General features: G+C 44.4%; 2 protein-coding genes across 10 annotated transcripts; both read right to left on the bottom strand.

Moving 5' to 3' along the window:
- Positions 1-41539: 41539 nt before the first annotated feature.
- Positions 41540-155945, bottom strand: RAD18 (RAD18 E3 ubiquitin protein ligase). Of its 5 annotated transcripts, XM_057555444.1 has the most exons (14): positions 155805-155941; positions 151904-152065; positions 133427-133488; positions 132170-132240; positions 121692-122026; positions 117903-118002; positions 112951-113135; positions 101676-101752; positions 100309-100369; positions 80673-80807; positions 76056-76230; positions 53666-53728; positions 43048-43151; positions 41540-42902 (listed from the first exon to the last, which is right to left on the bottom strand). In XM_057555444.1, exons 2-13 carry the CDS (start codon positions 152037-152039, stop codon positions 43049-43051), a joined length of 1503 nt encoding a protein of 500 aa, XP_057411427.1. In that variant the 5' UTR covers positions 152040-152065; positions 155805-155941; the 3' UTR covers positions 41540-42902; position 43048. The 5 variants fall into 5 exon arrangements, with proteins under 5 accessions (XP_057411427.1, XP_007192558.2, XP_057411426.1 ...); XM_007192496.2 differs by lacking the exon at positions 41540-42902 and having other exon boundaries at positions 43007-43151; positions 151904-151985; positions 155805-155945; XM_057555443.1 differs by lacking the exon at positions 41540-42902 and having other exon boundaries at positions 43007-43151.
- Positions 155946-166647: 10702 nt separating this feature from the next.
- SRGAP3 (SLIT-ROBO Rho GTPase activating protein 3) lies at positions 166648-428379 on the bottom strand. 5 transcript variants are annotated; one of them, XM_057555522.1, is made up of 23 exons: positions 427598-428379; positions 308315-308507; positions 287895-288057; positions 264129-264191; positions 251265-251450; positions 246686-246814; positions 244970-245191; positions 243324-243425; positions 240915-241112; positions 236284-236368; positions 226143-226170; positions 223532-223618; positions 217126-217171; positions 215972-216032; positions 214177-214254; positions 204917-205051; positions 201499-201604; positions 201069-201296; positions 198143-198222; positions 179300-179480; positions 177963-178112; positions 175469-175796; positions 166648-171581 (listed from the first exon to the last, which is right to left on the bottom strand). In XM_057555522.1, the coding sequence occupies exons 1-23, from the start codon at positions 427662-427664 to the stop codon at positions 171168-171170; spliced, it is 3330 nt and encodes a 1109-aa protein (XP_057411505.1). In that variant the 5' UTR covers positions 427665-428379; the 3' UTR covers positions 166648-171167. The 5 variants fall into 5 exon arrangements, with proteins under 5 accessions (XP_057411505.1, XP_057411506.1, XP_057411507.1 ...); XM_057555523.1 differs by having other exon boundaries at positions 217141-217171; XM_057555524.1 differs by lacking the exons at positions 217126-217171; positions 223532-223618 and adding an exon at positions 221093-221195.
- Between the last annotated feature and the right edge of the window lie 49731 nt (positions 428380-478110).

The following is a 478110-nucleotide window of genomic DNA, read 5'->3' as shown; positions in this document are numbered from 1 at the left end:
GCTGAGGTGTTGGACCGTTCTACACCTCAGCAGAGGTTGTTTCACAGGTGTTCTTGTATGTACACCTCACCGAGCTGTACACTTCACAGTGATGCACCTTCCTGTATGTAAGTTATATCTCGACTGTAAAACAGTGAGTGGGCCGGACTCCCCTCCTCCAACCCCAGCTCCTTCCTGGTGAGTCCTGTGAGGTCGCGTGAGAACCAGCCGAGCGTCCACGGCAAGGATGGGCAGGGGTGGGGGGCGCCTCCCTGCTGCCATCCACAGAGAGAAGGGAAAGACAGTGGCTGCCAGTGCACTGGAGCGAGAACTAAAACACTCCAGACTTGATTCCTTAACTTCCACATCTAAGAAACTGAGATAATGTAATTTCCCTAATTACAAGAAGAAGGGAGTCAAAATACCACCTAGTTGCATTAGAACATGTCTGCAAAGTAATGCTCTTACCAGAGTGGCAACCAGATTAACCAGAAACATGACACCGAAAAAGATTTCATTTTCTATTTCTTGTGACTATTGCTACTTGATGAAGAACTGTTTTCCATATTATTAAGCAGGAGGAAGAGAAAGATTTTTTGCAAAATTTCTGAGGGGGATGTCTGGGAACTTTCAGGAATTATCTGATTTCACTTGGACATCATCACATTCCTTTCCTTGATGAGTGTGTGCCCTGGAGATGCCTGCCCCTGAGAACAACTGCTTTTAGGTCTAGAGTGAAGCAACAAGGAAAGACTTTTCTGAGGAAATCAGGGGGCAGTTGGAAGGAAGGGTAAAAGGAAGAAGAAAAGGGGTCAATGGTAAGAACAATACCCCCCTTTCAGTTACTTTCTGTGTGATGCTAAGGTTACCAGTATCCTCTCTTCCTTGGGTCCAGGGCCCTCCCCATGGGCTCTGGATACAAGAGATGTGAGAATGATGTAATGTCTACACACCCAGCGCTGCAAAAAGGAAACAACACCGTCTTAATCCAAATGACCAGCTAATGATCCAGCAATCCCACTCCTGGGCATATATCCAGACAAAACTACAATTCAAAAAGATACAGGGACTTCCCTGGTGGCACAATGGTTAAGAATCCGTCTGCCAATGCAGGGGACACGGGTTTGATCCCTGGCCTGGGAAGATCCCACATGCCGCGGAGCAACTAAAGCCTGTGCGCCACAACTACTGAGCCTGCGCTCTCGAGCTCGTGAGCCACAACTACTGAGCCCGCGTGCCACAACTACTGAAGCCCACGCACCTGGAGCTCATGCTCCGCAACAAGAGAAGCCACCGCAATGAGAAGCCCGCGCACCGCAATGAAGAGTAGCCCCCGCTCACTGCAACTAGGGAAAGCCCGCACACAGCAACGAAGACCCAACGCAACCAGAAATAAATTAATTAAAAATATATATATATGAAAAAAGATACATGCACCCGTATGTTCACAGCAGCACTATTCACAATAGCCAAGACATGGAAACAATCTAAACATCCATCAACAGATGAGTGGATAAAGAAGATGTGGTATATATATACAATGGAATATTATTCAGCCATAAAAAAGAAGAAAATAATGCCATTTGCAGCAACATGGATACAGCTAGAGATTATCATTCTAAGTCAGAAAGAGAAAGACAGATACCATATGGTATCACTTATATGCAGAATCTAAAATATGACACAAATGAACCCTTCTATGAAAGAGAAACACAGACATAGAGAACAGACTGGTGTTTGTCAAGGTGGTGGGGGAGACGTGGAGTGGGAGGCTGGGGTGAGCAGATGGAAGCTTTAATACATAGAACGGACAAACGACAGGTTCTCACTGTAAAGCACAAAGAACTATATTCAATAGCCTATGATAAACCACAGTGGAAAAGAGTATTTAAAAAAAGAATGTGTATATATATGCATTAACTGAATCACTCTGCTGTACAGCAGAAATTAACATGACATTGTAAATCAACTACACTTCAATTTAAAAAATATTATTTAAAAAAATTTTTGTAATTAAAAAAAAAAAAAAATGACCAGCTAGAACTGGTTACCAACCAGTAGTGTGATATATTCCACTAATTCTACTTTTTCAATAACTCACTGTTTAACGAATTGACACTTACTTTGGTCCCCCCAGATGTTCTGTTTTGTTTTGTTTTATTCAACGCAAAGATACCACTTTAACGCTCTTTAGCTGGCGAACGAAGAGCCCTGCCTCCACCTCGTTTCTTTGCCAGGGGAGGAAGGTAGCCCATGATGAGGTATGATGACCACCTGTCAGGAGCAAGAGGTTGTAAAGGTTCAGGAAATGCGAGTGACATCATCTGAGTGGTGAGGACATCTGTCTTCTGCAGATGGGGCCAAAGGCTCCACTCATCTCCCAACCCCAGACAGACGGGCTTCAGGGAGACTGAGTACCCTTGTGCCATGGGACAGGCATCCCAGAGGTTCCAAAGATCACCTGGCTGGCTCCATTTCCCGTAGTTTGTCTTATCGTACGCCAAGGACAGACTCACAGACGAGGTCCCAAGGAGAATGAAAAAAATCTAGTGTGACAAATGCCAAATGGCCTGTGGGGAAGCAGACGACCTGCGACCCCACCTTGAGCATCTTTGGATGGTGTTTTCAGAGCCCTGGGTCTCAGTTCAAGCCAGCTTTGCCCAGAGCCTGAGCTACTCCCATGATCTATGTTAGGAGGCAGCAGCTGTTGCATTGACTCTTCCATGTGAAGTCCCAGCCTTGCCTCGTGCTAGTTCCATGACACTGCGCAAGCGACAAAAATCACCGAGCCTCAGTTTTTTCATTTTTAAAGTGGTGGTAAGAATAACGCTGAGCTCAAATTGTTGGTGTATGGATTAAATCAGACAGCCGTACAAAAGACAGTGCTTAGAGAAGATAAAGAACCTTTCATGGATGGTGAGATTCGGGGAAGATTTCTGAAGTGGGGGATTGATCACCTGTGACACACTGTGAAAGCCCAGATGGACCTCCAGGAGATTTGGGCACCACCCTCTCATGACTCTAGACCATCAGTATCACAGAATCCATGGTATATGAACTCTGGAAGGACCCTTCCAGAAAACCCAGCCTAACTCACTCATTTATGGATGCATTCTCATCCATTAGAGAAAGGAAGTTATTCATTCATCAATGTTAAAACTCAGGACAGAGACCCTGACTTTTTTTTTTTTTTTTTTTTTAGGTCTTTGCATTCCCTGCCCTGCCCACTTCCCTTTAGCCCATGGCCTGGACAAAGTTTCACTCAATAAATGTTCACTGAATTTTGTTAACCCGTCCAATGACACAGAACTCAGTAGAGACAAAGCTCAGACTAGAATTCCATTTTTTCTGGCTTATAGAGAAGAGGGAACTGCAGTAGATAAGAGGAATCCAGACCTTGGTTCAAACCTCAGCTCTGCCCTGAAGTTGGGGACCTCAGGCAAGTTATTTAACTTCTTATCAGTAAAGCGGGGACCAGCACATCCACATCTCAGTGTTGTTTCAAGAATCAAAGGAGATACAGATATCAAGCACCGGGCTCTCTGTTACAAAAGACCAAATACTAACAATGACCCCGAGAAAAAATAAGTCAGTCAAAAATCTGGATATTTAGTTAACATCCCATAAAGTCTGTAGATATTTGGGAACAGCTAAGGAAACGGAATTTCCAAGTTTGCAATCATGTCCGTGTTTCACAGATGGTGTCCTGGGCTTACCCACATCTCCTCTCCCAGGGCAGTCACACCTGACACATCACCCAGCCTTCTGGGCCTCAGCCGCCCTCCCTGAGCTGTGAACACCACGCTGGCAATAGTGCTGGTCAGGACTCAGGAGATGGGGGTTCAGAAAAGCTCCACCATCTTGACAAATGACATGCCCCACTCCAAGCCTCCATTTCCTCATCTGTGAAACGCCAATAATAACGCCTTCCACATAGGGACACTGTGAAATAGACAGATAGAATGATGACTTTGGAAAGTATGCAGCACTTTAGCAGCAGGAGGGGGTTTTTTGTGTGTCAATCAAAATCGAGCTTTGGTCTAACTACAATACTGGCTGAAAGTTCTTGGGCATTTCTGCAAGTTAAAAACCTAACTTGGGTCTGAAGCAAAAAAAAAAAATTCTCATTAAAAAAAAATACTGAAGCTGTTTGTTTCCCCCACCCCCCACCCCCAATCCACTGTGGAAGCCATCACTAATCAAGCTGACATTTTCCCAAAGAGAAATGGCTCGGGTTATTGCCGGCAGGTTGAGATGAGAGAGGCTGGCCCACCCAATGGCGCTGTTAGGGGTAATGACAGCACACCTGGCGTTTCTAGAGCTCCTCTCAGCCTCCCGGGAACCACGGTGCTTTGGAAAGTCAATCACTCAGCAAGGCACAGAGAAGACAAACCAGTGAACAATTGGAATGAGAGAAAATTCTGAGTTCTAATGAACACTAGCAATCTGAAAACTGAACCTTGCTTGTTGGCTTGAAAAGATGGGTGGCTTGTGCCCGCCTGTCCTGTGTCAGAGGTGGCTCATCACCATGTCATTACATCAAGTAATTACCGCACTTTTCTCAGGCTCTGTGCGCAGCACTCATGTGGCTGCTCGGCTTACTGACTGCAAAACTCAACTCCCTCCACCTGATCTGGGTGCAACGGCACTGCCGGGGGTTGTCTTCTGCCCAGTGTCCTCTCGGGCCTGGCCTCGGTGTGGGCAGTGCCATTGGGAGCAGCCAGTTTGACTCTGCAGACAAACTGACAGCCACACTTGTTTTGTTAGCCTAAAAAAGAACCCACTGGCTGCTGAGCATTTATGAAATTTCCCAGTGATGTGTCCAACAAGCACCTTCGCTGCTAGCCCTGGGGCTCAAGAACAAAGTGAAGGATGCAGGGGGGTCAAAGTCGGGTGATGTTTGGTATTTGGGTTTGGGTGGGTTGCTGGTGTCGGGCCTGGAGGTAGGTTCAGGAATGGGGTGAGGGATGGCATGGGGTCCACAATGGTGTATTTGGGTAAAGGATGCAGTTAAGGGTGGGCTAAGGCTCAGAAGCGGGTGAGAGACAGATCAGGGCTGGGATGAAGGACAGGCAAGCGAGTTTCATCTCTGGGCACAGGTAGGGGAAGAGTCTGTGTGAGCACCAGCCTGAGGCGAGGGATTTGGGCGAGGGATGGTCAGGCCCCAGCGGAGGCTCAGAGATGGATGGTCTGAGCCTCAGGAAAGAATAGGGCAGACCTCAGTGATGGGGTGATGTCTGCTGTACGCATCACTTGATGTTCTTTTTTAAAAGCTGAAAGCTTGAGAGCTTATTTCTTAAGGTCAAGAAATGTGTCCTCAGCTGTTATCAAAACACTCCGCTCTTCAGATGGTCCAGAGTCGCCCAGTGCAAAACTGGGAAGTCATCTGTGTCGGGGCCCATTCCCTGCTCTTCTGGGAAGCTTGCCCCCCTTTCTGAAAGGGCCACCTGGCAAGTGTCCAGCAGCTCTCGATGGATTTCTCAGCTTTTAATAGAGTTTTTCATACTTACCTGATGGCTTTGGGGATTAATACAATAATGAATGTGAAAAGAACTTCCTAAGACTGTAAAATGGTATATTATCATTGACAACTCTGATCATCGTCTTAGCACCAGAGCGCGGACCCTGGAGAAGAGAGCAGTGGCCTCTGATTGGGGTACTTGAGGCTGGTGGGTGGAGCCTTCAGAGGCTGGCATCTGCCCCAGCTCCTCCGAGAGGAAGAACTCCACCCTCTGGATCTCAGAGTCCTCACCCAGGTATCAGCTCTAACAATCTGAGTCTCGGAATTTCTCAAAACCTCTGTGGGGAGAAGGAAGGGCAGAAGCAGCAAATGCCGCCGGGGAGGGGTTTACCTCACAGGACCAACAGTAACAGGACATTTGAGAAGCCTAGTTGGCTTTCTCTTCACCCCTTCTGCAGCCCTGGTTTCTACTTCAGCCATGCTTCTGGCACATAATGCGTTTTTTAAGTATCAGCGACAAATGCAGCTGGTTTCCTGGTGCTACCTGGGGCCTCCCTGGGCCCCAAGCAGGCGGACCCTTTTGGTGCCTCCTAGGCAGCCGTTCTCCTCCATCCTCATAAAACCTGAATTTGCTCAGCTCTCCACCGTCCTCCACACCACCCACGAACGACTCAGGCAAGAGGGGATTCATCTAACCCCTCGATGAGGATCCTATTCCCCTCCGGCCAGTGACTCTGAAGGAAAGGTTTCCTGGAGGATTCCTGGGGAAGAGGCTTCTCCCTCACAGGAGAGAGCCTTGGAAAGCAGCCCCTCTGCACAGGCGCAGCCCCTGCTGCCGGCAGCTGGCCTCCAACCAAGAGCAGAACCGGCCTTGGATGAAGCTGACACTGGGTGACAGAGTGGAGAGCTGGAAAAAGTCAGGGTCTTGAGGACACCGTTACGCTGCTGGGAGGGCAAAGACCGCCACAGCCCACGCTGCCCCTCCACCGCCTTGAACGTCATGACATGTAACTGAAACCTCCTGATGACAAATCGCTTCAGCCAGAAAGAGCCACACCTCGCAGGTGTGTCCCATGACGTGAGGACTGAAACCCTGGACACAGGCAGGAATAAAATCGTGTTGCTTGAGTTACGCAACGTCGGAGACAGGGCCCACAGCCTGGCCCAGCATCCCCGCCCCTGGGATGTTTCTTTCTAACAGGACCTGCGATGGCGTCTCCTGCTTCCAGCCTCCCTTTGCCACAGGCCATCTCTGCCCAGCTGGGTCTGTGCGTCCGGCGTTGTCGACAAAGGAAGCGGCCCAGGCGGAAGAATGACTTCTGTCACCACTTCTAGGCGGATGTGGGACAAACAGGGCCGATACTTCCTCTGCAACTTCAGGGGGATGGAAAGGAGGCCTGGGCTTCACGACTGTGGCCAGAGCTATGGCTGGGCGAGGCTGTCCCAAGAGGTTTTGCTGGGTGAGCTCAAGCGACTCACTTCTAAATAGTCACAACCCTTTGCTGGTAGAGCCTGGCCATGGGGGAAGATGCAGACAAGCAGGGTCTTTGGTGGAGACAGACCCCGCCTTTCCCTGGCCCTCCTGCTGCTCTTCCCTGCAGTCGGCAAAGAGAACTGCAGGGCAGCACAGTGGCAGCGACGGGTCTTCCAGAGCCAGATGTCTGTGGATCGGGATCACACCCCACCGTGAGCTGGCTTCATCTTTCTGAGCTTCAGGTCCCTCATCCATGAAATTGTGGCAACGGTGCCCACTTTGCAGGCCTAATGGGAGGATGAAATGCAACGATCCCAATCACTGAGGACACAGGAGGTACTCAATAAACAGTGGCCCTTGCTATGATGTTGATTATTATTATCTGCTCTGATTCTTGGAGACGGGAAGTTTTAAAAGCACAGAACATGGCAGGCAACCCCCAAGCATTTGGGTTGAACAAAGAGTAAGCGATGGCTTTCTGGAAGAATATCCAGGCCACATCGTCACCGCGCCCCGGGCACTGTGATTTGCCAACCGTCCGGTCTATGACTAAACACTTAAAAGAAAAGATGGCCCGGAGCTGGAAGCCAGTGAAGTGAGGCAGGGAAACCGCACAGCTGGGCAGAGAAGAGGGAACTCTGACAGTCGGGAATTGAGCGGCGATCAGCCATCTGCCTTTCCGGGGCTGTTAAACTCCCATGGAAAGTGCTGGTCATTTCATGACCACAGGTGGTCAGAGAGCACTGAGCTCCACCCCTCAGCATGGACTCCAGGATCCAGGGGCCCGGAGGGGAGGGGACTTGCCAAGGACACTTAGCGGGTTGGGGGCTATGCTGGCATTAGAGCCCAGGGCTCCGGACACCCGAGCCCACTGCTCTGATCCTTGAGGGAATCGTGACTAACGGTGTCGAGTTGGCTATGACAGATCCTATTTCTCTAGATTTATTTGTTTATTTGAACTAAAGTGTCCTTTCTGCAGTCATTGGACAGGACTGCGGAGGAGGTCCTGGGCTGTCCTCAGCCTCCCTTTTTCCAGCCTCCCCATCCCTCCTCCCTGCTCTCTGCTCTCACCAGACAGCAGGCCTCCCCAGCCGCCCCGTCTCAGCCCCCTCACCTTGTTGCCATCATGGGGTCCCCACAATCTGTCATCATTTGACAGACTGTTGACTTTCCATCTGCCCCACTGGATTATACACCCCCAAAAAGCAGGAACACTGGCTGACTTAGGACTATGGTTCCAGTGCCTAGAACAGTGCCTGGTACATAGTAGGTGCTCAATAAATATTTGTGCCAGGAACCGACCAACAAATTCACTTACACTGAGGTGACAGGGCCTCACCATGTTCCCTCCTGTGGTATAATATAAACTGTAAATCCGGATCCTTAGGGAAAGCAAGAGGGGACCGGGAGGAGGGAACTAGGAGGTGCCGAGCACTGTCTGAGGGCCGGGCACAGGTAATCAGTGCACGTTACCCATGACGATGACCATACATGGCAGATCCTCTTGACTGGTTAATGCTTAGCCCCAAGCAATGAGTCTCTATGGAAGAAATGCAGGCATGGGAGAAAGAAAAAAGATCTTTGGGTCTAAGAATGGAATCTTCCTGGTGCCCCTCCGAGCACACTCTGCAGGCTACCTTGCCAGTCCACAGAAGCAGCCTGCTTTGGACGCCATGACCAGGGAACTGTCACTGTCCAGGCAGGAGGTCTTCAAGACAGTGGAAGCTTTGTGCAACTTCCATTACAAATGTGCACATATGACTGAAAGACCCTTTTTAACCCTCCGAGAGAATTAAGCTGTTGCCTCCTAGGAGACGCTTTCATTTAGACAAAAGGGCTCTTAGGAACTTTAAGGACACTGTCCCATGGCTGCCTGAGAGGCCCAAAGTAGCTGCGAATAAATCTAAAGGAGGGTCATATCTCAAAAACAACTGTGGGTGTGACTTTTTTCAAATGGAATGAGCTCAAATCATACTCATAGTAAGCCCATGCGGTTTTTAAGGGAGCTGAACATGTGAAGGTGCTGCCAGCCTGGATTAAAAGGAGCTCGGATCTGAAATTGTTTAAACTGCAAAAGGGCCTCTAGGTCCCCAATTTTCAAAGACAGGAAGCAGACGGAGGGAGTTACCGAGTTGCAAATGCAGGTCATTTCTTCGGAAATGCAGGTCCCAGAGCGGAGACCCAAGAGCCAGAGAGAAAAACAGACTCAGGAGCCACTCCCAGGGGGCAGACCTAACCAAGGAATATTTCCTACTCTCAAGGGGGGAGACCCATGAACATGAGCCCAGCTGTATTTCGGCACTGCCATGACCAGTGACTGCTATGTGCTCCCTGTTCTTCCCCCTTTTGGATAAGCACATCCATTACGTTGACCCTTTGCCTGTCTCACCAATGCATGTTAGGTATGTGCACATCACACAAGTCATCTTCTTGGTTCATGGGTCTCCAAATTAAGAGGAGCCATATTCGTGGCATTTATTCACTGAAACCTGATAAAGATCATGGGATCCTGGACTTCAAGCTTGATGTCACAGTTTAATGAGAAGTTGTTAGGGTTCTGGGATGGGAGTGAACATATTTTTCAGGTGAGAGGAATGTGAACAACATTCAGAGGATGGATGGTCAAAGGATGCACTTTGGTAGAATGAAAAAATGGCCACAACCCTACATTTCTTCCTTTGTCTGTGCCCTTTGCAGTGTTACTTTGCAGCTCCTCTCATCAACAGACAGTCTATTTCCTCATCCTTGACTGGCTGGCATTGTGACATATTTTGACCATTTGCATCCTCTCTCTCTCTTAGAATCGACATCACCATGTGAACAAGCCCAGGTGAGCCTACTAGACAATAAGAGACATGGCCTAGTCAGCCTCTTTGTCCCAGCTGACAGCCAGACAACTGTCAGACAATGAGTGAGACAATCTTCAACCAGCTAGCCACCAGCTGACCCTGCAGCTGACCACAGATACCTGAGCTGAGCAAGTTCAGCTGAGGTCAACTGAGTCTGACCCAGATCAACAGAACTGCCCCGTTCTGCCCAGAACTATAAGCAGTAATAAGTGACTCCTGTTTTAAGCCACTAAGTTTGGCAATGGTTTGTTACATAGCAAAAGCTAACTGATATATTATTCTTCAGCTTTTCCCTTTCTGTTAGTCAACCTACATATTGAGTCTATTTCAATTATTAGGTTTTCCTTGTCTGGCATCTTCTTCATCACTGCCTGTCCCTGCTTCATGTTCCAACAGCCTTTCTTATTTCTTTGAGGACACATATGATGCTTATTTTTGTCTTGTTCTGTCTTATCCACTAATTCTACTTCCTTCAGATGAAACTTGGCAGGATGCAGTCAGACAGCGAGCATGGTTGAGATGGTCTGTGGCAAACGCAAACACACTAGAGAACAAAGAAAAGAGGCTGGTGCTTGGCATCCTAAATGACCAGTGCTGGAAGAGACCTAGACCAGCTTCCTTGATTTATAAGTGAGAAAACTGAGATGTAGAGAGGAGAAACAACTTGGATCAAGTTGGTGGTAGAGCCGAGTCTTGAATCTAGGTTTTCTCATCTCCAACTGATCTATTCTCAGTACCCTCTGCTACATCTCCAACTCCTAACATTTTGGAGTCTTTGATGGACTCTTTCTCACTTGGCTCATCCAGCCTTCTGAGCCCTGGACACCCTCCTAACATGCACCAACTGCTTTCCAATTTTATGACCTTCCTTGGGTTGCAGGCATCTCTTCATCCCTGAATCCACTAGTGCTTATTTAGCACAATGCCTGCCACACAGTAGGGGCTCTGCAATACTAAGTGAATGAATGAATGGATGGATGGATACGTGCATGAATGAGTGGACAGATGGCCTGGAGGTGCTGTTTAACTTACCAAATGTGAGTTTTCTGTTACCATGGTGAAAAATAAATTCAAGGCTCAAGACAGTGGCCTACATGTCCTGCTCACCTCCACAGGGCCCAGCCTGGCACTGAGTAAAGACCTATCAACAGCCAATACTCTGACACTGTTGCCCTTCCTTGGTTCAGTTTCTACTAGAGGGAAGGCATGCTCTTTATGGCTCGCTTTCCCCATCCTTCATTCCTGGCCAATTAAGCCCAGACTGTTGCAAAATAACTTTTTAAAAATTAATCTGAAGGAAAGGAGAAAATTCCTTTGCCCGCAGCCATCGGGCCTGGCCTGCTTCCCTGAGGGTGGGAGGGAAGCAAACCTCTCTCTGCAAAGGGGGACTGTGAAGAAGGACCAGCTACTCCTGGAAGTCTGATTGAAGCGTTCTAGTGACAGAACGTCCCAAGGAGAGCAAGAATTCATTCAGTCAGTGACGAGTGCTCTGAATCAGGCTCTGGGCTGGGAGCCAGAGGGACAAAGGGAATAATCAGATGTGCACCGTACACTTGAAAGCATCCAGGCTAGAAGGGGAACAAATACATGGAGACAAGAGACGATAAAATCGAAAATCTTAAAGGCTTTAGTAAAGTCTCACTCCATAACTCGGTCAACATTTTGTTAGCATTTACTATGTGCCAGCAGGCTGGGCATTAGCCATACAGAAGTGAATAACCTATGGCTGCCGTCCTCAAAGAGGCCAGTCGTCAACGGAAAAGCGAGGAGATGGGATTCCTTATGACACAGGGTGGGAAACTGTTAGGGAGGTTTGGGGAGGCCTTAAAAAATGGGTATGAATTTAGCACTTAGAAATGAGGCCATTTCAAATGCGATAGGAAGGAAATTCCTATGGTAACCTCAATTAACGTAGTAAGAACATTTGATAAAATTCATCCTTTCATGGTAAAAACAAAGACACTTTAACAACCTAGGAATAGAAGAGAACTTCCTTAACCTGATAAAGGGCTCCTGTAAGAACCTAAAGAGGACACCATAACTAACGCTGAAATATTGAGAACATTCCCGTTAAAATCAGGAGCAAGTTAAGGATGTCTACTAACACCTCTTCTATTCTACACTTTACTGGAAGTCCTATGCAGTACAAAAAGATTCAAAAAATAAAACTATATGGCATATAAAGGAGAAAACAACACTATTATTATTTACAGATGATATGACAAAGAACCCTCAGATAAACTATTAGAATTACTAAGATAATTTATTAAGGTTACTGGGTCTAAAATAGATAAAAGTGGACTTCCCTGGTGGGACAGTGGTTAAGAATCTGCCTGCCAATGCAGGGGACACGGGTTCGAGCCCTGGTCTGGGAAGATCCCACATGCCACGGAGCAACTGAGTCTGTGTGCCACAACTACTGAGCCTGTGCTCTAGAGCTTGCGAGCCACAACTACTGAAGCCCGCATGCCTAGAGCCCGTGCTCCACAACAAAAGAAGCACCGCAATGAGAAGACCGTGCACTGCAGTGAAGAGTAGCCCCTGCTCACCGCAACTAGAGAAAGCCCGTGCACAGCAACAAAGACCCAACACAACCAAAAATAAATAAATAAAATAAATAAATAAAAATAGGCAAATATGTGCATACCCACTTCATCTGTGAAGATATACAGATGGCAAATACACATATGAAAAGGTGTTCAAATTTATATGTCATTACAGAACTGCAAATGAAAATGAGATACCACTACCCACATATTAGAATGGCTAAGATCCAAAAACTGACAATATTAAATGCTGATGAGGATGTGAAGCAACAGGAAGTCTCACTCATTGCTGGTGGAATGAAAAATGGCCACTTTGGAAGACAGTTTGGTAGTTTCTTATAAAACTAAACAAAACTCTTACTATACAATCCAGCAATCGTGCTCCTTGGTATTTAACCAATTGTACGGAAAACTTATGTGCACACAAAAACCTGCACGTGGGTGTTTATAGCAGCTTTACAAACAACTGCCAAAATGTGGAAGCAACCAAGATGTTCTTCAATATGTGAATGGATAAACAAACTGGATATTTTGAATATTAATCCAAACAATGAAATATTATTCAGTGATAAAAAGAAATTAGCTACTAAGTCGCAAAAGGACATGGAGAGACCTTCAATACAGTGTTAAGTGAAAGAAGCCAGTCTGAAAAGTCTACATATTGTGTGATTCCAACTATATAACATTCTGGAAAAGGCAAAACTATAGACAGTGAAAAGATCAGTGGTTGTCAGAGGTACAGGGGAAGTAGGGAGAGATGAGTGTATGGTGCACAGAGTTTTTAGGGCAGTAAAACTATCTTGAATGATACTGTTACGGTGGACACATGACATGATGCATTTGCCAAAACCCAGAGAATTATACAACACATAGAGAGAACCTTAATATAAACTGTGGACTTAATGTTAATAATAATGTATTAATATTAGTGCATTAGTTACAATAAAATACCACACTAATGCAAGATGTTAATAACAGGGGAAACTCTTGTGTATGTGCATGTAAGTCTGAGGGGCAGAGGTAGCGTGTGGAAATTCTCTGGACTACCTGTTCAATATTTTTAAAAAATAAAAATGATTTTTAGGGGACTTTCCTGGTGGCACAGTGGTTGGGAATCTGCCTGCCAATGCAGGGGACATAGGTTCAAGCCCTGGTCTGGGAAGATCCCACATGCTGCAGAGCAACTAAGCCCAAGCACCACAACTACTGAGCCTGCACTCTAGAGCCCGCGAGCCACAACTACTGGAGCCCACGTATCTAGAGCCCATGCTCCACAACGAAGAGTAGCCCCCGCTCGCCGCAACTAGAAAGCCCATGTGCAGCAACGAAGACCCAAGACAGCCAAAAATAAATAAATTTTATAAATAAATAAGTAAATAAAATTAAAAAGCCCTCTGGGGACTTCCTTGGTGGTTCAGTGGTTAGGACTTCACCTTCCAATGCAGGAGGTGCAGGTTTGATGCCTGGCCAGGGAGCTAAGACCCCACATGCCTTGCAGCCCAAAAACCAAAACATAAAACATAAGCAATATTGTTACAAATTCAATAAAGACTTTAAAACTGGTCCACATAAAAAAAAATTATTTTTAAAAGGTGCTCAACCTCATTGGGCCTGACGGAAATGCAAATTAAGCTATAATAAAACCTAGAAATTGTCATACTGAGTGAAGTAAGTCAGAGAAAGACAAATATCATATGATATTGCTTATATGTGGAATCTAAAAAAACGATACAAATGAACTTATCTACAAAACAGAAACAGAGCCACAGATATAGAAAACAAACTTATGGTCACCAAGGGGGAAAAGGGGGGAGGGGTAAATTGGGAGATTGGGATTGACATATATACACTACTGTATATAAAATAGATAACTAATAAGAAACCTACAGTATAGCACAGGGAACTCTACTCAATATTCTGTAATGACCTGTAAGGTGAAAAGAATCTTAAAAAGAGTGGGTATATCTATAACTGATTCACTTTGCTGTACAGCAGAAACACAACAATGAAAATCAATGATATTCCAATCAAAATTAATTTTAAAAAGCTATAATAATATACCACTGGACACCTGACAGAAGGACTAATATTAAAAGGACACACTATCAGGGAAGCAGCTGCATAGCACAGGGAGATCAGCTCGGTGCTTTGTGACCACCTAGAGGGGTGGGATAGGGAGGGTGGGAGAGAGACACAAGAGGGAGGGGATATGGGGATATATGCATACGTATAGCTGATTCACTTTGTTATACAGCAGAAACTAACACACCATTGTAAAGCAATTATACTCCAATAAAGATGTTAAAAAAAAAAAAGACACAATATCAAATGATGGCCAAGATCCACTCACATGCTGAAACCTGAATCTCATACAAGTGCTGGTGGGAGTATAAATGTGTAAGCACGTTTTATAAAACAGATGAACATTAGCTAATGAAGATGAACACACCTGTACTTTATGACCCCACAATTCCATTCCTACACGTATAACCAATGTGTGCGCGGGAACGTCAGGAAGATAGACACAAGAGGAGTCACAGCAGCATTATTTATAGACGCCTCTCTGAGTCTAATATGCAAAATGAGAAAAACAACAACTCCCCCAAGATTGTTGTAAAGATTAAACGTCATCTATACGAAGCACTTAGTAGCCTCCTGGCACCTGGCATGTACCTGGTGGATGGAAGCCACTGTTTATTACTATTCAGAGGCTGCATTAATCAGGTTTTCAGTTGCAAAACCAAAAACACAAAAATCTACTCTGATTCGCTGAAGCAAAAGTAGGAATTTATTGATAAGATATTGTGCCATTCTCTGAATCTGTCACAAAAATGGAGAAGTAAGCTAAAAAAATAGGCAGAAACCAGGAGGGTCAGGAGGCCAAGACACAGCCCAGGTCAGGCCACCGGAGTAGCTGGGTTAGATCACTTCCTCCGGCACAGCTGCCACTAGAGACCAGCCATGACCTTAATTTGTCCACTCCCCCTGCATGAATTACTTCTCATGTGACCATTGTTTTTGTGCAACTACCTCAAGGTTCAAAGTTCAAGGTGGGGGCATCTGGTTTGCCAAGCCTAGGTCACACATGCCCGAGAGGCCAGGGGCTGAGGAAAAGGAATGTTTGGTCCCCTTGGTGCTCTAAGGAGACAGGGCTGTGACTACCACCAATGAAGGATGTCGCCAAGTAAGAAACAGCTTGGGATGCCGGTAGCCATAAAACATCACAGCCCATTGCAAGGGTCCAGTCCAAATCTATTCTCTCTTGATTGTACATCCCACTCGATTCCCTCGATCCTGTAGGGACAAAATGACAAATAACATCTGGAAACACGGTACTTGCCCTCAAGAGGATTGTGGTGTAGACCAGCGGTCCCCAACCTTTTTGGCACCAGGGACTGGTTTCATGGAAGACAATTTTTCCACGGACCGGGGGCGGGGGGTGGGGGGATGGTTTCGGGATGATTCAGGTGCATTACCTTTGTTGTGCACTTTATTTCTATTATTATTACATTGTAATACATAACGAAAAAATTACACAACTCACCATAATGCAGAATCAGTGGGAGCCCTGAACTTGTTTTCACTTGCCACTCACTGATAGGGTTTTGATATCAGTCTGCAAGCAACTGAATTATTATGGTCTCTGTGCAGTCAAACCTCTCTGCTAATGATAATCTGTATCTGCAGCCGCTCCCCAGCGCTAGCATCACCGCCTCAGCTCCACCTCAGATCATCAGGCATTAGATTCTCATAAGGAGCACGCAACCTAGATCCCTCGCATGTGCAGTTCACAGTAGGGTTCGTGCTCCCATGAGACTAACACCGCCGCTGATCTGACAGGAGGCAGCGCTCAGGCGGTGATGCAAGCGATGGGGAGCGGCTGTAAATACAGGTGAAGCTTTGCTCACTCACCCTCTGCTCACCTCCTGCTGTGTGGCCCAGTTCCCAACTGGTACTGGTCTGTGGCCTGGGGTTTGGGGACCCCTGGTCTAGACAGAGAAAGAGACACAGAAATTGCCTAACTCCTGCTTTGCAAAGTGGAGTGGTGGACCAGGGCTGCAAGTTGAGTCCAAGGAGTCAGCCAGGATAGCTAATGCACCCCAAGTCTCAAGTCAACCCAGAAGAACTAAATCTCAGCTAATCCATTGTTGGCTGTTGCTCTGCATTGGAAGGTATATCCAAGCCAAAGTCGTTCTGGAAGAGTTGAGATGCATCAATTTCAGATGAAAAACACCAAACGGGAAAGTACAAGAGCAAGGTAATAAATGCAAGAGGGAATTACAGGAACCAGAAGAAAGTGGAAACTAGTCAGAAACAAGCAAGAAAGGTCTAGAACAAGAAGACTGGTGGGCAGGTGCTCACAACTGGCTTTTATGATACAGTGGTCATTGAGGATTGGTGTGTCCACCAGCTTAAAGGAGCAGGGTCCAGACAAACATAAACAGCGTTTGGTACCTGTAACCATGTCCCTCTAATTGGCGTGTACACCTGATCCAAACTTGGCCAAACAGATTTTCTCTCCCAGGATCCACAAGTGAGACACCGATAGACAGGATCAAGAACCTCAACTAAGACCATACATGCATAACATATATTTTATATAAGAAGAATGGGATGGCATCTTGTTAGGTACTTGTCAGGATCACACCAACCTGAATCTCAGGAACCTGTCCTTCTGTCCAAGATGTGTGATAACAAAATCATTTCTTAAGATCCAAACAGCTAGATTTTTCTCAAAATGTGACACCTGTGGTAGACATGTCTGATACCAACAAACCAGTACATTTCCATGGTACTTTATGGTGTTTGGACCCTCTAGGCAGCCCTGCAAGGAACAGGAATTTTCCACTCCATTATAAAGAGGATGACCATGGGTTAAGGAAAAGGAAGTCACTTGCCCAAAGACACCAAGCAGAGCGTACGGTAGATTTTTTTAAATGGGAACAAGTCCTTCCCATCCCTGTATGCGTCCCCCTTTGCAATGCGACCACTGTTCCTTCCATTAGGGGGTGGAGTCTATCTCTTTCCACCCTTTGAATCTGGGCTTGGACATGTGACACACCAGGCAGAAGTCTGAAAGTGCCTGAGCACTGAAGCTTGTCCTCTCCTGCTGCTGGGAACACTGAGATTCCACAGGGAGGTGCCCACGCCAGCCTCCCGGACGATGAAAGACTGGGTAGAGAGAGCCAGCCATGCTAACCGGTGTCTGTTTTAAACTGAAGAGAGAAAGATAGTTTGTTCCTCACAGTTCTCAAGAAGAGGGGCATGCCAGGCCACCGGGGACCACATGGGGGATGTTCCAGGGTCGGGCAGAGGCAGCAGGAGGAAGGCACGGCCAGGAGCCTTTACTGTGGTTTCCCCTGGAAGGAACAGGTCAGGCACCATGCTTATTACTTAACATAAGGTGTTTCAATGAATCATCATCATAATCTTATGAGGTGCTTTATCATTATTTCCACTTTACAGATGAGGAAACCAAATCTTAGGTTAGATAACTTTCCCAAAGTCACATGGCTAGCACGTGGTGGAGCCAGGATTTGAAGCAGGGGTGTCTGGCTTTAGAGCTCAAAGTCCAGGGAAGCTGTTGGCCCTTGTCCCTCCCCGAGTAACTGGCTGATGACGAGTCCCACCAGCTGTGGCCGGGGCACCAGGAGGAAGCAGCACTCACACGCTGGCACAGACATGTGGAGAGGGGAGGCGCTGAGGAATTCCCTGGGGGCTTCTCATCTCAGCGGAAGCTCTCCCTTGGTCCTGATTCTGCCTTTCACAGCTCTTAACACCAGGCAGCACCCGCCGCCTCCAGCCCCTTGATGTCCCAGTGTAGGACCCACCCGGGAGGGAGGCAGGGGCAGGGCTGGCGGGGCGGGGCGGTCTGGGGAGCCGGAAGAAGCTCAGCCGTGCGTCACCGAGGGCTCAGCAAACACCCGCACTCCAGCCCCACTATTCCAGGCTGCCCACGTTGTTCCTTGGCGGGGTGGTGGGGGAAGGTGTATGAAAGACACTGACTAAAATCCTGAGGAAAAGGACTGAACATAGGCTGATGCTCTGAGCCCCCCACTGGCAACACACTGTCTGGGATCATCAGCGTGTCCCCTGGACTCGAGATGACCAACACCCGTGTCGCTCTCCACCCACTCCTGGGCAACTAATTATTTTAGTGACTTAGGCCAACCTGCACCTCAGGGACCTCCCCCCAGTGTGACTCAGGAGGGCTGGGAAGACCGCCTGGAGCTGTCTCCTCTGCATCTTGTTGGAGCAGGGAAACCCACCCAGCCTTGGGTTGAAGAGCGTTTCAAACTCTCCGAGCCCCCTGGGAAAAGAGGAGCCGCACCTTCCGCTTCCCCAGAGGCTTCCGAAGGTTCCAGGTTCACGAGACCCTCGTGGCACCAGGGTTTGTTCACGATGCCCCTGGGCCGCTAGAGATGCCCACCAGCCCCATTCACCATGGAGTCAGGTCCAAAACACTCCCTGAGCGTCTATGTACTAGCAACAGCTACGGCAACATGCACAGAAATTAATCTTTCCATCCCATTCTTCAAGGACCACAATTACTTCCTGGTGGGACAGGGGTGCCTGGTGGGCAACTCCTCGCACCTCACGATGCGACTGGACACTGCCACCTTCCATTCTGTCCACACTGCTTGTCGCCGGGACTCCCATCCCTGCAAACACTGGAAACCCAGACTTTGCAAAGACATGACATCATCTGAGGGAACACAGAGTGATCCGCTGACCCCTTCCACACGGGGTTGGAGAGACATCTGCGCGGCTTTGCTTCCCTCAAAATAAAACCGGCTGAGCCCCGAGCTCGCGGCAGCCCCCTGCTAGGCTCGGCGCAGTGCGGCTACCAGTGGGCGGCAGGCAGAGCACCAGGGCCTTTGATAACACAATGCAGGATAGGGGCCTGGGGGCCCAGGGGACAAGGAGGCGTTTGGGGTGGGGGAGAGGGAGGGAGGGAGAGAATGGGTGACTGTGGACAGGAGGCCAGAAGAGACTAAATATATCTTTTAACCCCTGCAAGGTTCTCTTCCCCATTGGTAAACAGGACCTAACCATAGCCGTGCCCTGCCTCCTTTAAGGATTATCAGGAGATCCTGGGTTTAGAACTGTTCTGCAAACTGTAAAGCTTGGAACAGATGCTGGATGTTACAGCCACAGCTCATCCTCATCCCCAGAGACGACTGGAGGGGCCCTTTCCCGTGGGCGCATCCCGTCCTCCCAGCACCCTGCGGAAACGCAGCAGATTCCAAATGATGCTCGCCGCTCATCCTGCTCCCTTTAGCTAACACCGTGCTGGTTACGTTCAGGTCTCCACAGGCTTCCGAAGGAGCAGTTACTATCTCAAAGGCAAGGTTCCCATGCCCAGCAAGGTCACTGAGGGAAAGAAGAATGCAACCCCGAAGGCAGGCAAAGCACTGCCAGCATTCAGAAACCTTAAAAACAATTCCATAAATGCTGTCCTGGGCTTCCCTCTGGGCCACAAGGCTTTCCATCAAATATGAACGAAGAGGAGCTTGACTCTATTACAAAATTAATAATGTAGGATGGTAGCTGCCAAAGCCATTCATAATCATAATTGCTTCTGCGTGCACTCTCTTGAAAGCTATTTCATGTTTGTCAAGAACTAGGAATGAAGTCTCTTCCTTAGATACTTATATGGTCAGGCACCAAACAGGGCTGTACTTTGCTGCACACATTAAGTGTGGTTCTGAAAATACGTGTGTTCAAAATCTAATAAACACACTTTTACTTTGCCGACAGACTCAGAAGAAAATGCATTCCTTAAAAAGAACAACCTCCCACTCTTTCACCCCATTTTTTAGTCTAGATTTTCACAGATGGCTGCCGAAAGCACTGGGATCATGTAAAATTTTGAATTAAAGGCAAATATACGATCTGTAGAGTCAACATATGATTTTTGCAGTTGCGAAGATACTGGAAAGGGTAAATGCGTGCAGTTTGAAGATAGGTCTAATTTTACCAAACTGCATCGTGGCCCTAAAAATTCTGCTCCTTAGATGTACAATTAGGGTTAATTCCAGGGTTCTAAGAGAAACGGGGGGCTTGCAAGCCTCCCTGCAGGAGAACAAGAGCGGAATGAACAGGAGCGTGAACCAGGAGCAGTTTCTTGTGAGCACAGGAGTCTCCAGCCTGGACTTTTAGAGCCACTTCTAAGAGATGATGACAGCTGAGATACATGGGCCTCTCTGGTGCTCCCTGAAACAGACTGTAGGTCACAGAAGAAAATCACGACTCCGTCCCAGCCCCAGGATCTGGAGTCAGGCCTGTCTGCGGTTTCAATCTCATGTGGCCTTGGGCAAGTTGCATCCTATCTTTGCGCCTCAGTCCCCCATCTGTCAAATGGGGCCAATACTATCTACAGAGTGCTAAGTTCCAGTGCAGTGCTGCAGGGGCAGAGCTGCAAAGTCACCAACCCTACACAGGAATACTTGTTTCCTTCCTGGCTGGGGGCCCAAGGAGTCATGGACTTGTGAGCTGCCCTGCTCACTGAGCCTGCCACTTCTCCCGTGCATCCTCTGACCCAGCAGTTCTCCAACGCTGGTGCATCTGAGAATCCCCTGGGGAGCTGATAAGAGCACACAGGCCCCCAGCACATGGGTATAGGAGACACTGTGTGTGGTCTGTGTGTGTTTAACCAAGTTCCCCAGGTGAGTCTGATACTGTCCAAAGGTAGAGAACACTGTCTAGATGCATTTAAAGCCCAGGACACCTTTCAGCAAGAAAAATTTTACAGAGACTATTATATAAGTGAGTTCAGTGGTTCTCTCACATGGCTGGACATTATACCCACCCAAGGAGATTTTACACTCCTGAGGCTGGAGACCCACACCTCAGAATCTGGTTAGAGGGACTTCCCTGGTGGCACAGTGGTTAAGAATCCGCCTGCCAGTGCAGGGCACACGGGTTCGAGCCCTGGTTTGGGAAGATCCCACATGCCGCGGAGCAACTAAGCCCGTGCGCTACAACTACTGAGCCTGTGCTCTAGACCCCGCGAGCCACAACTACTGAGCCCACGTGCCACATTTATTGAAGCCTGCGCACCTAGAGCCCGTGCTCCGCAACAAGAGAAGCCACCGCAATGAGAAGCCCACGCACCGCAACGAAGAGTAGCCCCCGCTCGCCGCAACTAGAGAAAGCCCGCGTGTGGCAGTGAAGACCCAACATAGCCAAAAATAAATAAATAAATAAAAATTTTTAAAAAACCCAGCAGCTGTTATTATAAAAAAAAAATCTGGTTAGATAGCCCGGGAGTGCAGCCCTGGAGCCGGGTTTTCACAGCTCCCGAGGTGTCCAAACGTGCAGCAAAGTTTGAGAAGCCCTGAGTTAGACCCAAGTGAAGCACTCAGTGGCCTCTCCTTGCCACCACCCAGTGCACCCTCTTCTCCACCCCAAGGCGTCACCACCAGACCCCAAGACCTCATGACGACGCGTGCAAACCAACTGCTTCCATGTGCAGCAGAGAAGCCCCGCCAAGCTGGTTTGACTCAGCACATCATTCAGCTCCGGCCGAGTAGGGCCGGCAGCTCAGAGGCAAGGACAGCAAGATTATCTTCTGTTCTGAGCAGTCTGCCCCCAGCACTGTCCCCTAAACCTCTAGCCTGGCTGTCATCTACCTGCCCCTCCAGCCCCCAGTGCAATACAGGCTGCAAGAGGGCAGGGCTTTTGTCTGTTTGCTCAGAACTGTACCCCTGGTATGGAGAACAGGACACAGCACTTAGTACATGCTCAACAGACATTAGCTGAATAAATGAACGAATGAGTGAATGTGACTGGGAATGGGTCATGGGCTTGCTGTACCCTTCCCAAGAACACGTGCATTTCTACGGGACATTCTGGAAAGACCAAAACCCCCAAAGGCCCCAAGAGATGGAACTCCAGGTATCTACCAGGTGGCTGGCCAGGAAGATTCCTTAGGGCTGGGAATCTCAAGAGAGCTCAATTCACCCCAGGAACGGGATATCCACAGGGACGTTACCTACACCATCTAGCTGGAGTGGGTCTAATCTATGGCTTCAAACTTTTCTGCAGAGCACTATGGCTTCCACCAAGGACTTGAAGGGTCTCCATGGAAACAGTGGGGTTGGATGGGCAGGACACCCCACTCTCAAAACATCAACCAAAAGCATTCCCTGATAACCTGTTTCACATATGCAGCTCCAGGTAAGTTTCCATTAAAAGAAAGGATGTTGGGGTTTTTTTGGTTTTGTTTCTGTTTTTAATGTTTGAAACAACCTTAGCTATATTGTTTAGCTAAACAAGTAAATCTTTATACTTTCTTTATCAAGACCAAGTGTGTGTCTTCAAGCGGGAGGGAAAGGGAGGAGCTGATGCCAAGGCACCATCCAGAGGGAAGCTTCTGTTTGCTGTTACCTGTGCCTGCAGTCCAAGAAGGAGAAGGGTCCAAGACCTCTCTCCAGATGCTCCAGATTCCTACATCCTCATCCTTTCCTGCTCCTGTCAATCCAGATACGAGGCTTTGGGAATGAGAAATGAGATGGCATCACTTCTCAGCTCAAACTGCCCGAAGATTGGTCATGAAAAATGTCAAGGACGACATGCCCACACTGCCTTGCAGATGAGGTCCAGGCCCACAGAGGTCTACCAGCCTGTAACACTTGTTTCCCCGCCATGGCGGCAATGGTGGGACCATATATCATGTGCTAAGAAAACTCTTACTTGAACTTCAAATATATGGATCCTGGGTAGTAGTGATAATAAGCAATACTTTCCAATTTTCTCCATTAGACGGTATGCTTGTTAAGAAGACATAAACTTACTTAGGTCTTTACTTCTAGAGCCTAACACATAGTAGGTGTCCCAGAAATCACTGTTGTTTCACTCTATTTCATATATGTCAATTAATAATCCAACAACTCTATGATAGAGATACTGCCATTGACTTTATTTTGTAGTTAAAGGAATTGAGAATCAAAGAGGGTAGATGAAGCCCCAAGTTATAATTAGCCTAAAATGGAACCAGAAACAGAATCAGAATCTTAACCCAAGTTTTCCTCATCTAAATCCCATACTTTTTTTTTTTTTTGGCCACACCCTGCAGCTTATAGGATCTTAGTTCCCTGACCAGGGATGGAACCCGTGCCCCCTGCAGTGGAAGCACGGAGTCCTAACCACTGGACTGCCAGGGAAGTCCCCCTAAATACTACAGTCTTGCAAATGCCTAAGGCTTATGGACAGAGTCTAAATGGAGCACGTCCAAAGGTTCAGTCCACTAGAGGAAGACAGGAGTCCAAGTCTGCAGGCCTCAGTCTCCAGCAAGAAGTCTTCATCTGAGAAGACCCAAGAGGACTATCTCCTATGGGCTCTTGGCCCTGAAGGCTGAAGCGCTTTCTAAGGCATCTTTTTTTTTTAATCTTTTATTTACTTTTTTACACATCAGGTACTTATTAGTTATCTACTTTATATATATTAGTGTATATATGTCAATCCCAACCTCCCAATTCATCCCACCACCACCACTCCCCAGCCCTGCATTCCCCCCTTGGTGTCCATACGTCTGGTCTCTACATCTGTGTCTGTTATTTCTGCACTGCAAACCTGTTCATCTGTACCATTTTTCTAGATTCCACATATATGCCTTAATATAAGACATTTGTTCTTTCTGACTTACTTCACTCTGTATGACAGTCCCTAGGTCCATCCACGTCTCTACAAATGACCCAGTTTCGATCCTTTATATGGCTGAGTAATATTCCATTGTATATATGTACCACATCTTCTTTATCCATTCGTCTGTTGATGGGCATTAAGGTTGCTTCCATGACCTGGCTATTGTAAATAGTGCTGCAGTGAACATTGGGGTGCATGTGTCTTTCTGTGTCCTTATGGTTTTCTCTGCGTATATGCCCAGTAGTGGGATTGCTGGGTCATATGGTAGTTCTATTTTTAGTTTTTTAAGGAACCTCCATACTGTTCTCCATAGTGGCTGTATCAATTGACATTCCCACCAACAGTGCAAGAGGGTTCCCTTTTCTCCACACCCTCTCCAGCATTTGTTGTTTGTAGATTTTCTGATGATGGCCATTCTGACCAGTGTGAGGTGATACCTCATTGTAGTTTTGATTTGCATTTCTCTAATAATTAGTGATGTTGAGCAGCTTTTCATGTGCCTCTTGGCCACCTGTATGTCTTCTTTGGAGAAATGTCTATTTAGGTCTTCTGCCCATTTTTTGATTGGGTTGTTTGTTTTTTTAATATTCAGCCACACAGGCTGTTTATATATTTTGGAGATTAAGCCTTTGTCCATTGATTCGTTTGCAAATATTTTCTCCCATTCTGAGGGTTGTCTTTTCGTCTTGTTTATAGTTTCCTTTGCTGTGCAAAAGCTTTTAAGTTTCATTAGGTCCCATTTGTTTATTTTTGTTTTTATTTACATTACCCTAGGAGGCGGGTCAAAAAAGATCTTGCTGTGGTTTATGTCATAGAGTGTTCTTCCTATGTTTTCCTCTAAGAGTTTTATAGTGTCCAGTCTTACATTTACGTCTTTAAACCATTTTGAGTTTATATTTTTGTGTATGGTGTTAGGGAGGGTTCTAATTTCATATTTTACATGTAGCTGTCCAGTTTTCCCAGTACCACTTATTGAAGAGACTGTCTTTTCTTCATTGTATATCCTTGCCTCCTTTGTCATAGATTAACTGACCACAGGTGTGTGGGTTTATCTCTGGGCTTTCTATCCTGTTCCATTGATCTATATTTCTCTTTTGGTGCCAGTACAATATTGTCTTGATTACTGTAGCTTTGTAGTATAGTCTGAAGTCAGGGAGTCTGACTCCTCCAGCTCCGTTTTTATCTCTCAAGACTGCTTTGGCTATTCAGGGTCTTTTGTGTCTCCATACAAATTTTAAGATTTTTTTGTTCTAGTTCTGTAAAAAATGCCATTGGTAATTTGATAGGGATTGCACTGAATCTGTAGATTGCTTTGGGTAGTATAGTCATTTTCATAATATTGATTCTTCCAATCCAAGAACATGGTGTATCTCTCCATCTGTTTGTGTCATCTTTGATTTCTTTCATCAGTGTCTTATAGTTTTCTGAGTACAGGTCTTTTACCTCCTTAGGTAGCTTTATTCCTAGGTATTTTATTCTTTTTGTTGCAATGGTGAATGGGACTGTTTCCTTAATTTCTCTTTCTGATCTTTCGTTGTTAGTGTACAGGAATGCAAGAGATTTCTGTGCATTAATTCTGTATCCTGCAACTTTACCAAATTCATTGATGAGCTCTAGTAGTTTTCTGGTAGTGTCTTTAGGATTATCTATGTATAGTATCATGTCATCTGCAAACAGTGACCATTTTACATCTTCTCTTCCAATCTGTATTCCTTTTATTTCTTTTTCTTCTCTGACTGCCATGGCTAGGAATTTCAAAACTATGTTGAATAATAGTGGTGAGAGTGGACATCCTTGTCTTATTCCTGATCTTAGAGGAAATGCTTTCAGTTTTTCGCCACTGAGACTGATGTTTGCTGTGGGTTTGTTGTATATGGCTTTTATTATGTTGAGGTAGGTTCCCTCTATGTCTAGGGCATCTTTAAGAGCCGGGCATCCTGCTGCCTCCTGCCCTATCTCCAGTTCTGAGTCACACTTGTCAGACTGTCCCCAGTGATCAGATCAGACTGGCTCTGTCGGCTGTCTGTGCCTTGACTCACCTGGGACAACAGAAAAGGAGAGAACTTGGCTGACCTGGTTTAGTCCCCAACCTTCCACACCAGTGACAAGCAGGACATTCACCATAAGACTCTGGGAAGTGCCCCAGAGTTTGGGGAAGGCATTAGGTGAGGTGAGAAATCGGCTGCCCAGGACACACTCCAGGTCTGAACACTCCAAATGCTTAACAATAGGTTCCTGATCATAGGTAACTATAGGCTCTATTAATATACAGGCCCTAGTAACAGAATAGGCTTCGGGGCTACACCCTAAAATAGGCTTTAACATTTACCAACGGGGGACAAAGGTTGATCTAATTGGGATATGGGATATGTTTCCTGCTACATTTGCAGGCATCACCTACAGATAAAATGACATCCAGTGGAAGGAAGGGACATCTCTTCCTGATGCTTCATTTTAGGAGCATGAAAGCTTTTCCTAGAAGCTCCGCAGAGACATCCCCTCATGTCCCTTCAAAGAACAGCAACACATGCAGGGACCTAAACCAATCTCTGGTAAGAGACATGGGAACACCACGATTGACTTTGACGAATCAGGATTTGTCCCTGAAGCTGGGGATGGACTCACTGATTCCTGAATCCTCCTTCCAGGAAGCGGGGAGGTGGGGGAGGGGGAGATGCACAAAGAAGCTAAAGAAGAGGAAGAGGAGGAGGAAAGGAAACGGTTCTGTAAACCACCACCAGTGTTTGTTATGAACTTAAATTATTCCACTACTTGCTGATCCTATTATGCAACCATTAAAATAATTATTAAAAACGATGGGGCAGCATGGTCATGTCTCATAATTTAATAAGATGAAAAAACCAGGAGACAAAAACATACGTGTACAAGGTGTGCAGCACACAAATGTGTCTGTATGTGGATAATACTGGAAATCACATGCCACAATGAAATTAATTCAGAGACACGTTAGATGGAGGGATTGAGACTGACTTCATTTTTCAATTTCCCAAACATCCTGTAATGTTAGAAAATGTTAATAATTGTAATAACGTGAATAATTAATAAAACAAAAAACAGCCTATCAGTTGAACATAGCTCTGATGGAGATATAGAAATCAAGCAGAGCGTGTGGATATTCTAGCCTAGGTCAGGCTCAGAGAGACTCTGAGAGCCACATGCTGCGTTGGGGGGAATAATTTCTCAAGGTGAGATTCTGAGCATCTGGGCATCTCTCTAAACAAAATTAAGTTTGTGTTTTGTTCCTACACCAGAGCATGTTGTTTAAAAAAAAAAAAAAAGCTTAATGAACTTAAACTACGTGTGAAGGGTATGTATGTTCTGGGTGGGCAGCTGGACATTAAAGATAGACTACTCAGTCCACCCAGAATTCGCTCTTGAAAGCACCAGAGGGAACTGGAAAAGACAGGTACTGATCCTCCGGAGCAACCAGGTCTGGGGCCTGCGTGCTACCCAGCAGGAGAGACAAACAGGGGTTTCAAAAACCAACACAGAATCTCAAGGGTCGAGGGCAGGCACTTTGCCTATAGGTGTTGATTCTCACTCGGGCAACTCTCTGTAGTGAGACCCCAGGGTGATGTGCAGCAGATTTTTACATATATATTAAGTTCAGCTGGTCTTAGAATATAAAGGGATTTGTCTAAAATGGAGGGGTCCCCAATTAGTTGCCCCCATATGGACCCAGGCTCAGGAAAGGCTGGAGTGACAGAAGATGGTTAGCTCACAACACTGGCAACAATAATCCGTTCTCAGGAGGCACAACCACACTCAGGAAAGCCCTGGACGTATGACGCCCCTCAGAGTGTCCTTTGTTTCGGGAAGGATGCTATCAGCGGCATGTAACAGACAGCCCCATCTCAAAATGCCAACGCTGAAGACAAACATTATTTAACACAAGGAGTCCAGAGCTGGGTGAGCAAACGCGGCTGCCCAACACCACGTTCAAGGATGAGGAGGATTCTCTCCATCTTCCTGTTCCACTACCTTCAGCCTGGGCTTTGCTCTCAGACCCACTCCCTTCCTGGTAGCAAGACGGTGGTCCCCAGTGCAGCGTGGCACGCAAACACAGTAACATCCAGAAGAAGAAAAGATGACCTTCCATTCCTGTGTGTCTCCTTCTGACAGTGAGGAAGCCTCTCCCAGAAGCCCCTGCCACACGCCTCTCACACCTCCGTGACCACAACTGCACCAAGGGCTCGAGCCCAAACCAATGACCGGCGAGGGGAGCCGCCGTCGCGAAGGGCAGGGCCACGTGAAGGGCGGATGCACCGGATGGAGGCGGAATTCCATTAGAAAGGGGGAGGGGGACGTCCTGGGTATGAACCAAGGCACCCGGGTACCCATGCTCTTGACATTGCCCCCGTCCTCTATAGCACAAACACCCTCTCTGACCTCTCCCACTGTCTCCTTTCCATGCGCCTGTTTTCCAGTCTAGCCACGCATCAGAAATTCTCCTCCTCGACTGGTCTTACCTGGAGAGCGTCACGGCTTCTGTGGAGCTGGCTGGAAACTGCTGCCTCAATCAGAACTCCTTCCTCTCCTGGGTCCCACATCATCGTCCTCATACTTGCCACTACCCACCTCCTATGTTAGTCAGCTAAGTGGCTTCTGTCTTCCGCAAACTAGACTTGAGCTTCCCGGGGACAGACATTACGTCCAGTTCAGGTCTCGGTGCCCACAGTGCCCAGCTCTCCACCGCGTGCTCTGCGTCTGTCCACCTGAATCCACTAGAGCTTTGCACCAAGTAGCTGAGATCCAAGTGCCCACCTAGTACATCCACGTCCCGCTCCTCAAGGCCAACGCCTACACTCCTAGTTAAAAACAAAGTTACCGTGAAGCGAGGCAGGAGGCTGCGCCCTGCACCTGCCTGCTGGTTTCCAGCACAGGGGGACGGGGTCTGCATCCTTGAGATGTTACAGAGCAGCACATGGAGGCACCCGGGCCACAGTGAGGGTCCCCTGAAGCTTCTCCCCCAGCCTCCAGCACAGAGAGGGACAGGGTCACCCCCAAAGCAACTATCTCAGAAACACACAGCGCATGCAGGAGATGTGCTAATTCCTTAGCAAAGACTTCATCTTATAAACTAAGTTCAAACCAGGTTGGTTACTGGTCATTCCTACGTGATGAGTGTTGCCCTGCCAGTGCTCAGGACTGCCAGACCCTTTGCTTCAGAATTCCTCTCTCTTCTTGCACACAACAGCCTGTGATGCAACGGAAGACAGAGCTCCTATCTCCCATCCCTGATTCTGAAGCTAAGGCCCGAAACTGCTGCATGGTCCTCCACATGGCAGGGGGGATCCTCTCAGCTGCCTGGGTGGCCTCACTCATCCCAAAGAACTCTAGCTGGCCAGTGTTATCCAAAGATAAGACAGCAGAGCCCGATACTCTAGTGATGGTGTGTAGCCAAAGCAGAAAAGAGGGGGACTTTCCCTTCCCCAGTTAGATGTTAAAGGAACCCACGGATACATTAATTGTCCAAGCAACTATTCCAAACTTCCCAGTTTGGAAAGAGCATCAGCTCTGAAGTCAGTTCAGAGGTACATTCAAAACCCAGGTCAGCCACTGATCAGTCTGCTGTGTGACCTCGAGCAGGTCAAATCACCTCTCTGAGCTTCAGTTCCCTCATCTCGAAAATGTCCATCATGATACTGATCTCATAGGCTCGTTGGGACAATTTCATTAAAAGAGAACGCATTCAAAGAACCCAGCATGGAACATGAGCTCAGTAAGTGGGAGCCATGACTCCTATTACCACTAAAAGCATTAAACCCTAAGCTGTTTTCCCACATGCTGCGCCCCGCTCCTGTACCAACCACACCAAGGTGAGTACAGAGGTCACAGAATGTCAGAGCTGAAACTGCTCTCAGATACCGACTTAGCTCCATGTTTCTAACTCCACTGGGAAGTCACTGGGAAGAATGACATCCTGCTGCCTGTGGGGTCAGCAGATGACGGAGCCCACTCCCAGAATGAAAAGCTCAACAGGCGCGACTACGCTAAAGGCACCAAGACGCTGGCTGCGTACCTGTACGAAGCGTCCCAGCTGAAGAACGGGGCTCCGCCCTCGTCCCGCCACCTCGCGCTCTTCCCGCAGCTCAGGAAAGCGGAAGCCCGTCTCTCTCCTTTCCCTCTCGTCAGATTCTCCAGGCCTCCAGGAGTGGATGCGAGCGCACCCACCTGTCTCAGGATGGAGTTACCTATCCCGGCAGCAATAAATGTTCAGTCCTGGGGGCCTGTAAACGACCCTGGGTGACAGCTGAGTTCTCGGTGGTGTCTCAAGAAAACAGCCAAGCCCTAAAAGCACAAGTTCTTCTGTAGAAAGTTCTGGTCGATGTCCACTGGGCTAAAGAAAGGCCTTGGTGCTTCCTGGTCCCACCTCTGCCCCTAGAGTCAGGGTCGCACCCACTTGGAACATTGAGTCGCGGGTACCTGGTGCCTCAAGGGCCACCCTTTCTGTCCCCTGCTGTCTCGGGCACATTCTGTCCTTTTCTCAAGACCTTAACCGTTATGGTGTCCCAGGTCTTCTCTTTATTACGATCCCTCAAAACCTAAACCTATTGGGAGGGTTACTGGGTCTCAATCTGAGTTGCTAAATAAAAAGTAAAAACTGAAAAAAAACCCCCCACAAAAAACCCTACCATCTCACAGGCCCAATCAGAGACCAATTAAATCAGGGGGCAGGGTGCGGGCACCTGCGTTTTCTTAGGCCAGTCTCCTCACTTTACAGGGGCGGAGAGGAAGCCCAGGAAGGTGAAGCGAGTGTCTGCTGATCTCTTCCAGTGTGACACTGCGGCATCAGCCCAGCGTTTCAGGTATCAGAATATCTTGGGGCCTCTGATTCTATCAGCCAAGGTCGAGGCCCCTTCCGGCCAACAGGTTTGACTGGCTTGTCTTCCGTACCCTCACCGAGCCCTCTTCTGTGCAGACAGGACAAGCCCTTAAAGGCTTTGTGTGATGGGCACAGATGGGCAAGGAGGACGGGCACATTCCAGGCGGTAGGAACGGAGGGGCTACTCACCGCTGCCCGAATGCTCAGAGCCTTCTCCTCACGTCCTGGCCCAGCTCCCTGACCTCCGGCGCAAGCTGCTCTCCCAGGGAGAAAGCACTTCTCCCTTCCCACTGGCTGTTTCCCACTCTGGGGCCTTGTCCCCTGCCTCAGCCCCAGCACGACTCGGAGGGCCCCCCCCCCCCATTAAACAATTCAAGGGCTATTCATCGAGCACCTATGGGCCAGGGACTCTCTTAGGAACGGAGTTACTACAGTGAGGGGGCCGAGCTGGTAGCTGCCAGCGCGCAAGCCGCGCGTCCCAAGTCCGCCCGTAACCCGTCACAGGAAGGGGCCACCCCTCGTCACCTCCTACCAGAGGCCCAACTACTTGCTAAGCAAGGGAGAGCCACTGGGGGGGCACACACGGGACAAACCAGAGCTGGTCTAGGGGAGCGCAGAGTTCAGGGGGTGCAGACTCTCAGAAGTACACACGTTTAGGGAGCGGTTCCTTTTTAGCTGAGAAAACACTGCTACAGAAGCGTGGCCTTCGCTGACTCCGAACCCTGACGTGAGCAGCGTGGGCGCCGGAGTGAAGCTGTTGCTGATTGGCTGTTAGGAGGCTCTGAAGTGAAGGTGTTGCTGATTGGCTGAATTCAGTCGGGACGCGTGCGCTTGGGTGTATGGCTGGTGGGGGAGGTATAGCTACCGTACTGCGAGGAACTATGGCCAGGGTCAGTCTGTTCTTTTTTTTCACTTTTTTACTTTTTAACCTTTTTTTTTTTTTTAAGTGAAGTATAGTTAATTTACAGTGTTATTCTTGTCTTGATGTTAGCATATGGGAACTCCCCCCATCCCCCCAGGTCCGCCTCTGGGTCCTTTCTCAGCCAAGTCTGGGTTCTGAAAGGGGGACACCCCAATACCTAAATTCAGGAAGCTCACGGTCGGCTTACGAATTCGGGGCACACTCCTAAAAAAGGAAGCAGTGCGCCCAGGCGTGGTGTTCATTCAGCAAACGATTAGGGTATGGACTCCAGCTGTATTTTACTCCATGTGGAAGCACTGGGGGCCACACAGAGCCCTGAACTCAAGACCAATAGGAGAAGGGTCAAGAGCAAAATACAAAAATAAAATAAAATAGGGCTTCGGAATTGAAGCATCTCTGAATGGAAAGCTGACAGGAACCTGAGAGAGCGTGTGCTCCAGCCTCCTCGTTTAAAGGGTAGGAAAACCTGATTCCCAGAGGACGTAACTAACACGCCCATGTTCATAAAGCACGTTAGTTGACCAAGTGGGACCCAGGTATCCTGACTCCTGGTCAACTTCTTTACTGAAACCTACTGCCCATGAACAAGGAGAAAGGAGCTGACTGCTCTCATGTAAGGTAATGGGGGAAAGCCTCATGGGGCAGGTGGGGCTGCACCTGGGCTTTGAGGGGAAGGGCATGACGAGCAAAGGCATGAGTACAGAACCCCCTTGCACCTGCTCATCCAGGCGCCCCATTTCCTCACACCAGCCCCACTGTTTTTCTCCTGCCTCTGCCCTGGTGCCTGGCTCCCTCTTGCTGGAGTGTTCACACCTGGAGCCCTGAATTCCAGAAGGCACATCAACCGGGATTTCTAAATTGCATTTGCAGGTCTGTCCCACGGGGGAAAGAGCGCGATGAGAGGACACCAGGGAGGTCCCCAGGTACTGGGCAGGCACCCAGGGCCTCCCCTCCTCCCCTTGCTCTGGAGCAGCTCTTCCACCATCCTCTACAGATGCTCACGTGGGGCGAGCAGCAACAGTTCACTTGCTGGCAGCAGCAGCCGCAGGCTGGGAGAGGCCTGCGACCTGAGAGAGGTTATGGAGGCAAAGCCTGTCCTTGATGCTCACAGACACCCTCTGCCCGTTCATATCTGAGCGTGCCCCCTCCGTGCTCCGTGGCTCCTCCCAAAGCCCCAACCCCTCCCCCAAACCTGCTCTCTGATGTAGTCCTCCTTCCCTCTTGCAGAGGGACACATGTCCAGGTTCTGGAGATAAAGAAAAACATCAAGGTGGATCCTGTGCCCTCAAGTAAGCATGAACAAGTCAGAGAAAGAGATTTAATGAATATATATGAAAGCCGAACAACATGGTAGGTGCTGTGCTGGGCACTTCCATGTTTTATTTAACTCACAGTGCTGAGAGGTAGAGAGGGTTTGTGGTGGACAGAACCCTACGATGACCCCCCCAAATTCCCATCCCCTGGCTCTGGTGGCCATCGCCCCTCTGATGGGACTTCCCTTGCCAGTTCCTGCTGTCATCCTCTACTTTTCAGGGCTAACGCCCTGGCTACTTAGAGACAGAAGCTGGAAGAGCTGAGCAACAGGAACAAGCTGTGCTTTCGCATCTGGCAGGGACAGGGAGGTTCCCCAGGGAAGCTGAGAACAGCGGTCCTGGAAGTGAGCAAGGAGATGGCACCTGCTGGCCAGGGGTGGCAGGGGGGCGGGGAGGGGGCAGGAATCCGCACCCGCTCCAGCTCCTACCATGGGTGATGCCTTGGCCGCTGCACAACCCAATGCTCGCTGCTCACTTCAGACTGGCAGGAAGCAGACGAGGGAGACGTTCCTTCAAAATTATCAGCTCCCTGCAATTCCCTACTCCAGGCCTCCTCGACCTAGAAAAACAGACCAGCAGAGGACAGCGCCCCCATCTGGACTCACAGACTTTATCCAGCTCTTCAGGAAGCCATGGGAAGAGAAATGAACAGCGCAGAACAAGCAAGGCCATGTGCACTTTCAATCAGTCACTGGCTCCCGGAATGTTCTAGCAGGAAGGTTTTCTGAAGATCATTTTGCTGCTGAGAAGACTAAGGCCAGAGAAGGAAAATGATTTGCCCTGAATCACACAGGCGAGTTGTGGCAGAGCCTGGCTTACGGCCCAAGTCTCCTCTGCCTCCTGTAATCAAGCCTCTGTATTTCTTCCTTACCCACCCCACAACGTGTGTGTGCCTGTGTGCGTGTACACACACACAAACATATAATATACGTACATACAGACACATACACACTTATATAGGATTCTCAAAGAATGCATTCTAGAGACAATTTAGAAAATGTAGAAAACAAGAAGAAAATTGATATTCAGCCAAAGTACCAAAATTCAGAAATCATATGTTGGGGTATTTTATTTTCTCTATGCATACGCATAATACATGAAGAATATATATTGATATATGTTGAAGCATTGGAATTTACTATAGATATGGATTTGCAATCTCTTTTCTTTACTTGTTACATTAGCACGTTACATCTATAAATATCTTCCAAAACATTTAACAGCTTTAAAATACAACATCACATGCATGTACCACATTTATTTAACTATTTCCCTATGGATGATCTTGAGATTATTTTTATTATTTTACAATTTAAGTAACAAGGCAATTTGGACAACTTTCACTTCCAGCCAAAGAGGAGTAACAGGGATCAGATTTACTCTGCCACTTGAACAAAAAATTTTTTAAAACATTTTGAAAACATAGGGCACATGCAAAAAAAAGTTTGTAAAATCGCAATTTTCAAGAAGGTTGCCATTGGGTGATAAAGGAAAGTGATCCCTGAGAGATGGGAAAACACCAGGTGCGTGAGCCATTCAGCTGCCCCACGTAAGTGCCTTGGGAGAGTTTCCAGGGGGTGCAGGGAAGGGAGACCCCAGTGGAGCTTGATGAGCTCCCTGAGTTGAGTAGATGGAGCTGGGAATCCAGCGAGACCAGCTAGACAGAGACACAGAGAGGAGATTTCTGCAGAGAGCAAACCCTGGAGACCCGCAGAGGGTCTGTCCTAAGTCTTTAGGGGAATATTAATTAGCACGTGTGAGGAAACTACTGGAGGCTGGTAAAGAACTATTGGGAAGGATTCATGGCATCATTGCCTAGCATTCACATACAGCTGGACACAGCCTATTGTCACCAGACAGACTGGAAAAGTCACAATTCACAGGGCATTCAGTTGAGTAGTCAGGAAGGTCTTGCCTCAATAGGAGGAAAAAATTAGCCCTAGACTGAGCCTTTTCTGAGCCCACCAAAAATATCTTAAAAGCAAGAACCAAAAGAATCAAATTGTTTCCACATAACTCAACTGTGTCCCAGAACAATGGTCCAAATTATTTGGAAGAGAAACATTCAGCATCCAACAAAGTATGATTCTCAATGTCTGGCATCCAATAAAAAATTACCAAGCAGGCAAAGAATCAGGAAAACACAACCCATAATGTGGGAGTAAAGTAATTGATTAAAAGTGACCCAGGTCTAACACATATATTAGAATTAGCAGACAGGACATTAAAACAGTTATTCTATCAGGATTCCATGCGTCCAGATAATTAACTAAGTAGAGACACTGAAGATGTAAAAAGATCCAAATCAAACTTCTAGAGATGAAAACTACAGTGTTTGAGATGAAGAGTACAGTGGAGGTGATTAAAGGCAGATCAGACATTTCAGAAAATAAGATGAAATAACTTGAAGTGTAGCAACAGAAGGTATATAAAATGAAACACAGAAAAACAGAATTTTAAAAAATGAAAAGAGCATCAGTGAACTATGGGACAACTTAATGGCCTAATATAAATGTAACTGGAATGAATCCTCAAAGGAGAGGAATGAGAGGGGAGGACAGAAGAAAATAATGGTCAAAATTTTCTACATTTGATGAAAATGATAAACCCACAGATCCAAAGACCTCAATAAACCCCAACCACAAGAAACATGAAGAAAACATCACCAATGCATATTATTGTTATTAAATTGTTCAAATCTAATAAAAAAGAGAAAATCTTAAAAACAGCCAGAGAAAAAAGACATGTTACAAACAGAAAGAACAATGACAAGGATGACAGAAACTTTCTCACAGGAAACAAATCAAGTGACAAGAAAAAAAAAATGTCAACTCACAATTCTATACTTAACTAACATTTCTTTCAAAATCGAAGGTGAAATGAAGACATACAAAAGCTGAACAAAATTATCACCAGCAGAAGAAATGTTAAAGAAAGTCCTTCAAGTGAATGGAAAATAATACTAGATAGAAATGTGGATATACACAAAGGAATAATGAGCATGAAAAATGGTAACTACATAGATTAACAGACATGATTTTTTGCTTATTATATAAATCACTTTAAAAGATAATTTACAATCTAAACAACAATAACAATGTAGTACGGTGTTTACAACATATGCAAAAGTAAATTGTATAACAGCAATAATATAAAGGTGGGGGGGGGGATAAATGGAAGCATCAGAAGATTCTTATATTACACCTGAAGTAGTATAATACTTGAAAGTAGGCTGTGATAAAAATGACTACCATAAACCCTAATTCAACCACTAAAATAACAAAATAAGGAGCTACAGGTAATAAATCACCAAAGGAGATAAAATGGAATAAAAAATAATTAATCCAAATAAAGAAGAAAAAGAGGAAAAAAAGGAATAAAGAACAGATGGGACAAAATAGAAAACAATAGCACAATGACAGACTTAAACATGACCACACCAACAATCACATTAAATATAAAGGTTTTAAACACACCAATTAAAAGGCAGAAATTGCAACTGTCAGATTGGATAACAAAACAACACCAACTATATATGCTGTCTACAAGAAATGTACTTTAAATATAGAGGAACAAACAGAAACAGACTCGGGAATTCCCTGGTGGTCCAGTGGTTAGTTAGGGCTCTGTGCCCTCACTCCTGAGGGCCTGGGTTCGATCCCTGGTTGGGAAACTAAAATCCCACAAGCTGCATGGTGTGGCCAAACAAAACAAACAAACAAACAAAAAACCAAACAGACTCAAAGATACAGAGAACAAACTGGTGGTTACCAGTGAGGAGAGGGAAGGGAGGAGGGGCAAGACAAGGGCAGGAGATTAAGAGGTATAAACTACTATATATAAAATAGGGACTTCCCTGGTGGTGCAGTGGTTAAGAATCCACCTGCCAATGCAGGGGACATGGGTTCGAGCCCTGGTCCGGGAAGATCCCACATGCCGCAGAGCAACTAAGCCCATGCACCACAACTACTGAGCCTGCGCTCTAGAGCCCACAAGCCACAACTACTGAGCCCTCATGCCACAACTACTGAAGCCTGCGTGCCTAGAGCCTGTGCTCTGCAACGAGAAGCCACCGCAATGAGAAGCCTGTGCACTGCAACGAAGAGTAGCCCCCGCTCACCGCAACTAGAGAAAAGCCCATGCGCAGCAACGAAGACCCAACACAGCCAAAAAATAAATTAATTAAACAAAAAAAATTAAAACACAAAAGAAAACAAAACAAAAAAGCTACAAGGATATATCGTACAGCATAGGGAATATAGCGAATATTTTATAATAACTTTAAATGGAGTATAATCTATAAAAATATTGAATCATTATGTTGTATGCCTGAAATTAATATAATGTTATAAATCAACTATACTTCAATTAAAACAGTAAAAATAAATAAAAAATAAAATTAAAATATAATTTAAAAAAAGTAAAGGATGGAAAAATGCACTAGCCAAAAAAAAGCTGGAGGGGGTATTCTAATACCAGACAAGGTAGATTTAAGAGCAAAGAATATTACTACAGATAAAGAAGGTCTACCTTATGAAGAAAAAGAGGTGAATTCATCAAGAGGACATAACAATCCTAAATGGTTATGCCCCTATTAACAGAGGCTCAAAATACATGAAGCAAAAATGAAGAACTATAAGGAGAAATTGACAAATCCACAATTATATTAAGAAATTCCAGTAACTCTCTCAAAAACTGATAGAACAAGCAGACAGAAAATCAGCAAGGACAGAGTAGCCTTGAGCAACACTGTCAAACAACTTGATGTAATTGACATTTATCAAACACTCCACCCAACAACAGTAGAACACACATTCTTCTTTTTTTTAAAGCATTACTTTTTTTTTTTTAATTTATTTTTGGCTGCGTTGGGTCTTCGTTGCTGCACGCAGTCTTTCTCTGGTTGTGGCGAGCGGGGGCTACTCTTTGTTGAGGTGCACGGGCTTCTCATTGCGGTGGCTTCTCTTGTTGTGGAGCATGGGCTCTAGGCGTGTGGGCTGCAGTAGTTGTGGCACGAGGGCTCAGTAGTTGTGGCTCGTGGGCTCTAGAACGCAGGCTCAGTAGTTGTGGCGCGCAGGCTCTAGAGCGCAGGCTTAGTAGTTGTGGCGCATGGGCTTAAGTTGCTCCGCAGCATGTGGGATCTTCCTGGACCAAGGATCGAATCCACGTCTCCTGCATTGGCAGGCAGATTCTTAACCACTGCACCACCAGGGAAGTCCTGAACACATATTCTTTTCAAGTGCATATTGAACATCTACCAAGATAGACCATCTTCTAGGGCATTAAAAAAAAGTCTCAATACATGTAAAAGGGTTCAAGTCATAAAAGTTAAGGAATTAAATTAGAAATCAATAAAATAAAGCTCTATGAAAAATTATCAAGTATTTGGAAAGTAACATATTTATATGTAACTCATGTATCAAATAAGAAATCAAAAGGGAAATCAGAAAGTATTTTGAACTGAATGAAAATTAAAACAGAACATAAAAATTTGTGGAATGCAGTTAAAGCTGTACTTTGGGGAAATTTTGTAGCATTAAATGCCTGTCTTAGAAAAGAAGAAAGGACTCAAATCAATGACCTAAGTCTCTACCTTAAGAAAATATAAAAAGAACAATTAGATCCAAAGTAGGCAACAGAAAGGAAATAAAAGATAGAGTGGCAATCAATCAAATAGAAAACAGTGAAACATGAGAGAAATTCAATGAAACCAAGAGCTGTTTGCCTGAGACCAATAAAATTAATAAACTTCTAAACAGTCTGATGAGGGGGAAAAAAAAAAGAAAGAAAGAAAACACCAATTACCAATAACAGAAATGAGAAAGGTCAAAGAGGTTCTCATAAAAATTTGTACACAAAAGGGAAAATTATAAGCAACTTCTGTCTGTAAATCTGTCAATTTAAATGAAATGGATGGATTCCTTGAAAGACACAAACTACTAAAGTTTACTGAAGAAGAGACAGATAAACTGAATAGTCCTATATACGTTAAGCAATGAAATATATTGTTAAAAACCTACCCACAAAGAAAATTCCAGGCTCATATCGCTTCACTGGTGAATCCTGCTAAACACTTTAAGAATAAATAATACCAGTTCTACACAAACTTTTCCAGAAAACTGAAGGAGAAAATACTTCCCAGCTCATTCCATGAGGCCAGCATTATCCTAATACCAAAACCAGATAAAGACATCAAAAGAAATGAAAACTACAGACTAATATCCCTCCTAAATATAGATGCAAAAAATTCTAAACAAAATTTTGGTAAATTAAATCCAACAATATGTAAAAAGGTAACACATCATAACCAAGTGGGGTCTCTCCCACTTTTGTTTTAACATTTAAAAATCAATCTGTGGGACTTCCCCGTGGCACAGTGGTTAAGAATCCGTCTGCCAATGCAGGGGACACGGGTTCGATCCCTGGCCAGGAAGATCCCACATGCCGCGGAGCAACTAAGCCCATGTGCCACAACTACTGAGACTGCGCTCTAGAGCCTGCGAGCCACAACTACTGAGCCCTCATGTCACAACTACTGAAGCCCATGCACCTAGAGCCCTCCTCCGCAACAAGAGAAGCCACCACAATGAGAAGCCCGCGCACTGCAATGAAGAGTAGCCCCAGCATGCCGCAACTAGAAAAAGCCCGCACGCAGCAATGAAGACCGAACACAGTCAAAGTAATAAATAAATAAATTTTAAAAATTTAAAAACCAAACTGTGTAATTCACAATATTAATAAACTAAAAAAGAAAAACCATATGATCATCTCAATAAATACAGAAAAAGCATTTGACAAAATTCAATAACCATTTCTGATTTTTAAAAAATTCTCAGCAAATTAGGAGTAGAAGCAAATATTCCCAACGTAATTCAAAGCATTTATCTGGTAGACAGTTTATATCCAGAATAAAAGACATCCAGATTGGAAAGGAAGAAATACAAAAGTCTTTACATGATTACATGTTTACATGACTCTCTATTAGAGAAAATCGAATGGAATCTACAAAAAAGCTACCAAACTTATGAGTTTAGCAAGATTGCTCGATACACGATTAATATGCAAAAATCATTTCTATCTCTCTAACCTATCAATACACAATCAGAAGCTGAAAATTTTACAACTATACAATTAACTCTTACAATGCAATAATTTTTTAAAAACCCAATTTTAAAATGGGCAAAAAATCTGAATAGACATTTTTCCAGAGAAGACATAGAAATGGCCAAAAAGCACATGAAAAGATGCTCAACATCATTAGCTGTTAAGAAAATGCAAATCAAAACCACAATGAGATACCACTTCACACCCACTAGCATGCCCATAATAAAAAAGACAGATAATCACAAGTGTTAGAAAGGACATGGAGAAATTGGAAGACTAATAGAGTGCTAGTGGGCAAATTGTGCAGCCACTTTAGAAAACAGTTTAGCAGTTAAATATAAAATATTAAGCACAGAGTTACCATATGATCCAGAAATGCCATTCGTAGGTATATACCCAAGACAAATAAAAACATGTTCACACAAAAACTTGTATACAAATGCTTACAGGCACACCATTAACAATAGTGAGAATAAACTGAAACAACCCAAATATCCATCAGCTGATGAATGGATAAACAAAATGTGGTATATCCCATACAATGAAATACTATTCAGCAATAAAAAGAAATGAAGGACTGATAAATGCTACAACATGTATGACCTTGAATACATTAGGCTGAGTGAAAGAAGTCAGACCCCAAAGACCATGTACTGTATGATTCCATTGATATGAAACATACAGAATAAGGAAATATAGAAACAGAAAGTAGGTTAGTTGTTGCCTAGGGCTGGGAAGGATGGGAGAGTTGGGGGTGACGAATAAGGGGACCACAGGTAACAAAAGTATTCTAAAATTGATTATGGTGATGGTCTCTAAATATAATTGTAAGTCTTAAATGGGTGAATTGTATGTTGAGTGAACTATATCTCAATGAAGCTGTTAAAGAAACAAGCAAGCAAAGTTGGTGTGGTCTCCAAGGGGTAGGATTCCCAGGAATTTGTTCTGAGTCCTACATGGATCTACACGAAGCCATGGATGAGACCCAGTTGATGTTTCCTCCCCTTTCAACCTCTCCACCCCTCCCGTTCCCTCCGTTACAAGTCTCAGAAGCCTAGGTATTAGCTAGTAACTCACCACCCGAGCCCGCAGGAAGGTAGGCGGCAGCTTCAGGTCATCCTCAGCACAGTGCCTCAAAGGAACTTGCTGGCAGGCCCTCTCAGAGCAGGAGCCACTTCAGTTCGGCCACAAAGCAGGATTCTCAGAGGCTGGGCAAGGCAACCGCACACCTCTTCTTTCCCACAGGTCAGTGGCCTGGAGGGTGAGCCATGCTGGCTGCCAAGCCAGGATTACAGGGAAGGACGCCTGCTCCCACACCCCCGAATACAGCGGAGCGCGTCTGCCCCAGCCTGCCCCATGGCTGCCTGGGAGAGGGTGGGAGTGGGGCATCACAGGATGGAGGCGGGGGTGGAGTGTTGCCTCCAACATGCTGGGATCAGAGAGGGGAGCCCATGGCGCCTGCAAGAGTTGCAAAGGTGGCACACGAGAGAAGGTGTGGCGTTCTGACAACTTCTTGAAGCTGGAGCAGGCTGCCCCACTTACCTGCATGGCTGCCCGGAATCCCTTCCAGGCAAAAGCCTTGCCTCTTCGGTAGGCAGAGGAGAAATCGAGAAATGCCAGGCCATCTGGGAGCCAGTGGGAGAGCACCTGCCCCGGTGCTCCTTCCGAATTCTAGGTGCTGTTTTATACAGCAGGGTTCCAGCCACCTCCTCCTTCCAGGAGCTCAGCGGGAGCAGGGAAGGCTACCCTGAGGTGCTGGGACACTTGGCCCAGGGCAGGATCAGCTGAGGTGCTGGGACACTTGGCCCAGGGCAGGATCAGGCCCTCCACCCCCAAACCAACACCAGGGTCTTCCTGGACTCTGGTGAAGTGGCACTGCTGTCACCAGGACACAGGCAGCCCCACAGCTGCTGGCACTGGTGGCAGGGGACTGGCTCTGAAATGCCAAAGACAGGCATTAGGAACTCTGGAAGGAACTGGGAACTGGGGGACATTTTGCACAGAGAAAACAATTTCTGATCAACCCTTTCCAATGATTTGTGGCTTGTACTCAACCATTCACAGGAGACTGTTTTCAAGGACTTTATTTTAAATTGATATAGAGTCTATTCAGTTACAAAATTCATTTATTGCATTCTTTCCATTTAATAGCTGGGATTCAAAGTGTTAAAGATTTGATTTACCCAAGTGAAAAAAGACCAAGGAATCATTTGTAAGTGGCATTTCTGGAGAATATGCCTAATGTTTCAAAGTTAGTGTTTTGTGCCTTTAGGTTACAATACTAATATCCTATTCCAAGTAAAGTGTAAGACACAGGTCTAACTAACAACCACATGAAACTCGGGCAACAACCATCCTGAAACAGCTGTAACACGCGCACCGGCCTCCAGGCCTCACGTGCTCACACTCACGGAGGACTTGAGTTAGGACATCCTGCCTTTCCAGAAACACAGTGGCTCTGAATGCCTCAACTGCTCCTTGTGGTAGAGGGGTTAAAGGATCCTTTTCTGAAGTTGGCTTCTCCATGGAAGAGGAGAATGACTTAAGGACATTCTGAAATTTAGAAACAAAATCAAACAAAACCCTTTTGCCAAAAAGTCTCTTGTCGTCTGCAAAGCTGGTGAACATGTGGATGCCAGTATTTTTATTTTTTTTATTTTTATTTTTTATTTTTTGCCAGTATTTTTAGAGAGAGATGTTTTAGGGGCAGGAGGTAATTGACCAAGTGAGGATGCTTTGTAAGTTGTTTTTTTTTTCCCTGGAAAGGCAGAAAAGAATAAAAATCAGTTAAACATAATATTTAGAATGTAACATCTTCACTTGGGCATTTATGAATATGAAATCTACATGGCAACAAAAGTACCATCTTCTGATGACTGCACTGGGAAAGTCAACAAACCCACACTAATTCCTGTTCCGCTTATTTCTTGGCTCGAGCTCAGCACTTTCAGCTGACCTCGTGCGACGATTCTGTCTGGGGCTTATTTCTGTGTCTTGAAGATCGCATCTGAAAATGGAAAAAAGAAAACGGCAGCTTAGAAAATGATGATCCCTATTATTCCCCAGCAGTTTCTAGTTTACAAGCCCCTTCCAGTGTGTTTCTATGTGATCCTCCAAATAGCCTTCCACTCCACTGACAAGTCTGCTATGATAATTATTATGACTTTTATTATTATTTCCACTGCACAACTGAGAAAACGGTGACTTAGCAAAGATCACACATCATAAGTGACAGAGTTAGGAATTGAACTCCTTTCTTCTGAATCAGAATCGAGCAGCTTTACGCTTCTGCTTCAGAGGCAGAAAGCTGCAGAAAATGTGCTTCCATCCTAACAACAAGACGAAGCCAGAGAGTCGAACAAAATCATAACTTATCTGGATCCTGTCAGACAGCTGAGGTTGTAAGGGAACCAAGAAAACAAAATCCCCTCCCAAGAGAGAGGAGCCACACGCATCCTTTCACTTCGGGCAGAGCACCGGGGAAAGGGGTCGCTGCTGCACGAGCAGGTGGGAAGACGAAAGTTGACGTTTTCTGGATTCTGCAGCACAGCCTGGTGCTGCGGGCCCCCGACACCGGAGCCTCGGCAGCGCTCCTTGAGACACTGACAGAGGGCAGGACAGTGAAGAGGGCCCACGAGGGGCACAGGGGTAAAGCAGGGGATGGGGAGCGGCAGGGGTCAGGCCCTGACTGATTTCCCAGGTTTGTCAGTGGAGTAGAAGGCTGTTTGGAGGATTAAATGAAACCGCGTGGGAAGGCACTTATAAACTAGAAAATGCTGTCGAGAATAAGAAGAGATGATTTAAAGTATATGGGAGGGGCTTCCCTGGTGGTGCCGTGGTTAAGAATCTGCCTGCCAATGCAGGGGACACAGGTTTGAGCCCTGGTCCAGGAAGATCCCACATGCCGCAGAGCAACTAAGTCTGTGTGCCACAACTACTGAGACTGCACTCCAGAGCCCACGAGCCACAACTACTGAAGCCTGTACGCCTAGAGCCCATGCTCCGCAAGAAGAGAAGCCACTGCAATGAGAAGCCCGTGCACTGCAACGAAGAATAGCCCCCGCTCGCCGCAACCAGAGAAAGCCTGAGTGCAGCAACAAAGACCCAATGCAGCCAAAAATAAATAAATAAATAAAATAAAAATTAAAATAAATAGAGTATATGGGAAGATGTGCATAGGTTAAATGCAAATATTACACCATTTTATATATGGGACTTGCGTATCTATGGATTTTGGTACCTGCAGCGGTGGGGGGCAGGGCCCTGGAACCAACCCCGCATGGATTCTGAGGGATAACTGCAATCTCAATATTGAGTCTTTCTTACACCTGCTCAAATCTGTTGTTGAGCCTCTTAGTGAAATTTTCATTTCAGCTATTTTGTTTTTCAACTCCAGAATTTCTATTTTTAAAAAATTATTTCTATTTCTTTATTGGTATTCTCTATTTGGTGAGACACTGTTCTCATACGTCCCTTTAGTCCTTTGATCAGAGTCAAAACAGCTGATTTCACTGGTTGCTTCTCCCCCGCCCCGGTGTGTATAGGCCACAGTTTCTTGTTTCTTTGTTTATGTCTAATTTTTTGTTGAAAACTGGACATTTTTACCAATATACTGCGGCAACTATGGGAATTAGATTCTCCTCCTTCCTCAGCGTCTGTTCGTGATGGTGTCTGCTGCTGTTTGTTAAGTGACTTTCTGAGCGAATCCTGTAAATATACATTCTTTGTTGTGTGAGACCGCAGACGTGTCTGCTACATGAGCTTAGTGGTCAGCTAATGATTAGATATAACTTTCCCTAATCGCCTGGAAGCGATGTAACACAGAAGCCCTTGTCACAGTCAGTCTTTGCCAAGGGGCTCTGTGTGCTGGGGCGTGCATTCAGCACTTGGGGGACAACTCCACCTTAGCCTCTCCTTTCAGCTTGCATAGAGCCTCACAGCCAGCTCGAGGTGGGAGATGAGGACCCTCTCAGGGCTCTCCTGAGCACGCACAGAGCCCTAAGCATGCATGGGACCTTCCAGAGCCACCGTGATATATCAGAGCTGGTCAAAGCCCTGAAGGAAATCTTATTTTCCAGCTTTTCCTTTAAGTTTTTTGCTTAACATATTGTTTGCCCCAACTGTTATCTACCTCAAATGGCTATGAAGTTAATCAATTGTCTCTAATTGTTTTAAACAAACACCTCAGGGGAAAAAGAGGCTTTTCACACTGGGTGAGCTCCAAGTCAGGTAAAGTAAAGACAGTCTTGCAAGTGGGAGTCTTCCAGGAAACCACCAGACAGATGAAATAATAATTCTCTGGGAACGAGGCTGTGAAGGAGCTCCAACTCCGTTCTGCCTTTTCTGCAGGTTGCCAGGCTGCTGGTCCTCATCAAGACAGCAGACTACTGGCTCCCAAGGCCATTGTCAGGCTAGAGAGAGGGGGATGGGAACAGGGGAAGTCAAATCACCACAAAGCTCACTGTTCTAACTAAAATTCAGACATTTTTCTTGAAGTAATGCTCCTTGGATTGCTGCTGTCTTTGGTTAATTTTCAGTTTTGAAAAAGTTGATTCTGACAAGTTTTGTCAATTTTGTCACTGCTTTTACGGAATTTCCAGACGTCCTTATTTCATAACATCTACTGAATGTTTTCTCCTTTATCTTTTTAATTTTTTTCCCCCAGCTTTTAACTCATGGTCTTAATATCTCTAAAATTTCACAAGTCAAATTTCTCATCTTTTTTTTCCTAAATAAATACATTTATTTATTTATTTATTTTTGGCTGCGTTGGGTCTTCATTGCTGCGCACAGGCTTTCTCTAGGTGCGGCGAGCGGGGGCTACTCTTCGTTGTGGTGTGTGGGCTTCTCATTGCGGTGGCTCCTCTTTGTTGCGGAGCACGGACTCTAGGCGTGTGGGCTTCAGTAGTTGTGGCTCGTGGGCTCTAGAGCACAGGCTCAGTAGTTGTGGCGCATGGGCTTAGTTGCTCCGCAGCATGTGGGATCTTCCCGGACCAGGGCTTGAACCTGTGTCCCCTGCATTGGCAAGCGGATTCTTAACCACTGCACCACCAGGGAAGTCCCAAATTTCTCATCTTAATATTTTATTGCCATTTATTTATTTGGCTTCTGGGTTTTTTTGTTTTTTTGTTTTTGTAATGGGATGTTCCCCCTTATATTTAACTTCTATAAAATTACTGTTTCTTTGCTCTCTAACCTTGTTTTTAATTTCCTTCTAAAATTTTAAGTAATGTGTTTCTCCCATATTTCCCCTCTTTGATTTGCCTTCACAATAGCTGGCAACAAACATGGCTACAGTGTTAGTGGAAGAAGCAGTCTCTACCATAAGCATGGGCTTGAAGTAGAGTCCCTAGCAAGCAAGGATCTCAAGGTTCTCCCAGAGTAATTCTCTAAAATACCTCATCCTCAAAGATGCAGGAATCCTAATAGGATAAGCCACCTCAAGATTTTTTTCTAAGCATGAAACACACTTATTTACTAGAATGAAGACACTTAATAACACACTTATTTACTAGAATGAAGACACTTAATAACATGGCCCAAACATAACAGGCTTTTAAATTCTTAGCCTCTGGAAGGTATAATCAATGGATTCTTGAGCAAACTTTGCCAACTTTATGCTGTTAGCCAACTGGGGATACTCCTGTGGAGGACCACGGTGAGAGGCATCAGGAAGCCCTGAATCTACTGAATACAGAAGCCATACCTGGGAGATGTGGCCATCTATTACCAGCTTGCTTCCAGTATACACTATCACCAGGATGATTTACCTTCCTCTTGGTAGAGTCATGGAAAGAACCTCTCAGTGTGAGGGCTCCCGCCACTTCCTGTTGATTACAGGGGGCCTGGGCAGAATAAGGGCCATTTAAACAGGGAAGAGGTTTCTGATTATTCTTTTTTTTTTTTTTTTTTTTGGAAACACAAGATTGGTTGTTTCCCTGCTGTGAGTACTTTCAATTTTTTAAGCACTGTATGGGGCAAAGGGCCCATCCAGAATACTAGTGCATAAGCTTGAAGAGGGACCAAAAACTGACAAGCATTACATGGAAGCAAAGTTACAGGCCAGTTTCTCAACATAACAACAAAACATCTTAAACAAAATATTAAGAAACCAAATCTAGCAACATATAAAAGAGTTAATACACCATCAACAAATTAGGTTTATTTCAAGAATGCAATCTTGATTTAACATGCGAAAAATCAATATAATTCACCACATTAACAAAATAAAGGAGAAGAATCACATATTCATCTTAATATATTCAATAGAAAATATTAAAAAACACTCGAAAATATTCAACATCCATTTATGTTAAAAACTAGGAATATAAGGTAAAAATATTGAATGCTTTCCCACTAAGATTGGGAATAAGAAAAGGATACCCTTATTACCACTTCTAGTTAACATCTAAGTAGCAGTCCTAACCTGTTCAATTAAGCATTAACAAAGACTTTAGAAAAGGTATTATATTGAGATGACATGGTTATAGATGTTGAAAAAAACCCCAACCCTATAGGGTATTAGAATTATTAAGTAAATTTATCAAAATTCGTGAATACAGGGTTAATGTAAAAATTTAATTTGCTTCATATATTAGCAACAAGCAATTAGAAAACAGTAAACAAACAACAAAAGAATACTATTTTAAATAACATAGTTACCAGAGGAATGCAAATTTAAATCACAATGAGACGCCACTGGACCCTATGAAGGAGAATGACTAAAATGAAAAAACTAAGAATGCCAAGCATTGATGAAGGACATGGAACTTCTGGACCGCCCACTGTTGATGGGAGTTTAAAATGGTATGAGCACTTTGGAAAAATGTTTGGCAGAAGCTACTGTATACATGCACATCCTAACACCCAGCTATACCACTCCTCAGTATATACTCAACAGAAACAAAAGAACATGCACCAATGGACAACTACAGTTACGTTGCTGACAACCTTATTCATGACAGCCAAAAACTCGAAAAAATGTATCTAGCAAAAGTAGTATGGGTAAATAAATGGTGACTTATTCATACAATGGAATATTACAGAGCAGAGGTGATCAAACTTTGGCTTGCAGCAGGATCACCTGAGGGTTTCTTAAAACACAGGTTGATGGGCCCCATCCCCAGAGTTTCTCATTCAGAAGGTCTGGTGTGGGGCTCAAGAACTTCCTTTTCTAATATATTCCCAGGTGATACAAGTGCTTCTGGTCAGGAAGCCACTGCTCTAGATAAAGCAGTGAAAAATAACAAACTACCGTGATATGCAACCATGGAAAAATCTCACACATGTAATGTTGTCTCCAAGAGTGCACACTATATGGTTCCATTTATATGAAGTTTACAACCAGGCAAAATTAACCCATGGTGATGGAAGTCAGAACTGTGCTTACCTCTGGGAGGAGGCATGAGAAGGCTCTTAGAATGCCAGGAATGTTCCAAGTCCACATCTGGGTGGTGACCTTGGTGGCCCCCCATGATCCACACCTCCTGCCTCTGTGCAATCCCCTTCCCTAGCGTCTGGGGCTGGCCCTGTGACTTACTTTAACCAACAGGATGTGGCCGAAGTGATACAGCACAAGTTTCAGGACTAAGTCTTAAGAAGGCTAAGAGATTTTTGTATTTGCACTCTTGGGAGCTGTATCAGTCTGGGTCCAGTCAGGACCATGATAACTTGAACAGAAAAGTTTAGTATAAAGAATTACTAACTGCAACAGAGGACTGGAGTAACGTGGGGTTGGCTAGTAAGAAGGAAAGAGAATCCTGAAGAATATATTACAGAAAGAGTAGAAATAAGGAATAGCTGCTCCTCAGGGTTGAGATGCAGCACCCCAGGAAGAGCCCTCTCCCCAGACAGATCCAGACACCTGCGTGGAGAGGGCAGGGCTGTGGCTAACTGAGTCAGAGCAATGAGCTGCTGGCCAGGGTACACTGTAGGACCAGGCACTGGGGAAGGCCTGCAACCAAGAGGCAAAACCCCTTCTTCTTGCAATGTCTCTCCAGTGCCCTCTACTGATAAAACTTAACATCAGGAGAGCCGGCAAAGGAAAAATATTTAAAGGGCCCAATTCAGTTTTCACAGAGCAGGCAAAAAGGATGAATTTGGAGCTGAGGCAATAAACTGATAACTGGCACAGGGGCCCTGAGCCTCCATATACAAAATCCCAGCTATCCTGCTGGAAAGACCACACGGAGAGACCATGCGGAGAAACCACATGGAGAAGAACAGGCTCCCAGACTACATGGAAAGACAGAGAAGTCCAGACACCTCAGCAGAACATCACCTCCAGCCGCCCTGCCAGTTGGCTACGTGCCACATAAATAACCACCAGCAGCCTGAGGCCAGCCCAGACTGAAGAATCATAAGCAAATGAAATGGCTGTGGCTTAAGCTCCTAAATTTCCGGGTGATTGATTACATGGCAATTAAAAACTAAACAGAAACTTTCTGTTCAATTTGTTTTGGTTATCTACTGCTACATTCTCATGAAACAGCACAATCCCTATTTGGTCATTATTCTAGATCTGGGCAGGGCTCAGAACAGACAGCTTAATTGGGTCTGGAGGGTCCACTGTGAGGAAGGCTCACTCACATGGTGGCAAGCTGGCGCTGGCTGTTGACTGGGAGCTCAGCTGGAGGGAGGGTGGGACCTCCGTTCTCCTCCAGCTGTCCTCTCTCCATGCCCGCGGTGGGCTTCTCACAGCAGAGGGGCTGGGTCCAAGAAGAAGCATCCTAAAAGTGAGTGTTTGGAAAGGACAAGCCCTACTGTGCAAACGCTTACCAAACTTCTTCTCACATCACGTGGTCAAACCCAGAATCAACGTGGGCCTCAGGAGTGTGAATACTGGTGGGGCGTGATTCACGGGGGCCACCAAAGTAACCCTAACCTCAGGGGTATTCAGTTGTAAAAATTCATCAAGCTGTACACTTAAGATGTGCATACATTAATAATAGTTATTAATAAGTAATAGTTAATAAAGTTCACTCCTCCAAAGAAAGACAGCCAAATGATTAATAGTCCTCCCTTAGAAAATGCGATGCGCTCATTAGCGCACTGCAAATGACTTCTCATGGGGTTAGGATGAAATGCAGATTATCAATAGAGAAAATGATTCTTCCTTTTCTGATTTTATAATACTAGAAAAAGCTATTTCCCAAAAAAAAGATTTTTAAGGCACTAAGAGATAAAGGGTTAAAAAAGATTTGTAAGTGGCAATCCTCATCCATTCACAGGTTCTTGAAGCCACGTAAGCCGTGTCACTAACAGCTAGAACCCACCAGGGAGTGTATTCAGATCCAGTGAATACTGACTGACATATTCAATCCCTCATACACCTACTGAGCGCCCGCCATGGGTCCCCCCAGGCACCGTGCGGGGCGTGGGGTACAATGAACATCTGCTCTAGGAAGCACGCCGGGTGGTACGCGCCCACTGCTGCGGGAGCAGGGGAGCAGCCAGGGGCCTCTGAGCAGAGCTGGGAAGGAAGGAATGACAACTCCCGTCCGAAGAAAGGGGGAAAGGCAACTCAAGCGGAAGCAACAGCAGGTACCAGGCAGCATGACTCTGAAGCAAATGTGAGTAGTTCAGCCAGGCTGCAACAAGGGGGGGCGGGGAGGGGAGGAAGGGCAGTGCAGGAGCCAGCAGGTAGGCTGGGGCCATGGCTGGAAGAGCCTTGGATGCTGGTGAGTCCCTGCAGGACTTTACCAGAGAGAACACAGTGTATTTTAGGTCTCATGGGCAGAATGAAGCGTACCGACTAGAGGCAGAGAGGCAGGTGGATGGCTGTGGTAGGAAGCCAGAGAGAAGAGCGAAGGGCCTGAGCAGGCCGTAGCACAGAGGGGCCAACAGAGACAGTTCAGGGGTCGTCCACAGCCCCGCCACTCAACGCGGGGCCCCAGAAGCAGCGTCAGCAACACCGGGGAGCGTGCTAAAATGTAAACTCCTGAGCCCCAGCCCAAATCTCCTGAATCCTGATCTCAGGATTGAGTGGAGCCCAATAATCCGTGTTTTAACAAGTCCTCCAAGTGATCTTGATGCAAATTTAAGTCTGAGGACCACTTATCTATAAGACTTCGCAATCACTGCAGGTGAGAGGTAAGGGAGAGTGAGAAGTTGAAGATGATTCTTAGGTTTCTGGCTGGAACAGTGGGGCAGACGGTGATACCACCATTCACTGAGGGAGGGGACAATGGAAGAGGAGCAGGTCAGGAGAGAAGGGACTCAGACCCTCCGAGGAGACATTCCCCCACATTTTATGGATAAGGAAGTTGAAATCTGGAAACGTGAAATGATTGACCTGGACCATTTTTCTTCCTATTTTCATTCTGTTCAATGTAAATATATCCTGTAGCTCAAAATGATAAGATGAACCAATATTCACAGATAGAAGAACCCAAGACCAGTCTGCAGAAAACAGGGTTTTGTTTTGGGTTTTTTTGCTGCTTATGAAAATACTGCTTTATATGGGGGCATTGTGTTGCTAATAGAACCTCTCAATCATTTACGGAATTAGGAGAACATGCTGGGACTGAAATAGTATGTTCTAGGACTAATATCTCAAATATGCCACTTGTGGTACCACAAAATGCCTATAAGCTTAAGATGGGTATTTGTAGAACTATCACATTTTGTTGAAAAGTAAAGCTGTGCAGCTTTTCCCTGATTCTGCTTCTAAAGCTACACCGTGGCATAAGCTGGTTTAAACTGCTCTACACTTGGCTGAAATCAGGAAGCCTGAATTCTTAGCCCAGAAACCACTAACTAGCTGTGGACCTCAACCTCATCAACTTACCTCTCTGGAGCTCAGCCTCCTTCTCTATAAAATGAAGGGACTAGACTAGATGAGCACTTACATCCTTCCAGCTTTAACATTTATTATCTGTGAGGATCAAGCGATGGGATTTGTTTTCTAAGTGATTTCTTATAATAATGACTTTAAGAGGTCATCATTGCCAAGAATGGGCTTGGACTCAGGAATTTTGGGCTACAGCTTGTCAGAGCCATTGACGTCAGGATTTAGTTTAGCATAAACAGGGGGATTCCTGGTACAAGAGGAAGTAGTTAGCTAACGAGTGGCCTCCTCTCCTAGAATGCAAAGTTCAATAATGCTTAGGTGAGACTAATGCAGCCACAATCTCAAACTTTCATAAAACGCTACTGTTTGAGCCACCAAATATCTCATTGGCCTAATAAACCTACTCATAATGCTTTCCCTGGATACACCACACTTTTCCATTCTCCCAGTGATTCAGCTATAATACTACAAAATGTCAGCACAGGAAACCTCATTCTTGGGAAAGACAATTTAGCTTAATGGTCCATAGAGCTGAATTTTGACATAGATTAAAATCTCAGCTCCATCACTTATCACTTATTGCTAAGTGACCTTGGATGGAGATTTACCTCTTTCAGCCTCAGAGAGGCTTTCAGAAAGGTGAAGATGTCAAGAACATCAAATGCTGCTAAGAAGTCAAAGGAGATGAAGTCTAAAAAGTTGTCCTTTGGACTTAGCCACATAGAGGTCTTCGATGACTTCAATGAAGGCTATTTCAGAAGAAGGATGGGGCTGGCTGAGGATGTTGATGAGTCAGTGGGAGATGAGGAATGGAAACTGCAAGTAGAGGCCACCTACTGAGAAAGGAAGGAGAGACACGAGAGCAGCTTCAGGATGAGACTGAGTGAGGCGGTAGTTAGTCAGTTGGTTTCAAGATGGGAGAGATTCGGGCTCGCTGAAAACCTAACGAGAGAGAGAGAGAGGACAAGAGAGGGAGAGATGCCTAAATGAGAGAAGAGAGAATGGGTAACATTCCTGACAAGAGGGTAGGAATGAGGTAGGAGAAACTAGACTCTATAATAAAGAGGCAGCCCTTTATTATAAAATGAAGAAATTATAAAAGAAGGGATAAAATATGTACAAACACAGGCAGATTTATACATTTGGTGTTGGAAAGATGAGGATTCCCATACAATGGCTTCTATTTTCTCTACAAAGGAAGAGAAAAGGTCTTCAGCTAGGCCGGAGCCACTGAACAGAGAAGGGTTCAAGTAATCCTTGTGAAGAACAAGACATAGAAATAATCACAGAAACAGTAGAAGTGCTAGGCAGTTTTGAGGACCCACTTGTGGTATGTGATCTTCATGAAATTTTAGTGGAACAAATCTGCCCAGTTGTACTACAGTCTTATGACTGGCAACATTTAGGAAAGGATTAAAAGTTTTCTAAAGAGTCTAAGCCACTGCTTAAGGCCCGACTGTTAATTCCTGACTATTAATTGCCCATTGGAACAATTTATCTTTAGAAAAACAACTTCTGACAAGTAACTGGAGTTATTACACTAAGATTCCATTTCTAAGCAGAAATACATAGAAACAAGTAGTGAACTGGAAATCTTTACCTTGATTTTTGTGAATTATTACTTGCTTAAGTCAGTAAGCACAAATATTCTTTGGTTTGAAAATCAACTGTATAGAATTATAATTTATCAGGTGAAAGTACATGCTTATTTCGTGATTATGAGAACTCACTTATGTGATGCTTCCCAGGCTTCCTCTTCTTCTAGGAGATCTCTTATGATGTCTGAACTGGAACTAAAAGGACACGTACATCAATATTGTCAGACAATAAAAAGACCATGGTTCCATTCATATAAAATTCTAGAAAATGCAAGCTAATCTCTAGTGACAGAGAGCAAACCAGCAGACCAGTGGTTACCTGCAGGGGGCAGGGGGTGGGCAAGGAGGGGCTACAAAGTGGCCCAAGGAAACTTTGGGAGTGATGGATAGGTCATCACCTTGACTGTGCCGACGACTTCACAGTACACATGTGACAAAGGTCATCAAATTGTGTGCTTTAAATATTTGCAGTTTATTATACATCAATTTCAATGAAGCTGTAAAAAAAAACTTAATTAATTAGCAATAATAAAGAAAAAAAATCCCTAAAGCTTAAATAAACGCCTCAGTAAAAAAACCTGGATTCAAATGGAATATAATCGTGAGCCTTTTCAATTTCCATTTATGGCAACCAAAGATCAAATCATGTTTTAAAAACTGCAGTTTAGTAATGAAATTCACAAGAGATATTAAGTTCCTAAGTGTCTGTTAGTCCCTCTGTAACCAAATAAAGTAAAATGTAATTAATTTGAACTGTGCTAATCCTGTAATTTGTTATAATGCAACTTAGCTTAAAGTGCTACGTAATCTTTGGCCTATCTGTGCAGGGCAGGGCGGGAGGCAGGGGAGCAGAGTAAATAAGGATAGAGAGGACAGGTATTACTTCTTTAAAAGAAAAATGTTTTAAGGCTTTTAGCATCTTGTTCTTACCCAACTAAATTCCTTATATGTGTGTGTGTGTATATATATATGTATTAGGAAAAAAAGCATTTCTTTAGACATCCAAGACACACAAGACACAGAATGTCATGGGCAGTGTATGGGACAACTCAAATAGTCGTCACAACCCCCAGGATAAAGAAGGCTCAAACAAAGGACTAACTCTCTCTCGGGCAAGAGACAACAGGTTTGGAAATGTTAGTGCCAATCTTATTTCTAGTGATATTCTAAGAGATAACAAAAGTTTAAAAATTATGAAGATTTAAAGTGTCAGTGAATCATTCTCAACCACTTCTGAAAAACTACTTTGAAGTAGTGTTTGCCTACAGCGCCTGAACAAAAAAAAAAAGGGGGCAACAGTCAATAAACACAGTTCTGTACCAAACATTTTACTCAAGGGATTTCCCCAATTCCCAAGACCCTCAAGGAGCTACACGCAGGGTGTCCCTGACTGTGGCTTGTGTGTACAATGGCCTATGTGTAAACGCTCCATTCGCATTGCAATGTAGTGACCCTCCAATAGAGCGAGCACAATTCAGGATGAGGTTCCTCAAAGGGTAGAAGCACGACTCCTCGTATTTGTGGATCGAGAAAACATGTAACAATAATGAAGTATTGTAAATTTAGTAATACTGTTAATTTATATTTTATCCATTAGAGAAGTGCATATATACATTTTAAAAATAGTAGTACACACACCTGTGAGACACTCTCGATTATGTCCATGGATAATTCTCGATATGCATATGCTTTTGCAGACCAGCTGCAATCATTCTTTCAGGTCCCTGGGACAGGAACCATTGACCTAACCTGTCAGAGTACCTAAGCATCTACTACTCTTTTACACTGAGGATGGCCCCCTGCTCAAATGCAAGTGTCCCTGAAAATAATAACACATTAATTTATCATCAGTCATTTTCACCTTAGTATATACAAGCCTATTATAAGCTTTCCCATTAAACAGCTAGCTAAATATAGTGTTCATTAGGAGAGGAGAGGAAAAAGCAGAAGACCCTTAAGGAGACACAAGGCAGATTTCACCAACTTCATTGTTTTCCTAAGAGACAGACCCACCTGGCCACTCGCTGGGGAGGGCTAGCATACACTGCCACCCTTATTCCCATAGAAGAGGTCTAAACCTTTCCGTTCACAAGATCCCAGCCTTTGTTAATCCTTACTTTGGTGGTAACTATACCAACTTTATCAAGAAAACTGAAGCTGTCTATGGGAGATTTTCATTTCCTTCTCTCTACGCCAACTGATACTGATACCATCACCCACTCTTCCTTACCTGAACGGAGCTAGGGCAGTGTCTCTCAACCTTTTTCCATGACTGCCCCCACTCCCCACACCTAAGAAGTCTTTTCAGAGCTTCTTTTTTTCCTAATTGCCCCGCAATGAAATTTTAATACCACAAATATAATGTATATCTGTTTACATACTGTGTGTGTGTATACATGCTTTACATGCGGAGTAAGATTTTCTTTTTAACCATCTAGCACCCCACCCCCAATTCCCACCCCTTGGGGGGGTGAAATCGCTCCTATTGAGAACTCATGAGCTAGGGGAATGGGAGAAAGTGGCAGTCATATAGCTCTAGGTCCTGGCAGGTATCACATCACTAGAGAAACCGTAAAGTCGGCTTCCTGCTGACACCCCCCAACACACACATACAATTTTTTTTTCAACAGGAAGGTTACAAAGCATCCCTACTATTCCAGCTAAGTAAGCAGGACGGCCAAGCCTGTCAAATAACCTATTAGTCTGTGATCAACTAACCTCCGGGCTTTCAAATCATCAGTACAAACCACTGATTTGTTGAAGGAAAATATTTGCGGATCATTAAGGACACAAACCTAAGAGGTTTTTGCTACACTATTTCAGTGAAAACAGATGGTAGAGGAGGTGTACAAAAGACACATCTCAGAAGTGGTCTGCAATCTCCTCTTCGTCTGCAATTTCAATACTACCAACCAGCACGATGCACAGTGCCTCGATTTCCTCAATTCTTATCACCTTTCCTTCTACTCCAGCTCAGTCGCTAACCTGGTGATAACCACATCACTAAACTGAATGACAGAAAGTTTGGGAGGCTTGACGTTTACCTAAAACGAAGTTTCAGCATATTTTGCTATGCCTGCTGCTCTAATTCTAGCCACCACTTAGAAAGTGTGAGTTGATGCTGACTAATACAATTAAAATAGCAGACAGAAATGTCCATTCTTTTTTAAGGTAATGTACTTACTATATTCTACTCAAAAGCCACATTCCTGAAATTAAACATACTGTTTCACAAATAGGATTTTACAAAGAGACTACTGGGCAAAACAGGCAGTGTTACTAAAATTATCACTCTCAGATCTCTTCCTTGTGTATTGCAGTAATTAGTAGTTTTGAAATCTTAATCATTTTAATATGCCTTGGAGATCAAAAATTCCTTTCACACACTTTCAAGACATCTAAACAATCCTCCACAGGAGAAAATAAATTACTCCCTCCAGTATACCCAGAGTCAGGGTACACACAAGCCTACACAGCTGTAGCTTTTAATTCTCAGACAAGAAATTTTTTCAGAGTAAACTTCAGATTCTCTACAATTTGGGTTTGAAACACTCCGGGAGACCATGATTCAAGAAGCCAGATGAATGTGGAGTCTGGAACTTGAACGTTAGAGCTCCCTGTGGGAGGGTGTTCAAATCGTGCTGTCTGATGTCACCATCCAGACCAGGATAGAGTGGATATTATTATACAAATTAAATACATGAGATAAAGATTTATAGGCAAAAAATATGAATCTTCAATTCTATGGAATTCCCTCTTCCTATACAGGAAGAGTCTAGTAGCTCTATTTGGAACACCCACACTTAATTTTTCGTACCATTTAGACTTCATTTTCAGCTCAAACTTTCAGAAGTGTAAGCTCAACTGCTTTCTTCTTTGTTTGCTGGCTGCTGGTTGGTCTTTGTCCAGTTGGTCTTCCTATAATATTTTACTCTTGTCATTCTCTGATCAAAAGTAGTGGCATAACATCTTACCAGGTGAAGGAAAACACTTTCTTTGCTTACTTCTCTTGCAGCCTTCTATTTCTACCGGTCAAGATTTTACTACCAAAGCTGAAAAGTGACATACCAAATTCCTCTGGCAAAGGGATGACTGCTCGTACTACCCAGAGGAAAAAAGTCACAGGTTTTAGTGTTGGACAAAGTCAAGGTTTCAGTCTTGTTTCTGTCATTTGGTGTACCCTGGGCAAGTTACTTAATCTTTCCAAGTCTCAATATCCTCACCTGAAAAGTCAGGATAATAAGACATATAGTTCAAAGGAATATTTTAAAGATTAATCAATATAATACATAGAATGTTTAGCATAGAGCTTGGCACACAGTAAGTGTTCAATAAATGCTGCATCCATTTTCATAAACCAGATTTGGGTCTGAATTACCCAAATAACTGCCTCAGCACCATGCTTCAATTTGCCCTAGGAGACCAGATCACTATGTGCTGTTTTAATCTTTAATCTTTGGTTTCTATGACACCAAGGTGCAAATTCATCAGAACTTTTTATTTATCCAGCATGGCAGGTACACAGCGTACTGTGGGGTAGGTAAAATGCAAACATCTGCTACAAAAATCCTACGGATTAAAGATTACTTACAAGTGGAATTTTTCTTTTATCTACTAGTTACTCTCCACCAATCCCCACCCCCCCAAATCTCCCCTCATAATTGTGGCATTAATTTGAGCATGGTTGAGTATATCCAACTTAAAAAAATACCTCTTTAAGGGCTGATCACTGGAGGACTGATGGACAGCATATAAGCCCACTAGACAATGGTACTTAAATAAATGCTACCAGCTCCATGAATCCTTCCTCAGACCCCTGTTTCAAATACTCTGTTCCGTAGGGTGAGCAACAGCTTATGTGCCAAGTATTTTAGCAGGTGGCTGACAATAATATTAGAATAGTAAACATCCTAGGTTGAAAAAAAATCACTCAATGACAAAACCAAAAATTACCATTTTGTTAGCAATTACTTCTACAAATCACTGTGATGACTAGTTTATATACACTAGCTTTAATTCATATAAGAACCCTAGGTTTTATCCCCAACTGACAGGTAGACAAAAACTCAGAGAAACTAAAGGGAAAAGAGGGATGTTTTCATGCTCTCCACTAGATCTAGAAAAAGATAAAATGAAGACAGCTCCAGATTCAGATATAAGAAAAATATAATAACAGAACGAACTTATTTATCAAGTAATATGTGGAAAATCCTTAATAAGAGATGAAATGTTCAATTTACAAAGAATTCACAATACATGATCACCTCATTTGCTTTTTAGAATCACCCAGAGAGGCTGGCAGGGCACAAACACTATCATCCTATTTTATCAATGAGGAAACTGAAGCCCAGGGAAATTAATTCAATAATCTACCATGTGCCAGGCACCCTGCTAGAGGCGCAAAGCCATGGCTGAGCTGATGAACAAAGACGGATGGCTAGGTACAGGGATCTGATGGATGCATATAAATTTCAAGGACTCGATGTCATAGCATCTTAGGGGAAGATACATTCCCCCAGAACAATGCCCCATTCATCCAAAGGACTGTAGATCCCAGGTACCACCCAGTTTAAGCTCTTTTGAAAATGCAAAAGATATGGCAACACGACTCCATGTTCCCACACTTTCTCTACAAGCTTTCAACAATCAAAATTCTCCATCTGAAACAAGATGAACCATTTAGCTTTCAGGGGTATTCTGAAGTCCAGAAATGTTCCCAGAAAAAAACAAAAAACAAAAACAGTCTGTAATAAAATACAAAACAGTAATGTGTATCAGTAGAAAAAGATTTTGTGGCAATTTTAAATTCATTCGATGACACATTCTTAACAGTTAAAAACCAAATGTAATGTGTTAACCTTCCAAAAACAATTAAGAAGATTTTTAAAAATAACAAAGCTATCATTGAATTACAGTAAGATACTTACACCTTAGGTTCAGTTACTTTGACAAGGTTTTCTTTAGATACTGTTTTCTCTTAATTTGACCAGAAACATAAACACCTAGTCATCAATTTTCTTAATAATTCCAGTGCCCCTAAATTACAAAACCCCGTTACTATATCTGTCTTACTTTACTGCTGCATTACGAACCTTCACGAACCAATTTATATAATATGACATTGACGAAGACGATGACGATTTCCAAAACTTTATTGTAAAGTACCTACTCTTTTTTTGGCTGAAGTAGATTCATATCTTTACATGGTTCAAAATCAAAATGACATGAGAAGACGGACACTGAGAGGTCTCACTTCCTCCTCTGTCCCCAGGCAATCCGTTCCCCTCTGACTCCAGCACATAATCACTTATTAGTTTGTTGTTTACTCTGCTGATGTTTCTTTATGCAAAACCAAACAAATAAAAGTATACTCATTTCCTCCCCTTTTAGAAAAGAAACAGAATGCTATCTATGCTGTTCTGAATTTTGGTCTTTTCACTTGCAAACGTATCCTGGAAATCTCTCCGTGTCAGCATGTAGAGATTTTCCTTTTTGAACAATCACATAGTATCTCATTGTGTGGATGTACCAGAGTTTAATCAACCAGCCCCCAAGGATGAATACTCAAAGTAGTTTCCAACCTTCTGTTATGATAAACAATGACTCGATGAATAACTCCAAGTATAGTCATTTGTACGGGTGCAGGTGTACCTATAGGACAAATTCATGAGAATACTGGGTAAAAGGCCAAACAGTACTTTTGGTTGGTCTCACCAGCTTCCTCTCCTTAGGGACTGTATTATGTAGCACTCCAACCAGTAATAAATGAGAGTGTGTGTCTCCTCATACCCTTACTGCAGAGTCTATTAACAAATGTTAAGATGCTTGCCAACCTAACGGGTGACAAATAGATGCAATTTGCATTTCTCTCTGGGCAAACCATCTGTTCAGGGCTTTTGCCCATTTTTCTTTTGAGTTTGTGGGTCCTTTCCTTCTCAGTCTCTAGGTGCTCAAAAAGAATATCAAATCTTGAATGTTTTAAAAAAGGTTCTATTAAACCTCTATACATGATAAGAAAATGTATTAGCATGTCTTCTTTCATAGTCAACAACATTTCTAAGTTATATCTGAAAGTTAAACACATTCGAAGTTTTTTCTTAGTTGATGAGAAAGAATTCCAAAGCAAGCATCTACTATATGGGCAATCCTCACTACCAGGTGATCCTACAAAACTTACCTGGCATGTTCTGTTTCCCATTCTCAAAGGCTCACCCCTCAAATTGCCTACCCGCCAGCCCACCCCAATCTCAGCTGATGAAACTGCCTTAACTATGTTAAGAAGATAAAAGCAGGGGAGTTCCCTGGTGGCCTAGTGCTTAGGATTCTGGGCTTTCACTGCCAAGGCCCGGGTTCAACCTCTGGTTGGGGAACTGAGATCCCGCAAGCCACGCAGCACGGCCAAAAATTTAAAAACAAAAAGACCAGCAGGAACTTGCTGCCCCTGCAACTGTGCCTATGTCCTGCCTCCCTTGCTGCTTCTACAGGTCAGTCAACCCCACTCCTAACAAAGGCCGACCCTTCCACCTGCTCCCACCTCGCTGCCTCCTCGGGACTTCACTCACGCAGCTGGCTCCCCACCCCTCATCAGTGTCCCCTTCTCGACTGCATATTCCCATCAAAGCCCTCCCGCAATCCCGTGTTCCTCCACGTACAGTCCTAATCTCCGCCACCCTTCACAGCAGAAGTTCCTGACAGCTGGTGGGAGTTGCTCCCTCCTTCGTCCCCTAAGGCTTCCCCTCAGCGCACACCGCTCAGTCTTCCAGGGAACGCTTCACTCGAAGCCACACCTGCTAAAACCTTCATGTTGCCCAAGTCCACAGTCCCTGCTCCCTAGTCAAACAAGTCTTGTCTCATTTGACTTCTCAGCTGTTTTCTTCTGTCAGCTTCCATGGTATCACAATGTCCTAGTTTTCTTCATCCACCACTGGTCTTATTCTTCCTGGATCTCCTTTGCTCAGTCTTTTCTAAATGCTTCTACTTTCTCAATGTTGGAGTGAGAGAGGGTTCAGTCCTATGTGCCTTTTTCTCCTTCTTAAAGCCAAAATTCATCCACAGGCTGAGCTTTTCCTATCCTACCACGTCCAAACCACCTGCACGTGCTGTCTATCCTACCTCCAAAATACATCCCCAATCCCACCCATTTCCGTCTTTACCATGATGGTCCTAATCTGCTCTACCATGACCCCTCGGATGGACTGGACCAAAGCCTACCTGGTCTCCCTGCTGCCACTCGCCTCACCTCTAACCCCCCGTTCACTCTTCACAGCATCTGGAGTCATCCTTTTAAACCATATAAACCAGACCATACTGTCACCAGATCAATATTGATAAGTCAGTTGGTCCCCAAGTTAATCTACAGATTGAATTTAATCTCATCCAAAATTCCAGTAGACCTTTTCTTTCTTTCTTAGCAACTGACAAGTTAATTTTAAAGTTTATATCGAGATGCAAAAGGACCCAGAATAGCCAAAACAATTTTTAAGCCCATGGCAGCACCTCTGGCCTCCAGCATCAATCATCTCTTTGATGGAAGTGTCTGACACACAAATGCTATCATTTTTTATATGGCAAGAAAAGGGTTAGGAAATACTGTATTCAACAGATAATCATACCTTTTAGGTCAATCACTTTAAATTCTTATAAAAAGTGAAGAAAAGTACTGTGTATTTTTTTTCAAGGAAGAGAAATAAAAGGACATTAGGTTAATTCCAAACACTGGAATCCTCTTGGCCCTCTGGAAAAAACTCAATTTCAAAGTACAATCAAACATTTGTGCTTATGTTTAACTTATAAACTTAAGGGAAAAAAAGAAGAAAAAGAAGACATCAACTCTGAGAGTCTAATGTAAGGGATAAATTTTTTTAATTAGCAAAATTTTCACCGCTACAACTAGATACTGAATCAAAATCTCAAGTTAAGTGGGCAGGGGGACAAAATCACGATGCTTCACTTTGTTCTGACTCAACTATTAGCAGCATAAATGACCAACACACAAAAAAAACCCCAAAACTAGAAGACAACGAGATCACAGTAACAGGTTACGATATTCAGCCTCGTAAGGAGGAACGAATTACAAGACCAGCAGCATCTCAAGGTGAAAATTTCCTCTACCACTGAAGAAGCTTCCATTCGAATACAAGTTCCCTGGACAACAAGAGGCAGGGTATGAAGCTCGTGATGGGAGCAGCATGTCTTCTGCACAGCCAGGTCAACTTCTATATCATCTGCCCAGCTGCCCATGCTGAGGACGCGTGTTCAACTGTACAGATGTGGGATGCCTGGCCAATACCAACCACCAAACCACAGAAACCCAGTATCAAGTCAAGGTTCAGGCCATAAAACTCTAGTCTTACAATCTGTTCAAGGAGGAGGAGAATTTTAAAACTACCTTATACTGCTGGGTTTTAGGCAGCGGTCACTGAACCGCCTTGTGACTCAGTTCCCACAAAAATGAGGCCTTAGACCAAATGATCTAGTGTATGAGAATTATCCCTCCAAAACTATATTGACTCCAAATTTTAATGTTGACACATATTTTTTAATTTTTGATTTGTACTATTATTACCCATACTCCAGTAACAAGATGTAAAAGGCTCTAACGAAATGTGCTTACTAGGGCAGGGGCAGCATAGTAAAGCACCTTACAGGCTTCCACAAGTGACTTCTGCAGAATTACCTAAAAAATAACAAGCCTCCACATTTGAGGCCCATCATATTTTAATGCTTGAATCTCTCTAAGATACAAGAACAATGGGTACTACTTACGTGGTAAAATCAATAGGAGTAAGCAAAATCAGCAATTTAATATGTACCCGTGTTCCAGAATGTGACTATTTGTGTGGGACTAAGAGAACAAAGAAGACGTGCAAATAAACACGGCATGTCCCTCTGACAGGACAACCATATAATCTACCACCTAAACCCAGACACTTGGGAGAGTGATACAGGGTACTACTAATAATGATGCCAAGAGAATAAGTGGGAACCAGCCGATCTCAGAGACACCAGAACATATGGTCATTCTATGTCTAACTGACATTTTAAATAACTCAGTTAAAATGCTGTTCTACTAACAAAGGAATCAATGGCACCCAAGATAAAAATTCTGACACAATTCATGTTATAATGGGGGAAAATCTGGGCTGAGAATTACTGGCTTCAATTCTATTCAGTGAATGACTTGAGATAAGTCACATCACCTCTCTAGGCCTCCATTTCCTTACCTGTGATATGAAGGTACTACATTTAGTGATTTCTCAAGGTACCTTTGAAATTGAAAATGTTTGTATTCTATCCTAATGTGCCTTCTTCCCAGGCTCTGAAGGTCTCCAAGGAGATCTCATAACATGTATTCCTCTGATTTAAAAGCAAAGATAGTATAAATTGAGAAGGCAGGAAAAAAGCTCTGACTTTAACTTTCAAGTTGACTATAACAAATGATGAACTTGAACAATTCACTGAAAATACAAAATTCCAACAGCATGATGTGGAAGTTACATATCATTTCTAATTCATCCAATTTCATTCACCAGAACAAAACTAAAGGATTCTGATTCTGACATTTTGTTTTAAACTAGAGAAACCTCTTAACTGCCTGCCTATGTTTGGGGGTCTGGGAGTGCTGATCCAAAATAACTATTGATCGTCTAACATTTAGAAGGAACTGGTAGTTCCTTCAAGGTCTCATACTTACTCTGCTCCAAGCATTCTGAAAAATACGTTCTCGCCTACTCTTTTTTTTTTTTTTTTAATGAAGAACTAAATTCTGAACCAGTCAAGATTGTATCTCAGTTTTATGAATCAAGCCAAATATACGCAGAAGCACATTGAAACAAGAATTCCTATATGGTTTACAAAATGTCTGAAAAACTAAAAAGGGAAATACATTTTTAAAAACTTCAACCTTACAAAAATAGCAAGTATTACCGTGTCATGCCAATCCAAACTCTCAACCCTACAGTCATCGTACCAAAACCTCCGGTGACAATCAGACACTGCTACAAGCTATGACAATGAAGGTATCATGTGACAAGTGTGGAACCTGGAAGGGACTGCCAATTTCAACAAGCATTTTAGATACACAAGTTAGCAACCACTGTGGAATTGTGAAACTCCCTCCTGATACAGAAAATTGAAGGGCGCAAAGTAATTTTACAGAGGATCTTTATATCATGGCAGTTCATGAATTTGGTGAAAACAAAGAAAAATATCTACCACCTAGGATTGACTCAGAATGCTGAAAAATCATGAATTTATTATAAAACAAAAACAAAAAAAGCTACTATAAAGAAGCCCATCAGATTACCCAGTGAAAATGCATTTAAAAAAAAAAAATCCCTAAAAGGTGTCAACATGAAGTATCTGAGATTAGAAGAAAACCTCATTATTTAACAGCAAATACCCTTTGCCGATGAGAACGGCAGAAAAGATAAAAACTATCTGTACTTTCACATTGTTCTGGGAGGATCACTACTCAAACCACTTTTACAAGTATATATTCACTAATAAACACACGGTAACTGAAGATGGTGAGGCCTATCGTAAACCGTGCGTGTTTTCTCTTTTGATGAAACGTAAAGGCTGGGTAAGCTACATCCTCTGAGGTGACATCAGTCTATAAAGTAAAAATATTAGCACAAGAAAGCAAAACTGATAAAACAAGTAAGACAACCGAGAGGAAAACAGAATTCTTCCTTCACGCTTCATTTATGGATTAAATTTTAACATAGTACAAAATAATGCACTTTATGGAATGCATTACACAGAGCTTTATTAATTTATATGACTAAATGTAATACATAATATTAAATGAAAGAAAAAAAAGAATTCAATAACTAAACTTACTACAACCTAGAAACTGTGCAATTTACCACTGAAGAAAATGTTTCGATGACTTTGGTTTTCCAATATTCAATACATTCTTTGAATATTTTCATGCCACTATGTCTCCTTATTTTGATGTTGTAATGTACTTTAAAAAAAGAAAAACTTTAATTTTAGAATAGTTTTATATTTACGGAGAAGTTGCAGAGATAGTACAGAAAGTTCCCATATGCCCCACACCCAGTTTCTTCTATTGTTAACATCCTACATTAGGTCTGATACATTAGTTACAACCAATGAAGCAATATTAATACATTATTATTACTAAGGTTCATATTTTATTTGTATTTCTTTAGCCTTCACTTAATGTCCTTTTTTGGTTCCAGGATCCCATTCAGGACACCACATTACATTTAGTAGTCGTATGTCCTTAGGTGCCCCCAGACAGTGTTGGTTTCTCAGACTTGCCTTGTTTTTGATGACCTTGACAGTTGAGGCATGCTGGTCAGGTTATTTTGCAGAATGACCCTCAACTGGAGTTTGTCTGATGTTTTTCGCACAGTCTGACTGAGGTTACTGAGTTTGGAGGAGGAAGACCACAGAGGTAATGTGCCATTTCCAGGGCATCACACCAAGAGCACACACGCCATCAGCATAACACTGCTGTTGATGTTGACCTTGATCTCTTGGCTGAGGTATGTCTGTCAGGTTTTTGTTTCCTCTTCTTCTCCCCTTCTTTTCCCTTTCCTTTCCTCTCGCCTTCCTTCCCCCCTTTTCTGTCTCTTTTTCTAGCATTTCCCTGCTTCCTGCCCCAGCCCTGGATTCAGCCATTTCGCCAAGAAGCACTGGTTCCTTCTTTTGGAAAATGTTATTAAACACCAAGATCAGGGCACTAGGTGTGCTCCTTGCAGCTGTGCTGCCCTTGCTTCTGGGCCCTGGCAGCTCACAGAAAAAGGAAACACATGTGTAAAATAACTAGCTCACTTACACACACAGATCTATAAATACTTCTGTATGTATCCACCTGACTCTATATTAAGCTAAACATGAGTTCATTTTAAGGTCTCCAATTCTAATCCACTACCACATGGATAGTTTTAGCCTTATTTGTCTGTAATCTCCCCTCCAACAGTCAGAAACCTGACTCCCATTTGCCATCCACTTAAGACAAAGACACACAAGTAACATGACAGAAAAAAAATATTATGCTAAGCTACGGACAAGCAGAGTTAGACAAAAGTCTTCTGAAATAAGTCAGGGAAAAACCCCAGCAAATACATATTAGAGAAATATTTAAGGTTCACACATCAGTGCAAATCAAAGAGTACAGAGAAGTATACTACAAAATACTTTCTAATTCTTGATCATGAAGAAGCAATTCTGTGTAAAAAACATTTAAAAAATAATTGCTATTAAATGTGCCAAATAAAAGGTTAGCTCTCTCCCCCCCTTTTTGTCCAAGGAGGATTCAAAGGCACACAATATCGTCACCTATTAATGAGGTACTTCTAAAGACTTTCCCCAGAAAGACCAGCGGGCTTCTTCTGCCACACCCTGGAGAGTCACGTCCGAAGCGGAGAGGACATCCACAGACACCACAAGGCCCATTAACACTGCTCTAACTGCCGCCGAGGAGAAACAAACCAGGATAATGAGGAAATATTCCCGACAATCAAAGAACTCCCAGTTCCGTGCTTGTGATTTTTCTAAGACCCAGAGATTTTTATTTAGTATGTTGGTGAACTTCAGTTTGATAAAAAAAGATTACTTCATACTCCAGTTCATTATCTATCACACAAGAGGAAAAAGTAAATTGTTTCTCATCAACAAACACATTTTCCTCCAGCAGTTTGTGGACCCATTTGTCTCAGAGCTTTCTAGATTATCTGTCCCTTTCTCTCCCTGGCATCTGCTCATCTACCACTTATTCAACAGCCCGCAAATACCCTTACGTCTCCCCTTCCTGGCAGCGACGGGCAAGTGAGCTTGGCAAACAGGGGCACAGAGGGGCAATGAGCTCTGGGACTCCCCCCACCCCTGCTCCTGCCTTCTCTTGGGCCCGAGATACAGACAGAAGTCTACAGTACCCCATTTGCATTAATAGAGTCTACAGAAAACCAAACCAGTTTCCTGTCTTCAGTTGTAATCATGGCCTGGGCAGACCCCACTGATGCCCTGTCCCTATCCCCTTGCCCTAATCCCTTCACATACTTGATCTCCAAACGTAAGCGCCTTTGCCTGCCATGCTAGAGCCAGCTCTGTCGCCAGCATGGAAGGCTGGAAGCAGTGGGGAGCAGCCCCCAACCAAACGACATACCCCTGCCCCTTGCCTTGGGTGGGACAACTCAGGTGTGTGTTTTAAACCAGCTTCCAGTTCCCAGGAGGGATAAACCCCAGTCGCTCACAGTGACGTCTGGTTTGATAATATGCCCCTTAAATGCTATCTTCCCTTTCCTGTCGCACTTGCCCACTCCCGACAGCATGGTTCTTTCACCTTCTAAATTAACCACTTCCACTCAAATCCTTGTCTCGGGGTCTGCTTCTCAGGAAGCCCAAACATTTCAAGCACTGCATGTTTACACTCTTTCAAGAATGTGAAGAGCGAGCCGGCTTGGCCATAAGCATTATCAGTCAGGCAAACTTGGGCTCTGAGGTCAACTAGACCTTGGCTCAAGTCCAGGTACTGCCATCTACCATGTGTACAACCCTAAGCTGCTTATGTGACTCCTTAGACCTTTCACTTCCACTTCTCTAAAATGGGCTTGCCTGTGGACTAAGCCATGTAACACAGAACACTGCTAGCACTCACATATTGTTGAGTCCAAAGACCTCCTACAAAACCCATCAGCTTTTCAATAGCAAGCATCAAGGGACACACCCCCAAGGACTCTGAGCTCCTCTCCTCAGAATCCTCATCTTGCTGTACTCACCAATTCTGAACTATTAGGTTTACCCAATCCTAACCAAGACCCGCACTGAAAGAACTGACTAAACCAAAATCGTAATCTCAACACACAAGTCAGCTTTGCCCCTCTGGCTGAGAGGCCACTTTGATGACAGAGGCAGTGTTTCCCATTCCCTTCAACAAGCAATAAACTCAGCGTGGTCTTATCCACAGGCTTATGGTGCCAGTACTCCACATTCCTCAGATGAGTGTCACAATGGCACTTTTTCTCTTACGATTTCCCCCATCATTCTCCAATTGACTCAGAATTTAAGAAAAGCTGAAATTTAACTACTCCTTAAATTTTCCAACAAATTGTAATCAAGATCTCTTCACATATTTTTGTTTTTTGCTCTCTTGCTCTTAAGAAGTTTGGACAGATAGCTCTTGGAAAAATGACTGAAAAGTGAGGAAAAGTTGTACCAAAATATATGAAATTCATGGCCCATAGTTAATACGCCTCTTTGTCAAAGTTTCCGGTGTTCTGTGCCTGTCTGTATTGGAATTCCTACACAAAGATGCTGCTACTGACCTAGCATCAGAGAAGAGGTAATGGTTTTGGCCAGGAAGTGTGAAAAGTTAAAATGTACTCATTCACACCTTACCTGACCCAGATTCTTTTATGACCAGCACTTGGCATCTCCAAGAAGGTTCACGCAGGTTACAGGTTACCAAGCAGTGAAATTAGGTGGTCTCTGTGATACTCTTCATTCCTACTGACATCAAAGTCCCTGCTTCATTAGCCCACACTCTCGAACACACCAAAGCTGAGGTAACCATGTTGGGTCGGTCCTGAACAGACTGACTGAAATAAATATGGTTTCAGCGGCTGAAAACAATACTCAGCATCCCATGTAGATCCCTGGCTACCACTTTTTTTAGCCAATAAATCGTAACTATAAATCTTTCTTTTAGAAAATCTGGTATAAACAAGCTTCTCTGATTATGGAAAATGACCCTTTCCAATAAATTTTTTTAATTTTAACAATTTCACACTTACAAAAACATGACTCTTAGACCCTTCACCCAGATTTTCCAATTGCTAACATTTTGCCACAGTTGCTTTCTCACTCTTTCTCTGTGTGTGTGTACACTCACACACATACACGTTATTTTTTTAAGCACTGAGAGTAAGTTTCAGCCATCATGTCCCTTTAACCCTTCAGCGTGCATTTCTCAAGAACAAGTACATTCACTTACACGACCATAATAAAATTTTCAAAATCAGGAAATTGAATACTGATATAATATTACCTAATCTATGACATTACTCAGTTTTTTCCAGGTACATAAAAAGTTTCTTTTTAACTTATATTGCCTAGAATTAAAGTGCATAAATATTTTTTTTAAATAATGATCTAAAGTTTCTTCCAAAGAATAGCATGACCACTATTCATCTCTACATGAAGATTAAAGCTTCCTCTCTAGGGTCATAATCAAAAGCATCTTTTCTTATAACTTAGCACTCAAAAAAAATGCAGTTTTTTCTGCTTGCCAAAACTCAGGGAACAAAAGCCCTCTCTTCTTAAGAAGAACAATAAGTGAATTTACAGAAATTTGGACAAGTCTCTTGAACTCCCGGGAGTCATCTAGGAGGTGTACAAAAATCTAAAATTCCTATCAATTTTTTTATCATCTGTCTTCAAATTGGCAAGAAAGAATCAATATAACATTAATAATTAAAACTCTAAAAGAGGTACTTATTTAAGAGTTAAGAATCAAATTAGCAACAAACAATTTCATCCTAGTAATTATTTGGATTAGATACACCTATTGGATCTTAAAGTAAGATTATTCTTAGCTGTCAATCTGGCATATTACATCAATTTAAATACTGCTCTAACACAAAGAAAACCAATAGTGTAATTCAATAAGATCTATAATCTGTATTACAGCATGACTACATGAATTAAAAAAACAACTCAATTTATTTTCACTCACATTAGACCTAAAGCAGCATGACTTGTCTCTTTAAAAGAGAAAAAAAGCATAAAAATTTACAAAATATTATGATTCTTGTGTATTAAAAATGTTCCTCTAAGTATCCATGTACCCATACTGCTGTCTTTAGAAGAATGTACATATGAAAGTGTTAACCCAAAGTTCTTTCTGGCTGATAAAATTTTACTGGACTCTTACTTTTTGTTTACCTAAATTTTCTATTTTTCACAATAAGCATGCATAACATCTAAATTAAAAATTGTTTTGAAAATCTAGGGCTTTACAGTGAAAGCAATAAAACTATCATAAAAAGAAAAAGTGAGAAAATTTTCATAAAAAATGAACGCTTCAATATACAAGGAATAAGCATAATTCTAGAAGGTTGATTCATGGTCTGCAATGGTCAAGTGGTAAAAGAACACAGATAATTTATCAACTATTACACTTGTCAAAAATAACAGGATTACAGAATGTTAGGGTTGGAAAAGATCTGAACAAAGTCACTGAGTGTCATGTCTCATCTCCCTTCCATGTGATGTCTGAATTATGGAAAATAAAAGTTGGACCAGACAAATAAAGACCACTAATCTCTGAAATGCTTTGATTCCACTAAAGGCATTTGGTTGTGATGGGTCCCTTTTCACTTTGAATTCTTGTCCTGATTTCTAAGGTGTTAATTAACCTAATCAACTGAGTATCTCTCTTGACCATTTAGATTTTAGAGTCACTAAATCGCACTGGCATTTACCAATGGATCACTATACTTTGTGACAGCCTTCTGCCAGGTTACCACCAACTTTATGAGTGTTATGACCGACTTTATTAGTTTCCAACTAGGTGGTAAAATTATGCTTGAAGTGAGTTAGGGACCTTATTCATATTCAGATACCACATTTCAAAAATCTAAGACAACATTAATGGTAAGAGGAACCATTATTTTTAACTTTTACATATCCAGAGTTCTTTTAAACCTATGTAGACATAGGTTTTTATCTTATACCACTGTTGTACATATATTTTCTAAAAAACTGAAATAAGTTGGTTAAAGTATTCCTAAAACGTATTCAGATTCGGAACCCTACTCTTCATCATGTTTTGACTCAACGTCTATGATGTCTGATTTTTCCCTCACAAAGTCATCCTCTGTACCACTGAAAGCACTGGAGATAAAAGCATTTCTCCAAATTACCTGACAATTGTCTCCAGGCATTTCATCTAAGGCACTGACACCCATTCTGCAAACTAAACTCATAATTTTGTTTTTCTCAATCACATAAACTGTGACTGGAAGATGAGCAGCTTCTGTTCACAGACAGCAAGAAATGTCTGACAAATTGATACTTGACACCCAAACAATAGTCTTTGCAACAGATGAATCAGTCAGGCTCACTGTTATTACTTTGAAATTTTTCCCATCTATTCCAAGGGATGTGACCATTTCTCCTGCCTTCAGTAGGTCATGTAACAAACAAGCAATCCTTTGCACATAGTTCACTAACAAGTCTTCAGATACTTGTGGGCATCTTTAGGTCTTGTAAATCACTTGACTGTTTTGCAAGAAAATACAGAATTGCAGTCATTCATCCAACAGTGAACACTACCTCGCTAACATCAAACTTTCACCCTGCTGTATTTTGTTACTTTCTTCGTACACAACTTTTTTCTCATTATTTTGTTGAAGACATTTTAAATGACAAACCAATGTAATGTTAACAATACATGTAACTCAACTGAAACTCACACACTGGCAAGTATATCACAACTACCACCTGGCTGGCAGCAACTGTAAAACACCATTGATCACTGTACCTATCACAATTTCAGACATTAAAATGTAAAACAGAAAATGTACACCTTAGAATCAAGAAATCCTTCACTTAATAATGGTTGTGTAGTAACCCAAGGCAGGAGATTTTTTTTAAAATGAGTGATAGACTCAATTCTTAAGGACTTTGATGAGTAATAATAGGAAGGACAAGGATAGTCAAATAACTATAATACAAGGCAAGATTTGATTTGGACAAACTGCTATGGAATTCAGAGACGCTGTTACAGGAATCCACAGAGGAAGTTAAAATTACTTCCTGCATAGTGGGAAGAATAAGAGAAGAGATCGGAGGAAGGGCTACGAAAAAGGGTCATCTGAGAGCAAACTTGACATGAGTGATGGAGCAAAGTCTCAGAGGAGGTGGATGAATTCATCTTAAGAAAGTATATGTCTTTAGAAATGTATTAAGAAATATATCTTTCTCTTACAATTAACAGGAAAGAAGTGGTCAGAAATTACAAGAAACCTTAAAATGGAAAGGAAGATCTGGAGACAGGTCAGATTAACTGCCTTGGTGAACTGGGAGACAAGGTGTTCATTCAAAGTGAGGAAACAGACACAGGCAACTGGGTTGGAAATGCAATAAGGAGTAAATTAGGTGGTGAGCACCTAGCTGAGGCTGAATTAAATGAATTTTCAATGGAACTAATTAGCCCAGGCTTACAACTTTCTAAAGTTCAGAACAGAAGTAGGAAAAAAAAAAAGATAAATTGTGGGATTTACTCTATGATATAATAGCTTAAGAATTAGAATGAAGGAATAGAGGACTATGAAAGCATTTCTGAAATATCCAGTCCTAGAGGCCCAAGTTTTGCAGTATTACTGAAGAAAACTCAATTGATTTGGTCTTTATAAAACCAGAATAATCATATATTTATCAAAGACTCTCACATCTATTATCTCATTTCATCTTCCCAATAGATCTGAGACAGAAGATATTTATACATGCTTTTCATAGCTATGGAAACGGACTTCAAAAGATTGACTCCCAAATCACCCAGCAGATCCTGACCCGAAGCCACTCAACTGTAAGCCTGTACTTCCCTGCTGCACCACAGCTGCTCCGCCTGCACACTTCCTCCTCCACAGTCCACTCCGGAGTCGGCCGCCCAGTGGTCCGCCCTGGTATCAAAGCAAACACCACTGCACTCCCACTCTCCCTTCAGCCTGAGTTTCTAGGTCTTATATAAGGAACAGACTCAACGTTTTAAATGTAAAAAACCTTAGACTGATAAAATGACAGGGCAAATTAAAAGGAGGGTATAAAAGGGTACTTAATTAAATCAAAATTTTAAAGTTTAACATATTTAATATTTACAATGTGTGTAACACTTCTTTATACTTGAGATATGAGTACCAGACACTGACCGATTTCTCAAGGCAAGCCACACAAATCCTCATATTCGGTCTCTAAAAGCTAAGCTTCCAAAGTGTGCAAACAAAGGCGATGATTTTTGTCCTTGTTAAAACTACAATTAGAAACAACCCAAACGTCTATCAACTAATAAATGAAAAAATAAAATGCATATCCATACAATGGAATATAATTTAGAAAGAAAAAGGAATATAGTACTGAAACATGATACAAAATGGATAAACCTTGCAGACAGTATACTAAGTAAAAGAAGCCAGTTACAAAAGACCACATATTGTATGATCCTGTTTATATGAAATGTCCAAAATAGGCAAATCAATAGAGACAGAGTAGATCAGTAGTTGCCGGGAGCTAGCAGAGTTGGGAGGAACTGTGGAGTGACTGCTAATGGGGATGAGGTTTCTTTTCCGAGTGATGAAAATGCTCTAAAATTGTGGTGATGGTGGTACAACTTTGGCAACACAGTAAAAACCATTGAATTGTCACCTAAAGGAGTGAATTGTATGGTACGTAAATTATACCTCAATAAAGCTGTTAAATATTCGCAATTAGCAGGTAGTTCCACTGGTCATGGGTGTATTGTGTGTGTGTGTGTGTGTGTGTGTGTGTGTAGACATATATACATGCATAACTAATTAAAGTGTGGAAGAATATAAGAGCCTACTTTAAAAGAAATTAAATGGTTTAATAACCCTCTCACAGTTCAGTGATAACAATAAGTCTGTCTGAGGCCAAGACCTCCAACAAACTCATCCTGTTTCCCACACTCTCACCACCAGATAAAAATACATCTGGCTGCCATGTGTCTCCCCTTTCATTTTCCTCCATTCCACCCTCCACTCCAAATCTATAAAAATGTCCCATTTCATCCTGGCATTCCAGAACATTCGGGCATCTCGTGACTATGCTTAAAAACTCACTCTTATTTCCCTGAACTCTGTTTCTCCTCCGTTTCTACCCTGTACTCCGATGAGTTTTGTGTTTAAAAACAAACACTACCCAATGAACTTACAGGAATGGCCTGATCCAGAGTAACTGTGCAGCAGAGCCACAGTCTTGGAGAAACTCAGGCTACCGTTATGTTCTGCCTTTACCCAACTCGGGATAAACCGTTTCTGATCTTGAAAATGTTCGGGGCAAAATGAGAAGATTTTCCCTTCCTAATACTTGATTCTCAATAACCTGAAGCTGTTTTCCAAGAACCCTAGGAAAGCAAAGGTCCTTGGGTATATTCTTCTCATAAAAAAATTTCTTCTTAATTTGATATTTTAGATTAGACATAATCTATCATTCTAGAGTACTGTGAACAATTTTTAAATGAACAAATACCAAAGATTAAATAACATGTTGCTGTTACCATTTAAAATTGGTACAATTCATTCAGAAGGCAACACCACCACCCACCAAGGTCAAAATGATGCTAAAGTTAAGGGAGTAATTCATTAGAAACAAAAGACTTCCTATAGGGAGAGCTCTACCACAGCTTTAGGTGTGTAAGTATAAAAAACACTGGGGAAGATGTAGAAATCCAATAGAAACTGAAAAGTTTGGTCAATTATGGTACAGGAACCCAACAGAACGCTGCAGCTACTAAAAAAAAGTTATAAAGATGAGGTAGAAACATGGGTAGCATTTATCATATAAAGTGAATCGCAAGAACACAAAATGGTGACTATAACACAACACTGTGTCATCTTTCAAAAACACATCATCTTCTTAAATTGTCTTTTAAAAAATTTGGAAAAATGACTCACCTCCAAATCTCTCATTATAAAAGGTTCCCCATCCATTCTATTTGCTCAATTAAATTTTTCTTTCTTTTGTCTTTCTGGCCATCTCTACTTTCTAGTATAGCCGTGTTTATCTCCTTCACTCATTCTCTTGATAAAAATTTCACTGCCAGTCATGCTCTCTTTTCTAACTCTAGGAGAAATATCTATATAAAGGCTACATTTGCAGCAACATGGATGGACCGAGAGACTGTCATACTGAGTGAAGTAAGTCAGACAGAGAAAGACAAATACCATATGATATTGCTTATATGTGGAATCTAAGAAAAGGGTACAAATGAACTTATCTACAAAACAGAAATAGAGTTACAGATGCAGAAAATAAACTTATGGTTACCACGGGGTAAGGGGGAGGGGGAAGGGATAAAGTTGGAAGACTGGGATTGACATATACACACTACTATATATAAAATAGATAACTAATAAGGACCTACTGTATAGCACAAAGAACTCTACCCAATACTCATAATGGCCTATATGGGAAAAGAACCTAAAAAAGAGTGGATATATGTGTAACAGATTCACTTTGCTGTACAGCAGAAACTAACACAACATTGTAAATCAACTATACTCCAGTAAAAATTAAAAATAATTTAAAAAAAAAAGCCTACAAAGCAGAAAGCAAAGTCCCCAGTGACTGCTGCACACACTCGCCACATCCTGCCCTGATGCCTTTGTGAACCTTACAAAGCAGCAGGAGACGACGCAAGGAGATGAGGACTGGCACCAGGCCTCAAAGCTACTTCTGGTTATTTCTGCTGCTCTCTTAGCATGCACAGAAAACAGAAATTTTAAATAATCAACTACTGCAAGTTTCTTACCTATTGCATGAATCTGACTCTGGTGAAGAAAGAGCTACCTCTTGAATATCAGTACAACTGGAAGAATCATCTGGTCTGTCAGGCTCTAGTTTCCCTGGGGAGTCCAGCTTTGACTGAGGGAAGTGGTTTGTTACTGAGGACATATCTGAGAATTTCATTTTATTATCTTCCTGTCCTAAAAAGGAAAAAAGAAATGAAAGAAAGAAAGAAAAAAAAAGAAACATTTAAGAGTATCTTAAAATTTACAACTTCTGTATATTTATTATTTCCACAACATTTAATATTGCTATTCGGTAAAATAGAAGTTTATGGAACACTGATTCCAAAACTCTAGTGACAGCCAGAGAATAAGAATTAGCACTACACTGGTGCTATCTGGTTATACTGTCCACCCAATGTATTTCCAGGTTAATTAATTCAAAAATAAAATGTTCTTTAAAACCAGGAGCAGGGAGAACCTTATAATTCTAGTGAGACTTTTATTTACAGTATTACTAAAGAATTCCTGAATATTTCACAGATCAGAGAATAGTGATAAACATAAGAAACATGACAAAAAAGGATTAAAGATTCAATTAATAAGAGAACAACAATATTTGTCACTGACTGCTGAATGGTAGTGAATTCATCTGGACATTTTTCTAAATCTGTTACATAGAATCTAATATTCACTGGGGAAGAGAAAAACTAATCAGACATAACCAATATATCTGTTTGATCCCACACATGTCACATTTCTACACATCCCTTGTCATATTCTCACTTTCCAAGGTCTCTTATTGCAGATAAAGATAAAGGCCCAGGAAAGCTGGGGGGATGCAGACACAGTGTTTGCAAGAATATGACATGCAGATGTGACCAAATATCTGTGAATATGAATGCAGAAAATCATCTCCGTGCAGGATTCTTCAGTGTCCAGGCCCCTCCCTCACGATGTGTTTCAGGGCTCTGCTGGGACTTCACTTGTGCTGGCTTTAAGATTCAGGGACCGAGTGAGTTCTTGACATGCTTGACACGTGCTACTGGGATAGAGCCCCCTTTCATGTGTTTGCTCACAGAGAAGCAGAGCTTTCACACATCACTCATGCACTTGTGGAGGCAAGTGACCTTTAACAAAGGACACCAACAAGAACTGTCAAGGTTTTGTTATAAAGATAAAGTTTATGGAAAAAGAATAAGACAGATTCTTCAAACAAACAAACAAACACCTTTCCAACTCCATATGGTCAAGATTTTTCCAGAAATAATTATAAGTTTTTGTTACACTCGCAAACAGCATACATCACACAAGAGTATAATTTCTAAAAATAAGCTCCTGATGTTGTCTGGCTTTCGCTAAGCCTGCTCATTACCAAAACAAAATCGTACCCTCTAATGTTTATCTGGGAAAGGGAAACAAGCAGTTAACTAAGAGGACCATCCAGGATCTCTAGGATATTCTCTTGTAAACAGACACCTAGGACCAGGTTGAGAGGAATCAATCACACAGTAAACCTGGTGAACCCAGGCAACTCTATCACTCCACTGGCTGGGAGAATGCAATCAAGCCGGCAAACCAGGGAGCAGGAATTCAACATAAAACTACCTTTTATTTTTGCACCTGATTTATATTCTTCTCTTACTTCTTCCCCTCTTATATAAGATTCTACAGGATAAATTCCCTCTTGCAGACAAATATCATTCAACAACTGTGGGCACTGAAAGTCAGTTATCCTTCATATCTGCCCATGGATCTCAGGACAGAACTCCAAATAAAGCCGAAAACATGAGGTCCCGACATTAAACCTCCCTAAAGAAACGTAACAAAAACAGATGAAGGTTTTACTTAACGGGACACATAACTTGTTCACTTATATTGGCACTTTAATGAGCAAGTTTACTCTAAAGAGCAAAAGTTACACTGGTTGTATGATGCTATACATAGCCCAACCTTTTGGTCTGTGCCAGTCTGTCTGCCTCTCTCTCACACTCCCCACCCCTCCCAGACACACGCGTTCATGCGCAGCTATCTACCAGCAGCACTCGGCTCTGAACCCCAGACAGAGCAATATTCATGTGCACATACACAAAGAATACACCACCCCTGACTACAAGCAATCAATCATTTTCAAAAGAGATTCAACCAATAAACAAAAATATTCTCTTAATCCGAGATATTAAACCAGATTTTCTCAGGAGCTCAACTACTTTCTGACAACGTCCTTTAACAACTGCATGAACAAATTTAACTTGTTCACAAAGACCATGAAGTATATACTTATACTCAGGCAGCAACCTACTACATGACACCAGGAGAAGTGAGGACAAAAATAAAGAATGCAATAGCACTGAAAGAATAAAACACTTAGAAATAAATCTAACCAAGGAGGTGAAAGACTTGCATGCTGAAAACTACAAAATATTGTTGAAAGTAATTTTAAAAAAGACAAAAATGAATGACAGACATCCGTGTTCATGGAACGGAAGACTTAATATTGTCAAGATGTCAACTAACCAAAGCAACTAATCAATGCAATCCCAATGGCACTTTTCGCAGAAACAGAAAAATCCATCGTAACATTCACATGGACTCCCAAGGGAACCAAATGGCCAAAACAACCTTGAAAAGGAAGAATAAAGTTGGAGGACTCATACCTTCCGACTCTGAAATTTGTTACAAAGCTATGGTAATTAAAACAGTATAGCACAGGCGTGAGGATAGACATACAGACCAATTAAATAGAACACAGAGTACAGAAATAAACCCTCACATACATGGTCAACTGATTTTCAACAAGGATGTCAAAAGCATTCAACAGGGAAAGGACAGTCTTTTTAACAAATGGTGCTCAGAAAACTGGATTATCTACATGCAAAAAGATGAAGATGGACCCTTACTTACACCACATACAAAAATTAACTCAAAGTGGACCATAGACCTAAACATAAGAGCTAAAACTATAAAACTCTTCGGAGAAAACACATAGGAAAATCTTCATGACATTGATTTTGCAACAACTTCATGGCTATAACAGCAAAAGCACAGGCAACAAAAGAAAAAATTGATAAACTGGTCTTCATCAAAATAAAGCACTCTATGCATCAAAAGATACTATCATGAAAAAAAAAATGATACTATCATGAAAACAAAAAGACGACCCAGAAAAAAGCTGAAAAATATTTGCAAATCATATATATAAGGGATTAATATTCAGAATATTTAAAGAACTCTCAAAACTCAACAACAAAAAAACAAACAAGCCAATTAAAAAATGGGCAAAAGACCTGAACAGACATTTCTCCAAAGAAGAAAAACAAATGGCCACTAACCATATAAAAAGATGCTCAACATCATTAGTCATTAGAAAAATACAAATCAAAAAACCACAATGAGACACAAATTCACATCTACCAAGACGGCTACAGTAAAAAAAAAAAAGGAAAATCACAAGTGTTGACATGCATATAAATTGGAATCCTCAAGCATTGCTGGTGGGAATGTAAAATGGTGCAGCCACTATGGAAAATAGTTTGGTGGTTTCTGAAAAGGTAAACAAAGAATTACTATGTGAACCAGAAATTCCATTGCTAGGTACATATCCAAAAGAATGGAAAGCAGAGACTTGAACAGATACATGAACACCAATGCACACAGCAGCATTATTCACAACTGCCAAAAGGTGAAAATAACCCATTACAGATGAATGGATAAACAAAATGTGGTATATAGATACAATGGAATATTATTCAGCCATAAAAAGTAATGAAATTTTGATATATGCTACAACATGGGGACCTTGAAAACACTATGTTTAATGAAATAAGCTGACACAGAAGGACAAATAATATATGATTCCACTTATATGAGGTACCTAGAATAAGCAAATTCATAGACACAGAAAGTAGACCAGAGATTACCAAGCGCTGGTGGGGAAAGTGGAAGAGTTATTATTCAATGGGTACAGAGTTTTCGCTGGAGATGACGAAAAAGTTTTGGGTGTAATAGTGGTGATGGTGACACAACACTGTGAACGTACTTAATGCCACTGAATTGTACATTTATGAATGGTTAAAATGATAAATATGTTTTGTATATTTTTATCACAATAAAGAAAAAATAATAAAGAATTTTCTTGTGCACTTTCCTCCATTATGATTGCTCTGTTCACTGGCCCAAATCCTGGCAACATAAATATAATATCAATCTCAAATTTTAAAATGGGTTGAAATTGGAATGTGCTGTGTATTAGCCTTAGATATTTTAGCAGAACATTCCATCCAAAGTTAATACCAGCGACCTATAATAAAAATAATTTATTCTCTTTGTAGGATACCTAAGGATCTGCAGCAATAAATCCTATACCTCAAGCTTAAACAACTAAAAAACTTCTGATTTCTCATTAATGGAAAGGAAGACAGATTTTAGAAACTGTGTCTTCAGGACATCTCCACAATCATTCTTCCCAGAATAATAAACCTAGTTTATTAATAAACATCCAACAACTGCTATATGTCTAAAAATACTTTTGCCCATTTCAAATACCAATTAAGTCCAAAGTAAATTCCTTTGGTTTTTTCGTTTTGATATTAAAAATTATAAAATTCCATATACTTCTGTTTTTAGTTAAAGTCTCTTACCCCCGCATACAGATAATAGCTTTTCTGTAGATTCATCTTCTTCTGTTACTTTTTTTTTTGACATTCCAACAGTTTTCTTATACCCTTTTCTGGCTTGATCCACCAGACGCTGAAATTCATTCTGATGTTTTATACCTGAAATTCAAAAGATCTTCTCAGTAAATCAAGGACTATAAAAGTTACATGTCTACAACCGATGGACTGAACATCAAGAATAACACAAGCTTGCTCAAGAACAACACCCTTTGGACACACTTACAACGAATCTAAAAGGCCTGGGGAGCTGAGGAAGCATTCTTTTATATCTTCCCCGTTCCTCAGATACAAACTTGAAACATGATATTCCTAGTTCGCAACTGTAGGTTTCTTCCCATATCCCACTCTTTTAAAAAGGCTTTTTGATAGAGCATGAAAGATGCTGTTTTCTTAAATATAACCAAAAGACACCATTCTAACTTCCAAGACACAACCGAGTACTAAGAGGAAGAACATTAACTGAGTATAAAAGCAGAGACTTCTAGGAAAGTTGGATAAAAACATAGGATATCTACTTTAATTCCCCCTTTTTCCTTCACATTTCTTGCCTGTTTCCTATCAGAACCCCTTTAATAATCTAAGATCCCCACCACCACCAATCTACCTTATCTTAGGATATTATAACTAACCAATCTTAATTTACTACTACTTTAACACCTCTGAAAATAATTTAAGCCTGACCTCCAGGTCACCATTATTAATGTACATTATTTACTCAATAAAGAGTAGCCGTTCGTCATTCGAGCATGGACTTGAACACATCTATTTGTGATTCTGAACCATGGTTCAAACAGCTGAGGCTGTACTTACTTATCTAGCAACCTTAAACACTTAAGTCATGGTCCAAAATGATGTTGTAAATCCTATAAAAATACATTTTAGAAAGATTCATACTGCAAGTAGTTAACACAAAGTTTTGAGACTGTTTTCCTCCAGTAACCATCATTTTCCCTGTAGTGCAATACCATGAATAACTGGGTTTAGGGGAAAATTTGTGCTTCAGTTGAAAACTATGCATTTTCTAGAGCCACCCTTCCAGGATTCCAGTCATCCACTGCCCTTGAGCTATGTTACAGTTCTGTAAATTGTAGATAACTGACCACAATGGAAAACAATTCTTGTCTATAGACAAGCAGAATCCTGTCTAGTGAAGTTGCGACTGACTTCCGTCCCCCTCTGGAAAAAGCCAGTTTTCCCTCCATTTGCATATTCATTTCAATATTCCTGATCTATACATGTGACTGTTCTTTGGACATTAGGGACAGAATGCTCCTAATTCTAACATATTTATGTGCATGGTATGTGTATGAAAACTCCCAGTGAAACTAATGTGTTGGGTTGCAAAGTGTCTGGTAAATTTTAAATAAGAGACTGGTTAAAATTTCAGCAAAATATAAGCTGCCCATAAAGATTACTAGAAAAAATGAGCTCTTCAGAAATAGGTGAGATCTCATGTAGAATACAAGCTAGGTGATTTCTTTTAAGCCCTATTTAACTCTATACATTTGAGAACAATTACTTTATACTTGCTTAGCTCCCCGGAATCAATGAGCTACCACCACCGCCATCCTTATGTAGCTTGTGTTAGGCAAGAGTAACACAGCACTATGGGGTCTACATAATTTAAGCAGATCAGCCTGGGCCATTCTGCTAGTAAGGCTTCTCCTGCTAGTAAGGCTCCTCCATTGTGTACTTATGGATTGTGGATTTAGAATGACTCAAGAAACTTGCTAAAGTAATCTCGTAACAGTTAAGGAGGCTTAATGACTTTATCTTCTGAAGTAATAAAATCCCAGGTTTAGAAGAGATTTTCTTTTTAAATCTAATTACTCCTACAGCTGGGCTGGAAACCAAAAAGTAAATGGCAACCACAGCTTTGGCTCTGGCCCAAGAAGTCCAATAACCCCTCAAAAAATGAACAATGCCAAGAGATTATCACTAATAAAATTGTTCCCACTCATTTCTCCACCTCATTTTAGGAGTTCTGCCATTTGGCAAGGAGAACTTTAGAGTTTAAAGTCTCAGTTCTGCTGGCTCAATGCCCTGAATTTACCTCTTAAAAGTTTTAAGCAGATCAGATAGTGGTAGGAGCTGACGAATAAGCCCACATTCAACCACCTCATACTCTTCAAGATTTTTAATACTTGAATCATACCACCTTTTCTGCCTCACCAAGTTGAAATACCATAATCTTTTCTAGTGCCAAGTCAAGCCCTTCATGTCCCAACCACCTTAACTGCTCTTTTTTTTAGAGCAGCTTTTACAGCCAGAGTATCTCTGGGTCTGCCCATGAACCCAGGGGTGCACCAAAACCAGGATCCCGAGTGGGACAGACTCAAGTCTCTAAAGCGATGTCACTGAGATACACACTCATCTACTTTAAATCACAGAATGAGTCTGAAGTCAGTGTCTCCCAAAGTAAAATCTCATGTCTTTTTTTCACCAACTACCTATGACACCCACGCAGCGAAACATGGATGAAGAACAGATTAACAGTAAAGGCTAACATCCACTCAGGATTTATTCATTTAACCTGAACTGACCAGCCTCACTTTAAATTCATCATCATAAGTCTCAAACTACTTCATCTGTGCACACATGATCTATCTTCCTGGCAGTTAGCATGAAACGGCTATCCTTGATGCAATTAAGGGCCAACTGCTAATTTATGCTCTGGATTCCATCACTAAGGCCTTCTCAGTGATATAGTATGTGCAATTATCCTTTCCTCTATCACCTATTTCCCCCTCTCTTTTGAATCTTTCCCACTGCATACAAATAAGCCTGGGACGGGACCGTGCTTTTGAAACAGAGTGTGCGTTGTGAAAACAACTTAGTAGATCCAGACTAGCATTTTTTTCTTAAAACAATAAAAAGAATAGGATAAAAAGTGCCAGAGTGCATTAAAAATGGAAAGAGGAAAACAACCAAGATGTCCTTCGTTAGGTTAATGGATAATAAACTGTGGTACATCCAGAGAGTGGAGTGTCATTCAGCTCTAAAAAGAAGTAAACTATTGGGACTTCCCTAGGGGCTAAGTGGTTAAGAATCCGCCTGCCAATGCAGGGGACACGGGTTTGAGCCCTGGTCCAGGAAGATTCCACATGCTGCGGAGCAACTAAGTCCGTGCACCACAACTACTGAGCCTGCGCTCTAGAGCCCGTGAGCCACAACTACTGAGCCCACGTGCCACAACTACTGAAGCCCGTGCGCCTAGAGCCCATGCTCCGCAACAAAAGAAGCCATCGCAGTGAGAAGCCCACGCACTGCAACGAAGAGTAGCCCCCGCTCACCACAACTAGAGAAAGCCCGCACACAGCAACAAAGACCCAACGCAGCCAAAAATAAATAAAATAAAATAAATAAATTTATAAAAAATAAATAAATAAAAATCTAGATGTGGACATATGCTTTCACTTCTGCTGGGTAAATAGCTAGGAGTAGAATTATTGGTAGGTAGGTTTATGTTTCAATTTATAACAGACTACAAACTGTTTATCTAAGTGGCTGTATCATTTTGCTTTCTCACCAGCAATGTATGAGAGTTCCATTAGCTCAACATCCTGGCCAACACTTGGGATTATCCTTTCTTTCTTTCTTTTTTGCCATTAAAATAACCATATCTTTTCATGCGGTTATTTGGTATTTGAGTATCTCCTTCTCTGAAGATCTGTTTAAATATCTGCGCTTTTAAAAAATACATCCTAGGACTTATTGAATTTTAAGAGTTCTTTATATAATACAGATACCAGCACTTTGTCAAATATAAATTTTACAATATTTTCTCACAATCTGTGACTTGCGTTTTCATTTTCGTATTTGTCTTTTTTTTTTTGGCCACACCATGCAGCATGTGGGATCTTAGTTTCCCTACCACGAATCTAACCCACACCCCCTGCAGTGGAAACATGGAGTCTTAACCACTGGACCGCCAGGGAAGTCCCTTCATATTTGTCTTCTGAAGTGTAAAAGCTTTTATTTTAATGAAATATAATTTATCACTTTTTTTTTCTTTTACGATTCATACTATTTGTGAAAGATGATCATGTCAACTGTGAACAAAAAGTCTTATTTCTTCCTTTCAAATCTGAATATTACTTCTCTTTCTTGCCTTATCACACTGGCAAGGACCCACGGTACAATGCTGAACAAAAGTGGTAAGAATAGACATCTCTACCCTGCTCCTAGTCAGAAGAGAAGCATTCAATATTTTACCATTAAATATGATGTTAGTTGTAGGTTTTTCAGATATCCTATACCAGCAAGGTCCCCAACCTTTTTGCACCAGGGACTGATTTCATGGAAGACAAGTTTTCCACAGACCGGGGTTGGGGGATGGTTCAGGCGGTAATGCGAGCAATGGGGAGCGGCAGATGAAGCTTCACTCGCTCGCCCGCCGCTCACCTCCTGCTGTGCGGCCCGGTTCCTAACAGGCCGTGGACTGGTACCGGTCCACGGCCCAGGGGTTGGGGATCCCTGCTATACCAGATTAAAGAAATTCTCATTTAGTGAGAGTTTTTAATTACTAATGGGTGTTCAACTTTGACAAATACTTATTCTGCATCTACTTATAAAATTATAGAGTGTTTTTTTTTCCAGTCTGTTAATACACTGAATTATATTGATTAATTTTCTAACATTAAACCAATCTTGCATTCTTAGGATAAATTCCACTTGGTTATAATGCATTATCCCTTTTATGTAATGCTGGATTTGATTTACTAAAATATTGTTAAGAATTTTTGCATCTATGTTCATGAGGAATATTGGTCAGAACTTTTTATTATACTACCCTTGTCTGGTTTTTACTTTCATGGAAACTTTAGCTTCATAAAATGAGGTAGGAAGTATTCCTTCCTTTTCGATTTTTTAGAAAAATTTTTGTAGAATTGGTATTATTTCCTTCCTTATGTGTTTCATAGAATTCACCAGTGATGCCATCTGGATCTGCAGTTTTCTTCCTGGGGATGCAAATTCAATTCATTTACTAGATATAGGGCTATTCAACCTTACCTATTTCTTCTTGAGTAAGGTTTGGTAATTTGTGTCTTTCAAGAAATTTGTCCATTTCATGTATGTTTCCACACTGACTGGCATGAAGTTATTAATAATATTCCCTTACTGTTCTTCTAATATCAATAGGATACTTAGTAATTCTCCCTCTTTTATTCCTGATATTGGCAATTTGTGATTTCTCTCTTTTTGTCCTAATCAGGCTTGCTAGAGGGTTCCCAATTTTGTTGACCTTTACAAACAGCTTGTGGTTTCATAGATTTTCTCTGCTATTTTTCTGTCTTCAATTTCACTGATTTCTGCTCTTCACTGTTACTTTCCATCTGCTTACTTAGGATGGAATTTGTCCTTCTTTTTCTAGTTTCTTAAGATGAAAGCACAGATAACAAATTTAAAACCTCTTCTCTTTTCTAATATAAGCTTTTAATGCTACACATTTCCCTCTAAGCATTGCTTTAGTTGCAACACACATTGCTATGATGTCCTTTCATTCAGTTCAATTTATTCCCTAATCTGCATTTACCTCAGCCAGAATATTTTTCAATTCAAGTATGTACGTCATCTAAGGAATTCCATTTGTTTTTTTGTTTTTGTTTTCGTTTTTTGGCCACACTGTGCAGCTTGTGGGATCTAGTTCCCCGACCAGGGATCAAACCTGGGTCAGTGAAAGCGAGGAGTCCTAACCACTGGACTGCCAGGGAATTCCCTTTTGGGTCTTTTTTTTATACTGTCCATTTCTCAACTCAGCAGGACCCTCCCTCATTCTTCCTTCTTCATATAAAGAACATATTTGTAAATGTTGTTTAAACATTTTTATCTACTAGTTTCATCATCTCTGTCATTGCTGGGTCTGGTTCTATTAATTGATTCTTCTCTTTTCTAGGATGTTATTTTTTTGCTTCTTTGAATTCCTGGTAATTTCAATAGGATATTGTTAATTTTATATTGTTGTACCTATTTAGTGATTATTTTGAGGTTCCGCCACCCAGGACCTTAAAGCTGCCTGCAAGCTGCTGGACCTGTAGAGCTCACCATGTTATTTGTTTCCTTTCTCCGGGGAAAACAGTCCTGTGCTACCTTTTTCCAATATCTGAAAATCCATTGATTTATATATTTCATCTGGTTTTCTAGCTTTTAAGGGAGAAAAGTAAATACAGTCTGTTATTCCATCTGGGCTAGGAGTAGAAATCGCCGTTTACTTTGATTTTTCTGTGCTGGGACAGTATTTTACCAAAATATGCCATTTATGATTTATGTTAATGTAATGAATTTATTGTTGTTTTTAAATAAGTTAATAAATATTTTTGAAATTTCTCGGTTTTAATTTTTCTTAGACCCATGTGTTATTTGGAAGTGTATTATTTAGTTTCCAAATATTGGTGATTTTCCAGAGGGCTTTGTTACTGATTTCTAATTTGATTTCATCTCATGGTAGAGAACAGACTTTGTGCACTGAATGAACTCACAAGGTGACCTTCTGCAGATCCCCGGGGTTCTCTCTCAGTGCAACTCTCTCCTCTCCGCACTCTGTCTTGCAAACTTCAGCTCCTTCAGTTTCTCTGGTCTTTCTTTCTCCTTAACTCAGAGCCCTCCAAGCTCTGCCTAGGATCTCCCTGCCTGACCCGGAGCCTACAAACTCTATATAATAAATATAGAGTTTAATAATAAATATAAATAAATATAGTATAATAATATATATAATATAAATATAATAATAATAAATATATATAAATATAAATAAATTTTATATATAATATAAATTAAATATAATAATTAAATATAATAAATTGATATAATAAATTTTTCCATCTCTCAGAGATTCCTGTCCTTTGTTACCTAATGTCTAACGTCTTGAAAACTATTTCATATGTTTTGTCCATTTACAGTGTTTGTTGTTTTTTTTTGCAGGGGGACGGGGGGGTTGTTGTATATCAGGTCCCAATTATTCTGTCTTGGCCAGAAGCAGAAGTCCTCCAAGCTTTAATCTGTAATATGATACATATCAACAACTGTAACCCACATAAACGAAAGCTCTTTGGTGCCCTAGACAAATTTTAAGAGTGTACACAGCTTGCGAGAGCACCAGAATCACAACTGGCTGCTGGACAATCATTGACAGGAAGACCCTGGACTTCACCAAGGAGGACACCCCACGTCCAAGGACAGAGGAGAAGCCACAGTGAGACGGTAGGAGGGGCTCAATCAGAGTAAAATCAAATCCCATAACTGCTGGGTGGGTGACTCACAGACTGGCGAACACTTATACCACAGAAGTCCACCCACTGGAGTGAAGGTTCTGAGCCCCACCTCAGGCTTCCCAACCTGGGGGTCCGGCAAAGGGAGGAGGAATTCCTAGAGAATCAGACTTTGAAGTCTAGTGGGAATTGATTGCAGGACTGTGACAGGACTGGGGGAAACAGAGACCCCACTCTTGGAGGGCACACACAAAGTAATGTGTGCATCGGGACCCAGGGGAAGGAGCAGTGACCCTGGCGGAGACTGAACCAGACGTACCTGCTGGTGTTGGGGGGTCTCCTGCAGAGGCGAGTGGTGGCTCTGTTTCACCGTGGGGATAAGGACACTGGCAGCAGAGGTCCTGGGAAGTTCTCCTTGGCGTGAGCCCTCCCAGAGTCTGCCATTAACCCCACCAAAGAGCACGGGTAGGCTCCAGTGTTGGGTTGCCTCAGGCAAAACAACCAACAGGGAGGGAACCCAGCCCCACCCATCAACAGTCAAGTGGATTAAGGTTTTACTGGGCTCTGATCGCCACAGCAACAGGGAGGGAACCCAGCCCCACCCATCAACAGTCAAGTGGATTAAGGTTTTACTGAGCTCTGACCGCCACAGCAACAGTCAGCTCTACCCACCACCAGAGCCTCCCATCAAGCCTCTTAGATAGCCTCAACCACCAGAGGGCAGACAACAGAAGCAAGAAAAACTACAATCCTGCAGCCTGTGGACCAAAAACCACAGTTACAGAAAGACAGAGAAGATGAAAAGGCAGAGGGCTATGTACCAGATGAAGGAACAAGAAAAAACCCCAGAAAAACAACTAAATGAAGTGGAGATAGGCAACCTTCCAGAAAAAGAATTCAGAATAATGATAGTGAAGATGATCCAGGACCTCGGAATAAGAATGGAGGCAAAGATTGAGAAGATGCAAGAAATGATTACCAAAGACCTAGAAGAATTAAAGAACAAACAAACAGAGATGACCAATACAATAACTGAAATGAAAACTACACTAGAAGGAATCAATAGCAGAATAACTGAGGCAGAAGAACGGATAAGTGACCTGGAAGACAGAATGGTGGAATTCACTGCTGCGGAACAGACTAAAGAAAAAAGAATAAAAAGAAATGAAGACAGCCTAAGAGACCTCTGGGACAACATTAAACGCAACAACATTCGCATTATAGGGGTCCCAGAAGGAGAAGAGAGAGAGAAAGGACCAGAGAAAATATTTGAAGAGATTATAATCGAAAACTTCCCTAACACGGGAAAGGAAATAGCCACCCAAGTCCAGGAAGCGCAGAGAGTCCCATACAGAATAAACCCAAGGAGAAACACGCCGAGACACATAGTAATCAAAGTGGCAAAAATTAAAGACAAAGAAAAACTATTGAAAGCAGCAAGGGAAAAACGACAAATAACATACAAGGGAACCCCCATAAGGTTAACAGCTGATTTCTCAGCAGAAACTCTGCAAGCCAGAAGGGAGTGGCATGAAATACTTAAAGTGATGAAAGGGAAGAACCTACAACCAAGATTACTCTACCCAGCAAGGATCTCATTTAGATTTGATGGAGAAATCAAAAGCTTTACAGACAAGCAAAAGCTAAGAGAATTCAGCACCACCAAACCAGCTCTACAACAAATGCTAAAGGAACTTCTCTAAGTGGGAAACACAAGAGAAGAAAAGGACCTACAAAAACAAACCCAAAACAATTAAGAAAATGGTCATAGGAACATACATATCGATAATTACCTTAAACGTGAATGGATTAAATGCCCCAACCAAAAGACATAGACTGGCTGAATGGATACAAAAACAAGACCCATATATATGCTGTCTACAAGAGACCCACTTCAGACCTAGGGACACATACAGACTGAAAGTGAGGGGATGGAAAAAGATATTCCATGCAAATGGAAATCAAAAGAAAGCTGGAGTAGCTATACTCATATCAGATAAAATAGACTTTAAAATAAAGAATGTTACAAGAGACAAGGAAGGACACTACATAATGATCCAGGGATCAATCCAAGAAGAAGATATAACAATTATAAATATATATGCACCCAACATAGGAGCACCTCAATACATAAGGCAACTGCTAACAGCTATAAAAGAGGAAATCGACAGTAACACAATAATAGTGGGGGACTTTAACACCTCACTTACACCAATGGACAGATCATCCAAAATGAAAATAAATAAGGAAACAGAAGCTTTAAATGACACAATAGACCAGATAGATTTAATTGATATATATAGGACATTCCATCCAAAAACGGCAGATTACACGTTCTTCTCAAGTGCACACGGAACATTCTCCAGGATAGATCACATCTTGGGTCACAAATCAAGCCTCAGTAAATTTAAGAAAATTGAAATCATATCAAGCATCTTTTCTGACCACAACGCTATGAGATTAGAAATGAATTACAGGGAAAAAAACGTAAAAAAGACAAACACATGGAGGCTAAACAATACGTTACTAAATAACCAAGAGATCACTGAAGAAATCAAACAGGAAATAAAAAAATACCTAGAGACAAATGACAATGAAAACACGACGACCCAAAACCTATGGGATGCAGCAAAAGCGGTTCTAAGAGGGAAGTTTATAGCTATACAAGCCTACCTAAAGAAACAAGAAAAATCTCAAGTAAACAATCTAACTTTACACCTAAAGAAACTAGAGAAAGAAGAACAAACAAAACCCAAAGTTAGCAGAAGGAAAGAAATCATAAAGATCAGAGCAGAAATAAATGAAATAGAAACAAAGAAAACAATAGCAAAGATCAATAAAACTAAAAGTTGGTTCTTTGAGAAGATAAACAAAATTGATAAGCCATTAGCCAGACTCATCAAGAAAAAGAGGGAGAGGACTCAAATCAATAAAATCAGAAATGAAAAAGGAGAAGTTACAACAGACACCGCAGAAATACAAAACATCCTAAGAGACTACTACAAGCAACTCTATGCCAATAAAATGGACAACCTGGAAGAAATGGACAAATTCTTAGAAAGGTATAACCTTCCAAGACTGAACCAGGAAGAAACAGAAAATATCAACAGACCAATCACAAGTAATGAAATTGAAACTGTGATTAAAAATCTTCCAACAAACAAAAGTCCAGGACCAGATGGCTTCACAGGTGAATTCTATCAAACATTTAGAGAAGAGCTAACACCCATCCTTCTCAAACTCTTCCAAAAAATTGCAGAGGAAGGAACTCTCCCAAACTCATTCTATGAGGCCACCATCACCCTGATACCAAAACCAGACAAAGACACTACAAAAAAAGAAAATTACAGACCAATATCACTGATGAATATAGATGCAAAAATCCTCAACAAAATACTAGCAAACAGAATCCAACAACACATTAAAAGGATCATACACCACGATCAAGTGGGATTTATCCCAGGGATGCAAGGATTCTTCAATATACGCAAATCAATCAATGTGATACACCATATTAACAAATTGAAGAATAAAAACCATATGATCATCTCAATAGATGCAGAAAAAGCTTTTGACAAAATTCAACACCCATTTATGATAAAAACTCTCCAGAAAGTGGGCATAGAGGGAACCTACCTCAACATAATAAAGGCCATATATGACAAACCCACAGCAAACATCATTCTCAATGGTGAAAAACTGAAAGCATTTCCTCTAAGATCAGGAACGAGACAAGGATGTCCACTCTCACCACTATTATTCAACATAGTTCTGGAAGTCCTAGCCACGGCAATCAGAGAAGAAAAAGAAATAAAAGGAATACAAATTGGAAAAGAAGAAGTAAAACTGTCACTGTTTGCGGATGACATGATACTATACATAGAGAATCCTAAAACTGCCACCAGAAAACTGCTAGAGCTAATTAATGAATATGGTAAAGTTGCAGGTTACAAAATTAATGCACAGAAATCTCTTGCATTCCTATACACTAATGATGAAAAATCTGAAAGAGAAATTATGGAAACACTCCCATTTACCATTGCAACAAAAAGAATAAAATACCTAGGAATAAACCTACCTAGGGAGACAAAAGAACTGTATGCAGAAAACTATAAGACACTGATGAAAGAAATTAAAGATGATACAAATAGATGGAGAGATATACCATGTTCTTGGATTGGAAGAATCAACATTGTGAAAATGAGTATACTACCCAAAGCAATCTACAGATTCAATGCAATCCCTATCAAATTACCAATGGCATTTTTTACGGAGCTAGAACAAATCATCTTAAAATTTGTATGGAGACACAAAAGACCCCGAATAGCCAAAGCAGTCTTGAGGCAAAAAAATGGAGCTGGAGGAATCAGACTCCCTGACTTCAGACTATACTACAAAGCTACAGTAATCAAGACAATATGGTACTGGCACAAAAACAGAAACATAGATCAATGGAACAAGATAGAAAGCCCAGAGATTAACCCACGCACCTATGGTCAACTAATCTATGACAAAGGAGGCAAAGATATACAATGGAGAAAAGACAGTCTCTTCAATAAGTGGTGCTGGGAAAACTGGACAGCCACATGTAAAAGAATGAAATTAGAATACTCCCTAACACCATACACAAAAATAAACTCAAAATGGATTAGAGACCTAAATATAAGACTGGACACTATAAAACTCTTAGAGGAAAACATAGGAAGAACACTCTTTGACATAAATCACAGCAAGATCTTTTTCGATCCACCTCCTAGAGTAATGGAAATAAAAACAAAAATAAACAAGTGGGACCTAATGAAACTTCAAAGCTTTTGCACAGCAAAGGAAACCATAAACAAGACGAAAAGACAACCCTCAGAATGGGAGAAAATATTTGCAAATGAATCAACGGACAAAGGATTAATCTCCAAAATATATAAACAGCTCATTCAGCTCAATATCAAAGAAACAAACACCCCAATCCAAAAATGGGCAGAAGACCTAAATAGACATTTCTCCAAAGAAGACATACAGACGGCCACGAAGCACATGAAAAGATGCTCAACATCACTAATTATTAGAGAAATGCAAATCAAAACTACAATGAGGTATCACCTCACACTGGTCAGAATGGCCATCACCTCACTCCTGTTAGAATGGGCATCATCAGAAAATCTACAAACAACAAATGCTGGAGAGGGTGTGGAGAAAAGGGAACCCTCTTGCACTGTTGGTGGGAATGTAAATTGATACAGCCACTATGGAGAACAATATGGAGGTTCCTTAAAAAACTAAAAATAGAATTACCATATGACCCAGCAATCCCACTACTGGGCATATACCCAGAGAAAACCGTAATTCAAAAAGACACGTGCACCCGAATGTTCATTGCAGCACTATTTACAATAGCCAGGTCATGGAAGCAACCTAAATGCCCATCAACAGACGAATGGATAAAGAAGTTGTGGTACATATATACGATGGAATATTATTCAGCCATAAAAAGGAACGAAATTGAGTCATTTGTTGAGAAGTGGATGGATCTAGAGACTGTCATACAGAGTGAAGTAAGTCAGAAAGAGAAAAACAAATATCGTATGTTAATGCATGTATGTGGAACGTAGAAAAATGGTACAGATGAGCCAGTTTGCAGGGCAGAAGTTGAGACACAGATGTAGAGAATGGACATATGGACACCAAGGGGGGAAAACTGCGATGAGGTGGGGATGGTGATGTGCTGAATTGGGCGATTGGGATTGACATGTATACACTGATGTGTATAAAACTGATGCCTAATAAGAACCTGCAGTATAAAAAAACAAACAAAACAACTAATACTAAACTTTCATTGGGTTATTTGTATGGAAATATGTTAATATAAATGTTTCAGACATTACATGAAATTTCTAAAAATCTTATATTTGTATTTGTATGGAAATATGTATGGAAATATGTTAATATAAATGTTTCAGACAGTACATGAAATTTCTAAAAATCTTATATTTGTATTTGTATGGAAATATGTATGGAAATATGTTAATATAAATGTTTCAGACATTACATGAAATTTCTAAAAATCTTATATTTGTATTTGTATGGAAATATGTATGGAAATATGTTAATATAAATGTTTCAGACATTACATGAAATTTCTAAAAATCTTATATTTGTATTTGTATGGAAATATGTATGGAAATATGTTAATATAAATGTTTCAGACATTACATGAAATTTCTAAAAATCTTATATTTGTATTTGTATGGAAATATGTATGGAAATATGTTAATATAAATGTTTCAGACATTACAGGAAACGTCTAAAAATCTTATATGTTCTGGTATAATGTTATAAGTAATAATCCTAGTTATTACTTTAAAATGTATATCTCAGAAATAACTAATTTTCTTGTCAACTGCATTATTATGAACTTTCATCAAATCTTTAACCATGGTCATTTTTAAGTCTTTTGTCATTTACAGACAGTTCTGGGTGTACTCTGATGATTTTGCAAATATGTTCCTATAAAAGAGTTTCATCTTCAAGAAATTCATTGAAAAGACTCTGACAAGTACAGGTTTCTGGTAACTGACTGTACTGCTGAACTGAATGAATAAGCATTTTCAGAACTCTAATGAAAAACTGATGAACTCATAAAAGTGCTAACAAAAGATCAAGATGAAAAAAAAGAAATTAATTACATGGGACTGAGTGAACTGATGAGGATGAGTATAATTTTTGTGACTTTCTGTCTGAATTAAAAAAAAAAAAATCCCACAAGGACTCAGAGGAAAAGAATATACAAATCAATTTTCACTGCAAAGTAAAGGAGCTGTTACAGTGGAGGATTACTGGACTGAATGTCAATGTTATGACATAGTATAAGTGTGTTTCATGTTTGGTAATTGCAATCATTGTTGCTTTTGTTGTGGTCATCCATGTACAATGCTTGGTGTCAGTCTATCTATCTCTTGTAAAAATAAAATACAGTGTGTGTGTGTGGAAAAAAAAAAAAAAAAAAAGAACACTGGAGCATTTTAGCAAATACTCCCTATCAGGTTAAGAATGTTCTCTTCTATTCCTAGCTCGTTTGATCTTGAATGCATGTTTCATTTTATTCACTGCTTTTTCTGCATTAATTCAGATGGTTATGTAATTTTCCTTTTTAGTCTATTACTATGGTAAATTATCTTAATTAATTATAAAATTAGCATCCTAGTATTGCTAGAATAAACTCTGTTTGGTCATAATAAAAAAAAAAAAAAAAAAAAAAAGAGTGTACACAGGCTTAGGGAACTGAGAATTGTTGCTCTAAACGTTGGGGTGCCCCAGGGCTTAGCCTTAGGCTCTGTTCCCCACAGTACTCTTTTCCCAGCTAATTGTATCTAAGTATATAATTTTAAAGCACATGTCCTTTTAGTTAGATAGATTCATCCATTCATGCCTAATTCTCTTTTCCACTTGGATATCCACTAGAAACCAAAACTTAACACAAACAAAATAGGAATTTTGATTCCATTTCCCCATCCACAATCCTCGCCCTGGTCTCCATCTCAGTAAATGGCATCATCACTTCTCCAGGTGCTTGAACCAAAAATGCAGGGGTCATTCTTGATTCCTCTTTCAGTCATCCCCCTATATTAAATTCATCAGCAAGTACTATTGGTTGCACTTTGCAAGTTTACCTTGATTGTGTATTTTACTTCTGCTACCGCTCTAGAAACGCCACATCTCTAATTTACTAAAATGGCCTCACTTCATTCAGGTCTCTTCTCAAACATCACATCACCTTCTTAAAGGAGCCCTTCTGGTCCAGCAGCTCCATCACTTTCTACCCCTACCTTAAGTCTCTTCATAGCACGTATCACTATCTGACACATCTTACTCGTTTGTTTACTGTCTGACTATTCCCAATAGAGTGTAAGCTCCACGTGGGCACAGACTTGGTCTGTTTCTTTAATGTTATATTCCCAATACCTAGAATACTGTCTGGGTGATCCATAAATACTGCCTGAGTGAAGAGACTTTAGGTTAGTTTTCTTACTATTTCTTGCCACCTTACAATTTATTCTCTATTCAGCAGATGCCATCTTTTTAGACATAGATAAAATCACATTACTTGTCTTTCTAAACTCTCCAATGACTTCCCACTGCAGGAAGAATAAAACCCAAGTACACTCTTACAAGGTCTTTCCTTCCGGGACCTGGCCCTACCTCCCTGTAACCACTCTTCCGCCTCGTTCACTACACTCTACTCACACCCACCGATGCTGTGTCTACCTCAGCGCCTCTGCCCCTGACGCTCCCTCTGCCTGCAATACTCTTCCTCCGGCTCTGTGAATGGCTGCCTTTATTTTCATTTCGATTTTTTTTTTACTTATGACTCTTCTCAAATGTCAACTCCTCAAGAAAAACCTTTTCTTGACTACATTATCTAATGCCCCCATAATTTCTATAAATTACTCTGCTTTATTTTCTTTATAGCATCTGCCACCTAAAATTGTTATAATCATCTGCTGATTTACTGTTATTTATCTGTCTGCTGTTAGAATATAAGCTCCATGATGAGAAATTTATGTATCTTGCTCACTGCTCTATACTCACTACCTAGAAGAACAGCTAGCACATAGTAGATGCTCAATAAACATTTACTGAATTAATGAACAGCCAAATAAAAAAACAAAGGAACATATTAAGCTAAAATGCCTTGCCTACTTAACAGGATTAAGCTGGTGTTCTCAGGAAAAGTTACAGGAGGTAATCCCAGAGTGTTCATTAGAGGTTTGTCTTTTTTTACTTGGCAGAGTATAAAACTATATTTTACCAAGGTGAAGAGCATGAAGATCCCCAAAATATGTCTGTCATGGCAGTTAGGCAAGTAGAGTAACTTCCTTCAGGCAAAGATTCCGCCTCTTACTGGAGCAATTCAGTCTTAATTAAGAAGACCTACCAAAAGCATTTGCAACCTGAAACCCGCAGGTAACTCAATAAACTCATTTGATTCAACTTTGTATCAAATACACTTTCTACAGATCTGCAACTAAGGCTCAAATTGATTTCACTGTTTCTCTCCTCTTCTAAAAGAGGGACTCGAGAAGATAAATCTATCCAAAAGACTGCTAAAGAAAATAAGAAAGCTATATCGTCACAAACTACCAAAGTAACTCATTCATAAAATTAAGCTTCTTTTAAGCAATATAACCCGAAACCAAAGCTTAGCGTACCCCCACCCCCACCCAAAAGAAGTTCCCAACATAAGGAGTTATTCACTCAGATTCAAAGCACGCTACAGTGCAAAGGGCTTCAAGTTGAGCACAGGGTGAATGTGGGCTTAATTTCCAGTCCTGCTTTTTCCTAGCTATGTGGGCAATTTATCTATGCCAAATAATAAATCAATAGTAAAAGTAATATTTCCAGCTATGTATGGACTCAAAAAGTATTCCTCCATATACCCTTTTTTTCCCCAGGGATTTCCCTGGAAAAATGTATTCCACCAAAACAAGGAAAAAGAAGAGGCAGATTTGGATCCTGAAATAAGTGAACCGACACAGGAGGGAGGAGAGAATACCCAGAAGGCTGGTGAAAGGAAATTCCAGGGTAGCTATGAAGGAGGCCCAAAGCGCAGTCACAGTAGCCTGGAAAAGGGCTGGGGGCTGCTTCAGGCAAGATGTTCTGGAGAAAATAGTGAGTTGATAAATAATCTATGAGCTTCAAAGTAATAGAAAGTGACTGACATTTCTCATAGAAAGTTTACAGATAAATTAATACCAGATAAATAGAAAACTAAGCAAATAAAATTACTAATTATAGGGAAAATAGAATGTTTTCCTAAAAGGAATTACAACTGTAAGGGAGGAAAAAATAATCTCCCTTCTAACCTTCTTAGTTCTTAGCTGGGGCTTTATAACAAAAGACACATTTACATGAGAAAAACAAACAGATGTTTATTAACATGTATACCTCATGTATATATGGAAGATACCCAGAGAAAAATAAGTAACTCTAAGCCACTTGGAGGTGACTTTGAACACTGGCTTAAATACCATCTTCAGCTGGATTAAAAAAAAAAAAGAAAGGTGTGTGGGAGGCCAGTTATGGGGAGATGGCCAGGAAAAACACAGTAAACAAGAGTGAAGTCCGCTATGCTGATTTAAGTCAGAGCCTTCTCCGTCAACAGGAAGACTAACTTACTCCTAGGGATAGAGAGGGGAGGAGGGACAGGCACCTTTGTAACTGCGTCCTACACTTGGGCAAAGAGCTTTCCTTTCTGCTGCTTCTCAATTGCCTTCTGCTCAAAGCAACACGTCACGGTGGCATATTCTCGGGTGGTGGCATACTCTGACACACCTCATAACCATAGTATTGTATGTTGCCTGGTTCAAACTGTATACAACGTCTCTAACTAATACTGACCTTATAAAAAATTATGACAATATTCAGAAATTGGGAGGGAGGAGAAGGTAAGAGTCAGGATGTACAAAAGAGCTAAATTTTCATTTTTCAAATTAGGACTTCAATCAATTGTTAACATGGAAAACTGAAACACTTCAAGAAATAGCAGAAAGAATAATCTTTTATAAACATGAAGGTAATTGCTAAAACAAAAGCCAAAAGGTTTGACCGTTGTTAATTCTAGGAAATGAAGATGGAGACAAGGAGGTGGCAAGGAGGCAGAGTTTTTAATAAGCCTTAGAGAAATGTGATTAAAAACCACATACATGGGCTTCCCTGGTGGCGCAGTGATTGAGAATCCGCCTGCCAATTCAGGGGACACGGGTTCGAGCCCTGGTCCGGGAAGATCCCACAAGCCGTGGAGCAACTAAGCCCGTGCACCACAACTACTGAGCCTGCACTCTAGAGCCCACGAGCCACAATTACTGAGCCCGTGCGCCACAACTACTGAAGCCCACGTGCCTACAGGCTGTGCTCCACAACAAGAGAAACTACCACAATGAGAAGGCCATGCACCACAAAGAAAAGTAGCCCCTGCTCTCCACAACTAGAGAAAGCCCGCGCGCAGCAACAAAGACGCAACGCAGCCAAAAAGTAAATTTAAAAAATTTAAAAAGTAAAAAACCCATGTACATTAAAACATTAATAAAAATGTTTAAAAAAAAGAAGAGCCATCAATGGTATATTTAGATCCTGACACTAAATCAAACTCTAACTACACTATAATGCTAATAATAAGCGCTTAAGCTTTAGGAAGTTCCCAAAAGGTTTCAAAAAAAAAAAAGTATATACCGAGGTTTATTTTAGAGCTAAGTGAATTAATTTAACATGTTGACCTATTTAGTAAAATTAAAGTTTGTATATATTTATCTATATATTTATATTTATCTATTGCCCACCCTATTTAAATGGTGGGCAATAGATATTTATATATTTTCTTGCCTATATCTAACCCATGTTTTCTTTAATGTAGCATAATTGTCAGATACCATCCTTTAGTGATTTAAATTATTTTTGTTCCATGCAAATTTTCTGGTTTCCTTATTGTTACAGGCCTTAGTTTTGCCACTTCAGTGATCATCTGATATTCTCTAGCTCCTGTATCAACAAAAATTACTTTGGCTTCCCAAAGGTTGATCAAAGAGGATGGATCACATCTGTTTATCTTTAGAGCGCCAGCGCTGTAACTTCTGTGGTTCAGCCTCTGGTCCGTGAATCCTCCAGGCTCCTTTCCCTACTCCGAGAAGGCTCGGGCCATCACAACTACATCTAGTGCCTGTGTACTTCACCCTCCCTCCGCACAAAGATCACGGCTGTATCTGCCCCTTCAAAGCTTAAGAAGTGAAAAAAGAAAACACAATTCTTTGGGCACGACTAAGGCATATCATGTGTGGAATATTCATTCAGCAAATATTAACTATCTGCTGTTTGCCAGGCACTTAAATTTAAATTTAAACTAAAAACCAACCAACCAGCCAAAGAATAAGCAGCTATCTAATTGACAAAACAGTAATGTGCTAGCACTGGGAAAGATACATATAAAGGTCATTTAAGGAAAATGAAGCGATAAAGTTGGGAAGCTGGTAATAATGAATAAAATGAAAACTATTTTCAGCATAAATATGCAAGCTACAGGGTTCTGAAATTCTTTACATAAATACTGTCACTGGCCTGAGGACAGGATGGCAAGTCAGGAATGTTTCCATTTTAATCCCATTTTCTTCTCACTTAGTGATAAGCTCAAAGTAGAATGTTAGTCACAAATCAAAGAGCACGCACATAGTTAACAAAAAAAGGTCACTGTCTTGAGTAAACACTCAACCAAAATTCAGTCTTTTAAGTAATATTAACAAGAAAGTTTGTATTAAACATTAATATAAAATTATATCTTAAAAAATTACTTAAGATGAGAAACTGTAACCCAAGTTCTTTGTAAACAAAGAAAACATCACATAACTTACGATATTTACTGTGAATTTCATCTATTTCCTTTTCTGTTTGGTCCTTTGTAAAAACCATTATCTAAAAAATCCAAAAATTCGTAATTAAAAATTACCAAAAATGACAAAAAATAGAAATTAGTACTATAAACTTTAAAATCTCAAATGTGGATGTTTAAAATAGAGGAAAATAATCTCTCATCTCTGTTTTATATAGACCTAGGAAGATTAACTCCTGTTTACTTCTCTTGAATATTGTAATTAACGTACATTTTACTCATTACTTTTTTCATCAGTAGAAAATGCAACACTGATTCCATTAGAATTTATGAAGTATTAAGACAACAATCAATTAAATTTCCTACTTTCAATATTTAATTTTCCACATTCATTACTACAATAGGTAACATAAAACTACAAGACTGAAGAGACAGCTAGCAGATCATTAACAAGGCAGATCTTCTTGTTTGTCTTCTACCTTTTCCAGCCTAACTTTTCCAAGTCTACCACAAAGGTATACAAAGAAAATGCAATAATACAAGACTTCATGTGTTAAATTTCTAATTCACTTTTTAAAATTTTAGACTTAAAAGATCTGAAATGTACTTACACGATTCATTATAGTCTCCATCTTATAGTTAGCACACAGGTAATAGTAAAGTCAATGAAAATCTCACTTTTTTCTACTATCTGATTATAAACTTACTTCCCTAAGGTCGTTGCTTTCCTTACAAACACATTACCGATGGTCTAGAAAAAAAGTCTACTTGGGAGAGCCCAAAACACTTCCTCCAGTGTCAAAGGACACAACGGCTATTTTCTTCTTTGGTATCCTTTCCTCAAGTTTTGGACCATCAAGCTAGAGGAAGGCAATAGTGAAGAAATTTAGGTCTCTGATTCCCTCAGTAAGCTCAATAAATGCTCAATCCTCATCAACTCTTAAAATTACTTAATTTCACCATCAGTATAACCATAGAAATGCAGAATGCCAGAGCTAAAAGGGGATCTTAGAGATTATATAGTTAAACCCCTGAGTTTTACAGATGAAGATCTTAAGGGCCACAGAGGTTAAATGTTAAAGAGCTTATTAAATGCAACCACCAGAGAAACGACAAATACCAAGGTTACCTGATGTACAGGCACATGCTTTTTTCCACAAAAATTAATTCATCAATAAACTCTACTTTGAATTGATCTTGTGCCAGAAGACTGCTAAATACGATAAAAATGCTAAAATGAGCTGCAAGGAAATCATAATACATTAAATGGAAATGTGTTCTAGTACATTTCCCACTGAACAGATTTAACACTGGTTTGCTTTAATTTGTAGGGTATTCGACTTTTCCTTCCTTCATTTCTACCGATACTGAAAAAGACCATCAACATACGCTTTCGTTGAGTTTACTAGCTTCAAGACGCATCCTAGTCTTCTCCATATTTTCAATTTCTTGAACTATTTCAGCAGCTGTTAAAATAAAGGCATAGAGCCAATATTAATTACATGGTGTTGCTCAATGCACCCTGGTTATATAAACTCTTAATACTGAAGCTGGACGATGGGTATATATGAACTCTCTGTCCTGTCTTTGTAATTTTTCTGTAAGTCTAAAGTCATTTCAAAATAAAAGGGTTAAAAAAAAATAACAGAGTTAAAACACTTAACTTTTACACATGCAATTACAGTTTAAAATATAACTGGAAGAGTACAGCAAAGTCATTTTGCTCTTTCCTTTGAGCATACAGGTATAAACAGGAATCCCAATGGAATATGAAAATTAATGTTAGTGTGAATTCTATTCTTAGGGGATATCCACTGAAACTCCAATGTACAAAATGTTACAACAGTCTACTTTTCAAGGAAAGACAAAGGTCTACGAATACAAGGGGGTAGATGGCCTTGACTCCAGAATTTTTGTCAGTAGGTGTAGTTACCAAACACATACATCAAAGAGATCTGAAATACACTCCATCTCATATATAAATACTTTTGAACGCAAATAGCATGAAATTCGCCAATGCTATCCTTCTGCGTACTAGGTCAACATATTAAGACTAAAATACACATACAGTATAGGGGGAAAAAACTACAATCCCTTACACACATTTATACATAAAAAGATACTATATCTAGAATTTGCCTCAAAATAATCCGTGGGGGGAAGGGATGTAAATGACAGACAACACGCCATTAGGCCTGAGTTGACAACTGTTTGAGTCAGATAACAGGGTAAATAGGGGAAATCACCATATTCTTCACCGTTAGAATTTAAATTCTATAGAACTTATAAATAATCTCTATTAAAAAGTTTTTTACAAAACTGACAGTCCTCGAGAGGATCATTTAAGAAGGCAATTACCTCAATTCAAAGTTTGTTTTTCAAGCACTGAGAGGTACCTCTTGCCTCCCTAATATCATAAAACCAGTAGAAACAATGTAAACAATCTCTCCCTCTGTGAATCATGGTATAACAGGTAAGCAAAGGGACCACTTGCATTCTACCTAATCCACTAACCCAAGTATCACTCAAGTTAGAGAACATCTGGCATACTCTCTTCTAAGGTATTAAGGAAACTGTACTAGGATTAGATGCAATTTAGGGGATTAAATCTTTCAGGGAGACTTCTGATTCTGTTTGTGATGTAAGGAGCTGGATACAGTGTCATTCTCACCCTAACAACGAGAAATGGCTGGATAACCTATAAAACTGTAACTTTACTCGAATCCAACAGAACTAAGGTCACAGGGAAACCACCTAGCCTGAAATCTAAGGAAAGTCAGGTGCCTTAGAGAAGAGAGGGGTCATGAGTACTGGCTGACATAAGAAAACAAGGATTATCCTACCGCTGGGTAAGAAGATTTCAGATAAACTTTTTTTTTTTTTTTGGCCGCACAGCAAGGCATACGAGATCTTAGTTCCCAGACCAGGGATCGAACCCGCACTCCCTGCAGTGGAAGCGGTCTTAACCACTGGACCGTCAGGAAAGTCCCTCAGGTAAACTTTTTGATGAATTGCAAAAGGCCAAGGGTGAACCACCATGAAAATATAAAAATCCTGGGAATCTTAGACACAGGGGGACTCACACCTATTCCAAGGTTTTCTACAGACCTTACTGGATACTCTCAACAACTACTGGGGGAAAGATGAGAAATTAGAAAAAGTATCCCTCTGGATACAGGCTTGGGAAAGAACAGCCCCCAATGCAGGAAGGACATGAAGCCCCATCAGATCTTTAACCCTTAGGAAACAAAAGCGTTAAGCCACTGAGGGAAGGTCAGCAAAACTGAAGTCCCCAGAGCACAGGTAAATGGAGAAAGTAAACAAGCAAAACCCTCTACTCTGGCAGAAGGGTCAGGAAACTGCCCTGGGCCCAGACCACCAGAGGACCCTTGCCACTTGGGGAGGCACAGGATCACTGAGAGAGACCCACCTGTGAGACCCAGAATCAAGGGCCTGCCTAAGATGGAGGCTAAGCTAGAATAACAGAGAACAACCTCATGTTCCCTACCACGGAGCCAGGACACTCCAAGTGACAGGTACCTGTAATTAGCCACTGGGAGAGAAGTGAGCATGGAAAGACTCCTTAAGGCACAGGTTCACAGGGTAAACCTAAGTGCGAGTGATACAGGCACATTTTAAAAACAAACAAACTTCTGGTAACTCAGGTACTGACCTAAAAAGCACAAGGGATATGAAAGTGGTGGGCAACCGAGGACAACCACAGCAACAACAAAATCCAAACCAATCAACCACACACAGTAAAGTCCTAGCAGAAGAAGAGACAAGTCCATTTTTTAGTCATTCATACTATTTACTTCAGCATTTAGAGTCTCACACATTAAGTCTGGTTTTCAACCAAAATTTACAAGATATATGAACAAGCAAGCAAACAAACAACAATAACAAAACCAAACTCAGATACCAGTTGCCCAGATGTTACAACTACCAGACATGGAATTTAAAATAACTACAGTTAATATGCTAAAACATCTAGTGGAAAAGATGAACAACATGCAGGAACAGATGGGACATTTCAGGAGAGAGATGAAATCATCAAGAAGAATAAAACAGAAATGTCAGAAATAAAAAAACATTAGCAGAGATAACTTGACCCAGTTAAGGAAAGAATCGGTGAACTTAAAAATGGGATCGATGGTATTACCCAAACAGAAACAGAGAAAAAGGGGGAAAAAAACCACACAAAAAAACAGAATAGAGCAACTAAGAGCTGTGAGACATATCAAAAGCCCTAACATACACGTAATAGAAATCCCAGAAGAAGAAAAAAGGGAGAGAAAATATTTGAAGACCTAATGGCCAGAATTTGCTAAATATAATGAAAGATGTCAAACCACAAATGCAAGAAGCTCAAAGAATATCAAGCAGAATAAATAACAAAAAAACATAACAAAACAAAAACATAACAATATACCTACACATAGACACACAAAGAAAATCTTGAAGCCAGTGAGAAAAAGGGGTATACCACACCAAGAAAAGTCATGTATCACGTCATACTGCTCATCAAAAACTATTCAATCCAGAAGACAACAGAATGAAGAATTTAAAGTGTTGGGGAAAAAACCTACCAACCCAGAATTCTATATCAAGGGCAATATTTTTCAAAAGTGAAAGAGAAATGAAGACTCTCTGAGACAAACAAAAACTGACAGAATGTATTACTAGCAGATCTGTACCAAAAAAAGTGTTAAAGGAATTTCTTCAAGCAAAAGAAATTTAAAACCAGAAATTCATCTCTGTAAGAAGAAGCAAAGTGTTAGAAATGGTAAAAATGAAGGTAATATGAAATATACTTTTCTTATTTTTAACTACTATAAAAGACAATTGTCTGTTTAAAGGAAAAACCATAGCAATGCATTGTGTTTACAGCATGACAACAACAGCACAAAGAATTAGGGACTGGGAGTAAACTGTTGTATAAGGTTCTTATACTACAAGCAAAGTGGTACATTATCTGAAGGTAGACTGTGACTAATTAAAGGTGTACACTGTAAACCCTAAGGCAAACACTAAAATTTTGAAAAAGAGGTACAATAATAAGTCAATAGTAGAAATGAAATATAATTTTTAAAATACTCAATTCATCCAAGATATTTAAAAAAAAAAAAGGATAGAAGGAACAAAAAAGCAGATGGAACAAACAAAACAACTAGCAAGATGTTAAGTTGAAAGCCAACTACATCAAATGTAAATGGTCTAAAGGCACTAGTAAGAGCCAGAGAATGCTGGATTAAGAAAGAAAAACCAAACAATATACTGTCAACAAAGAACCCATTTTAAATAAAAGATACAGATTCAAAACAGGTTCAAAACAAAGAATGGAAAGCGATGTATCCTGTAAATACCAATGAAAAGAAATCTGAAATAGCTATATTAATATGAGGCACGAGAGACTCCAGAGCAATGAATGTTATCAGGGACAAAGAGGGAAATTACAGAAAGGGGTCAAGTCACCAAGAAGACTTAACAATACTAATGTGTTTGCACCTAAAACAGAAATCAAAAATACATACATGAACAAGAACTTCTGTTTCCAAACAAGATGGCCTAGATTCATTTCTCTTCTCATTTTTCATAATCTTACCTGCAAAGTATAACTACAAACCCTGGATATAACAGACAAGGTTAAGAGAATTCTGAAAAGTGGAAGGAGGAAAATGGACTGGCTAAGGACCTCAGAATTTGAGGAACAATACTGTGGTAAGTTTCCCGGGTTTTCTTTTTATCTTCACAATATCCCAGACTCATCTCTGGTGAAGCCTGCAATCCAGAACCCCCAACACTCACAGAAGAAAGAAAATAAAAGTCCCAAGAAAAACCTATTCTAAGCAAAGGTCAGTGAAAGGGAGAGATCAGAAACCTTTCTGACAATATCCAACCTACTCCAGCTAAACACTGCTGATGCTCCCAGCCTGCCGCACAAACTTCTCCCTACACTTAGTTAATTTAAAGATCTGTAAAGTTAAAATACAGGTACTATATTTACTGAAAATATTCTGCATATAATCTGCAGTTCAAACCCATGTTGGTCAAGGGTCAACTGTATATCTCTTTTAAAGCAGTTTACATGATATATTTGTTATTAATTTCTCGTACTTAGAAGAGGAAACTAAATAACAACAATAAAAATTGGAAACAAAGGGCTTCCCTGGTGGCGCAGTGGTTAAGAATCTGCCTGCCAATGCAGGGGACATGGGTTCGAGCCCTGGCCCAGGAAGATCTCACATGCCACGGAGCAACTAAGCCCGTGTGCCACAACTACGGAGCCTGCGAGCCACAACTACTGACGCCTGTGCGCCTAGAGCCCATGCTCCACAACAAGAGAAGCCACTGCAATGAGAAGCCCACGCACCACAATGAAGAGTAGCCCCCGCTCACCACAACTAGAGAAAGCCTGCACGCAGCAACAAAAACCCAACACAGTCAAAAATAAAAACAAATAAATAAATAAATTTATTTTTTTTTAAATTGGAAACAAAGTGAAACAAATGAACTGTCACTGTATTATTTCAAATAACATAACCACAATAAAGGGAAAAAATAACTTATGAACACAGTATTTGACTATGTACCCTTAGTGCAGGTGAGGGGGAAGGGGAGAGGGAAGGCTGGGTAGAGAGAACTAAAAAAAAATCTGGAATTCTTTCTCTGGTTGCAGAGAGGTGTAGTAGTACAGATGAAGCAATTCTGAAACGATTTTAGATATATTACAGAACTGAACAAATTAGTAAACGTGCTGATGCTACTGAGAGGGAAGATTCTCCCTGTGGAAAAAGGGAAATACAAATATGAAATAGAGAACGGTAAAGAAGACCCCTGTGGGGCTGGATTGAAAGTAAAGGTATCGGTAGGTTCTCATGATTTCTAATACGTATAAGTGGATTTACATGCATACGTATACATGTAGTATACAGGCATACATGCATGTGTATGTATATACATATCCATGTATGCATATGTATATGTGTGTATATATTCCTGAGCTCCATCTGCTGAAAGAGTCTAGAAGCAAAGGTACCAGGTAGCAATGAGCATAGCTGGTAGCCTTATCTTGTTTTCCCCCCAAAAGAACCAAAGCTTCTCAGGGTAATGGCTGATTCCAGGGCTGGGACAGGGAATCACTACCTTGTTATGCTAGAAATAAGGAAATGGTAAAAAATTATAATGATAATAATGAAAGTATGGCATGAGGACCAAGGATCAGCATGGAGAAGCTCCCACTGGCCAAATCTAGAAACATAAACACCAAAATAATTCAGGATGGAAATAAGCTATAAATCTGTGAATCCATATTGATAATAGACAAATTAAATACAAGAAGGGAAGGCTCCTGTTTTCAGTACCATGGCAGGTGTCAACTGACAAATGTGGAAGGAAGGCTAAAATTAGAAAATCATCATTGTGCAACTACACAGAAAAGACCAGTTCAGCTAAAAATTACCAAAGAATGCTAAATACAGGCATGAGATTTTAATGAGGTATAGAATATTTAGATGGTATAAAAGTGTCTCTCTACAGATTTCTTACTAGGGGTAATGAGGAAACTACACAGTGAAGAAATTGACAAGGTGATCAAACCTGCCATCACAAATGAAGGGCACAAAGATGTCAAATACCTCTAGATGTGATATTCTGAGAAGGACAAAACATCACTTATATAGTATTCTGGCCACGAATGCACAACCTGAACATAATTAAAGGAAACATAGGACAAAGCCAAAATGAGGAACATTCTATTTGGGGGAAAAAACCCAACAACAACAAAGACTGTATTCTTTTAAAATGCCAATGTCAATGTCATAGAAGACAAAGAAAGGCGGAGGAATTGTTCCAGACTGAAAGAGACTGAGAGGATATTACAACTAAATTTAATAATGTGATCCAAAACTGGATCATGTACTGGAGGGGGAAAAAAAATCCATAAAGGCCATTACTGGGTCAACTGCTGAAACTGGAATAGAGATGACAGATTAAAGAACTATTTAACAAAGATAAATTTACTAAAGTTGATAACTGTACTGCAGCAATAAAAGAGAATATCTCTTTTCTTAGGAAATACACAATAAAGTATTTAGGAGACAAGATCATATGCCTTATTCTCAGATGGTTTAAGAAAAAAATATGTGTATATAATAAAGATGTACACACACACAAATACATATACATTAATAAAGAGAGAGAAACAGTAATTCATAAAGCAAATGGGGCAAAATGTTAACAGGTGAATCTGTGTAAAGGGTACATATGTGTTCTTTATGATAATGTTTCAACCTTCCCATAAGTTCAAAATTATTTCCAAATAAAGTTTTTTTTTTAAAGAATGCAAAGCTAAGACTTTTTCAGACAAATAAAAGTGGAAAGAACTTGTCTCAACACATGTGCACTACAAGAAGCATTAAATGAAGATTTTCAGACCAAAAGAAAATGACATCAGATGGAAACCTGGATCTAAGCAAAGAAATAAGAAATACTATAAATGGTGAATGCGTAGGCACATAAAGACTTTCCTTCTCAATTTTTAAAATGTCTTTAAAGGAAAATTGACAGTTTAAAGCAAAAATGGTAACAAAGTATTATGAGGTTTATAACACATAGAAGAAAAATCTATGACAATAAAACCACGATGGAAAGAGTAAGGTCCTTCTGTTAAACACATAGTACAATGATATCTGAAGGTAGACTGTGATAAGTTTAAGATGCACGTGGTAAACTCTAGAACAATTGCTAAAAGAAATTAAACAGAGGTACAGCTAATAAGCCAACAGCGGAGATAGAATAGAGAACTAAAAAATAATCTAAAAGAAAGCAAGAAAAGAAAGAAAAAAAACAAAGAATGGACAGGACAAAGATAACATAAAGAGCAAGATGGTAGACTTAAACCCCACCAAATAGATTAAATGAAAAAGTTTTAAATGCTACAATTTAATGGTATATCTTGTCAAATTAAGTTTAAAAAGCAAATCCAAACCACACAGGCTTACCAAAAAACACAGTTTAAATATAATGACACAATATGTTTAAAGAAAAAAGTGAAATAAGATTATTATTTATGGAATATTACCAGAGACTAAAACAAATATGTCATAATAATGAATAGGTTAATTCATCAAGAAGACATAACAATACTAAATGCACATACACCTAATTACTGAGATTCAAAATGTAAAGAAAAATGGAACATACTGAAAGGAAAAATAAAAAATCCACAAATACCCTGGGAGATTTCAATAATCCTCTCAGTACTGACAGAATCAGTAAACATAGCATAAGTAAGGATGTAGAAGACTTGAACATACTACCTAGCAACTTTACATAACTAACACTACAGATCACTGAACAAAAAAAACTAAAATTTTCAAGTGCTTAAGGAACACTCACCAAGGAAGACCTAATGCTGAGTTATAAAACAAGTCTCAATAAATGTAAAAGGTCCGAAATCATACAGAACTGCTTCAATGGAATCAAATTAGAAATGATTTAAAAAAAAGATATCTGGGAAATATTTGGGAATTGAAAACATTTCCAAATAACCCACGGGTAAAAGAAGAGATCACAACAAAAATTAGAAAATATTTTAACTGAGTGAAAAGGAAAATACCAGAGAAATGAAAGCACATGGCTACATAAAAATCTATAAGCCCATGTTTATAGGAGCTTTATCCAGAATAGCCAAAAATTGCAGACAAGCCCAGTTGCCTATTAGTAGTCATTTAGTCATCATTTCAGCCAAAATCTAGAACATTTCCTTCACCACCAGAAATTCTTCTGCCCCACTGCAGTAAATTCCCTCCCCCTTACCCTCAGGCCCTGGGACATACTGATCTCTTCTATGTCCCTATAGTTTCGCCTTTTCTAAAATGCTAAATAAACGGAGTTTTAAAATTATACAGTGTGTTGTCTTTTGTATCTGGCTTCTTTCATTTAGCACAATGCTTTTGAGATTTATCCATGTTGTTGCATTTATCAGTAGTTCATTTTTATTGCTAAGCAGTGTTCCACTGTATGGCTGTACCACGATTTGTATACCCATTCACCTATAAATAGACAATCTCAATAAACAACAAAGCTGGAGGAACTACATTACCAGACCGCAAGATCTATTACAAATTACTCATAAAGCAATTAAGACAGTGCACTACTGGCACAAAGATAAATAAATGACTCAATGGAACAAAACAATGTCCAGACCCACACATATACAGTAAGCTGATTCTCAACCAAGCTGTACCGACAATTCAATGTGTAAAGGATGGTTTTTCAATAAATGGTGCGACATCAATCAGCTATCCATATGGAAACAACAGAAGAATCTTGCCCCTTACCTCGCAACGTATGCTAAAATCAATTCCAGATAAACTGTAGATTGAAAGGTAGAAGCAAAAAGAATAATGTTCTTAGAAGAAAACATGATCTTACGGTAGGCAAAGACAAAAAAGTACTAACCGATGGAAAAATGCAATGAATTGGATATAAAATTTAAAACTTCTACCTCTCAAATGAAGCCATTAAGAGAGGGAAAAGATGAAATTAAAGGAGAAACATATACACACCCAGCAAGATGTGTATCCAGAAAAATTCACGTACCCCCACAAGTAAATCAGGAAACAACAGATCCACAGCACAGAAAAATCGGGCACAAGACTTACATGGGTATTTCACCAAAGAGAATATCCAGATGGCCAATAACAATATAAAAATATGCTGAACACTACAAGCCATTAGGGAAACAAAAATTAAAACCATAATGAGATTCAACTGTGGACCCACCAGAATGGCCAAAACGGAAAACTGACAATATTGATGTTGTTAAGGATGTGGAAAAACTGGAATTCTCATACCCTCCTGATGAGAGCATACATTGGCACTGAGTTTCTGCCTGTACCCATGAAAGCTGAATATCTGCAAAAATATAATTTGGGGGATAGGTATACGTATCCCCCAATCATGTGTGCCTACGAGCACCAAGAGACCTGCAAAAGGTTACTCATAGCAGCATTATTCTTAAAAGCCAAAGAGTGGAAAAATCCAAATGTCCATCAGCCACCGAATGGACAGTGTAATATATTTATATAATAGAATATACTACAGCAACAAAAATTTTTAAAAAATCACAACTATATTTTGCAAATATGTTCCTATAAAAGGGTTTCATCTTCAAGAAATTCATGGAAAAGACTCTGACAAGTACAGGTTTCTGGTAACTGACTGTACTGCTGAACTGAATGAATAAGCATTTTCAGAACTCTAATGAAAAACTGATGAACTCATAAAAGTGCTAACAAAAGATCAAGATGAAAAAAAAGAAATTAATTACATGGGACTGAGTGAACTGATGAGGATGAGTATAATTTTTGTGACTTTCTGTCTGAATTAAAAAAAAAAAATCCCACAAGGACTCAGAGGAAAAGAATATACAAATCAATTTTCACTGCAAAGTAAAGGAGCTGTTACAGTGGAGGATTGCTGGACTGAATGTCAATATTATGACATAGTATAAGTGTGTTTCATGTTTGGTAATTGCAATCATTGTTGCTTTTGTTGTGGTCATCCATGTACAATGCTTGGTGTCAGTCTATTTATCTCTTGTAAAAATAAAATACATTGTGTGTGTGTGAAAAACAAAAACAAAAACAAAAACAAAAAACAAAAACCAAAAACAAAACAAAAAAATCACAACTATACACAAAAATATGGATAAATCTTATAAACGTAATACTGTAAAAAATGAAATCAGACTCAGAAGAATGCATAAGCTACTTATTATTCCATTTATATAAAGACAAAATATAGGCAAAAATAGGCAAAATGAATATATGGTTTGAGAAGTCAAGAAGGTAGTCATCTGTGAGAATGAAGGTTGTAGTGATTGGGAGGGGGCTTCTGTGATGCTGGTAATGATCTGAGTAGTGGTTACAAAGGCACTTTCCCTTTGCTTTGTGATAATTCACCAAACAATATATTTACAATTTGTGTAAGTTTCTATTTGCATATTATACTTTAGTTTTTTTTAAATTAGGCAATTCCATCCATATGCTAATAACTGAAAGAACTCCAAAATTTGTGTGTGGTTAAATGGAAAGAACAAACTATTAAGTAGTATGCATGTAAAATTAACATTTTTATAACAATAATGATTAAAGATCCATTTTTGTGTATAACAATCTTAATAATCTAATGGTAACATTTATTCAATGCTGACTACTTGCTAAGGTACTATGCTAGGACTTTACATGCATTTTATCACTTATTCTGCTCAAAAACACTATGAAGTAGGTAGTATTATAACTCTTACTTTATGGGTGAGAACACCGAGGTCAAATATAGTAAGTAATTTGCCCATAGTCACCCAGTCATAAAGCTGCAAAACTAGGATTATAGGCCACGCTCTCTAGATCAACCTTCATATTCATGAGAAGCTGGCAGCAGTGGTTGCCTCTGAGAAGGGAAGGGGGACGGAGAGACGGGCTGAGAGAAAGGCTGGCTTATCACAGGACACTCTAGGTACCTTCGGAAGGAGTACATTTGCATATCTTACCTATTATCAAAAAAGTATTAACATTTTTTTCTGTGATTTATAACCACTAAGCCACAGAAAACTGCTTTATCCAGAGGATAAACGTAACTCATTGTTTAATTACTTTACCTGATTTAGGATGCAGAGCATCACACTGGGCATTGTACATGTGTACGAATTCTTGGTGCCTTTTAATGAGCTGTTGTTTATTTCCTCGAACAGATAAGCCATGCTGTTTTAGCTTTTTCTTTAAATCTCTATCTGAGAGCAAGTTATATACAGTTTTGGGCAGCGGCTTCCTCTTGTGAACAGAGCTGAAAAGGGAAAAAAAGAGATCACTGAGGTTTACTGTGAATTATCCAATGTTTTTCATGTAAAACAGTAATTTACCTTCTGACTCAGTACCAAGGCGACTGGGAAAATAGCAGAACCAATAAGACAAAAACAGGAAAGAGAAGAAGGATCAAATTTACAAATAAAGTTGACAGTCTTTTTCTGACAGTGATGCATCTGAAGTGGCAGTGGGACATTCAGATAGAGGGGTCTAGGTGGCAGCCAAAACTTAGAGAAAGTTAGGTCTCAGAGAGAGGCCTGGCCTAAAGATGCAGACCTGGGACTCATACAGAAGGCTTGTGGACTAAATGGTATGAGAAATTAGGGTCATACTTATGTGAACTTATTTACTTCTTCACCTCTTTAAAGCATGCTTTTCCTAAACTTTGCCCATGGTTTCCACACAAATCTCTATAAAGCCAGCTATCTCAGGTGATTAGAGTGCAAATGCTATCACGGGTCAGGCTATGGATTTAAGAATATCATCATCTACAGCTTCTTTAGAAAAATTTCTGATGCATAGCCAAAACTGCCCGCTTAGGCCTAAGGCAATCATTTTGCAAAAGCACTAGATGAAATAAAAGAAGACTTGTTGGGATGGTTAGCTTTACCCAACTCATTACACCAATGGAAAAAGAATTCAGAGAGTTGATGGGTAGATAGTATTCTTGTGGGATCATCTTCAAAAGAACACAACTGAAAACAACAGCAAGAAACACAGCACTGTTTTTTTTTTTCTCCAACTTCAATTAATTATATTAACAAATATATAAGGCATTAAGCAGTGTACTGGCAAAATCCCCACCTGGCTCTTCACTGTATTTACATAACGAATACAATGATAAGTACTAAGCTACAATTTTAAATATGACAAAGTTCTATCAAATGACTTTCTTATACTCCCTCCAAAACACCAATTAATAAACATTATTTCTTTAGATAGAATATGTAGAAGTCAAGCTACCTAAGGGTATCAATGACTTGAGACAACTACTTAAACAGGAAACTCACAGTGAATTTTAATCTATTTAATCTGATTAGAACCTGGTTCTCTAAGTACATCACCTGGCTCAACGCTATGGCAATAAGGTGCTTAATAAACGTGTATTCATGCTAGTCACTACAACTGCAATCATTTTTAAATGAAATATCAAAACTTCAGGTAAAAGTTAATAGGAACTCGAAAGTAATAGGTTTATCCAGAAAAACAAGATTCTACAAAAGACTTGCATGTAACCAGCTGGCACAAGGCGACGCTGCTCAAGCTTGAGTGCCTCTCAGAACCACCCGGAGGGCTTTTATCTAAAATGCAGTTCTCAGTCGCACGGCCACACCACCCACCAGTTCTGACTCAGCTCTTGAAGTGGAAACCGAAAATCTCTATTAACAAGGTTCCACGTGGAAATCTAATGCAAATGGACCAGAGACCACACTGAGAGAGAGAGTACAGTCGAATACAGAATGAAAACAACCAAACATTTCTCGATTACCCAACAGTACCATTCCCTGGCTAGGTTATTTCTTTTATGCTCTATCAATATGGTCTAAAAGCCAGAAGTAACTATATAACTGCAGAAAGACCTGTAAACCCTCAACAGATTACATTTTTCTGAAAATTGCTCTTCTTATAATGACAGACAGCCTATTGGACTCTACAACGCTGATAAGATTATGGCTAAATAAAATCACAGAAGGTAGCAAGAGCTGAAAAACCTTTTGTAGGAGTTTATACAAGAACACTGTGAGGGACAATTCAGTAAGTCTGTACCTAAAACATTTATTTTATTTTATTAAGGATAGATGATAAAACTTATGACTGTGAAATTCTAATGGAAAACTCTACTGTTCACTGGCATTTACAATGAAAAGCACCAGCAGAAATCAACAATTTCTGTCATGAATTTTAAAATACGAAGGCTGATAAATGTTTCCCAAAACATGAAAATGCTACTTACCTTTCTTCTATGATTTGGTGAAACAGTAATGCATTTAAGGGTCCTCAGAATCTGAGGACATCAAAAGGAAGAGTATTCTTTGAATCAACTCTGATATGAATCTACACAGAATGGGCTAAGGGCTGTCATCCATATTAAAGAAGTGGCCTGTTGGGGTGTTGTGGAGAAACTTTTTTAAATGTCAGAGATTCTTTTATGTGACCAGACCCCAGGACCAGATGTAACTAAAGAGAAAGGTGGTTCAATGTCTCCCTAAGTGTATCTTCACAAACACCAGCTTTGCAAGATGAGTTATAATGAGAAAAAGGTTTTAAGGTCAAATAAATTTAGGAATTACTGGATTAAACAAAATCCAATAATTATGTTTGACGAAGGAATTCTCAGAGCCTTCAATACACTAACTTACACAGTGACTCTTTCCCTAAGAGAGAGAGAAAGAGGGAGTGAATGCAGTGCTTCTAAATTGCGCTACAGAGTAATTGGCAGGATTATAGAATTCCACGGAGCCTGTTTGGAACCACTACTGGAATTTGAACTTAATTACACACGGAGGAGTACATCTTTGGATAAACTGACAGAGCTAAGTGTGTTAGAAGAAATACAATGGATGCATCTAGAGAAAGAGCAGTCCAAGCAAGATTATCAGTGCTGATTCCTTACTCTTCAAGGAGAAAATGCCCAGCTTCTATACTCCCAACTCACTCTTCAGGAAAAAACATTTCTAAAGAGAAAGGTAGGTCACTAGATCCTCACGGCTTATGAGAAATAATCCTCGTGATGATCCAGCTTTATTCCAAATCTCGACTAACTAGGCAACCTAAAAAACTAAACTTTATTCTCGTCAACAAACGTACCCACTAGGAGTGAGTACTGGGCACGCAGGACTGCACAGGCATCTGTCGCAGGGACCTGTGGAGGGATCCTGGGGCCTGAAGGCCACTGTGGATACGAGGCAGGGACGCAGAGGGAGGTCAGGGAGAGGAGCACAGTCCCCAAGCCCTCCACCTCCATTTTAATGGAACAGGGCCAATTTTCTCTGTTTTATATGTTATGATTCACTGTGCGTTTTCACTTAAAAAAAGGTTCTGCTCAGGGAAAGAAGTTAACTATCAAGCTAAAAACACGACAGTAAGAACTGTCAATTGGTACCCCCCACTGTAAATTAATAAAGTATCACTGTGCTTTATGTGTTAGCTTTTGTACCTTATAACACCCAGAGTTTGTCCCTAGGAACCTGCATTTACTCCAGACTTACTCATAAAATCACATGACACCATTTTAGCTATACTCACAAAAAAAACAATAAAATAGTCCAGTCTTATCAGCATGGTTTTTGGCACTCTTCCAAGTTCTACCAAACAGACCAAACGTTAAGAGCCAATCATTCTGTTCATTCCCACCTCCTGGATACGATTAATTTCTTCAATTTCCTCCCTCTCCTTTCCAGATCTCGGAATTATCACCTATTCTCTCCCTCTTCCATCCTGTTTCAGAAGAAGGGTTCCTTCTGCATGTCAAGGATAACTTCATTACTGGACTTTTGATCTCTTGTTCTTTATATCATCTGCTCTCTCCCTGGAGATAGCAGAAGGAAGGAGGCTAAAGGCTTATATAATTGCTATTTTAAAAAACAAAATCTTCCCTGATCTTGCTCCTTAATCCTTCCCCAAACTAACATCTCATCTCTCCTCTTCCCTTCATCACCAGACTCATCTAATTTGCGGCTTCTGCTTCCTTATTATCTTCATTATCACTGATTCTTTAACACCCTGCAGGTTAACTTTGACTACAATTTGATTCTTAACTTACAACTTACATGTGTAACAACAGTGGCCTAGTTTAATAAACTATTGTGATTTTGATGTATGAGGGGAGGCAGAATAGTGTGAGTTTAGGTGCAGATACTGGGTTGACAACTTAGTTATCTCACCTGGGTAGCTGGCAGGGACACACACACACACACACACACACACACACACACTCTCTCTCTCTCTCTCTCTCTCTCTCTCTCTCTCTCTCTCTTACATTTCAAACATACCCTTTTGAATCTGCCCCACAGACAAACTATACAACTGCAAGCTTCTACATATGCAATAACAGAGAAAATCACTGCCTTCAAAATGCAAGCCTACTGGTTGCATCCTTCCAGAACAAAAGGGTGTTAAGAGCAGAGAATTTGACTTTCATTCACCAGTGATTCACCACTGCTTTGTAGAATGCCTGGCACACAGTTATGTGCTTAATAAGTATTTGTTGAATGAATAAATGACTCCATATTTTCTAAAAAAACAAAAAAGACAAAAAAAAATACCCTTTTATACCTTTTTTCTTTTTAATTTTTACTGGAGTACAGTTGATTTACAATGTTGTGTTACTTTCTTTTGTACCTTTTACTGTCATGTGTATATAGTATGTCATATGTATATAGTAATTAACTATTCAGAATTTTTGTAAAAGCTAGATTTTACAAATTTAAACTTCTGAGCTTCCTAAGAACCAAAAAAAGATTTGATGTGTTCTATATTCAGAGTCTAACCTTGCTTTCTTGGGCCAAGGGCTTTATGGTAGTTCTAAAATTCTAAGAGAAGAAAACAAGTTTAAAAAGAACTGAATTCTAAATCACTAGTTTCTTGTTAAGTCAAATTTTATTAGCATATAATAAAGTTAATTATATTTGGCAAGGTGGGAGCTGAGGAAAGAACAAGGAGAGAGAATGGACAGTTGGCTCATATTTTATAAATCATAGGAGGCAAAAAGCTAAAGTAGCTCAACGGTTATGCTTAACTTTCTTACCTTCTGAGGCTTTCTATCTTCTCTTCACGTGATAAACAGCTGTCTAAGTGTTTATTAATGTGATTTTCTGGAATATGAACACCACAAACAGGACAATCCACTGTATTTTTCAAAAAGAGAAAGAGATTTTATTATTTGTGAAAAGAGCAAAAATTAATATAACCCAGCATCTTTCAGCAACTAAGATAAAAAAGAGAATCCAACTTTAACATGCACTTAGAAAAGCAGAAGAGAAAAAGGACACCTTAGGGCAGCAGGAGTAGAATAGACTGCTTACTGGGTAAGGGCTACATTGTGGAAAGTCACATAATTAGAATCCTGGGCCTAGAAGAAGAGACTGCAAAGAAGTTTGGAAATCTGTTTTTTAGAAAATGCTTTAGTTAAATCTTTTCTACCAAGGCGTGATGAAGCTATAAAACTAATATTAAGTTTTACCATCTTAGGACCCATTCATCTTTAGCACCGAAGCAATCTTAACCACCTGAGTAAGATATACCTGCCACAGGAGGAAGGTGAGGGGAGGGTATGTACAGCTAGGGGCATGTGGGATCTTAGTTCTCTGACCAGGGATTGAACCCAGACCCTCGGCAGTGACAGCACAGAGTCCTAACCACTGGACCGCCAGGGAAGTCCCAGCATTTTTTTTTTTAACTGAAGTAGAGTTGATTCGCAGTGTTGTATTAGTTTCTTGTGTACAACAAAGTGATTCACTTATACATATATATAGATACATATATCTATTATTTTTCATATTCTTCATTATGGTTTATTAAAGGATACTGAATATAGTTCCCCGTGCTATATAGTAGGACCTTGTCGTTTATCTATTTTATATATAGCAGTTTGTATCCTAATTTATCCCCCTCACACTCCCTTTCCCCTTTGGTAAACATAAGTTTATTTTCTAAGTCTGTGAGTCTGTTTCTGTTTCGTAGATATGTTCATTTGTGTCGTACTTTAGATTTCACATATAAGTGACATCATATGGTATTTGTCTTTCTCTTTCTGACTTGCTTTGCTTAGTATGATAATCTCTAGGTCTATGCATGTTGCTGCAAATGGCATTATTTCATTCTTTTTTATTGCTGAGTAATATTCCACTGTATATATGCACCACATCTTCTTTATCCATTCATCTGTCAATGAACATTTAGGCTGTTTCAATGTCTTGGCTATTGTAAATAGTGCTGCTATGAACATAGGGGTGCGTGTATCTTTTCGAATTATAGTTTTGTCTGGATATATGCCCAGGAGTGGGATTGCTGGATCATATGGTAACCCTACTTTTAGTTATTAAAGGAACCTCCATACTGTTTTCCTCAGTGGCTGCACCAATTTACATTTCTACCAACAATGTAGCAGTGTTCCCTCTTCTCCACACCCTCTCCAGCATTTCTTATTTGTAGACATTTTGATGGCCATCTGACCAGTGTGAGGTGGTACCTCATTGTAGTTTTGATTTGCATTTCACTAGTAATTAGCAATGTTGACCATCTTTTCATGTGCCTGTTGGCCATCTGTATGTCTTCTTTGGAGAAATGTCTGTTTAGGTCTTCTGTCCATTTTTTGATTGGGTTTTGTTTTTTCATTACTGAGCTACATGAGCTGTTCGTATACTTTGACATTAAGTCCTGGTCAGTCACATCATTTGCAAAAATTTTCTCCCATTCCATAGGTTGTCTTTTTGCTTTGTTTATGGTTTCCTTTGCTGTACAAAAGCTTTTAGGTTTGATTAGGCCTCATTTGTTTATTTTTGCTTTTATTTTATTTTGGGCCGCACCAGGCAGCTTGTGGGATCTTAGCTCCCCAACCAGGGATTGAACCCAGGCCCTCAGTAGTGGAAGCTCTGTGTCCCAACAATTGGACTGCCAGGAAATTCCCCTATTTTTGCTTTTATTTCTATTGCCTTGGGAGACTAACCTAAGAAAACACTGGTATGATTTATGTCAGAGAATGTTTTGCCTATGTTCTCTTCTAAAAGTTTCATGGTGTCATATCTTATAATTAAATCTTTAAGCCATTTTGAATTTATTTTTGTGTATGGTGTGAGGGTGTGTTCTAACTTCATTGATTTACATGCAGCTGTCTAGCTTTCCCAATACCACTTGCTGAAGACACTGTCTTTTCTCCATTTTATATTCCTGTTTCCTTTGTTGATGATTGAGACTGTCAGCATTTTTAAGCAATAAACCATTTTTTAATCAAGGTGTGTATACTGTTTTTGTAGACATAATGCTACGGCACACTTAACAGACTACAGTATAGTGTAAATATAACTTTTATATGCACTGGGAAACAAAAAAATTCATGACTCACTTTATTGTGATATTTGCTTTACTGCAGTGGTTTGGAACCAAACCCGCAATTTCTTTGAGGTATGCCTATACAAGTGTAGTGTTAAAAAGTGGAAACAATCATTCTGAAACTGTTTGATGGAGTTAAGGGACCTGTGGCAGTACCTCAGGTGCCCAGAGGCCACCATGGCTAACAGCCAGGGATGCAGGGGGCGCTCACGTGGAGGAGCACAATCCCCAGACCCTCCATATCCACTTTAACGGAGCAAGGCCGATTTTATCCACTTTGTATGTTATGGTTCACTGCAAGATTTCGCTTGGAAAAAAGGTTCTGCTACAGGGAAAATGTTATCAACTTAAAAACATATAATAAGAACTGGCAATTAATAAAAAAAATTGAAAAAGATAAGATATCCTAGGAAATGTAAGTAAAAAATTCACATAGCCATATGAAATTTAAACACTTGAGTACTAATAAACTAATTTCAACCTAAGTTTAGTAACCACTAACAGCCCTGCACTGTGTGTGGTATGGGCGTACCAAAAATATCTAAGACAGAGTTTCTACCTAAAAGGTGCTCTGAACTTCACTGGCAAGAAGACATGGAAACAAGAGGATAAACAAGCTGAGCTAGTCATCAAAAAGTTAAGCAAACTATACACAAAACAGTCCAGAAAACAAGTGCTGTAACACTTTAGTGATGTGAGAAACCAATACTATGTAACATAACCGAAGAATGGTTAGACCTGGATAGAGTCTGGAAAGGTGGAACAGGATTGGCAGACATCTTTAGCAAAGGGGCAGGCAGTAAAGATTTTAGGCTTTGGGGGCCAGATGGTCTCTGTCACAGCCAATAAACCATGGCACGGAGCATAAAAGCAGCCACAGACAACAGGTAAACAAATGGACATGGCTGTGTTCCAGTGAAGCCTGGTTTACAAAAACGGGTGACAAGCCAAATCTGGCCTGCAGGTTGTACTTTTCCAATCCCCGAGTGTTTTCAAGGAATAGTGGGGAGATCAGCTTGGCTATGGCAGAAGGATTTTGAGAGGGAGAGGTGAGAAATAAGGTCAGACAGCTAGGGGAGTGGTCAAACTATCTAAGGCTATAAATGTGACTCAGAACAGCCTGGAAGTGTTCAAGTGCTGATATCTTAAGATAAAATGAGCTCTTTAAGGTTAAACTGGAACTGATATAAAGGATGAGGGGGGAATGAAAAGCTGAAAAACAGAAAGGTACGCCATACGTGAAGTACGAACTAATTAAAACGGCTTCACTTTTCCAGCCATCAGCCTGAATTCCTATTCTATGAGGCAGAAAGAGAACACATCTGGAAGCACTGCCTACATCCATCTCCGAGGCTGTTACAAGATGAAAGCGGGTTTGCCCTTTCCCATTCCTTCCCCCTCAAAAATGCTGCTTATATATTATGTCATGTGGGATGAGAAGATTTCTCTTAAGTAAGAAAACAAACATGTGAAAATAATTTCCTACCTTTAGTAACTTGTTTCAAGGCCGATGTAGAGGGTGTCTCAGGAACACCAGCCTCTGAGAAACCTGGAGCTGATTTTTCTACGGAAGGTGTCCCTCTGGTCTTTGCAGAAGAACTCAGCTCTTTCTGAGGGCTGAATTCGCTTTCATTCTCTTTTATCAACAACTCTGACACAGAACCACCAGCTTCTCTAATCAAGAAATTCTCCATTAGCCTGCTTCCTTGCTTTAATGAATGTCTGAAGGCTACAGAAGTGTGCACTTTGGCAGCAAGGTTCTTTGATGAGGAGGAAGAAGAGATGGGTGGTGACTCTAAGGCAAACTGCAACAGATGATTCCTTGAAGCACAGAAAACATAACAGTTAATTAAGACATCAACTTCTGTATACATAATAACCTAACTGACATAAGCTGTGTTCTCAACACTTGTTTCTGTGAAATATAGAACTTACTCTATACTGACAACAAAACCAGTGTTTCTTCTAGACTAAAATACAAAGCAATAAATCTGATTTTAAAAGCAGTTCATCTGTCTATAAAAGATAATGGGAGGACTTCAGATTCTGGTCACAAAGAATAGCTCATATGAGACTTACTCTCCAACCATAAATAATTTTAAATCTAAACAGAACACATAAAACCGTCTGTAAGCATGGACTATAGTCAACATGGGTAGAAGGAACAGAGATTAGAGCTCTGGGCAAAGATCACTAGGACTGGAGGGACAGGGTGCTGGGCAGGGAGTAGCCACAGAACACCCTAAAAGTCTGCTGAAAAATGCTCATCAATTCCTGATCGTCTCCAGGGCTGGAGAAGCATAAGACGAAGCCATAGGAGGCCTGGCAGGAAGCAGATGCCGGGAAGCTGAGATTCTAAAGGTCAATGCTGGAAAGTTGTTAGAGTTTGAGCCCAGCCAAAGCTGAGAGATTTTGGTAAAGACCCTAGACGTTCAACTGAAACCCCACAAAGGCCACGGAAGGACCACACTCTAGAAATAGAAACAAAAGTGAAATAGACCAAATCTAACAAAAAACTAATTCAAACCTTGACAGAATGAAAGTGAAGAGCTAGCTAGTAATTTAACTGCATGTCAGAACAAAATTCAACATTTCTCAAAGGAAGGTAATTCACAGCCTCTATAACATTACATCCACAATGTTCAACAAACATTTAAAAATTACTAGACATGCAGAGAAATTAGCCACTAATCAAGAGATAAAATAGTCATTAGAAGCAGACCCAGAGGTGATCCGAGTGGCATTAGAAGAACTTCAAAAGAACCATGATGAATATGTTAAAGAAAAAAGAAGAAAATAGTAGACAAATGAATTTTAAAAATTGTATGCTGTAAGAGGGAATTAAAATCCATCCCAAAAAAGGATAAAACAAAGAAAATGAAACCTAGGCACATCATAATCAAACTGCTGAAAAATAAAAGAATAAAGAGAAAATCTTGTAAACAACCAGAGAAAAATAAGACACACTACCTCTAAGGCACAGTTCCCCAACCTTGGCACTATTGACACTGTGAGTCAAATAATTTTTTGTTGTAAGAGACTGTTCTGTGCCTTGTAGGAATGTCAATAGCATAACACCCCTGCCCCAGGTTGGGACAACCAAAACATAAACAGATATCACCAAATGTCCCCTGGGGGAAGAGGTAAAGAGAAAGCAAAATCACTCTCAGTTAAGAATCATGGCTCTAAGGAAATAACAGTAAGAAATATCATGGACTTGTCAACAAAATCTATGGAAGCAAGAAGATAATAGAATGATATCTTAAAAGTACAGGAGAGCTTTCCCAGTGGCACAGTGGTTAAGAATCCGCCTGCCAATGCAGGGGACACAGGTTCGAGCCCTGGTCCAGGAAGATCCCACATGCCGCGGAGCAACTAAGCCCATGCGCCACAACTACTGAGCCTGCGCTCTAGAGCCCACAAGCCACAACTACTGAAGCCTGTGCGCCTAGAGCCTGTGCTCTGCAGCAAGAGAAGCCACCGCAATGAGAAGCCCGCACACCACAACAAAGAGTAGCCCCCACTCACCACAACGAGAGAAAGCCCATGCGCAGCAACGAAGACCCAATGCAGCCAAAAATAAATAAATAAATAAATTTTTAAATTTATTAAAAAAAAGTACAGGAAAAAAAAAACACAGATGAATTCTATTCCCATTGAAAATATTCTTCCAAAATGAAAGCAAAATACATTCTCAAGCAAACAAAAGCTAAGAGAATTCCTCACCAACAGACAAGAATTACTACAAGAACTGTTCTTCAGCTTAAGGAAAATGATTGTAGATGGAAGCACAAAAAAATGTCAGCAAGGCTCGAGAAAAGGTGAATATGTGGTTAAATTCAAGAGTACTGACTTTCAAAAAGCACTAGCAATGGCTTGTGGAATTTATAACATACATGGAAGTAAAATAACATAGCAAAAAAGAGGCATTAAAATAATGCAAAAGTATTATAAAATTCTTGCATTGTTCACGACATGATAAAAGTACTAATTTATGGTTAGTACTATAATACGTTAAGGATGTATTTTGTAATTTGTTCAGTTAAGACTAAAAAGAGCAACACTAAGAAGTATAATGCAAAAACTTGAGATAAAATAATAAAAATAGTCAAAAAAAGGACAGGAAAGGAATAATTTTTTTAAAAAAGAACAAATGGGACTTCCCTGGTGGTGCAGTGGTTAGGAATCTGCCTGCCAATGCAGGGGCCACGGGTTCGAGCCCTGGTCTGGGAGGATCCCACATGCCACGTAGCAACTAAGCCCGTGTGCCATGACTACTGAGCCTGCGCTCTAGAGCCCGCGAGCCACAACTACTGAGCCTGTGTGCCACAACTACTGAAGCCCGTGCACCTAGAGCCCGTGGTCTGCAACAAGAGAAGTCACTGCAGTGAGAAGCACTCACACCTCAATGAAGAGCAGCCCCCGCTCACTGCAACTAGAGAAAGTCCATGCGCAGCAATGAAGACCCAAGGCAGCCAAAAATAAATTAATTAATTAATTTGAAAAAAAAAAGAACAAATGGACAAAGAGAAAACAGAGAGCAAGGTGGTAAACTGTAATCAATTAAATGTAATCGATACAGACTCCAGTTAAAACACAAAGCTTATCAGACTGGATTAAAAAATAAGATGCAACTGTATACTGTTTAGAAGAAAACACTTTAAATATAAAGACCCAGGAAGATTGGGAAAAAAAAGGATGGGAAAAGATGTACCATGCAAACACTAACCAAAAGAAAACTGATGTGGCAATATAGTGAGTCTTTTTAATAAATGGGGCTGGAGCAAATGAATATCTGCTGAGAAAAAAATGAATCCTGACGCTTACCTCCATCATACCTAAAAATTAACTTGAATAGGTTCATAGGCCTACCTATAAAAGCTAAAACCACAATTCTAAGAAAACATATGAAAAAATCTTTATGACCTGAGGTAGGCAAAGATTTCTTAGGCAGGATTTAAAAAAAGTTATAATCATTTTATAAAAAAGAGAAAGAGACACAGAAAGAGAGAGAGAAAGAAAGAAAAAGAGACAATAGACTGGACTTCAAAATTAAAATGTCTGTTCATCAAATGACACCCTTAGAAAATGAAAAGGCAAGCTACAGACAGGAAGGAAAATATATTTGACCAAAATACATAAAGAACCACTAATCAATAAGAAAAAGACAAACAATGCAATTTTTAAAAATTGGGTAAGAAACCAGGACACTTCACCAAAGATAAAGAGTCAATAAACACATGAAAAGGTACACTAGTCATCAGGAAATGTAAATTAAACCACCATGAGTTACCATTTCACACCCAATAGAATGCTTACAACTAAAAGGACTAACAGTACCAAATATTAACCAGGATGTGGAGCAACTGAAATTCACTGTGGTCCAATCCAACTGGAAAACCGTTTGCCAATTCCTTATAAATTTCAATATACATCTGCCCTATAAGCCTGCAATTCCATTCCTGGATATATACCCGAAGAATGAAAATAGATGCCTACACAAAGACTGCACACAAATGTTCAAAGGAGCTTTTACAATACTAGCCATAAATTGGAAACAATCCAAATTCATCAACAGATGTATAGATAAGCATATTGTGCATATTCATACAATGGATACTATTCAGCAGTAAAAAAGAAAATACCGACACAAGCAATAACGTAGGCAAATAACAGAAATAGTATGTGAAGCAAAAGAAAAGAATAAACGTATACTATATGATTCCACTTACATGAAGTTTAAGAACAATCTATGATGACAGAAACCCAAATGGTCTATGGGGGTGGGACTGACTAGAAGCAGAATAAAGAAGCCATGGTATGGAAATGTTCCATATCTTGACTATGATGGTAATGACACAGATGTATGATTATCAAAATTCAATGACCAAAATTCAAACTTACTGTATGTATTTCATTATATGTAAATTTTACCACAGTTTTAAAAAATCAAGAAATAGTAAAAATAAAAAGAGTGACAATAATTTTTAAAAATCTCACTGATATACTAATGAGAAAGGCTACAACTAGAAAGACCAGGAACAGCAACTGTTGGTGAGGCTAAGGAGCAACTGGAACTCTCATACTTCACGGTAGAAACGTGATTGTTTTAACCATTTGAAAACTAGCTTTAAAGATACCAGCAAATAAATGAACGCCTACTCTCTGACCTAGCAACTACACTTCTACATATATGCTGAAAGAAATACATGCCAAAAGATATGTACCAGAATGTTTACAGCAGTAGTATTCATAACAGACAAAAACCAGAAACAGCCCAAATGTCTATCAATATGGAAACAGGGAAAAAATAATCCATATACTATCATTTGAAATCAAAAGATTCAGAAAAAGACCAAACGCTTACCACAACGACATATTTTTTTATTGAATTTCCCTTTCTCTGTTGGCCTGAAGTCGATAAAACTACTCTATTAACACTCATACCACCTCGGGGTTAGTTACTTCACTGGGCAGGAAATAATACAAAAAGAAAAAAGCAGTAAGTATCTTATTCTGCTTTACAGTTTTACAGAAATCCACAAAAACTCTATTTACAACAAGATATCCTGCCTTATATCATATTTAATTGCCAGTCATAATCTGAATGCTTTGATCCTTTTAAATATGTCCTTAGACTAATGGGCATATCTACTATTTTCAACATTACTATTAAATATTTTTAAATGAATAATCAGGGTTGAGAGAGGGTGAGTAGATGTGTAGAAGATCAAGAACGTCCATAAGCTGATAAATGTTTAAGGAAGGTGATGTGTACCCGAGGGTTATTATACCATGTTCTCTATTTTTTATATATATTTGAACTTTTCCACAATAAAAAGCTTGAAAGTGAATAAATAAAAGCTACAGTGGGAGAAAGGTTAAAAAAAAAAATTCAGGATCTTCATCTTTGCGAGGAAAGAGAAATAAAGTAAAAGTAGAGAACCACAATCATTAAGTCTCTTTTTCTTCTAGGATGTGGATTCGGTACAAAGAAGGTTCTAAGAAAAGCTTTCATCTCATTATGACAAAGTAAAAGACATACTCTCCAACTAATGGATAAAACTATCACTGATAAATCACTTCCATGCTGCTAGACAAGTATACCTTTTCAGCTAAGTGTCTACCCTGGAGATAACTCCTTTTTGTTTTTATTCACAATTCAGATGAATTTTAGTCTTCCAATTTGATCTCTTACTTCAACACATGTCAATAAAGAACGTGGCAGACAGTTGCACCACAAGAATAAAATTATGCCCCATGCTAAAATTAAAATTCATTAACTTCTTCAGGTGCCTGCTAATCTCAGCAGTGGAAATATAATAGAGAACAAAATAGTTTCTGTCCTCATGAAGTTTACACTATAGTAAGGGAAGAGAGAATAGACACCCACAACAGATGTGAAAATTACTATGAAAAAAAAGGAAGCCGATGAAGCCGTGAATTAGGAGAGGATGAGCTTGATACTCTTTACAGGATGGTCACAGAAGACTTCACTGAGAAGATGCCTATGAAAAACACAGCCCAAGAAAGTAGAGGATTAAACTGTGTGGACATCTAGGGAAACACTTTCACTTAGAAATAACAGTAAGCACAGAGTCTCTAAGGTCAGAGTGTGATTAACATGTTTGAGAAACAGGGAGAAGGCCAGTGTGACTGGAGCTAATTGACCTGGGGGAGAGAAGTAGGCAAGGAAGTCAGGGAGCCTACTCTGCAGGGCCCAGAGGACTGCCATCGAGACAACTTGGGGTTCTGCTCCAAATGAGATAGGAAACCACATCTGAACAACATGCAGTATGACCTACTTTTTATTTTCAAGGATCGGTTTGGTTGCTGCCCTCAGAAGGACTGTAAGAGGACAAAAGCAGAGTTAAGAAGACCACTAAGAAGTAGTCACCATATCTGGGCTGACGCTGGCTTGAACAGGATAGTATTGGCATGGTGAGGGAAACTTGTCAGATTCTGGAAGGATAGCAAAGATAGAACCAATGGGATTTACTGATGGAATGACAGACTAAGTGTGAAAGAGAGGGGTCAAGGATGACCCCAAGGTTTTTTGGCCTTGAGGGAGAGAGGCGGGAGCTGCCATTTACTGAGATGAGGGAGACTGTGGGAGCAGCAGATTGGGAGTGGGGCCTGGGGGGCAGCAGAGGGAATCAGTTTAGTTCTGGTTTTAAGAGGTCCAAGCAGAGGTGTGAGATAAGCAGTTGGATATGTGACGCTGATGTCCTGGAGAGAGATCTAGCTGATATATAAATCTGGAAGCCATGAATGTACAGCTGGTATTTAAAACCATGAGACTGTTTACGGCAATGCACATACCTTAAAAATGAGCTGTGTGAAAATATTAATTCCAAAATTGATACTTAAATTGAATTGCTAATCTTTCCTTCACTTTCCATCACTCCTATATATTAAAGTGAGTTGGCATTATAACGCCTAACAGCATTCCTCACAGACATTCAAACTGGATGAATTATGGACTTTCAGAATAACTGTGACAAGAAAATCTTGCCCATTTGTTAACTATACAATAACTTTACCTCATCAGAATGTGGCTAAGAATCAAAAGTGAAAACAGGCCTCTGGGTAGACATGGGCAGTCATAAAATCCATGCAATCAAGTCCATGGACTTTGGCAACTAGTAAATGCCCCTGCAAATATTTGTTCTAATCTGGAAAATGCAAACGGCAGTCTAGGACCATTTGGTCAAACAGGCAGAGGCCCACCAAAGCACAAGGTCTCATTAGCTCCTTAGGGCACGCACATATGGATAATAGGGCAACACAATATAAATAGATAAAATATATAGATAGTAATGATAGGAACCTTTTGTTAGGTTCCTTTGTTCCAGATACAGTACTATACTATATATCTTTTAATATATTTTTTCATTTCTAATCCCTACAGCAATTCCTCAAAGTGTCAACAATATTATTCCCATTTTTCAGATGTGGAATAGAAGCCGAAAAGGATTAATATCTTGATCACACTCATATCAAAACTAGTAAGGTCAAGACTGTAACCTAATTCTGCCTGAACCCAAACCCAGTATGCTTTAAACTATACCATAAGGAAAGGTGAAATTATATTCTACATACTCTTGTGAGATGCTAAGGGAATTATCCATTATCATCTGTTTAAATTTTTATTTATTTATTTATTTATTTATTTATTGGCTGCATTGGGTCCTCGTTGCTGCACGCGGGCTTTCTCTAGTTGCAGCGAGAGGGGGCTACTCTTCGTTGTGGTGCGCAGGCTTCTCATTTCAGTGGCTCCTCCTGTTGCGGAACACGGGCTCCAGGTGCGTGGGCTTCAGTAGTTGTGGCACATGGGCTCAGTAGTTGTGGCTCGTGGGCTCTAGAGCACAGGCTCAGTAGTTGTGGCGCACGGGCTTAGTTGCTCTGCGGCATGTGGGATCTTCCTGGACCAGGGCTCGAACCTGTGTCCCCTGCACTGGCAGGCAGATTCTTAACCACCAGGGATGTCCCCGTTTAAATTTTTAAACTTGGAATAAGTACCTGTAGAAAAATTCATACTTTGATGGTGGATAAACCAAAGCAATAAATAATGCTCTATACTCTCAATTTGTAAAAAAATATAATATACATGTAGACTGGCTGCTATGCAAAAATACAAAAACAACATTTTCTTGCTTAGGTCAAGAATGATGTTCCAGGGACTTCCTTGGTGGCGCAGTGGTTAAGAATCCACCTGCCAATGCAGGGACACGGGTTCGAGCCCTGGTCCGGGAAGATCCCACATGCCACGGAGCAACTAAGCCCGTGTGCCACAACTACCGAGGCTGTGCTCTAGAGCCCGCACTGCGTGCCTAGAGCCCATGCTCTGCAACAAGAGATGCTACCACAGTAAGAAGCCCGCACACCGTAACGAAGAGTAGCCCCTGCTCACCGCAAGTAGAGAAAGCCCACGCACAGCAACGAAGACCCAATGCAGCCAAAAATAAATAAATAAATAAATAAATTCATTAAAAAAAAAAAGAATGATGTTCCACTTGGACAACAATAATCTAAATAAATTTTGTTCAATACAACAGTTTCTTAAGAACATTATTTTAAATAAAAATGAGTCAAGGGAAAAAAAAAACAAAAAACACTTGTTTCCTGAAAATAAAAGGCAAAAGTTAGAAGAAAATGTAAGATCCGCATGTCAGCCTTGTGCCTGAAAACCTCTGGAATTATTTCCAATACTCTTTTGTTATTCAGTTTAGGATATTAAATTTTTAAAAATCATAATATCATAAAATGGCAATGACAGATGGGAAGCACAGGAAGAAATAAAATCAATAAACAATATAAATAACTTACATTTTACTCATAAAATTAAACTTCCTCCCTCACTGATCTTAAACCAAATTTCGAACAAGTAATGAAACTGATTACGTTGAATTTCATCCCTACTAATTTTGCAAATGAAGTACCACAGCACTTTAGATATGACAAATGTCCAAGAAATGTTCCCCATAAAGCAATTCCAAGAAGGCAAACAGAGGGAGAAACAAATGATAAAATCCGTCCCAAATCTACAAAGAATGCTTCCTACCCCGTCACACCCACTACAAAGAATATTTAAATAGCCTATTTCTTTGGGGAGGGAGAAGAGAAGGAGAGAGCGCAATCATTCCAAGGCCTCCCTTTAAGTTACCAAAGGGTCTATGAACCCAAAGATGCTGATCATTTATCTTCAACAAACAGATGCTGTTCTTCGTAACACTCCCTTTTTCCTAGCAGGGAGGCTGTTATGCTTTCAATACCAGCTGAGGAAAAAATAAGCCATGAGATACAATTTTACTGCCTCAGAGAAAAGCAAACAGCCGATCAATTCCTTTCTAAATACATGTCTGCATCTTTTCTTATCGACTTCAATATCTAACTGGTGAAGGACTTTAAAATAAGAAAAGCAATCACTTTAATTATGAGCACCAGAGAATCTCAGAGCGTCTTAATCTAGGAAAGTATACCACCTTCTTATGACTCTGCCTAGGGAAATAACCAACCCGCTGAGTTCTAAAATGCCTTATTAGGTGAGTTCAGAGTACTAAATCTGAGCATTTTTAGTATGCAAAACAATGAAAAAATGTGCAATTCTACTGGAAGAAATCTCTTTACATTTTTAGAAGTAATGTAATGAACCTCCAAGAATGTCCCAACAAACTTGGAATTCATGTACTTAAGTATGTGAGCACCTAACTGTTAACTAAACACAATATGTTCCTAATAAAAACTCCTGCTTGGCTTGCATGATTAAAACTAAAAATAATTCAAGATATTGTCTGATAAAACATGCCTTTTTAAATCCCTCTGGGTGAGCACTGACTACCACCATCATACATTTGACAGTTAAGAAGTAAAGCTACACTTTATAAAGCACCAGCAATTACGCATTTCATGTTACACATCATTTTATACATGCTGAGCAAATCGGATTAAGAATTAATGGATTAATATATGACACAGAAACCATTATACATATATGTGTGTACACATACACATGCATATGCTACCCAGCTCTGTCCACTGAGAGGGTTTAGAAGCAATGGCACCCCAGTAACAATGAGCATACCCAGCTCCAGATCCGGATTTCTAAATGCCATTCTCCAGTAAAAGGAACCAGGGCTCCTTGGGAAAATGGTTGATTCTAACGCTGGGGCAGGGAAAATAAAAGATAAAGCTGAAGTATTTCTGAAATACTTGAAAGTAAGTGCCCAAATCTACATTTTAACTCTTGTTTTTCATAACAGGAGACTTTCTGTTAAGTAAAGGAAGAAAATCCTGTTATGATTAGATTGTCCATATGTGATTAATGACTGTTGTTGCATCCCTTCTTTTACCCCCAAATATGCAGCCCTGCATTCCCTAATCCCGAAAAGTGCACAGAGTAAAGGGGCAGACACATATAAAAGGCAAAAGCAGTTAGGGATTAGTCACAAAAGTAAATCATACCGTGCAAAATTCAAGCTTTTTACCAGTTCATCTAATACGCGGTTATTTTTCAGGTCCGGCTCTGTGACTGCCTAGAAAAGAAAAACAACAGATAGAAAAAGGTCAGAAACAATAATTAACTCGTCATAATCTTGTTTTTGAAAACGTGTGTCTCATCCTCCTGAGATTCCCCATCCCACTAAGTCTTCCAGGAAAACCTCAAAATAAAGTTCATTCATCTCATACTAATACGGAATTTTAAAACAGTGAATCATTATCTGCTGACTGGAAGTCTGATTAAAAACTCTCCAAAGCATCTGGTAAAAACATATGTACTCTGTACTAAGATAAAACCTAATATGAGCAAGAATCCTTCTTCAAAATGCCAGCACTCAGCTTTCCCAAAAATTTCTCCTGAAAAGCAGAACAGAGATGCTCTTTTAAAGTAATAACACGGGAGCCTTAGGTGCTCAAAGAGACTTTAAAAACAAGATTGGTGTTCAAGAACGCAAGAGGAAAACAATAAACCCAGTAGCTATCTAGCGTAAGTGGCATACACTTTATCTCTGTGATGATACCGTCTTGATGACAGCAGCATCCCTAGTTGGAAAGAGCTTAGACTTGGGAGCCAAACAAGTTCAGTGACATCCTGACACCATGTACCTACCAGAGGCACCAAACTAGAACCCAAACCCTTTAATTAGCCCCAGTGTCCTTTCTATCAGACCTTACTATCTCTTTTTCTTCTTTCTTTATTCCTACTTATGTTTACCTTCCCTTTTTACATACCTTTTCACCTATTTCCACTACATAAAATGCTTCATAAACTTTAACAAATTTCTTGTTTTCCCTGAAGGTCTGGTTTGGGAAAGAGGTAAGGGGCCAGTTAAGCTGAATCTCTGCCTTTTTCACAAATACTTAAACATCAATCTTTTGCAAATAAATGATCCTACCATCAGATTTTCTACCCAAGTTGAGAAATTATAAAAAGTGAGGAGCCATAAAAACACAGTTCATAAGATTTAAAGTGTGCTATGTCCTGATCTTAAAATTAGTTTTTTCTTCCTAAAATACATTTAGGTTATCAGAAATCTTTATGAAAAGTTGAACAAAGCCCAGTTGTCCATATACGTATTTTATAAGTCCTTTCTGAAATGGTCTTTGATATAGCTTAATTCAATAATTATACATCTTCCCATGGGCTTTTGTGTATACATGAAGCAGAAATATCTGCACCAATCAGTTAGTTTAAAGAAAAAAAAGAAAAGAAAAACTCACCACACAGCAAGTTGGACATTGTGTTTTATAGGACAGAAATTTTCTTATACAAAGAGAACAGTCTGCAAAAACACAAATGCAACGTAATAAATTACTTAAGCTGTATAAGACTATTGGATTCTGACTTCTAACAAAACCTGACTTAAACCCTAGAATATTTCCATCATCTAAGGTATATCATTATAATCTCAAAATTCTAGTACCTCTACTCTATCTCTACACATTTGCAAATACGATTAAATAGCATTTTTAGAGAAGGGAAACATATCAAATAATAATAATTATGAGTCCCTAGCATATCACAACTCTATAAGCAACATGTATCACTCTCTGTATCTTCCATCTGTAAAACGAAGAAAACATACATGTAAGACCTAGGATGAATTTGTATAAACATGTCAGATATCTCCACTGCCTAACATTCTAAAATATAAATTTAGAAATAAGATCTATACATGTGTTAAGAAACAATATATACCCAGATTATCAAATTAGGGATTTCTACATCTTAACTTCGTAAATGATATCCTTCATCCCACACTTTACAAATACTTTTGTGGCAGGCACTAAAGAAAGAGGGAAGATTCTTGACCTCAAGGAGTTAAAAAAGCGTGAGACAATTACAGTACAATTCAGCGTATTAAGGACAATGTATTAAGTCTTAACAATTTAAGTGGGAATTGGCATGAACTAATTCTTCACACCCAAGGCAGCATAAAATGACCTCCCAAAATGTGACTAATACAATTGTACCTTACTGGTACCATTTGCTATTGGCACAAATTCACCTTAGTGAAGGGGCCTCATTAAAGGATTCAGTTTAGTTAAGGAGAAGGAGACAGTATGATTTCAGGTACAGACATCCTGGAAGTGAACAAGTCATGCCAGCCTCAGTAAGAGCACCCAGGAACAATGAAACACATTATGAAAAAGAAAAATCAGGCAACGAGTGAAGTTCTTTGGGGAAGCAAAGACAAATAAACGAGGACTTCCAGTTTGGCATGTAAGGAGCTTGGAAGTCATCACTCCATCTAATAACACGTAAAAAGGTGAACAAACTAAAAAATCAATAATTCTTCTTAGATCCATCAGAGAAGTGACCTTATGAGGCAAACTGCTGCCTCCAAAACTGAAGAGACAGACAGGATGAATACAAAGAAATACAACTTACCAGAGCAGAAACTTCCATGGGAACCAGAGAAAGAGGTTCTGCTGGAACCAGTGTTGGCATAGGAAAATCTGAACTGTAATTCACAAATTGCTGGAAGCTCAGTGTGGACAAGTCTGAGAGTTAAAAACTCAATGGGGACCCAGACACTGGGGAGGGGAGGCCTGACAGTTATGTGAGTTTTTGCTCCAAGGGTTCTACCAGGTTCTCAAAGTGACTATCAGAAAAAAAATTCCCTAGTTCTTCTGCAGGGAGAGGAGGAAAAGTAAATCATTTTGAAATACACGAGAGCACTGTGTTCTTCTTAACAAGGCCTAACCTCAAGAGAAACAGTTTTACTGGAGCCTATTCTATTGGGCTCTTACCAGAGCCCAGCTAACCTGGGGGATGGGAAATAACCAACTCCAGCTACCTCTAGCCATCCTGTCCCACCTAAGGGGGTAAAAAATTGAGAACCACTTGTGAAGTTCACAGTCCAGGGCACAGGCTCACTAAGAAACAGACCTAATTGTAGGAATATAGAATGCTACCCAGCCCCCCCCCCAATCTCATGACACATTACTACAGCCCTGTTTACTACACTTGCTTTTACCCAGTACATCATGTCCCACTATTAGGAAAAAATTATAAGGCATACTAAAAGGCAAAAAACACAGTTTGAAGAAACTGCAGGCATCATTAGCATAGTTAGATATGGCAGGAATGTTGGAATTATCAGACCAGAAACTTAAAACAACTATGATTAAGATGCTAAGGGCTCTACTGGACAAAGCAGACAACATGCAAGAAGAAATGGGTAACGTATAAAAAGAGGTGAAAATTCTAAGGAAGAATCAAAAAAAAGAAATGCTACAGACGAGAAACTGTAGAAGAATGTCTTTCATGTGCTCATTAGTAGACAGGACACAGCTGAGGGGAAAAAAAATCACTGCACTTGAGGATATCGCAATAAAATCTTCCAAAACGGTAAAGCAAAAAGAAAAGAGACTGGAAAAAAAAACACCCACAGAACAATATTCAAGAACATTTTGTAGCAGGACAACTATAAAAGGTGTAACATACACATAATAACAATACCAGAAAGAGAAGAAAAAGAGAAAGAAAGCAAGAAATATTTGAAGCATTAATGACTGAGAATTTCCCTCAGATTGTCAGACACTAAACCACAGATCCAAGCAGCCAAAAGAACACCAAGCAGGAAAAATGCCAAGAAACCCACAACTTGGTATATCACATTCAAACTGTGGAAAATCAAAACTAAAGAAAAAATCTTGGAAAAAGCCAGAGGGGAAAAAACACGTTACTTACAGATGAGCAAAGATAAGAATTAAATCTGATTTCTCAGAAACCATGCAAGCAGGAGAGAAAAAACCCATCAACCTAGAATTTTATATTCTGCAAAATGATCCCTCAAAAGTGAAAGAGAAATAAAGACTTTCTCAGACAAACAATAAATAAGGAAATGTGCTCCCACTAGACTGACATTGCCAGAAATGTTAAAAAAAGAAGTTCTTCAGAGAAAAGAGAAATAATATAAGCCAGACACTTGGATCCACATACAGAAAAGAAGAGCAATTCCAGAAGGAATAATTACAGGTAAAATTAAAACTTTTTTTTCTTATTCTTAATTGATATAACAGATAATAGTTTGTTCAAAATAATACTAGCAGCAAATGAGATTATTTATGCTTATGTAAATATACATATACTTATGTGTAAGTAAAATGAATGATAGCAATGATACAAAGGACTGGAGGGAGGAATTAGGTGTCTTAGCTCTGCCTGCCGTAAAAAATACCACAGAATGCTTGCTTAAACAACAGAAACTTCTTTTCTCACAGTTCTGGAAGCTAGAAGTTCAAGATCAAGGCGCCAGTATCATAGGTTTGTGGTGAGGACTCTCTTCCTGGCTCATAAACAGCTGCCTACTCACTGTGTCCTGTTATGGCCAGAGAAGAAAGAACAAGCTTTCTACAGCTCTTCTATTTTTTTTATTTTTCTACATCTCTCCTTATGAGGGCACTAATCCCACTATCAGGGGCATCTCCCAAAGGCACCACCTCCAAATACCATCAAACTGGGGCTGAGGGCTTATGAATTCTGGGGGCAGGGGGACACTTCAGGCCATAGCATTTCACCCCTTACCCCCCAAATCCATGTCCTTCTCACATGCAAAACACATTCTCCCCATCCCACCAATCCCAAAAGTCGTAATTCATCCCAACATCAACCCTAAAGTCTGAAATCCAAACTCTCATCTAAATATCACCTAAATCAGATGCGGATGAGACCTGAAATTCATCCTGATTCATCCTGAGGCAAAATTCCTCTCTAGACTCATTCTCTTGACTATCAATGTTATTCTCTCCACAGTATATAAAGTCTCCTGAGTGATACTGTAAGTCAAGAATTCCCAAACCTGGCTGCTCATCTGAGTCACTTGGGGAGATTATTGTTGGCTTTAGTTTAGTTGCCAGGCTCTATCCCCGTTCATACCAATTCAATGGATTTTGATCAGTAAATCACATCCGTAATATGTGATTCTGATTGAACAACAATTATTTTTTTTAATTAATATGTTTTTTACTAGGTTGAACCATATGAAACTTTTGGTAAGTCAAAAAAGGACAAATATTGGCAATTTCATTTGATTTAACATAACATTGTGTACTTACTGTGCACTCTGTTTTAAGCACGTTAGCTGTATTAACACTTTCAATCCATACAGCAACCTTGAGGTCGGTACTATTAGTCCCATTTTACAAGAAGGAAAATGCAGCATACAGCTTAACCAACTTGCCCAAGATCATGGAATTAATAGGTGGCAAAGGCACGTACCATAGCCCGAGTTTTAACATATTTCTAAGTAATTATTTAAAATATTTATAATTTGCTTATAAGATGCACTTATTATATATACCTATGTAATACCAATATGTACTTAATTAACAGGATCACTTGTATCAGAGTATGTAAAGTGAGGCTACTGCTTTCTCTTCTGCATAATCTTATACGTGTTTTCTTTCTAAACACGGAGAACCAGACACTAGTCCAAAGCAGATCAAGCCCTTGGCTTAATGTCAACCTACAGTCTACTACCAAATATGTACTGGTGAACTGCAGACCAGCATAATTTATTCTCTAGTGAGCAACCATGATATTTCAATCAAAGTAGAGCAGTTGAAGAACTTTGAACCGTGTAGTCCTAGCTGGCTTTATTTAAATCACCTGTGAAGTTTGTTTTTCCACCCAAAAGCCCAACTATGAGCCATGTGTATAGGGTCGGGGAGGGAAGAATAAAACAATGAAATAAAGGGTAGTTTCAAAGAAACAAGCAAGCCTGGGGAAGGAGGTATTTCTAATCTCAAACAGGATGCAACCATCTGCTGGCTTTCATATATCAGAAGAGCATAGCCTCCTGACTGTAAAAATCAAGTTTCTAAAACTTAAGCCAATCCATTTTGCATGTGATCTTAAGTATTTTATGAGAAAACAAACCATCTCAAAAATAGTTCTAAAGTGTCCAATTAAAAAAAGAAAATCCAGTTCCAAGTTTGAAAGGTATAGGAGATGCTTTCAAAGGATCCTTTCAAAGCTCAGAAAGCTGGCCTCTGCCTCCAAGTTCAGTGTTAAGTGACCAGTTAGCTGATAAGAGAATAACATCCCTCCAACTAACAACCAGCACTCCAGCATCTCCATAAGGGCAGTTCTGCATAACTATATGTCCCTTCTGTATGTGTAACTATCTCTTTTCTCCCGTCTTGCTTCACAGTGCTGCCTCATAAGAATGGTAAGAATAACACTGACTATTTGCCTAAAAGAATCTTACATTGCCTCTTAATTTAGAAAAAGTCAGTAAATGGAACATTTCACATTTCACTTTTTTTTTTTTAGTAAAATTAAATTGCTTTTTTTTCTTTTGGCTGTGTTGGGTCTGTGTTGCTGTGCATGGGCTTTCTCTAGTTGCAGGCAGCAGGGGCTACTCTTCATTGCAGTGCACGGGCTTCTCATTGCAGTGGCTTCTCTAGCTGTGGAGCACGGGCTCTAGGCGTGTAGGCTCAGTAGTTGTGGCACACGGGCTTAGCTGCTCCACAGCATGTGGGATCTTCCCAGACCAGCGCTCGAACCCATGTCCCCTGCATTGGCAGGCGGATTCTTAACCACTGCGCTACCAGGGAAGCCGTAAACTGCTTTTTATTACAACACAAGCCTCAATTAATTTTGTGAGTCAAAAATCCACAAAAGAAAAAGAAAAATGACGGCTGGTCCATCTTTAAAATAGTGGTAATTTAACAGTGCCTAAAAGCCAATGATTTCACCTAGCAGTAAATATTTTGAGCATCTTCCATTATCAAGTCAGAAAAACTGCAAGTGCAAAGTAAACTGGCACTTAAGCAGATCAATCTATTAGTGAGAACATTCTCACTTAATGGTGTTTTATGGACTGGAGTAAGTCCAGGCCCCCTCCCCCAAAATGTACTCTTTAATAGCATGAATTTGGATCAATTTAACTGTTCTGCATTCTGCCACTGCACCCCACTCAAACCTTAATAGCAGGAGATATGCAAATGCAGTATTCATTACTTACACCCAAAAAGTTAACATAGGAAAACCAAATAAAGGAATTTAAAATGACAAATCCTGAAATGTTTAAGGAAAGGAACAGCAAAGTGGCTAGGATTCTGGGTCACCAATTCTAGTCAATCCAGGATGACAGCAGAACATGATAGCTAAGTCTGGCTTCTACTAAGCTCTGGGGGCTTTTGTGTCATTAAAACAATTACAGACCCAGAGCAACTTTTAGTCTTGAGGGAACCTGTGACAACTGATGATTAGTAGAAAACGCCTATTGAATCATGACAGGTAGAGTATGAAAAATAAGTGCTCATAAAATAAATTATCATTATTGGAATATTCTCCACTGAATTCCTCTTAGATAAAGAATGACATCAGTGACAACTGTATGTGACAAAGAAACATGAAAAAAGAAAGAATGGAAGTAAAGGTTAATTTTTCAGCTGAGTTCACTGAATTCATAAAAAGTCAAGTCTTTCTTCCCTAAAATGACATAATTAAAATATATAGAGTAGACTTCCATCTCTGTCCATGAGAAAGCAACCAATATCCAGAATTACCCTCCTTCTGTAAACAACTAAAATACTAGGGGAAAATATAAAACAACTCTTTCTATTTTCAGACTTTGGACCACTGTGCAGGGAGGAAAGCCAAAAGCCCATCAGTCTTGCTACCTGAAGAAACAAAGATCAGAGTTCAGGGCAATCCAGGTAGCTAGAATTTGTAGGGCAGAGTACCAGAAAGAAAGATGCTACATACAGAAAGACCTCCAGAAATATGAATACAAATCCATTCGATTCTATGACTGAATGCAAATCTGCACATACACGGGCGTGAAAATCCATAAGGCCAAATAAAGATCAACTTCCAGGGAAACAACAATAACTGGAGAGGTAACAAAGCACCAAGGGTTCATGAAATTTCTAGCAGGCAGTTTGGAGGAACCTCACTAAACGCATGGGCATTGAGTAGAAACCCCAGAACGTCATACCTTAGTATATGAATAAATTAGCCATAGAGAGTGGGTGATGTCAGCAAGATGGCAAGAACAGGAAGCCAGACCCTGCTTTTCCCATGGAAACACAAATCAACAACAATACATAAACCAATTCCCTTTGTGAGAAATCCAGATACTAGTTAAGATGCTCCTATACCCCAAGGCAAGCACAAAACCAGCCACATCAAAGCCAGTAGAAAATTTGTGGCCCTCACTTGCCAGAGTTCCTACCCCTGGCTCAGCACCACATAATCAGAAAGACACTCCCAACTCCGGGGGAGGGAGCAAGAGAAGACTGAAACACATATGAAATGTTCAGACTTTTCACGCGGCTGCCCCAGGGACTGGTTTCCATCTTGCCTGAATCTAATCACTGACAAGAAAGGGGACCAGGTTGGAGTCGCTGAGGACAAAGGTGACGGTTTGCACGAGTAGTCACTCATTCACCACTACCCCTCCCCTGGGAGTGAGCAGGAGAAATTCCCACCTCTCAGCTTCTCTTGGGGAAGAACGTGCATCCAACGTTCCAGCTGTTCAGGGGGCTGCCCAAGGGACTTGTGTCTACCTCACCCAACTCACAGTACTGAAGAGACTTGTCATACTCTAGATGCCTGGAGACTAACGAGAACAAAAAAGAGCTGCGACACTGCTCCAGAGGACCCACGGTACAGATGGAGGCCAATATAACTCAGTGGCTTCTCATTTGGAGAGAAAGAGAAGAGAGAAGGATGCAACCAGTATTTCAGCTTTCCAAGGGGCTGCCCAAGGGACTGCTTCTACCTTGCCTGGCTCGGAGTTCTGATGGGACCTGGCATACTCTAGTGCCCGGGGGCCACTAGGAACAAAAAAGAGCTGGGCAGTTTGCTGCAATTCCAGAGGCTCTGCAGTACCACAGATACAAGAAGCAGCAAAAGATTACACAGTAATGAAAAAAGAAACCAGCAAAACATCTCTAATTATACTCATAAGTCTAGAGAAGATCCAACCACAGAAAAGGTTTAAGGGATCCCCAGAATCTCTAGCTGGGCTGGCTGGTGAGTTAGTGCAGGAACATCTGGCTTTCCCTATATGAAGCTTGTCTGTAAATCCTGTGCAAGGTGACTGTTTTTTCAAATGCATGGATCCCAACAGAGCAACAAGGCATACAAAGAAACAGGAAAATATGGCCAATTTCCAGAAACTAATCCTAAAAAAACAGATGTGTATGAATTACCTGACAAAAAATTTTAAATAGCCATCATAAAGATGCTCAATGAACTAAGGAAAATGATGCATGAACAAAACGAAAGTATCAACGCAGACATAAAATACAAAAGAGAACCAAACAGAAATTCTGGAGATGAAGAATATAATACAGGTTTCCCCCACCATCTGAAAGTTGACTGTTCCTGTGAAAACTCTCGTAAGCCGAAATGGCATAAAGTGAAAAAGTGAAGATGCACAAAATAAAGCGAGATGAAACACACATACTCACAGACACAGTTCAAAGCTATGATGGCTTGATGCTGCGATGCTGAGTGTAGTTGCCAGGGATGCCACTCTCGCCGTTCAGGGTGCGCACCGCTTCTATTACCGTTCACTTCAACAAAAATACTGAAGGCTATTTTCACCTTTTGCCTTTCTTTGTAAAAGTGAAAATCCTCTTCAGATTTCTTTTGGTTAGGGGAAATTGGTCCTAATGTAGGTCTTTCATATAAGGGAAGTGTTATAAAGCAAACTTTTGAAAAGCAGGGGATGCTTGTAACTGAAATGAAAAACTTACCAGAAGAGCTCAGCAGTGGACTTGATCAAGCAGAAGAAAGAATCAATGCACTTAAAGACAAGTCATCTGAAATTATTCATTCATAGGCACAAAAAGGAAAAAGAAAGAAGAAGCCTAAGGGACTTATAGGACACCATAAAAAAGCACCCAAACACACAAAGCAAACACCAACAGAACTAGAGAAACAGAGAGCAAAACAATAATAGTAGAAGGTTTCAATGCCTCAACTTTCAATGATGGATAGGACAGAAGATCAATAAGGAAACAGAGGATTTAAACAATACTATAAACCCAAGGCATCTAATAGACATATACAGAACATCAGCAGAGCACACATTCTTTTCAAGTGCATACAGACCATTGTCCAGGAGAGATTACATGTTGAGTCACAAAATAATCACATCAAGTATCTTTTCTGACCATAACAGAATGAAACCAGAAATCAATAGCAGAAGAAAAAAAAGGAAAATTCACAAACATGTGGAAATTAACACACTCCTGAACAGGCAATGGGTCAAAAAAGAAATGAAAAGGGAAATCAGAAAATGTTTAAAAAAATGAAAACACAACACACCAAAACTTAAGGGATGCAGCAAAAGCACCACTAAGAGGGAGGTTTATAGAAGTAAATGAGTACATTAAGAACAAGAAAAAAAATCTCAAATAAAAACCTAACTTTATATATCAAGGAACTAGAAAAAGAACAAACTAAGCCCAAAGTTACTGAAAGAAAGGAAATAGTAAAGATTAGAGTAGAAATAAACAAAAGAGAATAGGAAAAAAAAAATCAATGGAATTAAGAGTTGGTTCCTGAAAAGACTGACAAAACTGACAAACCCTTGACCAGACTAAGAAAAAAAGAGAGAAGACTCAAGTAAATAAAATCAGAAATGAAAGAGGAGACATTAAAACTGATGCCACAGAAATAAAAAGAGTTAAAAGAGACTAGTGTGAACAATATATACCAACAAGTTGAACGTACCAAGACTGATTCATGAAGAAATAGAAAATACGAACTGACCTAAAACTAGTGCATAGACTGAACCAGTAATCAAAAATCTCCCAACAAAGAAAAGCCCACAACCAGATGGCTTCACCACAGAATTCTACCAAACATTAAAAGAATTAACACCAATCTTTCTCAAACATTTCATAAAAATTGAGAAGGAAACACTTCCAAACTTATTTTATGAGGCAAGCATTATTCTGATACCAAAGACATTACAAGAAAACTACAGACCAATATCCCTGATGAAAAATCATCAACAAATATTAGCAAACTGAATTCAACCACACATTAAAAGCATCATCACCATGACCCAGTGGGATTCATTCCTGGGATGCAAGGATAGGTTGACATACAAAAATCAATGTGCTACACCACTAACAGAACAAGGATAAAAATCATATGATCATCTCACAATAGATGTCGAAAAAGGATCTGACAAAATTCAACCCCTTACATGATAAAAAAAAACTCAACAAAATTAGAAGGAAATTACCTCAACATAATAAAAGCCATTATGAAAAGCACACAGCTAATATCATACCCGATGATTTCCATTAAGATCAGAAGCATGGCAACAATGCCCACTCTTGCCACTTCTATTCAACACAGTATTTGAAGTCCTACCTAGAGCAATTAAACGTTAAAAAGAAATAAAGAACATCCAAATCAGAAAGGAAGAAGTAAAATTATCTCAGTTCACAGATGACATAATCTTATATGTAGAAAATTCGAAAGACACCACAAGAAAAATTGTTAGAACTAATAAATGAATTCAGCAAAGTTGATGGATACGAAATCAAAATGCACAATTCAGTTTCACTTCTAAAACTAGCAATCCAGAAAAGGTATTAAGAAAACAATCGCATTTACAATAGCATCACAAAGAATAACATAATTAGGAATAAACTTAACCAAGGCGGCAAAAGACAAGTACACTGAAAACTATAAAACACTGCTGAAGGAAACTGCAGAAGACACTTCCATGTTCATTGACTGGATAACTTAACATTGTTAAAATGCTCATACTAACAAAAGCAATCCATAGATTCAGTGCAATCCTTATCAAAATACCAATGGTATTTTTTGCAGAAACAGGTAAGTCACTTCTAAAGTTCATATGGAACCACAAAGGACCTTGAATAGCCAAAATAATGTGAAAGGCAAAGCCAGAGGTCTCACATTTCCAGACTTCAAAACATATTACAAATCTACAGTAATCAAAATAATATGGTATTAGCATAAAGACAGGAATGTACACCAATGGAATAGAATAGAGAACCCAGAAATAAACCCACACATAGGCAGTCAAATGGTCCTTGAAAAGGGTGCCAGGAGTACACAATGGGGAAAGGACAGTCTCTTCAACAAATGGTGTTGGGAAAACTGGATTTCCACTGCAAAAGAATACAGACTTGAAACTATAAAGCTGCCTGGAGAAAATAAAGGGAAAAAGCCTCATAACATTAGTCTTAGGAATGATTTCCTGGATATGATACCAAAAGCACAGGCAATAAAAGCAAAAACAGACAAGTGGGACTTGATCAAACTAAAAAGCTTCTGCAATCAATAGAATAAAAGGACAACTTATGAAACATAAGAAAATATTTGCTAACCATATACCTGATGAGTTAATATCCAAAAATATCAAAACATACAACAAACGCCTGTAACTCAATAACAAAAAAACATGTAACCTGATTAAAACTGGGCAAAGAACTTGAAAAGGCATTTCTCCAAAGACATGCCAAATGTCTTTGGCAAAGACATTTGCCAAAGACAAATGGCAAACAGGTATATGAAAAGATCGTCGCCATCACTAATCATCCAGGAAATGCAAATCAAAACCATAACGACATCATCTTTTAGGACAGCCACTATCAAAAAAAGAAAAAGAAGAAAAGAAAATAACAAGCGTTGGTGATGGCGTGGAGAAATTAGAACCTTTGTGCACTGCTGATGGGAATCTAAAATGGTGCAGTCACTATGGAAAAAAGTATGGAGGCATTTCAAAAAATTAAAAATACAGTTACCATATGATCCAACAACCCACTTCTGGGTATTCATCAAAAAGAACTGAAAACATAATTTCAAAGAGATATTTGCACTCCTGTGTTCACAGCAGCATTATTCACAAGAGCCAAAAGGAGGGAGCAACCCAAGTGTCCACCAGTGGATGAACAGATTAAAAAAAAATGTGCTCTAGACATAAAATGGAATATTATTCAGCCTTAAAAAAGAAGGAAATTCTGTCATATGCCACAAAATGGATGAACCTCGAAGATATTAAGCTAGGTGAAATAAGCCAATCACAGAAGGACAAATATTGCATGATTATATTTATATGCGGTATCTAAATGAACTCATAGAAGCAGAAAACAGAATGGTTGTTGCCAGGGCCAGGGGTAGGGAGAAAAGGGTAAATGCTGTGCAATGGGTATAGAATTTTAGTCATGCAAGATGAAAAAGTTCTAAAGACATGCTGTACAACAATGCACATGTAGTTAACAATACTATACTATACATTTACCAACTTGTTAATGGAGAAGGTTTTATGCTATGTGTTTCTCACCCTCCCCCCACTATAGTCCTATAAAAAAGGTTACTCTAGATTTATCATGACAAAGCTTAGAAACAAAACTTGACAGAACCAATCTGATCCACAAGTAACTTAACTGCCTTCCACAACAAAACCCAACACTCCAATAAAGTATAAAACAAAATCTAAACACTCAAAAATGTGAAAACTACAATGGAAAGCATCCAATCAAAAATTACCAGAAATGCAAAGAAGCAAAAAAAAATGTGCTCTATAACCAGAGGTGTGTGTTGGGTGGGGGGGGGGGGGGATGGAATCGATCAATAGACAGTTTTAGAAACAACAGAGATAATGGATTAGCAGACAGTGAGGTTAAACTAGCTATTAGAATATGTTCAATATATTCAAGGATTAAAATAGACACAAACACAAACCTAATGAGGAAAGAAATGGAAGATACTAAAAAAGTAAAATTTCTAGAGAGGAACAATACAATATCTAAAATGAAAATTTCACTGGATGAGACTAACAGTTGATGAGATAGTGCAGAATAAAAGATCAATAAACTTGAAATCATAACAATATAAATTATCCAAAATTAAGCACAAAAAGGATGGGGGTGGGGAGATTACCAAAAAGGAAAAGAAAAAAAAAACAGAGCCTCAATGTCTGTAGATTAACATAAAGCAGTGGAATAAAGTTAATAAAGGTCTAAAAAAGTGTAATCTGAATTGGAGCTCGGGTGTGGAGGTGGGTATGTAAACAGAAAAATACTCAAAGAAAAAGTGTTAAATTTTTTCCAAATATAAACCCATAAACTGAAGCAGTTCAATGAACCACAAGCAGTACAAACATAAAGTAAGTCACACTAAAGCACATTACAAATTTCTAAAATCTGGTAATAAAGAGAAAATCTGAAAAGCAGTCAGAAGAAAAAAGGCACATTATATACAGAAAGCTGTAACAAAAAAAACCTAACACACCTGGTTTCATCTGAAACTAGTCAAGTCAGAAAATTGTAGAATTTTTGAATTGTAGAATTGACATTCAGAAAGGAGAAAAATTTAAATTTGAACTGCATGCCCACTGAAAACACCTTTCAAAAAGCAATGAAATTTTTTCAGGGAAACAAAAGCTGAGAGAATTCTTTAGCAGCATACTGGTGCTACAAGAAATGCAACAGAGAAAATATAAATGACATAAGAAGAAAATGTTGATGTATACAAAGGAGAGTATAAGAAATGATAAATGTGTCTAAATATAAAAGACTACTTTGTCATTTTTTTTTTTTTTTACTTTGTCATTTTTAAATTTGTTTTAAAAGATAATGAGCTGTCTAAGGCAAATACAGGGACTTCCTTGGTGGTGCAGTGGTTAAGAATCCGCCTGCCAATGCAGGGGACAAAGGTTTGAGCCCTGATCCAGGAAGATTCCACATGCCGCAGAGCAACTAAGCCCATGCGCCACAACTACTGAGCCTGAGCTCTACAGCCCGCAAGCCAGAACTACTGGGCCCATGTGCCACAACTACTGAAGCCTGCGCACCTAGAGCCTGTGTTCTGCAACAAAGAGAAGCCACCGCAATGAGAAGCCCACACACCGCAACAAAGAGTAGCCCCTACTCGCTGCAACTAGAGAAAGCCCGCGCTCAGCAACGAAGATCCAACGCAGCCAAAAGTAAATAAATAAATAAGTAAATTTACAGAAAGTAAATAAATAAAGCAAACATAATAACAATGTATTGTCTGTGGTATATGTGCACATCATAAAAGGAAAGACAACAACAGGATGACAGAAGGGGGGGAACAGAAGTACACAGTTGTATACCCATGGCATTTTCACAGAAATAGAACAAACAATCCTAAAATTTATATGGAATCATAAAGACCCCAAGTAGCCGAAGCAGTCTTAAGAAAAAAGACCAAAGCTGGTTGTATCACGCTCCCTGACCTCAGAGTATACTACAATGCTACAGTAATCAAAACAGCATGGTACTGGCACAAAAACAGACACATAGATCAGTGGAACAGAAAAGAGAGACCAGAAATAAACCCATGCACTTATCATCAATTAATCTATGATAAAGAAGGCAAAAATATATAATGGGGAAAAGACATTATCTTCAAAAAAAGTGGTGCTGGAAAAACTGGATAGTTACATGTATAAGAATGAAATTAGAGGGCAGAGTCAAGATGGTGGTGTGGGAAGACACAGAGTTAGCATCTCCCCACAACTAGGGCACCCGCCAGCCGCTAGTGGGGGACTCTGATGCCCAAGGAGATGGGAGGAACCCCAAAGTGAATGGGTAGGACACAGGGGGACCGAGGGAGAAGGAGAAGTGGAGGCCAGACAGGATCAGCACCCCTGGGGCAAGGAAGATCAGGAGAGGCAGGCGGGAGGGGCCCTCCGGGAGGAGCGGGAGAGGAGCGGAGGGCGACTGCCCCACCCACTCAGGCCCGGGGAGCCTGCTGAGCTCCCAGGCCGATCCCCTGCCCTCCAAACCCTCCTCCAGGCCACGTGGGTCCTTGGGGGCATAGGAGGGAGACCAGGGAGATCAGGAGAGGCAGGTGGGAGGGGCCCTCGCAGACCAGAGGAGCAGGAGAGGAAAGGAGAGGAGGGCTTTTGTCCTGCCCACTTGAGCCCAGGAAGCCTGCCGGGCTCCCAGGTGAGATCCCCTGCCCTCTGAAACCAGAGGTGGGGGGCACACTGGGCCCCTTCTGTTCCTTGAGCCTAAGCCCCACCCCCCAAGGCCCCCAGGGCCTTTTCCAGCCCTGTGGGTCCTGAGCATTGGCCCCGTCCACCACCCAAAGCTCATCCTTGCTTAGACCCCACCCTCCACAGCCAAGGCCTCCCCCGCACTTTTTTCCCCCTCCTCCTCTTTTTTACTGTTATGGTACTACTGTGCATTCTGGTTGTTGATTCATCTAAATTTTTATTTTTATATTCTTCCTAACAGATCTGTTAGTTTCCTAGTCTAATTTTATTTTTTACTTTGTTATCATTGTTTTTGTTTGTTTGTTTGTTTGTTTTGCACCCAGGCAGCCTGCAGGATCTTGGTTCACAAGTCTGGGGTTGGGCCGAAGCTCCTGCAGTGGGAGCTCCGAGTCCGAACCACTGGACTAACAGAGAACCTCAGACCGAGGGAATATTCATCGGAGTGAGGTCTCACAGAGTTCCTCCTCTCAGCACCAAGACCCAGCTCTACCCAATAGCCTACAAACCCCAGTGTTAGAAGCCTCAGGCCAAACAACCAGTAAAACAGGAACACAATCCCACTCATTAAAAAAAAAACAAATGAGATGGCAAAAAAAATATGTCACAGATGAAGGATCAAGGTAAAGATCTACAAGACCAAATAAATGAAGAGGAAACAGGCAATGTGCCTGAAAAAGAATTCAGAGTAATGATAGTAAGGATGATCCAGAATCTCGGAAATAGAATGGAGGCACGGATCGAGAAAATACAAGAAATGTTTAAGAAAGATCTAGAAGAACTAAAGAACAAACAGAGATGAACAACACAATAACTGAAATGAAACATACACTAGAAGGAATCAATAACAGAATAACCGAGGCAGAAGAACAAATAAGTGAGCTAGAAGACAAAATGGTGGAAATAGCTGCCGAGAAGCAGAAAAAAGAAAAAAAGAATGAAAAGAACTGAAGACAATCTCAGAGACCTATGGGACAACACTAAACACACCAACATTCGAATTATAGGGATCCCAGAAGAAGAGAAAAAGAAAGGGTCTGAGAAAATATCTGAAAAGATTATAGTTGAAAACTTCCCTAACATGGGAAAGTCCCAGAAGCACAGAGAGTCCCATACAGGATAAACCTAGGAAAAACACACCAAGACAAATATTAATCAAACTAACAAAAATTAAATTCAAAGAAAAAAATATTAAAAGCAGCACAGGGGGGCTTCCCTGGTGGTGCAGTGGTTGAGAATCTGCCTGCCAACACAGGGGACACGGGTTCGAGCCCTGGTCTGGGAAGATCCCACATGCCGTGGAGCAACTGGGCCCGTGAGCCACAACTACTGAGCCTGCGTGTCTGGAGCCTGTGCTCCGCAACGGGAGAGGCCACGACAGTGAGAGGCCCGCGCACTGCGATGAAGAGTGGCCCCCGCTCACCGCAAATGGAGAAAGCCCTCGCACAGAAACGAAGACCCAAACACAGCCAAAAATAAATAAATAAATAAATAAGTTTATTAAAAAAAAACAAAAAACTATAGTCAAGCTTCAAGGACTTGTGGTCAGGCTGCAGGGGTCAGCCAATCCTCTTTGCAAGTCTCCCAAAAGTGACTTCTACAGTTTTTGTTTTTAAAAATCCCTCACTCTCTTTACCCCCTACGCCCAAAGGTACTTTAGGTTACAGCCAAAGGCTGCATATCCCGTTTGCAAACCTTGCAAACAATAAAGCTGTCCTTTTACTTTAAGATAATACTGACTATTTTCTGGGATTTATTTCTAATTTAGGACAACATTCTTACATTGAAGACAACACTGTTAAGATGTCATAGGGACTCCCCTGGTGGTACAGTGGTAAAGAATCCGCCTTACAATGCAGGGGACGCAGGTTTGATCCCTGGTCAGGGAACTAAGATCCCACATGCCGCAGGGTAACTAAGCCCGCGTGCCACAACTACTGAGCTCACATGCCTCAACTAGAGCCTGAGTGCCACACACTACAGAGCCCACGCATCCTGGACCTGCACCCCACAACTACAGAGCCCATGTGCCCTGAAGCCTGTGCTCCACAACTAGAGAGAGAAAACCCGCACACCACAACTAGAGAGAAGCCCGCATGCCGCAACGAAAGATCCCACGTGCCTCAACAAAGATCCCGCGTGCTGCAACTAAAACCCGACGCAGCCAAAAATAAATAAAAAATAAATAAATAATAAATAAATCTAAAAAAAAAAAAGAAGTCATATATCCTCAGCTGGATCTCTAGATTTAGTGCAATCCCAAGGAACATCCCAGCAGGCTTTTTTTGGTAGAAATTGACAACCTGATTCTAAAATTTATATTGAAATGCATATAAAATGCAAAGATCCTAAAAGAACCAAAACAATCTTGATAAAGAAAAACAACGTTGGAGTAGTTACAGTACTTGACTTGAAGACTTACTAGAAGGCTACAGTAATTAAGACAGTGTAGTACTGGCACAAGGATAGGCATAAAAATCAATGAAATAGAAGAGGATCCAGAAACAGACCCACATATAATTCCCTGGGGCCACACTGACTGATAATGGGGAGAACTCTATCAAGTGATAGAAATGTTTAATATCTTAATTGTAGTCATTACATGGTATAAACATTTGTTGAAACTCGTTGACACTTGTACATTTTACTGCGCACTTAAAATGGATGCCTTTTACTACATATAAATCATACCTAAATAAAGGTGATTTTAACACATATTTAGAAACAATCCCCAAAACTTATCTTGGTTCCTAATATGAATCTAGCCTAGAAGGAAACTAAGATTTATTAAGGTCCTATAACGTGCCAGACACTGGACTCTGTACATTTAATTCTCACAACCATCTCCTAAGGCAGAAACTACTCACCAGGGTTTCACATCTGAAGAAATGTTGAGCATTTGCAATCTCACCCACCTAATAAGTGGGGAGCTAAGAGTCAAGCCCAAGTTTATCTCTAATGCCCACGTTGCTACCACCACCATCCTCTTATTATGTCTTCCCAATGGAAACTTTTTCACCAAAGCTACTACTATCCACTAACACCATTTTTTAAGCCTAACTTATTTTTTAACTTTCCAAGGCAAATCAACTCGAAAATAGAGAATAAGAACGATCATAAGCCTAGATAACCCATAAACTGATGGCTAGATCCAGAACAATGACAAGTGCACCCCATGCACTAAATACGTCCAACTACAGTATAAAAAATATGTACATACTAGACTCATGAAGAGAAGTACAAGCACATTTCAATATATGAGTCTTCCCACCATCACACAGCAAGTTAAGTGATAAAACTGTCTGTAATGCTCTTCAGTTGTAGAACTCTCCCAGTGGAATTTTTAAACTTTAAAATTCTATGCCAAGGACTACTTAGTTGAACCACCTATCTCTTATCCTGCTAAAAATGAAAAATCTGAAATTTAACATCCAAAAGTGCTGGGCAAATAATATATAGTGATCAAAATCTTTATTCCTGTAAATGTTACAAAAGGCATAAAAGTATCCAAGAGGGAGGTGGTAGAAAACATAGGAGCCTTGTAAAAAATATTCAATATTTAAGAGGGAGGTCATGGAAAAGACCTTGCTAAAACTTCAAGATAGAGGAGCTAAAGGTGAGAAATAAATAATAAATGTGTACTTATCTTTGATGTTAAAATAATACATTATATAAAAAAACCACATTTTTGTAACTCAGAGAAACAATAAATACTTACAGTTATGTGAACACTGAGGAATCATCATTGCAATGTTGAAATATTCAAAGCAAATTCCACAGCGCAGCAAATCATCTATTGTCTGAAATGCACAAATACATACACACCTATCAGAAAGCCACCAAGACTGGAACATCTGCCACAGAACTCCTTCTCCATCCCCTAAAAAAATAATTTAATAATACTTCTTTGTCAAATATTCAAACTCAAAAGCTAAGTCCACATAAACTGCAGGGGAGAGAAAACCTCCCCCATATGACTTATTCAAATCTTAGGTTACGGAGAACACTTCAGAAAGATGAAGCTGACACTACAGATTCCCACTCCATGTTGCCAGCCCTTCACAAAAGGGCTACTCTATTTCTCTTCTACTTGTCATGTATTTCCAGTTCCTCCTCCAAGCCTCCTCCTCTTCAGACCCCATTCCCTGGCCCACTGCAACTGCTGGGTGAAAGGTACCGGCAGGCATTCACCACACAGGGTAAGAACCAGATCAGAGAATATTAAAGAGAAACACTAGAAATTATCTAGTTAAAACCCTTACTTCACAAATGAGTAAACTTGTACCCAGAGCAGGCTCACAGCACATGAGGCAAGCCAGGACAAAACTTCCGGTCTACTGGCCGTCAGTCCAGTGCTTGCTGCTCGGTACTGTACGGTACTACACGGTGGAGCCAGATGAGGAAGCCCTGGAAAGAGCTGGAGCCAGTGACAGCAGAAGGAGGGGAAGAGGCAGGCAACCTGCAAAGTCAGATAGGTGTGCATCTATCTGGAATGAAACCCAAACAGAAAAGCATCTCTCGCAACCTAAAATCTTCTAAATCATTTAAAATGTTATTTCTTTTTATAAATTCATTTATTTTATTTATTTATTATTTTTGGCTGCATTGGGTCTCCGTTGCTGCATGCAGGCTTTCTCTAGTTGCGGCGAGCGGGGGCTACTCTTTGTTGCGGTGCGCGGGCTTCTCATTGTGGTGGCCTCTCGTTGCGGAGCACAGGCTCTAGGCAAGCAGGCTTCAGTAGTTGTGGCACGTGGTCTTCAGTAGTTGTGGCATGCGGGCTCTAGAGCGCAAGCTCAGTAGTTGTGGCACACGGGCCTAGTTGCTCCGCGGCATGTGGGATCTTCCCCAACCAGGGTTCGAACCCGTGTCCCCTGCATTGGCAGGCGGACTCTTAACCACTGCGCCACCAGGGAAGCCCTAAAATGTTATTTCATTCAAAAGAATACTGAGCAGATATTTAAGAGGAAAAAAAGAGAGAGAGAGAGAGAGAGAGAGAGAGAGAGAGAGAGAGAGTGAGAGCGTGCTCTCTTATGTACTGATACGGAAAGACTGCCAAGAAAAGTGAAAAAAGGAAGTAAGGTACAGGCAGTACACACAGTCTGTGACCTTTTGTTAAAAAGGGAGGAGGGAATAAGAATATAAATCTGAATGCAAATCTGAACACAAGAATGTAACAAATAATGGTCAAAGGGGTCAGGAAACTGGACAGATGAGGGACAAGTTTGGAGGAAGACTTTTACTTTTTATTTCACGTACTTTTTGAACCATCTGAGTATATGACCTAATTTTTAAAAATGCAAACAAACAAAAAGACTAATGTCTCTAATAGTTCACATATGAAATACTGTTGCCATTAAAGAAAACATGCTTTCAAAGAATAATTAATGTATGGAAAAATGTTCATGTTTTAATGCAAACAAAAAAAAATCAGAGAACAAACCTACAACAATAATACATAATAACAGAACTATGTAGTTTAATCTCCTTAACGATCTTAGGAGGTCTATAGCATCTATATGCCAATTTTTTAGATGAAGCCTATAGAGCTTATAAGGGGTTGTATCAAATCTGAGAGGTTGACTCCAAGGTGATCCCAAATTTTAAATGCATATACACATTGTGGGTATGTGTGTGCATGATCCACATGAGAAAAACTGAAGAACAATAGGAGAAAATGTTAAACAGTGGGTCTCTCTAGATGGTAGGATGCTAGGTAACTTTCATTTCCTCCTTTATCTTACTGTAAATTTTAATTTTTTTCTACTATATACACATTCTACATTTATAATCTGTCAGAAACAAATTTTTGTTACAGTAGAACCAGGGAAATAAACATTCAAATGCCCAAATCTTCCATTACTTTGGATGGTAGGCTACCACTGACACAGAAAGCTACAGGACTGTGTTGAAAATCAATCAAAAGCAGAGGCAGGACCAGAAGCCAAAGCCCTGGCACCTGGTCTATTTGCTTTCTTCTCTATCACCATCCCCTCCTGGAGGAGGAGTGGTTCTGACAGATGTGCTGAGCAAGATCTGTGGAAGTGATACCGCATCCGATGAGCTATAACATTCTTGCACAGATTTTCAGTCCACTGGATGCCCTAGGATTTCCTCAACTTAGAGAAAGTGGAATGGGGAAGCTTTCACTTCCCTTATCCAATTCATAATCTTCATGACAACAAATAAAAACAGGGGGAGAAATACTTAACACATGTTCAGCATTAATAATAATAATAAAGATATATTAATTTAATGCTTACTACTTTCTAGATACCTTCAATCAATTAGCAAATAATTTCTGAGCACCCACTATGTGCCAGGCATTGTGTTAGGTACAGTGAATAAGCCAGACAGGATCCCTATCCACACACATCAACTCATTTAACCAACCTTATAAACTATTTCTGTCTCCAGTTTATAGTTGAGGCAACTCAGGCTCAGAGAGGTTAAGTAACTGAATCAAGGTCACACAGTTAAATAGAAGGCAGAGACTAAATTTAACCCAGAACCATTGGAACTCAAATCGATGCTCTTCTCCATTGCACACTGGAGCCAAAGCTACCACAACTGCAAAACCACGGCTTTCCCAGATCCTTCAATGTCCGCTCTTCCATGGGGAGATCTTCAGTCACCAAGCCCTGTAGATGACACTGATGATGGCAAGTAGAACAAGGCCTTATACTTACTTTAACCTCCCCCAAGTCCCTTCACTTAATCCTCAAAGTCACCTTAGGAGTCAGTGGGGCAGATACCATAATCCCTAGTTTACAAAACTGAGCAACAGAAGGAGAACGTGATTTTGCTCAGTCACAAACGGAACTAATCACATAACAAGGAGAAAAACCAAGCAACTGATTCTTAGCTAGTACAGAACGGTGTATTTGCTCTTGACCAAACACAGTAGGAATCCAGGACTCACCACTACCGTCCATGGAAACAGGAATGCATTGTCAAAAACAAAGTAGCCACAGAAATCAATGTTATTTGAGTGAAAGACTTGAATAAAATGAAAGGCTAGTGCTAAACGTGAGTCCTGATTTCTTTGTTTAAAAGAGAGGATGCACAACTATCAAGAGTTAGGACACGTTAGGGAGGAATTAGGGCAAAGTAGCACTAGGTTTCTTGAGGGTAATTAGAAGAAATGAATGAGAATGTAAAGGAGACTGCCCGCTTTGCTAGGTGATTAAATAAATGTTTTCTGATGCAAGGTCCACTCCAAACCGTGTCCGGTGTCACTGTGGGAGATTATTCACTAACGTACTGGGAGAGTTTACATAATGCTTGGCACGCAGTAAGCTCTAAGAAAGGATTAGGTGTCGCTGTCGTTTCCACCGTTTAGAGTGTTTCTCTCCATATCATTGTGGTTGTTGTGACTGAACGGCAGAATACCCCGTCCCATACGACAGCCAACCTAGGCTCACCATAAGGGGCCGAGGCCTGTCCCCGGTAATTCCCAGGAGAGGAAGAAACTGAGGCCCAGATCTACGCGGTGGCAAGTAGCAGAGCAGAGCCGGGTATCCTGGCCCAGCTCGGCGCCGGCGCCTCGTCCTTTCTCCTCCTCAAGGCGGGGCTGGCCTCCCGCGGACGCCGTACGCCCACGACCTCCCCGAAGCACTCACCTTCATGACTGCCAGGCCCGGAGGCCACCGGGGCTCGACTAGGGAGTCCATGGCCTCCCCTAAAGAGGGTGGAGGGGCCGACTGGTCTCCCACGCTCCACTGCCACTCGAAATTCCCCGCGCTACAGAGCTACGTCAGCAGTCGACTACGCGCCCGACGCGTGTGCGGAGCATGCTGGGAGTTGTAGGACGTGGCCGAAGCGCAACCGAAGATGCTCTCTTTGCGCACGCGCCAGGCTTCCACTATGCCTCCGTGCGCAGATGTGTGGTTAAAAAATCCACTTGCGGGTTTTGTACTGTACCCGTAATAAGTGAATGCCTGTTGAATGTTAGGAAGAGACAGCCTAAAATCAAACCAAATCCAGGCCTTGCCAAACCTTTCAAGGTCTGGGCTCCTGCCTCTTCCTTCCGGTCGCCCTCCCTGATTGCTATAATGCGCTGTCTCTGCTCAGAGCCGGGGTTTTCACAACCATTATTTCATCTCACCCCATCGCAATACTGAGAGGTAAATATCATTATTGGTTTACACAAGAGAAAGCTTCGGCTCAAAAAAGTGAATAGAGTTTCTCTGAGTCACGCAATGTCTTTGACCAGACTACAAATAGGGCCTCTGGCCTTAAAATAGGAGCTCTTTTTATCAAATAGGCTGGTTAATTTAATTTAATCATCTTAACTTTGGCGTGTAGCCTTCCAGATATTTCCTGTGCAGATACATAGATAGTTTTTTTTGCCCACAAATGTTGATATACTAAATGCATACCTCTGTCAACTTGAGGTTTTCTGTTGGTTTACTTACATACCTCCTGAGACCTCTCCATGTTAATACATATAGATTTACTTCGTTCCTTTTAATAGCTACATAGTCCATAATACAGATGTGCCACAATTTACTTATGTACACCCATACTGAGGACCATCTAGGTTGTTTCCAGTTTTTCATTATTGCAAACAGTTGCAATGAACACACTATCTATATAAATCTCGGCACACTTGAGCCAGAATAGTTGGGGGATGATTTCCTATAAATGGAACTGCTAGGTGAATTTTTGTGCTCTTTAAACACTGTGATAGCTAGCACTATGTGATTTTCCAAAAGAGCTGTACCGATACATTTATACTCTCACCAAGTGAGTACGAGTGCCCGTTACCCAGATGTGAAGCGCTGACCATTGCACCACTCAGTCTGTCTGCTCAACTCAGCACTCATCGATAGGCTGCCTGATGTGGGCCTCCTTCACATCAGGTCTCATGGGCAGCAAGTCAGCATACAGCAAGTCAGTTACTCAGGGAAGACAGCTGCAGCTTGCCACTGCTTCCCCCTGTGGTCCATGTATTCATTCCTTCATAATTTTTTTTAAGTGCTTACCATTGGCCAGTCAGAGCTTCCCTGTGAAGTAGGCAGAAGTGAGGCTGCTATTGCCATTTCACAGATGAAGACAAGGAGGCTCAGAGAGGTTAAGGCTTCACTCCTTTGGGCTCTCTTCATAAGGAACTCTGGCCCCTGAGTCAGAGATATATTAAATTGATTTTTCCCAGCCTGTGCCCAAAGACTCACTGGGCAATAATGATATTAACAGCATTTGAACAAGGGACTTTAATATCCATCACAATAATAGCTGACATTTATTAGGCATTTTGTATGCAAAGCACTGTTCTAGATGTTTTTACATATGTTGACTTATTTCAGACTCACTCCAACCAAATGAGGAAAGAGAAATAAATAGATAACTGGCATAGTGCGTTCTGCTAGTAAGTGGAAGAGGAAGGATTTGACTTGGGCAGTCTGGCTTGAGTCCATATTAAGCACTACAGAATATTCTCCTAGGACCCCATCATGAGAATTATTCCCATTTTATAGATGTAGGAACTGAGTCTCAGAGAGGCAAAAGGACTCATTCAAGATCACACAGCTTGTCAGTGGCAAAGTCCGGCGTTGAATCTAGATCTTTTAACCCCAAACCAGAAGGGATCACCCATTGACATTTTATGGAGAAATAACTGAGCAGACAAAGCCGCAGGGCAGAGGCCTAAGGATCCCAGGATGCTGGACCTAGTGGGGCTCCAACAGGAAGGTGGGGAGTGGCAGGTTAGGGGAGGCAGTGGGTTTGTATCAGCCAATTAGAAAGGGGCATGTAAATGAACTCCAGGCTGCGCTGTATGCATTGGATCCAGGCTGTGCTGGATGTATTGCCTAGTCCTGGATGCAGGGAGATGGGGTAGGCTTGGGAAGACAAAGGAAATGAGACCAAGACCAGATCCCAAGCCTGAGTGCACCAGTAATTGTTCTTTTATGGTACTAGTTGGCTACAAGGTTTAAGGTGGCAAAGCGCTGGAGAGGTGAGAGAAGGATAGAGAGGAGATGAGAAAAGAGAAAAGGAATGGGGAAGGAAGGGGAGAGGGAGAGAAGACAGGGAAAGAAATGCACGCTTCCTATTCAACTATGAAGACAGATTTGGAAGCAGGCATCACTTGTTGGCCCTGGGGTCCAAATCCATCTCCCCATCTCTGGAGAGCCTCCAGGGCAGCACCCAGTACCATTCATCTCTGACTTCCTGCCACCAGCTGCTTGGTGGGACTGAATGAATGAGTGAATCTCCGGAATAAGCCCACATACCCATAAATCTCCTCCCTGGCCAAGCAGTTCCCTTCCTGCCCTCTTCAATAGTACCCACTCAAGCCCACCTCTGGGCCAGGGAAGGGAAGTCCACACAAGGGCACAAGCAGGTTCTGAAAGCCACTTTGAGCTCAGGACAAAGCATCTGCCTTGCCCTCCCCATAGTATTTATCCACCCGCGGGAGACAATCTCCTCTAACAAGCTGCTGGTTCCACAGACATTCTCCTTCTGTTAGATCAATAAAGAGATTGCACTTCCTTACTCAGGAGTAAAAACAAAGTGTTCCGTACAGAAAAAGCAAGCCAGTGCTCAGTAGAATCTCTTGTTGCACTAGTGCAAAGAGAGGATCCAGGATAGCGTGGCCAGATAAAATACAGGATGCCAGGCAATTTTGAATTTCAGATCAACAGCAAACAGTTTTTTAATATACGTATATCCTAAATATTGCACATGACATACTTAAAGAATTATTCACTGTGTATCTTAAGTTCAAATTTAACTGAGCATCTTGTATTTTATTTGCCAAATCTGACAACCCTAATCAGGAGAGTGTGGGGCCTGCTGAGTGTGGGGCCTGGTCTGGCTGTACCTTCAGGGGACCCAGGCCCCCGAGTTCCTTGCTGGGGTCTCTCGTAATCACACTCCTCTTTGTCCTCCATTCTTCCTCCAGGACCCAGCCTCATTCTAGGCATGGGAGGGGAATATTGAAGGAGCTCAGGCTTTATCCCTTCTTTCTTCCCTCTCTCCCTCCCTCTTTTCCTCCCTCCATTCTAACAAATGTTTATTGAGCTGGTACCCACCTCTTCCAGGTGCTGGAATTCAGAGGTGAACAAGAATCATGGTCCCTGCTCTCAGGAGCTGACACCTTGGCAGAGGATGGGGCCAGGACAGAAACAAGGGAGAATGTAAGAAAAGGAGTAGATAAGCTCATTTAATAAAATGGGAAGTGATGTGAAAACAAGAGAGGATGGTGTGGTAGAGAGTGGGGAGACGCTATAAACTGGCTGATCTGGGAAGCTCTCTCTGAGAAGATGACATTTGTGCTAGGATCCAACTGATAAGATAGAGGCAGCCATGTAAAGACCGGGGCTGTGGAGAGTTCCAGGCCTTGAGAAAAGAGTTTGGGTTTTAATCCATGTTAACTTGGACAAATTATTTAACCTCTCTGTGCCTCAGTTTTCTCACCTGTAAAATGGGGTGATAATAGTAGTATTTGCCTTATAGGGATGTTGTGAGAATTAAATAAGTTATTGTAATTTAAGTGCCTAGAGCAGCACCTGGCACCTAATAAGCAAATGTCGTGTGAGTGTCAGATGCCAGCATTGTTATGTTGCTATAACCCCCACGGGGAGCTCTTGGAGGGTTTTAGGCAGGGAAGTGACATGATCTGATTTACATTTTCAAAATATTTACATTTTTAAAAGATTTAAAATCGTTCACACTTTCATCTACATTTCATTTCTAGCTGCTGGGTGATGAAAGGATTTTAGTGGGAAAAGTGTAGATGTACCCGTCAGGGGCTGTGACAGGGCTGGACCAGGTGGCAGCAGTTGGAGGAGGTGAAGGTGCTTTGGGCTCCGTGCTTACTGGGGACTCTATCCCTATGACCAGGCCACCCTCTAACTCCTCCTAGATGTAGACCCTGCCTTGTTCTCACCAGTCACTCCCACCCTGGAGACCCAGCCCCAGGGCCAGCACGTGAACAAACCCTAAGAATCCTCCTGCATGATGAGGGACAGTGGCCAAGTCATCATGGAGTCACCTGCAAGACATGTGGGTGAGGCCATTCCAGACCATCCAACCCCAGCCAAGCCACCTGCTTACCGCAAAGAGCAGCCCAGCCAGCCCTGCCCATAAAACTGCTCAATATATCCACAGGATCGTGGTAAATAAAAAATGTCTATTGTCTTAAGCCACTAAGTTTGGGGGTGGTTTGTTACACAGCAATGGCTAACTGCTATAGTGAGCAAAAACCAAAGTGACCCTCCCCAGGAGTCTTTTGCCTGCCTGGAGCCTGGTTTGGGAGACCCCAGGTACAGCCCCAGTCCTATTGGTCCCTCCTCTTTCCAGAGCCATCTCCTCCTGCTCTCTTTGATCCCGATACTTATCTGTACTCTGCTTCCAATCTGGTGCTGGATTTTACAGGTGCCAGAGCAAGACAATTCTTTTATGCAACAATTCCTGTCTCCGCAGGCTCCAAGCCATTCCTCCTATAAGGAGGCAGCCCTCTAGCTGGAACTAATTCAGGGGTATGTAGTTGAGTCCTGCACCAGAAAATCTTCACCATCTGTCATGATGTCTGGAAACACCCCGCCCCCTATTCAAGCTCCAATTCTTCGGTTCTTAAAGGCTGTTTAGATTCCCAGAGCCCCCTTGGGAGCGTTGAGTGCCCTCTGGGGGTGGTAAAGCAGGTTGCCCCTCTCATGTTATAGCACAAATACACCACATGGCAATTACTTCAGCTCCCCGACTAGACCAGCTGTGCCCCAGCCCCAGCTGTGAGTGCAGGGGGGGCCCAACAAATGCTCACTGGGTGGATCACCTGGCCCGGGGGCTCTGGGGCCCTGGGATACAGGGAGTGCCTGGGGCTAAGGGAGAAAAGCGAGGGACCACTGAAAGGAGGCAGGGTGGGAATCATGCAGGACAGAATTCTCTTTGGTGACTAGGGGAACAAGATTTAGAGTCACACAGACTTCAGTTTGCATCTATGCTCTTCCACTGACCCGGTGATCTTGGATGAGTCACTCACCTTTCAGATCCTCAGTTTCCTCTTTTGTAGGATAAGAATAACAATGCCTATCTCAGAGGGTTGTTAGAATAACTTTGTTTTTTAAATCTTGGGAAGCACCTACCAAGGTGTCTGACACGTAGTGAGTGGCTGGTTATAGCAGTAGGAGTAATAGTTATAATTATTACTAATACCTATTGTTAACCAGAGGCCAGAGAGGTTAACAGTACCAGCTCTGAAGTCAGACTGCCTGAGTTCAAATCTCAGCCCCACCACTTACTAGTGCACAGATTGGGGTCCCTAAATACTGTCCCCATGAAGAGGAATCAGGGCTCCTTGGAGACATGGCTGATTTTAGGTCTGGGGCAGAGTAGGTGCAAGAGGAGCCTGGAAAATCTTATTGTGCCCAAATGAGGGAGTTGCCCAAAACTAATGGAGCCATCTTGAAGCTGCCCCTGCAGACTTCAGCCACAGAAAGAATACTGATTGCAACGGATTGGAATGCAATGAATATTTGAAAATCCAGGAATTTAAAATGAGTCTCAGCAGAAGAAAAGAAAGCCCTCATTTGCTTCCATTGGAGGTTGTGATTGTATTGGCTTCTTACTCTGAAGGTTGATAGATAAGGAGGAAGAATTAAGCGTTTATTCTTCTCCTCCAGAATGAACTGTATTTTAGGGAAATACTAGCCCCTGTTGACGAGAATTTTAGCTGACAAATATAGAAGAAATTAAATTAGAAAATCACTGTAAGACCATTGGGTGGGAGGTTCTTGAGGGACAGGATACTTAGGTTCCAAATGATCAGGCCACGGTGGGAGGCTGAGGGTGAACCCACCTGAACCCACTGACCCATGTCATCAGTCCTGAAAGGGGGCACCAAACAGCACACACCCCCTGATGTGACATGATGTGGAGTACTCACCCGCCAGGAAGCATTCCTGCCTGAAATGGTGAAACTGAACCTAATCAAACATTTAGATCCAATTCCCAGCTTACAAGACTGAATCAGATAAACTCAGTTCTCCTGTGTAGGGAACGCCCAGCTGCTCCCTCATGCGTCTCTCTTCCCGTGAGTCTCCATCACTAGCCACATGGGACACTTGGCACGCTTCTGGTCCCCAAATGCGTGGTTTTTCCCCACAACAAGCAATTCTCTGCGACCCACCTGGGTGTCCTACAACTGAACTCAGTTCTGACACTGACTACCCAGAGATGGTGTCAGACCCCACAGGTCAAGGGCTCAGTCTCACAGGCCTGCCTCCCCGACCCCCTTCAAATGCCAATCAGAAACTCATGTTATCACCTGGCTTCTGAGCAACAGCTGTAGATCAGAAGTTCTAATGACCCCTCCTTGAGTTCGATTAATTTGCTAAAGTGGCTCACAGAACTCAGGGAAACACACTTACCAGTTTATTGAAGGATATGACAAAGGACTCAGATGGACGGTCAGACGAAGAGACACACAGGGTGAGGTTTGGGAGCATGCCGGGCACAGGAGCTTCTGTCCTGGTGGAGTTGGGGTGCATCACCCTCCCAGTGTGGATGCATTTGTCCCCCTGGAAGATCTCTGAACCCCCTACTTTGGGAGTTTATGGAGGCTCCCTCAAGTAGGCATGATCAATTATGAACCTTATTTTCAGCCCCTCTCCCCTCTCTGGAGAAGGCTGAGGCGGGCTGAAAATTCCAAGCTTCTAATGATGGCTTGGTTTTTCTGGTGACCAGACCCCATTCAGGAGTCATCCAGGAGCCCACCCAGAGTCCTCTCGTTAGAACAAAAGATGCTCCTAGTGATCTTTTCACTTAGGAAATTACAAGGGCTTTAGGGGCTCTGTGCCAGGAACTGGGGCAGAGACCAGTGCACATATTTTCTATTACCTCACAAACATACACAGAGGACAGCCGCAGGGAATTGACAGCTCATGGGAGCAATCAAATCCAGACCATGGGGCATTCTACCAGAAAGCAAACCAGAGTTCTTCCCAAGTCATGACCAGAGGTTATTTTTGTTTTAAAATAAAAAAGACTTGAGATGTAACCCCACTATACCCTTGTTGGGCTCCTGATTTGAGCAAACCAAACTTTAAAAGACGTTTTGGGGAACAATCATTAAAACTTGAGTATGAATTAGGTATTAAATTATTCTGAGAAATTATTGTTAATTTTATTAGTTGTAAACATGTGATTGTCATTAGGTAGAAAAATGTCATTTTTAGAGATGATGCTGATGTATCTCAGGGTAAAATATGATGTTGGTGATTTATTTGAAATTTTAAAAATATAAAGCAAACTTGGAAAATTTTAAATAATTGTTAAATCTAGATGATAGACATAATAGGTTATACTATCCTCTGTATTCTCGAAGTTTGAAATTTTTCACAGTAAAAATTAGAGACCACAGATCCCACCTGCCATTTTACAAACAGCCACATGATGGCAGTAGAGTATCGGGCTGGACGTGAGCCCAAGCTTTGAGGAAGAAATGCAGAAGAGCAATCACCCCGTGCATTCCTTATGCATTTTTTTTTTTAATCTTATCCTTGCATTTAATCGACCTTTCACTAAAGTGCCTGTGTTGGGCCTATAGGGGACAAAGAGTCAAATTCAGCCCTATCCCTGCCCTCCTGCAGCCACTTTGTCTAAGTAGTGTCTGTATATCTGGGGGGCAGGAAGGAGCTGTCACCAGGAGTCTTGGTGGGTCCGAGCAGTCATGGGTGTCTATATGTTTGCCATCAGTGGAATGGAGACCTAGGCCAGGCATGTTGAAAACAAAGAAATTAATATGGGGGCAGGGATGGGGGGCAGGGGGGAAGCCAGCCACCTATGTTTTGAGTTGACCTCTTCCACAGGTATTCAAGTTTCCCACTTATCAACTGTGTGATCTTCGGAAAGTTACTCTACTTCTCTGAACCTGATGGGGCTCAATAATGGTTCATACTTTATAGTCTCTCTGTTGGAAGAGAATGAGATAGTCCATGTAAGTTGCTTAGAACAGTGCCTGGCTCACAGTAGATGCTCAATACAGATGTACTTATATACCTATATGTTCCCATTTGGGGTTCTGGGACAGAAGCAGGCAGTGAGCTAGCTGATTTACACAAAGGCCCCAAGGCCCATGGGGGAAAACAACAAATTTAGCTTTGGGACTGGGGCACTGGAATTAGGGCTCTCCAGAAGGCAAGATCATCATTATAGCAGCTACATTTACTGAGGGTTTTCGCTGCGCCAGGCACTGTCCCAAGCACGTTCTATGTACTAACTTATCTACTTCTCACGACAAGCCTCCGAGGCAGGCACTATTACTGTCCCTGCTTTAGAGGTGACAAAACTGAGGGGCAGAACTGCAGAAAATTTTCCTGAGCCTTCTCTGCTGGTAAGGAGGGGAGGCCAGGATTCCAACCCAGGCAGTCTGACCTTGCAGTCCTCATCCACATCCACGAGGGTGGCTGTACTCCTCTTAGGCAATGGGTGCTGTGGGAAGACAAAGCACTTACCTAGAGATGGGGGCAGGGGTCATAGGAGGGGACCAGAGCAGGTATGGAATCCTGGGCTTAAAGCCCCTGCACATCACCTTCCTCATGTGTCAAATAGGGATGCTAACAGAATTTACCCCTGTGGATGGTCTTAAGGTTTCAGTGAGGTGAAGTATGTGAAGTACTCTGCCCTGCGTTCTTGGAAGAACATCCAGCATGTGCTTGATGAATATTAGTTTTATTATTGTTAAGTTAACCTGGAGTCCAGGGATAAGTGCAAAGTTGGAGTATATCTGCATGAGCATTTTTCTAGCCTATCAGTTAGCTATTGCTGCGTAACTAACCACTCTACAACTCAGTGACCGTTTAGTATTTATCATGGTCTACAGCACAAGGACAGTCCCCAGGATCTCCTTTGGGCAACTATTCTTTCCTGATAGAAGGTGTGGGTGGGGTTGACACCACCCTTGACACCAGGGGTTGTTTAGACCCTCTGGCTGCTTCAGGGATGACCTGCAGCCTAATTCTGACCGAGGTGAATCAAACTTACGACTTTCCTTGTGTTGAAGCTGAGGAGGTGCAGGCAGGGGGAGCTTCCGCAGCCATCGGGCAATTGCAAGATATCAGAGAGCCCTGTGAGCATAAAGTTAACAGGCGGAGCTGAGTAGAGCCAGCCTGAGAAGAGGGGACTGAGGCTGGGAGACCACGCCACGCTCAGACCATCCGTGCTTGGAGCCCGTCCTAGCCTGGAGTTCCCAGCTATGTGAGCCAGTAAATTCTCTTTCCTTAAGGCTATGTGGGTTGGACAGCTTGTCCCTCGCAGAGTCCTAAACAGATATGCCCAGAAGTGGGCAGTCCAGCAATAGACTGCTTTGGGGCTGGCAAAGCCGTCAGGCAGCTAAAATGTGTCCTTTGTGCCTCTGCGGGTCGGAGATGCTGTCCTTTTCATTGTTGCCTTCATGAGTCAAAGTTGATTTCAGGATTCTGGAGTGATCGTCTTGTGCAATTAGACTGCAAGCAACTTGAGGGTAGGAACTGGGTCTCATCCATCTGTTTCCCCAGCAGCCAATTTGGGGCAAGGTTGCACCGCATTGGAGCCTGGAATTAGCGAAAGGCCGCCACTGAGTGGTGAGAGGCTATGGGGGGACTGATGGATTCCCTGAGGCTGGCAGAAGACCTTGTTCTCTTCTGCAAAGGCCCCTGTGTGAAGATCCACCAGAGGGCTCACTGGAAAGGAAAGGCCCGGAGTATTCCTTGACTATGGCCCGCAGGGAGCTACCTTCATCCTGGGATCCTGCCGCCAGTCCCACTGTGATGAGCTTGCTTGAGGGCAGGCAGGACAATGCACGTGTAAACAGCACGGCTGCGGGGTCAGATGGATTGGGCTCACATTCGGGCTCCTTCACCTCCTAGCCTGACCCTGGACAAGTTGCTTAGCCTCTCAGAGCCTCCGTTTCCTCTTCTGCAGAATGGGGTTTAAGAAGAGTACTTACCTTCAATAGCTGTTTTGAGAATTTGATGAGAAATGCATGCTTAATCTAGTGCCTGGGACAGAAATAAGCGATCAACAAACACTTCACACATGCACACACACACACACAGTTCCAAGGGGCTGTATCACACGTGTGTAGACAACAGATGCTAAAATGCTGCATATGCAGTCACACTGGCAATAGTACCCTGTGGCCTCCACTGATTTGTCATAAGCTCAGGAAGGCCTCTCCTCAGACGACAGCTCCCCCTCCCCCTTGCCTTTGCTCTGACAGTCCTGGTTCTCGCTTTCCCGGCAGGCACCCCACACTTACCTCCTTCAATTAGCTCTGCAGCGGACGTGGTCCTCTTTGGAAACTTGGCCTTCACCGTGTTCAATCTGAGCTAAAGGACATTTCAGGGATGCTTCCCGGGGGAAGCACACTGACCGTGGACTGGAGGGTAGGAACACCCCCCTGGGGCCTCCCCATCCCCGACGGGCGACCTCACCCTTCCAAAAAGCCACCGGAGCACGTTTGAGAAAAGTTAAGCTGTTTTATTTCACAGGATAGCTCCACGTCAAACCAGCAGGCACCATCAGAATACGCAACAGAGGATCCAGCCAGACGCTCTACAGCACGGGCGCTGGGTTGTAAGGTAGAGAAATGATGTCCGGGAGAGGGCGACACTTATCACCACATGGGGACAGGCAACCAGCAATTTCCTAGGGTGGTTTCGGTTTGATTTTCCTGACAGTTTGGGGAGGAAGGAAACCAAAGGAAACGAAATAGACCAGCCACTCTGAAGCAATCAGAACCAAACCTATTGCCAAACCGTGTAAACAGTCACACTGCCGGGGACTAGAGCCTGAGCAGAAACTCTGGCCAGAAGCTACTTCCATTCGAGGAAAGCAAAATGCACTCTGGCTGTTCTGGTTCAAGGTTGTCGTTTGCCTGGGACAGTTCACATAGAAAGGAGGTGTCGGCAAGGGGCAGTCCCAGAGGATGAGACGGTGGGACCCTGGCAGATCAACCTCAGAGAGGCAAGGAGGACGCAGACCTGGCAGCAAAGCCCCTGTCCTCAGCTCCCCCAGCAGCTTTGGGTATGTGGGGAATTCTCCACAAGGCTGCTCAGAGGAGCGGGGACCCCAGAGAACCGGGGAAGTTGCCATGAAACATCACCATTAGCTCTGCACAGCAGAAAATCATCTTAGCAACACCTCGGCTCACCCGCTTCCTGCCTTTACCTCCAGGCCTCCCTCCCTGAACCCAGCAGCCCCTAACCCCCACGGTTGTGAGCCAGCCGTCCTTCTTTCTGGGTTTCTCAGGAGGATGAGGCATTTTTTGCTCTAGTATGAAAAGTTAGGGACAGAGAGACTGAGAGGAAGAACCATCACATTAGGTCTCATGGTTTGCCATCAGCCGCGTACGTGCGCTGAGCGCCAGGTAATGACCAGGTCCCAGGAAGTCCTCTGCATCCGTGCCTCCTGAATGAGAAAGAAATCCCCCTGACAAGGCACTCCGAGTGCCTCCAACAGGGAAGCAAGCCCCACGCCAGGCCCTTCCCTGTGCTGGCCCCCTGTGGGTACCACCAGCCAGTTCTGGAGTGTTTGTTTATAAGGCAGATCGCTGAGCTGCTAGTTCCACCGGCAGCCAAGGGGTGACTCCACTTGCCTGCACCTCTTCCCACTTGGATTTCTTCACGGAATAGGAACCTTGCGTCCCTCGGGAATGCGTTTCTCTCCTGCCCCTGGGCCCAGTGACCTCAGAGAAAAGACTCCCAAGTCTAATTCCCAAGCTGACAATTCCTTCCAGTTGTGCGCTCTGTCTGGGGTTCAAAAGGCGCTTCAAGGTGAGAAATCGTTAGCACTGAAAACAAGGGAAGGCAAGAATTTTTCACAGAATCCCACAGCTCAGAGCAGCTCTTTAAGAGGAAAGGGTACTAAAGGGAGAGAGTGAGAGAGGGGTAGGAAGCACGGCTCATTCTCCGTTTTATCCAAGAAAGGTCCTTAGCGGCCGGAGGCTGGGCCCCTGGCCCAGGAAACTAGACCAGGAATGAATTGTCTTTGGTCAGTTTAAAATGAACATCTTGCTGGTTCATTCCTAAAAGAGACTGAACACGAGTAACACATAAAGACAAAAGGCTTGACCTCAGAAAGTTGAAGGTTAAGAAACTGTTCTGTGAAGAAAAAAAAAAAAAAAAAATTGCCCGTTATCAATGAACTCATCAGTACAGCTTTCAGTAATCATGATGGACAAGCAGGTAAACACCACTTCCTCTTGTACAACTGGTTATACTGAGGACTACTAACTAGGTTACTACGTTTTCCCCCACGCTCACTGTACAGTTAGGTTTCTGGTACTTGTTTTTTACATTGATCTATCTACTAGGTGCAAAGATTTGGTGAGTGGCATTGGCTGTGATTTCATTGTAGCCTTTTTAAAAATTACAGTTTCACATTTTAACAGTTACTTTCCAGCATTTAAGCAAATACAGCAATATATAGCGGACTAACACAGGCAGGAGTCAGGAAGAGAATGCCAATGCTCGTGACAGTGGGCGGGCCTGGATGCGCGTGGAGGCGGCCTGAGACATGCAGAGCGCCAGATGGGTGGGGCAGGGGGAAGTCTTTTTCCACGTGGTTCTGCATCAAGGCTCAAATTTGGAGCTGGATGAGTGGGGTGTGAGCTTCCCTAAATGTGAACTCACCAGCCATTTCCCAATGGAAGAATAGGTGCCTAAAGAAAATGGCAAAGGCTCTGCCCTCAGGTAATTCAGTGAAAGGCAGGCCTATTTTCAACAAGGAAAGATGAAGTTAGTCATTTCAGAGGAAAATCCACATGATCTGACTGGAGTTATGTATTTCAGGCAACAGATCTGTCAACTCAGATTTTCACTTTTCATCTGGTAGTCATGGCAGACAATGTGATACTTTGCACAGGAGGCCACTGCATTTAAGGTCTGGGAGTCTCTCTGGGGTAGAAATGAGAAGTCTCTTATCCTGCTGAACATCACAGCATCCTTGCAAATAAATGACTTTAGGAGCTGGACCCAGCCCCACTCTCAGCCATCTATTAAATCTTGGACAAGTCACAGCCATCCTAAGGCCTTGTTTCCTCTCCTAACCTGTAATATGGGGGTATCTTTATGTGCTAAAAAGACAGAGGGCTCCTAGCTCGTTCTGAGGCTCTTTCATTTCCGGGAGTTATAGGCAAAACAAGGAAGGTCAAGTTTGTCACTGGCCTCTCCCTGGCATTCTCTTTTTGTGCCCTTTCTTATTCTTTCCTCCACTGTGTGCTCTCAAGGCTAGTGCTTCAGGCAAGGCAGAGTGGCTCACCACCCCTATACACCTAGGTAAAGTGGCTTCATAGGTCCCCCTGTCTGGGGACCAGAGGAGAGGGCGAAACTTAATCCAATGGGCTGAAATGGTAATGATGGAATGTCAAGAGGTGATGTACCTGCAGGACCGTGCTTCATGGCGCTTATGAAGCTGGTAGGAAAATTCCACTGCCCACTTCTCAAATGCCATTAGGAGGTTTCAAAAGGAAGGCGCTGGATGGTTTTCACCTTAGTGATGACCGTGAAAAGAGCAATCGTGTTGGCACAATGCTTTCTAGGTTGCACGGCTTGCTCGCGTACATTTTTATGGAGCAGGAAACTGAGGTTCAGTGAGGTGAGTGACACGCCCCCCAAACCCAACCCCATATTTTCAATTGAGTTAAATGTGCTGGAGGAGGTGGGCAAAAGGGAAGGTAAAGGGGAGAGGGCAGCTATTTCATTGCATAAAGTCCACCAAAGCGTTCTCTAGGACAGCAAGTGCCAAGGACGCCCTCCCTGGCCCTGGTCTGAGGTGGGCACTTACGGCCCCGGGTGCTTCATGCAAGAGGCCACCAGCCAGAGCGCGTCACGGCCTGATTTCAAATTAAAATGATGGGAGTCAAAGTCTCCTTGCCTGTTTAGTTCCAGATTTTGACACAGTATAATTAGTAGAAAGAGGAAAAGACAAAATTAAATATTTTGAAAATGGTATAAGTTAAACCTCTATAGTTACCACAGATTTATTCCTACAGCGTTTCTAGGTTTTGAAGTGTTCCACACCACTGTGTTTGGTTTTTTTTTTCCTTTTTCCCAACCACACATAATACTGCGCTACGATGGGGCTCAGGCTCTCACCATCCCCTCTTCTACGGACGAACACAGGCCGCTGCGGTCAGGGCTCTTCTCGCCAACGTCCTCCATGCCTTTGGGGTGCAGTTGGTCTTGGCCTCCGTGTGGAAAGGCAGGGTCTCTGGGGTGGACAGGGAGGGGGCTCTGTGAAGGGTTCCCCACCTCTGGGAGCAGCCTGCCCGGGGTACTGCCTGCCCCACCCTTCCTTCAGGGGCAGACTGTTCTGGAAGGCCACAACTTCTGGAGACAGTGGGAGACTGGTTTTGTTTTTCTGCAGGTTAGTGGTATATTGCTTCATTCGCAGTTACTGTGGGCCTTTAAATTCTCCCAGAAAAGTCCCTGCAAATCCCACCAAATAACTCAGCGGGAGGTGTTTGGTGGCATGGGTCTGAGGTAAATCTAAGTTTCATAAAAAGAAAAAGGAGATCCTATATACATTTCATATGTGTGTCCAGATCTAGTATATGTATATAGATGCATAAATATATATATATATACACACTCCTACAGACACATACGTACATATATACGTGTACATATGCACATACACATACATACACACGTATGGATGAATGTAGAGAGAATGTCGAGAGAATAACTTTCCAGTGACGATACGCGGGTGAAGCCATTTAACATTTGCCACGATCTTGGGAAAGGCTCTGGCTGGGGCGGCTGCTCCTCACCGCTTGGCCGTCTGTGTGCGCACGGGAGGGAGGCCTGTGGATTCACGTGGCTGAAGGCGAGCTGTGGCTCGGGCCTGGGCCTCAGCCCCACACAGACCCGCTCCCAGGCTGACCTTCCGGGCCCTGCCCGACAAGGCCAGGAGCACCGGGAGGACGTGGGAGTCACAGAGGCCACCCTCGGCCACGGCGGCCCACGGCGGGCCGGGGCGGTGCCCGCCCCCCCCGCAGGTCACATGGTGCCTGACTTGTCGGCCGAGCTGTTGGGGAACATCTTCTCGGTGGGCGTCACGGCCGGGCTGCCCACGCCCGAGCTGCTGCTGCTGCTGGACCGGTGCTGGACCACGGGCCGCACCGGCCGCATGGGGGGCGGGCGCAGCTGGGCGCCGGCCAGGCGGGCGGACAGGGCTGGCTTGAAGGTGGTCATCATCTCGGTGGACGAGCTGCTGCTGCGACGCATGGCGGCGTCGGGGTCGCGGATTACGATGGTGTGCAGGGGGCTGGCCGGCTCCGAGCTGATGGGGCCTGGCGGATTCTTCAGGGGCTCCAGGGTGTCCAGCACCACATCTGGCGCCTGCTTGACTGTGTTCTGCCTCTCCAGTTCCCGCAGCTCGTGCAGAGCTGTGCTCATGGTCTTCTCGATGTCCTGGGGACAGGGAGAGCGCTCGTCAGCACAGAGTCTGGAGGCCTGGGATCTAATCCTTCTGGGGCTGCCACCCAGCCTGTAGGCTTCTTAGGGATGCTTCCCCACAAATCTCATGGAAGGGATGGAGATTCGATCCCAGGGAGTCTTATAACCGTAAGGAAAATCAGTGTGAGTATCGCAGACCTAGTGGAGGCAGGCTCTGCAGTCAGACAGACCTGGGTTCAAATCCTATCTCTGTGACTTCCCTGCTGTGTGACTGTGGGCAAGCTACCTTACCTCTCTGAGTCTCAGAATCCTCATTTGTAGATTACAGACACGTATAATACTGACCTCAAGGGGTTGATGAGTGTATTTAATGATACGGTCCCTGCGAAGAGCATGGCATGGCACCTGGTACCTAGTGAGTATTTCCAAATAATGACAATAACAATGGCAATAATAGCTAATACCGAGCACCAATTCAAGCCTCTTCCCCTAACAATTCATTTAATCCTCTCACTTACCTGGTAGGAACTACCATTACACTCACAATGGAAATGGAAGCTCAGACTGGTTAAGTAACTTGTCCAAGGTCACACAGCTACTTAGCAGCATAGTAGTTCCGGCTCCAGCGTTCATGCCCCTAACTATTATTATTAAAAAATCTCTCTCTCCTTTGTCCATAGGAAATTTGTGTGGAGGTTGTATATCAGAATGTTTGCAATGCTCACCCCAGGATGATAGGACTGTTACTTTCTTCTCTGTATTATAATCAGAAAAAAAATTTTTTAATGGAAAATTTAAAAAGCAACAAAAATCTTCATCTGCCTACACAATTCCCAGGGATATTGTGATATTTAAGAGCTCATCAGTATGAGAGCACTTTGAATGACACAGAGAGAGATTCTGGCAGCCCAGAGGGCCAACCTGGGGCTCAGCATTCCAGGAGTGGGCACTGGAGCTGGACGGCAGCATTTAACCCAGGAGACCTGGGCCTGGATGCAGAGCCCAGGTTTGGGAGGGAAAAAGGTTCCTCTGCTACCGCTGCTGGGCAACCTCGGGCAAGTCTCAGTGGCTCTGCACCACACTCGGTCCAGGTGCTGAAAGCCCCCGGCTGGCCATGAAGACGGGATGAGACAGTGGACGTGATGACGCTTTGTGAACTGCTGGATGGTGGTTTTCACACTCCCTTCAGCCAGAGTCCTCGGCTCCCGTGGGGTTTCCCAGGGATGCCTCCACACAGAGGCAGGGGGAGCTGCTCAGGCTGAGCTGGGCCACCGAGAGGACAAGGAGGGACAGTGCTTAGAACCGCTGCTGGAAGGTGCTGGCCCACCTCAGGCTCCGGGATGACTACTGAGACACACTAGCTTTTCTGCCTTGGCGCAACTCTGGGAAAACTGAAAGTCTGGTCAGACTGATGGGGCTGGTGCCCGCAGGTGTCCTGCCGGCCCCTTCCCCATCCAAGTCTTCTTTCACCTCCTCTCCTGCCCTGTCCTCAGGGGGCTCCTGCCCGCTGGGCCTCCACGACAGGCTCCAATCTGGCCTCCATCAGGGTCCCAGCCTATCATTTTGCTTTGTGAAGAGACTACTGATGATTAGCTAATGGCTAATATTAGCATTTATGCTTCCCCAGGACATTTTATCCTTTGCCCATAACACTGTCTACTTTAAAGAAGATGCTGTTTGTGCCTTTATCTACAAGGAATAGCTGTGGGGCTGTGACGGGGGTCCCGCCTGACAGGAGAGAAGGCAGTCCTGTCCCCACCTTTGCTACATCCCAACCCTGCAGTGATCAAGCCCGCCTTCCACGTCCCAGTCTGCTTAAAGTCCCCTACTGACATCACTACTCTGTCTGCTCTACTCCAGCAGGAGCCAAAAGGCAAAACTAATAAATAAAATATAATTATCGCCCCTCCACCACCATCCCCACCACCACCACTCCACCCTCGCAGAGTGTGAGCCAGGAAGACAGTGAGCTCAGAGAAAGATCAGCTGGGGGGTTTAGGCGTGAGCCTTGCGTTAGTCTGAGAGGTGATGCCGTGATCTCAGAGTGGAGCTGCAGAGAGGCGCTGGGGAGCACGGACAGCGGGGGAAAATGATCCCTTTTCACCTCCTCCCAAACGAGACCTTCCCACCTTGGATGGTGGTGCTGCCAGATCCCCAAACTGCCTCTTTTACTGGGCTCCAATCTAAATCCTAAAAGACATTTTGAGACCAGAGGATTTCAGGTAACTCCACCTACTACTACATAGCTGCCCTCCGCAGCCTGCAATGTCAAGTGCTCATGAGAGCCAATGCTGAGCAGGCTGGAGGCCGTCCAGGGTCCCCTTGGCTATTTACATACCGTTTCCCATGCTTTGCTATTGAATGGCAGCTATCAAATTAGAGTGTGTAGATATGTCTGCAAACGGAAAATGCGAGCGGCATGCCCCAAGTGTATTCTTTAGGCCGCTCTTGCAAAATGCTCTGTGACTAAAGGTCAAAGAAGTCTGGGAGATGGGTGTGCCCTGCTCTCTTTCTTGAAGATTCACAATGCACATCAACATATTTAATAATTCTTGTTGCAGACAACCCATTCAACTTTGTCAGACCAGCATTCCCCAAACTTTCTTGACCATAGAACACCTTTTTCCCCTCCATTAATACCCCATGGAACTAGTCTGCTGTGAGACCTACTTTGGAGACAGTGGCGTAGACTGCATTTGATTCTCCGTGTAAAGGGCTCTGGGCCAGGCCTCAGGTGGCCTGAGTTTCCAGGTGATGGTGGATGCTAGGGCAATGCTTCCCAAGAGAATGGCCTCCAACAATGGAGGGACCAGCAGGCTGCCTGGCGGCTCTGCTGGACCCATGCCAAGGTGCTGATACCTGGGGAGTGGGCATTGGGACCTGGGGCCAAACTAGATCCTACGAGGAGTTTCACTTGCTGGGCTGATATCCCTGAGAACCTTTCCTGGCCTCCTCTAGAACACAGCCCCCAAGCTCTCAGCTTTCCCTTCCCCTTGTGAACAGGGATTCAAGGCCACTCTTCACAAGAGAATCTTAACGGACCCGAAGGTTCTAATTGTCTCTCTTTTCTAAACTGGGAGAAAACACTGGGAAGGGGATACATAATGGGCACCCTGCCAAGTTCCAGAGGGAAAAATGGAAACTTCTGAACTATGATAAAACTATCAAAAACACAGGAAAGTAGCTATGCAAATTATTAAACAATTTAAACAAACTGTTTCATAACAATTTCTTAAATGAATTTGTTTGGTTTGTTTGGCAAGTGTAAAAAATCACACAGGTTTCTCATCCAAATTTTTAAAAAGTTATTTAAAAAAACGCAAAACTCTAAGCACTCTTGAAACGCAGAGTCCCCTCCTTCAAGACTCCTGACCCAGCTGCCATTTCACAGCTGTGTGTGTTACTGGTTGGCATCTCTCTCTTCTCTAAACCATAAGCTCCATGTGGGCAGGGCCTGGATCCATTTTAGGTCAATTATACTCTCAGCGCCAGCCAGTGATTGCCACACAACAGATGCTCAATCAGTATTTGTCAATAAATGAATGAATGACAAATGAATGAATGAATGAAAAGATGAACGAATGAAAACGTGAAGAGCACAATCTTGCCATCTCATGGAGACGTCTGCCATTACCACATCCCCGCATCCGGGAATCCCACCTCCGGCCCTGGAGACACGGCCCTTGGGTCTTCACAGGAGCCCTAGCCGCCAGCTGCACCCATCCAGCTTCCGCTCCCCCAGGGGGGCCGGCAGTCGGACGGGGAGCCAGCTCATTATCTACCTCACGCCTGGCTTAGCCTGAGCCTGGCCTGAAGGGCGAAGGGGCTCCCCGTCTGCAGACGCCCACCCCCTGCCCCTCTGGGTGTCGGCTGGCGCAGCCTGCCTTCCCGCCGGCCCTTACTTCTGCCAGGGCCTCGGCCTCCAGGGACTTGTGGTCCCCCAAGCTGCTGTGCCTGGTGGAGCCGCACGTCGACCGGATGCAGTGCCCTTCGGAGAGCGCCTTCTTGTCGGGGTAGTTGATGCTGCCGGCGCTCCCGAACGTCGCCATCCTCCGCTTCTCGGGGCTCTCGATCCGCCCCCGGGAGAGGGGGATTTTGTGGGGGCTGCTGGGGCAGGCGGCGGCCCGGGGTGGCGTGTCTATGCTGGGGCCCAGGCCCCGGGGCGGGCTGTGTGTGTCTCCCCCGCTTCGGCGCCTGGGGATGGCTGCTCCATCAGATCGTAACCGCACTCTGCAAAGGAGCCAGGGGGCGGGGGCATGGGGCAGACGTCAACCCTGGCCAGTGTCACACGGGTCAGCCAACCCCCAGGCCACGCGCTACACACTAGTCTAGGGAGTGGGTATAGTAAAGCCTCGTTCAGCCAGGAAAGGCACTGTCTGAGCATGTGACTCAGGCCAGCGGGTTTCACTTGCACACACGAAGGAGTCGGGGGCGTTCCAAGCTCCAGCCGGTGGTGGTGCCAATTACACAGTGAATCTCGTCTGCACGTTAGGTCAGGGCCAGGAGGATTTCAACCTGGGAACACTTCGCTCCCGGTTAGGTGGGCTCATTGTATGTTCTTAAGCGGTTTAGAGGTCTCTCTCCATGATTCCAAAGGGCCTGACTGGTCTGAGGCATTGAGGCTTGACTATACCAAAGAGTTACCAGCTCCCTGCAAGCTCCCTGCAAGATGGCCCTGGTTTCCGTGGGGCAGCACAGACAACAAGCCTGGTGAAAACAGTGTGGGCTGGGGCTCAAGACACTGGGTTCTAGGCTCAGGAGGCCCCCCTGGGAACTGACCACAGCCCAGTGTTGTCACCAAAGGGCTGTTCCTGTGAGGCTTTTCCAGACCTTGGACAACTAGTCATTAAGAGTAAAATGTGCATCACTGGAACACCCTTCGTGCACTTGGATACCTTTCACCCCTCAGGGAGGCTGTGGTGGAGTGAAAAGGGGACTAGAGTGTCTGTCAGGAAGGCGAATTCTTGTCCTGTCTCTGTCACAGACTTTCCAGTGACCTCTTTCAGACCCACTTTATTAATCTGTTAAATGGGCATAATATTCCTTGCCCACCTTCTGAGGGAGGTTCAGTGGGTGGGAAAGCACTTTGAAGAGGTTCTACCCACAGGAGATTTTGCTGTGCCCTATGGAGGTCACCGAAGACTCAAAGGCACTGGTGAGGGCAGGGAAGGCTGGAAGTGGCAAGGGGGCGGGGAAGAGGGGCAGAGTGCGGGAATGGATTGTGACGGGGACCAAGCTCAGTGTGGTCAGCAGCGCTTTAGACCCTGTGCCACCAGCCAAGCTAAGCACTGCCTGTGGGCACCCCAACAGGACCAAAGCATTGGTGTTCGAGAGGAAGAGTACTGGGAAAGAAAGAACGAGAAGAAGGTAGATGAGAGAGGACAGAGGGAGAGGGAAATTGAGGCAGGAGAAGATACGGCCCCCCTGGAAGTCAAGGGACCATGACTCTGTCATCTACCTACCCCAATCGTCCATCTCCCCTGATTCTATCACTTATCAGCACCCTGAACCGAACGGAATACCCTGAAAAGAAGCACTGGGACTTTTGCTGAAATAAATTCATAAACATATGTTCCTATTGTGGCTGATTTCTCTGGCTTTATCTGCAAGTACCCCAAGTGTGGGTTGATCCCATGACCTCTCCACCAGAAAAACAAAGAATATGACATTTTGAGAATTCGATTAAGAAAGCAGTGACACACTGCCAGCTCTCCTTTTCAACGTCACATCTTGTGGGGAAGAAGGGGCCACGACAGCCTCCCTCTCTCCCTCCTCCTCTTTTCCTTATTGTATTTTTTTTGTTTAAACAACCACGTGCTTTGGTCTCTACCTGTAGAGGGAGTGAGGAGCCCAGCTCCTTACCTGGCAGAAAGATCATGTGACAGCCCTGCCCACACGCAGGAGTGAAGAAATTGGCAAATCTGCTCCCACCAAATATGTGGGTGGAGCCGAGTGTCAATTTCCCCCCACAAAGTGGGTGTGAGACTTCTGTTTCTGCAGTGCACTTCAGGGACTAAGTGAGCTTTACATTTTTAAATATAACAACTTAGGTGTTCAACAGAAGGTGGGGAGGAGGTGTAAGAACTAGAGAGAGAGAGGAAAAATACTTGCCAATTTGCAAGTCTCTCTTTCCCATTTATTATTTTAAATAAAAAGCATTGGTTGCCAATATATGTCTTTCCTCCTCTTTCTCCACCTCTGCCCCAAGCTAGATCACTTTCTACCTGACATTCTAGGCCAGTTCCAGCCAGCCCACCAGGTGTGCCCCATGTCATATCTTGTGGGGAAGAAGGGGCCACGACAGCCTCCCTCTCTCCCTCCTGTGCCCTTGCTTCTCCCCAGTCAGACACAAACCAGCACTGTACTAGCCGCAAAGAATGAATCCGCGTTTCCTACCGGCCCATCACCCCCCCAAAGCCGTAATCCGAGATGTGCTCCGTGGGGGACTGGAGGTCGTTTTTGGAGGAGGCCTTGTCGTCCAGCAGTGGCCCACTGCTGGCCTCGCTGTCGGCCTTTTGGCTCAGGCTGTCCGAGAAGGCATCGTCCCTGGGGAGAAGGACAGACGTGAATTGGGAGGGCTTTGCTCCAGAGAACCGAGATGTGCTGAGACCTGAGGGGCTGGATCCACACACACCTCGTGGTTGAGCCGCTGCTGCTTCTCCAGCAGGAGGCCCTCTGTGGCACCGCCCACGCCTACCTTCCCCTCCCCTCATCTAGGCTCTTCTCTCCCAGCTGCTCGAGGCTGGGACAAGCTAAAGGGGAGGGTGTGTTGGAGAAATGGGGGAGGGGGCCTGCAAGCTGAGCCCTGGGCGATAAGCAGCAGTTTGGGGGCCCAGCGAGGGAGGAGGAAGGCATCTCCATCCCTCCCAGCACCCGGGGCTTTGAACAGGTGTGAGGGGCCTGGAGCTTGTTGGGGTGCCCTGCCCGCCTCCCCACCATGCCCTCTCCCTGCCCTCAGAGGCCTGGGGACGTCAGAGGGCTGCTTTGGATCCTCTTGTTGTTTGCCGAGCTCTGGACTTTTCTCTGTCTCCAGACCGTCCCCTCTGCCATCAAGACGTATGCCTTTGGCCCCCTCCCCCTGAGGCCCAGCTTGGTGGCTGCTTCCTTGGTAAATCAGTTCCACCTGAGGCAGACTGGAGCTCAGAGGGAGTGTGTGCAAGAAGCTTCAAAGGCTTTCAAAGAATGGAAGATGTAGACTTTCTGGGCATTATGGTGGGGCTAGGTATTTGGGATGTAGGGCTTTTCTTTAATGCCTAAAATTCTTTTTTAAAAAAGTACCCTCTTAGCTGGAAATGAGGGGATGATTGTTTCTGCCCATCTCCTGAGACAGCCACCTCGGGGTAGAGAATGGTGGGCTATTAAGAGGGGAGTGGGATGGCCACTGGCTACAGGGAAGGCCCAGGAGGGTGGAGGTATATGGCAAGATCCACTGGACACTGAGAACCATAGTGGGTGCTAAATGCCCTGGAGGCTGTCAGGTGGGCTGGGATGGCGAGCCAAGGGCACCAAACATTGTCCCTGTGGACTCTGAAGGATGACAATTTGCTTATTTGTTAAGTGGGTCACCATTCAAAGGGAGGTTAGACATAATCCATTCTTACGGAAGACCAAGTGTGTCATACCAGGGAGAGCAAATTGCTGGCATACGATCCAGTACTCCCATTCCTGTGCCCATTCCAGACATCACTAATCAATCATGGCATTCTTCACAGAAGATCCCAAGTCCCACTCACATGTCCTGTACAACTATGTACTGATGTGGGATAAGCCCATCCACGCCGTTGTGACGACCCTCCCACCAGTCCTCGGAGGCGCGGTGGTACAGTAGTAGTGAGGCTCCCTTCTTGAAGGACAGCTCACGCGGGGACCGCCCCACGTAGTCAAACTTGGCGATGGCCTCGATCTGCTCCACTTCTAGAAGGAAAGCAAGGGGAAGAGCATCTATGAGGTCAGCAGAAGAGCAGCCCAGGAGCCTCGCTCAGATGGCCCTGGCTTCTGTGGGGCAGCACAGAAAACAAGCTTGGTGAAAAGAGCGTGGGCCGGGGCTCAGGACACTGGGTTCTAGGCTCAGATCCACTCTCCATGCTGTGATCTCAGGCAGGCCATCTAACTTCCCCAAATGGAAAATGGGGCTGAAATACTACATCCTTACCTTCCACTGCCCCCCTTGTTCTCCACTTTTTAACACCTATTAAAACAATCTTATAAGAAATTTCTTTTTCTTCTATCCCTTAATGCCAGCTCTGTTTCCATTTTTCCATAAACCCTTTCCCTCTTTGTTCACTTATAATACTACAAGTGGTTCCTACCTTTTGGGAAGTCAAACTGATGTTGTATACAGATTCCCTTCCATGCAAAATATTGTACACAATTTTTAAGGGTTCCGAGAAGCTTCTCTTCAGAGCTCATTGTTGTGGACTGAATTCTGTCTTCCCTCAAATCCACATGTTGCAGCCCTAACTTCCAATGTAATGGTATTTGGAGATGAGGTGTTTAGGAAGTAATTAAGCTTAAGTGAGGTCATAAGGGTGGGGCCCTAATCTGATAGAACTGGTGTTCCTCTGAGAAGAGGAAGAGATGTCGGAGATCTCTCTTTCTGTCTCTTCACATGCACAGTGGAAAGGCCTTGTGAGGACACAGTGAGAAGGCAGCTGTCTACAAGCCAGGAAGAGAGACAACAGCAGAACCCAACCCTAATGGCACCTTGATCTTGGACTTCTAGCCCCCTGAACTGTGAGGAAATATATTTCTGTTGTTTAAGCCCCTCAGTCTGTGGTATTCTATGATGGCAGACTGAGCTGACTGACACACTCATCCATGAACTTAATTTGGGGAGCGGGAGAATTCTTATGGGGGCTATAGATCAAGCATATCTCTTTGCACACACACATTTACCCATAAAAGCTTTATTCTTCTCTGGTCAGTGACAGGCCCTGCCTGAGTTAAGCAATGAGAACACAGCTCTTGCCCTTGAGACACTTCTACTGCCCAGCTCTGTCACCTCTTGTTTGTGTGACCTCAGGCAGGTTACATAATTTCTGTACATCCCAGTTGCCTTTAGGAGGATTAAACGATAATCCATGAAAGAAGACAAAAAGATGGCCAACAGGTGCATGAAAAGATGCTCAACATCATTAATCATCAGGAAAATGCAAATCAAAAATCAAAACCACGAGATATCACCTCATACCTGTTAGAATGGCTGTTATGAGAAAGACAAGAAACAACAGGAGTTGGTGAGGATGTGGAGGAAAGGAAACCCTTGTGCACTGCTGGTGGGAAATAAATTGGTGCAGCCCCTACAGGAAACAGTATGGAGTTTCCTCCAAAAATTAAAAATAGAACTACCATGTGATCCAGCAATTCCACTTCTGGGTATTTATCCACAGGAAATGAAAACACTTAACTTGAAAGGATACCTGCACCCCCAAATTCACTGCAGCACTATTTACAATAGCCAAGACATGGAAGCAACCAAAATGTCCATCGACAGATGAATGGATAAAGAAGATTGGTGTATATAAACAATGGAAAATTATTCAGCCATAAAAAAAGAAGGAAATCCTGCCATTTGCAACACCATGAATGGACCTTGAAGGCGTTATGCTAAGTAAACTAAGTCAGACAGAAGAAGACAAATAGTGTATGATCTCACTTGTATGTGGAATCTGAAATCCAAAACAAACCAAACTCATTGATACAGAGAACAGACTGGTGGTTGCCAGAGGTGGTGGTGGACGAAATGGGTGAAGGGAGTCAAAAGGTACAAACTCCCAGTGATAAGTAAATCATAGGATGTAATATACAGCACGGTGACTGTAAATTGTGCTATATATTTGAAACTTACTAAGAGAGTAGGTCTTAAAAGTTCTCATCATAAGAAAAAAAAAGTAACTATGTGTGGTGATGAATGTTAAACCTGACTTATTGTGGTGATCATTTCATAATATGTACATACATCGAATCATTATGGTATACACCTGATACTAATGAACTGTTATATATCAATTATATCTAAAAAAAGAAAGACACGAGACTTCAATACATTAAAAAAAAAGAGAGATGCGTGAAAGTGCTCAGCACAGCACAGACGTACAATACGTTAGGTATTCAGGTGATAGTGGCTCTTGTGATTATGATTATAATTACTAATGGCTTTAGCTTATGGGGTGGGTCTAGACAAAGAAATCTGAGCTGCAGAGAATTTAAGTGTTTTGCTCAAGACTATGCAGCTAGTGATCTTTGGGAAGGAGACTTTTGGGGGAGGAGGACAGTTAGGCCTATGATTTATTTAACCTGTGTTATAGCTTGTACCCTGAGAGGTGAAAATGGGTAGAAAACAGTAGAAAATGGGTCATGTATAAGTGTTAATGTGTCTGTATTTTAAAGCGAGCACAAAGATGTTTAATATTATAAAGAGAATACATATATATATATATATATATATATATATATATATATATATATATACCTATATAGATAGACAGATCTATTAAATTCTAATAAACAAAAGAGTAACAAAGGTGGCCCCTGCTCTCTCTATCCTGCAGACACCTTCCCTGTGCTGAGCATCCATGGGACTGTCTCTTCTCCTGTCCTCGTGGATTATCTTGATTCTGTCCACGCAGCCTGTCCACCTGTCCATCATGGAGTTTTACACAGGTAAAAATTGGCAAAGCCACGATACCTGGCTTTGCCTCTTTTTACCTGTGTGACCTTGAACAACTTAGTTCTCTTTTCTAAGCCTCCGTTTCCTCATCTGTAAAATGGGAATGATAATAATAGTACCTACCTTATAGGGCTGTCATAGGATTAAACAAGTTATTACACATGAAGTGCTTGTAACGGTGCCTGGCACACAATTAGCTTCATATGAGAGTTAGTTGTTGTTACCAGAGCTAATGACTCCTAAGGGCCATGAGTAGCATGGAAATCATCTCTCCCTGTTAATCCCCAACCCACGCATGCACACTAGGACTCCTCTCTGTGAGCAGGTGGCTCAAGAAGACTGGGCCAGTGCCCCCATGAGATGCAGTGGCCTCTTGGTGGACCCAGCCCTCAGTGCCTGGGACAGCCTTCTGCAGACAGCAGGCCTCTGACAGTTAAGTCAGCATTCCCCAGCTGGCTCCCTGACAAATGTCTTTACATGCTGTTCTGACATAGTTGATGCAAAATGACAGCCCAGATAAATGGGTCAAATGAACTCAGATCTGGACTCAGAGTCACCTTCTCAGTAAAATGGAGACATCTCCATACGTCTTTCTGCTGCATCTTTGAATCTCATGCCAGTCATGCGTTAGCACCCCCTGGTGACCTGTGTGTTTGCCTAGCTACAGAGACAGAAAGGCCGGAGGGTTCTGCAAGCCCATGAGCTGAACCCCACGGTCTGCGTGCTCTCGGGTTTGACCCCAAGGGCTTCCTCTGATCCCACCCCCCGTAATGCTGAAGGAGCCGACCCGGGCAGAAGCTTGCTCATTTCCAGAGGCTCCAGCAGTCACTGGTGGTGGTCTGTAGTGGCGGGTGGAGGGGCGAGGAAAAGTGGAAAATGTTAAGGGGGAGAAAAGAAGAAAAGCTGAGGAGCAGAGCTGAGCTGCAAGCTGAGAGAGAGCTCGTGTGTTTGCAGATGTCACTATGTAATCGTGTGGGGTAGAAACAGTCATAATAGCTACCATTTATTAGGAAGTCTATTATTTGGGTTTTTCACACCTAAAATAGAACGTGTGATTCTCCCTCTTACCACTCTCCCACACACCCCTCCCCAAACTTACTTCATTCCCTCATCTTCCCCATCTTAGGAAACAGAGCCACCATCTGCCCTGCTCAGGCCGAAGCCCTGCTCTTGGGCAATGCATATCTAATCCATCAGCAGCTCCTTCAAATTTTCCCCTGAATCTGACCAGCCTCACCACCTCCACTGCCACCCCCCTGGTCCAGACCACCACTGTCCCTCTACCTGGCCTCCTTGCTTTCATTCTTGCTTGCATTTCTCCCCACAGCAGCCAGAGGGATCTTTTAAAGTCATAAATTAGATCATGAAACTCTCTTGTTCAAATCCCTCTGAAGGCTTCCCATTGTGTTTAGAACAAAACACAAATGTCTCCTTACAACTTATGAGGCCCTCCATGCTCTGGGCCATGGAGACCTCGGTGGCCTTGTCTCTGACTACTCTCTCCTTCCCTCAGTCTGCTCCAGCCTCACTAGTCTTCCTGATGTTTCTCCGCCAACATTGCATTATGATATTTTTCAAACACAAAGTAAAGTTAAAAGACTTTTATGGTGAATATTCATATACCTACCACCTAGATGCTACTATTAACGTTTTACTATACTAACATTAGCATATATCTATCTGTCCATCCCTCTATTTATCCATCCATCCATCTAATTTTTAAAAAATATTTATTTATTTATTTATGGCTGTGTTGGGTCTTCGTTTCTGTGCGAGGGCTTTCTCCAGTTGCGGCGAGCGGGGGCCACTCTTCATCATGGTGCGCGGGCCTCTCACTGTCGCAGCCTCTCCCGTTGCGGAGCACAGGCTCCAGACGTGCAGGCTCAGTTAATTGTGGCGCACGGGCTTAGTTGCTCCGTGGCATGTGGGATCTTCCCAGACCAGGGCTTGAACCCGTGTCCCCTGCATTGGCAGGCAGATTCTTAACCACTGCGCCACCAGGGAAGCCCCATCCATCTAATTTTTTAATGAATTTTAAAGTAAGTTGCAGACATCAGTACACTTTACCCCTAAAAACTACAGTATAAATATTCACAGAGCCTTCTTAATGCTTTTAAAACATGCCAAGTATTCCTGCCACAGGGCCTTTGCACTTGTTATTGCCTCTCCTTGGGATATTTTCTTCCCAGACATTTGCACTCATTCACATTTCACAAATATTTACTGATCACTGTGTGCCATTTTCTCATTTCTTTCAGATCTGTACCCAAATGCCAATGCCTCAGCAAGACCTTTCCTGGCCACCCTTCACTAACTACAAAAGCACCAACTTCAGATCACTCTTGCTTTATTCTTCTTCATAGATCAGATCAAAACCTGAACTTGTGTGTGTGTGTGTGTCTGTGTGTGTCTGTGTGTGCACAAATGTGTAGTTTCCAAATTTGTTCACTGCTGATCTTTCCTACTAAAATGTGAGCTCCATTAGACAGGGATTTTATTTTATTTCCTGCTATTTTCCCACTTCTACAACAGTCCCTGGGATGAGTAGGCACTCAATACATACTTGTTACTTGCATGAACAAATTAAGCTTTTACCATGTGCCAAGGGTTCTACTTATGTTATCACATGTAAGTGATATCCTCACAACAGTATCTGCACACTATCCTCGTTTTACAGGTGAGGAAACTGAGGTTGAGGTGAAATGATCTGTCACACAAGGGGAGAGTCACATAAGTAGAGAGTGATGAGCTGAGATCTAAGCCCAGGTCCCAGATATCATTAATAGAGCCTTCTTGATGTTTTTAAAACACAATATGCTTATTCCTGCTACAGGGCCTTTACACGGACACAGTGTAAATATGAATATACATATATACCATACTGTATGACTGGCATTCAATTTGACTCCTGCTTATGGAGAGGCTGGTTAGGCCAGGTAGGTGCCCCACGGGCCCTACAGGGAGTGAAGAAATACAGAGGCCATTCCTGAACTAAAGAAGGGGGTTGAAGGCTGTCCCCGTAGAGGCCCGGCTGGAGTCACACTTTAGAAAAGTCACTCCAGGAGCAGAGCAGTTGCAGAGTTGGAAAAGGACTGGAGGGGAGAGGCTGGAGGCAGGAGCAGTTCAGCGGTGGTTACAAGAGTCCAGGGCCTGACGTGGAGATGAAAAGACAGACTGGAGCTTTGCTTTCATTTCAGAAGCTGAAGACTGGAGATTTTGCAAATCCCATACTCGTTACCCTTCTCTACTTACCACCCAAGAGGAAGCGCAAATGCCCCTCTCTAATGATGCCACAACAGAGGACCCTTTTAGGTCACGGGAGAGCAGACGGCTCTGTCCCTCTCAAACCACCTCACTGCCCCCGTCCACCCCCCACCCCCACACACTGTCTCTGCTCTTTTAAGAGAGAACCCTAATCTCATTAGGACCATTTATCAGAGGCCAGGGTCACCGTGTTAAAGGGTAGGAACGTGGCTGTGCCCTCTCTTCTCTCTCATCTTCCCTGCAACCAAAGTAATGAAATCACCTGGGGCCTGTCCACAGGGTCCTTCTTTTCTCCTCTGTTCACTCATGACCTTGGGTTCTTTCATTGCCTCTGGCTGCAGCACCAACTAGTATTAAGACTTTGATCTTATTTAAGAGGATAGGAGAGTGATCAACCTGGCAGGACAGTGTGGGGAGATCTGCTGATCTACCCTTCAGTGAAACTTGTGAAAAATGCAAAAACAAGCAAACAAACAACCACTGAAAGCCTCTGGAAATGGTCCTACAGGCAAACAACAAATGAAGAAACATCTATTCAAGAAAATCTATGAAAATTCAGTAAGAAAAGTGAGAGTCTGTACAATTTGAACTAAGACTACTCCCTCCCTCCACCAGCACCCCCAAGCTCAGGGAGGCAGACTCCACTTCAGACTCCTGTACCCGAATATAGGGCTTCTTCTCCCACCAAGCTTCCAGCAGGAGGGCTTCCTTCCCAGGAGGAGCAGGACATCAGTGTTTCTCCGCCTGCCCCCAGCTACCTGTTGCTGAGGCTAAGTCCCAGGTGAGTATGGTAGAGAGGTGAGGGCTCCTCATTCCACCCAACCTGCACTTACACAATAGAAGTTCTGCCTTGGGCATAGCACCAGTGAGAATATTCGGGCCCTGATCACCCTTACCCCACCTCATGAGGTGATGGTTCCTTGTGAGAAGAGGCAAGCTGAGAGGGCCTCAGGGTGCTGCCTTCCTCTCCACAAAGCACTCAGCTCCTAGAATGGGGAGGTCACTCAGAAGCTTGTCATTGTCCTCACCCCCAGCTCCAGACCTCTACCTCAGAGATTTTGCCTGGGGGAAGAAGTAGGCTGTAAAACAGCTGCTAATCTCCTCCCAAAGGAATTGACTTCATTTGCAACAGAGCTTGGAGAAGTTCAGGCCTAAGGGTGCTCTCAAGAACAGTGGAGACTGTGGTGAAAGGCAACTGGGGGCAGGTTCACAGATTTAATGTAGATACAGCCCAGATTGTAGGCCAACTATTTTGGAAGAGATAACCAGAGAATAAGACAGCTGAGAGGAGCCCTCTTAGGGTCAAAACAAATACCAAACAATGACCTCAGAAACTGTTCCTTCAAAGGAGACAGAGTTTGATTGGATTGGTTTGTAGAAAAATTTATGATTGAGGACACTGTTAATATTTACAATAGCCAGGACATGGAAGCAACCTAAGTGTCCATCGACAGATGAATGGATAAAGAAGATGTGGCACATATATACAATGGAATATCACTCAGCCATAAAAAGAAACAAAATTGAGTTATTTGTAGTGAGGTGGATGGACACAGAGTCTGTCATATAGAGTGAAGTAAGTCAGTAAGAGAAAAACAAGTACCATATGTTAACACATATATATGGAATCTAAAAAAAAAAAAAATGGTCATGAAGAACCTAGGGGCAAGATGGGAATAAAGACACAGACCTACTAGAGAATGGACTTGAGGACACAGGGAGGGGGAAGGGTAAGCTGGGACAAAGTGAGACAGTGGCATGGATATATACACACTATCAAATGTAAAATAGATAGCTAGTGGGAAGCAGCTGCATAGCACAGGGAGATCAGCTGAGTGCTTTGTGACCACCTAGAGGGGTGGGATAGGGAGGGTGGGAGGGAGACGCAAGAGGGAGGAGATATGGGGATATATGTATACATATAGCTGATTCACTTTGTTATACAGCAGAAACTAACACACAATTGTAAAGCAATTATACTCCAATAAAGATGTTAAAAAAGAAAAAGAATAGAGCAAAACATGCAGTAATTAATGGAGTTTAACAGCTGGATGTAGTCAGAGAAAGAGAACCCTACCAAAACCACTGTCATCCCAGGTGACTGTGGGCATATGCAAAGCTGTTCCTCTCTGGGAAGTAACATCAGGCTTAACACTGTATGTATGGGGGAAGGGAGGAAGGGGAGCACAGATGTCACTGAAACAGTCCAGTCAGTTGTTAAACAAACACAGAAGCAAATAACAAATAAGCCTCACAGGGTAGGGACCAGTACCCAGAGTTGCTACAATATTTTATCTAAAATGTCCAGTTTCCAAGCAAAAATAATTAGAAGACATGCAGAAAAACAAAAAGTATATAAAAAAAAAAAGTATGATGTAAACACTGGGAGGAAAGAAAAAGCAGACAACAGAAAATGCCTGTGAGAATGACCAGATATCAAATTTAACAAATTTCAAAGTAGCTGTTACAAATATGTTCACAGCTAAAGGAAACTGATTAAAGAAGTAAAGTATGAGGACAATGTAGAATCAAATAGAGAATATCAATAAAGAGATACAAATTATAAATTAAAAACATTCTGGAATTAAAAAATACAGCAACTGAAGTTAAACATTTACTAGAGGGGCTCAAGAGTAGATTTGAAATGGCTACAGAATTAGCAAACTTGAAGACAGATTGATAGAAATAATGATGAAAGCTGAAGAACCAAGAGACAAAAGAAGGAAAAAAAATGAACAAAGCCATAGAGAAATGTGGGATACCATTAAGTGTGTCAACATATGTGTAACAGGAGTAGTAGAAGAAGAAAAGAGAAAAACGAACAGAAAAAATATTTGAAGAAATAATGGCTGAAAACTTCCCATATTTATTGAAAAAACAATAACCTACACATCTAGGAAGCTGAACAAATCCCAAGTAGGACAAATGCAAGAAGATCTACATATAGACACATCATAGTAATAACGCTGAAAGTCAGAGACATGGAGACAATTTTGAAAGCATTAAGAGAAAAATAATTTATCACTTACAAGGAACCCAAACAAGATTAACATCTGACTTTTCAGCAGAAACAATGGAGGTCAGAAGACAGTGGGATGCCACATTCAGAGTGCTCCAAAAAATAACTGCCAACCAAGAATCTTAAATCTAGAAAAGCTATCTTTCAAAAGTGAGGCAAAATAAGGATATCTTCAGATTAAAAAAAAAAAAACCCAAAATGTGTTATCTAGCAAATCTACCTTATAAGAAACACTAAAGGAAGTTTTTTCAGGCTGAAAGCAAGTAACCCTTATAGTAATTTGAATCCACAGAAAAAACAGAGAGCACTAATAAAGATAATCATGTAATCATAAAAGAGTATAAATGCATATCTTTTCTCTTTTCTTCTCTTAATTTATTTTAAAAGCAAGTTTAAAAAATATGTGTATAATATATGTATATAATGTATTGCTGGGCCTATAACATATGGAAATGTAATATATGTATAATATGTTTTCAATTAGAGAACAAAGGAGGTGAGAGCAAAGCTGTACTGGGCTAAGGAAATGGCTACAGATGGTAAAAAAATAATTATAACAATGTGCTGCTGCATTTATAAAATTAACAGATGTAATATGTATACCAATAATACCACAAAAATACAGAAAGGGGAATAGAACTATATATGGTAATATTTTCACATATTACTGGAATTAAGCTAGTATAAATCTGAAGTTCATTCTCAGAGTTAGGACATATATATGGTAGACCCTAGAGCAACCACTAAAAAATAACTCAAAAATATAGTTAAATACAGTTTAAAAATCATTTAAAAATTAAAATACTACATTAGAAAATACTTAATGCAAAAGAAAGTAGTAAAGAAGAAATAAAGGAACAAAAAACCATGACACATAGAAAACAAAAAAGGAAAATGTCAGGCAAAAATCCAACTTTGTCAATAATAACATTAAATGTGAATGGATTAAACAATCCAATTAAAATGCAGAGACTGTCAGACTAGATAAAATAACAGGATCCAACTATATGATGTCTATAGGAGACATCTTTAGATTCAAAGATACAATTAGAGCGAAAGTAAAACGATGGGGAAACTATATTATGCAAACTACAACCACAAGAAATCTAGAGTGGCTATCCTAATATCAGACTACACAGGCTTTAACACAAAAAAATTACTAGAAATAAAGAGGTACATTTTATAATGACAAAAGGTTCAATCCATTAGGAAGATACAACAATGATAAATATAATGCATCTAATAATAGAGCAGCAAAATACATGAAGCAAATAATGTCAGAAATGAAGGGAAAAACAGATAATTCAAAAAAATAATAATTGGAGACCTCAACACCCTACTTCCAATAAGGAATAGAACAACTAGACACAAGAGCAACAAAGAAACAGAAAATCTAACATTATAAACCAAGTACACCTAACATACATCTATAGAATGCACCACCCAACAACAAGAGAATATACATTCTTCTCAAGTGCACATGGAACATTCCTTAGGCTATGCCATATTCTGGGCCATAAAGCAAACTTCAGGTAATTTAAAAGAATATAAATAATACAAAGTATTTTCTCCAATCACAATAGAATGAAACTACTGATTTCTCAATAGTAGGAAACTCAAAATTATGAAGAATTGAACAACGTCCTCCTAAATAACCAATGGTCAAAGAAAAGATCAAAAGGGACATCAGAAAATACTTTGAGATGAATGAAAATGAAGACACAACATACCAAAATGTATGAGATGCAGCTAAAGCAGTGTTTAGAAATTTATAGCTGTAAACGCCTGTATTAAGAAAAAGTAGAGCTCAAGTCAATAGCTTAAACTTCCACTGTAAGTCACTGGAAAAAGGAAGAGCAAAATATACCTAAAGCAAGGAAGGAAAGAATAAAGACTAGAGTAGAAATTAATGAAATAGAGAATAGATAAATTATAGAGAAGTTCAATTAAACCAAAGCCTGGTTCTTTAAAAAGATCAAATTGACAAACCTTTAGCTACAATGACCAAGAAAAAAAGAGAAGACTCAAATCACTAGAATCAGAAATGAAAAAGGGACATTATGACCAACTTTACAGAAAGAAAAAAGGATTATAAAGCAATACTGTGAACATCTGTATGCCAGTAAACTGAGTAAGTTAGATGAAATGAACAAATTCCTACAAAGACACAAACTACTGAAACTAACTTAAGAAAAAATAGGAAATCTGAATAGACCTATAACAAATAAAGAGATTGAATCCGTTTAAAAAAAACAAGACCAAACTACCCACCCGCAAAGAAATGCCTAGGCCCAGACAGTTTTGCTGCTAAATTAGACCAAACATTTAAAGAATTAATAACTATTCTTCACAAACTCTTTCAAAAACTAGAAGAGGAGGAAACGCTTCCCAACTCATTTTATGAGGTCAGTATTAACCTTGTACCCAAATCAGACAAAGACATCGCAAGAAAACTATAGACCAATATCTCATGAATATGTGTGCAAAAATCTTCAACAAAATACTAGAAAACTGAATCCAGCAACATATAAAAAGAATTTTGTGCCACACCCAAGTGGAATTTATCCAAGGAATGCAAAATTGGTTTAACATCCCCCCCATCAATTAATGTAATATATCAATCAATAGAATAAAAAAACAAAAAAATCACAACATCATCTCAGTAGGTGAAGAAAAAGCATTTGGCAAAAGCCAACATGATAAAAACACTCAGCAAACCAGGAACAGAAGGGATCTTCTTCAACCTGATAAATGGCATCTATGACAAACCTACAACTAACATCATACTTAACAGTGAAATACTGGATGTTTTCCCCCTCAGGTCAGGTGCACGGCAAGGATGTCCATTCTCATCTCTTGTAATCAACACTGTACTGGTGGTTCTAGCCAGGGCAATTGGGCAAAGAAAAGAAATAAAAAGCACCCAGATTGGAAAAGAAGAAGTAAAACTATGTCTATTCACAGATGCTATGATCTTGTATGTAGAAAATCATAAGGAACTCACTAAAAACTATTTGAATGAATGAACAAGTTCGGCAAGGTTGCAGGCTACAAGAACAATATATTACAAGGTTGCAGGCTACAAGAACAATATATTAAAATCAATTGTATTTCTATACACTTGTAATGAACAATTCAACATGAAATTAAGTATACAATTCCATCTACATTAGCATCAAAAAGAATAAAATACCGAGGAATAAATTTAACAAAAGAAGTGCAAAACTCATATTCTGAAAACTACAAATTATTGTTGAAAGAAATTAAATAAGATATAAAAAATTCGAAAACATCCTATGTTCATGGATCAGAGACATAGCACTTAAGATGACAATGCTCCCAAATTGGTGTACAAATCCAACGCAATCACCATCAGAACCCCAGCTGACTTCATTGTAGAAACTGATAAGCTGATTCTAAAATTCATATGGAATTGCAAAGAACACAGTATAGCCAAAAAAATCTTGAAAAAGAACAAAGTTAAAGGACTCAACACTTACCAATTTTGAAACACACTACAAAGCAACAGTAATCAAGACAATATTGTACTGGCACAAGGATACACATACAGATAAGTGGAATAGAATTGAGAGTCCAGAAATCTATGGCCAGATGATTTTTTACAAGGGGGCCAAGATCATTCAATGGGGTAAAGGATAATATTTTCAATTTATGATGCTGGGACTGCATAGCTATACAGAAAGGAATGATCACACCATATACAAAAATTAACTCAAAATGAATCAAAATGGATTACCTAAGCACAAAACCTAAAACTATAAAACTCTTAGATGAAAAGAAAGGGTAAATCTTCATAAACTTGAATACGGCAAAGGATTCTTAGATATAACACCAAAAACATGACCAACAAAACAAAAAGTTGATGAATTGGATTTTATCGAAGTTAAAAACTTTGGCGCTTCAAAGGACACCATCAAGAAAGCGAAAAGACAACCCACAGAATATGTGTGCAAATCATATATCTGATAAGGGACTTATATCTAGAATATAGAAAGAGCTCTTACAACTCAATAATAAAAACACAAATAACCAAAGTTTTAACTGGGCAAAGGATCTGAAGAGACATTTCTCCAGCGAAGTTATACAAATGACCAATAAGCACAGGAAAAGATGCTCAGCATCACTAGTCATGAGAGAAATGCAAATCAAGGCCTCAACGAGATACCACAGCACACCCACTAAGATGGTTATAATCAAAGAGTCAGATAATAACAAGTATTGACAAGGATGTGGAGAAATTGGAACCCCCATACACTGCTAGTAGTAATATAAAATGGTACAGTCACTTTGGAAAGCACTCTGGCAGTTCCTTAAATGATTAAACATAGAGCTACTGTATGACCCAGCAATTCCACTCCTAGGTATGTAACCAAGAGAAGTGAAAACATATGGCTGCACAAAAGTTGTATACAAATGTTTACAGCAGCAATATTCATAATAGCCAAAAAGTGGAAACAACCCAAATGACTATCAACTGACAAATGGATAAACAAAACATGGTCTGTCCACACAATGGGATAGTATTCAGCCATAGAAAGGAATGAATTCCAGATTCATGCTACAACAGGAATGAACCTTGAAAACATCATGCTAAGTGAAAGAAGCCATATACAAATGGCACATATGGCATGATTTCATTATATGAAATGTCTGGAATAGATAAACACATAGAGACAGAAAGTAGATTAGTGGTTGCTTAGGGTTGGGGAGAAATGTGGGAGGAGGGAAAGGAGAGTACGGGATGAGAGCTAAGGCCATGGGGGTCCTTTCGATGGTGATGAAAATGTTCAAAAATTGACTGTTGTGATGATTGCACGTATCTGTGAATATATTAAACACCACTGAATTGTACACTTTAAATGGGTGAACTGTATGGTATGTGAATTATATCTCGTTAAAATGGTTAAAATAAAAGAGGCAGTGAGATTCCTACCCAGGTTTCAGGCCTAAGCACGAGGTGCTGGTCAGTTTACCATCCCTGCACTAGCGGTGAGGAAATAATGACGTGACCACTGTTCTCGTTTTTCTATTGTCTTTATTTCTTACAGGGCAGGGTGGCCATCATTGAGGCAGAACTGGGCTTTCACGTGTAAACTGACTGAAATACCATTTTAATACCCTCAAAACCTTGCCTAATACATACAATATGGATGAATCTCTAAACATTATGCCGAGTGGAAGAAGACAGAGCAGAAAGACTCTCTTCACAATTCTATTTATATGAAGTTCTAGAACAGGCAACACTAATCTCTGGTGGAAAAAAATCACATCAGTGGTTGCTTCTTGGGCTTTGGGGGCAGGGACTGAGTGGGAAAGGGCATGAAGGAACATTCTGGGGTATTGGAAATATTCTGTATCTTGAGAGGGGTTTGAGTTATACAATTTTTTTGCATTTATAAAAACTCATGGAATGAAACACTTAAAATTTACGCATTTCAGTGTTGCAATTTTACTTTAAAAAAAGAACCATGAACAATACTGGCCCTTTTTAATGATTTGCTTGCTGAAGTGTCTGGGGGAGACATTCAGTGATGACTGAAACTTACTTTGAAGTGTGTTAAAAATAAGATGGAGGGACTTCCCTGGTGGCGCAGTGGTTAGGAATCCGCCTGCCAATGCAGGGGACACGGGTTCGAGCCCTAGTTCAGGAGGATCCCACATGCTGCGGAGCAGCTAAGCCCGTGTGCCACAACTACTGAGCCTGCGCTCTAGACCCCGTGCGCCACAACAAGAGAAGCCACCGCAATGAGAAGCCCGCGCACCGCAACGAAGAGTAGCCCCCGCTCACGGCAACTAGAGAAAGCCCGTGCGTAGCAATGAAGACCCAGTGCAGCCAAAAATAAGTAAATCAATCAATTAATTAATTAATTTAAAACAAAATAAGATGGATTGACGGATGGGTAGACAGATACATGAAAAAGCAAATAAAGCAAAATGTTATCAACTGTAGAAACTAAGTGGTAGTTATACGGGTGTTCACTGTACAATTATCTTCAACTTTTCGGTGTGTTTGAAATTTTTTTATTAAAGAAGATACTGGAAACCAATATTTTAGATACAAGTAAAAATCTTACCCTGATTTCTAGTCAATGCCTAGAACAATCTGATGAAAACTGTGGACCTCTTCTCAGAGGCACACGTTCCTATAGAAATAAAATTTTGCCTGTAATGGGCCTCCTAGAGCCCATTTATGGATACCTGATGTGTGCAAAGAGTTAATGGTTTAATGGCTTTCTAGATGTAGATGATGTGCAAGGAGTCAAGGGCAATTTGGCAAATTTGGGGAAAATATCAATGAAAGGATGATGGTGCACATTTTAACTATATGAGCACGTTTCTGTTACCAGTTTCAGTGGTTTCTTTGTCTGGCAGTCTGCTTCCTCATTTAGCATTGTATTAATAAAGTTGCTACTGACTGGCTGCCTTAATGTTTTCATTGTTTACTTCCGACAATCAAGGGTTCTTAGCCTAACCATCATTTCTTCATAAGTCTTGGAGACAGGAAGAGCAAGCACAAATGGATTTTCCACACTCACACCCATGATGTGTTACAGACTCAAGACAGGGCAGCGGGCGTCAGTTAGGTGCAGAATCTGCTGAGACAGCAAAGGCAGGAGACTCTCAAACAACTAACTTGTTCCTCCAATTCGGTCACTCACTGGGTGACCCATCGAATACAAGGACATGGAGTTGTGGTGTTATGGCCGATTTGACCTTTGAAGGGCTGGGCTCCATTCATACAGGGTATTTTCAAGAGAAACGAAGATACCAACGGATCCCCTACATGAAATGTCTTAGAGGAAAGCAGGTAAGAAATCAGGCAGTTAGGCTGCCAATAAATAGTTACATCAATAAAATTCTTTGGACTCGGATTCTTTATCAGGATCAGAAAAGATTTACACTGGATACAGAGTCAATTAATGCTTCCTAGCCACCTAGTGGTCCCAAGCACTGTGCTAAGCTCTTTCATGTATGTCACCTCATTTTAACCTAGACCACAATTCTCTTGCTGCTGTCATTCCCATTTTACAGATAAGGAGACCAAGGCCAGAGGTTATGTGGCTTATCAAAGATCACATGGCCATAAAGTTCTCGAGTCCAGTGCCCCCTTGACCATTCCTGTAGCTCAACATTTCTATGACTGTTTCAGCTGGAGTTGGCATGAATGTAAACATTTGAAAATGCAATTAGTTTTTCTCCAGAGAACGTCCATGACTCAGCACCCACACCAACACACAGGTTACAGTGAGAGCCTTCCCTGAACTGGCTCTCCCGGGGAGGACCACTGTCCTTCCAGGACAATTCTTCCTACCTTTGTCATTCTCAGAAACCAGCAGCATGACAAAGAACAATAGGGGCAGGATCTCCTGGAGAAGCAGACGCGAGGCTCTGATCTATCCCCTTCCAGGGACCTGTGTGCCTCTGCTCTGAGGGGTCGAGGCAGCATGTTCTGGGGGTTTTCTTGGCGGGGGTGAAGCCTGCCAGGTGTGTCCTGTGGCAGCAAGCCCTGTGCTCTCTGGCCTTCCCCCTCCTCAGTCCTGATGCCCACAGCACCTTCCAGCCCCCAGTGAGGAGCTGTGGAGAAACACAGCAGCTGCAGGGTGACTGACAGCGACCTCAGCCCCCCAAAGTGGGTCCCCCAGGAAGGCTGCAAGGCTCCTCAGGGGTCACCTGACCCGCTTCCTCACAGACGTGTCTGCCTCCACCAGCAGCCCCCACAGGTCTTAATGCTGAAAAATCATCTATCTTGTTGGACAAGAGGTGTTTTCCACCAGTGGAAGAAGAGAGACTGAGAGCAAGATCTAGAACAAGAGCTGCGCGCGCACACACACACACACACGCACACACGGGAATAAACAAGCAACAGATGGAGAGAACGAGAAGGGGGGCTGTTAAAAGTGATAGAGGAAGAGGGTGGACTGGAGGTGGTAGGAAAAGAGAGGAAAGGAAGGAAAGAGAAAAGCAAACCACTGCAAACAAGCAGAAGGTGGTAGCCTTCATATCTCAGAACAAAGGCTCTGCAGGACACTCTCCTCAGCTCAGGATGACTTCAGCCTCTGAGGATTCTGGCAGAGCTGAACACTGTGCCTAGATGTGCTTTCCTGCCCTGGGACCCAGGTCCGACCCATCAGCTCCCTCTCGGGCCACAGTGACTGGTTCTCGCCTGGGTGCGTGACTCAAGGCAATGCAGTGAGACTTCATCCCAGCAGCTTTCTTGGAACCATTTTGAAAAGGAAGCTCTTTTCCACTGGGACTTTGGGTAAAAGGATGAGGAAAGCCTGGAGTTGCCAGAGACCACCACACAGGGAGATCCTACCTGAGGAGGAAGCCAACACAGAGGGAAGCAGAACAGCAAGGTGGAGACACATTCCTGACAAGCTCTACTAAGCTCCTGGATCCAGCTGTGCCTGAAGCCATGCCTACCCTGGGACTTTCAAGTATATGATCTGAATCCCTTTTAGGCTTAAGTCAGTTTGAGTTGGGGGTTCTGTGGCTGGAAACTGAAATAGTCCCACTAGAATATGGAAACCCACCTATTAGTCTCGCCTCTTATGCCAACTCCAAGAAACCTCACCTGAGGGCATACCCAGCTCTCCTGACAAAAACGGTGGCCAACAGGGTCTGGGACTGTCCCACAAGACAAACACAAAGGCCAATAAGAGAACTGCTGAATAATGATTTTTTAAAAGTGAGACTATCACAGGGAGAAAGGAGGGCTGTGCTCAGTCAACATAGGGAGGTTTTGTGACTCTCAGGCCCTCGGCACCTGTACTTGCATGGGCCCCTTCCTCCATTAAAAGAAACGTCAAAAATTATATCTTACAACTGCATTGTACAGAGATGAATATAATCCAGGCTCATATTCTCTTTTTTCTTATTATTAAAAAAAAATTAAAACATTTTCATGGGCTCTGAAAGCATCGTGGGCCCTGGGCACTGTGCCTGATCTGCCTAATGGAAATGCTGGCCCCAGGTCCGTATTATCCAGACTGCTTGTCTACACTGTCCAGGCTCTCTAGAGACAAACCTGATTTTATTTCCTTGTCTAGAGGGGTGGAAGGTCTGAGGAGTCCCACAGAGCCCAGGCTGGCCTTTCTCTCTCTACCTGCTCACACTTCCTTGGGTCACCACCGTTTGGCCTCACCTTCGGGGTACCCACTGCACTGGGTCACCCCTGTAGCCTGGCATTGCCACTCTGCATGGTGGGGAGCTGCTCTCGACCTGCCAGGTGACAAGACCAGGAGCGCCTTGATGACCCATGTCTGGTTCATTGATGTGCCCCAGGTCCCAGCTCAGGCCGGGTGCAGAACAGACCCCCAGCAGGGGAGGGACAGAGGACAAAGCCTGCTTCCTACTTAGGAAACTCTCGTCACTTAGGATTTGCACTCAGGCCAGGCAGGACACAGAAGGGAAGGAGGCAAGCCGTGTGGGGATGCAGTGGACTGGAGGTCTTTCTGGGTCGCTGTCTGCTCCAGAGGATGACGTGCTGACTTGCAAAGCTGGGTGGGTGGGGTTTATGTGGGTCGGCCCAGCAGGTGGGCAGGCATGAGTCAGCAGGAGAGGCCCCAGGGGAGTTCCTCGCCCTGATTCCCCCTCACTCACCTTCATCACTGGTGTGAGGCTCGGTGCCATTGTCGTGGTCAACTTCGTCGATGGTCCCCGGCTCGCTGTGTGGGCTGTCACTGCAAGGAAACATGGGGAGGGGACTCCTGGGGGGCTTTGTACCTCACGCTGCCCTCAGCCTCCCACAAGCGCTGGCCTAGCCCACCTCTGTGCCTTGACCCAGATCAGGCCAGGCCCACTTCATCCCATTTTTTTCATCTGACCACCCACAGACCTTCCTAACAGAAAACCACACCCGGCCCCCTCACCCATTGGGAAGATTCCCTGAATACCATCCCCCAACTGACCCCAGCCCTGAAATTTGCTGGGCTGTCTTCTTGGTAAAGGCTGTCAATGCCTAAGTGTTCTGTAAGATCTAGAAGGCAGTAAAACACCGACGTTCTTCCTCAGAAGGACCTCAGGCCAGAGCAGAAGGAACTCTGGAAGTACTGAGAGTCATCCGTCTGGCTTGGCTCCCTGCCTGTCTTACAGCAGAGGTGACAAGCTCAGCGAGGTGGGTGAAGCTCCCAAGGAGTGGGTTCCTCGGGGCTGCCTCATGGTGCTGCGTGCAAAATCCACATCAGCCCAGGTGGCGAGCAGGCTGGCAACCACGATGGGCTTAGGGGTAGAGTGAGTCCAGGACCATCAAATTCTGTCATTAATGCACTGGGATAATTTCATCAGCTGCTGCCCCCTCACTGGATTGTAAGCTTCTTGAGGCCAGGGTTCATTCACATAGTCAGCCAATCAGTTTGTTTTTACTCAAACCATTGATTGAGTCTTAATCTATGCCAGGCATGGTGCTAGGTAAGAGGGATGCATTGATGGGTAACGTGGACACAAACCCTGCCCTCAAGGGCTGAGAAACAGAAGTGCTACAAGTTGAAATGTGTTATATAGGCACAAATGAACAGAGACAAGAACAGGAGAGGGGACCTACATAGGGTGTCAAGGAAGGCTTCTTGGAGGTGACATTTACAATACCATTTAAAGGAATATGGACTTTATTATGAAAAATTCTCCTGGATAAGTTCCAGACTCTGCACAATGGCTTAAGACCTTTCATAACCTGGCTCCTGCTGGCCTGTGGGGCCTCCTCCCTCACCATTCTCTCATCACATGCAACACTGCAGGCATACAGAACGCTTTTCATTTTATTGCATGCTCCAGGCCTAGCACATTCTTTGCCTGCTCTCACCTGGCTGACCCAGTTCATCCTTCAGGTCTCAGTCAAGTCACCGTGTTTCCTCCAGGAAGACTTTCCTGACATCCCTACATTGGCTCCAGGGCCCCTACTCCTAGAACTGCCTGTTTCCTCCTCCCTGTCTCAGGGGTTACTCTTGGTCACGTTACACCCCTGCCCCTCAGCCCAGGGCCTGGCCCAGGACAGATGCTCAGTAACCATTTGGTGAATGAATGAATGTTGTCCACTGTTATGAGATCCTCAACCAAATCCTCCTTTTTGGCTTTGAAAACTCCTCCAAAATTACCATGTAATAAATAGTTTTCCTTTCTCATGGAGCACAAATGGGATTAAGAAAAGTGTGGTTATTGTATGTAGTGCTTTGGTAAGTATGCTAAGATCTGTACGTGCCTTCCCAGAGCACTAATTATATATATTGCAGCAAGAAAAGAAAACTGGTAATGGCTACAAAAGCGATAAAGTTGAAAAGCTTCTCTTTGTCTAAAAAGTGTGGTTGCCGGTTGTAGGATTTCTGTTACAGATCAGGGACAGACTGGCTCCAGGTGCCTCAGATGAGATTACAGAGCCGTGGCCCGGTGTTTCTATGCAGAGAAGTGTTGCAGAGAAACAAGGAGGCTGGAACGTTTCCCTTCTTTGAAGCCGCTGCCCAAATATGCCCACAGAACTAAAGCGAGGCAAGAGTCCAGGAACGCTCTGACAATCAAAAGACTAACTCCCCTGTAGGCATCTGGCTGAAAGCGGTGTGGGTAATACCTAAACATACAGCTGTGTGTTGTCCTGGATTGGGAAGAAAGAAAGAGTAGGAACCCTTTGGTTTTTGTCAGTTGGTGTTCTGAATTTTCTGTCTTAACAGAAATGTCCTATTTTCACCGTATTTTAAGGTCTTAGCCTGGGGAAGGTAGTCAGCCCTGAGTTTGATAAGATTCTAAAATATTTCTCCCAAGACCCAGTGTAGCACCAGGTACACAGAGGTGCCCAACTACCACTTGTTGGCCTGGCGTGGAGCTCTCAAAGAAAGTGAACAAACTTTGCCAGGAAAAGAGAACTCTATGTGGTAGGGGACAAGGGTGGGAAGTGTCATTCTCAGTTTAAGAGGCTGAGGTGGGGATTATCCACGCCCCTGCTGCCTGAGATGGGCTTGCAGCTCACCTGGCCAATGACAGCATTACATACATCTCCTAATCGATGTGATTAGTTCACCAGACCCAAGCCTCAGGAGGAGACATAATTCTTGGGCTTGTGTTAAAACATTTGGGAAGGAGAAGCTCTTTTTCCACTGGGGATGGCGAGAGAACAGGCTCTAAACTGGAGTTACCAGATGCCTCTTTGAAACTACCAAGGCAGAGGCTGCCTGAGAATGAAGCCAATGTAGAAGAAAGCAGCCAGGGGCTGGGAATTGCAGGACTGAGTCCTGATGATAATAGTTGAACCCCTGGATCCAGCTATACCTAAAGCCATGATCCCAGACTTTATTTAGTTAAAACTAAATTCCCAATTGGCTTAAGCCAGTTTGAGTTGTATTTCTGTCCCTTATAAACCAAGACAGTCTTGACTGATGCACCTATCCCTCGTATAAGGCTGGTGCGAAGCTCAAATGAGAAAATATATATGGGAGTACAGACTAAAAAGCAGTAAGAAAATCAAAGCGTTTCTTACTGTTCTGGTTCAACAGTAACAACAACAACGATGATAGTAATAATATTAAGAAGAATGGAATCTTACCAATATTCTTCCCCTCCAGCCATGCATTTTTCGTACACAGGTCCCTCTAGCTCCCGGGGGCTGGGAAAGATGGCTTCATGATGGATGATGATGGTCTTGATGACTTCGTTGACGTGTGCCTGGCAGGACACAGGGTCCTGCCCATCAGGGATGTGCATGAGGGTGGGCCCGAAGCAGATGGCCAGGTTGTAGGGATCCATCATGTTCTCATCACTATACTGCGAGAGGCTACGAGAAAGGAGTACCCACAAGTCACCAGGGAAAGGTGAATCCTCCCCCGTGGTTTCTTTCTCTTGGGGGCTCTACTCAAGTTCAGGAGGGTCCCATGTTCTAGGAACAGTTGTACCTACAAACCTCAGGACACCCCCTCCCAAAGGAGGCCAGGGCTGAGTCAAAGAGGAGGGCCCCCCGCCTTGGCTGGGCAACTCACTGGTTGAGGAAAGCGAAGAGGTATCTCATGACCACGATGACCACGCGGGGAAGGGTGATGAGGATTTGTTGGATCTGGTGCACCCTCTCAGCTGGGTTCTCCAGTTCTGTAACATAAGGGGACTTTTCAGGGCGCCTTTCATCATCAGAGAGCCAAGTAGCTGACATCTGTGAGTCCCACCTGTGAGATCAGCCCATGTGGTTCAGGGGGAGGCATGTTTTTTGTTTTGTTTTAATTAATTAATTAATTTATTTATTTTTGGCTGCATTGGGTTTTCGTTGCTGCATGCAGGCTTTCTCTAGTTGTGGCGAGCAGGGGCTACTCTTTGTTGTGGTCTGCGGGCTTCTCATTGCAGTGGCTTCTCTTGTTGCAGAGCATGGGCTCTAGGCGCAAGGGCTTCAGTAGTTGTGGCTCGCGGGCTCTAGAGCGCAGGCTCGGTAGTTGTGGTGCACGGGCTTAGTTGCTCCGTGGCATGCGGGATCTTCCCGGACCAGGGATCGAACCGTGTCCCCTGCATCGGCAGGCAGATTCTTAACCACTGTGCCACCAGGGAAGCCCAGGGGGAGGCAGTTTTACTCTCAGTTCCAGGGATGGAAATGTGACCCTGGCCTGGCCAATCAGAGCATCAAATTCCCCTAGCCACAGGGCTGGGCCCAGGGAGGGGTCCATGGCCTAATCAGAACAAATCAGGGTTGATCCTTGGGACTCAGCTGGAGAAACCTAGAGAGAAGTTCCCTCTTGAAACTGGGTAGAGGAGCAGCTGAGGGCTCCCAGGAAAGAAGATGGTGTCCGGGAGTGAAGTCACCACATAGCTGGAGGGGACAGATTCCTGAAGATGTCGTGTGAGGTCTGAGTCCAGCTGGGCCTAAACTTTTCAGATATATGAGCCAATACATTCCCTTTTACGGGTTAAGTCAGTGTAAGCTGAGTTTCTGTCATCTGCAACCTATGAGTCCTGAGGAACACAGGCAGGGACCAGGTTTTATTAGACTCTTTAAAAACACCAGCTATAGCACAGGCCTGGCACAGAGTAGGTGCTCAGGAAATGAACACTGAATAAATAACCACCTCTTGAGCTGTATATTGGTCAAAGAGCCTGGTGATTCTTGGGCTCTTGTCTCTGACCCCCGTTTTCAGGTCAACCTTAGAGATACAGACATTTAATCAGTCAGGCCAGGGTTGGGGGCAGCAAATTGGGCTTGGTAAGGAGAAAAAAGTGCTTTGTGGGCTTTTCTCTGTAGAGAGAGAAAGCTCAGGCTAAGAGTGAGCTACCAAAGCTCCAATGATTATCTGCAGGGCTGATGCATAAACTCATATCAGTTTCTTTTTCAGAGAAAAACGTGTTTTTCTCACTCAGCCCCTCCTCTCTCCAGCCTCCACATCCTGTCAGCATGTTCCTTTTAAAAGACAACTTCCACCTTTCTCGTCTGTATCCAAGGCCCTTCATGATGGAGCTTCAACCACCCTTGCCTGCTTCATCTCCCAGCTGCCGCCCCTTCGCCAAGTATCTGAAGATGATTAAGAGCCATGCTTCTCAGAAGAAGTGGGCGTGCACCTCTGGGGCACTTACAAATATGTGGGGCATTCTCTGGGGTTGTTGCAGTGACTGGAGGGTGCCACTGGCATTTGGGATCCAGGGGCCAAGGTGCTAAAGGTCCTGAATGTGTGGGACACACAACAAGGCACTGCTCTACCCAAAATGCCAGTAGTGCCCCGCAGAAAAACTGTGCCAGGCCACCGTAGCCACCTCCCACCCCTCCACCCAATCACACAAAGGCTCTCCTGCTCCAGGCCTTTGCACACACTGGTGATCTCTCTTCTCCACCTGGCATGCTCCAGCCAACCTTCAAGGTCTGGTGCCTCACCAAGGCCTCCACACAGAGTGGAAGGCTCTGGCACACATATCGAGTCCACTGCCCCCCATACAGGCCCCTCCATGTCCTCGGCTTCAGTCACAGTGCCCTAGACCACCTCCACTACTGTTTATTAATACTGTTGTCTTAAATACACTTCTTTAAAAAAGGAGACTTTACCTCACTCTGTAAAGGAGAAACCAGGATCACTTGCTATAATTAGAAGGTAACATAAAAAGAGATACAATGAAAGCAAAACAATGCTACCAAATTATAGGTAGACATTGTTTTATACAAAAGTTTCTGAGACTGAGGCCCTGCTCTCTCTGTTTAGCAGGGAGAATGACTTGTACGTTGGGGGCAGAGCGGGTGTCACTCCTTGATGTAACCAAGGCTTTGGGAGGGAACTGAGGAGGGACTTTTCCTCTCACACTGTGATTCAAGGTACACAATGCCATGACCTTGTACCAGGGGCCGAACACCTTGTCCGCTCAGGAACTGGGCTATTGGAGCTTCTGGAAATATTGGCTGAGCAGGTGACACGGGGCTCAGACAGGGATGGGCCTCTGTGGCCTGGGATTTCTGAGAGGTGGTCTGGAGCCTGAAGTGGATCAGGAAAGATGAGCAGGAAGTAGTGGAGGGCAGAAGAGTGGAGGAAGAGCCTTTCACACAAGACAAATAAGAGGGTTCAAGCCTCCTTAGGCTCTTGTCACCTCCTGGGCACTTCCGTGGCTGCAAATGTCCCTCAGAACATTGTGAGAAGCATCCCTAGTGAAACGGGGTGTGGGGCAACTTTTCTGTAACGCAAAGAGTTTATTAAAAAAAAAAAAAGAGTTTATTCCAAAATACTAACATTCTAATGTTCTAAAATTAGAAGTTTATTTTAAAAAATATTCCCAAAAGGTTGCCGTGGATTTTGGCATCTTACAGTCAAGGTGCCTTTACTGCAGCCCCTAGATTGGGCTCCTGCCTTTATCCACAGAAATACTAGTCAAGAAGGACTTTCATGGCTAGTGATGTCAGAGGAAGCCCCCAATCAACTTATTTTCATCATTTCCCTGTTTGCCATGTTGCTGACCTGACTCCCAAACCTTCCATGGCTCCTTGTAACCCAAGGGGAAAAGCTCTGGAATCCTTGCAAGGCATTCAAGGTCTTCCCTTTCTTGCTCCATCTGACCCTTCCAGCATCTTACACCATGTACTGGCTGGGACACCCTCCTGCTGGTCCCATTGATCTGTGTGTCCCCAAGCCTTCCCAGGATCCCTGAGTCCACTCCTCCCCGAAGACTCTACTCACATCATTCTCCCTCAGCTGTGATCCGAGAAACCAAGGCTCCCTCTGCCTCTTCTCTTCTGAGCTCCTCCTACACCCAGAGGTGTACCAGGCCCATGGGTCCTTCTATTGTAAACCATCTTGTTATTTCCACAGCTAGGTTTTAAGTTCCATGAGGACAAGAGTCATATGGCTTCTTTCAAGGCACCCCTCCCCTGCAGCAATGAGCCTGGATTGCAGCTTCAATAAAGACTGGTCAAGAAACTGATCATTCCACCTGGGAAATACTTACTAATAGTAGATATCAAATCTTGAAACCTTTCCTTAGGAAAGAGTGGGTTTTCCAGTCCTCGGAAATACAGTTTTAGAACGCCAGCGACTGAATTGATATCTCGTTCATTTTGATCATCCACAAGCGGGTCTTCACCTAAGGGGAAACAGGAGATGACGATTCAGCTCGGTAAGGGGGCAGGGTGTGTGCAGGTGGCGGCAGAGGTAACCTGGCCCAGCCTGAACTGAAGGACAGATGTGACAGCCTCCGCCACACGGCATGCTGAGAGTGCCCCCTGCAGCGGATTCTGAAACTGCTCCAATCTATAAGAACGCTGTAGAATTAAAGCAATGAACATCCGTCACCCTACTACACTTACACTCATCTTGCCATATTTGCTCTCCCTCCCTTTCTCTACTTATATTTAGTACTGCTCAATTATTTGAGAGTGTTTTGTAGACATGACAACATATCACTGCTAAATACTTCAACACATTCTTCCTAAGCATAAGGGTATTCCCCTACGTAACCGTGTATTGCACCTAAGAAAATTAACAAGAGTTCCAAAACACCGTCTCACAGACTTTACTCAAACATTCCCCATTGTCCCATGTCTTTCATAGAATTTTTCAAAAGCTAAGATCTAATCAGTGTTCACACAATTCATTCAGTTGTTATGCTTCTTTAGTCTTTTGAATGCAAAATAGACCCCAACATTTTTTATTGTTAGTTTTTCATAATATTGACATTTTTTGAAGAGTCCAGGCCAACTGCCTTATAGAATGCCTCACATTCAGGATTTGTCTGATTGCTTCCTCGTGATTAGAGTCAGGTTAAATATTGTGGGCAAGAATACTATGTGGGGGGCTTCCCTGGTGGCGCAGTGGTTGAGAATCTGCCTGCCAATGCAGGGGACACGGGTTCGAGCCCTGGTCTGGGAAGATCCCACATGCCGCAGAGCAACTAGGCCCGTGAGCCACAATTACTGAGCCTGCATGTCTGGAGCCTGTGCTATGCAACAAGAGAGGCCGCGATAGTGAAAGGCCCGCGCACCGCGATGAAGAGTGGCCCCCACTCGCTGCAACTGGAGAAAGCCCTCGCACAGAAACGAAGACCCAACACAGCCATAAATAATAAATAAATAAATAAATAAATAAATAAATAAAACTCTTAAAAAAGAATGATATCATAATATATACATTTAAAAAAAAAAAGAATACTATGTGGGTAATACTTGATCACTGGGTTAAGGTGGTGGCCTCCGGATCCCTACACTGTAAAGGTATATTTTCTCCTTTGTAATAACAAGTGTAAAATATAAAATATTTTTGTAAACAATAAGTGATCTATGTGCATGTCATCATGCTTAACATATTTTACCCAGTGCTTTGAGCATCCAATGATAACTTTTGCCCAAATCAATTATTACCCTGTGGTTCTAACAAAATGGTGATTTTCTGATTCTGTCATTCCATCTACAATTATTAGGTGGCATTCTTCCCTAAAGAAGAGCTTTCTCCGTGTTCCTTCCACCCTCCTTTTTTTTTTTAAACATATTATGGGCTTGTTTTTATAATTTTTAATTCATTGCTACTGTCTTCAGCAATCTAAGTGTTATAACCCACTACATCACTATTCATTGGGATGCTCAGATTGTCCCCAAATTTGGCTAGGGGGAGTCCTTCCTTATGTCCTTTGATGTGACCTCTATTGAGCGCTTCCTTGCTTTCTGGCATAAAAGATGTCCCTGAATCACCTGGTACTTTCCTTGACCTAGACCTGGAATAAAAAACTTCTCTAAGGAGCTTTGTTTGCTTTTTGTAGGGCATGGTATTTAGAAACCAAGATCTAGGTTCTAGGTGTGCTCATTGCTACAGGAGTGTCATAAAGAACGTCTAGGTTCTTTCAGTGCATAGAGCTAGAATATACATATATATATATTTTTTGACAAGTTCACACTGATATTTCTAATTCATGTTTAAGATATAATGTTTTCTTTACCTTCATTTATTTTGTATTTGCATTTCATTTTTCTTACAGTGAAAATCTTGTTCTGAATAATATTTATAATTGATATTTTAATGTGTCTGCCTTATCCTACAATATACATAAAATAGTTTCAGATTTTTAATAGCAATATCACCACTAACAATAAACCTACTACATAAAAATTAAGGTTTATTCACAGGGCTTTTTTTGTTTTTTAGGCCCTCAGAATGTATCCCACTAAAGACATATGATCAGAAGACAGAAAGTAGATTAGTGGTTGTCTAGGGATGGGGGCTGGGGTGTAAGGGGTACAGGGAATGACTACAAATGGGTACAGGGTTCCTTTTAGGGATGATGAGAATTTTCTGAAATTAGATTATGGTGATGATGTACAAATCTATAAATACACTAGAAACTACTAAAATATACACTTCAAAAAATGGATGAGCCTTATGGTATGTAATTCAATAGAGCTGTTAAAAAACTGTATGACCAGAGCACATGTTGAAAAGTTACTCTCTGTATGGTTGTCAGACTGATATACAGCGTATTTGTTTCTATTTATATTCAATTTTAGGGATTTAATTTTTTTAGACATCCTTTTTTTAAAAAAATATGCAAATTTGAAAATATAAAGCATCCACATGGTCCAGGAGTCATAACCAGATAAAAAGTTGCTTGCAGAGAAGCCCTATTCCTCTCCTTCTCTCCCTACACCTTACATTTAACCATTTTCATTGGTCTCTGGTTTGTCCTGTTAATCTTTTTTTCTGCAAAAATAAGCAAATACACATATACAATTTTTTTACGGTCCCTCATTTCTTACACAAAATGGAAGTAGCACACTCTGCTACTACATATACCTGTTTCTTCTCTTAACAGTAAATCCTAGAAATCCCTCCTTGTCAGTTCATAGAGATCTTCCTCATTTTTTTTTTTTAATGGCTACAAACTACTCTATTTCATGGATAGACCATAATGTAGTCAACCAGTCTCCTATGGATTGACATTCTCATCTTTTGCTGTTACGAATACTGCCACAACAAATAACCTTGTACCTGTGCTTCTTATTCATAGAGGTGTGTCTCTGTGGTAGGTTCCTAGAAGTGGGATTGCTGGGTCAAAGGGCAAACAAATGTGTAGTTTCATCAGATAAAGCCAAATTCTCCTCCAGTGGGGCTGCACCATTTTCTCCTCCTACCAGCAACATAGGAGAAGGCTGCTTTTCCATAGCCCTGCCCATGGAATGTCTTTTAAAGTTTTGCCAATTGCACTGGGGAAAATATCTCAGGAGAGCAGCACTTTTCAGTTTAATGGGGGTTGCTGAGCTAGTTCACCACCAGGAGTTTCCATGGGGGACGTGAAAGGAAGCAGGCAGCAATCTGACACCTCCGTGAAGGTGCTGAGAGAGGTCTGCTCAGTGGGCTCCTCCTCCTCCTCCTCCCAGAACAGCCCAGAGCAATCTAAGTCTGGCAAGCAATGAAGAGCAGAACTGCAAATTCATACTTGGATCTCTATACTCTGCCTCTGTGGGAAGAGAAAGTGTGTCACTGCCAGGGCCTCTCCTGGCCCCAACATGCTTTAGTGCGAATTAGAGAAAGACACTCCCCCCACCTCCTGAACCAGGGCTTGTGGCTTCCAGGGCATGAGCCAGAGTTCAGCACACTCCTGTCATCGTGGCTGAGTACTCTTGTGCAGTGCCCAGCCTGAACGACTGTGTGTGGCGGCCCAGGCACTGTGTTCCATAGGTCAACCTCTCAGACGTTCCCATAGGAGGAGATGAAAATGCTTCCCCCACAGGGGTTGAATATAAATGTCCCCAGCACTTCATGGCTGCTCTTTACTGGTACTGGCCACTCTCCAGATTCTGCTCCCTCAGATCACTGTCTCCAGAAAAGGACTCATCTGGGACCCACCAGCCTGCACTAAATCGATCTCTCTCTCACACACACACACACACACACACACACACACACACACACACACACACACACACACACACACACACACACACACACACACACAGGCATAATGACTGATTGCTTAGAATGAGTTCCTCTAGGATTACCTTTTTTTCTCTAAATCAGTTTTTTCTTTAAATTTAAGCTTCAGTTTTGAGTCACTTAGTTGGCTGTTGCATCAAATGATTCTTTGGTTTTACAGGTTGCCTCCCAGTGATGCCAGATGGGATCAGCACAGCCCCAGTTGCCAGCTGCTAATGCCTATAAAATACCATCTTCCCCAAAGGAGAATCATTTAAGAGTTCTTTGGACTTCATCTTCAAAAGTAGCCAAAGAATTCAAGTGACAGGTTATCCCAGAAAATCTTTTGCAGTTAGTGAACTTAAGGTATAAGTAAGAACATTCAGAATACCACACACACAGTTTAGGTGATCTTGGTATAGTGGTGGGACAGCAGTGATTATAAAATGAAAGTAATTAACATGTACATGCTCTGCTGGGGGAGACTAAAGCGAAACAGGTGCTCAGCCTAGAAAAACATTTCTCAGTGGATTTCCTATGAAGTCAATGTGTCTTGGGTTTAACTTTGAAACAAATTTAAAAATTTAAAAACTGGAAAAAAAAAAAAGAAAATGCTTCCCCCACAAGACTTTCTCATGAGGAGGGAAGAGAGAAAACATAAAATATATATATATATATATATTGCCTATACTGATATAGCACTTTTCAAGTGAGAAGCACACTGGCACATGTGATCTCTCTTAATCCTCACAGCAGCACAGCACGGCACCAAGTGGGCATGGTCCCAGCACCACCCCTCTCACCTGCAAGAAAGCTGAGGCCCCAACAAATGAAACAACTTGCTCATGTAGTCAAAAACAGACACCAGCAGCTCCCAGGTCTCGTAATGCCTGGGAGATATTCCTTCTTCTACCTGTGGTTTTCAATTCTATCTGCTGCCTGTCTGCCTGCATGCCTATCTATCTATCTATCTATCCATCATCTTCCTTCCTTCCTTCCCTCCCTCTCTCCCTCCTTCCTTTACAGTAGAATCTCAACTTTTTTGTTTTTCAAGAAAAGTGTTCCCATGGATGAGCAAAGCTGCCTTAGTTGAATTTAGAGAAAGGTGCAAGCCCTACCTTCTCAGCTTCCCTCTTTATCCCAGGAGCAGCCCTTGAAGCCCCTCTGAAGGACCGTAAGAGTTTGAAAACTCTGCGCTGTATTAAGCTGTTCCCCTAGTGCACCACACGTTACTCTTGTGGTCTCATGATCACATAAAGCACATAAAATAGAAGCACAAGGATTTTATTTCGTCCATATAAGCTCTCCTTGTTAAGTATGGTTAACTTATTGACCACACACACACACACACACACACACACACACCATCCATTCTTGCTCTTCCTCCCACAAGGCACTTCGTCCATAAAAGGAGCCATCCAAACAGTCCTTCCTCCTAGCCCAGGCCTTTGGCTCTCTGCAAGGGTAGCCAATTTGGGCTCCAGAAATGAATGGAATTCCAGAGTTCAAGATGAGCAGGATGGTGTATGTGAATGATGGCTTCCTCCAGGAGGAGAATTAGAGCTAAAATTCCAGGCCAGTCCAAGAGAAAGCTAGTTCCCACTTTTCTAGCTAGTTTCCCGGGGAGGGAGGCAGAATTATTACCAAACAGCCCTGCCTGCAGCCTGCTCCCAGCCAGGTCGCCGCAGCATTGCCTAAGGGCTGAAGGCAGGCTGCACCCAGGGCAGAGTGAACACACGGTGGGTGTGTGCTCACAGCTCTAGGGGAACGTGCTGCTGGATGGGGGCATGGCAGGAAGCCCGCAGGTCGTCTCTCCAGGGCAGGTCTCTGCGGCCAGGATCCTCCCAGCTCCATCCCGAGGCTCTGCAACGTGACAACCCCTCCCTGTGTCTCCCGCTCACACCCCTCTTCCTGGGGTAGGAAACAGATCTGAGAAGGGCCACATCCAGAGTCTAGAATGTGTCAGATCCTACATGCCATAATTTCAGCCCCAAATCCAAACCCTATGTTGATTTGAGCACAGTGAAAGGACCTTTGACTCCCTTTCCAGCCGCCCTTCCACATGAGGCGAGAACGCAGGCAGCTCTCTCACCTTCTACATACCAAGAGGACAGGGGATTGGTTTGTGGGGAAAACAGAGAGGCAAAAAACTAGCCTGGGAGACAACAGCAAACCACAGCTCTCTCCACAGCACAGCTGCTGATTCCTGCTTTTCCATGATGTTTTCTCCTTTATTTTGCCAGAAGATTACAGAAAGATCTCAAAACTTGAGTGCTGAGTTTGAGATTTATTGACAGCAAAATATAATAATAAAAATCATAATCCCAACTAAAACCCTGGTTGACTCATGTCAGAAGAGAAAGAAAGTGGGTTTAGGAATAATAAGCCAAAAATGGATTTCCAACATGTAATTTTTCAGAAGCTTAAGGAAAAGAGGTCTGTGCTCCTTTCAATAGCCTTCTTCAAGGAGCGTAGGCAAGAGCTTCGCCCAAAGAGAGAAAGAAAGGGGCCAAGGAGGAAAAGACCCATGTCTGTTTGAACAAGTGGCAAAGGACAGGCACCCTGCAGGGATTAGAGGGTTTAAAGTTTTAAAAATAAAAGGAAGAAAGGAAAAACACACAATGTACTGGTTTGGAGAGAAAGTCCCATCACAAGTTAGAGCAGGTGGGCCGCAAGGAGTGGGCTCGGGCCGCTCGCTGCCAGGGGCTGCGGAGAACACAGCGGCGAGCCAGGGAGAGGGAAGCTGGTTTCAGGAGAGTGGGGAGGAGGTGCCCAGAGGGTCAGCCAGGTCAGGAACCCAAACCCAGGGCCGGTGGGTGGTGAATGTCAAGAAACAGAAAGTAATGCATGTGAAATCTGGGTACCAGCCGGCCCGGAGAAGCCAGAAAGGGTTTTTCTAAAAGAGACATCCCAGGAACTATTCTTTTAGAATAAGCCGTGCTCCCGTGTAGGCTCGGGTGGAGCAGAAGGACGAAGCGGGCAAGGGAATGAGATTCATCCCGGAACGGGGGTGAGAGGGAGAGGCGCCAACTGCACACGTGAGGCAAAGAAAAAGCAGAAAACAATTTTTGCAGCTGAGGTTTGGGTCAGGTGATCTCTTCGCTCCAAGGAGCAGAGAACTCTAATTTGCACAAATACCCTTCCAAGGCACCTGAGCAAGTAACAGAAGGTGCTGACCTTAGAAATCACGTTCGGGAAGGAAAGGAAGCAGCGCTGCTGGGGTGGGGATTGGGTCTGGCTGCCTGGTACGGCAAGGTACTTACTTACAAGACACTGGCAAGTAAGAAAACACAAGGGGGAGCGGTCACCGGGCTGGAGGCACCAGGCAGTTTACTCATGACATACAAGGAATCCTCTCTGATGGGATAAGCCCGGGAGGATGGAACCAGCAAAGGGTCCAGACCACGGCTCTGCTCACTTACAGTGAACACAGGGCAGCAGGGGTGTTAAGGAGTTGGGGGAAATAAAGAAGCCAAACCCTGGCTGGGCTGTCTGTCGTTGCCAAGAGAAGCTCAGGGAAATGATGAATGACACTTCTATCAGGGATGCTGAGGGGAGGATACCTCTTGCTTTGTGGGCTTTGCACATGCTGTTCCCTTGGTCTGGAATGCCCTCTCCCTGCTTCCCCTGACTCTTACTCTTCAAGCCTCAGCTTAGGCATTTCCTCTTCCAGGAAGCCTTTCGAGGCTTTGCTATTCCTCCCCCTTCCACCCAAGCTGGGCTAAGGGCTCCCATGTTACCCAGCGCTTACTCCATCCTTGCGCTGACCGTGCTGTTTACTAAACCGGTTCTCTGCTAGCAGTGACTTGTCTGTTGTTCCTATCATATTGCCAGGCCCTAGTCCATTACCCAGTGCAGTGCAGGGCTCAATGCAGGCTTGTTGAGTGGATGAATAAATGCGTGAGTAGGAGCTTAGAGCAGGGCAATTCTGGGGCTCCCTGGTTCTAAGTACCCAAGATCCTGGAGTGGACTCCAAACCCTAAGCTCCCCAGGACCCTCCTCATGTGCCACTGAGAGCCACATCCAGCCCAATCCTGCTCTCCACACCCGGTTCCAAGCCAGAGTGCCTAGCGCTGCAAAGCTCTGTGCTGGGGGCTATGGTGGTGACTGCCTGGGGCTGACAGACTGCTTCCTCTACCCTGGAGCTAGATCTCAGGACGGAAGCGGGAGGATAGGGTGACGGTGAGTCTGCTCAGGAGGCAGCCCCTCCAGGGGAAGCCTGGCAGTAAGTCGGGAGAATTCTAGGGCTGGAGCCCCGGGGAGAGGCTTGCTCAGAGCACAACCAACAAGGACAAACCATACACCTTCCAAGGCTATTAGGAGGATTACATAGAAGAATGGGTAAGAAAGTGCTTTGTAAATTGGGATGTGATGTATTGCGGGGAAGTGGGTTTGGGATCGGGGTCCTCAGGCCAAACTTAGTACCTAACTACTCAGAGAAAAATGTAGTAAATCAGAGCTGAGGAGTAACTACGGAGATGGGATGCTTCCAAACGCTGTGAAACTAGAGGTGGAGATATTGCTTAGGATGCCCCACACTGGCTCTTCTTTCCTCCCTGGGATGGGCTTTGTTCAACAACCAGAGAGCGTGATGCTGGAAAATATTTCCTTGAACGGAAATGCACGGACTCTCAGTTTCACTGTAGCAGCAAGATATGTACTAGTATAAAAAGACAGAGGTTTAAGAAGAATTGAGCTCCTCCTGACCCTAGTAAGTCCTTACTTTGCTTGGACACTGCCACTGGCCATCTGTTCCCATCAGGGATCCCGAGGCCAAGGGAGGCTCAACCAAATAAGCCACATTCTGCTGGCCACTTCATTTCTGATAAGCTTTTATACCAAAGTGGGAACTAGGTAACCTCCCCGAGGGTGGGGGAGTATAGCTTTGCCAAAAACACTGCATAAAAAAGAATTAGGCAATTCTAAGCCACTCCATGTTATCTAGCTTCTTCCAACTTTTCTAAAACACAGCAGCCTTTACAGATTTGCACAATGATTCCAAGGCCCTCTTTCCCAGCAACCACTGTAGAGCCCACCAGAGAAAGTCACCCATGTGTGCTGGTAAATGTTCAACAGCTAGCTCTTTGGCGGGGAAAAGAAAAAGATCAAAGGTCTTAGTGTTTGCCAGTTTCTGTGGTGTAAATACTCCCACCTTGGCTGATTTCGAGCTACCAAGGTGAAGTCGCTGAAGGTGAAGTTGGGAAGAGATGTTGATACAAGCTGCCCCAGCACCACTGGCTCTAAGACATGCGTTAACACCCATCCTGGCTTCCTCTGGACACAAGCTGGAGATGATCACTCCACACCTACCTCTCTCAAAGGAATTTTTGATATCATTGACTTCAACCTGGGATCCTGGCACTCTGAAGATCCCTTGCTGCTGGAGTCCTAAAAGAAATAAACAAAAAAAGAAAGAGAAAATGCCTTGAGCTCATCAGACCACTGGGAACACGAAGACTCTCCCCACTGCTTGCCTCTTTCTCCCGCCATCCTTTGTAACAGAGTCATTCCCAGTGACCGTCTCCTGGCAGAAGCCCAAAAGGAGCCTTTGCGATGAACTTCAGCTGGTCCAAATACTCAGTCACATTCTGCTTCATATGTCTAGGGTCTCTTGTTTGGCTTGAAGGAAACAAGATGTTTATATCAACACTGGACCAGTGAATGACTTCCACTCTAACCCACAGGCTAGCTCAATCAAATAACTGGGTAGTGAATGCTGCCTAGTGCGTTCATCAGTTGCACTGGTCCCAAGTAGCTTGGCCTGAGTTTACAAATGCCGTCGGAGTTTAACAGCCACAGAGATTTTGAATGAGAATGATTAATGCCACTCCCTCAACCATTCCCTCGCCCATCACAGACATTGTCTTCCTTCAAGAAAATCTAGAGTCTAGAGTGCATGCTGGCTTGGGATCAAGGAGTTTGGGGGACGTTAACTTATTGAAGAAGGACAATCTCATTTTTTATGTGTTTCTACAAGGCCATAAAAAAGAGGAGACCTTGATACCTGACACAGCAGTAACAACAAAACAGCAACCTATTAGATTGAAGGAATTAGAGGGCTTCCCTCATCTGAAAAGGGAATTAAGACTGGGATCCTTTCCCTGAGATTCAGTTTTTCTGTATGAAACAACTCTCCACTTTATAATTCAGGAAAGTGTTTACCCTTAAAGGCAGGCTTTAGTTAAAGTTTGGTTTGTACATATAGTATGTGCTCAATAAACGTTGTTCATATTTCTTTCGTTAACCAATGCTGAATTTCTACCACCTGTGTCTCTTACCCCATCCTCTTGGCTCATTCCTGTCCAGTCACGCTGGCCTTCTTTCCCATATTAGGCCTTGACACTCGCCATTCTCTCCACCTGGACTGCATGGCTGGCTTCTTCTACTCAAATATCACCCCCTCGGAGACGGCTCTCCTTACAACCTTAGCCAAAGCAGGCCTGCCCCCCTCCAGCCATTCTCTATCCCCTTTAATTAGTTCCTTGGCATTATCACTATCTGAAATTATATTATTTGTCTCTCTGCTTGTTCATTCCCTTGCCCTTCTAATTGGTCATGTAAGCTACCTAGGGCCAGCATCCTACCTGTCTGGTTCGTGGCTATGCTGCCATTGTCAAAAACAGTGCCTGCTATGCACTCTGGAAATATATTTTTGGAGGAATGAATAAATGAATAGATGGAGGCACAATTTAAGTGCTGGGGACACCATGTAGCAAATCCCAGACACTCTATTTCCTCCATGGAGCTTACCACAGTCTAGCAGGATTAACTGATCAGTTGACCAACCTCATTCAGCGCTCAAAGTGCAGAGCTCTGGGCTCGGGTGGGAGCAAAAAAGGAACTAATACAGTTCTCCCATGTGCCCTCCCTGCTCCTCGGTTCTCCTAGTTCCTGGGTCTTCTCACCACCACTTTCAGTTCCGCTGACACACAAGGCTCAATAGACAGCACTCCAGACAGCAGCTGTTCTATGGAACGTTTTCCCTCTCAGAAGCAGAGCAGCAACGGGAAATCTTCCCAGATGAATTTGAATCTCATTTCTTATGAGAGCAGCCTAGCACCTGTTCTGGAAAGAGCTGAAAACACTGCCCTGAGATCAAGCTTACCGTATAAATTGATGTATCTGATGCAGCTCTCGACGACCAGTGGTATAGCTTGTCCTGAATCCTTAAGAAAAAAAGTTGTGAGTTGTATTGGACTTGGCAACCACCACAGGAGAGAAGACACTGCAAACACAGATTATGAACTCAAGCCAGAATATTAGTACCATTGGATTAGTAGGAAAACAAGCAAGGAACCACTAATTCTAAAGTCTCCACAAACAGTTAAAATAGAAAGTCTTCTGTGATTGCAGAAAAGCCATAGCTGTGATCATTTTAAAGAAATGCTCTGTCTTCCTGCTCAGCTGGGAAGGAATCAGGGCTCAGGAGGCCTGATAGGCACATCAGGGAAGGCGAGGGAGCCCACCGGCTGGAGGGGCTGGAATCCGCCCTCGAAGACTTCTCTGCCTCCCGCTGCCCTCAGCCCCATCTCAACTCTCTTCTCCCAGCGCTCAGGGCAGGATCAAGGCCTCTGCCTAGTACTGTAGGACCTGCTGCCAGAATTAAGAAGGACACACCATGGGGGAAGCAAGGCTGGCCCCAGGGGTCATTTTGAGCTCGGAGAAGGGAAGACCAATTCTACTCACAACGTAACAACCTAAACATCTAGACAGATATTTGTTTAAACACATTACAAGGAAAAGTTCTAGAAACAGCTAACGTCAGCCACTGACCACTGAGTGGCAACCTTAGTCAGAAAGGCTGAATAAGATGCAGTTCTAAATACACGCATCTGGGGTGTGAATGTATTTTCAATTATATTTTCCTAGACTGGCCCACGGCCCCAGAGAGCTGGGCAAGGGATAATTTTCTTTCGGATCCCATGATTGGTTGACCTCTCTGCTATTTCAGGCCACTTACAGAGCATAAAATTTTTTAAAAACTCTCTTTGAAAAGGGGCCAAATTAAGCACTAGCCTCCTCAGAAGGTGAGGAAGCAATGAGGCATATGTAATATGCTCATGTAAAGGGACAGAGAAAAAACCATGAATTTGGATGCTTTCGTGGCTCCTCCACACCCCACCTGCAAATTCTTTCCTTGATTAACTACAGTCACAGAGAGGATAATAAAGTGGACTCATTGGCAACAGGCAAGGCGGGCCCTGTGCTACAAGTCAGGGCTAAAGACAGGTTCCACCCAGTTAAATGGGGCTGACGGACCTTTCCAGTAAATACCTGGTTCCTGGTTCGAGCATTTCTTCTTCCTCTGATAACAAAAAATAAACAGGCAGCAGAGCAGAAGAAAAAGAGAAGATTACGCAGAAGTAATAAGACCAGTTAGAGCAAGCAGCTCCTTCAGAGTCCGGGAACGCCGAAATGCAATGGCAGCCAGCAGAGGTCCGGGGAGACGGCAGGCGACCTGTGGGCCCAGTGGAGCTCTGGACCTGCCCGGCCAGCCTTCCAGGGTGGCTGCCTCGGACGCCAGGGGGCAAAGGGGCCTCTTTCAGTCCTTGTCAAAGGGCAGGAACGGTGTGTACTGAACACTTGCTTCACCCCAAGTCTAGCTTCTCCTCAACACGGGGGCTGTTTATTCACCAACGGTGAGAGCCCACCTAAGACCCCTTAAGGTTAGCCCAGCCACCCACAGAAAAGGAGGGACACACGCCCTCAGGTGTCTACTGTGACACTGTCCCTGCAAGTCAGCTCAGGAAACCTCACTCTCAGCTCTTAGTTAACCAAGACCGTGTTTATCAGGTGCCCTCTGGATAGGACCAAACAGGATTCCATCTGGTTCCAAATTCCACACAGCTGCCCGTGCTTTCCTACCAAACACCTGGGGCAGCTTGTCCCAGGTACCCACTTGGCTTTGCTTTTATTCTGCCCACGGACCCTCACCCTGGCACTGAAAAAGCCTCAGGGAACCCAAAAGCTGACAAAGCCTGGAGGGAGGGAGGGCGGTGGAGTCAGAGAGGCTTCGTGATCGTGCGGGCAGAACCGGAGACTTTCCTTTCACTGAAGTCGCCCATTTGCAGGGGAGCACAGCCTCTTCTTCCTTCCCACACGTGCAGTGGGTCAGGCTCTGGGGTGCGTGCTGTGTCTCCTCCCGACTGAGAAACGGGAGGATGTGCGCCTGCTTGCTGGTGTCAGCCGTCCAGCCCCTGGCATCTCAGCAACTAGAATTTTCCTATGTCGACTAAGCCTACCTGAACCTAGGACAGCAGTGCCAGGTGATCAGACGGGGCCCCATGGGCACTCTCCGGAAAGCCCAGGCAGCACTAACAGCTAACATTTCCATGGTGTTTACTCTGCGCCAGGCAGAGCTCTAGAACCTGGCAGGTGTTACTCATCTGATCCTCGTCACACACTCAGAAGGTGGGTAATAATCATCCTCATTTTACTGAAACAAGGTAAGGACTCCCCCTGCCCCATCCCGAAGGTAGACCTCCTGGGCCTCAAAATTTATCATAATAAATTGGGCTTCCTTCTGTCCGAGAGAAGGGGGGAAAAAAATCAAGGATTTTGAAAAGAATCCATTCAGGTAAGGTCCTAGAAATTTATAAAAGTAACTCCAACTACATTTATCCGTCATTCTTGGGGATGATGCTTCCTTGTCCCTCTAAACCCTCATAATCATGGAGTTTCTGTGATGTTATTTTATTGAAAAGCCTTTCAGAGCTTTAGAATTTCAGAGCTGGGGATTCTTAGTTCACGCTGAATCTTCTTCCAGATAGCATGGGAATCATAAGAGGAAAATAAATTCCATTCCCAAAGGCTGAAGGACTGGATGCATCACACTGCCTTTTCATTTTCTGAGAGTTAACAATCCTTGAGGTTGGGGTCCCGCCGCTGCAGTGTGTCCCCACAGGGAGCTTAGAGTGGGCGCGCAGAAGAGCTGGCGGAATTGCACTGATGATGTGAGGTACAAGCACACGTGACTATAAAGAAATGCATTCGCTCAACAAACATACTTTTTTCAGTCAAACGGTCCCCTGAGGAGGCTGTGCTCTTATTCCAGCAACATGCTGCTGCCCAGTGCTCTGGGGTGTCCCTCTCTGGGGGCTCTTTTCAGAGCCAGTCCCCTAGTGTCCACTACGGCCTATGCCTCCTGCCATGTCGTGGCTCCAGTGGCTACAAAGCCGGGCTCTGATTGGCGCTGCTTTTCATTCCAAAGACCGGGGTGTCTGTTCTCAGACAAAGTTTTGGCACCGCTGACAAAGGTCCTGCTGCAGGCTCTCGGAAGACTCACCAGCTGCAGCAACGGCTATATATTTAGAATAAGGATGTGGCTTCCTGGTGACTACCTCCAAGGGGCAGACACTCCCGCGGTTGATGCATGACACTCGATCGTCATGCATTTTATGTAGGAGCTCTCCATTCAGAGACTGTTTCACTAAACAGAACACCTAACTTGCAAATGCCATCAGGTAAGAGCTCCTTCCAAGCGTCCTGACAGAGCACCTGTTTCCAAAGAGCTGAGCATATTCTGAAAGGTGTCTGTGTCTCTGGGCCTTTGCTCATTCTGTTCCTCCTCTCAGGGGCTCCTCCGTCCTCCCCTCTACCGTGCTCCGACCCGTCCTTCGAAGCCACCCAGGCCCCAGTGCTCACAGTTCTTCCTGCTCTGAGCTCTCACAGACCTTATTTCCATGGGGAATCAGTCACCAAGTGCTCATCCTGAATCATCTTCCACGTTCAGCTTTCTGTCAGAAACCTCCTGAGCAACATGATAAGCTCCTTGAGGGCAGAGAGAGTAGCAAATGGGCCTCAGTACCCTCTCAGCTCTGGAGTATGGCTTTTTCGAGAAGAAAGTCGTGTTGGAGCGAGGAGGGAGGATGAAGAAAGGGCTCTTGAGCCAGCCCCTCTTCCCATGACCTTCTGGATGGCAAACTGCTCACTCGGGTCCCCTCCAAACAGCACCCCTTCCCTGATGCACGCAGGAGCGCCCCTCCTTTTGGGGTCCTCCACACCTCCCTCCTCTGAGGCATCCTAGAGCGGCTGCTGCTGTTTCCCACCCCCGGGCAGTCCCAACCTGTGCCCTCCTTTTCCCCTTTCCCTTCCCCCACCGTCCCCCAGAACTCAGCTTACAGGCAGAGGGACCCAGGCTGGTCCTGCCTACCCCCTCCCATGCCTGAGGCCAACCCTCCCTGCCCGGCAAGTCCTGTGCGTGCCCTACATGAGGCCAGAGGATAGAGAGCCAGAGCGGGGGCAGCCTCAGCACTCCCAAAGTGTCGGCAGGGCCCGAGAACCTGTGCTTTTCTCCTGACTCTTATTTTCTGCAAAGGGTCTTCGTTAGATGGGGGCAGGCTTCCGATAACTGTCAGGGACCTTCCGCTGTTCCCCTAAGTAATGTTCAGAATGCATCTCCCCTTCCTCAAGTGTGTCCCCCACGTGCTGCCCTTTTCAACTCCATCACCATCTTAACTTGCCTTGAGCTGTTCTATCTGGAATGGCTTGATCCTGCACCCTTTGCAGCCAAGAAGCAAGAAGAGAAACTCACTGAGGTGAAAAGCTTTCTTTTTAGTTTAAGGTGTAAAGGATTAACCTGGAATTCTAAAGGGATTACCTCAGCTCTTTTCTCTTCTCCCAAACTGCCTAACAAGAAACAAAATTAGGTGGAAGGGTTGTCTCTCGTACAAATTGTATGTGTTGTGTTCCCTTGCTGGTATATTCTCAACTTTAAAAAATCACTTGTATAAAAACACTGTTACTCACAGGGCTTTTCTTTGTGTTGTTTCCAACCTGTCTCCTCCTGGGAGACGTGAGTGTGACTCAAGGCGAGGGGGTTTCTCTAACTGTCCCTCAGGCTGGTCAGGACTGCAGTTCCTGAAGCAGTGAAGTGGGGCTGGCAGGGACCACTGTCCGGCACGGATTCAGCGCCACCTGGATTTTACTGGGTCCCAGCACGATTGCAACCCTCCCCCAGGGCTGAGAATCAAGGGAAAGCACTTAGGAGCAACTGGTCAGAGGCAAAAGCAGCTCTGATTAGAAGCCCTCACTGAAGCTAAGAGCAGGCTGCCGGGAGGACCAGCTTGCCACGAGGCCTGGCCGAGGGCCCGGATTGAAAGTTCCAGTCCGTCAGTCGTTGGTAGGTCGGTAGGTTGGGGCAGGGCTGTTGGCCGGGGGAGGAGGTGGAGAAAGGCTGCCATTACATTGGGTGCATTCGCGGACTCCGTGGCTCCCCAGCAAGTACCTTAATGAACGCTTCCATACAGCCGTTAAATAGCTTATGGCTACACACTGAGAGAGGCCTAGGTCTCCTCATTTTCTGTGGTTTAGGGGGAAGACAGGGGGGCCTAGGGGAAAACGGAACAAAAGAAATCAAGAAAGCAACCAAGGTAAACATACAACTGGGAAAGACGCTCTTATGACCCACGACTGGAGGAGAACACAAAATGCAAATGGAAGGCCTGAACCCCCAGCGCATTGGTGTCCAATGCTCCATCTGAAGGCCTCTGGATGTTTAAGCGGGTCTTAATTTACCCACGGTGTCAGGCAGGAGTAACACAAATGTATTCTAAATCACAGGAGGGCACAGCACGTGTCCAGGAAACCATTGAAACTCCAATCAGGGCTGTCATCCCGCAAAGCTGACCAGATGGAGGGGGAATCAGGGGAGAGATGTAATCTGTAGCCCAAGAAAGCAAGAGACTTTCAAAGATGATTGGAAGGGTTAATTTTCATTATTTTGGCTTAAATGCATCACCAAGTCTCAACTCCCACTGTACCAGGGCACTGATCTTCCTAATGCCTCCTGGCATTTCAAATGCACTTGACTAATCTTTATTCCGTTGATCTAAGAGCCAGGCAATTATTATTCTTATTTTAGAGATGAAGAAATTGATGCCAGGAGGGAGGCTGCAGCTTCTTTGGGGTCCCCAGGGGACCCAGGATGATGATTATCTCCTGTCCTTTAGTCAAGTACACTTTCAGTTACAGTGTTTTCAAATCCATTATCACACTTAACATCAGCTCAACCTTGCGCGTGTGGTCCCATTTTACAGAGGCCTAAACTGAGGCCTAGACGGGGGAGGTGGCAGAGCTAGGCCCCAAACCCAGGCCTCTTTGGCTCCAATCCCAAGGTTTTTCCCAAAGGGTCTGTCATGGAGCCTTAGGGCACTTTCTCATTTCCAGCCAAAGACTCATCCATCCCATTAACCCTTGCCAGCGGAGGACCCGTGGGGTCAGGTTGAAAGTGTCTTGCTTGACTTTAGGATCTCCGTTCCCTGTGCTCCATCTCGGCCACAGGGAGGGGCGATCATACCACAGTTCACCAGCAACAGCGAAACAGCCACAAACACTGGACCAGTTTCCAGAGTTGCTCACATGCATATACCTGTGTTGGCTTATTTGCTCATCTTTCACCACCCAAGTTGGCCTGACTCAATGCTGCCAGCCTTCTAGGGCAAAGGGCTTTCTGAGGTTAGGAGGAGGGTCCCTAACCAAGAGACACAGTTCATTTGCAACTGGCTTCATTCATAATTTGAGAGGTACCAAGTGGAGACCAAGCCTGACACAGATAATGTCCATGCGTGATGAACACAGACCTGGGCCCACAAGCCTTGACTGATTTCTGTGAATGGGCAAGAAATCGTATGTGCCGTGGAGCCAGTCAAGGAGATAAGACTCATGCTGCCTTGCTCACTGGCCTCGTGGTGCCTGTCTCCCTCAGCAGGCCCGCCATCTAGGGAACTCGGATCAACTTCTAGGTGTCTGAATACTGAGCAAATGCTGCTAGCTCCAGGACATGCATGGGCAAAGACACAGTGGAATCCAAATCTCATGCCACCCAAACACTGGAACTAAAATAACAGGACAGACCAAAATTTTGCAAAGAAACAACAGGCAAGATTATTTTGAGCTCGTCTTGGATCTACGTCAATTTGGTTAGCTAAGTCCATGTCATTTCTTTTTCATAAGTTACTTATTTTTTGAGGATGTGGGTATGTGAGAGTGATATTTCTTACAACAGATCTGCTTTTGAATTTCCAAATGCCAAAAGAGAGTGCCAAAAATGTGACAGGGCCATAGGTTTTACGTATCATAACTGGAGGGTAGCAGCTGCACCACCTTGTTTCCATGGTGATTTGGGTTTCTGTTTTTGGACGTTCTCACATCATTTCCTTATCTCACACTGCATGATACCCTCACGACAACCCTGTGAGACAGGCAAAAACTATTAAACCTACTTTAAACATAAGGCAAACGAGCCCATGAGAGATTAAGAAACTTGCCCAAGGTCACGGGAATAGAATTCAGCTCTTCCTACTCCAGGTTCCGGTGTGATTATGGAAATTGGGAAATTGATTTTATCACAGAACATTCAGCAATAACATTAAATCATCTATTAAACTCTCATGGTCAGCAAGAGTACAGACTCTTAATGCAGGTGTTGGACACCCAATACCAAAAATATCTAGGGTGCCTTTAAAATTTATATCCTAAAATAAGTCCTAAGGATTTTTTTTTCCTTTAAGTTCCATAATTTCTGCCCAATCCAGAAAGCGAAGGACTGTTAGAACCGCATCAGGATTTCTTTCTTTCGTGTGGTGCTCTGTGCAGTGAGCGGAATCTCTGACAAGGAAACGTAGCTATCCCAACTTTGCATGACATCAAACTGATACCGACTTACTGAAGTGCTGGGTGGGGCACAAAGTGGGGAGCAGGGGGGCAGCTCAGCCAAGGAAAGTGGGGCAGCCTAAGCCTTCCATCTCTTCTGCTGCTCAGTTGCAGAGCAAAAGGAAAGAGAGAGAGAGAGAAAGAGGCAGGGAAAACAGGAACAGAGAAAGCCACGGAGAGGAAGAAAGAGAAACCAGAGACCAATGTCCCCTTTCTGCCTTTCAACCAAGATAAAAATTAACACGCGTTAGTAACACAGGAATTGGCCTCAAAATTATTCTGTGACCAGAAGGATGGTTATTTCCCTAGACAACCCAACAGACGTGGGTGTCGACATCCAAAATGGCGGCAATATTGTAGTTCAATGGTGGTCAGGCTCTTGGAAGCTGTGCGTGGGTGTGCATGGGGTTGCATCTGTTTGGACAAGAAATCTCAAGTGATTTCACTGCTAATCCAGACTTGGAGCGAGTCAACCTAGGTTAGGGAAGCCAGTCAATGGTTTGAATAACCATATCAAACCTTACATTTGCATCTGGCTTTGCCATTTACCATACGTCTTTCAAGTGCATTATTGCATCTGGTCAGCCTAATTACAGGGTTATTATGAATTGGGGCTATTCTAAGATAACGTTCTAAAGTATGAGAAAAAAATATACAATGTGTTGCAGCCCATGTGCAAAAATTGGTCTGTCTATACAAGGCCAGCAACAACTTGGCTGAGGGGACCTGCTCAAATAATCACCCAAAACGACACTGACCTTGGACAGGAAACTATGGCAGATAAAGAGGGCCACAGTATAGAAATAGCTCACCCAGGGCATTTAAGATAAATTTTAAAAACACTTCCAAGTTAGCAGTGCACTCCACAGTAAGTTAAAAATGATTTTTGGAAGTAAGAGGAAGCTTTTACTTTACTAAGAGAGTTGCCTTTGACCTTGGCCAAGGGCCAAAGTGCAGATGGCTGGATTTGCAGCTTAGTGCAGTGTATCTAAGTGGGAGGTCTGTAATCCTAGCTTGGATTTCCCAGGCCCTAGGTCAAAGAGGGTGTGGAAGACAGCATCTCAGAGGGCTTTATTTAAAAAAAAAACAAACAAAACCTCTCAACTTTTCTCTAAGGAAGACCCTGGGACCTTGCTAAGGGTTTGATTACAGATCTCTCCTACAATCTGCTGGAACCATCTTCTCCCACATGAGTTCTAGGAACTAGGAGGAAGTGAGGGATGGCTCAATTCATCCCCCATCTGTTTCATTATTTGCAGACTTTGGTGTAAAATGTGGCTTCTGTTGTTTTAGGACTATGACAACACTCTTGCAATAGGTAAGTAAATAAATAAATAAATAAATAAATAGGAGTTTGTTTCTAAAAGGTTCTTAGAAAGTAACCCTGCACATCTGCTGACCCATGTGCTGGGAGGGCCTCGCCTGGTATCATGAATCATCCCAATGTCCGGGGACTGCCGGGGCCTAGAGGAACAGCTGCACGGGCTAAGCTTCTGGAGAGCCCTCAGTCTTCCCCCACCCTGGGCCAGCAAACTGAAAACCCCAGAGCTTTCCAAGCCTTTTCCCAGCCAACTCCCTTCCAGATGAGGCGGGAGTTAAGGGTTCATCCTCCCTCTTGCCAAGTAGGACAGCTTTCCAGGATTCTGGGCCACTGGGAAGAACTTGTGGGAAAAGGATGTCTTTGGGTCACTGGGCCCAGAATGAGGCAGAAGTAGCTCTCAATGGCCACATGATGGAAAAGTGCAGGCTTCTGGGCCACCAGCTCAATTCAACTTGGGCAGTGGGACAGGCGTTGCTGGGAACACGGAAATGGATGGGCTCTAAGGAACCCGGGCAGCGACAGGGCTGCTTATGGACCTAAACTCGCCGCAGGTAGAGGAAAGGTCCAGTCCTGAAGCCAGCCTCTCAGCTACCAGCTGCTGAGTGAAAGTGTTCACTGGTTCTGGTCTGCTCAGGGAAAAGCCCAGAGGATAACGTTGAGCGAGCTGGAGAGAAAGCAGAAGCTGCCCACTATTACTTCCCCCACCAGGGGCTCTGCCATCAGGCCATCCCAGTGCTGCGAGGTCCAAAGCCAGGGCAGGCAGTAGCGAGCGTCTGCGCGCGCTCGCGTGGATATGCGCATGCGTAGGCCCGGTGGTGTGCGGTTCCAGCCAAACCCGGAGCCTTGGCAAACTGGGACCCAGGGCTGGGCCCCACGCCTCGGCGGTTTGCTCAGCAGCCATAGAACGGATGGGGAGACAGGTGGGCAGCTACCCCACAGCCTCTGGCTTCTCCTGGTTGCCCTCGGCCGCTCTGCAATATATATTACCTTCCCGTCCTCCCACCAGATGGATAGCAACGAGGGACGACACCCACTTCCCACAGCAGCTCTGAAAGGCCCCCTCCCCATCACCAGTCTAACGCTGGAACCAGCAGAGCAGCCAAAAGACCTTTGCCTTCCCTCTCAGCACAGCCACACCCCCGTGGGGACACGGGCGAGGCGCTGTCCCCTCTAAGACTCCTCCGCTGCCCTGAGCTCCAGCACTGTCTCGCCACCTCCCCGCCTGTCCTGCTCCTCCCCCTCCCCCCTCCTCCCACTGCCCACTCAGGCAGCAGGTGAAGGAAACAAGATGCACCGCTCTTACCTGGTTGTACCGCATTCTGCTCTCTCCCCTGGAAAGAAAAGTGTACATTGATTTAATTGTTGGTTTTGTTTTCATTTTTGTTGGTTTATTTTATTTTTGAGCGGAGAACATTCATCTTTTTCTAAAAACAAGAAACAACACCTTAACTTAATTATTTGTGAAATGGGAAATCTTATTATGCCTAAGGTATGTTCTGTTACCAAGAACTGAGTCTTATTAAATCCTCAATGCCTCCTATTTGTAGGGCCATGTTCACATATATTTCATTTGTTATTGTTCCTACACAGTTTTTTTTTTCAGCGGTTCTCAAACTACAACCTGCTGACCACTGGCATCAGAATCTTCTGGAACTCTTGTCAAAAATGCAGAGTTTTTGGCTCTTTCCTGGATAAGGACCCAGGAATCTGCACTTTGACAAGCACTCCCGGTACTCTCTTCTATGCATACCCCAGCTCGAGAGCTCATGCACTGCTTTATGTCCACAAAGGTTTACTGAGCACCTGTCATGCCTGGCACTGAAGGGTATCAGCCATAAGACACCTTCTGTTGTTACTCAACCCCCCAAGCACCCACCCCCAGCCCTCCTGCCTTCATCCTCAGCTGAAGACCTTCTCGCTTCCTTCACTGGAAAACAAAATCAATAAGACAGGGTCTCTGGGTACCACCATGAGACCTACCCACCTACCTGCGCCTGCCCACTCCCCTGCTACCTCCTTTTCCCAGTGCTCTGGAGGAAGCATCCTGCTTCTGCTAAAACCCAGACCCCGTGCTGCAGGTCCCATGCCCTTGGCCCTTTTCAGGGGCTTTGCTTCTGCAAGTGTCTCCCCTCTCTCTAGCATCGCCAGTCTCCTCTCTTCTGGATCATTTCCATCAGCGTATCAACACGTACACTGGATATATCCAACCTGCCTTTTAAGCCTCCCCTTGACCCCATTTCTCCTCTAACTCAATCTCCATTTCTCAGCTCTCCTTTCCAGCAAAACTTCCTGAAGGAGCTCTGTTTGGAGTCCCTGTCGCTTCCTCCTCTTGCCTTACTGCAGCTGGCTTTTGTCCTCACCACTCCACGGAGACTGCTCTGTGCGGCTGAACCCAATGTCTCCTCTGCTCTTACCTGACTGCTCAGCACTCAGCACTGCCTACCTCAGTTAATCACTCCCTTCTTCTTATAAAGCTTTTTCCTCTTGATTTTCGTGACTCTGTACACTTTCCAGGTGTCCTTCCTGCCCTACAGGCTGTTCCTCAGTTTCTCTTGTTGTCTCCTCATCTGTCCACACTCTAACCTCTAAATATTGGAATGCCCCCAGGATGCAAACTGGGTCTCCTACCCACCCTCTCTAGGTGATCTCAAATGCTTGCTGAGACTTCCTAACTTAATCTCCAGATCTTACATTTCCCTGGAATTACAGACTCATATCCACTGCCCTCTTTTTTAATTATTGAGGTATAATTTACATATAAAATTCACACATTTAAAATGTATAATTCAGTGATTTTTAGTAAATATTCAAAGTTGTGCAACCATCACCACAACTCAATTTTAGAACATTTCCATCACATTGAAAAGATCCTTTGTGCTGATCTATAGTCACTCCCTCTTCCCATCTCCAGCCTATGGCAACCACTCATCCACCCTCTGTCTCTATAGATCTGCTTATTCTGGATATTTCATAAAAATAGAATCATACAATATGTGGTCTTTTGCATTTGGCTTCTTTCACCGAGCATAATGCTTTTGAGGTTCATCCACAGCATGATTCAGTACTTCATTATTTTTATGGTGCAGTAGAGAACCTCTAAGCCAGTGCTGTCCCATGGAAATATAATGCAAGCCACAATTTCTAGTAGCCACATATAAAAAGTAAAGAGAAACATGAAAGATTAATTTTAATGACACATTGTATTTAATCTATCAAAAATATTTCAATATGTATCAATATAAAAATTAATAAGATATATATATATTACTAACTCTTTGAAATCTGGTGCTCGTTTTACACATCTCAATTCAGACTAGCCACGATTCAAGTGTTCAATAGCCGCATGTGGCTTGTGGCCACCATATTGGACAGAACAGCTCCAGACCCTAGAATCCCATCTAGCATTCACATGAAGGGACTTTATTAAAAAAAAAAGAACAGAGCATTTATGTTTCTCTATTGTTTCAGAAAACAATGCTGAATGGGGAGAAAAATGAGGGGAGGAAGAGAGTTAGAGAAGTCCGAGAATAAAACTTGGAGCGAATCAGCACACAATTCCTTAATTCCTGACCAAAGCCACAAGCAGTTACAAGAGTGACTGCAGCTGGCTGAACTGAAGCCAAAGCAGGAAAGGAGAAAAGTTAGGTAAAACAGGAAAATTTGCTCTGCTTAATTTGATTGTGTGTCTGGGGTCTGGGGCAAATTCCTACCAGACATCAATTTGAGCTAAATTTTCACGTAGATCTAAGACCCTGAGTTGAAGCTGATGGCAGCCCACTCGTGAAAGCATCAGCCAGTGGCTTGGGTTGACTATAAAGCACATCATTTCCCTTAGGGCTGTAGTCAGCTGTGCAACTCTGACTGACAAAGGGGACCTAGGAAGAGGTTCCTGCTCTACCTCCTCTTGGTTCCAGAATTGCCCACTCCCCTACATACTCACTGTGGTCCAGGCACAGTGCCCTTCGTTTAGTCCTACCTCACCACATCCCTTCCTGCCTTCACACAGGCTATTCCCTCTGCCCCAAACACTCTCTCCCCAGTTTTTCACGTGGCTGATGCCTTCCCATCCTTCAGTCTCAGCTTAAACATCACCTCCCCTCGGAGGCCTCTCTGATCACACAACCTAAAGCAGGTGCCCCAATGCTCCGCAACCCCATACACAACTATTCTCTATCTCAGCCCCAATTTTCTATTCGAGGACACTCACAGTTATAATTCTTTACTTAATGGTTTGTTTTCTGTTTGAGGTCTCTCTTCCCCATGAGGGCAGGAACCTTGTTCGTCTTGTATATACTGTGTCCCCATGGATGGATGGACAGATGAATGGATGGCCAGGGGGGAAGAAAGGGGTAGGTAGGACTCAAAGGATCTGGGTCCTGGAGTGGAATATGTCAGAACACACTCAAGACAGACCTTCCTCTGGCAACGAATCGAATTTATTCTCCTTCAGCTTTGACTCACATTCCAGATCTCAAGAACCTCTTTACCAGAAACATCTTTTGGAATATGGTGTTTCAACTTCTAACAAATAACAGAAATCAAAAATGTTCTGCCCTTTACCACCTGAGACCTCTTGGGATTTTAAAAACATATTTTATAGTTGGTGGCTCAGTCATTTTCTAGAAGGTCAGACTGTCCTGGTCCCAGTGGACATTTTGCTCTGTAATGGGCTATTAAATCTTGGCCTGAAAAGGTTATGTCTCATCCCTTTTATAGACAATGCACCATTCACCCTAGAGGGGCTATAGAGTAAGTTGAAAGAAAACTCACCCATATCTTAAGTGTAAACCCTGGAGCTTACTGACTACCCAGGACAATAAAGAGGTCAGAAATCTAAGACTCAGAGATGATAAACTAAGAATCCTCTGGCCAATAAAATGACATAGCAACAGCCAAGGGCACATAAGGGCGTGCACTCTTGTTCCCAAGATGTGGCAGTGACATTTGTAACAAGGAATGACAATTTGCAGGGCACCTAGAAGCATTTTGACTTGTGTGTCATGTTCAAAAATTCACTTCTAAGTGAGGGTGACCCAAAAGACCTAGTTTCCTCCAACTTGTGGTTTCTTTGAGGCGTGCTGTCAAAAGAGTACTTGAGAGAAACTGAGGCACTAGACATGATATTTCATTTCATTTTAAAAAAAAGCTTTGTATCTTTTTAGTAAAAATATTCCACTTGGCCCCATATTTCTCACCTGTTTTCAAAATGACCAGATTATCCCCCCAATATAAAATAGCTCTCAGGTGACATAAAAAGGCCATTGATGCAGGTGTCACCCTACCCTAGCCCCACTCTTAGAAGAGCTTTCTACTGAATGGAAGAGTTAACATGTCCAGGTAGAGGGGAATCATCTGAAGACGCTCAGAAGAGTGAATTAGAAGATTCTGAGCTTTCTTTGGCCCGCTCAATTTTTCATGCCCCAACTTTGCCCAATGGGCAAGATCTTTTTTTTAAAATTTATTTATTTATGGCTGTGTTGGGTTTTCGTTTCTGTGCGAGGGCTTTCTCTAGTTGCGGCAAGTGGGGGCCACTCTTCATCACGGTGCGCAGGCCTCTCATTATCGCGGCCTCTCTTGTTGCGGAGCACAGGCTCCAGACGCGCAGGCTCAGTAATTGTGGCTCACGGGCCTAGTTGCTCCGCGGCATGTGGGATCTTCCCAGACCAGGGCTCGAACCCGTGTCCCCTGCATTGGCAGGCAGATTCTCAACCACTGCGCCACGAGGGAAGCCCCATGGGCAAGATCTTTATCAAACTAAGTCAGCGCAAATTCTCCCCTTTCCCCTAATGCCCTTAGAATCCACATATACCTTTCTTGTACAGGGGAGACACAAAAATGACTGAAGATTTGGTTTCAGCTTCAGTTTTTTCAGTAATTCAGTAATTTACTAACTTCAGTTAATAATAATGTATCAATATTCATTAATTGTGACAAATATACCATTTTCGTGTAAAATGAAGATATTAATAATAGGGGAAATTGGATGTGGAGTATATGGGAACTGTACTATCTTATCTTTGCAACGTTTCTATAAATATAAAACTATTCTAAAACAAAGTTTATTAAAATTAAAAAAACTATGGAGAACAGTATGGAGGTTCCTTAAAAAACTAAAAATAGAACTACCATATGACCCAGCAATCCCACTACTGGGCATATACCCTGAGAAAACCATAATTCAAAAAGAGTCATGTACCACAATGTTCATTGCAGCTCTATTTACAGTAGCCAGGACATGGAAGTAACCTTAGAGTCTACTGACAGATGAATGGATAAAGAAAATGTGGCACATATATACAATGGAATATTACTCAGCCATGAATAGAAATGAAATTTGAGTTATTTGTAGTGAGGTGGATGGACCTAGAGTCTGTCATACAGAGTGAAGTAAGTCAGAAAGAGAAAAAGAAATACCATATGCTGACACACATATATGGAATCTAAAAAAAAAGATGGTTCCGATGAACCTAGGGGCAGAACAGGAATAAAGACACAGACGTAGAGAATGGACTTAAGGATATGGGGAGGGGGAAGGGTAAGCTGGGACAAAGTGAGAGGGTGGCATGGACATATATACACTACCAAACGTAAAATAGATAGCTAGTGGGAAGCAGCCACATAGCACAGGGAGATCAGCTCAGTGCCCTGTGACCACCTAGAGGGGTGAGATAAGGAGGGTGGGAGGGAGATGCAAGAGGGAGGGGATATGGGGATATACGTATGCATATAGCTGATTCACTGTGTTATACAGTAGAAACTAACACAACTAACACAAGCAATTATACTCCAGTAAGGATGTTAAAAAAAAAAAAAAACAACTTCCCCAGAATTGACCAGTCTAACAAGACCCATCCCAGTTATCAAAAGAAGCACAGTGGGCTTTCCTCACAGCTGGCTTATGAGAAAACAGGACTATGGAAATTCTTCTAGATGGCTCTTTCTTAGCCTCCATTATACTTCTGAAGCTGCATTTTCAGTTTTTTGTTGCTCTTCAGCTCAAAAGTCAGAAGAAGGACTCATAAATCACATCTCAAAGCAAGGCGCAGCTGAAGGCTAAATAAACTTGGAAGACCAAATGGGTCAGGAGTTACGCCAACCAAAACTAATTATTATTATTATTTCATTAAGGCCATTCAGGCAAGGGCAGGAATAAAAGGTTGCATGTGAGAGCACTCATGGAGGAGCTGGAGAGAAGCACTTCCTCGTCTGGGATCTTATTTTTGAAAAGAACATCTTTTTTTTTTTTTTTTATAAATTTATTTATTTATTTATTTTAGCTGTGTTGGGTCTTCATTTCTGTGCGAGGGCTTTTTCTAGTTGCGGCAAGCGGGGGCCACTCTTCACTGCGGTGCGCGGGCCTCTCACTATCGCGGCCTCTCCCGTTGCGGAGCACAGGCTCCAGACGCGCAGGCTCAGTAGTTGTGGCTCACGGGCCCAGTTGCTCCCCGGCATGTGGGATCTTCCCAGACCAGGGCTCGAACCCGTGTCCCCTGCATTGGCAGGCAGATTCTCAACCACTGCGCCACCAGGGAAGCCCCTAAAAGAACATCTTGTTTTCTAAATCCAGAGTATCTGATTTTGAAAATACAAGTAGCCAGCAACTCACATGGACCCACCTTTTGCTACGACTCCTGAGCAGCAGCCCCCAATCCCATGACCATAAAAACTGATTCTGCGAGCTGAGGAAGCTGCCCCCGTCACACACACACCCAAGCTCCTCTCTAGGACTTTCTGTCTCTCCCCTTTCCCTCTATTCTTGCTGTTCTTGTTCCTCCGTGTTACCCACACTCCTCCATGGCCCCACTCGCCTGGTCCAATACTGAAATGTCAGGATGGGCAGAATGTAGAGGGGCGGGACGGGGGAAATGAAGGAAAAGCTCATTGCAACTCCTTCTCCCCAACTCTTCCTCTCCATCAATGAGTTTTGACAAATGTAAACATGTCTAACCACCACCCAAAGCAGGATATAGAACATTTCCATCACCTCCAAGAGCTCCCCAGCTCTCACCCCCTAGAACACACAAAACTAGTCTATGGCAATAGAAATCAGATCAGTGGCGCCTTGAGGTGGAGGATAGGGGCGGCTGACCGCAAAGAGGCACAAGCAAACTTCTGGGTGGTGGTGACAGGTGGATGTATGCGTTTGTCAAAACTGATTTCTACACATAAAATGGGTGCATTTTATGGTATATCCATTATATGTCAACAAAGTTGATTGAAAAAATTCCATTGGTATTAGTTTTAAAGTCCTGGCTATTCCTTCAAGCCCTAGTTATTCAGCTTCCTTGAAGCCTTTCCAGCTCTCCGGGGCCCACAACGAAACCTCCCTCTCTGGACTCACAACCCTCAGAGTCTGTACTGTTCACCTGGCAATTCAGTCAGTATTTCTGTGGGATAGTGTTATCGCTGTTTAATTTTTTATGAATTCATGTGTTGTCTCCCAGCTAGACTGTAAGTGCCTTGGGGTTGAGAAATGGTTTCATTTTTCACCAGTTCTTCTAAAGCATGGGGCTCACAAATGCCAAGCGCCTGCAGAGCCTGGCAGCCCCCTTGATAGCTGCTGAGTGGACAGGAATTAGGGACTTGTGTAGCCAGGACACAGCCACTAGAATGTGCACCCACAGGGAGAAGAGAGCGAGCCAGGGAAGGCAAGGACGTGTTGTGGACAGCGAACTCCCACCGGCAGTGACCACCAGCCCCACAGCCCAGCACAACTCTCGTCCTGTCACACTCCTTCCCCAGAACACTCCTGGGAGCTCTCTAGGCTGCTTCAAGCTGTCATCTCGGGATCTACTGGCATCATCATCTTAGAAATTCCCTTCATCTCTCTTGTACTGGCCCCCTGTTTCCCAGACCCCATTTTTTCTTTCCTTTCAGTGGAGCACATCCTTCGGCCAACAGCCCTCTCTAAACAGAACACAAGACTATCTCTGAGGTTGCCTAGCAGCTTCAGAAGCCCCAGGTCAGCTCCTCCCCTCAAAGCTGAGCCTCATACCTGGCTCCAGGGCCACCAGGACTTGCTATAAACCATCTGTGAACTAAAAATGCCGCCTGCCATATCAGTAAACAAGGGATGTTGCAGGCATCAGCCACTACAGCCACTCCCGACGGAGAGCCCTGCGGGAGCTTGGGATGGAAACATAATGCCCAGGGACTTCCCTGGTGGTCCAGTGGTCGAGAATCCACTTTCCAATGCAGGGGACAGATTCAGCCCCCGGTTGGGGAACTAAGATCCCACATGCCACAGGACAACTAAGCCAGAGTGCCACAACTACTGAGGCTGTGCGCGCTCTAGAGCCCGCATGCCATAACTAGAGAGAAGCCGGCGTGCCGCAACAAAGAGCCCGCGTGCTGCAATGAAAGATCCCACATGCCGCAACAAAGATCCTGCGTGCCGCAACTACGACCCGATGTAGCCTAAATAAATAAATAAATAAATGAAATATAATGCCCACCAGTGAATCATCAGATACTGCAGCCACCCGCCCCCGCCCCCGCCCCACAACAAATGGTGCACCCTGAGTTAACTCAGGATGAGAAAAGACAGGATACTGGCTCCAGAGAGCTGAGGTGCATATCAAAGGAATGACTGCACTGAGCCCAGACTCTTGCATCTTCCCATATATAGAAAAGTGCCAAATTCCTTAACGTGAGATGTCTGGTCTTCCTTTATTAACAGCAATCTTTAGATGTTCCGACTACCTGGTCTTTGTTGCAAAAACTCCTATATAGCCTGGCTCCCCACCTTGCCTCTTTGGAACAGTGTCTCAGAGTTATCTGAGATGCTGTGGCCTGGGCTTAAGTCCTCAATTTTGTCCACTGAATAAAATATAACTCTCAGCTCTTAGGGTGTGCATTTTTGTTTTCAGTTGACACATCCTTGACCTTGGATGGTTTCTAGTTCATGTTCTGGTGACCTTTCCATTCAACGTTCATTCAGTGGCTTCTGAGTGCCTGATATGAGCCAGGCACTGTTCTAGACACTAGATAAAGTGGTGGACAAGATAAGCAAGGAAGTCCCTACTCTGGTTGAAGATATGATGCTCTTGGGGGTGGGGGTGTGACCAATGTCAATAAGCAGGTGAACAAATAGTATATAGGATGATTTCACATGGTGATGAGTGAGATGAGGAATATCAAACAGAGAGAGTGTTGGGACAGAGGTGCTGATTCCTTGAGGTTGGGTGGCAGGAGGGTCTCAGGAGGAAGTGACATCTGTGCTGACAGCTGAAGGGAGCTGATAGGGAGCCATCCACACAGAGACATGGGGTAAGGGCATTGCAGGCAGTGGGAACAGCAGATGCAAAGGCCCTGAAGCAGGAATAAGTTGGATGAGCTTTTTTTTTTTATTTTTTTAACATCTTTATTGGAGTATAATTGCTTTACAATGGTGTGTTAGTTTCTGCTTTATAACAAAGTGAATCAGCTATACATATACATATATCCCCGTATCTCCTCCCTCTTGCGTCTCCCTCCCTCCCACCCCTCTAGGTGGTCACAAAGCACTGAGCTGATCTCCCTGTGCTATGTGGCTGCTTCCCACTAGCTATCTATTTTACGTTTGGTAGTGTATATATGTCCATGCCGCTCTCTCACTTTGTCCCAGCTTACCCTTCCCCCTCCCCGTGTCCTCAAGTCCATTCTCTAGTAGGTCTGTGTCTTTATTCCCGTCTTGCCCCTAGGTTCTTCATGACCACTTTTTTTTTTTTTAGATTCCATATATATGTGTTAGCATATGGTATTTGTTTTTCTCTTTCTGACTTACTTCACCCTGTATGACAGACTCTAGGTCCATCCACCTCACTACAAATAACTCAATTTCATTTCTTAGGTGAGCTTTGATGTGCAGAAAGGAGCTCAGTGCCGCTGGAGTACAGTAGGGAAGTGGAGGATGGGTAGATGAGGTCAGGGAGGCAGGCAGACAGAGGTCAAGTGACCTTGGGCCTCGTGTGCCATGGGAGCAGTTGGGATTTTATCCCACCCATCGTTGGAAGCCTTTGGGTAGCTTTAAGTCTAGCCCCCAGGTCTCCCAAGGACCAAACTCTGCTTTACACACATGCATTCTCCTTCTTGGACCTCGAATCCTCGCCAGGCACTCCAATAGTATTCCTGGCAAACAGAATCTGCTAAAAAGCAACACTGCAGACGCCTGTTCCCTGAATCCCACCCCCTACCTATTGGGGACCCTCATCACTTTATCTGGGACCCTCCTCCGCAACCCAAACTAAGACTTGTGTTTGCCCCATAGTTTCTGCAGCCAGACTGGACCCCCCAGCATCTGTACCAGAGCTATTTTCCCAGACTGCTCACCCTGGTAGGTGGCTCCAGGACCAGGCCTCATTCCACCAAGTGCCCGGGATCTCCATGTGAAACAGCTCAAGGGGCGACAACACAACCCAGCGGGGAAGACAGCCCCCCTTGCCGGCCTCGGCCACCTGACTCACCTTCGCCCAGAGTCTGCTTGAGTAAGTCATGCTTGGCCTGTAGCTTAGTGATGAGGTTACTGCCGTTCACATATTCTTTAAATTTCTGTAAGACACAAGGCACAAGGACATTACCGATCGCAGGGCCAAGTCCTGCCATTTCTGCCTCCATAATGGGCCTCCAGGGCGGGAGGCCACCCTCAAGGCCCCAGGCACGGGGAAAGGGGTTTCTGCGTCAGCTCCATCAGATCCCCAGCTCTGCAAAGCGTGGCTGTCCAGTCCTATGAGGCATGTCAGGTCAGTTTGGGAACACAGAGAAAGCTCGGGGGATGGGCGCAGTGAAAGGTGCTTCTGTCAGGTGAGGACTGCAGGAGCCCGGGCAGTGGGCTTCTTTAGCCATCAGAGTTCCTCCGTGCTTCTGGGCCAAGAGCATGCAGCCGAGACAAGAGAGTGTTATCAGATCTGTCAGAGGGGAGCCTCAGAACATGTCTCATTTTATCTGGCTGCACTCTGAAGGAGGAAGGGCACTACAGGCCCCTGGAGACGTTCCTATTAAACTAACCCGAACTGCATTTGGGGATATGATTTTCTTCTTTTTACAGATGAGAAAGGTGAGGCTGGCACAAGAAATGATTTGCCCTGGGACCCCAGGCTGCCTCTAGTTCTGGGGCCTGGCGAAGCACAATGCGCTTGGAAGCCGTGCCAGGAACGGGACACCCAGAACAGAAACACATCTACCTGCCCCCAGTTCAGCCTGGCCTCAGCCATGCCTCTACACAACTACCAGCTTCCCTCAGCCCTGCCCACCCCACGTCGCCCAATCACAGGCCGGGAGCCCTCTCTGCTGGACCATGAGCCACTGTAGGCACCGTCCATGCAGGTTCCTTTCTGGATCCTTGGTGCCTACAGCTGTGCCAGGCATATAGTAGGTGCTGAGAAATTCAGCTGAATCTCTGACCTGGTGGGACTGACATAGCAGAGTAGGAGAGAGACAATAAACTAACAAAAACATAAGTAAAATACACAATTGGTCAATGGTGGTGAACGCTAGGGATGGAAACAAGGCAGGAATGAGGAACTGGGAGTGAGGGCAGACCTCACTGCAAAGTTGCCATTTCAGCCCCGGCCTGAAGGAGGTGAGGAAGGGAGCCATGTGGGTGCACATGGGAGGGGAAGGGTCTAAGCAGAGGGGAACGCAGTTACAAAGGCCCTGAGAATGAAGGCAAAGGGACGGATGTGATTGCCCCAAATCTGCCAGCTAGTTTCTCACCAAAAAATCCATTCTATTCCCCAGCCAGAAGGCTCAGAAAGGGTGCAGAGGAGCAAAGAAGTGCGCTTCGGCAGCTCAGGACATCTGGAACGTCACCATCTTCCCGCTGAAGACAGGTATGGGGAAAGGCCCACGGGGAGGGGGCTGACATGTGCCCGGATAAGACTGAGGTCACCGCACCCTAGCCCACCCTGCTGGGTTTCTGGGGCTTGTGGCGTCCTGTCTCCTTGGCCGTGGTCCTTCTTAGCTCCTAGGGCCTTGTCCCGTGGTTGCTAAGAGTCACTCCCCCTTGTATCTGTAGACGGTTTTCAAACATGTACATTTGGTCCTCACTGCAATCTCAGATGGCAAATGGTGGAAGCATCACCATTCCCATTCTCCCCAGAAGGAAAAAGAGCTCAGAGCTGCGGCCACTCAGTGTGCGATATTGGCCGGATTTCTGAACATTTCTGGGCCTCATGCCCTCCTCAAGGTAAAATGAGTAGACTCATGGTGCTTCTCCAAGTGTGGTACAGGGACCAGCGGCCTCCTACCCAGCTGGGGAGAGTGTCCACATGCAGATTCCTGCCCTAGAAGACTGTGAGTCTAACCCGAGGAGGGCACCACAGAGGCCCAGACGTGCTCACATTTCCAGGGTGCCACCTCAGGGAGGGTGGTAGTCTGGGAACCTACGTTTTCAACAAGCTTCCTACATGATTCAAAAGCACACTTCGGTTTGATAACTATTCACCTAGAGGCTCTCTCTGGATGCTTCCAATAATATAGCCCTCTGATTTTATCGCCCTGTGTTTAAGAATTCACCATAAAAAGCAGAGCTGTGGTATAAGTAGGTATTCTCTCCATCCTGCCTCACTGTCCCAAGCCAGGTGAAGCTCCAATCCCAAACTTGTAACTCAGGCTTTGGTGGGTTAGTGCAAATTACACCTGGTTAGTGCAAATTACACACTGGGGCTTGGGGATCCAGCTACTTCTTCCAAGCTTCACCCAGGCTTCACGTGTGACCCATGAAGGAAAGAATGCCATTGAATCGTATTAATGTTTGCTTTAAAAGGAGTGTTATGTCCTTAAAATACCTAAATAATGTCACAACATCACGTCATGAGGTGTACTAGCCAACCAGATTGATAACTTGAATATTCAGATCAAAATATAACATCCATGACCCCCATCATGGATGCTGTCTTTTAATTTCAAGCAGGCTGAACCCCCTTCTTTGCTTCTGCTGCCTAAGTGACAATACTCATCCACACTCCTCACTTATCTTTGTAACCCATAAATTCTCTACAAACACAGTAGGCCCCTCGTGGAAGTGGTGAGCCCCCGAAACTGTCATGGGCTGATTCACATAGTATTCACATAGTATGTGCTAAATAAATACTTGAATGAATGAATGAGTGAATCGGTTCTTTCTTGAAAACAACAAAGTCAAAGAGTGTTGATGAAGGAAATGCAGTAGGCGTCAACCGTTGGTTTTTGACAGGGATTTGACGAGGCCCAGCATGAAATGGAGTTGGATGTTAGAATTGGGTGGATTTGTGACTGGTTAAATGACCACAATCTAAAAGTGCTGATTAATGGATCAATATGAGCCTAGTGGCATGTTTTGAATAACTCTGTCTTTGGCCTGGGCCCTGAAGTACCAATTAGTTTTTTTTTATTGACAAACTTTAAGGTACAGAAGCCACGCTTACTGAATCTGCAGACACAAGGTCTGAAGACACAGCATATGTAATGAGCAGCCGGATCAAGATCGTGACAGTCTGGAACCATGAGCTGAACCCATCAAGAGGAAATCTAAGCGGTAATAAACATCAGACCCACCCAAGACATCACCTACACATCCCATAGGAGGAGGGTGGCCTCGTCTAATGGCAGTACGGTGGGAATAGAGATTTAACTGATACTAGGTTAAGAAAAAAAAAAAAAGAATATGATCTTAGGACATATGGAAAGAGAAGCATAGCTCCTAATGTGGAAGGAGGTGAAAGTTTAGCCCTGCTCTGTGCTGGTCACTCCGCTGCTGGGAATCTTACTTTAGAAGAAGCACCGACAAGTGGAACACGTTCCGGAGAGTGTCGATAGGATGCTGAGGGCACTCAAAACAAAAGCTTAAGAGGCTGGATTGAAAGAAGTAGATATGGGGCTTCCCTGGTGGCGCAGTGGTTGAGAATCTGCCTGCTAATGCAGGGGACACGGGTTCGAGCCCTGGTCTGGGAAGATCCCACATGCCACGGAGCAGCTGGGCCCGTGAGCCACAACTACTGAGCCTGCGCGTCTGGAGCCTGTGCCCCGCAACGGGAGGGGCCGCAATAGTGAAAGGCCCGCGCACCGCGATGAAGAGCGGTCCCCACACCGCGATGAAGAGTGGCCCCCACTTGCCGCAACTAGAGAAAAGCCCTCGCACGAACCGAAGACCCAACACAGCCAAAAATAAATAAATAAATAAATAAAGTAGCTATAAAGGGTGGGGAGAAAATTTAAAAAAAAAAAAAAAAAAAAAAAAAAAAGAAAGAAGTAGATATGTTTAGCCTGGAGAAATAAAAACCCAGCTCCCTGCAACCTTGCCAGACTGTCAAGTAGAATTAGCCTCTCTCTGGGTTGCCCCAGAGAACAGAATTAAGATCAATGACCAGAAATCCTAGTGAGGAAGATTTTTGAAGATAACAGAGATACAGGAAAACATCATAATATCTATAGCCAGCCACAAGCCAAACAAAAGGGTTGTTTGGGGAAGGAGGGAGCTTTTTAATCTGGGGTTGCTCAAGCAGAATCTGAATGACTTTTGGGCAGGGATAGGGTTGAACAGGATCAAACATCAGATGGAAGATGTAAGGTCCCTTCTAACCCCATTCCACGTTCACTAAATACATGTTGAAATAAAGCCCCGATGCCTCTCATCCCTGTTCCCCCTTGGCCAAGTGAAATGTAAGTAATCTGGGATTTTACATGAAGGGCTGGCAACTCACCAGCAATTTGCAAAGATCACTCAGGGTGTTGTTTGCAGAGTCCATGCCCAAATTTGACACAACTTGACATGACAACCATACACTAAACTTGAGGGTTGTGACTTGAGGCGTGCACCTGGCTCTGTTAGCTCTTTTTCCTCTCACGCTACTGAACACAACTCTCTCTGTATTTTTTCTAGAACAGGAAAATCACAATAACTGTCAATCCAAGATCAAGGCCGGTGCTACCCACTGGTAGCTCACTTTCTGCATTTCACAAAGCCATGCCAGGCAATTTAATCTGAAAAGCATGCTGGAAGAACTGTAGGTCTAACTGACCCACGTGGTTGCTCTGGCTCCCAGTAGTTTGGGCTGCTCCCCAAAATCCCTGCCGGGGGGGTGGCAGACAGAGGATCCTGGGCCAGGGCGCCACTTACTGTAAAATAAAACATTTCTGTCTCCTGCTGGTTGGCTCTCCTCTTGGCGATGTTGATCTTGCTCATGTAGGTCTCGGAGGCGGCTGACTTCACAGATTCCGTGGACCGGCTGTGTTGGAAGGCGTCGGAGACGTCGAAGTCCTCCACAGTCAGCATGTCCTGCAAGGTCTGCATGGTGGCGTCCAGGGTTTTTCTAACCTGGGGAAACACAAAAATCCTTCAGGTTGACAGAAATCCTTCAGCCTCAGAATGCCTTTGACACCTCAAAGCCCTTTCCCAGCTGTTCCTTTATTTCTTCCACATAAAGCATCAGGAGGCAGGCAGGACAAAGATGCTCATTCCCGTTACAGTGATGTGGAAAGTAAGGCCAGAGGCTGGCTGGGGGGAGAAGCCAGGTGGCCTAATCTAAAGTCATGTCATGGGACTGCTTCTGCTGGAGACAACGTCGGAGAATGTTGTGACCAACAAGGAACTTGGGTTTTGAGGTTTGTGTCTCTTTATGGTTATACAACCCCAAACTAGCTCCTCCTGGGAGGCAGGTCCCTGAGGAGGAGCAACGCTAGAAACGCTCCCCGTTTCCTTCATCCAGAGAAGGGAGGGGACACAGCCTGGATAAGGGCAGCACTGTCCTCAGTGAGTGAACTCCCCCGCTGTCGGCCACTGAGTCCACGCAAGCCTAACTATGAAAAAACAGCCTCGAGGAAGAGAGACCCAAGACACACGCAGTGTGCTCGGTCCTCCAGGACTCCGACTCCTCTCCCAGGACCGAGTGGGACCCCGGAGGCTCCACATGCAAGGCCCGGCCTCCCCACAGCCCTTCACTGAACTGTGCCTAAAGGGTGTACCGGAACTTGGACGGAGGGTCGTTCCAAACACAGTCCTGGGAGAACTGCGTCCACATTCGCTGCACAGTGATTGCTGCTCAAAGTCTCTCTTGTCACTCAGATCTCAACTTAAAAGTCGCCTCCTGGTGACATCAGGCCTCCCCCCGCCCACCCCTGACCACCATCCTTAACTTAGTGTCTGATATTCTGTGTACGTATTCATTTATGGGTTCATTCGCTTTTGTGTTTTACCACCTGTGTTTTCTCACTAGAACATAAACTCCGTGAGAGGAGGTACTATATTGTCTCATCCACTCACTTAACTCTGCACAATGTTTAGCGCATAGTATGTGCTAAATAAATACTTGAATGAATAAATGAGTGAATCGGTTCTTTCTAACATAGCCTCACAGAAGCTCCGGTTGAAAACTGAGCACTTCCATGGCCATGAACAGCCTACCCTGAGGAGCATGGGCTTCACCCTCCTTTCCGTGGCCCCAATTTCCAATTTAAATTCCATTAACATTATTATCCATATACAGTATATACCGTTCCATGTAAACAATTTAAAATGCTTCAGGGGAAGATGTAGGGCATAAATAAAGAAAGAAAACACTCTGGCCGTATCCTCTCTCTTCTCAGGTTTGAGAAACAAATATATAATTTGTTTCCACATAACCTCCCCACAGGGACTGCTTTGATTCGTTCATCCTTAGCTACACTCTGGCTCACGTTGGTCCTGGCTACGTCCTTTTTGGAGACACAAAGCAACCTGTCCTCTCTGCCTAGAACAGCCCTCTTGAGGTCTGAAGACAGGGACCACGGCTCCCCACCTCCAGCTTCAACTGCACTTCTCAAGGATGGACCTGCCCATGATCTCGGGTGACGCTCCCATGTCCTGGTGTCCTCCAGTTGGGCGATGTCCTCCCTGGGTGGGGGCATCCCGGCTGGAGCAGGAGGTCTCCCATGTGGCCTCATCAGTGCACATCAGAATGGAGTCACTCCAGCTGGTACTTCCATTTGTGCCCACCTGGCGGAAGTCCTGAGCCACCAGCTGCAAGGCAGGTGTGCTGGCCACGGTGAGACAGAAGCTCCCTGGAGCTCAGAATCTATGACATGTTTAGTGTGCCCTGGGTTATTTCTTTGTGTAATTTAAAATACCTACTATATTTCTGACGATAAAAATAACATAAGCTCACTGCAGAAAACAGAGAAAAGCACAGAGAAGAAAACAGAAATCACCTATACTCCTGCAACCCAGACAAAACCACTATCAACATTCCAAGTATTTCCTTCCAGTCTTTTTTTCTATGCCCGTGAATATGCACAGAAACGTGCACACATACTTCAGTTTACCCTGGTTAGGACAGTACTGAACATAGAGTTCTACTTCCTCTTTGCTTTTCTTTAACATCTTGTGAGCATTCCCCATGCCATCAAAGATTCTTAGTGTAGGTGGTTTTGACAGTTGTGCATCTTACAGATGAACCCTGATTTCTTATGTGTTCCATGGCAAGAGTGGACTCCGCAGGACCAGTCAGGCCTTTGTAAAGAAATCCCTCACAGGGCGGAGGGGCTCACTCACCTCCTCGTTCTCGATCTTGAGAGTGGCCAGTCTGGACTGCAGCTGGTGGTACCGCATGAGCAGTTCCGTCTGGACGGGCTGCTGAGCACTGACCTGGCACACCTGCAGAAATGACAGCCACCGCCTGCGGTTGACCCGGGCCCTCACCACCTGCGCGTAGCTGGGGCCTGTCTATCATTAACATCCCCATTGACAGCTGCGGAAACAGGCCTGGAAAGGTTAAGTGACCAGCCCAAGGTCACACAGCTTGTACCGAGCGACACCAAAGCCAGCCGGGAGCTAGGGGCCACCCTCTCACGCTCTCGGTTGTGGTCTACATTTGTGCAGCACGTGACGGTTTCCTACTCAGAGCTTGGACATAATCTCATTAAGTGAGACTAATTGGTTAATTTCCAGGCAGGAAGCTGTGGTAAGGAAGCAACTGCCTAAGAGAAGCCAGTGAAAAGAACAAAGGATGGAAACAGTCAGCGGAGTGGCCCAGCAGGAAGATGCTCGAGAGAGAGGCAGGCATGGGGCAGCGGCCCTCTCACAGGGGCCGCTGAGAGAGGAGGGGAGAAGAGAGGAAGATGAGAGAGCGATACTGTTCGCCTACACCCATTCCCACCAGGGCTCTCACTACCTGTGGGCCTGGCTGCCTGGCGTAACTTGGCTGAGCTCATAAGGGACAGCAGGCCTCTGTTCTTTACCACTACCTGGGCAACCCAACCCTGCAGTCACCAGATGATGAGCCAAAGGGCTGGACATGAGGGCACAGGGATGGGGCAGGAGCTGTGGGGAAGCCCGGCAGAAGGCATCTCTTGCAAATGAAGAAAGTGGGCAGAGCCATTGGAGGGTCCAGCAAATGCCATCGTTAAAGGCGCCTCCTGGTCCCTCCCTGCTAAGCAGGTGCAGCGACAGCCCAGCTGAGCTCCCACTGGGATCCAGAGGCTGGCTGGGTCCCCCTGACTCTCGTGTGCCTGGGTGGAGGGAACAGGGCCACTAGGAGAAAGTTCTGGGCACATGTCCCTGTGGTAGAGATGGTGGAGACGGGGAGGCAGATATGACACCTGGTGGCTGTCTCCGTTGGTTCCAGGGACTGGGGCCTGAACCCTGGAGAGAGGGAGGAATGACATGGAAAAGCTCAAGGAGCTATTTTCATAAGAAGTTGTGTGAAACTCAGGTAACTAGTGTGCTGCTTAGGGGCTAGTGAAGAGTGCCTTCTCCCATTTTTTTTTCCAGAACATAATGAGGATGTCAGCAGCGCAAGCCCTGAAGAAAACTGGGTTGGCTGGTACTCCAAGGGCTCACGGCACTGGAGCACAGGTCCGAGTGGCTCTGCTGAGGCCCCGTCTTCGGTGATTCGAGGCCATCCATCCGAGGGGAGAACGTGAGACGACTGTCTGTGTGCAGATGTGGGACTCCCTTGGGGTCTTCTAGACATAGCTGCGAGGGATTTCATGGGAAGCTAAGGTCTCACAATTCTGCAGGTGGGGGTCTTGAGCCACCAAGATTAGGGTATTAGTGGTAAACTCCTCAGCTGGGGAAGCCCATGCACCAAGAACTTGACCCCAGGCCTCTCAGCGACGTTCTCCTCCCACCGATGCTCTGGGAGCCCATGGGAGATAGACGGAAGCAACCTCAAACATGGGCTCCTGGGAGAAGCCTACCTCGTCCCCCATGTGGGGCTGGAACTCAAACTTGAGGGGGGGACAGAAGACCTGGTTGCACATGTCCATGACTGTGTGCTTGTCACTTCGGGAATCCAGGTTGTCCACCGCGTTCTCGATGACGTCCAGCCCCTCGTGGCGAGAGGTCTCCAGGTTGTACTCGGCTGAGAGGTAGGTCCGGAAGGTGCGGGCCAGGCTGGCGTGAAAGCCCAAATCACAGCACTTGGAGAGAAGCACACACAGAAGGTGCAGGTGAGGGTGGAGACATGGGGGTGGGGCCGTCACAGTGACTTACAATTACCTCCTATTCCAGGGTCAAACCTTTCATGCTGGAGGCCCTCATGCACGTTGAAATCTTACCACACAAGTCACGGCAAAGCCCTCGGAGAGAGCAGGGGACTGCGATCTGGGCAATGGCAATGCTCCTCGCGGCTCCCCAAACTCACTGCCTTCTTTCTCATCTCCAGGCCTTCACACACGCATTCCCTCTGCCCGAAGACTCTTCCTCTCTCCTCCTGCCTAAATACTCTTCCTTTGGTTTCAGTTTAGAGGTCACTTCCTCCAGGAAGCCTTCCTTGATGTTCTCCCCACTCAGAGTTCATACCAGGTGTCCCTCATCCAGGTGTCCACAACTCCCTCCACCTCTCTCACGGTAACACCCACTGCTTGGCATTGCGTTTGCCTTTAATGTATCAGGGTTATGCAGGCTGAGCTCCATGAGGACAGACCCACTGGCTCTTATCCACTGTTGTACCTCAAGACCTAGAGCTGGTAGGCACTCAATAAAAATTTGGTAAACAAAAAGATGAAAGGGTTGTGTGAAAAAGAAAGCTGAAAGGTCGGAAAGAGGAGGGGTCTGGCCTCCGGGCATTTGGACGGCAGGGCCAGGCAGCTCCCTCTCCTGGGGGTGGTGATAATGGCGATAATGGGTCCCCTCTGCAGCCAAGGGAAGAGCGGTGACCCTCTGACTTCCTGATGGGATACACCAAGGCCAGAGGAAAAGGACGCACCCACCCTCAAGGAAGCCTGACCGAGCATCTGCTGGGCCGGATCCCTGTCTGCATGAAGACATGCGAAGCAGCCCCAGCTCCGTCACAGATGACGCAGGAGCCTCCCGGAAGGCGCCACTCACAGAATTCTTTCCCGAAGCCTCATTGTCCTGCCAGTGTGTCCTGCACAGCTGGCGCTCAGGAGTCAGTGTTCCATTTTCCTCTTGCTTAAACTGCCTGATTTCTCCCAACATAACATCCCCAAGTAAAGCTGACCTGTGTAATTTTGTCTCAGTCATTATTTTCTTCCGTATGTGCGTGTGTGTCTAGTGCACTGGACCCAGGGGTGTTAAACAGATAAGCATCTTTACCACCCTGGGAAGTTCCCCAGGGCATGAACTGTGTATGATCACCCCTGTACCCCCAAACCCAGTAAAAGACCTGGTGTAGAGGAGGGCGCTTGGAAAGTGCACGCTGAATTACAACCACCCAGCCCAAGTGTGCAAGGGCCGCCAGAGGCCCACTCCCACCCATGGAGGTAGAAGCCACAAGGTGATACTCCTCTCCCAGGCCCCAAAGGTTCCCTGTGCTTCCCCTCCATCAGGGCTCCAGGGGCCATTGGCCGCCCCACATGTCAGCTAAGGACAAGGGCCAGCCCTCCCTCAGCTGATGACTCACACCAGGCGGTGCAGGACCCTGTTCAATCCCAGACCCCCCAGGAGCTCACGTCGATGAGGTCGGAGACATCGTGGATGTAGTATTTGCTTATAGCTGCGTTGGTGGCCGCCAGATTCAGCAAGTAGTCGTTCCGGGCCTTGGTGCATTTCAGCTTGTTCTCAGAATACTTTGCCTGCCTCTGGAGGAAGGAAAGAGTGGATGTGAGAGCAGAGCCACTGATGGGAGGGATTTGAGATTTTCTTTACGGTCACTGCCTGCGATCAGCTCCCCGCACGGCCCTGGAAAGCCTTACTCCATGGGCCAGGTGAGTAAGATCTGGACCCTGTACTCAAAAAGCTCACTTGACACTGCACATGTGCAGCCATCGTCAGCACTGTCGGGTAAGCAGTGGCCTTTTCCGGGGGTCTGCCAGAGCGGAGTGTAACTAAGACCTCCGGAGGCCCCTACTCAACACCCCCAGAGGCTGCCCAAACCCGGACGACGGCCTGCGAAGCCCTCCTGACCTGGCTCTTCCTCCACGTTCCTGTCATCCCCTCCTCTGCACGTCCTTTAAGAGGCCAAGTTCATTCCTGCCTCTAGACTCAGACCCATTCCCTCCGGCTGGCAGGCCATCCTTCCAGGTCCCTGCGTGGCCTGCTCCTCCACGTCATTCAGGTCCTTAGCCACGGTCACACAGTCGCATGGGCCTCTGACCACACAACCTTGTCTAAAATGTGTCCCCGGCATCTTGACCACCCCCTCCCCACATTCTGTCCTGCTCTATTTTTCCCATTCATTTAATCTTTGTTCAATTTTTAGTGATTATTTTCATTTTTATTTAATTTTTAAAAAACTTTTTTTAGAGCAGTTTTAGCTTCACAGCAAAATTGAGAGGAAGGTGCTGAGATTTCGTGCACACACCCCTACTCCCATACACACACTGCGTCCCCCAATATCAACACCCCGGGGCACCAAGTGGTACATTTGTTACAATTGATGGACCTATACTAACACATTGTAGTCACCCAGAGTCCACAGTTTACCTTAGGGTTCAGTCTTGGTGTTGTACATTCTGTGAATTTGAACAAATGTATAGTGACATGTATCCATCATTATAGTATTAGAGCAGTTTCCCTGCCCTGAAAATCCTCTGTGCTCCACCTGTTCATCCCTGTCTCCCACCAAACCGCTGTAACCACTGACCTTTTTACTGTTCCATAGTTCTGCCTTTTCTAGAATGTCATATAGTTGGAATCGTACAGTATGTAGCCTTTCCAGATTGGTTTCTTTCACTTTGTAACATGCATTTAAGGTTCCTCCGTGTCTTTTCATGGCTTGACAGCTCATTTCTTTTTAGTGCTGAACAACATTCCATTGTCTGGATGGACCACAGTTACTTAGCCACTCACCTACTGAAGGACATCTTGGTTGCTCAATTTTTTTCATAAGTACTTTTCACCACCCCAAATTATATTTTTTACCTCTTTGATTACTTGCTGATTTTCAGGGTCCCCTGCTAGAAAGTAAGCTCTGTGAAGTCAGGGACTTAATGGTCCCTGTTCATGACTGAGCCTACAGGACCCAGAACAGTCCCTGCGTGGGCAACATGAAGTGATTGTCACTGGCTGTCTGGATGTGCGTGGTGGGGAGAGGCGGGGTGGGCAGCCAGAGGTGCAGTCTTGGCTAGGAGCTGGACCGCCTCCCTGGGAAGCTGCTTCTGTTCTGGGCCATCCTGGGCAGGAAGCAGTAAAGAGTCCGTGGGTTGGAGAGCTGTCCCCTTGCCCCCTTCAGATAGATGAGTCCCACTGCTGAGGAGAGAGACGGCTCTCCTTAAAGAAACAGGGCTTCTTCCTACCTAGGCACTCTCAACCTTCCTTCCTCCAGATTGAGTTCTCTAGCTGTTCAGTAGAGATGCCCCCATTGTCAGCCTTTTAATTCTCTTCAGACATCTCCTCTGACCTTTCTCCAGGGTTCACTTATTCTGGGAATTTCTAGAAACAAACTTCAGGTTATACCCTGTACCAACCACACACCCAACCTCCACAGAGAGTTTTGAAATTCCTGGCCCATTTCCAGGGGGCTACTATAACCCTGAGACCATTTTCAGCCCTTCATGGACTCAGAAAATTTTATGCCTGGAAAGGATATTTGAAGATATCTTAGTTTAATTCAGCCATTTTATAGGCGAGGAAATGAAAACTGAAAAGAAGTTGGTTGTCCAAGAGCCAAATGGCCAATTAGCATACAACTCTGAACTAAAACTTAGTCTCCAGACCCCACTAACCAGTGCTTTCTCTACCTCTCTACATATCCCCTCTATAGCTACCCCCCTATGTTGTAGCTCTGTAATTCCCTGCCTGGTTATCTTATTTTTAAACATTCATTTCTAGTATATTCACAGACATATTGTACAACCATCACCACTATCTAAATGTAGAATATTTTCATCACCCCAAGAGAAACCCTGTACCCATTAGCAGTCACTCTCCATTCTTTTCTGCCCCAGCTCCTGGCAACCAATAATCTACTTTCTGTCTCTATGGATTTGTCTACTCTAGACATTTCAAATAAATGGAATCATGTAATATGTGGTCTTTCGTGACAGGTTTCTTTCACTTAGCCTACTGTTTCCAAGGTTCATCCATGCTGTAGTCTGTATTCATTCCTTTTCATGGCTGAATATTCCCTTACAGGGATTCACCATATTTTATTCATCAGTTGACAGACGTTTATTTATTTGGATTGTTTCTACCCTTTGGCTATTATGCATAATGCTGCTATGAACATTCGTGTGCAAATTTTTGTCTGGACATATGTTTAAATTTCTCTTGGGTGGATACCTAGGAGTGGAACTGCTGAGTCATATGGTAACTCTATGTTTAACACTTTGAGGAACTTCCAGACTATTTTCCAAAGTGGCTGCATCATTTTACATTCCCTCCAGCAATGTATGACGGTTCCAATTTTTCTACATCCTCACCGACACTTGTGATTATCTGACTTTTTTATCTTAGCCATCATGGTGGGTGTGAAGTGGTACCTCACGGTGGTTTTGATTTGCATTTCCTTAATAACTAATGATGCTGAGCATCTTTTCATGTACTTATTGGCCACTCATATATGTTCTTCAGAGATATGTCTATTCAATTCCTTTGCCCATTTTTTAACTGGGTCTCTACCTGGTTATTGTGGAACATATTTTTCTTTGCCTTTGGAAATTACCCTGAAATTTTATTTTATTTGCCTTTGGTTACTTTGCCAGTTTACCCAGGTCCTGTTGGATTATGTTCCCACTCAATCTCCTATAATTTTTAAGAGCTGTAGGATCATATAATCATAAAATTAGTCTCATAGAAGCCCAAATAAACATCTGATGCAATGTTTGGCAAATAGAAAGAGCTCAGGAAATGTTTGCTGATGGCATGGAATGAATGAATGCAAAAAATTCAACAAGAATATCATAGCTTTTTAAGAAGAAAGAAACCTTATTAGTAACCCAATCTAGGATGACAAAAAGCAGCACGCACACTGCCCCTCTAAATTCCTTGATCGAGGCAGACATCATTAATTGATCACAGCACTGTCTATAACTAAAGGCTCGAGAGGGCTCACAATCCTCAGCATAGGGCTCTGGGCAGCCACTATCAATTGATCAGAGTTGACATGAGAAAGGAGATTTGTTTGCCATCACTGTCAGTTTTTAAAATTGAAGGTCAGGGACTTCCCCGGTGGCGCAGTGGTTAAGAATCCGCCTGCCAATGCAGGGGACATGGGTTCAAGACCTGGTCCGGGAAGATCCCATATGCCGCGGAGCAACTAAGCCCGTGTGCCCCAACTACTGAGCCTGCGCTCTAGAGCCCACAAGCCACAACTACTGAGCCTGCGTGCCACAACTACTGAAGCCCGTACCTAGAGCCCATGCTCCACAACAAGAGAAGTGACCGCAATGAGAAGCCCGCGCACCGCAACGGAGAGTAGCCCCCACTTGCCGCAACTAGAGAAAGCCCACGCGTAGCAACAAACACCCAAAGCAGCCAAAAACAAATTAATTAATTAATTAATTAAATAATATTGAAGGTCAGAGAGTTGCTGTACATGTGGCATCTTCGAAACTCAGCCTGACTCCAAAACTAGCACTTTCACCATGCCCTACCAAAGCACTTTTCCATCACCAACACACAAGGATTCTAACTGGTCCGGCTTTGGCTTGGCGATGGCAATTTCTTCAGGATGGTTCTTTACCTGGTTCCCAGGTGCTGGTTGGTACGCCAGCACTGTTCCCTCTTGTTGGGACATACGAAGTCCCAATCAGCCCCCCAGCCACTAAACTGACGTCCAGGGCAGGCCCCACCCCCACTAATGCCTGGTGATTCTTGCCAGAATGTGCTCGCTGGGCGAGAGTCTCATCGCAGTTCAGCTGTCTTGCCAGCTGAGTGCCTCTCCTGTTGTTGACCCTCACCTGAGGCCTAACAAGTGTGAGCAGAGGTATGGCCAGCCCTGCCTCCACCATGACACTGACCTCCAAGACAGCAGACGCTGGCAGCATTATTCCACCCCTAGTCCCTCAGGGTGCAGAGGGGGAGGCTGAGGCTGTGGGGAGCCTGGCCCTCCCCTTCCTTCCCACCCCGATACCCGGGGCCTTCACTCGCCTTCTCCTTCATCTTCTCAATCTTCTTCACAGAGCTACGGCGCTGGGGCCGGTCCTCGTGCCGGAGCAGGTTCATGCTGAGGTCTCCCGACTTGTTGAACTGCTTCTCCTCCTGCTTCTCGGCCTCCTTCAGCTTGCTTTCTGCACTGATGCTCTCCGCATGGTACATGTGGTAGGTTTTCATGACCTGGAGACACACGAGTGCGGGAAATAACAGGCTGTTACGGCCCAGCAAGGGTGGTCCTAGCGCTGGCAGCCCCCTTCCAAGTTCTGTGTTCCGGTCAGCTCTGTCCCTGCCCTCTTCCCACGACATGCTCTGAAATCCCACAGCCCTTTACTTTTGCACAAACTGTCTGCGGACTGGAAATGATGATCAGCAGCAGCAGCAGTTTCATCATCATCATCATCATCAACAACATCATTAAGTGCTTACTAAGTGCCAGGAATGGACCAGTAAAGAGGAAATGTAAAAGGGCCACCACAGGCCCCGGGCATTTTGGGGCTCTCAGAGGTGATATGGTGAACATGGCCTTCCTCAGCTGCCCTCTCCAGCCCTGCCAGCTGTGTCTCTTGTGTCCTACTCCCTCCCCACAGTGTCGTTGGAAAAGGCCCTCCTCAGGTACCCGTGGGATTTCCATGGGAACATCCTTCTTACACACAAATCATTATCTCAGCTGTTTCCTTAAGTAAAATTGGCCTGTAAATGGCTCTGTTCCCCAAAGGAATATTATTGGGTAACCTAATAGATAGTCTATGCTTTCAGAAATAAACTCGTCCTTGGCTATAAAATGAATTCCTATAAAGAAAATTGCACTTTGCTACTCTACTTCCACATTAAGAGTTGGATATTGTTATATCAAGGGAATTTTTGAGTCAGAAGGAATCCTATACATCATCTAATCCAACCACCAAATTTTACAAATAGGGAAACTAAGGCCCAGGAGGACAGAGTGACTTATCCAAGATCATACAGTGTTATCAGTGTAGTTCCCAGACTTTACATCTATGTGATCATCATCACAATCAAGATACAGAACACTCCTATCACACCAAAAAGACCCCTCTTGCCCCCTTCCAGTCGATCCCCACCCCTTACCCCAGCTACAGGCAATCACCAATTTGCTTTCTGTCTCTGTAGATTGTTTTTGTGTGTTCTAGAACTTCATGTACATGGACCCATAGAGTATAAACTCTTTTACACCTACCCTTGCTCACTCAGCATCATTTTTTTGAGATTCTCCCATGCTGTTGCATGTATCAGAAGTTCTTTTTTACTGCTGAGTAGTATTCCCTTCTATGGCTATACCACAATTTGTTTATCTGTTCACGTGTTGATTGTTATTGGGGTTGTTTGCAGATTTTGGCTCTTATGAATAAAGTTGCTAGGAATGTCCATGTACAATTCTTTATGTGGACATATGTTTTCGTTGCTCTTGGGTAAATACCTAGGAGTGGAATGGAGGGTCATATAGTAAGTGTATATCTAACCACATTAAAAATCTGGTCTCAGACTTTTAATTCTACCATATCATACCGGTTCCTTAATTCATTACCATTTGTTCAGCAGATGTGAGTATTTGGGGCAGCCTTAGAGCAAGCTGGGCCAGGCCCATACCAACAGTATTCTATCTCCCAGTCCCCAACTAGGAGTACACTTCCCTTTGCAATATCAAGTTTATGACCATCTTTCTATGCTAAGAAACACAAGAAATTTCTGGGATTCATGGCTCCTGAGCCTTGTTGGTCCTCTTCTCCTGTTGTCTGGATAATTACAGCAGCTAATGGAGCAGAAGCTTCCGCCTCGGGATGGGATGTGCTCCTGACTAGCCAGGCCCTTTAAGTCAAGGAACTCAGAATGAATTACTGGCCAATGTTATAACCTTATTCACTGTCATTTAAAGTCCTGCGAAGTGAGACTTTTAAATGAGGACTTCCTCTGTGATTCTTACTGTGAAATCACAGCATTGATCTGTTGTTAAGAAAGTCCCCTTTGTCATATGTCAGGAGTCAGTGGGGGCAACATCTATCGTAGAGCATGTCAGGTAAGAATATGGCCTCTGGCCCAAATGTCTGGGCTGAATCCTGATGCTGCCACTTACCAGCTGTGTGACCTTGGGCAAGTCACATAACCTCTCTGACATCTGCTCCCTCATCTATAAAATGGGGATGATAATGGCACCTACCTCATAGGTTTGTCGTGAGGACTAAATAAGTTAATTTTTTATAAGGTGCTAAAAGCAATACCAACCACACAGTAAAAGCCATGTAAGCATTAGCTGCTACCATCACCACCACCATCGACATCCCTGATTTGGGCTGAGGGTTTGAAAATCTTGAACTTACTCACTTGACTTCAGGAAAATGCTCACAAACTCTAAAAAACATTAGCTCATGTGAAAAAAAATTATTCTACACCATGTTTCTCCCTCCTTTCATCCTGAAAACCTCCCCACATTTCAAAACAATAAATGAAAAACTGCAATCAACTTTTCTTCTTGGGTCTTGGTGGAAAGACTTCTTCTCTGCATCCCACCCATCTCTGCTCATCTGCAGTTGCCCTAAAGCCTCTAGAGATGCTCTTCTTGCTGATTTCATCCACTCCTTATGCCAATACCTCTAAGTTTCTTTCTAAACAACTCAATGGACCAGAAAGTGTGTTGGATCAATGTGTTCTCGACATCTAGTGGCCAGAAGGGATGACTGCAGGTTTACAGATAACCAAAGCAGTTGCCTACTTTCAACCATCTTTAAGCCATGGCTCCTGGAACATAACGCAGCTCAGAGTCGGGAAGCCGGCTGAAGGCTGTCTCCGGGCCTCTTTCCCATTCTTGAACCTTTCCTCTACACCTCCACATTCACAGACACCACTGGTTTCTTTGCTCCTCCCCCTCTATGTGATCCAACTGGTAATTCCTGATCCCAAGAATAATGGTGAACTTGATCACCTGGTGTCACTTACGTCAGACAGCTGCCACAAAAGAGTTTACCTAGGGGCATCTCTGAAGTGAGTCTAACTATTTATGCCCAGAATCCTCTAGATGTTTCCTTTATTTAATTACCTGAAACATGGGCTTCAGGATGAAAGGCCCTTAGCTCAATAGTCTAGAACAGCCTGCTCAGTATTGCCAGTCCAGGAGATGCTGAATAATATTTTAAAATTATCTATTACTTCAGAGTTTGCAAACCTCTCTTTTCATTATCACCAAGGAGCATTTCAATTAATGTTTACTCCAATCCTGGGAGGCAGCATGATAACAATAATAACAACAATAGCAGCTAACACTTACTGACCACTTACTACACGCCGGGCCTAGTTCTAAGCACTTCACGAATATTAACTCACTTATTTCTCACAAAAACCCTGTGACGTAGACTATATCATCCCTGCTTTACCAAAGAGGAAACCACGAAATAGGGATGAAAGGATCCTCTGCCCCACAGGGACTCAGGAGACCCGGTTTTGAAACTTGACCTTCCCACCACTTGCTGGATGACTGTGGCAGAGGCTTGACCTCTCTGTGCTGCCTGGCAAAGGCCAGAGAGGGGGGGCTAGGAAAGAACTCAGTAAGCTGTGACTGTAGAGTGATGGGCTGACAGCAGTGCTGTGGCGGGGAAGGGAGCCGCAGTGGATGCAGGAGCTCAGCTGAGGCCACGTCACTGGGACCTGGTCTTCAACCCGGGATCTCCGGAGAGGCCCTCAGAGGCACCCACCCAGCTTACTGCCAGATGGGCGTTCTCTTTCCAGCCCTCAAGACCCTATCAGGGAGAGCCTTTCAGAAGAAGTCCAGCACAGGCTAAGAAGCACTACGTAGGAACATGTAAGTGAGACCACTATTCTTGGCCCCAAATCAGTTTCATAGGTTCTCAGAGGCCCTCCAGAAACTTTGGTGTATTAACCTGTCATTGAAAGAAACTAAGGCCCAGAAATAGCAAGCATGTGGCCTAAGTCACACAGCAAGCCAGATGGCTGGGCCTTCCAAGCTATGGACATTGCCTTTTCTGGTGATCATGCTGCCTTTGCTGTGTACACTTTGCCTTTTGCATCTTCCCAAACCCTCAGATCATGAAAACAGGAAAGTACTATCTGTACAGCTCTTCAGATCTGCATTTACATGCAAAAGAAGGCAAAGGCAATCTGGAAGTTAACAGCATTAATACAGGGACATGCTGGGGCAGGAAAAGGATCAGTTTTTAGAAAATGGGTTCTCAACAATGCAGTCCATGTACGCTTCCTCCAGCCCACAGGAAGGGCCATCCCTAGGCCACACAACAGTTGTGTATGAGGTGAGACCCTGGGCCAGGACATGACAAAGACACCCTTGAAGGAAAAGAGAAGTACCCAAACTTCAGTCTGACCGCCCACACTCTGTGTGGTCTACGTCCTCCGTAGAACTTATAATCACGGTCTTATTCCTTTTGCACGTTTATAAACTGTCTCACCCAACTAGAGTGCAAAGTCCATGAGGGCCAGGACCTTGTCCATGATCATAATCCCTGTATTAGAGCAGAGACTGGCACCCAGCAAGTAGCAATATATATTTGCATGAATGAGTGAACGACAGTTGGCTGGCTGGCTGGTAAAATGGGTGGGTGGATAGGTGGGTGGGTGAGTGGGTGGATGGATGGATAGATAAGTGGGTGGGTGGGTGGATGGATGGGATGGAGGTAGGATAAAACAGGGGAGGTAGATTCTATTGCCTTTGTTCTGGTGAATATATTTGGGGGTAGGGCAACAGCTACACCTTCAATCATTTAATATTTATTGAACAGTTCATTATGTGCTAGTTACTGCACTCGGTGCTATAACAGGAAACACTACAATGTAGAAGACAGATATGGTCTCTGCCCTCACAGAATACACACCTTAGTAGGGACACAGACAGTTATACAAGTGATTATCACAGGGTGTGATAAGTGCGATGATGAGGGGGGTACAGGGTGCTAAAGGAAGGCTTCCTGAGGAAGTGATATCTAAACTGAACCTTGAAGGAAGAGTAGCTATTAGCTTGGGTGAACAGGGGCTGGGGTGGGGATGGATTATTCCAGACAAAGGAAGCAGTGTCAGCATTAAGCCCAGTAGAAGCAGGAGCCAAACAGGTTTGAGGAACAGCTTACAGGTAGAAGAACATCAGGTGTTTGTTTGCAAACCAGCCAATGGAACCACTTTCTTCTCCTCCCTGAGCTCCTCCCCCTCAGCAGACATCTGTCGTTTCTCTCTGCCTAGGATCATCCAGTCCTCCTCCTTCTGGAACATCTTCCTGATTTTCTTTGAGGAAATCCCCCAAATTCCGCTCCACCATCCTCAGTCCATGTGGTTCATGGGAAACTGACACTACCCTCCAATCCCTGGGTGCAGGGCAGCAGACCCAGGCCTGACCTATCAGTATGCATGATGTTAATCTGGCCACAGTGATGGGACCCCAGCCAGGCCAATTAGAGACAGCCCTGGGCCTCCGCTGGAAACACCAGGAAGGGAGTGTTCACTTTCCACTAGGGGGCGCTGAGCTGATAGGAAGTGAGCTTGGGGGGGTGGGGGAGGGTGGGGAAGAGGGATGGACTTGGGCCAACTTTGTCACCACAGGGGAGAAGCCTCCTGCAGAGGAAAACACCACCAAATAAGGGAGGGGAGGGTGGAGGGAAGGGAGGGAGGGAAAGGAAAGGAAGACAGAAGGAAGAAGGAAAAGTGAGGGAGGGACTAGGAAAAAACGGAGGAGACGCAGTTCTGCTGCCTCTGATCTGGTGAGTGTATTGGCGGGGGGAGCAGCTACACCTTCAATCATTAAATATTTATTGAACAGTTTATTACGTGCAGGTACAATATACCAGGTGCTGCCAACAGTACTGCGTGGAAGGCAGATAGGGCCTCTGCCCTCAGATTACTCACTCTACTGGGGAGATAGACAATGAAACAAGTGTGTCAGCCTCCGAGATTCAATAAATTGACATTTTTACATATGTCAGGTTTTCCTGGCTTTCCGTCTCTTGCTACTGAATGAGTCCCAAAAGGCAGACTTCCTTCCCCGCTAGCCTCCCCACTACCCAGGATCAATCCTGGTCTCCACTGGCCACACTTAGTGCCTGACTCACAAACACTGACCGGCTGAACAGGGGCTACTCCCCGTACCCCGGCTTCCTGCTTCTCTGCCTTGCTCTCCACCCGGAGAAGTCCATTGTCATTCAGCTCCAAATCCAATGCCATCTCTTCTCCGTTCACACCGTGTCCATATCCCCACTGACACTTGTCACATGGCATAGCCACATCCCATCCTCTCGACACACTGATGATCAGTAAACGTCTGCTGAGTGAGTGAAGGAACGTCTACGCAGGAGAGATGAGGAGGGGGAGGAGGTTGTCTAGAAGGAAACCTTGTTCCCCCCATTCTTCTTAGGACCACCGCCATCCCTAGATGACACTGGGCATACTCCCTGGCCAGCAGCTGTGACAGTCCAGCAGGGCCTGCCTTGCCCTGAGTCAGAGACGTGCCCTAGTCTCCCTCCCTGGGCGGCGTGGCAGGAAGATACAAGCCTGAGAGGAGCCTCAGAGTTCCTCTAGCTTTGTGCCTTCATCCCGCAGATGGGGAAATCGAGGACCAGAGCCCAGCTAACTGGCACTGCGTCAGTGTTTCCCAAAGTGTGCGACGGAAACCGCTTGTGTTAGCGAGGTGATTTCAGGCGTTACACCTTTTCAGTTCTCTTGGAATCCTTCTGAGTATATCGGGAGGAAAAACTCAGTTTGGTGCTCTCATGTCTAATGCCTGCTTTGAAGGCACTGGCAGGAATTAACCCTGTTTTTTCTTCATTTAGCTTATGGAATCTTTCTATTTATACCAAGTTGTTTTTCATTTGCTAATGTGAAGTATCATTTCCTTCCAAAATAAATATATATAAGTAATTTATATGTGTATGTTTATGTAAATAGTTGAATGTATTTATGTAAGTAGCTTTTGGGAGTAGACTTGGGGCAGGCTCTGCCACTCCCCCGCTGGGTGACCTTGGGCTGGTTACCCAGTCTCTCTGTGCCTCGCACCCCTCATCTCTAAAATGGGGTGGTAATACTACCACCTACCTCAAAAGTGAACCGAGGATGAAATGAATTCAGACACTGGGCATTTAGACCAGTGCCCAGCACGTGATAAGCACCATATAAAAGTGGAGGCTCTAATTATTAGTGATATGAAACAATCTCCAAAACATAACCACAAAAGCAAGATGCAGAACAGTAAGGCCCAGTTGTTGCCACTTGTGCGGGATATGTGTGTCCATGTATGCTTAGTGATGAATTAAATCTCTCTGCAAGGAGCCACCAGCTGAACTAGAAACTAGTAACCGGGCTTGTATGGGAGGAGGGGGAGAGGTGGGCAGCAGGAGACATACTTCTCACTGTGTATCTTTTTGTACTGTTTAACTATCGGTTTTTTTTACAAAATGCATGCATTATCTATTTCTAACTTTAAATATTCAACAATTTTTTAAAAAGGTAAGTCTCTCTGGCTCAAGTATGTAACATGTGTAATAGACGGCAAGCCTGGAGGATCGGAGAGCGATCAGGAGGTGGCTGAACTTTTTTAGGCAAAATATTCTCAGAGCTCGGGCTGGCCTAGTGGCATTGTAGGGTAGAGGAGAGAGGGAAGATTTAGAAGTATAAATGAAAAATATTTATGCTTCACCCTTTCATAAAACACACAATGATTTAACACTGACGTTCACCAGGCACTGTGCTATACTCTATGCCACTCACTCTTAGAATCCAGAGAGATGAGGTGGTGACACTCCCATATTCTAGGGAGCTGAGGCTCAGAGGGTGTAACAAGTGACAGGACCTTGAACCCAGGTCCATCTGGCTCTAAAGCCTGTGCTCTTTCCAGTATACAAGGCTGCCTACCCATGAATTAATTATGACTAGGAGAGGTTTTCTTTTACAAAGGAGTCAATTTAAAGAAAATTATTAAGTAAATGGCACAGGGCCCAGTGACATGATGAAACCTCAGTGTTTATACCTCAGTGATGACAGATGTCAGTCCAGGAAGACACCAGTGAGCTTGGGATGGAGCTGGGGCCAGAACCCATGTTGCTGGGTCCCGTCTCAGGCTCTCTCCACCACTGCATCCCTGAGAGTGGTCATCAAGAGGGAGACACCTTTGCAAAAATTTGCCTGGGGGCCCAGAGTTGATTTCATACCCCCGAGCCCAGTGCACAATCAAGTCAAAGCTGGAGTAAGTAAAAGGTAGAGCCATTCATTACTCCAGCTGGTGTCTGCCTGTCACCAGCAGCAGTTGGTGTGGATGCTCCTCAGGCCCCCTGCACGTCACCCTGAACCAAGTCTCAGGGGCCCCACTAGCAGTGCTGGGCTTGGAAGACAGGCCCAGCAGCCCTGCCTGGGAGAGCCTGGAGCAGGGCTACTGAGCCCAGCGGAGGGGCCAGGTGGCGGATGCTACAATGTTTGTCAGTGCAAAGCACAACAGGTGCATTTCATGATCTAGAACTATATTGAAAATCTGAACGTATGTTTAGCTGAACAATGAAAACAGAGTGCTTTGTTATCGTTTTGTTTCGGTTTTGCTTCTTCTGGAGCAAAGACTGGCACACTGGCCCACATTCTCACCCTCTGCCCTTCTTTCCTCTCAGGCCAACACATGATGATCAAGAGCTATATATTGTGTCAGGCTGATGGGAGTTTAGGGAAAAATATGTGAGGTGTGACGTGTGTAGGGGGTGTGTGTGTAAGCACTGGCATGTTTTAAAAAGGAGGGCACCTCAAGGTGATGAGGACTGGGCAGAGGGAAGCCTTGTTGAGTGAATGAATGAATGAACCAATGAACAAATGAACCTACAAAATGCCCAGCCCTGCCATCTTCTCTGTGTCCTTCCTGTCCCAGGTGGAGACAAGCCTTTTCCCTAAAGTAGGAGACGGGTGGCAGTAAGCATTCATCTCTATCATCATTATGCCCAGTACCACCTCCTCTATAAAACACTGAAAGAAAAAACGTGGGGCTTACTGGACAGTCCTTTCTCTACATCATTTCCTCTTTAGTCCCTGTGGTCATGACTCTGGGGATGGGGGAGGAGGGAGCATCTAAAGGCTTGCATAACGAGGCATGGTAACCAGAAAGTGCTCAAAGCAAATCTCTAGTAAGGAAGCGTGGGATTAGGGTCCAGAGCGCCCTCAGCAACTGGGTGCTGTGGTGGACTGTTTGCAAAGACGGCCACAGTAGTTGACCGATGGCCTCAGGGATGCCCCTTTGCATCGTCACTTTGCAAGCAGTTTACTTCTCCATCCCACAGCTCTGGGCTTGGCTGTGTGACTTGATTTGGGGAATGAGATATTAGCAAATGTGACACAGACAAAGGCTTGAAACCCCACTGGGGTTTTCCCATTTGGGGCTCTTTTTTTGAATGTCCAGGAAACTGTAGCCACATCAGTGGCCCCAGCGGAACCCAGCCCAAATCACCAACCCACAGAATCACAAGCGAATAAAATGGTTGTCGTTTTCAGCCACTGAGTTTTGACAGAACTTGTTATGCAGCAGTTGATAACTGATACAAAGGCCTTAAGCCAGGCTTTACTTCTTTGTGCCTCAGTTTCTTTATCTGTAAAATGTGTGTCAGTTAAATAATGTGTATAAAGTATCTAATACAGTGTGAGATACATTCTGGCCATGGTTGTTATTATTATCCTTGTTTTGAGGTCCAAAGATGATATTTGACTTGGCCAAGCTGGGAGGTGGTGCAGCAGGAATTCAAACCCACCTCCCTCTGTAATCGGTTTGCTCTGCCATGATCCTATGTTGTCTCTCCTGCTCAGAATTCCCTTTCTCTTCCTCTGTCCCCCTCTGCTTTGTTAATTCCTACCCATCCAAAGGCACCAGGCCCAGAACTCACCTTTGATCACAGTAGCCCGCCTGGGGCCAGCCCTTTTCTGAACCCTCAGTCAATCTCTCACACATGCGCAAACTCCACCCCTCATTTCTTCACTCAGTGAATATGTATGATTGCCTACTGTGTGCCAGCACTGCCCTATGGGGACAGCTGTAGAGAACCTGGCTCAGCTCCCCCAGGCTCACAGTCTAGGTGCCCTCCCTCCGAGTCCAGGTATCCAGCACATGCTAGGCTCTGTCTTAGGCGGTGATATCATCAGTTCACAAGTTTACTCTCATTTCCCTGCGCAGATTCTAAACTCCTTGCAGGCAAAACCAGTTTCTTTCACTTATTCATAGATCCTTCCCTCCCTGGGAACACCAAGGATGGTGTTCAAGTACCCTGGGAACACCAAGGATGTACAAGACACTTCAAAGACCAACTCTTGAAATGTTCACGGCCGGCTGCTATGCCTCCTGTGGTGCTAAGTCCACAGAAGGCAGCCCCAAATAGCTGAATTTAAATGAATTTCTGGGCAACTACTGAAAACTCAGTGCAGGCAGGGAATGACCCGGTGGGGGGCAGGGGGTGCTGTTGGCACCACCGTGTTCTCACTTTTCTGCAGCACATGGCAAAAGGAGAGAGTGGGGAGGGGCCGGCCCTTCCTCCCCCACCAGCTCCAAGGCCATTGCCAGGCTGCTGGGAGATGGCAAGCAGGGACCAGCCTGCCTGCCTGGCCTGTGTGTCTAAGGCCAGTGTCACTTCTGTCCAGCCACCCTGCCCCGTGGCCAGCAGGGACACCCGTGTGTGGGCACCAGCGTCATCCTCCTGGTCCCTGACCCGCCTGCCCTATCCAGCCGACAAACTGGAGAAAGCTTCTATTGCCAGCCCACACATTTCACTGAGAGCTGAAGTGACTTGCCCAAGACAAAACAGCTGGATTCAAACTGAGTCCTTGGGCCCTAAGCGCAGTGCTTCTCACCAAGATCTGACTCCAGGGAATGTACATGCCAACAGAAGAGATAGGGTGGAGACATTCAAGATAACATAAGGGGTTTTTAAAGACTGTCAAAGGAATTTGAGGCCCAGAGGTGACGGCTTACTTAAGGTGGTTGAGTTTGGTGTGGGTTTGAAAACTGAGTATGACTCAGACAAGCAGAGGAGGAAAGAGGGCGGCTGTAGGCCAGGGGATCTACAGGGGTAAACGAGCCAACGGGGGAGAAATTTGGGGTGAACGGAGAGCAACCAGGAGGGGAGCCCAGCTGGAGCCCAGAGGAAAGCTTAGAGACCTGGGTGGGAGTGGCTGGGGTCCCAGATGTGGACCCAGTTGCTGGAACACTGTGGAGGTGAAGTGCCTGAGGAACATGAAAAGGTCCTCAACGGGGGAACAAACCCTCTGCAGAATTCTGAGGAGAAACATCTCATCTGGTTCCCCGCCTTGCCCCTTTATCACCCGGCTTCTCCACCGGGTGCTAAAGCGGGAACACGGTCCACTTCACACTCGCCAGGGAGGTGGAGATAGCAGTGGCGATGGGACCATGGGAACTTCTGATACGCTGCGCCTCTTGGTCCTCTTTGTCCTGGGCGTGCTTACATATCTGATCCCCTTTAATTCTCACAGGGGGGTGTAAAAAGCAGGTATTATTATTTCTATTTATCAACTGTATTTGAATCCAGGTCTCCAGCTCCAGAGTCTGTGCTGTAAACCACAAGGTGATTTCCCCACAGTCCCATCTGACTCAAAGTCATATGTTTTCTCCAGCAGCAGTGCTTCCTTTACCCTAAGCAACAATCCATTAAAAAACTGTCAGGGTGCGAGTTTTTCTCCTTAACTTGGAATCACAGAAATGTGCGTTTCAACTTTTATAGATTAATCTCTAGGAACTCTCACCCCCATTTTACTGATTGGGAGACTGAGGCCCAGAAGATCGAATGCCTGGCCCAAAGTCCCATAGCCGGTTGGAGTCTGAGGCAGGACTTCCAACCTGAAGTACAGGCTCTTGGGCAAAGGCTCTTGGCCCCTGAGAGGTCTACCACCTGCTGGTTACACAGAACATGGACTTAGAAGGATAACAATACCAAAGAGAGGGGCCTCTCACAACCTGCTCTTCTTCCCCTCATACCAGAGATTTTCAAATATAATTTTAGCAGCAGAATCCTCCCCTTTGAATGAGAAGCTTTATAAGGAATCTCCACATACTTAAAACATAACAGTTTTTCTCTGGCCTGATTGCCTTAGGGGTGGTGGGCCTGTAGTTCTGTCTGCTGGGCCTGCCCACCCTGCTCCCCCAGGCTGTCACTGGGCCTCTCCTCACTCCTCCCCATGGAAGCCCATGGCTCCTCAAAGCACAGGCTGTAACTTCCCTCACTGTAACCCGTGTGCTTGTGTTCCCCATCCACTCACCTTCTGAGTGGGGTGTTAGATTCTAACACCCATCCCAAACCCAGTTAGATCTTGCCTCCATGCAGGGAACAAGGTCAGTTCTGGGCCAAATTGTGATGTTCTGAAATTATTCCCCTGAGATGGTGAGGCATGCTCATCCACCCCCCAACCCCTACCCTCCGCCCCTCACGTGACCCTCAGAAGAGTGCTCCATTTTGCAGATGAGAATACTGAGACCCAGACGAGCTACATGCCCGCCTCAGGTCCCACAGTCAGTAAGGAGCGGGCCTCAGCTTCAGCCTGTCCTACCTGACCCACGCTCTCCCCACTCCAGCTTTGCGGCTTCAGGTTTGGGAGGTAATACATTCCCACAGCTGACAGGTAATCTGGATCTCTGTGAACTTTTACAGATTAAACATGCCCGGGGCCCCTCCCCAAATGTACTGAATCAGAAGCTGCGGCTGTGAGTCATTACATCCCATCGTGATGACCCACTGTCACTCAGGCAAAAGACACAGCAAAAAGGCCCAGGGTCACCCCAGATCTCTGGTCAGCCACCCCCCTGTGCTGGGCGCAGAAGAAAGGGGGCCCAATCCCAAACAGCAGCGGAGCCTGAGCGAGACTTACCGTGTAGAGCTCATTGGTGACCTTCAGGAGCTCCTCGTGCATCTGCAGGCCAATCTCCTTGCTCTGGAATATGGAAGAACAAGTGTCAGAAGGGCAGAAGGGTGCTGGCTGCACTGACCAATTTCCTCTTCAACACAGAAAGGGCAGCAATGCTTGGGGTGGGGTGGGAAGGGGTACAGAAAACAACATAAACTTCATTGACCCAGACCTGAATACCTCAACTCACATCCACAAAACAAATCCACAGAGAGAGGCTCCTTACAACAGGAATTCCTGGGCCATATAAGTTGGGGAACCCTACACATCCCCTCCCTACCTTGATGATTCACAGAGACACCATATTAAAGATTCTGAGAAGCCCCACAGCCAATCAACCTGTTCAGCTTTCTGTAATTCTGGGTGTCTTCAGCTGATGTGACTAGAGTGTGTGTCCCTAGCTCAATACTCATTAACATCGCATGAGACTGGGGTTCCAAAGAACCCAGTTTGAGAAATAATGATCTAGCCTCTCAATTCAGTGAGCAGCTCAGGTAAACAGACAGCCCACTGGCGCTTGAGGCAGGGGGTCTGCGTTCTTGCCTGGCTGCACTGCCGACTAGTCACATGGCCTTGGAACCTAAGTTATCACATCTATAAAATAAAAAACTTTAAAAAGCTCCTTGAACAAAATGAGGCAGGTTTTCTTACTGCACAACTTTTCAGAGGCTTTCATGCCCTCACATGCATGGACTTCGGGGCTGTAGGGTGCAAGTTTAGCTGACCTCAGTCCAAACCACAAAGTGACATACATATTTAGTATATTGAGGGACATGAGTCAGAAAACAATGGACAAATTATCTCCAGGTTCCCTCCAGCCTGAAGGTTCCAGGATTCTGTTATTTTGCATATTATTATTATTATTATTATTACAGTCATCCCTCCATATCCATGTGTTCTGCATCCAAGGATTCAACCAACTGCAGATAGAAAATATTTGAAAAAAAATTCCAGAGAGTTCCAAAAAGCAAAACTTGAATTTGTCTTGTACTCTACTGCCAACTATTTACATATAGCATTTACATTGTATTTGTAACTATTAACATAGTATTTACACTGTATTAGGTATCATAAGTAATCTAGAGATGATTTAAAGTATATGGGAGAATGTGTATAATTATATGCAAATACTATGCCATTTTATACAAGGGACTTGAGCATCGTTGGATTTTGGTATCCACGGGGGGGCGGGTTCCGGGAGCCAATCCCCCCCATATGGAGGGATGACTGTATTATTATTATCATTTGGGGGGAGGGGAAATGCTCTCCCTGTTTGCCCAGGCCATCATATGAAACTTCTGTACTGACAGTGGGAGGCCTGCTCTTGGCCCCTGACAGCTGAGTCACCCTGTCCTCTCTCTCAGCTCCCTCAGCCTCAAGCATGGCCAGCGGCTGACTGGCCTTCCTCTGGCTACTTCACAGGTCAGAGCCCCCGGACTCTGAGGTCGCTGAGGAAGGCTCAGTACCAGACATGATGCCTTTCCAGGCTCTTCTCCTGGCCCACTGCCTTCCTCTCAGCTTCTGGGCCTGGATAGCCAAGAATCACCCGTGTGAAGGCAGACCCTACAGGAGATCTCTTAGATCTCCTAAGAGATAGCAAGAACTCCAGGGCAATTCCAGAGATCTGTTTAGACCTCCCTCCAGCTCTGGCGACTAAAGCAAGGGGACCCAATCCAAAAGCATAGTAGAATCTCGGCAGAACTTTCTGTGCAGAGCTCCGGGAGAATCTTCGGTCGCATCCTGGGCATCTACAGAGGTGCTCGATGAGCCCAAGGAGCTGTCCCCATCTCCTTCCATTCTCCCTGAGTCTCAGCCGGTACCTCAGTCTCACCTGTGGCCCCTCCCCCTGACATTTGCCTCAGACTCTCTGCCACCCTCCAATGGCCTCCTCTTGGGCCTCGGTCTGGCCAACATCTCTGACACCCAAGATTCAGTTTCTCACATATTTGTTTTTATGATCCAACTTTTTTGATAGGTAATAAATGCACACGGTTAAAGGAACTCTAACAGTCAGCAAGGTAAAAAGTGAAAAGTAAGTGTCCTGGGCTCCCAGAACCCCACCCAGAGGCAAGTGCTATTAAGTCTCTTCTGATACCTTCCAGAAACAGTCGATGAATATACATGCATACAGTTGGATAGTGTGTTTTTTTTTTAACACAAATGAAAGTATTCTATACAAGCCTTTGTTTCTTGCTTTTGTCCACCTAACTATATAACTGAGAGATTGTTCCTTGACAGGACATGTAGCTCTTGCATCCTCTTTTTCTAATAGCTGCTTGGGGTTCCATACACCAGATGCATCGCAACGAATTAACCAGCAGGTTGTCTCCAGTCTCTTAATATTCCAAACAATCAGGCAGTGAACATCACTGTACTCTGTCACCATGCACATGGGCAGGGACCCCTGTCAGATAAGTTTCTAGAAGCAGCTCTGCTCGGAAGAGTCCGGCCTCCTCAGCTCAGCCCCAGCCGGCTCCCCACGCACTGCTGACTTCAGCTCCCACTGCTCGGTGACCGGCAGCCACGTCATCCTCTCCACAGCCCCTTCCTGGGCTCCGTCCTGCATGACCTCAAAGACCCATATCTTCAGCTGTTGCAAAACAGTACAGTTTGGGGCTTCCCTGGTGGCGCAGTGGTTGAGAGTCTGCCTGCTAATGCAGGGGACACGGGTTCGAGCCCTGGTCTGGGAAGATCCCACATGCCACGGAGCGGCTGGGCCCGTGAGCCACAACTGCTGAGCCTGCGCGTCTGGAGCCTGTGCTCCGCGGCGAGAGAGGCCGTGGCGGTGAGAGGCCCGCGCATCGCGATGAGGAGTGGCCCCCGCTTGCCACAACTGGAGAAAGCCCTCGCACAGAAACGAAGACCCAACACAGCCAAAATCAATCAATCAATCAATCAATCAAACATACGCATCTGATTCAAGATCCTCATTAAAAAAAAAAAAAAACAGTACAGTTTGGATGGCGCCTCATCACATCAAATTCAAATTATCCAAAACAAAGTTGTGACTTTTCCTCCATCGCCTCAAGTTCAGTCAACGGGATAATATCTTCCCAGACATGGCAACTGGAAATTTGGAGCTATATTTGACACTTTTTAAAAAAATCCCCCATCCTCAATCCAACCTGTCACTGTACCCTGCCTTCGAACCGCCCAGTCCTTTGTTTTCTGCAGCAGGCAATACCCGTTCCCTCCCCACTATCCATTCTTGCCCTTCCTGCTTCCTAACAGAGCCGTGAATTTGGCCCCGCTTTCATCCCTCCAGCCAAATTCTCTCCAGGACGTCGCTGACCCGCATCCTGACTCAAGATGGTAGATTCTGTATGTGCTGTTAGTCTGGGGGTGAGTATATGACAACTGCATGGAAGAGGACTTAGAAGGTTGAGGGGAATTTTAGCTTTCCTACTGAGTGCTAGCAAGAAAGCATGGAGCCCCAGTGGCTACCAGCAGGCCTCTAGGACCAGGAGAGGAAGCAGCCTTGGGTGGCAGAACGAGAAACCTAGCTGCTTATGACCTCCAGAGAACCTGGTTGAACTGAACCCACAGCCTGCCTCCCGGTGAACTTCTACTTCTGTGGATTTACTAGTTAAGCTACTTAAAGCTGGGTTTTCTGTCATTGGCAGCCCAAAGCAACCTAATGGACGCATTTCCCATCACCCATCCCAGAGCAAGCAATGTCATCATTGTAGGACCCAGATTCCTGAAGCTGCCCCTCAACAAAGTCCTAACTCTGGTCCCCGATTCTGCACGCCCATCCCAATGTCACTTCCTAGAAACGCATTTTACTGTGTCCCTCTAAGGTTGCCTCAGTGCCTACGGGATCAAGACCCAGCTCTTTAGCTTGACTTTCAAGGCTCCATGCAACTGGCAGAGACCTGGTTATGGGGTGGAGAGGGCTAAATTTCAGAGCCACAGAGACCGGGATTGGAGACAGGACTTTAAACCATTTTACCTCTCAGCATCTTCTCTTCCTTGCCTGTAAATTGAGTGCCCGTTACTGTCCTTCTTTGCATTTATAAAGGGAAGTGCAGTAATCTTGCTTGTTTACTTGTTTATTCATTTGTCATTTGTTTCCCCCACTTGAAGGTAAACCCCATGAGGGCAAAGAGACTTTCTGTCCGGTGGTAGACGCTCATATCCCCCAGCTGCTGGGACAGCTGGCAGCAGACAGCCCCCAGCTAAGAGAAAGCTTCAGGGATGGCATCAGAGGATGTGGTGACAAGCCCTCCAAAGACTGACACCTCATCCAAAGATGGATCTATGTGGGGCATAGAGGCCAGTCTCTCCTGTCTCAACCTGGACAGCTCTAAAGGGTTGTGCTCCCTTTACAACTCCCCGTAGGGCTGGCTAAGACCTTAAGTAAGCCTGCCTGCACTATAGCTTGGCTTCACTCTGCTTCCTCCCCCGTCCTCCCTAGCGGGTGGATCCCAAGTACACTCCCTAATCATTCTGCTAAGATGTTAAATTCAGGCCTCAGAGTCAGCTTCCCGGGGTACCCAATCTGCAATGTCTCACTTCCCCACTCTTCCCGGCAAGCTGTAGAGCCTGTCGCATAGTGGGTGTTCATTAAGTATGTTTGTTGAGTGAACCTATGAATGAATCAAGTGACAGTTCCTCTAAGACTTAGTTTCCTTATCTGTAAAAGTGGGACGATGTCACAAGTGTCATGAAGTCCCTGTAAGGATGAAAAAAGATGATGCACATGACAGCACTGGTATCATACCAGGCACAGGCAAAGAGTTTGGGAAACAGTGGTACAGGCTGAATCAATACCCACTGGATGCCAGGGGCAAGGCTAGGAAGTTGCCCAGAAAAGGGAATTCAAAGTTGAATTTTTTATTAACTCTTCCCAGTTTGGTGGGATCAAGGGTCAAGTACCAAATAATTCTAAGGCATGAGGCAGAAAAGGCTGCAAAAGAGTGAAAGAGGAGGCGATGTGGGAAGCAGGGATGAAGAGGCTGGAGGGAGCACCACCGGAGCCACCTGACCTTGCACGGATGGCCAGAGACGGCATTCTAGACAGGAGGCACAGCCTGAGCAAAGGCACGGAGGCCGGGAATAGGGGAAAATGTGGTTTGCTGAGAGAGAAGCACAGCAACAGAAGAGCAGAAGGTACGCTTGGAAGGCAGGTTGGGCCAGATCACGGAGGCTAGCAGAGTGCAGGCTTCAGTCAGAGTGCACCTGGGAGCCGCTGAAGGTTTTTGAGCAGCAGAGTCTGATGGCAGACTGTGCTTCTTCAGGAAGATGAAGCTGCGGTAGACGAGGGTGGATTGGATGGAGGCACCAGAGGGAGTTGGATGGAGTTCACCAGAGGGAACCTGCCTGAGTCTCTGCTCTCTCCCCCTCAGCACCAAGCCCGGGCAGGGCTGGCCACAGTGAGTGCTCAGCCAATAGAACTTCAAAGGACTAAAGGCATTTTATTTTTTATGGATGGGTTTTGTTGGGGAGGGAAAGAGTCTCAACTACGGTTCCAGAAACTACTGAGCCCAAACCAAACATTCCATCACGAACGGGAGGCTAAAACCCTGACCATCCCCAGCAGACACCACACCCAGCCCTTGGGGACCCCAGCGGCAGTGTATTCACACTGTCTGCATTTCTCGCATGGCTTTCATGCCTGCAGAGGTTGGGGTGGTGGGTTGCTTCCTTCAAGCACAGGAAGTGTGCGGACTGTAGAATATGATTACACTGGGCCAAGGAGGGTTCAGCCCTGGTTCCTTGGGGTTGGAAGGACAAAGCCCTGTCTCTCTGACCCCAAAATCTGTAAAATCGGGTGGCAGGTGGCCCCGGCCCTGCTTCTTTTTTTGCCCATGGCTAAGGACAGTTAAACTCCCCTGGGAACCACATCACTCGGATGGGGGTGGGGGCAGTCCTGGGCATTACAAGACGCTTAGCTGCATTCCTGGCCTGTCACCTCTAGATGCCAGGAGCATCCCCTACCCCACCGCAAGCTGTGACAACAAAAATGATCTCCAAGCATTGCCAAATGTTCCCTAGGGGACAAAATCGTCCTGGGTGGAACCGCTGCCCTAGACTTAGGGCTCCAAGTGGCAGCTTCTCTGGCCTACAGATGCGTTTTATTTGGCCATTCAGTGTTTTCAGGAAATCTGACTCTTTCCAGCATTTAAAAATCAGGAAATTGCCATTACAAGTCCAGATTTTCAGCTTCTCTTGAAAAACCAGAAGATCTAGCGAGGCTGAGCCCCGACTTGGAGCACGGCGGCCCCTCGGATGGGTCTGTGCTCTCCAGTTGGCCACAGCATCTCCCTTCACCCATCCCTTTGAGTTTATGACCCAGAAACCAGTGGGGTCTCACCGGGGGCAGCCGTCTGTATGCCCTGGTGCTCATCAAGGCAGCCATCCCAGACCTGCCAAATCTGAACGTGTGAGAGGATCTTTATACAAGTGCCCTTCTCACATGCCAACCTTTGAGAGCCACTGAAGAGCCTGGTTCCTGAGGCTGAACCTCCTGGCTCCCCCGTGGACCCAGAAACCACTGTCTGCATAGAACCCACGCCCCTGAACCCATCCTCCTGCCTGCACTACCTCTTCCTGTAGCTCTGTGGCCAGTTCCTCACCTGGCTTTGATTCGATTTACACCAGCATTTATTGAATGGCCTACTAGATACGAGCCTCCACGAGGCACTAATGACACAAAGCTGAGTGAGCTCTGGTCCCTGCTCCATCAGCTGCAGCCAGCATTTCTGGAGCACATTCCATTGGTAAACACTGTCCAAAGTCACCTCCATACATTATCTAATGGAAACCTTTAAGGCAGGTACTATTATTATGCCCGCCTGGCAGATGAGGGCAGGTGGCTCATAAGGGTTAAGCAACTTGCCCCAGGCTGTACAGCTAGGAAGTGGAAGAGCCAGGATTCAACTTTTGGTTGTTCTAACCCCACAGCTGGCACTCATAAGGACCTTCTGTGGCCTGTTTCCCCAGGGCCTAGACGAGATGCGGGCACACAGGTGAAGAGAAGCCACTGCAATGCTGTCACAGAGATGAGTCCAGGCCACAAGTCCAGGCTGCAAAGGACGGTATACCCCCTGGACGCCACCAGCCCATCCAATGTGCTTTCTCACCACTTGTGCAAAAATCTGCATCCTCGGGCCTTACCCTCACTTGCAGGCAGGTCGAGTTCTCCTTGGCCTGGTCCTCCTTGGCCCACCTGCCCTGCTAGGACTAAATCGGCCATGATGGCCATCTCTGGATTCTCCCTTCTTCCTTGTTCTGATAACAAAAGATGAGATACAGGTGGCACTCACCCCTGCTTGTCTGATCACACCAGATGGTCCATCCAGCACGGGACCCAGCCTGACCAGAGCGCTCTGGCGCCTTGTGTCTAGTGACTGGGTCAGAGATGGAAATGTATTCCAGGCTGAGCCAACAAGAATTTTCCCTGCAGCTTTCTAAGAACCATACTCTCAGATCATCTCTCCTCTGGGGTCACCAAGCAAGGACATCAGGGGTCTCAAGCTACCCACCACAAGGAGAGTCAGGGCCTCGACAACAGCATTTCTGTCCTGATCTAGTGATGCTAAGATTTATCTCTGGACTTTTCCAGCTTACAGAATCCCGTGAATTTCCACCTTTGCTCACGTGAAATAATACTGATGCACTCCGCTTATTTTAGCATGAAGACACCAAAATAACCACAGGGTGAGACAGCCTTCTGAAAACCCTCTACCAAGCACCAGCTTTCAAACAGTTTCTGCAAAAGGACCAATTTTCAACCAACTAGAGAGAGCATTAGCCCCTTAAAGGCTGGGACTCTGGCTTCTCAGAGTGCTGTTCACGAAGACTTGCGCACAAAAGGAACTCCATACTGCCTGTGCGTGAGCTAACCAATACGCAGAGGCAGCGAATGGAGAGGGTAAAAGGGGGCCACCTTTGACTCTCGCTTTTCCGCAAAACACAAGACAAAACCAAATCCTGTACATTCATGTCAAGATGGCACCAGATGACAAAAATTTTTTTTTTTGAAAGGATTTTCTTTTATTTATTTATTTATTTATTTATTTATTTATTTATTTATTTATTTATTTATTTATTTTTGGCTGTGTTGGGTCTTCGGTTCGTGCGAGGGCTTTCTCCAGTTGCGGCAAGCGGGGGCCACTCTTCATCGCGGTGCGCGGGCCTTTCTCTATCGCGGCCCCTCCCGCTGCGGGGCACAGGCTCCAGACGCGCAGGCTCAGCAATTGTGGCTCACGGGCCCAGCTGCTCCGTGGCATGTGGGATCTTCCCAGACCAGGGCTCGAACCCGTGTCCCCTGCATTAGCAGGCAGATTCTCAACCACTGCGCCACCAGGGAAGCCCCGACAAAAATTTTTTGACACAATGTTCCTGAGTGAAATCAATGTCTTCACCAAAAGTCCTGCTGTGGATGGCTGAATTTGGTTTTCAATGCAGGGCTAATCTCGCTATTAAGGGGAAACCCTCAGAACTGTTACTACAAATCCTAGGACTTCATGAGCTGTATTTGAAAAGTTCTCTTTGCAAAGGGTATGTTTCTGTCTCCCTCAAGCTAACTCAAATGTGGCGCTGGTCATTCTGCACGTCTAGAAAACAGTAAAATTCTGGGTTTTAATGACAAGACTCCCTCTCACTTCTCCAGAGGAGACCATTCGAAACAACCCTTACAAAACTTTAAGGCAGAGAGTAAGGTGGAACCTTCCTCAACTCCAACCATTCCCTCTTTCATCTCATCAGGCGCTGAGTCAGCAACACCTGCCTCCCTTTTCTCTTTGCTTGATGTTCTCATGTCCAGTTTTCCCCCTTTGGGAACATTCCATGGTTTTCCTAGTTCTGGGGTTCCAAGGAAATAATGGGAAACAAATATACAAACAAAGTAAAAACAAAAACTCTGTCTCTTTTAGTGCTAATCCACTGCTTCAGCTTATTTTCTCATCAAATAACAAAACTGGAGACCCACAGATGTTCCCCATTTAAATAAACGATATATGTAAGCACTGGCCATCTCCCAAAGAGATTGCGTTTTTATTTCCAAAGCAAAGGCTTGAGGGGCGTGTCTTGGAGGGATGGGGCTTCTCCAACTCTGTCCTGGAAGGTCAGCTTATCCCTGAACACAGCCACTTGGGCAGCTAACTGGCTGACATTCTCCGGGCCATGTCCTAGCTTGCCAGTAACTGGGCTGCCAGCGCTCTGGCACGTCCCTACCCCTTGCCTCCTAACATCATCCTCAGCCTACACTCTGCCCACCTTCCACCTAGACACTTGTTACTCTTCCCCCTCCCCCCACCTTCTTCCTTTCCCTGCTCCTGGACACCTCCCTTCTTTCCTCCCCTCCCCAAACTAATTTCTGTCTCCTGTGGCTGCAACTCCAAATGTTGTCATCTACTTGTTTTCGCAAGGAGCTGGAACACCGGGGCTGGGATATCGGGCAGCAAGGAAACAGGAGGCCCTGCGACCATTCATCAAATGTCCTCGGCAGAAGTGGGCCCCACTAGTGCCTCCCAGGAGGCCAGCAGCAGGCTAAGGCAAAAAGCCTAATGTCGTGTCTGTCACCCTCTTCCCCCCTTAATTCCTCCCAGCATCTCTCTGGGACCCTGTTTGTGCTGAAAGCCTTCATTTTCAGAAATGCTTAAAATAACAGGTCTGAGGATACCTTGGAATGGCATGACCAAGTGACCTGATACGGTCAGGCTAGGAGTTTCTGGATCTCTTCTAATAATACTAAATATTATTATTCATATAATACTTATCGTTAATAGTAATGCTTAGTACTATTGATATTACTACCAATAATACTTATCGTTAAAGAAAATAACAATAATAGCTATCGTTTCTTTGATCTCTTAGTGTGTACCAGGCCCAATGATAACTACTTTACTGACAGTACCTCACATAAGCCTAATATCAGCCCTTTATGGGATATAACCCCACTGTAACCCCACTTTAAAGATTAGGACACAGAGGCTCAGGGAGGGTGAGTAATTTGCTCAAGATCACAGAGCTAGTAAATGTGACTCTCTCAACAATTCCACTCTGTTGCTTCCACCCTGTTGCTGGGAGAGCTATGACTCTATGTGCCTTTAGAATTATTTTCCCCAAACATTCCAAAATAATTATAAAACGGATATTCCTCTGCCTTACCATAAGAAGCATGCTGATATTTAAAAGGCTCTCCTTTAGGTCACTGTCAATATCAGACCACAGACAGTACCCAGTGCCGTTCTGTAGAATCTCCTGTTTTCTGTGACCACGTCCTGACCCCACCCCCTGGCTTCCAGGCCAAGGCAGAAGGACACCGCGTGGACTGCTGGGCTGAGTCTCCGTGAAAGCAGAACATACTCAGGAATAATCTTTCCTATGTCCCTGGTTTTTTTCTTTTTTTTGGCAAGAGTGGGGGGACAAGAATCTCTCACAGATAAGCATCAATAGGCTCAGGGGACGGTGAGAGTCTCTGTATCCTAAGAAGCGTGACAAATCCATCTTCCTGAAAAACCAATAGCTACAAAAACCAGAAGCACCTCAGTTTTGAGCTGTTTTCTCCCCCTCTACATTCTCTTCAAGGTGAATATGGATGTTGTCAGGCTTATCTGTTGGATTCAAAACATTATTGATCACTTATTCCTGCTGAATAACTGACCTGAGATATCTCTCTAACCTCCTTGTCATTTTATGATCTGATCTTCTATTTTGTTTGCATTGTTTGTGAATAGGATGTAATAGAGGATTGTACTGGCCTTTCAAAACTGTCTGTACCTATGTATCCAACACCTTCCCACCCATTCACCCATCCACCCATCCACTCATCCACCCATCTACCCAGGAACCTACCCATCCACCTATCCACTCATTCCTTTCTATTTCCATATCAACCTCCCTGATCCAGGCCCCTGTCACCTTCCACCACTAACTTGTATATTAGTGTATATGTATAACAACTGAGTCCAGCAACTCTCTTTTCAAAGCCATCAAATACACCAAATCAGTCATCCTTAAACTTGGCTCTGGCCACAACACCCCTACTCAAGAACCTTCAGTGGTTCTTCTTTGTCTAAAAAATAAAGCCCATCTTCTCACTCTGACACCCAAGGCCCCTTTGATCTGTCTCCAACCTACCTTACCCCCACCACCACTTAATTTCAGCACTCCAGTATTTAAAACACACAGAAGAGTAGAGAGAACAATAACAAACACCCATGAATATGCCACCCAAATTAGATAACCATTAAGATTTTGCCATTTTTGCTTCAAAATCACTCTTAGGAAGCAAAATGTTACAGAGAGCACTGAAGCGTTGTCTCCTTCCTCCTTCCCTCATCCCTCAATAACTCTTGTGAAGCTGGTGTGTATTCTTACCCAGTCCACCTTTGTATAGCTCTGTTTCAGACAGGTATCTAAGAATACAAACAATATGAACTGTTTGTGTTTTAAATTTATAAAAATAGTATAGCGTACCTTGCTTTCTTCACCCAGCATTGTGTTTTCAACTTTTATACACATTGCTTTATGTAGATCTACTTCCTCCATCTAAATGATGGTATACTAGTCCATCATGTGACTATCCATAGCTTATTTAACCAGTCCCTCCATGATGGTCATTGAGGTGATTTCTCTTTGTTTCTTTACTACAAACACTATTGCAGAAAACCTCCTTGCATAAGGTTTTGTGTGTGTGCAGATATGCTAGAATATCTTAGGTTGTACTTAGAAGTGGAACTGCCGGGATACAGGGTATGTACCTCTTCCTTCTCTGTCACAAGACACTCCCAGTGTCCTCCGAAGGGGCTGAACCAATTTACATGTTTATTAGGAGGACACAAGTGGCCCTGCTGCTCCACATTCTTGCCAGCACTTGGGATTGTTTGACCAATCTAATGGGAGTCAAACTGCGTCTCATTTTCTTTTATTTTACCTTCTCCTGATTACCTGTAAGTATGAGCATCTTTTCTTATATTTTTAACCATTTAAATTTCATTTTCTGTGACTTATTTATATCTTTTACCCATGTTCCTATTGGGCTGTTTGCCCTTTTCCAATTTATTTGTGGGAGCTGATTTTTATATTCAGGTTACTAACCTTTTATTAATTCTATGCATGCCAAATATCTTTTCCTTGCCTGGTCTGTATCTTCCCCTTATTTATTTGTTGCAGTTGTTGTTGTATAGAAGATTTTTTAAATTTTTATATAATGGAATTTATCAATATTTTCCTTTATGGTGTGTGCTTTTTTGTTTTATGTTTTATGTTTAAGCAAACTTTTCCTACTCGCCAAGGTTTTAAATAGAATCTTCTACATTTTCTTCCAAAATTTTTTAAAGTTTTGTTTTTTACCTTTAGCACTTTAATCCATCTAGAATATATTTTTGGGAACTAAGGTGGAGGTCTAATTTTATTCCATATGGAAAAAAAAGCGTATGTGTGTGTGTGTATGTGTTTAAACCAGTTCCTAAAAAATAATAAGAAATGGACAAGTAACCAGTGGAATCAGATCCATTTACTAAACAGGCTATCCTTTCCCCTAATCTGTAATGCACCACTGCCATATACTGTGTTCCCATTTGTGGGGGCTTTGTTTCTGGGCTCTGATCTGGCCCATCGGTTAGTTTGCCTAGCACTGGTCTAATACTACCTGTTTTTCTGACTATCACTTAAGGGGAAGTCTTGATATCTGATAAGGCAAATGCTCCAACAAATACCAAAAAAATAGAGCCTACAGGCCTTCTTTTCTTTTTATGGGGCAATCAAGTTAAAAATTAAAAGCAAGTAGAAAGCTTTAAAGAAAATCTTTGGAACTAAAATATGCATAATTCTGAAAAATTTATGGGGCAAAGAAGAAATTGCAAAATGGAAATTATGAAATATTTACATCTGAATGACAATGAAAACATCACTTATCAAAATTCCTAGGATGGGGCTTCCCTGGTGGTGCAGTGGTTGAGAATCTGCCTGCTAATGCAGGGGACACGGGTTCGAGCCCTGGTCTGGGAAGATCCCACATGCCGCGGAGCAACTGGGCCCGTGAGCCACAATTACTGAGCCTGCGCGTCTGGAGCCTATCCTCCGTAACAAGAGAGGCCGCGATAGTGAGAGGCCCGCGCACCGCGATGAAGAGTGGCTCCCGCTCGCCGCAACTAGAGAAAGCCCTCGCACAGAAACGAAGACCCAACACAGCCATAAATAAATAAATAAATAAATAAATAAATAAAAATTTTTTAAAAAGGTAATAATATTCATATTTTTTTAAAAAATTCCTAGGATGCAGCTAATTTATAGCATTAATGGCATTAATTTTCCATCATTCTTGTTTTCTAATGTATGCATTTTTTCTAAACTTTGGTTTCTGCTCTGTTAGATTCTTTTTTTTTTAATTAATTAATTAATTAATTTCTGGCTGCATTGGGTCTTCGTTGTTGTGCGCAGGCTTTCTCTAGTTGCTGCGAGCGGGGGCTATTCTTCATTGTGGTGCACAGGCTTCTCATTGCAGTGGCTTCTCTTGTTGCACAGCATGGGCTCTAGGCGCACGGGCTTCAGTAGTTGCAGCCCGTGGGCTCAGTAGTTGTGGCTTGCAGGTTCTAGAGCACAGGCTCAGTAGTTGTGGCACACGGGCTTAGTTGCTCTGCGGCATGTGGGATCTTCCCGGACCAGGGCTCGAACCCATGTCTCCTGCATTGGCAGGCGGATTCTTAACCATTGTGCCACCAGGGAAGCCCTAATGTATGCATTTTTTAATTACATTTTCTAATTGGATGTGGCAGGCACACAGGAATGTTATTAATTTTTATATATTGATCTTGTAATCAGCCATCTTGCTGAACGCTTCAGCAGGAAGTATGAGATTTACTGGTGGTTTTCGGTTAACACCCTTTATTAGACTAAGGAGGTTTCTATTTATTCCTAATTTGCTAAGAGTTAAATGGTGAAAAGATAGAAGCATGCTTTTTAAAAGTCAAGATAGTATTCAATATCCTGTGATAAACCATAATGGAAAAGAACATGAAGAAGAATGTATATATGTATAACTGAGTCACTTTGCTGTACAGCAGTAATTAACACAACATTGTAAATCAACTATACTTCGATAAAAAATAAATTTAAAAAAACGTCAAGAATGCCATTTCTCTCCCATTTCCCTCTACACTATACCAATTGAGGTCCAAACCAATATAATAAGGCAAGAAAAAGAAATGAGGTTATAAAAAAAAAAAGAAGAAAGACCACCATCAGTTAGAACTAATCAGTGAGTGGTTTCCTGAGCATATTTCCTTATCTCTGACCCTTTATTTAACCTGTGTGCCTGAATGTTCCTTCATCCCATCTCTAAACTTAATTCTCACCATGTTCTTTCTCAAAGTCCCAATAATCATCCTAATAATAGCTAATATTTAATGATTGCTTACTGTGTACCAGGTAGGCATTTTATATCATCATTTTTTAATCCTTACAACAACCCTAAGAAAGAGGCTTTTTATTAGCTTCCTTTTGAAAATGTTGAAAGTCAGTGGTTTAGGGATTAGGTTGAGCTCACACATCTGGAAAGTTGGCAGAACAGGGATTACACAGTCTGTCCATACCCCTAACCACTGCAGTAGACTGCAACGCTGGCCGACCTGCTCATGATCTGGGACCCAGATTTTTCTGTCAATGTGCCTTTGCTTTGGTCTAGAATCCTATCTCTCACTTTTCCCAGATCTCTGCATATCCACTGCGGACACAGCAATGCACCACTCAGATCCCCTTCAGGACTGGAGGACTTACTCCCCCAGATATGGGGAGTGCTCCTGGCAGGCACCCCCAGCTATCAGCCCTATTTGGAACTGCCTCACCAAAGAGGCACCTACCCAAGGCCACATGCCCTCCCAGGAGCAACATGATGGTATAAAGGCCTAGCTTCCTCGCCACAACCCAGGAAAACTGGGAAGGGCCACCCCAGCCTCAGAGCTCCCCAAGGAGTCATTTGAGGCCTTTCTTGCAAATTCCCTGAATCCTGCCTCCCTCCCTTCCTTCTGCAGTGGGGACCCCAAGAACTCTTGATAATACACCCCTGCACCATAATCACTGTCTGAGAGTCAGCTTCCTGGGAACCCAAGCTGGCATAGATCCTAATCCTCACTTCAAGATTCACTTCAAATGCTGCATCCTCAACATAAAACCTTCTCCAAAGTGCCCCCCAGCCCAGATTAGAAGTCCTCCTCCCTCTGAACCAATTTCTCTTTCTGCTGTATTTGCATCACTGATACACATCTGTCTTCACTTCCACTGTTCACTGCCAGCTCCTTGAGGGAAGACACTGTGTCTGATTCATCTCTTTATCTTCTTTAGCATCTGCCTTTACCACTAAGCATGGGCTTTGGGGTCAGACAAATCTGGATTCAAACCCCAGCTTCACCTTTATAGGCATCAGTTTCCTCATCTGTAAAATGGGGGTGATGACAGCATCTTCCTCCAAGGTTTTAAGAAGTGAATGCTTAGCCCAGAGCCCGGCATACAGTAAGCACTCACTAATTGTCTGTTATCTATGATTACTGCTTATCTATTGTCACAACAGCACTAATACATGTTTGCTGAGTGAGTTGGGAACATGGCGACCAGCTCAGCAGCCTCAACTAGCAGAGCGATCGTTCACAACTTGTCTCCCTGGCAGACAGTGGAGACGGCTGAAGGCTCCTCGTCCCTGGCAGTCTGCCCACTTCACTCTCTCTCTCTGTGCAGGCCTCAGAGCTGGACCCTCCAGCATGCAAACCCTCACTCTCTCCTGCAACCCAAAAATAAAAAATAAACTTGGCTTTGAATCCAAGGCCATTGGTGCTTTTGATCTTGGTCACAAAGCAAGGCAATTATTGGATACAAAAGCCTTGATTTATTTATGAAATGCGACGGACATCTTCAAGGCAGGAACGAAAAAGCTCACTGAAGACCAAGCCCTTATTGCCACACAGTGAATGGCTGCTTTCAAACACAAGCCCCCCGAATGCCCTCTCTTCTCTGCTAAGAATCTTTCCTCATTAGCGCTTCCTTCAGAACACCGCAGCTTCCAACAATCAAACTCACTCCACGGCTGGGGCAAGTAATTAAATTCTGCAGGCATCAGAGCACAGAATAATGGATGGCTATTGTTAAGGAAGCTGAGGCTGGAAATGAAATGGGCTTCAACGCCCAGCTCAGAAATGGTTGGGGCGGGAAGAGAGAGCAAGCAGGGTGCAGATGGACCCTCCCTGTTGGTACACCACGGGGGGCAGTGGATTCGGGACTGGACCTGGAGTAGAGAACCTGCGTCTGGGGCCGGATTCTGTGCTTACCAGAGGTGGGCCTGCATTTCCTCACCTGGAAAACCAGGAGGTTGGACTAGGTAAGTCATTCCCCATGTGTGATCCCCAGATCAGCAGCATCAGCAGCGCCTGGGAACTCGTTAGAAATGCAGATTCTCAGGCCTCACTCCAACCTGGTGAATCAGAAGCTGTGGGCATGGGGCCCAGCAATCCATGTTTAACAAGCCCTCCAGGTGATTCTGATGCTAGACTTTGAGAAGCATTGTTAGATCATGTTTAAAGATGAGGCCACAAACTCAAATGCACAAAGGGCCAAGGAGCTAAAATAAAGGGGTCGGTGTCATGCACCAGACAACCTGCAGGGGCTGTGGGGCAGTGGAGTGAGTGTGCCCAGCCTGAAGGGCCAGCGGCTACTCAGCTCTGAACAACTACCGCCAAGTATGACCCCATGTTGTTCTGGTACTGTCAGAGCTTCTGGTTTTTCAAGAGGAATACAAAATTCTGATTTTTATGCGAAATCCCACAATTTTAAAATATTGGTTGAAGTTTTCTTAACATAGTGAGGGCCAAGCAGATTACACTCGAGAACTAAATTCAGCTGTGGACCACCATTTTGCAGCCTCCGTTCCAAGCTGCCTTGGACCCCCATCATGACACTTTGTCCCCTGTGCTCTTGCCTTTGTCCTAACACTGAACTCCTAACCTCCTTTCCCCACTTGGGAGACTCCTATTCATCCTTCAACATCCAATTCAAGCATCACCTCCACTGTGAACTCGTTCTCAACCCTCTGCCCCACTTTCCACCTTCTCTACTAAGAAAGTAGAGAAGAATCAAACACGGGGCCAAAGAATTGACACGCAGAAGAAGGTAACACAGAGGAGGAAGACATGGAGAAGTTATGAAACAGGCTTTTCCCACAGAGGAGGAATGAGGAAACTCTTGGAAAAGTTACCGTATTGCTGCTTGAAAAATCGCTTAAATAAGGACACTGATCCCATTTGACCAGAACCTAATAATATGAAGTTTTAAAAGGGCAAATATAAAAACACACAAGGGCAGAATTCATAGGACAGATTAAAAAACATTTGGTACAAAATCCCCCGGAGATTTGAGCTGAGAGTTCAGAGTGGGTCAAATGCGCTGAGACGATCATGAAAAAGGCAAGTGCCTTCATAGGTTTCATTATTAGAAATAAAGTGTCTAGACAGCCCTGCTCTCCTCTTAGCTGGTCAGAGCTTTCTGGAGTGCTCTGAGTGGTTCTGAATATTAACTTATGCCGGTCAGAGAAGCCCTGGAGCCTGACCCAGGAGGAGAGAAAACGCAAAGCCAAGTCACGGGGGTCAACTGAAGGAACCTGGCATGTTTACCCAGAGGCGGGAAGGGCCTGGGTGTGTGGTCATGAGTAACTGATGGATTTCCATGTGGATTGATCTAGGTGGCCCACAGGACCTGTGAGTGGAAACCCTGAAAGATTTCATCTCAACATTGGGGAGAATTTTCTATTGGTCTCGGTTGTCCCCAAATGCAATGCAAGGTAATGAATGCCCATTATTGGGGGAGATCTGGCAGAGAGAGGACAGCTCATGAAGAGGATGATAAAAGGACTGGAACAGAAGGCCTAGTGGACACCCATTGTTTTATTTCACCCTTCTTGTAAGAGCACCCAGCTTTTCCTGGGGAACCACCCTCAGCCATCCTTTGTCCTATGCATCAGGGGGAGCTGAATGTATGCCCAGCTTCAGGAGCACTCGTGTGACCCACACTGGTCCAGTCAGAGCCTGTAAGACCCAATTCTGGGAGAAGAGACCCCTCACTTTCCGCTGGACTTGAAGCAGGCAGGATGTAAGCCTGGGGCTGCAGGGGTCATGTGGTCATCACAGAGAGAGAGACTGACTATGCATGAGCCCTTCTCCCACCCCTCCTTAAAAACAAAACAAAACAAAAAACTGGAAAACAAAGAAAACTGGCACAGAATTGCAGAGAGATTGGGTTCTGACAACACCCTTTGTGCCCTTGAAGCCCCCATGCCTGAAGCCAGTCTTGGCTCGGAAGAGCCGATAAGCTCCCTTTCCTCCCTCAAGCCCGTTGAGCTGGGTTTCTGTTGTTTGCAACCGTAAGAGTCCTGGTCACTACGGTGGCTGCTAAGCGTTCATCCAGTCCATTTGACTCTGGTGGATCCACGTCTCACAGTTAAAGCAAGGGCCACCTGCATGCCCAAGTCCATTTGCCCAGATGAAGCCTAGAATGGCTGTGGAATGAGAAGTGCTGCTTCCAGGCATAACACACTGCACTGCAGAAGGGGAAACAGAGAATCAGGAAAAGGTGAGTTATTAAGTCAAAGAGCATTCTGCACCACGGAGGAGCTGGCAGGTGGAGCAGCTGCCCCAGGCCCAGGCACAGGCAGGACACCTGGCCTGGAAGCCACTCCCACCTCCTGCAGAGGCAGTGCCAGAATGTGACTTGGCAGATGGCAAAGGACTCCCACCCCAAGTGTAGCACTGTCACCATCTCCACTTCCCAGATGAGAAAACTGAGGCTCAGAGAGACTCGCCCAGGGTCACAATGTCAGTGACAGGTGATTCTGAGACAGACTCCAAAATCCCAGCCGTGCTGCCTCCTGGAAGTAGTGACAACTGGCCATTCTCAGGCTTTACCTTCTCATCTGTAAAATAGGCTGAGTGATGATCCTGTTCCCCAGTCTGACCAGAGACCAGCCCCTGCAGTCGTTTGAGGTCTGCAGAACTATTATTATGTAAGGATGCAGGGCTCAGGGCTGAGATCATCTATAACTGATGTGACACAAGGGGGCCACGCTGTGCTAAATCAGCCAGTCAGGCCCCGTCCCCAGCTCTCTCTTGGCCCAGAGGGGCCGGGTCGTATCCTTTGTTCCACAGGCACAGAGCTGGTAACAAGGCAGCCAGGAGCTCAGCTGTAGACCTTTTTTCATTATTTTCCACCCTGTTAACCTCCATCACAAGTGAGGCTGCTGTCAGCCTAAATGAGAGCTGAAAAGATTTATCTCACTTGTCCCAGGGCTCAGCTCAGGAAAAGACCCTTCATTTCCTAAAGGCCCTGATGACCCTATCTCTGTGAGTCCCTCCCACCCAGAAAAAAAGATGTGACAGTGGCAGCGGCAGGCAGGAGCTTGTGATGGGACCAAGCAATCTGAATCCCTTCAGTTTGGCTTTGCAAAGCACTATGTGAATTTTTTTTTTATTGCACTGTATTTACCTTTCTAATTATGTTTGCTTATGCAAATATTAAAGTTAGACTGCACTTCATAAACACAGCCCCAGGAGGAGACCAGAGCAGACTGTGTGGCGGGGGCGGGTGCGGGGGGTGGGCAGGGGGAATTAGCTTGCAGTTACAATTTTGCTATAGAAGTCATCCTCAAAGTGAACAATCCACATACAGACCAGGGAGAGATGACTATATTTCAAACCAACTTGTCTTCTTCCTCTGTGTGTCTAGCAATCCCAGGTCGCCTCTTCCCTAAAACTAGTGCCTGGCAAGAACAGATGAGCTGGATCATTTTAGTAGTAATAGTCTCTTACATTCGTATTATAATAGCCAGCTTTCCTGAGCACTTAGTGCCAGGCGCTGCTTTCCATGCTTTACTTGGGATTAATAACCCTCTTAACCCAAGCAACTGCCCTGTGGGTATTTCTATCCCCATTTCACAAATAAGGAAACGGGCTCAGAGAGTTTCAGTAACAAACCCAAAGACACACAGCTAATAAACAATGGAACCAGGATTATGAAGCCAGAAATTTAAGACTTCTGGACCCAAAGACCATACCCTGAACCACTTCTCAATAATACCCACCTCTTTCACTTGCACCATTTCATTTAACCCTCATACTGCCCCTGGGAAGTAGCTGATCTTAACCTCATTAGATAGACAAACAAATGAGGAAAATTTGACCCTAAAATTCCTGTTACAGAAACAGATCTTAAGAAAATAGCAGTGGCCCAGCCAACATCATTCTCAATGGTGAAAAACTGAAACTATTTCCACTAAGATCAGGAACAAGACAAGGTTGCCCACTCTCACCACTATAATTCAACATAGTTTTGGAAGTTTTAGCCACAGCAATCAGAGAAGAAAAAGAAACAAAAAGAATCCAAATCAGAAAGGAAGAAGTAAAACTGTCACTGTTTGCAGATGACATGATACTATACATAGAGAATCCTAAAGATGCTACCAGAAAGCTACTAGAGCTAATCAATGAATTTGGTAAAGTAGCAGGATACAAAATTAATGCACAGAAATCTCTTGCGTTCCTATACACTAATGATGAAAAATCTGCAAGAGAAATTAAGGAAACACTCCCATTTACCACTGCAACAAAAAGAATAAAATACCTAGGAATAAACCTACCTAAGGAGGTAAAAGACCTGTACTCAGAAAACTATAAGACACTAATGAAAGAAATCAAAGATGACACAAACAGATGGAGAGACATACCATGTTCTTGGACTGGAAGAATCAACATTGTGAAAATGACTCTACTACCCAAAGCAATCTACAGATTCAATGCAATCCCTATCAAACTACCAATGGCATTTTTCACAGAACTAGAACAAAAAATTTTACAATTCATAAGGAAACACAAAAGACTCCGAATAGCCAAAGCAATCTTGAGAAAGAAAAATGGAGCTGGAGGAATCAGGCTCCCAGACTTCAGAGTATACTACAAAGCTACAGTAATCAAGACAGTATGGTACTGGCACAAAAACAGGAATATAGATAAATGGAACAGGATAGAAAGCCCAGAGGTAAACCCACGCACGTATGGTCACCTTATCTTTGATAAAGGAGGCAAGAGTATACAACGGAGAAAAGACAGCCTCTTCAATAAGTGGTGCTGGGAAAACTGGACAGCTACATGTAAAAGAATGAAATTAGAACACTCTTTAACACCATACACAAAAATAAACTCAAAATGGATTAAAGACCTAAATGTAAGGTCAGACACTATAAAACTCTTAGAGGAAAACATAGGCAGAACACTCTATGACATAAATCACAGCAAGATCCTTTTTGACCCACCTCCTAGAGAAATGGAAATAAAAACACAAATAAACAAATGGGACCTAATGAAACTTAAAAGCTTTTGCACAGCAAAGGAAACCATAAACTAGACCAAAAGACAACCCTCAGAATGGGAGAAAATATTTGCAAATGAAGCAACTGACAAAAGATTAATCACCAAAATATACAAGTAGCTCATGCAGCTCAATATCAAAGAAACAAACAACCCAATCCAAAAATGGGCAGAAGACCTAAATAGACATTTCTCCAAAGAAGATATACAGATTGCCAACAAACACGTGAAAGGATGCTCAACATCACTAATTGTTAGAGAAATGCAAATCAAAACTACAATGAGGTATCACCTCACACCGGTCAGAATGGCCATCATCAAAAAATCAACAAACAATAAATGCTGGAGAGGGTGTGGAGAAAAGGGTAATCTCCTGCACTGTTGGTGGGAATGTAAATTGATACAGCCACTATGGAGAACAGTATGGAGGTTCCTCAAAAAACTAAAAATAGAACTACCATACGACCCAGCAATCCCACTACTGGGCATATACCCTGAGAAAACCATAATTCAAAAAGAGTCATGTACCACAACGTTCATTGCAGCACTATTTACAATAGGAAGGACATGGAAGCAACCTAAATGTCCATCAACAGATGAATGGATAAAGAAGATGTGGCACATATATACAATGGAATATTATTCAGCCATAAAAAGAAACAAAACTGAGTTATTTGTAATGAGGTGGATGGACCTAGAGACTGTCATACAGAGTGAAGTAAGTCAGAAAGAGAAAAACAAATACCGTATGCTAACACATATATATGGAATCTAAAAAAAAAAAAAGGTTCTGAAGAACCTAGGGGCAGGACAGGAATAAAAACGCAGACACAGAGAATGGACTTGAGGACAAGGGGAGGGGGAAGGATAAGCTGGGACGAAGTGAGAGAGTGGCATGGACATATATACACTACCAAATGTAAAACAGCTAGCTAGTGGGAAGCAGCTGCATTGCGCAGGGAGACCAGCTCGGTGCTTTGTGTCCACCTAGAGGGGTGGGATAGGGAGGATGGGAGGGAGACGCAAGAGGGAGGAGATATGGGGATATATGTATACGTATAGCTGATTCACTTTGTTATACAGAAGAAACTAACACACCATTGTAAAGCAATTATACTCCAATAAAGATGTTAAAAAAAAAAAAAGAAAATAGCAGTGGCCCATCAACAGATGAATGGATAAAGTACATGTGGTATATCTATATATACATATACAATGGAATATTATTCAGCCATAAGAAAAGAATGAAATTCTGCTATTTGCAGCAACGTGGATGGACCTAGAGAATATTATGCTTAGTGAAGTAAGTCAGACAAAGACAGATACTATATTATATCACTTATATGTGGAATCTAAAAAATAATACAAATGAATGTATATGCAAAACAGAAACAGACACACAGATATAGAAAACAAACTACTGGTTACCAAAAGGGAGAGGGGCAAATTAGTGGTATGGGATTAAGAGACACTAACTACAATAAATGAAATAAATAAGCAACAAGGATGTATTGCATAGCACAGGGAAATACAGCCATTATCTTATAACTTTTAATGGAGTACAATCTACAAAAATACTGAATCACTATGCTATACACCTAAAACTAATAGAATATTGTAAATAAACTATACTTCAATTAAAACAGTGAATGTGACAAAGGTGTATATAAAAGAAGTTCACAGCAGCAATATTTATAATAATATGGAAATCACTGAAGTGTTCAACAATAAGGGATTGGTTAAATAAACTAGGGTACATCTATGTGATGAAATATTATGCAATCTTTCAAAATGTTGTGGAATTATATTTATTGATTCGGGAAAATTTTGTAATCCAGTGTTATATAATTTGTTAGGTGACATAAGCAGAGAGTAAAATCGTATATGCCGTCTGATCTCATTTGGGAAAAGTACATACATATTCTAGAAAGTGTATAAAATCAGCACTCATAGAAAATGTATTTACACATGTACATATAAAGAAGTTCCTATGACAACCAAAGTGATTATGGCTGAGTGATAGCATTTCAGGTGACATTAATTTCTAAGTGTTTGTTTGTTTTTGAATTTTATTTTATTTTATTTTTTATATAAGTGTGAGCTCACCTCTATGTTTCCAAATCTCCTACAACGAGTGTACTACTTACCTAACCATGCAAAGGTTTTTATTTTTGTGGTGATGGTGGTTGCTGAAGTGGCTGAGCCCCCCAGCCATATACAGGACTCAAACTCAGGGTCTGGGGTGCCAAGTCCAGGCCTCAGCCCCCAACACCCTTCAACACGCCTGCCCCCTGGTCCCATGTCCCCAAACCACAAACCACCGTGGCTGGCTGTCTTGCCAAGGCCAGCCTGGGGCAGAAACTCGGGTGGCCCAAGTACCCACCTTTTTGAAGAGTCTGATGACATCCTCGCTGATTTGGGAGAGGCGGACGATGACATTGTTCATGAAGATGTCATTGAGGGTAGCATGGTCTCGGCTCTCCCGCCTGGTCTGATGCAGGACTAGATACCAACAGTTCACGGGCGAGAGGAGATACTGGTCCTTCCTGTGGAAACCAAGACAGCTCAGGTTGGCTTCACTGAAACTGCCAGCCACACAGTGTTCTACGTTGTCACCCACCGTGGCTCTTTTGACCCTCATGGGGCCCTTTCAAACTCGTTTTATTATAACATATTTAACAGCTGGGGCAACAGAGACCATGAGGAAGCAATCCTCCCAAGGTCGCAGAGCAGTGCGGGGGCCAAAACCCAGGTCTTTGACTAGAAGTCCTATCCCATCCTACTCTCCCATTGGATGTGACACTTGCTACATGCATCCCTCCCTTCTGAGAGGAAGCTGTCTTCCGTGGAGTTAAGAAATACTAAACCAGTTGTGCTTAAAATTCTTGTATGAGTTCTAGAAATATCCAGGGGAAAGAAAAAAAAGTGGACCCTTTCCTTCCCCTCCTTGCCTCCCCCAACCCCTGGGGGGTCCCTCCAGCTCTTAACCTTTTTGTCCTCCTCCAGGGTCAGTCCTGGTCTCTTGGCCTCTTGGAAACACATTCCTTTGACCCTCAATGGAGCTGAGGGCCTGGGGGATTTCAGGTTCTATACTTGGGAGGAGAGCCTAAGGAAATCTGCTTTTGAGTGAAGTACACACAAGACAAATCTTGGTCCTTCAATGACTGACACATTCTTAGTGTCCTCTAGCTGGGCATTATGCTAAAACCCCCATTTGAGGGGTTCTCAAAGTGTCGGGGTCCCCAGACCAGCAGCAGCATTGCCTGGGGTCTCTCAGAAATGAAGGAGGCACTTGAGCCTCACTCCAGCCCTGCTGAATCAGAACCTCTGGAGGTGACCCGGTGATCTGGGTTTTAACAAGCCCTCCAAGCTGCTGATTCACACACAAGTCTGAGAACCACAGATCTATGCACCAGTGTTTCCCTAAATTTGGGAAATGGGATATTTCTAAAAATGAAATGGGGGATATCTCTCTTCTCTGTGCTTTACCAAAGACCCCTCTGTTAGTCTCAATAAAGTGTATATATATCCTAGTGTCCAGGAAGACAGTAAAGGACAATCAGAAACCAAAATCAAACCAATAATCCCATGTTGCCACACGGGGCATCTCGCATGTGTACTTGACCTATGACCCTTCCTCCACTTTCCAAGGCGGGAAGGTGATGCTGGGGCAGAGGCCCATCCACCACCTAGGGTGACTGGCTCAAGGTCCAGTCCCCCAGGCCTGCCTGGCTCCCCGGGGGGGCTGGCCATGGTTCTCTGAGGAAATGCGGCCTCCCACGATCAGTGTTTCTGAGGAAGGGAATTCTGCTGACTTCCGCTTTGACCACATCATCCTCCCAAAGTCAAGTGGAAGTGTAGCCCTGAGGGCCTCTGGGCAGCCACAGCACGTACACCCCTCACTGCACCCAAAGCCTGGGCTTGGGAAGGATAGGTGAGGAGAGGCCAGTTGACTTTTCTTTCTGTCACCAAACGGGCTTAAAAATCTGCCCAGGTAGCCAGAATTTGGGAGAAAGGAATTTGGTTGAGAGAGAGGATGGATATGTTAGAGACCTTTAAGGAAAATGGAGGAGACATTATGCTGTAAGAGAAACGAAGCAGTTTCTCCTTTGTTCATAGCCTAGAGAAAAAACCAGAACACTGAAATCCAACAGCCCAGCCCAAATCCCTCAGCATTTATTCTGTGTCAGGTCTCAGGTGGGCTCTGGGTGACCGTGGACACAGACCTGCCTCGGAGGGGCTCCTAATGAGGCGGCTGAGGCAGAAGGATTACAGTGGAAGGTGCTGAAGCGCTGGGATAGAAACACGCAGGGCATCCGTTCTGCGTGAGAAGCTGGAGAAAACGCGGAGCCCACTCCAGGTCCCCGTCACACAGTCCCCTTTGCTTTCCTGCCAGCTTCTTCCCGCCTGGGGTCTTCACGCGCGCTGTGCCATCTGGAGTGCGTGAGCCCCTGCTCTTCTCTCTCCCTCTGAGTCTTGGCTTAAATGATACTCCCTGGAGAGCGTGCCTCTGACCTCGCTCTAGGGCAGCGGTTTTCAGAGGTGGTCCCCAGCCCAGATGCATCAGCTTCACTTCGAAATTTGTTGGAAATGCAAATTGTCGGGGCCACTCCAGACCACTTAATAAGAAATCCTGGAGGTGGGACCAGCACCTGTGTTTTGACCAGCCCTCCAGGGGATCGCGATGCACTCTCAGGTTTGAGAATTTCTGCCTTAAGGCGTTTCCACTCCCCACCCATCACCCTACTCTAAGTTCTGTGACAGCAGGAACTGTTTCTGTCTTAGTCACCATATCCAGTGCCCAGCAATGTGCCTGACATGTAGTAGGTGCTGTAGAAGAGAAACCCAACAGAAAAGGTCACATTTGTGCTGGGTCTTGAAGAATAGGTAGGAGTTTTCCAAATAGAGGGGCAGAGAGATGGCATTGTAGGCAGAGGGACCTGTGGATACAAAGATAGAGAAGCAGCTCAGCAGAGCTAGAATTCTGAGTGTGTTAGGGAGGACATAAGGATGGGGAGACAGGTTAAAGGCTTGATTGTGGGGAATCGAACGCCAGCCTAATGAGTTGGGATTTTATCATCTAGGCCATATGGTTCTCAACCCAGGTTGCACACTAAAATCACCTGGGAAGCTTTTAAAAAACACCAAGACCCAGGCCCCACCCAAGACCAACTGAGTCAGAATCTCTGCGGGTAGAACCTTGGTATTTTTAAAACATTCTCTATAAGATTCTAATGTGCACCCAGGGTTAAGAATGCCTGCTGTCGGCAGTGGAGAGTCATGGAAGTTATTTAAGCAGAGGTATGATCTAACCAATGTGTGTCTTAGAAAGATCATTGCGGGCAGACTGGAGGATGATGGACAGATGAGTGGGTGGGTGGATTGTGGGGTGGATAGACGGGTGGATGGATGAGCAGGTGGATGAGTGGAGGGCTGGATGGGTGTGGGCAGAGGTGTGGGGCTGGAGGCAGGAGGACCAGTCAGGAGGTGACCCTAGTCCAGGAAAAGAGAGATGATGAGGGCCTGGGTGGTGGCCAGAGAAGGGTGAATTTAAGAGGCTCCTCACCAAGAGAGCAGAGAATCTTGGAGACTTCCTGGAAATAGAGAGGGGGTGGGGGAGGGGGAAGTGGATGGTGATTCTGAGATTTGGATCTCAGGCGACTGGTTGGATGCTGATGACATGAACCAAGATAAGAACTGCAAGGGGAGAAGTGGGTTTGGGCAGAAAGTACTTTACATCCCATTTCCACAGCTTCCTAGGTGGCGATGGAAATGCAAAGATGAAAGGAGAGATGAGATAATTGAGCTGTTACCTAAATTACTTCAGGGGCTGAGCTCAGCCTGGGATGCAAGAATTGAACAGCTTCAGGGAATTAAATGTGCAAAATTTATGGAAGTCACAGCCAGAAGGTAAGTTTCAGGGGAAAGGAAAAAGGTCTTGAAAGGGTGCAAAAGTGCTGGGACAGCTTGGGGACCATTAATTAGGTCACCTGGCCAGGGAGACTGGGTAAGAGAAAGAGTGGAAAGGAGGCACTTTCCTTATCAGCAGCTGTGGGCAGGAGGCAACGCAAACGCAAACGGGATTACAGGGGCGGCAGAAGGAGCAGAGGCAAGGAGGGGAGAGTTACCCGAAAGCAACCAAGGACTTGTCAAGCTAAAGTGAGTGGCTGCTGAGGAGATGAGGCCTTGGTTCATTCAGGCTTTCATTCATTCATTGCCTGTCTCTGTGTGTACGTGCCAGGCAGGCGAGGGGCTGGGGATGCAGCAGTAACCACAGCAGGCAAGACCCTGCTCCACAAGGCTACATTCGGGTAAGGGAGACACACAAGGAAGCAGAAGATGATGATACAGCCTCATAAATGTAGTAATGGGAAGGAGACTACGGGGCAGAGGAGGCCCCCTCGCCCAGATCTGGTGGAGGGGTGAGCATGGATGGCTTCCTGGAGGAAGCACTTTCTAGACTGAGAACTAAAGGCTGGAATGGAGTTTGACAGGGGAGAGCTATCTAGGTGGAGAAATATGATGAACAAAGGCCTAGAGAGAGCAGGTTGGTGAGTCAAACATAGTCAAGGGGGCTCAAGCATTATGTCCTGGAGTGATGGGGGGAGAGTGAAAAACAAGGTTGGAGAATTAGGCAGAGGCCACATAGTTAAGGGCCTTAAGTCCCAGTAGAGAGTTTGAGCTTCATCCTGAGGTTGGCGGGGAGCCACTGAGGGGTTTAGAGCAGGGGAGTGAAAGGGTAAAATTCCACTTTCAAACTCTTACTCTGGCTACTGCGTGGAGGATGGGCTTGAGGGGGCCAAGAGGGAAGCTGAGGGATTCAAGAAACATTTAGGTGGTAGACGGACTGGACCCTGAGATTGACTGGTTGGGAGGGAAAAGAAGATGCTCAGAATGACTCCAAGTCTCTCAGGCTGGGTGCCCGAGAGCAGGGGTAGCATTTACTGAGATGAGGAACATTTACAGCAGCAGGGCAGGGAGGGAAGGCGATGAGATTTATGTGAAGACGGCGAGTCTAAAGGGCTTGTGGAACCCTCAGAAGGCGATATCTGGGCTAGAGAGATAAATGTGGACGCCGGCAACAAGCACTTGGATGATATCTGAAACCATGGAATGACCTGGAACTCTTTACAAATGCACGTGACCATGTGGCAGAAAAGGCAAATTCTCAGGAGGCCTGTCGAGGTTGCAGCTGGAGGGATGGGGCAGGGCTGGGCTCCTCCTGCCCTGGTGAGCTGGAAGGGGCCTCCGATGGGCATGATGTGCCAGCCCGTCCTCTGCAGACACTGTCCCAGGCCTGCCGTGCAACCCGCAGGCCCGTCCTCTGGGTCCACTCCAGCACGGGAGGCTGCTTCTGCTCTCCCCATCTTCTCCCAGCCCCGGCTCCCCTCGTGTGGCGCAGCTCATTTGTAGAACAAAAGACCGGGGTGAACAGGGCTGTCCACAGCCAGGGTCAGGGTGGAGTTGACCGCTCTGTGGAGAGCTGCCATCTGTGGCCTTGGCCACGAGGGTACCTGGCTCTCACCATGTCAGAAAGAAGAGGGAAGGCCACAGATAGGGCCCAGCATGGTGAGACAGAAAGACACGATGAAACAGAAAGACACCTGGACTTGGGGGGGAGGAGTACCCCTGAGTCCATACTGCCTGTGTGACTATATGCAGGTCTCTTAACCCCTGTGGCCTGGCTACTTAGACCATATTGTCAACCTTGGTGTTAAACACCAGAAAGCAGCTCCAGGGTCATTCAGCAGTTCCCCCACTCGATACATTCTTATTGCATATTTCACATGGACCAGTCCCCAGGGACATGACATGGTGCACAACAGACACAGCTCCTGCCTCCACGGAGCTTACAGTCCAGTGGGGGAGACACATAACCCTCAGAGAGTTCAGCACGTGTGGATGGAGTCACAGCCACAGAAAGTGCTAGAGAGGAGAGCATGGTGCATGAGGACTCATATCGAGGGGACCTGGCTGGATTTCGGGGGTCTCTGAAGTGTCCCTAAGGAAGGGGCCTTTCAGCTAGGCTCTAAAGGAAGAGATGGGGGAGGCAGATAAAGGGGCCAGGAGAGTGGGCTTGGGGTTGAGGATTCCAGGCAGAGGGAACAGAATGGGCAAAGGCTCACTGGGGGGCAGGGAGCTCGGTGCATTTAAGGTGCCGAATAAAGGCCAGTGTGGCTAGAGCCCGGGGAGCAAGGCAGAGGAGGGGCAGGTGCGGGGTCCCGAGGGCTCCGGCCAGTGCACTGATCACCATCCTACGGGCCATCTGGATTGCACCGGGACCGCAGGAAGAAGCATCCAGGCCACGTATGGCAGAGCTGGACACCGGCCTTCCCTTTTCAGGGGGTTATTTGTCCCTTTTGAAAACAGGACCCCTTTGACCCGAGACCCAGCTCTCCATGCTAGCAGCCATTTTGCCTGCTGCAGCCACACTTCTGGAAGATGCCAAAATGAACCTGGGCAGGCGTTCTGTCCTCTAAGGCACATCTTGAGGGCTTTTCTCCTTTTCCAGTCTTGCATCCCTGTGTCCACACAGCAGGTGGAAGCTGCTGAGCTAAAGTATAATTGAGAACTTTCACAAAGATGTGTATGTATTTTACTTTTTACAGCCAGAAAATAGCAGTGAAAATTTCTGGTGAGTCACAGCTTTCTTTCTTTGGCTAGGGGAGCTGGATACGAGGATCCAAGCATCTGCAGCTAGAGGAGCGAGGCCTCGCCAAGCTGGCGAGTTGGGAAAATGAAATCAGCAGCGAGCCAGCTTCTCCCCTCTTCTTCTTCTGGCTGGGCACCGGAAAATTCCGCTTAGCAAACAGAACCCATTTCCAGGCCTGTTGAGCCCCATGTTGCAGATGAATCCAAATCCACTGCCCTGGGATGGTGGTCCCTCTGGGAGGGAGGGGAGCTCCTGCAGCTGACCGCGTCCCCAAGATGCCGAGTCCCTGCCTCTGGCTTCCTGCTCCCTTCCAAGACATTCCAGGGTCTTGCACTACACTTGCTTGGGCGGCTGCCAGCAAAGCTCAGAAAAGCACTCCCTCAATTAGTTCTGGGGCCCAAAAAGTATGGTTAACCTCTTGCTACGTAAGTTGCCCCAATCAGGGTTTGGAATTCATTGTCCTTGCTGGGAGCATGAATCATTCATTCTGAAAATATTAACTGGGTGCCATCTTTTGTGCCAGTGCCAAGCAAAGTGAGTCACGCTCCCTGATTCACGGAGCTTACAGTCCAGTAGGGGCCTCAGGTGACAATCAAATAAGCACGTAAGTACATAGGAGATGGCGTCGGTGATAAGAGCTGTGAGAGAGAAATGCATGGTGCCTCCTGAGTCTGTATCGGAGGGGGGCGGGGGGGCTTTACCTCACCCAGGGAAGGTGGAGGTGGTCCTTCTTGTCACCGAGACGTCAGCTGAGATGTTTCTCCTGGTTGAGGCCTTCCCTGCCCCCCAGCGGCTCCTCGATCTCTAGTACACCACCCTATTTTATCGTTATTACAGCACTACCACGCCTGACATCCGTCCTGTTCGTTTACTTTTTGTTTCTGTCTTTGACCCCTTTCTAGCTTACATCTGTCCTCTTCACCACTGTTTCTCTGGTGTCAGGCAGGTCTGGGCACACAGTCGGCTGACAGGTGAAAAGTGCCCAGAAGGATGAGGTGGGACCAGAAAAAATGGGTAGGTTGTACAGTGGCCTAGGGATAAGGGAGAGCATCCCCAGCAGTCGGCGTGAAGGCTCTGCGTGCATGGGCGCCTTCCCCAGGGCAGGGCGGATGGACAAGGGGTGGAGACAAGGTCACAGAGGCAGCATAGACCAGGGCCTTGAGGGACAGGATGAGCATCTGGGCTGTGTGCTGCTGGACACCAGTCTTCAGTAACAGAGCACCACAGATGGGTCACTTCAATAGCAGAAATGTCTTATCTCCCAGTTCTGGAGGCTGGAAGTCTGAGATCACGGTGTCAGCAGCGTTGGTTCCTTCTCAGGGCTGTGAGGGAGACTCTGTTCTGTGTCCCATAGAGTCCCATGGGACTCTGTGTGGTCCCATACCCAGCTTCTGGCGGTATGCTGGCCACCTCTGGTACTCCAGCCATCTCTGGTGATCCTCGGCATGTAGACACACCACCCCAATCTCTGCCTTCATGTTCACGTGATGTTCTCCCTGGACGTGTGTCTGTGTCCAAATTCCCCTTTTTTTATATTATAGGGACACTAGTCATGTTGGATTAGGGCCTACTCTAATGACCTCATCTTTACTTGATTACCTCTGTAAAGACCCTATTTACAAATAAGGTCACACTCTGAGGTACTGGGGGTTTAGGACTTCAACATGTGAATTTTTTGAGGGCAAAATTCAACCCATAATAGGCTGCTACCCCAAGTGGATCAGGAGTCTGAGGAGAATTTACATGGTCACTTGGGCATCTTTCCTGTTGTCCATCAGGGAGCAAATGGACCTACGACACAGAGGATAAAGTCTAACCTCCTCCGCCGGCATTTAAGGCCCATTTAAGGCCCAATCTGCTGCCTGCCCAGCCCCCTCCCTCATCCCCCTTTCTGCTCCAGGCAGTGGGTGAAGCTCTGCGCCAGGAATGGGTTTCTTCATTTACCTATTTTTTGCCCCCCAAGGATTCTGAGTCTATTGTACTAGGAGTTGGGGAGCGTGGCTCTGCTGCTAATTGGCTGTGTGTTCTTGGGCTTGTGGCTCGACCTCTCTGAGGCTTTACTGCCTCATCCATCAAATGGATGGGTGAGTGACGGAGTGGCCAGTGAGGGCCTTTCAGACCTCTGTGACAAGAGCAACCATATATTTCAAAACCAAATGTATGCACGTGATCTGACAAAGGATTTTTTTCCCAATTCCCCAACTTATTTATTTGAAAAGCTTAACAAGAAGCACAAAAATGGAAACAGTGAATGGCTATTTTCTACCCTTTTATGTATCTAGCTTCAAAGACAAGAAAGTGAGGCTGCTGAAACCTGGGAAGGACTCTTCCTGGGTCACATGCATCCCCACCTCGCATCTTTGCATTCACCCACTCGGAATGCCTTCCCCTCTTCACTCCAAGCAGCAAAATCTACTTCAAAGGCCTTTCCTCCAGGGATCATCTGAGATCCACAGAATGTTCTGTCTGAACCACTCATTTCAATCTTCTCGTATAGTTACTTCCAGATGACATTTTTTATCTTCTCGCTTAACTCACTCGTCAGTTGCCCTCCACACGTGTGGGCTTGTGTCATCACTTATTCTATAAGCCCCTTGAAGGCAGGAACCATCTCTCATATTTCCCTGTATCCCTCCAGAGCCCTCGGCAGGCTCTAATTCATTCACTCATTCACCCACTCTTCTACTATCCTTTGAGTATCTGCCATGTGCTAATAGGCACTGTCCAGTCCCAGGGTATTAAAAAGATGACTGGATGAGCCTTGAAAAGGCTCACAATCTAGTAGTTGAACTTAATGCAAACCAAGAATTCTTATGGCCATTGGTCAGAACACCTTTAGTTGAAGTGAAGGAAAAACTTACTTCAGACTGGCTTACACAAAAATGGTAGTAATGGGAGGAAGAAAAATTTTAAGGATCAAAAATTTTAATCAAAAAAATGTAAAGGAATAGGAGGTTGTTGCCCTCGGGCATGGCTGCATCCAGGGGCTCAAAGGATGTCAGCAGGACCTGGTCTCTATCACTTGCCTCTGCTTTCCTCTCTCTGTGCTGGCTTCACTCTCAGGCAGGCCGTCTCCAAACCAAAAGTACCCTGACTGCTAGTAATCCCAGTAAAAAGAGAGCTTTTCCCCACCTGTTCCACCAAAAATCCTGGAATTGCAGGTCGCTAGATTAAAGCTCTGTGGCCAAGAGGATACAATGCTGGTCACAGGCTCACCATTGTTCAGGGATGATTCCCCAGAGGAAAATCTAGGTCTCGTTATGAAAAGAAGAAGGGAGGGATGCTGAGCAGGGGAGAGTAACAGATGTTTCCTATGTTATGCTGTGTGAGGAAGGGGATCTCAGAGGAGTGGGGGAGGGAGTGGCTCATTCTGCCTCAGGGTGGATGGGTAATCACAGAAACATCTGCAGTGGGCTTGAAGTACACGTAAGAGTTTGCTGGGTGGGAAACACAAAGATGGACATATCCTGCAGGCAGACGGAAGGCTGAGTGTGAAGCTGTGAGGTCAGACAAGACATGGATGTTCCGGGGCTGAAAGAAGTTCTTTTGGGCTCGGGCAGCAGTGATGCAGGGCATGGTGAAAAGGTGGCAGGAAGGGAGGAGCCAGACCACGAAGGACTTCGAAGGTCAAGGTTGAATGAAGGTTTTGAATGGTCCAGTGATATGATCGCTGGGTGGGAAGGCCAGGTGGGAGGCAGAGCAGCTGTCCAGGTGAGGGGGGAGAATTTGGGGCTTTGCCTGCGAGTCACCTGGTGGCAAACAGTGGGCGTGAGGCTTCAGGGCAGGGCAGCCCCTTCATGAAGCTGAGATCTGCTGACTTAGAAGCTGCTGTTGGCTGACACCAGCCCTGAGACAGTCATTCCATAAGGGATGAACTACATCCATTGGGTCACCTGCCCGAAGCAGGTTCTGCTTACCCATGCTGGGTGCTATGGAGTCAAAGGCTGGGGTTCAAATACCAGTTCTGCTCCTCACCAGCTGGGTGAATGGGGAAGCTAGTCAAACCTTTTCTTTCTGTATCTGTAAAACAGGGTTGATAACGCCTACCTAACAGTGGTGCTTTAAGGATTAAATGAGGTAATTCATAAGACACTCTCAGCATCAAACCCAGCGCCTGATAATAGTAATAATCATTATTACTGGCATCACTATTATTGCCACCAGCACCTCACTTGGCTATTGGGAAAATCCATTGACTGATGTATATAACCATACAGCCCATGTAGGTTTGCTATAAATGTTGGTTTTCCTCCTCTCATTACTACCTTTTCCCCCAGCAAACCCTTATGTGTACTTCAAGGTCCAGTGCCAATGGTCCAGAGACGCCCCCTCCACCCTGAGGATCGGTCCTCACACCTCAAAGTGATGGCACACTGGGTCTGGTCCAGCAGCACTCCTGAGCTCCCTTTTGACTCGCTGAATGTATTCTTGGTACTGGAACAAAAATTCCTGCCTCATTAGGCAATGTCTGGCCAACCTCATCTTCTCTTTCCCTGTGAGACCCTTTGCCTTGGTTTATCCACCTGCAAAATGGGTGCATCACGTGGTACGTGCAGCACCCGGCAGAGGAAGGGTGCTGACCCACAGTTCCTCCGGTCAGTTCTTTCACCAACCAGCGGGGATCCTAAGCCAGGCCCACCCTGGCTGGCCTTCAGGTCCCTTGCCTGTCAGATGGGGATGACGACACCTTCCCTGACTCCCCCAGCCCCACCAGGATTCTTGGGAGGATTTAAGCAGCTAAAGGCTGGGGAGGTACTCTGCAAAGTGTAAGGTGCTGTATAATCTTGGAAGATCATTATTGTCCTCTTTGCCTAATGGAATTGAGTCAAAACTAAAACCCTGCATATCACTGCTTGTTAATTACAACAACATCTATTTTATCTTTATTACACATCTATTTTCATTTTTAGAATAAAATTTAAATGATATGCACGTATCTATGTATATCAAGTATATCCAAATATAAATAAATCACGTCCTGGTTAATATTAATACTTTGGAAGTTGCTGATTACAGTCTCTGAGGAGTCCAGGAAACTGGGTGTAGGATCTGGGGAGGCCCCAGAAGGAAAAACTGGAAGGAGGATAAGGGGCTGTAGCCATTGCAAAGACCACTCAAGGGGCTGACCCTCCTGCCTTAAAATCCCTCCCAGCAATGAAAACAAAGGTGGGGGATGAAGAGGGTGGAGATGAAAGATGTTCACTTTCCAGGAGGAGCTGGCAGCGGCCCTCGGGGTATCTCATGTTGGCTTCAGGATTTCTGCCGTCCCGCACACCACCATACTTCATACCTCCCTGTTGAGTGTCTCTTTTTACTTAAATGGATTTATTTACAAAAAGGACTTTCCCTAGTCTTAGTTAAAATAAAATTTTAAAAACCAGCTTTACTTGCCCTAAATAGAAGGTTACTGGAAAAAAGTAAGTTCAAAACAGTATCATTGAATCCTAGGCAGATGCTAATACCCAAGATCTGTTGTCTGTTTGTTAAAAGGAGGGTTAGCGAGGTGTTAGCAACACACTAGAACCAAACTATAACTGCAAAGACTGAAAGAGAACTGAAAAGATCAGTCGCTATTTATGGCTCACGTGCTATCGATGGTCCCTCCCTCATTCTGAGGAACACTGATCCGGTCTGACAAGGCTTCACATTACAGAAATGTGCCCCTAAAACACCCGACTGTTGTGTACATACCTCCATGGATTGGCACCCGCACCTCCCAAGGCAGCCCTTTTCTTGCTGGACAGCTCTGGCTACTGGAACGTTCTCAAGGTTGAGTTAAAGTCTGCTTTTCTGAAAATGCTATCCTTGGACCTCACTTCTCTCCTTCAGCATCCCCACAAGTCTATTTCCTTCAAGTATTTGAAGAAAGTATTTAGTAGTATCTTGGTCTTTTCAGTTATTCGTTCAAAAAACTTTGATAGAGCTTCTATTGTATGTCAGAGAGAGAGAGGGACTAGAAATGGCCCCTTGTCTTCAAGCAGCTGGCAGACTGAGGTGGGAGAACCAGACATATGAACTGGATCATTCCTTGATAATCTGACCCGAGCCCCAGGAGAGCGACATACAGATCACCATGGTAGGCCAGGGGAGGAGCAATGACTGTGAACCTGGGACCTGCAGCAGGGACTTCGCAGAGGAGGTGAGCCCTGAGCTGGCCCTGGGGAGACGAGCATGAGCTGATCAGCTGTAGAAGAAGGAGCCCTCTGATGCCCACACAAGGAGGGTGTGGTCTGGACTGATGGGTGACTCTCAGGAAACACGAAACCAGCCCAGAGAGGTGAGGGGACATACCGAGAGTCATGCAGCTAGAAGAAATTTTGCACTTTGGAGCCAGTTAAACCAAGATTAGAATCCTAGATTATCATCGTAAATGAAGTAAGTCAGACAGAGAAAGACAAACATCATATGATATCACCCATATGTGGAATCTAATTTTTTAAAAAAAGATACAGATGAACTGTTTTACAAAACAGAAGCAGACTTACAGACATCGAAAACAAACTTATGGTTACCAAAGGGGAAATGTCGGGGGGAGGGTTAAATCAGGAGCTTGGGATGAACACACACACACTACTATATATAAGACAGATAACCAACAAAGACCTACTGTATAGCACAGGGAACTCTACCCAATATTCTGTGACAACCTATATGAGAAAATAATCTAAAAAAGAATGAATATATGTATATGTATAACTGAATCACTTTGCTGTACACCTGAAGTTAACACAACATTGTAAATCAACTATACTCCAATAAAATTAAAATATTAAAAAAAAATCCTAGTTCTGCCACTTACCTGTTCTAGCTGTGTCCCTCTGAACAAATTACTTAATTTCTCAAAGCCTCAATGTTTTCAACTAGAAAGACAGAGATAGTACCTGCCTCAGAGGTCACAACGTTTACCATGAAGTTTAAATGAGACGATCCATGTCAAACATCTATAGGGCACCGGGCATATGGTAATATGGATGTGGGGGGAATTTGAAAGATTAAACAACCTGCACAGCACAGACACAGAGCCATCAGGAAAGAGTCGGCTGGCAACCTGTCCTAGGAGAATACCAGCTCTGGACAGCATTACTGGAAAGCCATCACTGGTGCGACAGTAGCCATAGTAACAGCAGCAGCTATGAATGGAGATGCGATTCCCACCTGGAGGACCTCCTCCATTATCCCCACCTCGGTCTGAGCAAACCTTTTCATTCTGAATCCTTTGCACATTTTACTCACTACAAAAGTGCTTCTATCCTTAGGATTCACCTGGAAGGCTAAGTCTAAATTATAGCATCTTTTTAGGGAAATGTTACATCTGTGGAAACAAAGTCTGTGATGTTTTATCCCCCCAAAGAAGCATTTTCTTGGCAATCAACTTAGTTGCTCAGTGAATCCTCCCTCTCACCTGCTCCGTGAAGCTAAGAGATGCTCCAAACCTCCTGTGCAGAGAATATTAAGCATCATTCACTGACTGGCCAAGCACCTCCCAGCTCTTTCCACACTCTGACTTTCCACAGTTTAAACATATTTGAATAGAATTCCCTGTTGCTTTTTTTTCACAGCTGTCCAAATAGCAGCAACCAACACTTAAACTTCTGGAGAGAGCATTTTTAGCAGGTATATCCCCGGAAGGTCAGGGGTATCAAAAACGGAGGGAGTCAGAAAAGAAGGGGGCTCTGTCACCTCCCACACTATTTGCATGCAGCATGAACATTCCAGAGGGGAATCCAGAGTTTGTCTCAACAGAGCTTTTTTTTTTAAAATTATTTATTTATTATTTATTTATTATTTTAATTTTTGGCTGTGTTGGGGCTTTGTTTCTGTGTGAGGGCTTTCTCCAGTTGCAGCGAGTGGGGGCCACTCTTCATCGCGGTGCGCGGGCCTCTCACTATCGCGGCCTCTCTTGTTGAGGAGCAGAGGCTCCAGACGCTCAGGCTCAGTAGTTGTGGCTCACGGGCCCAGTTGCTCCGCGGCATGTGGGATCTTCCCAGACCAGGGCTCGAACCTGTGTCCCCTGCATTGGCAGGCAGATTCTCAACCACTGCGCCACCAGGGAAGCCCTCAACAGAGCTTTTTAAACTGGGTCCCAAGGAGCGCTTGTTTGGTAAAAAATTAATAAATATCCTGAGGGAGGGAGAATCCTGTGGTCAAACAGCCTTCAGAAAGAAGTCAACAGGCTTATTTATTGTAAAACCTCTCAGAGCCTTTCATGGGGAATCTCTAAGGGGAGGTACAGAGTGGCAGTCTTTCCCACCTCCACTCATTCTCGCTCTCTTTGCCTCCTCCCGCACGCCCGACCACCAGCCTCCAGAGCTGGACAGCTCAAGGTGTTGGAGTTTCAGAAAACACTTCTCTGGAGGAAGAAGAAATCTTAGTTCCAGGAAACCTCTGGCTTCCTAGAACTACCCAATTTGTTTGCAGGACATCCCTCTACCCCCAGAGGCAGGTCTTAAGGTCCCTGTGTGCCGCCTTCCCCAGCACATTCCTGCTCATGTGGCCAGGCTCCCAGCCTCGAAAAGGACAAGGCCAGCGCAGGTCGGGCCCGGCTGCAAAAGGGCAGTGGATTATGGATTTTATGCTGGGGGAGAGGAGGGGTCTGGAAAGCCAGCACAGCCTGAAAGTGAATTGTAAACAATTTATCACCTAGAAAGTCATCATCCTGGGCAACTCTTCAACAGTGAATGGCCATCAGAATCCCCTGGAGGGCTTGTTAAAATACAAATTGCTGGGCCCCACCCCCAGAGTTTCTCATTCAGCGGGTCTGAGGGGAGGCCAGAGACTTTGCTCTTCTGACAAGTCCCCCCGGCATGGGGACGCTGAAGCTGCTGGTGAAGACCACACTCTAAACTAGAGCTCGACCTCTGCGGTCCCGATCCCCCAGTGAAGGACTGTCCTCTCAGCAACCCTGTGCCTGTGCCAGGCACCACAACTGGTGGTACCTTTGCCTTCACCCAAATGGCCTCCCCAAGCTCCTACTGCAGCCGCAAATGTCCCCTTCCCTGCCCCCAACCACCCCCAGCCCAGAGCCACGTTAATTACCACCTGACCTTCATTCATTCATTCAACAAACATTCAGTGAGGACCAACCATATGCCAAACCTGGTGCCAGGTGCTAGGGACCCCAAGTCAACAGCCACCTCCTCTTCCATCTCAGAGCTGGCAGCCCAGTCGTCAAAAGAGGGGCAGACAAGGAAAAAAGGTGACTACAACACAGGGTGGCAGCTTCTGCCTTAGGCCCTTCTCAAGTCCCTGCATCTCAAGTCAGAAACAGATTCTTCTCTTTTCCTCAATTCTGCCTCTGACAGATTTCCCAGCACCTGTCCACTCTCTGTCAGCTCTGCTGTCACCCAGGCCATCGTCACCCCTGCCTGGAGAGCTATACTCCCATCACCCTGCTAGTCTCCTCAGCTCCACTCTTGCCCCCTCCAATCCAGGGTGATCTTTCAAAAATGGAAATCAGATCATGCTACTCCTACTGAGGATGGCTACGGCTCTCCTCGCCACCAGTTCCAGCCCCACTGGCCTCTCTTCCCCTCACACTGTCCCCACGGCTGCTCCTTCTCATCCCTCGGGTCTCCGCTTAAATGCCACTTCCTCCAGAAGTCTTCCCTGGCTGACGCTTTAGCTCAGTGTGGAGGATTCAAGAGGGCTGCAAATCCTTTGACAGTCCTCCAGTGAGAGGAGGGGTTTATTTTCCCTCCCTTGAAGCTGAGCTAGAGCTGAGACCACTCTGATCAAGAGAATCTGGGCAGGGGCTGGAGGTGGGGTCCAAGAAGACTGCGGATTTCCCCCTGCCACCTCGGTGCCCTGAGCTCCCACGACTGCAGTGAGGCCCTGGCCCCATGTGGAGAGGGAGGCAGCCCAGCTGAGCCCAGCCTTACAGCTGTCTTCACCAAAGTGCCAGGGAACGTGGGGGAAGCTGTCTTAGACGCTCCAACCCATACCCTAGCAATCGTTCCATCCCAGCAATCATTGGATTTGTTTATTTGTTTTCTATGTTTGATTTGCATCTCTCTCCTCCACTAGATGGTAAGTTCCACCACAGGAGGAACCAAGTCTGTCTTGTTTGCCACTGTAAGCCAGGGCCAGGCACGTGGTAGGTGCTCGATAAATACCGACTGAATAAGCAAATCAACAAGCGCAGAATATTGTGGGCACACACAGGAAGGCATCAGGTCAGACTCAAGGAAGCTTTGCAGAGGAAGTGACATCTAAACGCTGAGGCCTAAAGAACAAGCAGGTGGCAGGGTTCAAAGAACAGGGCCCCGGGGACTGGGTGCCTGCCCCAAGCACACCACCTATGGACATCCCCCACGCCACGTGCTCTCGAGAGGGGCGGGGGGGGGACAGTGTCTCATTAACCTGTGTGTCTTCATCATGAAGCACGGTCTAAGAAAATAAGAGGTCCTCAATATACACATTTCAAATATGATGGCCCACATGGCTTTTCGGAGAGAGAAGCCTGAGCTGGAAGCCAGGAGCCCTGGGTTTTCTCACTCAACAGCTCACGATGTGTCCTTTGTAAAATCCCACTCAGCTTGCCTGGCACTCAGTTGGCTTGAGATAAAACCACTGGCTTCCTCTCTGCATCCCTGGGTTATCATCAGGATTGTAAGAGAGCAAAGACGTCAGAGTGCTTTGAAAAAAGTGTTGGAATAGAAATATGTGATGGTAGAAAAGACACATGTGATGATGTTGTTCTCTGAATGTTCAACCTGCCCCAGGTAAACCGTCAGGGCCACCAGCTGAGCCTTTCTTTGAATCAGGTGCCACATGGAACTCAGCCTGGGTGAGTCTAGCCCAGACTCCTCTTGGGTACCTCTTGGGCAGCTGTAAATTTTTCAACTGCCCAGGTGGAGAGGGAGCAGCTGGAGCCGTAGAGAGACGGAGCCCATGGAGCAAAAGGAGGAGCACTGGACTTGGAGTCAAGAGATGTGAGTTCCTGTCACGGACTGAATGTTTGTGTCGCCCCAGAAGTCATATGCTGACACCCTACTCCCAATGTGATGGTGTTAGGACATGGGGCCGTTGGCAGGTAATTAGGATTAGATAAGGGCGAGAGGAAGGGAGCCCTCATGATGGGATTAGTGCCCTTGTAAGAGTCTCTAGAGCTTGCTTCCTCTCTCTGTTCCTCTCACTGTGTGAGGACACAAGGAGAATCAGGCGTCCGCAAGCCACAGGAGGGCGCTCGCCAGAACCTCACCACGCCGGCACCCTGACCTCAGGCTTCCGGCCTCCAGAAGTGTGAGAAAAACACGTGTGTTTACAAGCCACCCAGCCCATGGCACTTTGTTATAGCAGCCCAAGGGGACTACGGCAGTGCCCATCCCAGTTTTGCCACTAATTTGCTGTGAGATCTTGGGCAAATTAATTCCCTCTCTGAACCAAATCTCTCAGCCACAGTGAACTTTATAGACCAAGTAAATCCCCTCCCTCCCTTTCTTCCTCCCTTCCTCCTGCTCACTCACGAAGGCCCCACCTCTGCCCCGAGGGGGCCCAGTGCAGTAGGAATAAAATGACCAGACCCACCCCCTGAGAGGGTCCCTGGCAGATAGGTGGACCCTCTTAATAAAGGATCTACAAGACAGCAGGACAAGGCTTCTCTGGACAGCCAGGACAGAGCACAGCACAGAGCCTGTGCACTGAGCTCCAAAGAAGAGGCAGCCACAGGTCAGGCTGGTTGGCCCTGGGGTCGAAGGGCAAGTCCAGGCATCCCCTGGAGACTCCTGCTTCCAAAAGCCATCGGGGGCAATGCCAAAGCATTAGCCTCATGCAGAGGGCCTGCAGCAGCTGCACTGGCCAGGGCCACACCCTAATTAGACGTTCAGAGTGTGTCCAGCGGCCTGCTTGGCCGGACTGCCAGCTGGGGCTCCTGTTCTGTCTGGTGGCCTCAGTTAATGAAGCCATGAGGGGCTGACTGAGCTCATTACAGGCAATGCAAGGGAACAGGGGATGCCCGCCCATGCTCCCCCAGTGCCCCGCCTCCCTCCTCTCCACCATGTTCACACCGAGAACGGGAAGGGAGCTGATTTCAAACCAAGAGGAAGGAGAGGGGCAGGAGCTGAGCTCCAGCCCGATCACACAGCCTGGATGGCTCCCACGACAGCCCAGCCAGAGACGTGCGCTTCTGCAGTGTGTCTGTGGTTTTAGGGGAGTGTTCAGAGTCCATGGCTGTTCTCAGACCACACCCAGGCCCTTTCTTATCTCCGGCCAAGGAGGCAGAATGAGAGCAAAGGTTCAAGTCTGTCACTTTCCAATAACTGGCCCACAGACATGTTTGTACAAGCCGCTCGGTCAGAGCTTCGCTGTCCTCGTCTCTCAGATGGGGTGGTAATACCCACCCAGCTCAAAGTAAGTACTCAGTTAATGTGCTCAATAAATCATCACTGTTGTTTTTATTATTAAAAGACAGGCAAGAAAAGGCACCAAAATGTGAGCTGAGTGGTGGGACTGCGAGTAATTTTTTTTTCTTCTACTTTTCTACATTTTCTAAATTGTATACAATGAGTATTCTACTTTTATCATTTTAAAAAGCACACACTTTCTCCAAAAAATATATCAGAAAAATGAGATTATGTATGAAAGGGCCCAGATAGTGCCTGGGAGGAAGTTATTAATAGAAGCATCCTCCTGCAATGAAAGTTTGAATAGATGAGATTGGGTGGAAAAACATGCATGGTATTTGCAAAAGTGTAATACATTTTTGCCCTTTAATAAAGCAGTTTCTTCTCCCCAAATGTCAAGGGAAGAAGGCACAAAAGTGAGTGTTCAAATGCTGAGGCACCGATTTAGGGAGATGTTGAGGGGAGCTTAAAGGAACACCACTCCCTGGCCGGAGCAGAATGCAAAAGACAGAGAGAGCAAGGTGGACGCAACTAAACAAAGTGTGGTCTATACACACAATGGAGTATCATTCAGCCTTAAAAAGGAAGGACATTCTGACACATGTGACAACATGGGGGTACCTTGCGGACATTAGGCGAAGTGGAATAAGCCAGGCACAAAAGGACAAATACTGTATGATTCCACTAATATGAGGTCCCTAGAGCAGTCAGACTCATAGAGATAGACAGTAGAATGGTGGGTGCCAGGGCAGGGGGAGAGGGAAATGGGGTGTTATTTACAGGGTGCAGAGTTTCACACTTGTAAGATGAAGCAAGGGTTCTGGGGAAGGATGGGGGTGATGGTTGCACAACAGTGTGAATGTACTTAATGCCACACCCCTGTACATTTTAAAATATTTAAGATGGTAAACTTTATGTTATGTGTATTTTACCACAATTTAAACCTACGTAGAGAGAAAAAAAGAGATTGAACCCAGGGGAAAGAAGAACAGGGCAGGCAGGATGAAACAAGTCTCTGGTCTCCTGAGGTTGAGGGCCATTCACTGGAGAGATGACCCACAGGGGAGGGGGACCTCCAGGCAGTATGGCGGAGGGGGAGACAGGTGCAGGAGGAAGCATCCCCGTGAGGTCGCGGCGCCTGCCCACACCTGGCGGCTGGCCCCACGGGTTCTGAGCTGGCGGCATTTGCAGCTGGAGGACTCAGCCAGGGACGTGCCCAAGAGGACCAAGCCTCCCTCCCTCCTCGAAATCAGAGCTTGGGGTATGAGAAATTAGGCCGTGGAGGGTGTGTGTATGTAAATAAGCAACTAAGGCAGCAACTAAGCCTGGCACCGTCCTCCAGGGGAGGAAGGAAGAGGAATGCTTTGAGCATCTGTTTCACAGGGAAGAAATTCTGAGGCCATTGTGCTGAAGGAATGCAGACATGGGCTGGCTCACCCCCAGATAAAAGAGAACTGGGTAGAGTCAGGATGTCCTGAAAGGAGGTGGGCTGTCACCTTGGCCCAAATGGAAGCCAGCGCAGAGCCTGGTGCTTGGTGGGATAATCACAACAGAACAATTTATTGAGCACTTACTCTCTGTGACAAGCACTTCTCTTGGGTCCCTTGTGTATTCCCTTCAGCATCTTTATGGGTAGCAACTATTTCTAGCTTCACTTTACGCTGAGGAAGACTGAGGCTTGGAGTTGGAAGTTACCTGCAGACCCCGGGCCCTAGAAGCACACCATTTGCCCCCAGTGAGTCCTTGCCTCCTTTCTGCTTCGGCCCCGGCACTGCCTCCCGCCACCCCAGACCCCTGGCCCCTTCTCACTTGAACTGGTGCTCCCGGGAGCTGCGGATCTTGGAAGAGAAGCGCTCAGCCAGTTTCTCCAGGCTGCGGGAGTACTCGAGCTCGATCTCGGCTTTCCGGCGGAAAAACTCCTGGAGGTCCTGGAGCAGCTGCAGCCTCGACTCAGACTGCTGCTCCAAGCACTTGAACTGCTCCACCAGCTGCGTGCGGATCTCTGCGGGCAGAGGGAGGAGCAGGCTGTTAGGCAATGGTGGGGACAGCAGACGGACCCACCCAGTTGACCCAATGCCAGTGGCCCAGGCACTGCAATTCCAGCTGCCCCCTCCCTACCATCTGCCACCCAGAGCCTCTCCAGGCATTGGCAGGACGATTTAGCAAATGCCAGTTTTTGCCATGGTGTAACCCAGTGTTTTCCAAAGTTGAATCACTGCACGTCACCACCACGATTTTTGCCATACCCGCACACCACCAGTATTATTATTTCTTCCATATGATCTAGTAAATTCGCTCATTTTTCTTACTGGAAAGAACTTACTTGAAACATACAGTTTTATGTCATTATGACAAGGGTAAAACTAGAACGACTTGCCATCCTGATACGTAGAAAATTTATTCAACAAAAACAGAAATTTTGTAAAATTCTCTCTAAACACTACTGCTATCAAATGCCCTAAGCCTAAACTGCTCAATCTCCATCAACACGAGGAATACGGGAGCGTGAGAGGAGCTAAAGACAGACTTTCTCCAGGTATAGTCAGGACTGAGCGAGGGCTGAGCGTTTCAGGGTTGTTCACTCTTAGGTTTCAGGGTTATTTAAGGCCATGTCTGTGTTCTACTCTGAATCACCTTGAGTTCCATGCATCAACATCTCAGGTACCACCAGAGAATGTAGCCCAGACTTCAGGAAATCCTGACAGAGCGAACCAGGTCTGTGCAACCAGCGCAAAAGTTCACAAGCAGGGGCTAGAGAGAAAAATCACAGCCAGATCCCAGTGGTTTTGCCACTGCTGCCATCTCCATGCATTAACCCCTTCCCTGTCATGCCACGAGCTGCTCAAGAGATCAGTCTCCCCACACTATGCTCACACCAGCTCCCTGCTCAAAACTGCCCAAGGCCCCCCCTCTGGCTGAGTATTAAGTCCAACTCCTTAGCATGGAATTCAAGGCCACCCATCACCTGGCCCTAAACTTCACTTCTCTGGATTTACCACCAGTGGACTCTCCAAGTAATCCAAACCAGTCCCGGAGGTGTCCAATTCCTCCTGCAGAAATGGGCCTCCTGTCTGAAAAGGTGGCCAGCACCATCTTAGCATCCTTTGGAGAAATGGTCTTCAAAGGGGGCAGCCCTACTCTGGGGCACTCGAAGCCTTCCCAAGGGGTGCGCAGGCAGGAAGTGTTACAAAGGAATCGGTTTGCGATCCTGTTTCCATTCCCACTCTTGCCTCCTCTGCCTGAGAATGCGCCTCAGCATCTCTCCTTTCCCACCTCACTCTTCACAACCGTCCTCTCTCTTTGCAGAAGAAAGACCAACTTCTCCCTCGTCCAGAATCTGGCTATGGTGCAGTGCCCCAGAGTGTCAAGACAGACTTTGAGGACGATTTAGAATGTTGGTGCTAGCAAATCTTCTTTAACTTAATTCATAAACCCTTGCTCCTCAAAGTGTGGTCCATGGACCAGCAGCACTGGCATCATCCAGAGACTTATTAGAAACACAGAACCTCAGGTCCCAACCCAGACCTTCTGAATCACAATCTGCATTTTAACACGATCCCTGGATGGTCCTTATGCCATCAACCTTAAAGCCATCAACCTGCCATCCATATCATTATGAGAAGTATTTCCCATACTATCTTACTTTTTATTTTTAGTAATTATTTATCAAATTATAAAACATTGATACTATTTTGATGAACTGTATGATAAATCAATCTGAAATAAAGATACTTAGGGTTTTATGGTCAAAGGAAATTTTTTTAAAGGTCCATTTCAACTTACATACATATTTTGGGTAAAAAGAATAGAGTAATCAATAAAAAAGTTCAGGGACTTCCCTGGTAGTCCAGTGGCAAAGAATCTGCCTTACAATGCAGGGGACGCGGGTTCGATCCCTGGTCAGGGAACTAAGATCCCACATGTCGTGGGGCAACTAAGCCCATGTGCCACAACTACTGAGCTCGCATGCCTCAAAGAGAGAGCCCACATGCCGCAACTATGACCTGACACAGCCAAAAAATAAATAAAATAAATAAATAATAAGTAAAAAAATAAAAAAGTTCAAGCATAAAAATATATTACAATAAAATTCTGTGAAGGAAGTAGAAGGAAATTATGAGTTCAAGAAGGTAAAGACAGGAACAATGTAAATGTAAAATTTCTACCTTGTATACGTAATTTTTGATGAGTGGTGGTGGATACCAGTGTATTGTGGTATTTATCTTACCACCTGGTAATTCCACTCATGGATCATACCCCAAAGAAATCAGTGTTTATGTCTACAAAAAAATATGGAAAGATACTCATAGAAGATTTATAGCTAAATATTAGAAACAACCCAAAATGTCCATTAAGAGTAGATAAGATTTTTTTTCAATAGGGCAATTTATTTCAAAATGCTTGTCACTCTTAAAATAGTCAAGTGAATTTATGCAAAGAGTAGGTAAGATTTTTTAAATGTGAGATATTCATTCAATGGAATACCATACGATAAAGAAAAAATGAACTACTGCTTGCTACCTGCTTAAATCTCCTTATGTTGATGGAAAGAAGGAAGAAAACATGAGATCATGCAAAAATAGTTTATGGTGATAGAGGTCAGAGAAATGATCACCTTTGGGGGGTACTGACTGAGAGGGGATGCGAGGGTGCATTCTGGAATGCTGGAGATAGACGGTTACACCTTGATCTGGGTGGTAGGCACACTGGTAAAAATGAACTGAGATGCACACTTAAGATCTGGGCATTCTACTGTTTGTACGTGATACTTCAATAAAACGGCAAACTAAAAATTGCTGTTATTTAGTTTCCATTTGATACATTTAAGAGAGTAGGGTAATTTTGCTCTAGGAGGTCAATATTTACAACATGGCAGAAATGATATCCTTTGTAACTATTTAAACTTCTAATGAAACATTTCAGATGTCAAGTTAAAATGTGTGGGGCAAAAGAGATTTTTTCCCCCCAAAGTTCATTCAGAGGGTAGGCAAGCAAAAAAGTTTTAAAACCAGTGCTTTAGAGCCCAAGCTCTGCTCCTCCCAGGAAGTCCTGGACAGCTCAGCCCTCGTGACCCTCCTCTGAACTCCCTTGGTACTTGCAATTACTCTCAGACTGCCTCGAGCTATTTCTTTAATTCTTCATGTATGCGCGTCATATCGCCTTAGCTCCTCCAATGAAATTTAAGTTCTAACAGTGGATTCTCCCAGCACACATGGTATATCAGTATCTGTATAGCAAATTACTATTTACCTTTACCAAGTGCTTTTACCCAAGGACATCAAATGCTGTGATTATGGGAATCTCACCCAACACACACACACACACACACACACACACACACACACACCACACAAGCACCATACACACACCACACATACACCAGACACACAACACACGCCACACACTCACACAAAACGCACACACCACACTCACATACCATGCACCCATTTACACACACCACACACACCCACCACACATACACACACCATACACACACCATACATATACCACACAAACTCACATACCACACATACACCACATACACCACACACACCACACAACCACAACCACCACACACACACACTACAAACACACCACATACCACACACACACCACACATGTCCAGATGCACACTCACACACATACACCACACATACACTATTCCCACACCAGACATGGATATTATTATTATCCATTTTTACAGATGAAGAAACCAAGGCTTCTGTGTGAACCAATCAGGAACTTGTCCAAGGTCACATTTTGTTCTATGAACTGTAACAATCTACACAGGCACTCCTTGACACAGCCTATTTGTTAAATTGGATTGAGATGCCTTCACTCCCACAAGTGCAAACCCTGCCATATCAACACATAGTTACAAAAATGCTTTCTAAATATTTTTTTAAAGATTTTTTTGATGGGAACCATTTTTAAAGTCTTTACTGAATTTGTTACAATATTGCTTCTGTTTTTATGTTTTGGTTTTTTGGCCCGGAGGCATGTGGGATCTTAGCTCCCCAACCAGGGATCGAACCCGCACCCACTGCATTGGAAGGCGACGTCTTAACCACTGGACCTCCAGAGAAGTCCCTAAATATTTTTAAAATTACTTGTAGACCATCCACTATTTAGGACTCATAATAACCTTAATAATAATTGTGAGCACTCACAGAGCACATCATGTGTTCCACGCCTGATGCTGAGTTCTTTGGATATTTATCTCACATAATCTGTATAGCACCTCCTCTAAGGTGGGTGCTACTGGTATTCCCCCACTTTTTCCCCATAGATGAGGAAGTGGAGGCTCAGAGGTAAGTAGCCTCTGGTCATAACAGCTGGTGTGCGGCAGTTAAGCTAAAACTCAAGCCCAGCTCCTTCAGATGGGAGCAATGACCCTTCCAACTCCTCACTAAACTGAGGCCATATTACTTTTTTTTAAAAGACTTGAATCTAACTTCTTGTGTTGAATGCGCAAGAAGTTGTGTATTCAACTTCTTGTATCCTTTTTGTAACAAGACGGTGGGCTAAAGAGATATTATTTATCAAAAATGCTGCAGCCACTGCCTTCCTCCATTACAGGGCATGATCAGGAGCCAGTGTTCTCATATTTTAGAGGAAAATCTCATAAATCACACTGTGCTGACAGGAGATGATTTGGAAGGAGCAGAGAAACCTCCCCCAGTTCACACAAGCAGCTGGAGGCTCTAGCAGCTTGGACGGCTCAGAGTCAAGTCTTTCTAGCAGGAAACGCCCTGGCAGGAGCCGGACTGCAGCCTGCTGGTGCTGTAGAACCCTGCAGGGATTTGACTACCCATCTTCTTATCTCTAACTCCCTTCCAACTTGCTCCTCCTTGGAGCCAGCACAGATTTGGTTTTTCTCCCGGAAGACTTCAAAAGGAGAGAAAAATAAATAAATAAATAAAACAATTGCTCGCGAGGCACAGACTTCATTCAGAAGACTGTCCCCTGGGGGTGGTTCCAGTCTCAGCACAGCACTGAGTGGCAGAAAAATCAAAGGGGGTTGGGCAGGGAGGAGAAGAGGCTTGGAAAGTCGGAAAAGGCTTTGATGTCAGAACCTTAGAGCTGCAGAGGACCTGCATGACTACTGGCGCAGCCTCTGGTTTTACAGACAGAGGCGTGAAGCCCAGAGAAGGTCTCCTGAAGCACAGCTCTCCCTGTGTCACTCTCCTGATAAAATTCTCCATAGAGTAATAGGGAAGAACAAATCCTACTCCATATTTGATGTGCTTCTTTTACTTTAACCTTTGTATTCTATTGCTTTTGCTACAAGTTAACCATGAAAAGAATGTTGCCTATGGCCTGAAATATACAGGATAGCCCGTTCTCAAGTCTCCGGCCTTTAAAGGGATAACACTCTTCCATTCATATAGAGATTAAAAAGTTGCAGAACAGAGAATAACATTTGTCTTGTTGGAGGTTTACAGGAACACTGTGACCAGGCCTGCGTAAACAGCTGCAAGAACAAAGGATTCAAAGGATTCCGGTGCCAAGAAGTTTGCAACCACCAACCACACCCCCTCCCCTTTTAGTATGAAAGAAGCCTGAATCCTGACTCGGGGAAGATGGTCCTTTGGGACACTAGTCCATCATCTTCTCGGTCTGCTGGCTTTCCGAATAAAGTCACTATTCCCTGCCACAACAACCCGTCTCTCAAATTACTGGCCTGTTGTGCCGCGAGCAGGACGACCTTGGACTTAGTAACGATGACTCCCTATTGCTTACAGGATAGAGGCCAAACGCCACCGACATTCAGAGTCCAAGAATCGACAGCCTGCCTAACCACCCCCCTTAACACTCCCGCTTATTCTGCAAGCAACAGTCTCACCCAAGACCATGGCGCCTGCACCAATGCTACCACCCATGGCAATACTCAGGTGACCCACGTTCCAGGCGGACAAGTTTCCTCACACTCTTCACCCCACTCACAACCACAACCTCACAAGCAGAGGGAGCAGGGAGATTCTTCAGATCCAAGGTAATTAGGAATTCTTTTTTTTTTTTTAATTTTAATTTTATTTTATTTTGATTCTTTTCTCTTTTTTAATATTTATTTATTTATTTATTTATTGGCTGCATTGGGTCTTCATTGCGGTGCGTGGGCTTCTCACTGCGGTGGCTTCTCTTGTTGCAGAGCGCGGGCTCTAGGTGCGCAGGCTTCAGTAGTTGTAGCACATGGGCTCAGTAGTTGTGGCACACGGGCTTAGTTGCTCCGCGGCATGTGGGATCTTCCAGGACCAGGGCCCGAACCCGTGCCCCCTGCATTGGCAGGCGGATTCTTAACCACTGCGCCACCAGGGAAGCCCTCTATTTTTTTTTTTTTAATTAATAGACTATTTTTAGAGCAGTTTTAGGTTTAGAGAAAAATTAACCAGAAAGTGCAGAGTTCTCATATAACCTCTCTCACTCTCCTGCACAGATTCCCCCTATTATTAGCCTCTTGCATTGGTGTGGTACATTTATTACAATAGATGGACAATACTGATATATTATTATTAACTAAAGTCCATAGATTACATTAGGGTCACTCTTGTGTTTTACATCTATGGGTTTTAAAAAATGCATAATGTCATGTAGGCATCACTACAGTATTATACAGAGTATTTTCACTGCCCTAAAAATCCCCTGTGCTCCACCTATTCATCCTTTCCTCCCTCCTCGCCCTAACCCCCGGCAACTACTCATCTTTTTACTATCTCTGTAGTTTTGCCTTTTTCTGAACATCATATAGTTGGAATCATACATTATGCAGGCTTTAAAACTGGCTTCTTTTACTTAGTAATATGCACTTACGGTTTTTCATGTCTTTTCATGGCTTGATAGCACATTTCTTTTTATTGCTGAGTAATATTCCATTATTTGTAATAATATTCATGGTTTCTTTATCCACTCACCTTTTTGACAATTATGAATATTTTGTGCAAGCTTTTGTGTAAACATAAGTCATCACCCCATCTGGATAAATACCTTTTTGTTAACTAATAGACTAAATTTAAGAGCAGTTTTAGGTTTACAGGAAAAAGAGGGAATTCTAGTTTTAAAACACAGGAGTTTTAAAAATTAGTACAAAATTCAAAAAGTAGAAAGCGTATGAAGAGGAAGTTCTCTCTTCCACCCTTGTTCACCAGCCACCTAGTCCCTCTCTAGCAAGGTAACCAAGTTTCCAAGTTCATGTTTCTAGAAATAATTGCATATTTCAAAAACATTATTTCCCCTGTTTTTATACATATTATAGCATGACATTCACAGAGTTCTGTACTTTCTTCTTTTAAGAATACATTGTAAGGGATTTCGCTGCAATGCAGGGGGCACAGATTCAATCCCTGTTCGGGGAACTAAGATCCCGCATGCTGCATGGTGCAGCCAAAAACAAAACACACAAACACACACACACCCAAAATACACTGGGGAACTCAATCCATGTCATTTTATAAAGAACTTCCACATTCCTTTTTATAGCACTATAGAATTCCATATTCTATATTCCAGATGTAAAATTTTTTAGCCAATCCCCTTTCCTGGACCTTTAGGTTGTTTGTAATTGTTTACCACCATAAAAAGTGCTGGAATAAACAACCATATACAAGCCTCATTTTGCACAAGTGCAGGGATGTCACCTGTGTGATGAATTCTTCACATAGAAGTGCAGATCAAAAGGCATTGATGTTAGCATTTTGAGATTGCAAAAGTGCCCTTCCCTGAAGTTTCACCAACTTGTACTCCCAGCAGAAATTTATGTGAGGGTCACAGGGACTATTAGAAACCTGACATGGTGGGATTTACTTCAAAATAACCTTGGGTAGGGGACCAGGGAGTGGTAGCGATATAGGTAAAAAACATGATTGGCCTTGAGTTGACTGGTGAAGTTTAGCTGTAGTGATGAACATGGGGAAGAGGCTTCTTATACTATTCTCTCTAATTTTGTAATGTTTGAAACTTTCCATAATAAAAAGGAGAACAAAGAAAGTCAGACAAAGCCAGAAATATGATACAGAGCCTGCAGCTCTGGTTAACAGGTCTGACCAGTTAGAAATTAAGAATGCCAATAACTTGTCCCTAGAGGCCTCTGCCCCTAGCCTGCAGAGGGCTCTCCTGGGCTAGAAGGAGGGGCCAGAGCACAACCCTCAGAGCAGGCCCCACTCAATTCTCATCCTTGGACCCTGTCCTGAGAATGTGGTAACTTTTCTGACACTCCCTGGACGGTGAGGCCCCACTTTCACAGTCTGTGTCTGTCCTGAAAATCAAGATCAAGTGAGTGTTTGCCCCTCTGCTCGCCAGAGGCAGCTGGTGTACCCGCCCCAGGATAAAGTTTCAGGAGCTAACAAGGAGGATGGTATGTTACACAACTATGCACAATCCTGCCTGAGGCTGGCACTATTCTCATTCCTACTTTACAGATGAAGCAATTGAGACACAAGGAGGGGGTGTGAGTGCCTATGGTCACCCAGAAAGTGGCAGAGCCAGGGCGCAAATCCAGAGTAAGGGGCAGATAGGAGCCAAGCTGACCCAGTCTCCAGGTCAGGGTGCTTTCCCTGGGTGGGGGGTCCCAACGGCCCCTCTTGCAAGGATCATGTCCCACTCCACCACCTGTCTCCACCCCCAACTCCATCTGTCATCTCTGTGCCATTCTCACTGGTTCTGACTGTCATCGTGTCCCCCAGTGCAACCTGACCTTGACCTCAGGCCCTCCTGTGATGGAAGAAGACATCAGTTCAAAGCCTGGCCCTGCCACATATTCAGCAGGTGAACTTGGGAACATTTCCTCATTTCCCAAGGACTCAGTTCCCCCTGTAAAATGGGGATGATAGTAATCTACCTCATATTGTTGTTGTAAGGGTTCATAAGTGACCATGGAGAAAGCTCTTGGTACAGTGCCTCATCTGTATCAGCACTGCACACAGTGGCCACTAGCCACATGCGGCAATTTAAATTTGATCAAAATAAAACATTCATTCCTCAGCTGCACGTGCCACTTTTCCAGTGCTCAAAAGCACGTGTGGCTAGTGGCTACTGTATTGGACAGCACAGAGTATTTCCATCACTGAAGAAACTTCTATTGGATAGCACTGTATGAGAGGCTCAGTAATGGTTAGCTATGATTCTCATTTATTATTATTGCTTTCTGTGGCCATTTCTCATATCCTCAGATGGAATAAAGTCCTAAGGCAGGGGTGACACCCACGTTTTATTACTCAGAATTTGCGCTCAGCGCCTCCAACAAAAGCAGTGTAATGGGGCCTGCGAGGCCCTCAGAACAGTGTGATGGAGACCCACTCTCATTGCCGCCAGCCCAACGCCCAGCATCCTGAGGGGTCCACAGCCATCCGCCTCTAGCCTTAGGAGCAGCAGTGTGGCAGAGTGGATAGACGCAGCAGAGCCTGGACTCCAACTGCTCTCATGAGTTGGAATGTTGTCTCTGCCAGAGGCCATCATGAGGTCTTGGGCAGACGAGTCATTTTCTCTGAACTGTTTTCCCATCTGTAAAAGGCAGGTAACTGTGCTTATCTTGCAGGGTTGCTGCAAAAACCAAAAATAATGTGTGGAATGTGCCAGGCACCTAGAAGACCCTCGGCAAACAGCCGCCACCGAGATGTGGCATGACACAGCAGGAAGGGCACAGCTCACAGGCTTTGGGGAAAGCCAGCCTGGACTCCAAACCTGGTTTTCTCCACTTTGTAGAAGTCGCCTTGGCTCTCTGAGTCTCTTTTCTAGTCTATAAAATGGGGAATAATAATACCTTCCTGGTGGGTTTGTCAAAAGGGCGAGAGGTGGTGTGCATATAAAGCCCCTGGCTTGGTGCCTGGTACATAGCAGTAGGCAATAAATGGCAAGAGGACTTCCCTGGTGGCACAGTCGTTAAGAATCCGCCTGCCAGTGCAGGGGGCACAGGTTTGAGCCCTGGTCCGGGAAGATCCCACATGCTGTGGAGCAACAAAGCCCGTGCGCCACAACTACTGAGCCTGCGCTCTAGAGCCTGCGAGTCACAACTACTCAGCCCGCGTGCCACAACTACTGAAGCCCACGTGCCTAGAGCCTGTGCTCCGCAACAAGAGAAGCCACCGCAGTGAGAAGCCCACGCACGGCAACAAAGAGTAGCCCCCGCTCGCCGCAACTAGAGAAAGCCTGCGTGAAGCAACGAAGACCCAACGCAGCCAAACATAAATAAATATATATAAATATATTAAATAAGTAAATAAATAAATGGCAGGAATGAGACGTCACTATCGCTGCAGCCACGGAGAGTGAGCCTGGGGCACGGTGGGCACTGAGCTAGCTGATTCCCAGGGTCAAGTCACACCCTCTGTCCACAACCCCACAAGGACCCTGTATCACCCCGCGACACCCTGGTGTATCATCCTGCGGCCTCTCGGCGCTAGGTTCCCTCTTCCTTCCCTGCCTCCTCGCCAGCCTGGGCCCACGTTTCTTTCCTTCTCCGGGTCCTGCACAAAAGGCTCCAAGACCCCAGCGCGGGCTTTGCACCCCAGCCACTTCACCCAGCCTCGTGAACGTAAAGATGCAGCTCGTCGTGGGGCCCCGTGCCCCGGAGGGCGCCCAGCTCCGGGCTGCTGCCAGGGCAGAAACGGCGCGCAGCCGTTTCCCCGCAACCACCGCCGCCGTGCGACCAGCTCCGCCCCGCCCGACCAGTGGAGCCGGCCTCCCCCTGGAAGCAAGCTTCTCTCTGCAGACTCCAACCGGCTCACAGCACCTTGTATTATCTCTCTCATTTTGCCCAGGACCCCTACTAAAGACATCAGTCCGTCAATTAACCTTGACCAAGCCCCTTCGCATCCTACATCGCTTCTGACCACAGAAGAGGGCGGCAGGGAAGGATGAGGAAATTGAGGCCCAAGAGAAGGTAAAGGACCTGTGGGAATCACAGGATTCAAATCCGGCTGGCCTGATCCTGCCAGGCGCTGCCCTGGTCTAGCTCTGCTCCCCACCCATCTGAGGGAATCAGACCCAGAATGAGATTGTTTCTCAAATCTTAGCACTGCCTCAGCCCTGATAAATGGGCCACTGGGTGATGCGGTGCCAAGAGCTGGGTCTGGGATCAGACTTGCTGAATTCAGAGCCTGGCCTTGAAGCTTGCCAGCTGTGTGAACTTCAGCAAATCAGCCTCTCTGGGCCGTGGCTTTCCCATCTGCAAAATGGAAGGAATAACAGCAGACAATTATGGCACTTTGTGCTTCCCACTAATTGTCTCCTTCTTCAAGCAAAGCAGTGAATATTATGCTACAGCCTTAGGAAGAGGTCGCTACTACTGTTATACCATTGGAGTAGACTGAGGCACAGAGAGGTGAAGTGATTTGCCTAATTTCATCTAAACATTAAGGAGTCTTTTGGCTCCAAATCATGTATCACTTGCCAGAGATGCTTCCTGAGCACTTACCGTATGTACTATACCAAGTCAGCCAAGTTTTTACACTCTGTCTTTAGCCATCTCACAATTACTCGGGGTAGCAAAGGCCAGGCTTAGAACAGATAATCAAAGCACATCAACCCCTGAGGCCTCCCTGAAACAAATTATATCCGCTTCCAGCTTTCTGGGGGGTGGGGGAACACATATGTTGGAAAGCAGCTGGGTGAAGTGACTGGCATTTCCCCCTCTGCTTCTGTTGATGAACATGGGGAAGACCATGTGCCTCCCCCAGAAAGGAAGCAGAGTATATGAGCTAGTGTTCTGAAAAAATAAGAATTATTTAATGATGATGATGATAATGCTGTCAACCAGGAAAATCTTCCTCTAAGAGGAAATTATATGGTCCCAAGGAAACTAGGGAATTAGCACTGGATATACATTCATAGTTGAAAAGATGGGAGACGAGATTCCCACTTCCCACTGTGGTCCAATAGCACAGATCCAGCTCTGCGGCCCTGTGAGCATCCCTACCTGGATTGCGAAGCCAGGTCCCTTGAGGAGAGTTCAAAGCAGAGTGGGTGGGAGAGAGGGTTTCCCTACAGCATCTGGGCTGTGTCCAAATAACAGCCATTCCTTCTCATGAAGAAGTCAGACGGAAGTTGCCTCCCCACCTTCCAGATGTTCAGTGAAAAGCAAAGAATGGTCAGAATAAGGCCACGCCTCCTCCTACCAGAAGCTCTGAGTTAAAATTGGACATGATCAATTTCAACACGACGTTAATATTCACAGCTTTGTTGCTCAATGGTCCTTGAAGGATCAGATGTATTTAAATGGGAAAAGATCAGGAATCATTAATGCTGAATTTCCAGCTGCATCCTCTGACCGAAGACGCTTTTCTTTATGTTTCCAATCCTACCCTGCTCCCAGAACTCAGAAGTCAGAGAACTGGGGACCCCTGGAAACATCTAAGTGTTTCCCAAACTTCAGAGCCATTTTCACAATGTGTCCTGTCTAAAAACCATCTATCCTATATTTATTTAATATATATTTTTAAATCACCTCACTTTTTACAGGGGATACTTTATAGTATTGCCATAAATGGAAAAACCTGAGTCACTCTCCATTAATGGAAGGTAACTGTAAAAATAAATACAATGATCAGAAAATAAGGTTATTAAATTCTGCCTAGATTCTGTAGCCTGAGACCAGCTTTCTTTCTTTTTTTTTTTTTTTAATTATTTTATTTTGGGCTGCACTGGGTCTTCGTTGCTGCGCATAGGCTTTCTCTAGTTGTGGCGAGCAGGGGCTACTCTTCGTTGCGGTGTGCGGGCTTCTCATTGCGGTGGCTTCTCTTGTTGCGGAGCATGGGCTCTAGGCACGCAGGCTTCAGTAGTTGTGGCACGCGGGCTCAGTAGTTGTGGCTCGCGAGCTCTAGAGGACAGGCTCAGTAGTTGTGGCGCATGGGCTTAGTTGCTCTGCGGCATGTGGGATCTCCCTGGACTAGGGCTCAAACCCGTGTCCCCTGCATTGGCAGGTGGATTCTTAACCACTGCGCCACCAGGGAAGCCCATCCAGCTTTCTTTTTGATAAAAGGAGTTTGGTAAGTATTGAAGGAAGTGTTGAAGACACACTAGCACCTAACAGCAATTTTCTCCTTAAGAGGGGTTGAAGGAGAATTAAAAAAGGAAATAAGTTATCTATTTCTGTGAGTCAACACTATTTAGTTCTGTCCCTGTGAACCACCTAAAATTACCCTATATATACACCATCAGTGGTGCTCATCCCTCACTTCAGGAAACAGTAATTTGTCTAGTTCCTTAATTCACAAAAGGGAAACTGAGGAACAGAGAGCCTTACCCCAATGTGGTACCAGAACCTGGGTCTCCCAGCTTCTTAGCCACTGCTCAGCTCTTTTGACTACACTTCTTCATATACAAGTCCTTTCTGCTCTGTTGTGACAACAGGCAGCTAGCACAATGTCAGTGTCTGCCACCAAATTGGTTCCTCACAAATATTTTTAAATGAATAAATTAGCCAGTCAAAAGAAATAGTGCATCGTGGAAGGTTGAATAATGACCCCCCCCAAGGATATTCAGCTCCTAATCCCTAGAACCTGTGAATATTACCTTAAATGGCAGAAAAGGACTGTGCAGATATGATTAAATTAAGGATCTTGAGATGAGCAGATTATCCTGAATTACCCAGGTAGACCCTAAATGGAATCACGAGTGTCCTTATAGGAGAGAGAAAGAAAGAGATTGGCACAGACAGAAGAGGAGGAGGTGATGAGACTACAGAGGCAGAGATTGGAGTGATGCAGCCACAAGCCAGGGAATGCTGGCAGCCACCAGAAGCTGGAAGAGACAAGGAACGGATTCTCCCCCAGCGTCTCTGGAAGAAGCAAGTGGGGTCCCCTGACAACATCCTAATTTTGGCCTGGTGAAACTGACTTCAGACTTCTAGCTTCTACAACTGTGAGAGAGTTAATGTGTGTTGTTTTAAGACACCAGATTAGTGGTAATTTGTTACAGCAGCCATGGGAATCTTATACAGTGTACATTATACCACTTTGAAAGCTCTAAAGAATTATAGAATATGGTCTAAGCAGTGAGTGATATAGAAATTCAGATGACCAGAAGAGGGAGGGACCTTGGGGTGCTGGAGAGCTAGCTGAGACCTCATGAAGGAGGAGAGCTGAGGTGGGATTTGTAGGATCCAGAGAAGCAGAGAGAAGGAGCTGGGCATTATATTATACAAACCCACAAGCATTTACTGACTGCCTACTCTGTCTGTGTTAAAGGACAGGAGGATCTGAGATGGAAATAACGTGTACAACAGGATCCCTGCCCTCAAGGAACTACCAGTGTACTGGGAGGATAAGGCATACCTAGGTGAAAAAAAAATTAGCAATATGAGATGGAATAATTCCCTTTCTAGGATCAGAGGCATACACCAAAAAATGTGCAGGAATTTTTATCACAATGTTATTTATAAAAGTAAAAACTTGGACACAATGTAACATAATCCAACAACAGGGGATTGGTTAAATATCCTCATACATCCATGCGATAAACTTCTCTGCAGTTTAAAAATCAGTGCTGTATAATAGTTAATGATACAATGATATAATAGTTATTATAGTTAATATAGTAGTTAATAGTTAATAGTTACAGTAGTTAATATGTAATTAATTGGAAAGTTAAAGTTAATTGGAAAATGCCCATAATATATAGTTAAATAACAAAGTGGGTTACAAAAATAGGAGGTATAATTTAGTCTTCCCAAAATATAACTATAGCTATTTATACACAGAGAAAACTAAAGAATATACACCAAAGTGTTAATTGTGGTTACCTCTACATGGTGGGATTACAGATTGATTCATTTCTTGGATAAATATTTCCTGAGCACCTAGGTGCTAAGCCATGGCTTGGCAAACTTTTTCCTAAGGGACTAGATAGTAAATATTTTAGGTTTTGCAGGCCATACAGTCTCTATTGCAACTACCCAGTCCTACTGTTGTAGCACAAGAGTAGCCACAGACAGTATGGCAATGAATACAGATGGCTGTGTTTCAATAAAACTTTATTTATAAGAACAGGCAAGGGGCCACATTTGACCCATTGGACCAAGGTTGCCAACACCTGTACTAATCACTGTGCTTTTCTATTTCTATATTTTTCAAATCCTCTACATAATAGACATTACACCTCTAATATGGGGAGGGGCAGTAAATTTTTAAAAACACTCACTATCGGGAATTCCCTGGGAGTCCAGTGGTTAGGATTCCAGGCTCTCACTGCCGAGGGCCCGGGTTCGATCCCTGGTCGGGGAACTAAAATCCCACAAGTTGAGCAGTGCAGCCAAAAAAAAAAAAAAAAAGGATTAAAAAAAAAAGTTTCTTAAAAACAAAAAACAGCTTACTATCAACTGGCCCTGGAAAGGCCATGGTTGGGTCTAGTAGGGTAGCAACCTCAAATATCTCCAGGGGTTAGGCAGGTAACAAAAATGTGATTAGAGACCTTGTATAAAACAATACAGAGAGCACAGATCTGACCAAATATATTCAAATTCACTCTTTAATGTTAATGCTGTATCTGCTAAACAAAAGGGAGCTATAAACCTCTAGTTTATGACTCCAGCAAATGTCACTTTAGCTAGTGCCAGCCCTGATTCAAACTCAGAGCATGACGGACCCCACTCTGCCATAGCTGTCCCCACCTTGACCCTATTAACTCATTTTGAAATGACCAGCCGGGGCCAGAGCTGCTAATCTTCATTGAGAAGGTGCCTCCGGCCATGTGTGCATTCACCTGACAGTAATAGGATGCAGGATGAATTTCCTTGACGACCTGATGAGAATGCCACATGGAAGAATATCCAAGGCCTCAGTGAAGCCCAAATATTTTATGCACATTGCAGCTACTGCTCACGAAGGCTTGCCATGGGATGGAAAGGCACTACATCAGGCTGAGTGATTTATGTTTCTGAAAGCTACGTGAATTATTGCCCATTACCTCGTTCTGGCAACTTTGCAAATTCCTGCCAATTGATTTTTGAAAAGAAGAGAATGAGAAACAAGGTGGGTTGCGCCTGTGTGTGTGTGTATGTGTGCGTGTGTGTGTGTAAAACTCTGCAAAGGTTTTCAAAGGGAATCTTTATCCATTCGACAACGGGGGCAGAGGTTAAATTTTCAAGGAGGTCAGTGAGCGGGGCCTGGTTATTTGAAGGAGTTTTATTTTTGTAGTGCACATCAAGCAAGTCTTTACAATCACTGCTCTAAATTCTTGTTGTCAATCAGGAACCTTCAAGGAAACTCTTCAGGAGACCTTCCATGCCTCAGAGGATAGATGGAGTGCAGCAAGACATAACAAAAGGAATCCAGACATGTACCTTCTCAAATTCTGAGTCCAGAGAACTTTTAGGAAAAGGCTCAGAAAAAAATACAGAATTATTATGGTTGCTGAATGGCTTAATAATGGCTTACAAGCCTGAGCACAGATAATGTTAGCACATGAACATGCTGTGGTCTGGTAAGGCTATTTCATACTCAAACATGGACTTGAAAAAATAGGGTCTGGGTTAGTTCCATCTCTGCCTTAAGGTATTAACCTCATCCATAAACTGGGGTTAATGAGACCTACTTAATAATTGTGGTAAAAATCAAATTAGGATATATATACACACATGAAAGAGTTCTATAAACAGTAAAAAGTTTAACAGGTGTGATTCTTCTTCGTGGTATGATTATTATTACTTTATAAGAGTCCATTACCTGCAAATTAGAACACAATGTGGCTGTACATCCACCAACTGCAATAGCAACACAAGCTCAACCACAAAGGAAGTGGTTACAGCGTCCTTAGCAGACGCATCTCCCAGCGTTACAGCAAATTTCAACAGTCAGGCTGGAATCCCATCACTCACACTTGGGCTGAGAGAGAGCACTTACTACCCCAGTATAAATCTATGTGTCCTGCTAATGCAATATGGAACTCTCTGCCAAGCACGTATTTCATGTCTTGGGTCCTATTACCAAAGAGGAAAAATACCTCATGTTTATTCGCTTGCCACTTGGCAGCGGAAATGTAATGGGTTCTTTCTGTTCCCTGCCGGGGCCATAACTCTTCATGAGACGTTGGCCAGATAGCCTCACTCTTCTCGGTCAGTCGGTCAATGGATTGCTTTTGTGGTCCTACTATGGACCAAGCTCTGGGCTTCAAATTCCATACAAAGCCGGGTTGTTGGATTAAGGTCTATTTCAGCATTAAGAGCTTATTGGATGTTAACCAAGTGGGCAATTTCTTAGTTTAACACCCCTCTGTGCCCCGTTTCGGCATAATTCAGGTTACGTGCTCTATAGTTCCACAGCAATCACCTCCCAGCCAAGGTGCCCACCTCCCGCACCCATCGCGTGCAGATGAACTCCAGCCCCTCGTCCTTCCCCTTCCTCTTCCCTTGGCCTCTAGTAATTTCTCCCAACACTGAGGTGAATTGCTGGCCAGAACACAACAATAGCAGATTCTAACTTCTGGAGCACTGCCTGTTTCCTTCTGTTCAACTTTTAAATTCTCCCTCCTGAATGAGGGCAGCTGCTGTGGGTCAGCTTATGGGGGAAATGAACAGATAAAATGCCATCTAATATTGCATTCCAGTTTCCAGGACCAAACCTTTTGGATCCTGAATGTACTCCATGGTAGGAAATATATGAAATATATTTCCTATATAGCAGAAACACAAATGCCAGTGGTGCTGAATCCTTTTCAGTGTCTGTCTTTAAGAGGTCGAGGAGCGCTGGGCAAAACCACAGTCTTTACAAGGCTCTGGGCCCACCACGTCCCATAAGAAGGGACATAACGGATCTACAAGCACCTGATAGGGAGGGTGGTGGTCTGGCCTGGGTCCTACTTTCTGAAATTCTAGGGACCTTAGTGATCGTCAAAGCCAGCATTTCCTCCCAGGGAGTTCCCCAGACCCCTTTGCCATGAGATGCCCCTCATTCCCACCCTGAAACTTATCTCACCACATATCCCCTAGGTGAGGAAATGGCACTTTGATTCCCCTACTTGCTCGAGTTAGAAACTGGCCGTCACCTTACCTCTCCCTTACACCCAAGCCTCCATCCCAAACCATTCTAGTGCCCCAAGACTTCTAAATTCATCCATTTCTCTCCATCTCCACCACAACCCTAGTGAAAGCCCCCGTCATCTCCGACCTAGACAACCACAGCAGCCTCCTAAACCAGTGTCCACATCACATTTGTCCCCTTTCCAATGTTTTTAAATCAGTTCTTCTTTGGAAAGTGGAACTCTCATTCATGTCACCACCAGCAAGTCCCTCTCCTCCCCATTCTTCACCTCCAGCCTAAAATCCTTCAATGGATTATCATCCCTTTTAGGATAATAGACCAACCCCTAATGGGGCCTACAAGACTCTCTATGATGTGTTCTCTCCACCCCAGCACGGCCTCACCTGGTTCCCTTTGCCCCTTGCTCACTATCTTCCAGCCCCCCAGCCTTCTCTCTGCTGCTTGAACATACCAAGTTCTTTCCTGCCTCAGAGCACTTGCTATTTTTCTGCCTGCAATGCCCTTTTCTTCTTTTCTCCGCTTCTCTCTTATCCTAACTCCTATTTATCCTCTGGCTTGGAGAAATGGAATAACTCCTTTATGGTGTCGCTAAGATCATTAAATGAGATTATGCATGTAAAGTGCTTGGCCTGAGTATCCAATAAATGTCACATATTCACTATCCATGTTTAAATCTGAAAATTCATTCTTATTCATGCCCATGTATTCTTCCTTTCTTTCTTCTCTAAGTTAATTGCTTTATGTTCAACTCTAGCAAGTTTTTTCAGAATGCTCAGAAGGGAGATAAAAAGTTCCTTGTTTCTACCTAGACCTGGAAATCTCTTGGATACTTTCTTTTCTCTTCGTCTTATATAAACTTTATGTTTTACTCAAATACTCAAAATCCTCCCTTCCTCCTAAGATGTGGATGACCCAATTCATATCTAACTTTCTATTACTACATTCAATCATTCATTTACATGTTCAGTCAAGATTGGTTAGCACCTACCAGGCCCTGTGCGAGGACAGGAGGATACAACAATGGAGATGACACAGGACCTGCCCTTGAGAAATTCAGCAGAGACCAACAAATACAAAAACTACAACCATGAGCTGGGATGGAGGTATGCACAAAAGAGCTTAGGAGCCCACTAAGGAGGAAGCAGGGACTCTGCAGGGAAGACAGTAATGGCCAAAGCGATCAGAGGCTTCACTTGGCATCTGGGCCTGGCCTTGGAGGGTGGACGGTGTTCACCAGCTGAGGCAAGAGCAGAGAAGGCAGCAGGAGTAAGTCAGTGGATGAGGCCTCAAGGTCTGGAAGTGCATGGTGTGTTCAGGGACTGGCAAAGGGCTTGCTGAGCCCACAAGTTAAGGAGTTTGGCAGGATGCAGAAGCTCAGGTGGGAAGGGTTCTTTGGAGCCAGACTGTGGATGACCTTGAAGGCCACATTCGGGGACTCAAACTTTACCCCACAGTCAATCTGATGGAAAAACGTGGTGGCAGCATGAGAGACAGGTGAGAGGAGATGGGAGAAAAGGAGGCCGCTCAGGAGGCTACTGTGATCCTACAGTCAGGGATGGGGAGGCTCAGCTGAGAGATTAAGTTCCTTCCACAAAGTAGGCATTTCATGTGAAGACTGACAAATCCTACTTCCTTAACTTTTACAAGAGCCCCAGGCATGCAGTGCCACCGGACCACTTTCAAATGCTGAGTTTCTTGCAGTAGCCTCCACGTGCAGCCTTTCCTTTACGGCGTCCAGCTCAGAGTTCTGCTCCACCTTGGCTGGTGGTGATGAAGGCCGTAATGTGATGTGCTGCCACTGCCACATGCAGGCAGTTCTGAGCCCAAACTGAGATCAGAGGTGTCGGGCAGACAACCCCAGCATCTATGTGTGTAACTGAGTTCATAAACCTGTGAAAAGGAAGACAGTCTGGGAGAAGAGGTAGCTTCTAAGTAAAATATGGGTATTACATTTACCCTTCATTTTGTGAACTCCTAATCATACCTCAAGGCCCAATTCAGATGTCCCACGGGAGACACCATGAGATTTCACGATAAAGTTTAGCAGGGTAGGAGAAAAGGGCCTCTTCCACACTTGGCTTAGAGCAGAGATGGCTCTGGGGCAACACAGACCAGCAGGATCACAGTGGCACCTAAGGAGATGCAGCTCAGAGAGCACCAGGACCAGGCCCTGGAACGGAAGTGGTAATCCCACAAGGACACCCTAGCTGGGGCAAGGGGGTGATGCTTCACTCTAGGTTCCTGGCAGGAAGCAGATGTCAACTATAACACGAGTACACTTGTTCATGGCACACGTGAGATACCCTCTGGACATCTGGCACTGCCGGGCCCCTGCCCGGATTTCCCCTTCCATAGAGAACATGAACATGGGATCACGGCAGCCACCAGAGAAGCGAGGTAAAGGATCCAAGGTTGATCAATCTCAAATCAGATTCAAAACCCATCTGCTCGAGGCAGTTTCACATACCTGACCTCCCCTTAGTGTGACCGCACACCTGGAGGAGCTTGTGAATGAGCAAACTGAGGCTCATTTGACAAGCTCCCCAAGGCCACTGGGCCGCCATGTGCTGCAGCCAGAACCTAAGCTCAGGACATGTGAGCCCAGGAAGGCTCGTCCCCCAAGTCTCAGCGCCTCGGCTTCCCACTCACCAGAGCACCAGGGTCCCCTATTCTGGGGACAGAACCATGAGCCAGATAAACCCCTCCAGGAAAGATTCCAGGCACAATGATTCATGAGAGAGCGAAGAGAAAAATAACACCGTGCTGTCAGCAAGAAGTGTTCAAACGCTTCCTTTTGCACTTCTGTGGGACTTGGACGTGCTCTGAGCCAGGTGTTTCCACGCAGCCAGCCAGAGCAACGGCCTCTGGAGAGATGTGAAGCCTCAGAAAGGAATGCAGCCTGCACTGGAACCACAAAAACAGATGCCAGGGTGCAAGCCGGAGTCGGTGTGGGCTCAGATGGGCACCCAGACTCTGCAAATTCATTACCATTCTCTGGCCTCCCTGTCCCATTCTGCAAGGCCCATCTTTCAAAAGCCCCCTTTCCAAGTTCAGGAATGAAAGGCCCCAAGCCCCAGCTCCCACCCCCGGGACTGTCTCCAGAACTAGAGAGGGGCTGTTGTTTTGATGGGGGTTTTCCTCCCAAGCCAGTGGGAGAAATGCCCACGGATCCAGTTTAGCTCAAGTACCCAAGTGTACGTCCCATTAGCATTTCAGAGATGTGGCTAATCACCAAGAACCATAAACTCAAGGGAGGGTGGGGGGAGAGATGAAGGAGAGGCCTGCTTCTCCTCCAGAAACACGGACTTTTATCTGAGGGGATGACCACGTAGGACTGAAAAAAGAAAACGCCCGGGAAAAAGCACGAACCCTAGCATTTCTCTACCCTGGGCGGTCGGCAGGCAGGGGAATCTGGGGTACGATCACCAGCAATTTTGCAGGCAGAGCTGCATGGTGTTCATGCAGAAAAAGGACACCTAGCAAGTGTCGCTTGTCATTTTTATTGGGCTATGGAAACATCTTTACAGAACAATTCGCTCCTGACCATCTCGTCTCCTGGGGAGACAGAGGAAGTGCCATGGGGTAGAGCCAGACTCATCAAAGAGCTACTTCGGCAGAGGTGGCCTGTGTCTAACAGTACCTTACAACCACATAATGCTTGATGCTTTTCAAAACCCATCTGCATCCATTATTTATTAGATCCCACATGGCCTCCAGTTCACAGTGGAGAACTTGAGATGTGGGAAACCTAGGACGTGGGGCCGGCAGACAGGTTCCTGGTCTCGCCACCGCCCCTCCACTGTCCCACTTCCTCCCCAGTTCTGTTGGGCAAGTGCCCATGGGAGAGCGATCCTGCTGCACAGCACTGTGCAGATTAGAAGCCACTTCCCAAACTCTGAGCGTGGGCCGAAGAAAGAATGAATGAGTGAACTCCTTGTAATTATGAGATGGGCAGGGCGGATAGCATCATTCGCATTTTCCAGGTGAGGAAACTGAAGCCCGAGGCCCGCCAGACACATGTGACCTCCCTGAGGCCCCAGCTAGGGGTGAACTATGACCCAGGATTTGTGACGCCCAGTGCACCAGGTTTCATTAGATGCCCCAAACTTCTTCAGCTCCTCCCTGTACTCACTATCTTTGCCACGTGACTCTATAGTTCCTCTCTCACTAAAGAGGTAGAATCTGTTTCCCCACCCCTTGGATCTGGGCTGGCCTATGACTTGCTTTGGCTGAGAGAATGTGGTATGCCTGGGCCCCAGAGGCCTTGCGTGTAACAACAAACCAGGAGCTTGTCCCGCTCCTCCCCAGGTCATCGCCTGTGCCCACCTGCTCTTACGCCCCTGCCATTGCCAGGAGCACACGCCCAGACTAGCCTGTGGGAGGACAGGAGACACGGGAGTGGAGCTGCGTTGCCCTGGTTGCCCCGGTTGCCCCAGTCACCCTGGCCCAAAACAGCCAACCTCATACATGTGAGTGAACCCAGCCAAGATCAACAGAGCTGCCTAGCTGACCTCCAGACACACGAGCAATGAACACTTATGACCGATGCCACTAGGCCATGTAGGTGGTTGTCGTGCACGATCCTATGGCAGTAGCTAACAGGTACACAGCGCCTGTTCCATCCACCCATCCTCCTATGCCTCCATCGATTCACTCAGCGTGTATTTGCTGAGTGCCTACTACATGCCCAGCACTGTGTTCGGCACTGGGGACACAGTGGTGAGCAAGGCAGACCCTGCCCTGCCTTTGTGGAGTGTGCAGACCAGGGAGGAGGACTGATAAGCAATTACAATTCACGGAGAGGAGGGTGGGCAGGGAGGCTAGGAGGGGTTCCTGGAAGGAGTGACATCTCAGCAGAAATCTAAGGGCTGGAGAGGAGCCGTGGGGCTAGGAGAAGTGTCAGGGAGAATGTTCCCAGGGAAGACTCAGCCTGGCAGAGGCCTGATGAGGTATCTGGCACTGAAGCCTGGAAGTAACAAGGTGGGGGAGGAAAGGGGACTCCAGAGGGGCCAGCATCAGAGGGACCCAGCCATCATCCCAGACACTTTTTCCATATTTATTTTCAAGGCCACGCACAGATAGAGAAACGAAGGCAGAGGCCACAGAGCAGTTCCATTGCACACTCAGGGAGCAGGGCCTGAGGACAGCCTTCTAAGGGCAGCAGCAGAAGTTCTTGCATTTTTACTGTAAGGGACATTTGCTACCTGCCTAAAGCTGTAGGTTCTTTGCTGGTTCTTGCACGGGACAGAGTGAGGAAATGAAAGTTTACCGATGGAATCTAGAACACTCCTCTAAAGCAGCCAATCAGAGGGAGACAAAAGTATGCTCATCTCTATGGAGAAAAATGGAAAAAAGAAAATGCCAGGGGAGGCTGTATGTTGTGGCATTCATTCATTCATCCATTCATTCTTTCAGCCAAGTCCGCCCTAAGTGGACACACTGTGCCAGCCCCGAGGAGGACTGAAGATGACTGGCCCTCAGTCCTGTCTGCAAAGACCTCCAGTCCAGAAAAAACTGGGTCAACACCATACTTTCTGTATAGACAGAGCCTAGAGGCAGCAATCTGCTGGATGTGGACACTAGGGAAATTGCTTTGAAGCTGGTTAAGAATAAGGAGAGTGCATTTTGTTTAGATTATGTATTTATGTGGGGTGCCTTGGGGAGGAGAGGTTGAAGTCACCCTTTGGCTCAGCCATTATGTAGGGGAGATCAAATATGTGTGGAACAGCCTGCAATACAGTTATCAAATGGGAAGGGGTGGCAGTGAGATTCAGATGGAATTTGAAGAGTTTGGAAGAGGGCAAGATGGGCCATTACTGGCCGAGTGAATCAGGCAGGGCTTCTAGAAAGAAAGATGAGTCAAGGATTGAGGAGAATGAGGAAAAGGTCTAGAGGGGGAAGGAAACATCCAAAAGTGTGGAGGTAGGGAAGGCTGGAACCAACCTGGGCACTCATTCTGGGTGCTTGGAGCACAGCCATCAACAATAGGGAAAAAGTAGAAGGTCAGCTGGACAGGCAAGCTGGAGCCCAATGAAGGAGGTTCTGAGATACCAAGAGATGGAGGTTGAACTTTATCCAGAAGATAATTGAGTCAAAGAATGTGACATCAGGGGTGCATTTCGGGAATATTAATCTGACCAACTAATGGGTTGGGAAGGAGAGACTGAAGCCAAGAGGAGTAATTAAGAAGATCCTGCCAGAACCGGTTGGAGAAGAGGAGGCAGATGTGAGAAACAGACTCCAAATGACTGGACAACTGGCTGGATGGAAAGAGCAGAGCCGAGGGTCATCCGAAGGTTTCCGTCTGTGAGGATGACTGTGAACTCCACTGCAGTAGGGAAGACTGGAGGGCTGCCGGTTTGTGGGCTGAGGCTGTCAGACATAGGTAGTGGGGTTGAACTGCCAGAGGGGTGGCCGGCAAGGAGCTCAGGGGAGAGCAAAGGTACTGCTGCTGCTGCTGAAAGACAGGCCAGGTTTGGAAATGAGGAGATGGAAGCAACGGGGAGCCAGTCAGAAAGAAATGACTGAAGCTGCAAGGGAGAGAGAAGATAACAACAAACCCGGAGCTTGTCCCGCTCCTCCCCCACATCATTGCCTGTGCCCCAGGGAAGTGCTGTTCTAGGTCCCAAGCCTTGCCTGGGTCGGATCTTATTTATTTCTTCACAGTCAGTCTCCCCGCAATAGAACGTGCCCTCCACGAGGGACTGTTGTCACTTAGATTTTCTGCAGCATCCCCTGTACCTTGAATACTGCCTGGCACATCAGAAGAGCTCCTAAGTGTCCCATAGACATGCCTGACGGTGACGGACCTAGCCACGACCCCTGGAAAAGAGAGGTGCAACATGGCAGACCCCACTCCAGTGACTGGACTGGGAGTGGATAGTGACCCAAGCTGGGGGTGGGGAGAGGGTGTCCACTCACAGGCTGGTCGAGGCCAGCCAGTCTCTCTCAGACATTTGAACTAAGACACAAGGATTGAGGGCAGTTGTGATGGGAACAGGAGCCTTAAAGCCATGCAGGCTCTGGGCTGGTGGCCATCGTAGGCCATGAGCAAAGTGAGTAGGTGAGAAAGCCTGTGGACAGAGAGAGGCAGGAGAAAGGGGCAGAGAGAAGCAGAGACACACGACCCCTGAGAAATGAGCAGAGTGGCCTCCATTCCTAACCTCCCAGCTCCAACCTTGGAAGTACTGGCTTAACTCTGCTTTCAGCCCCTGGGCACTGTGGGGGTCACAGAATCAGCCACCAGATTCTCCTTCAGGAAGGAAGGCTGCATCCTCCCAGCTGCTGGGAATGCTTCCGGAAGACTACCCCTGGCTGCCAGCCCCTCTGGAGACTGAAGAACGCTGCCTCACCCGAGGTCACACTCCTTCCAGCGGCGACCCACGTCCATGACTGATCAACATCCCATGTAAAGGCCTGGGCCCCTTGCTCCAACCTGGGACAAGTCTGAAGGGCCTCTCCAAGTTCCAGAATGTCACATAGAATGGGCTGAGGCCTTCACTGGGACTGCATCAGAGCTCAACTCCTCCCTCTGGCCAATCACCTTCAGAAGGGTTGATCCCAATCAGACACCCCAATAAATGCCCTGCATGCTAATCTCCATCTCAGCACCTGTTTCCCAGGGAACCCCACCCTCAACAGCCCTAATATTGCCTATTATATCCTTATAATAAACTCTTTGTATACTAGCCAGCACAAGTAAATCATTTTTTTTTATAGATTTTTTTTTTAATTTATTTATTTTTGGCTGTGTTGGGTCTTCGTTGCTGCACGCGGGCTTTCTCTAGTTGCGGCGAGCAGGGGCTAATCTGCATTGTGGTGCGCAGATTTCTCATTGCGATGGCTTCTCTTGTTGCAGAGCACAGGCTCTAGGCGTGCGGGCTTCCGTAGTTGTGGCACGCGGGCTTCAGTAGTTGTGGCTCACGGGCTCTAGAGCGCAGGCTCAGTAGTTGTGGTGCACAGGCTTTGTTGCTCTGCGGCATGTGGGATCTTCCCAGACCAGGGCTCAAACCCGTGTCCCCTGCGCTGGCAGGCGGATTCTTAACCACTGCGCCACCAGGGAAGCCCCACGAGTAAATCTTGATTAGACTGAGGGTACCAGTTTTTGTATTCCTTAGAGCACTTACCATGGTGTTTTGCAAAAAGAAGAAGAGGCATTTACTGAGCAAATACTATGCCAGGCATTACTCTAAGCATATACAAGGAGCATTTAAGCTTCGCAGCATCCCTATGAGGCAGATACTATTATCCCTATTTTACAGATTTTAAAAGAACAAATCTGGGCTTCCCTGGTGGCGCAGTGGGAATCTGGTTGAGAATCTGCCTGCCAATGCAGGGGACACGGGTTCGAGCCCTGGTCTGGGAAGATCCCACATGCCGCAGAGCGGCTAGGCCCATGAGCCACAACTACTGAGCCTGCGCGTCTGGAGCCTGTGCTCCGCATCAAGAGAGGCCGCGACAGTGAGAGGCCCACGCACCGCAATGAAGAGTGGCCCCCGCTCGCCGCAACTAGAGAAAGCCCTCGCACAGAAACGAAGACCCAACACACCCAAAAATAAATAAATTAATTAATTAAAAAAAAAAAAAAGAACAAACCTGAGGCATACCTTCCCAGAGCCACCCAATTAAGCAGGAATAAAGTCAAAATGAGAACCCAGCCTGCCAGACACAGAACCTGTGTCCTTACCCACATTCGACCCTGCCGCCTGCATCAAGGGCACTCAGTTACAATGTCAAAAAAAAAAGAGTCAATGATTTTGAGCTGAACGGGGGCCTATAAATTATCTGGGCCACTCATTTTATTTTACTGAGGCCCAAAGCAATGATTTTTTTATGCTCAAGGTTATACAATCCAGTTGTAATATATGAGCATTTAACTAATACAAAGTCAAAATACACATGTGGCAAAAAAGAGAGTGATAAAAAGATAGTTTAAATAATGTAATTTTCTCCATAATAAATGATCTTGTTATATCGACTCTACTCATGGCACTTTACTATATACATTATACATATACACACCTTACTATATAGTGTTACACACACTAAACCATGTACATTCTATTCTAAGGGCAATTTCAGGGACTGACATGACCCAACACGCTGACTTTGGGATCTAAACCCCTGTAAGACAGGCTCTGTCTCTGAAGGAGCTGATGGCAAGAACCAGACTAGAAGCGGGGTCTCCTGACTCATGATCCAGCTTCCCTCCACCACTCCCACCCACGTCCCCTCTATTTGTTTACCTGGTTTTATTTCAAAGAAACCAACTGGTTCAGAGCCTTGCAACGCTGCCATTTAGAAAAGCTCAGAGCCAGAGACTCAAGCTACTGAGAAATCCACATGAATTACCACACTGCAGCCATGCTTTCCAGATCACTGTTTCTAATTAAAGGACCAGCTGACACATTACGTAGCTCCTTGGGAAGCATCCCATCACACCACATAATCTCCCAGATGTGCCTGGATTTCTCCTTCTTGCCTTTTTCATTGGCGTTCTCACCCTCATCACCAAGTAGTGCTCATTTACTCACCACGGCCGTCCCTGGGGAATGATGTAAGACACTAAACTATGTGACTCAAAATAGACCAGCTTCCAGACCTTAAGGAGGACACAAGGATTCAGGACAATATTTAAACATCTCTGGCCCCAACCAACCTCCTCCTCCCAAACCCCACCCCCACCGAATTATTTCTTGAGCCACTACAGATGCACTCCCACCTCAAGGTCTCAAGTGCCCTTCCTGCTCCTCTCCACTTAATTAAATCCCATCCATCCTTCAATTCCTAGTCCAAGTACCAGCCCCCAGAGAAGGCATCTCTGCTCATGTGATAGAGACCAGCGAGCCAAAGGGACATTTAAACATTGTCTGTGCCCGAGGTCACCAACTGCAGGCTGAATGGCTGTACAGTGTTATATACTATATATGGCTGTAGTTTTCTTGACTCTTCAAAGTGTTGAAGAGCTTGGTGTGTTAAAAATTACTGAACTTGTTGCAAACCCTTAAAACTCAGGAGATTTCACATAAAAGTTCTGGCTTTGTGGTTTGCCTTGAAAGACCAGTGATCTGGAAACACTGGGCTTATTTCCTACATGGCAACGATCAGATGAAAGGGAGTAGAAACTGCCCCCTCTGTACATTTTTTTTGCACAAAAGTTTTGGTTTTGTGCTTTTTAAAAACATAATCAATGGTTACATAAATCTGCAATCAAACTATTTCACCAATTTCTAGGCTCAGGTTTTTTTCTACATGCCATTTTTTAATCTCAATATTTCATCTCACTTTTCTTCTTGATGAGGTTCATCTTTTAGTATTTCTTTCAGGAAGCATCAGTGTGTACTAAACTTTCTTGTTTTTGTATATCTGAAAATGCCTATCATCCTCACTCTTGAGTGCTGGTTTAGCTGAGCGGAGGCTTCTGGGCTGACAGTCGTACTTGCTCAGCTTTTTCAAGGTGCTCCCTCACTGCCTTCTGGCAGCTGCTGTTGCTGATGAGAAGTTTGCTGTCAGGCTAGTTGTTATTCCTTTGAAGGTAATTTGCCTTTTCTCTGTGGAGCTTTTAAGCGTTTGTCTGTGTTCTTGAGGTTCTGAAGTTGTGCTACAACATGTCTAGATGTGAATTTATTTTTATTTGTCACTTATGGTTGCTTTTTTCAACCCTAGAACTCACATCTTTCTCTGGTTATGAGAAAATGTGCATTCACTGTCTAATCAAATATTGCCTCTCATTCATCTCCTCTATTCTCTTCTTCTGAAACTCTGACATATATTAGAGTCTTTTGATCTATTCTCTGTGTCTCTTAACTGCTCTTTCATATTTTTAATTTCTCATCCTGGGTTGAGTCCCTGATGAACTCCTCAGTACCGACTTCTAATTCACCAGCCCTTTCTTCAGTTATGTCCAGTATTGATTCTATCCCATCTACTGAGGTTTTATTAAGAGATTCAAAACTATGTATTTCCTGATTTCTAATTGGTTCTTTTTATATTCTGTGTTCTTGTTTAGTTTCTGCTTACTTTTATTTCATTTATTGTTATTCTTTTTTATAGATTATATTCCTTTCTTCAGCCCTTTGAGGATCCTCCTCACACATATTTTGAAGACATCATTAGCTTTCACTCTTATTTCTTGTAGTCTGGAGTGAATTCATTTCCCTATTGTTGATTGTGCTGGCTATATTCCTTTCTTTCTTTCTCTTTTTTTCTTAGCAATAGTTTTCCTCCCACGTGTTTTGGAATTTGGAACTGTAGGCTTATCTTGAGTGGGAGGTTTGTTTTGTGCCTCTTGCATTCTCTACCTATATATCTATCTATCTGGCATTTTGCACTTGACTTTTCCTGGACCACTAGAGTCCCCATCGCAGACCACACCCCAGTGGCAGCTCAGGGCTTAAATCCCATGGTGATACTGGGAACGCTCAAGCTTACCACTGAGTGCTGGGGGACTTGACTTGCCGGGTACTGTCTGCAAGGATATATTAGTATATCACTTTCTATTTGCCATAGCCTTAGGCAGCAATCAAGAGGAGCTTTTTTCCAACCTTCTTTTCCAAGTGAGGGAACCCCACTTCAGCTCCAGATTTCAAGCAATAAACCTGGCTCTGGAACCCTGCCTCTCATGGGGCACTTTGAATTCCCCATTTCCTCTCCATAATGTATTCCAGGGGAAGTTGCCACTTGGTCTTATCCCTAAAGCATTGAGGCTCCAGCCCAGGAGTGGGGAAGAACTGTACTGGCCAGAGGAGCAAGATCTATTAATGTATTTCCCAAGGGACTTCCCCTAGATCTGGAAAAGTGAGGGCAGCAGAAAAAACACCAGGTACGTATTTCAACAGACAAGATGCAGCCAGGCAAACAGAGCAGGGCCTAGCACCTCAAAGGGGCATCCCCTGTACTCTTCATTTCCAAATAAAGAAAAATATTTATTAAGACTGTACTCTGGGGCTTCCCTGGTGGCACAGTGGTTGAGAGTCTGCCTGCCAATGCAGGGGACACGGGTTCGAGCCCTGGTCTGGGAAGATCCCACATGCCGTGGAGCAACTAGGCCCGTGAGCCACAACTACTGAGCCTGCGCGTCTGGAGCCTGTGCTCCGCAACAAGAGAGGCCACGATAGTGAGAGGCCCGCTCATCGCGATGAAGAGTGGCCCCCGCTCGCCGCAACTAGAGAAAGCCCTCGCACAGAAACGAAGACCCAACACAGCCAAAAATTTAGAATAATAAATAAATAATAAAAAATTTTTAAAAAGACCGTACTCTGTACCCCCAAGTACCCTATTTTCTTTAATATTCCAAGCATGGATCCACGGATTTATCTGAACTTTTCAACCTGTTTATATTTCTGGGGCACATATTTTTCTTGAGGGTAATGAATACCATATGTGCTACTTGAAAAAAAAAACCCTGACATTTATTGAGTGTTCACTATGCACTAGGTACTATCTAAGTACTTTACACATATTAGCAACTTTCAGCCTCAAAACAACCCTATAAGGCAGATGCTGCTGTACTCCTTATTTATGAAAGGGGAAAAGGAAGCTTGAGATGTCCCCAAAGTGTCTCCAGAGCTCCCATTCTTGGCCATTACATGACCGGCCTTCTCTAGTTTACACTGGGGGACACCAGAAACTGAAGTTAGAGGACCCAAAGAAGAAAATGAAATCTAAACCAAAGGATAGAGGACAACTCATACATCTCTAACCCACACATATATATAGACACCAAACAATTAAAACACAAACTACTATAGGCAGGAGGGACAACTTCCTGTTTCTTGGAAGCTAACACAGGAAGTAATCCAGAGGAGCATTTTTAGGCTCAAGGGAAGATTCTTCAAGGGGAAACTCATACTCAGAAGTTGCTCGTGTACCATTTAATGAATAAGAGCCATTGTTATTTTCACCTAATCCTTATGTGAAAGTCCTAATCTATGAAAGTCCAGCTAAAATAACTCTTTCAGGTATTACCTAGAAGGAGCAAGCCTGCTGGACCCGCCAAGGCTACGCGAGAACAAAGTCCCTTCCTAGCTGGGGTGAAACTATGCTGCCCAGCCAGGGATTCTATCTGAGTCTCCTGTCCGCTCAAACCTGGGAGGGTTCTGTAGGATACTCTCACAGAAAACATCGGTCCTTTACAAAGAGTTGCGGGAGGGGAGGGATTCTAGTCAAACTGGAGGTTTTATCAACCAGGATCATCTTGAGTTTTTGCTCCATGAGCCAAGAGCAATACATCAAGTCTGTAGCTCCCCTGGGACATCCGGGTCCCTATGTAAAGAGGGGCCCAGTGACAATATTAAGATCTTTCAGCTCTCACTGGCTGGAGTTTGTTTCACAGTAATATTCCCTTAGGTTCACACAGCACTTGCTGTTTGAACAATTATATTCACGTGCCTGATTGAACTGATTCTCCCCAAAACCCAGGGACGTGGGTATTAATTACCCCCATGTCCCAGATGAGGAATTATCCCATATCACCTGCTGAAAGTCCCACGAGAAAGAAGTGGCAAAGCTGGGGCTCAAATCACAAATTTAAATCTTCTCTGTAGGGAAATTTAAGAAGCTATTCCCTCTTTTTGCACAGAAAGAAAAGTAAAGAATTGCAGACAGGCTTCCATGGCAGTCGTGTTCCCTGGGTCTCAGCCTTAGTGTAGGACTGGGTGTCTCCTAAGGAATTCAACACTAAAAACCCCTGGAGAGCAGGTTCACCCTCACTCCAATCTGCACCATAAACCACAATTTGGGCAAGTGAAGGCCTCAGAAACCTGCAGGAGAGGGACTTCCCTGGTGGCGCAGTGGATAAGACTCCAAGCTCCCACTGAAGGAGGCCAGGGTTCGATCCCTGTTTAGGGAACTAGGTGCCACGTGCATGCCGCAACTAAGAGTCTGCATGCTGCAACTAAGGAGCCCGCCTGCTGCAACTAAGACCCGCCTGGTGCAACCAAACAAATAAATACATAAATATTTTTGAAAGAAAGAAAGAAAGAAACCTGCAGGAGACACTGAAGGGGGCTTGCCCAAGTGAAACCCTAGCCCCTTGGCAGCCTAAATTCACTCCAGTCCCTTCCTGTTCACATTCCTAAGAGTGAGCCCCTCAGACACCAGTTCAGGCCCAAATGAGGTCAAAAGGCACCAAAGGGTAAAGTGTGTCTGCCTCAGCGTCCAGGCATATTCCACGCTCTGGTGCTGGGGCTATAACTAACTCTCTTTGCCTGCCCACGTAGATTCCAGGTTCTCATACCTGCCGCCCAGATTCCCTTTGCCAGACCCCTCCTGACCTCCCGTATCTGCCTGTCCTTGAGTTCTCAGCCCATCTCTCGATGCTTGTCAGTCTTTGTAGATCCCTGATGACACCTGCTTGGCTGTTAACCTCTGCTAGTTCCCCTACCTAATGCTGCCTTCAGAGGCCAGACACTTCATGATAGTCACTTCCCCTGGCCGGCTTGCCTCACCTCACCAGCTACCTCCTTCTTGTCTCTGCCACCCATGCCGTGGTAGGATAGCAACATTCATTCACTTAGCAATCAATAAGCAAAGCCAGGCACGCTACTAGGCACTGTGGTGGAATGTAAGGGCAACCAAGACACAAGCCTTGGCCCTACCATTTAAAAGGTAATTACATGTAACCCAGGTTTTAAATAACTTCATGTTTATGTTCTTGTCTTCCCAATGGACTCTGTGCCCCTAAGGGTAAAGACCATGTCTCATATTGTCCCATTTTTAAAGGTGCTCCACCCCCAAGCCTTCCCCTAACACTTTGTCACGCAAGAGAGGCCAGCACCACCATCCTGCCCGTTTTAAAAAATTATGATTTACACTGCTTTTCTCTAACTGTCTACCTGCAAAATGAGCAAACGGAAAGCAACAGGTGGAAAGACAGGCCTCCTAGGTACGGAGCTAGAAAAGGGATCTGCATGCAAGCCCTACTGGAGAAGGCAGTGGGGCTACCCATCACCCTGTACCTTGCTGCATGCTGCCTTCCATGGCTAGGGTGGATGGATCGTGTCTCTTTTCCCTCAAATACCTTCAGGAATTCTCCATTTTCTTGCCTCAAGGCCCTGCCAAATCCGGTAGTGGCTGAGAATGTGGGCCCTGGAGCCAGGCTGCCTGGGTTCAAATCCCAACTTTACCACTGTCTGCTTGTGTGACCTTGGCCAAGGCACTTAACTGGTCAGAGAGTAATGCCTACCTTTTAGGGTTACATAGTATGGATGAAAGAATTCACAGGAGTTTATGTATTTTGTGGTGGCTTTTCAATACGATCAAAAATTCTTTGACCTGCTCTCTTCAAAAGGGGCCTAGGAACATCCTTCATCTCCTCTTAAGTGTGGGGTGTAGTCAGTGACTCGCTTCTAATGAATGGACTGTGGCAGAAGTGATGGTGTATGACTTCTAAGACGAGGTCATACAAGGCACTGTGGTTTCCTCCTTACTCTCCCTGTGGGATCACTCTCTCTGGAAGCCAGCTGCCACGTTGTGAGGACACTCCAACAGCCCTGTGGAGGAGTCCCTGTGGAGAGGAAATGAGGCCTCCAGCCAATAGCCAGGTGAGTTGCATATCTTCAAAGTGAATCCTCTAGCCCCAGTTAAGCCCTTAGATGACTGCAGCCCTGGGATCTCAACTGCAAGCTCGTGAGACAGCCTGAGCCAGAACCACCCAGCTAACACTCCTGATTCCTGATCCACAGAAACTGTGTGAGACAGAAAATGTTTGTTGTTTCTAAACTGCTATGTTTTGGGATAACTTGTTTCACGGCAATAAATAACTATTACATATGTGAAGAATTTACATATATAAAGAGTTAATAAAGAAACTTAGAACAGTGCCTGGCACATGGCAAGGGCTCAATATTATTATTATTTTATGTTACAAAATCACAGTAGTTTATGTATTATTCTCCAAGTCTACCAGATATTTTTAAATTTATAGAAAAACAATTTGAGCATCAAAATAAATAATGACTGTTGTGGATTATAGCCCATTGAATAAAATAGAAATTCATGAGTTTGTGCTGATATAAATGAATGAATGGACAAACAAATAAATAAAGGTGTGAAGCCTCTACCTTGTAGTAGAATTGCAAATAATAAATGTAGAAGGAATTATAGAATCATCATTTGGCAAAACATGATGCTAAAACTGCAGGGTCAAAGTTTGATGAGGAATAGAATCTGTACACTGCCTCAAAGTAGTTCCCACAAAATGCTCATTAAATAGTAATTTATTAATGAATACAAAACACTTGTTAATTAACTTTGCAATGGAGAAACCTGGCAGACACCATCTTAATCAACTGATAAATGTCAATATCACCAATAATGGGACAAATCAACATCATGTGCCTCTTGATATGATGCACTGAGAAGAACTCCCAAGGGCCAGAGCCTGTCCTGTTTATCTCTTTATCCCCAGCAGTGCCTCGTGGAGTGGCAGCTCCTGCTCTCTGGGCACTGTGTGCCAGACACTGCCCCAGATGCACTGGACACATCTCATCTCATCTGATCGTCACAATGACCCTAGGCTCTGAGAGGCAAGAAAAGGACCCAAGGTCACACAAGCAGTGAGACGCAGAAATAGACACAAACTCTATCTCCACGTTGGACTGGCTCCCGTGGGCACTCAGTAAATATTGAATCCAGTCCTCTCTGCAGCTCCAGGAGGTTTATGGACACAGGGCAGTTGCCCCCAGGACAGAGCTGCATTCTCCTTCCTTCCTCCTTCTATATATCAGAGCCAGCAATCAGAGGGAGAGAAAGTGCTGGACTCAGAGTCTGAAGGCTATAGTTTTGGCTCTGCCCATCACGTACAGGTAACTTACTCATGCTTACTGGGTCTCCATCTCCCCCAACTTTGGTCCAATGTGGTGGTTTCCAAATTTCTTTTAGCAACTGGATTTTTTTTCAAGCAAACTTTCCCATAAAACCTCAATATATCATAGCAGTGTTATTTGCAATAGCCAAAAGGGGGAAGCAACACAAATGTCTATGGCTGGATAAAGGAATAAAGAAAAGGTGCTCTATACATACAATGGAATATTATTCAGCCTTAAAAGGGAAGGAAATTCTGACATATAACATGGATGAACATCAAAAACATTATACTAAGTGAAATAAGCTAGACAAATATTGTATGATTCCAGTTATATGATGTCCCTAGAGGCAGAAAGTAGAATGATGGTTGCGGGGGGCGGGGAGCGCGGGGAGTGAGGAGTTAGTATTTAAAGGATACAGAGTTTCAGTATGGGGAGACAAAAAGGTTCTAAAGATGGATGGTGACAATGGCTGCACAATAATATGAATATACTCAATGCCACTGACCTGTATGCTTGAAAACAATTAAAGTGGTAAATTTTGTTACGTATATTTTGCCACAATTAAATAAGTAAATACCTTAGTGTACACAATAGATGAAGCAAAAATAAAGAATGGAGTATTAAGATGCTCCCTTAACCCCACCCCACCCCGCCCCCTCCAGTGACTGCAAAGAATCCCTATCCCTGAGGAGCACATGAACTATTTCAATCCTAGTATTTGGGGCTCTGGAAGCAAGGTCTGCCCATGGAGCTTGCTGCCTACAATTTCAGTCCTGAGCAGCCCCTGCTCCCTCTGTTGCACTTGCTGGCTGCTGTGATGAAGCCCACGAGTTAAACCACAGTGAGGACAAGCCTCCCAACACAGGGACAAAGGCTCCAGGATGATCCGGCAGGCAGGAGCACTCCCAGGGAAGCACTTGAGGGTGGGCAGGCGAGGAGGCAGGAGCTTAACAGCCTGGTGGCACAGCTGCACTCATTACTCCACGGCTTCCCATCCCGACCCTGGGCGATTCGATCAACTTCTCAGAGCCTCAGTTTCCACTTTTATAAAAAGGGAACAGTGGGCTTCCCTGGTGGCGCAGTGGTTGGGAGTCTGCCTGCCAATGCAGGGGACACAGGTTCGAGCCCTGGTCTGGGAAGATCCCACATGCCACGGAGCAACTAGGCCCGTGAGCCACAACTACTGAGCCTGCGCGTCTGGAGCCTGTGCTCCGCAACAAGAGAGGCCGCGATGGTGAGAGGCCCGCGCACCGCGATGAAGAGTGGCCCCCGCTCGCCACAACTGGAGAGGGCGCTCGCGCAGAAACGAAGACCCAACACAGCCAAAATAAATAAATAAATAAATAAAATTAAAAAAAAAAAGGGAACAGTAATAGCAGTAGCTGCCTCATAGAAGTGTTGAGGATTAACTGACATAATGTACATAAAAGTGCCTGGCACAGTAAGTGATTCAGAAAGGGTGATGCTATATGATGGGGGTGGTGTCCTGTGGCAGTCAAGGGTTGGGCTTTTGAGGTGGCCTCTGCCACTTACCAGCTGTATGATTTTGAGAGAGTTACCCTGTCTGTGCTTCACTTTCCTCATCTATAAAAGAGGGTGATCATGGTACCCACTTCTTAGGTTATTAGGAAGATTAAATGGGCTGATTGAGGTAAGATTGTTAGGATGATGCCTGGTCCACAGCAAGCGTTCAATAGATGTGAACCATCTCACCAGGCCTGTCTGACCAGGCCTCCTCAGGCGGCAGTCCTGGCTGAACTGAGGGGGATGGAGCCTGCATAATGACGCTGGTCTGTCTGAGCCAAACCAGATTATACCGCCCAAACCAAACACAGGCCATGGGGGCCTGCTCTGTAGCCCAGGGCCCGCACTCCTGGGACAGAGAATGGCTCCAAGCTGGGCAAAGTGGGGGCGGGGGCGGGGTTTCAAGGGAGGGTCAACTGGGGAAGCAGCCGAGAAGGAAACAAGATTGTTCTCCAGTCTTCCCTCAAAAACAAGCAGAGGGCGTGGACCAAGGGCCTCAGATTTGCCATTTATGGTCTTGACCAAAGGTATTTTGAAAATGTGGCCACCTTTGTGCTTTCCCCTTGGTCTTCACCTGTGGCTCACCACTGAAGCCAGAAGGCTAAATTTAGGCCACTCTGCTGCTTGGGCCCAGCGGGAAGGCTGCTGCTTTCAGAGCAAAGAGGGGAGGGGAGGTGGGGGGCAGGGGGTGCAAAGGAAAAAGGAGGAGGCAGACTCCACCCAAGGGCTTCTGGGCACTTCTAGGATCCTGGCCATAGGCCTGGCCTGAACCACGGCAAGGACCTCGGCTCCAGGCCTCCAGCAAGCCGTGCCTGGGGCAGGTTGTGGACCTGGGGCCTGTGCACAAGCGGTGCTGGGTGAGTCAGAGACCCCAGGATCCCACCCGTGGGAAACACTCACAGGAAACTCTGACACTCCCAGTGGAAACCCTTGTCATTGTCACCACTGGGACAGATTCGTCTCAGCTCTTCACAGATGAGGAAGCTGGAGCCCACTGTTTCCACTGAATGTGCATCCACTATTCCAGGACTGTATGAAGCACCTTAGGTGCAGCATCCCCTTTAATTCCCAGCAACAACTATTATTTCTATATTAGTATAAGCCTATAGCCGGTAAACAGCTCGGCTGATCTTTTTCAGGACCTCATGCCTTTAAACATCAGAATCTACCGTATAAATTGGGGAACCGAATTGCTCAAACCTCCCAGCAAGGACCACTGGTGCTGAGCTCGGACCCCAAATCCCCTGACAACCAGACCAATTTACACGCACCCCTACACACACACACAGTTATTCTGAAAACTCTCCCTAATGGAGACATCAGGTGTGGCCATTGCTAAGCCTCTCCTTGACCGTTGAACCCTATCACCTTTCTTCCCACACAATGTAGGCGTTTCAGATGGATGTCACAGCCACTCCGTACTCCATATAGTCTATATCATTATTCTCAATATCCATGATATTCATACTGCACCCCGCTGTTAGCTGATCTTCCCTTTGATCCTCATAGAAACTCTTCTTTTACAGATAGGAAAACAGGTAAAGTCCCAGGATTGCTAAATAACCCAGATGGAGACACACAGCTTCACCCCCAGTTCCAGATGGAAGCCTGAAGTTAATGGGCCCCTTCCCTGTCCCTCCATCTGCTCCTCAACTTCCTGCCTCCACTGTCCCTGTGAGCCACAAACCCTGCCCAAGGTGGCCCTCTGTCCTTCCTGTTCTCTAGCTTTTCTGACCCCTTTCTGATGCTTGTCCTATACCTTCTGTCTATTCTGCTGCAAAGTCACAACTTTATGGGCTTAGCTCTTCCCAGGGTTCTGACCATGTCACTCCTCCTGCTTCAGACTCATCTGTGGCTTCCCTTGGCTCTTAGGATAAAGGCTAAAATCCTTAAGAACCTTCAGGTCCCGTGTGTGCTTGCCCCAGGTTACCTTTCTACTGCCCCTCCTCCCCGCCACCTCCACCCTGCCTCAGCCACATGGGCCATTTTTCAGTCCTCCATCCCCAGGGCCTTTGTACATGCTGTTCCCTTGGTCTGGCTGCTTCTTACCTAGTTAACACCCATTCATCTTTCAAATCGTCATTCCTCCCTCCTTCCCTCTGTCTAATAGCCCCTTGTAAAATGCTCTCACAGATCTAAATTCTGCTCCTTCAAAGTCTTACCTCAGGTGTAATTATTCATCCCATACATGTGATTACCTGATAAATGAGGAAGAAACCCTATTAGGAAGAAAACCCAATGAGAGTGGGCACTATAACTGTTTTCACTTACCACTGCATCCCTATCACCAAATGCTTCTTGAGTAAACAATGAATGAATGAATGAATGAACGAATCGCCCTCTACCTACTGCCTAAGCCCCAGTCTAGCCTCCCTTGACACCACTCTTCCCTCACAGCCCTCTCCTGTGAAAGCCGCCCATCTCTCGGCTCTCACTTGGTTCATCTACAGCTGCCACTCATCAGCTGCCTTTTCCTCCTCTGAAGACCACACCACCCACTAGGCTGTGCGCTCCATCAGGGCAGGCATCGTGTCTGTCTCCTTCTCTGTAACTCCAGGACCCAGCCCATGAGAGGCACTGAATAAGTATTTGTTGAATGAATGACTTTCCATCCTTAAAACCATCTGTGCCATCAGTGTGAAGTTTTTTCAGTTACATTAATTTTTAAAGAATATATAGTAAATGTAAGTCATATTTACTGCTAAATATATATTTACATACATATTTATATATTTACTGCTTAATATTCAGTAGTACCTTCTCCACTGATGACTTTCTATGAAAGTCAGTCATTCTTTGATTTCTTTGGAAGAAATAAACTTAGATTTCTGGTTTGTTTGAACTTTGGCCTCAAGTGCATTTATAAAGTACAATCCTTTTGTTTTTTAATTTGCTTTTAATTTATGCAGGGTGGATAAAAATTACTGAACCTTTTACATTTATGTAAATTTATTTAAAATTAAATTCAAATTTACTACCATATGCCTCAAGAGCTAAACATAATATAGACTATTATAATTATTTATATAAATTGGTTTTAAAAACCAGTTCAATATGTTGAATCAATATGTCATGAATTTCATATCTATATAGTTGTCATCCTAGTAAATTCCATGGCATGTACTTTTACAGCATACAGATTTTAAATAAAATTGAATAGACTTTTCTAGCCTGCGTTATGGAGGAACTTCTGTTATCTTCCAGTTGACTGATTTAGTATTAGAAAAGAACCATGCTACTTAAATATGAATCAGCCATATTTTGTATATTCATCAAATCTTTTTAGGACAGAGTTTTTCTCTCTCAGCAGTATTTACTGATTGTCCTTCATTTGCTATTCTTTGTGTGATACAGGATAACATGAAAATAAATATTCACTTCAAAGGATAAAAAAAAAAAAACCATCTGTGCCAGATTGCTAGATGGTCCCACAAATTTTGTTCCCTCCTTTGTCCATAGGGATAGTGTACTAACTGAGCTCATATCTGCCCCAGATGGGAATTTCCCAGCCTCCCTTGCAGCTAAGGGTGACCTGTGACTAAGTGTTTTCCAATGCAATGTGAGTGGTCCTCATGGGACCCAGCAACAGCCTGTAAGTTAGTTCAACATCCTAGAAAATGGCAGAGCCATAGTACAGAAGTCCCGAACGACTTCATGGAGCAGTGCCTTGCTGACAGTAGAAGCCAGCAGGGCTGTTACATGAGAGAGAAATCAATGTATTTAAGCCTAGTATCTTTGGGTGTCTCTACCCTAACTAACACGTCGTCATTTCCAGACCTCCAAGCCACACCCACAAAAGCAAATGTGGACTTGGCTGTTGGTACACAGCTTTCTCATAACATGCACTGTTGCCCTTGCCTGAGGCCAGCTGAACATCCACGCTGATGACCAATTACCACTCTGGCTTCAGTTCTCTGTCCTCACTAATCTAACAGTCTTCTGCTGCACCCCTCCTCAGAGCCCACTCATGTGGCCCCACCCTGACCTTGTCAGCTCCCAGGAACTGCCCTACCTCTGAAATCCTGAACTGGATAATGCCTCTTTCTAGCTGCATCTCATTCCTTTATTTCTGCTACTACCTGACTCCCAACCACGCCTGTTCTCCAGCCTCCTGGAGACCTCCAGTCCTGGGTTCTCCATCCTTTTGTGAACCAGTAGCCTTGAGAGATAACGACACGCTCTCACTACCAGCAGCAGCTCACCTACGGCAGCGATTCCCACAGGCAGAGAAAGGGGGCCATCAGTCCCTGTGGGGCTGCGAGTGCTCCTCCGGTGGGCTCTTTCCAGCGTCCATCCGCCTGCCCTCCCTGCGGCCCTTGCTAGGCTACCATGCTCTCCCACCATTCAAACCGCAAGAGGCCACTGCTCATCTTGCTGGCTTTCCGTCTACTGCCTCTTCACTCTCCCTCTCATTCCCACCGCTGGTTCCCTTCTGAATTCGACACTTGGTTGCCAGGCATCATTTCTATTGCTCTTCTCAACTTACATCTCAGGTTCTCCTTAAGCGACCTTGCCCGTGCCTGTGCCTCTACTTCACACACGTGCTGACGACTGCCACGTCCATGCCCCATCCTCTGACCTTGCTCCTGAGTTCCAGGGGCTGAATTCCCTGCCTCCAGGACCCGGGCTACCAGATGCTCCTCACCCTCAACGTGTCTGAGCAAAACTTAGCATCCTCTGCTGTTCCCCTAAATGTGAGCCTTCTCCTGTGTTCCCTGTCTTGAGGAATGACACTCAACACATATCTGTGGAATGAATGGAAGTGTGACTAGTTCTGCAGCACGGATTTTATTTGGACAGGCGTAGGAAGGATGTGCTGGATGGAGGGAACATCAGAGCGAGAGTGTGGAGGTGGCTGTGAGCATGAAGTAACAGGCCGACGGCAAAGAGACCAGCCTAGAAGGAGAGTGAAGTTGGGATCTGCATTCCTTTGCCAAGTCCCTGGCTTTGGGCTGCCTTCAGCCTTCAGATGTGCTAATTTTAAGGAATGTCCCTGGACATCCGGGATGCAAGATAAGAAGGAGGAGAATCCAGCTTCCAAACTCTCATCTGCTGAAGACCATCGACTTTCCCACTTCAGACTGAAAAAAAGCCAAACCCGTTCTCTCCACTTGTAAGCAAAAGCCCCAGCCTAAAAGTCTCCCTGTCTTCTGCCTGCCTTGCTGTTTTCTTCCCACCCTACTCCTCCATCAACACCACCTCCGAGCATACTCAGCAGATGCAGCTGGGAGCTAAATGCCCCAGGGACTGGCAAGAAAAGCTACCTAATGACAAATAATGGTAGTTAGAGCATCTGCACAGCCCTTTCCAATTCACAAAGTGTTTTTTTTCATAAACATTAGCTCATTGACTCCCCATCACAATCCTCTGCAGGAGGTGACATTCTCCCCCTCTGCTCGGGAGTAAACGGAAGCCCAGAGAGGTTAAGAGACCTGTCCGGGGATGCAACTAGCAAGCTGCAGGCCTCTATGTCAACAGGAGGTGTTACAAAGCCACAAGGCAGGACCAGAATGCACAGCTTGAATTCTCAGCCCAAAAGTCCATCAGACAGAATTTTGTCCCCCGGCCTCTCCCGTCCCTTGCTTCATCTGCAGAAACTCAGATATTTCTATAGACATTTCATCCTAAAGCCCCGGTTTTTGCCTGTCACAGAGGCCCAACCACCAGCTCTGCTGTTACCCGCTGCTCCAAGTACACTCGGAAAGTCAGCAGGCTGGGCAGCAGCCAGGCCACCCCATTCAGGACCTGCTGAGGCCCCGCCGGAGAGCCTAGTACTCGTGCACCAGGCCTAGAACCAGGACCAGCATTCATGCACCAGCAGATGTGCAGTTCCGGTAGCTGGTTTCAAAACCAGCCTTTGTTTCGGTTCACCTGTGGCTTTTCAACACCAGCTTAACAACTGTCAAAGGTCCAAATTGGGAGAATGGATTTACTTAGAATAAAAGACAACTGTGTAACACTTAGAGCTCCAGATGGAGACTTTTTTCTGGGTTTTCAGGCGTTTCTTTGTACCTGCTACAAGGCAAGTCAACTAAAAGATGCGCTTCTTAAACCAAGTAACCTGTTAAGTGATGACCTGTTTCTGCAGCAAAAAGGGAAGGAAGAAAAACGGAAAGCCGACTGGTTTATAGTCTCCTTTTCATCTACATTTGGGCTCCTACTCCGTGCCAGACCCTGGCAATATGACTGTACATATTTATATTCCCAGAATGTCACAGTGGTTAAGAGCCTGAACTCTGGAGCCAGATCTCATGGTGCCTGTGTGCCCCTTCCTCCCAACATTCACAGCTCTGCACCAAGGTGAGGGCAAGATTTCAGCTTCAACTGGCCCTTCCCCCAGATGCCCTTGGGGAGTACGCAGCCAGCACAACTGTACATGGCAGCACTGACTTCAACCCTGACTCTGCCACCTACGGTGTAACCTTGGGCAAGTTTCCAAACTTCTCTGTGAATCTGCATTTTCATCTAGGAATTAGGACAAGTAATGATGTCTACCTGATAACGCCATGAAGGATGAAATGAGATAACGCACGGAAAGTGTTAGCACAGAGCCTGGCTTCCAGGAAGAACTTTTTAAGTACTATTATTTAAATACTATTATTGTGTATAAGACATTGTTCTGGCCCTTGCAGAGTTTACAGTCTAGTGGGAGAAGCAGATTGTAGTGATATTATAACTACTTATAATAGGGTTGGGGAGAAGAGTGGCTGGACATGAATCAAGAAACTGTTCTTGAAGGATGAGTAAGAGTTCACCAGGCAGAGAATAAGAGGAGGGTGGGATCAGGAGGGAGAACACTCAGGGCTTTGAGAACAGTACGTACAAAGGAAACGAGGCATTACATGTCATTGCATGTTCCAGGAATGGTGAGACATTTCTGCACTATTAACTACTAATTACGAACTTTTGCTGAGTTCAGGTGCCTGGTATCAGAGCAAATAACTCCCTCTGGGTGCCAAACTTATGAGTCCAGACACTTGACTTTGAGTACAACTCTTTGAAGTAGACAACGGCTTGAATTAACCAATACCACCTTTGTCAGGTTTAACCGAGACCTGGGATGTAACAGCAAGAGCATGGCTGAGTGAGGGCTCCCGCTGGTACTCACTGGGCAGCTCGCAGCAGCAGTTTGGTGCGTCTCTGAGGGGGAGGAAGGCACAGCAGAAAAAGCCCTAGAAGTTAGGACATCTGGGGTCCAGTTCCTCCTTCTAGGAAGTCATCATCCCCCTTCCTAAGCCTCAGTTTCCTCACCTGCAGGATAAAGGGACTGGGCGAGAGTTCCTTCAAACAGATAGTTACACCAGAACTGCTTAGAACCGGGACTTTAAAGTTGGACAGACCTGTGTTTGGCGTTTTAGAGGATAAAATAAGGCTTTAATGCATGTAAAGCGCCCCACGCAGTGACAGACCCACAGGAAGCACTGACACAAGAAAGGACACAGGGTTTATTGCTGCACTGAGCCAGTGGCGGCATGTGGGACGTGTCAACGAAGGTTTCAGAACGAACAGCTAGCTCCTCAGTCTCGCACCCTTGGAGAGTTCTGAAGCCCGCAGAAGCCCCGCGCCAGGGCAGTGCGACCAACTCCATCAACTTCCGATTCAGTAATATCGTCTTTCTGTTTGGCTTGAATGGGTTTTCCAGATTTTTTACGTGGAAAACACTCACGTGACAACCTCAGAGCCATGGTGATGGTGGCGGGAGGGGGTGAGGAGGGACGGAGTGGAAAGAAACTCTCTGGTGATAGAAACCAGAAGAGTTTTCTAAACAGGCCAAAAAACTGCAAAAGAATGTGAGTCACACCCAGACACAACAAATGAGAGGCAAAGGGAGTAGGGTAGTACTGCTCTTTAGGAAGTGGCCAATGGTTCTTTATGGCTCCTCACGGGAAGGATTTATGGTCTTTGCCCCCAGAGACTCAGGGACATTCACTGTTATTATTGTTGTGAATAACATCGAAGTCAATATTAGAAAGAGCTCCCACCTGTCCTTTCCTCCTCACCTCTGCCCAGCAAGCTGGACGCTGTCCTCCAGCCATTTCACAGGTGTGGGCCCTGAGGCACAGCAAAGTCAAAGGAAACTTGCCCAGGGTCACACTCTGCAGAGGCCTGAACTCAGACCTCAGACTCCACACCTTATGGCCATTCCTCTCCCCCAAGCTCTTCACTTATTAGTGGGTAGTGGGCACTTTCAACGTCCCGAGGAGGGCTACAAAGTGGCCCGGGACTGCAAAGCGTCATTGTGCTCCAGCTTGCTAAGGGTCGGGGCCGTGAGACGTGGAGGAGGACAGTTCACTGTGTGATGAGTGGCAATCCCACCCCTGGGCAGCCAGCTCCCCCCTGGAGCCTCTCCTCATCTGCTGTGTGCTGTAAATGACCCACCAGGGCCCACTCTCATGGTAGGACCTTGCTCTAGCAGGGGCCCAAGAACCCTGGAGGCCCCCTGCGGCCACCACAAAGTCCTACGAGAACCTGGCAAGGTCCCGGCAGGATGACGTCCCCTCTTCCTTGCTCCTGAAAGAGGATCGAAAGACTGTGTTACTCCTCATGCCACCAGGCAAGGGCTCAGCTGCCCTTGAACTGTCCCATCTGCTCCAAGTTCGGAGGCAGCTGTGAGGGCATGGAAAGAACATGAGACTCAAGTCAGAAGGCTGACATTTAAGTCCCAGCTCTGCCACTTAAGACAATTACGGGACATCTGTGAGCCTCAGTTCTTTCCTCTGCAAAATGGGAATGCTCACAGTGCTAACCTCACAGGGTCGCCCTAAGGGCCAAATGGGATAATAAATAAGAAAGCTTTTTGTAGACTGGAAAGCCCTGTAAAATTATATGTGGGATAATGGGTTGTTTTATCCCTTGCCCAGCTCTACATCAGTCGGAAGGATATTAAAAAGTTCCTTATTAGAATCTTATTAATACTCTCATTAGAGTCTTATTAAAAGTTTTTATTATTATTATCAAAATCTCTGCCCAGATACCTCAAAATAGAGCCTGTATGTCCAAACTAAATAAGATGCAAAGAAACTTGATAGCTAGAGCACACTGACCCATAATCAGAGGTGAGAGGCTCTGAAGGTATTCAAATACTGTATTCATTTCCTGGGGCTGCCATAAGAAAGGACCACAAATTGCCTGGCTTAAACAATAGAAATTTATTGCCTCTGCTCTGGAGGCTAAAAGTCTGAGATCAGGGTGTCAGCAGGGTTGGTTCCTTCTGAGGGCTGTGAGGGAGGCCCCACAGCTTGTGGAGATTTGCTGGCGACCTTTGGCATTCCTTGGTTTGTACGTGCATCACCCCCTCTCTGCCCTCATCGTCACATAGCACCCTCCCTGTGTGTGTGTGTCTGTGTCCAAATTTCCCCTTAGACACTAGTCATACTGGATGAGGGCCCACCCTAACGACCTCATCTTAATTTGATCTCTGCAAAGACCCTATTTCCAAATCAGGTCGCATTCGCGGCTCTTGAGGGCTCAGAACTTCAACATCTTTGGGAAAGACACGATTCAACCCATATTAGATACCTTCGCCCAACTCTCTGGGGCGCTCAGAGCCTGGATCCCCAGAGCTCATGTCTGCCTCCCCATGTGTCTACCCACTCATTTGTTTTCAGTCAAGCTCTGGGCTAGGCTGCTATGGAATGTTCATCCCATGACTTAAGAGCAGCCCATTTCTGCCCCCCCAGGAGCTGGTCCCCTCCTGGGCACTTGATGGAGGAGCCCCAGATACAACATCACAGGTTTCACATGAAAAAGTGCACAGATCCTCCTTCGCAGTGGTAGAGAGAGCTGGGGCGGGGGCGGGGAGTGTGGGCTGGGAGGGTGAGCCAAAGACAGCACACACTCTGGAATGTGGCCACCAGGAAGGGGCCAGCGCAGGGGCTGGGTTTAGTGCAGCAGATTAGACCGGAGGTGGCACGGGGACGCCGCAGGCAGGGAGGCCAGAGAGAGAAGTAAACAGAGACAGAAGTCATGTGAGAGGAAGCTGGGAAGCTACCAAGACCAACAGGAGAGGTGGTGGGGCATGGCTCAGGGCCACCGACCCCTGAGCGCTGTACACTGTGGCCCGGCCGAGTCGGCCAGGCTGGCGCAGCGAGGCTGGACATCTGCGGACTGGGGCAAACGCTGCTGCAGAAGTTTGGCCACATCTGGCCCAGCCCTGGCAGGATGCTTCCCACACTCCCTGCTTAGGAGGCCACAGAGCAGAAAAGCTTCAGCCGGCCAACACAGGCAGCCCTCCGCACCGATGCTGGCAAGCGCGTGGCACGTCAGGAGCAAGAGCACAGAGGAAGAGCTTCCACGCTGAGTCAAACGTCCTCACGCTTGTCCCCTGTCCAGCTCTGGCAGGCCCCAGATGGCGGGAGCCTCCCTGTTTAAATGGCCTGGGGGCACTGCCAGTGAAACAGCTGACCCCTTCAGGGGAGCATCTGTTTGTGAGTCACTGACACCTACCAAGATATCCAAGATAATAAAGTAATAGCTGTGCATCAGGCATCTTACTGGCCAAAGGGAGAAACAGCTGAGCCAAGGGGCAGTTTGAGTGGATTGGAATAGTGCCAGGGTGGAGAAAGTGATGGGGGAGAAGAAATAAAGTGGGCCTGGGGGTTGGCAGGATGCTCCCCAGAGGAGGGCACAGCCAAGTGACATTCTAAGGACTAAACTTGTTTCAACTCCTCCAACTTGCCACCTCTGTCACACTTCAGCAGCTTCACACATGCTGCTCCTTCTGCCTGGACCTGCCCTGCCCTCCCCGTCCCCACCTACCCACCTCCCCACCTCCCCACCTCCCCACCCTTCAGGCCACTTCCTGAGGAGGAATCTTTACTCCCATTTGATGGATGAGGAACCCAAGGTCAGTGAAATGAAAAGCCTATGCTTGTCCCTGGGGGCTCAGGTGAGTAATCTGGAGAAATGTGAGTGACCTGGCAACACTGGACACCAGAAAGGCGTCCTTCCGTGGGCTGGGGGGACAGTGGGCAGGGGCAGTGGGCGATGGCATTCTATGCACGCGGACGCTCGCTGCCCAGGCGTGGTTGGCGGCACAGCCTGAGGACTCTTGTTGAGCCAGCACCTCATTCCCACGTCCCTCCCCGCCCTGTGCCGCAGGTGGGCAGGAATTCCCCGGGATGCTTCGGAACACACAGCTGCTCACTGCTATCAGCCAAACATCTGGACTTGCCCAACGTCCAGATGTTCCAACATCATTTAGGTATGAGCTTAAATCCCAAACCAAAATTAATTTGGTTAATCGAAAAAAAAAAAAGTAATTGCTTGTATCTCGAAATTCACACAGCACTTCTCAGTCTATCTTGTACGGTTTATTATGATTCCTTATGCACTGATCTAGACAACAGATGTCCTGGGAAAAGAGAGAGTATTTTATTTGCCTCTGGATCCCCAATCCCTAGCACAGGTCCTGGAGCACAGAAGGTCCTCACTAAACATTTACAGAATGAACGTGTGTTTAGCTGTGAACTAACTCATAGACGTGACTCAGGGCAGTACCCCACCAAGGGAAGACACAGCTGAATGGTCCGAGGAAGACCCAGAGACAGGCAGGCTCTCGGTGGGGCAGCGCAGGAGCAGGCTCCGGTCTGCTATGGGTGCCCCTGGGCAATGAGAATGTGGCTTTGTGCCCACTAGCACCACACCTGGCACAAGGGGTGCTCCAGAAATATTTGTGGCATTGAGTCTGTGCCAGGTACATTCTTCTGGTCTCGGTCCTACTCAACATGAATTAAGACTTCACCAGCATGTCCCAAATTAGGTGCGATCCTTGAGATCTTCTAAGTGTTTGGAGAGAAAAGGGATTCCATTATCAACAAACACATGTTACACAAAGGTAAAGTGTTTTCACTATAGGATTTCTCATATCTTCAGTGAGTAAGGAGACTGGACACCTATCAGATCGCCAGCATTTGAGTTCCGTATCTACCACTTTCTAGACGATAACTTGGGATTCTTAATCCATGCAAGCATTCATTTGTCTTCTGTAACATGGGGTGATGATGGCATCTACTGCATAAGGCCATTATGAGATTATGTGTGAAAATACATATTATGTATTATGTGTAAAGGACCTAGTAAGGTACCTAGCACATAGTAAGCCCTTGATAAATGATCGTTTTACTAATGATAATTTTTTAAAATATATTACTATTATTAATGTATGTTGTAAATCTCCAAGAGCAGGATGATATATCAGATTAGATGGTGTTTCCCAAATTTATTTGACCACAGGTTTTACCCACACTAATCATCCATGGGACTCCACTTAGAAGACTTCAACTTAAGTCAATGGCACCTAGATTATCAGAAAAACTGGCCCGGGTAGGGAGGAGGTCCTCATTTGCATGGCCCTGCTTTAAGTGAGCTGACTGTCCAATGCCTTCATTTTTCCATTTTTTATTCTTAGGTTCTTAACCTGAGGTTCAGAGACTGACTCTAGGAAGGTGTATGCCACTAAAAAAAATTCAGGGAAAATTGTATATTTAAAGGTAAACATTTACCTGTCTACTATTAAGCATCAACTATGTGCCAGACACTCTACTGGGTGCTACAGATATAAAGGGAAGCAAAATCAGCTCCCTCCTCCATGGAGCCTCCATTTTGCTGCAAAAGACAGATATTAGCCAAACAACCATATAAAAAATTTTAAACTGCTCTTGAATTAGGTACCAAGGAGAGGTTTACGAGGCAACATACACAGAGGTGACGATAACTCAGAGGGAACAGCAAATTCAAGGCCCTTTGGAGGGAGGCAGCATGGTGAGAACAAGGAACAGCTAGAGGCCAGTGTGGCCAGCTGGGAGTCTGGGGGAGGCAGGAGAGACCGATCATGCAGTGCCTCAGAGGCCATGCTAAGGAGTTCTGTGTGTCTTTCTAGGGAGGGGGATCATGGCTTTCATGGCATTCTTAAAGGGCTCCATGACCCTAACACAATTTAGAGGGGGCCCATTGTCAGTGGCTTCATTCAGAGACAGGCAGGTCAGCCCTTGGATGCTGAGGAGGGCATCTGTGGTTCTTGCCTGCCTGACATTCATTCCCCCTTCTTCTGGTATCAGCCCTCCTATGTTCCTTTGGGGAAATCATCCCGTCCCATTCTCACTCCATGTGACTTCTGTGGGACTAACTCTACCTTCAACTCTAATGGAGATCATGTGACCCCAGTCTGGCAAATTAGAGGCAGGCATCCCTCGCCACATGACCACGTAGGACCAGGAGCTATCCTAGGGTGTACCCTAGGGCTTCTGCAGGAACTACTGGCAGATGCTCTCCTTCTGTGGGTTGCAAGGCTGGTAGAAGGTAAGCCCGGAGAATTTGGCAGTCACCTTGAGATCTTGAAGGGTGAACCTGCCCGTAACACAGGGCATCTCAGTGGAGAAGAGAGCAAAAGATGGAGAGAAACAGATACCTGATGATACCATTTGAACCTCCAGATCCAACCATCCCTAGAATTAGAACTATCCCTGGACTTTCCAATCACACGAGTCAATAAATCCTTGTTTTCAGCCATTTGAATGATGTTTCTGTCACTTGCAACCAGTGGTTCTTACTGATACATCTCTCAAGTCACAGTTTGGAAAACTGAGGGCCAGAGAGGAATCTATATTCAAACTTCACAGTGCTACACAGGAGCACAGCACATGGGTCTCTAGACTCACAGACCAGTGTTGGCATGCCCTGCTCTCCCAACCCCTCCCTAGGCCTGGTCCCCTCTGTTCTCCTTCCTCCTCCCTGAGTCTAGGAGAAAGTAGCTCTGTTCCTCTTCTTCTCTAACCTCAAGGTCCAGAATGATAAACAACAAAAAAGGCACGATCTTTTACTCCACCCCAAACCCAGAGACGTCTTTGGGCACTAATTTCCTTCAGTGGCCGGGGTGTGGGCAGCTGGGCCACAGCTGCAATGGCTGCTGGAACAAACTTCAGTTCCTTTGCTTCAGGTAAAGCCCATCTGATCTCCACTGCTCCCCCACATGCACCCAACAGCCTGATCCCCTCCTCACCTCCCTTTCTTCTCCAGGTCCCCTGTTCATACCCGCCTCTGCCCTTCTGAGCTTCCAATCCTGTTTGTTGTTCAAGATCCACTTTTCTGATAAAGCTCGGCTGCAGGAAGCCATCCCTCTTGATGCCCACAGTCCCCACTGCCTGAGGAACACTTCAAGGGGGTGTGTGGGGGGGGTTGTGATTACTGCTAGTCTACCCCCTTCCTACTCTCTTGTATGCTTTCTGGTTATTTCGGGCACATCAGTTTGAGATGCTCAGCTGGATAAGCAATAGCACAGAGGTTACAAGTCTAGGCTCTGGGGTCAGACACACCTGAGTGTGAACCCTGACTCTGCCTCTGCATAGAAAAGTGACCTTGGACAAATGACTTATCCTTGCCGAGCCTCAATTTTCTCATCTAGAAAGTGGGAATAATAATAGGCATATAAAGGATTTAACACAGTCCTTGGTAAATAGTAAGCAGTTGATGAATGTGAGTTTATGAATGCTGTGGTTGTTGAAAATGTCATTAAACACTATCACCAGTGAACTCCTGGGGCACAGTATGCAGTAAAATAGAATCAGCTCACAGCTAAGTAGCTGAACATTTAGTTCCTATTCCCGCTCCTGCTCTTCAGCCGCCTGAGGCTTTACTTTCTCATCTGTAAAATGGGTATAAGAACTGCTGCCATGCCTACCTCATGAGATAATTGAGAGGATCGAGTGAGGGGATACAAACTAACAATACCTCCTCCATAGAGTTTACAGTTTACAGCATGCTTGCAAAGTGCCGTTTCAGTCATTGTTCGACATGACTGTTAACACAGAGGTGAGGTGACGAGCTCAGGGTCACGCCACCAGCAGGGATGGAACCAAGGCTGGCACATGGTCCTCTGCTGTCTTGTTCAGTGCTGTGTCCCTGAGTCCTAGCACAGGGCCAGGCACACAGGAAGTGTTTAGTTAATACCCAGTTCTGTCCACGATGCTGTGCTACTTCCCAGCCTGAAGCCTGCGAGGCCATCATTTCCAGCCATCCCCACGGCATGTGGCCTGGGGGCTAGAAAGACCTCCTGAACTGAAGGGCACTCCAAGACAGGTGGGAGGAAGGGCGGAAGCGAGGTAGCTCCCCAGGGAGTTCAGGCATGGGGAAGGTACAGTCTAAGTCACCTCAGCCATGCAGGCAACAAAACTGAGGAGGGGACGTCCCAGGCTCAAGGACAAGTGGAAAATTGCTAAGGAACCTTTAATAGGAGGGCAGCTGCCCTCAAAAGACAGGCCTTTTGCTTCCCACCCACATAAAGACAAAGAGAGTTAATGAGAGTTCAAGTGGGTTAGCGGGGAAGCCACAGGAAGCCAGGCTGGGCAGGAAGTTGTTCTCAGCCTGTATTTCCCTTACCCCGTTGCTCTCCCACCACTGTTCTTTTGGCTACAACCACATGGTGTACCCTCAGCCAGCACCATGGACTTGAGGGGGGGTTGAGCGAGCGGAGGGCAGGCCAGAGGCCGTGGGGTCCGCTCACTTCAGGTTTGATCCAGACCCTGCCTGCAAGTTTCACCAAAGCAACTGTTGTTGGAAGGCGCGGACAAGAGGCGTGCTCTGCAATCACGCCAGAAATCCAAACGCAGCCATCCCCTCCAAGTCCTGCTCAGCCTCCTCTGTGCATCTTCTCCAGGCAAGACCCAGTGGGCTTTCTCTTGTCTGAACTGTGGTACCAAAAGCTTATCCCACCTTCCACTGTAGATCCTGAATTGAAAAGGGCATCAGGAGGCACCTGCCAACATCCTCCCACGGATGGCAGGAATCCCTTCCTCAGCATCCCAAGCAAATTGTCCACTGGCTTCTGCTTGACCATTTCTCAGCAAAAGGAAGCTCACGCCCTCACAAGGGGCCCAGGCCTTCGGACAGCTGTAATTGTGTTCAGACAACAGGTGCTCTGGGAAATAGAGGCAGCCATGGGCTGTGGCAAAACGTGCCTGTGATTTGGAAACAGGAAACCTGGCTTGCAATCCCACTTCTGTGAGGCCCTGAGCAAATCACTTCCTTCATTAAATCACATGGTTTCCTGCCTTGTAAAATGGGGAGAATAATATCCCTAGATCTCACAGGGCTCCTGGGAGAAGCAAGTGAAATTTTGCAAGAAATGCACTGGGAAACATCACATTCTGTACAGGGTGGTGGTATTTTTCAAAGACCCAAGAAAGTAAACGTGAGGCCCCGAGAATTCCTATCATTGGCCCTGTCTTTGGCTTAAGGCACTGAAGGTCCGATGAAATGGGAAGGTAACTGTATTCCTTTTCTATTACTGCCAGAACAAATTTCTACCAACTCAGCAATTTAAGCACAAATTTATTATCTCACAGTTCTGAGGCTCAGAAGTCCAGGTTGACTCAGCTGGTTTTCGGTCTAGGGTCTTACAGGGATGAAATCAAGGTATTGGCTGGCTGGGCTCTTACGGGAAGATTCTGGGAAGAATCCACTTCCTCCTGGATTGTGGTTGTGGCAGAATCTAGTTCCTTGCAGTTGTAGGACTGAGGTCACCATATCCTGGCTGGCTGTCAGCTGGGGGGCACCCTCAGCTCCTAGAGGCTTCTCTCCAGTCTTTGCCCTTGGACAGGTCCCCATGTCTCAGAGCCAGGGGTGGCGCAGTGGGTCATATCCTTCTAACTTCCCCTCTGGGCACCTCTCTTCTGCCTCCAGCCAGAGATAGTGCTCAGCTTTTCAGGGCTCATGTGATTAGACTGGGCCCCCCTGATAATCCACGATAATCTCCATATTTTAAGGTCGTTATGGGTTGAATTGTGCCCCCCTCCAAAAAAGATATGTTGAAGTCCTAAGCCCCAAATATCTCAGAATGTGACCTTAATTGGAAATAGGGTCTTATAAAAGTAATCAAGTTAAAAGGAGGTCATTTGGGTGGACCCTGATCCAAGGTGACTGGTGTCCTTATAAAAAGGGGAAATTTGGACACAGGGACAGACATACACAGAGGGAAGACAATGTGAAGACACACAGGGAGAAGACAGTCATGTGACTGGAGTGATGCATCTACAAGCCAAGGAACGGCAAGGATTGCTGGCAAACACCAGAAGCCGGAAGAGGCGAGGAAGGATCCTCCCCTAGAGTCGGCAGAGAGAGCACGGCCCTGCTGACACTTTGATTTCAGACTTCTAGCCTCCAGAATTGTGAGACAATAAATTTCTGTTGTTTTAAGCCAACCAATTTTTTTGGTGCTTTGTTAGGGTAGCTCTGGGAAGCTAATAACAACCTTAATGACATCTGCGAAGTCCCGTTGCTGTGTGAAGTAACACTCACAGGCTCCCAGGGAATCAGGGTGCAGGGCTCTTTGTGGGGGGCGAGGCATTATTCTGCCTACCAAACTCATCCAGTGATGATCACAATCCTTATGCTTTAGCATGCCTCGTTATCAGATTCACTGAGCAAACTGCATCCAAAGGGGAAGGCCATGACTGGGAACTGGGAGAGGAGGAGGAGGTGGTGAAGGGCCGAAGAAAACGGGCCAGAGCAGAAGCCCCACTGCAGAGAGGGCACATGTGATCCCACTTTGTTATGGTGAACTATACCAGCAGGGAAGCGTCCGCATCTTGCAGCCACATTTCTACCCCCGGCACCTCACTAAGTCTCACTTCCCCCATCCTGTGAATGGGGATCATTACTACCTAACTTCACAGAGATGTAAGAATGAAATGAGGTCATGAAAATAAAGAACACCTCCTACTTACTATAAAGCCTGGCACACAGTAAGCATTCGATAGAACTTAGCCACTATAGTTACATATCTAGTACACAGACGTTTAATTATGTATCTAAAACACAGTACACACACACACACACACACAGAGTCTGGGAGAATACATCCACAATGTTAACAGTGATAACTTATGATGGGTGGCAAGAGCTTTCAAAGTTTTATTTAGAGGTTTATAAACCTTGATAGTTGAATTTTTACAGCAAGCATGTATTACTTTTATAGTTTAAAACTATTCTTAATTAAAAACACGTATGTCCCTAGGAAACTAGTTTTGAATGTCCTTCCACACCCACAGAGTTGTGTTCTAGAACTGAAACAGATTTGTTCTCTCTCTCTCTCACACACACACACACCCTGTAGTGTTCCCTAAAGACCTTCTCCCTCTCATGCGCCTTCACCCCAGCCCCAGCCCTGGCCCCTCAGCCCCGGCCCCTCAGCCCCGCAGAGGTACCCTGAGATGAAACTCAATCCTCCTCAGCTTGGCTTTTTGGTGCAGCCAGAGGCTGTAGGCAGTGGTGACTCCAGGCCCTCCCACTCTGCTCTCAGCTTGCAAGTCCCCACCGCTTTGAGCCCCTCACCTCCTCAGGAGCTGTGCTCTGAAAGGCTCTTTGTTGCTCGGCAAAGTGCTTTCGGAGGCTGTTTGAAAAACATTCTCTGCAGACGTTTCCATCCACCCCCAGGGCTCTCTCCAAGGGGCTCGAGGAAGGAAAGGACACTAGTCCAGGGGCGCCAGGTTGTGCACCCCCTCAATCTCCACCCCCTCCCCCAGTTCAATCAATCAATTAATTCACATACAGAGATTATAAGCAAAGTGATGCTGGAGGCCAAGGTAAGGAAGGAGCATGATAATGCACTGCACTGTCATGGCTTTTAACAAAGACCAGTTTCAATAAATTGGAATGATTTTATTTCACAGCATAGCACAGGGATTAAAAGTACAGACTTTGGGCTTCCCTGGTGGCGCAGTGGTTGAGAATCTGCCTGCCAATGCAGGGGACACGGGTTCGAGTCCTGGTCTGGGAAGATCCCACATGCCATGGAGCAACTAGGCCCATGAGCCACAACTACTGAGCCTGCGCGTCTGGAGCCTGTGCTCTGCAACAAGACAGGCCGCGACAGTGAGAGGCCTGCGCACCGCGATGAAGAGTGGCCCCCACTCACCGCGACTAGAGAAAGCCCTTGCACAGAAACGAAGACCCAACACAGCCAAAAATAAATAAATAAATAAATAAATTTTTAAAAAAAAGTACAGACTTTGCCTGAGACTTCATCTGAATCTGAACTGCAACAGTTACTAGCTGTGTGACCTTCAACACTGGATTTTAAATTCTTTGAGCCTCAGTTTCTTCATGTGTCAAATGGGAATAAGCTTGCCTCAAGGTCTTAACATGAGGATTGAATCAGCCATACATGTAAATCTCCCAGTACCTATAAGTGCTCGATAAATGGACCCTGTTGTTGACGTTCTTCTTATTATTAGAATGCAGACACAGATTTTGCCTTGGAGGTCTAAGTGGGAGTTAGGCAGAGCCCCTTGAAAGTTCGATGAGGACTTGGCTACAGTACTGTAAAAGGCATTCAGAAACTAAGGGTCACACAAATAGTAAAGAGCTAGTTAGCTGCTTTATAGGAGAGATTAGAAGAGGGGGGTTATCCAGTACAGCCTGGCTCCTTACCTTTGCACCTCTCCTCCCAAGAGCCTTTACCTAGCTCCAGAAAGATCCCTACCAGACAGAAGGTATGAATCAGCTGTACCCTCACCACCCCACTCCCAGGCAACACAAATACCAGTATGACCGCCAGGACCCCACCTTGTTCCCAAGCCCTGGTGTGGGTGCTATACCAGTCACCTGCCTGGTGTATCTTGCTCTTACCATCTTCCCTCCCCAGACACGGTCTTCCCCCTAGGAGGCTCTGCCCTAGATTCTCAAAGGTCCCAGGCCCAGACTCCCCTTCGCAGCACTCCAGCCACGTACTGGGCCATCTGTGGTTTCAGAAACACTGCCAACCCCCTTGTCTACCTGGAATCCCACCTCCCATTGACATACTGGGTGCCCCTGGACACCCTGCCCCCCCTTTTCCACCAGGTGTGCCTCTCTAACCCCCGCCCCCCGTGCCTAGTCTCGGCCAGATTCCAGCCCCTCTTGCTAGCTACCCTGTGCTCCAAGAGAAGGCAGAGAAGGTCGTGGCTGGCATGGCCAGAGAGAGAGGCTCAGTGGAAGAAGCAGCCACCTGTGAATGGGGCTGACTGCAGCAGGGGAGGGCATCCCAGTTGCACCCCATTTGTAACAGAGTGAAAAAAGGCTTAGCAACAGACTGTAATGAGCCCTGGATGCCAAGCTTGATCCCTGCTTCCCAATAGGCTACTTAGAAGATTAGATGGAGGAGCAGGGAGTGGGCTGGCACACAGGGTTCAGCGAGGCAGAGTACTGGAAGCACTCCACTTTCCATCCACACCAGACAGCTCTGCATTCTCCAACCCCATCACCCTCAAATGCTGGGGCTGGTGGAAAGAGTCACCAAGTCCATTTCTCTCATGCCACCACCAGTGGATGCTTCCTTGAAGAGCACCAAGCCATCTCCAACCTCACTGCCTTTGGACCTGTAGTCTCCTTTGCCAGGAATGTCTCTTCTCCACTCTGCCTTCAAGGTCTAACTTGAGAGACTCCTCCTCCAGGGCAGCCTTGTCTGTCTCTCCCAGAGAGGATCCACTGTCCTCTCCTCTGTTCTCAGAGAACTCAGAGTGCCCCTCTATTACCATGTTTACCACACTGCCTTGTGATTATTTCCTGAGTATTATGAGTCTCTCTTTATTGCTGCATTGCCAGCCCCTTAAGAACAGGAGTCCTGTATTATTCATTCTGTAACAGCACCTGGGACACTCAATAAATGCTTGCTTGTAGCATCATCAATACCACCTTTTATCGAATGCCTGCTACATGCCAGAGATGACACTAAGTATGTGAGATAGAAAATCTCATTTAACCCTCATATAACTCTGCAAGCTAAGTATCACTTACCCCATCTTTCAGATAAGGAAGCTATCCTTTGGAGAACCTCAGCTAAGTGTGTGGAAAAAGCAGGAACCTCAGCTAAATGTGTGCTGTGTCCTTAGGTAGCCCGAAGCAGATATTTATTTATGGTTACTGAAATCTACTCAGTTTGAGTCAGTCCAATCGATAATCTGCTCTTGAATAAACATCAGGGGCATCTGTTATTCTACAGAGGAGCAGCTTGTCATGTGGACAGCCCCAGAACAAGGTTAATTAGACCTTTCTACAGCCAGTGGGTACTAAATTCTCCCTGTATCTTACTTTTTCCTCAACAAAAAAAGCTATAATGGCGATCTCTCTAAAACGCAGTGTGCCTCCCAGGTAAAACGTGGAAGTGAGGTGGCCCAGTCAGTGGATTAACTGAGGAAGGGGCTGGACGGGATTTAATCATTGTCATCCAGTGACTGAGGGCAGATGAGAGGTAATTAGCAGGAGAACCACACCAGCACACACACAAACTCCATGCTAAGTGCCGCACAGCCATTATCTCTCCACGCGTCATCACCCTTTCAACCTCTTCAACGAAGCACCATCTTCCCCACCCTCGGAATCACAAAGCCAGTGGCCTGTCTCAGCCCTGGTCCTCCTCATCCTCTCCCTTCCTTGCCAGAACTTGCCACCCCACCCTGCACCGCCATCTCCACCCCCCTGGGCTTATATGAATCTAGGCTCTGCTGCTTCTTTCCCTTTGTTGCTCCTTCTGACAGCATGTGCTCCATTCCACCTCACTCTCCTCCTCCTATCTCCTTTTCCTTTGCCAACCTCTTCAATCAGGGCCTCAGCTCCGTCTCATTTCACCGGATGTCTGCTCCCTGGGGATCTCATCCAAGCCTGTGTGAGATGTGGCTTATACCAATCAGTGACACCCTCAGAACACTTGCAAATCTTCGCAGTAACCATAATGGTGATTAGCAAACAACCCCCTGCCAGAGGCCTATGGAAGCAATCGATTTGGGACTCTTGTCCCAATCCCTTTCAGTGTCCATCCCAAATTAGAAGACCGTGGAGGGGGGGGAAAGAGAATACAATAAAATGATCATAAAAGCAAGGGTCGAACTGCAGAAATACAAAGGATTATAAGAGACTGCTACCAACAACTACATGCCAATAAAATGGACAACCACGAAGAAATGGACAAATTCTTGGAAAGGTACAATTTTCTAAAACTGAACCAGGAAGAAATAGAAAATATAAACAGACCTATCACAAGTAATGAAATTGGAACCATAATTAAAAATCTAACAACAAACAAAAGTCCAGGACCAGATGGCTTCACAGGCGAATTCTATCATTTAGAGAAGAGCTAACACCAATCCTTCTCAAACTCTTTCAAAAAACTGCAGAGGGAGAAACACTCCCAAATTCATTCTACGAAGCCACCATCACCCTGATCCCAAAACCAGAATAAGATATTACCAAAAAAGAAAATTATAGACAAATATCACTGATGAACATAGATGCAAAAATCCTCAACAAAATACTAGCAAACAGAATACAACAGCACATTAAAAGGATCATACACCATGATCAAGTGGGATTTATCCCAGGGATGCAAGGATTCTTCAATACACGCAAATCAATCCATGTGATATACCACATTAACAAATTAAGGAATAAAAACCACGTGATCATCTCAACAGATACAGAAAAAGCTTTTGACAAAATTCAACACCCATTTAAGAAAAAAACTCTCCAGAAAATGGGCATAGAGGGAACCTACCTCAACATGATAAAGGCCATATATGACAAACCCACAGCAAGCATCATACCCAATGGTGAAAAACTGAAAGCATTTCCACTAGGATCAGGAGCAAGACAAGGATGTCCACTCTCACCACTATTGTTTTGGAAGTCCTAGCCACAGCAATCAGAGAAGAAAAAGAAATAAAAGGAATACAAATTGGAAAAGAAGAAGTAAAACTGTCACTATTTGCCAATGACATGACACTATACATAGAAAATCCTAAAGATGCCACCAGAAAACTACTAGAACTAGTCAATGAATTTGGAAGGTTGCAGGATACAAAATTAATGCACAGAAATCTCTGGCATTGCTATACACCAACAACGAAAAATCAGAAAGAGAAATTAAGGAAACACTCCCATTTACCACTGCAACAAAAAGAATAAAATACCTAGGAATAAACCTACCTAAGGAGGTGAAAGACTTGTACTCAGAAAACTATAAAACACTGATGAAAGAAATCAAAGATGACATAGACAGATGGAGAAATATACCATGTTCTTGGATTGGAAGAATCAATATTGTGAAAATGACTATACTACCCAAAGCAACCTACAGATTCAATGCAATCCTTATCAAACTACCAATGGCATTCTTCACAGAATTAGAACAAAAAATCTTACAATTCGTATGGAAACACAAAACACCCTGAATAGCCAAAGCAATCTTGAGAAAGAAAAACGAAGTTGGAGGAATCAGGCTCCCCAACTTTAAACTATACCACAAAGCTACAGTAATCAAGACAGTATGGTACTGGCACAAAAACAGAAATATAGATCAATGGTACAGGATAGAATGCCCAAAGATAAACCCACGCACAAATGGGCACCTAATTTACGACAAAGGAGGCAAGAACATACAATGGAGAAAAGACAGCCTCTTCAATAAGTGGTGCTGGGAAAACTGGACAGCTACATGTAAAAGAATGTAAAAAGAATTAGAACACTACCTAATACCATACACAAAAATAAACTCCGAATGGATTAAAGACTTAAATGTAAGACCAGACACTATAAAACTCTTAGAGGAAAACATAGGAAAAACGCTCTTTGACATAAACCACAGCAAGATCTTTTTTGACTCACCCCCTTGAGTAACAGAAATAAAAACAAAAATAAACAAATGGGACTTAATTAAACCTAAAAGTTTCTGTACAGTAAAGGAAACCATAAACAAGACAAAAAGACAGCCTTCAGAATGGGAGAAAATATTTGCAAGTGAAACAACAGACAAAGGACTAATCTCCAAAATATACAAACAGCTCATGGAGCTCAATATCAAAAAAACAAACAATACAGTTAAAAAATGGGTGGAAGACCTAAATAGACATTTCCCCAAGAAAGAAATACAGATGGCCAAGAGGCACATGAAAAGATGCTCAACATCACTAATTGTTAGAGAAATGCAAATCAAAACTACAATGAGGTATCACCTCATGCCAGTCAGAATGGCCATTATCAAAAAAGCTAGAAATAATAAATGCTGGAAAGGGTGTGGTGAAAAGGGAACCCTCCTACACTGTTGGTGGGAATGTAAATTGATACAACCACTATGGAAAACAGTATGGAGTTTCCTTAAAAAACTAAACATAGAACTACCATATGACCCAGCAATCCCACCACTGGGCATATACCCTGAGAAAACCGTAATTCAAAAAGAGACATGCACCCCAATGTTCATTGAAGCACTATTTACAATAGCCAGGACATGGAAGCAACCTAAATGTCCACTGACAGATGAATGGATAAAGAAGATGTGGCACATATATACAATGGAATATCACTCAGGCATAAAAAGAAATGAAATTGAGTTATTTGTAGTGAGGTGGATGGACCTAGAGTCTGTCATACAGAGTGAAGTAAGTCAGAAAGAGAAAAACAAATACCGTATGCTAACGCATATGTATGGAATCTTAAAAAAAAGAAAAAATGGTACTGATGAACCTAGTTGCAGGCCAGGAATAAAGAGGCAGACATAGAGAATGGACTTGATGACATGGGGTGGGAGGGTGAAGCTGGGGCGAAGTGAGAGTAGCATCGACATATATACACTACCGAATGTAAAATAGTTGGCTGGTGGGAAGCAGCAGCATAGCACAGGGAGATCGGCTCGGCACTTTGCGATGACCTAGAAGGGTGGGATAGGGAGAATGGGAGGGAGGCTCAAGAGGGAGGGGATATGGGGACATGTGTATGCATATGGCTGATTTGCTTTGTTGTGCAACAGAAACTAACATGGTATTGTGAAGCAATTATACTCCAATAAAGATTAAAAAAAAAAAAAAAGCAAGGGTTGAGCTGTATACTTATCAAATGTGTGCTTACCTGTATGCATATTCCACTTTACAAACACAGGTTTTCAAAGACCTCCCAAAGAAAACAAAAAACAAACAGCTGAGAAATCCATAGCCTAGATCAAGAGCACTGGATAATTGAAGCAGGAGAGAGAGAGAGAAATATTAGTTCACTTTCCTTTTCCTATTAATGCCCGTGGGAAGACTGAGCAAGGAAAACTTTATGGATTAGGAGCAGGTAGTTGGTGTGTCCATTTGTAATGTTACACGATTGTAAGTCTTCAAAAAGACTTTGGCAGAGAGTTGCAGACCTGCAGGGAGGGGCCTGAAAGATCACCTAATCCCCCTTTTCATTTTACAGATGAGGAAACTGAGGCTCAGAAAGGGAAACTGTCTTGTCTCAGGCCAGTGATCATCTACCTGCCACTTATGTCTCCTCTGTATTCTGATCCATGGGGATATTGATCAAAAGTGTGACGAACAGGCCCACAAAGGTCCCAAGAGAGCTGAGGTGCACCTGCCAATATCTCCTGGGCTCAGAGGAAAGCTCACAGCAGCCTGACCCGACCAGTTACAGCAAAGCGCATCCCATCTCTTTGGTGCCATGTCTTTTTTTTTCCTTGATGTATGATCACTTAATTCCCTCCTTGATTGCTTTTCAAAAGCAATCTAAATTAATGCGAACCCACAAAGGGCAAGGCTCTCTGTGAATAATTAGTGCATGATAATAAATGCAAATAGGGAAAGATGCAAAGTTGGGCTAAGAAGGAGGGCTCCCAGCTCCCTGCCCCCCTTCCTCTCTTCTCATTGGGAATTCTCTTCACACCATTAAGGAAAGGGTTTTGAGGAAACTTGAGAAAGGGTGATATTTCTAAACAGGCCACTGGGTTCACTGAAGGATGGCCGGAGGACAAAACAGAAGCTGAAAGAATCAGACCACTGATTGCTACCAGGTCTTTGCCTTTTTCGTAGCTTTTGCTGGCGACAAAACACTTGTCCAAATTTCTGCCATTTAGAGAGGAAATATCATCACAGTCAAGGATCCACCATCACTTAATCCCATCCATGCAGGATTTCCTCCCACAAACCTTTAGCACAGCCTATCTTGTCTCCTTTCTGTCTTAGCCTAAGGCCAAATGGTTCCCATCCCTAAACTTTATTCCTGCTTTTACCCCTGTCTCAAATGCCCTCCCTACTGCCTTTGACAAATTCACATCTTATACATCTTTCAGAGCCCTTCTTAAAGCCTTCTCTGACAACTCCACCCTTTTTGGAAGTTCCTGTGATTCCAGGGTACATGGCAGAAATTGCTAGTGTCCACCAGTATCTGCATTTCTTCCCTCCTTCTCAGGCACACAGCTAGACTAACTTTCCAGCCTTCCTTGCAGTCAGGTGTTGGTCATGTGCCTGGGTTCTGGCCAATAAAAGGTGAGCACAGTAGTGCCTGCCTTTCCCAGGCCTAACCTATAAAGAATTCTCAGGCATGGTCCTCACTCTTTCTTTCCCCATCTATGGCTGAATGGGAAGGACTCCACAGGCCTTGAGGAGGGGTGGAGTCACAAGATGGAAGAAGCCTGGGTCTCTGAATGACTGTGTGGAACAGATTTCCCTACCAATTCAAAATAAGTGTGAAATAAACTTTTATTGTGCTGAGCCACTGAGATTTTGAGATTTATCTATTACAGCAGCTAGCTTTACATATTTTAACTAACACAGGATGGCATATAGATTTTACTACACATGCCAACTCTGACCTATGGTAGTGGCTGCCTGGAACTCCACGTTGAGGATTACTAGGCAGCATCTGAGCTTACTATGGAAAGACTGTAGTGACTGATTAGTTATGTCTGCCATGCTGTGTTTTCCTATCTCTGACATATAATGTATGTTTTAGTACTTAACTTAGCAACTGATTGTATACAACTTTGTACTGTTTTTCACTGCTGTGTGTGCCTCAATCCTACCTCCCCTATAAAGTTATAAACTCCCTGAGGGCAGAGGCCAAGCCCTGTCCACATCTGCCTAAAAGAGGACATACAGATGCAAATACTTATAAAGCTGACTTAAAAGTCAAATTCAAAGATGGAAATAAAAGGTGTTCAGATATTCAGTTGGACTGTCTTGAACATTATGCAGAGGAAACAGAGGTTTAGGAAATGTTGCAGCCAGCAAAAGGCAAGCCCCTGCTCATACCCAGCTAAATGGGATATGAGTGTCTTCTGGAAGTTGGTTTTTATCTACAGTCATACTTAATAGGCAGAGGTATATGGCAAGGGGATGGACTATCTGTGGAGCCTGAAATTTGGGCTCCTTGTATCACTTTATTTAAGATTATAGACTATCAGAGTTAGAACATCACCTAATCCAGGGACAGAAAACAGATTTGAAATCAGGTGCCATCTAATCAATTCACAATGGCTGCCTGGAGAGCTGTATTCAGAAGATTCTGAGATCATATCTGAGACTGGTAGGAAATGAGAGAGAAAATCCAGAAGTTCTATGCCCTTCCTATATCTGTCATTCCTGATCTAATTCACCCTCATCATTTGACTATGACCATATTAAGTCCCAAGAGGAAGAGCTGACTTACCCAACATCACAGAATAAGTTGGTGGAAAAATAAGGACTCAAACCCGGGTCTCCCTGCATGTTCCATTTTCCTAGTATTCCAAGGTTTAAAACAGGAGATGGACCTCAGAGTGTAATTTGGAGCTACGGGTAATCAAAATACTCCTAATCACTTATTAGCACTTACTGTGTGCCAAGTACTGTTCTAAGTGCTTTTCACATACAATATCATTCAATCCTTCCAGAACAGTGAGAAAGGTGCTATAATCATCCCCGCTTTATAGATGAAATTAAGGCACTAGAGAGGTTAGTTATCTGCCCAAGACTCCAGGACCAGTAAGTGGCAAAGAAGGGATTTAAACACAGAGGGAAGGAAAAACTCAGAAAAGAACAGAACTGGATTCAGAAATATCCTCACATAATCCATGGACGAGACTGGTAATTTCACCAACACATGTGAAGTCAACTAACATTGGAAAAATATCCCAGGAAGCCTTTGTGATCTTTTCAAAGCACCTAAAGGCTGCAGAATAAGGAGTACAAAGTCCTGTTGCAGTGGCAGGGAGCAGCAGTGAGTGACTGAGAAGACAGGAGACAGCAGGACTCAGGTAGGACACTGAGCTCCTGGCATGAACACACAGGTCTCACTACGATCTCAAGCATGACAGGCTGGCCCCAAAAGGTCTCATTTTGCTCAAAAGACCCCTTGAAATGAAAAACGTGGTACATGGAATAGCACCGGCTGACTCGATCCCCAGGGCTGCTGTTTCGGAACAGAAAGAGGTGCCCATCAATATATTTATAGGCTTAAAGCTGGCCTGCAGTTAAGCTACCTGGGGCTGCTCGACATCTGTCTCAGTGCACATTTCCCCCCATTTTTTTGTTTCACTAGGTTTTAATCAGCTAGTTATTTTGAGCCTGAATTACAATTTCACACATATTCAGAGCCAAATGACATAAAAAAAATAAAGAAACCCCATGACCAAAACAGAACTCAGGGCCAGCAGCTCAGCAAGGGCAGCCCCCTGGGAATAACCCTTGCCTGGGATCAAAGGAAAGTCAAGTGGTGTGTCACATCTGAGGGCTGGGGAGTCTGGGGGAAGGGGGGCCCCTCAGCCTTGAGCCCAGCCAGTCCAGGCCATGCACAGCCGGTCACCCCTTTGTTCCATGACCTTGGCCTGGAAACCCCTTTCCTCCCCTTCCTGAGGAAAATCCTCCAGTTCCTTAAAGGCCTAGCCCAAATGTCAACTTCTTTGGGAAGTTTTCTCTTATTCCATCCCTACCCTATTTCTACTTCCTGCAAAAAAACTCCCTCCTCCCCTTCCTCCTCCTCCTCCCCCTCCCCCCTCTTCCTTCTCCCCCTCCCCCTCCTCCTCCTCCTCTTCCTCCTCTGTGTTGCCAGCAACTTCATCACACCATGGTGAGCTGTCCAGGGCCTGTCTCCCCGACCACACTGAGCTCCTCAGGACAGGGCCTGCGTTTTCCTCAGCTCCCAGCCCATTCCACATGTTTCTGGATGAAGGGGAAAGGTGGAGGGAAGAGAGCACAACTGTGAACCACCCTTATATAAACAGATTGAGTCAACATCAGGCAGGAACTTGGAGACAGAGGCAGGTCCAGGCCCTCTGGTCACCAGGATTATTAGGTGGAAAGCACTGGAGAGAAAAAGTTGAGAAGCAATACACTGCCCCAGTTTTTCTACCATGAGCAAGTATTACTTTTAGCACTGCAGAAACATAAAATAAACATTATTTTTAAGGGCCTACATGTTCCCTATCTTAAAAGAACTTACAGTGTTTCCTGTTGTGTGGGAAGTAGACGCTGAATGACCTATGATGACAGGAGACATTTACAGAGTGCTTTGGGCGCACAGGGAGGGAGAAGCTCAGCTTGCCTAAGGGCATCAGGGAAGGCTTCTCACAGGAGGGAATGCTTCCCTGGAGACTTGAGGATGAGTAAGAGCTCACCAGGTAGACTAGGGCAGGAGAGGTGGAAGGGAATTCCAGGCATAAGGAACAGTGCATGCAAAGGCACAGAGGCATGAGAGTGCAGGCTAAATGATACAGCTGGAGTGCTGGGTGCATGGGTGAGAGTGGTAGACGTGAGTTTGGAGGATGTGCAATAAAGGGTTAACTCAGGAGGCCTGGAGTGCTCCAACCCTGCACATTCCAAAGAAAGGACTGATTCTTGACCAGCTCCTAGGAGATAACCTCTGAGTTCTTGGAATATCCTGCCTGATAGTGCCTTTGTATACCTGGGCTTTGGGCCACACCAGATTGTCTATGCTAACAATGTGATTTATGATGAAGGCGTGGGTTTGTTTCCTAAGGTCAGTCACATGGGTAATCCATGCCTATGTGATTGACCCCCAATAAAGACTCTAGACACCGAGACTCAGGTGAGCATCCCTGCTGGCAACACTTCATATGTGTGGTCACACATCACTGCTGGGAGAATGAAGCGCTGTCCACAGGACTCCACTGGGAGACGATAACTGGAAGCTTATGCCTAGTGTCCCCTGGACTCCAACCCCCCACACACACCTTTTCATTTCCTGATTTTAATCTGTATCCTTTTGCTGTAATAAACCATAACCCATGAGTATAACAGCTTTTCTGAGTGTTGGGAACCCTTCTAGAAAATCATCTAACATAAAGGTGGTCTTGGAGACCCCCACCACAGAGGGTCAAGCAGAAGCAGAGCAAGAAGAGCTGTGCCTGGCAGGCTAATGAGTTTGAACTTCATCCTGGAGGCAGTCATTATGGAACTGAAGGGTTCTAACTTGGGGCTGGCATGACAAGGTCAAAAGTACATTCTGGAAGACACTTCGCACTACAGGTGGGGATGGATGGGAGGAGGGGACAGGGCTGGAAGCAGGAAGACCAAGACCAGGGAGGAGACTGCTAAACCAGTCCAGGCAAGAGCTGGCAAGCCCTTGGTAGTGGGCAGTGGCCATGGAGAAGGACTGAAATCAAGAGAGATTCAGAAAACAGAAGCCACAACTAGACTCTGGGGTGAGGGAGAAAAGTCAAGGCTGACTCCCAGGTTTCTGGCCTGGCCAACTGGATGAATGACGGTATCAGCCTCTGAAATGGAGGATCCTGCAGGAAAAAGTTTGGGGGTGTCCTGACTGCCAATGTGGCTTCTCTCACTATTATTCATTTCTACCATCCAGGGCAGACAGACTGCTTTGTCCATCCTTTTTTCTCTCCTTGAAGCCATCCCTTCAGCCCTTTGCCTTCAGTGATCACTTACAGATTGCTCCTCCTTCAAAACCACCAAAAGGTATACTTGGCAGATCTCCCTGACCTTGATTTCTCTGCTGGCAGAATCACAAGAAAGGCATTAGCGCCTGCTGTGAAATGGGAAGCCGGGCAGAGGAAACGCCCGGGATGGGTGGCAGACGCCTAAGAAAACAAGGGACATGTGAGGAGATTTCAAACACCTAGATGGGGTCTTGGGCCAGACACCAGGGAGGTGAGACTCAGATCCCTGTTACATGGAGTGGGGGTGTGGGGCTGAGGGAAACGGTGAGAAAGAAAAGCTGGTGAGAAAGAAAAGCTCTTTGGTCTGCACAGAAAGTCTCCCCTTGCCTGGTGCTAAGCTGCACTTTATAGGTTTCCAGGTGGCAAGGAGTCAATGTGAGTTGTGGTGCCTCCACGCTTGGCCCTAGGACCAGATATCACAGAGCGGCCGGGCCTTCTGGGTGCAGGTGATCCAAGCCATCACTAAGTCAAGGGTGAATCCCACGTCTCCAGGCTGTGCTCCGCAGACCCAGCAGCCCCCATAGCAGCACAGAGCCTGCAGCGCCCCCGGGGAGGCATCACTGGGAAATGCTCAAAAGCAGCCTTCTTTGCTCCTCCGCCCATCACTGTGTGTCCCAGACAAACGGCTGAGTGCACAGTTGGCTTCTGGCTTCCTGGCCTTCCTCCTTCATTTGCTTATTCAACAGTTACAAAGGCCTGAGCTGCAAAGGGCTTACAGCCCATCTTACCCAGAAGAGGGCCCAGAGAGAGAAAGGCAGAGAGTAAGTGGAGAGGAGTGGAACCAACCAGTCTCTAGGTCCCAAATGGGGACCCAGATGCAGCAAGAGCCTCACATAAATACTATCCCAATAAGGGAATATGGAAAATGGTTGAAAGCACAGGCTCTGGGGACTTCCCGTGGTCCAATAGCTATGACTCCATGCTCCCAATGCAGGGGGCCCGGGTTTGATACCTGGTCAGGGAACTAGATCCCACATGCATGCCACAACTAAAAGATCCCGCATGCCACAACTAAGAGCCTGCATGTCGCAGTGAAGATCCCATGTGCTGCAACTAAGACCCAGCACAGCCCAAATAAAATAAATAAATAAATAAACATTTTAGAAAGAAAGAAAGAAAAAAGAAAGCACAGGCTCTGGAATCCAGTAGACTGGGCCTGGAATCCCAAAGTGGCCGCTTACTAGCTATGTAACTGGGCAAGTTACTTAATATTTCTGAGCCTCAGTTTTCTCATCTGTGAAATACAAAGAACAAACAAACAAACCCTATGTCACAGGGTTGATACGTGGATTAGATGAGTTAAGGCCTAAAATGCCTTGTATATAGTGAGTGCTCAATAAATGTTATATATTTTTACTGTTGGCTCTCTAAGCCTGGGGATCAAAGAGGAAACTTTTGAGTGTTAGGTCCTACAGTACTACAGTGAGACATGGTTCCTGTAATGCTTCCAACACAGCCCAGATGGGTAAGAGGATCACATAGTTTGAGGTTGTACAGAGCTGGAAGTCTCCTGAGTGATCATATGATTCCTCCTTTCGTGGGGGAGGAAACAAGAGATGTTGAATAGCTTTTCCAAGGTCATACAACAGGGTAGTAGCAAAGCCAAGACCAGAACCCAGGGCTCCAGATTTCTATTCCATTGCTTTATTCTCCATGGAAACATATAAACAAAGGAGAGGATGCCACAGGTCAGGTCATGGATAAAACATCAAATGACTTGCTGTAGTAGAGGACACTGTTAGTGCCCTGTCTAGATCACCTTATCCAGGCCATGCACTATCTCTCTGCTGCTGTGAGTACTGGCTGCTCCGCGGCATGTGGGATCTTCCCAGACCAGGGCTCGAACCCACGTCCCCTGCATTGGTAGGCGGATTCTTTTTTTTTTTTAACATCTTTATTGGAGTATAATTGCTTTACAATGGTGTGTTAGTTTCTGCTTTATAACAAAGTGAATCAGTTATATATATACATATGTTCCCATATCTCTTCCCTCTTGCGTCTCCCTCCCTCCCACCCTCCTTATCCCACCCCTCTAGCTGGTCACAAAGCACTGAGCTGATCTCCCTGTGCTATGTGGTTGCTTCCCATTAGCTATCTATTTTACATTTGGTAGTGTATATATGTCCATGCCACTCTCTCACCCTGTCACATCTTACCCCTCCCCCTCCCCATATCCTCAAGTCCATTCTCTAGTAGGTCTGTGTCTTTATTCCCGTCTTGCCACTAGGTTCTTCATGACCTTTTTTTTTTTTTCCCCTTAGATTCCATATATATGTGTTAGCATACTGTATTTGTTTTTCTCTTTCTGACTTACTTCACTCTGTATGACAGACTCTAGGTCCATCCACCTCACTACAAATACCTCCATTTCATTTCTTTTTATGGCTGAGTAATATTCCATTGTATATATGTGCCACATCTTCTTTATCCATTCATCCGATGATGGACACTTAGGTTGCTTCCATGTCCTGGCTATTGTAAATAGAGCTGCAATGAACATTTTGGTACATGACTCTTTTTGAATTATGGTTTTCTCAGGGTATATGCCCAGTAGTGGGATTGCTGGGTCGTATGGTAGTTCTATTTTTAGTTTTTTAAGGAACCTCCATACTGTTTTGGTAGGTGGATTCTTAACCACTGTGCCACCAGGGAAGTCCCCATGCTTTGCTTTTGTTTTTAGTCACCTTCAATATCTAGCAGCAATGCTCACTTTTCATTTGCAGAAATATGTAATGTTTCCCTTTAAAATAATTTGTACAGAATGGAGCTGTTTAAAGAAAAATACTCAGAAAAATAAAAAGGTGATACAGATATGGAAAATTCACAAAGGCAGAACACAAAAACCATTAATTTTGCAAACTAGTCCAAAACTCATTTTAAGATAGGAAACTTGCACCCAGAAAGGGTGATGGAACTGCTAAGGATCACGTGACTAGTTAGTTGAAGAAACAGGACAAGAACCAGATCTCGTAATTCCTGCTTCCATGTTTTTCACTCTGCACTGCTTTTCCTTCAAAGAAGGAAGAAAAACAATGTGTTTTCTTCTAGAAAACACCTTCCCAAAGATTCTGTCCTCCCTCCAAAAAGTATATAACAGAAAACCCACCAGGTTCTTTCTCATTCATGACGAAAAAGCCACCTTCCCTTTTCAATCAACCTCACTGGTGGTTTTCTGAGTAGAGAGGGGACTCATAGATAACAGGGTGTGCTGGCCTGGAAAGGACACAAATCCTCTTGAAATCTGTCACTTCTAAATTCATCATTCTGCTAACATCGGATGTCAAAGCTGGAAAGGAAAGTTGGCATTTTGATGCCAGCATCTGCCTCCAGCTGTTCCATGGGGCGTGACTGTCAAAGAGGTAGCCTATTTGTTTTCTAAACTAAAATGTACAAGCAGAGTTGGTTTAAAACGCATCTTCATGAGAATTGTGAAGGAGGAAACTGACTGCCTTTGCCATTAAACGCCTCTGGAACTTCAGGCTCCCTCCTCAACCTCTCCAAGACTCAGTTTACCCACTCTTAAATAGAGAAAATAATTCTTGTTTATTTCAATATTGTTTCAATAGCCACTAAATGTTTTGCAGGACAACTTAACAGTTTACATGAGGTTTCCTCAGACCTAGTGTCTCATTTAATCTGTATAATTGTGTTGATGTGGATTTTATTATTTAACGGATGGGGAGACCGTGTCCAAAAGAGGCCATGTAACTTGTTCATGGTTGTAAGTGGGTCTCAAATCCAGATCCTGTGTCCCTAGACCACCCATTTTAAAAGTTTGGAAGTATATCAACAACCTTTCCCAAAGCATATTTTTCAGAATCCCTGTTGACTGATATTGATAGATAGAGTCGCTAGTTATTACTTTTTAAAAGAGCTATCATAAATAACATTGTACTAAAAGTGCTGAGGGCTTCTTTGCTGCCATGGGACTTTCATATGAATTGTAAATCTCCAAGAGGGAACGAAGCATGAAGCATTTCTAAAACTGATTTGTCAAATTACCAATTTTGTCAAATTTCTCTCTCTGTAAAAATTAACATTCTAGAGGACATTTTGTGAAATGTGACACTATCCTATTGTAGTTACTCTTAGTTCTATCATTACTTTCAGTTAGGTTATCTGTTGCTTTATGGAAACTGCTAAACTCTCTACTCCACGTTAACTACAGAAAACAGACTTCTATATAAAGCCTGTCTTTCAGGCCTATAATAATTAGACTGATCACAGCCTATCCATTTGCTTCACAAGGCAAAACTTTGAATGACAAAGCTTTCCATCATCATATTTGATTACATCCAGATAATTTTCAGAGAAGTTGAGCATTCTGTGAATGTCTGTGTGGCCTAGCTGCATGTCTCAAGCAACCAATATTTACTTAATATTTATCTTGCCTTTTATGTGTGTTCAATTGTCTCTCTGTAGGCCCACTGAGTCAAGGAAGACATCCTCCTCTTCTGAGGCTGCTCACATCTCACACACAGGGATAAGAGGATTGGAGTAATAAGGAAGCAATACATTTTTAATAATTTTTGAATAAAGGGACCCACATTTTCATCATGTACCAGGCCCTACAAATTATGCAGCCCATCCTGAACAACCAGTGTTTAACTGTAAGCTCCGTGAAGGGAAAGACCATATCTGTCTACTCTCAGCACCTAGCACTGTGCCCAGCACAAAAAAGGGGCAACCTATGTATGTATTGAACGAACAGGTGCAAGGAAAGGGCTGCAGAGAGGAGAGGCCTGGTCCTTCTTCCCAACAAGGTGTAGGACCCCCCTTGAATTTTGAAGGGAATTCACGTGTAAAACAGGATCAGTCATTGAGTGAGAATGAAAACTCATCCACAGACAAGCTGGAGGAATAGGCCAGAACATGAAATTAAAACCCAGCCTGTAGGAAGGCAAGTAAGCAAAAGACAGGAAGCAGGCAGACACACTGTCCTCTCCCCAGATAATGGGACGTTTTTTCCAGTGCTTTTCCAGGCGACAGACAATATCAGAAAAGAGCACTAACCTGAACGTGATGCATTTTCCTTCCTGTCCCCATCCAATATCTGCCCCCCTTCCTTTCCTTTCTAAGCCAGCTATCTCCGATCCCCAGCACCTCTCAGCTGCTAAAAGCCTGAAAGGTTTAATCTCCAAGAAGGATGCTCCAGAGCTCTGTTATCAGAGTTACTTAATTCTGCATTTGCCACGGGCTTAATGATCTGCATCAGACCACACTCCCGTGACTCATGCACACACACTCGCTCTCTGGGAGCTGAAAGTTGTTCTCACTTCATCAGCACCTCAGAAGCATTAATAAAGTGCAAATGTGCAGTGGCAAAGGCAGGGAACGAGGAGGGGTTCAGTCTTGTGTTTTTGTTTCTCAGTAACACTGATGTTCTAGCAATAGTCACTGAAATTAAAACAAAACAAAACAAAACAAAACAAAAACAAAACAAAACCATAAACGTTCATGTCATTTCACCCCAACCACCAGTTGAATGGTATTCATTTTCCCAAGTTTCCTTCCTTATTCATTCTATATCACTGCCATAACAGTAAAATCTTTTACATGTTGCTAAATCGCCTGCTGAGGCCTCTTGTCTAAAGGCTGAGTAATAGTCCATCAAATGGCTGTGACCATCTGTTATGGACTCAATGTGAGTGTCTGCCCCCAAATTCATATATTGAAGCCTTTAGCCCCCAATATGATGTTATTTGGACGGGGGCCTTTGGGAGGTAATGAGATTCAGATGAGGTCATGAGGGTGGGGCTCCTATGATGGGATTAGTGTCCTTATAAGAAGAGGAAGAGACCAGAGTTCTTGAGCTCTCTATTGTTCTCTCTCTCTTTCTATGCCACTTGAGGATACGCAAGAAGGTAGCCATTTGTAAACCAGGAAGAGAGCCCTCACCAAGAACTTGACCATGCTGGCATCTTCATTTTGGACTTCCCAACCTCCAGAACTGTCAGAAATAAATGTCTGGTTTCTAAGTCACCCAGTCTGTGGTAGTTTGTCACAGCAGCCCAAGTTAAGACACCATCCAATGCTTAACTATTCTCCTCCCGATGGACATTACATAGGTTGTGCTTTTGTTTGTTTGTTATTATAACTAGTACTGCAATATCATATTTGAAAGGGATTTAGAGGGAGTAGAACTGCATTCAAACGTTAGCTATGTCCCTTACTAGCTAGTGAGACCCTAGAGGGGAAACAGTAGTTTTTCCTGATTCAAAGCACTGATCATGGGAAAGTGCTACATAAACTATACGGCACTCTACAAATTTCACTATGACTGGAGGTGCTAAGCCCTGTCCAAACAGAATTGCAAACACGTGGTCCCTGTCCACTGGAAACCTGCCATTGAGACAGACAGCAATTTGAGCTATTAAATAGAGGAATTATGACAGAGAAGAAGTGGGAGACTAACCTCTAGACTTTGAAGTATAAATGTGAGAGAAAAAAAATCAATCTTCAAAAAGGCCTTACGAATTACAAAATTCATATAGGTTGTAGGTTGACTAGTAACCATAAAAATGGCATTTAAAAACAAACTGTTTAAAGTAGAGGCTAATAATGTGACATTTATATGAAAGGCATCATTTGTGTGCTTGGGGGGTGGGGGGAAATAACTACAGCCTGGAAGATAGTAAACTGTGTCCTATGGAGATTAGAGCCACGAGCCATGAAAAGAAAATGTATTCATCTTTTAAACATCATTGATACTTTTTAAGATAAATGAGCTATATTATCAAAACTAAAATTGTCTTATTTGAATATACTTTATGAAGACCCTATATATAGTAAGAGTATGATATTAGGGGGTTGGACAAGATTCTTTTGTTCAGTCAATAAATATTTATTGGTGTCTATGACACACTAGTCTGCTATACGCTAAGATAAACAGAAAGATGAAGAAGATGAGCTCCCTGTCCTCAAGGAGCACACACACAAAAAAAGTGAGGTGTACCATCCAATGAGAGTACCTGCAAAGTGCTATAGAAGCAAAAGGAGGAAGCAAGTAATTCTACCCAATAAAGGGATGTTCAGAAAAGTTCTCACAGTTGAAGCCACTTTTGATCTGGATCTTAATGGATGGGCAGTTTCCCCTGCAAAGAAGAAGGGTCATGGATATGTGTGTACATCCCTGGAATAGAAAGCAAAAGAAATTCCAGATCCCAAAAAGACAGGGTTCCAGGTCATCTTGCTCTGAGTAGTCTAAAGTTACCTGCATCAGCATTACCTGGTGTGCTTGTTTCAAATGCAGCAGATTCCTGGGCTTCACCACACACTACTGAATCCCATGGTAGAGTCCAGCAGTTTGCACCTTACTAAACTCCTCCAGTCACTCTGACACATACCAACCTTTAAAAACCAGTGGTACCAACAACACAGTGGTACTTTCCAAGCACAAATCAAGTCGCAACTGCCCCCTGAGGTCATCAGCTGCCAGTGGTCTGGAAATGCACCAACAGAGGCCATGGAGCAGGAGAGGGGTGAGCATACAGGCACCTCCTTCAAGCCATTTCCAAAGACTCGACACTCCCCCCTCCCAGCCCCTTGACAGCCAGCCAAGGCTGGTCCAGATGGATATACTCCTTAAACAGGCAGACACCATTTTGTTAGCTTAAAATCAGTTTTCCAACAGGAAGGCTCAGTAACAACGGACCAGACATGAAGGACAGTGGCAGGAGCCAACCATATCCCACTCTGTGCTCGCTCAGCCACCACCTCTAACTCTCACAAATCAGACTGGTAGACCCCAAGACCCCCAGTGAGGCAAGGGGAGAGGGAGCTCCCCTGACATCCATTGGTGGTTGAACCAGTGTTGAAGCTCAGGTGATGGAAAAGCCCAGAAGCCAAGGCAGATGTTCAGCCAAATTAAGTGGTTCCAGGAGAAAATGAAAGCTTGCTTGCCGAGACATCTGGTGTCCATTAACCTCCTAAGCAGAGCTGCAGCAGAGCCATCTGCTGGAATAGACTCTCTGGAGGCAAGGAGCCTCCCCCACCTCTGTGTGCCTCAGCCTGCTCCCAGCAAAGGCCTGGCCTTAAGAAGAGAGAGAAGGACACTGGTCTATTCGATTCCTTCCAAACTTGGGGGCCAGCAAAGAGAATGGTGAAGAGACACCCTATGAGGCCACAGTCATAGGATGTGATGCTTGCCATCAGGGAAAGTAAACTGACATCAAGGAGAGCTTAGTCACTATCAAGTGCCTGGTGACACTCAAGGAGACACTGTACAAAGACTGTGGGTGCTCCTGGAGAAACAGGACTTGTAAGTGGTGCATCTGATCAATACAGAGAGAGGAAAGAAACTAACATTTAATGAGGACCCACCATGGGCCAGGCAACGTGCTAGGCATTTCCAGATACATTTATCTTATTTAATCCTTACAGCAACTCTATGCCCTAGGTGTTGTTATTTGCATTTTACAAATGACAAGACTGGGATTCAAACTCACGTCTCCTAAACTTCCAGGAAAAGTTCAATACTTCTTTCGCTAGACGACTGTGCCACAATTAAGCCAGTCTCTTCGGTTCAGAGGATGGGTGGGAGGGATGGGGGAAGGGCTATAACAAAAGATTATGCATGGATGAGGTCTGCTGCCTTTGATGCTTTTGAAGATGACCAGACTGAGGCTTGAAATGTATCCATGGAAACAGCTATGGTAGGAGCAGAGGCCAAATTAGTTCACCCTTGAGGCAGCTGGGTGGGGACTCTGGAGACTGTTCCTCGATGCAGAGAGACAGTGGTGTCAGCTCCCACTTCATCTTCCAGGCTCTGCCTCGCCTGTCCCCACAGCTGGACCACCGGAAGGCACAGTCTCCTCCCAAGACACCAGCCAATCCAGATACCAGGCCTTTTATGAAGCCAAGCCTTAATCACCTCTGAGCCCCCAGTTCCAGAGGGCTGAAAACCCTCCCAGGGAGGCCCAAGGACAAGCTGCCACTCTGGATTGTACTAGCCTGCCCTGCGCTAGCAAAGACCTGGGCCCCACCCTTGAACTCTTGTCTGGAGCAGAGGTTTTTACAGCCCCTACTCAGACCTCCAGGTAGAAACTGCCTGCCTGCCTCACCTTGAGCCCCCTCCTAGATTCCTGCCCCAGCTCTATCCAGCCCCTAGGAACCCTTCTTTCTCTTTGTGAGAACCCCCAAACTGACAATCGGCCTGATTCTCCACTGAGCCTGCAGGCCTTGGACTTTGCCTTCGCCACCTAGACCTCTATTGTTTCTCCTGCATCCATTCCCCCACACCAGGATGGTGGTAACATCCCCCAGCTGCCCGCAGGGTTGGCACCCCACAGCCCTCAGCTGAGCCCATCTCCAGATGTGCTCTAGGCCTCTCCAAAGGTCACAGCTCCTTTTGAGGGGAAACCAACCCCAGTGACAGGTTGCTGCGAGGGTGTAAGTTCAGCCTGCTCCCCAGTTCATGACAACTCTGTAGGCCATTCCAGCTTCAGTGCTCCCTGTGAGATCAGCTGAGGCTTTCGATATGACTGCATAGCAGGTCAGCTTCAATCTCTGCCCAATCCTGCTTCCTTCCCTCCTGCACAGACGTTGATCCTAAGAGCAATCCTCAACAAACTTACTGCACAGAAGTCTCCAACTCAAAGTCTGTTTCCCAGAGAACCCAGCCTCATAAAGACAGTTTTGTCCTCTTTAAACTAGAGAGCACCATATCCCATGCCCCTCCCAGCTTGTCCCTGCAGCTGCAGCCTGTCCCTATATTGGAACACTCACCCACTCTCCTGAGCTCAGGAAAATCTGGGGCACTGAACCTGGATTCTACTCCTAACTCCATCATATACTTGCTGGGCCCCTTAGGGAATTACTTAACCTCTCTGGTCAGTTTCCTATCTATAAACTGATAAATGAGGGGCAGTTATCCTTGCAGCTCATAGCATTTTTAATTATTTTATTCATTCAACAAACACATATTGAGAACTGACCACATGTTTTCATCCCTCAGACCCCAACTTAAATGTCACTTCCTCCAGGAAGCCGTCTCAAGCTCCAAAGCTGGGTTGTATAGTTCTTCTGTGTTCCTGCAGCCCCTGATCTTACCCTTCCTGTGGCTCTTACCCCCTGAACCGTAATTACCTGCTTTATGTCTTTTCCTCCATTGGACCATGAGGTCCATGAGGGCAGGAAAGGCATTTATATCCTCCATGCCTACTTCAGGGCCTGGCCCATGGTAAGAGTGTAAAAATATTTATAAACTAATTAAGTCATTAAGCTAGGTGTTGCAGGAAAAGCAAAGACAATATCCTGCGTTCACATGGCCCTTTACAACGTGCAAATTGCTTTCATACCGAGGTCTCATTTGGTCCTCATAACAACCTTGCGGGGTAGGCAGGGCTGGAACAGTATTCCCATTCTGTAGATGAAACAGAGGCCAGCATGTGTCCAACTGACTTATACCCTGCTGGAGCCTGGTCTCCTGACTGCTCAGCAGGCAGCTCCCTTCCATCCCCCTCCCCCACCAAAGCACAGCGAGGTGGAGGCAGGCCTCCCTAGTACTGGTTCACACACTAGGAAGCGCTTGCCTCCATCCCCAGCCCACTCGTGGCGTCTGTGATTTCCCTCATCTGTAGACCACCGTCCTAACAGTGAACGAAGGAAGCCATGAAGCATCTGGGACCTGTCTTGGAAACTACTTAGACCCCAAGGCAGAACAGCACATGTGACAAAAATCCATGTGACACTCAGGAAAGCTGGCAAAGGCAGAGTGCCTGCCTGCCTGACACGCCGCAGGAGTGGAAGCCTGGGTGACTGGCCTCTCAACTCTGGACAAAGCATTAGTGCGGGAAGCGCCCTGGGGATACAGAGAGCAGGGGGGTTGGGCGGCCCTCCCACCCCGTTCCCCCCTCCCCCAGGCCTGAGCTAGCTGTGCCTTTTCTCCCACTGGCTTCGCCTCCAAACTTATCTCTGTTTCTGTGTGGAACACTCGCTGTCTCAGCTCCCTCAATATCCTATCAGTGGGGAGATAAAATGAGGAAAGAGGGAGGGGCGTGCACACAAAAGCTCTCTTCCAGCTGCAAAATAGAAATTCTTTTCTCCTCTACCCCACAGGGGAAAAAAATGCTACACCCAAACACAATACCAAATGGATCTTAACTCTCCCTAGGGTCTTCTTATTTTTTAAGTCCTAAATAAATGCATGATTTTTCCCTAAAGAAACTGTGATAATACAATTAGCGATACACAGAGGCTTTAGCTGGGAAATCGCCTGCCCTCCCCACTTCCCAACCCTGGCCTCCGTAGGAGTCAGGCTTTGAAAAGAAGAAATCTATTGTCGCTGGGGAACACGGAGCTGAATCACCAAGCCCAGCAGAGTGGCGATGCTGAAACCACCCTTTGTGGAGGGAACCCGGAGGCTGCACGTTAATGGCTGGACGTTATTGGCAGCAACGCTGGGGCCTATTCTCTCAGCTTGTTTAAGCTTCCGTGGGCCATAAACATTGATCACCATTTAAACTGCAGCACCTTTGTGACATAAATCACTTGTCTGCCTGGAGCTCTGGGAGAGAATCTCCTTTCAGACCCCAACCAACCATGGGAGGAACACCCAGAGAATTACTGATCTAGATCTGAAAATGAGTGATGAACTCTAGACCAGAGCTATCCAATCAAAATCTGAAGCAAGCCACAGTGTCATTTTAAGTTTTCTGGTAGCCACATTAAAAAATAAAAAGAGGTGGGGGGGGGGCAAGATAGGTGAGGGGATTAAGAGGTACAAACTACAAGGTATAAAATAAGTAAGTTACAAGGATCTAATGTACAGCACATGGAATATAGCCAATATTTTATAAGTTTATAAGGATAACTTTATCTATAAAAATATTGAATTACCATGTTATATACCTGAAACTAATATGATATTGTAAGTCAACTACACTTTAATTTAAAAAATAATAGGGACTTCCTTGGTGGTCCAGTGGTAAAAGAGTACGCCTTCCAATGCAGGGGACGCGGGTTCGATCCCTGCTCGGGGAACCAAGATCCCACATGCCACAGAGCAACTAAGCCCATGCGCCACAACTACTGAGCCAGCGTACCTCAACTAGAGAGGCTGCGTGCCGCAAACTACAGAGCCCACGTGCTCTGGAACCCGCACGCCACAACTACAGAGCCCACGTGCCCTGGAGCCTGCGTGCCACAACTACAGAGAAGCCTGCGCTGCAACAAAAGACCCCGCATGCTGCAACAAAGATCCCGCATACTGCAACTAAGACCCGAAACAGCCCAAAAAAATAAAATAAAAAATAAATAAATAAAATAAATAACTTTTAAAATATACAAAATTTTAAAAATAAAAAATAATAAAATAAAAATAGAGGTAAAATTACTTTTAATAATATATTTTGTTTAACCAGGAGGCAGGAGGAGGCAATATATCCAAAATATTATGTCAGTACATAATCAATATAAAAGGTTATTACTTGAGATATTTCACATTCTCCTTATTCTGTACTAAAGTTTTCAAAATACGTACACATTTTGCATTCACAGCATGTCACAATTTGGACTAACCACATTTCAAAGCTCAGCAGTCACATGTGGCTGGTGGCTACCATATTGGACAGCCTAGCTCTGAAGTCTGCAGAATATATCTAATTTGATCTTTACAACAAGCCCCCTGAAGTAGGCATTAGCATCACCATTCCATAGATGAGAGAGCTGAGGTTCAGACAGAATAAAAGAGTTGACCTCACGCAAATCTAGAATCTGCATCTCCTGCCTCCTGGTCCTAAGCACCTATCATTTCCCTGCACTTACACAAAGCAGGATAAAAATTATGGCAAAGATAAATCCAGTGCTTATACAATGCAGGTACAGGATTCACAACAGCCAGAAGTGTAAGCAACCCAAATGTCCATCAGTGGATGGATGGATAAACAAAATGTGGTATATGCATACAATGGAATACTATTCAGCCTTAAAAAGGAAGGAAATTCTGACACATGCCTACAATAAGGATGAACCTTGAAGACATTATGTGAAGTGGAATAAGCCAGTCACAAAAAGACAAGCACTGTATGATTCTACTTATATGAGGTCCCTGGAGCAGTCAGACGCAGAGATAGAAAGTAGAATGGTGGTTGCCAGAGTCTAGGGGAGGATCATGGGAGTTATTGTTTTAATGCAACCAGATGGGAAGGTGAAAAAAAGCTCTGGACGTGGATGGTGATGACGGTTGCACAACAACGTGAATGTACTTAATGCCAACAAACTGTACACTTAAAAATAGTTTAAATGGGAAATTCCCTGGCAGTCCAGTGATTAGGACTCTGCGCTTTCGCTGCCGAGGGCCTGGGTTCAATCCCTGGCCAGGGAACGGAGATCCCGTAAGCCACACGCCCAAAAAAAAAAAAAGTTTAAATGGTCCATTTTCTGTTATATTTTAACCACAATTTTAAAAATCAGTTGTAAAAAGAAATGCAAGTGCTGTGCTGAACTCCATGAGCATTTTCACATCTTATCCTCATAACAAAGCCACGTCATAAATTAGGTGGGTTATTATCTCCATTTTACTGATGGGGAAGTCAAGGCTTAAATACATTAAGCAAACAGTTCAAGGTCCCATGGCCAGGGAGTGGTGGAACCAGGATTTGAACTCAGGGAGTCTGATTCCCAAGCCCGTGGTTTTAAATATGATGTCCTCCACAACATTCGCTCTGACTGTCCCCAAATAGAAACAGAAATATAAATAATCCAGGAAGGAAATGGAAATGACATTAGTTACAATCTATTCTCAGCATAATAGTCACAAAACCCCCTTTGAAACATAAACTTGATCATGCCACTCACTTTCTCCAAACCAACTTGCAATAAAACCCAAGTTCTTTATTCCTAGCCCCCAGGCCCTGCAGGATTATGGCCCCTTGATGCCTCTCCAATCCCCTCTCCCCCTTCGCTCATCATGCACCTGCCACCCACCTCTTTCATCTTTCTTAAACCTGCCAATGTCCAGGGCCTTGGCATGTACTGTTCCTCCCTCCTGGAAGGCACTTCCACTGGCCTCTGTATAGCCAGTTCCTCTCTTCATTCAGGTCCTTAGCCAAAGGTCCCCTCATCCCAGAAAGCTTCTTTGTCCCCTGACCCTAAACTAGGACACTTCCTTGCCCTCAGCCCAGCACCCTCCATCCCCCGCATTCTCTTCGTTTTCCTTCATAGCACCTACCATTGCTTGACATTATAGTGTGCACTTACTTGTCTGTTTCATTGCTGTCTGCCCCACCCCCGCCAAAAGGCAACTCCAAGAGGGCAAGAGCTTTGCTCTGTTTACTGCTGTACCCCTGGTCCCTGAAGTGGTCCCTGGCACACAGCAGATGCTCAATGAACATCTGTTGAATGAATGACTGAATGGATGGATTCATTGAGTGCTCAGTCAATCCTCACATGGGGTGACCCACCACCCTGGTCCACGAGGGAGTAAAGGAGTTCCCAGGACATGAGACTTTCAGTCCTGGATCTTAGCAACTTAGATCCAGAAGTTAAGGAATGGGAGCTCTAACCAAATGAACTTTGAGTTCCCTTCCAGCAACCTGATTTTATAACCCCATGGTTTCCATTGCTTAAAGTCCCACACCTACAGGGTGGCAATATAGAAAGATTGTGCTTTGAGCATAGACTTAGTTTGAACCCGAGATGTGGCACATACTGTCCCTGGGCAAGCCATCCAAGCTCCCTACGTCTGAATTACTTCGTCTTTAAAACAGAATAAGTAATCCAGCTCAGTGGTCTCTCGTGAGAATAGATCATCTATGTGTCATGGATTGGGCTCCCTAGGAAGCAAACTCTGAGATGGAGATCATCATACAGGAGTGTTTTAGGGTATGTTCTTCTTTTCAAAACCTGTGATAGGAAGGGGAAGGAAGCAGGACTGGACAGAGTGAGGAGCCGAGCCACAATGCAGTCTCAGTGGAGGTACTGAAGCTGAGTGGGCTCTTCAAGTGGTCCCAGGTTTCGGGGAGGGGATACCTAGGGCTGGGAAGGGGGCATAATCTGGGACTATGCAGCTCCCTTCAGCAGAGGCTGTTCTCAAAGAGGGCTGACAGCCAACAGTCTCTCCAGGACCTGGGGATAAGTCCTTCAGTTCTGAAGGGGACCTCCTTGTCTGCCACTCCATGCAACATACATGGTACATGCTCAACAAATGATGTTGTTGTCATTATCATAGGACATAATTCAAGGCCAGGTCTGTCTCACTTTGAAGCCGGTGCTCCTTCTTTCTGCCTCCCAAGCTCTTTATCTGAAACTCTCATGTCACCACTTCTGCCTGAGTTCGAGTAATGTCTGAATAGATCCCCTTTCCCTACCCAGATGGTGAGTCCCCTGAGAGCAGGCCACACTGACTCATCTTTGTGTCCCCTCCCGCAGTTGCCCTCGGCACCTTAGGCTTCCTAGGTAGCTAATACATGAGCAAGAGTATGTCTACCCTTTCCTGGATCCCCAAGATTTTTCAGGATTTTAATCATATCCTTTCTAGGTCTTCAATATCCGCATTGCCTATCCAGGTTACACAACAGTATCACCCAGGGCCAAATATCCCAGGCAGAACCATACTCACCTAGACACCATTTGACTTCAGAGCTGGAGTTTAAAGCACCTCTCTTCTCCCACTACCCCAATCTCCCTCCACTGGGCCTAGATCTAATTGCCAACAGCCAGCTCATTCCTACCATGGAGCAAACAGAAAACCCAGAAGGGTCTTAGGGTCCACTCTTCCTGCCCCCGCCTCCCCGGACTCTGCTGCAAACACATGCCTTCTCTCATTACAAGAAAAGAGTCTTGGGGAGTTAAGACTAGAACCCACAGATCTTGCAGCCCAAATCAGTGGCCTTCTCACTATACATTCCACCTTCCTGAGGATCTGTGTCCCTTTATAAAGGCCTCCTCAAATATCTCCTTACTGGTCAGACCTAGGTCAACTCATTGAATGCTTCAGAAGCGAGGATGAGAGATTCCTGGTTAAGCACAGGCTCTGGTGTCAGGCAAACCTGAGCCTGAATCCCAGCCCCAGCATCTGCCAGCTGCATGACTGAGCAAGTTATCCGAAGATCCCTGTGTCTTTTTCCATGAAGAAATAACTACCTATCTCATAGAGTGACTGTAAGGATGATGGGGAACAAATGGCATACAGTATGGATTCCGTTAACGTCAGCTGTCATAATTATTACAAGCAAGGGGCTGGGAAGTAAAAAATATCCAGATTCAGTTCTCAGGTTTTGCACTAATATGTGGAAGCTGTGCTTATGTGACACCAAAACAACTATAAAGAGTTGAAAAAAATCTCACCCATTCAGCTGTTTGGTAGATGAAGCACATATTGCATTCCTCAGCTTTCTCCCCTATCAATATTTTACCTTCCTCACCTCCTTCTGGGGATATTATAAATATCTAAGTGATACTTGTAAAATGTTCACAGATCCTTTTTTCCCTAACAGATATGAGTACTCAAAAATGTAAAATATCTGTATAGCACAACTACCATGAACAGAGTTTCTGATGGGAAAAAAAAAAAAAAGGATAAGCTGAGGAATGAAAAATTTGCAGTTCATTTTATAAGCAAAGAGCCAACTTCCTAAAATACAAAGAATTATTTCAAAGTCATAGGAAAAGATAAACCAGTAAAAAATTAAGAAACTGACATATAAATGGTCAACAACTTCTCCAATAATAAAAGAAATAACAATTAAAATGACAATGAGACATTTTTCATTTATGAGATTAGAAAAAATGAAAATATTCATTCTTTTTTTTAATTGGGGTACAGTTGTTTTACAATGTCGTGTTAGTTTCTACTGTACAGCGAAGTGAAGTAGAGTTCCCTGTGCTATACAGCAGGTTCTCATTAGTTACCTATTTTAAACATATTAGTGTATATATGTCAATCCCCATCTCCCAGTTCATCCCACCCTCCCTTTCCCCCGTTGGTCTCCATACGTTTGTTCTCTACATCTGTGTCTCTACTTCCGCCGTGCAAATTGGTTCATCTGTACCATTTTTCTAGATTCCACATATACGTGTTAATATACAATAAAATATTCATTCTTGCACACGACAAGTATGTGGGAAAACAGCTACTCTCCTGTGCTGCCGGGGGTGGGAGGTATAAATTGGTGCAGCTTCTCTTGGAAGACAACTTGACACCAGCTATTGAACTGTCAAATGTTTACATGTGTTGACTCAGAATTCCCCCTTGTAAATATACATCCTTCCAAAACATTCACCAATGTGCACAAAGATATATATATATAAGGATGTCCAATACACATTATTTATTCATCAAAAAAATCAAAATCCAAGTAAATGGCCGTCAGTGGGGTTTGGCTAAACACATTAATGGACAGCCATAAAATGGAACTCTATACATGCACTCAAAAAGAACGAAATGTATCCACACAGAGATTTGTACACAAATGTTTGTAGAAGCATTATTCATAATAGCCAAAAACTGGAAACAACCCAAATATCCACCAACTGGTAAACAAACAAAATGTGGTATATCCTAAAATGGAATAGTATTGAGAAGCAACCAAGGTCTGTTACATGCTACAACAGGACAGAATCTCAAAAACACTGTGCTCCCTGAAAGAAGCTAGACACACACGAAATACATATACTGTGTTTATAATTCCATTTATATGCAAGCCCATAAAAGGCAAATCTACAGAGGCAGAAAATAGATTGCCTGGTAAGAGAGATGAGGATGGGGGTGACTGCGAACGGACACGAGGAATCTTTTAGGGGTAATGGAAAAGTTCTAAAATTGGACTGTGGACTTCCCTGGTGGCGCAGTGGTTAAGAATCCGCCTGCCAATGCAGGGGACACAGGTTCGAGCCCCGGACCAGGAAGATCCCACATGCCGCGGAGCAACAAAGCCCATGCGCCACCACTACTGAGCCTGCGCTCTAGAGCCCGCGAGCCACACCTACTGAAGCCTGGGTGCCTAGAGTCCGTGCTCCGCAACAAAGAGGAGCCACCGCAATGAGAAGCCCGCGCACCGCAACGAAGAGTAGCCCCCGCTCGCCGCAATGAAGGCCCAACACAGCCCATAAATAAATAAATAAATATACAAATTTAAAAATAAATTAAATTGGACTGTGTTGTTAGTTGCACAATTCTGAAATTTTACTAACAATTTAATGACTTGTACACTTAAAACAGGTAAATTTGATGGCATATAACTTATACCTCAGTAAAGCTACTTCTAAAATACAAAGAAATAGGGACTTCCCTGGTGGTGCAGTGGTTAAGAATCTGCCTGTCAAGGCAGGGGACACGGGTTCGAGCCCTGGTCCGGGAAGATCCCACATGCTGCAGAGCAACTAAGCCTGTGCATCACAACTACTGAGCCTGCGCTCTAGAGCCCCCAAGCCACAACTACTGAGCCTGCTCACCACAACTAAACAAAGCCCTCGCAGCAACAAAGGCCCAATGCAGCCATAAATAAATGAATAAATAAATTTATTTTAAAAAAAAGAATGAAATAGATCGATAAATTCTCACATGCAAAGATGTCTGAGATATATTGTTAAATTTTTTTAAAAGAAGGAAAATAGTATGAATAATATTATATGATTGTTCAGGCAATCATAATAATATATCTTCATATACATATAGAAAAAAAGTCTGGAGGAATATATACGAAACAGGTAATAGGGATTTTCTCTCCAGGAGGCAGGATTATGAGAACTTTTACTCTCTTTATGGGACACTTTTGATATATGATTTTTTTAATTAGGTTATTTTTGCTATATGTTTGAACACTTTCTCAATAAACCATTGAGGGGAAAGTGGGCATTACTTTTATAATCTTAAAAAGCACAATGTAAATATTAAAATAAACAGGTAAATAAAGGAGCATTGTTTAAAATTGACTCTGTTTTGCTGATACAGCTGAGACCCAGTTAAAGATGCCACATCTGGTCACAAGATGTATGGAATTTCTCATTCTCCTGGCTCCACCACAGCCTGGAAAAAAAAAAATCTGAAAACCACCCAGCTCTCTTTCTCTCATTCCAAGCTTCCCAAACAAACTGTGACTAATTCTGTTTCCCAGCTACCTTGAAGCTGGGGAGAACGAATGCCCAGGAGAGGTGGATCTCCCAGCGTTAATCTATCTATGGATACCAGGGTTTATGAAGCAATCTTTTGTGAGTTTGGCTGGCAAAAAAGTGGATTCCTCAAAGGCAGATAAAATAATCTGATTATTCATTAAGCTAAAGAATGGAATCAAGGGCCTGAGGACTCTCTCAAGACACAGAGACCCCTGGGAGGCCTGACCTATATGGCTGACCTATCTCCCTGTCTTGAATTCTCAAAGCCCAGACCCTGACAACTCAACAAACTTAAGTAGCTTTTTCATAACTTTTTACTGAAGTGTCATGAACATACAGAAAAGCGTACATATTTTAAGCAGAATTTTTATGAAGACTCTAAGGTTCAAGGATAAATCTTACCCTTTTCTAATGACTTTTGTTTTTTCCTTTGGCTTCTCCTAATAAGAGGTCAATGAAGTAGCTGAGCTAGTAACAGTCCATGGCCACACCGGACCCATCTCCCTGGAAGTCTGGACTCAGGTGCACGTGTGTTGTGGGTGGTGGTCATTGTTTCCCAACCCCCAGAGGTGCTTCCAAGTCAGATGTTAACATTTCATGTCTCAGAGAACAGGGGCTGAGATCAGCTCAGCCTTCCCCAAAAGAAAGCTCTCCAGTTGCTATGAAGAAAGATGGAATGACCTCCACTAGACTATAAACTCTGGGAGGGCAAGAAGTGTGTCTCTCTGCTCATCAGTATAAGCCCAGTGCCTGGTACACAGTAGGTACTCAATAAATACTTCTGAAAACAAACGTTAATTGACTGGAATAGAAAAGGGGAAGACAGACCTTGGAAACCGGGCCACAAAGCAGAAACCCCAAGGGCTGGAAAGTGCTACTGCTAACCCAGATGAGCCTTGGTGCCAACTAGAAAAGGGCAGCCCCTTCTCCCTGCTGATACACCTCCACGCCAGGGCAAATGCTTGGTGAGCAGAGTTTGAACTGGCTTTCAGGCCCTACCTCTTAGCCAAGTGCCCTTGTGCAGGGGACAACCTGCACTGTCATATGGGTGGCCCTGAGTTGGTATCTCTACTGCTTCTTGTGCCCATTGAAAATACAAATCGTGTAGACTATTCCTTGTCAGGCTTCTAGGCAGATGCCCAGTTTGTCCACAGGAAACGCTGACCTGAAGTGAAAACCAAAGGCCTAGAAAAACCTTCCTTTAGTCAATAAATGCTTGTTGATTAATTATAGGAATATGTAGTCCCAAACCCTGCATCATCTGAAAAGGAAATGCAGAATTTCCCTGTGCCCACTTCAACTCCCTCCACACTCCTACAAGAACAAAGCAGATGGAAAAAGGAAAAGAGAACATCCTACTTCGCACCAGAGACTGTCCTTTTCCTGTGGAAACAGTTGCATGAGCTTCATACTCAAACACCTCCAGGAAGACTTCATCTGTGCATCTTCTGCTGTGCAGGCATCCTCTCTTGCCTAGATGATGGCACACGCCCCTATCTGGTCCCACTGCTTCTGCTCACCTAACCACAATCTATTCTCCACGTTCTAGGAGGAAGGATCCTTCTAAAGGAGAAAACTGATCATGTCATCTCCCTGCTTAAAATCTCAAATTGCATATAGAATAAAATACAAGCTCTTAACATGGTCCATGAGGCCCTCTATGACCCTGTTCTGGCCAATCTCTCCCAGTTCTTGTATCCTTCTCTATCTTGTTCACTTTATTCTTTCCGTACCTGCTTTGTTAAAGTTCCTTCCCCATTTTTCTTTTTTTAATTCTACAAGCTTGTTGTTCCTGCCCCAGGGCCTTTGCACTTGCTGCTTCCCAGGCCTGGATTCTCTTCTCCAGCTTTTCACATGACATGCAGGTGTCAACTTAGAGAGGCTTTTCCTGATCTTTTATCAGAAGTTCCAACAACCCCCCTACATTCTCTATTGCTATTTTATTTTTCTCATGGTTACTATTACCTGAATTTATCTTGTTTACTAGTTAACCTTTTTATTGCCAGTCTCCCTGCCTTCCCTTATCCCCCTACACCACCTCCACCAATACACACAAGAATCTAAGCTTATTTCCCACTCTACCTCTGGTATCCAGAAGTTTAATAAATACTTTTTAAAAGCATGACAATAATTATAATTGTAAGCCTCTTAACAGTTCGCAAATATACTCACATTCATTGCTTTATTTAAGCTTAAAAGCAGCCCTATAGGGCAGGTAGCACTCATTTTATAGATGAGGAAACAGAGGTTCAGAGAGGCCAAGCAGCTTGCCAAAAATCACACAGCAAGAAAGAAGCTTATTTTGCACTCAAACCCAGATTTTCTCCCTCCAAGTCCAGAGTTCTTCCCTCAATATATGGTTAACATCCAACAGGGCTTCCCACTCAGTAAGCAAAAACTTTACAACACCCGACGAGGAACAAAGCAGTTCCTTGCAGGATCGAGTTAAGCTCCAAGACAAAAGAGAACATACGGATATGAAACCATTTTGGAAATAATCAAAATAGACAATTATGTAAAATGAGCCCCCTCTGAAATCCACGGAGGGAGAAGCTGCGAGGCGTCCAGATGTCATATCTTAAGTTTGATCTGTGCTTATGAAATTCCTTGATTCAAATGAAGGATGGGGAACTTGGGAGTGGGGGAATGTGGCAAGAGAAGAAAAGGGCTGTATCTCTACCCAAGAGTGGCAAAAAGAAACTATGACTAACAGGGAAAATTCACTGTAGGAAACTAACCACATGCTATAGGAGGATCAAATTTCTCACCCTTCAGACCAGAAAGTTAAAGGCATAACAGCCAAAGCATGTTTAAAAGTATCTTCGCAGTCCCAGCTCAAAAAGAATGAGAGTAAAAGTCTCTGGGAGGATAAACTGAAGTGGCCTTTGGGGAAGGGGAGCTGGGTGGATGGGAATACTTCCCACTATATTTACTGTGCTTTATATATGTCGATATTACATATTCAAAAATGAACTAAATCTAAACAAACCATTAAAATGAAGAGAATGAGAGGATCCAGGAAGCAATTTCAGCAGGTCAGCTCTTCCAATCTGGCCTTCCTATCAGATTTCATCTTTTTCAACCCAAACAAAGGTGAGTAGTCAGGCCTATTCTTCCCTCTTCATAGCATGACATGTAGGAAGTTCTTCCTTTGGTCTCACTCAAATCTAAGCCATTTCCCCTTCAAATCCTGGAGCCACAGAGCTGAAAAGGACCATCTTCTCCATACCCTCTTTTACAGAGAAGAGAAGAGATTTTCTCAAGGTCCCCCAACTAGTTAGCAGCAAAATGGGAGCTTTAGTGCAGAACCCCTGCCTCCCAGGGGGCAGACCCCCTATGCTCCTTCTGCGACACCCAGGCTCCCTCTCTGTTCAATACCGAGAACAGACTAATATGCAACCGTTAATATGCACAGTTTAAGACTATCACCCACCAGGCCATTCTCTAAAGGCCCCTCTTTTCCATACTGCATCTACTTCTGCCTCCGACCATTCCAAAGCACTCAGTCAGTGGCTCTCCCCTGGAGGCAGGACCATCCCTCCAAGGGGAATGCAAAATTTGTAGGTAACGTTACAAAACTTGGGGGCACTACCAGCACTTAGTGGGCAGGGGCCAGGGGACATCTGCGATGCAGGGGACAGTCCATGCAGACACCTGTCCCCCAAAGTGCCTCATGGGGTACCCCCACCCTGTCATCTCTGCATCAGTCTCTGAACCCTCCCCCACCCTTCAAAAGCTGAATGTCCACAGGGTCGTGGAAGCCCTGATAAACGCTAGCTGAATGTTATCAGAAATAACTACAATAATGGGCAGCATTTGATGGATCTCGCAGCTAAACACTGTCGCTGACAATCAGTCTTACAACCCTAGGAAAAGGGCACAGCTGTTCGGACTCAGACAAAGAAACTGAGGTACTAAGGGGCTAAGTCAGTTGCCAGAGCCACGCTAAAAATCGACAAGGCTGGCACTCATCAACGGAGTCTCCCAAATCCACAATTCCAAACACCACCAACTTTAAAATAACCTGGGCTGTGGGAAGTTTAAACTACTAATAAAAGTCACCCATGGCCCAATCCCGTGCCTCGGTGGCCTCACTGGGATGACAGATTGCATCTTCCAGACACACACACACACACACACACACACACACACACACACACACACCCACCCACCCACCCACCCACCCACCCAGAAAGGAAGAACGTAATTTAAAATAAAGGATAAAGGGCAGGACATTAATTATATACAGTGAGCTTTATGGGGAAATCCCTGCATCACCCTTAGGTTTTCCATGGTGCTGCAGAATGGGAGACACTTCAAGGACAGAGAGCGGTCCAGGGACTTTTCGGGCAGACCACCTTATTGTGACAAGGAGACCTGGGCCCTTTGGACCTCGCTGTACTGGCTGCAGGCCCTAGTCTTGTTGAAGCCAAACCACCAAGAGATTCACAGAGGCAGCAGAGAACTGTGATGGCAGAAAGAGGAAGCAGGGCGCTCCCGCAGCCTCAGCGGAAGCTCTTCCACCCACAAGGAACCATGTGCCAGTGGTCCCTACCCACAAGACAAGGGAGGAGAGCAGAAGGGGCAGGTGTGGCAGTGGCAGGAGGAGATGTTGCCCGGACTGGGTCTGGCTCTCCTACCCCTCCTCCCTCCCCACCCCCCACCCCCACCACCCTCAGACTCAGGAGCAGAGTCTCTGAGCTTCAGCTTTATAAACACAGGGAAAAAGCTAATGCGAACTTTCAGCTGCATTACCAGGATCAAGAGATGTGTTACGAGTCTCGCTGGCCTCCATATTGTTCCAAGTACTTCCAAAAGACAGTGCTTAGCTTGGGCTCCATATTTTAAGGGATATTAATAATTTGGAAGGTTTATCAGTGGGCTGCAAACTCAAAAATGGTCCTCCTCTATTTGGGAAAAATATTGCTCTAGGAAAAACCCCAGTCCGGCCAGCCAGATTGGTTAACTCCACCCTAGAAATGAATGAGGTAGAAGATCCAGCAGCCAGATGGCTTTTAAAACGTTGATAAGTTGAAGTGTGGCAGGAAAAAGAGAACAGAAGGTGAGGGAACAAGTCACCTTAAGCACAAAGGAAGAACCTAACAGGAGAATGCCTAGCAGAGAAAACAAATACCTTGCACATATACCACCACTGCTCACCCCGAAGCCCATGGTAGATATAATCTTTTCCCATTGACCCTGGAACACAGCCTCAGAATCCTTCTCAACACAGCTCTCCAGCAGCCACTACCAATCCATCACAGTTGGCACTTGGTTGGGGATCGTTCTATCCCCAAACGAGAGTTCTCTCCGTAAAGGGGCACAGATGGCACATTAGATATGAACTATTCCCCATGACTGACTTAGGAATACATGAAAGCAGTCCTCACAGCATGGAAACGTTACCATGGGAATAAGCTTAGACTTATTATGGTTGTTCCAAAGGAGGTGACTTGCAGTTCTATTCAAGGAAGACCTTTCTAGCAAATCTTTCCAATAATGGGATGGTCTTATTTATGAGGTGGTCAGTGCCTTGTTATGGGAAGTTCCAATCAGAAGCTTCACAGCTATCAGAGATTCCTGCCTAGGGTGGGCATTTGGGCAAATTCTGTGATTCTAAGTAGGACTCAAGGTTTAGATATAACACGTATGTACTGAGCATCTGATGTGTGGCAGGAATGGGCACACAGGCTATCATAGTGGATACTGTGACACCATTTACAGAAGGGAGCACTGAGGCTCAGGGGGACTGAGTAACTTCACCCAGTGAGGGAGTGGTGGGTCAAGAACTCAAATCCCTCTCTCCCAACTCCAAATCCTGCACGCCCCTGCCTTTCTGCCCCCGCCTCTTTTAGCTGCAAATGAACACCAAGACAAGGCCTCCTCTGAAGCCAACTGGTCCTCAGATAGTACCTATGCTGGCTGCTTTTTCCTCCCTAAAGATGCTGCCTAGTTGTTATGTGATGGCCCCACATATGCTGCTCTAAAAGTGTTCAGGGCCAGGGCCAAAGCTCCCTCACTGCTGGACAGCTGGCATCTTTTTTGCTAATTCTATCCCCAAACGAAAGGGCACCAATGGAATCTTTGATGTCGCGCTTAGCATCTCCATCCTAAAATCCCAGGCACTTTCTTTCTCTTGGTTTAAGGCACCTGTGGCTTCTGTTCCAATGCAAAAGTCCCTAAAATGGGTGACACCTGCATCGATCACTGACTCCCCCAGATGAGTAGCTAATCGTCAGCTATGAGGTCCTGAGCAGTGGGAGAGAGAACAGGAAAGTTTCAATGAGGGAAAGGGAAGAGGAGAGTCTGAACTCCGTTCTCATTGCTGGTCCTGCTGCGACGTCATGGCCCGATTCAGATTCCCTGGGATTCCGCCTTGTACCCCAATCCCCGCTCTCTCAAGTCCCACCTTGTCCCACCCTCTGGCAACAGCATCGGCCTTATTCCTCAGTGCCTGGGTCCTGTCTCTGAATTACCCAACCCCTTGGCCAGGCCCTGCTTTTTGCTCTGTCTTGCTGGCACCATGCAGAACCCCCATCCCAGACACCCAGCACTCCCACCTGGATAGACCCGCACCTGCTTGGCTCCTCTTGCCTCTGTGGAGCTGGGGGCTCCTCCCCCAGGGGGTGGACTTCTAGTTTCCAGGCCCTCTTGTTACAGCCCCACCTGGCTCCTCCTGCTACAGTGAACCAGACCACCGTGGACCGTGCCTCCAGCCATGTTTCCCACTTCCCGGAGTGCACTTCCCACTGCTCTAGAGTTACTTCCCCGATCTTGTTAAGGAACCAGACCACACTCATGTCTGTAATTCTATGTCTTTACCCATGTCCATTTCCCTAGTCAGAATTTTTTGCTTCCCATCCGCCCTCAGAGAACATATATTTGCTGCCTAAAACCCTTCCTGGTGATGCCAGCCCACAGCCCTTTACTGTCTCTCTTTTTGCACTCAATGTCTATGCAGCAAAATTAGTCCCTTATTTATACTATTATCTTCTTCACTGCCTAATGAAACAATTTAGCACATCTGACATCCTCATTGCCACTAAGTATTTGTTTTACCTTCCAACTAGTTTATAAATGTCAACGGATAAAAATATTCTATTTCACCTTGCACCTGCTTAATGCCTAGTCAGGGCGGGGCTGTATAGACCTTCTTCATTGCAAAGTGCCTGCCCCACCGGTAGCATCCTGGCTGTCAGAGTTGTGTTGTTAATCCCACATTCTTGGCCATAGCGACTGGTTCAGGGACCACCTAAGCTGGGCCAATCAGAGTGTCTTCCCCAGCAATACTGAAGTGAGGGAGGAGAAAAAGAAGGCAAATGAGAGAGAGAGACAGAGGGAAGGAGTAAGAAAGACAATCTTTCCACACGTTCACTCCAGCTAAAACATGAACTTCGGAGCTGTGGGCAACCATGTACACCCGTGACGTACACGTATCAGAAATAGCCAGGTTGCTAAGAAGGAAGAGTGAAGCCGATGTACAGAGAGAAGCCACAATGAGAGAAAGTACACCAATTAATATCTAGAACAAACCAGGGCTCGCTAGCGCCCCGTTCCTGGTCCCAGGCCAGTCCGAGGCCAACTTCATTTCCCCACCTGGGTTCCAGGTAACACCCTGCATCTTTATAATAAACTCCATTTTCACTACCACCGGCTTCATCTGGTTTTTGTTGTTGCAACCAAAAGTTCTAATTAAAGTGAGGGCACATGTTAGGTGTCTAGTCAATTCTGGTACATTGACTGAATACATTCCTGATTTCTCCCTGCAGACCTCAATTTAAACGGCACTGGTGACTCTCTTTAGCACCTCCCATTAGATGCTTTGAAACAAAGACCTCTAACTGGATAAATTTCCCACTGGCCACATTCACGCTTAATAACACAAACGCCATGGTCATATTCAGACCAACTTGCACGCAAACACCCACATGCACCTACGTGCATATCACTTTGATTGCACAGGCAGGTACTCGGTGCATTTTGCCCCCTTCCTGGGTCTTTTGCTCCAGAAAAGCAGAAAACAATGGAAAATAAAATTTATAGTCAAGAGCCTAGGTGACATCTCTGATGGCACTTGGCAGTCATACACCCTGAGCAAAGCATCCAACCTCTGAGCCACATTCAATGAGACATTGCCACCATGCCACCTGTTCTGGGAGCTGGGAGTACAGTCCCTATCTAGGACTCTGGACACTTCAAGCAGCATCTCTCCAAGGATGCTTGTTCTAGAACAGGCATCAGCACGCTACAGTCCATGAGTCAAATCTAGCCCACAGCCTATTTTTGTAAATAAAGTTTTGTTGGGGCACAGCCATGCCCACTCATTTCTCTATTGTCCATGGATGCTTTGGCACTCAAGAGCAAAGCTGAGTAGTTGAGACAGAGACCATGTGGCCCACAAAGCCTGAAATGTTTACTATCTGGCCCTTTACAGAAAAAGTTTGAACATCTAGAAGATGCCAATAGGTGTACCGTTAAAAAAAAAAAAAAGGACCTCAGTTAATGAGTTCAGGAAACAATGGGTTAAATATTTTCTTTTTTTTTTTTTATAGGACTTATCAGAGCCTTTAATATGCAGCCGTGCTCTATGACTCTCTAAGGAGGGAATACACTAGAATGCTTCCTATGCCTATTTGAACACACAGCCCTTTTTAGAGCAGACATCTTGAGGGACTGGTGTTCCAGAGTCTAGAGAGTTCCTCGCCTATAAAATACAGATGATAATAACCCAGCTCCACCTGCCCCACAGGCTGTGGAAGATCAAATGCAACAATAATGTGAGTGGGTCGAGCAAACCACAGGCAAATGAGAATTACACCTTCAGCCCAGTAACTTAAAGGTATTTTCTCTCCATTTCCCACCAGCCACTCTGAGGACAGACATGAACAGCTTCAAGGAGTCAACTGTTTCCAAGAACCTGCTGATTCTAAGGAACTCGCCTGGCCTCCAAAGAATAGTGCACTACTGGAAGCCTAATGGGAAGGGTTGCTGAGAGATTCAATTTGTTTCCATTAAAGAACATCAATTAATCTTGATTCTGGATGGGAGATAGGCACCCCTCCTCTTGAAGGTTTGACTACCTCCCCACACTACAGGAGTGACATGGGCTCCAGACAGGCTGTTTCTTCATGCAAAGCCGTTCCACAAGCCATGGGGTTCTGACAGGGACAGATGCTCCTGCAGAAGGAACATTTGATCTCCCGCCCAGAACAGACCCTTCCTCATACTCCACACATAAATGCTCCATACCCCTAGCTTTTCCATGTAACACCTACAGCACCAACTGGATTTTGTCACCAAGTATTACCCAAAGGTAATACTTTGGGTAATACCAGTTAATGGAACAACTCTTTGAGAAAAAAGACCTCTCTACTTCTTTTTTTTTCCCAATTTATTTATTTTTTATTTATTTTTGGCTGCATTGGGTCTTCATTGCTGTGCACGGGGCTTTCTCTAGCTGCAGCGAGCAGGGCCTACTCTTTGTTGCGGTGCACGGGCTTCTCATTGCGGTGGCTTCTCACTGCGTTGGCTTCTCTTGTTGCGGAGCACGGGCTCTAGGCGTGCGGGCTTCAGTAGCTGTGGCATGCAGGCTCTAGGGTGCAGGCTCAGTAGTTGTGGCGCACGGGCTTAGTTGCTCCACGGCATGTGGGATCTTTCCAGAGCAGGGATCGAACCCGTGTCCCCTGCATTGGCAGGCAGATTCTTAACCACTGCGCCACCAGGGAAGTCCAAGACCTCTCTACTTCTGACTCAGATGCAAGGAAGTGCCCAGAGAAGGCCGAGCAGGTCAGGTAGGGAATGGCCAGGGCCCCGGATTAGGAAACAACAATGATGTTATACTGAGATGTCACGCTATTTAGAAATGGATGTTGCCATTTCCTTTTCCAAAACAAGAAGTGGGGAGTGTGGGGAAGGGGATAGAAGGAAGAAAGTGGGAAGGGAGATGGATATATGGAAACACCATCCACCCACCCACCATCCTGCAACTCTAACCCTCTCCAGGCAGTTCAGATGGCACCTGCCCATCTTCTCCCCTACCATAAAGATCCAGCATCTTCCAGATGCCAAGTAGTCACAGACAGTCCCTGGCACTCCCAAGAGATAACTCTTCCTAGAATAACCACAATTCACAAATACCACGTCTATCTGTGGAAGAAAGGTCCCAAGAAAGGCAAGTCTTTAAAAAACGATTAGGGAAAGGTGAAAGGAAAATAACAGGCAAAGGATGACTCAATAGAAGGATACACTGAGGCAACTACAGTAAAAACAGAAAATTGCCGCCAGATGACCGTGGAGAGCCAGACAAGACCCTTTGTCTACACTAGAAATACTCAGACCAGAAGGGCATTTCCTAAGTGATAAGCCCAAGGTCCCATGCAGGGAGGGGCTTGTTCTGCAAGGAAGTGGTGTTGGAGGGAGTTCCTAAGGATTTTGAAGGTCCGGGTTGGACAATTTCAGTCTGAGAACCTAAGAGCAGAGAGACAGACTCAAGCAGGATGAGGGTCTAGCAGATTCCATCTCGGAGTGGGGCAGCCAACCAATAAGCCCACAGTGGGCCTCGCTCCCCGACTCCTAGCAGCCATCAGACACTGAGCTAACAGCCCTTGACCATCCTCTGCTTCTGGTGAAGTTCTTGCAATTTCTACCACCAAATACCAAAGTTTCCTAAGAAGATTCAGACCCCAGCAGCTGGCAGAGAGGTTCTGAGGCTGGCACCGGGAGCCCCTGCAGAGGAAGGCGCTTCGTACGAAACTCGGGCTTCCAAGCAGAAGCAGCCAGCTTGGGAGCCACCTGTGAGCAACGCTGCCTCAACCGCCTGCCCCTGGTCTCTCTGCGACCCCGCCCGCACCCCATCCCCTCCAAGCAGGGAAGGTCAGCCAGCTCACGGAACAGAGGAGACCACTAGGCAGACATCTGCAGGGCTGTGCTGTGCAAGGGGAAGCCATTGTTCTGCATGGCTCCAGAACAGGCCCATGGTGTGGAAGTGACAAGGAAGAAGATTTGGATCAATATAAGGAAGACCATCAGAAGCCTTGGAGCAGTTCAAAAGAAGAGGCAGGGGTGTTTGCTGAGATGCAAGAAATGGGGGCTGATGGTATGCGAGCCACAGTTATTCATTAGGAGCAGCTGCAAAAGCATCTCTGCTCCCCCCACCCTACTCCCAACCCTCCCCTGTGGCCCCCAGCGGCCTGCCACACTGTTGGGGAGATGACCAAGAGGCATCCAGGACGGCACCTTAAAGATGTCTCTGACCATGCAGGGCATTTTGATATAGCCTTGAAAACAAACTGCTGCCTAATGTACTGGTCATGCTTAAATAAACAAATAAAGCTCTTCTGCTCCTCAGAGAGTAAGGCATCCTCTGTATAGTTAGCCCTGGAGGAAAATTTCAATTTGACGTTGACACTGGTGCTGTCTGCATTCTTGGTCCGCACTATCTTGGCACCTATAGCAAGTCTTTCCTGAGATACAGATTTTATCTTGGTTCCAGCTGCTCTGAAGATGTCTAATTCCTCTTTGAGGTGCCCCACCCAACCCGCCTCCTAGAAGGTGAAATACAGGTAAACCACAAAGGCCATATTTTAAGTCAGACCATCCCAAACATGATATTCCCTCCAAAGTTGGAGAAAATCAGTGACTTTTATATAATGAAAATAAAGTTCAATGAGATTTTGATTAAAATAAACCACCACCACAACACTACACCAGGTGTCACTAACTCCAGTACCTATAGGGGCCTCGGGGGGTCAGGTGAACCAGCAGAGCAGGCGAGCTTAGGGGGATGAGGACAGTGGCCAAGTGAGAGCTCGAATCCTGTCCAGGAAGGGCTCTGGCGCTCAGCCCCATTGCGTGCTGCCACGTGGGAATGCAGGCCCAGCGCTGCCAGACCTTCTGACTTTTTAAAAAGGTGCTGGAAGTCCAGATTTTATGTGAAATCTCCTCATTTTTACTTGTTGGCATCTAATTCACATTTTTCAAAGACACAGTCCAGGCCAAATCAAACACAACTAAGGGCTGGATCTGGCCTGTGTGCCTTCAGTTTGCAAGCTCTGCATAAAAGTTCAGCTTAAACAAATTACCAGAATGTGCAAAACAGATCCTTCCCCATCACCCCCTCCATCTCTGAGAAATGAGGGGGGCGTCAGGGATGGTGTTGCAGGTGAGATGAGGTTCAGGAACGAGGCAGGGCCAGTGACGTGTGCTGTCCAAATCTCTAGGTGAGAGCTGCAAGTTTACATTTCCACTTTGACAGAGTCTGAGCAAAATGGCTGCCTCTTCAGCGTGTTCTGCTTTCCTCTATCAGAAAGCAAGATTTCTACTTTTGTTATGGAAATTATCTTCTTCCACTGGGCTGCAGGAAGCAGAATCACAGGGTTGGCAGAGACCTTATATGTCACTTAGAACAAACCTCCCTCTGATGCCTAAATCCCCACTCTGACAATCTTTTCCAGGGGCATGTCACCCAGCTTCAAACACCTCCTACACCAGGGAGCTTGAGGCTTCCTGAGGCTGTCTGCCTGTCCTTTCAAGACAGCTCTAATTGTTAGAAAGGTCTTCCAGACACTAGACTTCCATAAACCCAGCCCCAAATCAGATTACGTTTTTTGGCAGCTGCCTCCCCATGACTCACACCAAACTTAATGTCAACGAGAACCTTGAGTCTTTTTCACCAGCGCTCTGCTGAGCACACCTCTCCCCAGTCTGCGCTCGGCCAGCTGGGTTCTTAGACAGAAGGGCAAGCTTTACACTTTCTTCCTTCTTAAATTTCAGCCCACCTACAGGTTGTGATAAGGCGGCCATCCATTAACAGGTACAAATCTTTGTTAGTGTCCCAGATTCTTTTAAGAGGACCTTGGCACTACCTCTGCCCCACGGATTTCTGGAGCTGAGGGCCCTGCGCGCAATCGATAACACAGAAGGCACTGGGGCATTTGCCAGTAAATACGACCTGCTGTCTCCTTCTCCAAAGCCTGGTTGCTGGAAATATTTATGGAGGATTGAATGAAGGTTGGTCCCTTCCTCCAGATCAAAAAACTCAAACGCCCAAACAGGTAACAAAAATGAGTGAAGTGGGGCTTCCCTGGTGGCACAGTGGTTGAGAATCTGCCTGCCAATGCAAGGGACACGGGTTCGAGCCCTGGTCTGGGAAGATCCCACATGCCGCAGAGCAACTAGGCCCGTGAGCCACAATTACTGAGCCTGCACGTCTGGAGCCTGTGCTCCGCAACAAGAGAGGCCGCGATAATGAGAGGCCCGCACACCGTGATGAAGAGTGGCCCCCACTTGCCGCAAATAGAGAAAGCCCTCGCACAGAAACGAAGACCCAACACAGCCATAAATAAATAAAATAAATAAATAAAGATACATGAAATTGCTAAAATTTTTTTTTTTTTTAAATGAGTGAAGTGAACTAGGTGGGCCCTAGAAAAAAGTGGAGCCTGTGCCCCAGTCGGAGGGTGCAGCCAAGTCTTGCCTCTGTCTGAAAACAGGCGCCCAGTGTTTCTAGATCTTCCCATTTCATAAGAAATGCCAGAAATCTGGATTTTTATGTAAAGTCTCCTGATTTTTTAAAGACTTTCTTAATTTTTAAATGTTGGGAACTAATTCACTTTTGTAAATGTTCCAAAGGCCAAACAAAACACACTAGTGAGTCTAAGTTTGCCTGCAAGCTGCCGGTTCTGCTCTAGATGTTCTAATCTCACTCTTGGATCAGATCAAGCCCTCCACATCTGGGGAAGCATAACAGAGTGTGGCCCACGTTCCAGACACTAAGCTAAATATTGAGTGTGAATTATGTCATTTAATCCTCACAAGAGTCCCAGCGAGGACTTCCCTGGTGGTGCAGCGGTTAAGAATCCGCCTGCCAATGCAGGGGACACGGGTTCAAGCCCTGGTCCGGGAAGATCCCACATGCCACGGAGCAACTAAGCCCGCGAGCCACAACTACTGAGCCCGCGTGCCTAGAGCCCGTGCTCCACAACAAGAGAAGCCACAGCAATGAGGAGCCCGCGCACCGCAACGAAGAGTAGCCCCCGCTCGTCACAACTAGAGAAAGCCCGCACACACAGCAACGAAGACCCAACACAGCCAAAAATAAATAAATTAATTAATTAATTAAAAAAAAAAAAAAGAGTCCAGCGAGGTGCCCATTTTAAGGAGGTGGAAGCTGAGCTGTAGAGATGTGAGATGACTTGCCCAAGGTCAAGCAATCAGTAAGTAATGAAGTTGAAATTCCATTCTGGGTCTGACTTCAGAGTTCAACGCACAGTTCCTGGACCACACTGTTTGAGCAGAATTGCTTTTAGTGAACTGTGCTTCGGTGTGCAAACTATCAACTTACACTGGGGGATTTTTTAACTACTAAAAATGTGTTGTGACTACTACAGGGATGACTAAGGCCACCACCCACCACATCACCAGGTCCTCAATGGCCTCCAGCAGCTGAAGGGCCCTCCAGCCCACCTCCCCCCAGTTCCCCTCAGGGACGGGTCAGAGGCAGCCCCCACAGTGCTTCTCCTTGGGGGAGAGTGTCTTGCCCTGGACTCCAACCTCGAACTCATCCTTGAGGAGAAGTAAAGGCTTTACTTAAAGTAATGAAAGGGAGTCTCTATTCTGAAATTTGAAAGGATGGTGGCAAGTCAGGCATTTTTGTTTCACAGATATTGTACCGTTTGTTATGCTGTCATGTGATTCTCATTGTGCAATCCTATCTGATGAGCATAATTTGAAGGACAAAATAGAATGTAACTTCTTGGCCTTATTAAGAAATGGCAAACCCAACTGCCCATAGAAACCAGGGAGCTTAGGGAAATGAATGAAGCAGTGGGTGTGAGATAAGGGGGTATAGGGACCCAGGAGGAGCTCCTGGCCCAGGAAATAGTGGAGACTTAAGAGTGCAGGCCTCATCTAAGAACGTTGGCTGCCACTCAGCTCTGGCTGACTGGCTGCTGTGAGGGAACAGGGGCCCAGCACACCAGATCGTCTGGTTTGTCTCATAAGAGTCAAAAATACAGATTTTTCTATGAAGTTGCTCACTTTGTTGTGCATCTCAATAAAATACATGGCTGGCCTGCAGACCACCTCTTGCTTGGTGATCAGTGCTGGTCTGGAAGAAAGTAAGTTGAATTTTTTTTTTTAGTTTTGAACTGCTATAAACATCTGGAGAAAGAGAAGGATATCAAAGAGTCATTCTTAAATCCAGACTTCTGAGGACGCAGTCTGGGAGTCATTGATTCTCCATCGACTTCTTCCACAAAGGGAGACAGCCACACCCTGAGTTGACCATAGGCTTGGCTGTTAAGCTCCTGGTGGTGTTAGAAGAAAGGTCAACAAGGATGGGGAGGGAGGGGGATTTTGACCTCTAGTGAGCTAAAGGCCAACTCAATTCACTTCTTCCAAGTCAGGGTCACAATGAAGAGCATGGGAATCCATCCATTGGAATGATACAATATTACACACTTGCCAGGTTCTAGGCACCTTTGCGGACCAAAATTCCAAGAGGTTGTACTTCCAAGGAGGTCAAAGGTCAAGTCTGGGTGAGTCCAGGCTTCTGACTCTCTCTTCTCCCTTGTGTCTGGTTAGGCCTGTTGGCATCTCAGAGAAAAGTCAGGGCAGTTGTCCAGGCTGGTCCCTACAGGGAAGGGGCAGAGGTTCAAGCTCCAGACCAGCTTTGGTTACCCTGGAGCAACAGAACCAAGATTCAAGTATGGGCTTGGAGGGGAGGCCTGCATGCCCAAGCCGCCTGGGCCAAAGGAGTTCATGTAGAGAACCAGACTTCTGCATTAGAGTGCTGAGCCACAGCTTCAAGCCAGGTGTTCATTTCCCAGTCCGTGGCTTCTATCATCTATTTCCCTCTGGAACCTCCCGGGGTGGGGGGGAGGGGCAAAAGCCACCTGGACAAGGGACCAGGCTGGGGCCAGGGTCCAAGGTCTGGCATCCTAACCAAAGGCCAACTTGTCATTGCCCCATTCATGTTTCTATCTATTCAAAGGAGAAATTCCTTTCAGGGCTCAATATCTTTCTCTTGAAGAGTTGGTGGTGTTCTCTTAAAGATACTATTAAACTCACATTTTTAGAGTCAGTACCTCATCCCATTCTCTTAAGATTTCTCTGCTTCCTGGTTCTGTCTGCCACACGATGTGCTGTTTCTCTTAATGATAACCACTGTTTATGGAGCATCTACTGTGTGTCTGTTCTGGCCTGAGTGCTTTGCAGAAATGCCCAAGGTAGGTATTATTGTTCCTATTTTACAGTGGTACAGAGAGCTGAGTCTCAGAGAGGTTAAACAATTTGTCCACACTAATAAGTGGCACAGCTGAAATCTGAGCCCAGATCTACTGGACTCCCAAGCCTGCCTGCCATATTACTCTTATAGTTGTGATTATTAATAATAATAACCAACACTGAGTCCTTACTATGTGCCAGGCACTGTGTGGAGGGCTTTACATTCATTATCTAGTTTAACCCCCTAGATAACTCTTTGAGGTTGGATAATTATCTCCACTTTACATATGGGGAAACTGAGGCTCAATGAGATGAAAAGGCTTGCCCAAAGTCACACAGCTAGAAAGTAGAGAAGCTGGGCTGCAAAACTCGGGCAGTTTTATACCAACAACCAGGTCCTGGGACTTCCCTGGTGGTGCAGTGGTTAAGACTCCATGCTCCCAATGCAGGAGGCCTGGGTTCAATCCCTGGTCAGGGAACTAGATCCCACATGCATGCCGCAACTAAGAGTTCACATGCCACAACTAAGGAGCTGTGAGCTGCAACTAAGGAGCTCGTGAGCTGCAACTAAGGAGCCCACTGCCTCAACTAAGGAGTCCGCGAGCCGCAACTAAGGAGCACACGTGCCACAACTAAGGAGCCTGTGAGCCATAACTAATGAGCCTGCCACAACTAAGACCCAGAACAACCAAATAAATCAATCAATCAATAAAAAAAAAAAAAAAAAAAAAACATGTCCTGATCACCAAGCCTGCATTCCTTGGTTTCCTGACATTCTCAAACTGGATAGGCATGCTCATGTCCTCATCCAAATACTCAATTAAAACAATGAACAGGGCAGAGCCTTTTGGCAGGCCACTAGACACTTCATCTAGGCTGACAACAGTCCATGCAGCAATCAGCACTTGTTTGGACAATTATGAACCCATGTAATGGTGCTCTCCAGCTGTCTTGTGCTTAGGCAACTGGTATGGGAAAGGCAGAAGACAGTGCAGATTCGTGGCAGTGTTGGAGAAGGGTCCAGACTGCCAAAGCTGAGATTGGCCCCCTCTGCCCTAACTGCAGATCTACACCAGGGCTCTGTTTCCAGTCTTGGCCCCAGTCCACCCCTCTGCCCATTCAGATGATAATTATCTGGGTCTTAGAGGTAGCGGAGCCCCTAAATTGGGCCTCAGATAATCCTTCCAGTTTTGTCAAGCAACTTATTTTCCAGGGGAAGTAAGGGACTTTGTGGTTCACCAGCCAAGGTCTGGGGTAGAGGCCAAAGAGGGCCATTGTCTGAGGAGTCCAGAGAAGGCTTATTCTAGGGCTCTGACAAACAATAAAGGAAACTGGTGATCCAGGGGGCATTCCTGTTTCTTGGGAGACTTTTCTCCAGGAGTATCAGGATTTGCCTTTTCACAATCTTTTTCATTCATCTTGCCCTCCCTGGAAACAGCCATCCTGCACTTGACAGTAATGAGGATGGAGAGATGTGGCTGTCTCTTTAGAAACTGGGCAATTAAATTTTCCTTAATAAAGTCCTTTACCTTCTCCTAGCAGTATCATTTCTGTTGTCGACTTGGATGAATTGTTTTTAATTCCTTTAAACAGAAGTAGAAGACAGCATTTCCTGGAAGAGCATCTTAATATTTCCATAAGCCAAAACCTAACTGTGCCTGTATTTTTCTATCCTTGATAGCTATTCCAGAACTTGCTTTGAATGCCTCTTGTGTTGCAGGCACTAGGCATAAGAATTCAGGGAATGAATAAAACAAGGCCCCTGCACTCAATGAGCTCACAGGGGGACAGACACATAAACAACCCGGCGGTAATAGCAGCATGTCCGGGGGGAGCTAGGCAAAAATAGAAATAATTAACATTTCTGCAGCACTCTAGAGTTTACTTTCTCACACAGCACCTCATTTGATCCTCGCGGCAACTAGCCTTTAAGGTAGATAACACCCTCATTTTACGGATGAGGAAGCAAGGATGCAGAATGGAGATGTGCCTTGCTCAAAAGATAGATCAGAGATGAAAATCAGGTCTATGCCTCTGAATCCCAGACTCTGGACACAGCACCACAATGGCTTCTGATTTAAACCCAATAAACTAAATGGTTGGGCTTGACTATTCCCCCTCTAGGACCATCTCTTAGAATTGTGGGAGAGCAGGGAAAAAAATCTTCCTCGCTACATGGAGGAATAATCCAGTAAAATAATACATTTCATTTCAGCAATCATTCTTACTGTATATAATGAGCACCACAAGAAGTTAAGCATAACTTAAATATCTCTTGCAGATGTCTTTCTTTCTTTCTACATTTCTTTCTTTTCTTTTCTTTTATAGTTCAGTTGATGTCTGAACATCCTCCACAGCAGGAAAATTTGTCAAATTCCTTACTTATTGTCATCTTGGTGGCTTTTTAATTAGAAAAGTAATCATGCTCATTATTTTAGAATTCAATCAATATTGAACAATATAAGGAGAAAAGGTCTCCTTTCTGCTGTTCCCTGTCACTACCATCCTGCCCCATCCCTGACTTCCACTCCATTCCTAGTTCCCAAGAATAAACATCATTACCAGTCAGTAAGAACTATCAGACTCTTTTTAGGCACACCCAAATATATAAAGACAAACATTTTTTATTAAAAAAAACACAGGATTGTAACATACACACACACACACACACACACACACACATACACACACACACTGAGGGTTCAGGTTTGTTTTTTTTCTCATTCATCAGTAGTCTACATAGCAACTAAAGGTTCTTTTGTCTTCAAAAAAAGGTACACAGACAGTCAAGTTGGTGAGTTCACCACAGTCCGGGTCCAAATATTTCAAGTTCATGAAAACTGGGACACTTGTAAAACGCAGGTTCCCAGGTCCCACCCCCAGAGATTCTAATGCAGGTAGCCCAAGAGCCACACTGGGTAAAAACACTGCAATAGGCAAAGAAAGCATCATGCCTGTCTAAGAGTTACTGGAACCTTCCTCTCCCAGCTACCCATACAGGTAACGCCACCTCTACTGATGGTTTTCCAGTACTGTTGCATTTTCCTCTCCCTACTAATTGGTACACTCACTGGGGGCTTCACCTGTAGGCTCAGGTTCACTGTCCAAGACTCAATGTTGATGACCTTCTGATTGGTTGAGCTAACATTTCCACCGTTCAGTGAATGCTCCTGTGTGCCAAGCAGCATGCTGGAAATTCTGATGTGTGTTATTTCAACTAATTCTCACACACACAAGTAGGTATTACTATCCCCATTTTTCATATACGGAAACTGATGAGGTATTATCCCTACTTTTCTTCTTTCTTGGATTAAAAAAAAGACATCACTCAGCTGATGAGCCATAAGCCAGGACGCAAACCCAGGTCTGTGCAATTCCATCCAGAGCACGGTCCCCCCCATATCACAGCTGCCTCCTTTCACAATCCATATTCTTGTCTCACCCAATTTCTGTGACTTTAGCATAACTCTATCCAACCAAGATGATTTTCAATCCTCTTCAGTTGATTCCTGGCTTTAATTTCACCTTAAAAGCACTTATCCTATGATTATATTTACCAACTTGAGTATAACTATTAGAAAATTCCTTTTTTGGAACTATTTTTATCTTTTACACAAAGAATTGTGTGTTTCCCTTAGAAGAACCCATCTTCCTGACCCCTTAAATATTTTGATGGCTTCTGACCCTTCTCTAAATGGAAAGATGGTTCGGTCTAGATCTTAAATAACTCAGGAAATAATGGTGGTGAGGTAAGCTTAGCCAATAAGATTCAGTTTTACAGACCAATATCAGAAATCACAACATTTTCAGCAATTTAGATCCATTCGCTACAGGTTCCCCGAAGAACTCTGAACCACCCTTACATAATACTCAATCTTTTTGTAATTACAAGTTAAAATGTGTCTTCCTCACAGCATTATAAAGTCTATGAGGGCAGGGAATATAGCAAGAACTCAATAAATACTTGTTGAACTAAATCAAAGTGGACTGACCCACCACATTCTCAAAATTTCTTTCCCACTATTCCCAATGGTCTAAAAATTCTGTGTTTCTGACAGAAGACAATAGGACCCCCGCTGTTTTTGGCGCAGAGTTTCAATGGCACTATTATGCCAAGTATGAGATCCAGCAAGACAGAGACACTCAGGGTAAGCCCTGAGACAGGAGGGTCAGGCCAAAACTGATCAGGCCAAAGCCCTACATTAGCTTTGTCAAGGGACGAGTAAACTCAAAAGACCAAAACCAGGCAAAAGCTCCGGAGTCCAAATGACTGGGGTTGGAGGTCCAGGAGTAATCAGTTACCAGGTGTCAGAAGTGAGAGAGTGGCTGTTGTTCTGCCTCAGTTTCCCCAAGATGATATGTCTTCAGGAGATCCAAAACATACTGTCTGGAGAGGCCACTGATCAAAATACATATGCTGTAAACTAAAAAGTAACGTGCTGGCAACTCTGCTTGGAAATATCCTGCTGAGACAACAGCTGGGGAGCAGTCACGTTGCTCAGCCAGTTTGCATTCTTTAGTACAAATGAAATCAGAGAAGAGACACCCACTCTTTTCTGTCCCTGAAGGTGGCTAAGGTGTTTCACTGGTAAGGGTCCTCTCATGGCATCTCTCTCTGATTCTTATAAGGCACTCTAAGCTATGGATGGTCCCCCTTCGGAGCTGTCCCCTCCCACCGAGCTCCAATTCCTCCATGGGAACTCTACCCGCCTACAGGAATCCAGGCCTTTCTGTCTGACAAAGAGTTGGAAAACTTACTGATCTATAGTAAACCATACCCGGAAAATACCCTCACCAGCCATCAGAAGCAAAGGGATAGCAGGTTACCACTGCTAGGAGCAGACTGGCAAACAGGAACCCCAAAAGTACCACTGATGACCAGGGACGCGGGCAGAGGGACAACAACGAGGAAAGGTACCACCAGGAAGGGGCTAAATTCTTTGCCTTTGACAGGACTCTCCTTTTAATACTTCCTGCTAAAGGTAGGAACAGCTGCCTGGGTACCAACAGGGAAGTGAGACTATGGAGGACCAGGAAGGGGAAATTTTTTAGCTGAAAGTAGCTGGGACAGATGTGGAGATGGGGGAAGTTCTTGATGAGTTTTATATAAATCTGGTGGGACAGAAATGGCCACACACAAACCTATCACCACAAGAAAATGGTTTCCAACAAACAAATCCCCAGCCCTCATGGACCATCAAAACACGTGGGAGGTCATGCATATTGATTGATGTTCTTACTTAGCAAAGTCTCTTTATTGTAAGGTCATAGTCTATTTCAAGCCGTAGGCCTATAGGCCTATGATGTTTTGCCTATCAGCTTTATTTTTATAATTTTTCATTAAAGACCTATGATCCTATTTTTTGTTATATACAGATATAAAAGAGATCTGAAGTCTGAAAGGTAATACACTGAATTTTTACAGTGATTATCTCAGGTAGTGACTTCTAGATTCTTCTTTTTTTCCTGTATTTTCAAAACTTTTAAAAGAATGAGCATGCATTATACCCAAAAATAAGAAAAAAGTATTATCAAAAAATAAGAGTTTCATCTACTATCTCCAAGGTCAAAGACTCACAGGAGCCAGTGGTTAGAAAGGAACTTCAAAATCCTCTCACTTCTGGTCTTATCTCCCACCCCCACTCCATTCTACCTACTCTGGATTTTAGCCACATCAGACTTCTCACCATTGTCCAAGTACCCAGGCCCTTTCATGACCCCCATGCTTTTGCGCTTGCTGTTCTCTCCTCATGAAATGCCTTTCACCACTTGGAGAGCTTCTACCTATCCTTCAAAACCCTACCCAAAAGCCCTTTCTTCTAGAAGAACTTCTCCATCTCTCCCCAGCAAAGCTGTCACTTTCACTCTGAGTTTCCACAGTGTGTGATTCCAGTACTGTCCCAGTACTTATCACACTGTACTATAATTGATTAATCTATTTTTGTAACTATCTTTCCTAGAAAACTATGAGTCCATCAAAGACAGGGACAGGGACCATATTTTATCCATTTTTGTGTCCCCATTTCAGCTATATACTAGGAACTCAACAGAAGACATTAAATTCCCTGCAGTATCCCTGCAAGTGGCCCCCTGGTCTCTCTATCTCATTCCCCTCTAAGCCAAAGGTTGGACGGCTCTGCATAGATACAATTGTCCCTTCTTTGGATTCTTCATCTTCTTGAATTACCTCTCAGTCAGGGTTTCAGAAAGCCTGGATCTGCTCCATTATGTGCCTCTAAACTGCAATTCCTGGTACAAGCCCATGCACCCCAAAGCAGAATACACACGGTGTGCTTAGGTGCAAAGCCCAGGGACTTCCCTGGTGGTCCAGTGGTAAAGAATCCGCCTTCCAATGCAGGGGACGCAGGTTCGATCCCTGGTCGGGGAACTAAGATCCCACACGTGTGGGGCAACTAAGCCTGGGTGCCGCAACTACTGAGCCTGCGCACCTCAACGAGAGAGAGAAAACCTGCACACCGCGACAAAGAGCACACGCACCGCAAGGAAAACAGATCCCGCATGCCTCGCCAAAGATCCCATGTGCCGCAACTAAGACCTGACGCAGCCAAAAAAATAAAATAAAATAATAAAATAAAATAAATAAATATTTTTTAAAAAAAAGGCCAGCACAAGGACATCTACACTCACCGTTCACTCACCGAATCCCACAGTCACCTATTATATACCAAATGCTATTCTAGGTACTAACAAAACACAAATGGACATGAGAAACAAAACTCTTGTTCTTAAAGACTTTCAATTCTGGTAAAAAGAAAAAAGAAGGGGAAATATCATATAGGGAAAACATCATATAGCTTGAAGTGCTCTCCTGAGACTTCAAGTCAGCTAATCCAATAGTTACTCCATAGATACTTAAGATTGGGTGGTCAGGAAGTGACATGCAAGCCAAGAGCTGAATACCTAGAAGAGGCCAGCCATGTGACAATCCAGGGGAAGAGAAAGAAGGAAAAGCTAAGTGCAAAGTCCCAAAGGGGGTACAAGTTTAGAGAATTCAAGGCACCAGGAGATTGGAGGTGAGGTGGCTGAGATGGGCAGAGCAGGGCTTCGTAAGCCCAGCTAGCGGTTTGGATTCAGTTCTTGAGCAGTGAGATACTACCAGAGGGTTTGAAACTAGGAAGTGACATGATTAGATTAAATTGTGTGAGGATTACTGCTGGCTGCTGCAGGGAGAAAGACTATAAAGACAAGAGAAGAAGCAGAGAGACCAGTTAGGACAGTGGCTTTAACGGGGGCCTAGACATTTTTGGTTGTCACAACTTTGGGGGCTGGGGGGTGGCTGCTGACACCTAGTGGGTAGAGGTCAGGGATGCTGCTCAACATCCCACATGGTGCAGGACAGCCCCTCACAACAAAAAATGACGCAGCCCCAAATATCAGTAGTGCGGAGGTGGAGAAACCCTGAGTTAGGGGGATGTTGCCGTGGTCCCAAGAAGAGGTGATGGTGGCCTGGGCCAGGATGGTGTAGATGCAAAAGGAAGGAAATTCACTGCATTTAATATATTGAAATATTGAAGGTTTTTCTCCCATATTTCCTTAGACCTCCTGGACCTTATTCAGGCAGAGAGGGCATTCTGTGTTCACTGCCTCAGGGATAATACAGGGAAAGAGTCAATTCTTGGCTTTTGACTTTCAAAATCCCAGCCCTCAGGGAGAAGAGAAAGAATGTGGGTTATGGACAATAGCTTTGAGAGAATGATGACAAAGAGCCAGGATACCACCCCTATTAATCCCCCTCCCCTTCCCTCTCCCACACATGGATAAAGATTCTGGGAGACTGTAAAGCAAGGTGTGTGTAGATTTTATGGATCTGTAAGAAAATAACCCACACCCTTCCTCACCACAGACAAGCCCAGGGAAGGAGGGTGATGAGGGAATGTCCACATATATGTGCACAATCTGAGACCCGAGGAGCTGGGCCACTTCCCCAGGCAGCACCCTAGGGAGGTCCTGGAGGAGAAGTGAGTGCTGGACACGGCAAGATGGGCCTGAGACTAATGCCCAGAGTCTCTCACGACCCAGCACGGTGTGTGAGCCCCAGGATGACTCCCAGTGCCTGCAAATCTCATAGAAGGAGGTGAGGAGGGGAACAGGCAAAATGGCCTCAGGTTTGGAACAGAGAAGGACCACTGGCTGGACCGACCACTGCAGACCCAACAGGAAGGAGGATATCTTGGTAGTTGCCAAAGTAGATTGATGATAAACCACAACAGATGTCCCCTTGGCACTGCCCCAGTCCCCCTGCACCTTGGGACACAACAATGGAGAAAACAAGAGGAAAACCCCCAATTCACTTAGATTTATTTCTGCCACTCCCAGCAGAATAGGGATGTGAAATGTAAATCGAGTTACAGAAAAATAAGGAAAACCATATTTTTATTGCACCTGGATTTGTGGCTGAGATCTGCTCACTCTGAGGCGCCACGGGCCACGGGCTTCTGTGTGTCCATCTGCATTGTTATTAGCTGGCATCAACTGTGCAATCCCAGCGGTGGCACCAAGGTCCATTCAAGGTCCCTTGAACACTGCCTGCAGTTGAGTGCACCTCTTTACTGTCACACACAGGCGGGCACGCGCACACACGCCACGCATATTGATCAGGAAAGAACTGTCACCAAATTACCATTTAAATCAATGGTTGAGAGCTCAGTAAATGGAAATGTCAAAACCCACATTTTCTAAGTGACCTCGAAACACCACACTGATATCACTTATCTGAGCTGGATACGCATTTGTTTTACCTCTTCCCCTCTTCAAACTGTCCCCTTAGGAAACTGTAAAAATTAGGGAACTGGGCAAAAGGCAAAAAGAGAAAGAATCTGGATAACCCACAAACTGTGTAGCCTGACATTGTCCAAAATGTAATCTCTGGAACAGTCTTGTGGGATATTCTATGAAAAAGGTTTACAAGGCTGAGTAAGTTTGAGGAAAGTCTGTGGCCCGCTTCTTGGTGGTTCACACTTAACACACTCAAGTCCTGTGGGAAACAAACCTATTTAACTCACTTTATGCTAGAACTTCCAAAACCTATTTGACCACAGAGCTATTTTTTTCCACCCAATGCCTCTTTACATCCAATTTCATGGAATACACCTCAGGGGACACTACTCCAAACATAAATTGGCCTAATGATTAAACAAATTAAGAGAACAGAGCCAAAACCCCACTCCTGGCCAGCCAAGATATTTTATAAACACCAACAAGCCATCAGGAAGAAATCATTTACAAGTGAAATCAAGCCCAGGATACAGCTTGCTGCGGCCTGTATTAGGCCAGAGGTTCTGAACTGAAACTCAGCACCTTTAAGAAGTCAACCCCTGTCCCCTTCCTGGCGGCTACAAGGACAGGACAGAGTTTCTGAACCAGCCTCACCTCCTCTCCTCCTTTCCATGTTATACCCCCGCCTCATTCTCTTTTCCAAGGCACCTCCGCTCTGCCTCCCAGGCAACCGTCCCCACCTGGCTTGCCCCACCCACCAAAGCAATTCAGCTCCATGCGGTTATTGATCACCAACGAGATGCCAGGCACAAGGCTACAGCAACGAGCCAAGCGAATAGAGCTTTTGTGTTCACAGAAATATGGTCTAGAAGTGCCTGCAAGCCAGAAGTCTTCTCTGAACATCAGCTTCCACATCTGGAGGGAAAAAAAAAAAAGTGGGGGTGTTGGACTAGAAGACACCTAAGATTGCTGGTTCTGTATTTCCAGGCTGGTGGAGCCTCCGTCAAGTCTCCAGTGGGCCCTTTTTCAAAGTGGGAGTGAGGGATCTGACACAGCTAGGTGGCTAAGTAGGGGAAAGCAGAGGTTGGATTAGAAGGAGTGTGGAAGGGTTAGGAGGGGTAGGAAGTCAAAGACTAAAACCCGCCCCAGACTGGCCCCCCAGTGAAGGAACCCCTGGGTTTCAGGGCCAAATTGCCCTGGCATACATCTTGCCTCCCTGCACAACTGGAAGTCAGAAAGCCTCCAGTTTAAACCTCAGCTCTGCCACTGTTCACTCTGCAATCTGATACACTTTATGTCTCTGAATTTTAGGTTTTAATCTATAAAATAGGAATAATAATGACTATTTCACAGAATTTGGGGGATCACAAAATGAGATACCATATGCATGACTGAGAGGTAGAGATAAATAAATTACCTCCCATTGATAAGCAAAGCTGTGTAGCCTGAAATGAAGCATGGCTTGTAACAGTCACTGAATGAGTGAGTGAGTGAGTGAGTGAGTGAATGAATGAACAAATAATAGAGGTTTCTGGAAAGGAAAGGTCGTCCCTAGCATATAAACTCTGGTGGTGAGAACTCCAGAAATGACCAATGTAGACCCCCAGAGCCACTGATTTCCTCAGACTGGGAGGCGCCTGGTGTGCCATGCTCCCCAACCACATCCCACCACGACTGTGACAGACATCACCCCATCAAACATCACCTAAGCTTTCAACACATCAGCCTTCACCCAGTCTCCATAGACAGATATCTCCCCGACCAGGCACAAACAAGGAAACTCATCAAGCCATGAAAAATATTTCCTTGACAAATAAAACCTCCACTTTCAATGGAACAGAAAGTACGACATTGTTAGGGGTTGAATGTTTGGTGTTCCTCCCCAAATTCACATGTTGAAGCCCTAACCTCCAATGTGATGGTGTTTGGAGATGGGTAGGGCCTCTGGGAGGTGATTAGGCTCACATGAGGTCATGAGAGTGGTGTCCTCATAATGGGATTAGTCCCCTTCTAACAAGAGGAGGATAGAGAGCTCTCTCTCCACACACAGAGGAAAGACCATGTGAGCACAGCGAGAAGGCAACTGTCTACAAGCCAGGAAGCGTGCTCTCACCAGGAACCAAATCTGCGGGCACCTGGATCTTAGACTTCCCAGCCTCCAGAAGTATGAGAAATAAATGTCTGTTGTTTAAGCCACCCAGCCACCCATGGTATATTGTTATAGCAGCCCGAGCTAAGACAAATGTCAAAGAAAATATAACTCGAGCTTGAGCTTGAGCTGCGTGTTATAAAAGTAAAACTTATTAATAACTTATCAAGTCACTAGCTCAACTGATTGTACGCCAATCACATGGGGGAAATGAAAATGACCATAAGCATTTCTGCCCTCAAGAGTTCATGGCTGGGGACTTCCCTGGTGGTGCAGTGGATAAGACTCTGCGCTCCCAATGCAGGGGGCCCAGGTTCAATCCCTGGTCAGGGAACTAGATCCCACATGCCGCAACTAAGAGTTGGAATGTCTCAACTAAGGAGCTGGCGAGCCGCAACTAAGGAGACTGCCTGCCGCAACTAAGACCCCACACAACCAAATAAATAAATAAATATTAAAAAAAAAAAAAAAAAGAGTTCATGGCTGAAGGACTAAACACAAAATAAGAATGAAGGATAATAACGCTCAGAATAGAGAGGCAGATGTGAGGAATCACTCATTCTGCCCAGAAGAGTTATTAGGAAGGTGTCATGGAAGAGGGATCATCTGAGCAGGCATTGAAGGATGGTCGGGAGTTGCCCAGACAAGAAAAAAAGAAAAAAAAAAAAAAGAGGGGAAGAAGGAGACATTTTAAGCAGAATAAAGGCACAAATGGGGAAATATTTGGAGGTGAAAAAGAGTATGGAGGATGCAGAGACAAGGAATTGGTCTAAAGTGGATATGAGAGCACAGGCCTATTATAGAGAAAACAACTGAAGATGAAACCGGTAAACTGGCTGAGGCCCCGTCACCAAGACCCTTTAAGGACGTCAACTTGTAGGCCACAAGTTGCAGACTGGTGGGCACAGGCTAAAGCTTTCCTACCGACAGGTTTGTTCATGTAGCAAAGTGCTTCTTAAAAACTTGAGCTACCACTTAAAAATCAGGAGATTTTCATCATGGCCTTGGATTTGGCAAAAGATTCTTAGATATGACACCAAAAGCATGAGAAAAGAAAGAAATAAATAGATAATCAGAACTTCATAAAAATTTAAAAACTTTTGTGCTTCAAAGGACACCATCAAAAAAGGGAAAAGATAACCAACAGAATGGGATAAAATATTTGCAAATCATATATCTGATAAGGAACTTGTATCCAGAATGTAGAAAGAACTCTTAGAGCTCAATAATGAAAAAGACAACCCAATTTTTTCAATGTTTTAAAAGTTAAATTTTTAAATATTTAAAATAATAATCAGGAGACTTTGTTTTAAAATCCAGATGCCCTGGAAACACTGAAAGAACTAACCACTCTGGGCTCACATCCCTTCATGGTAATGACAGGCGAGAGCTGAGCAGGGGCTGCCTCCTCTAAGTGAGCTCCCTAATCAGCCACAGTCCTCACTACTCCCCACTGTTCCCCAACCCAGCCTACTTTCCTCACTGAAGCCACTGAAGGTGGTGAGGCCTCCTAAGGTCATTGTCCAATAACTCTATCACATAATCTCTTTAAGACTAAATTCATTCTGGTGCTGAGTTGGAAGTTTTTTATGTTTGGGGTTTTTTAAATTTCTTTTCCTTCACTGATTTTATTGCCATATTCCAAGAAAACTCTTAGCCAAGAATGTATCATATATTTTGCATCTCTCACAACACCCAGCACAAGACTAAGAACAAAGTCGATGCTCAATGTTCACTGAGTGAACGTATAAATGAATGAGTTAATAAATGCTTCTCTGTGATCTTCTTCAATACCTTGTCTTCTTCCCCCCAATTCTAGACTTAACGCCATTAAGAAGATGGCCTAAAATGAATATGGATGTGTAATAAAAAAATAAAACCCAAAAATCAATCACTACATTTCTATTTTAATTTTCTATTAAGGTGAAATGGAAATGGGAATTCTGAATAAATGCAGAACAGACCATTATGTCTAACAGCAAGACGAATTAGAGCCCAGGATACTGGAGAGCACCTGCAAATAAGATTACCAAACACTATCAGTGATCTTTGAGGGAATTGTGAAAAATAGGATAGGCGCCAGAAAGCTGGAGATGGGCAAATGTTCTGATTTTCAAGAGGGGAAAGAAGTTCGAGCTTGCCAGTTCCAGACTGAGAATATGGTGTCACTCTCAGGCAGGGTTCCTGAACAGATTCATAAAGGGACACTTGTGAACACCTCGGACAGGAAGCAACATCCCTTTGGAGCAAGCACAGGGTCACCAAGAACAAGTCATATTAAATTCATTTCATTTTCTTCTCTCTGACAAGGCTCCTAGCCTAGTGGATGAGAGAAATATAGCAGACAAAATATATATGGTACAATGATGGGGTGGGCAGTGGAAAGGGCTAATTCAACCCTTGGGCTATATTAATAGAAGCATTACATACACCATAAAGGAAGTGATAGTGGTTTTCTTTCTCCAACCACATTTAAAGAGTCGCATTTAGAACCTAGTATCACTCTTAAAGAAGGCTTTTGACAGTACAATCTTTTGGAGGTCCATTTGGCAAAATCTCTTTAAAAGCATAAAGCTCTAATCCAGGTTACTGGTATCTGTTGAAAAATTGAAAGATCTGGCTGGGCCTACATTCAAAGTGGTAACAACTGGTTGAACCCAAGTAGTGACTTCCCATTTGGACAGGACATGTGCTCTCAGGCCGACCATAACTACCACCTCTTCTTATGTTGCCCTGGTTGAGGCAGTGGGCCAGCTGCCACAAATCATCTTACTTAGCCAGCTTCACTCACTTATTCTATCTGCCAAGTACTCAACAGCACTGGAGTTTGCAACCCAGGATGCAGTAGATCCAAAGGTGAGCGAAGATGATAAAGCAGCAGTGAACCATCTTATAGGAGCAAATGGGAGATAATCATAGTCCATGGGTTATGACCAGAGTCTCCAAACACCCAATGGGCAGTCATGGGAAAGAAGCATCTGTCTTGTTCTATGAAGTCCCAAGGTATAGAACCAAAAGGTGGATTAGAGACATACTTAACCCAACATAAAAACTGCTTACAACAGCCAGAGTGGTCCAAAAATAGAATATGTGGGCTTGGGAAGTGATGAGTTCTCTATCACTGGAAATGTGCAAGCATGTGGTGTACTACTGTGTTGCAGGTATATAATCAAAGGGATTCAAGTATCTGATTAGGCAAGAGAAGGCATGAGTCTGAAATTTTTCACAATAGGAAAAAGAAAAGCTGTTTTAAAACATTCCCCTTTAAAAAAAAAATTCCCCTTTGTTAGGTCAGTAAATTCTTCAAAAAGAGAAAAAAGGGGCTAAGCCAACAAAGAACTCAGTATCATTTTTAAAAATCAAAAGTTCCCCTCACAAAATGCACAGAGGACAAAATCTGTCAAACTAGGTGGAGTGTTTGTGGCAAACTGGCCAGATGATACCGAAGGTAATTGGCATCAGGCATTATTTTCGGTGATTGGTCAAACGCTCTTCAGAGGCCAGCAACAAAGGCAAGGGAGGAAAGTAAGAGGGTAAACAATGGACCGAGATCGAGAGGCAGCCGGTCCCCACCACAAAACTGCCATCTGCTACTGACATCAATCCTTCAAGGGGCAGCTTCAGGCAAACAATGTATCAGGGACACTGGGCCTGGAGGAAAACCAGCTGCCTTCACATTTCCCACCTTGTGACCTTGGGCAAGTCATTTAACACTACAAGGCCTCAGTTTCCTCATCTCTAAAACTGAGCTCCTACAGACCCTGTCTGTACTTTGTGTAGGCCAAGAGTGGTGAGGTCTGGGAGTGAGCCATGCAAACAGTCGAGCCCTGAACACACATCAATAGTTATGATGATGATGATGAACAAACAGAATTTTGACAGAAAAGATTCCAGACAATTTCGGGCGCAATAGCATCCTGACCTAAATCGTGTGGGTGTCAACCCTAAAGGAATAAAATCAAACTCTTTTAACTAGAATGCAGAGACATTTAGAGTCTGGAAGAGACAAGATCATTTGGACAAATTTCCTGCTGAAATGCATTACCTTGTCCTTGCTAATTAGTTGTTAAAATAAAGGCAAAAGGTAAAAAGTAAAAGAATCAGCCAGAGCTATAAATGCTTAATTGATCCTCAAGCAAAGTTCACAGGCCCAGTGGTAGCAATCCTTCAAAAATGAGATGAGCACATTTTCTACCAAGACGATGCTTATAAAAACTCCAAACTGTCCCAAACTCAGCATACCCTTCTCTCTTATGGCATTTTTCATGGGAAACTCAGTTTTAAAAAATAGTAATAATCAGCCAGTCTTACAAAACATAAACTTCCTAAAAAGTGTGCAGGCAAAGGCTGAAACCAGGCTTTGTATTGAACACTCGAGAGAATTCAGATCTCTGACCAATAAAGGGCGGGTATCTAAATTTTCAGCAAGGCTGAAACATTGTAAATCACTGTCTTCTACACTGAACTGAAAACTAAAGAGGAGGAGCCCAGGGAAGAGCAGGGTTTTCTGCTCATTTCTTCCTGGGGTCTACCGAGAGGTGATCTGCGTGCCAGGTTTGACCAGAACGGAAAGGCACAAGACGGTTGGCGAGACTGGAAAAAAACAAAGCTCTCCCCTGATGGCTGCTCCCCTCCCAAAGTTTCCCAAGCATCTGAAGCGTGTACAGCAGCTGTGATGCACAGCCTCCCACCGCTCCCGTGGAGGCCACCCTACTTCCTGGGTCACTGAGCCTTGAGCTGCAGCAGCACCTAGAAGCAGGTGTGGAACCTCAGGTCGCCGGAGGCCCAAATCACCAACTTGCTCAACAGTCCACCTATAACCTCAGGGGCAGGCATCAACACCCCCGAAGATGTATTTTGTCGTTACTCTTTCTTCAGGAGACCACAACACACCCTGTGTCGCAGCAAGGAGAACCGTGACCAGAAAGAAAACATATGCCAAGAGGGCAGGCCCACGCTTCCCTTAGGGTACATCCTAAGAGAAAGGGTGAGCATGGTGGATGGTGCTTTCAGGTTTTCCTTGCCAAGGCTGAGCCTAGAACTCATGAGGGTGGGAGAAGCTCCAGTCTGGCCTAAATAAGGATTCTGCCTGAATCTGTCTATACGATTGTGTCCGCTTTCCTCTTTCCCCTTGCTAGTGTGGATTTAGAGGAGTGTGCACCCAGTGAGTAGCACTAAAGCTGGAACAAGCAGTCAGAGGTCACCTCATCCTCCTGGCAAGCTTCCCCTGATACTACGGAAGCCAGGCAGCGCCTACCAGCCAGCACACTGAGCTGTTGGCTTTCAGTGAAGGCTGATGACCCTAAACGCTAGTGCACAGACGGTGATCGGGGCTGCACACTGCGAGACAATACATTTTCTGCACTGAGCTCCCTCTTTATGCCTAAATGCCTGCATTAGTTTGGATCAATATGGTCCATAACAGTTAATCCATGGCAACCCAGGCCAGCTGAGAGTCACCGACAAAGAAGTGCAGCCCAGGGATGCTGCTTCCCTGAGCACATGCATGTGAATTCCAGCCCAGAGAAAGGGACGGAGGCAAAGCAATGACAAAAACCAGAAAGGAGAGAGAAAAAAAAGCAGATCATTAAAAAAATAAATCACGGGGTTTTTTGCATGGCGGGGGGAGGAGGCAGTGACTGTCAAAATGGCCTTAGAGTGACATGTCATGGCCAAGATGATGGAGTATCCGCGACACTCCTAAAGCAGGGCGTAGGATCCTCCTCACACACCTGCAATGCAGTGATCGCCGCCCGTTCTACAATCCGTACTCCCAGCGCCAGCGCTCTCTGCAGTTGAAACCAGTCCGGACTTGTGCGGCTGCCACTGTTCCTCCTCACAATAAGATTATTGATGCATAACAGCATTTCATGATGGCAGGGAGGAAAAGGAAAAAAAGCCAAAGCAAGAGAAGAAGGAAAGGGGAGGGGAGGCATGACTCCCCAGCCCAAATCTCACCTTTTATTTGGGCTTCATATTCGGCAATGATCTCTTTGTCTTTCTTGAACTTAGTTTGAGATGACATCTTCCAATGTGGCCAAAGGCACTGACAGGCTGTTGTATTTATTGCTCGTTTTCTTCCCAAGTCCTCGCTCCAGCCCTGGTAATCACACGGCTCTGGTCGATTTCACAGGTGTAGGGACAAATCTCTTTCACTAGGCTGCAGAGCCAGGGGAAAAAATCCCTCTTGTTCTCAGAGGAAAATTCTCTTTACTCGCTGAAAAATGTCTCTAGTAGCTTGGTCTGGCCAAGTCCTCTTGACCAGAAGAAGAACCACCACCCTAGGAGCACGGTAACCTGCCTGATATTTTCAAGATTTTTCTTCCAAAAAAATAATATAACCGAGAGCACTCACTCACCCCACTCACACACACACACAAACACACTTATGCATGTACTCACACACTCATCCAGGCATGCACACACACAGTTGTGATGCACACACACACCCTCACACCCGCTCACCCGCTTACACACACACACCCTCACACCCACTCACCCGCTTACACACACACACACACACACACACACACACACACATCCACGAGAGGCGCGGCACCTCCTTGGTCCTGCAGTCAGCCTCCGGCTGGCTTTCGAAGGCTCTCTGCTAAGGAGATGGTCAGGTTGCCAAACAGCCAGTCATCTCGCATCCTCCCTCCCTTCTGCGCCTTTGGTCCGATGTACAGTGAGGCTCAAAGCCAGGAGAGCGAGGTGGAAGTTCTCCTGCTGCAAGGCTTAAGCTCGGGGTGAACAGGGGGCCGGACTGCTCGCCCTGCGGGGCTGGCCAAGCACTCCCCCCACCGCTCTCGTCACCAAGCTCCACCTCCCGGATTTTATAACAACTGACACATTGTAGCCTACAGGAGAGCAGAACTCACTGCAAGCAAAAAGGGGAAGAAACATTCACAAAAGGGAAGGAGGCAGGAAAAAGAACTGGGCTGGGGAAGCCTGAGAGGCCCCTGCAAACTCCTACCATTAGCAGTTGGGTTAGGGATTTTTCCTCCAAAAACTCCAAAAGGTCCACCTTTTCTTTGCAACACGCAATTTAATTCAATTTCTCAAAGCAATGGCTATGTGACAGTTTGTCACTCTGCCGGATTGTCTAGCAGAGGAGAGGGGCTGACCCATGTAGGCAACCTCATTAATATTTGTTGAGCATTATGGGGTGGCAGGGACAATGCCAGGCGTCTCAGACACACAGCTTTGCACAGCTGTTGGGAGCAGGCTTGCTGGAAACCCAGCCACCTCAGGGTCTCGTGGGGCTTTGGGCAAATCAATAACTCATTGAGCCTCAGTTTCCTCACCAGTAAAATGGGTTCTCTTTGGGGCCTTTTTCATTCTTTCTTTCAACAAATATTTACTTTACGCTTAATACAGGTCAGGCATCGTTCTGGGTATGGAAACACAGCAATGATCAAACTAGCCCCCCCCCAAAAAAAAGAAAAGAAAAGAAAAAGAAAAAAAATCCCCACCCTCCTGGAGCTCCAGGGTGTCCACATCACCCAACTCTGGGAAGTCAGCACCAGTCATGGTAATATTCTCAGTAAAAGCAGCCCCGAGCAGAACTCAGAATGCATTGTGAATGGTGCCTCCTGGAGTTGTGCAAGGCGAGAGGCCCTGGGAGGGGAAGATGAAAGATAAACAAAATGAGAAATTTATATAATATGGTAGAAGATGATAAGTGCTGTGAGGAAAAAATATTGCAGGGTAAGGGGCTTCCAGAATGAGGGAGCTCTTGGAGGCTCAAGTAAGAACGTGAGGCTGAGCTTAGTGCAGAGCCTGGTAATAAGCCTGGTAATAAGTAAGTGAGAGCAATTCTTATTAACCATGATATCCCTCAACAACCTCACAGCATAGTATATGTGAAGGAACAGAGGCACAGGTATGGGAGGTGACTTACCCAAAGTCACCAGCATTCAAACCTAGGCTGTCTGACCCCAGATTCTGCCCGTGCAGATGTGCAAAGTCTCCTGCATTCTACTGGAGATTAAACCCATTTCACATGCAGTTAAGGCAGAATAAGATCTGTTCTGTAAAAATGAAATCAAGCACTACAGGGTTGCTGCCACTGGAATTTCACATATTAAGATGGTCCTTAACATGTATTGTCCCCCCGAATGTCGTATTTTCACAAATTTCTCAAAATAATCTTCCATTTGCCTTTTTCTGAGTGCATAATGAATGACTTGATTTGGGTTCAGAAGTAAATAGGTTATCCATGCTAGTCCATTGAGGCTTCCTAGAGAAAGTGACAGCTGTAGCCGTTCTCCCCAGGTCGGCATGGGGAGGTGAGGGGCACTCAGTACGAGCTGGAGCAAACAGTACAAGCCACAGTTGGGAATGCACGAGATCTGCTTGGAGAAAGCAAGCGAGAAATCCAGCTGGCGAATCACGGGGCTTATTATAGCTTTGTGCCCAGAGACAGGAGGTCACAGAGTTCACAGGTAGATGCCACTGGCCCACAGCCATCGCCACTACCCCCCATCTCTCCCTTCCCATAGGCACACTCAGGCCCTCTGCAGTCACCCTTTGGACCATTTTAAAACAGTGAAAGCCACACATGTTACCTGAGGAAGATGAGCTCAGAGATTAGCATCCCTGCCTCAAGCCTAGACTCTCAAAGGAAAATGGGAGCTAGTATCATGCATTTGGGGATGTGACAAACTGGATTCCCTGCCTGGCTCTGCCACTGACCAGCTCTGAACACTAGAGCAAGTGACTTAAACTGCTTGTTGCCTATTTGAGGCAGGAACTAGCAAATGTCAGCTATTCTCTTCATTACTAAAATTTAAAATCCACCAAGATTTCTGGGAGACCCATGTGTAAGGAAATGAGCCACAGAAATGTTGCAAAAAGCCATATAAAACTGAAATGAAGTATGGTATAGAGCTATGTGCTGAACAACAGAAGAAGCTGGGCTTCGGCGTAAGACACGTGGTGGTTTAAATTCTGGCTCTGCCATTCCAGCGTGCTGGGGGGCCTTAGGTAGCTTCTGTGCCTTCACTGAGTCTCAGTTTCCTCGTCTGTAAAATGGTGGGGATCTCACTCTTTGCACAGGATCCAGTGTGATCATGGATTTAAAGTGCCTGGCACATAGCAGAGGTCCCATGCAGTATTTCTTTTTAGGGTCCAACCATGCTGGGTCTAGGACCAGAGATGGGGCTCCACACATGCCTGGGTTGGAAGCAGGAAGGGAGGAAAAAGAAAACGGGAGAAAGAAAAAAAGCGTTGTGCCCCCTGCGAATACATCATAACACACCGTGAACCCACAGCATCCAGAATCTTCCTTCCCCAAGAAGAGGTGGTATGACCTGCTCTTTTCCTTCCACTCCTCCCCACAGCTCACCCCAATCTCCCAGCTGCCCTCTGTGACATTCTCTTCCATGTGGCCACTTCTTCCTCGCTATATGAGAACCAACTGCCATTCCTGATAATTACCCTTCACATGGAAGAAACAGAAACCAGATTGCTCCAAAAATAAATGTGGTAGGTGGCAGGGCCAGGGGCTCTGCCATGTGATTTGATCTGTGCCAGCCCCACCCCCCAAGGATGGGAATAGCCCCTGGAGGGTATATTTCACTTCCCTCAGGCTCATTTCCTGGATTCTTTTAGATATTCCTGAATTATACTAATAGCTAATATTTATCAAGCTCTCACTCCATACAGGCACTGGGCCAAGTATTCTATATAGGTTTTATCACTGACATAGATTTTATCACTGGGTCAGGTGCTGTAATCATCCTCGTTTTACAGATGGGGATACAGGGGGACAGAGCAGTGAAGCAATTTGCCCAGGATCACACAACTGAATTGCATGCAAGCCCACATCCGGCCATATCAGAGCCCAAGGACTCAACCAGTACCCAATTCTATCCCAGAGCAATCAGCGTAGGAATAATTGCTGTCAAGTAGTAACATTTTTCTTCAATCAATATAGTGTTCAACCTGAAGTTTGCCATTAAAAAAAGAATTTAGAGTTTAAAATGTAAGGAAAACATGTCACAAACGGCCATTGATGAAGCTTAAATCGCAATTACAGCTGAATAACACAAAACCCACTGAACTGGTTTCTTTTCCCGGTAGAAAAAAAAAAAAAAGACTCTACTTGGAGGAAGAATGACCAGAATAGTTTTTAGTTTAAGGCAATTTTATTTTTCTGGTCAAATATGAAACACTCCCAAGATGACTAATAAGAGTTGATATCTTTTGTGACATTCTCCAATGCTACCAATTAATGCATCCTTGGCTGGCTTGGTAAATAATTCTGCCCTTCAATCTCTGCTCTGCAAAATGAAAGCAACAACAGAACTCAGCTAGTTAGTGCCAGAATTTGATACAGTTAATAGTGACGATAATAACATGTCTTGTGTGTATATATATACTGCTTTATATTTTATAAAGCCCTTTCATATTGTTTCTCTTATTTGGTCCTCACAATAACTCGGGGTGGGGAGGGGGCAGGGGGAAGAGGGGGGCAAGTGCGGCTGTTTTTAATCCCTGTTTGACTGATAGGAGTAGATAAGTTGAGGTTTTAATGGAAGAATTATTTTATAACCTCAAGTATAATGATGGCCTTCCTGGGACTTCCCTGGCAGTCCAGTGGTTGAGACTCTGCACCTCCAATGCAGGAGGCATGGGTTTGAACCCTGGTGGGGGAACTAAGATCCTGCATGCTACACAGTGCAGCTTAAAAAAAAATTAAATTAAATTAAAAAATAATGGCCTTCCTAACACTGTCACAAAGCCCATAAGCTGTAAAAGCCTGAAAGATTCAACTACATAACAATTGTTTCAAAATTCTGCCTGGCCAAAAGCACAAGCAAAGTCAAAGACAAATTGCAAACTGAGAAACCATATTTGCACCACCTATCACAGGCCAAGGACTAATTTCCCTAATATACAGTTCAAGCAAATACTTGTACATGAATGTTCTAGCAGCACTGTTCACCATAGCCAAAAGGTGGAAATAATCCAAATGTCCATCAACAGATGAATGGATAAATAAAGCATGTTCTGTAAGTATAATGGAATATCATTCAGCCATAAAGAGGAATGAAACACTGATGATGCTACAATCTGGATGAATCTTTAACACATTATGCTAAGTGAAAGAAGACAGACACAAAAGGTCTCATATTGTATGAGTCCATTTATATGAAATATCCAGAAAAAATAAACCCATAGAGATAGAAAGTAGGTTAGTGGTTGCCAAGGGCTGAGGGAGGTGGAGAATGGGGAGTGACTGCTTAATGCACACGATTTGGTGATGACGAAAATTCTTTGGAACTAGATAGAAGTGATGGTTGCACAACATTGTGAATGTACTAAATGCCACCGAATTGTACACTTTAAAATGGTTAATTTTATCTTCTGTGAATTTCAGTTCAATATAAAATAAATACCAAAAAAAGTTCCTTCAAATCTATGAGAAAAACACCAACAGTCCATTAGAAAAATCAGTAAAGAATATGAATAACGGTTCACAGAAAGGGATAAACATATGAAATGCTAATCAACCTCATTCATAATGAACACAAATCAGGCATGGCTGGGTCCAGGAGCTCTAACAATTTCAAGAGGACACACCTTTCTCCAACTCACCATTCTGCTTTCCTGTATAGTGGCAGACTCTCCCCATAAGATGGCAAAGGTGGCCCCCAACAGTCCAGGCTTACATTCTTCAAGTTGGCAATTCTGGCGAAGAAGGCAAAGTCCTTCCCAGGAATTCCAGCAAAAGCCCCAAGAATGGTCAGTTGAGCCAAGCTGGGGCCCATGGCTATGCTTGAACCAATTAGTATGGCCAGAGGGATAGAATATTCTGCTTGGTCAGGCCTGGATCGTGGGCTTGCCCCTGGAGCTGCAGGATGGGTCAGATCCAAACAATCTACATGGCCCAAGAGATTCCCAAAGAAGAATCAGGGTGCTATTCCAGAAGAAGGAAGAATGGATGCTGGATGAGCAATCAACCTGTGTCTGCTATGAAAAGGATGTGGGAAAGAAGAAAGGGGGATTCACAGAAAAGATCCATGGGAAATGTGATAAAGCAGCTTGAAATTATCCAGCTTTGTTGTTTATAAAGCACATTCTCATCCATTATCTTGATCCTCACACAGCCCTTTGAGATAGGTAATATCACTCCCATTTTACAGATGAGGAAATGAAGGCACAGGGAGGCTGAATGACTTTCTCAACCTCACATGGCTAATAAATGGGAGCCAGGCAAGAAACCAGGACACCTGACCCCACATCCGATGTTCTTTCCCCACCCACACAGGCGCCAGACCCTACTGAGAGACACTGAGATACACACAGGAACCCTCAGGCCTCAGGCACATGCCCACTTGGCTCTGTTAAGAAAAGGGGAAAAATCAGTCTCTTAGCAATCAGGACCCGTCACTAAGCCTGAGGAAGGCTGCTAGGTGATGCTACAGAAGTCCTCTGGCTTTTCAAGAAGAGCAGTTCCTGATATGCAGCCCAGCTGTCCTCTTGTCCATCCAAAGGCTAGGCAGTCACAGAAACAGTGATTCACAGCTAGGCCTCAGAATCCTAATTCTGGAAGAACAGGAAGAAGGAATTGAAAACACCTGAGCCCTTGACTCTTTGCCAGCAGAGTCTGCTCACTTCCAAGGATGATGAGGCATTTGGTCCACAGCCTCCATGGGGTTCGGGGGAACATTTATTCCACCCGGAGAGACCTTAGTTCAGTGAACACTTTGGCCATTCTCCCCATCTCTCACTTACTCCTCCCTGAAGGAGGAAAAGTGACTTAGCAGATTGGTGAATTTGGAAGGAGAGACTGAACTCACCCCCTTAATCGTCTCTTTTCAGGTCTGCCTGCTTATAGGAAGGACCAAACTTGCCGTAGGAGAAGCAGGGCTAGCTCCTCCACAGTGGAGACACCTATGGGGGCCGTGACCAGCTGGGAGAGTCTAATTCAGGAATAGAGAGTTAATTCACCATTTTGGACATGCACCTAATCCCTGTCCTCCACTGCAGTTTTATCATGAACAAAGCTTGCAATTTAAGAAGTAGAATAACAAGAAGTTTCTGGAGCTGCGTTGGAAGCCTGGTTCTACCACCTACTAGCTGTGTGACCATGGGCAAGTTGCTGGCTGGCACCTAGTAAGTCACATATGTGCTTGTTACGTAAATAACAAGATAACCCTCTGCCTTTCTCCTTTATCTACTTCTCAGTTGGTTCAAAACTTGAAAGGGGAAGAATTGGGTTTGATATACTGACCCTATGAAAGCCCACACTATAGAACTTATACCTTTTAAAGTTTTTTAATTCTAAGGTATGGGGAAAATCACAGCAATGCATAGTCACAGGTGCTTGGTCAGGTAGCCCAAAGTCTTAGTCTGTTCAGGCACTATAACAAAACACCACAGACTGGGTGGCTGATAAACAACAAACATTTATTTCTCACAGTTCTGGAGACTGGAAGTTTGAGATGAGGGTGCCAACATGGTTGCCTGAGGGCCCTCTCCCAAGTCAGACTTCTCATGTATCCTCACTAGGTAGAAGGAACTAAGGAGCTCTCTCAGGTCTCTAATATAAGGGCACTAATCCCATTTCTTAGGGCTCCACCCTCATGACCTAATCACCTCCCAAAAACCCCACCTCCTAATGCCATCACATTTGGTGTTAGGATTCCAACATGTGAATTTGGGGGAGACACAAACATTCAGACCACAGCACCAAGCTACAAGGACTCAGGCCAGAGACTGCAGACCAACAGATGCCTGCCCAGGTCACAAGTCCTCAGGATCGGACAGGGGGTGAGGAGTGAAACAGGAGGCCATGAAACAAAAGCAGAAGGACAATATTCCAGGATCAGGACAAAGGGACTACTGGGGACTCCCAGAGACTCAGCCTTCTCATCTCTGCAATGGGAAAATAATATGAATTCTTAGGGTTCTTGGGAGGATTAAATGAGATAATGAATGAGAGGTCTTATGCTGTTGATGTGAGGAATTATTGAAGTACCCACTGAGCCTGTATATGCGGTTACAAGTGTGTCCTGACCATCTTAAATACCCTCCATTGAGTACTGGGAGAAGAAAGGGATGATGTGACTTGATCAAGGTGTTACAATTCATAAATGCTGGAGCTGGGCTCTAAACCTAGGTCATCTGACTACTATTGAATACATCATGCAGGCCATCAGCTGCCAGTGGATTCCAGGGTAGGAAGTAGGGAACCCGTGTCAAATTCTCACCTCGTCTTAGAGTTATAACCTGAATGTTTGTAACATCCTCCAAATTCATAAGTTGAAGCCCTAACCCCCACTGTGATGGCATCTGAAAGTGGGGCCTTTGGGAGATACTTAAGGTTAGATGAGGTCATGAGGGTGGGGCCTCATGATGGGATTAGTGCCTTACAAGAAGAGACACCAGAGAGCTCTCTCGGCAACACTCTCTCTCTCTCAGTCTCTCTCGCTCTCTTTCTCTCTCTTCCCCCCAACCCCTCCTGTGTGTGAAAACACAGCAAGAAGGTAGCCGTCTGCAAGCCAGGAGAGGGTCCTAATGAAAACCAGACCCTGCTCACACCTAATCTTGGCCCTCCAGAACTAGGAGAACATAAATATCTATTGTTTAAGCCACCCAGTGTGGTATTTTGTTATGGTAGCCTGAGCTAAGACACTCAGGTTAGGAAGCCTGAAGAATGGCTGATTCAAAATAATAATAATAATGGAAAAAAGAAGGACAAAGAGAATGAAAGTAGCTATACTAAGGGATATTAATTGAAAATTTTTATTAACTCATACACTTGCTCATTCAACAAATATATCTTAAACACTTCATATGGGCTAAGCATACAAAGAGCCAGACACAATCACAGACCAGACAGACATAGTCCCAACTGACATGGGGATCTTAGTTTAATTGAGGAGACAGGTAAACAAGCAATTATAACTGAATGTGAGGAAAAAATACAGGGTTCCATGGGATCTCATGGTAAATGCACCTGACCTACACTTGGAGAGCCAGAGATGGCTTCTCAGAGGTGGAAATTTCTAAGCTGAGCCTAGAAAGAGAGAGAGCTGAAGACAGCAAGTCCAAGACAGAGAGGGCAAGTGTTTTGGGCAGGTGGAGTGGCATGAGCTAAAAGGTGATGATCAGTGTAGGTGGAGCCTGAGCTCAAGGTGGAGCCTGAACGATATGATCCCAGAGAGAAACATGGGCCACAGTGTGAAGAGCCTCCTAAGCCATGTTAACAAGTTTCAAGTTTAGCCGAGGTTCAGTCGGGAGCCTCTGAAGGGAACTGACCTCAACAGATTGGCCTTTCAGAAAAGGTGACTCCAGTGACAGTGTGGAAACTGGGCTAGAATAGGCAAGACAAGGAACTAGAAAGTAGAAGAGAGGCTGTTAGCATCATCTAGGAGAGCTGTAAAGGGAGTTAGACAAGATAATGCCACGTACTGCAGTGCTCTGAAGACTGGGTCCTTCACAAATGTTGCTTCACTGTATCCCTGCATCAGTGACAGCATACCCGTATTTTCAGATGAGGAATTATCTCCTACAGAGCTACCCTTCTGGGGTTAGCTGCTGCCCTTAGCCCCTGACGCCAAGGCCCCAGCTTCTTTCACCTGGACAGCCTTAATAGCCTCCTTCCTGGTCCCTCTGCCTCCAGCCTAGCCTCCTTACAATCCATGATCAACCCAGAAGCCAGAGTGAGCTTGTAACATATAAATCAGATCCCGATGCTTCCCTCTAAATACCCTGCAATAGCCTCCCACCACACTCTTCCCCATGACCCACGCAACTGGGCCTCTGCCTTGCCCCTGACCCCACACTGCTCCCCCTCTGGCTCCCTACTCCGAGCCACAGCAGCTTTCTTACACTTCTGGAATGCTCCAAGGACTTGCTGTTCACCCAGCTCCCTCCAGGATCTTGGCCCATGTGTCAAGGCATACAGGGGCTCAGTGGACACTTCAATAATTCTCAGAGAAGCCCACCCAAACCGCCCTACTCAAAAGGCAACTCTAGCCCATTCCCCTGTTTTGTTTTCTTCATAGTGCCACTACATCTGACGTTACCTTATTTACCTATATGATTGTTCACTTAATAACCCTCTGCACCCCACCCACTCTATTCCAGTGGGTCTGATGGACCTTTCTGTGAATGGCAGAAATGTTCTTTACCTGCACTGATCGATACAATGACCATTAGCCTATGAGCACTTAAAATGTGCACATGTGCCTGAATTACTGAATTTTCAATTTGATTTTGTTTTAATGAGTTTATATTTAAATTTCATGGTTATTGTATTGGACAGAGCGGCTCTAGAGTATAAGCTCTCAGAAGGCAGGGACCATGTCTGTCACCATGTCTCCTGTGCCTAAACAGTACCCGACATTTAGTAGGTGCTCAATAAAAAATTCTTGAGTGAATGGACAAAGATATGAACAAGTGAACAATGAAATCCCTTCTGACCTCCTCTTGGCTCTGCTCTCCACCTCTCACTAGAAGCCCTGAGGCCTCCCTCCACCCAGCTCAGGACGGGCGGTTTCTTTGCTGCAGGGACCTCAGGCATTTGGCAGAAACACCAGGTGCCAGGGCAGCAGAGTCAATTACTCCCTCCACTGCACTCCATTTGGAGCTGAACACCCGCTGTGAGGAGGTGGGATGGTAATGAGGCCTCATGAGGCCCCAGTAAATACTGCAGCTGTTTCTTATACAGCCATTCGGGCTTTAAGGAATGTGGAAGTGGTTCGGCCTATAAATCCATGTGAATCTCTTTATTTGTCTATTCCTCCTCCTCCTCCCTTGTCTAATGTTGGAAGGCACTGGGAGGGAGAACCAAGTCAGTGTCAGGTCAAGAGGCTGAATTCAATTAAAGTCTTATTTGGACCCAATCTCTTTTAGGAAATGAAATCAGCATTCAGCTGAATAATATATTTTTTGCAAGTTAGGGTCCCTCCTGGGCTCCATTTAGGCAGAAAGATAATTCAGAACAGACATTCAGTCTGGTCTTATTTCTGCAGAGTGAGGATTAGGACATCTACATGATCCCGTGGCAATAGACAAAGTCATACTTCCCCCTGTAATACCCCCAAATGATGATTGAGAAAGATATGGCTTCCAAGGCCTCTGGAAAGCACTGCTTCACCTTGTTAACTGTGCCAGGACTGGATGGGAAAGGAGCAGACACTATGCTTTGAGACAGCACCAAATATGAGGCAGAGAACAGACAATGCTTCAAGAGACAGGATAAACTGAGGTGGACTAAGCGAAGGTGGCTCAGGTTGAACTTCCTGGAGAATCCATGTCATGCACGGGCAGTGGATGCTGTAAGAGGTCTGGTTTCTAGGGGTGTGAAAGGAAACTCTCGGGCCTGCTCTAAGAGGCTGACATGGAGGGACAAAAAAAGGTGTGACTACTGTATACTTCATGGCACATCTCTGAGAACTGCCAGTCCAGTGGTCTGAGATGCTTCAGGAAGTAAACTGTATCCTCTCTGTGGTTTAGAAACTGTCCTTAACCTGGGGAAGACTCTGTTACAGCAGGGGACAGGGGACATATCCTCATATGCAATCTGGACAATGGCCAGGCTCCAGAGTATCAGATGCTCGAAAAATTATAATAATAGTAATAATAGTTACCATTTGGGAAGCCCCAACAAGATGCCAGCCTCTGTGCAAAGCTATTTTCTACATTATGTCAGTGAATTATCACAGCAACTCTCGAAGAGCTATAACCGTCCCCATTTTATAGGGTAAAAAGGGGGATGATTCAGAGAAGTTACGTCATCTGCCTTGTTGGAGGGGCCCATGTGGAAGTAACAGAGGGTGACCGCTAACTGACAGGCAGCAAGGAACTAAGGCCCTTAGTCCAACAACCCATAAGGAACTGAGTCCTACCAACAACCACACAAGCTTAGGAGTGGATCTGCTATGGACTCAACTGTGTTCCCCCAAAATCCATACGCTGAGGCCCTAACCCCCAAAGTGCTAGTGTCTGGAGATGGGGCCTTTGGAAGGTAATTAGATTTAGATGAGCTCGTGAGTGTAGGGCCCTCATGAAGGGACTAGTATCCTTATAAGAAGAGACCAGAGATCTTGCTCTCTCTCCCTCCACCATGTGAGGACACAGCAAGAAGGTGGCTGTCTGCAAGCCAGGAAGAGAGCTCTCACCAGAGCCCACCTGGCCCCCTGATCTCAGACTTCCAGCCTCTGGAACTGTGAAGACATAAATGTCTGCTGTTTAAGCAACCCAGTCTGTGGTACTTTGTTATGGCAGCCCGAGTTGATTAATATAAGACCCTTCCCCAGTTGAGTCTTCATATGAGACCTCAGCACCAACCGACACCTCAACTGCAGCCTCATGAGAGCTCCTGAAGCAGAGGACCCAGGGAAACCAAACCTGGATTGTTGATCCACAGAAACTGTGAGATAATAAATGTGTGTGTTTTATGCCACATTTTTTAGGATAATTTGTTACTCAGCTACAGATAACTGATACAGTCACACAACCCATAAGTGCCTTATCTCTGACTCTAAATCAAATCAACATAGTTCCAAAACCCACTCACTCTGCCTTTCATGTTTTCTTCTATCACTTTCCCCAGAAGTGCCAATATAGGTACCTAATGCCCTGAAACAGTCTGACACTGCCCCCTTTCCTGATGCCCTGTCCACCAGGCATAGGAAAAGGACCATATACTCTCCAGAAGGCAGCAACAAGAGCAGAAAGCAGGCAGAATCTGGAGTTAGGTGATTTAGATTGGAATCACAGCATTGCCAACACACCCCAACTGTGTGACCTTGGGTAAGTTCCTTCCCCAATCTGAGTCCTCAAGGCCATCTCTTTAAAGATAATTTCTTGTAAGATGACTATAAAGCCTTTATATGGAGGGATATACTCAGGACAACTGAGGATAAGGCCTGCCAGTCTGGAGTCTCCCACTGGACATAGTGCTCCTTAGTAGGGCTGGCTCATGAGGGAAGAGGGAGGGTTATTGTTCAACTATAACCAAGGACCCAGACAGTGTCCCCAACAGAGCCACATAGCTACCTTTCCTTCAAGATGTCTCCTCTGCCATTGGCATGTCTGTGTCTGCCCACCTAGACTTCAGAAGACCAACTCTTATTTGGGAACGACAGGTGTCAGCCCTCTGCATCATTTGCCTGGATGAAATTGTTATTCACCAGTCCTACACCAGACGAGGTCTGTCTGTAAATCTTCCCAAGTTCAACTGGAATCATTCCACCCAAACACATTTCCAGCATCATCACGCTAAATGGTGATGAGAGCCAGTAAAGGAAGCTGCCCACAAATGCGGTCGAGTTGGGAAGTAGATATCCCAAGAGAAGGCAAAAGCCAAAACAGGTCACATTTAGCTTCATTACTACACTTACATACCATACAAATTTTTCTTAGTCTGGATAAGTTAACTCATTACCTGTCATGACATAGTAATGTTTCCAATAAATTGTTACATGAAAAGGTAGAATGTAAAAATGTTAGCAGGGCATGATCTCATCTAAGAAAGAAAGGAAAGAAAAAGAAAAACATTCTAAGGAAATGGTTCTCAAATACTCATGTATCAGAGACACCTGGAGGACTTCCTTAAACACGCTGCTGGGCCCCACCTGCAAAGTTTCCGACTCAGAAGGTCTGGGATGAGGCTGGAAATTTTGCATTTCTAACAAGTTCTCTGATGTTGTTAGCCTGGAGACTAGACTTTGAAAACCACTGCTGTAAGGAAATATGCCAAGACTCAGCGGTTACCTATGGAGAGTGGATCTAAGGACAATAATTTTTAATGCTGCATAATATTATTCTATATTTTCAAATGTTGATAATAAAAAGATACACTTTTCACATCCAGAAAAATATATTAGTATAAAGAACAGGGAAAAGTCGATTTTTAAAATATGTATGTATCAAAAGAGTCAATCCTCTAGGCTTCCTTTCATGTAAATTCAAAAACAGACAAAACTAACCCATGATGATAAAAATCAGAGTCTTGGCAATGATTTTTAGGCTATGACACCTAAAGCACAATCAACAAAGTAAAAAATAAATAAGAGGACTAAAAAATGTTTCTGCACAACAAAGGAAACCATCAACAAAATGAAAAGGCAGGGCTTCCCTGGTGGCGCAGTGGTTAAGAATCCACCTGCCAATGCAGGGGACACAGGTTCGAGGCCTGGTCTGAGAAGATCCCACATGCCGTGGAGCAACTAAGCCCCTGTGCCACAACTACTGAGCCTGCGCTCTAGAGCCCGTGAGCCACAACTACTGAGCCCATGTGCCACAACTAATGAAGCCTGTGTGCCTAGAGCCCCTGCTCCGCAACAAGAGAAGCCACTGCAATGAGAAGCCTGCGCACCACAACGAAGACCCAATGCAGCCAAAAATAAATAAATAAAATAAATAAATTTATTTTTTTAAAAAATGAAAAGGCAACCAACAGAATGGACGAAAATATTTGCAAATCACCTCTCTGATAAGGGGTTAATATCCAAAATATATGAAGAACTCACACAGCTCAATAGCAAAAAACCAAATAATCCCATTAAAAATGGGAAAAGGACCTGAATAGACATTTCTCCAGAGAAGATATACAGATGGCCAACAGGTATATGAAACATCTTTAATCATTGCAGAAACGCAAATCAAAACCACACTGAGATACCACCTCATGCCTGTTAGAATGACTATTATAAAAAAGATAAGAGATAAATTTCTGGCCAGGGTGTAGAGGAAAGGAAACCCTTGTGCACTGTTGGTGGGAATGTAAATTGGTGCAGCCACTATGGAAAACAGTATGGAGGTTCCTCAAAAAATTAAAAATAGGGCTTCCCTGGTGGTGCAGTGGTTAAGAACCCGCCTGCCAATGCCGGGGACATAGGTTCGAGTTCTGGTCCGGGAAGATCCCACATGGCGCAGAGCAACTAAGGCCGTGCGCCACAACTACTGAGCCTGTGGTCTAGAGCCTGCAAGCCACAGCTACTGAAGTCCGCAGGCCTAGAGCCCGTGCTCCGCAACAAGAGAAGCTTCCGCAACAAGAAGCCCACGCACTGCAATGAAGAGTAGCCCCCACTCGTAGCAACTTGAGAAAGCCCGCACGCAACAACGAAGACCCAGTGCAGCCAAAGATAAATAAATAAAATAAATTTTAAAAAAATTAAAAATAGAACTAGCATATGATACAGTAATTCCACTTCTGGGAATGTATCTGATGGAAACAAAAACACTATGTCAAAAAGATATCTGCTCCCATGCCCCCACTTTTCCTAGCAGCATTATTTACAGTAGCCAAAATCTGGAAACAACCTGAGTGCTCAATAGATAAAGAATGGATAAGGGACTTCCCTGGTGGCACAGTGGTTAAGAATCCACCTGACAACGCAGGGGACACAGGTTCCATCCCTGGTCCGGGAAGATCCCACACGCCTCAGAGCAACTAAGGCCATGAGCCACAACTACTGAGCCTGTGCCCTAGAGCCCGCACACCACAACTACTGAGCCCACGTGCTGCAACTACTGAGGCCTGCGCCCCTAGAACCCATGCTCCGCAACAAGAAAAGCCATCGCAATGAGAAGCCCACACACTGCAACAACGAAAAGTAGCCCCTGCTCACCACAACTACAGAAAGCCCGCACGCAGCAACGAAGACCCAACACAGCCAAAAACAAATTAAAAAACAAAAAAGAATGGATAAAGAAGTTGTGGTATTTACATAAAATGAAATATTAATCGGCCATAAAAAAGAAAGAAATCTTGTGGAATCTAAAAACAACAATAACAAAACCAAACTCAGAAAAAAGAGATCAGATTTGTGGTTACCAGAGATACAGGGGATGAGATGGGGGGATTGGAGGAAGGTGGTCAAAAGGTACAAAATTCCAATTATAAGGTAAAAAAGTACTGGGGATGTAATGTACAACACTGATGACTATAGTTAACACCGCTGCAGAGTATATCTGAAAGTTAAGAGAGTAAATCCTAAGAGTTCTCATCACAAGGGAAAAATTTTTTTTCCTTTTTTTGTATCTGTATGAGATGATGGATAACTAAACTTGTGGCAATCATTTCACAACATATGTAAGTCAAGTCACTATGCTATATACCTTAAAGTTATACAGTGCTATATGTCAATTCTATCTCAATAGAACTGGAAAAAATTTTTTTTAATAAATCAGGACAGGAGTTGCCTATGGGGGTGGGAACTGACCAGGTGAGGTCATCAGGAACTTTTCAGAGTGATGGAAATGTTTCCTTGACTGGGGTATACTCAGGTGTATACATTTATCAAAACTAATCTAATTGTATAATTAGGATCTGTACATTTCTCTGTATGAAATTTAACTCATTTAAAAAACACTATAGCCAGGAAAATATAGTGTTGTTTATACACATATAATACAACATCATATATACACACATATACATAATACCTATAATCTTAACTATATAAAACTGGTATGTGCATAAGGCTAATCTGACCAGATAATAGCACAGCAGGTGAAAACAAGTAATTCAGAAGGAAGGCAGGGGTTTTAAATTTTATTTCTATTTTTGCTGTTATAATATTGTTTGAGCAAGAGATTTTTAAAAAGTTAACAAGAACTCAACTCTTGTTTTGTTCATGCTGCTGGTACTGTGTGCTACCTTTCCAGGAAATGGCCTAAATCTTGCACCAGGAATTCCTGCGGACCAAAGCAGAGTATCCACACAGTGCCTGTGAGTCTGCTGTGCCACCAGATCCCCATCAGGACTGAGGCACTCGCTCCCCAAGTGCCCAGGAGTGCTGGCTGCTGAGAGCTCCCAGCTACAACTCCCCTCAGGCCTTGACCTCAGCCAAGGAGACCACTCACTCCAGGTTATGCCCCCTCCTCAGACACTTGCATCAATGACTGTGGCATAGGTGGTCCCACCACACCTTGGACAACTCTGAAGGACCATCCCAGCTTCAGAGATTCCCAGGGATTGATTCTGCTGCCCTCACTCCCTCAGAGGTGTTGTTGCTGAGAGCAGTTCCATAAACCTACACATAAACTTCCAAAAGCTTGGAACAATTGCTTTCCCCATTGAACAAAAGGTACCATTTTGTAGACTGAATTTCCATCACATCAGCCTGGCTAACAAGGCAAAATGAACCCTACAGCCAAAGCATGATGCCGAAAGAAGAAAGCACAGAATGGCAGAAGGTGGAGAGAAGAATTAGGAACGTACACCTCTGTCCTGTCTCCTGGAACATATGAAGTCCAGAGGAAATATCTCAAGGCTGAGTGAACAGGGGACTTCCCTGGTAGTCCAGTGGTAAAGAATCCACCTTACAATGCAGGGGACTCGGGTTCGATCCCTGGTCAGGGGACTAAAGATCCCACATGCCATGGGGCAACTAAGCTCACATGCCACAACTACTGAGCTCGCATGCCTCAACTAGAGAGCCTGCGTGCTGCAAACTACAGAGCCCACGAGCCCTGGAGCCTGCGCACCACAACTAGAGAGAAGCTTGTGCACCGCAACAAAGAGCCTGAGCACCACAACGAAAGATCCCGCATGCCTCAACAAAGATCCCACGTGCCGCAACTAAGACCCGACACAGCCAAAAATAAATTAAATAAATAAATAATAAATAAATCTTAAAAAAAAAAAAAAAGACTGCACGAACAAACAGGTACTATACACCTATCTCTTTCATGGTGCTTCTCATATTGTAATCACAGCAGAAGATCATTTGCATGGAAGGTCTTAGACCTGCTCCATTCTGATATTACAGTAGTTCTGGAGTTTCGATATCTTAATGCCAAAATTTGTTTAGTTTGACAATGATCAAACTAAAGTCATTTTTACCTGCCACATCAGATAAATGTTCAAAATCTGTCACAATTTCTGTAGCCACAAGTCCATTGCAATGCCATGGCCATTGTCTATGACAATCTACCTCTGGGCAGCCATCACCAGTCATTCACAGTCCACCAGATCACATCAACTCTTCACAGTACAAAATGTTGTCAGTCTTTACAGTGGTGTGATTTTTGAGTGAGTGATAACATTTTTGACTGCAGTAAAATACACATAAGGTTTATCACCTTAACCATTTTTAAGTGTACAGTTCAGTGACATTAAGTATATTCACATTGCTGTGCTACCACCACCGTCTATCTCAGGAACATTTTCATCACCCCAAACTGAAACCCTGTACCCATTCCCCAGCTCCTGGAAACCTTCATTCTACTTTCTGTCTCTGATTTTGACTGCTCTAGGTCTCTCATATAAGTGGAATCATACAGTATTTGCCCTTTTGTGACTGGAAGATTTCACTTAGCATAATGTCCTCAAGGTTCATCCATGTAGTAGCATGTGTCAGAATTTCATTCTTTTTTTAAGCCTAAATAATATTCCATTGTTTGTATAGACCACATTTTGTTTATCCATTCATCCATCGATGGACACTTGAGTTGTTTCCACATTTTGGCTATTGTGATTAATGCTGCTATGAACATTGTTGTATAAATATTTGTTCAAATCCCTGCTTTCAGTTCTTGTGTGTATATATCCAGAAGTAGAATTTCTGGATCATATGATAATTTTATCTTTACTCTTTTAAGGAACTGCCATACTGTTTTCCACAGTGGCTGTACCATTCTACATTTCCATTAACAGTGTACAAGGGTTCCAGTTTCTCCCCATTCCCACCAACACTTGTTATTTTCTATTTTGATAGTAGCCATCTTAATGGGTATGAAGTGATACCTTATCATGGTTTTAATTTGCATTTCTCTAGTGATTTGTGATGTTCAGCATCTGTTCATGAGCTTACTGGCCATTTGTTTTGCTTCTTTGGAGAAATGTCCTATGTCCATTTTTTAAAAATATCTTTATTGGAGTATAATTGCTTTACAGTGGTGTGTTAGTTTCTGCTGTATAACAAAGTGAATCAGCTATAGGTATACATATATCCCCATATCCCCTCCCTCTTGCATCTCCCCCCCACCCTCCCTACCCCACCCCTCTAGGTGGACACAAAGCACCGAGCTGATCTCCCTGTGCTATGCGGCTGCTTCCCACTAGCTATCTATTTTACATTTGGTAGTGTATATATGTCCATGCCACTCTCCCACTTCATCCCAGCTTACCCTTCCCCCTCCCCGTGTCCTCAAGTCCATTCTCTACGTCTTTATTCCTGTCCTATCCCTAGGCTATGCCCATTTTTTAATGAGGTTGTTTTTAATGCTGTTGTTGAGTTGTAGGAGTTCTTTATGTATTCTGGATACTAACCCTTTATCAGATAGATGATTTGTAAATATTTTTTCCCATTCTGTTCGTTGCCTTTTCACTCTGTGGCCTTTGTTGCACATAAGTTTTAAATTTTGATGTAGTCCAATTTATCTATTTTTCTGCTGTTGCCTGTGCTTTTGATGTCATATCCAAGAAATCACTGCCAAATTCAATGTCATGAAACTTTTCCCCTATGTTTTCTTCTAAGAGTTTTATAGTTTTAGCTCTTATATTTAGGTCTCGAATCCATTTTGAGGTTATTTTTTTTCATATGGTATAAAATAAGGGTCCAATTTCATTCATTTGCAAGTCAATATCCAGTTTTCCCCAAACTCTTTGTTGAAAAGACTGTCCTTTCCCCATTGAATGGTATTGGCACCCTAGCTGAAAATCATTTGACCATATATATGAGGGTTTGTCTCTGGGCTCTTTATTCCATTGGTCCATATGTCTGTCTGTAAGTGAACGACCACATTTAATATCCTTTTAGAACAACTCTGATGTTCAGCCTCCCAGATTAAAGTCTTCCACTGAATCTGTTTCCATACATGCTCTTCCAAAAGACTGTACACTTCTTAGGAGCCAAGACCATGTCTAGTTTTTGTAACCTCATTGCCTGGCACTATACCTGGCACACAGTAGGTGTTCCAAAAATATGTGTCCCAGATGTGGCAAGATCCCAGTGGGCAAGTTTTGCTCATCATATGGCCACCTTGAACGGGGACTCAGCATTTCAATGCATTCTCAAGAGAGATTAAACTCCACAACACATTAATAAGCAATGTCTATTTTACCAAAGAATTGTTGGGGAGGCAGAAAGGAAAGTTTACACTGCACATAGTGTGACGAGATCTCATAAAAGTCCCTTTAAATATTTTTCTTCTTTTCCCTCAAAGTCTTCTCCCCTGCAGTTAGTTCATTTTTGCTCCTTCTCTTCCTCTTCCTTTTTCTCAGCCTCTAAAAAATATGCTCCATTGTCCCAAAGCTATTCAGTTCTCAGCCTTAGAGTACCAACCCACTCAACCAAATATGAGCCTGGTGGTTAGTTAATGGAGCAGAACCATCTATATATTGTTCTTCAAGCTTAATGCTTAGGAACTCATCTTCACCCCCACCCCAAGCAGCTGATCAAAGTGTTCACCCACCTACATACGTCTCCTGAAATGAGGAAGGACGGGCAGTCCTAAGCGAGGAAAGAATCTACTGCTAAGAAAATAAGACTTTTTTCCATTGGGTTACAAAGATATATGGAGTGAATGAGTTGAGATTATCACTATCAAGCCTCAGTCAATGTCAAGATACAGATGCCTGCCAGAAGCTGCAGTTCCACCTAATCCTAACCCCTTCTCCTGCAGGGCCCCGATCAACTACTCTTCAGTGGGTTCCTGGCTTAACAGAAACCACAGCAAAGCTCTCAGCCTGAGATAAAGAGCCTTCTGGGTCACTAAGGTGTCTCCTAGTGTGCTTTCTCTGGCTCGGTGGGTCTCTAGTTCCTAAGCCCACCTGTCTTGCTGGGCCCTCCTTTATTGGCATCCAGGCCCCACCTGTCTTCCTCGTCTCTGATCCATGTAAGTGCTCTGACCGTTATTACCTTCCTGGTATAGCCTCCAGCCCACTCTGATCTGTCTACCAGACATGAACCTCTTCCACCCTAGATCCACTGCTTCAGTTCTTTCCTGAACACCGGATACTGAGCTTTTCAGAGAAATAGGAGTAGGATACAGAGTAATTCTGTTATTTAAACACTTACTCTGTGCTGAGTGCTGTGATTAAGAGTTCTTAACCTGCATGTTTGGGTTGAATGCTGCTCTGCCACTCATAAGATATGTGACCTTGGGCAGGTCACGTGACCTTTCTGTACCTCGGTTTTCTCATTTGGAATATAGAGATAATAATATTAAATAATATAGTAAATGCTCAATTCACGTTCATTGTTGATATTATTATTATTACTGCTCACATGCATTGGCTTCATTTAATCCTCACAAAAATCTTGTAAGGTAAGTAGTATTCTCCCTGACTCATAGGTTTTACAAAAGAGGAAACTAGAGTTCAGAATAAAGTGAGTAACTTGCCCATGGTTACAGAGTCAGTAAGTGGTAGAAGCAAGATCTAAACGTGGATCTGTTTGACTCCCAGACCCCATGCCCTTGCCATCGTGTCAGACCTCCTCCAAAGGCAACTACCTCCAAAGAGTGGTCAAGGCTCCTTGGGGAAAAGAAAGAGACAAGAGGCCAGCAGCTGGGGCAATTCAGGGAGTGATGGAGAGAGGTGGAATGAATATTAAACCAGAGTTAAAGTAAGCAGCCCCACTTAGTCACTCACTAAGTGCACACGCAACCAGTCTTCAATACCCTCATCTAGAAAATGGGAATGATAGTACTGTGTTTATAACAATAAAAATAATTAGCTCTGTGCTGGGAGCAGTAAATTGGTGTGTGGTATGAGTCATGTGAAAGTACTCTGCATGTTGTGAAATGTATCACAAATGTAAGACTACTATTCAAAGTCAGTATGGGATAGTGGAAGAGACAGTCTTTGGAGTCAAGAGAAATGGGGTCACATTGTAGTAGCTGGGTATACTGGACAGGTTATTTCACTTCGCTGAGCCTCAACGTCCTCTTGAATAGGGATATATCAGACTCTGTCACTTGCAAGTGACAGAAAACCCAACTCAAACAGGCATTTGCATAAAAAGGGAGTTTATTCTGACTCAAGTATTTGGTTTACAGTTGAGGCACACAAGCAGTGTCGCCAAGTCACAGGCTCTCTCTTAACCTCTTAATTCTATTCTCTGCATTGTTTCATTCTTCTTAAGTTGTAGGCCCCCCATACCAGCACATCAAGATTACATCTAACACCCTAAACAAGAGCAAAAAAACTTCTTTCTTGTGCAAGTTCTGTAATTAATTCTCACTGACCTGGCTTGGATCATGTGATGAATCCCTGGACCAACCATTGAAGTTACGAGATAATAATATTCTGATTGGCCAGGCCCCGGAATAAGAGTGGTGGGATGAGCCCCACTAGAGCTGAGAATGGGGAAAAGGGAGCGGTTCCCCAAAAGACAAAATGCTATTGCCTGAAAAGGGGGGAATGGATGCTGAGCCAGCAGCAACAGATGTCCGTTACAGGGGATGCGATGGCCACCTCATGGAGTTGTCTCTAGGTTTAAATGAGCCGTGCATATAAGTAGGAGATTGCGATGATTGTAGAGGAAGACAGGGCTCTACAAAGCAACATCCAAGCTACTGATAAATCAGTCTGATGAGAACAAAATCAGTGCCCTGATGAGGCCAATGGAAAGTCCCAGGATAGGCAGTAAGGTGGTGGAACCCACAGTGGACTGGTGCTGGGGCAAAAGTCAAGGTCAGCCCCACAAGGGGTGAGGTTTAGGGCTCAGAATGGGCAGGTGATGAGATGTGGTTGGGACTGTGGCCAAAAGGCCAATACTGGCAGAGCTGTGCCCCTGGCTTTCGGTTGAGTGGACAGCCTGTCCGCCTAAAAAGGCCAGGCCCAGCAGGCGAAGGAAACCATAGCAACCACAAGTTAAGGAAGACAGATGAAAAGCTTGTAAACACAGCTTCCAGCCATGTGGCATAGCTTTGGACTCCTAGGAGACAGCCACATAAAGACCAGTCTGGCTCATGGCGACCAGGCAAAGGGGACTATTTCTGGACTCAACTGTGGGCTGACGCAGTCTGCAAACTAGACAAGCAAACAGGCAGCACAGACAGACATCACTACTACAAAAGCAGAGTCTCCATGTAGCGCACTTCTAGTTGCTCACGTGTGCGGAGCAGCAGGTTGGCTCTCTTTGCCCACGCCATTTCATGCCCCGCTCCCCTTCCCATCTCCATGAAAACTTCTGACCCAGCCTCAGTGCTGGGTGGAAAGTGACTGTTTACAGAGTGGCGGCAACTGGGAAACCTACTAAGAAGCTCTGTGTTTCTCTGTCATAAATAACCAGCTGTCTCGTGCAATTTCCTGAGCTGCACGACCAGCAATGACTACCTGCCTTTCCATCCATCATCAGGCAGTGATTGTGGGTCCTCAGCATGATGCTGACAAGTCCATTTTTCAAGGCCATGGCCAAGCCCGCTTTTCACTACTGGAGAGTTAACTGTAACTCTGCAATGCTGGGTATGACAGTACCCACGCAGAAAAGACATTTAGTAGGAAAAAAAAATCTGTTTTTTCTCCAATCAGATGTTCCAAAGAGAAAAATCAGCAAACTCTTTTTTTCCTGATAAATCCTTGAAATTTTAGGTGCACAGATCCCAAACAGTAACTATGGCAACGCAAGCCACTCCAATAAGACTAACACAGATTATTTCCAGCACAATAGCCTGGCTTGTGCTCAGAAAGCAGAGGTAATGTTGGCTGAAAGCAATTCCTGAATTGGTGGGGGGGATAAAATCCTCCGGCAGTGGAAGCTTCATGCTTAGGTTTCTGGTTTCAGGCCCCTAGGATTCAGTGGCAAGATGAATTAACTACTGGATTAATATCTTGCCACTCCATACTATTGAACTGGCAGCCTCTTCACCCTCTGCTTGGGCTTCTTCACTTCCAACCACAAAGCCATTCAAACCCCAGGATTCACAGTGACAGCAAAAAGAATATGGGCTGTGAAAAGTACAGAATCAGGCAGTTTGAACAGACGTTAGGGATCACCTGGACTGGGAGCCTCTTGAAGTCAGGAGAATATGCTACGTGTTCTGCACAGAGCTGAGGGCCTGACCCAAGGTGGGTGAAGCTCTGTCTAACCTCATTTGTTTTACAGATGAGGAAACCAAGACCCAGGACTTGGCCATGCTCACTCAGAATCAGGAGATGACAGGGACTCCTGGTTAAGGCCACTGGCTGTGGAACAGGACAGAGTGGGGTCTGCATCATGGCTGTTAGATTCTGGGCAAGTCACTTAACTTCTTTGAACCTGGGTTTACTTAAGAGTAACAATAATTACAATGATAATAATAATAGGGACTTCCCTGGTGGCGCAGTGGTTAAGAATCCGCCTGCCAATGCAGGGTACACGGGTTCGATCCCTGGTCCGGGAAGATCCCACATGCCGCGGAGCAGCTAAGCCCGTGCACCACAACTACTGAGCCTGTGCTCTAGAGCCCACGAGCCACAACTACTGAAGCTCGTCTGCCTAGAGCCCGTGCTGCACAACAAGAGAAGCCACCGCAGTGAGAAGCCCACATACCGCAACGAAGAGAGCCCCCGCTCGCCACAACTAGAGAAAGCCCGCACGCAGCAACGAAGACCCAACACAGCCATAAATAAATAAATAAATTTATTTTAATAATAATAATAATAATAAGGCCTACCTTTTAAGGTTGTTGTAGGAATAAATGAAGTAATCCATGTAGATCCATGTAGTGTATTTAGCATACAATAGGGGCTCCCAAAATAACTAATACTATTATCATTAGTGGCAAAGCCAGAACTAGACCAGTTTCCCCCCAGAAGACTTGTGCATAATGCAAGAGGAAATCCAACTTCATCTTAATCTATAGTACCACTTCTTTCCATACCCCATCTTCTTCTGACATAAACTGACCATTTAACCAATTCACATTTAACAATCTTTCCTTGTGCAGTGGTTCTCAAACATTTTGGTCTCAGGATCCTTTTCCACACTTAAAAATTATTGAAGATTCCCAAAGAGCTTTTGTTTATATGGGTTTTCAAAACTATTTATTAGTCTATTTTAAAATAACAATAATAACCTCATTACATTTTAACATTAGTTACATATTTTCATGAAATATAACTGTTTTCCAAAACAAAAAAAAATTTAATGAGAAGAGTGGCATTGCTTTACATTTATGCAAATTTCTTTAATGTCTGGCTTGATAGAGAGCAGCTAGGTTCTCATATCTGTTTCTGCATTCAATCTATTGTAATGAGTTGTTTGAAGTATATGAAGAAAATACGGTCTCACACAGATACATAGTTGGAATAGGAAGGAATACTTAATAGACTTCAGATAATTGTGAATTTTCTTCTTTGATAATCAACTACATCAAAACTCAGCAAGTGTTAGTTTCTTAAAGATTAGTTGCATGTAGAATCTGAAACCATACCAGTGAATTCTGTTATATTAAATTCTTTCGGCTTTCATGCACTTTGAATGGATTTCTTTTTTACCTATGCATGATTCTTTAACATCATGCATTGGTCATTTGGAAAATACTGGCTCACTGAGTTATGCAGACCTTCCAAATGTTGTCACATTTCACTATACAAGATCACATTCATTAACATCACTGCCAGTCTCAGGAGATAAGTCTTTAAGTGTTAGGAAGCTGTCAAGTTAATAGTGGAAGATATTCTAATTTTTACTTGAAAGCTTGAATTTGATCTTTGATAACAAATACTGTCAGTGTTTTCCTTGACAGGCTAATTTCAATTATTTTTGAGAAATTTTCTGCCACATACCCAAGCTGAAGTAACTATAGTTTTTTGTTAAAAGATAATTTTTTAAAAAGGTAAAACTGTAACTCTCATACAGATATAAAACGACCACGTTAAAGATTTTATTTAAATCATAATGAGAGAATCAAGCAGATGTTTGAACCAGTTCAAAGGAGAAGCTAAAGAAGCACAAATTTATAATGAATAAAAGAATGTTGAAATGAATGCGCACATGGCACAGAACTGGCTTTTTCATAGAGGGGGATGGGGTATCCCTCCACCAGACACAAGTAATTTGCATATCTATAGAAAAGAATTATTTTGCATTGCTATCAGTTAACTACAACTTACAGAGTTGCAAAATAGCTCCATAGAATCCTAACCAGCTAAGTATGTGCTATACACAACGCACAGTTTTCCTTTGAAGCACAAACCTTCCCTACAGTCTTCTGTCACTCATCCTTTCGAGTAAAAAAATGGTGTTTTGTGAAACAAGCAGCTAGTTCAACTCACAGCTCAACAGTTGCACAAGCACTCTTCCTGAGACAATCATCCTACTTTGGTATGCAACACAAGTAACACTAGGAAAGATTGGTGCCACTGCCTTGATTTCTGCTAAGGTGCCAGTGGCTTTAGCCACCATCGCTTTTGCACCATTAGTGCATATGTTAACATTTGCCATTTGCCATGGTGAAATGGCAAATGATAGTCTTAGAATTAATCTAAGGATATTTTTTACCTTGAGGACCCCCTGACAGGGTCATGAGGAATCTCAGGGTTCCGTGAATGTTCTAGAATCACTGCCCTGAAGTATGTTGTTGATCAAGGTAATGACCTAAAGAAGAATGAGCAAATAGCAAAAAGCCGGACATCTGCAAATTGAAAAATCAGACCTCACATGGGTCACTGCTTGGGGAGGGAAAAGTGATCAGTGAGAATCTGGGAACAGTGCCATGGAGTTGGGGGGATGGAGAATTTAAACAAAAATAAAACCCACTAAAAGTTGGTATGCTTTGTTGTTAGTGTACTGGCAATTCCAAACAACGCCACTGATGAAATACTCCTCCCCTCGTGGGCAGACCATTCGCATTGCTCCCCACTTGTTCACCACCGTCCAGAAGTACAGACCCAAGTGAGACACAGGAGTTCCCTAGCATTAGAGCTGCAGACTGTATAGGGGAGAGACGGCAGCCATTCTGTTCCTATTCTTTTAGTAACTGACAAGTAATCTGACAAGTATGGATGCTTGTCAAAATCCAAATGGATCAGTATCTTGATCCTCCTCTCCTCCCCCAAAATAAGGATGATAACTCTTCAACTTTAATCACATTCTCCCCAAATTCTGAACCATTATCATAAACCTCAATATTATCTTGTTTTTTTTAATCTTACAAGACATTGTTTTTGTCTTATAGAGTTGACTTTCTTATTCGTCCACATATTTATCATTTTCTTTGCTCTTCATTCCTTCTTGCATCTCAGACCTTCCTCTGCCTAAAGTATATTCTTTAGAATTTCCTTTGGTGAGTCTGCTGGTGATGACTTCTCAACAGATTTTGTCTGCATATCCTCCTTTAAAAATAGTTTTGCTACATATATAATCGTAAGTTCACAGTTATTTTTCTCTCAGAACATTTAAGATATTTCAATGGTTTCTACTATTGCTGTTGAGAGGACAACTGTCAGGATAACTACCATTCTTTAAAGATGATCTGTCTTTCTCTCTGATTGCTTTAAGATCTTCTCTTGGTCTTAGCGTTCTGCAGTTTCATTTATGCTATGTGCAGGTGTGGATTTCTTTTTATCTTACATGAGATTCACTGGGCTTCCTGAATGTGTGAAGAGGTGTCTTTCAGCAACACTGAAAAATTCTCAACTAACATCTGTTCAAATATTGTCTCTGCAACATTCTTTCTCTCCTCTTCTTCCGGAACACCAATTATACGTGTATAAAATTATTTAATTCTATCTTCCAGATCACTTAATCTCTCATATTTTCCACCCCTTTGTGTCTCTGTGCTGCATATTGATATGTGAAAAATATGTGAACATATTTTTTAGAACTCTCCCCCAGGTTACTGATTCTCTCCTCAATGTTGTCTAATTAACTGCTGAATCCATAATCTTTTATTTCTAGAAATTCTTTTTTTAATATACTTTGTCAGTTTTACAGTCTGATTCTTTATTTGTAATTTTATTTCTTATTTCTTTAAACATATTAAAATACTTCTTTTATATTCTGTGATAATGCCACTATCTATAGTCTTCATGGGTCTGATTCTGCTGCCTGCTGTTTCTGCTGGCTCAGTACTCATGTTGCCTCGCTTCCTTATGTATTTTTACCATTTTTGAGCATGAGCTGAAAATTTTTAAAACTTTATCATGAAGAATTCCTTGAGGCCTGGGGAAGACAGGTTCCTCTACGGGGTGTGCATTTGGTTCTGCTAGGTACCTCGAGGATACTACTAACCTAGAATCACTTTGGTTGTGTGAATTCATGCTATAGATCCTTATAAGGATTGACTTACGATTACAAATTTTCAGGGAAGATTTTTTTTGACCCTCCACCCAGGCCCAGTCTTCAAGATAAGCAACTATTTTTATTCTTCAGGTGACAGGTTTATTTCTAAATCACCCTTGCACTAAAGTGCCTTTACAGTGAGGTATGGCCATTTGAGGTCCTCACTTTATGGAAGGGGTCCTATTAGACCCCTACCTTAGGCAGGTTCTAGGTTTCACTTTCTGTCTCCCCATGAAAAACTAAAGCTCAAAAATCAGCCAGTTCAGATGGGAACATACTGTATAGCACAGGGAACTCTACCTAATGCACTGTGGTAACCTAAATGGGAGGGAAGTCCAAAAGGGAGGAGATACCTGTATGTGTATGACTGAATCATTTTGTTGTGCACTGGAGGCTAACACAACATTGTAAAGCAACCATACTCCAGTAAAAATTAATTTTTAAAAAATCAGCCAGTTCAGCAAGTATCTTTGAGGCAAAAGCCAGCTTTGGGATTCTGCTTACTTTACTTACTTAGTTTTTGGTCTTTGAGGATTCCTTAATAACTTGTTGGCTCATGAACACATTTTTTAATGGCTTTTTATGTCATCTAGCACATTTAGTTGTCTTCAGCAGGAGGATCAGTCAGGGTAAGCCATTCCACTACACTGCAAGAAATGAAAGTCTACATAAAAGCATGTGGTGCATAAATGATGATTTATCTGATGCAGTTCGGTTGTGTGGAACAGGAATGAGGGAGAGCAGCAAGGTCACAGCTAGGTTTATACTTGAAAAGCTCAGCAGGGGCTAGCGAAAGAAGGGCCTTGAATGTCATTCTATATTTGAACTTTATTGAGTAGGTAATGGAGGCTCTTCCAACTCCGGACTACAAGATTCATAAAGTTTTTCATATACTAACACCTTAGGATTCTATTATTGTTTCCTTGAAAGTAGTGTTTCGCAAAGTGTGGCCAAGTTCCACCTGCATCAGAATCCTCTAGGTAACTTATCAAAACTTGCAGATTTCCAAGCCCCATCCCGAACCTACTGAATCAGTATCCTCAGAGAAGGAAGGTGGGAAAGAGACCACTAAAGGATTGGAAAATCATTTTAATAAGATAGAGTAAAAACTTGCAGAGCATGTCTCTTGCTATAAGGATGAGTATTATTCCATCAAACCTTTATTTAGGTGTTATAAAGTGTGTGTATATGTGTACCTGTGTGTGCACACACACACTGGGCCAAGCTGTAAAATGTATTCCATGCATTGAGGTCAAAAAAGCTGTAAAATGTGTTTCATGCATTGAGGTCAAAAAAGTTAGACAATCATTATCTTAGAGGATGCCCTTTATATTGTTTTTCATCAGACTTTACCGGTAATTAAAATATTGTGAGAAAAGGAATGCAGTATAATTTCCCCCTGAATAACCCTACCCATAGCATGCTGGGACACATCTATGTTTGTACATAAATCAATTAACTTGGGCACTTCTTGACTCAAAATGAAGTGATGAAAAAGCATCTCTATGAATCTGGTATGGGTGGAAACATGCTGTTAATTGTCACCTATGCAAGAACTGTTTTCTTCTTTTCCTCAATAGATTACAAAGCCTGTGTTCCAGCTCTCATCACATCTCAGCAACCCTATACTTCAGGAAATGAAGTATCCCAAAATCCTGGCACAATTGACTCCAGAGGACTGAGTGGCTCCTTTTGCTGTGGAGGATTTTGTTGTACTAGGTATTGCTCCCACAAGTGGTCATAGGTTGTTGCCTGGAATGCCTTTTGCTATTTGGATACTTTTTTCCTTTTTACTTGTACTTGCTTCAATCTGTGGCTTATTCTCCCAAAACACCAATAAACAAGGACAAATACAAATTTATCCATTCAAGCATCAACACCAAACACACACACACAAATTGTTGTCTTAAATAGACTTTGCAATTTCAATCATTCACATAATGCCTTGAGTATGTTTTCCATTTCCACATACCTCTAGTACTTTTACCTTTTTTCTTTAAATCGAATCACATTTTTACATAAAAAAAGTTTTCATAAGAAACACTTTATACTCCTTTTGCAAAAGGAAAACTAGCATCACTTGCCAAAAGGGAAGGTAACTGTAAAAATAAATGTGAGGGAAGGAAAACCAAGTTATCAGAGTCAAATTAGATTCCGTCACCTGCCAGGCCTTTGAACCTGAATGCAGCCTGTTCTCCTTGTTTGAAAAAGAGATGTGAATGAGGACCAGACTCTTGCTCTGTGATGCTATCAAAAGGCATGAGAGATTGGAAAAGGAAATAACTTTCTTGATAGTGATTCATTTTGTTTTAAGGCTGAGCAGGTAGTTCTTAGAATTGTCTCCTGTTTCATTAGTATTTCAGATTTTAGGAAAGGATGGTATAGATTTGTTTCTCAAACTGTAGTGTAAATCAGAATCACCTGAAGGGCCTGTTAGACCACAGATGGCTGGGCGTCATTCCCAGTTTCTGATTCAGCAGGTGAGACCCAGGAATTTGTATTTCTAACAAGTTTCCAGGTGGTGCTGATGCTGTGGGTGCAGACCACGCTTTCGGAACCACTGCACAGGTAAATCCGACATATCTGTCACAACCTTGTTTAAGAGGGTCCCTCCTTCTCTGCACTCTCTATCCCCGTTAAACTGCTCCTAACCACTTCCTGTTCATCTTCCTCATTCCCAGTCTTTTCACCCAAACCATTTTATTATCCTCCCTTCACAAATCCCATGCTTTGAAATACTTTTTGTCTATCAAACAAAACACACTTATCAAGTAATAATTCGTTTTTTCATGTTTTATTAATCAAAGACAAGGGTAACTGCCAATCAGAGCTTCCAATCAGCATAGGGTAACTGGTGTTTCTATTCTATAACTGACTTGTTATAATTCTAGCCCAGAACAAAGAAACCTGATGTTTTAGTTTAAATTGCCTGTGCATCTAATCACTGGTATATATGAGCTTTTTTGGTTACTCTTTTTTGAAGTCCTGAAAATAACTCACAGGCACCCCCTCCCTCCTTCCCTCATTACCCCGTGGGGCTGGGAAGCTCAGGTTGGGACCACCTGGTATCTATCACTCATCTGGTAATTAATCACTGATTATCTTCTGTCATTTCTTCTATTGTTGTCCCTTAACAGCATGAAAGGACTGCATCTGGCCCTTCTTTGTAAACTGCATGGTACCTTGCTTAGGGCTTTAGAATATTAACATCTCCCCAAAAAAGGAAGAAAAAAAAAACCCAAAAACGATTTATTTCATGTTTGACTATACTACAATTGTATCCAGGGGAGAACAACACAATGAAAGAATATTTGCAGTAAAATAGACCAGTATTGTAAATAGGCGACAAACTCAAAAGTTACCCTTTGGGGAAGGAAAGTGAGTCAACAAAACAATTAATTTCCAGGGTTGGTAAAGAGACTTGAAAATAAATACTTGCCTTCTTAAGTTCACCAGGATATGATTCCATTGGATTGCTCTGCCTGGGGCCTCCTGGAAGGCTGTTAGGAGGAAATGTTGGAAATGAGTCTGATTTAATCACAAGCAGACAAACTGGGGATTTGGAGTGATGGTAAGGTCTTAATGAATCAGACACAACTCTGCCTTCCTCAAGAGTATGTGACTCTTCCTTTTTCCAAAACTCCACTTAAAGCTCTTGTCCTCCTGGAAGCCATCCCTGGTGGTGATTACTATCACCCCACCCCCACCTGATTCTGATCACATTTTATTCTGAACTCTCTTAGCAATATGGACTCACTGCATGTTGCTTTGAAATTGCTACTGAAGCTTTTTCAAGCGGGTATGTGGGTGTGGGTGTGGATGTAAGTGTGCGTATGTGTGTATTTGGGAAGGCACCCTTCTTCCCTCTAAAAAATAGCTCCCCACCCACCTGTGACAAAGACCTAAAGCTTGCCTATGATAATTTCTCTGATGACCTTGTTTATGCCGGGCATCTTCTTTCAACATGCCAGTGACAGTAAGCTGTTATCCATCATTAATCTGTTGGTGCCCCTTCCTGCCCTTTGCTGATGATGCTCAAATAGTACTGCTAGCACTGCTTTGGAGAGTTCCACCAAGGAAATTCCAAGGAAATCTTTTGACTACTGATGACTCCAGAAAAGATGCAAAAAGCAAGGTTTTAGGTTGTTGTTTTACTTGTTCCAATGACTTATTAGATTTAGCTAATTACACAGCTTATCAAAGGAAAAGATCTTCTGTGTGCCATGTGATGGTCTACCCCATCATTCATGCCTGATTGAATAACATGGTTAAAATCCAAGGAGCTCCTCCTCTAATGAAGTTCCTGCTCTGTCCGTTGCTACGGCAACTTAGGGCCATAGTCCAAGATGACAGCAAATATATTAAATATTGCAGCAAATCCATTTTCTCCCTGCTTTAGTGACCTCAGAGCCAAGACTATATTTGACAGTGTACAAGTATAGAAGAAGTATTGCGCCTGCGATTTTTTTTCTTTTTCAACATGGAAACCAATCACATTTATATTCACAAGCACAGTGTCATCCATGTAGCAGGCACTGAAAAAATACTTGAGGAAAATTAGTTATACATGATGCATTAACTACACACATATATTGTCTCTTTTTCCTGAGACCTCACCAAAATGACAGTAAAAGAATTTAAAAGGAGTATGTTCACATAGATGAAGAAAATGGGACATGATACCACAGTAAGCAAGTGATTTCCACTCTGTTTTCAGCTCTTTTTTAAATTGTGGTAAAATATACACAACATAAAATTTACCATTTTAGTCATATTTAAGTGTACAGTTCAGTGGTATTAAGTACATTCACATTATTGTGCAACCATCATCACCATCCATCTCCAGAACTTTCTCATCATCCCAAACTGAAACCCTGGAGCCATTAAATAATAACTCCCTATCCCCCTTTCCTCAGCCCATGGTAACCCCTATTCTATTTTTTGTCTCTACATCTTTGACTACCCTAAGTAGTGGAATATAAGTGGAATCAGACAATATTTGTCCTGTTGTGACTGGCTTATTTCACTTAACATGATGTCTTCAAGGCTTAGCCATGTTATAGCATGTGTCAGAATTTCATTCCTTTTTTTTCCCCTACAAAATCAGACTATATTTCATTTTCAGCTTTCCTGAGGAATAACTGATAGAATCTTATTCCTTTTTGAGGCTGAATAATATTCCACTGTATGGCTATTACTACCCTTTGTTTATCCATTCATCCATCAATGGACATTCTGGCAGTTTCCACCTTTTGGCTATTGTGAATAATGCTGCTATGAACACTGGTGTGCAAATATTTATTCAAGTCCCTGCTTTCAAAACTTTTGTGTATATACCCAGAAGTGGAATTGCTGAATCAAATGGTAATTCTATGTTTAACTTTTTGAGGAAACATTATTTTCCACAGCAGCTGCACCATTTCATATTCCCACCAACAATGTGCAAGGGTTCCAATTTCTCCATATCCACCCCAACATTGTTGTTTTTTGTTTTGGGTTTATTTTAATAATAAGCCAGCCTAATGGGTATGAAGTGGCATTTCATTGTGGTTTTGATTTGCATTTCCCTGATGGTTGGTGATGTGGAGCAGCTTTTTATGTGCTTATTGGCATTTATTCTGTTCCTTTTTAAAAGATGGAAAGCAGATGGAGGAATGGTAACATCATAGCAGAGCAAGGGAGGGGGAGTGGGGAAGGGGGTTACAGGTGAGAAGCAAACTGATTGCCCCACAAAACCTCTGAAAGATTTGGCCCATGATAAAAGGATGGAACACAGTAAGGATCAGAGCTGAAAACATCCTCTGCCCCAGAAGCCAAGCAGTTACTCTTTACCCAGGCAGGAGAATGGAAGCTTGATCCCTGGCGGATCTGAACTGGGGAGGCCCTAGATTCCAGTACAACTGGCACAGTAGCCAGCAGGAGTGAGGTAAGCTCTGGAAATAGGGAGACTCAGCGAGAGTGCATCCTGAGCAGTGGGAACCCCAGTCCTCTTCCTCGACTCTGCTCCCCAAATGCAGGCAACGTGTGTTACCCCTAGACAGCAGGTGAGAGGATTCTTCTCCTAAGAAACTGAACTGCCCCAGAGGAAGAAAACCATAGATAATAACATCTGGGGTTCCTCTAACAAAACAGCAAGACCCCCACCAAAAACCCAACAGTAAAGCCTTCCACTTGATAAGTTCTGTATGTACACATAGGGCTTACACTTAGGTCTTTCTTTTGCCTTTTTTTATTGAAATATAGTTGATTTACAGTGTGTCAGTTTCAAGTGTACAGCAAGGTGATTCAGTTATATATATGGAAAAGAATTTTTATATATGTATATATTTATGTATATTTATGTTCTTTTTAAATTTTCCACTATAGGTTATTACAAAATACTGAGTTTACTTCCCTGTGCTATAAGTAGGTCCTTGTTGGTTATATTTTATATATAGTAGTGTTTATATTTTAATCCCAAACTCCTAATTTATCCTTCCCACCTCCAATTAGGTCTTGCGCCTTACTCTAAAATATGAAGTGATAACTAAGGGTCACCAGACACTGGAGGAAAGCCCCCATCATGAAAGACAGAGACCAAAATAAACCACCCCCCCCAAAAAAAAATTGGATCAGCAAGAAACAGATCATGCCAGAAACAGAAGAAAGCTTCAAATAAAAGTTACAATTAATACTCCTAGAGAGTTCAGAGAAGATATCGCATCCAGCAATTTTTTATTTTTCTTTTAATCTTATTTATTTATTTTTGGCTGTGTTGGGTCTTCGTTGCTGTGCGCAGGCTTTCTCTAGCTGCGGCGAGCGGGGGCTACTCCTCATTGCAGTGCGCAGGCTACTCATTGCGGGGGCTTCTCTTGTTGCGGAGCACGGCCTCTGGGCGCATAGGCTTCAGTAGTTGTGGCTCGTGGGCTCTAGAGAGCAGGCCCAGTAGTTTTGGCGCACAGCCTTAGTTACTCCGTGGCATGTGGGATCTTCCCAGACCAGGGCTCAAACCCGTGTCCCCTGCATTGGCAGGCGGATTCTTAACCACTGCGCCACCAGGGAAGTCCCATCAATTTTTTAAAAGCAGTATATTATGAAAAATACGAAGAGCCCTTGGAAATCAAAAGTGATCATCAATGTTAAAAAGTTAATAGACAGGTTGGAAGTAATAAAAAGGCAAAATGATGGAAAATAATAAGGATAGTATAAGGATAAAATATTTAGGGAATCATTTGAATTCAACATCCAAATAAGAAAACAGAGGAGGAAAAGATTATCAAAGAAATAATTTAAGAAAAATTTCCTGGAATTGAAGGACCCAAGTCTCCAACTGAAAGCCTAATGAATGAAGAAAGATGAATGCCAAGTTTCAGCATACCAGGGATACAGAGAAGAACTACAAGTGTCCAGAAAGATAAGTCACATACAAAGAAATAGGATTAAAAATGGCACTGGACTTCTCAAAAATGACCCTAGAAGCCAGAAGACAACGGAACAACGTCTTTAAGGGAAAATAATTTGCAACCTGAATTCTATAGGGCCAAACTGCAAATGCAGAGTGAGGGTAGAAAAAAAACACATTTTCAAATAAGCAAGAACTCAAAAAAATATATCTCCCATGTATCATTTCTTAGAAAGCAACAGAAGGAAAAGTGTCACCAAAACCAGGAAGTAAAGAAGACCTGGGACCCAGGAAACAGGGGTTCCAACATAAAAGAAAAGAGAACTCCCAGAATAATAGTTATTATTTACTTTATCATTACTTTAGGTGAAAGGCGTAAAGTAAAACCTGTCTGTACTAGAGGAGGAGGGCTTCAAGGAGGAAAGTTCCAGATAGAGGGGTATACACACTTGAGCATGAAAAACTATTGATAGGACATGAAAGTTCTAATTAGAAAGAAAAGGACAGGTACATAGAAAATAATGCAAGTAAAACAAACAAACAGGGACTTCCCTGGTGGCACAGTGGTTAAGAAGCCGCCTGCCAATGCAGGAGACACGGGTTCAAGCCCTGGTCCAGAGATCCCACATGCCACGGAGCAACTAAGCCCGTGAGCCACAACTACTGAGCCTGTGCTCTAGAGCCCGCAAGCCACAACTACTGAGCCTGTGTGCCACAACTACTGAAGCCCGTGCTCCTAGAGCCCGTGCTCTGCAACAAGAGAAGCCACTGCAATGAGGAGCCTGCGCACCACAACAAAGAGTAGCCCCCGCTCGCCACAACTAGAGAAAGCCCACGCACAGCAGTGAAAACCCAACACAGCCAAAACAAATAAACTAATTAAATAAATTTATTTAAAAAAAAAAAACAATCAAATATTATCAACTCCAGAAAAACAAAAAGGTATACAAGGAAGGAAATATAATAATCACAGTATACTTTTTGGCTTTGCAATGGACAATAATTATATAAACATAATATGATATCAATAAATATTGATTATAGGGGTTTGCAGGAAAAGATAGAAGGCAAGTAACTGACAGACATTTTAATCTCAGATAACACCAAGTCAGTAAGTGATTTCTATAACTGATAAATAAAGAAACAGTATCAGTATTTTATTTTGATATGTAGCTATAAATATCTTTATGGTTGAAATTGAAAACTTTTGGGTAAATGATGGCCTAATGGGTCTTCTCTGACATAGATTCTTTTTTGTGGAAATAGTGTAGACTCATTCTCTTTTTTTCATTTAAGTATAGTTGATGTACAATATCATATAAGATACAGGTGTACAATATAGTGATTCACAATTGTTAAAAGTTATACACCATTTATAGTTATTATAAAATACTGACTATACTCCCTGTTTTGTACAGTGCATCCTTGTAACTTATTTTATACATACTAGTTTACATCTCTTAATACCCTATCCCCGTATTGCCCCTCCCCCCTTCCCTCTCCCCACTGATAACCACTAGTTTGTTCTCTAAATCTCTGAGTCTGTTTCTTTCTTGTTATATTCACTAGTTTGTGGTATTTTTTAGATTCCACATACAAGTGATATCATATAGTATTTGTCTTTCTCTGTCTGACTTATTTCACTTAGCATAATGCCCTCCAAGTTCATCCATGTTGTTGCAAATGTCAATTTTTCATTCTTTTTTATGGCTGAGTAATGTTCCATTGTGCGCACGCACGTGCGTGTGTGTGTGTGTGTGTGTGTATCACATCTTCTTCATCCATTCATCTGTTGATGGACACTTAGGTTGCTTCCATATCTTGGCTATTGTAAATAATGCTGCTATGAACACTGGGGTGCATGTATATTTTTGAATTAGTGTTTTTGTTTTTTCAGATATATACCCAGAAGTGGAATTGCTGGGTCATATGGTAGTTCTATTTTTAGTTTTTTGAGAAACCTCCATACTGTTTTCCACAATGGCTGCACCAATTTACATTCCCAACAACAGTGTACAAGGGCTTCCTTTTCTCCACATCCTCACCAACATTTGTTATTGGTGTTCTTTTTGATGATAGCTATTCTGACAGCTGTGAGGTGATATCACACTGTGGTTTTGATTTGCATTTCCTTGATGATTAGTGATGTTAAGCATCTTTTCATGTGCCTGTTGGCCATCTCCATTTCCTGTTTATTAAAATGTCTATTCAGATCTTCTGCCCATGAAAGATATTGAAGACAACACAAACAGATGGAAAGATATACCTTGTTCTTGGATTGGAAGAATTAATATTGTCAAAATGACCATACTACCCAAGGCAAACTACAGATTCAATGCAATACCTATCAAAACACCAATGGCATTTTTCACAGAACTAGAACAAATAGTTTTAAAATTTGTACGGAAAGACAAAAAACCCCGAATAGACAAAACAATCTTGAAAAAGAAGAATAGAGTTGGAAGAATCACGCTCCCTGACTTCACACTATACTACAAAGCTACAGTAATCAAAACAGCATGATACTGGCACAAAAACAGACACGTAGCTCAGTGGACACAATAGAGAGCCTAGAAACAAACCCATGTACTTACGGTCAATTAATCTATGACAAAGTAAGAAAGCATATACAATGGAGAAAAGACAGTCTCTTCAATGAGTTGTGCTGGGAAAACCGGACAGCTACATGCAAAAGAATGAAATTAGAACATTCTCTAACACCATATACAAAAATAAACTCAAAATGGGTTAAAGACCTAAATGTAAGACCAGAAACCATAAAACTCCTAGAAGAAAACAGGAAAACATAGGCAGAACACTCTGACATAAATCATAGCAATATTTTTTTGGATCTGTCTCCTAAAGCAAAGGAAATAAAAACAAAAATAAACAAATGGGACCTAATTAAACTTAAAAGCTTTTGCACAGCAAAGGAGACCACTGACAAAATGAAAAGACAACCGACTGAATGAGAGAAAATATTTACAAATGATATGACCAATAAAGGATTAATATCCAAAATATATAAACAGCTCATACAACTCGACATCAAAAAAAACATTCTTTACCAGGTTCCCAGAGTCAGTATGGAAGAACAATAGTTAAGAGTACACATTCTGGATTCAGATGGCCTGAGTGCTCAGCTTGACTCTGCCACTTCTTATTAGCTGGGTGAATTGGGGCAGGTTAATGCACCACTTTGCCTCAGTTTCCCCATATGTAAAATAGGAAACATAACAATACCCACCCGACAGGATTATTGTGAGAATTAAATAATGCACATAAAGCACTTAGCATTCTTGGGGGACACTGTACACATTCATAAAGTGTTAGTGATCATTACTATCATCCCCTAGTATGGTTCTATCAGGATATGCCACCCCCCACCTTTCAGTGCCCTTCCGCAAAGGTCACTATGCTAGAGTGACAGATGAAGGACACAGAACAGGTAAGTGGAATTCAACTCCTACTCCTCAGTTAGAAATAGCTAAGTCCTAAATGCAAAGCTCTACAGGCTTGGTGTCTTCCTCCACCTTGTTCTTTCCTGCTTGGGACAAGAACTGAAGACAATTTGGGGTAATACTATAAGGAGCAGTTAACAACAGGAGCCAGAAGTCAGACAGACCAGGTCAAATACTTGCTTCCCACCTATTAATCACATGAGCAGAGGCTAATTACCTGACTCTATGGGCTGAATTGTGTCCCTTCAAAATGTGTTGTTGCAATCCTAACCCTCAGTACCTCAGAATGTGACTGTATTTGGAGACAGGTGATGAAGTGTGATGAAGGTAAAATGAGGTGATGAAGATAAAATGAGGTCATGTGGGAGGCCCTAATCCTATAGGACTGGTGTCCTTCTAAAAAGAGGAGATCACGACACAGACACACACAGAAGAAAGACCATGTGAGGACACAGGGGGAAGACAGCCATCTACAAGCCAAGGAGGGAGGCCTCGGAAGAAACCAACACTGCCGACACCTTATCTCGAGCGTCCAGCCTCCAGAACTGTGAGGAAATAAATTTCCATTGTTTAAGCCACTCAGTCTGTGGTAGCTTTTTATGGCAGCCCAAGGTGACTGACACACCTGATCTCAGTTTTCTAGAAGGTAAAATAGGAATATACCTCATGAGCTAATTGTGAGGATTAAAATGTGTAGAAAAGTACTTAGGACAGTGCTTGGCATATAATATGTGCTTAATAAATGTAGGCTAGTATGATTATTGTGTTATTATTATTATTATTATTATTATTATTATTAAAACACAATTGGGACTTCCCTTGTGGCACAGTGCATAAGACTCCGTGATCCCAAAGCAGGGGGCCCAGGTTCCATCCCTGGTCAGGGAATTAGATCCCACATGCCTGCCGCAACTAAGAGTTCGTATGCCACAACTAAGGAGCTGGCAAGCTGCAACTAAGGAGTCCGCCTGCCACAACTAAGGAGCCCACATGCCGCAACTAAGGAGCCAGCAAGCCGCAACCAAGGAGCCCTGGAGCCACAACTAAGGAGCCCGCCTGCTGCAACAAAGACCCAGTGCAACCAAATTAATTAATTAATTATTTTAAAAACACAATTACTCTGGTCTTTCCACAGTAACAGAAGAGAGACGCTGAATGACCAATTCAACCAAAATTGTTGAAGCTGTTACAGTGACTTCATAATTCACCTTCATGTCTTTAGTCTTGCCCTCTTCAATCCACCTCCACAATGCTGCCAGAACATTCTTTCTGGAATAAAAATCTGGCTTTGACATCCAGTAGCCAAAAATGGCCTCAAACAATTCCTCCCTTCCCTCCCTATATGTGTGTGCCTCTCCTCCTACCAGAGGTGGACCCCATGTCCCCTCCCTGTGAATCTGGGCTGTGCCTGTGATCACTTTGACTAGAATACTACTACAGAGGAAACAACATCCTCGGACTTCCAAGTCCTCACATTAAAAAGGCCTGGCAGCTACTGAGCCACCAAGAAGAACAGGCTACTCTGCAGGAGAAAGTGGTCATGGGGAAAGGCCCAGAAGGAAGGAGAGAGAGGAGAGAGGCTACATGGAGGAACGTCGAGGTGGCAGACATCCAGCCCCTCCTCACTGCTACTGCATGAGAGAGCCCAAGCCAGACCAGCAGAGGAACCACCCAGCTGAGCCCCAGCCAACCCACGAAATCATGAAATATAATAAAGTGCATTGGTTAAGCCAGTCAATTTGGGGTGGTTTTTTATGCAGCAAAAAGGAACTGAGACACTGACCATGACACTGCTCTACTTCAAAATCCTTGGATCTCATAACCAAATTTCCATCACCTTAACAAGCTGTGTGGCTGGGGCAAGTTACCTAATCTCTCTGTGCATCATTTTTACCATCTATAAAGTAGAAGTAATAATAATAATACCTTCCTCAAAGGATTGCCATGAAGATTAAGAAACAATATACATAAGACACTTGGAACAGTATGGCATACAATAAGTGCTCAATATGAGTTAACCATCATCGTTAGATGCCATATAATAATGGTTAATATGAGTTAACCATCATCATTATCCTCCTCCTTATTCTTATTTTTTTATTTTTTATTTTTTTGGCTGCATTGGGTCTTCGTTGCTGCGCGCGGGCTATTTTCTCTAGTTGTGGCGAGCGGGAGCTCCTCTTCATTGTGGTGTGCGGGCTTCTCACTGCGGTGGCTTCTCTCGTTGCAGAACACGTGTTCCAGGTGCGCGGACTTCAGTAGTTGCGGCGCGTGGGCTCAGTAGTTGTGGTGCACAGGTTCTAGGGCGCACGGGCTTCAGGAGTTGTGGCTCACGGGCTCTAGAGCACAGGCTCAGTAGTTGTGGTGCACGGGCTTAGTTGCTCTGCGGCGTGTGGGATCTGGACCAGGGATCGAACCCGTGCCCACTGCATTGTCAGGCAGATTCTTAACCACTGTGCCACCAGTGAAGTCCCATCCTCATTATTCTTGCCTCACCCTCCTCCAGGCTGCTCCCTAACCACTCTCCATGTGCACTCTAGGACACAGTCACACTAGAATACTTTTTTCACCCAACACATCACACTTCACAACTCTTGACCTTTGTACATTCCATTCCTTCTGCCTGGAATGTCGTTCACCTGCCTTGCCTGCCTGGAAAATTGCCATGTCCTCCTGTGACGCCTTCTTGGATCTCCAGTTAGTGAAGCACCTGCCCTGTGCCCCTCAGAGCACCTAGTGCTTATCTCTGTGGAAGGGCTTCCCGTACTCTGCCACCTGTGTGGCCCTGTCCATCTCCCCAGCTGGACTCTGATTGAGTCCTTCCTTTAAGGACAGAGCCCATGCTTGATTCATGTGCCAGCAGAGCATGGCTCATAGTAAGCTTTTAATATATGTTTCCAGAAGAGAATGAGCCGGTTTTTAGAGCACTGGTTCTCAACAGGAGTGGGGAGCAGGCAGGGGGACATTTGGCAATGCCTGGAGACATTTTTTGTTGTCACACAACTGGGGGAGTGCTACTGGCATCTAGTGGGTAGAGGCCCAAGATGCTGCTAAACATGGGACAGCCCCCAAGACAAGGAATTATCCAGCCCCAAACGCCACTAGTGCTGAGGTTGAGAAAGCCTGTTTTACAGGATCATCACCTATGAGAGAGAGCGAGCGAGCACTGAATGCACATATACTCAGTGGCCTAGATGCGCATTCCCACCCTGTCCCAGCTCAGCCCTCTTCTCAGCACCTCTGGGAGCTGGGGGTACCAGGAAAGGTACCAAGGATAAGTAAGGGCTTAAATCTGAGCACCTTCCTTCCTGCTCAACGAGATCCTGACCAAGAACCTTCCCTCGTCAGGATCCTTTTCTCCGCATCCTATGGTCCCTTCCAGCCCTGACTGACATTCTGTGATTCTGCAATTGTAGGTTGGTGCCTGCTGCTTCTTCCTTGGCTAAAAGATGTCAACGCTGCAGGCTCTCTCACATGCCAAGAGAGGAAAAATCCCAGATAGTCTGGCCTGAGTCACTGAGAGCTCACGTTACATCTGGATCACCCAGAACTCAGTGAATTCATGTGCCTGAGACGCAGGCAACCCACCCTGCCCAGGTAAGTGGCCTGCAGGCTGCAGAAGAAACAGTACGCTGGGAAGGTGGCCCTTGAAGGTTGTGTGACTAACTCAGCTCTAATCTGAAGAGGGCTCTTTGTTTTTCGGTCAAAGCATGCTGTGTCTTTGCCAGGAAGCAGGGAGACATCTGTGAAATCTGCTCCTTTGTCCCGAAGGATAAAAGTGGTAGGAAACCTCACCCTGCAGGATTGCTTCTGAGGGAGATAGATCCTGCAGAGAGGCGTGAACAGAGCGGATGCTGGGGCTCCTCCAGGGGCTTGATTTTATTGTTTTTAATTGGCTTCAAGAGGAGGTCAGGGGCTTCCCTGGTGGCACAGTGGTTGAGAATCTGCCTGCCAATGCAGGGGACACGGGTTCGAGCCCTGGTCTGGGAAGATCCCACATGCCGCGGAGCAACTAGGCCCGTGAGCCACAATTACTGAGCCTGCACGTCTGGAGCCTGTGCTCCGCAACAAGAGAGGCCGCGATAATGAGAGGCCCGCGCACCGCGATGAAGAGTGGCCCCCACTTGCCGCAACTACAGAAAGCCCTCGCACAGAAACGAAGACCCAACACGGCCATAAATAAATAAATAAATTAATTAATTAATTTTTTTTAAAAAAGTACTTTGAGGCAATGTTGGCTTTAAAAAAAAAAAAAAGAGGAGGTCAGACAGCGTAGTGGTAAAAAGCCTCAGCTTTGACATCACACAGGCCTGAGTGTGAGTCCAGGTCTGTCACTTTCTGTGCGAGTCTGGTAAATGCCTTAGTCTTGACTAAGCCTCAACTCTGAGTTGAGAACAATAATAGTATCCACGGGTCGTTCTGTGGATTAACTGATATAATGAAATCACAGGTTTAGCACACTGCACAGCTTATCTGCAAGTAGATGGCACTTGTTATTATGAAAGGATACTACAGACGAGTGAATAGCTGAGGATTGTGATGAATCATACTGAAATTCTCACATCAACTCATATCCAGGTAGGATGCTGGTGAGTTATAATATTGAGAACTAACACTTTTATAGCTCTTACCATGTGCTTACAACTGTTCCAAGTGTTTTGCACATATTAACTCAATCCTCACAAAGACCCTGTGTGATGGGTATTTTATAGCTCCTGTTTTATAGATGGGACAATGAGATGCAGGACTGGTAAGGGGAGGACAAGGGTTTGGACAAAGGCAGTTTAGTTTCTGGATCCCTGCCCTTAGCAGTGCACACACTACCCTGAATGACGCCAGAGAATGGTAAGAAATGGGGAGGGCTCCCCAACCTGCCTCAACCCCTGCCCTGCTCCCAAACACCTTCTCCACCCCCAGAGAGCTGAGCCCTGCAAACGCCCAGCAGGGAAGCACCTAGCTCTGAAAGGGACAGTCCAGAAGTGGCTGCAGGGACGTGGGCAAGGGATGACACAAGGAGGCAAGAAGCAAATGAGATTCGGAAATGGGAAACTGGGACTCCATCCCAGCATCACCTGGTGACCATGGGTGAATCTGGGCCCAGATACATACGTTCTCAGAGCTTTGTTTCTGTCCCTCTAAGAGAAGGGCTTAGACATGATCAAAATCCCTGCCAGCTCTAGAATGCTAGGTTCTTCTAGTCAGAAAAGGCTGCTGCTGGATCCTTGGCCGGATCCTATCCCGGGCGAAGAGCGTCCCCTGGCGGGCAGTTCCAAGAATGTCCCAGAGCATTGGGTAGGGACTCAGAAGATCTGGTTCGTAGGAGCTGCTCTGCCCACATTCAGCTGTGTGGTCCCTGGTGAGGTGCTTCACCTCTCTGAATCTCAGAATTCTGATCGGTAAAATGACACATAAAAAACTAGCAACGGTGATAATATTTATAATAGCTAAGACTTTTTCCCCCCACATTTCTTCACCATTTTATTTTGAAATAGTAATGGGTTATAAACCAAGGTGAATGATAAATTTTAGAAGTGATGTATTTGTTCTGGGCACTCTAACAAGTTATAATGTTGCCTCTATTTTTCCTATATATATTTTTCTCCTTCAGGGTTATTTTTGTTTGCTTGTTTTGATTTCAGTTTGGGGGAATTTATTTAATTGTGATAAGAACAATTTCTTACCACAAGAAGAATTTAACTGTGGTGAGATCTATTCTCTAAACAGGTTTTTAAGTGTACAACACAGTGTTGTTAACTATAGGGGCTATGTTGTCTAGAACTTATTCATGTTGCATAACTGAAACTTTATACCCACTGATTTAGCCAAGACTTTTTGAGTGTTTATGACATGATAGGCCCTGTTCTAATATTATATATATTTACTTAATCCTCCACATAACCACATAAGAAAGTTCAGAAGAACTGCACAGCTTACTACATTAACCCACAAGAGACTACACCAATTAGAAAAGTCTACAATAATGACATTTGTAAGGTGACTTACATTTGATAAACATGACCCCATTGACTCCACACAACCACCCCTGAGATCAACGTTGTCATACTCGTTTACAGCAGGGAGACAGAAGACCACTCAGTCCACAAATATTTGCCTACGTGTGCGGAGCCCTGCGCCAGGCCCTGGGGGAGCACAGGAGCAGGGCGCTCACGGGCCACGTCCTCTCAGCATCCTCTGTCTGGCAGGAAAGGGAGACATTCATCCTGTACTCGTGGGGTAAGTTTGCTCTGTGGAAAAACCTAGGAGCCATAGGAGCTTCACTTGGTCTGGGAGGGGAGCAATGGCAAGAACCATTCCACCCAGGGTCACAGGCTCCCATGTTTTGTGTGTTGCCTCATCATGGGACTCAGCACACTGTTTACAGACCTGTTGGTCCACCCCTGGCTTCCGAGTTAGTATCTGAGCCCCTTAGGAAGAGTGCTTGTGTCCTAATCACCTTCATAAACCCAGCACCCAGCAGAGGGGCTGGCATATGGTGGCTGCTCAATAAATATTTGCCCAGCGAAAGCCCAACTCCTCTTCCTTGCCCACACGCCCTCCCTCCTTTCGTTCCCTGGACCTTCCTCTCCTTCACAATAATCCACAGAGATTAGGACAGTGGCTCCCTAGCCCAGGCCCTGACCATAATTCTCCAACCCAGAGGAGTTACACAATGTTAACTATTCCAAGTATAATAGAATAAAAGTGTTGGGGGAGGCGGGCAGGGGGAGGGGCCAACAGTTTTCAGACACCTACTCTGTGCTGAGCTTTCTATCTTTATTACCGTAAATCTCATAACAAGCCTGGGAGGTAGGTAGTAAATGGCAGGGCTGGGATTTGCATGCGAGCAGCCTGGCTCCACACTCCTGTACTCATGTTCACCACATTCTGCTGCCCCATCACTCTTTCCTCCAAGCTTCAGTGAGTGGCCTGTGCTATTCTCAGCCAAGGACAGACCTCAAAGACGGTCATTCAGACTTCTTCCCGTCCACACTCCAACCTTCCTAGAATCAGAAGATTCTTCTGGAAGCTCCAGCCTCAATTTCTGAAGGCCACAAAGCATCTTCCCAGGATTTCCCATTTCCAGTTTCTAGCCTCTTGTTCCTGAAGAAACCCTGAAGGACACAGGGATATAGGTACAGTCCACTGGGTTGAACCAACCAAGGAAATTGCCACCTGAAAGATATCACTCTCTACCTGCTCACCTGGGTAATAAAATCAGTGAGGATAATAGTAATAGAAACAACAATGTGTATCCTTGACTGAGCTCTTACTTGGTGCTGGCCTTCAGCTAAGCCCTTCTCAAATATCATCTCATTTAATCCTCACATCAACCTTCAGAGGTATGTACTACTTGATTTCCATCAGGTAAACTTCTTGAGAACAGAGCTATATTGGTTTGGGCCTTCCAGGAAGCTGACAGCAAGACAGAATTAGACATGCAAGAGACTTATTGGGAGACACATCTCTGAAGGATAAAGGGGAAGGAGAAGGGGGAGGCAGGAAAGCCTCCCACCCTGATGCAGGTCTGACACCCACAGAGAGAGAGGGGGACAGAAGGATTGGGCAAGAAGAGCCCAGGCTGCAGTGGCCTAGACCCTCACTGCAGCCTCAGCATGAAAACGGTGGTGCAGTGGAGGGAGGCTAAAGTTAGCTTCTTCACAGCTCTTGAGAGTTTCTCTCCTAAAGTTGCTCTGAACAGCGTGATCCCATGGCTGTCACAAAAATCTGTGTTCCCTGCTGACTCCGCAGCATCTAGAATAGTGCCTAGCCCAATGCATTCAATAAATACTTATTGAATCTATCTGTTACTTGAATTAATTCCCTTTTATGTATAAGGACACTTAAGTGCAGAAAAGTTGAGTGACTTGCCCACGGTCACACAGCTGGTAGGTTGTCCGGCCCCGATTTGAGTCCTGGTTTTCCCACTCCAAAGCCCACACACGTAAGGCTGTGTTTCTCTGTAACTTGGCTTCCCCACCTCCCTCCTCTTTCCCTGCACTGAGCATCAAAACATTACTTGGCTGTAATATCAGGATTTTTTTTTTCTTGCCTTTACTCACTCAGTCAATCACTCATTCATTCATTCAGCAAATATTTCCCAGGTACTGCACAGGATACCTGGGTGACACAGACCAATTGGAAAGGTCCCTCCCTTGAGAAGCTCACAGCCCAGGGCAGGGCGGCAGTCACATAACAAAGGATTAGTGTGCGATGTGACAAGGTTACAGTGGCAGGGCACTGCCCAGAGTTGAGTCTCAGGATGTGGTGGGTCAAGAAGTGGAGCAGGGCTTCCCTGGTGGCGCAGTGGTTGAGAATCTGCCTGCCAATGCAGGGGACACGGGTTCGAGCCCTGGTCTGGGAAGAAGATCCCACATGCCGCAGAGTAACTAGGTCCATGAGCCACAACTACTAAGCCTGCGCGTCTGGAGCCTGTGCTCCACAAGAAGAGAGGCCACGATAGTGAGAGGCCCGCACACCGCGATGAAGAGTGGCCCCTGCTGGCCACAACTAGAGAAAGCCCTCGCACAGAAACGAAGACCCAACACAGCCAAAAATAAATAAATTAATTAATTAATTTTAAAAATATATATATTATAAAAAAAAAAAGAAGTGGAGCAGAAGCCCACCTAGGCCCAGCTAGCTTTTATCGCTGCCCGCCTCACACGCCACCCACACTGCCAGCCAGGGCACAGAACTTCTGGAGGGAGTTTCACCTCCGAACACCCAGGTCAGCCAGGGGTCTTTGGGGCTGGAAATGCTGATAGTATGAAATCACTTTAAGGAGGGAATGGTAGCAAGCCTGGTAACCATGTTTACACCAAACTGAACCCAAAAATACAGAGAGAACTGGCCAGCCTAGGAACCCACCACACAGCTATTGAGGTGATGTTTTAGTCAATCAAATGTAGGCTACATTTAATGAAAAGATTGAATAAGGCCTTTAAAAGTCTATCATACAGGGGGCTTCCCTGGTGGCGCAGTGGTTGAGAATCTGCCTGCCAATGCAGGGGACATGGGTTCGAGCCCTGGTCTGGGAAGATCCCACATGCCGTGGAGCAACTAGGCCTGTGAGCCACAACTACTGAGCCTGAGCGTTTGGAGCCTGTGCTCCGCAACAAGAGAGGCCGCGACAGTGAAAGGCCCGCGCACCGCGATGAAGAGTGGCCCCCGCTTGCCGCAACTAGAGAAAGCCCTCGCACAGAAACGAAGACCCAACACATACAAAAATAAATAAATAAATAAATTAATTAATTAATTAAAAAAAAAAGTCTATCATACAAAGCAGGAAGAAATAGAAAATATGAACAGACCAATCACAAGCACTGAAATTGAAACTGTGATTAAAAATCTTCCAACAAACAAAAGCCCAGGACCAGATGGCTTCACAGGCGAATTCTATCAAACATTTAGAGGAGAGCTAACACCTATCCTTCTCAAACTCTTCCAAAATATTGCAGAGGGAGGAACACTCCCCAACTCATTCTATGAGGCCACCATCACCCTGATACCAAAACCAGACAAAGATGTCACAAAGAAAGAAAACTACAGGCCAATATCACTGATGAACATAGATGCAAAAATCCTCAACAAAATACTAGCAAACAGAATCCAACAGCACATTAAAAGGATTATACACCATGATCAAGTGGGGTTTATTCCAGGAATGCAAGGATTCTTCAATATACGCAAATCAATCAACGTGATACATCATATTAACAAATTGAAGGAGAAAAACCATATGATCATCTCAATAGATGCAGAGAAAGCTTTCGACAAAATTCAACACCCATTTATGATAAAAGCCCTGCAGAAAGTAGGCACAGAGGGAACTTTCCTCAACATAATAAAGGCCATATATGACAAACCCACAGCCAACATTGTCCTCAATGGTGAAACACTGAAAGCATTTCCACTAAGATCAGGAACAAGACAAGGTTGCCCACTCTCACCACTATTATTCAACATAGTTTTGGAAGTGTTAGCCACAGCAATCAGAGAAGAAAAAGAAAGAAAAGGAATCCAAATCGGAAAAGAAGAAGTAAAGCTGTCACTGTTTGCAGATGACATGATACTATACATAGAGAATCCTAAAACTGCCACCAGAAAACTCCTAGAGCTAATCAATGAATTTGGTAAAATAGCAGGATACAAAATTAATGCACAGAAATCTCTTGCATTCCTATATACTAATGATGAAAAATCTGAAAGTGAAATTAAGAAAACACTCCCGTTTACCACTGCAACAAAAAGAATAAAATATCTAGGAATAAACCTACCTAAGGAGACAAAAGACCTGTATGCAGAAAATTATAGGACACTGATGAAAGAAATTAAAGATGATACAAATAGATGGAGAGATATACCATGTTCTTGGATTGGAAGAATCAACATTGTGAAAATGACTCTACTACCCAAAGCAATCTACAGATTCAATGCAATCCCTATCAAACAACCACTGGCATTTTTCACAGAACTAGAACAAAAAATTTCACAATTTGTATGGAGACACAAAAGACCCCAAATAGCCAAAGCAATCTTGAGAACGAAAAATGGAGCTGGAGGAATCAAGGCTCCCTGACTTCAGACTATATTACAAAGCTACAGTAATCAAGACAGTTTGGTACTGGCACAAAAACAGAAATATAGATCAGTGGAACAGGATAGAAAGCTCAGAGATAAACCCACGCACATATGGTCACCTTATCTTTGATAAAGGAGGCAAGCATATACAGTGGAGAAAAGACAGCCTCTTCAATAAGTGGTGCTGGGAAAATTGCACAGGTACATGTAAAAGTATGAAACTAGAACACTCCCTGACACCATACACAAAAATAAACTCAAAATGGATTAAAGACCTAAGTGTAAAGCCAGACACTATCAAACTCTTAGAGGAAAACATAGGCAGAACACTCTATGACATAAATCACAGCAAGATCCTTTTTGACCCAGCTCCTAGAGAAATGGAAATAAAAACACAAATAAACAAATGGGACCTAATGAAACTTAAAAGCTTTTGCACAGCAAAGGAAACCATAAACAAGACCAAAAGACAACCCTCAGAATGGGAGAAAATATTTGCAAATGAAGCAACTGACAAAGGATTAATCTCCAAGATTTACAAGCAGCTCATGCAGCTCAATAACAAAAAAACAAACAACCCAATCCAAAAATGGGCAGAAGACCTAAATAGACATTTCTCCAAAGAAGATATACAGATGGCCAACAGACACATGAAAGAATGCTCAACATCATTAATCATTAGAGAAATGCAAATCAAAACTACAATGAGGTATCATCTCACACCGGTCAGAATGGCCATCATCAAAAAATCTACAAACAATAAATGCTGGAGAGGGTGTGGAGAAAAGGGAACACTCTTGCACTGTTGGTGGGAATGTAAATTGATACAGCCACTATGGAGAACAGTATGGAGGTTCCTCAAAA

This window comes from Balaenoptera acutorostrata, chromosome 10 (assembly GCF_949987535.1).
Source record: "Balaenoptera acutorostrata chromosome 10, mBalAcu1.1, whole genome shotgun sequence".
Lineage (NCBI taxonomy): Eukaryota > Metazoa > Chordata > Mammalia > Artiodactyla > Balaenopteridae > Balaenoptera > Balaenoptera acutorostrata.
Note: the sequence above shows the minus strand (reverse complement) of the source record. Positions and strands in the feature narration are given on the sequence as shown.

What these genes read in the sequence shown, in the direction of transcription:
- RAD18 (XM_057555444.1), bottom strand. Translation starts at nt 152,039, where the DNA reads ATGTTCCAGTCTTGGTGGCTTTCTGATAGGTGTGTATGTATTTGTGCA. An exon ending in CTAGTAAACTCAACGAAAGC is followed by an intron (nt 100,370 to 101,675) that starts GTATGTTGATGG and finishes TGGATTTTTTAG; the next exon opens with ATAATGGTTTTTACAAAGGA. An exon ending in GCTATTATCTGTATGCGGGG is followed by an intron (nt 76,231 to 80,672) that starts GTAAGAGACTTT and finishes TTTCCTTTTTAG; the next exon opens with GACAGGAAGATAATAAAATG.
- SRGAP3 (XM_057555522.1), bottom strand. Translation starts at nt 427,664, where the DNA reads ATGTCATCTCAAACTAAGTTCAAGAAAGACAAAGAGATCATTGCCGAA. An exon ending in TCATCAGACTCTTCAAAAAG is followed by an intron (nt 264,192 to 287,894) that starts GTGGGTACTTGG and finishes TCCATATTCCAG; the next exon opens with AGCAAGGAGATTGGCCTGCA. An exon ending in CAGAAATGTTTTATTTTACA is followed by an intron (nt 236,369 to 240,914) that starts GTAAGTGGCGCC and finishes TGTGTCTTACAG; the next exon opens with AAATTTAAAGAATATGTGAA.